The 492473-nt window shown below is 48.3% G+C and overlaps 4 protein-coding genes, 6 long non-coding RNA genes, 1 other non-coding gene and 4 pseudogenes across 24 annotated transcripts; 8 read left to right on the top strand and 7 right to left on the bottom strand.

The window, feature by feature from the left end:
• Positions 1-9081: 9081 nt before the first annotated feature.
• On the bottom strand, positions 9082-12488 carry LOC100688317 (annotated as a pseudogene).
• Positions 12489-27741: 15253 nt separating this feature from the next.
• Positions 27742-34943, bottom strand: LOC119869553. Its single transcript, XR_005371342.1, has 5 exons — positions 34303-34943; positions 33119-33245; positions 31227-32958; positions 29794-29874; positions 27742-28109 (listed from the first exon to the last, which is right to left on the bottom strand). It is a non-coding gene; the product is annotated as an uncharacterized LOC119869553 (long non-coding RNA).
• On the top strand, positions 34144-299635 carry PRKAG2 (protein kinase AMP-activated non-catalytic subunit gamma 2). Of its 7 annotated transcripts, none has more exons than XM_038559767.1 (16): positions 34144-34815; positions 110802-110873; positions 116773-117052; positions 203270-203487; positions 240933-241002; positions 259019-259122; positions 271513-271594; positions 272665-272723; positions 281531-281576; positions 283079-283133; positions 284056-284182; positions 287142-287307; positions 287645-287682; positions 289198-289344; positions 293374-293467; positions 298506-299635. In XM_038559767.1, exons 1-16 carry the CDS (start codon positions 34702-34704, stop codon positions 298535-298537), a joined length of 1704 nt encoding a protein of 567 aa, XP_038415695.1. In that variant the 5' UTR covers positions 34144-34701; the 3' UTR covers positions 298538-299635. The 7 variants fall into 7 exon arrangements, with proteins under 7 accessions (XP_038415695.1, XP_038415694.1, XP_038415696.1 ...); XM_038559766.1 differs by having other exon boundaries at positions 34147-34815; positions 259016-259122; XM_038559768.1 differs by lacking the exons at positions 34144-34815; positions 110802-110873; positions 116773-117052 and adding an exon at positions 150102-150706 and having other exon boundaries at positions 259016-259122.
• Positions 53137-55277, bottom strand: LOC106559812. The gene is made up of 2 exons (XR_005371346.1): positions 54899-55277; positions 53137-53406 (listed from the first exon to the last, which is right to left on the bottom strand). It is a non-coding gene; the product is annotated as an uncharacterized LOC106559812 (long non-coding RNA).
• On the top strand, positions 91289-95425 carry LOC102152104 (annotated as a pseudogene).
• LOC102153032 lies at positions 144939-150003 on the bottom strand. Its single transcript, XR_005371343.1, has 3 exons — positions 149874-150003; positions 146313-146631; positions 144939-145807 (listed from the first exon to the last, which is right to left on the bottom strand). It is a non-coding gene; the product is annotated as an uncharacterized LOC102153032 (long non-coding RNA).
• MIR8855 (microRNA mir-8855) lies at positions 178809-178953 on the top strand. The gene is given in 1 exon segment (NR_128806.1): positions 178809-178953. It is a non-coding gene; the product is annotated as a microRNA mir-8855 (primary transcript).
• On the bottom strand, positions 296346-302833 carry LOC119869554. Of its 2 annotated transcripts, none has more exons than XR_005371344.1 (3): positions 302626-302833; positions 297994-298148; positions 296346-296950 (listed from the first exon to the last, which is right to left on the bottom strand). It is a non-coding gene; the product is annotated as an uncharacterized LOC119869554 (long non-coding RNA). The 2 variants fall into 2 exon arrangements; XR_005371345.1 differs by lacking the exon at positions 302626-302833 and adding an exon at positions 302146-302604.
• A 269-nt stretch (positions 302834-303102) lies between these two features.
• LOC119869573 lies at positions 303103-309362 on the top strand (annotated as a pseudogene).
• Positions 309363-337377: 28015 nt separating this feature from the next.
• RHEB (Ras homolog, mTORC1 binding) lies at positions 337378-380914 on the top strand. Of its 2 annotated transcripts, none has more exons than XM_038559764.1 (8): positions 337378-337606; positions 360532-360603; positions 366270-366337; positions 372931-373013; positions 373719-373775; positions 373889-373936; positions 374687-374768; positions 380396-380914. In XM_038559764.1, exons 1-8 carry the CDS (start codon positions 337555-337557, stop codon positions 380486-380488), a joined length of 555 nt encoding a protein of 184 aa, XP_038415692.1. In that variant the 5' UTR covers positions 337378-337554; the 3' UTR covers positions 380489-380914. The 2 variants fall into 2 exon arrangements, with proteins under 2 accessions (XP_038415692.1, XP_038415693.1); XM_038559765.1 differs by having other exon boundaries at positions 380377-380426.
• Positions 380915-385314: 4400 nt separating this feature from the next.
• LOC111090255 lies at positions 385315-393743 on the bottom strand. Its single transcript, XR_005371341.1, has 5 exons — positions 393112-393743; positions 390769-390956; positions 389625-389683; positions 389039-389136; positions 385315-386674 (listed from the first exon to the last, which is right to left on the bottom strand). It is a non-coding gene; the product is annotated as an uncharacterized LOC111090255 (long non-coding RNA).
• CRYGN (crystallin gamma N) lies at positions 393185-404137 on the top strand. 6 transcript variants are annotated; one of them, XM_038559763.1, is made up of 4 exons: positions 393185-393833; positions 399346-399594; positions 401118-401263; positions 403909-404137. In XM_038559763.1, the coding sequence occupies exons 2-4, from the start codon at positions 399430-399432 to the stop codon at positions 404042-404044; spliced, it is 447 nt and encodes a 148-aa protein (XP_038415691.1). In that variant the 5' UTR covers positions 393185-393833; positions 399346-399429; the 3' UTR covers positions 404045-404137. The 6 variants fall into 6 exon arrangements, with proteins under 6 accessions (XP_038415691.1, XP_038415690.1, XP_038415687.1 ...); XM_038559762.1 differs by having other exon boundaries at positions 393217-393833; positions 401109-401263; XM_038559759.1 differs by lacking the exon at positions 393185-393833 and adding an exon at positions 397764-397921.
• Positions 404138-416993: 12856 nt separating this feature from the next.
• WDR86 (WD repeat domain 86) lies at positions 416994-436132 on the top strand. The gene is made up of 6 exons (XM_038559757.1): positions 416994-417182; positions 425738-425879; positions 428370-428784; positions 432951-433086; positions 435747-435850; positions 435947-436132. The coding sequence occupies exons 1-6, from the start codon at positions 417020-417022 to the stop codon at positions 436115-436117; spliced, it is 1131 nt and encodes a 376-aa protein (XP_038415685.1). The 5' UTR covers positions 416994-417019; the 3' UTR covers positions 436118-436132.
• Positions 436133-446637: 10505 nt separating this feature from the next.
• LOC119877125 lies at positions 446638-446797 on the bottom strand (annotated as a pseudogene).
• Positions 446798-475010: 28213 nt separating this feature from the next.
• On the top strand, positions 475011-485244 carry LOC111090254. Its single transcript, XR_005371340.1, has 3 exons — positions 475011-475144; positions 480354-480453; positions 484872-485244. It is a non-coding gene; the product is annotated as an uncharacterized LOC111090254 (long non-coding RNA).
• The last annotated feature ends 7229 nt before the right edge of the window (positions 485245-492473 follow it).

The following is a 492473-nucleotide window of genomic DNA, read 5'->3' as shown; positions in this document are numbered from 1 at the left end:
TCCTTCTTGGGCCATAAAAAGAAGGTATCAGGAGAAATCTTAGGAGATGCACAGTAGGGGTTCACAGCATCATCTCTGTCCTCCTGATTCCTCAAATAAAAATAACACAACTAGATAGAAAAAAACAAAAACTCATGCACCACATGTACAAGATAATTAGCTGTGAAGACATCTCCATTAACTTCAAAATAAAAGCAGGTGGGACAAACCACTAAAGCCATGAGACCCACATAGTATTAGCATCTGTGGGAAGAACTCAGGGAAGTCACGGGGCATCTAACAGAACAACAAGTGGAAGCCAGACCAATCTGCCGACAACACATGAAACAAGGAGTGAAACAATATATATATATATATTGTGTGTGTGTGTATATATATATATATATATATATATATATATATATATAAAAGCTAAAAAGTTCCCTGCCTGATTGAGATCCCATACGATGAGACTGCTTGGAGTAAGATCAAGATTGAGGAGAATGAGGATAACAGAAGTGAAGAAAAGAGAACGTCGAGATAACTGAGAACCAAGCCAGTAAATGTCATCAAGCAAGCTGCTACATGAAAACAACAGAAGGATCTTTGTTAAGCTTGAAAAAAACAAAAAGCTATTAGAACGAAGCCTTCTTATAAAAGTTCAGGAAAACTAATTCATATAAAAATTAATAGCACAAAATATCAAGGTCAAATCTCATACAAAGTTACTATTTAGAAAAGGATGAAGAGAAGTAGAATGATATACAATCCACATAAACAATGAAAGCATGCTGGAAAGACATGCTCAATGAACAGGGCAAAACTATAATGGACCATGTTCATTTTCTATTGTGGCATAATGAATTATGAGCTTAGTAGCTGAAAAGATATTTATTATCTTGCAGTTTCCATGGGCCAGGAGTTCAAGCACAGGTTAGCCGGATCCCCTGCTTGGAGTCTCCTGAAGCAGAAATCAAGGTGTTAGCTGGGCTCCGATCTTACCTGAGGGTTGGGGTCCTGAATGCTTCCAAGCTCACTGGTGTTGGCTGGGTTCAATTCCTTGTGGTTGTAGGACTCAGACCCTCAGCTGCTACAGGCCATCTATTGTCTCCAGTGACATGGCCCTCTCCACAACTTGAGGCAGCTTGCATTTTCAAGGCCAACAGGACAGTGTCCCTGCTGCTTTGAATTTCTCTGACTTTTCTCTCTCTGACCATTAGACTCTCATTTAAACAAGTCTCCTGATTAGGTCAGGCTCATCTAGGATGCTCTGCCTTAATTAACTTAAAACCAACTGATTAGGAATCTTAATTACAACTGAAAAAACCCCTGATGTTTGCCACAAAATGCAGGTTAATCATGGGAATGATATCCCTTATATTCACAAGTCTTGCCCATGACCAAGGGAAGGGGATTATACATGGATGTACAACCAGGTTGGCTGGACTCTTAGAGGCTACCTTAGAAGGTATTTCAGAAAAAGCTAAGAGACATGAAGAAAATGACACAAGATGAAAAAAAAAAAAAAAACCAGCCTAAGTCAAAATCAGAAAAATCTCAGAATTGTATTGACAGAAATAAAAAAGAATTAGGAATGGAAGGAACAAATCTTAGAAGTGAATAATGAACTAGAAGGAACATAAGAACAAAGAAACACAGCAGACGTTGACAAGTACAAGGGAAGGGGAGAGAAAATGCCCAGAATCCAGCAAGGATAAGGAAAAAAGTAAATGGTAAATGTATTTGAGAGTGTAAAAATATTGAATAGACAAAGAATATTCAACACATGGGAACAGGAGTCCCTGATGTAGAAAACCGAAAGCAAGGGATCAGACCAGGTACAAACAACTATAACTCAAGAGAATGTTTCTCAAATTTCAAACATTTAAAACTACTTATTAAAAGAGAACACATTGTAACTTCTGGGAATATTTATCCATGAAGCTCAACCCAAAGCATATTCTAGGAAAAGTACAGGACTTAGGGAAAAAGAGAAAATATACTTCGAATATCCGGATAAAAAGAGAAAGTGGCTTGTAAAGAATATCATCGAGCTTTTCAACAGCAATGCTTCATGCCACAAGAGCAACATATTTGAGGGACTCAAGGAAAGATGGGAACCATGGATTTCAAAACAGTAAAATATTTTTCAATATAAAGAGCACACATTCTGGTGAGCATGAAGAACTCAGAAAATAAGTATTGCCATGAGCTCCTCCTGAGGAATCCAGTAGAGAATGAACTTCAGAAAACTAAATGTCTGCAAACATCAACACAAGGATGGTTGCTCAGCATTAAATACATAGTTACATGTAAAACTAAGAGATGGTTTAAAAGCAGAGATTATAGTACGTGATGACTATGTGGTCTGATGACATAAATCATAACAAAATAAATAAAATAAATCATAACAAAGGGAGAATGGGGATAGCATAGGCAAATAAGCTTGTTTTCAATCATAATTAATGTGCTAGGATTAGTATTGTTGCTCTGAAACTGTAGTATGTGCAATGTGGGATGAAGCAAGCTATGGGATATTTTATTTCTATCTTTCCCCATATCACTGAGAACTAAGAATCTCAGTGGGAAGGAAAGAAGAAACAGATGAAACAGTGGTTAAGTAAAAACCTGTGTTCTCAATTTGAATAGAAAAGTTATCTATGAACTCAAGATAGATAGTAGATAGATATCTTCATAAATAGATACATGTTGATAAATATGTAAAATTTCATAAGTATATGTATACATATATGAACAAAAGGTATATCACTTTGGTTGTAGTATGTAACATTTGGATGTACTATGGATAATCATTGCATTCTGGTTGGTCATTATTTCCACATTTTTGTTTCTCTCCCTATATATATTTATTTTTTTATACATATCCATAGCCTTCAGGTTATACTCTGAAAATATCATTCTCTATTGGGATGCGTGGGTGGCTCAGTTGGTCAAGCATCCGACTCTTGATTTTGGCTCAGGTCATGATCTCAAGATTGTGAAATTGAGCCCTGCCATGGGCTCCATGCTGAGCATGGAGCCTGCTTAAGATTCTCTCTCTCCCTCTGCCCCTTCCCCCTCATGCTCATGCTCTCTCTTTAAAAAAAAAAAAAAAAAATCATTCTCCATTGAAAGAAACCAGAGATCTAGGAGAGATGGCTGATTCTGGATTGGAGGTAGGAAATGTCCTAGAAAAGTCTAGAATATCTCGAGATACCAAATAGCAAAGAACTACCAAAGACTATTATGGCCATGTCCTAATGATTCAGGAGGTCCTGAATGGCCAAAGGTGGGACAATTTGAGACTCAATAAAGACAGAAATTTCAGTGGATTGAAATATGCTGAATATGTTTAAGTCTATAAATTTATGATGATATTTGAATAAAAACTAACTGATCACCTTCTGAGGATGATGGGCAACCAATTCATAATCTTGAAAACAGAGTAAACAAAAGCAAAGGAAGGGCATTTACTGTTTTTCCTATATAAACAGCACCGTTGGGCAACCAAATAGTAGATGAAGGGATGGATCACCTTGTAAGGTATTATAACTTATAAAAATTTTTAAACTGCAGAATTCAAATACCACCAGCTTGCAACTCCAAATGAATTAGTTAATGGAGGTGAGACCTGAACATCATTTGCTGCTAAATTGAAACAGAACAAAAACCATGTACTTCCTGAAAAAAGGGCAAGTCACTTACAGTGTTTGCCACAGGAAGGAATCTTAGCCTGACTAAGCTGTGGGATTCAGCTGCCAATTCACAGCACATCCAGAAGATGGAGGAAAATGTTCAACTGTGCCGTTAGTACATAGTTAGCAAAGTCCTGCCTTAGGAAACTTTGTGGGTCAAAAGGCCAGAGTTCAACAGATACATTATAAGTAAAAGAAATGGATGGAGAATCCATTAGTTTTTGATTGCTGCTATAATAAATTATGATAAATATGGTGGCTTAAAACAACAGAAAGTTATTATTTCAGTGTTCAGGAGAAGTCTAAAATGAGTTTTATGAGCAGGGCTGTATGTCCTCTGGAAGCTTAAAGTGAGAATCCGTTTCCTTCTCTTCCCACCTTCTGGAGCATTCCCCTGGCTCATGGCCTGTTGGTCTGCTAATGAGATAACTGGTGGGGGCTCCTGGATGGCTTCAGGATGACGATGGTCATCAGAAAGACCAAGGGTTGGAACTTCAGTCCCACCGCCCCCTAGCCTCTCACCTCCAGGAACAAGATGGGGCTGGAGAGTAAATCAATCACTAATGGCCAATGACTTACTCCATCAGCCCTATATAATGAAACTTCCATAAACACCTTTAAGTAGGGAGATCTGGGAAGCTTCTGAGTTGGACGGTACATCAAGGGCATGCATGGAGAGGACTTGGGGGTTCCGTATACCAACACCCTCCACATATATCTTGCCCTATGCACCGCTTTCATTTGTATTTGGCTGCTCCTATGTTGTATCCTTTATGACAAACTGCTCAGTGTATGTAGAGTGTTTTGCTGAGTTCTGTGAGCCATTCTAGAAAATATTTAACCCAAGGAGGGAGTTGTGGGAACTTTAGAGTGGGTTGGTCAGAAGAATGAGAGCAGCCTGGAACTTGTGCATGGTGTCTGAGGTGGGACTGAACCTTTGACCCATGTGGTCTGCACGAATTCTAAGCTGTTAATGTCAGAATTGAATTGAGTTGGGCAGCCTGGGTGGCTCAGCGGTTTAGCGCCACCTTTGGCCCAGGGTGTGATCCTGGAGACCTGGGATGGAGTCCCATGTGGGGTTCCAGCATGGAGCCTGTTTCTCCCTCTGCCTCTCTCTGTGTGTGTCTCTCATGAATAAATAAATTTTTAAAAATCTTTAAAAAAAAAGAAAACATTAAAAAAAAAAAAGAATTGAATTGAGTTGGAGGACACCCACCCAGTATCTGGGGAATTAGAGAATTGGTTGGTGTCAAAAGATCCTATACATCTGGGGTCAGAGTGTTCTGTGGGTAGAAACAGATCATGCTATACACCTCGTTTGAAAGACCTGGCTTTGGGTCTGTAGGCCAAGCATTCATTGCAAATATCAAGTCCCAGAATTAGAACGATGTGGCCATGCCCTCACAGGCCATGCTGGACATCCGAGGTCTCTCATGCAGGGTGCCTGCCCACTAGAACTTCTGGCTCAGGGGCCCAGAGCAAGAAGAATGTTCCCTCTTGTCAGCTGGCTCCCATAGGGAAGGGCAGGTAGAAAGAGCTGAGCTCATGGGTCAGGTAACCTACTTCCTTTGTAGGGAGCAAGAAGATGAGGCAAGAGGTCACTGTGCTGAAGAATCCCTCCTTGCAAAGCCCAGAGGACTAGGAAAGAAGTGAGGCCTCACTAACAAACCACCTACATCACAGGGCTAGTGTGATGATGAAATAAAATAACTTTGAAAGTGCTTCCAACTACCTAGAACAAGTTGACAGTAAAGTTACATTATAAAATGTTATTTACAAGACAAGTGGTGGCTATATGTAAAATGGGCTTCTTTCTGCCCTGTTTCCCATGCTCTGTCTCACAAGTGTGGGAGGAAATGTCGAGAGTGAGCCAGGTCTAGCAAAAGCACACCCATCCTTGATTTCTTAGCATATGGGAGCACCCATGGACAGCCCATCGTTCCATTAAGAACAATTTAAACATTAGACAGTCTGTAATGATCCTGAGAATAGATATTACCCCTGGAACATCGCAAAATAAACCTGATCCCTTTTCCCTTGGGTAGGTGCCCAAGCAAGAGGCAGTTCTCAGATTTTCTCCAGTCCACCACTCTGCTCTTTCTGAAAGGGTGAAGTAACAATCAGATTTCTCAAAATGTGGAATATAAGCACCCTCGCTGGTGGGTGGTGTTGCTAGGCAGCAGAAGCAATGCCTGGTGCAGCCTGGCCTGTGTATCTTCCTTCTCTTCCTCCCCTTCCTCCTCCTTCCTTCCGGCCCCTTTCTTCCTTTCCTCCTGCTACAGGGAATACTAATAATCGTAGCTAGCAGTTTGGGTGTTTTCTATGTACCGGATACTGTTGTAAGTGTTTTATATGAATTAACTCATTTATTCCTCATCCCAGGCCTAGGAGGTAGACACTACTATTACCTCTGCTTTCTAAATGAGACCCCAGGAAACTTGCCCATGGTCATATGATTAGTTAAATGGTCAAGCTAAGATTCAAGCCCAAGCTCTGGAAGTTTGGCTCCAAAATATGTGTGTTTCAACACCACTTTGATTGTACGTCTTGTCCTGGCACAATCAAGATTTAGGGCTGGGTCTTGGAGAGGTGACATGGAGGGCTTCGTGGCCTACTTTCATCAGAAGCCTAAATAACTCGGCTAAGGGAATGCTTGCTGAGGTCCAGCCCAGCTAACAAATTCTCCACACCTGATTAGATAACTGGTCAAGGCCACCATCAGAGGGTATTATTTTTCTTGATCTTGCCACTGTTCTTTGCAAGTGAACATTCTGTGGGAACCTCCTGGGGAGTCGCTGACCAAGGTCTGGTGCAGAATCTGCTCCCCCTCTCCTCAGCCCTCACACCGCCACTGTATCTAACACAGACTGCCTTTGGGATGTGAGGCCATCTGTCACATGCCCAATGCTTTCTCCCCCAGGCTAAACAGCTTCTGTTCCTTCAGATGCTCCTGGGAGTGGGGGGCAGTGGAGCGATGCCTCAGCACCTCGCAGCCCACCAGCCCAACCTGGGTCTCCGCACAGCTCAAAGGCTGACCCTGCAAGCTCAAAATGGCTCCTGCATGACCTGCTCCTCTCTGGGCACAGGGCCTTCAACCTGGGCCTGCCTATTTTCTGCCCCTGGGGCCTTGTCAACACAGGCTCAGCTCGCAGGCACCGAAAGCAGCCCTCAACATGCAGTGACTGCAGTGCATGGACATGTGCTCCGGCCTCCCTTCCTTCAGGCAAATGGTTCTGGGAGGTTCTCTTTACTTTTCAGAGGTTCCAGAAAAACCAGGTGTCCTTGGCAGTGACCTTGATAACACACATTCATGTCAGTTTTTCTTCTCCTGGGACTGTCGTCTCAGGCAGGCCTGCTTCTTTTTTATTTATTAAAATATTTTATTTATTCATGAGAGATAGAGAGAGAGAGACAGAGACAGAGACAGAGACACAGGCAGAGGGAGAGAAGCAGGCTCCGTGCAGGGAGCTTGACTTGGGACTTGATCCCAGAACTCCGGGATCACACCCTGGGCCGAAGGCGGTGCTAAACTGCTGAGCCACCCAGGCTGCCCTCAGGCCTGCTTCTAAACATCAGGTCCCAGGGGCACCTGGGTAGCTCAGCAGTGGAGCGGCTGTCTTCGGCCCAGGGCGTGACCCCAGGGTCCTGGGATCGAGGGCCACATCAGATGCCCCGCAGGGAGCCTGCTTCTCCTTCTGTCTATGTCTCTCTGTCTGACTCTCTGTGTCTCATGAATAAACAAATAAAATCTTAAAAAAGAAAATCAACAACACAAGATCCTCATTCACCCACAAGGCATAATGCCTAATGCCAGTGTTAAAATTCTTTAAAGGTTTGATTCCTGTTCCCACTGTTACTCATCATTTTAATGATGACATGTGGTTCCCTTGTGGGGCCCATCAGGTGAACAGGGACCAGCCAGCAGCCAGGCTCCCATCCTCAGCTGAGGGACTGGAGCTCTTCTTCACCTTTCAGTTACTGTGTTGCTGGGGTCAGGAGGCACTCGGGGGCGGCAGGAAGAGCTAGTGACTGCCAAAAGCTGGTGACAATGACCTCACAGCAACCCAACACTGGGGAGTGGGAGACCAAAGTGGGGAAATGAGGCACCTGAGGGAGGTGTTATTTTTACTACAATTGTACACAAACAGTGCTTCAAGAGTCAAATCAGTTAAAAAGTCAAATAAAGACTTAAAAATTGGACAGACTTATTAAGAAAATGAAAAGCTACCTGCTCCCAACTTTCTCTAGAAAGTAACTATTGAAAATTGTTTTAAAATGGATTGTTGGGATCCCTGGGTGGCTCGGCGGTTTGGTGCCTGCCTTTGGCCCAGGGCGGGATCCTGGAGTCCTGGGATCGAGTCCCACGTCAGGCTCCTGGCATGGAGCCTGCTTCTCCCTCTGCCTGTGTCTCTGCCTCTCTCTCTCTCTCTATGTCTATCGTGAATAAATAAATAAAATCTTTAAAAAGAAACTATTAAAAAAAATAAAATGAATTGTTTGGGGGATCCCTGGGTGGCTCAATGGTTTAGCATCCGCCTTCGGCCCAGGGCGTGATCCTGGAGACCCGGGATCAAGTCCCATTTCGAGTCCCTGCATGGAGCCTGCTTCTCCCTCTGCCTGTGTCTCTGCCTCTCTCTCTGTGTGTCTCTCATGAGTAAATAAATAAAATCTTAAAAAAATATATAGTGTATTGTTTGGTATTTGGCTCTGTATCACATATCCCTGTGGGCTTTTCAAGGTTAAGAGCCCCTATGTTTTATAACCGATTTATTCGGCACGGTGGGATAGCCCATGATTGCTGAAAGGCGATTATCCAAATGATGACAGTTCATTACTTAAAGCTTCCATAGCAGTTTTCCCTGGAGCAGATCTGACATGTTAGAGACAATTTCCAGGGAATGTATTTTTTTAAGTTCTTCCTGAAAACGTTGCCTCTTCGCAGACGAATACTGCTACCTGCTGTAGTATTTGTCCTGAAAAAGCCCCTGCGAGACAGTCTTTGTAATCCTACAGTGAAGAAGGAGGGTGGCAGGGTGCATGAGGATAGAGACAATCCCCGCCAAGTGTTCAGTGTCCTCGAACACAGATGCTTCACACTGCAGGTGCAGCCTCGCTAAAATGCAGACCTTTCCAGGAGGTAGTCTGCTGTTCATGAAGAGCTGATAATAACTTTCCAGGGGTCCTTTCTGCAAATGACTTTTTTTCCCCTTACATTTAAGACAAGGAATACTTCATTCAAACCCATCAGAGAATCGGACAGCTTGGGTCTGTAACAGAGAGTCATGTTTTAAAACGCAGGCCAGTACTTGTATAGGAGAGTATACGATGCTACATACAAATAAGCTGATCAGAGCATGTTTCAATATTTAAAACAGAAGTACTGTAAAGACAGTACCTTGTGACATTTTTAACTATAGTATTCCTCTCCTTCTTCTTCACCCTCTCCTTCAACAGAACCCACACCAACCTCCTCATAATCCTTCTCAAGGGCAGCCATGTCCTCATGGGCTGCAGAAAACTCTCCTTCCTTCGTGCCCCGACTCACATACCAGTGAACAAAGGTATGTGAACACTTGGCACACACAAACTTGTGGTCCAGGCGAGCCCAGGCCTTGGCAGTGGCTGTGGAGTTGCTTGGCATGCACATAGTTCACTGTACTTTGGCCAGGTCTCCACCAGGTACCCCAGTGGGAGAGAGGTAATTAATGCCAACTTGGAAGCCACTGGGGCACCAGTCCACAAATCGGATGGTACGCTTGGTCTTGCTGATGGCAGTGGCAGCAGTGACACAGCAACTTGGTTCAATAGGCAGTGAGTCATGTATTTGCCATGGCAAGGGTCCCATTTCACCCTCTGGTTGGCTGGCTCAAAGCACGCATCAGTGGTCTCTGCTACAGAAAGCTGCTCATGGTAAGCTTTCTCAGCAGAGATGGAGCATATGTGGCCAGAGGGAAGTGGATGCAAGGATAGGGCACCAGGTGGGTCTGAAATCTTATCAGAACATCATTCAGGGCTCCACCAAATGTGAGGGAAGCAATGGTGAAGGACACAATTTGACCTACCAACTTGCTCAGGTTAGTGTAGGATGGGCGGCGTTTGATAGTGAGGTTTCTATGACAATGTCATACATGGCCTTGTTGTCTACCATGAAAGCACAATCAGAGTGCTCCAGCTTAGTGTGGGTAGTGAGGCTGGAGCTGTAGGGCTCAGCTACAGCTGTGGGAACCCAGGAGCTGTGTAAATGGAGAAGTCCAGCTTGGACTCCTGCCATAATCGGCAGAGAGATGCCGCACCAGCAGGGAGGTGAACCTGGAACCAGATCCCCCTCGAAAGCTGTGGAAAATCAAGAAGCCCTGAAGACCTGTCTAGTAGCTCAGTTCAGTTTTCCAAATTCATTCCAAGACAAGGTCAATGATCTCCTTGCCAATGGTGTGGTGGCCTCGGGCATAGTTACTGGCAGCATCTTCCTTGCTTGTGATGAGCTGCTCAAGGTGGGAGAGCTGGTGGTGGGAGCCAGTGTAAACGTTAACGACCATGGGTTCTAGATCTACAAACACTGCCCCGGGCACATGCTCGCCAGCACTCATCTCACTGAAGATGAGTCCCCCCCCAGTGGTCTTATCACTTGGCCTCTGGCCAGGCTGGATGTCATGTTCCAGGCAACAGAGCTCCCAGCAGCCATTGCTTATCTGTACCCCAGCCCAGCCAATGTGGATGCAGATGCATTCTCACGTGGTCACTACTCTGCAGCTGCCCAGCAGACGGCGGAGAGGAAGGGGAGAGAGGTTGCTGCTCCTTTCAGCACGGCTCTCAGGTCGATGTAAGAGGGCCTCTCCGGAGATTACTTTTAACAGAAGACACGAGCAGGAGTTCCCATCAGGACGTCTAGTTCATCTTCCTGGGATCCAGAGGTTTCATGTTCTCACCTTCCTCCCCTCACCCCTTCCCATAACCTGCCTCAGAAGGAACCAGAGAAGCAGTGTTAACCTGCAGAAGTGGTTACTAGTAGTGGCTAGTGTAACAGGGACCACATTATTATCTAAAATCTATAAACAATTGTCCATAATTCAAAGCATCGTGATCATCACCAGGGCTTTCCCTGACCTGCATGCTTCCTGCTACTACATCTTTTTTAGGTGACACTATGTGATATGCACAATCAGCTGAAGAAATTCTCTCATTACCACCCCACTAGACCATTAGTAGCTTTTCTCCTGCATTTATTTTTCTAGAGGAACTTTCAAATAACAGATCCCAAATTTTGAAATCCTCTGTGTGTTTGTGTGTGTGGTCATGGTGGGAGCGGCGGTGGTGGTGGTAGATTTGATTCTTTTCACTGGCCGTGGTACTTGGGGAAGTAGCACTGGGTTCACTGCTTCGGGTCTATCCTTCTGGAAATGCGCCTGCCTCTCCCTTCACGCCAGTCTTCTTCCAGCTGCCCACCCAGGTCTGCCGGGTCCCTGGTAAAGAAGCTGCACATTTATTTTTGTGAGCCACATCCTCCTTCCCTCGAATTTTCCAGCTGGTTATTGTTATCCTATAAGAAAAACATTACTCTTTGAGTACTTATTTTCCAGCCAGCCACTTTATAGAATTAGCATACTAGTTCTAAGTGTTTTCCAGTCAATTCTAATTTGTTTTCTGGGTAGGTGATTATATCATCAAACAAATTCTTGTCTCCTTTTCAATATTTATAATTCTTGGTCCATTCAGAATTTAATGAGAATACCTCTCTTGTTCCAGTGATCTTGTTAGGTATTATTTCCTATTATGTTAAGGAAATAGCATTTGATTACTGTTTTACTATGGATTTTTTTTTCTTCTTCTGGAAAGAATGCTGGATTTTGTTCAGATATAGACTCTGTAGCCAGACGTCGGGGTCAGGTCCTGCTAAATGAGTGGAATGTGGAATGCCATGTGTCAGGAAGACAAATCTGGTATCAGTGCGTACCCATATTTTAAATGTCCAGAAAACTTCGGTAGTTTACTGGGACAATAGGACAGTATATTTGGAATCAGATTATTCCAGATAACCTAGGACTGCTCCCGGTGGGACCAACAGCATGGCCCCTCAACCACTTTTCACTCTCCCATCTCCCCCTGCCCAGCCTGCCCTGCCCTCATTGTAGGGACTAAATGTCTTGGGTCCCCATGAACTCCAGTCCCCTCTCTGGGCCCTCCTAATGGGCGTGTTGGAAGAAAAGAAGTGGGGAACCAGAGGGGAACTGTTTCTCTGCCTTCTGGGTTGTCCCTGGAAGAAGCCACCACACATCTGTGGCTCCACTCCCACGATGCAGCCCTCCTTTGATGGCCAAGTGACAGATGACATTGGTTTGGGGGCTTTTGGCAGAACCTCCTGTCCTCCCTCCCCGTTGGAGGCCTGGCCCTAAGGGCGGCAGCAACAGGGCCAGCTCCATGAGCTTGCCTGCTTGGAGTCCAGGTGAGGACTGCCTTGGGTTTGATGCTCCACATAAAATTCTGGCTGAAACAGGTGAAGTGGACCTAACAGATGGCCACCACAGTCATGCGTGGCTGCAGATGATACTTTACCTTCCAGCCTGAGTCCCGCTGTAGGCCTGGGGCTTTCCTGTGCACACCTCTCTGCTGTGTGTGTGTGTGTGAACAGTCTTGAGTCCTAGCGCCATGATCTCTCCTTCCTAGATCTGCCTGGAGGGTTGAACCCATTCTTCTTACCACAGGCTCCACAAAGCTGTGCAGTTGGCCCAGTGCATGGGGGGCTTCCCACAGGCCTTCCAGCAAAGTGCTGGGAGTACGGGGCGATGCCACCAGCTTCAGAGAGGGCGGATGGTCCATCCTCGGTAAAGGGTGTTAGATTCATGGTGACCAGTCCACTGGTCACCTAAATTCTTCCTATCTCAGCAGCCTAGCCACTATGTTGGGGGCAAAGCCAAGTCCAGCTTTTCTGTGGATCTCAGTTAATTATTCCAAGGTCCCTAACATGACCTCAGTCTCAGAGGCCTTTCCTTCTTTCCTTTTCCTGTTCAGCTGAAGGAAGAATAACCACTACACTGGTTAAGAGCTTGGGTTTGAATCCAGCTCTGCCATCTATTAACTATTTGGCCCTGAGCAAATTATCGAACCTCTCCGTGCCTTATTTCTGTCATCTGTAAGATGGGATTAATAGCAGCACCAACCCTTCTGCAGCTTTAAATCTCTCCCTGACTCGTTGGCCCCCACTGGCCAAACTCCAAGTCTCTGGTGTGCAGCACCAGGACGCCCTCCCCATCTGCCCACCTCTGGTATGTTTGGAGCTGACTGCTTTCGTGCCAGACACATTCACATGGCCAGCCTCACTGAGCTTTCAGCACTGCTTTGCAAGGCAGGTGGGCTGAGGTGAGGAGAGCCCAGCTAGACGATGAGGGAACTTGCCTATCATCCATGAGTGGCAGAGCCAGGGTCCGAGCAGTGTCTGTGAGACACCGAAGTCCTTCCTCCCCAAGTGTTTCCAGAACATTCCATGCTTTGTCATTCCTCCATCTCCTTGCTTACACACTGTTTTTCCTGGTGCATCTAGAAGATGATGAGTAAGTGAATTTGGCCAAGCAAGTGGTGCAGATGTGAGGGGGTGAAGACAGGAGACAGGAGAGAGGAACCACAGAGGAGTGTAGGCGAAGCTGTGTGTCAGAGATTTCTGAGCAGGGGTGCAAATACGGCCCTGGGCCCTCCTGTTCCTGAAGGGGGAGCTGTGGCTTTCTCCTTGGGATCCTGACATGACCTGCGGCTTCCACACACTTTGGGCTGAGGTGGAAAAGTGTGCACAGTGTGTCTGGCACCTGATACACTCAGGGAGACTCTGTCCACTTGGGCCTGACGATGCAGTTGTCACAGCAACACCCAATTGCACCCGCGTGACTGGTGACAGGGATGAGGTGCCCAATCCCTGACCACATATCAGCACAGCTTTCGTTTCTTCCTCCACAAAGAATTTCCTCCAAGACAGGTACAGCCACGGGAAACTACTTCTGCTGATGGGATTCATAACCCTCAACGTGAAGACTGTGTCTTCTTTTTTATTTTTTCTTAAGATTTTATTTATTTATTCACGAGAGAGACAGAGAGAGGCAGAGACACAGAGGCAGAAGCAGGCTCCCTGTGAGGAGCCCGATGCGGGACTCTATCCCAGGACCCCGGGATCACACCCTGAGCCAAAGACAGGTGCTCAACTACTGAGCCACCCAGGTGGCTCCTGTGTCTTCTTGATTGGGGCCCTGGAAGAGGCACAAAGGATCTGCCATGGTGGGGGTGAGGGGGGTGAGGATAGGGGGCCTCACGGCCCACTGCAGCACCCACACCTGCCAGGAGACTGCGACTCTGCCCCCCCCCCCCCCCCCCCCCGCCAACCGGGCTCGGCTTTATATCTTGCCTCCTCACCTTACCTCTGGTGTGGCTCCCCCACGACTGTCCCTCACTCTGTGAGCAGAGCTCTGAAGAAATTGCTCCTAGGATTTCATGAGTCTTGTTGCTTATCCCAACTAATATTACTATCGTTCAATACTATCCTTCTTTCACGGTTCATCTCCAATCTTCTTCAAGAAGCCCTCCCAGCACCAAATACTAGTGATAACCTCTGTGGAACTGAATGAGGTCTTCTTCCTTTCACCATCCCCCACAGCTCCTGGGCTGCATCACATTCATTCATTCAACAAACACTATGACCATCTACTAAGCTCCAGGCACCATCCGGATTACAGAGCCCTGAACAAAACAAACATCTCTAATCTCATGGGACTTAAAACCTCATGTGCAAGCAGACAGTCAACATTACATATAAGTAAATTGTGCATTAGGAGGTATCATGCATTAGGAGGTGACATGTGCCATAGAGGTAAGCAAGCAAAGAGGGGAGATGCCAAGAAAGAGGATTTCAATTTTTAAAAGAGTGGTCTGGGGAGGACTCACCAAGGAGTGGCAATTGAATGGGAAGCTGGAGGGAAGGAAATGTTCTTTTCCAGCTATCTAGGAAAAAAAATTCTAGGCAGAGGGAGTAGCCCATGCAAAGGCCCTGAGGTGAGAGGGAGTCTGGCATGTCAGAGCAACAGCTTGGAGAACAGCCAGCTGGTTGGCATGGGGGCAAGGAGGAGACAAATGGAGAGTCCATCACGAAGGCCTTGTAGGTCACTGTGGGGACACGGGCTTTCCCAAGAGGGAAAGGTAGAGCCTTTGGAGGGATTTTGATAGAGGATCCTTCTAATTGTTGTTTTGGGAAGAGACCGTGGGGGCAGGGTAGAGGTAGGAATCAGTTACCATGTGACAAATGATCCAGTTTGGAGCAGACTGGCATGGAGGAGGGGTGAGACGCAAAGGATCTGGAAACACTCTGACGCAGGACCACCTGGATTTGCTGATGGGTTGGAAGCAGGCGTGAAAGAGGCAAGTAACCCAACACAACTCAGTTTTGGGCTTGAGTAACAGGAAGGCTGGCAAGGCCATTGTGGGGTGGGGTGGAAGGGCAGGACCCCAGTTTGGGGTATGTTCAGTTTGAGATGTCCACGAGACACCCACGTGGGGAGGCCAAGTGGGGGGTCTGGACACACGTGTCCAGCGTTTGGGAGAGGTCAGATCAGCGATCCGATCTTAGTGAATAGATGACTTCTAAAGCTTGCAGGCTGAGTGAGCACAGCAAGGGAGGGGGGAGTGCACCCCGGGGAAGAGAACAGGTCCCAGCATGGAGACCTGGGCCACCAAGAGTAGATGGGGAGGAACCAGCAACAGCCAGTGAGGTCAATGGAGAGCCTGGGCCAGATGTCAGGGAGCCAGGGAAGTAAGTGCTTCAAGAAAGAGTGAGAGGCCAATTGGTCAGCACTGCTGGAAGGTATGCTGAGGACTGAGGACCCAGTGGGTCAGCAGTGAGGTGGCCCCAGCACTCCGGTGGTCTGGAGAGAAAAAGCTTGACAGTTATCGCAGGGGTTTGGGTGTAAGGGGGGTGGTAGGCGGAGAGGTGTGGGTGGGAAGGAGCGGGGCCCCAGGCAAGCTGGGTCTCAGAATCTTTAGGCACACTCCCCTCTTCTTTTTGTTTCCAAACTCACTCACCAGGTGATTCCAATGTGTAGTCAAGAGGAAGAACCCGGGGTACCTGGGGGGCTCAGCTTGAGCATCTGCCTTTGGCTCAGGGTGTGATCCCGGGATCCTGGGATCGAGTCCTGCATCTGGTTCCCCACAGGGAACCTGCTTCTCCCTCTGCCTGTGTCTCTGCGTCTCTTTGGGTCTCTCATGAATGAATGAATGAATGAATGAATGAATGAATGAATGAATAAATAAATAAATAAATAAATGAATAAATAAATAAAATCTTTTAAAAAATAAAAAAAAGGAAGAATCACTGCACGGGCCCAAGCAACATGGGTGGAGCAGGATAGAGAGTGCGTGATGGCAGGGCAGGGTTGGGGGGGGTGAGCAGAGGAGGGGCTTCTAGTGAAGACACAGTCAGGAGTCCTCTGTGGGAGTCCCAGTTGGTGAGGGCCGTGGGGGAGGGAGCCTGGCAGAGGTTCCCGAGAGGAGGGGAGAGTCTGGAGTGGTTGTGAGGGCAGTGGGAGAGGGAAGGGACCTCGGAGGTATCCTGTGGCCCCAGGTGGCACAGGGGTCCCTGTGGCGTGGAGCTCAGGGTGAAACCCCAGCCACCCCATCCCTGCAACTCCTTGGCTCTGGGCAGCTGCCTCGGGGGCCCTGCAAACCTTCTGGAAGTCCAGACTGTCCAGTCCTGGCTGAAGGTCTCTGCCCGTTGCTGCTGTGCCACTTGGCCACGTTTTGTGTCCTTGCATGTCCACTTCTGTGAAGCAGTGACACACCTTCCAAGGACATGTGAAAGGCCACAGGTGGCCTGAGAGCACCCAGTGCAACAGCCAGCATGGAACAAACGTTAGCTCGCTCAGGGCCTGTGCATTCCAGCACCAGAGGTCCTCTCAGCTCTTCTCCGTGTGGCCGGGCCTGCACTTCCTCCTGGATGTCCTCCAGGGAGCATGGTCAGTCCTGGCTGCGTGGAAATGATGCAGTCAATAGATACCTTTGGCTGAACAATTAGCTACTTCCTGAGTGTTTGTCGGATAGAAGCTATGAGATCATCAAAACCAAGGAGGAGGCAAAAGCCAGGTTTTTGCAATGAGCAAACATCTGCTCGTTTCTCCAGCGTCTTTTCCTTGACATTCCTCCCCAGGTTACACTCTGATTCTGATCTTACCTGCAGAGTCATAAATAAAATGGGTGATTGGTACCTCCTCTACTTAGAAACATCTGAGATCATGCACAGTAAGAGGCACCATGTAGTAGAGCCACTACAATAAGGATAAGAAACATGACTGGACTACCAACCTGGGGGTGGGGGGTGCTCCAGAGACCCCAGCACTGCAGACACCTGCATCCTGACCTCAGAACCTCCTGAGGTTGGGTGAGAGTTGAGAACCATCTGCCCTTCTGAAGACGGCACTGCTAATTTTGCAGGCATGTGTTTGTCTAGACGAACTGTGAATTTTTCCTGTGTGTTCTGGAAAATGACATGCTTCTTAGCTCTTCAAAACCCAACTTCCTAAAAAAAAAAAAAAATTAAAAAAAAAAAAACCCAACTTCCTCTGGGCTGGGTGGGAGGTGGCCGCTGGTTTTGCCACGTGCCGGCCCCCCCCAAAGGCTCTCTACTGGTGAAAAGGGCGTGTCTGTCCCTGGGCAGGTGAAGTGCAGCCCCCCGGGGAAGGGGCACCCAGTTAGCCACACACGGAAAGGCAGGAAGGCTGGGTGTCAGGGGCCCCGTCTGCAAACCTCCAGAACTGCCTGAAGTGGAGGGCTGTCCTCATGAGGAGCCCCAGAGACCCCCTGGCTGTGTGAGGAGGCAACAGGGCTGCACAGGAAGGGGCCAGGCATCACTGCAGATTCTGTCATCAGAAGGATCACGAGGGACCCAGGCCCCCCAGGGCCGGGCCCCACATCCCGGTCCCACACTGCCAGCTGGGTGTCACTCCTGCCCGTGGGTCTGGGATGTCCCTCCCAGCAGGCAAACTATGACGTCCTTGTGACCGAACCTGGGTCCTTCATTCCACAGACTTCTCTGACACACAGGACATGCGGTGACTAGGAGCATGCTCTGTTTAGAGAGGGCTTCACGCTTTGCAAACTCCTCCTCCAAGCCTCAGACCAAAGGGCCGGGTGAGGCGGATGCCCGTTGTCTGGATGAGGAAACTGAGGCCGGCATGGCTGGCGGCACAGGAGTGGGAGGGGTGATGATCCAGAACCAGGCTCACTGGGAGGAGAGGCTGAGGCCGTGCATTAGCTTCTAGGGCCCAGCAGAGCGGGGGGCCTCGGAGGGTCCCGTGATGAGGTTATTGCTGGGTGCTCAGCCCTCACACTGCAGGTCAGAATGAGTCCTCCGGGAGGCAGTGCGCAGCCACAGGCACCACCGACAGCACACCACGGGCTCCCTGCGAAGCCACTCTGCCAGATGACTCGATGTGTCAGGAGATTGCACTAATTCTTTGGCCTTGATTGGAGATGAGCCACTCTCTGCCTTAATTAAAATTAAAGCTTATGGGTGCTAAATGTGGCTGTCGCTAAATTCATATCGTCTTTGATTTACATTTGGAATGGGTCCTCCTGTCCCCTTTCTTTGCATTAACTTTCACGTGGCAAGATCTGGAATATTCTTTTTTTCTTCTACTGAGAGCTATTAAAGGACCTGTGGAGTTTGAGGCGTGGGTGGGTTCAAATATGGGGCGTGGCCCAAATCCCCAACAGACTTTTTTGTTTATAGCATCTGCTGTGGTCCATGTGCCACTAGGGCTGCTTCAATCACAGAGAGTCAGGGTCCTAAAGACTGATCTTAACAGAGCTTCTGTGTACCCGGAGCCAGAAAATGGGCATGGCCGGGCCCCAGACAGGCCTGCCCCCATGTGATCTGGCCCCCTCTCCAGCAGGCCCTGCAGAGACCTGCTGTGTGTTCTTGGCTTGGAGGCCTGAGGGCAGACCCTACTTGATTCCAAAACCAATCGAATCAGTCTTGAAAAACACAACAGAAATAGCCTTTTAGCAAGCAATGGGAAGCAGCAGCTCCCTAACATCCTTTTATGGAGCAAGGTGAGAAATAAAAATAAATTAAGCAAGGCAGTTTATAATTAAGTGCTAAGGGGTGCAGCTCAGCCCACAGATGTGTTAAGAACACAGCAGGGCCGGCAGTGAGCCAGAGCCTGGGTGCCCCAAAGCGAATTTCAGTGCCCTGATGGGGACCACGGGAGCTGTGGTAAGTGGAGAAGGGTAGAGAAGGGGTGCTCCAGGCAGGAAAGGACACAGGACAAAGGGACGGAGGGACAGCGGAGAAAGGCGTGAATGTTAGTTTCCATGGCTGCTGTAACAAAATGTCACAGACTAGGGGGCTCACAACAGAAACTTATTCTCTTGCGGTTCTGGATGTTAGAAGTCTGAAATCAAGGTGTCAGCAAGGCCAATAGCAGAGTCCACGAGGCTTCCAGGGAGGATGTGCTCTGTACCTATCAGATTCTGGGTGCTGCTGGCATCCTTGGGGCTCCTTGGCTTCTAGATGCATCACTCCAACCAGGCTCCATCCTCAAGCATCTGTGTCTGTGTCTCGTCTCTTCTCATAAGGACCCAGTCATCTGGATTAGAGGCCACCTTAATGACCTTAGTTAACCAGATGGCATCGGCAAAGACCTTATTTCCAGATAAGGTTGCCTTCGCAGGTACCAGGCTTATTGCTTCAACATGTTCTTTGGGGGCACAATTCAACCCACATAACCTGCTTATGTGGCCACAGAGGCCAGCCTGCCCACCTCCTGGAGGAGATATTGCAGGTAGAACTGGGGAATGGGGCAGGGGGAGAGCTAAGGCAGGAGGGGGCTGATGTTGTGGCAGCCATGCAGGTGGCCACTTGGGTCTCTTCCCTGAGAACCCACTGCAGTGTTGGTGGTGTCAACAGTGGGAGGAGATGCAGCACAGAGGTCATGACCAGCCAGGGGAGAGTCCCAATGCAGCTCCTGGGGTTCTGGAGCAAGGCCATGCCAACTACAGCAGAGAACTATGCCCCTTTTTGAGAAACAGGTTCCTGATAGAGGGAACACTTGATGTTGGAGCACCAGCTGTCCATGCACCTGGAACTGTGCCCTGTGACCTAGGGCCTGTGGGACCCACCAAGTCACAAAGCTGAACAGACTAGCAGCAGTCCATGGCAAGAGGGAGATGGTGTATCTGGGATAGGGGCCAAGCAAAATCATAGGGCATGAAGATGCTGCATGAGTGGACTGCCACTTCACCCACTATGGTCCCACCAGCACCCCTTCCCCAGCTCACTCCTATGGCCACATGGGTAGTGAGGTGTCCTGTATGACCCACATAAGGAGCTGATAAAAAACAAAAACAATCCAAGCTTGATTGACAGATGGCCATATTGGGGGAGGAACTGGAAAATGTTTAGCCACTGCATTACAGTCATGTTCTGGAACAACCCTGAATGACACAGGAGACAGCTTTTCCCAGAGGGCAGGGCTGTGAGCAGCACAGCTACTCATCCGCGTGTGTGGAAGGAGAACTAGACCAAGGTGTCTGGGCTGTGGCCAGTGGCCCAGTTAGCTGGCTAAGGGTCTGGAAGGAAAAGGACTGGAGGGTCAGGGACAGAAAGCTCTGGATAGAGGCACGTGGATGGACAGATGGGAGTGGGCACAAGGTGTAAAGATGTTTGAATCACACATTAGTGCCCACCAGAGAGTCTGCCATGCAAGAGGCACTAAACAGCCAAGTGTGCAAAATGACTCACTGGTTGATGGCAGCTGGCCTTGGTCACCAGCCACCCTGGGACTGGCACGTTGGGTATGTGGATGGAGCAGCCTGAGCGGCAGAGAAGGAGGCTATGCATGGGCCTGACAGCATGGACTCTCTCTGAATTTCCAACCAGTCAGCAACAATAATTCCAGTTGGTGCTATTCTTTGAGGGGACCATCTGCCTGGTCTCCCTTACATCTCGGAAGAGACAGCGGTTGATCCTACAAGGACAGATACCTATTCCAAGTGTGGATCTGTCCTTCCTGCCCACAGAGAACTATGCTCAGCTATCACCACTGTCTGGGGGTTATGGGACACCTGGCCAGGAATGGATTCCACATGACACAGCACCCAACAGAGGGCTGGCTCACTTTACAGCTAAGAAGCTGCAGGGTGGGAGGGTGTGACTGTAGGAGGCACTGGCCCATCACACGTCACACCATCCAGAAGCAGCCAGGCTTGCAGAGCCAGGAGAGTGCACTGAAGAAGTCCCTGAAGCTCGGAGGTGATGCTGTGCAGGGATGGGAAGGAATACCTTGCAGGAGCAGTGTGTGCTTTAAGTTGGAGAGCTCTCTGTGGCACCGTGTCTCCTGTGGGAAGAACACATGGATGCATGAACTATGGAGTAACTCCAATGACCTGCTGGCAGACTCTTTGCTTCCTGTCCCTGCAACTCCGGGCTCTGTAGACCTAAAATCTGGGTCCCAAAAGGGGACACTGTCTTGCCAGGGGACACAGCCAGGGTCCTATTGAACGGCAGGCTGCAGCTGTCACCCGGATGCTTTTGGCTCCTCGTGGCCAGGGCCCAGTGTGTAAGGAAGTCACTCTCTTGGTGGGGTGAGTTGACCAAGATCAGCAGTTGGAGGTAGCGTGCTTTCATAGAAGGCATGGGGTTGGAAGACATGTTGACGCCAAGGGTCCATGTGGCTCCCCCTCATGCTGGCACGGTGTGACTGTAGATGCTGCCAGCCTGGCCCAAGATGGGTATGATTATAAAGGACTCAGAGCCCTCAGGACAAGATCTGGGTCACACTACCAGGTAGGCCATTTAGACTGGATACTGTGGGGGTGGGGGTGGGGGCGGGGGCAGAGTGGGCACCCATGTGGCCCCAAGACCGGCTGTAGCAATAGTGTCTTTCAGGTGTCAGACCTGGGCTCGGGTCAGAGACTCCCCCCACCTACTCCTGCTCGTTCCCCTCTATCTCCTGCACAGACATTACCCCCATTAAAGCTCTTACATGTCTAATTCTGTCTTGGCATCCACCTCCCCAAGGATCCCAGCTGACAAAGATATGCTGGCAAATGGGAGTCTCTGAAGTTACTGTTAGTTTAATGAGAGAGAGAGAGAGAGAGAGAGAGACGAACTGAGTGATCCCTGGGATGCTAGCAATTCAGCCTGAAACAGATCTAATTTTTCATTAATAAGGGTCAGCTGGAGCAAAATTCACTGGCCGGTGAGATGTCGACAGAGGCTACCATGTGGGAATTTCAATACTGCATCCTTTCTGTGCCTTGTCTATGCTGACGATTTGGCTTGGTGCTTGCACAAATATTCCATGGGAAGTCTATCGGCTTTGGTACTTTTGCTTTTTTGCACCTCACAAACTGCCCTAAGTTCACAAAATGTTTAAAAGGAGTTCCAATATATTTTGAGCAATAGGAAAATCAGTAGAATAAATACTGTAGATCTTCCCAATGGGCTATTAGAAAGCTACTGTTTGTGCACTGCTTCCTTGCTCCTTTTTTTTTTTTTTTTTTTTTTTTAAGATTTTATTTATTTGACAGAGAGAGAGAGAGAGAGCACAGGGGAAGCAGGGGAAGTGGCAGGCAGAGGGAGAGGGAGAAGCAGGCTTCTCGCCAAGCAGGGAGCTCGATGTGGGACCCCATCCCAGGACCCTGAGATCACAACCTGAGCCAAAGGCAGACACTTAACCAACTGAGCCACCCAGGCGCCCCTCTGTTCCTTTGCTCTTGATGAAAGCAGAACAATGGTACGATAGGAGACAGGGCATTTTCTGATCTCATGTAGCCCTAAGATTAGCCACTTTGTGAATCTGGATGTAAAAACACAAAGAGATACAAGGATTAAAAAAGAAATGAGGATGTGGTAAGAGTAAACGAAAAGGAAAGGGGCTCTTTCACATCAGATCTTGGTAATTCTCTGAACCAGAAATCTGACCATGTAGATCAACCCCACAGCCCTTCCCTTCCCGCTCAGCCCATCCTCCCAGCCCGGAGGTATCTGGTTACAGTGCCATGGGAGTTTAACCAGAAATAAGAAGGACGGGATTGTGCCTGTCCAAGTAAATGACCAACGTGCACTTGACGATGCTGGCCTTGGCTTCTGTAATCACTGTTTTTTTCTTGCTCAGGTAACTTGGAAAATTTGCCAATGGAATTTGGTAATCCTAGTCATTAGTCAGTTTAAGCAGGCTTTCTTCAATCACAAAGGGCAAAGTTCTTTTCCTATGGGAGAAGATTTATGCACTCCAGTCCCATCAGAGATTCTCATCTGAGCCCACAGGGCTCTGAGAATATCCAATGCTTGACCTGAGCCTCTGGAAAGGGCCACGGCACCCGCAAACACTGTGTGCAGCCAGGGAGCTGCCCACTCACACGGAGGGCAGGGCCTATGGCATCATGGAGCCTTCCGTTCCCACAGATCTTCCGAATGGGCTTGGGAGTAAACAGCCTGGTCCTGGACGTCCTTTGGGAGGCTGCTGGCCAGGAAGGTCAAGGCTACCTGACCACAGCAAAGAACGTGGCCAGGGTGGCCGAGGGGCAGAGGGGTCAGACTGGAAGGGCCAGATAACAGGCACTCCTGTCGGCTATAAACTCTGCTACACAGCCTTCCTCTTTCTTGCTTCTCTTCTTCCTCCCTGGGTCCCTTCTTCTCCCCACCTGATTCTAGAAAGAATAACAAAATTAAGTTAATTAAAAGTGAGAAGTTCCTTAGTTAAGGCTCTTGTCTTGCAAGAGACAGAATTCCAACTCTACCTTTTTTTTTTTTTTTTAAGATTTTATTTATTTAGTCATGAGAGACACAGAGAGGCAAAAACACAGGTGAGGGAGAAGCAGGCTCCTGAGGAGAACGTGCTGTAGGACTCGATCCAAGGACCCCAGGATCACACCCTGAGCCGAAGGCAGATGCTCAACCACTGAGCCACCCAAAAGATGGAAATGTTGTTGGCTCATGGGGAGAGGGAGAAGAGGAAGTGGTGTTAGGGGTGATGGGGGGGCCGAGGCTTCCATGTCCCCCCTTCCTTAGTTCTTTTTGAGAGCTGTACTCTCAGGCTACTGTCCCTTGAGTGGGGGCAGCTCCAGATGGAAGCCTTCCAGCCTTGGGGTACGGAGGGAGAGAGCTTGGTCAGCACCGGTTAGAATACCAGGGAAGGGCTCTGATTGGCCCCCAGGACCAACTCCCCATGTGAGGGAGGTTGTGACTGGCTGAGCTGGTGGGCAGGGACCAGAACACTGACTGGGAGTGGCAGCCCCTGCCAGCAGGGGAAGCAGGTTCCCCTAAAGAGGAAATAAAGCTATGAATGCACACCGTGTGTGTGTGTGTGTGTGTGTGTGTGTGTGTGTGTGTGTGTGTTACAGCCATCAGCTCTGATGCTCTGTGCACTGGCCACCTGTGAGAAGGATGTGAGGGTTAGCTCCAGTGCCAACAAGGAAAACGGTAACCAAGAGTTCAGGAGAAAGACAGGAATTTCTCCCTGGAGATCATAACAGATGTCTTTTTTTAGGTTTCAACTATCAAATCCCCATGTTGGCCAGCCACATTCAGCCCTGGCCCTGATAGAATCAAGTCCTATCTCTTAGGGTTTCAGACACAGCTCTGGATGGAACAGTTCTAGGTAGAAAAACCCTCCTTCTTGGAACACGACCCCAAATAACTCTACTGCCCTCCTCTCTCTGGAGTCCAAGTCCAAAGCCCATCATACTTTCTAAACTTCCATGTGATCCCTCTTTCACTTTCGTAAAAATCCTTCTTCCCACTTGGGCCTTAAGTGGTATCCCATTTTCCAGGCCTCTGACTCATTCCCATTGTTCAATAATATAAAAGTCATTCTAGAAAGACTTATAAAGTCAAACACTCTAAACTCATACAACATAATCTCTCTTCAGGGAAGGTTTGGTACAGATGTCATGTATGTAAAATGGAAACAGGAGGCAAGTTGGCATCCCCTGCCCCACATTTCCCTCCTGTTGGGACTCAGACAGGCCTTCAGCCACACAGCTGGGAAGACGACTCAGCTATCAGCTCCGTGGGAAGATCTCCTGGCTGGTGCTCCTTGATGGCCTCTCCAAGCTATTCTCTGAGGCCATCCTCCACAGCCACGCACATTCCGGTGGGTGACAGGCAGGCACCATGCCTGCAACTCTCTTAGCTGGAAAGATGGAGCAAAGTGTGCTGCTGTTATGTCTCTGGTTCCTAAAATACTTTCCTGGAGAAGGATCAGAGGAAGGGTCGTTGCAGCAGGTCTCAAACTTCAACCAAGCAGGTGACATGGTCTACCCCAAACTGCCCGACCAGAGTGTGGGGAAGTAAGGAGCCCAGCACCTGAGGGCAACTCTGTGAGAAACCCCGCTCCATCTCTGAGGTGAAAGACAGGAACCCTGCTCTTGGCTGCCCCTTGGACCGATGGCAACTTTGGAACAGCCTTCTAGGATATGAGCTCTCCTCTGGGGTGAATGTCACCTCTGAGTGCAGGGCTGGGTGGACTTCAGAGGGCCACAGGGCCTGTGCCCAGGAAATCACGGGCACTGTGATGTTCCAGAAGGATTCTGGAAAGCAGGCAGCAAACATGCCACTGCTGTGTGCTCTGCTTTTGGGACTGATGTTGAGGAAGAGAAAGGAGCATCTTCCACGTGCAGGTGCTTACATGCTCCCAGGCATTCTCATCTCACATTTACCAAGTGGTTGTGCAACATCCTTGCAGATATACCACCGGAGGAGTGACAGAGGCAAGTGTGAGCCCCGAGCCTGTGCCCCTCCCACCGCACTTCTCTGTATGTGACAGAAAATCTTAGTAGCCATAAACATAAATCAATAAAACAAACCATATAAAAAGGGGAAAATCCTGTATGCTAAAAAAAAGGGCAAGATAAAAAAACTCAAAAGACAATTAGACCGGGAAGAAATGCTTGCAGTGCATGGCACTGACAGGGGCTAATTCTGTCAAGGTATAAAGAGCACCTGTAAGCAGGTGGGAGACAGACCTAGCACCCACAGGAGAAAGCACCGGCAACTAACTCACAGGAAGATAACTGAACAGGAAGTGCAAATGCACAAAAGCTATTTTCCATTCAGAACAGGAAAATTAAACCATGAAAGTTTAGTTTCATGACACTATTTTCACCTAACAAATCAGCAAATATCAAAAAGCTAGAAAAGCAACTCTGTTGGCAAGCCCAATGAGATGGGCCTGTGTGCCATCCACCTAAGATGGACAGACTGGCTGCCTGTCCAGGTGGACAGTGCACATGAGCTTTTCTCCAACAATTCTGCATTGGAGCATGTGTACCCAGCATTCCAGGGCTGGAAACAACCTAAATTTTCACCAGGAGGGGACTGCTTATATAAACAAATGCAATAAATAGCAAATCATGATCAAATAAGTTATGGAGTATTTCTACAATGGAATATCATGCCCATTTATCACTTCTTCCAGGAAGAAGGCAGCTCCCTGCAAACTGCTACACACACTCTCTGAGACCTATTGCTGAGTTAGCAGATGCACAGGGCATCCCTCCACTTGTGTGGGAAATGTACCCCCGTGGCCCCTTACAGCTCTGCTTTCCCATCTGTCTCTCCTGTAGCCCCCATTCCATCCCCTCTATCAGGGGTGCCACTGATTCCCATTCTGAGGAGACTAGAACCCCCAGCTCCCTGTCCATGTCTCCGTGCACCCCTCCCTCCAATCAGGTGATGAGCCTCCTCTCGCCCGATGGACTGTCCTCCCCTAGGTCTGGTATACCTCACCCTTCTTGCCCACCTCAGCATTTTGCTCTCTTGGTTTTCCTTTTCTGCATCATGGATTCCCTCCCTGACCGGGACAGGGTCACGGCATCAGCACTCAAACATGCTAGAACATCCTGCTCCTTGAAAACCAACATCTCCTGACCCACATTCCTCTCTCATCGCCCATCTCTGCTCCCTGTTCTGCAGAGCTCTGGGAGCTACCCATCCAGCATGAGCCGCCTGCATGGCCCTGCCTCCTGTGAGCCCTCTGCATGACACCACTGCTCCCACTAGTCCTTGGCTCATCAAGGCAGCTGAGGCCAAATCCCATGGTCACCTCTGAGTCCTGCCTCTCACTCTGCACCTTCCTCGATAAGCTTCTGTCTCCTGGCTGCCAGATCCACTTTCTCTTGGTTCTCTTCATAATTCAAGGTTGCTCATCTCCCCAACTTGGAACTGGTAGAGGGGGCTTGCGGGGTGCTGTCCTGACCTCTTTGCTGTCTATGCTCATGCCTCCAAATCTCTTCCCGCTTCTGGCCTGAAATGCCAGCTGGGCCGATGTCACCAGCCAGACGTCTCCCTGTTGCTGGAGGATCTTCCCTTAGGTCCCTACAGGCACCTCTGCCTTACTACAGCCCAGAGCAGACTGCCCATAGCCCTGAGGCTCTCCTCCTAGGAATCAGGATCATTCTAGTCTCTCAGGCCAAGACCTTAGACCATACATTACCCGTTCCTTTCTCTCAGACCCTATTCCCAATCTCTCAGCAAATTCTGACATACATCCAGAAGTATGTATACTTCTCACCACCCTGCCTCTCCCCTCCTGTCCAAGCCATGATGTCTCGCTGGGATGACAGTGACAGCTCCTGACTGGGCTGCCAGTTCCTTCCTCTTACTCTACTTCACAGAGCCACCAGGCCAACCTTCAAAACGGAAGCTGGATCATGCCATTCTTCTGGCTGACGTTCCCCAATACCATCCCATCTCACTCACACAAATCCCCACCTGTCCTCCAGCCACGCCCCCCGCCACACTGCCCTCCTGACCTGTCCTAGAATCCTCCCCCAGAGCTGTCCACCTCCCTCATGTGCCCAGATTTCCAATCCAATGTCAAGAAGAACCCCCAGCCTCCCTCCTGCTCCCATACTCTGGGCTCTACCACTGCCTCCCTCTGGCCAAACCTGGCCAGACACCAAGTGGGATCAGTTGGCTAAAGATCCTGGGACTGCTTTTCTGGGCAACACAGAGCAGGGCGGGACACAGAACAGATCTAAGGGCAGAGGCAAATGACTCCCCCTGCCCCCTGGCAAAAGAGCAAATCTCTAGACAGGCTGAAAAACCAGTCTTTTAGGAGGGAGTGGTTAAAATGACACAATTCTCTAGCTATCTCCATTCTTGGAGAACAAATTGTCAGTTTCTTAAGGCTGCAAAGATCACAAAAGGACTTGGAACCAGCGATCCTACTGAGATATAGACTCTTCTTAAAGCTCTGGCCGAAGCAGCTGTGCTTGCATCCTAGCCACAAGACCAGGTAGCTGGCCTCGATGCTGACCAGCATGGAGTCTCTTCAAGGGCTTCATATTTGCAGCGAGCCCCACATGCCACCTCGTGCTTCACACAAGGTCCTCCTGGTTGCTCCGAGAAACTCTGCGTCCATCTCCAGGAGATTCCAGGAACCTCTTCCATCATGTGTGAATAAGCTACAATGAAAGGAAAATGTTCTTTCAGGCTGGTCAAAGAACAATGAACTTTGTAATTATGCTTTATTTTTTTGCCTAGAGGATAAAATGCTACAATGAGTGGGGAAAGAAAAAAAAAAAGAAAAGCAAGGTAAATCCTTTTGCACAATGATGCACTGGGGGTGTTGCGATGATTTGAAATGACCTTTTGCAAGCTCATGGGGGCACAGAGTTTCTCTCTCTCTCCATTCTCTCCCAGGACCTCATGCAACTCTTTGGAGCTATATTTAGGAACATTTTACAAAATACATTTCTGACCCACTCTGCATAAGGAGGGTTGTCAAAGATCACTATATCCTTGACAGCCTCCCTGCACAGTTAGAGCCCTGGAAACGAGCATCTTGTAGGCTCTGTCTGTGTACCAAATAGGCATTTATCGATTGTGATATAAAGTGCTAAGGTTCAAGGACAGGGATAGACACTGGCAAGTTTGTACATGGGTTTAACTCCAGGTATGCCTGGACCCTCCAGGAGGGACACAGCTTTCCCCAAGAAGGAAGGAAACTGCATCTGCAGTGATGGGTGGATGTCAAGAGGTCAAAGTCTATAACACACTTGAAAATCCAGGACAGGGATCCCTGGGTGGCGCAGCGGTTTGATGCCTGCCTTTGGCCCAGGGCGCGATCCTGGAGACCCAGGATCGAATCCCACATCGGGCTCCCTGCATGGAGCCTGCTTCTCCCTCTGCCTATGTCTCTGCCTCTGTGTGTGTGTGTGTGACTATCATGAATAAATAAATAAAATCTTTAAAAAAAAAAAAAAGGAAAAGAAAATCCAGGACACACACTGGATTTGGATCCGCTCTCCAAACACTGCCCATCCCCAGGCACCGTAAATGTATTTTTTCTGGAGCCTTGTTAAAAAACCATAGCTAGCATTCTAGAGGCCAGCAGCTCTAGATGTCAGCTGCAAGTTACATGAATAAATGGTTAACAGTGGTGCCGATAAGCACTCCCTCGTGCAAGTTAATGTTCATATTTGTACATGCAGTATATGCATTTTGGGGCTAGTGTAATCGCCAAAGAAATTTTGCTTGCTTAGGAAATTATTATAATTAATTTGCATTATTTTATCATGCCCTAAACAGATACGTTGAGTGAGATCAGAGGTCAGTCATGGCAGAGGTTCATGCCATATTCAGATTAACAGTGGAATTCCAAATTTCCCTGGGTTAATCTGTTCACGTCTAGCATGTTCAACGCTCAGGAGGAAGTCGAGAACCAACATATACAGAGCTTTAGTGGAATTCTGCAGCCTAGGGAGCCCAAACCCACTCCCTGGCTGGGAGGAAATGCTGGACATTTCCAGGACAAAAGTCACATGGGAACTCTGTAACGCAGTTATGAAAGCAGCTATTGGCAGAACCAAAGACTTGATTCCCAACTAATGCTGTTTACGTGACTGCTACCCTTAGTAGAGGAAGGGGACATAATTGCTGGGATTACCTATTCTTTTATTTAGCAAACAGACGCCTCTCTACTACACAGTGCTGTGGGTCACACATACCCTGCTTGCTGAATCTGTCATTCTTCAGAACTGCTGAGTGTGTGTTTAGGCAAAGCCGGTCAAGACACCAGCCTATTCTCTAGAGAAAAAGAGTGAACAGCAAGTCTGTCCTTTGGGAGAATATTGCCACAGAGCTTACCTTTATCTTAATCCAAAGTACTTGTTGGATTGCATGGGCAGGATGACCTATGGTTAACCGGCATTACAGATGAAGTGCAATCTGAAACACAGATAAAGGGGGTGGCTTGTGCGGGTCCCCTGAAAAATCAAAAGGAACCCAGGAAAGGGCTGTTGAGAGAGATGCTGCCCCAAAGCAACCCTCCCCACTGCTCCTGCGTGCACCTCCACCACTACCCTTAGACTGATAACAGTAGCCTCATTTGTACCAGGGAGCAAAAGCTTTCACAAGGTTACATAATCAGTGCCCATGTTTAAAGGAAAATAAAAATTTGAATGTGACCCTTAGCCCTGGTTTTCATGATGGGATGACAACACCCTCTCCTCTTGGTTTCTAATGAGTTAGCAAAGCATTCACAGCGTCCTCAGCCCAGACCCTGTTTCATTTTTCTAAGAGGTGCTTTCTGCCCAAAATGGAGTGACTGGTTTCCTAAATATACAGACCCACGCAGCTAAGATGTTGATGTCTGTCCAAGGTCACCCTGAAGGAGTTTCCTAAATAGTATTGCTAGCCTTGTGCAAAGCTTTTAAAAGCGGAAGGGGCCATACTTTTTAGTTTCTTTCCGGAGGGCCCTGCAAATTAAAATCAATGGACAGAAGTTAAGTGGTATCTGACGGCTGGTCTCAGTTTCCCTCCTCTGTAAAATGTCTCTGACTGTTCTGGGGAATTTTAATAGAAAGAATTGTGGAACTACAATGACACAAACACAGGTGTGATGTGAAATGGGGTTAATAACATCTCCTCATGTAGAGATAGATACTAAAGCCTATAAAACGCCCCAGTGTTGGCACACAGTAGGTGCTGTATATGGGTACCTCTCGTTAGTACCAGTCTGGACAAATGATGCCCCAATGGAAACATCTTCAAGAAGCCCCCTTTCCCTTAGAAGCACTGTCCTAAATCATTGGTGGTGAAGGACTAGAGATCTTTTGTTTGCTTGTTTTTAATTTTCAATTAATTGTGCAATGAGACTTCTGAAAAGTTAAATAAAAAAGGGATTACTGGAGGAATAAAATGAACAAATATGTACAATATATATAATCAAGACAAAATACAAGCCCCTTGTTAAAGAGGCCTCAGAAATCTTCAGAAGATTGTCTCGCAGAAGGGGGGAGGAAGTGACTGGTTCAGTGGCAGCACTCAGGACAAATGGAGACTTCAAGGTGGTTCCCACAGCACCCCACAGTTCTGGCCAGCCTCTACCTCTCATCCTTCCATCAATTTGAAGGACAGGGCCACATCAGAGGGAGGCGGATGCAGCCCTGCCCTGGGTAGAAATTTAAGGGGGTGCCAAAACCCAGTCATTACGATAAGTAATATTTCAATGCAAATATTTTTTATAGGCAAGGCTATGCTGTGATCACAAGTAACTATCAAAATCTCAGTGACTTTACCCATCTCAATCAAGTGCAAAGCCAGTTGTCCAACCCTTTCTTCCTGGACACCGTCTGGAACACAAGGTCTCTAAGATCACGGCAACAGAGGAAAAGTGAGGGAGACATCCCAACTCTTCACTGCCTGGCCCAGAAATAACACACACTTAATCTATTCACATTTCATCAGCCAGAATTAATTACAATTCTTAGCCTAACTGCCAGGCACTGGAAAATGTAAAGGATCACATAGATATTTCGTGACCTTAGAGCCTCTGCTTTACTCAGATCCTGTGCACTGGCTTCACTACATATATATAGTGCATTACAAACATATATAAATTTATCAATAAACTTTATACTTATGCACAGTTTATATAAATTATATATAAACCTTATATACAAGAACTTATTATATATATAATCTATATAAACTTCTATGTGTATAAACACTTTGTCTTATACTAAAAAAAGTCTGAATTTTTCAAAAAGACAGGATCAGTAATGGTGTTGACCTTGGCAATATGAGAGCCAGGCGGAAGGCAAACTCAGTAATGCTTATCTTTATTTTAAATTTTGATATTGTGCTTTGAACAGATCGTATTGCGTTGTCTTTGAGAAAGAAGTCATAGGTTAGTGCGTTCAGAAACAATCAGTAGCAAGGGTCAGTACATGGACACTGTTTCTTGGCATGCCACTTTTAGCTACTGGCTAAAATAACCATGTGTGCGGCAAGGTGGAGGGGAACATGGGTTTCAGAAGGCACCCCCAAAGCAAAACAATTACAAAAAACTCAATTCTAAGACTCCACTGATTGGAAGATATATGATCAATTTAATATCTTTTCAAAAGGAAAAAAAAGAGACTAGTATGCTTCTTTTTGGCACTGTCTATAAGAAACACCCAGATCTCAGAAATAGTCCCATATGGAAAAACAACAACAACAAAGGCACTTAAAATGCAGGCAAGATGGTAAAACACTTTAATTTCGGATCCCTGGGCACTGAAGTCTGTACTCCAACAAAATAAACAGAGAACAAATTAATTTTATTAATGAATGATTGGATGTATTTACACCAAGCAACCAACAAAGTACCTATTATAAGAACTGCTAACCACTGCCCATCACCCAGGACAGGCCCCAGGCAAGGCATTTAGCCCCAGCAATGACACAATGACAGTGACCTCCTGGTTCTGAATCCCTCCCTAGTGGCTCTTCCAGACTTCCCTTCCTGTCAACTCCCTCCTTCCCACCTTCTCCATCTTTCCTTCCCAAATCAGTTCTAGTCGAACGGAGTGATTTCCACACCCTGGAAAATTATTATTACTGTGATAGGGATTAAAAATGGGAAGCTAAAGAGATGAAGTTTAAGTGACACTTGGGGAGGAATTCTGAGCGGGTAAGGGTGGGTTCCCTTGGTTGCATAGGTAAGGAACCCCCCCCCCCTCCTTTTCTAACCAGTATTTCCAGCATTTAGGGAAATAAAGGGCCCTAAATGGGCAGTCTCATGTCCCCCCCTCCCCCACCAGCCAGTCAGAAAAAGGTCAAAGTGTGAAATTCCACACCTTGCAGGGCCAGGTTGGCCAATTGATTTTTGAACCCACACCCCCCGCCCCGGGGCATTTCAAATTTATGTCAAGCAAGGAGTCCTCCAAGATTTTCCAGTCTGGCTTCATTCTGGCCTGAAGAGCAGGGGAGAAAAAGGAACCACCTAGACCGCAGGGGATTTCACACCAGATGATGGAAGGAGGACTGGAAAGAGCACAGGAAAGACGGCTGGAACCACTGGCTGCGGGCTGGCTGGGTGGGAGGCGCCACCAGAGGAGTGTCGTCTCCCCCCTCCCCCGCCCCCACCCCGAGGGCGGGCGGGCGAACCCCTCCCCCCCTGAGGAGGGGGCTCAAGTCTCCGCACCTGGGCAGGAGTTAAGGCCCGCTCTTCTCCCGTGGCCTTCCTGATTTACTGCTTAGGAGGAGAGGCGGGACCGACGTCAGCATTCGGGGCGCTCCAGGGACTTTTGGGGTCACTATGTCCTCAGAACCTAGGGCGGGAAAGGAGACGTCTCCACTGCGCATTCCCCCTGCTGCCAGCCGCCCGGGGGGGGCCGAGGTCGCAGCACCCTGGGGCGCTCGCAGGGGGACGCCAGCACCCAAGCCCCTCGGCAACGCGCCGCGCCCGAGCGGCCACGCGGCGGCACGTGGCGGCCTCGCCCGGGGCTGCCGGCCCTCTCCGCGCCGCGGCCCGGGAACTCCACGCCGGCTCCAACCGCCCATCACTGCGCAGCTCTCGGCGAACCCGGGAGAAGCCGGGAGCCGGTGGGGGGCAGGGGGACCGTGAAAAGCTGCTCTCCCCAGCTACGCCGACCGCGCCCCGGGGCGCACTGGAGTCCGCACGCCAGGCGGAGACCGACCCGGGGGCCGCGGGGGTCCCGGAAACAAGTGCGGGTCAGTGCGCATCCCCCGCCAGCCGGGGCTTCCGCCGCTGCGGGGATGGCGGGGCGGGGCGCGGGCGTGTTTCAGGGGCGCTGGGACACGGAATGCATCAGACCCGCGCGCCCGCCGCTCCCGCGCCGCCGCGGCCGCGGGGGAGGGAAGGGGAGGGGAGCCGCCGCCCGCGGGGCCGGAGACCCGGGGGCGGCCGGGGCGGCGGGGGGAGCGGGCGGGCGGCGCGCGCCGTGCACTTCCTGTTCGGGGCACGCGGCCTCCGGGCGCTCCGCGCTCGCCGAGCCTGCGTCCGGGCCGCGCCGCCCCTGGCCGCCGGCTCCCGTCCCCCGTCCCCCGTCCCCGCGCCGCAGCGGGCGCGCCCTCCGCCTGCCGGGCCCGCGAGCCCAGCCGCCGCCAGCCCTCGTGCGCGCAGCCGAGCCGGAGCCCAGTTGCCGGGGCGTTCGCGGGGACGCCTCCTCCTCCCTCCCCCCCCTCCCCCCTCGCGCCCAGAAGGGGGACGGGCCGAGTCCCAGGCTCCCGGCTGGCGCATTCTGCGGCCGAGGATTCTATTTGCACACAAACTGTCGGCTCTGGCCAGCTTGTCCGCCTCGGCGCGGGCACGGGAGGGCTGTCTTCCCGGTTGCGGTCTTCACCTGCACCTGCCTTTCAGATTACCTCTGGGCGTCCGTGGGCGGAGCTGAGAGGGGGGAAAATGTTGCTTCGCCTTGCAAAAGGAAGAAAACTTTGTCACCCAGCGGGAGACCTCTGCCACGCGTAACCCGGAGGGACAGCGGAGCCAGGACCGCCTTTGGCTTTGGTTTTGCATCGCTGAGCCCGTGAGGAGGAAGGGGACACGTGAACTCCGCGCTCTCGCCGCCCGCCATCCCTGCCGGCGGCGGCGGCCGGAGGTACCTGCGCCACCTTCCCTCCCCGCGGAAGTCCCCGCGCCGTGTCCTCGGGGTGGAAGGACGGTCGCGAAGAGCGCGCGGCTCGAGGCCGGCCGCGGGGGCCGGCGAGGAAGGAGAGGACGCGACTGCAGGACGAGGCACCCGGAATTAACTTCTGGCTAAAGTTATGGGAAGCGCGGCCATGGACACCAAGAAGAAAAAAGATGTTTCCAGCCCCGGCGGGAGCGGCGGGAAGAAAAACCCGAGCCAGAAGCGGCGTTCGCTGCGAGTGCACATTCCGGTGAGTGCAGGCAGCGCGGTCCCCGCTCCCGCCCTCGCGCCGCCGTCGTCCGCCCCGGCGCCGAAGCGGTTAAGGCGGGACGCCCCGCGCGCGCCAAGCGTGCCCCTCCTGTCACTTCGGGCGCTCGGGGGTGGGTGGCGGCGCAGGGTCGCGCTGGGCCGCCGAGCCCGGGCTGCGTCTCCCTGCCCAGCTGCGCGCGGCCGGGGCTCGGCGAGCGGCGGGGGCGCGGGGCGCGGGGCGCGGCTGGGGCGGGCTGGGCGTAGCCCCGAATCCCGCCCGGTGCGGGTGCTGGGGGCGGTGCGTAGTGTTGTTTTGTTGAAAAAGGACGGTGTGGACTGCGCTTCGGAGAGGTGGAGCCGCGCGCGGCTGCCGGGGACGCAGGGGAGGGGCGGTGGGCGGGGACAGCGGGCGGGGTGTGTGTGTGTGTGTGTGTGTGTGTGTGTGTGTGTGTGTGTAGCTGTGTGCGTAGCTGCGCCCCCAAATGGACCTTTCTTCTCTCGGATTCCTCTCCGAGTGTGCCTGCGCCCGGGGCCCGGGGCCCGGAGCTGCTCTGCCCACCCCCCGCCCCCGGGAAGCACATTTCGGGCTTTTGGAGACTTGGGGTTCCCCCAGGCGTGCAGAGCTACAGCGAACTTCAGCCCCGGCCACGCCGGCAGCCCTGCCTGGACTTTGGTGGCATCGATCGGTCCGCGGCTACTTTGTCCGTCGCGAGGGAGCGCCGGGCGGGGTCGTGCGCCCACCCTGGGGTTTTGCAACCCGAGCAGCGGGTGGTGGCCTTCTCCGGCCTCCCTACGAGCAAGTCAGGTGGGAGGACGTGCGGCGCAGCCCTTACTTGGGCCCTAAGGAGACCCCCAACTGGGTCAAGCCCCTGGTCCCCAACCACCACCCAGTGAATGTTTGTCCAAACAGGTACATGCAGATGCACACACGCACACACATACACAAAGAGTAGAGGAATCCATGAAGAATGTGATTTTGTTTGTTCTCGGGCCTGGGCACGGGGTGGGAGTGCACAGTGGATCCCTCTCTCTGAAAGCTGCTGCAGACTGGGCAAACTGGGCAGGACTGGGGTGGTGCTGCCTGCCTGTTCACTTCCCACTGCAGAACCCATTAGGTGCTTTGCTTCCGTGTTTATTGATCGCAGCTCCTTTGCCTTCCATGTGTGCACACGTTTGGGTAAAGAAGGTCTCAGCCTGAAGATGAGGGGTTAGCCAGCCCTCCCTTTCACGGGGGAGCTCAGGGTGCGGGTAACCAGCTGCTGTGTGGCTACCAGGGTGGTGACCCAAATATGCAAGAATGAGCATTCTATTTTAGAATGAGTTGTTTTTGTTTACGTTGCTAAGATAATTAACAGATATTTTTAAGCCATATTGTACATGAAAAATTAGGCATAATATACCAGGAACGCTGATTGCTTGAGCGAGCCCTTCACTTGGTTTCTCCCATTTGTCAGAGATAAGAATTTGCTTTGCCTACCTCATGGGGATGTCAAACTAAAATAAGTCATGGGAAAATTCTTGCATATTTAAAGTATTATATATATGTATGGCTATCATGGTGACATCAGAGCAACTGGTTTTAGAAGGAGAGATCTAGAGAAAAGAAAGTGACACCGCCTGGTGGCAGGCCATATTGTACTGAGGTGGAGTGGCCAGGCTGGTTCCAGATGCCGCGTGGGGTGTGTGTGTGGGGCCCCTGCAGCAGTGGTGTTAGTGGTTAGTGTGAGATAAAATCCAGAACCCAGAAAAGGAGTAAGAGGCCATGCTGTGAGAGTAGAAAGGCCATAGTGTAGTTGGAATACACTGACCACCCCTCTTGCTGTTGGATGTGATTTTGGCTGCTTAAAACAAACTTCTGGCATGACCCATCCTTTACCCAAAGTGGTGTTCACTCAATTATCCCACAACACGTGTCTAGTACTCTTGATTGGTGGTGAGATCTAGGGGTGCAAGGGAGTGGCTCTGCCTCCCTCCTTATAGGGCTTGTGTTTGCTGGTGGGACCAGGGGGTCTTCTCAGTGACCATCTAGTAATTGCCTGTTGCTGACTGTGTTGGGCTAGGTGAGAGCCTCTAGAGTTAGACTCTGGACTCTAGTTAGACTCTAGCTAGGTGAGAGACTGGCATTCAGACAAATGCTAGTACATGACCCAAGGGCATCAGATGACCAGTGCTTTTAGAGGGGAAAGTGGGTGAGATGACAGCAGACTGGCATGTTGGGAGAGACATCAGACCCAGAGGTGGTGGACAGAGCACAGACACATGTGAGAAGCCTGGGTTACTCCCATCAGGGAGCCAAACTGAACACCTCCATGAGTTGGGGGTTGGATGACTGCTTTCAGGTACAGCAAAGAGCCCAAGGGCCCCTTCCCCTACAAGAAACGGTTCAAGAATCAGGGTACGCAGAAATAGATGGAGGCCCGGTCAAGGAGGACTCTGAAGTAAGGTTACCAAGTTTAGCAAATAAAAATACTTAATGACCAGTTAAATTAGGATTTCAGTTTTTAGTATATGGGTGTCTCATGCATCATTTGGGATAAACTTATACTATAAAATCATCCACTGTTACCTGAAATCCCAATTGAACTGGGCGTCCTGCGTCTTATCTCGCAGCTCTACCCAGAAGGCAGCCGGAGGGAGTGAGGACCTCCTCCTGAAGGCGCTGAGGAGCTGCCGTGGATGGGGTGGGGGGCCTGCCCCCGCTCACCCGCGGCTCACCCAGAGCGCATGGAGCCCTGCTGGACAGCTCCGCTCCCTGCCACAGCTTGTCCCTCTGTTTCTCCAAGGACTCCTCTTGGATGGAGGCAGTTTCCTCAGCCCCAGTGCAGTTTCCTCAATCCCAGTGCAGGATTGGGACTTGGCTCAGTCCTTGGCTGAGGGATGTGGGTGGGAGGGCACCCCAGCCTTCCCATTCCTCAGGGGCCATGTGTTCCAGAGGAAGCCCCGGAGGGTCCCAACAGTGTCCAGGTACAGTCATCCACACTGGTGGTCCATTCCTTAACGTACCCTTACTGTTCATCTGGCTTTCCTGCCTTGCTTGCCCCAACTCCCTAGGATAAGGTGCTGAATCTGACTCACCGTCTCGCTGTCTTGGGGACAATCCAAACTAAGAAACAGTTAAAGGTGATGAAAGAGACTTAGCCTGGGAGCAGCGCACAAAGTGGCTCCATGGAAAGAGGGCTGATGGCAAGGGGACCAACTCAAATGCCCTGCAGATATCCAGAGGTTAGGGTTTGAGGGGCTAAGCATGGTACTGTACTGATGGAAGCAGACAAGTGAGCGGGAGGCATGAGACATTGGAAGGAAGAATGGGTGAGCTGGCATGCCTGATGGATGGGCAGGAAGCCACAGATTGAGTTAACCTTATGGCTTCAGGGTATTTGGTATAAGGAAATGAGGGAAAGGTGGGGAGTTCAGTCCCAGCCATGGTGAGTTTGAGCTGAGCCCAGCAAATGAGGGAGAATTGTCCACTTCCTCAGTCACAGCACCAGTGACCCCTCACGTCCCAAGAACACCATGTCTGGGCTTCCGAGGAGTGGCTCCGGCAGTCCTGTGGGTGGCATCCAGTTCACTGGCATGTGTGGTCTCTAGTGTGTCCCATAAACAGTACTATGACCTTGGGTATTGGGGTGTTGCATTATTGCAGACTTCCATCCCAGCCTCTGAGTGTCTCAACCATCTTTACCCTCCTTGCTGCCAATAGCACCTGCTGTGCCCTGAGACAGCAGCAAGGAGGAGTCCATTGTAGGGGAGGCCCTTGGGCCTATGGGTTGTAGCAGGTAATGGGGACCTGGAATCACTAACTGCAGTAACTGATGAGTTGAATTTGATTGAAGGGAGAATGGCCATTGGGCCCTAATGGAGGATGAAGCAAGGCTTGGTGTTAGCCTCTTTCTTGGGTAGCTGGGATCACCTTTCTGGGAAAATGCTCTCCGGTCTTGTCAGGGAAAAGGGAAGATGGGAAGCAGGAGAGGAAGTGGACTCCTCTGGGGTTGCACTGGGCCTTTAAAGGAACGGGATGGGCACCATGTTTAGAGTCATGGTGGGTTGGCACCTTGCCCTGGTTCTCTCCTTAGAGAAGGACCCTGCAGGAGCCTGTGAGGACACTGAGGCAGGTGCCCAACATTTTCCGCTGACAGAAGGAGCATGTCCCTGGGCTTCTTGGGAGTGGTGCTCCAGAAATCCTTCACAGTCACTGTAGACAAACTAAAAATAGAGCCAAGAGAAGCTGGCTGGTCACAGAAGGCTGTAAAGACACCACTTGGCTTGGACAGGCCTAGTACTAGTGATGACTTTGCCTGTGAGGTCCCTGGGGGAAGCCTTGCACTGCTTGAGGCCTGGTGCCCTCCACATTGGAGATGGGCCTCCATCCAACCAGATGCCCTCCGCCAAGGGACTCTGGAAAGGAGGGCACATGGGCTGGCTGCAGGTGGGAAGGGGAGCTGTCCTGTCCTGTGGGGCTGGAGGATTGAGTGCCAAGAGTGCTCACTACCTTTGGTCACATTACCAAAACAACCTGGACCAGGCCTCAGCGAAAAGAAGGGGTGCTATGCAGTTTTGATCTTGGCCTTGACCTTGGTCAGTTTGTACCCCTTGGAGAACATTTGTTGGGTTACGGTTGCAAGCAGGCTTTTTCAAAGGGTGGTTCCTGCAACAGCTTCAGTACAAGTACCCAGTGTGTGTTTGAGATGTCAAATCCTATTAGCCCAGATCTACTGAATCAGGCTCTCTGAGGAGTGGGACCTAAGTTTTCCAGGTGACTCTTATGCTTAAAGTGGTTTAAAAACAATTGGTTTCCAACTTCCCCAGTGTTAATACTGATCTGTCTCTTCTGCCCCCATGAGTTATCCTTTATGTCTGTCTGTCTGTCTGCTTCGGTATTCATTCATCCATCTGTCTGTCCATCCTTCTCCTTGTGTATCTGCCTACCTATCTATCATGATCTACCATGTTCACTTTTCCAGTTGTCATTAACAAGAGATGTCCTTGGCTACTGACTCTTGAACAAACATAGGATACTGCTGGCTTCCAAGTAAAGATGGGAGCCCACATCAGCCCCCAGCCAAGGCCACCCCGTGTGGCCTGTTAGGCCACACTGGAATGTTTCTTGATTCAGCCCTCTGGTGCATCTTGGGGGCCCTGAGTGTAGGCTCTCCTAGGGCCCAGGGTATCATATCAGGACCTTTAAGCTTCAAGTCAAGCTCCTTGGTGCTGGAACCCCCGGAATGGTCCTGTGGTTCCAGGGTTTGTAAATGAGTACTGGGCGTGCCTCCACAGCTCACAGGATGTAAATATGGCAGACCAGTGAGTAGGCTTCCCAAAATGTGGGCAGAGCATGTGGGCTGGGTGCCGGTAAAGCGCAGCCCTGCACTGAGCCTCTGGAGGGAATAGGCAGGAAGAGAATGGATAGAGAAGTCCCCTTGCTGGAAGGCTCTACCCTACAGAGTGTGCATGGACCTCCATGACCAGTTCCAGTGATCTACGCAGAGCATGCACAAAACTCAGGGATTTGCTGAATCACTGTTCTGTGCTTTAAGGTGTACCCTAGGGTTGGGCTGTACCCTTCTCTTGTCCTCTCGTTGGCCCCCAGATGGCCCAACTGAGAACAAGCACATTCCCCATCCCATGGTGAGGTGACATGGTGGACATGGAATGTGTTCTTTATTCTAGCCTCGTCTCTGCTGCCCGGTTCTCACTCTGAGGGCCCAACGGTGGAGGGGGTTCAAGACCCTTGTGCCAACCAGGCTCTGAATACTGCCTAGTGGCCTACTGACCACTGCTAACATCATGGATCATTATTTCACCAAAAGGACACCCCCAGTAATCCGGTAGCAAAGACAGAAGCAGCCACAATATAGTTTGTATGCTCAATAGTGCATCATTTCACATATCACATTAGGATTCTCGTTGCTTGATAAGTATCTCTCCCTGGCCTGGTTGTTTTGTTATGTTTTGTTTAGCTGCCCTCCTCCAATTCACCCCAGCAAAGCTGTATTCTGCTAATCTGCAACCGGGGATTGCACTTCTGGGTGTGCTAACCAGTCGATGGACTGGAGGAACATGGGAGCACTTTGTACCTGCCAGTGCCTTCTCGTCCACTCAGACATCATACTGTAACTTCTGACATGACTTAATATCCTCTAAAAATATTCAGGCAAAGACATGTGCTTTTAAATGATGCTGTTTCTTGACCATTTTACTTTTCTGGTTTTCCAGTTTTTATTTGTTCAGCTCACTGCCAAAGATTTGCTGTTTCTGGGCACCATTTTACTTTTATGGGGGCGACTGGGGCTGCTGAACAGGGCAGCGGGCACTCCTTAGAGCTGGGTTAGGATCCAGCACTCTTTTCTCTGTTCTCCTCCAGCCATCCTCCTTCTGACCCTGAACCGTGAATATGATCACACATGTTACATTGTGTCTCCTGCTTCTTTCAAGAGGATGGGCCAACCCATCTTGAAATGCCACGACATCAAACCAAGTGTCAAAAATTTGTCAAGTGTTTTAAAATGTAGGGCAAACAGAGGCCGATGAGATGCTGAGCAGGCAAGAGCTGAGGCAGCGTCCTTAATCTGCTTGGTTAGCTGACCCTGATCTTGCTCCGAGATGGGCAGGGGAGCCGCAGGAGAGTCAAGCTGTGTGTCCCTGAGGCTTAACCATTGGGAATCCTTAGACACCACACTGCATGGTGTATGTGAGAGGCAGAGGACGCAGTTGGGTCTTTGGGGTCCTGATTGCCCTCCAGGGGGCGGCTCTGTGGCCTGCAGTAGAATGGTTAATCCCAATCTCACTCTCTCTCTCTTCCACTACCTACTTTGAAAATAATTTGATCTCTATTCTTTTCCTTCCTGTTGACAGGAAACCCTTCTCTGCCAGCTCAGGGCTTGTCACAGACCAATCAGGTAGCATCCAGGCTTCGGGGCTTCTGCCAAGGGCCTCTGTGTTTTGATATATTCTGATCTGCAGCAAAGTTGTTGGTGAATGTACAAGAAAGACCAGTTTGCTCTTGGTAACCCCAGGGGTCCAGCCTTTTTTCCGTGATGCTGTGGGAAGCCCTGCAATTCCGTCACCCTCCCCACTCTCCTCCGGAGGGGGAGCACAGCGGGGACAGCTCAAGACCTCCATCTGTGCTGGGCAGGGGGGTGGGGTGCACACAGGAGGAAGGACACAACCAGGCCAGGAAGAATTTTAGAAAGTGGGACACCTGCTTCTCTGTTTTGAAAGAAAAGGAGGACTGGGGAATTGCTGGGAATCATATTTACAGGCAGGGTTAAAGCTGGCCCTGGGAAACCAGTCAACTCATTCCTGTCTGTTTTCCAGGTGATGTGGTGGCCCTGAGGGTACAAAGATGAACAGGGGTATAGGTTGAATTATGTCCCCAAAAAAGATACATAGAAGTCCAAACCACTGGTGCCTGTGAATGTGACTTTATTTGGGAATAGGGTCTCTGCAGAAGTAATGAGCCTAGTTTAGACAAAGCCATTAGCCTGGGCTCCGAATCCAGTATGACTGGTGGGTGCCCTTGTAAGGAGAGAGGAATGTGGGTACAGACCCTGAGGGAAGTACATGTGAGGACAGGGACAGAGCCTGGTGTGGTGCAGCCACAAGCCAAGGCACACCTGGGGCCCCTGGGAGCAGGAAGAGGCAAGAGTGGATCCTCCCTCTCCTTAGAGGATTTGGAGGGAGCAAAGCCCTGCAGATACCTTGATTTCAGACTTCTGCCCTCCGGAACTATGAGAGAATACAGTTGTGTGTGTTTTTTTTTTTTAATTTTTTTTAAAGATTTTATTTATTTATTCATAGAGATGCAGAGAGAGAGAGAGAGAGAGAGGCAGAGACACAGGCAGAGGGAGAAGCAGGCTCCATGCAGAGAGCCTGACGTAGGACTCGATCCCGGGACTACAGGATCATGCCCTGGGCTGCAGGCGGCGTTAAACCGCTGCGCCACCGGGGCTGCCCCAATTGTGTTGTTTTAAGCCACCTTGCTTGTGGCTCTGTGTTAGGGTGGCCCCAGAGACCTAATACAGCAGGGTCCCTGCCTTCGAAGCACACTGGGACAATAGTCAACCAACTACCACTTGTGTTGTGGTGGGGTCATGTGAGCAGGTGCTTCGAGGGGCCAGGACACCCCAGCACTGCCCAGAGAGAGTAGCCCAGGGCCCACAAACCTGGGCTTTCTACCGTCCACCACTCATTGACTGCATTGCCCCAAGATCTGGGTCTTTCCCAGGATCCCCCCCCCTCTCTGATGGCTCCTCTGCTGGAAATCATAGCAGGTGGGTGGGCCTGGTCAAGGGCCTGAGAAAAGGCTGGGTGGCAGCTCCCGACCCTGCTTGTCAGGGAGCACCTTCTCTTGCACCTAGAATGGAGAGCAAGGGGGAGGGTAGAGAATGGGAGCCGCCAGCCCAGCTCAGTCTGCTCAGCTTCCAGAACACTGGCCGCTCTCTGTCTGTTGGGCTAAGGTGGAAATGCCTGATTCCACCCTGCCTTGCAGTGTGGGCCGTGCACATGGCTTTTGGGTTATGGGCTTGAGCCATTATCACCTGGCCCCATTCTTATCTATAGCATTTGCTGTAAACAAACACCCCAGAGGTTCCTCCTCCAAATCCAGACATCACTCAGGGGGTGGTTTCATTCATAGTAGCTATGACTGATCAATATCATTGATTATCAGATACCATCTGGGAGGACAAGGTTGCATCAGATTTAGTTAATACTGATGGAGCACTGGCTATGTGGCAGGTGTGTACTTCTATATAAGCCATCTCTCTATCTCAAAAATAAGCCTGTAGAAATATCGTCACTCTTATAATCAGTGTTTCTAGCCTCACAATAGACAAAGGAGTGCCGGCTGTCTGTGGCTCACAACTGTTTTAGTCCAGCTTGCTTAGAAAACTCTCGGGATGTGTTTTAATCGGGTTTTGATGTCTCTTCTTGGCTCCACCCCAGCCCCTGGCTTTTGATGCCCCGTGACCAGTCCAGGCAGTGTGGGGGCAGGAGGCGAGGACTGCTGGGGGAGCAAGACACCACCCACATGATGGTGGTCTTCCAGAAACGAAACCCCTGGTCTGGCCAGCTGTCTTCCAGCAGTTTGCCCTTGGGGTTGACTAGGTCTCTGTACTCTTTATGTGGCTCCTAATTTTTTAGATGAAGGTCATTAAAAGCAATTCTCTATCCTTCTCATCTCAAAAATAAATAGTCTGCCTTCTCTAATTTCATAGCTCTTATTATTTAGTCCTTTCTCAATTTTTTTTTTAATTAACAAAATCTTAGAATAAGCACTAAATCAAGAATTGGGAAATCTCGTGTTGGGTCTTTTGCCAAATAGTTGCAGAGCTTTTCTTACTAAGTTAGCAGACGCTTATTGAAGGCCTGTTGTGTGCCAGGCACCGTGCAAGGCTCGGAGAACCCTCCTGTGATGGGGCTGAGTCTATAGAGGAGCCTCGAACATCTGTCACTATATCAGTTCATCTTTGTTATCAAATATCAAAACACTCCAAAACATAGTGACTTAAAATAACACACATTTAGTATTTCTCAAATACATACAATATATATAGTAATTAGTATTATACATAACCAGTAGGTTGATTGTATTGTTACATAAATACTTATTAAAATATGGTTATGTATAAATGTAACCTATTAACATGATACTAAATTGTAATGTGTAATAATTAATATATTAATATCATATTAAACATATAAAATAATAGGTTTATATGTTACATAATTAGTACCATTATTTAATGTTATATGATTAATACTTATTTTATTTTTTTAAAGATTTTATTTATTTATTCATGAGAGACGCAGAGACACAGGCAGAGGGAGAAGCAGGCTCCATGCAGGGAGCTCAATGTGGGACTCGATCCTGGGTCTCCAGGATCCCTGGACTGAAGGCAGCGCTAAACCGCTGAGCCACCCGGGCTGCCCAATACTTAATTTAATATAGTATATAGAAATATATATGTAACATATATATATATGCATAATTCTTTTTTAAAAAGATTTTATCTGTTTTAGAAAGAATGAGAGAAAGAGAGAGTGCCTAAGCCAGGGGAGGACAGAGGGAGAGGGACAAACAGACTCCTTGTGGAGCATGAAGCCCTACGTGGGGCTTGATCTCATGACCCTGAGATCATGATCTGAGCTGAATCCAAGAGTCGGTGGCTCAATTGAGCCACTCAAGTGCCCTTGCATACGTCTTATATTCTGAGAATATAGGAGAGGATTGCAGGCTGGATCTCCACGGGGCTTCCTGTGGGGCCATGAGTGAGGCAGGAGCCATATAGCCTGGGTCCTTCCAAAGCTGGGCCACCCAACCTTCTACTTCCTCACCAGAGCCAGGCCAGCATCAGGGGTGCTGTGTGCTCCCGGGGAGAAGCCCGTGCCAGAAGAACAAAGAAGTTCCTTGTCTTGTCACTTTTCTCTTTTTTCGCTTGTTAAGTGTATTCTGAGATTCTGAAGTGAGTGTGGGGCACAGATAATAGAATATTCTCAGCTCGCTGATGGAGGGAAATGCTGGGCAACAGTACCAAACGGGTCTAAGAGAGTAATTCAGCCAGGTGACTTCTCTGCCAGGTGCCAGAGGAGGTGAGAGCTCACCGGGGACCCCTCAGAGTGAGGAGGTGGCCTGGAGGGGCAAAGGGACTTGCCAAAGGTCACATGATTGGCCAGGGGCAAAGCAGGGATGACAACTCGGGTTTTCTCCGTGGGGAACATTGGGGCAGGCAGCATTCACCCCCACAGGTGAAGGAAGGCTTCTGGAGAGCCAAGGTCCTGTCTATTCTCTGCCAGAGATACCTACACCTTGGGTTGAATCAAAACATAGGGGTTGCTGGGTGGCTCAGTCAGTGAAGCGTCTGCCTTTGGCTCAGGTCATGATTCCGGGGTCCTGGGATTGAGCCCTGCATCAGGCTCCCTGCTCAGGGCACGGGGGTGGGGGGTGGGGTGGGAGTCTGCATCTCCCTCTGCCTCCCCCCTGTTTGTGCTCTTTCTCGCTCGCTCTCTCTCAAATAAATAAATAAAAATCTTTTTAAAAAATGAATTCAAAGCAGCTCTGTTTTCAATGGCTCAAAACCAAGGGCTGTGGGCGGCCGTGAGTGAGCATTTAGTCGTTTCAGAGCGAGGCCCTGGCTCCGGGCTCTGGAGCCAGTCCATTCTCTATCCATCTCCCGCCTTCTCTGGATGGGGCAACATCAGTTTTCAGGAAAGATTCAATACAAAGGGTAGGCTTGGCATGTAGACATAGAATTTACTACCATAATAAAATAATAATAAGCATAATACAACAACTTAAGGTCAAATGGACATATTTGCTTATATTCCTTGCTTCATGGTGAGCTCCCCTCAAATGATCTTTGTTACCGTCACCTAAAAATTATTCTTAGCTGGTGATTCTGTGCCTCTAGCTTTGGTCCTTCAGTGGTAGGGGAAGGAAAGAAAACCGGCTGAGGCAGAGGGAGGAGCTGGACTGTGAAGCCGTCATAACAAAGGCCTCCACTGACCTGCTCGAACATTCTGGAACTGGGATGGCCCTTCAGAGTTGCTTTGAATTCATTTTTTAAAAATATTTTTATTTATTTATTTGAGAGAGAGCAAGAGAGAAAGAGCATGAGCAGGGGGGAGGCAGAGGGAAATGCAGACTAACACCCCCCCCTCCTCGCCCCGTGCCTTGGCCTCCTTCAGACTGGGGCAGGGTAGCCAGACTCTTGTCTCCTTAATGAGACCACCTGCTCCTTGAGGATGGCATGCATCTGCACCTTTCATCTCCTTGCCCTGGGAAACCACCTCCCACACAGCTGATTCTAAGATGACGGTGATCGTGAGGAAATGCAAAAGCCCAGCTAAGTGGGGGAGAAAAGAAAATAATAGATATTCTTTGAGAATCCAAATGCTTAGTCAACTCTGTGAACTAATTTTGAAAATCTGGATGAGTCCGTTCTCTTCAAGTCTTTTTTTTTTTTTTTTTTTTTAAGATCTTATTCATGAGAGACACAGAGAGCGAGGCAGAGAAACAAGCGGAGGGAAAAGCAGGCTCCATGGGGGGAGCCCGATATGGGACTTGATTCTAGGACCCTGGGATCATGACCTTGAGCTGAAGGCAGACGCTCAGTCACTGAGCCACCCAGGCATGGCTATGCAAATCTTATGAAAAAATAATTTTCAGGGAAACCATGTTTTGTCGGCTCAGTTAAAGAGCAATTTTTAGGAGTTGTTTTTTTTCCCCCTTTGAGCAACTTTTAGGAGTTGTTTTTTTTTCCCCTTTTTTTTTTCCTCCTACCTAAGAAAGTTATTTGGGCTTTTGCTCAGGCTAATTGACTAGTAAGAGGATCATAAATATGCCAGGAGGTATTTTAGGTGGCATGATAATCCTTTGATTAGAAACCAGGCTGTCATTTAGACTGACAGAAGATGTGGAGCATAAACAGGGAGGGACAGGACTGTTGGTACAAGGCCAGGTGCCTCTGCCTCCCTGCCTTCACACTGGAGGAGGGGAGAGCATCCTCCCACTCGGAGGACAGACAGGGACCTAGCCGTCATTCGTGCGAAAGGCTCTAGAACACAATCTGTGGTGGGAGCAGGGGGGGGGCGTGATGGTTTTCCTCTGCCCTATTGGAGGGTGACATGCAGGAGGGGTCAACCTTGCAGTGTTAGTGCCATCGTCTCTGGGGCAGTTTCCCGATATTTCCCGAGCCTCCAACTCCTCACCCGTCAAAGGTAGATCATCGTCCCCACCTCCCTTACAGGGCTTGGGCGGGGGGGACTGAAATGAGATACAAGGGGAGAAGCAGGGAGGTGGTGACCTAGGAATGTTGGTTTCCTCTCCCGTGGGTAAGGTCCCCCTAAGGATGTAGCCGCCACCATCCCACTCCAGGTAAGATAATCTTCTTTTCATTGGAGGTGATTCTTAATGATACATTCAAATGGGAATTTGTTTTTACCCCTTGTAATGCTTTGGCTAAATACATGTGCATGTTTGTTTGGCAGATTTCCTTATTGGCAGGGAGATAGTCCAAAGGGCCAAGGCCCTGAGCCACTGTGAGCCCCGGGGGCTGTTTCTTCTCCCCTCCCCGCTGCCAGGAATGGACTAGAACACATTCCGAGAGTGAATGAAGGAGAGATGGCCACAGAGCCAGGGCAGGGATGAGAGGAGCCAAGTGAAGTGTAGGCAGGGAGCAGAATGGGAGGGTCAGTGTGTTTTAGCAAATTCTCAGTTATCTTGGGCACAGAGAACGAAGGGGGGCCTTTTGCAGCCTCCTCTGGCTGCTGACCACTAGTTTTTCCTTAAGGGAGGGGTGAAGGATTTGATGGGGAGGTAGAGCCTCAAAGGGAATGGAAGGTCCCCCCTCCCCCACCCAGGTCTAGAGGCCCCAATTTTGTGATACCTGCTGAACTACAGGTATCCAGTGGCCTACTATCCTTCCCATCCTTCAGTCCCATGAGGCAGGGCCAGGGGCCATGGTGGAAGGACCACATGGTGGAAGGGAGGCTATGACCCCAATCCCACATTCATCCACCAGCTTTGCTGACTTGGGCAAATCCCATAACCAGAGATTTCCCTCCGCTGCCACTGATGACTCCTGTCTAAGTGGGTCCAGGGCTCAGTGATTCATCACTCATTTCAGCACTGATCCTGGACAGAGATGTGCATGAGTCCCTAGTGTGCTGGCAAGCGGTCCTCACCTGGAACAGGCCGGTCCAGCAGGGCCAGTTGGGGCGGCCAGGCGGGTGCCCTCCTCCCATGGTTCTGAGAAGGCCGACAGGGCCAGGCGGGAGGGGCCCAGAGTGATCCTGCTGACTTAATGGGAACTGTCTCTGTAAGGCACCCAGCTGGGGGGTGGCTGAGCAAGTGCGAGAGAGAAGCGTGCAGCATCATAAGCCACTCAGCTCTTACAAATCAGAGGGCAGCTCTGGGTGCTGGCACCAACTGCAGACCGTCTTCTGGGCACAAGGCCTCAAGTGGGCAGGGACAGGAAGGTGGCAGCCCCGCAGCTGGGTGGCAAGTCACCCCTGGAAAGCCCTTCCCAGCAGCCCTCCCTAATCAAGCTTCCCTTAGCCCGGTGGATGAAATCCCGGGAAGGGCTGGGCCCAACCTGCCTCCTGGAGATCACAACGGGCTCTGCCACCCTTGGCTTCTTTCTTTAGAGTATCACACATGTCTGAGGGGGGCTGTCTGGATCACCCCCTTGTCCAACAGAAGGCTGGGCTTCTGTTGAGAGGAGGAGAAGGTGGAGAAGATTGCCCCCTTGGTCACGCTGTGGCCTCTGCCTTCCCAGCAGGTGCTGCTCAGGAATGGCCCAGTGGTCACCGTCCCCCAGGTCGGTGGTCCTGGGCAGTGCAGTGACACTGCCCACAGACCCTGCAGAAGCCTCAGGGGCTGCTTTTTCTTTTTTTTTTTTTTTTTTTTTTTTTTTTTTTTTTTTTTGGGGCTGCTTTTTCTGAGTCTGTACTGTGACAGATGGGAGAGTCACTGGCCTGAGTCCAGCCCCTGCTCAGAGGACTCTGGCTCTCCAGGTGGCTATGATCTGAGAGCTTTTCAAGACTCCCCTCGAGAGATGGAGGCCCTGGTGGCTGGAAGAAGGTCCCTTCTCCTCTGCATCTGGACCCTAGACCATCGGTGGAATTTACCTTCTCTTGGTCTTTCCGGTCCCTGAAAGCATCTGTGCATCATGCTTGGGTTCTTGGATTAGCAGACTCAGACCCGGGATTGAGTATGTGGATGTTTCTGGGAGCATGAGGGGAGCAGGGAGCTGAGGGGCGCTGTAGTCTCATGAAGGCCTCCGTGGCCACTTCAGAGTTGTGCAGAGTTATAAGATCAGGGCTGCGTCTGGGCCTGGGCACAGTGGCCTCCCAGCCTGGACACTCCTCACAAGGGGCGGGCAGCCAAGCACCACCATCCTGCAGCTTTGCCAACAGCCGGGAGTAAGCCCTCCACTCCTGGGGAGGCGCATCCGGATGCTGGACTTTTCCTGGGACAGCTGAAGGAGCCAGACCTGCTACCGTGTCTCTTCTACCCCTTTCCCTTCTGGGGGAAACAGGAAACAAAGGTCAGAGTTGTATCAAAGGTGGGAGGAACAGTCACGTCTGCCTTGCACTGTGCCATCTAGGTGGCATTTGGCTCAAATGATTCTCAAGGTCAGCCTCGAGAGAAAGGAAGAGAAACAGTGGCTAACAGAAATAGCTAATACTCATGAGCCGGCATGCCCGAGCATGTGTGTGCATTAGCTTACTTAAGCCAAGTGAGTCAGTGTCATTATTGTGCCCATTATACAGGTGGGAAGATAGGTGCATAGAGGCCAAGCTGCCTCGTCCCTGAACCCTGTGCTGAACCACCACTGCACCCTACAGCCCCAGGGTCTGGGTGGCAAAGTTCACCCTGAGGACACATGTGGAAGGGATGAGAGTGACTGTGGACGAACGAGTGTGAAGGATGGAACCCCTGGGGCAGTTTCTCGGAGGCAGGCGGACCCCCAGCTCCAAGCCTGCATGCCTCGGTGGTCTGCAGCAGGGAGCCAGCTGGCAAGAGAAGAAGCGTTGTGAAGGCCACCCAGGACGGGCCCTGACTCACCTCATGGCCTCCACCTCTGCCTCTCTTCATCCTCAGCAAACACCCTTTACAGCAGTGACTGCTCCTTGGCTATTTGACAATTGATGGGTCATGAGATTTTCCCTCATATTACTTTCCAGAATTTGCACTGGCTGGTGTCTTTGGGTCCAGGAAAGGGTGTCCTTGATATCAAAGCCGATGGATGTAGGTGGACACTCAGAGCTCAGGCTGCAGTTGGGTGGTTTCTCTTTATCCCCAACTTTGCTTGATTTTCTCTCCCCCCCTTGTGTTTCTCTTTAAGTTTTTTTTTTTTCATTTTCATCTGTCTCCCTGCCCTGAATCTCTTCTCATCCTTTGTTTTGTTTCTTTAGAGCTAGGTTTCACTAGGCTTGAAAAACCTGCCTTCTGACCCAATTCTCTTCCTTTGGTCGCCACACCTGCAGAGAGGCACTGGCGAGCCAGGTTCCTGTGGGGACGCGGCCCCTGGTGCCGTGGGGTTTGTCTACCTGTTCCTCTGACTGTCAGGTCACCTTCAAGTGAAATTGAGAGACACGTGTTGATGGGACACTCAGTAAGGGGCTCAGCACCTCGATGGCCTCTACCATGTATTCTGTCCCTTAGCTCTTCATTAGCTCAGTCCAGTTTGTGTTCCTGCACACATTTCTTTATTTTTTTTTAAGATTTTATTTATTTATTCATGACAGAGAGAGAGAGAGAGAGAGAGAGAGAGAGAGGCAGAGACACAGGCAGAGGGAGAAGCAGGCTCCATGCAGGGAGCCTGACGTGGGACTTGATCCTGGGTCTCCAGGATCATACCCTGGGATGAAGGTGGCACTAAACCACTGGACCACCAGGGCTGCCCCCTGCATCCATTTCTACAGTTGGGGAAACTGAGTCGTGGGGAGACTGAGTGATTTGCCCACAAGACACAGCTGGTGAGAGGCAAAGCCAACGTTGAAGCAAGTGTGGTTGCCTCCAGAATCTTTCCCTGTAAGATTTCTTCCCATTCCCCCTAAAGTCCTAGTGGGGGCGGGGTGTGTGTGTAAGGTTCTCGAAATGCCTGCCTGGGAGCTGCAAACATCACAGGATGGATGTTGCCTGTCACCTGTGTATTTCCCAAGGACCCTTTGTTAGATTACGGGTCTTGTAAAGATTTCGACGAGATTTGGGCACCTCGGTTTCCCACCTACTGTGTCTGTACCTAGACGAGCCCCTAGGTACTGCTGAGTCTAAGCAGCTTCGTTTGTAAACCAGCAACAAGAATGCCCACCTGAGCGCTGTTTTGAGAATAAAATGACCTCACTTGAATGCCCGGCATGCAGCAAACTTGAATGATTATAATTATTAAAGCATCTTCTTCATTCGTTGGCTGTGATGCTGAAGGAGCCCCAGGAGCAGATGTGCGGTCGGGCCCCACAGCTCCTGGTGCAGCGTCTCTCCACATCTGCCCTGCTTGCTTCTTCAGTGGCTGCTCTTGCTCCTCTTATATTGTGCTTTATCCTGCTGCATTGCAGCCTGCTTGGGTAATGAAGATAGGCTATAAATAAATATCATTGGCACTTGATAAATTCTTTTTCTTTTCTTTTTCTTTTTTTGATAAATTCTAATTAAGCAAGCAAACAAACAAATCTCCATGGGGCCGTATGCCAGGTGGGGGTGTGGAGCTGGGCCTATTCCTCGTCCTTTTTATTTCTGCCCTCCTGTTTCTTCCCTCCTCCCACCTGCCCCAATTCTCTGATGGCACATCCCACACGCACTGATCTTCCTGCTATCTCTTTGGATGATATAGTGTGGACCCTGGGATGTAGACAGTGGGGTGTGTGCAGTAGGGTGTGGAGGGTGGGGTGTGTGGACGTCGGGGTGTGGGCGCTTGGATGCATGGACCACAGGGTGGGGCAGGGTGTGTGGGGTAGAGGTGGTTGAGGGGGCGGAGCATGGGAGCGGTGTAGGTGCAGCCTGTGCCCAGGCTCAGCCCAGGAGGAGCAGGGTTCCACAGCCATCTCAAGCTAGGCAGGGAGTCTGTCCCCCTCAGGAACTCTGTCGTTTCTTGCAGCGTGCCCCTGCACATCACTCGGCTCCATGGGCTCCCATGGGCTCATCTCTCCCTCAGGTCAGTGGTTCGAGAATCAAAGGATATGGGACAGGAGAACAGGGGACTCTGATTCTTGACAGCCCCTGTGTCTGAGTGTAGGTGAAAATGCTCTTGTCCCCTGCCACCCAGCTGAGTCCAGGCTCAGTTGTGCAAACTCCAATGGGGGCCGCCTAACCCCTGCAAACTTCATTCTGAAAGGTCTTTACGATCCTGTGAACCTTCGGGCTCAACAGGCCCAATTCCCCCTGCAAGGGTGGGGGCTGCATGGTTATGTCACACAGTTCTTCTGCTCAGGGGGCCCCAGTCTGCCTCCACGTGCCCGGGATGTGCGAGGGGACATACACAGGCGCTCAGGATGGGCTCACTTTGGGCAGGGGCTCCCCGGTCCCAAGCCTTACACAGCCCGGGGGGAAGTCAAGGACCATGCCACCCTCAGCCTGACAACCTGCAACACGGGAGCATGTACTCCTGGGCACTAGAGGGTCACACGCATGTGTGCCTGTGTGCATGTGTATGTTGTGCATTGAGAAAGAGATTGAGAGAGACACGCATAGATCCAGACATATGGTTACAGACCAGGAGACACTGGTATACCGGGTTTGGTTTACTGGAATTTGCAAGTTGAATCAAGCTGCTTGGAGGTTCATTTTAATTTTATCTTTAGAAGAATAAACAACAGTAGCCAGAGGGACAGGAGGACTTTATGATCTGAGTTGGGCACAGCACGATGATGTCGTAGAATGAGAAGGGAGCTGGGGTAAGGATTTTGGCTTTGGTTTTGTGGTGGAAGATCTGAGTGTCCTCAGGCAGGTGCCTGTGACATGAGGGGGCCTGGATTCTGTCGTGGTTTAGGGGCCGGAAGCAATGCGACGGTTCTCAGGAAGAGCCTGGATTCAGAGGGGGAAGTCTTGGTTTGAGGCACATCCATCCCTGTCATCTTCGTGCCCCATTTCCTTGGCGGTAAAAAGCAGTTGATCATATTAGGCTAACCCAAATAAATTATCCCATATATGACCAAGTTTTTAACCTCAAGAATGATAATCTTAGAGTTTACCTAATATCTGGTTCATCCACCATATAAAATTGTTTAAATTGACATACAAAAAAGTATCCGAGAATCAGTTTTAAACAGCTAAGACTCAAAACTGCAAATTATTTTATTGCCAACCCTGGCATTTTGGTTTTCCACCCCTCCCCCTCCCTTTGCTGAAACCCAGTGTTTATCTTCCTTTTTCTGGCCTCCCGCCTTGAGGCTGGGCTGTGGCCCGCGTGTCCCCCCTCCCCCCAGATGCAGGCCTGCGACTGGGGAGCCGCACGTGTTGGCCCTGTCACAGTCGTCACCTATTTTTAAAAAGTTGTCATGTCATGGCTCGGAGGCAAGCTCTGAGAGGGATTCATGAAACCCTGCCCTAGGCTGGATTCCGGAGACACCCAGAATGCTCAGGAAGCGGTTGGAGGCAGCTGCCCCCTCCTCAGGGGGGAATTCTATGTAGGCCAGACCTAGAACAAATGGTCCAGATATCCCCTGCCTGCCTGGGGTGCCGGACCAGAGTGGGTGTCTGCCTCCTGCTGGTGGATGCTGGCGGATGCTGGTGGATGCTGGTATGCTCAATCAGGACCACAAGAGGTGAAGAGGAACACCTGGGGCCTGGCACTCTGGGGAGAGGAGTCAAACTCTGAGCTGCTTCTCTCCCTGCTTGCCCCCATGTTTCTGTGGGGTTGGGGTGCCTAAGCTGCTGGTGTTACTGTGGGAGCCCCGGAACTCGGGGGTGGAATCTGCAATCCTGGGGCAGATCCCTGTGTCTCACAAGCTGGCCTCTGTGGCCCTAATGCATCTCACAAGTGGTGGGGTGTGTCACGGGGCTTGGCGGTGTGAACACAGTGGGCTCTTACTCCCAGGAGGTTATACTCCTAGGGCTGCAGCCGCTCCTGTCCCCAGGGGCCAGTCTCACTGCTGTCTTTTTAGGCACTTATTCTAGTCTGCAGGCTTTGTGCAGGTGTCTGGGTTCTGAGGTGTCCATCCGCTCATTATCACTATTGGCAGTTTGCTTTGAGGCAGGTATCCCAGATGCAGAGGAGGGGAGAGGTGCAGGAGGGGGACAGGGCTTGGCTTCCCATGTTGGTCTGGCCCCACGTGGGGCTCGCTGGAAGGCTTCTCTGTGCTGTGTCTGCTGCCCCTGCGCTCCAGCGGAGGGCCCAGGGGACACAGGGCACAGCTCCAGGGCCCCTTCATGTCTACACCCCTGCAGAAGCCAAGGAATCTGAGCAGTGAGTGAGCTTCAGACGTGATAGGATTGAAGATGCACTCAGTTCACAGAAGGTAATAATGCAGAGTAAGACATTTGGACGTGAGGTGTGGAGGAGGATCAATGAAAAGTAAGGCTTCTAGTGCTTCTCCGCCCCCCCCCCCCCCGCCCCCCTCGCCCCGCCTCCAGAAGCTCGTACCTCTGGTCCTCCTGGCACAAGGGGCCTCCCAGCCTCCGCAGCCGCCAGCCCCAGGAATGTGCCCCAGGCTGTTTCCTCCAGGGCTCCCCCGGGGTGTCAAGGGTTAATGGTTAATGGTTTGATAGTGATGATGAAACTGAAGCCTGTAATTTCTGCTGAACAGGGGAATACGGAAATTTCCACTTGTAGCAGGCTTTGGAAAGAAACATCTACATCAGAGAAAAACAACTCGCCCACAACTGAACTGTTTGTGATGCACATCCCAGAGCCCAGCCAGGGAGCGGGAGGCTGCCTTGCGGACTCAGAGTGTGTGTGTGTGGGGGGGGAGCAGTTTCCAGAAAAGGGGAAGCTAGCTTTGGCAAAAGCAGAAGCGACCTGTTTGCAGAGGCCCCAAATGTGCCAGCCTCAAACGGGGAAAACTTGTTTTTAGCCAAGTGCCCAAGCGCATTATGTCAGCAGGAAGACGCACTCCCGCTCCGGAAAGTTGTGGGTTTGGCTTTTCACAATTGATTGTCATAACCAAGCTGAACTCTGGCCTTTACTGAGTGGTTTCCCCCTCCCTTTGCTCAGTATGTGTTTGTTTTGTGATATTTCCCTCCTAGGCCATTAAAAATCTGCTGGATGACGGTTGTCTCAGGAGGAAGAGTGTCAGTCATTTGTTTCTCAGAGTAAGGCGTTGGGGCGGAGAGAAGAGAAGGCCTTTAGCACAAGTCCTGGCCATCAGGGCTGGAGGCGCTGGGGTCCCCGGGCTGCAGCCCCACCTCTTCCTTGGCGTGGAAGCAGGTGTAGGTCATGGCCTCTGGAGGCCAAGAAACTGGCTCATGGAGGACTTCTGATTTGCTGTTGTCAGACTCAGGTCCCATCAGATTATTGTCAGGCTCCATGAGAAGGGGTCAGAGTGCTTCCCTCTTCTCCTTGGCATCCAGTGCCCTCCTGTGCTTCACTGGCAGATAATCTGGGGAGGTGGGCAGCCGGTGCAGGCTGGGATGGGCTTTATTTCCTGGACACAGGACAGTGTGGGTGGAGTGAGTGGAAAGAGCTGGGGAAAACTAAAGGGTTTGGGAACCCAAGCACATGAGTTCAAGTCCAGGCTCCACTGGCTGTGACGTTGGGCTGGTTCATCCCGAGAGGACAATTGCTACTCTGGCCCTCAGCTTCCCACCTGTAAGACAGAGGGAATATCCACCATGTCAGGTGATTGCAAGGCAGAGCACAGGACCAGTCCCTTTACATCTGAGATTCATTTCTTCCCTTTCTCAGTTGAAGTAATAATCGTTGTGCTCTCTCTGGTCAGCTACTTTGCAATTTAAATAAACAGGCAAGTTGAATTTTCTTCAAGTTGAATTTTCTTCCAGGAGAAACCTTCCGGCAGGGTGTCTTCCAATGAAACTGTCAAGAAACTCCCTGAGTCAGGGGACTGTCCCTGGTTTGTCTCGGACATGTCTGATTCACCTGCACTGTCCCAGGGTAATTGTTCAAAGTGCCCGGTATGGACAACAGTGGCTTATTTCTGTGCTCCCCTCCTGCCTCATTCTGAGTCACTGAGCTGCCTGTGTCGGGGTCCCCTTGGCCTGTGGTGCCAGGAGTCTTGGCCTCACTGGCGCTCTTACCCAGGGCCTGTGCACTGGCCAGGGCCCAGGGTCCTGGGGCTGGGCACCCTGCAGGCATCCCAAGATGCCTCTTGGGATAGCTGCACAGTCGTCTGGAAACCCATAGAGCACTGGGGTGTGAGCATGGAGGGATTCCCCAGATTGGTCATGCCCAGCAGTAGCAGGCGCTGTGTGCTGATCATGTCCCCCCAAAAGATATATCGAGGTACCTGAGATTGTGGCTTTATTTGGAAATAGGGTCACCGCCGATGGAATTGGTTGTGATGCCAAAGCGGGCCCCTCATCCAGTAGGACCGTGTCCTTTTGAGCAGAGGAAGCACAACTACAGAGAGGACGAGGCAGAGACTGCCACCACCCGAGGCTGGAAGAGCCAAGGGAGGGTTGTCCCCTGCAGGTGTCAGAGGGCGCTCTGCCGACGCCTGACTCGGGCCTTTCAGCCTCCAGGACTGGGAGAGAATATGTGTCTGTGGTTTGAGGCCCCCCTGCCGCGTGTGGTGCTGTGTAGGGGCCGCCCAAGGATGAGAATACAGCAGGGTTTGTGTCTCTTCATCCCCTGTCTTTGGCTCTCCTGACCCTCTAGACAGAGACCCAGAGAAACTGAGGCAGGCAGTGCCTTGACCCCGGGCTGCCCCACCCATCTTCTGGTCTCCTGAGATCACTGGGATGCTAGCAGATGAGTTCAAGGAAACTGGAGTATTGCCAGCACTGCCTGAGCCTCGAGGGTGGGAGAGTGCTCTGACCGCCAGAACTTTCTCCAAAGACGCTTCATCAGGAAATCCTTTCCCTAGGCAGCTTGCCTCTCAAGGCCTGAGAGCATGCCAAGGCGGCAGAGTGTGCCCGTGCTTGCTTCATGCCCTCAGCACAGCTAAGCACAGCTAAACTCCCCTGTTTCCACCAGGGATCACAAACAACTTCCTAAACAGTAATTAGTTTTTCTTCAGGAGCAGAAGCTATTGGGAAGAGCTCCGTGGGAGCAGGAAACTGGGCCCGGGGCCTGCCTAGGCCAGCTCTGGGCGGCTATGCCAGCCCCCGCCCCTTCTTCACCTGGGATGGGATGTGAAGGAGACACGAGATGATGTGTGCAAACTGAATTTGAGCTTAAAAGTTATTTGTTATCTTTAGTTTTGTTTTCTCATCTTGTGATGATCAAAAAATGAAAGGTATCTGTCCGAGGTTTCACCTGGTCGGAGCACAAAAGTCGTGTTCTGAAGCCTTGGCCTTTGCAGTTGGGCTTCACAGCCCGGGACCGGGGCGGGCGGGGGGCAGGTAGGGTGCACCATTGCAATACAGTCAAAGGGCCAGTGGGCAGCTGGTAAATGGTTAACGGCTGGCCTAGAAGAGCAGTCCAGATCTGTGGTGCTGGTTGATGGCCTGGATGAGTGTCACCTGCCTGCAGGGGTTCCTGCTGGTGTGACATGGAGGGGGAGGGAGGGTGCATACCACCTTTTCTCTTGACCTGGAACCCCAGAGGAAGGAAGCCTTGTGTCTAGAAGGAAAGCCACTTGCAAGACTTCCCATGCAGGGCAAGAGGGGGGATCTGCTGGGAGTGGAGAGAGGGCAAGGCCAGCCCATTCAGTTTACCAGATTAGCTCATTGTCCCTTTGGAGGATCTGAGTCTTCAGAGGATGATAAAGCCCCTGGACAGAGATGGAGATGGGAAGGTACCAGTCGAGGGGGTGTAGCCTGGGTAGAGTGTTCCACCAGGGTCTCAGGCTTTAAGGGCCTAAGAAAGAGTAGTTCCTGAACAGAGGCCAGCCAGGGGCCCACTGTCCCATGACGATGTGGCTTGAAAAAAGGACCAGAGCTGACAATGGAGAGAAAGTCACCAAGACCAGCTCACCTAACTCACCTCTGTGCCCTGGCAGCCCCCTGCCCCTACCAGTTAACCACACATGACCCTTGGCTGAGGGGGGAATTACCCACAGGTCACGGGCTCCCCTTGGTTGCTTTACCAAGGAGGCATATTTCTGCCAGGCCCAGCCTGGCTGCACAGCGCAACTGCTGGTGTGCCCAGCGTGATACCAGGTAGCCAGAGGCCCCAGCCAAGGGACACAGTCTTCCTGCAAGGTCCCGGCGGTTTCACAGGGAAATTCCGTAACCATCCCACCCGTTCTTCCCTCAGAGGCAGCCCCCTGCAGGCACAGGCTTTGTGCATTGTGACCTCTCCCCCACATTTTACACCCATGCCCGCTTTTACTATCAGAGTCTTGGTGATTTTGCAAGACAAAAATTTAATAAGCAGGTAGGGACTCACATTTGTGTCATTAAAGCACAAATTCCCTTGCAAAACAGCTGGGTCCTATTCCCAATGGTGGGCTCTGGTGGACCTCCTCATCTATGACCATGTTTCACAGAACGGTCATGGAAACACCCGCGGACCAAACTTTGGAAATGTGCAAATAGGGAAAATGTGTTAGTACATACTATTTCTTGAAACCTGTGGTGATTATAAAAGTAGGATTCATTTTTGCAAAGAAATTGGAAGAATGCTCACAGCTCCACACATGCAGATACATATATACACACACACAGCTGCACACAGAAGTGCACGTATGTACATATACTCACACAGTTGCACACACATACACACATGCATGCAGCTACACACATACACATGTACACACATACATACATGCACACATGCAGATCCACGCACACGTGTATTCACACCTCGGCAGAAATGCCATCTCCCTCTGATGTCCTAATTAATGACCCCTCAGGGAAACAGAGGCAGGATCATGGGACAGGTTAGTCCCAAACTGCATTCATTAAACTTGCACAATTTGATTTGTATCCTATCGAAGTATAATTTTTTAACTTAAATCTTTTTTTAAAGATTTGTTTATTTGAAAGAGAGAGGGGGACGAGCAGGAAGAGACAGAAAGGGAGGGAGGGAGGGAGAGACTCTGGAGCAGACTTCCCACTGAGTGGGGAGGTGGACGCAGGGTCCAGTTTCATGACCCTGAGATCATGGCCTGAGCCAAAACCAAGAGTCACACCCTTATCCAGCTGAGCCATCCAGGCGCCCCTCTTAAATATTCTTAAACATCCTAGGGGGCACCTGAGTGGCTCAGTGGTTGAGCGTCTGCCTTTGGCTCAGGTCATGATCCCAGGGTCCTGGGATCAAGTCCCACGTTGGGCTTCCCACAGGGAGCCTGCTTCTCCCTCTGCCTGTGTCTCTGTCTCTGTGTGTCTCTCATGAATAAATAAATAAAATCCTAAAAAAAAGACAGAGAAAGAAACATCCTAGGACCAGCAGAAATGGAAAGCTAGTGATGGCTCACCATAAACGGTGATAACAAACACGGAAGCATCAGAGTAGGTTATCTGTGAGGGAACTGTCACCACTGTGGCTTCACTGCTCCCTGCTCGCAGCTGGCTGACCTTTCCGGAGACCCCTCATAGCCCTCTGCTGGGGTGACCTCCCATCTTTGCTCTGCTGGCCAGGCCCCCGGCTCGTGGGAGAACCTAGCCCCAGAATGAAGGCAGAGGGGCCCTGAGCAGCAGATTCCAGGGGTTGCTGGTGGTTCTGCGGAGTGGGTGAGTTGGGGAGTCCTACCACAGGGGAGCTGGAAGGCCTCTGACCCCCCAGCTGGATCCCTTGTCCCGTCACACCATTTTGGGTAAGGAGGGTGGGGAGACAGGCAGAAACCTAAAAATGTCCCCATAACCCCTGTTCCTTTTATTTTTCCCTTACCTCTTGGTCACTGAACTTGCCTTTTTGTGAAATGATATGGATCCAATTGTCCAAACAAATATTTCTCGGGCATCTGGCTGGTGCCAGGCACGGTCTGAGATGCTGGGCATATCAGTTAACAAAACTGTTGGAAATCCCTAAGTCAGGGGGCTTGCATTCCCATGTGGAATGGACACAATTAACCCCACATGCACACGTTACATGTGCTGCTGCGAGTATGCTGCTCCGCGGTGAGGTTATGGTGTTTGCACCGAGGTCTACAGTAGAGATGATAAGAAGGAGGGCTTAACACTTCTGTAGTGCTTACGTCATGGCCGCCGCTGTGGGAGGCTCTAGTCTGCTGTGTTTCATGTTTTAAAGACTCCTGGGGATGGCGCACTTAAAATAATTGTCTAATCTACGAGAGGTGTTGGAAAAAACTCCGCCCGATTAGGTGCCCTCCCCTAGTTGGAAGGGCCTCTTGCCTCGTCCAAGCCTGACCCTCTGTTAAATAGCTGGCCCTCCTCTGCCTCCTCTGGGAAGCCCACCGACCTCACAGAAACGCAGGAGCTAAGAGCTAGACTGGTGTCAGAGGTGAGGGACAGCCTAGTAGCATCTCCCCATTTTACAGATGAGTAAGCTGAGGCCCAGAGGTCACCAGCAGACAGTGGCCCTGAGTGCCAGCCTCTGAGGGGAGCCACCTTGGCTTTCCCATGGCCCCGCCACACCCCTTTGCCTCTCCATCCTACAGGGTGTAGGGCTGGTGCTTGCCAAGACCTTGGAAAAGGCTTGGTTTCTGTGCTTGCTTCCTCCCTGGCCTACCTCCACCCTCCGAACCCCGACCAAGAGTTGAGGTTCAGGATGAGGCCTTGGGATCTGAAGGCTGAGAAGCCAGTCTGTCTGTGGCCAGATGTGGAGTCAAGGCCCCAGGTTGGAGATTCCTTGTGCCTACTGCTGCCCCCGTCATGGTCTGCTCTTGATGGCGCCTGTGAGCCTCCTGAGGCCTGAGTCTCATGTCTTCCCCTTGGGCTCCCTGGCCCAACACTGAGGGCGGCAGTGCCTTAGGTCATAGCTCCTCAGCTGACAGATATGAAGAGGGTGGATTCCCATCTGCTCTTAATCAAAAAGAGCATTGGCTTTGGTCTGATGTTTGAATGGGGCCCAAATCTTCCTGACCTTGAGTCTGCTGATTTCTATGAATTTATCTTGCTAATTTGTGTGGCAATAAGTGGTCTCCCACTCCAGTCTAAGCTTCCTTGGGAGGCCTCACCCCAACGTGGATAGACGGGTCGTGTGATCTCAGATCCTGGAAGGAGAAGGACAAATCCATTCATTCTCTCTGGAAGCACACCAGTGAGATATTGCTTCAACTTTGCTCCAGAAATTTCTTTATTTTTGGTGACATAATTTATTAAACTTTTGGGAGAACAACAACAGGGCAACACATGCGGAAAACCTAGCAACAGACACAGCCGTGTCATAGTTCAGCCTGACCTGGGCGACTTTTCCATGTCGCAGTCCTTCCGCAGGGCAGCCCATGGGCTGGGACGTGGTGTCTGATGTATGCAAGCTTCAGAACTTAACAAAATGACATATGGCTCTGCTTTTGGGTTCCATTTGTTTTCAGATGCCAGCTTTTCTTTTTTTTAAAGATTTTATTTATTTATTCATGAGAGACACAGAGAGAGAGAGGCAGAGACGTAGGCAGAGGGAGAAGCAGGCTCCCTGTGGAGAGCCCGATGTAGGACTCCATCCCAGGACCCCGAGATCATGCCCTGAGTCAAAGGCAGATGCTCAACCACTGAGCCACCCAGGCATCCCTCAGATGCCAACTTTATGGTTTATTCTAGGTTCTAGACAGGTGGCCCATCCATTGTCCATGTGTACCATGTGTGTGTGCACGGACCTGCATCAAAAGCTGTAGATTGGACACCTGCGTGGTTCATTTGGTGAAGCATCTGCCTAAGGCTCAGGTCATGATCTCAGGGTCCAGGGATTGAGTCCCATGTCCAAGAGTCTGGCTCCCTGCTCGGTGGGGAACCTGCTTCTCCTTCTCCTTCTCCTTCTCCTTCTGCCTCTCCCTGCTGCTCATGTGCTCCCTCTTTCTGTCTCTCTCTCAAATTAAAAAAATAAAATCTTAAAAAAAAAGCTGTAGGTGCAGCAGAGCATTGCACACATAAATTTACACACATGCATGTTGGTGTCCACACCTGTGTGTTTGCACGAATGTGGAAGCATCTCCTTGTATGTACTGGTATATTGGTATGGCTGTTATGTTGGCTCCTAAACCTGCATGGATGCAACCAGACTTGTCCATGTAGATGGAGCCAGGTCAACAGTGCTGTCCAGAATTGGACGCGAAGGGCATCCAATAGGTTACCTGTTCTCTGTCCAGAAGATGCACCTACGCCTGAATTCTAAGATCGAGGAGTCGCATCAGAAGGAGATTTGTACGTAGAGTGCTTGTTAAGTGAGCTTTAGGATGCATTAACGGCAGATGGACGCTGCCCTCCCCTTCTCTCCCTCCAACCCCATGGCTGCGCTGTGCCACAGGCCTGGCCCCACAGCACTCCTCCTGGGCTGGGAGCCACACTCATAGCTCTGACCCCAAATCTCTAAGCCATATGTTCACTTGCACTTATTAGGCACTTTACGTTCTCTAACTAACTTAATATTCATATGTGACAGGTGAGGACCCGAAGCTCAGAGAAGGTAGGTGCCTGGCCACCACATGCCTCACTGGGGGGAAGCCCAGTCCCCCTTGAGCCACTCACCCTGCCCTGTTTTCCAGGATCCCTTGGGCTCGGGCAGCTTCCCAGGGCTCCTGAGAGTGTGCTCAGCCTGCGCTGCCCTGGCTTCCTGGACTGCACAGTGTCACAGGCTCTGCGCAGGGATGTTCCTGGAGTGCGAGCCACTCTCTGTGCCCAGTGACATTGCAGGTGTGACGGGCAGCTTGGGGCACGACACCTTGGAGGTCGGGGGCTGGGGGAGGGGGGACGCCAATTGGGTCAGGACCAGGTCTCCCATCGCCTGCCTCCCTGAGTGGTCACCAAAGCACAAGGCAGCGTTTCTTCCACCCTTGTTCCCTCGTTGAAGAATAAATGGTGCAGGTGAAGCATGTGGTAAACCGTAAAGCAGCATGACAGCATCAGACATGAGAAGGTATGCCCAAAGCATTTGGAATTATAAACGCTGCTGTTCTTTTACATCATCGACGCCGAATACAACTTTGCTGAGTGAGGAAGAGCAGAAGTAACAGATTCATGGACCATAATTTTCCAGGTGCGAGAAGCTGAGGCCCAAAGAGCTGCTGCGGCAGGGAATTTGTGCAGAGAGCTGCAGGCCACTCCTTAGCGGCAAACCTGCGTGTGAATCCCAGTCCCATGGCTCTGCTGTGCTGCACTGCTGGTCCCTCAACCATCATTTGGTGTCTCCTTTCTTGATCTTTTTTCTTTTCTTTTCTTTTCTTTTCTTTTCTTTTCTTTTCTTTTCTTTTCTTTTCTTTTTTCTTTTCTCTTTTCTTTCTTCTTTCCTTTTTCTTTCTTTCTTCCTTTGATCCATCCATCCTTCCTTTTTTCCTCCCTTCCTTCTTTCCTTCCCTTCTTTCCTTCTGTCTGTCTGTCTGTCTTCTGGTTAGTCTCTGTAATTGGCTCTGACTGAGAAAATTACTGCTATTTTGATTCTGGAAAAAACTGTTTTCCTATGCAGATTTTGGTCTGGTGAGCCCTGGGTGGTCGGGGTGGGGGACATGTGAGCACACCATGTTCCACTCCCAGACGATTAGGAAATGGCCTGATTAATGTATCTGGCGGCTGCAAGTCTACAGACTTGGCCCTGGAAGAACCTGCTCTTTTTCATGTTGACCTTGCCTCCAATTAAGTCAAGTGGGACATGTCCAGGAAACGTGCTTGCCTGAGACCAAGGTGACAGCCTGAGGCGGCTCAGGCTGAGTGCGCCAAAGGGACAGACAGGGGACAGACAGGCCAGCTGGCCCGAGCCTGGCCAAGCTGTGGTGTTGCCCAGGTCCAGGGGACATTGGGTCCACTGCAGCCCACGAAACCAGCCCAGCGGACTATATAGTTAGGAGTTGGCCTCCAGACTTCCTCCACTGGGTTCAGGTCTAGTGAGTCACTATTGTTGATTCTAGAAATGGAGGAGCCGCCTGGAAGGGGCAGAAAGGTAGACTTCAGGTTGTAGGATTTCCTGTTCCTTGTGCCCTCCTGCCTTGGCCCGTGCTTCTCCCTGGAGCCCCCAGCCTTCACGGAGACACCCTTCCTGACGTTTACACCCGCCGTGCTCTCATCAAGGCCTGTCCTAGGTCCTGCTTTGCCAGGAGCAGCTGCCTTGAACAACCCACAAACCATGTCTATTTGGTTGTAGGGAATGGGGCCTGAGGCTCCTGCAGAAGGAGGGTGGTCCTTCCTCCAAGGCAAGGTAGCTAGAAATAGTGCTTCATAGATCATTAGCACCTTCAAGGGAAGTGATAAAGGTATTTACACTTAAAAGCTCATTGCCAGCAAGGTGGGCAGAGTGGCACTGAGCCTAAAACCTTCTAAAGTTTTCTCTTCCCCTCTTGACCCTGTGATTGCCTCCTTTCTCTGGACAGCTTCTTTTTTTTTTTTTTTTTTTTTCCTCTGGACAGCTTCTAATCTTTAAAAAAATATTTATTTTTAACTATTTCTATATGCCTTAATTCTGTATGGACTATTTCTGTATGATTATTAACCATTTTCTGCATCTCTCATGACCCACGCTAAGCTTTGGGACGGCGACGGGGAGCAGAAGATGTAGGGATGTCACCTTGTGGGGGCACCTGTCCCAGAACCTCGTTGGTTTTCTCCCCTTTTTCTTCCATGATTACGGCTTCCTGCCCACTTCTCCTCTCCCTCCCCGTCACCCCTAGGTCAGTTCCAATCTGAAGTGAAGGCCATTTCCATCTTCGCCCCCAACTGTCTTCCCTGATAGAACCTTCAGTGGCCCCTGTCATGTTCAGAGTGCAAGTCCTCATCTTTCCAGTGACCTGAAGTCAGATGAATACGGCTTCACCACCTTTCTGACCCCACTGGTGACCTCAGCCACATGGGCCACGGCTCTGCTGTGGGCAGACCTGCCTCCTCCTGCCTCCTCCTGCCTCCTCCTGCCTCCTCCTGCCTCCTCCTGCCTCCTCCTGCCTCCTCTTGCCTCCTCTTGCCTCCTCTTGCCTCCAGGTCTTTGCACATGCAGCTCTCTCTGCTGGAAACCTCTCCTGAAAGAATCCACATGGTAACGTAAGGAGAAGACCCAGTCCCTGACCTTAGGGAAAGACAGATCTTCTCAGTGCCTTTCCCATAATCACAGCCCATCTTCCCAGACACCATCCAGACCCCTTCCTCATTCAGGCTTGTTTTGGTTTCCTGTTTCTTCCTTGCTTTCTGCATGACTAGGACTGACACAATGCATAGTCCTACTTCATTGTTTTCACCGGTCCGATGGGTGACAAATGGGTCTCAGTGTTGTGGCTATGCTGTTGTTTTGCTGGTTTTCACACACTTTCTATTTTTTTTAAAACAGCTTTATTGAATATAATTGACAGATCCACAATCTCCCTGTGTAAAGGGTACGATTCAGTGGTTCTTAGGATATTCGCAGATCTGTGCCACCATCACCGCAGTCAACCCGAGGATATTTTCACGCCCTCCCTGTCCCCCTCCCCGACCAAGCAACCACGACATGGCTCTCTGCTACAGATTTCCCTGTTCTAGACATTCCTATAAATAGAACCCGTATGATATATGGCTCCTGGCTTCATTCACTTAACCATAATGTATACAAAGTTTACCCATGTGGTAGATCCATCAGTAATTCATTCCTTTTTACGGCTTCACAATATTCCATGGTGTGAACACACCTTACTTCGTCTGTCTGTTCATCGGTTAGAGGACACCTGGGTAGCTTCTACCTTCACCTATTAGGAATAATGTAGCCTACATTATTTGTAATGTATTGTACGAGTGTCTACACTATTACTATTTGTAATAGTGCTAGTGTTAATAGTTTCCTTGAAGGTGCTAATGATCTATGAATAGTGTAGACATTCGTACAAGTGTCTGTGTAGATATGTGTTTTCATGTCTCTTGGGTTTATACCCAGGAACAGAATTACCACTGGCCAGTGGAGTCACTCTGTGTTTAACTTTTGAGGAGCTGCTGGACAGTGGTCCACATGGCTCCCAACTTGGGCACGTCCTCACCAGCATGTGTTCCTGTGTGTATCTTCATTGTGGCTGTCCCAGTGGGAGCAATGTGCGCTGCCTTGTGGTTTTGAGCTGCGTTTCCCTGCGTTGTCTAGCATCTTTTCCTGGGCTTTTTGGCCATTTGTACATTGTCCTTTGGAGAGATGTCTGCACATATCTGGGTTGTCTTTTCACTATTGAGATGGAGAATTCTTTATATATTCTAGATGCAAATCCCTTATCAGATACATGATTTGAAAATGTTTTCTTTCATCCTGAAGGTTGTCCTTTCACTCTTCAGAAGCCAAATTTATCTGTTTCTGTTGCCTGTGGCTTTTGCTGTCGTGTCCAAGAGAGCGCACAACGTGTTGGGAGTGTACAGGGCACCCCCAGTGAGCACATGTATGGTCAGTGGCATGCCGACATCTTGTGAGCCTGAAGGCCCTAAAAGAGATGAGGAAGAGATGAGACAAGCTTATATGCTTCCCATCAGTTTGTATGTTTCCTAAATCTGCAGAAAATCCCTTTTTCCCTCTTGCCTTTGCTTTACCAGACTTTCTATCACTGTCCTCTTTCTATCACTATCATTTGTGTTTTTTTCAGGCACTATTCATTCTCTCTTTCCACAAATATTTGTCGAGCATGTACTGTTGTCCATCAGGACCTGTACTAGGCCACATGAGTTGGATATCAGCCCTGCTCTCAAGGACAGCCCCCCTCCCCCCGCCGTTCGGCTGGGATTTGCTGTCCATCCTGATACTGTCCTCTTCTCTGGACCCCTAGACAGCCACTCTGACCCTGGGGATCTGTCTCAAGGCTCCATGGGAAGGAGATGCAGGTGTTCCTCACAAAAGCATGGAGACCCATGGATAAGGAATTGCATTCATTCCAAGGATCAGGGCTGGAGCTCCTCCTGGGCAGCAGGGGCCTGTTACTACTTGTTGAGTGAATAGGTGGTGGTGCCCATAGATTCACCCTCCGTTCTAAGTGGAACTTGAAACCCAGGCTCGTGTTGCCCTGGGTCACTGCTTCAGCATTTTTCTGGGCTGGATGAGCAGGGGAGCTACGGTGGTGTCAGGAAGGGTTCATTGCATCTGCTACGGGGCTGGCACGTGGCACAGGCTCCAAGTAGCATCGGGGAGAAGCAGCACCAGGATGAGTGCCCCGTGACCCCTGGGGACACCTCAGGGGTGTCCAGGGTCTGGTGTTGGAAGCCATGCCAGAAAACGCTATGGTAATTCAGGTTTTACCCAAAACCAGCTCAAGAAATGTCTACGGGAATGTGTGTTAGGAAAAGCCATGCTTCTCCCCAGGAACTGGTCTATTCACTTCTTGCGTAAAATGGGCAACTATAACCCGTCGTGTTTTATTTTTCTTGGTTTTACTGCCGTGCTTCTCAAACGTGGCTGCATGTCAGGCTCACCTGAGGGGCATTTAAAACGCCCAAGTGCCCAGCTGTTCCCCAGGAGAATTTAATTAGAAACTGTGACCAGGTACCGGGCTTTGTGTTGTTGTTGTTTTAAATTCCCCAGATGATTTGTGTCTGAGGTTGAGAGCCAGTGGGACGCGGGCAGTTTAGAGCCAAACGTCTGACTTGACTTTGCTGTGTTCCCCACCTCACTCCCCACTTTCTCTGTTTTTCTGGTTCTGGCTCCCCATCCTAAGCTGTCTCTGATCCTCATTTCTGTTGGCTCATGGGCAGTTGAGTGGCCTTTGGCTTAAACATGGCCTTTCTTTTTCTTTTCTTAAGATTTTATTTATTCATGAGAGACACACAGAGGCAGAGGGAGAAGCAGGCTCCCGGCGGGGAGCCCGATGCGGGACTCGATCCCAGGACCCTGGGATCACACCCTGAGGCAAAGGCAGGTGTTTAACCACTGAGCCACCCAGATACCCCTATATACATGGCCTTTTGTGGCTACAGTGGCTGCTGTAAATTGGCTCTACAGGGCTGGGAACACACTGCTTGGTGAATGGGGGGAGTGGATGTAGTCATTAAAAAAGCAAGAGGCAGAATGGAATTGCAGTGGTGTGTTTTGTTTATCTCTAAAGCTACATTTTATGAAAAGTGGGTTTGTTCAGAGGAGGAAAAAGAGCTAAATGGAGAATGTGACAGGAATTCTGAATCCTTCTAGACATCCTCCATATACCCGGGGACGTGGGGACCCTCTTATTTAGGTTTAATTTCACTTTAAAACTTTTGTTTTCACTTACAGTAATTACTTTTTCCTGAGGAACACAGATCCCTGGCTCTCTTCTTATTCAATGATTAGGGCTAATTTTTACTAAATAAATGAAACAGAGAGGAAGGGAAAAGTGGGAGGGTGTTTCCTCCTTCACCAAAGGGCTTGAAGTCAGGAGAGGCAGAGAGGAAGCGGGCAGGGGTGTGGGAGGTCCGGCCAGTGGTGTGGACAGATGCACAGAGGTACACGTGGCCTCCGGGGTGGGGAGGTCTGAGGTGGGGCATAGGGAGGCAGCCTCTGTCCCTTGGGCAGACCGGCTGCCCGGGTTCACCAGGGACTATAAGGATTTCTTAGAATGTGGGACTTTCTGTTTTAAAATCTGATGGGTCCTGGGCAAACCAAGACGTTCCGGTCACTGTAACTACTGGCGGAGGATATAGCAGTTGCTTAGTTACTAATTTTTGTTTGGAGGCAATTGTGGGCAGGAAGGGGAAGTGAAGGAGTCCTGGGGTGGGGGCAGGAAGTTTGGCCTGGCAGGCAGTGGCATGGATTTGAAGCTCCAGGGTCTGTATTCTGGGTATACCCTGACCTCACCCGTTTGTCCTAATCCCTGGTTAAAGGGTGGGCCTGAGGAGAGCCCCCGAGAGAGAGACACGGCTGAGAACACAGGCTTTGGGCTTGTAGGCAAGAACACCTGTCTTGAATGTATTCTTAACCCCAAATCAGGACTTGCTTATGGGACCGAGACTTTGCCTATCATCTGTGTGCCCTTGTCACCTGCGTGCCTGGTACACCATGAGGGTCTAGTACGTGTTTGTTGGATTAACCCAGTCAAGAGAAAGCAGTGTTTGGTGTCTGGCTCTACATTAAGGGTTATGAGTATTTACAGAAAGATTGTCATCACATTATCTCAAGATATCATAAAGGACACAAAACATACAAAGTATTAAAAATTTGGGGGGATCCCTGGGTGGCGCAGCGGTTTAGCGCCTGCCTTTGGCCCGGGGCGCGATCCTGGAGACCCGGGATCGAATCCCACGTCGGGCTCCCGGTGCATGGAGCCTGCTTCTCCCTCTGCCTGTGTCTCTGCCTCTCTCTCTCTCTCTCTGTGACTATCATAAATAAATGAAAAAAAAAATTTAAAAATTTGGGAGTAACATAAAGTGGATTTGTTAAATCGTGTTGTATTTGGGTTCAGAGCTGCCTCTCTGAGAGGCAGTCTTCAATCCAGACTTGATTCAAATAGTGTAACGGGGAGAATAAGCCAGAATAAGCCAAAGAAACAACATTTGCAACCGTAGCAGGTCACACTGAGCTATGTAGGGAGCAAGAGAGGAGGCAGTGACGTGAGCATCAGTGAGCGATGCTGGGGTAACACATGACCCTAAATCTCAGTGGGGAGACATGACCGAGACTTATTCCTCTCCCAGTCTACGTGTCCATCATGGGCAGCTGTGGCCTGTTTGTTCCCGGAACCCAGTCCTTGCTGCAGAGGGTTAAGAGACGGTTTTGGAACACAGGACAGCTTCCAAACCTTCCCTTGGGAGGTGGCCCATGACCAGGTCTGACATTAGGGCTGGGGTGTGCAAGAGGGATGCCTGTAGGGAGGGAGGGGATAGCAGGAGACAGGCAGAAGGACACTGAGCAAGTATAGCCCTCGCTGGGGCCTTTGACCTGAGCCCATTACGAAGCTTCCAGCTGAGAAGCCTTCTAAGTCAGGGAATATTAGAAACATTCTGGACTGAGGGCAACTGACTGCACTGTCCTTGAGCATCCAAAGTCCAAGTGATTGCTTCTTGGTCTACTTGATTCAAAACCTGATTCCTTCTTAAAGGGAAAGCACCCATTCCTGGCTTCGTAGCTCCCTTCTCAAAGGCACCTTTGATTTTGAGGACAAATGATGCCATGAACCATCATGCATATTTACTTGCCTCTACCACGAGGTGCTGGTTATTTTTTTTTTCTTTTAAGGATTTTTAAAAGATTTTATTTATTCATGAGACACAGAGAGAAGCAGAGACATAGGCAGAAGGAGAAGCAGGCTCCCTGAGGGGAGCCTGATGTGGAACTCGATCCCAGAACCCTGGGATCACAACCTGAGCCAAAGGCAGATGCTCAACCACAGAGCCAACCAGGTGCCCCCATAGGTTCTTAAATAGGGTGCATTTTGGTGCCCTGAAGTCCTGTTCTCAGCCACGGAAGTTCTGAGACAGTAGCTCTGCAGACAACTCTGGACATCTGTGTTTTGATGAAACGGTGCCCCTGGGGCTTCTGATGGTCCCTCCAGGTTCCGAACATCAGACAAAGGATTTCACCAGGAGCTGACTTGACCTCCCTTCCAGCTCCCACTCACTGGAGTGGCTCTGGGCCTGCTTCTGGGCCCTGCCCTGGTGGAGGACCCCAGGATCAGGCTGAGGAAGCTTGAGCAACAGCAGACTTAGGTGTCATTTGTTGCCTCCTCCCTCCCCAGTCTCTGACAGTTTCTGAGTTGTGAAGCTTCTGGGGCAGATGAGGCCACTGAGAGTCTGACGGCCCCAGACTCCCATCTCCTCTGGTTCTGCTCTCTGGTCAGACTGTATGTGGCAGAGGGCCCTGTGCCCACTGCTGTGCCCGTACATGGTGAGTGCTCACAAACCAAGGCAGGTCATTGTTACAGAGCTTTCCTGCAGCCGACCTGCCCCGTCTCTCCCACCTGTCACCACGGCTCCTGTCTTAGTCACTAAACCCAGTGATGGTGCTAGGAGCTCCCCCCCCCCCCCCCACCGACCTGGGAGTTGGTCTTCTCTGCCTTGTCAGCAGGGCCGGCGGGGCTGTGGGGAGACGGTGAAGGTTCCCCATCACAGAGCTGGTGACCAGCCCACCACACACCAACTAGCATGCAGGTGATGAGCTGGCCACAGACCTGTGGACGGTGGTCAGGTTCCCTGACTACGCACCGTGGCTCCTTCCGAGACCAGGCAGGGGATGAGAAGTCTGAAAACGAGAATGTCTTTAGAAGCTGATAGTGAGGAAGGGGCTGGAAGAGTCAAATCAGAACAGTAATTTGTGTGCAGAACCTGGCACTGGGCTACCCGACATAATTATTTTTTTTATTTTTTTATTTTTTTTATTGGCTACTAGGAAGGCTTAGAGATTTGGGAAATTCCATGGGAGGGCCCACCAAGCCCTACCTGCGCAGTACCCCCAGGGCCATCTCTGCAGTAAATGACAACTTCCTTCAATAAAGTGGCAATGAGGCTTCAAGGCAAGAGAAGGGGGCTAACAATGAATAAGACCAGGGCTGGCAGGCCCATATGAGCATTGTCACTGTACCCCTTTACCCCCCATGAAGCTGCAGCCCCCACAGACGGGGATTGGGGTGGGGACTCTGGGCCCCACAGGGGAAGAAACCTACTTATGGTCACGGAGCAAGAGAGTAGGGAGCAGATTCAAACTCTGATCCCCCAGCCAGCAGGTTTCCCCCGTAAGGTACGGACAGACTCATGTTCAAATACCTGGGCTTATTCCGTTAAGAAAGTAAGAAGCCATTCAAAAAGACCACGTGATGAATGATTCCATTTGTAGGAAACATTGGAAACACACACAGAAAGTAGCTCAGTGGTTGCTGAGGGCTGGGGAGTAGACAGGGAAATGGAAGTAACAGGCATGGGGCTTCTTTCTGGGGTGACGAAAATGTCCTAAAATTGGTTGTGGTGATGGCTGCACAGCCCTGTGAATATACCAAAAGCCATTTTATCAGGCACTCGAAATGGATGAACTTACTGCTTGTGAATTCTGTCTTAATAAAGCTGTTGAGAAACGAAGGGGAAAAAAAGCAAGCGTCTTGGTTTCCAGGGGTGCATTTAACAGAGCACCACAAACCAGGGGGGCTTGGAGCCACAGAGATTGATCATGTCCCAGGTCTGGCGTGAAAAGTCTGAAATGCAGGTGTGGGCAGGCAGGGCTGTGCTCCCTCTGACAGCCTTTGGGGGGATCTGTCCCAGGCTTGTCTCCTCAGGTCCTAGTCATCAGTCTTCCCCGTGGCTCCTCCCTGTCTATATTATATGTCTGTGTCCAAATTTCTGCCTATTTTTGTTTTTTAAGTTTTTATTTATTTGATATAGAGCGAGAGTGCACGAGCAGGGAGAGTGGTAGAGGGAGAGAAGCAGGCTCCCCAAGGAGCAGGGAGCCTGATGCAGGGACTCGATCCCAGGACCCTGAGATCATGACCTGAGCAGAAGGCAGACGCTTAACTGGCTGGGCTACCCAGGCACCCCCACACATTTCTGCATTTGTAAGGACATCAGTCATGTTGGAGCAGGGCCACCCTGGTGCCTTCAGTGTAACTTGATTGGCTCTGTAAAGACCCTCTTTGCAAATAAGGTCACGTTCAGAGGTGCTGGGCGTTAGGGCTCTGACCTCACTTTTGGTGGAGAGGACACGATTCGACCCAGGAGAGTAAGGAAGGGTATAATGCATTCTGAGAGAGAGGTATAATGCCTGTTAATATCTTTGAAAAGTTCTAGCTTAAGGTTTTGTGTTCGTTTGATTTTCAGAAGAGTTCATTGAGATGGAATCCCTTTAGCAACGAACCTGGAGATGGGGGCCTTCCTGTTCTTCCATCTTTCATGGGGATGTCTGCAGGCAGGTGCTGTGCTGGGGCCACACCTGGCCACGTAGGTGGCTACCTGCACCCCCACCTGCGTGCCCGGCTCAGGCCTTGGGCTCCTGCTTGTAAGTGACACGAGGTCAGGGAGCAGGTTCTGCAGCTGAGGTGCATTCCTCTTGCTCTGGGCGAGGGAGGGGAAGGGGGTGGCAGGAGCTGAAAACCAGTTTCCCCTGAGGTGTCCTAAGGACACTTAGAGGTCCACAGTGGGGCCCTGTGCTTGGCAGAGGCTCAGCTTCCCCACGGCTGATAGATGCAGAAGGTTTGTTTTGTTTTTTTTTAAATCAGGGCTGAAATTTTTCTGTTGTGGGTTCACTGTTCTTCCCGCACCCAACAGCCATTTGTGAGAAAAAAGGAAGCTGACTCTGCGGTGTGGTGGCTCTCCCTGTCCTAGGGCACCCCAGCACTAACTGGGGCAGCTGGTCCCATCCCACCGGCCCACCCCCTGGTCCTCAGCTCAGAGCCTTCAACCCAAAGTGATGCGTCCTCCCTGAGCACACTGGACACCTATCTGTCGAGCTCATCACAGGAGCATGTTCTAGAGCTCCAGTCTTGTTCCCGCAGTGGGACTCAAAAGCTTCTCCAGGGCAGGGCCTGTCGCTGGTTCCTGTTTGGCTCCAGTAGGGCTTGTACCAGGTAAGGCTGAACCCTGGTCAGTGGGTCTATTCAAGGCGGCGGCGGCGGCAGTATCCAAGCCCTCTCCTGGCCCTTCTGCCGCTTCTGTTGCTAGAGACTTCCGTGGGATGTCCCCAGTTCTGCTCCAACCCCAGACCTGTCCCAGAGGTGGTTGCAAGTGTGTGTTTCCAGAGCTTTCTTTTGATTACCTTTTGCCCCTTCCTACTTTGTCCTGAGGTGCAGTCTTTGAGGCTCTATCTCATCGTTGTGTGAGATGCCAGGTGTGAGATGCTCCTTTCACACCTGCATCGCATGTCGTTACAATGGGCTGTACTGCCTCCCAGGCTGTTGGTTTCCATCAGTTCCCAGGTCCTGTTTACTCCCTTAAAACTCAGACCAGCACCCACACAGCCCACGCTACATACCAGGCTGTGTCTGTCTGTATTTAGAATACAGGTGTGTATATGCATGCACATGTGCGTGTGTCTTTCCATATATACATCACATACGGCAACCCGGTGGGGTACGTGTGGTTGTTATTAATCTCATTTTACAGAAGAGGAAATGGAGGTACAGAGAGGTTCGGTGCTTGTCCAAGGTCACAGTGCTAGCAGACGGCAGGACTGGAATTGAAACCCGCAGAACAGTAGTGTCAGTTTAAAAGGATGAGTGAAGACTCTTCCCCGTCAGAGTGCTCAGGAAGATGAGTCCAGCCTCAGAGAGGACATGCTTGGGGCCATGGTTAGAAAGGGCAATCTGGAGGAAAAAATTGCTTTATGCCCCAGTGTGATTTGTGTTGGTTTCAATTAAATTGGGAAGACTGGTGCATGTTAGGCAGCAGCCTGGCTTTCGCCACCTGGGCCCAGAGCCTTCTGTTCAGTGGTGCCTTTGAGGCACTTTTAGGTCACAGACGTTCAGAACTGGAGCACCTGCCTGATACAGCCGAGCTCAGCCCCTCAGCCAGCATTCAGCTGTGGGTGCACCGAACCTGGCTCTGGGCTTGAAGGGGAGACCTGGTTGTTGTGAGCCTTCCATTGGCAGAATGTCCAGGGACCGAAGAGGGAGCACGTCCCAGGGAGGCTCACAAATCCAGGGACTGTCCCACGCCTGTTTTTCTTAGCCTGTTGTTGCTTACCTCTCAAACCCTCAGCCTTACTCTTTTCATGAAGCTCTTTTTCACGGAAGTCTTTTTTACGACTTCTTCCAGTGCAGCCTCTCCTGGAAACTTCTGTGGAGGCTGCTGTCTGTACCACGTGAGGCACGACATCAGCCCTCAGCCTGGTGGTTCCTCGTGTCCGTGATTCTCCTCCCAGCCAGGACTCAAGTTCCCGGGGTTGGAGGCCCCTCTGTTTCTCTCGTGTTCTGTAGTTGGGTGCCCCAGGAGTGTTCCTTGTTAGGAGATGGACCACCAAGAGGTAGAGCAAGACCCGGTGGGGGGGTGGGGGGCTGCAGGGGCTCTGACAGACTGAGGGGCCTGTATTGGGGCCCAAACCCATCCTGTTCTTGACTGCAAGAAAATGAAAGAGGGAAAGGAGGGCCTTTCCAAGGGCCATGCGATTTCTTTGCAAGGCAAGGACACTCGAGTCCCAGACGGTAGACACCCACTCCTGGGATCTGAGGAGCATTCTCCTTGGCCAGTCAATGGGCCTGGATGAGACCGAGACCGTGCAGTGGTGAAGACAGTGTGTGCTCCTCAGAGCTATAGGGTGGGCCTGGGAGTTAACATGATGGGCGCTGGAGGAGCTAGGGCAGGGGATACAGGAGAGGCTTTGCAGCCCCTGGGGCTGGGGTGGGCTCAGAGAGGAGCCTGGCAGAGAAGAGGTCCACGTGGGCTTCGGCAGGCAGATACCCGTGTGTGCATGCGTATGTGAGTGTGTGCGTGTGTGCCTGTGTCCTATTTACCCCCAATCCACCCCTACGCCCTCAGTGTGCATCACCGTTTTGGCTGCCAGCACAGATGGCAAGTCCTTCCCCTTCTACCATCTGTTCCCTGTACCTTCCACACCTAAGACTTGTTCAGACCGAGTCTGGAGAGGTCACCATGGGGCCACGTGAACAAGCCCAGCGAGCTTTCTGGCAGGCAGGGCTCAGCCCTTCCCTATCAGTTAGCGGGAGTCGGGATCCTGGCCCCCTCCGCACCCAGCTCCTGGCCTGGTGCAGGTCACTTCCTGGTGGGCTGCCTGGGATTTAGAGCTGGTGTACTAGTCAGCGGAGCTGAGAGCTGCAGCTCTACAACAGGGGAGGCAGTGGGCTCCTACACACACATGCACACATGCATAGTCTGCACACACACACACAACACTTCTGCAGGTGGGAGGCTCAGGACCTGCCCTGCGCTGGAGGCTGCGGGGAGATGGAGGCCTGAGATGAGTGTCCACACCTGCAGCCCCATCAGGTAGTCTGAGTCTCTGAAGACCTTCGAGAGTCCAGAACTTGGTTGTGAAAGATGGAGAGTTAGTTACCCTTGGCAGGGTTGGGTTTGGTTTTAGCTCCCCTCTGTTGGAACCAGGGCAGGGGAGCTTGAGGGTTGTGTGCAAATGTGCATAGTTCCAGAGCTGCTGGTTCTGTGTGGCTAGAGGGATCCTCCCGGGAGGGACCCCGGAAGCTCAGCTGGCAGACGTCCGGGTACTTTGTAAAGTGTGGCGCCTCCAGCACTGGAGGTGAATGAGGCTGGGTATCCCGCCCCCCCGCAGCAGGTGGCATACCATCAGGAAAGGACTCTTATGCCAGAGTTTGCCAGACTGCCACAGATGATGTTAGGCCACAGGTACAACCTATTCCTGTAGCTCAAGGGAAGTCTTGCTGCTGCCTTGGGCGGTGGGGGGTAGGGGGTAGGGGTGGGGAGGTGGGAGGTAGGGGGGGTGGGGATCTCTGGCGGGTTTATGCAGAGGTGCTACAGCCTGTGCCATCCCTTACCGAGCCAGCCTGAGCCAGCACTTACTTACCTTGAACACCACGCACTCCTCCGAGGGAAAAGAGCTCAAACATTTCTTGAGCTGATTCGCAAGTCTTCCAGTATAGACTTTAATAAGGATGTTGGACATGCTGAGTAGTCTTTGTCATCTTGATTCCCAGCTGGGATACTTCAGAAGCTATCAGACCGCCCCAACGTATTGCAGAGGGCTCATAGAGTCAGGAAGGCTGGCCTCAGGCTGTTTGTAGGAATGGGATTCCAGAGGGAAACACCATAGCTGTTGGCACCCCTGCGCGACCCAGGACATCTCAGACACTGTTTCCAGTGGACGGCTGAGCCAGCACCATGCTAACACCAGGCTGTGCCCCCCCTTCTGGGCCAAAATACAAGCACAGCCAGTACAGCCAGGAATCGGGCACTGGGCCCAGGGAACCCTTGGTTTCAGTGTCTCTGGCTTCCCTAGGCATAGATCTGGCAGCCGCAGGATCGCTGCCGGGAGTGCAGGGCCAGCAGTGCTGGCCACCAACAAAAGGAGAGCGATAAGGCTTTGCTGAGCAGCTGCTGTCGGTCTGCAGGATTCTGTGATTAGCGTGATACCCAGGCCTGGCACCGTGGCCAGTACGGATGTGGGGTTGTGGGTCCCTTTGCTGTTAGAGCTGTGGCTCTCATCAGGAGATGAGGTGGGCATGCAGCATTTGGTGTTTAGGCTCACGAATGAAGATGGCATGGGATTTGGCAAAGGGTCTGTGCCGGATTCCTAGGATGCTCAGAAATCGAACCCAGGTCTGATACCCATGGCAGGCAGGCAGGGGCACCCTCCTTTCCCTGTGTGAGTGTGTTTTTAGTCTTCGGTGGCACTTGCACAGCTGAGGTAAGGCAGAGAATAGTGTGGAGTTTTTCCTTGCCACATTTCCCATGTTATTTGTAGTCTTTGAAGTCACTGCTGTGATTTGCTGTGATTTCCTTACCCCCCAGTGCATGACTCCATCAGAGCACACGGGATAATCCCGTTCCTGCACGTTGGGTGGCATCAGAGCCTTCCCCACTGTTGCACGGCCCACCTCTGTGCCTAAACCTTCACTTGCCTTTTAGGACGGACCCCCTAAAAGGGAACCTTCCAACTTCAAGAGTGAGCATACCCTCTTATTTTTAATTACACGAGTAACAAACAATAGCCTGTGCTACAGAGAGACCAGAAGATACAGATAAGCAAAAATAAATAAGTAAATAAAAGGGAGTGGGTGTGAACCTGTTAAATGTGTGGAACACAGCCAGGCTCTAGAGGGGATGGACTTGTGATTAAATCCTGGTGGTGGAACTGATGTGTCTGTCACTTTGGCAACTCAGCCTCTCTGAGCTCCAGTTTCCTTGTTGATTAAAAAAAAAAAAAAAGGTATTATTTTACCCATTTCCCTGTTGTGTAAGTTGAGACATTTGTAAATACCCAGCACTAAAAATATACTCAAGAAATCAATTCCAGGAGAGAGAGGCTGGGTAATAACTTACAGATGTTGGGAAAGCCTATTGAGAGTGGTGGGGGAACCCATGAGGACTGTGGGATACAAAACCAGGCATGCAAAACCAGGCAGAGTCAGTAGTGTGCAGGCATGGGGTGCTGAGGGGCCCATGAGGACCCTGGGCAACAGCTTTGTGCAAGCTGGAGTAGTTGGAAGATTGGGCAGCCGTGGCTCACTGCAGAATGTGGCTTTGTTCTGCAGGTAGCATGGAGCCATTGTTCTGGTTTTTGTTTTATTTTGTTTTTGCTTGGTCATTTTTGGTCTGGTGAGGGTACAAGGGCAATACTCGGAAAGCAGTGTTTAGGAAGATTGATAAGTGAAGGGCAGGTGAGTCAGAGGGGATGTCCCACAGGCAGGAATATTCTCAAGACCAAAGATGGAACCAACAGCAGCCTTAGGCTGTACAAATGTCTTCAGTCCACTGGGCCTCTCCTTCAGGAGAGCAGACCTCCACCCTCCACGGGGAGTAGGTGGAAAAGCTGCAAGCCTGAAGAGGAAGCAGGGACGTAGGGTGCAGTGGAGGTTTGGGGAGTGGGAATAGATGCAGGTGAAAGCAATAACTGTATTCGTGGTTGGTAGCTTGCAGGCTGGAGTGGGGTTGTTTATGCTCCTCAGTCTCTAACAGATAATGCCAGGTACCTGACACATGGAATCACTGGCAGTCAGAATTGCAGAAAGTCATTCACAGACTATAAGTCATTTGCAGGCGCTTGTCTCCAAGTGCAGCAGGCCTTTGAACGCTTTGGATGGCAAAGCCCATTTCTCTGGCATCTCCAGCATTCCAAGCAAAACTAATTAGCTTTTTTTCCCTCGGGTTTGTTTGTATACTTTGGAATAAAGCACAAAATAAAACAAGCCTAGCTAACCCAGCGAGGCTAGTCCCAGAACCAGCAGGAGAAAATATTGTGATTGGCTGGGTCTCTGGCCGACCCTTGGTACCACAGCCAGGGGGCTGGCTGCAGGGTGGTGGCGTTCCACTCATCCCTAAACGGCACCAGCTTCTTGCTAAGCCGTGAGTTTACACTAGCACAGCCCTCTGCTTCCAGAATTATCTTGTATGTCCCAAGTTGCTACTTGTTTTTGTCCAAAAGCTTGCTCGTCCATTATCCCAACAGCAGCCCTGGGAGATGTGCAGAGTGAGTGTTTTCCCTAAGAATATTTTCTCAGAAGAAGAAGACCTGAGGTTCAGAGAAATGGTTTGTATCTGAGCTGTTGTCACAAAATGTCTGTGTGTAGGTCTGAGAGGGCCCAGAGGTCCTTTAGGTAACATGTTGCTCAGTCTGCAGGCAAGAAAACAGGGTTCAGGTTCAGCATAACTGGTAGCCAGAGAGATCCTGGCCCCATACCCATGCCTCTGATCCCTCGGGCCTCAGAATGGGTGTGTTCTTTGGGTGAACAGTGACCGTTCTGTACCCTCTGGGCAGAAAGAAACCTTAAGAAAACCACAGACTTCCAACTCTATTAGGAGTTTCCCGAAGTTCCAAACTCTCAGTTGCCATTTTGTTCATGACCTTGGACGCCATGCGGCGTTCCTTTCTCCCCACAAAGCATCCTGCATACCTCCTCCACGGCTGTCCCACTCTGCCCTTCACATTTGTCACCCTTTCCTGAACCACAGATCTGCCAGCTAAATCCTGTCATAGAATCAAAGAACAGATTCTTCCAGGAAGACTCCTCCTCTGCCTGAGTACTGTCTTTTGAAGCAGTTTCTCCACTGCTAACAAGCTTAAGTCATTAGTAAGTTTTATTTAATAATGAGCATCGCAGGCTTCTGAAGTGAGGACACACATTTTCTCCCTTTATGAAGAAGATTTTAAAATATATTTTTAAGTAATCCCCCAACACACAGCGTAGGGCTTGAACTCACAATGTGGAGATCTAGAGTCACATGCTTTTAACCACTCCTCCGAGTGAGCCAGCCAAGTGCCTCTCCTGCTCATTTTCTCCTAATCTGTTTTCTTCCCAGCCAGCTTGCACACTCCCCAGGGAAGTGTGTGAAGGTAACCCAGGCTCTGTTTCAATCAGGTATGGGAAGACATAGAGACACCAAGATTGGAAGGAAGGCGTTTACCATCCTCACAGACCCCTAGAAATAGGAGGCTCAGCACACCAGGTGGGACCACGCAGAGAAGCCCCAGGCTGGGTCAGGAGGCACAAGGTGTGCGAGGAAAATGTAGGCAAATGTAGGCAATTGTGGTTTGTGCTGGAAGGATCTGGTGAGGCAGGGCAAGTGGGTTTGGGATTGGCTGGTTGGCATCATTTCAGCAGGCTCTGGGTGCAGCGGTGCCCCTGGCTGTCTGGTGCTGCCCCGGGTGATTAATGCAGGGGGAGGAGGTCGGTCGGGCGTGCTTGCAGGGGCTGTTTTGCATCTGAAAGGCTTGCTCCCAGGTGAGCCATTCACTCTCTCTAGGGAGGGGCTAACCCCAGGAGGGTGGTCCCACCTGGGGCTGCGCAGAGGCCACAGACGTCAGAGCCTCAGAATTACAGAAAACAAGACGCACTGGATACAGGCAGGGCCCATGGTGCCTTCCAGGTGTGGGCAGGTTGTGTGGGCAGGGCCGAAGGGCCGTTTGGCAGGGCCGTGGCCAGAGAGCAGGATGCATTCCCGTTCCCAGGGCAGGGCTCCCTGGGGAGTCCGGGTGGCCGCAGCCACTGTGTCCTCTGAAGCTAGCCGGCCTTGGCCCGTGTAGATGGGGACGGCGCAGGGGCCCTGGCGGCCTCAGGACCTCCGGCCGATGATGCCACCGGCTGCTGCATCATCAGCCTCTCCTGCCTTCCTTAGCCTTGCCGCCTGTCTTTTTAAGAGCCCTGGCCCAGCCTCCCCCTTCCTCCCCCCCTCGCCTGTGTAGTGGGACTTGCCTCCCCAGCAGCCCCGGGCACAGGTGGTAATGACAGCTGGCTGCAGTCCCGTCACTGAGGGGATCTGCCCGCGCTCTGCCTGCGTGTTGAGCAGCACAGCACCTCTCGCCAACAAGACTGTCGCCGGCGCTGTCTCGGGCCAGCTCATGCTGTCTGCCGTCCGCTTGGTGCGCTGCTCTGGGGACTGGGAACACGCCCAGCCCCGGTGCCCATCTGTTGCAGACGTGCGGCGGTGGCGGCTCGGGGAGCGGCCGAACCCTCGAACCCGCCGGTGCTGAGGGGGCTGGGCGAGCCGACTCTCATGGGCCTCTGGAGCGGGCGGCAGGATCTGTCGGAGCCGGGAGCGCTGCGCCTGCGGCACCCGCAGCCTGTGGGCCCGGCACCTGCAGTCGGCACCCGCCACCGCGAGGACACCCCCGGGACCCCTTGGGGCTGAGTAAGCTGACCCCTGAGCCGCGTCCCCGAGTGCGTGGTGATTGTGCGTTTCTGTGTGCGCCCCCCCCCCCCCATGCTTTGTCTCCTCTCTTTGCCAGACTGATGCTGAATCGTCGCTTTGTTCTGCGGGGGCCTCGTATTCAATTGAACACCCCCAGGGGGAACTCAGCGTTCCTTCCCTACCTCCGGGCTCTGTGTTTTCTCCTTACCTAACTTTTCCTGGGGATTGAAAGAGGATAGTGGTGGAGGTGGTATGCGTGTGGGGGCGTGTTCCCTCTCCGTGTTGGCCCCTCCTCCCCCGCCGGGCCGCCCTGCCCGGGAGCTGGAGCTGCCCGCTCCTGAGTGTGGCTCTGCTCTGCGCCCCACCTTCCCACCTCGGAGACAAGTTCCCCGCTGAAATCTCAGCAGAGTTGGCATCCTCTGCCTTTCTTCCCCCACTTCCCGAGTCATCACTTATTATTCAATCTGTCCCCAAACAGAAAGGGTTGGGGATGGTGTGGGAGCCCTAGGACACCCCCCCATGTTGTCCCTTGCAGGGCTCTTGACCACACAGCCCAGTCCACTGGTGTCCTGCCCGGCGAGGGCGAGCTCTAGGAGGCATACTTGTTGCTTTTACCTTCTGGAGAAAATATTGAAGAAACAGAAACTGGGAGGGAGCAGGCAAGGAAGGGAAGGGGGAAGATGGAAGATGTGCTCACCGAGGACTGAGCCGAGGCTTGTCTGCTCTCTGGTCTGGAGGAGGCAGGTGGGGGCTGAGAACCCAGGTCTGCAGAGCTGCTGCTGGAAAGGACTGTCGCCCCTCAGCCTCCGCTGACACCCAGGCTTGCGGCTTGGAGCAGGCTGCTGAGTTTTTCTGGTTCCCCCAAAGCCCCCTCCCTAAGCCAGGGGCTGCATTAGTCGTGTGTGACCGAACTTCAGCTCAGAGTCTGAGATTGGTACTTGGGTCCTACTAATTGAGGCCAGGGGTTGGGCTGGGGGACCCGGCGGGGGCAGGGGCAGGTAAATAGAAGAATGCGGCTTGATTCTGTGCTTCTGGACTTAACACCTTTGGGGGCGGGAGAGAGAACAGAATTATTAGACAGTTTCAAGACTTGGGGAACAGTAGAGGATTGAGTATGGCATCATGGCAGGTGCCAAGCGTTGAAAACACTGGTGGGTCCGGGGGCAGCAGGGTGCAGGCTTACCTCCCTGAGTGCAGGGGAGACCCCAAAACATAAATGGAGGGCCTCTCAGGTGCTGTCAGGTGTGGCTAGGGAAGAGAAGTGCAGGGGTAGACAGGAGGGAAGTGAGCAGTCAACCCAGGAAGCTTCCTGAGGGAAGCAATGAACAGATTGCAGCAACAGTGCCTCGTGGGCTCTCGGTCAGCCTCTCTGGCCAGGCTGGCTCACTTCCTGACCCCACAGGAGAGTGGCACAGCTTCACACCTCTCCCTTGCTTCTGCAGTTTGCACAGGAACTTGGCTGGAAAAATTTAAGGTGGGGGTTTTTGTTGGTTTTTGGGTTGTTTTTTTGTTCATTGTTTTGGCCCGACATGAGGTCTATGAGACAGGTGGAAACTCCTTTCTATGCAAGAGGACACTGAATGTAGCATTCATTCAGCAGAGGTCACTGAAAGCATCTGGCCTGCTTGCCTCACCTACAGAAGAGACACTCCTTGCCCCTGAGGCCCAGCCTGGTCTTCACTGAGGCATGTGTGGGGAAGAGGGAGGTGAGTAGAGAGGACAGCTATGTGGATGTCACCCCTTGTCATGGACTCCGAAGCTCTGGTCCCCAGGCCAGTATTAAGTCAACTGTTTACTGAAACAAACTCTTGAGTGCTACGTGCCAGGCAGTGGCCATCCAAGATGAGCACGATGCTGGGTCTTGACCTCCTGGTCATTAGTTCTGGACAGCTGAGGATCCCTGAAAATGCACGTTCTGATTTTGCACCCGATTTCAGCCCAGTGGTTAACAAATTAGGATCTTTCTTGGATTTTTCCCACCTCCTTACTGTTCTCTTTCAAACCATATATTTTTCTTCCTTGAAAAGTGTTGCAATCTGACCTCCCCCGGGACACCCACACTGACAAGTCTTGACCCGTACCTTCTAGCAAACCCCCTTAGCACTCCCTTATACGTGGCCTGTGGGCTAAGATGGTGGGTTCATGCTTATACTTTTTTGTTTTATGCATTATTTTGTATTAGGTTGTGTTCAGTTAGTTCTTGTAATGATTCATTCGATTGATCATTCGATTGATCATTTCCTATGGTCAGTTAGGGCTTTCGTTTTTTAAAGGAATGTCTCCAAATCACCTGCTATTAGCTCTTCATGCTTTGGTAAGTGTTTATTGACTATATATTAGGCACCAGGTGCCACAGATGGCATTTTCATGGACACTAATGATCTCAGTTCTCATGACAATCCTGGACACTTCCCTCATTTTACACAGGAGGAAACTGAGGCTCTGTGAACTTCATCTATTTGCTAAGATTATGGAACTGGCATATGGCGAACTAGGGTTCGGATTGAGGCCCTCTGACTCCAAAGTTGCTGCCCCCACACCTCCTCCTCTGACTCCCCCTGACTCCTCCCCTGCTCCCTGTCTCCCTCCCTCAGACCACCCCCCAGCCTCCTCTCCAGTCCTCCCCTCCAGCCTCCTCCCCTCCCCCCCAAACCTCCCCTGAATCCCCCCCTCCACCGGCCTCCTCCCCTTTGCCCCCTGTCTCCTCCCCTGACTCCTTAACTGGCCTCCTCCCTTACTCCCCCACCTCCTTCCCCCCCTCTCCTCCCCTGCCCCCTGGCTTCCTCCCCTGTCCCCCCACCACCACCTCTGCTGCCTCCTCCCCTGCACCCCACACTGCACTGTAGGAGCACATGGCAAACATCCAACAGAGAAAATGTGTTTATTAGCCACCATCAGGTTGTGGTGACCAAGCGGGACTTAGCCAGTGTTTCAGTGAAGGCTCTAGGCTTCCCCAGCCCTGAGATGCTGAGGCCTTGCCTTTCTAATACCAGGGATGGCCAGCATGAATCCATGGATGTTCTGTGTTCTTGGGCATACCTTCCCTCTGCCTGGACAAACTTCTTTTCCATGAGTGTGACTTAAGGCCGTAGAGCCCTAAAAGAGGTTAAGGACAGAGTACGGAGCTCTAACCTCAATGACTAAAATTTGGGGTTTTGAAAAGGGAGTAGTCATAAGCACCTGATACTCGAGAACTCGGCGAAGTTGCCTCCTCAAACCCAGAGCCCCCTTGGCACTGGGTCTGGGGGTCAGACTTAACTTCAGGTCTGTGTCCTGCGCTCTACCAGCTGGGGACCATGGGCAAGTTATCTCACCTTTCCGAGCCTAATTTTTCTTCTGAAACTGGAGATAACCACAAGACCTCACAGGATTGGGGTGAGACCAGTTGACAAGGGCCAGCTCCCCACCTGTAATAGGTGCTCAATCAGCAGCAGCCTCCTGGTGGTGAGTGGTTGGTTGTGGAGTGTGGGCGCCAAGCCCAGCAGAATTCCTCTCAAAGCAGGACCTTGAGGTGATCTGGCTTTCTGATAGAACTCTCTGGATCTCATCACTTTGATTATTCACCAGGGAGTCAAGGCCGGGGGGCTGGGGGTTCGGTTGGGCCCCTGTAGTTCCCATGCTGTCCCAGTGAGGCCAGTTCCCCACCTGACTGAGCAGCTGGTCAGGCCCTCTCCGTCCCTCCCGCCCCACCTGCCCCACGCGGACATGGTCATCTGCCATCTTGGCGTGGCTCCCCTGCCACCACCCTTTCCTGAAGGTCACAGTGGCATGTTTGCATCATCTTCCTCGGATCCTAAAACCCTTCCTTGATTTCCCTTAGCATCTTTCACCCTAAGATAGAGCACATGGAGGGGTAGGGAGAGAAAGTAGAAGAAAACAAAGTCAGATGTGGGTTCTTGTTTTGATTTTTACTTTGCGAATGAGGTATGTGGTAGCATTTTATTGCTTCGTGTCTGCTTTTAAGGGAGTCTGCCATCTGCCTGGTAATAATGGCTTCATCTCGTTAGTCACCCGTGAGTTAGACTTACTGTGCAGATTCCAGTAAATAAGAGAACAGACACTTGGCGAGTCAGAGCAGAGCCAGCCCTGCCGCCTGCAGCTGCCCTACTGCCGTGTTGGGGGGCTGACCACACAATGCGGGGGGCTTCCAGGCAGCCCGAGGAGGGTGGAATGGAGGGCTGTGGAATCGGGGTTCCACATTCTCTCCGATGCTGGTCTACCTTTTCTTTTTGGTTCTACCTTTCTATGGCTCAAGAGCCCCTAGGACAGGGTTTCGCTGCTTCTTGCAGAGAGAACCAGAGAATCAGGAGCTGAGGAGAGGTAAGACGAAGCATCAAGCCTCAGGAAGCTCTGTGGAGCTTTTCCTTTTCTCCTAACCCCAACAGCTCCTGTATTTGACCTTAAACACAGACATTCTCCTTGCTTTCTGATCTCCATTGGCTGAGTCACATTCATAGTCACATTTTCATGGCTGGAAGTGAACTTGGAGCTGACACTTGTGGGCATTCGGGGTAGTGGAGATGGCCCAGGCAGAGGCTGTGCTGGGATGGCTTGTGTTCAGGAGGAGGTCGTGAGGAGACAGGCGGACAGTTACCCTCACGTAGTGTAGGGATAGTGCACAACCCACTCCCCCAACCAGGAGCAACAGAGTCTCCTGTCAACCATATGGGGTGTGGGACTCTCCAGAAGGAAGAAAAGGTGATGGAACACAAGGTACACAAAGACACCTTTCTGGAGAGTGTGCCTCTGCCCCTGCCCTCAGCTCTGGGAACCATTGATGTAGAGGCCCTGGCGCTCCACATGAACCATGGCCATCTGATGCTTAAACCCTGCCCACCTCATGCTTTTTTTTTTTTTTTTAATTTTTTAAATTTATTTACGATAGTCACACACACAGAGAGAGAGAGAGAGAGAGAGAGAGAGGCAGAGACATAGGCAGAGGGAGAAGCAGGCTCCATGCACCGGGAGCCCGACGTGGGATTCGATCCCGGGTCTCCAGGATCGCGCCCTGAGCCAAAGGCAGGCGTTAAACCGCTGCACCACCCAGGGATCCCCCCACCTCATGCTTCTTATCAAAGCTCTGAGATGTGTGAAGACATTTTTAAAAAAATATTTTATTTATTTATTCATGAGAGACACAGATTGAGGGGGGGGCGGGGCAGAGACATAGGCAGAGGGAGAAGCAGGCTCTATGCAGGGAGCCTGATGTGGGACTTGATCCTGGGACTTCAGGATCATGCCCTGGGCCGAAGGCAGGCGCTAAAGTGCTGAGCCACCCAGGGATCCCTGTGTGAAGACATTTTTAAAAATCTTTTCACCAGTAAGGGTCAGAAGGGTGGGGGCACCTGGGTGGCTCAGGTGATTGAGTGTCTGACTCTTAATTTCGGCTCAGGTCATGATCTCAGGGTCATGAGATCGGGCCCCAAGTCTGGCTCTATGCTCAGCGTGTTCTATGCTTGAGAGTCTCTCTCTCTCCCTCCTTCTCTCTGCCCCTCCCCCTGCTTGCACACACACTCTCTCAAAATAAATAAATAAAATCTTTAAAAAAAAAAAAAAAAAAGATCAGAAAGGTGATTTCTGCTTATCCAAAGTGTCAAGTTAACTATAACTGTGATGATCCTTAAAGCGCCATCCCTGACACCTAAACCTGCCCTACCCAGCTTTGACAGAGAATAGGTATTTCTACAAAGGTGAATTTTCTGGATGACAGGATCTCCTCACCATAAAGAGTTTTTGACAGGCTCCGAAGACAGATGAGCTTTCCTATTTCAGAGTCAAGATGGAGCTGATAGGGAATCTGGATGTGTCCTTGGAGGGGTGTCTGCATTTTAGAGAGCAGGAATGATCTGCTGTTTAGGCCCAGCAGACAAAGATGACAGGGCAACTTCCAGCACCGAGACGCTGTGGGGAGGGCCTGGCACAGCACCCACACGGGCCCCTCAAACACATGGCTTCTGGCTTCTGACATGAGTGCTGAGGGCTTTTTGATGACACCGCTGCTGGTGCTGTACCAAGTTGGGGAGTTGGGGCTGGGTTGGGGGGCTGGACTGGGTAGAGATTCATCCTTTTGAACAGATTTTCCACTCAGTCTCCCAGAGCCCTCTGTCCCCTGGTGGGATTCGCCCTTCATGTTAGGCCCAGACCCAAGCCAGGCACTGACCCAGAACGGGCCGGGCCTGGCTCAGAGCTCACTGCAGGCATTGCCAGCATCTGTCACCACCCACTCACTCTGAGTCACCCCACACTTATCTGCTCACATCACAGAGCCTTGAAATGCACTCACCAGTTGGTCTTCCAACACAAACCCCGGGGGACACTTGGAAAGAAGGGCAGGTCTTGGAGGAGGAGAGGAGGGATGTGCTCCATTTGGCCTGGGGTGTGGGTAAGGGGCTCTGAGTGCCCCAGTCAGGACCTGGGGACACCTCTCTTCTGCCCTTGGAAGTGTCAGGATGTCCCTCCGGGCCTTGGTTAGCAGCCACCTGGCAGCTCTCCCCAGAAGGACTTGCTCCTTCTCCTGACTGCATAGAGAAAGGGCACTGGGCCATGCCGGCACATAAAAATTTGTTTTTCCTTTTTCACTTCTCTTCATTCTCAGATCTCTACCTGGTAGATGAGAACCATCTCCGCCCCCCTCAACCCCACCACACACATATACACACATACTCGCCCCTGCTGTCTCCTAAGTGGGGAGAAAAGATTTCTGCTGGTGGATGGGAGCCCCAAGTGGCCCTGGGGGCTTCTTAAAGTGTGTGTGCATTCTGGGATTCCACCCCAGTGTACTGAATGGGCTCCTCAGCAGCATCTTCCATGCTCTGAGGACTGGCTTTGTACTTAGAATGGATTGAATTGGAGTCAGCATTTCCTGTCCTGCTCCTTTATGTAAAAAGAATATTCTAGGGGCACCTGGGTGGCTCAGTTGGTTAAGCATCTGACTCGATTTCAGCTCAGGTCATGATCTCCAGGCCTGGGATTGAGTCCCACATCGGGCTTTGCGCTCAGCAGGAAGTCTGCTTGTCCCTCTGCCCCCTCCCTGCTCATGCTCTCTCTCTCTCAAATAAATAAAATCTTTTTTAAAAAAGAAAATTCTGCCTAGGGTCCAACTGAACACTGAGAATAACAATTTCCCCCCAAATCAGCTTTCTCTAATTTCATTCATGGAGATAGAGAAGGAGATCATTGTGCAATTGAAAAAAAAAATCCAAAGAATATTATTCAATAATCCCAAATGCCTGGGGACTCTGGTTAACCCAGAGTTCTGAGAGCTACCAGCTAAATCTTATTTAGAATGCTAACTGTAAAAAAAAAAAAAAAATTAGAGTACTATAAAATGCACTTAACAATGAAACAAGACCCATCACTCAGTCTCTAGTACATTTAAGGCCCCAGTAATGCCACTCTAACAAAATCTTGATGCCAGTGAGTAAGGACGTCCGGTTGCGATAAGCTAGCTGTAATCAACCTTCTTCATCACGTTTAAATATTCACCATGTTCTTGCACTTCCTACTTGGCTGGAGTTAATACAGGGGTGGTGGGGAATTGTGGCCTCAGCCCATGAGGGCCTCTGGGCATCCCCTTCCCCACCTCTGGGGCCTTCCTTTATATCTAGGGTCCTCACCCCAGTGCTCCCCAAATTGGCCTTATCCAAGCACTTTTTCTGTCTGACCATCTCTACTCAACCAAAATTTCTTTTTTTTCCTAGGCCATCAGGGCTTTTTTTCTGAGACTAGCTAATCCAGGAATCTACCAGTTCAGAGAAGGGGTTCATTTTGTGGGTTGTCTCTCATGGTTATCATTTAAATATTGCCTTGATCCAGATAAAGGCCTCAGGATAGGAAATTTTTTTTTTAAGATTTATTCACGAGAGACAGAAAGAGAGAGAGAGAGAGAGGCAGAGACACAGGCAGAGGGAGATGCAGAGACACAGGCAGGGGGAGAAGCAGGCTCCCCTTAGGGAGCCTCATGGGGGACTCGATCCTGGATTCCAGAATCATGCCCTGAGCCGAAGGCAGAGGCTCAATTGCTGAGCCACCTAGTCGTACCACAGGATAGGAAATTTAAGCACACATGTAGGATTGTGACACCTCACACTACTGGGGTTTTTACCCTTGGGAGAAATTGGGTTTTTGGCATCTGACACATCTCTCCTCCTATATCTGTAGCACCTGTGTGTCTGGACTGGGTTTTGGGAGGTGAAATGTCAGACTTTCAGATCCCAGGAAGGGGAAGAAAGGACAACTGTTCCCTATCTGATAAATGTAACAAGGTGCTTTGTCACCAGGAGGGCAATTGAAACCAGAGAATTTTGCTGAGAATAAAGTATAACCATCACCCACACTGCACAGCTGCTTCCTGAAAAGTCTACTCACATTGCATGAAAACGCACATTCAGTATTCCAGGATTAATAATGTAGACACCTTCCCTGTGTTCTGTAGATGGTGCATTTTTCTTTTTTTTTCTCCTACAGTATGGGGATGGGTGGTGGCTGGTGGGTCACTTCGTGGTGGGGTTTATTGACCTATGGTTTACATACAATAAAATTCACCAATTTTAAGTGTGCAGCTAGACAGATTGGGCTAAATGTGTACAGTCATGCGACCACCATTTCACTCAGGACAGGGGTTATTTCTATCTCCCTATAGGTCCCATGGGACTCCTCTGCAGTCCGTCTTCTCCCCCAAGCCCTATCCTGAGACTGAGGAGGGGCGTGGGTCTTCTCTCTGAATGCCCTGCATTCCACATGGTTCCAGACACACAGGCAACCTGGCACATGTTTAAATGAATAAATACATAGTGGCTCCAATGTATTTCAAAAATCCTTCCAAGGCTCCTGTGGTTTCTCCCATTCATCCCATGTCTTGCAAGACTGTCTAATAAGCACTTGCTAACACGTAGTTTCTGTGTTCAGTCAGAGTCCAGCTCCCTGATCGGCCATAGACCATCAGTATTACAGAGCCAATGAAATGAAAGCAGGTGGAAGGAGGGCCTAGCCATCCTCATTGCTGCATGGCCACCAGAGTGTGTGCGTTTCTTTTCCACCCCTTGAAAGACTGAAAACATGGCAGGAGCATCCCACCCTAGACCAGAGGCCCCCAACCCACATCACCCCCGACCCCTTACCTTTCTCAGTAATAATAGTATCCTGTCCCTAATAATGGTTTTACTTGCCTGTAAAACCAGGAAAGTATCTTAAGGTAATAGGTAGCATTTTCCTATAATCTCTATGTTAACTCATAAGTGTTATGTGTGTGCATATTTATATATGCCAGCTCATCATTTGATAGGAACTCCCATGATTCCCATTTTATGAATGAGCAAAACTGAGGCACTGGGAAGTTAACTTTCACAGGATTGCATAGTTTTCTGGTCATCTGTTGCTGTATCCCAAGCCACTCAAAACTTGGAAATATGGTTGCGGATCGTCACAGGTCCAGGGGTTGCCTGGCTTAGCCCAGCAGGGCCCGCCTGGCATTGTGCTTACATTCTAGGCCAGATGGAGGCTGAGGCCGGAGCGCTCTCCATGTTTGTTCGCCCTGTGACAGGTGCCTGGGCTGGTCGGCAGCTAGCTTGAGCTGCCCCGTGGCAGGGTGGTCTCTGGGTAGTTGGATTTTTAACAGCTGGTTTCCCCCCAGGAGATCCAGGGGGAAGCCACAAGGCCTCCAATCATGTGACCCTTCTGCTGCTTTTCTGTCGATCACGGCAGCCCAAACCCAAGGGAGGGAAGGATGGACTACCGTGCAGAACACACTGACTCTGCCTGCAGCATCCCCCCACCCTGCCCCCAGCAGTCTGCTAACTTTGACCATGAGCTGTGGCTGGTTGGGTATACACACCATGAAACACGTTTCCTGGGGCACATGGGTGGATTGTATTCTGTTTTTGTTAATAACAACAATAGAGCCCGTTTGGACTGCATTGATGTCAGGACCTGCGTGTCCTACCTGCAGCTGGATAGAGACTGTCCCACATCTTAGCAGCTCAGGTGCTTCCTCTGTGCTTGATGGCACAGCAAAGATACAATTAAGCAAGTGAAAGGTAGGTGACACAGAGGCCATTTCTCACCCATCTGACAAAAATCTGAAGTTTAGCAGCATAATCTGTTGGTGAAGCTCTGAGGGAGACAGACCCTCTCCTTTGCCATAGCGAGGGCAGAATGGCCCTGTACTAAGAGGAACATGTGGCAGTATTGTCCAGAAATCACCAATCCGTGGCCTTTTGAGCAGCTGTCAGACTTCTGGGGATAACACATCCTAGAAGTAGGAAGAACGCACAACGTTCTCCTGACAGCCTTGTCCTAATGGCCAAAGATTGGAGACTCGGACTGCCACAGGGGCTGGTGCAGCTAGAACATTCCATCCAAAGAAGCATGCCCCAGATACCAGAAATATCTCTGCTGATAGTGAGTGATGTCCTGGGTAAGCAAGCTGTGGGACAGAGTATGTGCATAGCAGGGATACCTAAGTATGAGAGAGACGGAAGGGGCTTGGAGTGTGCAAGCGCATAAGGAAGCCCTAGTAGGATGTGCAACTAATAGTGGTTTCTTTGGGGGCACAACATGGATGGGGCCCAGGGTGGGACCCCAACTTTCCTTTCTTTTTTTTTCAAAAATGTTTAAAAGATTTTATTTATTCATGAAAGACACACACACACACACACACACACACACACACAGAAACAGACACAGGCAGAGGGAAAAGCAGGCTCCATCAGGGAGCCTGATGTGGGACTCCATCCTGGGTCTCCAGTTTCACACCCTGGGCTGAAGGCAGCACTAAACCACTGAGCCACCTGGTCTGCCCCCAACTTTCCTATTATGCATCGTTTTGTTTTCACTTGCAAATCCCATGAATTTAGCTCTTATCCGCCCGCATGCAAAAATTAGCTGGAGAGCAGAGCCATTGCCCTCAGAGTACTTACAATCTCTATAGAGATAGCATTTACAAATAAATCCTGGACAACGCTTGAGTATTTTAAATTCTTTTACTCAAAACTCTTAAAATTCTTAAGGGATAGCTGAAACTCTTGAAATGTGTGGTGTTTGAGATGGTGTCCAACTGGGCTCATTAGGAAGGGCATCACAATCTGTGGGGTTTGAGCCAGTTCTTGGATGAGTAGGTCCTCTTAGCAGTGGGAAAGAGAAAGAGGGAGGTCAGTCCAAACGGGGGTGTCCTGTCAGCTCGCAGGCCTTAGACCGCTGCGCGGGAGGGGAGGACGCTTGCTGGCCCTGACAAGGGGTCTTCGAGCTCCACTGTGGGAACTGCTGACTTAAAATTGTATTGAATCTCTACACAGTTTTCCACAGTGGCTGTACCAGTTCACGCCAACCAACAGTGCAAGAGGGTTCCCCTTTCTCCACATCCTTGCCAACATTTGTTTCCTGTCTTGTTAATTTTCACCATTCTCATTGGTGTGAGGTGGTATCTTGTGGTTTTGATTTGTGTTTCCCTGATGGCAAGTGATGCGGAGCATTTTCTCATGTGCTTGTTGGCCATGTCTATGTCTTCCTCTGTGAGATTTCTGTTCATGTCTTTTGCCCATTTCATGACTGGATTGTTTGTTTCTTTGCTGTTGAGTTTAAGAAGTTCTTTATAGATCTTGGATCCTAGCCCTTTATCTGATAGGTCATTTGCAAATATCTTTTCCCATTCTCTAGGCTGTCTTTTAGTTTTGTTGACTGCTTCTTTTGCTGTACAGAAGCTTTATATCTTGATTAAGTCCCAATAATTTATTTTTGCTTTTGTTTCCCTTGCCTTCATAGATGTATCTTGTAAGAAGTTGCTGTGGCCAAGTTCAAAAAGGCTGTTGCCTGTGTTCTCCTCTAGGATTTTGATGGATTCTTGTCTCACATTTAGATCTTTCATCCATTTTGAGTTTATCTTTGTGTATGGTGCAAGAGAATGGCCTGGTTTCATTCTTCTGCATGTGGATGTCCAATTTTCCCAGCATCATTTATTGAAGAGACTGTCCTTTTTCCAGTGGATAGTCTTTCCTGCTTTGTCGAATATTAGTTGACCATACGGTTGAGGGCGCATTTCTGGGCTCTCTATTCTGTTCCACTGATCTATATGTCGGTTTTTGTGCCAGTACCACACTGTCTTGATGATCACAGCTTTGTAGCACAACTTGAAATCCGGCATTGTGATACCCCCAGCTCTGGTTTTCTTTTTCAATATTCCCCTGGCTATTCGGGTCTTTTCTGATTCCACACAAATCTTTTTTTTATTTTTTTATTTTTATTTTTTGATTCCACACAAATCTTAAGACTATTTGTTCCAACTCTCTGAAGAAAGTCCATGGTATTTTGATAGGGATTATATTGAATGTGTAAAGGTTCCTCAAGGAGTTAAAAATAGAGCTACCCTACAACCCAGCAATTGCATTGCTGGAGATTTACCCTAAAGATACAGATGCAGTGAAAAGTTGAGACCCCTGCACTCCAATATTTATAGCAGTAATGTCCACAATAGCCAAAATGTGGAAGGAGCCTTGGTGTCCATCAAAAGATGATGGATAAAGAAGATGTGGTCTATGTATACAATGGAATATTACTCAGCCATTAGAAATGACAAATACCCACCATTTGCTTCAATGTGGATGGAACTGGAGGGTATTATGCTGAGTGAAGTAAGTCAATCAGAGAAGGACAAACATTATATGGTTTCATTCATACGGGGAATATAAAAAATAGTGAAAGGGATTAAAGGGGAAAGGAGAGAAAATGAATAGGAAATATCAGAAAGGAAGACAGAACATGAGAGACTCCTGACTGTGGGAAATGAACAAGGGGTAGTGGAAGGGGAGGTGGGCAGGGGGATGGGGTGACTGGGTGATGGGCACTGAGGGGGGCACTTGATGGGATGAGGACTGGGTGTTATACTATATGTTGGCAAATCGAACTCCAATAAAAAAAAAATATGCAAAGAAAAAAAGAAAGAAAAGGAAAGGAAAGAGAAAATCAAGCGATTTTACAACTCCGGGTGTGGGGGTGGGGGTGGGGGTAAGCTGGTTATCTGTATGATGTGTGATGATGATAGCTCCAAGGACTCATCTTTTTAAAATGAAACAACAACCTTGAAAAAAAATTGTATTCAATCAAAGTATGCTGAATTATAGACTGTCACTCTCAAGGAATTCTTGCTTCTTAAAAGCTACCTTTAAAATCATTTGTGTGTGGGACCTGAGCCACATGTCCGCCAAAGATGGCTGTGCTCTAGTTAGTTGAGCAAAAGTTGGCGTGAGCCCCAGAGTGGCTGGAGGAGACTGGTGGAGGCACAAGTGTTGTGACAAGAGCATAAAGCTCCAGGTGGAAAATCACGAACCAGATGATACTGTTGAGGGAAACTTAATTTTCAGTGTCATCACCAGGAAAAATTAACCAAGTCCCAGAAGCAGAAAGGAATCTACTTGAACATGGATCTGTATCTATGGAATTAACTCTTCCCTCTGTGGCCTAATGGCAAATAGTCTTTTTCAACCCATCTTCAGTGTGACACAGGCTCTTATAGGTGCGGTCTTATAATGATCCCAGTTTTGACTGCACACACATCTTACAGAATTTTTGTAGGTTTACCTTTGAGTCTAGGCGATTTGAGTTGTGAAATCTGTACCGTAACACAGGGTCAGTTGGTTGGTCTTGTTTTCGGTGGGCTATGCCCTGTCTTCCTGGCTGTTGCTGGGCACGGTGGCCTAGCAGCCAGGTATGAGTCAGGCCTGCTAACCAAAGAACGGAAACAACTGACTAGATTAGCATTTCTAAGCCTGTCTTCTGAAAGATGTTGTTTCCCATTTTGCTCGGATCTAGACAATATAAACTAATTATAAAGGCTCTTCTGTTACCTGAACCTGGCCTAGAAATTCCGTGACTGTTGAACAAATGTAGAGCCAAAAATAAAATGGTAATGCATAAAAAAAATCCTTTGCATGCAATAACATTCAAAGTTCTGGCGACAGTGTGTAGGCCGGTTGCACATGTCCTGGGTGTACTCAGTGCACCAGGCTAGGGATGTGGCGACCCTAAAGGTTTCAGCCAGGAAGGCTCCTCTTTGGTGTGATTTCATTCTCTAGGCCAGGGAAAGCTGGCCTGTGTGCTCTTCAATTCTGTCCATGAAACCACAAAAGTGGGGCCGTGTGCGCAGGAGGAAGGGCAGCAGGGAACGTCCCTGGAAGCTCTGGTTTCCCTCTCTGCCTATGGGATTTCCCCTTCTTCTCTGTGGACCTCCCCAAGGATGTGCTGCTCCTGCAGATCATCCCCACAGTGGTCCTGGAAGGTCAGAGTCCACTTGGTTCTGGGTGCGAAGATCCGGAGTGGGAAGCTCAGTGCTTTGCACACAGAGGGAGGTGTCCCCCGGGGCCTCATATATGTAAAGGGCAGAGAATATGTGGTCCAGACGCTGCCCAGACACACTGGTGGTGACCACAAGTGAAAACAAGGGGCTGGCCTTGCTAAGGGACAAACAATCCCAAGGGATTCTCTGGCTTTAGGAATATCCCCACAGGACCCAGTCTAGCATCCTCTGTGCTTTTTCAGCAAGAGATAAAGGTCCCAAAGCACTCCAGCAGGGAGTGGATGAGAAAGGCGGAGGACATGCTCAGGAACATGTTTCTTCCTAGCCCCATCCTGGGCACGGGGAGACAGGGTGGTCTGGGGACACGTGCTACGCACGGGGACATGTCAGTGACCGGGTCCTCCTAGGTAGGATATGATGACTTTTAACCTAGTTCTTAGGATGTGAGAAGCAGGCTTTTTTCCTTCCTTGAAAATGCAGAGCCTCAAACAACCCCTGTGTTTTGTACCTGACTCCCTGTGGTGGTAGCAGCTGATCTAGAAGTTTCTGTGCTCTGGTGACTTTGGCCTCCTGTCCAGCATTTTTCTTCCCTCCTGTACTTATATAATGAGCCCCTCCAGAATGGAATGGGTTTGTTGGCAGCAAAAAAAAAACAAACAAGAAACTTAGCAAATTCCTCGTTTGGCTTCGTTAGTACCATGCTTTGTGGCTTTGAGTCCCTCACCAGGGGCCATGTGTTTCTCTGTGTCCACTCAGTCTCCAGGCTGGTGCTGGGATTTGTCCACCCACTCCACACATTGTGCGGCTGCCTGGTGACTCCGGCTGGCACCTGTTTCCATCTGGAGCACGAAGGCCTGAGCCTCACCACTGGGTCCGATGCTGGCCAGCTTGGCCTGACAGAGGGGACCTGGGCTCTCAGAACTTATTAGTGCTCTTGCTCCCTAACCCCACTGGTCACTGTATCCTCATGTATCTTTTCTGCTGGTCACTATATCTCCTCATGTATCTTTTCTGCCAGGAGCTTTAGATGAGATCCCCTCCACTCAGGGCCCCGACTCTGGGCATGCACCTGCTCCCCTGAGTTCTGGAAGCCCTGAGGGCCGTGGATGTGGGGTGAAGTGAGCACGCTCCAGCTCCTGTCCCCAGGTGGAGTGATGTGTGGGTCTCTCAGAGGAGCTGCGGGCAGGCCCCTTCGGCTAGATCGCAGGCTTCCTTCTGTCTCCTGATGCTAACAACAGAGGATGGATGCCGACCCTGGAGTGATGGGTGATTGGTTGGCCTGTGGTACTAAAGCCAGCCCTAGCCACTTGTTGCTATGTTTTTTTTTTTTTTTTTTTTTCATTAGTAGAGCTTTTTTGAGCAGTTCTAGATTTATAGAACAATTGTATGGAAAGTACAGAGAGTTCTCACACACCGCCTTCCTCTCCTCGCCAGTATCCCTTATTAACAGCTTGCACTATGAGGTATGTTTGTTACAATTGATGAGCTTTTATTAATACATTATTATTGTCATTAACCAAAGCACATAGTTGACCCACCTCCCACGACAGTCTGTTTACTCCACTATATACTGTTACAGTGTCAGAGCAACGGGCCCTAAAAATGCCTGTTTCCCCTTCCGCCACCCCATGGTGGCTCTGACTTACTGGTGTCTGGGGCCAGACCCCATGCCAGGTGGGGACATACAACCCAGGTGTGTGGAAAGGCGTGCTCTTGTCACAGGGCTAGGAATAGGGATGGCCCAGAACAGAATTGGGGGGTTTGGAGGGTGCTTAGGGGATCTTTAGGGTTTGAGCCTGAACACCCTCTATCTCAAATGGGGGACTGAGGACGAGACACGGGAGGTGAGGTTCCAATTGACACATTGGGTCGGGGCAGAAGTTTGTACCCAGGTCTATCATGGAAGGGGGCATAGACCCAGTTCAGCTGCTTTTTTAACAACAGGAACTAAGTAAACAGGACCAGAACGTAAATTGTAAAAAGAGCTAGTCATGTGGTCATTTTGGGTGTCATTTGGTCATTTGGATGTCATTTGGGTATCATGTGGTCATTTTGGGTGTTATTACCCTGGGGACAACTCGGGCCCAGGATGGGGTCCCTGGGACCCTCTGATGTCATGAGCTCTGCATCTCGTTCTGCCTGAGAATTCTGGTCCTTTCCTGTGTGGAGCAGCGCGGTGTGAGCCTGATGTGGCCTCGGCAGGCCCTGCCCTGGATGGAGAGGGAAGTGTTGAGATGCCGTCCCCTGGCCCCCCGAGCTCCACTCACCCCCTGCGCCAGGCTCAGGTGGGCAGCGCCCGGAGCCCCTTTGTGCAGAGCACCCACCAGCCTTCAATCAGCAGGACATGGAGGTTTCTGTGGTTCCGGTAAGTCCTTGGAGCAGCTGCCCAGCCCGATGGCCGTGACACGGATGTGGAGGATTCCAGGAAGTAACAAATTCACACAGAGCCCAAGAATGACAGAGAAGGGCATTTTGGAACCAGCGGGTTGGTCGCTGGAAGAAAGATGTGAAAATGCCAACACACTTCCCCTGGAGGATGGCCTCCTAGGCTGGTGATGACTGACATTTACTACAGGCCCACGCTGGGGGCTTATGCTGCACAGCGACTCTAAGATGGTCTTGCTGTCCTCTTATGTAATAGAAACATAAGCTAGAAAGTCAAAATCAGCTAAAAAGAGCAGTGTGACAGAATGAGAATGTGGCTGGAAGTCGCAATACTAGGATGTGGTTCATGATTGTGCCATGTGGCTTTGAGCAGCTCCATCAGATCTCTCTGGACACCCCACCTGGGCTAGAAGGGGATCCATCGACTTGAAGATTTCTGAACTTTTCCAACTGTAATATGCTATGACTGCATCATTTCCCTGGGTTTAGGTGTCAGTAGAGCAGGGGCTCTGCAGCAGGTCTGGGCCAGGTAGGTACAGGTGCTGACAGATACCTGGGGTAACCACCCACTGAGACCCCAAGGGCATAATTGCTCTTCTGGGTCCACTGGTGGTCAGGACCGCTGGGGTTGCCAGAAGCCGAGCTGCCCATGCTGGGTCAGAGCAGCAGTGCCTGCCGATCACAGGGCCAGGGCAGGCACACAGGTGGGGTTGGAGGAAAGGGAAGCAGGGAAGAAATCACCCACCTCCCGCGACAGTAAAGATATGTGGTTCTCTCTCCGTCTGTTTACTCCATGCATATATCTGAGCGCAAAATACTAGAAGAGGTCAGAAGGCTCCAGCCAGGACAGAGGGAAACAGATGGTGTTCATCGTTCCCCACTCTCCTGACATCAGGAGGGACAGGGGGTCAGCCCCTCTGAAATTTAACTGCACTGCTTCAAAGATTATCCAGGGCACAACTGTGCAGGCCCCCTTGTCCATGGTGCAGTAAGACGCACATTTTATTCTATGCCCGTTTATGTGATCAAAACTTTTATGAAACAATGCAAGGCATCCTTATTTTGTTTAGGTTTATTCATTCATATTTTGATGGTTGTGTATAATCCACTAAGTCGATGTTATGATCTGCTGGTGGGTTTGGACTCTTCGTTTGAAAACTGTGGCCAGGTGCTTCTGGAGCAGCCAGTTTACCCAGGGATAAACAAATAAAAGCACCTTTCTTCATTATGCTTTAGTGCAGGGAGGCCTTTGAATTCCTTTTACGTCCTTGGTGTTTGCTGCTTGCTCTGAACACCTTGTACCATGCTGGCCCAGAGCAGGTGGGTGGCACAGCCAGTAGGCGTGGAGGAGGCATCCTTGGGCATCTGCAGAAAGTAGGAAGGAGCTTTTGATACATGGTGTTATAAATATGGATGTTTGATATTCTGGAATTTCTGAGCTGGCAACCTTTGTGGATATCGGCTCAGCCGCTGGGCCAAGCCCCAGAGCCTCGCTGGGGAGGTGGTTGGGAACAGAAATGAGGTCTCTGAGCCTGACGCTTGCACAAGACCCTCCTGTAGACAGGAGGGTGTGTCTCAGGACCAGCCCGCAGCGCTGTGACCTTATAAAAATGTTCCCTGCGTGCCCAGTTTGGCTCTAATTTGCGGTGTCCCTCCTGCAGTTTGCCTTCCAGCACAGACCCAAACCATCTGGTTTTCCCTGTAGGGCCAGCACTGCCTGCAGGGTGCTAGGCCAGGAGGGGGTAGGTCTCGAGTCTGACACAGGGCCCTTTGGGTCTGTGGGACAGGGACCCAGTAGCACCTCCACTTTCCCTCATTGTTGTTTTTCCTCGTGAAGGGAGCACAAAAGGGTGGGCGCCCCTGTGACTAGAGTCACCCAGCTGGCCAGGCAGTGCAGGGCACCCACAGAGGGTTCAATGCCACAGTGTTGGTCAGCGGTGTGGCATTTACTTGTGCATAATTAAACCCTCTTCAGAAACCCAGATTTGGTCTTTTCAAACCTCATCTCAAGATTTGTCTTAGCAAAAGAGTAAAATGTCAGAGCTGAAAACAGCCCTAGAAATGAAGGGCTATCCATCCTCTCCCAGATGGCTCACAGTTTCAATCTGTACTCACCCCTAGGAGGCCCGAGCAATCCAAGATATGCCCTGGGAGGTCATTGCCTTATCATAAGACCTTGGTGTTGACCATACTCTGAGCCGTCATAGTTCCCCAGTACCTCAGTACAAACGAGCCAGCGTATTAGCACCTTTGCCAGGATTGGTTTTGTTTCAGGGAAAGACAAATTCTCATTTGAGTCCTGCTGTGTGCCTGGCACTGTGGAGGAATGAGTCGCTCAAGTGACCCAGACGAGGTCCTCGCTGTCAACCGACTGCTGGTATCTGAGGGAGAGGGGCCTGTAGACAAAATAACAGCGTGAGCAGATGCCTGGCGGGCATCTTCATGACACTCAGCCGGCCAGTGGCCTAAGAGTGACTGTGTTCATGTCACAGGTGATGCCTGAGGGGATGACTGTGGAGCTTTCCTAAATCTGCTGCTCTTCGTGTGTGTGGCACAGGTTCTTCCTGGACAGTCAGAATGGGCCTATCGGGGTTGCTTCCTGTTTTTCACTCAACTCTGCTGGGATGGACAGCCTTTCCTATCTGTCTTCATCCTCTCGTCCAGGATCCTGGACTTCCTTTGGGGATTTCTGGTATCCCTTGGCAAAGTGAAGGCTCAGCTGTGTGTACAGAGACCCCCTCCCTGGGCCCCAGTTTCCTTCCTGGGGGTGGCCAAGAGTCTCTCCATAGCTGCCCCTGCTGCCTGGACCCTTATCCAGGGCTGGCCCCCCCTCAATGACTCTCCAGGGAAACAAGAAGGAAGAGAGAGATGTGTCCAATACATATCCTCTGTATACACATATTAACATTAACATTACATGTTATTAACTAATGTTTCATAATAATATGTTTATTATATGTCCTTAATATATGTATCTATGTTGTGTATCCTTAATATAGATTATTACAAATTAATACAATAAGTGTACATAATACATAACTAATATAGAAACATATATAATATTCTATATATCCACACATGAAGGGGTTTGTTTTGAGGACTTAGCTCCTGTGTGTGTGGGGCTGCTAAGCCCTAAATCCCTGGGGTAGGTTGGCAGGTAGAGGTGTAGGCAGGACCTGATGCTGAGGTCTTGGGGCAGGATCCCTTCTTCTTTTGAAAACCTCTTTTTCCTCCAAGGCCTTCATTTGATTGGGTGAAACCCACTCACTTTAGGGAGAATCATCTCTTTTATGTAAAGTCAGTGACCATAGATGCTTATCTCCAGGGACCTTCACAGCAGCATCTGGATTGGTGCTTGGCTGAGTCACTGGAGCTATGGCCTGGCCAAAGTGATGTGTAAGACAAGCCGTCACGGATTCTGTGATGGCACTTGGTTGGCAGAGCCCACAGCTCCCCTTTCTGTGATATCTCCCCCCTCTCATCCCCTGGCTTGGGCCAGAGATACCACCTGTGGAGATGTGGATTGTTCTGGACTGAGGAAGCAACCTGCTATCCAGGTCACACCTGTTGGTAGCCCAGGGGAGGTGGTTGCCCCAGACCTGAGCCTTGCCCCTCACCATCTCTGGGTCCTTCCCAGCCCTTGCCTGCCTCCTCCCTCCTGGGTTGGGAGAAGACAGCAAACAGGGTTGATTCTAGTTTCTAATCCTCAGCAGAAGTTTGCAGAGGCCAGATTCAACCTGGCCTGCAATGTGTGTACCTTTAAGGGGTTGCTCTGGGACCTGAGCAAGCAGGGGATGGGGAGGGGGCCCTGGGCATGCAGATTGGGGGTCTTCAGGCCTTCCAGAACACAGGTCCCTGGAGGCTGCATTGGAGCCACCGTCCCCTCTGCTCAGAGTCCTCAGCTGTAAGGCCAGGAGTCCGTGGGGACCTTCATAATAGTCAAGCAAAGGCTGCCTACCTTAAAGCAGGGCGAGGCCAGCTACCTTTTGACAAGAAGAGAGCAAGAGCAGCTGGCCCTTGGTTATCCCTCCTTAGAACTGCTCACACAAGTTATCAATCACCCTGTCTTTCAGCGTGAGGATGGGGTCAAGGTGGCTTTCTAATTATAAGGAGGAGCAGCTAGTGTCTTTTTTTTTTTAAGATTTTATTTATTTGTTTGTTTGTTTGTTTGTTTGTTTGAAAGAATAAGAGAGTAAGAGTAAGAGAGGAGGAGGCAGGCTCCCCATTGAGCAGGGAACCCAACGCAGGGCTTGATCCCAGAACCTCAACAGATGCTTAACCAACTGAGCCACCCTGGTACCTTGTCTTATTTTTTTTTAATTTAAGACTTTATTTATTTATTCATGAGAAACACAGAGAGAGAGGCAGAGACACAGGCAAAGGGAGACAAAGGCTCCCTGCAGGGAGCCCGATGCAGGACTCAATCCCAGGACCCTGGGATCATGACCTGAGCCAAAGGCAGACGTTCAGCGGCTGAGCCACCCCGGTATCTCTGCAGCTGGTATCTTTACAGAACCTTTGCAAATTGATTTCATGCCTAGGTTGAGTGGGGCATAACAGACCACCTGGGCTTCCCAGGTTGTGACAGTTGACCCGGGACTTGGGACCGTGTTCTGGTGATGTCCCGTGTCCTCCAGTCGTGACTGCTGAAACCGGATATGTCCTTGGCCAATGGCCCTCACAAACCCCACACTGCACGGTACCTGCCATCCAGCCTCACTTTACAGATTGAACACCCACAGCTCCTGGAGGTGAAAACAATCCTCTGCACACGACAGCTGAGGGCGAGCGGAGGCTTCTTGGCCACCTCAGTGTGAGGGTGCTGTGAGAGAAGGCTTTGCTGTGTGCTGCTGATGTCGAGCTAGGGAAGCCACTGCGGGGGTGGGGGGGAGTGGGAAGAGGTACGTCCTTAGCGCTGGGGCAGGGCCAGGCCGCCGTACTTCGACCTTGTCCAGGGCCCAGGGCTCCTTCCTTTGGAGAAGGGCCAGCCCAGAGCCACAGCTGAAGTACTTTCCTTGGCACAGAGGCCCAGGGTGGTCAGTGGGGTAGCTCAAGCCGGCTGTGTGCCTCAGTCAGGACCCTCAGGTGGGGGGCACGGGGCTGGCAGGGTGGCAGCAGGAGTGAGAAATAGTGGTTTACTTTTCTACATCAGGAAGTCTCTCAGACTGCAGTCAGAAACCACGAGTCCTCTGTGGAAAATAAAGAACTCTGGACCTTCTCTGAGAGTTAAGTTTAGGCTTTCCCTAATTTGGCCCCCGTCCCGCCCCTTTTGCCGAGTTCCAGCAATTCAGGGTTTGTTCCTTATTTTTCTGAGAGCAGTTATATAATGCAAATGTTTTTCAAAGGCTCCGATTGACCATGGTTCTGGCCACCACCCCCACCTTGGTACCAAGAACTGCCTGTTGGGCGGTTTTGAGGGATTGCGCAAACCCGGTCCATCTGGAGACACCTCACTTGTGCCTTCCGCCTGAGCTTCTTGCCAAGGCCTCACTGCGAGGGATGGACCTCAAGCCACGGGACCTCAGGCTCCTGACGAGGCTGTCCCATGGAGTGATGGGGACAGGGACAGCCGGGGAGACCAGCGGGGCAGGGGTGTCCTGTGTGGGACCCAAGCGACTGTCTCCTGCTGATTTTGAGGACGCTTAGTCATAGCTTTCCAGGAAGCGTACTGAGCATCGTGAGGACGCACCTGGCATTTGTGCCCATTACCCAGGTGCTTGAAATTGGGAGGACTTAGAAACCCACTGAGTAACCAGAGGTCAGCTCTTAGGAAGCAGGTGAAGAGGTTCGTCAGGATAGAAAGAAGTGCAGCTGGGTCTTAACCAACTCATGGTTGAGGTACCTATAACGGAGCACAGGACATGCCCCCACCCCTCCACCGGAGCAGCCCACATCGGGGAGACTCTGCCCCCAAACACTGAGCTTTGAAAGCAGTGGAGATGATTTGGCAGTCTGAGAGTAGAAAAAAATTATTTTTATGACTAATCATAGATGGTGAGAAGCTGCAGTTTATTTTCAAGCTAGCAGTCCTGCTCCAAAGTGCTCCCAGGGGAACACCTGGGTGGCTCAGTGGTTGAGCATCTGCCTTCGGCTCAGGGTGTGATCCTGGGGTCCTGGGATTGAACCCTGCATTGTGCTCCCCTCGGGGAGCCTGCTTCTCCCTCTGCCTGTGTCTCTGCCTCTCTCTGTGTGTCTCTCATGGATAAATAAATTCTTAAAAAAATAAAATAAAGCACTCCCAGGATCCCAGGATGATGATTAGTTCAGCGATAAACACCAAGACTGGGAGCTCAGAGGCCTCTTCTGGAATCTTCTAGTTAAACCCTCTCACTTGACAGATGAAAAAGTGAACTCAACATACCCGAGACCGCCCCTGCCGCCCCCTCTCCCTGCAACTGCCCATTCCCGACAGTGAACAACAGAGTTGAGGCTGGAAGTCAGCCTCCTGGCTCCTTACTCGTGCTCAGGTGGTGTTCTCGAGTACGGAGGGATGCAGGACCCAGCTGTTCCCCTGACGGCGCCCACCATCAGCTGTCCCCAAGCCCGGGGTGGCTCCCAGTGTCACTGCTGCTCTGTGTACTCAGGTCTGCTCCGCAGGAGCGGAGAATGAAAACCATCCCAGATGTGTTCCTTCCGCAGTAGGAATCAGCCTGCTGGTAACTGCACTGGAATGTTCTATCATGACCCTGATATCTAAAACCCTTAGTCGGCCCTCAGGTGCAGGCTACGGGCCCCTGACATTGGCAGCCTTTCTGTTTGTCCTGTATTTGTGCTTTTGTCAGGCTTCTGCCCCGGGGCGTCCCAGCTGCATCAACAAAAGAGTTTTGTAAGATGAAGCATCAGATCAGGAATACTGAAGGGCCAGACCGCATCTGATCAATACCCACTTACCTCACACCTTCTCTCAAAGCTAAACCATGAGTAAGACAGCCCCCGTCCTTCAGGAGTTCACAGATCAGTTTGGGATAATTGCCAGAGGAGTGGGAGAGCTGCAAATAAGACCCCAAACCACACAGACTGTAGACCTGCCACAGTGGGGAGTGGTGGCATTTGGTGGGGGTGGTTCTGCTATCAGAATTACTTTTCATTTGGAGTAGGCCTCAAAGAGAAAGCATTGTAAGCTGTTTCGGGGAATGAATCACTGAACTGCACAAATCCTCACGCATCCTTGTCTTCCCCCTGAGGGTGTACTGTACCCACGATACCCATTTTGCAAGGAAGAGCTCTACATCTTCACAGCCTCTGATACCAAGTGTGGTTTTGGTTAATGGAGCTGAGCCATCCCAAGGAGGTGGTGGGACTTAACAGAAAGAGCTCTGAGCTGGGAGTAGGTGGTCCTGGCCTATAGGGCCTGCTTGCTGCTGTCTGGTTGTCCAGCTTGGGCAAGTGGTTTAACCTCTCTGACTCTCAGCAGCTTTGGCTCTAGATTGGCATGGTTCTGCTTGCCCACCCTACTGGTATGGGCTGCTTCAAGGACCAGGGGAAGATTTAATAAGGCACATTAATGGCAGATTAATGACAGCTCTGTTGCTGATATCTTTTTTGTGGTAGGATGTTGGCTTTTGCCTGAATTTCTGAAGAGGGTTAGGGATGGAAGGGATGTTAAATGGGCTACTTGTAAGGTCCACTCACATCTCAGGAATTTTCTTAGGGCTTTTCTCTCTTATCCTTATGCTTTCCTGACAGGTGACTTTAGCGGCCCGTATCCTGAAAATTAACTTTCCCCAAAGATTCTGATATACATCTCCAGAGCACATGGTCAAGGTCTAAAATAAGAGTATGTGCAGCTGATGACAATCCCAGAGTCTCTTGGCAGCAACCAAGTCTTAAATGTCTCTTAGCGCCTCAACATTGGCCAGCGAAATGCCCACCCAGCGCCAGGACTGGCCTGGCTGGCAGACCAGAAAAGGAGGTTTCAGGGGTGGCAGGGAGAAGATGAATCAGTGAGGAAAGCACGGAGCTCTGCTGGGAGTTTAATATTTAGAAATCACATGAACAGGCCAGGCTCCAGGAGCCTTGGCCTTCTGGAATGAGCTAGGAGGCCAGGTCTCAATTATTCCACCAGCTAATAGCCTTGTGGCCATAGCTGCCATTAGAAATTTCCCCATACCTGGCCTTCAAGGTGTGCACTCTTTCTTGGTGAGCTCTGAGAGATGAGAGCCAAGATTAGAATCATGGAATGTGGGGTGGAGGAGCCTTCCAGCAAAGCCCGCCGCTCATGCCAGGGGACTTCCCTGTAGGGATGCTCGACCGAGCAGGCATGCAGTGCTGGGAGGCAGGCCCACAGCCATAGTTGGATGGCTTGGTGCTTTCATGAGCTCGCACTGGTCAGAAGGAGCTGCAGGGGACTGGCTGCAGCCCCTCTTCATGGTCACCCCGGGCTCCAGGCCTCCTGCGATAGGAGCTGGACCAGCATCCCCATCTTTCCTCTTTCAAGGCTGTCTAACCTGAGTCATTTCACCGCTGGGGGCCTTGGTTGCTAGAGCATGATGGTTCTGTGAGGAACAAATGAGTATTTGTGAAAAGGCTGTCACGTGTGGAAACTGTTGTACTGCACCAATGTTCGAGGGTAATGATTATTTGAAACCAGAGAAGAATGTACTCATTAAAATGGGAGATAAGCACCCACACCTGGTTCCTCCTCACTTCCTGGTGAACTGCAGCCATGTGGGCCCCATTGGCACAGCCTGTACGGCCCCCCGCACTGGCTGGCCAGGGGAAGGGGTGCCGATTCGAAGGCTTTGCGTGCCTGCTGCATGCCAGGCAAATGCAGGCAGACAACAGTAAGAGAAATAGGTCTCCCTCGCCCCTGATGAATTCAAAGTCTAGTTAGAGAAACAGACTGATAAAGGATCATAATAGGGCACGATAAGTCCGTCTACAGTTGTGTAATAAAAGTCCATCTTCAGTTGTGTGATAAAGCTTCGTCTAAAGATAAGAGAATAATGAATTCTGCCTGAGGGTGGGTCCCTGCCAGAGATAGTGTGTGAATTGGGCTTTGCCAGGCACAGAGAAGTTCACCTGTGAACTAGGATTGCTGGTTGGGGGAAATGCAGCAGAGCCCGGGAAGGCAAAGAGCTTGGAGCATCTGAAGGATGGCAGCCAGCACTGGCCATTCATGCATGGCCTTGGGCCAGGCTGTGTCCTGGAGGGGGCTAAAGGAAAGCAGGGTCTGTTCTCCAGGGAGGGGTGGACGGTTGCCAAAGAGCAGGCCTTGAACTGAGGTGTGTGAGGACGGGAGATGGTGTCCTGTGTCCAAAGACACAACCGTGTTCACGAGAACCACAGCAGTCCACCCGGGGTGCTAAGCACATCAGAAATAAGGCTGCAGAGGTCTCCATGGGGCCTGGTAGAAAGCTCCTGGCTATGGCTCCTCCCAACAGTCACCTGTAGGTAGCCGGTGGCTCTCCACCTGGGCCATCAGCAGAATGATGGAGATGCCCATACCTCACAGTGGACTTATCAACTCCCTTCTGTGCTGGGGCCTAAGCTCCCCAGGTGCAACCGGGTCAGAGACCACTGACATAAACATGAGAGGAGGCCAAGTCTGAAATCTCACCAGCGTGTTCCAGTTGGCCAGGTATGGAAGCCATTGCCAGGTCCTCAAGGCATTAGGGGAGGGGCCGATGTAATAGAATAAGACCCACACTTTTAGGGATTACTCTTCAAGCAGAGGTTTGGAGATGGCCTGAAAGTGACGAGTCTGAAAGTCTTGGGAGAACAATTAGGCAGCTTGAGAGAGCCGAGGGAAGAGGGATTTGGATCCTAGCAGCAGAGGGGTTGAGGGTGGGTGACAGAATGGGTTACAGGAAAGCCTGGGTACACAGGGAGCTATAAAACATTGTTGATTGAAATTACAGAAGACACAAATAAGAGGAGAGATATCTCATGTGTGTGGATTAGTAGATTCAATATTGTCAAGATATCAATACTATCCAAAGTCATCTACAGATTCAGCACAATCCTTGACAAAAATCTCAAAATGGCATCCTTTTTTTTTTTTTTTTTTGAATAGAAAAATCTGTTCTAAATGGATTGTATGCAAATACCAGGAATCCTGAGTAGCCAAAACAAATTTTTTGGGGAAAAAAGAACGAAGTAAGATGTTTCATGGTCCCTGATTTCAAAACTTATTACAAAGATATAGTAATTAAAACAATGGTGCTTGCATGAAGACAGACATATAGACCAATGAAATGGAATAGAGAGCCCCCAAATAAACTCTCACATAATGTGGCGAGATGATTTTGTGACAAGAGTGCCAAGACCATTCAATGGGAAAAGACAATCTTTTCAGTGCATGGTGTTGGGAACATTGAAGATCAGCATGTAGAAGAATGAAGTTGGGCCCTAATTTTATACCACAGAGAAAAACTCAGAACAGGTCACAGACCTACATATAAGAGCAGAAACTAGAAAGTCTTAGAAGACAGCATGAGGGAAGAGCTTCATGACATTGGATTTGGCAATGAAGCCTTGATTATGACACCAAAAGCACCTGCAACAAAGTAGAAATAGATTACCTCAAAATTAATAGCTTCTGTGCATCAAAGGACACCGTCAATAGAATGAAAGGCAACCTACAGAATGGGAGAAAATATTTGCAAATCATACATCTGATAGAAGGTTAGTGTCCAGAATATAGAAAGAACACCTACAATATCGACAGCAAACAGCGCGGTTGAAAAATCGTCAAAGGACTTCTTGAACAATTTTCCGAAGAAGATACAACAGTTGCCAAAAGCACCTGAACAGATGCTCAACATGACCAAGCATTAGGGAAACTCAGATCCAAACCACAATGAGATATCACCCGACACCTGTTAAGATGGTTAATATAAAAACAAAACTAAATCCAGACAGCAGCAAGGGTTGGTGAGGATGTGGAGAAATCAGAATGCTCGTTCACTGTTGGTGGGGATGCAAAGTGGGGCCCCTGCTATGGAGAGCAGGCTGACGGTTCCTCAGAAATATTAAAATTGAATTACTGTGTGATCCAGCAACCCCACTTCTGGGTGTTTACCCAAAAGAACTGCAAGTAGGATCTCAATGAGGTATTTATATATCTATTGTATTCAATAGAATACGCCGTTCGGGCTGCTATTACAGAGTATGCCAGGACTGGGTGGCTTTCTTTTTTCTCACAGTTCTGGAGGCTGGAAGTCCAAAATCAAGGGGTCGGCAGGGTTGTTGTCTTCTGAGACTCTCCCTGCCTCGTCGATGGCCATCTTCTGTCTGTGTCTCCACATGGCCTTTCATTTGTGTCTGTGTCCTAATCTCTTCTTACAAGGCCAATAGCCATACTGGGATCAAGGCCCACCCATATGACCTTATTTTAACTTAATTACCACTTTCAAGACCCTATCTCCAAATACAGTCACATTCTGAGGTTCTGGGAGTTACAGCTTCAGTCTGTGCATTTGGGCAGTTGCAGGGAGACACAACACTTGTGTTCACAGACGGCAGCATTATTCACAACAGCTGAAAGGTAGAAGCAACCCAGGTGTCGCCTGATGGTTGAATGGGTAAGCAAATTGTGGTACATCCATACAATGGAGTATTATTCACTTTTAAAAGGAAAGAAAGTCTGACATAGGCCACAATGTGGAGGAACATTGACATTAATGCTTAAGTAAAAATATTCCAATCACAAAAAAGGCAAACACCCTGTGGTTCCACTCAGACAAAGTCCTGACCTTGTCATATCTGTAGAGATAGAAGGCAGGATGATGGGTGTCAGGCTCTGGGGGAAGGGGTGGGGGGTTGTCTCATGGGACAGAGTTTCTGTTTTGTAAGGTGAAAAAGTTCTGGAGGCAGATGGTGATGGTGGCACGGTGTAAGTGTACCTGACACCACTAAACTGTACTTAAAATGGCTAAAATGGTTAAGTTTTATGTTATGGGTATTTTACCACAATAAAAAAGGAAAAGAAGAAAGGTTGAGGACTCAGGCAAGTTCCCCTGGTAGACTTCCCAGTCTACCCTGGTGGGGCTCCTCTCTGGGGTGTGGAGGGGGTCACCAGGTGAGACTAGGGGGAAGGAGGAGCAGAGCTGAGGCCCCTGTGTCACACAGCAACACTGACCATTCCATACCAGCCACCAGCCAGGCGCTCCTCCCCATGAGGCCCCCATCATCCCCTCACCAGGAAGATATGCTACCTGGACTGCTTCCTCCAGGGACCCATATTCTGTGCCACTAGATGAAGTCCTGCCCACCAGCTCTCCCAGGGTGCTGTGAAGGCTTGCCCTCCACTCCTGCTTTCCTGCTGGGGCGCCTTCCCTCCTGCCTCCAGTCCCACTTCTTCTCCTTGCTCCTTCCAGGGTGATGAGGGGTAGTCGCCTCAAGTTCTGAAAGGGATTGTGAGCGTGGTCAGGGTCTTTGAGGAAGCCAGCATGTTGTCACCCCTTCTTTTATTCCCCTTGCATCCACACCTCTCCCTGGTGGCCACGGTTTATGGGGGACTCAAGATGGGGGTGTGGTATGTGCATGGAGCCAGGCTGTCCCTGGATGAGGCTGGATGGATACCTGAGGGCTGTTCCGTTGACCATGTGCTCTCTTTTCATCCTAGGACCTGAGTTCCTTTGCCATGCCACTCCTGGATGGAGACCTGGAGAGCTCAGAAAAGCATTCTTCCCGTAAGGTAGGGCTGCCTTTCTCACAGCTTCTCACAGCTCACCTGAGGTGCCACTGAGCAAGGTTCCCTCGGTGAGAACCCAGGACAAATGTCTACCCACCTCATCCTCTTGTGCTCCCACCTGCTCATCCACCTGTGTTCTCCCCTCATCCTCCTGTGCTCCCTCCTGCCCATCCACCTATGCTCCCCCCTCATCCTGTGTTCTCCCCTCATCCTCCTGTGTTCCCACCTCATCCTCCTGTGCTCCCACCTGCTCATCCACCTGTGCGCTCCCCTCATCCACCTGTGTTCTCCCCTCATCCTCCTGTGCTCCCACCTCATCCTCCTGTGCTCTCACCTCATCCTCCTGTGCTCCCACCTCATCCTCTTGTGCTCCTATCTGCCCATCCGCCTGTGCTCCCACCTCCTCTTCCTGTGCTCCCACCTCATCCTCCTGTGCTCCCACCTTATCCTCTCCTGCTCCCACCTGCCCATCCACCTGTGCTCCCACCTGCCCATCCGCCTATACTCCCACCTGCTCATCTGCTTGTGTTCTCCCCTCATCCTTCTGTGCTCCCACTTGTGCTCCCACTTGCACTCCCACCTGCTTACCGACTGGTGCACCCCTCACATGGCCATGCCCCTTGTACCTGCGGGTGTCTAATTTGAGAGCCTCTTGGGCTTTGCTCCCTTCTCTCCTCCATCTGGGTTCAGCCATGGCCACCCAGGCTCCCCAGAGGAGGCAGAGGTGATGAGGAAGATCAACAATAAGCCAAGAGAAGAGGCTAAAAGGATGAGTAAATGGGAGGTTTGGAGACTGTCTGTGGCTTTCGGCTTGTCCCATCCTGGACAGGAGCTCCTTCTGCCCGCCCCCCGCCCCGTCCAATCCTTCCTCCCTTCTGGTCACCAGCCACTTTTCCTTGCCTCTCCTTAGCTCACCACCTCCCCCCACCACTGGTTGGCCTGTGGCTCAGCAAGGCTGGTGGCCGTGTCAGGGTCAGGCAGCCAGGGGCGTGGATCCCGTGAGGACTGGTGGGCATGGCGAGAAAGGGGAGGTCAGGGAAGCCTGCAGTCAGGGGGAGGGGGTGCAGAGAGAGGAGACCTGCAGGCAGGTCCTGAGCCCCGGTGGGAGGTGGCATGGATGGGGGGTGGCGAGCCCCCGGGTGCCCCGAACAGAGGATGCAGAACCACGTGATCCCCTGGCTCTGGCTCCTGCAGCAGGGGCTGGGGCAGGCCTCCAGCGTGGGGAAAGCACTCTGAACTGCATACAGCGAAGGCCACACACTGGTTTGGGCCTGGGGGTTCCACTGGCCTCCACTCCCTGTCCTGAAGGAACGGGCGCCCTCATAAGCCGTCTTTGAGGCCTCGCCTGAAGGGACGCCCAGAGGACACCCTCAGGAAGGAGCCACAGAGCTCCACAGACCAGTGGGCAGGGTCTGCGCCTGCGGGGTGGGCTCCCCCTCCTCCTCCTTGTCCTCACAGGCCGTCTGCTCTGCTTCTGACGGTCTGACTCCGAGAAGCCATTCCTTCAACCAAAAACCTAAGGTGGTGAACATGGTTAAAGACCCATGGTGAGGACCTGAACTCGTCCAGCCCCACAAGCCCCCACTTTGGGGGCTCCCAGAGGGTCTCAGAGCAAGGTCCCTGTCACAAATGCATGACTTCTGAGTGGAAGGGGACCACAGGCTTCCCTGCACCCCCCCTCCCCCCCGTGCGTCCTCGGAACGCTTTGGGCCATGAACACTGTGGGCCATTGGTGATGGTGACGTCTGGGAGGCAGGCCTCCCCTGCCTGTGTTCTCGCTGGAGAGGGGGGTGTGAACCCCCAAGGTGGCTGCGAGTGCTTCCAGAGGTTCTGGCTGATGGCACGGGAGACTGAGGGACCAGTCTTGGCTGGGAAGGTGTTTCTCCCCATCCTAGCCCCTGACACAGCCTGGAGCCTGGTCCTGGAGGGAGCCGTGCAGGGTGCAAGGGGACAGGAGGGAGCTGTGCCGATGCAAGGGGATGGGACTGAGCCGTACAGGATGCATTGGGTCAGGGCAGGGTTGCCTGACATTCCCGCTGAGCCTGTTGCCCCGTGGCTTCCCTTTGCCTCCCCACTCCCACCCCCACCCCATCCCCAGGGGGCAGGTATTCCCTCCTCCATGCCCTTGAACCTTGGCCACCTTCCTTTCCATTAGACTCCAGCAACTTTGAATTATCTCTACACGAGGCTGGTCTTTTGAGAGGCAGAGCTAGGCTCCTCCCATGAAGAATTTCCACACTGCCTCTTCCCCTGCCAGGTTCCACCCCTTGATCTCCGGAATCCAGATCAAAACGTAAACACCCCCGTGAAGGGGGGTGTGGGTTAGGCTCCTGACAGCCAGTGCTTTCTGCCGATGTGATGTGGGTGGCCCAAGGGGGGGCATGGGCGGAGAAGCGTGGGAACAGTTGGATGCTTGGCAGCCGCCTCTGCGTCTAGGGATCCCAGGTGTCATTAGATGGATGGCTGCACCTGACTGGTGAGGATCCCCTTCCCGTGTGGTCCTCGCTGCTCCAGGCCACCCGCCTGGTGTTCTATAATACCAGTTCGTACCATCTCCCAGGCCCCCTCACTTTACCCCCATCTGAGCCCCCCTGCACCCTGGGATGGCCGTTCTTTGTCACATACTGTTTCTCTGTGAGGAGCGTCTGGTCCCCTTGATGCTGCATAGTTGTGGTGTGCAGTTCCCAGGCCCGCATGTGGGGGAAGGTCCCTGCTGGGATCTCCCAATCGTTCGACACCATGGCAGTCACTGTGGGTCAGCCAGTGTGGCCTCAGGGCTTCTGAGCACCAGGCAGCCTGGCCTTTGCCTCAGCTGCTCTCCCAGCAGATGACCCAACTGCCTGCCCCCCATTAGCTCCTGCACAGCCAGCATATACTTGGGGGCCACTGGGCCCTTTTGTGCATCCAAACGCAGGGCATGATCCAATAACATTTATCAGAGATTTGTTTTATTGCACAATTGCTCACAGGCTGAGCAGCTTCTCTTGGCACCCGGGTCTGCGTCACCCCCACCCAGTGGGCAGGGAGCAGGTGGTGGGTGTGCTTGGCCATCTTGTCTCCCCACTGCCCGGGAGGCTCAGGCGCTCATGGTCCCCTACGGCAGAAGGCTGGGTCTGGTGTGTCCACCATTGTTTGGCCTTTTGGGGGAAAGGTCTGCTTTGTGTGGGTTCCTTCCTCAGTGCCTAACTCAGTTGGCCTGGAATCCTCAGACCAGAATGGAATCCCAGCAAATGAAGTTCAAAAGAGCACTCAAGGGCCTCTGTGGTGGTGGCATTTGGTTGCACCTATCTGTGGCGGCCCGAGAAAATGGCTTTCTGTCTGTGCTTCCTGTTCTGTCTCCTTCTTGGGCTCTGGGTGCCCTCTGCCCATCAGCCTTTGCCCATCAGCCTCCACTCATCAGCCTGTCCAAGGCCCATCAGCTCTCAGGGTCTCCTTTTCTGACTCCGGGCCCCTGTGGGACACAGTGTTTTGCCCTTTCTTCATCTGCTTCATGCTCCTGGCAGCCATGTGGTGCCGTACCTGCATCAGGGTCCCTACCCTGCCCCAGACTCAAACGCCAGCACTTGCTCAGCACTTCTGCCTTCTCTCCACAGAGCTCCCAGCACCCTGCACAGCATGGCCAACGTGGGGGTCACCTGCAGGGTTAGCCTTGCCAGTAGTTCCTAAACATGACTCTCCGCCTCTGTCCTCAGACTTGACCTTGACTCCATCTCACGTCCAACAGGCTGCTCCCCCTCCTGGCTATTTGTGCTACTTTTCTCTGGAGGGATAACAGTAGAAGGGTTCAGGCCATGGGCCCTGAGGTCCCCTGCCACCACCTACTGGTTCAGTGACCTTCACCCTGCCCCCAGCTGGCACCTCCTCCTGGCTTCAGGCTAGTGGTGCACAGCAAGTGATGGTGAGAGGCTGCCAGATGGTCTGCCCTGAGCAGGTCTGACTGTGCCGTTCCCTTGCTAAAAGCCTCAAAGAAGAGTGAAGTTCTTATACCACGTGCTGTGTCCCTCCGAAACTCGGCCCTGCCTCTCTGATGTGCCACAAATATCAAGCAACTACTCATGCCAAATTCGTGACAAGGAGTGTGGATCAGATATGCACAGGGTACTTCCTGTGTGCCAGGGATTGTGCCAGATGTTTCCCTGCTATGGACCCCAGCAGCTACATACCCCGTGAGCTGGCCTACGATCCCCACTGGATGCACAAGGACACTGAAGCTTAAGTCACTTGTCTACACTGCTGGAAACTAGCTAGGATTCAAACTCCTGTCTCTGTGTCCAGACTCCTTGCTTGTACCACCCTGTTATAGGATCCTCCCCTCACTCGCACCCCCCATGTCCACAGGCATGTCTACCGCCTGGAGAGCTTCTCCTTGGGGTTCAGAAAAATCCCAGAAAGCCTGAGTCCTATAGGTAGGGGGTGGATAGTGGCAAGACCAAAACCTCTGAAGACGGGGATCAGAGGATTAAATGCTTTTCCTATTAAATGGGTAAAGAAAAGCTTATCCTGTCTATAGGGAAACTTGCTTGCGTTATGTAGCTATTGCAGTGCACTGTGCCTGGCTTGAAAACTCACTCACTGGAGGGCCCAGCAGGGAGCCAGTCTGTGCACCCCGCTATGGCCACCCTTCAGCAGAGGGGGTCTCCACAAGGGCACAGCCTCCTGTAAGGAGCCGCAAGCCCAGTTTGGGATGCCCTCTGGTGGTGGGAGAGCTCTCAGGGGCCCTGGGTCCCAGGAGGCGCCCCGTGTGGACAGAGGCCAGAGCAGCACAGATGCTGCCTCTGGGCGAGTATACTCACCTAGCTTAGTGCACCTGTGGCCACCTGCCGTGTGGCACCCAGGGTCTCAGTGTGCTGATGGTTTCCTGCCCAGCCTCCTCCCTGCCCCATGAGCCCTGTGGACAAGCCACAATACTTCCCTACTGTGGGACCAGGTAGGCCCTGAGGTCCTTCTGGCTCCCTTGTGTCAAGTTTGCCACAGACCCAGCAGCAGCTGAATGTGCAGAGTGTGGTTCCCAAGCATCAGGGGTGGGCACGATGCCTGGTCTTACAGATAAGGAAAATGAGACACAACGAGACTAAGTAACTCAGGATGGCCCAGTGAAGGGTGAGCTGGGGTCACACCCATGCACTCAGGCTGCAGGTGCCAGCCCCTGAGCCCACCAGCAGGGTGCATTTGATACTCCTCAAAGTCTGTGAGCTGTGTGCCTTGGCTTGAAGTTATGGACAGAGTCCAGACATTTCTCAAACCGTCAGGGTCAAGTCATCAATGAAGTGTGCCTCAGAGGTTTTTGGCCTTGTTCACTTTCTTCCTGAGCTCTGTCAGCAAACCCAGGCGTCCCAATTCCACAGCAGCTTGGAGGTGAAAAATTCATTCTTCCCAGCACCAGGCTGTCCTCCAGATGGAGCCCCAAGCCCACCATGTTTCAGATCGTAGAGATACCAGTTTCTTCCTTCAATGAGGGCCAAGAGAACATCACGCCAGTGTAGTCAGACCTCGAGAAAGACAAATGTGAGGTTTTAGGACATAAAGGCCAGAGGACAGACCCACAGATAGGATAAAGGGGAAGGTGCATTGTCTTGAGCCATTTTGCTGCCTTTCCTGTCCTGCCCTTCTCTCCAGGAACCTATTCTAGAGAGCCGGATTATGTCAGTAGACCTCTGGGTGGGGCCGACAAGCCTGTAGATGGGCCACCCTTGGGTCAGGTGCTTTCCTCCAGACCACGGGGTGGCCACCTATGTTTGTACAAGAGCTCAGGGCTGTTTCTGGTGCAGGGTGCCTGGGAGGAGCAGCCTGGTGATAGAGGACATTGGGAGCGACAGCTACGGAAGGGAAAGATCCAGTTCAGGGCCGAGGTCTGTGTGCTGTGTGCTCAGAGTGACCCATCCGTTTGTCTGTCTCTCCTCAGGTGGACAGCCCCTGCAGCTCGGGCAGCCCCTCCAAAGGGTTCTTCTCCAGAGGCCCCCAGCACCGGCCCTCCAGCCCCGTGTCTGCTCCTGTGAGGCCCAAGACCAGCCCTGGCTCTCCCAAAACTGTGTTCCCATTCTCCTACCAGGAGTCTCCACCCCGCTCCCCACGCCGCATGAGCTTCAGTGGGATCTTTCGCTCCTCCTCCAAAGAATCTTCCCCCAACTCCAACCCGTCTACCTCACCGGGGGGCATCAGGTTCTTCTCTCGCTCCAGAAAAAGTAAGACATTGATGCTATGGTTTCAGGTGGGTGCTGGGGTGCTAGGGGACCTCCCTAGAGCCAGTTTGCCACAGTGCCATTTGCAGGGTGCCCAGGCCAGCCAGGTTGCTGTCGGTGACTTGATGTTGAGTAAATATGGCCTGTGTGTCCTCCAAGGACAGTTCTCTTTCCAGAATATTGTCAGTTTCCACCTATATCTTGCGTCCTACACTAAGCCATCGGTGTGGGGGTAACTGCAAACCTCCCAATACTCGCAGTGTGGCTTGTGAGAACAGCCACATGAGACCTTGGCCCATAGCCTACCCCGGAATCAGTAGCAGCAGCAAGCTAAGCTTTGGCACATACCCGGGGCCAGAGGGCCCAGACCTTGGTTCGCTCTGCCAAACGTGGCCCTCACTGCCTGTGACTTGGTTTTGCGGGGTTTGAATGTACCTGTTTCTGACAGATCCTGACTTTCTGTTTTGGGCGCTGGGCAGCTGGGGTTGGTTTACTAGAGAAACAAGGAAAAGGAAGTGTGTGTTTGAGAGTTCTTTAGGCTCATGACTAACTGTGATCTAAGGATAAATCATATAAAATTCTCAGTTGAGCATGGTTGATCATATCTGGAAGTATAATAGGCAAGCCATAGAGTAGATGGAGTTTATTTTCTCCTTCCACGTGTCTTAGGGCATCTCCCCATGCCTTCTGTTTCTGTCTGGTGACGTAGAAAACTCCTACTTGGTACTGCAGTGACTTGGAAAACAAACTTGCCCGTGGGCATCAGAGGTTCCAGGTAGTCTTCCTTTCTTTCCAGATTGCATTTACACTCAGGACCTGCAGGTTAGAGCATCACCTGATCTGCATGGTCTGGGCCCGAGTATAAATCCAGCATCCATGACTTATGGAGACTGGGGGGGTGGGGTGGGGTATTGTTGACAGTACCTCTAAAGTCATCTCCACCAGTGACCGGACCTAAGCGTAAATGCACAAATGTCATATGACAGAGTGGCCCTCTAGCAGACATGACTGAGTGACATACAGTTGGGAACCATGTATACAAAGCCTAGGAGGATGGTGTGTGTCCTGGTGCTGATGTCCTAATGCTCTAGAGAGCATCCCCAGCTCTCTTGAGAGAGATCCCAAAATTCTCAAATATCCCCTAAGAGGAGGGAATGTCAGACAGATCTACATCAGGGTGTCTTGTTTCTTCAGTGGTGGCTCATGCCTGTGTTGGTTATAACAGAACTACGTTGTGTTAGCCTTCTGGGGCTGCCATAGCAACTGCGTGGTTTGAATAACAGAAATTTACACCCTTACGTTTCTGGAGGCCAGAAGTCTAAGATCAAGATAGTGCTCCTTCTGCAGGGTCCAGGGAAGAATCCCCGTTCCATATCTTCCTCTTGGCTTCTGGTGTCGCCAGCAATCCTCAGTACCCCTTGGCTTATAGAAGCATCACTCCAATCCCTGTCTCTCCCTGTGTCATCACATGCCATCTTTCCTTCATGTATCTGTGCTCCTCTTCTTATAAGAGATAAATCTGGGATTAACAGCACGTCCTACTCTAGAATGAGCTCATCTCATCGTAATGAATCACATCTGCAATGTCCCTCTTTTCAAAAAGGTCACATTCTGAGGCTCCTGGAAAGGCATGACTTTGGGGGACACTATCCAGGCCAGGACACAGGTTATATAGGAAAAGCCAAGATGTACAGTTCACACCGTGGGCTGGGGATGGAGAGGATTTGTGGGTGTAGAATGGCCAGCCTGTGAAGACCAGGGTCGTTTCTGAAGGTAGAAAAGAGCAGTAAAGATACGGGATCTAGGAGAGTGGGGTGTTGGGTACTGAAGATGGACCAGTGTTTCAGCCCCCTGGGAAGCCTGAGCCCATGCTGCCTTTTTCTGTTTGGCATTTTAAAAGGTTCTTCAGTGTTCTTGGCCAGAAAGTACTGTTTCAAAGGTCTGTCTTCTAAGATGCTATGGAATAGGCATAGCTTGTCAAGGCTCCTCTCTACCATCTGGCTAGGCAGCTGTAGACAGAGCTCAGGAAGGCTCTGATTGGCTGTGGCTGCGCATGAAGACAAGCATTGATTAGATGGGGGTGGGTGCTTGGCTTCTCCACAGAAGGGATGGGGAGGGGATGTTCTTCTCTGGGAGGGGATGTTCAGACCAGAGTCGGCCTGGTCCCGGGACAACTGACAGTGCTACTGCCCTTGAACCACTGAGCCCTGGCCCTTGGCTTTCTTCACATGGAAGCCAACCCTGCCAGCCCTGTCAATGAAGGGGAGGGTGCCCTGCTTCACTGGGAGGATCCTCTGGACACCTTGCCACTTGGTCTTCAAGTGTGCTCGCAGGAGACTTGCTCAGGGGGGTATGCAGTCTCTTGCTTTTCCTCATACGAATCACTTCCTGGATCTAGGTACCCAGACTCTGTCTTTCTCCCCAGTACTGATTTCATAAGATCAAGCCTGAAAGAAATGTCATTCATCAGTGTGCATGGAGGGTCTTTCTGAGGAACAGCCTACGAAACCCTCTGTGTCCATTGGAAGAGAATCACAAAGGGATTGTTCATTCCATGAGGCCCCTGGGAGACATTTCCTGTCCAGTCTTGGTACCAAGAATAGCTGAGCTTATGAGCACTTGGGTTGTTTTGTTTGTAATGGACACTGATCGTGTAACAGCTCTGTTGCCCACTGGAAGTCTCAGAGCTGCCTTTGTACAAGGGGCGTAGAGGGTGCATCTTCAGCCTCGTTTCTGAATCCAGTTTTGGTCCCCATCCTTGACTTTCATACCACTTTTTTTAAAATAAGGAAGACAACTTATTGGAAGGATTTGGGGGGTATTTATAGAATTCGGGGAAGAGCTGACTGCTCAGGACTCAGGAAGGGAGGGAACCGGGCTGGCTCTGTGGGCCTTGGCAGCAAGAATTCATGGATCTTTCCATGAGATCCAGAGAATTCCTAGTCTCTGCATCTCTCCACTTGCCATGCTCTCCACTTGTCATTATAGGCTATCTGATTAGCCCAGTTAGGGTCTCTGAACCAATCGGTTGTGGGGGGAGAAGGCAGATCCTGGAGCAAAAGCAGAATGACCAATGAGCCCCCCACTCCCCAGAATATGGTCAGGAGGTTTCCCAGAGAAGAGCCCAGCTGGCAACCTAATAGGCAGCTCTAACATTTTACTCTCCCAGTGCCTGGCATGCGTGGGCATGCGCAGCCTCCCTTTTTACGAAGACACCTCATGGAATTCCATCCAGTCACCCTATGTACACTCATAAGTGTGCACACTGCTTCCTCAGCAGGAGGCAACCCTGCGTCATGTCCAGCCATCACAACTAAGGATGCTTTCCAAGTCCTGCATCTCAAAGCCATGCCCATTTTTCCTCACATTCTGTCTGCAACCTGTCTTTCTATTATATGACTTAGGGCCCATATAGTGGACAGAGCGTCCAAAAGTTCAGCAGCTCCCCAGGTGGCACTGACCTATACTCAAGCTTGATAAACACTGTTATCAATTATCAGGGGCAAAGAAAGAAGACAGAAATTATGACCACACTCATCTTCAAGGGGGAAATAAAGAAAGAAAAGGAGATAATTCAGGCCTGAGAACAAGAAAGGGATAGAGATGGGGGCTATAGTTCCACATGCCACATTTGGTCTTGGGACCAGCAATTTCCTAGGCTGGCTGGTGTTCCCAGGGAAGAGAACCAGATCTTTGTTCTAGAAGGATCTCACCTTGTGGAGGACCTGCTGGTCTGAAATGGCTCCCGTTTCCCACTCCCTCACATCTACTGGTCCAGTGGTATATTGATTCGAGACACATCTTGGGGATTCTGGGTTTTTAATCATATTGCTTCTAGCCCTGCTATATAGTAGCAAACCTGTTTCTCTTCATAGCCAGGGTCTTAACCCCACCCAAAACAATAATCTACTTTTCTGCCTCTTCCTCTAATACGGTTGCTGGCAAACGACAACCTGGGAACAAAATGTAGCCTGCCACCTGGTTTTCTAAATAAAGATTCATTGAAACAGTCACACCGATTTGCTTCTTTGGACTGGCTGCTCTCATGTTGGCAACAGCAGGATTTGGCAGTTGCAGTGGAGACCTTATAGCCCACAAAGTCTGAAATGTTTGGACCTTGTCTAGTACCTCAGAAAGTCTGAAGTGGCCAGGTGGGACCTTCAACTTTATGGTCAACTAATATTCGACAAAGGAGGAAAGACTATCCACTGGATAAAAGACAGTCTCTTCAATAAATGGTGCTGGGAAAATTGGACATCCACATGCAGAAGAATGAAACTAGACCACTCTCTTGCACCATACACAAAGATAAACTCAAAATGGATGAAAGATCTTAATGTGAGATAAGATTCCATCAAAATCCTAGAGGAGAACACAGGCAACACCCTTTTTGAACTTGGCCACAGTAACTTCTTGCAAGATTCATCCATGAAGGCAAGAGAAACAAAAGCAAAAATGAACTATTGGGACTTCATCAAGATAAGAAGCTTTTGCACAGTAAAGGATACAGTCAACAAAACTCAAAGACAACCTACAGAATGGGAGAAGATATTTGCAAATGACGTATCAGATAAAGGGCTAGTTTCCAAGATCTGTAAAGAACTTATTAAACTCAACAGCAAAGAAACAATCCAATCATGAAATGGGCAAAAGACATGAACAGAAATCTCACAGAGGAAGACATAGACATGGCCAACATGCACATGAGAAAATGCTCTGCATCACTTGCCATCAGGGAAATACAAATCAAAACCACAATGAGATACCACCTCACACCAGTGAGAATGGGGAAAACGAACAAGGCAGGAAACAACAAATGGTGGAGAGGATGTGGAGAAAGGGGAAGCCTCTTGCACTGTTGGTGGGAATGTGAACTGGTGCAGCCACTCTGGAAAACTGTGTGGAGGTTCCTCAAAGAGTTAAAAATAGACCTGCCCTACAACCCAGCAATTGCACTGTTGGGGATTTACCCCAAAGATTCAGATGCAATGAAACGCCGGGACACCTGCACCCCAATGTTTATAGCAGCAGTGTCCACAAGAGCCACACTGTGGAAGGAGCCTCGGTGTCCATCGAAAGATGAATGGATAAAGAAGATGTGGTCTCTGTATACAATGGAATATTACTCAGCCATTAGAAATGACAAATACCCACCATTTGCTTCGACGTGGATGGAACTGGAGGGTATTATGCTGAGTGAAATAAGTCAATCAGAGAAAGACAAACATTATATGGTCTCATTCATTTGGGGAATATAAAAAATAGTGAAAGGGAATAAAGAGGAAAGGAGAAAAAATGAGTGGGAAATATCAGAAAGGGAGACAGAACATAGAGACTCTTAACTCTGGGAAACGAACTAGGGGTGGTGGAAGGGGAGATGGGCGGGGGATGGGGGTGACTGGGTGACGGGCACGGAGGGGGGCACTTGACGGGATGAGCACTGGGTGTTATACTATATGTTGGCAAATTGAGCACCAATAAAAAAAAATTTATAAAAAAGATAAAGTGGCCACGTGACAGTAGAAGCTTCCGAAATGGTGAATCTTTATCTTCGAGAAGATTTTTTCAGAACTGGATCTTGCCTTTGGAAATAAGGAAAGCTCAGTCCCTATATTCATGAACTCAAATAATAAGATCAAAGTTTTTAAAAATGATCATAAAATAATTTTGCACAGTCAGCATGGAGAGGTTTCTGTCTGGCCTTCACACAAAAGAGGACCTGCCATTAAAACCGAATTCCTGACATTTCCTCGAGGCCCTCCAGCTGGGACAAATTGTCATGGATATCCGTCTATCCATCAGGCCTCACTCTCTGCCTCCTGAGAAGGTCGATGTTGGACCCGATCCCTGCCTCAGTGGGGGAAGAAGCCGCCGCCATCCCGCCAGCTTGCAGCTGCTTTCTTTGCTGCCATCCCCAGCCTGTGGCTTCGCCCAGGTGACCTTCTAACAAGCCCTGTTGATCACGTTTTATGTTCCTCATCTCAGGCTCCTCTAAGACCTGCACCTGCAGGGACCAGCACCATCCTACTTGGTCCTTCCATGGAGCTCATTCTTTTCCACCTCTTAGCAGCTGTAGCCACAGTGGGAAAGCTTCTCCCGAGCTCACTGGGCCTGTGGTCTTTCTCCAGGATTCCTGTCCTCCACTGGTAAAAGGGCACACTTTCTCATGGAATTCATTTCAGCATAGGAATCGCTGGGGAGTCCTGAGGTCCATTCTCCAGACTGCAGCTGGAGTGTGGCCACCGGGCTGGCCCCGGGTACAGGGGGTGGCCTTCTAGCTCCCAGCCCCATGCCCAGGTGGATGGCTTCTACCTGGTCATGTCTGCAGACACAAGACTTCCCTTGTTTAGTTCCTGTGCCCCACAGGATCCTCGAGCCAATCCCACCGCCCTATTTCTAACTTACAGTTTCCAGGTATATTCTATATCCCCTTGTAAAGCGTTGAATCCTTTATGGAGCAAGGCAGGCTCTGAATTATGAGGACATAAACTTTCATTTTCTTGATGATGCTTTTGAAACTGGGCAAGATTCGGTTGTGTGGGATCTATACCATGCTCCACTTGACTGAGAACTATAGAACTAAGTGGATTCTCTCACCCCGTGAACACTTTGATGTTAGTCATTATGACTTAACCCAGATCTCTCACCTCATCTGACATTTCTTTTTTGAAGCCCAATGTGGGGCTTGAACTCACGACCCTGAGATCAAGACCTGAGCTGAGATCAACAGTCAGATGCATAATCGACTGAGCGACCCAGGCTCCCCTCCCCTGACTTCTCAAGAAGAGTTCCCTTCTTTTCTTTGGACTCCCAAGATTTTATCTCCCAGGCTCCTTTCCAAACCTTCTGAGAGGAAAAAAGTGTGCATTTTGTTCAAAGGGAGATATTTCTCTGGGGAGCATTGACATTTCCATCAGAAACAAAGACCTTGTTTTGGCTTCATCCCAAAGAAAGATTTTTTGATTGTGAAGTTGAGGATCTGGAGCCCTAGTGGCTCAGCCTAGTGGCTCAGCTCTAAACAACCATCAGCCTCCGGATAAATCAGGTCCTGGGTACTTCTACTGGGGAAGGGTCCTGGAAATGTGACAGGGCGGTTAGGCAGTTCACTTCCACACCCATATTGACCCGATTTGTTATGGTTATGGGTGATGGGGGAGAATGAGGCCTGATTGCCCTCCCCTGGACTCGCTGGGAAAATGGGACAGGGAAGAAGCCAGTCATCCTGAAACAGGAGAGCCTGTGTGCACACCCTGGACAATTTCTCTTTCCTTCAACAACAAGGAACACTGATCCTCACATTTGGGGAAGTCTTGAAAACTGCCTTCAGAATTGTAATCTGTTCTTAAGGATGTTTTTAGAGATGGGCAACCTTTGTCTTTTGAGGATGGATGTCTTTTCTCATGATGAAGGGATCTCTTTGGGCAAATAATCTTTTGGCTCAAAAGTTAGGATAAAGAGGGCAGCCCGGGTGGCTCAGTGGTTTAGCGCCGCCTGCAGCCCAGGGTGTGATCCTGGAGACTCGGGATTGAGTCCTGCATTAGGCTCCCTACATGGAGCCTGCTTCTCCCTTTGCCTGTGTCTGTGTCCCTCTCTTTCTCTCTGTGTCTCTTATGAATAAATAAATAAAATCATTTAAAAAAAAGTTAGGTTAAAGATATGATAATAGAAATGCTAAAGCACAACCTCGACACTGCTTTTCTTATTAAATGTAAATGACTTGGGGTAGGGAGCACAGACTTACACTTGCAGCAGGACACCAACTGGTTTCTCCACAGTGAATCCTTGACTCTTTGGTTCACGTGGCTCTTTTTTTTTTTTTTAAGATTTTATTTATTTATTCATAGACACACAGAGAGAGGCAGAGACACAGGCAGAGGGAGAAGCAGGCTCCATGCAGGGAGCCCGATGTGGGACTCGATCCCGGGTCTCCAGAATCACACTCCAGGCTGCAGGCAGCGCCAAACCGCTGTACCGGGGCTGCCAGGTTCACGTGGCTCTTAACTCGCTTCTCTTTGTCCTGTCCCACCTAGGGACTGTCCTTCTGATGTGATGTCACCATCCACAATGTGAGGTTTGGGGATAAAGTTTTCTCTGCTTTCATTCCTAGTGATGGCAGAGCAGAAAACCCTCTAATAGAGGTTATTTTCAACGTGGATCCTTCTTTTTTTTTCTTTCCCTTTGAACCCCACTTAGGGACTCTAAGCAAAGTTAGGGCCAGTAAGAAGCTAGAGGACCCTGCCCATCTTGAAGAAGCTCCGTGTTGACACCTGGCTGGTTAAATGCGTTAAGTCACAACCAGCATGGAGGCATTGATGTTAATATGGTTTCTGTCCCTTTCCCTCACCCCTCAGTGGCTCTCTAACCTGCCATGATATTCAACATCCCTACCAGTCCCAGATTACTGGGGACAGAATGAGGTTCTGGCCTTCGTACTGAAGATACCTTTGTCCTGGGGGTTACCTTTGGGGTATGTGCTGGATGGGGCAGTTGTTGGAGGTCCCAGGAGAGCCAGAGAGGTGTCTGAGGCCTAACTATTCACTGACACAGAAGCATTTTAATCTTTTCAACCGGGCTGGAGCATTGCTGGCCAGACATTGGCTCTCCTAACACATTCTACCAACTGTCCTGTTAGCATTGGGGTCTTAGAGAATCATCAGCTTTTTCTTTCTCCTCTGAATGGCTTTGGCTCAGAGACTAGTCTGTGGCCAGCAGAGTCTCTGTGCAGATACAGAGTGGGGACCCAGGCCCCTTCTCCCGGGACACCTGCTGCCAGGTGTTAGTTAACAGGCAGGTGGGCTACAACCACTCTGACTTGACCTGCTGTCCTCCATCAGAGGAGACCTAGTTTGGAAGAAAGTCAAATGCAAACCAAGCGAGGGGTGAAAGTCCTGAGAGACCATTTCTGACACCTGGGAGGAGGAGGCAGCTTCCTGGAAAGTGAATTTTGTTATGGCCTCCTCCCACCATATACCACCCTCCCCATTTCCCACCTATTATGGTTTACTCCAGAATTTCTGCACGATCCCCAAGCCTCCAGTAAAAGGAGATGGTTTCTGATCAATGCTATTGTTTGCCATGAGGGATGCTTGAACATACTTGAGACCTATAGCCACCTGCTTTCTCAATGTCATTCTGAGTTTGCGTGAGAATCAATAATGGCATCTTGTGATCTTTCTAGACGCTGGGGGAAGGGGTTGAGTACTCTGTTTTGTGGACTATTGTGCTGCTATTCATGTGGCGGCATGAAGGAAGAAGCTGAAATTGAGTCTGGAAGTGTTGTTTTATTGTAGTTCCTGGAGGTACATTAGTAGCCTGCAGGCTCTGCACACAGCAGACAGCAGACACCCGAAACCACCCTCGAGTGAATTGTCCATCTATGCTAATAAGCATTAGATCTAGTTGCAAAGGCCAGGGGCAGCATCAGGTTAGCAGGGCCTGTAATTCCTACGCACCAAGGGGTCATGTAGGAAATAAAGTCAAGTTACCAGGCAAGGACCAGTTGGAGAATCCGGTAGGATAAATAATCTATTTCAGACACTATTAGGTAGATTAGAAAACTATACGAGTTCATTTAATCTTTATAATAACTTTGGTGGGTTTACCTGTGTCCCTGCCAAAGAGATATGTTTAGGTCCAAACCCCCATATCTCTCTATTTAACAGAAAAAAAGATTTTAATTATTTATTTATGAGAGACACAGAGAGAGAGACAGAGACATAGGCAGAGGGAGAAGTAGGTTCCATGCAGGGAGCTTGATGCGGAACTCAATCCCAGGACCCTGGGATCACAACCTGAGCCAAAGGAAGATGCTCAACTGCTGAGCCACCCAGGTGCCCCTGAGCTCCCATATCTCTGAGTGTGTGACCTTTATAGAAATGAAGCCATGACAGATACAACTAGTTAAGATAAAGTCCTACTAGAGTAGGCTGGGTGCCAAATGCAACATGATGAGTGTTTTATAAGAAGATGGGGATGTGAAGATGGGCACAAGGTGTGAAGCCATGTGACAAAAGCAGAGATTGGAGAGATGCGTCTACCAGCCGAGGGATGCCAGGGGCTTGCTACCAGCAGCACCGGAAGCTGAGGAGGCAAGGAGCATCCCCCACAGCTTTTTTGATTCAGCCTTCTGGCCTGCAGACCGTAAGGTACTTAGTTACTGGGACCCTCCATGGGACAGCAAGGCCTCTCATAGGGAGGAAATAGGTGTTCGTGTCAGGTGCGGCTCAGGATCTTTACGTCACAAGGACATTTCCAGGGAGGGAAATTGCCACGTGACTCAGACGCCCCCACTCTGGGGAAGAAGAAGGCTGGTCTTGAGACCAGTTCCTCTTGGCCTCACCTCAAAATCACGGGTGATTTTCAAAAGCACAGTTTCAGTAGCTGGGCAAGGAAGGAGAGCGTGTTAATTGGCCAAGGGGTTGAGTAGGAGATGCCTTCTTTAAAGGCGTGTGGGTTGGATGGGAAGGGGGGCAGGGGGTGGCAGAAGCCTGGTGCACCCCCATATGCGAGCTCCTCTTCTTCACCCCACCCCTCCCCGCAGCAGGGTTGGGACTACAGGAAGGGGTTTCTACCAAAGGGGGTGACAGGACAGGATGTTGCTTCTTTCCCATGTGCATCTACAAGGCTGGAGGCGAAGAAAACCATATGCCAAGGATGCAGGAGGCTGAGGATTCAAGAGGCCAAGGGCGCAGGAGGCCGAGGGTGCGGGAGGCTGAGGGTGCAGGAGGCATTCAGCCCAGATCTGGCTGCTCGGTGGCAAGGGCAGCCGGGGCCAGCAGCCTCCCTGCCTAGGAATGGCAACCTGAGCCAAAGAAACCCTTTCTGTGTCAACCCCCTGAGAACCCGGAGCTCATTTCTTGCTGTGGCCAAGCTGAGCCTGTCCTGGCAAATAGAGATGGACTGGTAGCAAATGGGATGGGTTAGGGTTAAAGTTTTGGATTGGCCTGTTTACTCCAAGATAGGAGAGATGAGTACATTTACAAGCTGAGAGGCAAGGAGCCAATGAGGGGACTCCCAAAATACACGGGCGGGTTGTGATGGGGGCAAGGACATGAGTCCATCTCTGGTGTTGGCTCCTATTCTCCAGTAGACTGCTGGGCTTTTGCTGTGGGGACACCTGTTTGCCCTCATGGCCCTGACCAGGCCATTTGTCCCCCTGGAGCTACCATCACCCTGCTTCAGGCATCTGGACCGTCTGGGCTGCTCGGGGATTTGCACTGCTGGTGTGTGGATGTCCTCTTTGCACCATGAAGACACATTTTTGCACATTTGCACAGTTTTTTTTTTTTTGTTTTTGTTTTTTTTGCATTTTGCATTTTGCACATTTCCTCACTAGCATGGGTGCCGGGCCTTTCCTGCTGCTGCCACAGCATTTAGCAGTGCACTCTTAGCACAGACTCAAGTTCAGGTCTGCACGCAGAGCCTGCATCTGCCTCATGGCACCCCTGCAAGGCAGCTGCTTATCCCTGCCACACGTGCCTCATTCAGGGTCACAAAGCTCAGTGGTGGCGCCGGTGCACATAAGCTGGTCTGCCCAGAATGCAGCAGGTGCTAAGCACCCGTCCCTTTCCTGAGGACTCCAGGATTTTGCTGCTAAGATGAGCCAGCCAGCCCCTCTGATCTCACTGAATCAACTCTGCCTCTCAGTGGCAGCTTCTCTGTGGGGCCCTGAGGAGCTCTCATGTACGGTCAGTCTTTCCTCTGCCTGTTTGGGCCTTACATGCACATATGTCTCTTAGAGCATGTGCACACATCTGTGTAAATACCGTCAGATAGTTAAGCCCCCTTCATCCATTAGGCACATTCTTAGAAATGTTTTCCTGCCTGTTGCTGAGATCATCTCTGGCTGTGGAGACATGGACAGGTGGCCATGCTGCCCTTGGCTGCTCTGTGCAGCCCCTTTCTCTTATTTTTTCTGCCACCCGTCCCTTGCCCGCTTCCTTCTCCAAAGTTCCAACTATGGTTTCCTCCTTAGCGGGTGTTGGAGGACTCTGAGAACCCATCTGACAGCTGCTCCCCCCATTCTTCACAACAGAGCCTGGTTTTATTCAGAGCCCAGCCCAGGGCAGGACTTATGATTGGTTTAATTCAGTTGGAATTATCCTTTCCCATTTGGGGAAGTGCCTGGCTTCGGGGTTGCTGGCCTTGAGGGGGACCCCAGGGACTTCTGTCTTGCCAACAAAATGTAAGGAGAACTCTGTGGGGGATCATAGGAAAGGCACCTCCCACAACAGAAGAGACACATGGGGACTGATACCCTGTCCTTACTTTGACTGTGGTGTGAGGATGTGGTTTCTAGAGCCATGGCCACCAGCTTGGGACCATGGCCAACGTGCAAGATGATGGAACAGGAAGGTGGGAATGTAATCCTCCGTGCAGTCTGCATCACTGAGCTCAGTGTTCTAGGTAATAGACATCCTTGTAGCTTAGTCTCTTTTAAGTTATATTTTTCTGTGATACGTCGTTAAAGGGTCCTGGCTGATACACATCTCTTTGGTGACAGAGGTGAGATTCATCCCGATGGCAGCCAAGTAAAGCTGGGGGAGCTAATCCAGAATATTCCAGATGGAGGGCTGAGGGGAGGAGAATTGGAGCACAGACAGCCTTTAATCCCCCGCCCCCCCAAAAGAAAAACAGAGCAGGGGACAAGGGCCGATGGGGGTGGGTGCTGTTTCGGGTAGGGGGATGGGGGAAGGAGCAGTCCCATTAAGAGTCCATCACTGAGCCAGGGAAGGGCTGTGTAGACATCTTAACAGGAGGGAATGCGCTATGCAGGTTGGCGGAAGCCTCGCTCTATATGCCAGTTCCCAGCTTTATTTTTTAAAGATTTTTAAAGATTTTTACTTATTTATTCATGAGAAACAGAGAGAGAAAGAGGCACAGACACAGGCAGAGGGAGGAGCAGGCTCCATGCAGGGAGCCCGACGTGGGACTCAATCCCGGGTCTCCAGGATCTCGCCCTGGGCTGAAGGCAGCGCTAAACCGCTGCGCCACCCGGGCTGCCCAGTTCCCAGCTTTATTATTATTTTTCTTCCCAGACTCACCCTCCACGAAGTCAATGAACGAGTGAGCTTATCAGGCAGACATCTGGCGAGGCCTGATGGTTTTGAGATCTGCCTTCTGGAAACTCACGTTTTCTATGTGCCACCCCCTTCCGCGGTTTCCTTTAAAAAGAAAAATTTACTTCTGTAAAGTTCCCACGTAGTGTTGGGTGCCCGGAGGGGCTCTGAAGGGGTGGCCACGTCACCGTAGCCAAAGTCTCAGGCCAGCTGGTCCACCTGGGACCGCAGCCGAAAGAAGGCCGCCCCTGTTAAATCTCTCCCACGTGCAAGAGGGGGTTAGCATATGCCCTCCTTTTGCCTATATATCCTGGACGCTTGTTTGAACCTGATTTTCCATAGGAAAACGTGGGGGTGAGAGAGCAGGTCTGGGTGCCATGAACAGTACCTCCAAGCGCCGCTGGAGGGGTTTCTGGCTGTGTGGCCCAGTGGCCACTAAGGGGCGATAGAGCCCCACGTCCTGAGCCGTGTGTCCCTGCAGGTTGGCCTGTGCCCAGAGACCAGAGGCCGACCCTCCGCCCTCCCTTCCTGCCTGGGTTTTCCAGCTCCGATTGTTCACCCTCAAACGTGCCCCGAAGAGGAGAAAGCTGATGTCACCGAGCAGACAGATTGAACTCACACCTGACCGGCCCCGCCAGGGCTTTTAAGGGGGGCCTTCTGCCACTGACTGCTTGTGTTCCCTCGTATGTAATGGGAACCTTCCAGACACAGAGGATACAGCAAGGGACAAGGGAGTTCTGCTCTCATGGGGAGTACATTCCAGGGAGGAGAGTGGATGAAACCCATGTATTGTGCGTGCAGAAATGTCAGCTGGTACCGAAAAAAAAAACAAAACGGGTAAAGGGGTGAGGGTTGGAGGGTGCTGCTCTGTGCCGGACTGAGGGATGTGGAAGCTCTGAGCGGGGTGGGAAGTGGGACGGAACCAGGGAGCTGGGCAGCCAAGGGGGGCGTGTGGGGCAGCTGTGCATAGCAGAGGCAGGAGCAGTGCAAATGTCCTGAGCAGGTGTGACTGCTGGTTGGCATGGCTAGAATTGAGTCGGGAGGGAGAGGGCGGCGAGGTCAGGGAGGTGAGGGGGCCTTGTGGGCCAGGGCAGGATCCCGGGACTTGGCTGAGTGAACTGGGAAGCTGTCAGTGTGTGTTACAGGGGAATGTCCTGTGCTCTGGAGCCGGGAGTCGGCCGCTGAGCGGGGAGCTTGGGGAGCAGCTGGGGGCCACCGGAATGGACCCGGACATCAGTTTAGGTGGCTTCCCGCCTCCTCTGAGGCCGCCACCTGCAGAAGGCCTTACCGGGCTATGCTTGCTGTGAGCAGTCTGCCAGGGCCCTGAAATATAACTGTTATTTTCAGCATCTGCGCCGTCTGTGTTCCCCTGCACTGTGCTGCTGTTACCTCCTGTCTTTGGGGAAAATCGTGTGTTTAATGTTTCACGTGCTCACGTCTTGCTTCCCCGTGCTCTGCAAGGTCCTCCCCAGGGCCACTTAGAGCCTTCACACGGCCTTGAGGCCTCCGACTGTTGCCCTCCCCGAGGAGAGCCTGGGGACCTGGCCTGCGGATGCACCTGGATGAGCAGGTGTGTCTGGAGGAGGGATGGAAAGCTGCCGTCACCTGCAGGGAAAGGGCTGGTCCTTATCACACAGTAACGGGGCAAAGTCATTTTGGGGGCCCCGGGGCTCCCTTCTCTGTCTTCTTCCTCTTGTGTGGGCTCCGGGCTCTGAGAGCTACAGTGCCTTTAACCTTTCCCTCCAGCCTTGGACTGAAATTGTCTTTGGGAAAGGTCTGACAAAGGTGTTCAAACTAAGATGTTCAGTATAGAAACTAAAGGTCACATATTTCGGGGTCAGTTGCCACCTGCAGCGTATAACTGAGAGGGAATTTCTAGCACCAAAACCATGCTTTTTAGGAAGCTGTTGTCTTCCCAGAACCCCACGATTGGGCAGTGGTGGCTCTTGGCGGCTAAGATAGGGTGGCATTTTGCCAGCGGTCCCCCCACCCCCTACTGAGCAAGAAATGGCACCTTGTCCTGTATGGGCAGCAGTTCACACCGAGTGACTACTACTGGCGGAAGCGTTATTGAAAATCATTGACCTGGACAGCCACCTACTGTGATTATATTGACGGCTACTCGAGGTCGTGACCATTGGATCTGTAGGACGGGCAAAGAGGAGAAGGTGGAGGACAGACCTTGGCACCCAGGGAATCTGCATCGAGGGAACTTTCAGCCTGGGGCATGAAGATGAGACCAGAAGCTTCACAGTGGGTTCAGAACGTCTTGGGCTGCGACCCCCAGGAAGGGAGACATCTCAGGCTGTCATCCAGCATGTGCGTACATGAGACTGAAAACCATTTCTCAAGGAACGATATTGCCCCAGAACAGTATTGACCCTGGCCCCTGCATTCTAGTTTCACTTCGATGCTTGCCTGTTCTAGAAGCATGCCTTCTCTGGCCCACACAGCTGGTTTGGTGGTGGGGCGGGGCCGGGGCTGCACTTTGGAAGATACCACCATAGATGGTCATGACCCGCAGGATGGGTGTTGAATGCCTGCGAAGCAAGGCTGGCTGGGAGCTTCTAGAGCACAATCATTTGGGTGGAAGGAAGCTCTGGGGATTTGCCAGGGATGTGCAATGCTGGACGTTCCAAGTTCCAGGTTCTAAGATCGGCTCACCACTGTGCCCAAGGTCGTGGGTACTTTGAACACCCAAAATCAATCAATTCTCTGTTCATACTTCAACTGAAACCCCAAAACCCCGCCACGGATGACTGTCGTCCTGGAGCAGGTTGGTTGCATCTGAGGGCTGTCAGGCCAGCTCCTTGTCCATGGGTCTGTATCAATGGATGCCAGGACAGCCTTTTGAAATTTGCACAGGCTTTCCAGAGAAGTTTGTTTAACTTGGAAAACTTCTGGTCCTTTCACACCATGTCTGTCTTGGATTATGGAGAGCTCCTCCTTTCTCTCCCAGCAACTCGAGTTTATTTTTCAAATAAAAGTTTGTTTTCCCGTGCAATGACAGAGGTTCTGTGCTGGGTACAGAGGAATGAACTTTAATTTAGAACCTTGAGTCTCTGATTCACACGCCAAGGGCTCCCTGGTGCCGGGAACCTCCCTGCCTCAGCTCGCCCGGCCAGCCCCAGGCAGCCCATCAGCCCATGAGTGCCACCAGCCTGTCGCGCCTACGCGAGGGGCCCACGGAGTGGCACGTGTCCCTCAGCCCTTGGGTCTGGAACTGGAGGCTGCTTTCTTCTCCTGTCCTCTTAAGGAATCTGTTCATGTGAAGTGCCAGTCGGGGTCCTACCGGTGCCAGCAAACTACCTGTGCATTCCCAACAGCCAGGACCTCGGGGCTCTATGGTTATAAACGCAAGGGTGTTGTTGAGAAGCCAGGCTAGAGTCAGGGAGGCAAACCAGAGATCAGTAAAAAAAGCCTGTGCCTTCCTGGGTAGAGGAGGCGGAGGGAGGAGGGCAGCATGAGGCAAGGGCGTGCAGACATGGCTGGTGGAACTGGGCCCCGGAGCTGAGGTCAGTCTGCCTGGCTGTCACATTGGGAACCAGAGGGGATGCAGCCACGGCCAGAGATGCTTCCCAAGGCCTCTCTCTCTCACCCCAGCTGGAAGCCAGCTCACAGGGGAGCCTGGGCCACACAGCTGCAGGGGCAGCGCCTTGTGTGCCCAGCAGATGGAGCGGGGGACCCGCCAGCAGTGCAGGTGAGTGCCTGGGTGCTGTGCTCTGCACCTGGGTGCAACTGGCTGATACGTCCAGGTGCAGTAACAAGAAGCCACAGAAGCTGTGGCACCTCCGTTGAAAGGAGTTAGCTCTAGGGTGTCCTGAGTATGTGGTCCAGCCCCCGCCTCCACGTAAGCAGATTCTCGTGTTTGCCAATGGTCTCAGGGCATCATTTGCAGGCCTGGTTTTGAACCTCGCTCTCAGAGCAGGTCCCAGGACCTGTGTGGCAGGTGCCCATGCTGCAGCAGTGAGAGGCCTGGGGTGGGGTGGGGGCTCAGCCAGCAATCTGCAACCTTTCCAAGATGCTGAAGGCACATGGCGAGCAGGGAAACTTGCCCCATGATGCGCCTTAAGGGACCCTAAAACTCTCCCTTCCCAGCCCTAGGATGGGCAGACACGGGCTTCTTTGCACCCTAACCCCAGCCAGATGTTGCTCACTTTAACCACATGCTCCCAATTCCAGCTGCCAGAGTGGATGGAATCCCTGCTTCTGGCCTCTGGGCCCTGACTTTATTTTCTTTCACTCATTTTCTCCTCGTACACATTAGCTCGTCTTTTGAACTCATCATTGATGTGGCCCTCTTCCTTCCCGTGATGGACACAAGGACGTGCCCAGAGGCTGAGCAGGACACGGCTGGGGCCCCTCCACAGGGTTAGGCAGGGTTGTGGTTGGGTGGAGGCTGGAAAGGCTGTTCCTGACACAGGTGGAGATACCAAGGACTGTCACTCCACTGCTCTGGGAACCCACTCCCGCCAGGGTCCTGACAGCCCTGGAGCAGCCTCTTGGCATATGTGGGTGATAGAATGTAAACTCAGCCATTAAATGGAGTGGTGCAAATGGGGGGTGAGTACTGGGCAGGGTCTTGAGGGGCCTCGGACCCTGTGAGGGGCCATCTGGCTGCCAGGGAGGCTGTGGAAGGAGAGAGTCTTTTCAAATCAGGGCCAGCACATGTTTCCTGGACAAGGCCTGATGGGAAATATTTTAGGCTTTGTGGGCCGCCTGGTGTCTCTTGAAGATACGCAGCCGTAGACATAATGTGAACTGCATTCCGATAAATCTTTATTTATAAAAGCAGATGGCCAGCGGGATTGTGTTCCCCTGTTTTAAATCATAAATCTTATCATCCTTTTCAACTCCCCTACCCTCATTCCTCCCCCACCACACTCAAGTGGAAATCTGAAGTCTCACCACATCCCACACACCCTGGCCCTTGGCTGCCTGCCTGCCTGGCCCCTGACATTCCCCATCCAGGGATGCACACCATTCCCTTCAGGAATGAGGGATTCAGACCCCAAGCTGCTGGCTGTGCCCACGACAGGGAACCCCCTGACACAGGGTCATGCCCCCTCCTGAGATGGCCTGCACATGAGTGTGAAGGACTGGCCCCCTCGCCCCACTCAGGACAACTCTAGGGTATCATCTCTGCTCTGGAACTCTCTGCAGGGGCCTTGCCGGGTCTGCATTGCCCCTCACTTAGGTCTGTGGCCCAACCTTGCCTCCTTCCTTTCCTTGTCGTGGGCGTTGATCCTGAAATACACTTCCTACACGCCAGGCTCCATTTCTACTACCTCCTGCAGCACCTCTTCTTCCAGGCAGGCGCAGGGGTCGGCCTGCGCTTCAGCTCTCTGTCCTGGGTCCCTGCTATCAGAGAGGCCGTTTGAGTGAATGAAGGGGGGGGGGGGAGCAATGAACAAATGAATGGACCAGCCAGGCCTGAAGAATCAGTAGGCCCTGATTAGGGGCCGTGAGATGGGAGAAGGCAGTGGGGCCGGGGGGCTCTGAGCCAGAGCTGGGGTCCCCCCCCCTGGTAAGTAAGACTTTCCCTGAGTTGCCCATGCTCCAGAGTGCTGTGCCCCGTCCTCTGACCTCCCCTGAGCTGCCCTGGCTCAGCCAAAGCCGGGCCAGGGCCCTGGGCTCACCCGCTGCTGCTGGAGCCTTCTGGATCAGGGCAGCTGGTGAGACTGAATCCTGGGGCCTGAGCCGACTTCAGAAAAACGTGACTCATCTCGCCTACCCGCAAAGAAAGGAAAAGTATGTGTGGCATCCAAGTTTCCTGAAAAGTTCAGCCAACACATCGCAGAGCTATGTGGCCTGGCACCCAGCGTGGGTCCCCTGGGAGAGCGCCCTCTGCTGGCTACCACGCAGGTGTCCCTGAAAGGTATCCTGGGCGCCAGCCGCCCAGCCGCTGGGTTGTTATTCTAAGGGGCCGTGTTGCTGTTTGGGAGAAGCCAAGGGAAATTTTCCAGTAGAATCTCCGTTCCCCCAGAGAACTGGTAGAGCTCTCCAGCGCTTTAAAAGCCTGCCTGGGTGATTGTGGGGCAAAGTGAAAGGAGATGCTAATGAACCTTGCATTCTTGCCCTGCTGCTTTATTTCTTAATTCCTTTTTAAAAATAACATTTTATTTGGCAATTTCACACACACAGAAAAAATTGCAAAAATAGTACGGAGAATTCTCATATACCCTCCAGCCTGATTCCCCACTGTGAACATTTTCACACAATGGCTTATATCTCCCCCATCCCCAATACATAAATATTTATGTGTGTTTATCTAAAATCTGAACTGTCAAAAATGAGTTGCAGGGCATAATGTCCCTGTACCCCTAAATGCTTCAGTGTATATTTTATAAAAACAGGCACATACTCCAAAGTAGAGTTTAATTATCAAAATCAAGAAATAGGGGCACCTGGCTGGCTCAGCGGTTGAGCATCTGCCTTTGGCTCAGGGCATGATCCCAGGGTCCTGGGATCGAGTCCCGCATCGGGCTCCCTGAAGGAAACCTGCTTCTCCTCTGCCTGTGTCTCTGCTTCTCTCTCTGTGTCTCTCATAAATAAATAAATAAATAAATAATAAATAAAATCGTTTTTTTTAAAAATCAGGAAATTGACATTAATCTGATCGTATTCACTGAACTACAGGCTTCATTCACTGTTCACGAGTTATCTCCATAGCATCATGTTTTGAAAGAGGAAGCCCCCAGTCGGGCACTGCATGTGATTCTCCTTTCTCCCAAGACTGTCAATCTGGAGCTACCTCAGTCTTGTCTCTCATGATCCCAACATTTTCCAAGACCACAGGCCAGTTACTGGGCAGACTCTGCTTCATTCAGGGTTTGTCTGATGCATCCTTACAGTTAGATTTGGGTTTGCTGGTTGGGCAGCAGTGCCACAGGCCTGATGTCCTGTCCTCGTGTCACAAGGGGAAGCACATGATGTCGCTCTGACCCACTACTAGTGATGCAGACCCATCCCCTGGTTAAGGGAAGTAGCTACCATGGTGAGGTCCTAACAAAATTGCTGTTTTTCCCTTCATAAGCAATAAATATTTCATGGGGAGCTGCTTTGGAATTACATAAAAATCTTTCTCATCAAACTTTCATTTGTGAGTTTTAGCATCAATTGATTAGTTTTGCCTGAGTTATTGCTATATATATATTGATTAATTGGGATTCTACTAAGGAAGGAAATTTCCTTTCCTACATATGTATGTATGTAGGTATGTCCTTTTATTCAGTGGTTTGGTTTGTCATGATCATTATCTTGTTCTTGCTGGCAGGAGCCCCTTGGGCTGGTCCCTGTTTCCTGTGACTGTCATGTTAGGAGCACTGCCTTACTTTCTGGTAAAACAAAGTCTTCCGGCCTCATCTTGTCCTTTCCCTGCCCTGACCTGGAATCTCCAAAGAGCCCTTGCTACTTTTAGTGGCCAATATAATTTAGAAATAGGATCTAGGTGCTAAATGTACTCACAGCTGCTGGGGCAACACTGCTTCTAGGTCCTCTCAGCAGACACACTGAAATAGGCTTGCATCTAGGAGAGTAGCTGGATACAACAAAGAACGTATGTCCACAGGGTAGACTGCTATGTGGCCTTAAAAAAACATAGAGATGATATCTTTGAGCCAATATGGCAACAGACATGAATAGATGACTCTCAAGAAACATGGAAATGGCTCTTGGACTGTAGGTAAAAACACTTAAGCGTCAATAGAAAGCCTTTCCCTAAATCCGGATGGTAGGGGAATTCATGTATATTTTCCTCTATCATCTGCATGGTCTAATTTAGCTCTTTCTTTAAAGATTTTATTTATTCATTCATGAGAGACACTGGAAGAGAGGCAGAGACACAGGCAGAGGGAGGAGAAGCAGGCTTCATGCAAGGAGCCTGATGTGGGACTTGATCCCAGGAATCCAGAATCACGCCCAGAGGTAAAGGCAGACTACTCAACTGCTGAGCCACCCAGGCGTCCCTAATTTAACTCTTTTTTTGTGTGTGGTAAAATACAACCTATCATTTACCATCTTAACTAGTTTATTTAATTTTATTTTGTAGGGGATGGGCAGAGGGAGACAGAGAATCCTAAGCAGATTCCCCACTGAGTGCAGAGCCTGATGTGGGGCTCGATCTCATGACTCTGAGATTGTGACCTGAGCCCAAACCAAGAGTCAGATGCTCAACCGACTGAGCCATCCAGGCGCCCCATCTTAACCATTTTAAAGTGTATAGTTCAGAGGCATTAAGTATGTTCACATGGCTGTGCATCCTTCACCACCATCTACTTTCAGAACTTTTTCATCGCCCCAAATGGAAACCTTACACCCACTACTCCCAGTTCCCCTTCCTCCTCATTCCTGGCAACACAGATCTATTTCCTGCCTCTTTTGATTTACCTCTTCTGGACACTTCATATAATAGAATCATACAAAATATAACCTTTCATGTCTGGCTGCTTTTACTCAGCGTGCCGTTTTGAAGATGTATCCACGTTGTAGTCGTAGCAGGTGCCAGGGTTCCGTTCTTTTTTATGCAAGAATACTAGCCCATTGTACAGACAGGCCACATGTTGTTTATCCGTCCATCTGTTGATGGACGTTTGGGTTGTGTCCACCTTTTGGCTACTGTGAATAATGCTGCTGTGAACCTCGATATTCACATCTCTGAACACTTGTTTTCAGCTCTTTGGGGTGGATAGCTAGGCGTGGACTTTCTGGGTCCTGTGGCAACTCTGTGTTGAACTTGATGGGGAATGTCCACGCTGTCTTCCATAGCAGCTGTGGCATCGTGCATCCCCCCCAACAACACCTGAGGCTTCCTGTCACTCCACCTCCCCACCACCTGCAACTTCCCACTTGTTGCTGTTGCCCTCCTGGTGGATGCAAGGTGCTATCTGAGTGTGGTTTTGACCCGGCCTTTCCTTGGGACATCGGGCGTTTTCCCATGCACTTAGGGCCCCTTGTATGTCTTCTCTGGGCAAATGTCTATTCATTTTTCCATTGGATTGTCTTTTTGTTGCTGAATTATAGATGTTCCTTCTACATTCAGTTGCCAGACACTTAGCAAATGTGTGCTTTGTGGATTTCTTCTCCTTTTCTGTGGGCTGTTTTTTCTTCCTCTCTATCGTGTCCTTTGCTGTACAAAAACTTGTACTTTCGAGACACTTGGGTGGCTCAGTAGTTGAGTGTCCGCCTTTGGTTCAGGTCACGATCCCAGAGTCCTGAGATCAAGTCCTATATCAAGCTTGCTACTGTCTCTGCCTGTGTCTCTGCCTCTCTCTGTGTCTCCAATAAATAAATAAAATGTTTTATTTTTTTTAAGATTTTATTTATTTATTCATAGACATAGAGAGAGGCAGAGACACAGGCAGAGGGAGAAGCAGGCTCCATGCAGGGAGCCCGATATGGGACTCGATCCCGGGTCTCCAGGATCACATCCCAGGCTGCAGGCGGCACCAAACCGCTGCGCCACTGGGGCTACCCCCAATAAATAAAATGTTTAAAAAAAAAACTTACATTTTCAATGACAGCAAGATGTTGATGACCAAAAATACTTGAATGTATTGCTCCTTAGTACTTGGCCCGTCTGGGCGCTTCGACTTGTTGAAACGAAGGGGTGGGGTTGCCGGTGACCACAGCCCATTGAGTATGGAGACTCCGGGACAGGCTGATGGAGGAGAGGCCTGCCTCATTGTCACCACATCGTGACAGGCTGGCTCGGGGTCTGATTGCTCCCCTAAAGCCTCCAGGGAGGGAAGAGGAAGACAACCGATTCTCTGGAGCATTGTTTCTGAGTCTTACCCTCCAAACGTCAAGGAGTCCCTTGACTGCAGTGGGTCCAGTTTCTTTCCAGCCTTTCCCCTGGGTGGGGACATGTGAGGGGCACGCTGCCCTGGCTCTTGTGGCTCCTAGGTTTCAGGAGGAGAACCCCCACCGTCCTCCTCACCCTCTGATCCAGCAGGAACCCTTCCTCCACCAGCCCCACGTCATCGCCTGAAGGGGAGGAAGCTACATTCTCAAACATTTTTTTTCATTTGTTTCTATCAAAGTTCGATTTGCCAACATATAGTATAACACCCAGTTCTCATCCCATCAAGTGCCCTCCTCAGTGCCTGTCACTCAGTTACCCCAACCCCCCCACCACCCACCTCCCCTTTGCACATTCTCCTTATTGGGGAAAGATGGGGGTAATGTTCCTGGCTAATCTTCCACCTCTGGGCCAGAGATAAGAGATAACAGCCAGATGGCATGCATGCCAGGAGGTGCTCTTTCTTCATGCTGCTGCTTACAGAAGGGTTGCCCAACATTTTTCTTTTCTTTTTTTTTTTTTTTTAGCTTTTTGTGGAAGCAATGTACTGAGAATGCACCTTGCTGATTTTCCTTGCTGTAGATACTGATCCCCAATTATGAAATTTTTTTTGTTCATGTTTTATTCTCTTTACATTTTCGTTTCAGTAAAGCAGCTCAGTCACATGATTGAAAAAAAGACCAAACAGTTCAGTGATGGATACTGAAAGGCAGTTAGTCCCCTGCCTGCTGTACCCAAACCTGAAAGGAATCTTTCAAAATTATGTACACATTCAACTATTTTGTGGCTTATCACTGTCACAGCTTGTATGTTGTCTAATTACGATGGATGACGAATACTCAGCAAAGTCCCTGTCTGCCTTCCTTTTTAAAATTAATCAGCCTTTTCTTTTTATCACCCTCCACCCCAAGTACCCTTCTTAAACATTGGTTACTAATCTCCCCCTTGCAATTTTAGTAGAAGAGATGTAGCATATACTACGTATATACTATGTGTCTACCTGCACTTTATATGTGAAAAGAGTACGTGCACCTTTCCAAGAGCCATTTTCACTTCCTTAGGGGCAGTATCACCTCCTTTAGAGTAATGGAAAGGAAGTCGAGGTGAGACGGTGACGACGGTCACATCCGACCAGTTTGGGGTAAGGTCAATCTGTGTCAGCAGGCAGTCTGAATACTATTTTGATATCTTGGCAATATCAAGAAGTGAACCAGCCTAGGGACGTTATCCAGCCTACGTGCTGGATATTTGAAACTTAAACCATTAAGCACCCAACAGGCATCTTTTTAAGTGTTAGATGCACTATACACTTTGCCATTTCCTCATTCAAAAGATATGAAACATAACATCACTCTTTACAGATGATTTAGGGCCCTGACCGGGTTGCCCCGTGATGTGCCCCGGCAAACCCAGGCAGCCAGCACTGAGATGCAGGGACCCCGTTATGTACTGTGAAGGCTTCTGCCCTCTGATCCTCCCTGTCTCCTTACTTGTGCCAGCTGCATGCTCTGCAGCCGTGTTCTTGCCTGAATAGCAGCCCCCATTGCAACATGGTGCTAAGAACCAATATTCTTTGTGCGTGTGGTTAAAAAGAGTAAATCATTAGTAGCAAAGTCCCTTGGTTCCTCACTGAAGAAATAAAATGCTTGGGCTTTGAGTGTTTGGGCTGATGAGTGGGGTTTTGTCCAATTACTCGTGAGTCCTGGGTGGAGATTGGGAGCAGGACCAGCACACGGGCTGCTCCTAGCAGCTCCCTACCCCGACGCTGAGTCCAGGCAGCCAGCCCTGGGTCTGGCCCAAGGAGGTGCCTTTCAGTAACTGAGGCTTTGCTGTGGTTTTCCCCATGGATGTCTTTGAGGCCCTCGGAGTCTGAGCCAGCAAGGCTCTTTCCGGGCTGCTTGAAGGTTGAGACAATGCTCTCTGTCTGTACAATGCTCTGTGGCTTTCAAGATACGTTTACAATTTTATCTCATTTGATCCCCTCAGAACTTCCAGGGAATGGGCTCAGGTGGTGCTATGATCTCTTTTATGAGAGGAAAATGGAAGAATAAACTAAATGGCTCAAAATCGCATCCTGATAAGTGAAGCCAATGTGGCTTTCAGGTGCTATGTTGGACCTGAGAATTTAAAACCTTCCTGTTTATCGTCCTGTTTCATGGTATATGTCGCTGTTCAGAAGAAACAGATTAAAGGCAAACTTCAGCTCAGGTCTCATTTTAAACCAGTGGCTTCTAGATGTTGGAAGGAGAAAAGCAGCTACGGCCTCCACGAGGAGCCCCGGATTCTGGAAACAGAAACCGTGCTTGGCTGCCTGGGAGGTGAAGACTTAGGTGGCCACACTCTGGGGGAGTTGATGAGGTCTTGACCCCTGCCAAGGATTCTGCACATTCCTTTATCACTCAGGCCCTTCCAGGACATAACTCAGGGAGAGAACTAAATGGAAGATCCAGATGCTCGGCCTCTAGAATCTTTGGAATCTAGTTTGTGAAAGGCACCGCTCTACAGCTCCAGAGCCCAAGGTTCACCCTGGACCCTCTGAATGCTGGAGTTGGGAACAGCTCTGGTCTCTGCCACCCGCAGAGCTCTTGGCCTGGCAGAGAGACCCCCAGGGACTACAAGGGCCATGATGACCCCCCACACACACACACTGGGGGGCCCCATAGGATACATGATGCCCCTGGGAGATTTTATTTTATTTATTTTATTTTTTAAAGATTTTATTTATTTATTCATGAGAGACACAGAGAGAGAGGCAGAGACACAGGCAGAGGGAGAAGCAGGCTCCATGCAGGGAGCCTGATGTGGGACCCGATCCCGGGTCTCCAGGATCACGCCCTGGGCTGAAGGCAGCGCTAAACCACTGAGCCACCCGGGCTGCCCAACCCCCTGGAAGATTTTAAGACCATCTAGGGATTCATACTTCTAGGTGCTACACTTGAGCATGCTAAAAATAGTTATTGCCATCGTTTCTCACTTTTCCTGAGCACTTCTGTATTTTTAAAGATGATACCCCTATTGTCATGGGGCTTAGATGTCATTGGTGTGTGTTGAACTATTTACGCCGAGGTGGTTTGGTTTGTCTTTGCCAAAAAAATCACCCTCTTGTCACTCAAACTGGAGTCTCAAAACTCCAGCTCGTGGGGCAGCTGTGAGTGAGCTGTGCGCGTGCTGGAGTGACTCGCAAGTGTGGGCACAGGTGCCTGAGGCAGGGTGGGGGTGTGTCACTCTTCAGAGCCTCAGCTGCATAAACAGCTCAGGGAAGGGACACGGAAGCCCCATGAGGTGACACGGCAGTCTCACTCACAGTCAAGTGCCATGGTGACCTTTAGAACTTTCCATGAAATATGACACAGTATTTTGCAACCAGCAGGAGAGCATGAGCAACTATGTGCTAACGCGTGTGGCTGCCCCCGCTCCGAGGGGCCCACTGCCCTCTTACATAATGGGATTCTGTTTGGCTCATAGACTTTCAGGGATCTGGGTGCTTTTCAGGTACTATCACATGGTCCTCAAAGGTCTCTGAGTGAATTTTCAGTTGAAGTGTCTTTATTTACTCTTCGCGCATTCCCACAGAGAAGAGGCGACCCCAGATCCCACAGGCCCAGGACGGGGGAACTGGACCCTGTGTCTGATGCCAGCCCTAACCCTGGCCTTCCGTGGGATCCTGGGCAAATCATTTTACTTCTCTGAGCCTCTCTTATTTCTTCAATTGAACAGCAAGGGTTGGCCTCCTACCTCCCCACGTGGCACTTTGGGAAAAGTCTTTATACTCTGTTCAAGTGGAAGGTGTCCTTGACCCCGGGTGTGAGGGCATGTTTGAGGGGTGCGTCTGGGCCATGAGAACCCATCCTGAGGGCACCAAGAGCCTTTAGTGAGCATGGTCTGCAGAGCCTAGGTGGTTCTCTCTCATCCTGGCTGCTTGTGACTATTTTGGTCAGTTCACAGCTGCACATAACACAGTACCCAAGTCACTTCAATGATAAAGTTTTGGGCCTTAAAAATTTTTTTTAATATAACTAGAAATCCCCAGGAAGAGTGGGCATCAGAGTGGATTGCTCCTGTGAATATTCCCTGGACTGCCCAACCTGAGCTCCTGAAGGAGATGGATGGGATTGTCCCAATGACCTGCGTGACCCCATGGGGACCCCCTCACCAGTCAGGGCCCTCTGCTGCTGCGCACAGTTGTGTGTACAGGGATGGGATGACAAGGGGAGCTTGGCATCACCCATGCTGTCTACTGCAGAGAGGGGACACGTCCTGGTTGGGGCCACAACCAGAAGCCTGGAAACGGGACCAAGTTATTGGGGCCATGGAGGTCTTATATCTTTGCAGTCACGCCCAGGCTATGGGAACAAGGCCTCCTAGATCACCTGCATCTTGGTGATCACCAGGGTCGCCAGGAGGTGTCACACATCAGAAGTTCATGCACTTGCTAATGCTCGTAGTGTGGAGGGGCAGCAGGCTGCACAGGGAGTTTTCTGGCCCCTGGCCCGTCCTGCTGGCCTGTCTGCCCTCCCTTTGATGTCCCTTCTCCATCTCTCCTATCTCCAGCAGTGCCACTCGTTAGACAGTCCCCTCCACACTCTTGCTGCTGAATGGTTTGCACCACCATTCACCTATGCACAGAGTCCCCTCTGGTAAAATGCACACATGAAGGTAAGGGCACCTGTCCCCCATTGTCACCCTGTGGCCCTGCCCTCTACCTTGCTCACCCTAAGGATGCTGCCTTCGGGGGAGTGCAGACCTTTGGTTGGCCAAGGGCAGGGGATCCATCACAACCGCTTCCCTTGGTTCCAGGGCCTTCTGTCAAGATCACCCCGGGTCAGGCTATGCTGCCCCCATGCTGACTGAGGAGCCCAGACAACAGCCTGCTTGTCTTCCCTGGCCTGCCTCCTGACTCATGAGCCACCTCTAAGAACTCACCCACCTAGTGCTGATTCTGGTTCTCCTAGCAGGTGAGGCTCCCACTACCAGGGAGTCGCAAGAAAAGAAAACACAAACACACAAAATAATGAAGCCAGCACACAGTATGCCATGTCTGCAGGAAGTACTACTCTTCAGGGCTGTTTTATTTTTCTGGTTGTCAGGTGTAGGTTCATAGTTGAAAAACTACAGTTCCAACAACAAAAAACAAACAATGCAACTTGAATTACCCATAATTCCACCCCCCCCAACCTTGTAGAACCTCCGAGTGCTGATCAGGGAGGCCGTGTTCCCTCAGCCTGGGGCAAGTGCTAGGACAGAAGCCATCTCTTGCCCCAGTCACCTGGTCCTATTCCAGCCCCAACGAGTGACTTGTAAAGTATGATCTAGAAAGACCCAGAACCTTTAAAAATACATTTTAAAAGAAGTTCCAGGGACCCCTAGGTGGTTCAGTTGGTTAAGTTGTCTGCCTTAAGCTCAGGTCATGATCTCAGGGTCCTGGGATCAAGCCTACTTCTCCCTCTGCCTCTGGCCCTCTATCTTACTCTCCGCTTGTGCTCTCATGTTCTTTCTCATTCTCTAATACATAATTTTTAAAAAAAAAAAAAAAAAAAAGGTTGTTCCATCTTGGTAGCCACTAGTTCCTTTTCTTCCAGCCCTTCCCTTAAAAAAAAAAAGTTCCAAGTATGGAAAGCATTCCATCAGAACATATTCCTGCTGGCTGAATCAGAGCTATGTAAAGCGGTGTCGCTCCCGTTTGTTCGAGACCATCAGCTGGTGGAAACGGTGAAGAAGGGAGTGAATGATCATCTCTCCTGGCCCCTCAGTCAATGTGTTGGAGGCAGGGTCCTTGGTGACTGAACCTCAGTGTGACCAGGTCCCCTCTGCCAGCACATCAGCATTCATCTCTCTGTGGCATAAGAAGCATCCTCTCCAGTTGAAGATGTTGTAGGCACGTGTGAGTCAAACAGGAGGACCCTAGGGGTGAGCGAGCTGATTGTTAAATTATCAGGAATCTTGCAAGACTGTCTGAGCCCCGCTGGTGCCTTGAAATAGGTCATTGTTGAGCGTCTACACCACGGAGTGTGGCCGACCACAAACCTGTCCTCCCCGCCTCCCAAAGATCTGCCCGCTTAGCATTTTCCAGAACACCACTGCCTGTATGTTTCTGAACTCAGGTGTCGCCAGCAGCCTTTTCCTCTGCTCTTGGGTAAAACCGACCCTGGGAAGAACATTTCGAGTGAGGTCAAAAGTCCATGTTGGTGTAGGTGGGGGGTCTCTTTGGGGATTGTGTCTGTCAAGCTGAAAGCTGCCCTTAACCTTCCATCTCAAGCTTTCCAGGATCTGTCCTGCAGGACAGGGAACTGTATGAGCCAAAAACTTTTTGCTGAATTAGACCAAGTCCACTATTTCTTTCCAGAATATTCCGTTACCATCTCAGTAACAAAATAGTGGCCTTGGATGATCTGGGTGATACACTTACCTTCTCTCCGCTTTATGCTCCTCTACAAAGCACCAGATGCTCCTGTTGAGTGAATTCAGACAGTGTAGGGCCCTGAGCTGAGCACAGCAGTGAGTCCTGGCCACGCAGCACTGAGGAAACAGCAGGCTTCCTGCTCCTCTGCCCCGCAACCTGCATGCATCTATGGGGTTGGTGAGCAGGTTGGCCTTGTCTTTCCAGAGCACAGCAAGCTTCTCTGTCAAGTCAGGTGTCATAGACTCTCCACCTGCAGGGCTGGTCCGTATCTCAGGCTGGACTTTCAAACATGGTCCATCTTTCTTTCTCCTCTAAGCCCACCAGCCTGAAGATCAAAAAGTGCCAGTGAGAATAGAGCAGCTTTCCAAAGCACCCCAGTCAGTCCCCAGGGGTCTTCTGCGTCCCGTAACATTCAGCCTAGGGCAATGCCCAGTCTCTTGCTATGCTGGTGGTGAATTTTCCTTGGAATCATATAACAAGGATTCAAGTCTGTGTTCTCCCAACTGTTAGCTGTGTGATCCTGGTCAAGCTACCTCTCTGGCTCACTTTTTTTTTTTTTTTTTAAATATTTTATTTATTTGAGAGTGAGAGAGAGAGAGCATGAGCAGGGGAGGAGGCAGAGGAAGAGCGAGAAGCAGGCTCCCCGCTGAGGAGGGAGACTGATGTGGGGCTTGATCCCAGGACCCTGAGATCATGACCTGAGCTGAAGGCAGATGCTTAACCCATTGAGCCACCCAGGCACCCCTGTTGTTCATCTTTAAATAAAATGGTATTAATGCCTGCCTCACAGGGTGTTGGGAAGATTGCAGTTAGATAACTGTGAGGTGACCAGCACTCCAACTGGCTTATGGTAGGCACTCAACAAACAGGATTATTATTTTAGTAATTAAAATATAGTTCTTAGAGGACAAGAAAGTCTTTGAATTATTTGTAGCACTAATCTCCTCCATCAGTAACTGTCCTGTACATTTGGTGGAGGTTTAATAACTATTTGATGAGTGAGTGACCAGGAAACAAAGCACAGAACCATCAGGCGCGCCAAAGTCATTGTTTATTTTCCATACGAATTTACACTCCTATTTAGTCACTAAGCTTTGAAATGTTCTCTCTCACTCCATTCTTTATCATATAGTACAAGAATATTATATTGGCTTAGACAAAAACTTTTCATCTTCCTTCTAATCAAGTATGACTCTTTGTTACTGGAACACGTGTTCAGTAGCCTTTTCCTAAAGAAGTTCTGCTTTGCTTTTATTTTTTTAGGTGGATTTTTATTTATTTATTTTTTCTTTTTAAGAAGTCTCTATGCCCAATGTGGGGCTCAAACTCATGACCCTGAGATCAAGAGTCACATGTTCTACCAACTGAGTCGTCAGGTGCTCCTGGTTTATTTTGTTTTATTTTTTTAAACATTTTATTTATTCATGAGAGACACAAAGAGAGGCAGACATAGGCAGAGGGAGAAGCAGGATCCCTCTAGGGAGGGCCCTGGGATCCCACCCTGAGCCAAAGGCAAACACTCAACCACCGAGCCACCTAGGCGTCCCTGTTTTTATTTTTACTTATTTTTTTAAAGATTTTATTTATCTATTCACAAGAGACAGAGAGAGGCAGAGACACGGGCAGAGGGAGAAGCAGGCTCCATGCAAGGAGCCTGATGTGGGACTCGATGCCGGGTCTCCAGGATCAGGCCCTGGGCTGAAGGCGGTGCTAAACCGCTGAGCCACCCGGGCTGCCCTTGTTTTATTTTTATTTTTATTATTATTATTTTTTTTATTTAAAAAAAATTTTTTTTTTAATTTTTTAAATTTATTTATGATAGTCACAGAGAGAGAGAGAGGCAGAGACACAGGCAGAGGGAGAAGCAGACTCCATGCACTGGGAGCCTGACGTGGGACTCGATCCCGGGTCTCCAGGATCCCGCCCCGGGCCAAAGGCAGGCGCTAAACCACTGCACCACCCAGGGATCCCCTGTTTTATTTTTAAATCAGGAGAACATTTCACCTTCTGTTAGGAGCTGAATTGATAATACATTTTAAAAAAAAGAAAAAGAAAGAAAAGAAGAAAAGAGAAGAAAAGAAAGAAAAATCTCAGTGGTGGGAAAAGTCTACCTATGCTGTTTTTTTCAGAGTTTAATCTCAGTAAGTATGGGCTACTATTTTTTTTTAAGATTTTATTTATTTATTCTTGAGAGACAGAGAGAGAGAGAGGCAGAGAAGAGACACAGGCAGAGGGGGAGAAGCAGGCTCCATGCAGGGAGCCCAATGTGGGACTCGATCCCAGGTCTCTAGGATCACGTCCTGGGCCGAAGGCAGGCATTAAACTGCCAAGCCACCTGGGCTGGGCTACCATTTTTAACAAGAGATGATCCACTTGTACACTGGGGGACCCAACTAGAGGTGGGTCTTGCAGCTTGTTCTAGGGGCTGTGCTGACCTGGCCTCTTTCCTTTCCTCAGGACCCTCCAACCCTCAAGGCCAACTCAAGCTCTCCCTTCCAAGAGTGGGGGGCACACAATTGCCCCTCCATCCATGTGTGTTGATGGCACTCATGGTCTATACTGGCCACTTGGGATTGATCACATTCTGCCTTTTTTATGCAGTTACTATTGCTTTACAGTTTATCCTTGTTATTTGCAAATTCCTTGAAGGCAAAACTATTTTGTTTGTTCATTCATGCATGCTTGCTACAAATATTTGATCACTGTTTCTGTCCATCAGTCCCAGCAGGAAAGAAAAGGCACACCGAACAGACATTAGAAGTTCAGACTTCTGGACTAGATGAAATCCTAATGTGATCAAATCTTATCTTGATACACAGAAGTAGAAATTGAGGCCCAGAAATGAGAAGTAACTTTTTGAGATCAGAAAGCTAGTCAATAGCACATCCTGTAACTTCCCTTTAATCTAGTGAAGATATCAGAAAAAAAATTTTTTTTTAATTTAAAAATTGGCTCAGGTTGTGATCCCGGGGTCCTGGGATTGAGTCCCACATCGGGCTCCCTGCAGGGAGCCTGCTTCTCCCTCTGCCTGTGTCTCTCATGAATAAATAATTAAATCTTAAAAATAATAAAAATAAAAATTATTTTTCTGTATTGTATTTTTAAAGTTTGGTTTATTAGTTGCAAAACACGTATGGGTTTTTTGTTGTGTTTTATTAGATCAGGGTTTGGCTTAGAAGTGAAGATTAGAATTCTAGCCCTGGTTCTGCCGTTAGCTACAGAACCTTGGTTAAGTCCCAGCCCCTTCCTGAGCCTCAACTTCCCCATCTGTAATGGAAGAAGGCTGGATTAGATCCTTTCTAAAATCTCTGTCTAAAAGCGCTGTCATTCTAGGGGTCCTGAGTGGCTCAATCAGGTTAAATATCTGACTCCTGATCTCAGCTCAGGTCTTGGGCTCAGGGTGGTGAGTTCCAGCTCCATGTGGGGCTCCCTGGGAGTGTGGTGTCTACTAAATAAATAAATAAATGCAAGCTCTGTCATTCTACAATTCTTAACAAGCCCAGGGCTCAAAGTGTGCATTTGCTGAAGAAACCTTCCGGGGAATTCCAGGGGTCCCTGTAGCCCCACCTCACAGGTGATCTCGCATCTCTCATCGCGAAGGAGCACGAGCTGAAATAATAGGTTCCGTGATTTCCAGCCTGGGGACCCGTGGCTCCTCTACCAAGAAGCAGCTGGAGCCTCCTGACCCCGTGGAACCCTGGAACACATGAATCAAAATAGTTGTGTGATGTCATGTCATAATGGGAATGTGCTCCGGCCAATTGGTGCCAAGAATTGTCTGTCCAGGGCGGTTTCCTTTTACAGTCTTTTTAAAGAGACATCTGCAGATCTGCACATGACCTGCGGGCCGGGGCGCCGCTTGCCTATTTAGTCTTGCCTCCTTTTCTGATTTTAAGGAGGAAAAAGCCCTGGAGCGCCTGAGCACTCTGCTGACCTTAGCCACATAAACAAACCCGCGGCAGGTTGTGCCGAAGCGGTGTCTTGCCTACTTAAGGCCAGCGGGCTACTCTGGAGGCGTGCAGGGGGGCAGCTGAGCTCTCCCTCGGAGGAAGGACTGCGCTGGGCTTGCCCTGCAAGTCCCCGGGCTGCCGGCCCTGAGAGGGACCCACCTGTGTGGGCGTGAGGGCCCCTGGCCAGGGCCCCTGGATTCAAGGGCTCCTGTTTGCTGAGGCTGCCGGTGCCCCGTTGCCCCACACCTGCCGGCTGATGCTGCCCCTGCCCTGGCTCCCTGCCACCTGGTGCTGACGCGGGGCTCTGCGGGTCCTGGCATGGTCACATGCCACTGCTCGTGGGGCCACAGCTACTCATGAAGCGCTTCGGCAGTCTCAGGGGGAACAAGAAGCACAAGGATCCAAACCGGAGCACTGAGAGGCGCCAGTCGGAGCCCCATGGCCTTTTTGGTAGGACCCTGCCCTTTGCCCGGTTCTCTGCTGGCCCTGGGCCAGAGGGGGGATGCCCCACAGTTTGTGTGTGTGTGTGCACAGCCTCCTAAGCAGGAGCTGTGTGCGGAACTAACTGCCAGGCGGTAGTTAGAGGACTCGGGTGACAAGGGTCTCCTTGTTGATGGTAATGCTTGCAGTGAACTGCCCGACGCTATTCTGAGACTGTCCCCTCTGTTTTACCACACCTGGCCCGATGGGGTTAGGGAGCAATTGGATTGTCGTTCATTTAGGCAAAACCGGCAGCTTGGGAAAAAGAAAGAATGGGCTGGGACTATTTTGGCTGTTAAAGGTAAAATGTGTGTGGCTAGAGAAGACTAATGTTATGGGTCAAGGGGACAGACCCTAGGCACTGTGGCTGAGTAATCAGACCGATCAAGGGTTAATGTGGGAGGGAAAAGCACCAGCCTGATTTGTGTCCCCTGGGGGAGAAGTTTGCTTTGTGGTCTCCCTGGCTTCTGGGACCTGCCTCAGCTTCTCCACACACAGGGAGGGGAACCACTGTGACCAGGACAGGTGGGGGAGCGTCTGCAATTCAGCACTTCCAGTGACCTGTGGATTTGGGGTAGGTTTTCCCTCTGGCTGGCTGGCTGGTGCGGCAGGTAGATGCCAAAGCAGTCTTAGCTCCCAGAAGCCTGGCTAAGTAAGACCTGCCTACTCAAAATTAGATGGCAGGCTTCTTCGTTTTAAGTTCCTGGTGGCTACTGCCTGTCTGCCGTGGGATGTTCCTGAGCAACAGGGCCACACGTACATCCCAGAGGTTGTGAAGATGGGGGAGGCTGAGCAGTGCCTTAAATTGTGTCTCTTGAGTGGAATGTGACATGGTGTCAAAAACAAAAAACAGTCCTCGTGCGTCGTAGTAGAGAAATGACTTTGGCAAAACATCTCAAACAGATGGATATAAAACTTGCTGACTTCGCTTGCTAATCCAATTTAACCAGCTACTTCCAGAAAGCCTCTGGCGGCCCCAGTGGGAGGCTGGTGACCCTGGGGAGTGTGACCAAAGGACACAGCATCCCTGGAACCAGGGAGTTTTCAACCTTGTGAAAGATCAGGAGTAGTGTGTGATAGGATGCTATAGTGAGGTTAGGTAGGAGCATGACGCATGCCCCTGCCCCGGAAAGGAATGGCAGATGTCTTGGACTTGAGTCATAGGTGTGGTTTGAAAAGAAGACTCTTTTTAAATAATAAAGTAATAAACACTCATTTACCTTGGAATTAAATCCAAACCCAATATTTAACTAAAAGTCTCATTTTGCTAATGGGGATGGGCAGACCCATTATTAAAAGCCTATTATTTGCCAGACTGTGATTTCTCCTCTTGCACTTAAAATTTGGCTGTCATCATATCTCTTATGCTTCGGAGATAAAAAATAATATTTGAATGTCGATTAAGTTTTGTCAGTGCTCACATGCAAATGCCAGCTCTGACTGGGGTCAGGAAAATCAGGGCTCCCTCCAGAACCTCCCTCAGGGGCTTGGGAAGCAGGCTGAGGTGCTGGAGGTGGCCGAAGCTCAGGCATCCAGGTCTGTGGCGTGTCCTGATTTTGTTAGTCTCCATGTGCAAGGAGCCAAGAGCAAAGCCTGATGGCAGGTGTCGGCCCCTCTGACAGTGCCAGGCAGGGAGATGCTGAATGAAAAAACAGCACAGTGTCCACTGGACATCCCCTGCCCTCCGTGCCTCACTAACCCTCAGCCACCCCTCAGGACTCGGCTTAACCATCCCTCCTGTAAAGTCCGGTCACCTGTTCTGTGATCTCCTGGCTCCTCAGGGACAGCAACGTGTCCCCAAGGGCGCGCCCCATCTGTCATTCTGACCCTATCACACATTCTCACTACAGAACTGCTGGTTATGGGAGGCACTGCTCCTGGTTGATAAGCAGGTATATTGCTTTGGGATTCTTGTTTTCTGAATTCCCTTTCAGCCGTCCTGATCCACTCTTTCCGACGGTTATTCCTGAAGCACAGAGTTTTAGAGGAAGTCTCTTGTGCCCCCCAAGAAAGCTTCCATGAGGGTGATGACAATGTCCTGTGCTTGAGCTCCGTTTCCCTCAAATCAAGAACACTCAGGTGGTCAGCTTGGGTCCTCGCCCTCCGGGACCATGCCTGCTGTCCTGGGAGCCATTCACCATGTCCTCAGCTACAGCTGAGGGTAGAGCTGTTCCTCCTGGAACAAGGCACACTCTGTCTCACTGGCTGGTTTTCCTGCAGTTCCTCAGGCTGAGACACATCATTGCTGCACCTGTGTGTGCACGTACACCCGTGCACACACTCGCACACATCTGTCTCCACAGCCTCCTGATTGGCCAGAGCAACCGAATCAGGCCATGGCTGGTCAGCAATCACAAAGTCCATTTGTATTTGCCTGGATGGCATTTTGCTTTGCAGGTGCTTGACTCTCCTTGGTATTTGGAACCTTCAAGACTTGTGATAAAACACCCTGAAAGTTCAGATTCATGAAAAGCTCATCCGTTTTGGCCTCAGAGTTTAGTGCCTTCCCAGCTCCCCTGCAAAGTGAGTCAGGCACCTCAGGTTTTCATGCTCTGTATGATGAGGAAGCGATGATTTTGACTTTCCAGCCTCTCTGGCCCACAGACATCCAGATTATGTCGACAAAGAGCCTGTGGCAATAATAATAAAAATTGTAAAAGGAAGACTAGGAAGGATTATGCTAGACGAGATAGACTAGAATTGGCTGCAGCAACTTTACCCTCTGCAACTAGAGGGGAGTAATTAAAAGATGTGTGTACTTGGAGTCTTAAGGGATCCCTTCTGGGGACCCCTCTGGAGATAGGAAGCCAAGGAGTGCATCCAGAAGCTGGCGCTCTGTCCCTGTGCTGCAGGGGTACCTCAGTGACCCTGAAGACCAGAACATCTGATGCGTCTTTGCTTTACAGAGAGCCTCCCCTTCCCATTAGTCTTCTTCAGGATCCATGTACAACCACTTCTGGAAAAAGTTCCAGAGTTCCTCATGCCCAGGTGCACTCATGCCCCCACACTGCCAGGCCCAGCTCTCTGCAAACGGAGCTGCAGCGGGCATGGTACTTGGGGGAGTGTCCCTGGCCCTTGGCCTCGAGCAGCGGGCCTGGCTGGAAAGTGGTGTCTGTGGTCTGTCCTGCCTCCCGCAGCCTGTCCCCCTCTGCTCCCTGCCCATCCCTCCGTGGCCTTCGTGCAACTGCGGTCACCTCGAAAGACACCAGTGTTCATTCAGTCTTTCGTTCAAACACACATCTTTACCTCTCTGTCATGGACGTTTTCAAGCATATAGAGAAGTAGGGAGAACAGTGTCACATTCCCATCCTCAGGTTCAGCTATGCTGGGTGCTCTGACAGTCTCACCAGTGTCTGGGGTGCAACAGTGAGCAAGACACCCACCACCCCTAGTGAGGCAGACCCCTGAGATGGTTTCTTAAATTGTGGTAAGGTAAGATTTCCCACCTTACCCACGTCTGAGTGCACAGTTCAGTGGCAGTAAGTACATTTACATTGTTGTGCAATTACCATCCCCATCCATCTCCAGAACTTTCCATCACACCCACCTAAAACTCTGCACCCATCAAACAGCCCCTCCCATCCCATCCTTCCCAGCCCCTGGCACCTGCCTTTCAACTTCCTGTCTCTATGAATTGAGTGCTCTAGGAACCTCACACAAGTGGAATCACATGGTACTTGTCCTTTGTGGCTTGTTCAACAGACAAGTGAGCCTTCATTTGCGATGCCAGGCGGTGGTGAGTGCAGTAGAGGAAGGTCTACTGGACCTCTACAGGAGGTCTCCTCGGCCCAGGCTTGAGAGACACGAGGAGGCAGGCCATGCCGACCCCTGTGTGCAGGTCATTCCAGCCAGGTGGAAGCCTGAATGCTGAGGAGGGACACCTTGCTGTGTTCCAGGAGCAGCAAGAGGCCAGTGTATGGACAAAAGGAGGCAGACCCAAGTGCTCAGTGGGAGACCAGGTGGGAGGGTGAGCTCGGGCGGCCAGGTTATTCACTGTCGTGTTGATGTGCAGAGGACTTGAGGTCGTATCTGCTTGAGAGGGAGCCCCTGGAGGCCAAGGAGAGCCCTGATGGGCCCTGAGGGCTGGGCTTTCCCTACGGCCACCCTGGGACTGCAGCCCCCACCCTGCCTCTTTGTGGGCCTGGTGCCCACCTGGAACCGCTCAGCCCTGGCTCTTATTCTCTTTGCCAAATTTGTGCTCGCTCAGAGGACTCCTGTAGATACAGCATCTCATCTGCAAAGATGGGGTGTTCAGGGTGTGTGTGTGGGGGGTCCTTCAGAGTCCGTAGCAGTCAGGGATGGAGGCCTTTAGGATTACAGGAGGGCATTTCATGGTGTTTCTGGAGCAGCACACAGTGTAGGAATGCCCATCTCAGCTAGAAATCAGGAGAGAGAGGCCTGGCTCGCTGGCCCCCTTCCATCCCACCCTGCGCCCCTGCTGGAGGAGCTCTTCATTCCTCTCCCTGACTCCCCTGGGCAGCCGTTACCATGTGCTGCTTGGCGGTCCCTGGACACGGGCCCCTGGTTGACAACAGGTGGAAGGCATGGCCCGGCTGAGGGCTTCCTGAGAAAATCTCAGTTAAGCACTTCCGGATTCATCCTCTCTGCAGGCTTCCCTGGATCACTCAGCAGGGCAGGTGGTCACCACCCCTCAGGCTGGCGGGAGGCACAGAGGCTCGGGGTGTGCGTTCCCTCGGGCTGTGTGCTCCCCTGCTCTGTCCTTTGGCTCCCCATCTGTGTGGTGACCCCAGGGTCTCGGAGGAGGACTGGGGGAGACAGTGGTGGCTGGAACTGTCACTCTCCATGCCCCTTCCTTTCTCAGTCCCAGCAGGACAGAGGGGAGCATCCTGGCAGCAGGCTGAGTGACAACAGAGACAAGGGAAATGGGTGCTCATGGGCTCCAAGAGGTTAGGTAGCGTGTAAGCAGTATGGATCCCGGAGCTGCTGTCCTCTGGGGAGCCCTGGTCTGACGCTGCACAAATGATGCTGGCACCACAGGTATCTGATAGGCAGTGAGATGAGATTGCAGGGCCGGCGGAGTACATAAAGAAGTAAGGGAGAAAGAACACTCAGGAAAAGGGGGGATTTAAACACAGTGAGTCTGGACAGTGGTAGAGAAGCGTCCTATGGCTCGGTGACTCGGCTTAGGGCTGGAATAACTGGCTGGGGTCAGACAAACCCTGATGCTCCATTATCCAGAACCTCCCAGAGGGACCTGGCCTGTGGTGGGTCTTAGGGCCCAGGAGCCTGGGCAGCCGAAAGCATTGTGTGGGCTTCTTGCTTCTAGATGAAATCAAGAAGTTGGTACATTTAAAGAGCGGGATGAAGTCTGTCTTCAAGTAATAGTTTGTCTTTAATGATTGAGAAGAAAAAACATACAAGGTCCAAATGCTCTCAAGCACCAGCCCTTGGATGTTCCTTGAGGGCCTACGTGGCTTCTTGTCCCACATGTCCCTGGGCCCAGGCCTTGGCCCTTCCCTGGCTGGCCTTCACAGGTATCCCATGACAGGGGTAGTGGTCCAGAGTGTAAGCCCCCAGGAGGGCGCGTGTGCCCTCCCAGCTAGGCCCCAGGTCACAACTATGCCTGGCCTGAAGAGTCCAGTGTGAATAGTGGCCCCAGAGCCATGCAGTGACGGTGGGCCTGGAGAAATCCCTGGCTGTGAAAGTGGGTCCACAGGTACCTGGTCTTGGGGCTCCAGAGCAAGAGCACTGCTGGGAAGGAGGGAGTAGAAGGCTCAAGGCAGGTTCAGAAGCCAGTTTGGGTCACTCAGATCACTGAAATGCTTGGCCGAGCCCCATGTTAGGTTAAAAGATGGAACACGAATCAGCTAATGCCAAGGATTTCATCAAGAACAGGAAACAAGTGGTGAAACTACTAGGACCCAGCCAAGACTGCGTTGCATCTCTCTATCACTTTTGTATCTATAAACCAGATCACCTACAGCCCCTTCCTCCTCAGAAACACAGCTTTGCTGGGAGACAAGGCTGGACCCAGCAGAGAACAGGACCCCCTGAGCTTCAGATGGCAGGCCTGGCACCTGCTGTCTCTATACTCAGTCCCTGGGAGGAAGGCCTTGGGAAGCCCCTTCAGGACAGATGCACTTCCATCAAAAGTTTCTGGGAAATTTTGGTTAGTTGGAATGAACACGTATGTCCCTTGAAGCTTTTCTGTTGGCAGTTTACTGTGTATATACGTTGGGAAACCTTTTAATGTCTGCCAGTATGGAGCAAAGAAGGAAAAAGAGAAAGGCCTCCTGTAGATGATGGGGAGATGTATTCTCAAACGGAGGGTTTACGGGAGCCTTCATTGGGGTTTCCACAGGAAAGGCAAGGCCAGGCAGGGTTAGCGGCTTCAGAATTGGCTAATTTGAATATTTCCAGTAGGCTGTGGGGGTGTCAGGCTGTCTCTGGTTGTTGGTCCCTGGCCCTGGGGTGGTTAGGCCGGGGGTTGGGAGGGGGTGCAAATCATGCCTTCTGAGTGTAAGAACCCGAGGAGAGGTACTGAGTAGGGGCTCTGGATTGGTCTGTTTGCCTATGGAAGGCATGCTCTGTGTAAGAATTGGTGGCCCTGGGAGGGGCAGCCTCTCTCCCATGGGTGAGGACTCAGATTTCAGAACAAGAACACAGAAAATCAGAAAATATAGTTCGTATCTGATCGCTTTCCCATATTTCTGACTCCTCTTTACCTTTTACTTCCAAGTGTTTTCAACTCTGCAGGGGGACAGTCTGGCTTCCTTGAGAGCTGAGCCTCCAGCACCCAGGGTCCAGACACCCTGGCTCCTGGGCCTTGCATACCCGGCTTTCCCCTTAGGCTACTTCCCTCTGGGGGGCGGGTTTCTGCCTTTCCTTTCAAGGACACGGTCTTTCGAGTATGGGGCACATGTCTGGTGCCTGTGGGCCAAGGTGAAGGGCTGTGTGTCCTCAGTGGGGTTTCTGTAGGCCGCAGAAAGTGCCATGTGAGCATCTGGGGGTGAGGGTGCAGGTGCCGCCATGAACCAACCACGTGCCTGGCAGGCAGGCGGGCAGATGGCAGGGATGCTTTGTGGCCGCCTGGTGTGGAGTCTGTGCCCTTATTTCTGTAAGAACGTGATGGGAAGGTGTGGCCTGGCCAGAACCTTCCTCAGGAGATGTGGAATAGATGGTCTGAGTCCAGCTTGCCTCCATCCTGAGGCCTCCCTGAGCCTCACCGCCCTGACTCCCACTGGGCACAGCTCCTCCACTCGGCCTGCGCCCTCACCTTGGTTCTCTGCCCCACCTTGGCCCCCTGCATGGGCATCACTGCCTCTTCTGGTGTCTGCATGTCCCGCTCCATCTCCGTTGTTTACTCTGTTGAGCTCCAGCCATAGCCTGTGGGATGTGGCTGCAGGCGACACAGTGGGGAAGCACACAGACTTTGAGCAAACACATAACAATAGGTCCCAAAAGCGTAGGATGAAGGATGATAAACGTTAAAGGGTAAACTGAGATCTTGTCAGAAGGGTCCAGTGGGGGCTGGGGCCAGGGAGGGGAGGGTGGCTCTAGGCTGAGGTCACCAGCTAGGTGTCTAGTGACAGGGGAGGAGTGGGAGGGGAGCTGCGAGGGGTCCAGGCCTGCTGTGTCAGAGGCCCTTAGCATGGCAGCCCAGAGCTCAGGGGAGTGACACAGGTGTCTCAGCACTTGGAAGGTCATCCCGGGTGGCACCCACCCAGCACAGCGCCCCCGCATGCATGCTGGGCCCCAACCTGCTCCGGATGTTCCCGCTGAGATCCACGAAGCCTCACAGGAGGTGGGTCCCCGGGGCCACCTAGAAAAAGCAGGTTTTCTCCCAAACAAGAAACAGTGGAGCTCTGCTGGAGGTTTCCACTGTGGAGCTCTGCATTGTTCAGGTGGCTCAAGGGTGCCGAGTGCCCAGAGAACCGTGGCCCCCAGGGAGTATGCCCTCATTCCAGGCTGATAGAAAAGACGATGCCAGGACTCACCAAACTCCTCAGGGGTGGAGACTGTTCTCTGCCCCTGACAAAATCCGATTGTTGCCCACATTTGTGACCCGCCCCCTCCTCAAGAACGGGACCTGGTTCTCAGTCTGTGGCCTGCACAAAGCTTGCAAGGACCCGTGACAGTGTTCTTAAGGGAGCTGCAAAGTGGCATGTTGTTTAGGCTTATGGGAAAGACTCGTAAAAGAGGGGAACAGTGGTTCCCCATTGCTCCCCTTTCCTTCCACCTGCCTTGAATGCAGGTGTGATGACTGGAGCTCTGGCAGCCATCTTGGACCCTAAGGTGACTGCTGAGGACAAAGATAAGGACTCGGGACCGTGGAATATAGAGACAGGAGTTGGGGTTACCATAGAGCTCTGGACGGCTTACCTGCCACACACCTCCTTTGTGTGAAAGGAGACTAAACCTCTCCATTGCTGAAGCCACTATGATTTCAGATTTTTCCGTAAAATAGGAGAACAAAATCCTCACAGGTAGAACCTAATGTGGAACTTGATCTGTGCTGGACACTGAGTAGTTACTGGAGGACCATGCAAGTGATCTGTGAGCTTCTCCCTACACATAGGTGTTGCTCCTCCAGAGGAGGACACTGAGGCACAGTGGGAGGGGGTGGCCCATGCTGGGAGGAGGGCCCTGTCTCTGAGGCATGCTACTGACCTTGGTTAAGCTCCATATTCCCTAGAGCTGTGTGTTCAGTATATGCAAGAAGACTCATTCTAAGAAAATGCTGATATTCTAAACTTACACTGAAAAAAATGAGACCCGTTGATGCTTTATATAAATAAGTCATTTTCTTGAAATTACTGTATCCCTTTCTGTGGATTTAAAATATGGCTTAGTGGGACATCTGAGTGGCTCAGTGGTTGAGCATCTGTTTTCGGCTCAGGGCGTGATCCCAAGATCCAGGATCGAGTCCCACATCGGGCTCCTTGCAGGGAGCCTGCTTCTCTCTCCGCCTGTGTCTCTGCCTCTCTCTCTGTGTCTCTCATGAATAAATAAAATCTTTTTTTAAAAAAATAGGACTGGGGATCCCTGGGTGGCGCAGTGGTTTAGCGCCTGCCTTTGGCCCAGGGCGCGATCCTGGAGACCCAGGATCGAATCCCACGTCAGTCTCCCGGTGCATGGAGCCTGCTTCTCCCTCTGCCTATGTCTCTGCCTCTCTCTCTCTCTGTGTGACTATCATAAATAAATAAAAAAAATTAAAAAAAAAAAAAATTAAAATAAAAAAAAATAAAAAATAAAAAAAAATAAAAATAAAAATAAAAAAAAATAAAAAAATAGGACTTAGTTTGAAAAGATTCCACCATGGAGAGAGATGGGTATGATGGGAGGCACGCTGGCAGCTTTCAGACCAGCCCTTTGGGCCTCATGTTGAGCCTGAAAGTAGGCCGTGCAGTCTGGACTCTGTACGAACCAGGTTTTGACACATTTCTTTTCTGATGTGTATCTGGTTGTACATCATTAGATAAGCCAGAAACCCCAAGGTAATCTGTCAGATAAATGTATGTACTATTATGTGTGTTTAGCCGGGTGCTAAAAATGAGGTGAGAGATCCCTGGGTGGCGCGGCGGTTTGGCACCTGCCTTTGGCCCAGGGCGCGATCCTGGAGACCCGGGATCGAATCCCACGTCGGGCTCCCGGTGCATGGAGCCTGCTTCTCCCTCTGCCTGTGTCTCTGCCTCTCTCTCTCTCTCTCTCTCTCTCTCTCTCTCTCTATCATAAATAAAAAAAATAAAAATAAAAATGAGGTGAGCATATGAGATGTGGCTCACGGCTGCCTGTGGTCTGGCTGGGCCTAAGGACACCTGCCTACAGGGGAGGCCCCGGGATGGGCGCTGGTGCTCAACGCTCTGGGGCTTGGGCAGAGTTGGGCTCTCTTTGCACTGGACCTGGGTGGTGAGGCTGAAGTGATGGAGACGGGGGGGGGGGGGGGCAGTCAAAGAAAATTCTAGAAAGAAAATGGTGCCAGGTTTGACAGAACCTAGAATGCCAGGCTGGGGCTTCCAGAAGGGGTGTCAGCCAAGGAGGGTATTAGAAGATGGTCCAGAGGGAAGAGCCAGGGCCTCCGCAGCAGCTTCCCTTGGCCTCCCCTGCCCCGCCCCCCCAGGAGAGGGGCCTGCAGGTGTTTCCAGCCCCTGGGGCAGCCCCTACCTCACACCTCCTGCCACCTGTGTTCGGGCTGCCCTGTTGCTCTGAGGTGGGTGTCTCTGGGCAGATGTCTCCCTGCACTGATGTGTACAGGGCCCTGGTCGCCAGCCTTGAGGCACAAGTAGGAGACCATGCAGCAGCCAGCCAGGTGCAGGAGGGAGTCATGTGGTACAGTAGAGGGAGGCCAGTGTGAGAAGGAGCTGGTGCTGGGACATAGCCAGGACCTTGAGTGCTGACCTGGGTGGTAGGGACATCACTGTGAGCTATTAGGGATGGTCTCACATGATTTGGCTCTACAATGTTTTATATCCAAGAACTCTGTTAAGGCAGGTAGAGGGGATGGTGAAGGGGTGTTCCCATTTCACAGATGGGAGAACTGAGGCCAAGAGACATGTCAGGCACACACGGCAGTCTGTCAAGGGAGATGAGTGTCTCAGGCCTCTGCAGGCAGCGTTGGCCCCGCGATTCTGGGCACCCTTTTCATAGAGCTTCCCTCTATTGAATATGTGCGAGGCAGGCCACCTGTACCCCCTTGGCTGCAGTAACACTCAAAGCCTCCCTTTCTCTGCCACATTCTTCACCCACACTCTGGCTGCTGCCCCAGGCAGTCTGTGAGCCATGGGGATGCTCCTGGGTGACTCAGCCTGGTCACAGTGCAGCCAAAACTGATCAGAGGAGAAACAGAGGTGGCCATAGTCTCCAGATGACCTCAGAGCAGCTGTGGCCAGGACCTGAGTAATGGTCTTGGAGGGGACCCCAGGAAGACGAGCTGTGTCTCAGGTTGGCACCTGTGGGCCAGGAGCCCTCAAGGTGCGCCCAGCCTGGGGGTGATTGCCATTGCCTACCAAAGCCTGTCCAGGGTCCCCCTTCCCAGCTACACCAGCCTCCCTTCTCCTGCGTAGCCCCACAGCAGAGCTCCTGTGGCTGGTGGTAGATCACCTGGAATCACCCTGTCCTTAGGTCCAGGCCTGGCACTTCTGTCCCTGGACTAGTAACCAGACAGGGCTTGAGTCCACTGCTCTTAGAAGGTCCCAGCACCCACACACAAACCGACCTCCGGTACTGCGTCATTGATACTTGATCAACAATGCAACACTGACTTTTGAAACCTTGTCAATGTAGACTTTACTAAAGTGGAAGCCTAGGGAAACGTGTACGAATCCTATAGGATTTGCCTATAGGTCGCAAATTTGCAGTTTGAACATGTTTGTGTAACTCAATGCACAGATCGAGGACAGAGCCTCACGAGAGCACCCCAGAAGCCTCTCCCACACTCCCTCTGGGGCACTTCCCCTCCGAGATCAGCATGGTCTGGTGTGGAATGTTCTATCATGGGTCCAGACACGATTTGGTTTTCACCATCTGGCTGCTTTCCCTTGCTCGTTGTGAGATGTGGCCCGGCTGCTGCCATAACCTACTGTTCACCCTCTTCAGTCGCCAGAGGAGGAACACCCGGTCCTCTGCACAGACGGTAACTCCTCCACCCACCTGTCTGGAGGGACATGGGCGGGTTCCGGTTTGGGGCTCTGACCCAGTCCCACTGTGAGTGTTCTTGTACGTTTGCACACCTCTGTTGGACACGTGCAAGGACTGCTGGTCATAGCGCACATACGGGGAGTCCCGGTTGATACCTCAGCTGTATGTGCAGCACCCCTCTCCCAGGCTAGTCTCTAAGCAGAGGCCATGTCTGCACTTTTTTTTTTTAAGATTTTATTTATTTATTCATTAGAGACAGAGAGAGAGAGAGGCAGGGACACAGACAGAGGGAGAAGCAGGTTCCACGCAGGGAGCCCCATGTGGGACTCGATTCCCGGACCCGGGATCACGCCCTGAGCTGAAGGCAGACACTCAACCACTGAGCCCCGCAGGCATCCCCATGTCTGCACATCTCCACACCTCCTCACCTGGTGCCCTGCGCTCACCATCGACTCCTTCCGCCCATCATCTAGCTCTACGCAGACACAGGTGCTTTCCCTCACCTGGTGAATTGGGGCACAGCATCAGTCCCCCAGGGAAGCAGTGAAAGGCAGTGCCCGGCACCCCACGTCCTGCCTGGCTCCCCCGCCAGCAAGCACTCGGGCTCAGCCTCTTCACTGCACACTGAAGCACTGCAGGCGGGGTCCCTGGTGGATCCGGGAGGAGCTCCCATCTCTAAAGCTGTGTGCTTCCCGGGGCTCGGCGTTTGGGATTTATTTATGACTGGGAACTGTAGCAGGACCTGGTTTGTAACCACCAGCTGTCGCTATAGCAACTTCTCACTTACAGCAGCCTCTATACTAAAAATAGATCACCTCATCCCTGGGATAGAAAAACCAAAGGAAATCAAGGTGGGGGAGGGCCCAGCCTGCTCAGCTGCGAGTCCCCAGACAGATTTCGAGGTGTGTCTGGTGTAGCTGTTCGGACCTTTTTACCCGCGCCCCCACCCCCAGCCTAAAAGCAGAAAGGCCTGGGATGGGATGGCCAGTCCCCTGCCAGCGTTCCCGGGGCCACAGGGGCACAGAAGCCTCCCCTGCTTAGACCTCATCTGTCTTCTACTTTATCCAAATCACAGGATTTAATACTGAATTATTAACAGTCGTTCCGGGTGGGCCTTATTCTATTATTAATCTTAAATTTTAATTCTTCTGTGGGATTGTAAACATTTTTCAAGGTCAGGGACTTAATTATCAGGGTGATACAAGACCTGAAAATCCTGTCCTCTATGAAAAGGAGTTGAAAGAGTTGGTAACGTTGGCAGGGGCAGGAGTGAGCTTAGCAAGGGGTAGGAAGAGCCTTCCAGTGGTTCAAGGGGTGGGATTACCTCGTTCTCATCCTGTAGGAAAACAGAACTCAGCTTCACAGGAGAGAAATATTCACTACCATTCCCCGCATGAAATATGTGCATTTTTAAAATGCATTTTGTTCTGTCTTAAAAATCTAAAAACTAGGGATGCCTGGATGGCTCAGTGGTTGAGCATCTGCCTTTGGCTCAAGGTGTGATCCCAGGGTCCTGAGATTGAGTCCTGCAGCAGGCTCCCCATGGGGCCTGATCTCTGTGTCTCCCTCTGCCTCTCTCTCTGTGTTTCTCATGAATAAATAAAAAATCTTTTTAAAAAAATAAAGTCTTCTAAAAAAAAAAACAAAACAAAACTAAAATAAAATGTCAAATGTTCAAAAGCCTGAAAGAGTTCCCCGTAATCACAAGCATCTATGGGGCCCCAGTATCTTTGTGGAAGGACAGTGTTCTGGAGGGGGCTGCTGCAGGAAGGGGACACCCACCTGGACAGGGCTGAGCTGAGCCCGCTAGGGTGTGGCTGGCAACCCTCCGAAGGTGAGCACCCTGCCCTCACACAGTGGGTGCTCAGCAACGCCAGTCACTACAACAAGGGCACATTTTTAAACATTGGATGAAAGATTTATGGAGACCTTCTCAAGGCCCTGGCTCTGAGATTCAGGTGAAATAGAGCATGGATATGGGTGACAGTGAGAAGTAAGTTTGAAATGGGAGTGGTTGGGCCAAAGGTACTAGAAGTAGCCCTCTGGGTCCAGCTCAGAGGCAGGTGGGGGCACCTGGGCTGCTTGGATTTGGACCTTCCCAGGGACTCCCCTCTCTGAGTCACTGGAACTGACTGCCCATGAGCCACACATGGTAGCAACAAGTGATAACGCCCCTCTTTATTTTTGTTTTGTTCTTGCATTTTTTTTATATTGGGGTAAAAAAACAAACATGTAACCATGAAATTTACCATTTATCTATTTTTAAGCTACAGGTCTGTGGCATTGATAACATTGGCGTTGCTGTGCAACTACCACCACCATCATCCCCAGAACTTTCTTCCTGCCCTTCTGAAACATAAACATCCATTCTCTGGCCCCTGACCTCTGGCACCTCCCCCCCCCCCCATCCTCTGTCTCTGTAAATTTGACTGTTGTAGTAACTCATGTAAGTAGAGTCATGCGGCATTTGTCCCTTTGTGAGTAGCTTATGTCGCTTAGCACGGCATCCCCAGGGTTCATCCGTGTTGTGTGTGTCAGGATTTCCTTCCTTTGTTGGATGGCACAGTATTCCGTTGTATGTGGATACCAGTCAGCAGATGTGGTCATCTCTCCCCGCCAAGACTGCAAGCCCTGCAAGGCAGCAGTGGGCCTCGTCACTGGCAGCCTGGTACCAGACTTGTGGCGCTGACTTCGTGTACAGTGAAATGAGCCCCGCTGCTGCCTGTGCACCCATAGGCGGGAGAGCCTCCCGACACCCACTGGAGACCAGCTTGAGTTATCACTGGGTTATGGGGCCCCCATGGGAACCCGAGGGGCAGCCACCTGCAGTGTGATCTGAGGGATACAGTGACTGGCCCCAGGTCCCCAACATCTGACTTTGCAAAGGTGCAAGTTTCAGCTCAGGTGGCCTGCATGTGGATCCTGGCATCATCTGCTGTTCCATTATCCTTCCCAGAGGCCTCTGTGTCTCTTCAAGCCCGTCCAAATTGGCATTTAGCTGCTGAACACCAATTAGCCAGTCACACAGAGCAAGGCACTGGGGATGGAAGAGGTTAGTGACTCTGGGTTAGGAGATGTGCAGGGGGTTAGGACACTGGCGTTGGCCTAAGGAGGTGGCCTGGGAGCATGAGGTCCTTAGGAAAAATGGTTGAGAAAGACCCAGGAAGCCTGGGGTGGGGGGTGTGGTTTGGGGAGCAGGGCAGTTGGGACATAGAGACAGGCCTGGCATTCATTGCAGGTGAGTGAGGACCAGCCTTCTAAGGGTTCTTGCAGGTTTTCCGGACCTGGGAGACTCTGAGAAGAACAGCCCATGGGAGAGTCACCTCTTTCCATGAGTGCATTGCCTACAGGAGCAAGGCTGAGTGGCTCACTCAGTGGAGATGCTCACTCCTGGGCTTGCCAAGAGGTTGCAGAAGATCTCTGGGGGCAGGGAGCTGGTCAGAGGATTCAGAGGCTTTGGGGGAGGGGGAAGGGCTCTGCAGGTTGTTTGGTATGGCTGGCTGAAACATGGACCCAAAGGTGGCCAACACTAAATGGAGTTGAAATGCCAGGCCTGCCATGGGACACTCCAGAGGAAGGGGATCTAAAGGCTTCGGGACATTGGACTGTGAGAGTAAGACCTGCTCACCACCCTCCAGTCCCACCCCAAGTAGAATCCAGAGGACGTACTCCTCATCAAGATGGTGACAGATAATTTGTAAGGGGAGCCCCAGCATCTTGGCAAAGCAATATGGTCACTCCTCTCCAAGGGTCAGAAATTATAGTGGGAAGTGGTGCCACTGCCTTAGAAATCCTAAATGTAAGGGGGACAGTTGGATCCCAGGTACCAGGGGCCAAGTGGCACCACTTAATCACCAAAGGCAAGATGGACTTGGTTACCGTTAGGGACAGCAGAGCAAAGCAGCAATGGGAAGAGCCTGCCTTACACAGAGTAGGGTGTCGGCTGCTTCATGGTGCTAGTCCCAGGAGTGAGATACAGGGAAGCCTGCTACATTCTTATCTGTATATGTGGGCATGTTCTAGGTCAAGTGAACGAAAATCTAACTGGAATAATAGAAACAGTCGGTTCCCAGACCCGAGCCAGTGTAGACCCAGAACCCCTTGAATGAAGGGAAGTCCAGGGTCCCTGGAGGAAGGACCCCAGTACACAACCCAAAATATGTGCTGCCCCTCTTCTTTCTGGCCTGCCTGGGGGGATCATAAGCTTCACCAGGGTGGCTGTGCATTGGCCAAAGGAAATGATCCAATGCTTCAGAGGTGACCCGACCCTGACTCAGAATTGACGTCAACCCCAAGAGCCCCTGCATGTCTCAGCAGGTGCTTGGGGGAGAGAAGGAGCCAGTGACTCCAGCACAGAGCTTCTGCGGCTCCCCCTCAGTGGAGGGTGGAAGCCTTTCCTACCCACAGTTCTTGGCTTCCCTGTGTCTGCAGGCAGAGACCCGAGGGAGGAGGGGGAGGGCAGGATGTGGGGCTGGGGAGGCAGGCTCAGAAGTGGGGACCTGGTCAGAGGATTCGGAGGCTTTGGGGAAGGGAGGAATGTCTTTCCGTCACCACCTGGGGCCTGTGTCTTATCAGTTTGGGTGTGCTAGCAGCACATCCATAATAAGAAAGTGACGGCCCCCGAGCCGGGACTGGTGTTGAGCTGTTGGCTGACAGTGGGATGGCCATGGTGCTGGCTGAGAAGCCCGTGGAGGCCGGGCTGCTGTCTCCGTGGGTCCCACCAGAACCTCACTCTTTCAGGATGGAGGGAATTCTGTGTTCTCCCTGCCTGTTAACCATTTGCGTTCCTTTATCACAGCAAAGCCCCCTTTCCAGGGAGAGATGAGCCACTAGGGAAGCAGGAGGTGCAAGGACTGAGAGAAGGTTCTTTCCCAGGGGTAGGTTTTAATGCTTGAGGGAGAAGGAAGCTGAGGGTGGGATGTCCTTGTGTCCAGAGGAGAAGCCATGATGCCAAGTGCACAGGGGCTAGTCGGCCTCTTCCTGCAGGGGCAGCTCCCCACGTGCCTGGCCAGAACTTTCTCACAGCCGTGCTGCATCCTAGGCTCTTGCTCCCGATCCGATCCTCCCTGCCCCCTCATGCCCGGGTGTCATCCCACATCCGGTCTGAGGCTCCCCCTGCCTGCCCTGCTCCCCCTTCTCACCCTTCCCCGGAAGCCAATACAGCTCTGCTGTGTGGAATCCCACCTTGGCGCCTGCGTCTTGCAGCATATCAAGGCTTGACTTTGGACCCAGGTTTTGCCAATGGGATGCTGTCTTGTCCTCCTTACTGTCATTCTTGGGCCTGTGCTTTGTTTCATCCCCACCGGAAACTGGAGGCCTGCCCCGTATCCTGCACTCCACCAGCCCCCCTGGGCAGCCCGCCCCCTTTCCTATGACACAGCTGGGAACTGCTGGGATATACTTCTGGAGGGGTCACCCTGGTCAATCTGTGTCTTAGGCTCCGCACCCTCCCTGCTGGCTGGACTTGTTCTGCTCGAGTCCACTTAAGGGCCACTTGGAGCTCAGTCTGGCACCTCCAGGCCTGTGAGCACTTGCCCCAGGATGGCCAGTTTCCCTGACAAACTGGGAGTTGGGACAGACCTGGCAACTCATCCTGGTCCCAGCTGAGAGCTGCTGACTTGGGTTGGGGACTGCCATTCTGAGGTATGAAGAAGAGTGTTCTATCTTTTTTCTGTCCTTCCACAACATGAACATAGACACTACCCCAGCTGCTGGCAGTTGCCTGTGACCATGAGGAAAAGTAGCTGAAACCCTGATGGACAGAGAGAAGACACACGGCCCCACCCTGGACTTTCTGGCCCAAGGCAGATATTGTTCAGGCCAGTTCGAATTAGACTTTGTTACTTAGAGCCTCAAAGCACCCTTCACAGGAGATTCTAACAGAACAATGCTATGAGAGAGGAGGAGGGGGCTGGCCTTCATCATATTTGGTGAGCAAGAGCCAGAGAATCCCCTTTGGAAATTCAGAAAAGTTAGTTCTGGACTCCATGGAAAGGGGTCCTATTCGGCCTAGCATCAGAGAGCTTAGCCACAGACCCAGAAATTAGTTGCAGCTAGTTTAAGTGGACCAAAAAAGAAAAAAAATTATCAAAGGATATTGAATAGCTCACAAAATCCGTGGGATGCCAAGTACCAAGCTGAGTATTCTCAAGAAGCGCCCAAAGTCACTCCCAGAGCAGGGGCAGCAGACTCCCAGGCCGCACTGGGGGTGCCAGGCCCCGGGCATGCCAGGACGACTCTTGTCACGCAGTGCTCCCCATCTCTGCTCATATATTAAAGCCCCATCCCTCCATTGACTACATTCAGGGCATATAGGAGATGATTAAGGTAAAATGAGGTCATAAGGGTGGGGACCTAATCGGATAGGATTGGTGGCCTTCTAAAATGGGGAAGAGGGAGACTCTCTACCATGGGAGGACATAGTGAGAAGGCAGCCATCTACGAGCCAGGAAGAGAGACCTCCACCAGAACTTGACCGTGCTGGCACCTTGATATTGGACTTGCCAGCCTCAAGACCTGGGAAAAGAAATTTCTGTTGTTGAGGGCACTCGGCGTGTCGGCATGTACTATTCTGTTATAGCAGCCTGAGCAGACTTATCCAGCCTCCATTTCCAGAAAACAGGAGATTCTGCTTTGCACCTGCTTCTGTGAAGTTTGGCTCAGGATGTCCATGGGCCAGTCTAGGTCTCCTGGAGGCATGCTATGACCACTGGGGGGCCTGGGAAAGTGAATCTCCCCACTACAGAGCCCCTCTCCCTGTCTCTAGAAACCAAGCATAGGGAAGATGTAAAAGATGCTGGGTGGGCAAACACCCTTCCGACATTGTACAGTAAATTTGAGGGAGGTCCCCATCAAGGGTGAGACAAAGCTACCAAGAGACCTCTCCCACACGGTGACATTTCTTGGTGGGTCGCCAGCTCTCAGGATGGGTCATCACCTTTGTAGGCTCCAAAACCCATTCTCTTCAGCTCACCAAGAAGACGTCTATTTCTCAGCTTATAAAACCATCCAGGTCTAAAGCTTTCTCATCTCTGTGGCGTGCATGATGGGCACACGTGGACCAGGGTGCATACACCAGTACCCTACCTGCCTAGCAATGTGGGGAGCCAGCCCAACAGCTGCTGAGTGACTTCTAGTGTGATCTCGGACAGTCTGGAGCCTGGCCACCCTTCCCTTGGCCCGTGAGTGGAAAGGCGTTTGGAGCTTCCTGTTTTGTGCCCTTGGGTGACCATACTTCCACCATTCTCTTGGCTTGGAATTTCTCCAAAAAGTTTCTGCTTACTACATTAGAGTAAAATATTATTTCTGCCTCCCTGCAGGTGACCGGGTCACCTTGAGTGGAGTTATGGGTGTTCCCAAATTCTTGAGCCATGGAATCAGTCTCTTGGGTAACTCTCATCAATGGCTAATTACGTCCTCTTTATGTGTTTTTCAAAACTTAACTTTATAAGGGCAACCTTTTTCCTTCTTTTGTTTCCCCAAATTCTTACAGAGCAAGTTGCTGCTGCTCTCGTTGCTGCCAGCACTCCTTCCCCTAAAAGGTTATGGAGGCTAAAGGTTTGATGCTGTCCCTTCCCCCGGCCCCCATGTGCTCTCAGCTGCCCCAGAGAGGTTTAAATCTTTGATCCAGCTGCCTGCTTAGGTCTACAAGTTTTCTGAAGTGCTCTGGGTTGTAGAAACTCTTTCCCTTAGAGGAATTCACACCAGGAACTGAGAATTGTATTAATCCCTATTATTTGCAAAATAAATTTCTATGCAACCATGTTAAGCACAATTTTGTGTAAGCCTTGGTTTCCATGTCAACGTGGTGGGAAGTGTGTCCCCCATCTGTTACGCGCCTACTGTGTGTGGGGTGGGTTGAGCTCCATGCATGGCAAATGCTGCAGTAAGGTTTGTGATTGGATCCAGTCCTGGCTGGACAAGGTGGGCTTAGTCTGCCCAGCCCCCTACCCCTTTCATGAAAGCCCAGAGTCACAGGGGCCTAGGAAGACGTGGCATTATTACTATTCCCTTGGTAACATGCTTGATATCTAATGGTAAGCTCTTCAACATGTATCCTTCTCTAGTCTCCTTGAGCTTTCTTTATAAAGAAAAGGGAGCTTCAAGTTCGATGACGTATCTGACCCCTGGGGGCCAATAGCAGGATATGAACTCCCTGGTTTGCCTATTGCTTTCTTCAGGTCTGTGACCCTAAACAGAAACACATAGGCTGGCTCTGCCTTGGTGCAAGGAGGTTGCAGACCTCATAGATTTGGACAAAGCCCCTGCACAGTCTCCATCCTGGGGCACCCGGATGGCTCAGCCAATGAAACATCCAACTCTTGATTTTGGCTCCAGTCATGATCTCAGGGTCATGAGATCAAGCCCCACTGGCTATAGAGCCTGCTTAGGGTTCTCCCTCTCTCTCTCTCTCTCTCTGCACCCCTCCCCCCAACACACACCCCTGCTTATACTCTCTCCTTCTCCCTCTCTTTAAAGAAAAAAAAAAATCTCCAGGTGTACATTTTCCCCTGGGCTTAGAAACCAACCATGGCAAAGCAGGGCAACACTAACAGGTGTTTAATGGGCATTTGCTGTGTGCCAGGCACTTTTCCCATGCTGCTGTGTTTATTCCTCAGAACAACTGTATAATATCTACATTCAGATGGAGATGAGACTGAGAAAGTGTAAGACACTGTTGAAGTGAGCCAGTCAGTAAGTGGCAGGGCAGGGACCTGAGCCTGGGGAGCTCCCGGCCCCCAACCTTCCTCTGGAATGAACCCCTACACTCTTGGTCTGTGAGACTCCTTTGGGGGTATGTAAGGAGAAAGCACGAGTCTTGGACTTCACCCCTAAACTGACAGGTACTTGGTCTGGGATGGGGCCCAGGGATTTTTTAACGAACCTTCTAAGTGGTTCCCTGGCAGGCGTCAGAGAGAGGACACTTATACAACTGTCCTCGCGAGTTCATAGTCCATGAAGCCGGGTGAGGGGAAGATGGGACTTCCTGATTCTGTTCTTTTATATGTGTTTAAACTTTTCCATGCTAAAAAGTAAAGCAAAGGCGCCGAGGAGTCCTTGAAGAAACAGCCTGGATTGTGATCAGGGGCGTGTCGCACTGCTCTGGAATTAAAGGAGAGAGTCTGTCCTGGGGGCCACTGTGGAGGGTGGGGAGTCAGAGCAAAAGATAACAAAGCCCCAAATTCCCTGCACTCCCAGAAGACAGTTTAGGGCATTCAGATTTGCACACCAGCGTATCTGATTTCGAAGATGTCAGGCTCCGAATTCTCTCTCCACTGACCCGCTGCCCTTCTGGGATTTTTGCCTTTGAGTCTCCCGTTCTCAGTGATCAACACGTTCTGTTATCCTGCCTTGATTTAATTATCCGGCCACAGAAAGGAGAAATTGGAAACGGCCTCACCTCCAAGACAGATCAGTGCACCGGGGTGAGGAGTGTTTGTAGAGCGAGCAGAGAGGACACCCACGCCCGCTTGCACTCGGCTCCCCTGTGGCAGGGCCACTTGTGACCAAACACACAGGGCACCCCGTAAGTAAGATTGACTTTGGGCGCTGGCAAGCTGCTGAGAGTATCCCACAGCCAAATGAGTGGTATGGAAAATGTAAATGCAAGTGGCATGGATTTGCATGACTGGGACACTTCTCTGCTTGGGACTGCACGTAAGCTTCCGTGGAAGGTGATGATCAGGGTAAGAGAGATTTGTCATATCTTCCCTTGGCACGTGGCCAGCCAGTGTCTGACCAGCAATGACCCCCTTTGGTGGTAACGGAACCTAATTTCACCCTCCAGCTGGCAGCCCCAGGATGTTGTGGCCCCTGGTTGGCCCAGCGGGCAGCACTCCAGCCCTAGGGTGCTGCCAGGTGGGCGCCAGCTGCTCGAGCCGAGGAGGGCAGTTTGTCTTGTCTGATCTGTGGGGATAGGGACTCTCTCTCTCTCTCTCTCTCACCCAGGGGACCAGAACGAAGGACCTTGTAGGGCTGTCTCTGTGGCTGCCATCTGCAGCTTTGTGGGGCCTGAGAGGAAGGTCAGTTCCAAGGAGCGAGGAGAGAGACCCCATGTGGCTGCCTCCTCTGAGGCCCGGAGCCAGCCACGCAGAGGTCCAGGCTCTGGTACACAGGCCCCTTCTGTGCATTTATGACAGAGCCACAGAGCAGAAGGGGACACCAGGGGACATGTGAGGGTGGGGGTCACGAGCCACCTGGTCCTGTTACACCACGTGACAGGCAGGCTATGGGAGGAAGGCCGGCTCCCAGGTGTCCAGTCACACCCTGACACTGGATCCTCCTGGCTGCTCGTCACCTGAGAGGTGTCCCTGCCACCCAGGGAGTCCCAAGAGTGCTGCCAGCTCTGGGCCCCCTTGGGGAAGGTGGGGCTCCTGGTTGATGGCACCAAACCCAACCAGTGACACTCCCCCAACACTCAGCCTGCAGCCCATGTTCACTGGGTGGCTGTGGGGCCCAGGCGAGGAAAAGTTTTCCAGAATGTAGACGAGAACTCGAGGTCTTGTGTCCACAGACAGGCCAGTAGTTCACTTGGAAATCTCATTTCTGCTGTAACCGCATGTCACCCTAACCAGCAGTCCTCGGCTTTTGTTTGCACATTTCTAGTGATGGGTGACTTGTTCACTTATTCACTCAACAGACATTTATTAGACATCAGCAGCTACTTCCCCTTCCTGGGCTTCAGTGTCATCAGATGGAAATGGTAATGCCCACCCCAAAGGTTTTGCAGAGGAAATGAATAGACAAAGTGTTTAAATGTATTAACCCACTGAATAGGAATGCAAATATTTTCTGAAGTGCATACACTAAGTGCTGGCTAGTTCCTCATGTTTCTACTTCTCTTGGTTGTCCCTGGGGGCCCCCCACCTGTCACCATTCCTGCCCCTGGTACTCTGGGCAGCACTGCACAGGCGCCACTGGCTCAGAGGTACAGAAAGCCAAGCCCCTGGCTCCAGGAGCTCATTGCCGGTGGGAGGATGCCACAGAATTACACATTATTATGTCTGTTTGTATATTAAGTCAGGTGGTGGTTAGTGGTGTAAAGGAATTGAAGTGGGTGGATGGAGTGTGTGTGAGTGAGCGCTATGCCCTCTTGGAGGTTTTGGTGAATGATGCCTCCCCCTGAGCACGAGCCTGGGTCAGGGTCAAGGCCAGGCACCTGGGGACCAGAGGGCAACAGGGGCAGAAGCCCAAGGGGGAAACATGGCTATCAGTCAAGGCCGAGGTTGGGGGACTGCTGGGGGTGGAGGCGGTAGGAGGGGAGGCCCACAGGGGTGCTGGCCTGATCAATGACCTCCAGGTTTCTTCTGAGTGTGATGGGGCTGTCACACAGCTTAGAGCACAGGGGCGCCAGGAACTGGCTCCTGTTCTGAAGACTCATGCAGCTTCTGTATGAAGAATGTGGATCAGGGTGCCTGGGTGGCTCTGTTGGTTAAGCATCCAATTCTCGGTTTCAGCTCAGGTCGTGATCTCAGGGTCTGGTGATCGAGTCCTGCATTGGGCTCCATGATCAGCTTGGAGTCTGCTTCTTCCTCTCCCTCTGCTCCCTGCCCCCAAATAAATAAAATCTGTAAAAAAGAAGAAGATGGCCTGCCCAGGGGTGAGTGAGTCCCGGGAGCAAAGGAGGCTCCTATGTGTAGTGTGGGACAGGGATCTGAGATGGGAGGGGACTGAGGTGGTGCTTGGCAGTGGGGTGCGGCTGGGAGGGAAAGCCCAGGTGGGGATCAGGGGGTAGCAGGTGATTTAGACGTCTAGTTTGAGATGCCTCTTGTCGTATCTCCACTTGCACATCTGAGGTCAGTGGAGAGGCCTGAAGTCCTCGGATGCTGCTCTCACTAGGGAATTGAGGTTAGAACATCATATAATTTCCATTCCCTGGCCTTGACTCAGCTTTCTCAGCTGCTCTTTGGGGCCCCAATGTAAATATTTCTCCTCCTGAAAGACCCTCTGAAATGTGCAGGGGTCATCAAGTCCCCCAGGATTGGGCATAGGTCACCTGCTGGGCACCCAATGAGCAGTGATGTGCTGTTGGCAGCTCATGGGCGCTGGATTGACTCAGGGTGGCCCAAGACCACACTGGCTGTCCCGGCGGCCACAGAATGTGGTTGGCTTACACTAGGATTATCTGCACAACCGGGGGCTTCCCATGGATGTAGTTATGAGCCGTCGCTGTCCTGTTCTTGGCCAGTTCAATTTCCATATAGAATTTGCCATGGTGCCTGGACATTTCACCATTCTTGTGGCTGTTGCTAGCATTTACTGGATAACATTGGTGTAAAAGGGGGAAAATACATTCTATGTGGACAGGGTTTTCTCAGTAACTGGGCGTCTTACCAGAGGTGCTCTGAGCTGGGGCCTGCAGGCTGCTAACTATGAGACCGGGAGCACCAAGCACCTAGCACCCCTGGCCCAGGTCCTTCACCTTGCTAACTCAGGACCTTAAAAACTGTTATTGCAAATGCACAACCTTGCCAAAAGGGGTAAAGAATTAAAAACATTTATGCTCTTCAGTAGGTATTTGTATTCTCCATTTTGTGTTTCCTCCTTTCCTCGCTGGTAGGAAGGTTGCTGATAGAGGAGAAAGGAGAAGCAACAGAATGCCTCATTGAACAGTTTTGGCTGAGGGCAAGCCCTGACACCAACAGTTCTAGGATTCTGAGCTCGTTAATTTAGGCTCTTGGAGCCCAGCTAATAAAGAAGAAAAAAATAGTAATAACGTCCATCACACTTTTCCTTCAGGATATTGAACAGGAGCTGAGTATGTGGAGAGTTTCAGGACAAAATCAACTTGGCTTTGGAGGCAGACAGTCCAGGGTCCAGGTCCAGCCCTGTGACAGGTGGTGGCCAGCATCACATACGACAGCATGTCTGGGGTGCCTTGCCGAGGTCGATGGTCTGTAGGTTGTCCCTGCACACCTATACCCCACCCCTTTGGGGTTGGATGAGAGTTTACCAGCTAAATATCAACCCTGTTCCCTCTCGGGGTGCCTTGTGCCTTTGGACCAACTCTGCCCTTAGGGAGTTTTGCAGTGTGGATCTGTAGGGTCAACTGGCCCCGTTCAGAGCCCTCTGTCAACCCAGGTCTTGCTCACTGACTGGCCCATTTGACTTGGCTCTCAGTCGGGCATTGGCCCCTTTCTGTGTCCTGAGTTTGCCACCACTGGGACGCGGAGACCTCACCTGCTCCCCGCAGGTCAGCTCTATGAAAGGAGACTGGTGGGGGTGCTGGGCCCCTGGTGAGGTGCTATCTAGGCCCAAAGACAGAGTTTGAGAAGTTTGAGACATGGGGATAGCGGCTAGCAACATGACCCAGGTATTACCCAGGTGCATAAGCTCATCCCTGACCTGGGATGAATAAACAACTTGTAGTCCCTCCCTGAGTCTCTCCCCCTGAAACAGAGAGAATACAGAGCTCAGTAAGACTGGAGTTTCTGGAGCTATGAGCAAGGACGTCCCCCCTGTGTACCTTCAGCTGCTACAGGCTGGCCCTTGGGGTGTGGGTCTGAGCGCCCTGTTCCTTCCGCCCCCTAGCCAGGCCGGCTGACTCCACCCAGGCTGGGAGGGCTAGGGAACCGCACAGTGGCCTCAGGGTCAGGTGTGAGGAGTAGAAGCAATTGCCAGAACATATTCTGGAGGCGGCCTGCGCTGAGCGTTTGCCTCTTGATCTGCTGTACCTGCCACAGTTAGCACTCTGGCCTGCAGACGGCCGAAGTTTGCATCCTTCCCCTGAAAGCATTCCTGGGAAGCAGGTCAGGGAGATGGCAGCTAATGACTTTAGGAAACCGTAGTCTGCATGTCAAGGATGTGTCTTACCAGAGCAGATTGTGGCTGCTGCGCACCCTCTGACCTTCCACGATCCCCTGATCAGAGAGCTTGGTGTTTTCCCAGGACTCACTGGTCCCCTGGCACATCACTGTCCCCTGTGGGGAGGTGCTCCCACCCCTTCAGGACCCTCGTGTCATGGCCAGGGGAGAATAGGGAGTCTGACTGCTCAGAGATAGGGCAAGCTGGGGCCTGACGTCCGGTCCAGGGCCATGCACGGACTTTCCAGAACCCCTCCTCCAGCTAGTCACTCCCATCTACACCCGAGACTTGAATTGTTGGTTGCTGCTGCTGGGCCAGGAGACAGGAGGTGCCAGTGACTAGGAGCCTGCACGCAGGAGCCAGACGGCATGGGTTGACTGCAGCTCTGACACCCACCAGCTGTGTGGGCCTAGCCAGTCACATGATCTCCCTGTGCCTCAGTTTCCTCATCTGTAATGGGCCACAATGCCTCCCTCAAGGGGTGTTGTGAGGTTAAATTAGCTTTAATTTGTAAATCCCCCAAAACAAGACCTGGTACAAATAACCACTTTATAAGAGAGCTGGGGAATACGCTTTCTCATCAACGACTTGTTGAAAGAACTGAAACATGCCCTTCAAGTGTTCCAATCTAATGGCATCTTTCTAGAATATACACCATGCACCCCTGACTTTCCCAGGTGGCAAAATGCCGTGCTAACTATAATTAGCCTTCTTTTCTGACTCGGCACTGTCCCTGTGAATGGCGGGGCGTCCCACAGGCAGGCTCCCTGCAGTGCCTCTGGGCCCCTCTGGCTTTCTGCTGCTCACATACTTTGGCTGAGACTCCAGCTCCAGAGGCCCAGGTGGCATTCTGCAGCAAAGCCAATGGGCTGTGCAGGCTCCAAGGACCCTGCCGCGTCAGGTGCCCTGTGGCATCATAAGGCTGCTGTTCTGGCTGTGGTTACAGGACAGGGGTGGCCCAAGGCGTGACTGCTGGACAGACTGAAGGGTCACGGCCTATCCCGGGCAACCCCTGCTGATGGCACAGGTAATTTTCGGGGGTTTGTAGTTGTGCTCTGTCCGTTATGTCCCCAGGGTCGGCCAACACAGAGGATCAGCACTGAGCAGCGCCTGACTTGGCTTGGAGAAATGAGGTGTTTGAGAAATGGCTCCCCTTACCCAATCCAAACCCCTTCAGGCTGGTTTTCCCCAGGGTGAGGAGCCGCTGCTCTAGGTCACATTGAAGCTATACAAACAGCTGGTTTGTAAGCTTTCTCTGCAAGGAAGGGAGCCATCTGTTTCTGCCCTGCCTTACAGTGCACCAGGCAGGCTGTGATCCTGTACCCCAAGGAGCAGGACTCAGGAGACTCGGGCTCCAGGCTGGAAGTCCTACCCTCAACCACACTGGTCTCAGGGACGAGGTCATAAAGTGGCTGTGTGGTGTGTCAGGTGAAAAGGCAGTAGGTAAGGTGCTGCTGGCCAAGTAGGGCCACTTGGAGGCCTGTCCTGTCCCTGAGGCTCCCAAGGACAAGAGGCCAGCGGGAAAAAGGCAGACTCTTGCCTCTTGCTTTCACTTAGGCTGGGGACCCCAGAGCCTGGGCAGGTGGGCAGAGAAATGGAAATTCACTAGAATCTTAGATGCTTGAAGCCAGGAGCTTAGGGCACTAATCTTTCGGACAAATAGAATTATTTTCTGTCCAGGGCCTTGTGAACACTGACCACATGCTCTCACACCCCTTCTTTTTTTTATTTTTTTATTTTTTTTATTGGAGTTCAATTTGCCAACATATAGCATAACACCCAGTGCTCATCCCGCCGAGTGCCCCCCTCAGTGCCCATCACCCAGTCACCCCAACCCCCCACCCACCTCCTCTTCCACTACCCTTTGTTCATTTCCCAGAGTTAGGTCTCACACTCCTTCTGTCTCAGACATGGCCACATCCCATGTCCCCTTACATAAGAAAGCATATTGGGAGCTGGCCTGATAGGGACACGTGGCTTCCAGGTCTGGCTTCCAGATTGGCTGAGTGTAGCTGTCACCGACACCTTCCCTCGGCTCCCTCCTGGGCAGAGAGATCCTGCCTCACCCGATGAAAGCACAGTACAAAAAGCCGCTGAACAATCTTGTGCACTCATAGCATCTTATTAAATACCCAGACGCTACAGACACAGCCCCTCCTCTGTCTGTCTCCCTAAGGAGTGTCTGTCACAGGCAGTTCATCTGTAGCAGGAACTGTCCCCGATGGTCCCAAGGCCAGCTCTGTGTGATGGACGGCTGTTGGCAGCCAGGTGCTGGCCCTGTGCTCAGCCTGCTGGGGTTCCTCCTATGTGGAGTTTAGTGTGGTCTCCAACCAACTTTCCCAGCAGGATTAACCTCCAGTTCGAGCGTGTGTGGGTGTGTGTTTTACAACCAGATGGAGAAAAGAGAACACAGGCAATAATCCTTTGTTTTCTTGGTATTGCTCAAAAGGAAGTGGACTTTTCTCTTATCGGCAGGAATGAAAAGGAAACCTGACATCCTCAGCCAACTCAGATTCCAGAGGGGTTTCCAAAGCAGCTGATAGCAGAGCATATTATTTGTCATGTACTCCAGATGCCAGCGCCTCTGTTCGAGGCAAGTGCAGCCTGATTGCATTTGCATTTTATCAGAACATTGGGAAATTCTCATCAAGCTGCTATATGTCAGAAACATGGCCGGCCTTTGGCTAGTAAATCCAGTGGCGTGCGTCTTGACAGTAGGTAGCATCCGATACCCCGTGAGACCTTGCTGGGCTTAGGGTTCTGTGTTTCCTGTGGCCAAGGCTGCCAGGGTCGGGTTGTTGAACGCTAGCATTCTGGGACCTGCTGTGTTCACTAAATCACTGGTCTGGGGCTTGGCCAGAAGCGTCTAAACTCTAGTCCCCCAGCCTTACTCCTGCTGTGGAATGCACTCTGCCTCCAAGCCTTGGCATTCCAGATACAGAGGCCTCAGTATCTAGCTCACGGAGGGTGCGTGGGTTCCATCAGATGAGGTACATAGGCCCAAGACATCATAGATTATGTTCCATGAATGCTCCAGCACTGGGCCCCTCCCCCTCCTCTCCCGTGGCAGTCTTGTGCCAAACAAATACATCAAATAAAAGCAAGCAGCACCCCCAAAGACAGCATATGCGTCTCGTGGTCAGCATGTATAGGTTTGGGTGGCAGCACTCTTCGGAGCCCTGACATGGAAACCACCCAGATGCCCAGCAGCAGCAGAGAGGATAAACGCGCTGCAGTAAGCTCACAGCATGGAATGTTCTGCAGTAACGTGCATAAACAGTCTTGCGCTACATGCAGCAAATATAATGACCCTCTCGCAAACAGCGTGAGCAGGAGAAGCCTGGTGTGACAGAGTACAAACCAGTTCCATTTGCACAACCTACAAGAAAAGGCAAAGCCAGACATTAGAATCATACTCGTGGCTGTCCTGGGAGGTGGGTAAGGCCTCCTGGCAGGCTCCTGGCAGGGGTGGGCTGGGCATAGGACCGTCCTCCCTGCATCAGCTGATCCCACAGCTGTGCTCGCTTTGTGCAGATCATCAAGTTGTGCACTCCTGTTGTGTGCACTTTTCTGCACTATCCTCCGATAGAATATTTTTACAAACATAAGCCACCAGAAGGTGCTGGAGGAGGCCAGCTGAGTTCCCCTCATCAATCACACAGACCCAGGCACACCCCCCCCAGACCTCGGCTGAGCTAGGAGCACAGCTCCCACACTCCGCAGAACCCTCTGGCACCCAGAGACACAGACGTATTTGCCCATCAGGGAACTAAGTCGGAAACATGGTGGGAAAACAGCTAGGGGAGTTCTGCAAACAGATTTCCTTGCGTACAGCAGCTGCCATCTCTTTGGGGAGCAGTGTTGGTTCTGATGGAGAAGGGCCGATCTTTGAGTCTTTCTCCTTTGCCTCCAGCACTGACTAATGAGCAAGGCAATGACCTGTGATAGCATGAAAGAAACGTGAGCTGTTTTCGGGGGCAGATGTGAGAGCCTGGAAGGGGGACGGGGGCAGGCAGGTGTCTGGCCAGGCTTCCCCGTCCTCTGGCCAAGTTGGTGTGTGCTGGGCTGGAGAGATTGGCCGAAGAGAGGAAATGGGTCCAGGGAGAGGTGAGTGGAGAGGACACAGAGGAACAGGTGGAGGGATATTAGCAGTTCTGCATCAACTTTGTGGGCTTTCCTGCAGTCCTGGACTCGGGCCCATCCCCCAGCTCTGGGCCTCCCCTCCCTCCTGTCAGCCAACACCCCCATCAACCTCGCTGTCCTGGGAGCCATGCCACCCAGGCCTTCACATCAATTCACGTGACAGTCATATTGTCCAGTAATTTGACATGGTGCCCTCTCCTGAGAGTATTTTACCTTGGGATTCTTGGGCCTAAGATTGCTCCACCCTAAGGAATAAATTATTATCAGGTGAGTGTTACACTTCCAGGTTGGGTTTGTCTGTGCCCAGAGTGGATGTGGCATGCCCCTGCCAGGCTCATTAGCAGACGAAGAGAAAAGACAAAGCCACGGAAAAGATAAGGTGGCTAGGCAGATGGGAGCATACCTGGCCAGGCTGCTGGAATGGGCTTGTCCTGTGGCCCTGGTTCTTGGGGCCAGTGTGGCCCCCACACCCTCACCACCTGCTGTCAGCATGGATGAAGAGCAGGCCTAAATGTCAAGATCTACTCTCTGATGTCAAGGAGGGGGGCCAGTAAGTGCCTCTGGTTTCCCCTGGACTGTGACAGGCCCCCTCCCTGTTAAAGTGCTGGGACTCAGGATATAGACAGTAGGAAGACCGGATTGGGCCAACCCAACCAAAGTTGACTTTTTCTGAAAATCCAACGGTCCGTCTTTGTTTCTTTCTCATAAAGGTGTCCTGTAGAACAACACTGTCCAACAGAACTTTCTGCAAAGATGAAAGCATGTCCTGATCGGTGGTAGCCATTGGCACAGGTGGCCATGGAGTGGCAGGAATACGGACGGTGCACCTGCGTTGGTTAGTTGCTAGGGCTGCTGTAACAAAGCACCACAGACTGGAGGTCTTTAAACAACAGAAATTCCCTCTTGAAGTTCTGGAGGCCAGAGGTCTTGAACTCAGGGTATCAGAGGTTGGCTGCTGCTAAAGGCTCCGAGGGAGAATCTGTCCCAAGCCTATCTGCTGTCTCAGGGGGTTGTTGGCAATTGTTGGCTCACAGCTGCTTGCCCTCACCCCTACCTCCGTCCTCCATGGCCTTCTCACACATGTGTCCAGATTCCCCCCTTCTTGTAAGGACACCAATCGTTTTGCACTTGGGCCACCTTAATGACCTAATTTCAACTTGATTGCATTTGTGGAGACCCTATTTCCAAATTAGGTCACACTCGCAGGTTTTCAGGGGGGATTGGGGCTTCAACATATCCTTTTGGGGAACATGATTCAACCCTTAAAAGCAATAAGGAACTGAAAGTTCTATGTTATTTAATTTTCAGTATTTAGAGCCACGTGCGACTAGGGCTTTCTGCCTCCTGGTCAGCACAGCTGCAGCCCGTGGGGAGAGAATTAGGGTAATTCGGCATTTCTGCTGCGAGCCACCCTTAGGTCTGTGACTGCTCCAAGGCAGTGTCACCTGCTTGCTCCAGGGAGGCTTCTCCAGGCAGCAGCCCCTGAGGGCTGAGAGGGGCCACGGGCAGCCCCTGAGAGATGGGGAGAAGAGGACTGGCCTTCTGATGGGCCCTTTGTGCATTTTATGACCTCACCAACACAGCAAGGCCACTTCCAATTCTTTGTGGCCTTGTCTGCATGGAGCACCGGGGGATCCCGTAAGATCCCTGCTCAGATATCCCAAGGGGGCGACATGGGTTCTGCAGAGACGTTTGCTGTCTACACGGACAGGACAAGAGCTAAGGATCATCTGGGACTGGGTGCAAAGCCAGACTCTTCCTGAATGGAGGGAATGGATGTGGAGAGCAGGGAATTTCCCCGTGGCCACGTAGGGGACGCCGTTGTCAGCCCTCTCCTGGGGGTGGGGCCAAGGAAGTCCCCACCACCCCCAACCTGGGGATGAGGACGCTTAGAGCACTTGGCTTTCACAGTATGGGTGCCCAGCCAGCTCACAACCAGGAACCTTATTAGAAATGCAGAGTCCTGGGGTCCACCTGACTACCAAACCCCAGGCTCTGGGTGTGTGGCCCAGAGGACTGCAGTCCCACCAGCCCAGCAAGTGATGATGACCCTTGGATAAGCCTGAACCGCTGGCCCTGAGCCAGGCTGCACAAGTCACCAGAGGAGCTCGTTAAAGGCAGATTTGGGTTCTGTGGGTCAGGGCGGGGGGCCTTGGAGTCTGCATGTCTGACAAGCTCCCAGTGATGCCAGGGTGCTGGTCCTCAGACTACACTCCCAGTAGCCGGGGTCCAGAAGCCTAAGCTCCACAAGGGCTGGGCATCTTCTCTTGCACACCCAGAGGCAGGTGTATGATAGACGGCTTCCCTAGTCATTCAACTTAAAATATTTTGGTGCGAGAGAGAGGGCTGCCAAAACTCACCTCAAATCCCTTATGGAGGAAGAAAACATTTCACGATGACTTATGAAATAGCCTATTTCCTTCTAAATATGAAGACAGAATCCATGCTGCTCAGAGCCGCAGTGCAGGATTTCACTGGGAATAGCTCATTAATCTTGGATGCAGCAAAACATTGGCCAGCGTGGAAGTCTCCTGTTCTTGCAGCTTGGGTGGACTAATTTGTGACAGTCTGGCACCAGCCTGCTTCCCCTCCGCCACCCTCTTACCCTCTTGCTTCCCTAACCCTTTCTCCCACAACTTATGTGATCTGAATCTTTCTCAAAGACCAGCCCCTTCCAAGGACAGTCCCTCCCCCCCCCCAACCCCATGCCATGCCCACATCACTCAGCCCTGCTGTGTACCATGCTCCCTATCTTACGATACTTTCACATGCTTATGAGCACCTTTTCCTTTTCCCGGAAGGAGTGGTGCATACTTAATCATATGCCTCTTTGCGTTGCGATTTAACGGACTCCTACATTTCTTCCTGTCTCTGGGCACGGTTCCATCACCCCGAGCACAAGATCTGTGCCTGATGCCTTCTTTGCACACCTCCAAACACTTCACTCTACTATTGGTGCCCAGGAAACACCCATCACCTCCCTGACGAACTGATTCCTTCAAAGCAAGAATACTCCAAGAGGCCCCTTTGCCATTTCTTTATCAAAAATAAGCATCTGCAGCAGGAAGGGGGGGTCCTCCTTATAGTGGCCTCCTTTATCTAAAGGTGGAGGAGAAGTGCTTCCCCATCCCAGCCCCAGGGAATCAGGGGGCAGGGGGCTGTCTCCCCGGCTCCTCTTTCTCAGCAGGGGGCCAAGACAGAAAACCTGCTGGCACCCCATAGCCTCGGGTCAGCTGGGTGACATCTCCCCAAGATCTCTTGGACCCAGCCAGCAGCAGCCTCACCCTGGGTCAGGGGAAGGGTAGCCTTTGAAGGGGATGCTCAGCTGACACCAGGCAGGACCCCACCACACCCAGAAATACTGACAGCAGCCTTGCCTTCGTGTGGTTCCTTCAGAGTCTGCTGCAACGCAGGTTAGCTTTCCTGGCTATGAGCAGGAGACAGTTGGTGTGCAGGGGAGGTGGGTGGAGGTCAGAGAAGGGCTGGCCTCTTGCATCCTTGGGGCGTTTAGGGACACCGCCCAGATTTTCTGGAAGGGCTGCTGACTTGCAGGTTATCTCCTTCACTCGCTGAAATTCTGCCAGCGACCGTTCAGGCTTGGCAATGCGTACACTAGAGTGTGCCTGGAGCTCCTGCAGAGGTGGGTGTTCATGGGGATCCTCACTGAATCCCTGCCTGCCTCAGGGTGGCCAGAAGGCCAAGCTCCAGGGATCTGGAGGCACTGTCTTCTTCCCAAGTGTGCAAGGGGTTGATGCCAATGTCCATCGCACTCACTCCTCCCGCTCAGAATGTGGATCCCCTCAAAAGTGGCCTCAGAGACAAGGGCTCAGGGACAGGAGGTTGGTCTGGGTTTGTCTCAATTCTTTGGTGCCCTTGAACCTTGGTGTCAAGGAGGTGAGCAGGTGGAGAGCTGTGCCATTTCCCTGGCTCTGATGTTCTGATCCATCAGCTCTCTCTTCCCAGCACTTGCCTTGGGTCTGGTCCTCACGCAGCTGCCTCAGCCCCTGCCCACAGTGAGGTCAGGTCACCTGTCCTTTGAGGAACACATAATGACAGGCATCATTAGTCACCCAACTGCCCAAGCCAGAAACCTGGGGCCCCTAGGGTTCCCTTCTCCCTTGGCCCCCACATCAGCAGGCCTCCTCCCTCCTGCACCCACTGCTCCCCTGCGCCCACGGGCCCTGGTGCCAGTCAGGCTCCTCCTTCTCCACCAGGTTGCTTTTCCCTTAGAGAGAAGCTTCGTGGGCCCAGTCCATACACTGCACTCCCATAAGGCATGCTGGTGGGCCCGTCGGGCAATAGCCTGCTGCTCCCCCTGCTTGTGCTCTCCCTCTCTCTCTGTCAAATAAATGGATAAAATCTAAAGAAAAGAAAAAAGAAAAGAAAAGAAGAAAGAAGGAAAGAAAGAAAGAAAGAAAGAAGAAAGGAAATAAAGAAATCAAGCAATAAAGACAGAAATAAAGAAAAAAGAAAGAAAGAAGGAAAGAAAGAAAGAAAGAACACGAAAGGAGAAAGAAAAAATAAGAATAAGAAAGGAAAGAGAAGAGAACAAAGCAATAAAGGAAGACAAAGAAGAAGAAAAGAGAAAGAAGAAAAGAAAGATAAGAAAGGAAAGCGAAAGATAAAAAAAAGAAAGAAAGAAGAAAAGAAAGAAAAATAAAGAAAGAAAGAAGAAAAGTCAGAAGGAAGGAAGGAAGAAAAAGAAAAGGAAGGGAGGGGAGGGGAAAGGAAAGACCTATGGTATTCCCACAGCCCTGGCAGGGGCTGGGCAGAAGACCCTGACATGAGGCCAACCCACTGGGAAACTGTAGCCACACTGGGCCCTTGTTCTGGCGTCAAGCCCGTGCCCTCAGACCCTGGAGGAGCTAGGGTAGTCTGTGCACAGGGGCTCTCCCTCCTGTCAGATGAGCCCAGACTGTTCTTGCTCTGCTGAGTCTGGAGGATGCTGGGTCCACGGTTTCTACCTGGGACCAAAGCCCCCAAGTGGGCCTAGAATGAGGCCCACTTGGCCTGCACCACAGCAAGCTCAGGGGCTCCTGGAGCCCAGAGCTCAACCAAAGGATTGAGACAAACCCGCGTCCATCTCACACACGTGCTCGGGGCCCAGCGGGCAAGAAACAGGCACCAGCACAGCTGGACAGACATTCCAACCTAGAGGGACCACGGGGGTGAGCCCAGGGAATCTTCAGGACCAGGGGTGCCCTTCACAGTGGGCTAAGGGGGGAAGCTGGCACCCAGCCTGACGACTTCTTAGACCACTGTGAAAAGGACCAGTTTTGAGCACACTTTGGGAGCTAAGTTGACTTGCTAACCACTTGAGGTATCCCATTCAAGAGTTCATCTTTTGGGCACCTGGGTGGCTCAGCAGTTGAGCATCTGCCTTGGGCTCAGGTCGTGATTCTGGAGTCCTGGGATGGAGTCCCACATTGGGCTCCCTGTAGGGAGCCTGCTTCTCCCTCTGCCTACATCTTTGCCTCTCTCTGTGTCTCTCATGAATAAATAAGTAAAATCTTTATTTAAAAAAAAAAGTTTTTTCTTTTCTTTTCTTTTTTCTTTTTTCTTTCTTCTTAAGAGAGACAGTGTGTGGGGAAGGGAAGAGGGAGGGAGAGAATCTTAATCCCTGATAGGGAGGGCTCAATCCCACGACCCTGAGACCATGATCTGAACCAAAATCAAGAGTTTGGGACATGTAGGGGTGCCTGGGTGGCTCAGTCAGTTAAGCCGACCTGCCTTCAGCTCAGGTCATGATCTCAGGGTCCCGTGTTGGGCTTCCTACTCAGTGGAGAGCCTGCTTCTCCCTCCCCCTCTGCCTGCTGCTCCCCCTGCTTGTGCGTGCGCTCTCTCTCTCTGTCAAATAAATAAAATCTTTAAAAAAAAAGGGGGGGGGGGGAGTCAGAGGCTTAACCATCTGAGCCACCCAGGTAGGTGCCTCTCAAGAGTTCATTTTGATTTGTCCATTTCCCTGTTAGCTAAACTGAGGCTTCAGGTTCCAAGTAAGCAGGGCTGGTTAGCGGTCGAGCCAGAGTTTGCTGCTGAAGTGCCTGCAAGATAAGTTGAGAGAGGACAGTGACCGTGTTTCCTACCGGGGCATTGGAAGCCCCTGGCACAGCACCCAGCTCCACCCTGGCCCTCAGGAGCCCCCAGGGAACTCAGGGAAACCACAGAATGACCTGTGGCAAACACCTGCTGTGAGGGAAGTGTCGTCTGGGGGCGGGGGGGGGCGGCCCTCCAAATAACTCACACTATGGCATTTGCGTCATCCTCCCAGGGAGAGGATAGGCATCTTCTCAAATGGCTTCCTTGGGCAGAGGCCGAAGAGAACCCAGGGCCCAGGTGACCAGTGCTGTGGGATGGCCGTCACATCAGGGGAGCAGGCTGAGCCGTGACAGGGAAGATCAGGTGACTGGTGCTTCAGTTTACACAACACCCAGTCATCGGGCTGGGCCCAGCTGTGGGCTCTCTGCCCAGGGGACACACCCCCTCCCCTCCCTCCTCTAGTTATGTCACTGCCTCCCCAGGTGTCATGTAAATGTCACATTACCCTTGGCAGGGCTTCTCCAATCGCGCATCGGAAACTTGGCTGCAGGAGGGCGAGGAGCGCCTGCCATCTCCCTGGACTCCCTCCCACTGCAGGCCCGGTGACCCGGGCAGGGTCCTGTGACCGCGGCCCAGCATCCCACACAGGCGCTCGGGGTCCAGAGGGCAAGAAGCAGGCACCAGCACAGCTGGACAGACATTCCAACCTAGAGGGACCACGGGGGCAAGCCCAGGGAATCTTCAGGAGCGGCCTGGGCATTGACCCCCCCACTCCTTGTCCAGGGCCTTTCGTGCCCCACAGCTGCACACCAGGAGGGTCTGTCATCTCTTGAGAGAAACAATAATAGCTGAGAGGGAGTTTTAAAGGAAAGCAGTGCGTAAGGGGCCCCCAGGTGGCTCAGTCAGTTAAGCGTCCAGCCCTTGGTTTCGGCTCAAGTCATGATCTCAGGGTCAGGATATCGAGCCCCACATCAGGCTCCCTGCTCAGCATAGGGTCTACTTGAGAGTCACTCTCACCCTCGGCCCCTCCCCCTGTTCTTTCTCTCTCTCTCAATATAAATAAATAAATCTTTAAAAAAAAAAAGAAAGAAAGAAAGAAAGAAAGAAAGAAAGAAAGAAAGAAAGAAAGAAAGAAAGAAAGAAAGAAAGAAAGAAGAAAGAAAAGAAAGAAAGAAAGAAAGAAAGAAAGAAAGAAGAAAGAAAGAAAGAAAGAAAGAAAGAAAGAAAGAAAGAAAGAAAGAAAGAAGAAAGAAAGAAAGAAAGAGGGATGCCTGGGTGGCTCAGTGGTTGAGCATCTGCCTTTGGCTCAGGTTGTGATCCTGGGGTCCTGAGATAGCGTCTTGCATCAGGCTCCCCGCAGGGAGCCTGCTTCTCCCTCTGTCTACGTCTCTGCCTTTCTCTGTGTATCTCTCATGAATAAATAAATAAAATCTTAAAAAAAATAAATTTAAAAAAGAAAACAAGCAGCACTATGTGGTCTAGCCATGTGGTAGAATAGCATCCAGGCCTTAAAAAGGAATAAATTCTGATGCGTGCTACCACGTGGATGAACCCTGCGGACATTATACAGAATAAAATCAGCCAGACACAAAAGAACAAATCCTGTGTGATTCTACATGCATGAGGGCCCTGGAGTGGTCAGATCTTGTAGACAGAGAGAATAGAAGGAAGGGTCCAGAGGTGGGAGAAGAGGATGGGGATGAGTGTTTCATGGGGACAGAGTTTCAGTTTGGGAAGACGAAAAGTTCTGGAGATGGATGGTGCTGATGGTTGCACAGTAATGTGAGTGTACTCAATGCCACTTAATTGTTCACTTAAAAGTAGTTAAGATGGTAAATTTTATCTTCCTTGCATTTTACGATTAAAAAAAATTTAAGGGTGTTCTGATCAACAAATTAGCTTATTCGAAAAGTTTTACTAACATGTTTCTGAGATATTCATGACTATTCATATACATAGCATATAGGTTTTTAAAAAACAAAGCAAAGCCCTCATCTTACCACAATGTTTTAAAACAGGGAACCCCCCCCCCCACAGTGATGCAATTGTACAGAACCCTCCTCAGGCCCTGGGGAGCCCGACAAAGACTCCCAGGGAGAGGGATGAGCCTGGGAAGGGAGGCTGGCATTATCACTGTTGTGCTGCTCTGGGTGACACTCAGCTGTGTCCGTTGATATAGGGCTGGGTGACCTGTCTGCCAGGGCCAGCCTCGGCCCGCTTCTCCCTGTGCACTCTCAGGGACTTTCTTCCCTTCCTCCCACCTGACCTTTGAATGCTCTTCATCTGCTCTACTTCCCAGGGGCTGGAAGAGCACAGGCTGGCAAGCTCAGGGGCTCCTGGAGCCCAGAGCTCACTTTTCCCCTGCTTAGCAGTGGTGCCCCCTACAGTCTCCCAAAACAATCTTCCGGCCAGAGGAAGGAGGGATTCTAGCTGCTGTTTTTAATTGAGCAGGTCTTGGGTCACATGCCAAGGCCCCATGTCAACTATAATGTTTAGAAGTCTGCATCCCACCCCTATCTGTGTGTGTGTCATGGTGCTACCTGTGTCTGCACCCCAGCCCTACCCAGGTCTGCATCACAGCCCTACCTGTGTGTATGTGTCATGGTCCTACCTGTGTCTGCATCACAGCCCTACCTGTGTTGCATCACTACCCTGCCTATGTCTGCATCACTGTCCCACCTCGGTCTGCATCATGATCCCACCTGTGTGTGCATCCCACCCTTACCCAGGTCTGCATCACTGCCCACACTCCCAGTCTGCATCATGGCCCTACCTGTGTGTGCATCACAGCCCCACTCGTGTCCCATATCTGCATCCCAGCCTGGGTCTGCATTCATCCCTGCCTGGGTCTGCATCCCAGCCCTACCCAGGTCTGTATCACGGCCCCACCCGGTTCTACATCATAGCCCTATCCTATGTATCTCTCCTTCAGGGACCAGGGGAAATGATACATGGCCCCCCACTAGCCCAGGCTGCATAGACAGCCTCCCTCAAACTCATATTAGATCTTTTTTTTTTTTTTTACAGTCAGGTTTACTGACATATAGTTTACCTACAGTAAAATTCACCTTTTTTAGTGTACAACTCTATGAGTTTTCACAAACATATATAATTGTATAGTCACCACCACATCAAGATAGGGAACCCAAAAAATTCACTTGTGCCCCTTTATAATTTTTATAACCTATAATTTTTCTGTTCCCTATAATTTTGCTTTTTCCCCTATAATTTCTATTTAAATGGTAAAATCTAGTGTAAGGTCTTCTTTTATTTAGCAAAATGCATTTGAGATTCATCCATGATGCTGCATATCTCAATGGTTCTTTCCTTTTTATTACTGAGGAATGTTTCATTGTTTGGAGGCACCAGCTTGTCTATTAATTCACCAGTTGAAGGACTTCTTGTGTTGTTTCCAGCTTGGGGCCACTATGAATAAATCCACTATAAAACATTTGCATTCCAGTTTTGTATGAACATGAGTTTTTACTTCCTCCTCTAGTGGCATGGTGGGGCTGTAACATAAATGTGTATTAGCTTCGTAAGAAACTGTCCAACTCTTTGCCAAACCTGCTGCACCATTCTGAAGTCCCACCAGCAATGAATGAGAGTTCCTGCTGTTCCGTATCCTTGCCAGCACTTTGTATTGTCTGTTTTAGAGAGAATTTTAGCTAGTCTCCTGGGTGTGTGGTGGTATCTCATTGCTGTCATAATGCACGTATCTCATGACTAATGATTAATGAATGACCCTGGGCATCTTTCAGCTTGCTTATTTGTCATCTGTGTGTCTTCTTGGCTGAAGTATCTGTTTTAATCTTTTGTTCATTCTTCTTCATTGAACCATTTGTTCTCTTATTATTGAGTCCCAAGAGTTCTTTATATATTCTGGATACAAATCCCTTTAATATGCATATTTTGCAAATATTTTCTCCCTGTCACTTATCTTTTTTCATTTTCCTAACAGTATCTTTTGAAGAGCTTAAGTTCTAAATTTTAATGAAATCCAGCTCATCTGTTATTCTTTTATGGACTGTGCTTATTGGGTGTCCAGGTGAACTAAGGTGTGCTGTGTAGGTCCTGTGAGGTACATAAAGAGGAATAAGTTAACTCTAGAAACCAGTGATCTCAGGGTGCCTGGGTGGCTCTAGTTGGTTGAGCATTCAATTCTTGGTTTTGGCTCAGATCATGATTTCAGGGTTGTGAGATCAAGCCCCACATCGGGCTCTACACCAAGCAAGGAGCCTGCTTGACATTCTCTCTCTCCCTCTCCCTCTGCCTCTTCCCCACTCATGCACACTCTCTCCCTGAAAAAAAAAAAAAAAAAAAACAACCAATCAACAAACTAGTGATCTCTAGAAACTAGCTTTCCATAAGATGAACTTAGGCAACAATAGATACTAAAGCTGTCGAGTGAATCAGAAGGAAATGAGGAAAACCCTGCTCCCCTAAGCACAGCATTCTGATATCATTTCTCCTACCCCAATTCTAGAAACCCAGGGAGGGGAGCCCAGAGAGAAAATTAGGTGGAGGCAAGGCAGACTAACTGGGTACAATGAATCTGGAGCTCCTGCCCCAGCCCTTCCTCACCTCACTCACCTTCCCCAGGACTGTACCTTCTCGGCGTCCTGTGGAGGGTAGTTGTTATCCGGGCCAGCCTTCAGTAGCTTGGCCATGATGAACAGGGCATGAAGTGCTTCCGGTAAAAACAACATGGAGAGAGGGGAGGCTTCATCCCCAGAGAGATTGATGGAGTAGGTAAGGTATTTGGAAGGGGTCGAAGGACCTTCCAAACCCAAACATCGTATAAATAGGAGGCTGGCTTCTTCTTCCCATAAAGCAAACTTGGATAGTGGTGGTTAATGTCAATCAGATACTGGATGGTGAGGCACTTGGGGCTCCCCAGAGCCATTCCCAGGTCCCTCCGGATGACTCTTGACCTCTCTACTAGCATGAGGAAGAATTCAGGTCTGAAGCCATCAGCTTTGACCCTAGACTCCCAGAACTGCTGCTGCATTGTTGTATTGTTGTTGTTTTTGTTGGGGACAGAGGCAAATCCTGGGCATAAGGTTCTAAGGACACAGTCAGGACGTGTGTTTTCAGCATGAGATGTTTGATTCCCTTCTCTCTGCAACTTTCCTTCCTCCCCTCCTCCTCCTTCACGGGGAATTGACCCATTATTCCCTGGGAGCTCAGAACCAGGGGGCTCATAGTCCTGCGCTTCATGAGGCAAATGAGGAGAGCTGAGCGCCCAGACCAGCACCATAGAAGCCAGCGCTGGTGGCAGAGGCAGCCTGGATAGCGTCCCGGCCCGAGGCCTCCCTGGCCTCACTCACAGCAAGCCCGTCTCACTGGCACCTCACACCCAGAGCGCCCGGCGTGTGGTGTCAGGTGATGTGTTGAGTCAACAGACCCGCAGGAGAGTCCTGGTCGGAGTCCCGAGGCAGCCGGCTGCAGCCAGCACCCCGGGGAGGGAATGCCCCCAGCTGGCCACCAGCCACCACCTGGCCTGCCCGGAGACCCAGCGGGGACCATCTCCCCGGCTCCCTGCCTCTACGTGCTCCCCCTGCCTTCCTGCACCTGGCTTCTGAGGTGGAGATTTAGAAACTGTGCTCCTAGGGCCCACATGCCATCGTGCCTGGTAGAACAGTGTGTCTTGCACATCTGGAAATCACCCAAGATCTATCTCAGGGAGGGGACGGTCGCTCAGAGCACCCTCTAGATCACCCCCATCGCCTTGTCACTGGTATTGAGCCCCGAGCACAGAGGCAGGGGAAGGGATCTGGGGGCACCCTCCAGGTAGAACAGCCCAGAAAACTCGCAGGTGGGCATCAGGCACAGCTGGAAGGGTCACATGTTGCTAGCAGCCGGGGGGCCGCAGCCTGTGGGAGAGAGGAGCTCTCATCAGGGGTACGGACTAGATCACATAGCCCAAATTGCAGAAAACATAGGGAAAACTCAAGGTACAGTTTCTGATTTTATTCATTTATTTTTGTGTGTATGTGTGTGTGTGTGTGTGTGTGTGTGTGTGTGTATTTTATTGGAGTTCGATTTGCCAACATAGAGCATAACACCCAGTGTTCATCCCGTCAAGGGCCCCCCTCAGTGCCCATCACCCAGTCACCCCATCCCTCCCCTTCCACTACCCCTTGTTCGTTTCCCAGAGTAGGAGTCTCTCATGTTTTGTCACCCTGTCTGATTTTTCCCCGATTTCTGATTTTAAAAGTCTGCTTGGGAACTTTGGAATGCTGGGGTCCTAGGGAGGTGCACGCTCTGGCTTCTCTCGGTTTGGTTATCAGCACTGATTCTCCACTCCATCTTTAGCCTCCAGGAGTGTCCCTCGGAGCAGACACAACTCCTTATAGAAGCTGAAACGGTGGGAGTACAGCTTCCCTTTAGGAAATGGAACTATGAAGATATGTTGAGACCCCTTGGATTTCAAATTCTTCAAACCTGGCCTTTGGGGAGTTAGAACTGCCATGAGGTTATTTCAGAAAGAGAGACTGGGTTGTGTATCTGTGTTTCATTTACCAATTTCATCAGATTATTCCAGAGTCCTGGGATCCAAACGCATTTGAGAATCTCTTCTCAGTCTCTGAGGAGGTTTCCTCAATAGCTAGAATAATAAACAGATGGGGTGGGTGACTAGGGATTTCAAGAGGAGCTGGAGACAGGGTCCATCCAGGGAGCCACGGAGCCACAGCGCGTCCATGTTCCCGGCTCAGAGAGGAGGCCCCAGTCAGAACAGGAGTATTCCAGACACAAGCTCTCTTGGTAGAGATCTCTCTCCAAGAGGCATGTTTTTGAAGCCTGGGGGTCTCGACGCCCTCCCTGTGGCCCCATATCGGCAGAGTTCATTTTAAGTGTCCCCTCTGACGTCTTACATCATACCTGCATGTACTAGACAGGCTGGCTTTGCCAGGACGGTTTGCCAAAGGAAGCTGTTATAAGCAGGCATCTTGGACAAATGGAGGTTAGAAAGGCTTATCTGAACCTGCATAGAAAGCTCGTCCTGACCGGGGAGCATCGCTGAGCAGGGCAGGGCACTGGGTGGGGGGCTCCCACCCAGATATCTTCCAGCCCCACCTGTGGCCAATGCCAGATAGCCTTTGCCCTGCCCCCTAGGCACCTGAGAGAGTAGAAAGGCCATGGGTCTCTTACTGAATTAGTGTCCTTCCCTTGTGTTCTGGAGATGGCGGTCACCATACTGACCCAGGAAGGAACCTAGAGTCGCCTCATTTCCTCCTCTCACAAACCTAGTACTTCCTGGGCAGGGCTTCCCACTACCTGCTCCCCGCTGAACAGCCCACGGCGGCGGGGGGGGGTGGTGATGGCTGGTGGACATGGGAGGAGGAGCCTGAGTGCAGCAGTGTGGACCGCGCAAGAGTGCCCTTTGCGTCCCACCCTCCTGCCTCTGACTCCAAACACCTGCTGGTCTCCTGTGTGAACACATGCTCCTTCCTCTTACCTACATGGTCTCCTCCCCGAGCCACCATGGTTGTGAAGCCAGTGTCTGAAACCTTTCATAGCACCTGATGGAGGTGTCGTGCACAGACCCAGCTGTGCAAGGCCCGGTTTCTGACCTAGCTGTCACCCCTGGACTTGACACTTCATTCTCAAGGCCTGCACTTCCTCCACCGTAAAATGTCATGGGATGTGTGTCTGTTATGGCCACTCGCCAATTCCCCCTGGCTATGATTCTTTTGGTGGGGGCTGCCCTGATCCTGTCACATTCAGCTGAATTAGTCTCTGCGGTATCAAACACCTGTTGATTCTGTGATTCCACCAAGATTGTCATCAGAAGGGACCAGCATAGCTATTTCCCCTTCATTGACAATCTGTAGCAAGTTGCTTCTCAGAGTCTGTTTTGTTTTTTGGTTTTTTTTTAAGATTTTATTTATTTATTCATGAGAGACGGGGGTGGGGGAGAGAGAGAGAGAGAAAGAGAGGCAGAGACAGAGGCAGAGGGAGAAGCAGGCTCCATGCAGGGAGCCCGACATGGGACTCGATCCCAGGTCTCCAGGATCAGGCCCTGGGCTAAAGACAGCGCTAAACCGCTGCGCCACCAGGGCTGCCCCTCAGAGTCTGTTTTGAAAGAATTATTCTAGAATCTCTTCTTATAAAGCAACTAAGGGCTTTGGATTGTTCTAGAGTCTCTCCCCCTTACAAAACAACTGGGGGCTTTTTTTTTTCTCCTCCTTTCCTCGAAGATTGCTTTTTAGCTTCAACATCAAAAGGCACATATGCTGGGACACCTGGGTGGCTCAGTGGTTGAGTGTCTGTCTTTGGCTCAGGTCGTGATCCCAGGATCCTGGGATCAAGTCCCACACTGCGCTCCCCGCAGGGAGCCTGCTTCTCCCTCTGCCTGTGTCTCTGCCTTTCTCTCTGTGTCTCTCATGAATAAATAAATAAAATCTTTTTTTTAAAAAAAGGTAATATGCTTTTGTGAAATATCTAGGGTTACATTCTGGGTCCATGAAGCAGAATTCAGACCTTGAGATGAACATGAAGAGAGCACAGCTCTTCTAAAGGCCAGGGTAGGCACCAGAGGCTGGGACTACCCTATAGGGACTGATCTAAAGTTAGCCCCTGCCAAATTCCCATTTCCTTCTCTATCTCTGTCTTTCTTTTGTTTTCTTTTCTAGTTTACCTATGCAAATATTGATTTGCTTGAGCCTGCTACCTAAGAAAACTAGGTCCAGAATGCTATTGGGTGTACAAAGCCCTGTAAAACAACAATTTTTCCTGGATTCCTTCTAGGAGAATAAGAACCTTAGGAAATCTAAAAGAATCTTGTGGGGTTTTTTTAATAGAAAGAATTTTTCACCTACTGAATTATCATAATGCTTTGATTCCCAAATGACTCTAGACAGTCTCCAACATACTTTGAATAGTTTCAACTATTAAAGACTATAAAACAGATTCTTAAGAGTATAATAGCAAAACTTGCAGCCTAAAACCTTACTTCAAATTGACATATGGATTGAGAGTAAGCCCAAGTACAGCCAAAGCCAGAGCCATTGGCTTATGAAGATATCCAGACCAATCCTGAGACAAGGGGTCTAGAAACTTTCCCCATAAAAGAGGGGCTTTGCTGGGGTGGGTGGGATGGGGAGGACCTCAGGAAAGAGTCTTTCAGAAAATGAGTGATTCTGGAGCATTTGGAGCAAGGGCTTGAAGCAGCCAGCTGAGAGGAAGGGCCCTGGAGAGAGCTGGCTGGAGCCTGTGTGAACGTGGTGACCAGGGATGAGGCATAATTCAGGGTCATCTGCATGAGACTGTGGTCGACTGCAGAGAGAGAGTGATTTTCCTTAGAGACCAGGCAGCGGGCTTGGGTCTCAGAAAGAAGAGAATTCACCGTCTCAAAGAAGAAAGCTAAGAGAGAGGGCTGAGGCTCTGGTTCTACATGGTCACAAGAATGGGAACTAGGTTTACTTTAGAAGCTTCCTACCTATAGAATGAAAAGTCTGCATTCAATTAATGGTTCAAAACCTGTCTGGCCACTGAACCACCTGGGGAGGGGTGCTTTAGAAAACCCAGATTTCCAGGCTCCACCTCAGACCCACTCGATCAGAATATTTAAGATCTGGGAACATGTATTCTTTGAGCTCCCATCTGATCCTAATGCCCAGCTTGGTTTGAGGACCTTGGGCAGTCAACCTCTCAACTTGTGATCCAGACACTTTCTGCCCAGTGTAGGGCTAACTCGGTGAGGGTGGAGATCAGGGACTGCCAAGACCAAGGTTTTGAGCAAAACTTTCCCATGGGGAAATGGAGGCAGAAAGTTGGCCAAAGTTCAGTGGAAAAGATATGGGGACCCTTCAGGAATATTCTACACAGAGCCTCCAAGCAGGTGACTGGGCTGGGGCAAACCTGGACCACACACGTACCAGGGATGGTCGGCCAAACCCTCATCATGAGCAATAAGAATGGCTGCTTATGTTTGCACCCATTGCCGCCCCCAGCCCACTGAGGCCAGAGAAGTATGGTTTTATCCCACAAGTAGAGTTGATGCCCCAATAAGTCCAGCTGCCACAAGACGTGATTAGTTCCTTAGAACCTAGAAACCTACCATCAGGGTTCAGACCTCAAGGCCTAGGATTCACAAGGTCTCGGGTTTTAACCCACATTTCCTGATAATGAAGCTTCTTGTTTCTTTGGGCACAGAGCTACCACTGCCATTGGTGTCTCCCAAGCTCCCCGAGGCTCCTCGAGGGGGACACCCAGGGAGAAGAGATAGGAAGATTCCCCTGTCCTTCCTGAGTTCCCACCTCATGCAGGTCCCACCTCGGGCAGGTGCCACCTCTAGTAGGTCCCACCTTGGGTAGGTCCCACCTCGGGCAGGTCCTACCTCAGGTGGTTCAGGACATAAAATAAAGGGGATCACTAAGGGGGCAGTGCAGGGAGGAGCCAAAGATAACTAGACCAGAGGGAAAGCCAAGAGGCAAAAAGTTGAAAAGCCAAGAGGCAAAAGGTGGAGAAAAGCCATCCCAAGCAAAGCAAGTGGCAGACGGGCTTTTTCTCCTGCCACACCAGGCCTAGCACGGGCACACATGAGTCATTCTGCTGGTATTTACGGGGCTTTCTGGCCCTTTGTGGCGTGGCTTTTTAGCACCAGGGACTCCTGCCTCTCCCCGCCTGTGCCACCATGGCCCCCAACCTGTGACCCTTGAGCAAACCTCCCATACAGTTTAAATTGAATATTTGCTCTTCCCTTAGGACAGCAAGGACATTTAAGATCAGAAACAACTTGAATTTTCTCCTCTTTCTTGTTATTTCAGACCATATGCATGTGCTGCCCAAGGGCAGGGGGCAGGGGAAGCACAGGCCATGTGCACTCCACACAGCCATCTGGTCTACCTGGTTTGTTTGTTTGTTTGTTTGTTTGTTTATTTTACCAGTGCAAGGGTTTGAGTCGCTCAAGGGCTGTAGCTAGTTAGCAGTGAAACTAGGCCTAGAACTTGAAACTTCTGAATTCCAGGTGTCCACCTGCCATACCACATTGCAGACCTTCTGCAGACCTCTGCTTGCTGCCTTCTAGGGGCACCCCTCTTCTCTCCCCTCCCCAGTCCCTCCAGACGCAGCTTATGCCAGTCCGGCCTGGCCTTGTGAAGTCACCAGCTCATGGCTCCCTGGTGTCTGGAGCCACTTGCCTGGTGTCTTGTGTGGCTGCCAGAAGCCGTTTTTGTTCGCTCACTGTGCCTATTCACTTGTCCTGGCTGCTGCCCCAGGAGAATCAAAGGCATTGTTCACTCTCCGAGGCTAACAGCAGTCCTAAACAAAGTCCTTAAGAAGCAGAAGAAGGAGGGAAAGCCTTCTCAGAAGAACAGAATGGGGGAAACCTGTCTGCTCTGGGTACTATTGCCACAGCCCAGTTGTGTCTGGGCCTTTCGGAAAGTCACCTTAGTTGGGGGCAGATTTGTTTTCTTTTCCAAAGTGCAGTCCCAGCCCTTCCCTGGTGTCCCTACAGAGCTTTCTCACCCCTTCTCTGAGCTCCTCCTGCGGCCATGGTACACACGCTTACCTCCCCAGGCTCGCTGCGTGGTATGGCTACTTTGGGGTAGGGTGCTGTCTTTGTCTCACTTTCCCCAAACAGACTGAGGGGTGGGATTCATGGGATTCATCAGAGCATGCCCCCTCCTCCACGCCTGCACACGCTCAGCTCCCGGCAGCTGGCTGAGCAGACCATGGTCTTCCTGAAAGATTGCAGTCTGGCACTTTGCCCTGTGATGAGGAAATAAATTGGTCTGGTTCAAAGTAATGGGGACTACAGCAGCACTGCCCCATTCTCCTCTTTATTGATGAATTGTGACACTGATATTCAAAGGAGGAAAAAACTTAGGGCTGTCACTCTTACCCACCTTGCTTTCTTTCATAAGATATCCCCCCTTCTCGGGGTGCCTGGGTGGCTCAGTGGTGGAACGTCTACCTTCAGCTCAGGGAGTGATCTCAGGTCCTGGGATCGAGTCCCGCATCGGGCTCCCCACAGGAAGCCTGCTTCTTCTTCTGCCTGTGTCTCTGCCTCTCTCTCTGTGCCTCTCATGAATAAATAAATAAAATCTTAAAAAAAAAATCCCCCCTTTCCCTGGTAAAGCAGCATCAATGCAAAAAAAAGTCTCTCCGCTGAGCACGTCTCCCCTCTTGCTGACTGGCAAGGAAGCCCACCCCATGAGAGGAAGCCCACAGAGCCCCAAGCCCACCCTCTCCTGTACCCCATTCCCTCTGCCCACCCTCAACTTCCTTTCTGCATCCTGTGCTTTCCAAGTTCTCCTGCCTGCTGGCCTGGGAAACCCCACCTTCTGGGAGAGTCATTCATACCCCCAAAATGTTGTTTTAAGTCTTTGTGCTCTCTCTCTCTCTTGACAATACCCCTGTTTGATCCTGGCAAAGGGGTTTAGGATTTGGAGTCAGGATGCTGGTTACAGGGGTGCCCTCTGCCATTGTTTACTCACTAAAGAGACAAGCAGCTTCTCTGGTCACTGGTTTTACTCTCTATAATGTGGGAAGATAAAGCTGCCCCCCAGGGCGTGGCTTCAGGGGACAAATGGGGCAAGAGTGTGTAGGAGCACTTTGTAAACAGTGAGGCAATATGCAAAAAAGATGGTGCTATTGCAAGGCTCTACCCCCCTTAAAGATGGTTCAGGTATTGGTGAAAAGAGGGACATATTTTTGGTCCTTGGAAGGTTCTTTCCCTTTACCTTAAACTACACGTATTGCCAATCCTCACATCATGCCCCACCCCCCTCAGTTGAGTCCAGAGCATCATCCTGTTTTCCCCAGCAAGACCCCCCTCCACTCTGGGAAGGGGGCAGAGAGGAGGCAGGAGGGCCAGGTGGGAAGATGGAAGCATCTTTGGAGCTTGGAAAGAGTTCACTGAAAGCAGCTTTCCTGGACATGTGGGGAATCATGCTGTTCCCCTAGAAGCCAGTTGTTCCCCCCAGCACACGGGAAGCCTGCTCATCTTCTCCTCGCCCCAGACAGTCCAGCAAGGTCGTGTCCAGGGCTGTGTGTGTCCTGCATCATCCTTCTCCCCTCAGTCAGGACCATCCCAGGACTCGCATGGGAATGGGCCACAGAGGATGAGCCACAGGAGAAGCAGAGCGTGTGCTTCAAGAGTTCTTTCGGGGGGCTTGGTCCTGTTCTCTTCAATTATTCACTTAGGAATGAACATTCTATATCCAAAGAACTTGCAAGGAGCTCCAGCAGCTGTGAATGTCCCTCACAGAACGGCAAATCCTGGAATGTTGTGAATGCGGCAGCCTGTCGTGGGGGGAGAGAGACAGACAGACAGACCAGGCCCTGCCCTCCAAGTGCCTCCATCCAGGTGGAGAGACAGGGCTCCTCAGAGCCGGGGTAGGGTGGCCGGGGTCAGGCCAAGAGGCGGGAGGCCCTCACAGATGGTGTTAGCCGGCCTCCTGGCTCAAAAGCAGAACAGCGGCTGAAGAAGGTAATTTTCTGAATTGATCAGCATCCCCGTGATATAAAAGCTGCGGAACAGGAAAGGGCATACAATGACAGTTGTCCCTGGAGGTTCCTGTCTCCAGGTGGTTCCTCCACCTCCTTCCTGAGATGCTCTGGGCTACATATGCACATTCTTAAGCCCGTTTCTGAGACTATGAATGCTATCATCCCGTACACATGGCTCTGGGGGCTGCCTTTTCACTTCCCTCTGGGTCTCAGAGATGAGAAGGAAGAGGAAGCTTTTTGTGCCCGTCAGGGAGCCAGGGCTGTCTGTGTGGCCACGCCATCACCGTCACGCTAGCTCCGTCCTGTCCATGAGTGTCAGTGTTTGTTAGGATCACCACTGTGATGAATGACCCACGCACTGGCCCTTTAGCAACTACACATCGCTGTCTATGGAAGGATATCCCAGAAGCAGATTGTTGGGTCAAGGAACGTATGCATTTGTAGTTTCGATCCGTGTGGCCAGAATGCCCCCACAGAGGTACATCCCCTGTCCCAGATTCTGAAAACTCTGTGGGTATTATTTGGGCCAGAGTCTGAGCTGAGTCTGGGGGTAGTCACAGGTGAGATGGAGGGGGTGGTTTGGGTTGTGCCCTGTGTTTGGACAGACATGGATGCCTCAGCACCATGTGGTACTAGACATCACTGGAGGCTCCTCCTTCACATGGAGAACAAGACCCCCATGGGCTTTTCCCAAGGGGCTGTTAGAAGCTTCTCAGTGGTACAAGCTTTGAGTCCAGATGTGCCCCCTGCCCACCGATCCCACTGTTTCACCCACATACTGGGTCTCCAGCACCCACCCTTGGACAGCACCCAGGTGGCCTCTGCATCCAGTGTCGTGCCCAAGATTGCGAATCCGAGAAACCACCAAGGAGCCAACACCGATGCAAACACATGAGATATATATATATAAATATAAATATATATATATATTTATATATATATATATACATAAATACAAGCTCGAGATTGGGTCCAAGTATACTCCATACAGCAGAGCAGGGACTTGGACCCCGAAGTGGGTTACAGCTGGGTTTTTTATGGGCTGGTCTAGGGGATTTTCAGAAGGGGTGGAGGGATTTTTTTTTTCATTCCAATATGGGGGAAAGGGTGGGGGAGTTTCTTAAGATCTGATATGGGATTCTCTGCTGAGGGCAGTTCTGAGCTTTATTGTCTTTCCGATATGAGATTCCCTGCCTAGGACAATCTTCAGGTTTTCCTGTAAAGTTCAGCTCTTATTCCCAGGATCCTAAGATGGCTATACTTGTGCTAAAGCTAAACTTGAGGTGCAATGGCCTTAATTTTTCTCGGCCTCCACACCAGTGGTTGGGGTGAGCATTGGGAGCACAGAACATAAAACTCCCTGTTTAACTGTGACGTGAGAACTAGCCTGTCCTGGGCCACTCGGTGAGGAACCAGGCTAGTGGGCCAGCTGAGGACTCCTGCTGGAAGAACCACGGAAGGACGTGTCACCACCCCTGGGGGCCTGACCTCCACGGGGTGCCAGGCTCCACAACAGAGTAGCACAAGAGCTTCCCTCTTCTGCTCCCCAGCAGAGTCCTCTGAAGGGCCCAGGCACACCCCCACAGATCCTTGGCAGGCATCCTCATTCCTCACCTCTCTGTGGGCATCACTGGGGAGCACTGAAGCCATGACACTGAAGGACCCAGACTTGGGCCAGGCGGCTCCTCTGTCACCTTGCCTGCTGGACCACCCTTCCCCTCCCCACCTTTCCCCAAACAGCTGGAAAGCACCAGAGCTCCTGCTCTTGATCCTCCCTCTCCTTTCTCCCCCTTCCCCAAGCCCCACCTCAAAACAGGCTTTGCTTCTCAGGACCTTTAGGGGAAAACTTCTGTTTCTAAAAGAGTCAGGGACTTTCCTGTTGGAGGTCTTTGGTATCTTAAGTTTTGAGACCTAGAAAACCACGGGTGCTAGAGCCTTCTGTCTCCTGCTTTCACCTAGACCTGCCTCCCAGAGGTCAGCCCGGGGCCTGGAGCAGGGTTTCCCTCTTGGGATGGCTTCATGGGACAAGGGGTTTCCTAGAAGATGACCCTCCTTCCTTGATTGGTTCCTTCCAAAATTACCGCCAGGGAATATGTACCCCCCCCCCCCCAATCTCTCTCTCTGGACTCGGGGAAGGAGAAAAGATGCCAACAGAGCTTGAGCCTTACACCCTCCCATGCTCCCTTCTCTCCCCTTGCCTATTGGGTGGCGAATATCTTCCAGGCACCTGCTCCTCTCACCAGGGCAGCAAGGGCTGCTGTGGGGACCCAAGAGGCCAACCAGAACCCCTGCCACAAAGACAGATGGTGGATTTTGTTGGGGACAGGAGACTTAACGTACTTTCACATTTGGTTTCAGTGTTAAATATCGTGTTGTTACCTGGTAATATGTTGTGTGGATGAAATGTGCTCACAAGTCCAGGGGAGGACTCTCAGGGCCATAGAGTCAGGAGAAAGGGGTTGGTTGAATTGACTCCCCAGAGGAGTCTCCTGGAGAGCATTCCCTTCCTAGGGAGTGAAGATGGAAGCAGAGAAGGGGACACACATGTGTACAGGGACTGAGGACTGTGAGGAAAGGGGTCTGGGACAGAGTAACAAGCAGAGGAGATCCAGGCTTACAGCTCTGTAGGCTGACGTGTCTTTTTCTAGGTCAGAAGTAGCAAGTAGCAAGTAGGTAGCCCTTGGTACTGACAATTTTGCTTTGACTTGCATGGTTTAAAAATTTAAATAGCAAATTGAAAATAAAAATTTTACTTAATTAGCTATAAATGTGAGACACCAGACCCAAATCCGGTTTCTGCTTCTCTTGGAAAACAAATCAATATCCATCAACTTGACTATATGAGTTTGCTAGAGCTGCCATAACAAAGTACCTCACACTGGGTCGCATAAAACAGTAGAAGTTTATTCCCTCATAGTTAAGAGGCTGGAGGTCTGAAACCAGGGTGTCAGGTAAGCTGTCCTCTGTCTGAGACCCAGGAAAGCATCCTTCCTTACCACTAGCTTTTGATGGTCACCAGCTGCACCTGGCACTCCTTGACCTGTAGATGCATCACTTCAGTCTCTGGCTTCTGTGACCTGGCTTCTGCTCTGGGTGCATGTCTGTCTCTATGTCCTCTCCTCCTCTAAGGACACTAGTCCCGTTGGGTTAAGAGCCAAGCCTACTCCAATGTGACCTCATTTAACATGATGATGTCTGCAAAGACCCTATTTCCAAATCTTCATGGGTGCCAGGGGTTAAGACTTCAATGTAGCTATTTGGGGGATGCAATGGATAGATATAGATAGATAGATAGATAGATAGATAGATAGATAGATAGATAGATAGATAGATAGATAGATGATAGATAGATAGACTTGTCCCCAACATTTAAAATTTAATAATTCAGATTCTTGCCATTTGAGATGTTCGGTACTAAGAATGGAAGGAGCACTCTTTGCCCTCCTCTACCTCAGCCAGACTTCTAACAGCACTTTCTGATTTCCTCCTCAGCTTCGGGTCTCTCATCCTCTCCATCGACACCCACCCAGGTGGCCAAGCAACACACCTTTCCTCTCGAATCCTACAAGCATGAGCCTGAGCGACTGGAAAATCGCATCTATGCCTCCTCTTCCCCTCCGGACACAGGCCAGAGGTATTGCCCGTCCTCCTTCCAGAGCGCAGCCAGGCCTCCATCGGCATCGCCCACACACTATGCTTCCCCCAGAACCGTAAGTCTGGCCTTCTCCTGCGGGCCGGGCCTCCAGGCGTCAGGAGGGAGGGCAGAGTCTGAGGCCAAAGCCAAGGTTGTGCACCCCTGACACATTTGGTACATTTTATCATGAATCACAGGCTGAGAAAGAGATGTGGAGGGTGCAGGAGGCAAAGGGAAACTAAAGAGACTGGGAATGTTGGAACCTGGCCAGGAAGTGTTGGTTGCCTCAGCCTCTTTAAAAAGTCAGTCGTTAAAAGCTTTATTTGAATTTATCTTGATTGGGATACTAGAGGAAAAAGAGGTAAAGCAAAAAGAGTTTTTAAAATGAAGCTTTATTTTAGACTTTTAAGATTTCACGTTTTGACACCATTTGTGTTAGGAAGTGCGCCCAAGGAGGTGAGGCTTCAGAGCAGAGTGGTGCTGGTAGCCAGGCATCCCTGCCCCTGCATAGGGGGAGGGTCCACGGGCACTTATGAAGGAAGCTGGCTGAGCCGCAGGGCCTGTGCGCTCAGCATCAGCACGGTGGGCCCGGAGCGTGGACATGCTCTCCATCCGTGCCTGGCTCCTCTGAGGAACGTGCGAGCAGGGATAGAAGAACCATGTCCCTGAAGTCCATCTATATGGATGGAACTATTGGATTCAGTTGCTGTAGTCATTCCCTGGGGCCGCTGAACCAAAGTGGCATGAAGGGAACAGGGGGTGGGGTGCTTACAAGAACCAGAAGCTGTTGCCTCATAGCTCCAGAGGCTGGAGATCTGAAGTCCTGGTTTGGGCAGGACCGTGCTCCCTGCAGAGTCTCTGGGGAGGAGGACCCTTCCTTGGCTCTTCCAGCTTCTGGGAGCCCTGGGTATACCTTGGCTTGTGGTAGCATCACACCAGTCTCTGTCCTCACGTGGCTGTGGACCCTGTGTCTCTGGGCGTGTGGCCAGATTTTCCTCTTCTCATAATGATACCACTCATATCAGATTAGGACCCACCCTACTCCAATAGGACTTTGTCTTCACTTGATCACACCCGCAAAGACCTCGCTTCCAAACAGGGTCACGTTCACAACCATCAGAGGCTGAGATTTCACCGTAGCTTTTTGGAAGACAGTATCCAGCCATAAGAGTCATTATCTTTGGAGGGAAAGATGTGTTTGTCATGCAGAGAACATGCCATCACCATCCTCTGTGCTCCCTTGGTGATTACTTTATGAGATGTATGTTTTGCAGAGTGTTGTTTTAGATGCCAAGAGGTCAGATGCAAGCTCTTGTTTCTACCTTCTGGGGATTCCAGTCTTACTGGGAACAGAATAACATTCAGATGAAACAATTAAGTAAAAGCAGAAAGAAGGCTGGGTGGGGAGTGGAGAGTGAGCAGGTGGTCCACACTAGAGGAGTAGGGAAGGGAAACACTGGTCTGGTGAGGGCCGTGATTGCCCTGCTGCTGCAGTGCCGGGGGAGCTGAGCCTTGCATAAGTGGTAGGGTTTGAATGAAGGAAGAGGTGAAGGGAGAGCCTTCCAGAGAAGAAAACCAGCCATGACTTGGGTGGGAATGAGGTGACATGCAGCATGGAGAAGGAGGGCCGTGGGCACCTCTCAGGGTCAGGAACCCAGCGTCAGACTAGGAAGTGGGCTGGAAACAGGAGGGCAAGGAAGCAGAGGAAGAGTCCAGATGAGGAGCAGCTTGACCCTGGAGAGCTCTGGGCCTCGGAGGAGGGTCATCCGTGTTCTTGAATGGGAATGAGAAAAGATCTAGAAAGGCTCTCCTGTGCATCCAACAAGGGGAGACTTGGTTATAGAGATAATGGAACAAAAAGAATCCAAAAAGGGAATGGTGAGGCAACCCAGATTGTCAAAAGCAGGAAGCCACTACACCTCTAGGGCTAAAGGAGCAATGAGAGGCAGTGGTGTGACTGGAGCCCACCCAATGGGAGTAGAACCCTGTAGAACTGTCTGGCAGGAGTAGGAGCCACAGAGGAGAAGCAGCCACTGGCCAGAGATGCCCCCTCTGAGGCTGAGGGCTAGAAATCCTGGCATCTCTGCCTCTCCCTCCCTCCAGCCTTGTGCCAAACCTACCAGAGGCCTGTGGCCTAGGAGATCGGGGGTAGAAGGAGCCCGTGGGGACCATGAGCAGCGGGGAGGGCCAGCAGAGAGGCTTCTGAGGGTAAAGGAGACACAAACGTCTCAAAATATTGGCTTTTTCTCATTGATTAGTGATACTGGATAGAATAACCCCATTCAGGAAGAGACACCGATTTGAAGAGAGAGCAGCTATTTGCGGTTTAGGTCACTGGAAGTGATGGTGACAGCCATAAGGGTTGTCTGTGATTGTAGAAGTTTTGTGCTTGCCTTACAGAATTTAAATAAAAGAGAATCCAGAGAGCACTCTCAGTCCAATGTCAATTTTTTCATGTGCCATTGACTGGGAAATGGTGTTCTGAGCTGTGTAAGCTTCACACCACTAAGAAGCCCATGGCTGAGGCCAACAAGCCTGAGTCCTTCCAGGATGTCTAAGGTGGTTCTGGGGCCAGCATGGAAGTGTCCTCAGCAGTATCCCACACTCAGCTGATGGACACGCCACATGTCCTCGTCAGGGCCTGCAATTCCACACCTACGGCCAGCATTTCAGCAACCATCCAGATGTCCTGAGTGGAGAATCAAGGTGTGGGTATTCCATACAATGGGATCTTTCCCAGCCTTAAAAAGGAAGGAAGTCCTGACACCTGCTACAGCATGGATGATCCTTGGGGACATTATTCTGAGTGATAAGCCAGTTGTACAAGCACAAATGCTGTGTGATTCCACATGTCCAAGGCCCCCAGAGTAGTCAGATTCACAGCCACAGAAAATAGAATGGTGGGCGCCAGGGGCTGGATGGGGAGGAATGGGGCATTGTCATTCGGTGAGGAAGAGTTTCAGTTTGAAAAGATGAAAAAGTTCTGAAGATGATGGGTGATGCTTGCACAACAGGGTGAATGTACTGGATACCATTGAATCATACACTTCAAAATGGTTAAAATGGTAAAGTTTATGTTACGTATATTTCACTCTAATTTTTTTAAAAGGTGATTCAGGCAAGACTACAGTGTTTATATAGTGTGAGCTTCAGAAAATCAGGGTGATCACCAGGGGCTCCCCACTTATGTTCTGAAATGATACGTTCACAATCAGAAGACACTGGCTCGCTGACATTAGACAGGCCTGTCCCCTGGGTAAGGTTATCACCAGAGGCATCCAGGGGCCCTTGTCATGGGGCCCTGCAGCCATGACTGGGCTGGGTCCTGCTTAGCAACAGGGCTGGTGTTCATTTCAAATTCATACAAAATGTGCGTCTTTGTCATCAGGCTATGTTGATCCTCTTTAAGTTAGGTATTCAGTTCCTTAAGAGCTTGGCTGATTTCATGAATTTGCTCCCAGCATAATCTTCATTGGAGAGATGTGATTGCTTAAAGACTTCTGTCAGCCTGAAAATATTCAGATATAATTTGTTTCTGCCCTCTGGAACAAAAAGAGACTTTCTATAAACATTGACTCTGAAGATCACTTTTATAAAATGTGAATTTTATTCTAAAATTGGAATGAGGGTAGGGTAATTAGTCTGTGATAGAAAGTATTCATTTTATCATTTATTTACTCAGCAAATACTTACTAAGCAACTGCTATGTGCTAGAAACTGTGTTTGGAAAGGGTGAGCAGAAAAAAAAAGGAAAGGGTGAGCAGGTGACAAATGTGTGAGGAAAGGACATGTTTGTCCTTTTCACGACTTGATTAACAGCACATTATATATTGGAGGGCTTCAAGAAATAGCTAATAACTGGTTGAACAAAGAAGGGAGATTCATCTATCTGGGAGATGCAGGCGGGTAAATAATTACAACAGAGTTTGCTAGAACCTGTGTTGTTATCATGGGAGAAAACACCCAGTCCAGTCTGAGTGAGTGGAAGAACCAATCCCAGAGGAAGGAAGTGGACTTTTCTTCAGCTGAGAGCAATAATCAGCTTTGCATTATAGGATGCTCTGTCTGGGTACATGTGGAAACTAGATTGGATTCGAGTAGGACAGGAATTCAGACATGACACAGCATGAAATTATCTCAGCCTGGTGGCAGCTAACGGTAGAACAAAGTGGACCAGTGTTAAGAAGTAAAGACCTATTCAAGAGGTTGAATTAAAGGAATTGGAATGCTCTGATTGAATGGTTGAGGGGGAAAGAGAAGAATCAAGGGTGATTTCAGAAGTCTTGCCTCAGGAAACTAGATGAATGGTAGTTGCACTCGCTTGGATAGGGAACAAGGGAGGAAGAGGAGCAGGCTATGTATGTGTGCATGTGTGTGAGCACACATGGGGCATGTGTGTGTGCATATGTGTGTTCGGGTGGTGGTGGTATAATAAGGTGCCCATGGAACATTTCAAGAGGAGGTATCCAAAGGGCAATTGGGTATGTGCATCTGGAGCTAGAAATTAAGACTGAACATCATCAGAATAAATGGTAATTTATGCCATGATCGTAGATGAAATAATCCAGAAAAATATGGACATTTAAGGCACAAACAAAAGAAAAGGATTCTGGATTGCCTTGAGATTAGGTAGGCAACACAGGCAAACACAGTACCACAGAGGCAAAAGGAATGTGCTTCATTGTATTTCACGCCTTTGGAGGGAGTTACCAGTGATGTCAAATACAACAGAATGGCCTGGAATGTAAGGCCTGAGGTCGGCACTGGTGACATTGGCAGGAATACAGTGGTCAAGTACAGAAGCCACGGAATGTGGGCTGAATGGTGAAGAGGTAAAGAAGCAGAGATCTCTAGTGTAGACAACTTGAGAATCCTGACGTGGAGGGGAGGAGATGGGGCAGCCCCTGTTGGAATGGAAGTGATGGGAATTCCTATAAATGGGAATAAGTTGAAACTCTTTTTTTTTAAGATTTTATTTATTTATTCATGAGAGACACACAGAGAGGCAGAGACACAGGCAGAGGGAGAAACAGGCTCCCTACAGGGAGCCCGATGCGGGACTCCAACCCAGGTCTCCAAGGGTCACGAACTGCTGAAGGCGGCGCTAAACCACTGAGCCACCCGGACTGCCCTAAGTTGAAACTCTAATCGGGACAGGATTAAAAAGAAGTAATCAGTAAAAGACCGAAGAGAAAAAGTGAGCCTTACGTTCTGCTCATCAAGGAAATGGGTGCAATTCCTTGGGTGGCAGGAGATTTTTGTCTCGGACAGTGGAAGAATCATGTTCCATGCATTGAAAAACTTGATGTGAAGGTATTCAAGTGATTGGTACTTTTCTGGTTCCCTTTCCATAACAGCCATTCCTGTGATCCTCCCCTTTCTCTTCTAGGGATTTCACTCTTGACCTATGTCTTGGGTCAGAGTCCCCAGAAACAGTCTGAGATGGGGTTTGGGGTGCAAGTTTGTTGCTTTATTACAGAGTGTTCAGAATAAACCTGTAGGTACAAGAGGAGAGAAGAAGAAAGGTGACTTTGTGGTTTGGGATGAGATGTAGCCTCAGCCGACGACAGGGGAGCTCTGGAGTGCAAACTGCACCAGAATTTTCCCTGTCTGGAGGCAAGGAGGCTGGGCTTTTGACCCTCACACCAAGCAGCTGTTAGCTATGGGATGCCCAGGTGGAGGGAAATGCTGGGATGGCATCCATCCCCCAAGGATGATCCTGTAAGAAGATTGCAGGTTTGAGCCATTCGCAGCAGCCCCTGAGCCAGTGATGGAACCCAAGGCATCTGTCGTGGCTCAGGGTCTCTTCTTCTCTTCCTGGTTGATTCCTGTATCCAACAGGATTGGGTACCATGCCTGTTCTTCTATTGCCACATAACAAACTCCCCAAAACTTAAGACAGCAGCTGTTTATTCAGCTCACGATGCTGTGGGTCATCAATTTGGGTTGGGCATTCTTCTGGTCTTGGCTGTGCGTACTCACACATCTGTGGTCACTTACCAGGTTACTTGGCCCAGAGCAGCCTCAGCTGGAATGTCTCACCTCCATTCCATGTGGTCTGTCCTCCCCTGGCAGGCTATCCCAGACTTGTTCTTATGACAGTGGCATGATTCCAAGAGGCATGGGAGTATATGCAAGTCTTATAGAGGCCTTGGCTTAGAACTGGTACACTAACTCCTACCCAAGATAGAATCTGTTTCCCCTCCCCTTGAAGCTAGGCTGGGTTTTTTTGCTTGCTTTGGCCAACAGAATGAAGCAGAAGTGACAAAGTCACATTGCAGAGAGCATGGAGACAGGAAGAGGTGAAGGGTGTGGGCCAATTTTGAGATCTACCTCACGTCTTATCACTTGATTTCAACAGCTGCGTCTGCAGCTGAACACAGCATACTGGAGTCTAGAGGTTCATTTATCTCTATATAAGGAGTCTAATTTAGATGGTTAACTCTTCTGAGAGTAATTCCTTGAAAAAGTGGCTGCTACAGCTTGTGTTTCCTGAGAAGCAGATTCTAGACAGAAATTAATGTGCAGGATGTTCATGAGGAAGCACTCTGGGGATTGATGCCTGAGGGAGGAAAGAAGGAGGGAAGAGGGTCTGTGGGAGAAGCCGTGATGCCGTGCTGTCTCCACAAGGTCCTCAACAGACCCTCAGGGAGCATGAAAGCTGGGGTGGTTCCCCAGACTTGTCCCAAGTTGGGGCAGAGGAGCCAGGCCTTTCTATCCTTGCATCAACCTTAGATGGCAACCTTTCTATCCTTGCCATCAACATTAGATGGCAGCTCTCCTGGAACAGGGTTAACCATGGGCAAGGTAACTCTCCTCAGCCAAGGGCAATGCTGGCCAGAAGTTGAGGGCCATTGCTTGCCAGATTCCCAGTAGCTGAGGGGCAAACCCTTCACTTCTGAAAGGGGATCTGAGTAGTACATCACAGCCTTTAAACATGGACTTATTCTCTATTTTATTTTTTCGATTTACAATCCCCAAATTCTGACAGGTGAAAGTAAAGAGTATCACATTTCTTCTTATGGTGTATTTAACATGTAACTAAACTATGATATATTTAACATGTAACTAAATATTTCTTCTTATATATTTAATATGTAATATATTAACTAAATTTAACATATAAACTAAACTAAATATGATATATTTAACATGTATTTAATATGAAGAAAAGGGTTCAGCATGGTTGGTTGGGGATGAATGAAAAAAGGTCTTATTAGGCCCAAGGGGAGAGGAACTAAGGCCCCAGCCAACATCCACCACCAACTCCCAAGTAGTGGGCGTGAGCCACCACAGACATGAAACCTCCAGCCCCACTCAAGTCTTCAGGTGAGACTGCAGCCCCAGCTGATACCAGAGATCCAGGACTACCCATCTGAACTGCTTGTGAATCGCTGACTCACAGAAACCATAAGAAATAATGTCTTATTCTGCTACAGCTACTATAACAAAATGCCACAAACTAGGGTGCTTAACAGAAATTCATTTCTCAAGGCGCCTGGGTGGTTCAGTTGGTTAAGGATCTGCTTTCAGCCATGTGGGGCTCCCTGCTCAGTGGGGAGTCTGCTTCTCCCTCTCCCTCTGCTGCTCTCCCTGCTGACATTTGCTCGCATTCTTTCTTTCTCTCTTATAAATAAATTAAAAGTCCTCAAAAAAGAAAAAGGAAGAGGTAAGCCTGGGGGGCTTAGTGGTTAAGCTCCTGCCTTTGGCCCAGGGCGTGATCCTGGAGTCCTGGGATCGAGTCCCACGTCAGGCTCCCTGCATGGAAGAAAAAAAGGAAGAAAGAAATTCATTTCTCACAGTTCTGGAGGCTAGAAGCCCAGGATCTGGACTTGGGTGCTGTACCCATTCTTCTGTTGCCACATAACAAACCTCCCCAAAACTTATGATGGCAGCTGCTTATTTGGCTCACAGTTCTGTCACACTGGGGTCCAAGGGCTTCAGTCTATAAATCTAGAGGTGGGGGACACAATTCAGTCTATCACAGATAGTTACTATTATTCTCTTAAGCCACTGAGTTTTGGGTGATTGGTTACATATCAAAAGATAACTTATACTTGTTTTATCATGTATGTGGGGGAGATAATATATAATTAATTGAATTCAATAGATAATAAACTCACAAGGTTGGGGTTCTTTTAAACACTGACCAACTTACCACTGAATCAATCTCTGAGATCCCCGGTATTCCCAGTTATGAATATTTGGAAGGAAATCACCAACCAGTCTTTCAAGATCGTTATTTGGAATAATTACCTTTTTTATTTTTTAAGATAAGAAAGCACTTTAAAAACCTAAAAATACTTTTTTTTAAAAAATACTTTTTTTTAAGATTTTATTTCTTTATTCATGAGAGATACAGAGAGAGGCAGAGACACAGGCAGAGGGAGAAGCAGGCTCCCTGCAGGGAGTCTGATGTGGGACTCAATCCCAGGACCCCAGGATCACACCCTGAGCCAAAGGCAGATGCTCAACCGCTGAGCCACCCAGGTGCCCCCCAAAATCTAAAAATATGTCAAATCACTTGACATTAAGGAATAGATAAGATTTTAATAGGCACTGTTTTGTTTTTATATTCCTGTCTACCATTTTAAATATCAATTTACAAGCTAATAAGGTCTTGGTGTTAAAATTATCTGCTCAGAAATGGCAAACTAACAGTTCCATAGTCTGTTACTCACAACAGATTAGATATTTTAAAAATAGTTTGGGAAAATTTCACATTGGGTCAAGGAGTAGGAGCACCAGAGAGAACCGATTCATAACAGGATTGGCTATCGTGAGAGTTGTTGCTTACACAAGTGTTGCCAGTGTGTTGAAGAGGCAAGTGGAGAATATCTACTCTCCTAGCTGTCAAAAGAAGGTATTATAATTGGCATCCTTCCTGTGTCCCTGCCCTGGTAGAATCATGACTTGATGAGCAGAGGAAGGCAGAGCCCAAATAAGAGAGATGTACTTGGCTGAGAGCTTAGCCTGTTTTTCTGAGCACTGGCCTGGGTCTTTCGGATTCTTATTTATTCTGTTCCCCAGGGTAGTGAGCTCCAGGAAAGGATGTTGCATCTTTTTATCCTCAATTTTTCTTTAATTCGTCAAATGGCCTACCTCTGTCACCTCCCCAGGGGCCCATGAGGGAAATGACTCGTTCAACTGTTGTTTCATAAGATCCTGTCATGTGCCTGGCAGCATATTAGGTACTGAGTGTTTGAGGACAGTGGAGATCATTTCTGCCTCAAGAGTCTCAGCAAGAGCAGGTCCCATGGAGCCGGAACCCGAGGCTAGAGCAGCTGAGGAGTGCCTCCACCTCCTCACCCAGGAGCCACAGCCTAACAGATGGGAGATATGCACTCGGCATCATGATGACAGGGATACAAATGTAAATTTCCCACAGTGAGTTATTTTGATGTCTTGATTGATAGAGCCAACCCCTCTGTTGGTGAAATCAACCATCATGACTGCAGCTACTTTAGGACTCATCTTGAACTTTTCCACCCAAAAGAAGCAACTCTGGATAAGGCAATGGTTCAAATATTGGCGTCACATGGCATTGGGATGCTCCCTGGAAGTTTTCAGGGTGATCTACAGATAGCACCTCTTCTTGGAGGTGGAAAATGTTGCAATTAGCTTTTTCCTTCCCTGGGCTGCTATTGTCAAGGATGTCACCTAACTATGCAACAGGCCTTGACTGACTATATCTCTTGTTGAAGAAACCATCTTGATCACGGCTCTCTCTAAGCTCAGGGCAGAAGCTAGCCTTCCAGGGACCTCTAGGCAAGTGCATGGTGACAAAGGGTCGATGGAGGCAGCTTTGTCATGAAATTTGGAGTAAAGAGGAGCCATGAGGGAGCTGGGTAGGCAGAGGGCATTTCTCTCAAAGATGGGCATGGCCTGAGCATGTGAATGTGCTAATGGAAGGGGATGTACAGGTTCCCAAGCCTCCCACCTTCTCTACCCACCCCTCTATCCTCCAAAGATACAAGAGGATCAATGGAGAGCATCTGAGTAAGCTTCCCAAAGCTGCATTGCTAGCCAACACAGAAGTCAAATCTTAAACCAAGGAAGCTGATCTCCAAAGCCCATGTTCATGGTATGATTTCATACGGCCTCTAGAGAAGTCCAGGCTTCTCAGCCCACCAATCACACACGGACTTAGCATCTTAGCTCACATATGCCTAATTCAAGAGCTGGCCTTGGGGCCAAACCTGGCCCATCATCTCTTTCTGTACTTAAAGTTTTATTAATACAATAGCCACGCCCATTCATCTATGCGTCGTCTGTAGCTGCTTTCATGCTACAACAGCAGAGGTGAGTAGTTGCAACAGAGACCAGATGGCCGCAAAATACAAAATATTTATTATCTAGTCTTTTTTCAGGAAAAAAAAAAAAAAAACTTGCCAGCTCCTGACTGATCTGTGCCAGAGCCTTCCGTTACTGCATCTCCTTAATTAATAGGCCATTCCCATGCAAAGTGCCAAGGTGAGACTCGTCCCCAGAAAGGCAAGAGGCCAGCAGTAGAGCCCTGCCCCACTAAAGGCCAGCAGTAGAGCCAGTTCCGTGGGAGAGCAGAAGGGAAGTTAGTCATAGGGCCTGCCCGCCAGAGTCCCAGCAATCAGACCGGCCATCAAGTTGGCAATCTGGGAGGTAATCCTAAAAAGTTAAGACTGAGGGACCTGCCTTCTCCTTATCCTCAGAGCGTTATAATGTCCTACAGTCTGCTACTGGACTGAATTGAGGAGATTTAGGGTAATATAAATTTAAGATGGAAGGACCCTTATTCATCGACCCTTCATCTCCTTGAGGGAGGAAAGGATGCAAATGCAAAAAGTCTTTGTTGCCTGCCTTGGCAGCGGGTTAGAGTAATGAGTTGGTTGGCTGTGAGTTTTTTTTTTCCCCCCAAAGATTTCATTTATTTATTTGAGAGAGAGAGAGCATGAGCTGGGGAGGAGTAGAGGGGGAGGGAAAGAGAGAATCTCTCAAGCAGACTCCACACTGATTGCAGAGTCTGACACAGGACTACATCTCATGACCTTGAGATCATGACCTTGAAATCATGACCTGAGCCAAAATCAACTGAGCCACCCAGGCACCCCACAGCCCCGCATTTTAATAGAAGGATTACTCCAGTGGCAGGCAAGAGACTAGAGGAAGCCTCTAGAAGACTAAGCAAGCAGACCAATAAAGAAAAGACAACAGTTGTTCAGGAGACACAACAAAGGGCTGAATTAAGGCCAGAGGAGTGTAGACTAAAAGGTAGGGGTTAATTATGAAGGCATGTAGCAGATAAAATCGGCCAGCCTGGGTGAGACCCAGGTATGCGGTGTGTAGGAGGAGGGCTCGAGGTGATTCTTCTGGCATGAAAGGATGGACGGCAGTGTCCTTGAATTAGGAAGGGAAGTAGATCTCAGAATGAAAGTTAAGCTCCCTTTGGGCCACACTTTCTTTGATTCTTTTGGGACATCAAATAGAGGCCCCCAGGAGCCTGATATGTAATTCTGGAGGGGAAAAGCAGAGGTTTGAAAAATGATTCTTTTTGTCCCATTTATGTATCATGCATTAAATCAAAGAAATCAAGACTGAACACCCTTACCTACGGAGCTACTGGTGCAGTGAAGAAAGCAAGCATGATTTCATTCTAATGAGGGACACTTCTTGCCAATACAGTTGTATGAAAATGCATTTTGGGGGCCGAACGTTTGATGATGGAAAAATGTATCTGCTCATACATGCTAGAAATTCTAGACGGGCTGGTGTTGATTTGCATTTAGATGGGAATTCCTTCAGCTCAGAACCAGGATTGTCCTCTAACTGACAGCACTTGGAAAAGCATTAACTTTGGCCAGGTGAAGTGTCGTTGGTACAGCAGTGACACAGACCTTAATACCAGTATTAATAGTGTTGCTGAATGACTCCATAGAAATTAGCTGCTGAAATGGTGGAAAAGTTTAGAACAAGCCTCCTCCGGCCTCTCTCTGAAGCGCCAGTGCATAACCTGTTAATGAGTGACTACCTGAATTCCCTAGCGGTGCTTGACTTGCTCCTGGAGGCTGTGTGTTGAACACCATCTTCCCCGCTATTTCCGAGGCTTAGCACAGAACCCCAGAGCACCATCGCGTTGAGTCCTGAGTAAGAAGGAAATCTGCTCATCATGAGGCATTTCAGTAACAACTCTCTAAGGAGCTACACAGAGAAAATTCAGTATGATCCCTACATCTCGGCCAACGACCTCTTCCCACACTGTATCAAAAGCAGATTAAAAGCCCATTGCTTATCGTTATGTTCATTCGCAAATTGGTAAGGCTATTCGATTATCTTGGTTTAGTCTGATTAGACCGTTCCATTGGCCATCTTTGCGTTTAATTTGAAAAATGAGGTCCATCTGGAGAAGTATTTGATTATCTCTTTTAAAAATAGCGTTCCTCTGGGATGAGGGAGTCCTGGGGATTGGTGGCAGCACAATCATATGTGTGTACTTAACACGACCGACCCATGTGCTTAAAAATGGTTAAGAATGTAAATTTTTTGTCATTTTCAAAATTAGAAATGTTTAAAATCGTAACACTCCTCTGATTATAAAAACGAAAAGCACAAAGAGAATAAAAACTTTGGGCAGTCCTGCCATGCCAAGACATTTAAATTGTTCCATGTTGTATGTTGTTTGGACTTTGTCGTACCCTTGTTTGCAACCATGGCCGTGGACATGTGACAAACATAAGGCAGTGGCAAGACTGCGCAGCAACCGAGCTTTCCACTCATGTTATAACCAGACCCCGTCTTCAATGTACATAGTTGGGTCATCAGGAGGATGTCATTTTTAAAGGTGTCCTCTTCACAAAATTTGGTGGTCACACAATATCAAATATTACTTTACACTATTCAAATTATGAAGCTGACCCTTGGGTCTAATCCAGTAAACGAGACATTACAGAAAGCCTGGAAGAGAGCATGTTTGACATACCAGAAGCCATTGGACAGAGATTGTCATGATATCTGGATAAAAGATAGTACAATTTCATGAGACTTACTCACTAGCGGTCAGATTATTTTAAGAAACCGAGTATACAACATTTCGGGAACTGGAGGCCACAGAGGTTCTGGAGCTGTTTGCCTGCCAGATGAGGACTCAGCTGCCCTTTGGAAGAGTTGGGTGAGCAGATGAATGAAAGGAACATGTTTTCCCATTTTTAAGATCTGTCCTTGTTCCTGGACTTATTTCTGGACTTTCACTTTATCAGGTCTAGCATTTGAGAATTGGTTTGGGAGGGGAGGGGATCCCCAAACACAAATTTATGTGCTCACCACCCATATTTGAAGATGCTAGAATTGGGATGTAATATCAAAAGTTTATTCTTTTCCAGAATGTAAGAATGAATTGCAGAAATAATTTCCCATTAGCAATGTTTGAACACATCAAAAAACATACTTTTTCATCCAGGATTTTTCATTTTATTTCATTTTTCCTACTGTGCCTCCCAAGAGGTTGTATATAGCACTGCATGCTGAAATAATGAAAGAATTTCTCTTCAAAATAGAGACCTGGTGTTAGTGGCTCAAGAAAGAGTCTATGATCCTTTCTGCTCTTGGGACATGTATCCATAGATGGGGCTGTGTTATCGTTCTGCCTGCCCACTTATTCAATCTTACAATTGGTCAATTAAACATCTATTTCCCACTGGGCATAAACTGTAGGCAGCATTGAACTTATGCATTAGGTTTGCATGCGTCTACAGTGACTGGCAGGGGCCCCTAACGTTAAGATATCTGTGTGGTGTGAGAAGAAAGGCCATAAAGTCAACATAAAAACTCATCCACTGCCTTTTTATAAGATGGTAAAAGCAAGTATAAAGAGCTTTTAGAGGCAGTAGCTCCAAGGACTTAGAGCGTCGCCAGCATTTAGCTCATTGACCTGACTTAAATGGGAGGGGGTGTTCATACTCCCCTCAACAAAGTCAAATTGTTGTTGTTGTTTTTCTGAGAAATAGGTGGAGGCAGAAACTGAAGTAGAGCATGGAATACGTTGCCTAGTTAAAACAAACACAAGTAATAAAAGAAGGTCTATTCAAAACAAAAATATAAAGAGACTGCTTTTTAAGTAAGCCACCAAGACTGAATGTGAGATCAAGTTATATTTGCAAATGTATTTCTTTGAATAGTGAAGTGCATAGAATAAGGTCAGATTTTATTTCCATTCCAACAGCAAACGCAACAGGTGAGTTTGGATTGTGGTTGATTGTTGCGTCACCAGATCCCCCCAACACTTAGAGCTGGATCTTCTTGCAGATCAATATGGCACCAGAAATTCTGCAACCATCGATAATACCTCAATTCTCTTCTGCAGTCTGAATTAAATTCTGAATTGACTCAGAAGACCATTCACCAGGAATTAGGAGATCCTGTGCCTTATTTCCAGTTTGGTCCTTACCACAAAGGGACAGCAGTTGAGATACTCTAAACCAACTCCGTAGTCATCTACACTAGAAATAACCTTCATGGAATGATTATAACACACTGTTCTAGATGCTTCGTGATACTAGTTGCAGGTTAGTTAAGATCATCTTAGAACATGTTCCTCATTCGTGTGTTTGGAATAATCCTACTTCATAGTGTTTCTGCATGTGTTCTCTGCCCAGTATTCAATTAGATAAGGCTCATTTGGTGGCAAATAATATATGAAAGTCAGTTTCAATCTTAAAATGATCTTTGGTGGATTTGGAGAGTGCATAGGACAATAAAAGGTGCTCTGGGATCTGTGGAACAAATTTATCCACCATTCTTTGAATATAATATAGCTTATGATTCCTTCTTTAAAATAATAGACATTCAGCACATTGGTTTCTTTTTCTTTTTTTTAGGATTTTATTTATTTATTCATGAGAGACACAGAGAGAGAGGCAGAGACACAGGCAGAGGGAGAAGCAGGCTCCCTGCAGGGAGCCCGATGCAGGACTGGATCCCAGGTGCCTCTCGCATGTGGGTTTCTTACAGCAAATGCAAGTTCTTTAACTTCCTGGGCTCACAACATGATATGGTTCCTCTCTCCTGCCTGTCTCTCATGAATAAATAAATAAAATCTTAAAATAAATAAATAAAGAGCAGACCCAGCCTGAGCTGAGAACTGAACCGGGCACCCAGCACACCTTTGCCTGAGCCTCGGAGAGGGAAGGGCTGGACACCCAGCCAGCGTGTGGCAGAGCCAGGACTCAGCTGGCACCACCACAGGTGGGAAGACATGAGCTTTGAGGTCAAATACACCTTATTCCCAACCGCACAATTTGCTTTCTTCATTTTTGCTATGCTTTGGGCACCTGTTTTAACTCTGACATTAGTCTTAGAAATCTTAACTGAAAGAAGTAACACCTGAGGAATAATACCCTTTGGAGATTTTTGCCCATACTTGGCTTCTGGATTCCGTGATGTTACTTGCATCAAGGCACTCACCCGATATAACCAGGTCACCTCCCCTTCCTTTTATTTTTTTTAAGTCTTTTTTCTTTTTATTTATTTATTTATTTTATTTATTTATTTTTTTAAGTGGCCTCCATGCCCAAATGGGGCTTGAAATCATGACCTTGAGATCAAGAGCCACACGCTTTACCCACTGAGCCAGCCACGTGCCCCAAGTCACCTCCCCTTCCTAAGGCTGGAAACCACAATGAAAGAGAAAGCAGATGCTGGCTTGATTCACACATTCTCTCCAAGACATGGCATCCCTTTTCTTGATCCTTAGTCATGGATCCTAGCTTCCAAAGATCTATGCTTGGCCAAGTGTATTGCTGGACTTAGCTACTTGCATATGAACTAAGCTGTGGTTTTTTCCGCACAGTCGTGAGGCATATCTGGTATTGTCATCTGTTTTAAACTTTTAGTTATTTCCAGTTTCTCTTGACTCATCAGACAACACGTGGATTTCTCCGTGGCCATGATAAATAAGGATGTGCTTATCTATTTTTTTTTTAACTGATCCACAAAAATGAAGCACAATATGGTGCTACCCAGGCTTTCAGATGAGACTGGATTTTTAGTCAGCATAGTTGATTCACTGATAAAAATCCCAGGGTTTAAAAAGGGGTATCACCCTTGGCCAGATTGCTCTTAATCAGATTTATAAAATTGGGTTTGTCTGTTACCATAATCACAGAGAACTAGGTGGCTGGATTTTCACCACATTTGGATAGTATGTTCGAGATGGTGTGACTTGAAGTCGAGGCTCTGTGGGGGTGTGATAATTTCTTGAGCTCTGGCTAAATGCTGGTGTGCAGCTAACTCACATATCTCTCGCAGCCAGTTCCATGGGCGTGTGGCCTGTGCAGTCGCCCTGTGCTTACAAGGACCACCTCCTGCTTTAGAGCTCTATCTGCTGTTATCGTGAAATTCTTCATTTTTGAGCAAGGGGCCCCTTGTTTTCATTTGGCTCTGGGCCTGGCAAATGTGCTAGAGATCCGTACCGTGTTCGAGGGAGAGAGCCAGGATTAGGCCTCAATGCTTTGCTCCAGAGCCCACCCTCTCTGCCTGTACTGACCTGCCAGTCAGGGAGTAACTTCTAGTCCAAGAGGAGCTGCCTTGCTGTGATGGCTGTGGATTTCTCCTCCATCGAGCTACTTTGCACATACTCTGTTCAAGGCAGTGCATGTTTGGGTGCAGCCATGGGGAGTGGTCACTGTAGACGGCTCATGACTCATAGGAGAGATTGGCTAGGGCCAAATGAGTCCTTTTAAAGGAGAAACTGGGGAGAGCAATGCCTGGTGGCCTGCTTGTGGGCCTGGTGCCTCCCAAACGGTGGTGCAAGACTGCCTGGAGACGGGCGCTCTCACTTCTCTTACTTTGGCCCCTTTACCAGTATAAGACTGTTGCTGTTCTTTTCTGAAGAATGCCCATTGAAACAACACAGACGGAGAAACAGGAAAGTTTCCCATATTTTCGGAGTAATACTGATAAATCGGGCAACTCTCCCCAGGTGAAATATGGGGATATTTCATTTTCATGAGTGAATTCCCAACAGCAGTATCATATCTGGGGCTCCTCGGATGCTTCTCCTCCTCCTCCTCCCCTGTCAGTCTGTATTTCCTGCCTCCAGCACTCTCTCAGACATCAGATGGAGGACAGAATTTGGGAGAAATAAGGCAAGTCCCAGCAACCTGCCCCTTCATGCTACAGATGTCTCAGGTGGACTCCTTTTCCTTTGATGCTGGCTAACTATTCTGCTTTGAAAATCTAAAATGCTTCATGCCTTTGAGTTTCCTCAGCTTCGGTACTGTGGGTGCAATACTGTTCTCCTGGCTGCTTCCAGGCCTGTGTTGCCTCATTTCCCAAGAGCCTTCCAGCCAGCAGGCACGGGGACACTGTGACAAGTTGCTGGTGTTGGTTCCAGGAGGGGGAGGTGAGGGAAGGTCCTATGTTGCTGGGGATCATGAAGCTTTTTAAAAATAAATCTTGTAATTGGTTGTTAAAAAAAAAAACAACCCTCAAACATTATTTAGGGCCACTATAGGAAAACAAGGCAAATTTTCAAGTTGCATTCTTTTTAGGAGAATTCTAAACTGAATAGAATACTGGGACTAAGCCACAGGTTTTAAAGCCTAGGCAATAAAAAGGTGCCGGCTAAGGCCTTCGATAAACAAGCATGTAACCTCAAGAAGCTTTGGAGCGATATTTATAGCCACACTGAGCTGCTTTTGTGATCCCGTCAACATTCCTTTATTGGCTTTCTTTTGCTTCCATAAAGACTTCATTGCTATATTTAAAAGCTTCTTTTGATGACTGCTTCTATTTTTAATTATTGCTCTTCTTGAAAAACTCACTTTCAAATGGAATGGGAGCATGGGGACTCTGCTTCGAAGGCACTGGTTATCTCTGAAGACAAGGGTGCCAATTTGTTTGAAAGTTAACATAGAGAAATCCCAGATACTTGGCCTCTCAAGAAGAGTACTTGCTCGTGGAAGATGGGTTCCGAAAATAGAGATTAAGTAACAGCCTCTACTCGGACTAATGAACTCCCCCTGCATCCCTGCTCAGCTCCCCAAATGGCAGCCTCCTTGGCAGCCAGGCTTTTCTCATGACCAACCAGCCACGCAGAGAGGGAGAATTTCTCTTTAGAGAAAAGATCTGCAGACCCTCTGACTTTCAGCTTGCCACTTACATCTCACCATGGCAAAGTTCCCCCGTCTCTGACTCCCACCTGCACATACAGACCTCCTAACCTAGCTTCTTAGGGCCTTCCTATTAAATATGTAGCCAAAGAAAACCAGGCATTTGAGGAATCCCTCTATTACGAGAGACAGAGACAAATACAAACAGAAAAAAAGAAAATCTGAGATAGCAAAAAAGGGAGCAGAGGATACTGCAGCCATGAAATAAGAACAGGAGGCTCTAAAAATTGAAAAGGAATATTCCAAGACCAAGAGTTCTGGGAAAGTAAAAGTATGCAAACCAGATACACATATATATCGGGATGCTTGCATGGCTCAGTGGTTGAGCGTCTGCCTTCGGCTCAGGTCATGATCCCAGGGTCCTGGGATGGACTCCCGCATTGGGATCCCTGCAGAGAGCCTGCTTCTCCCTCTGCCTGTGTCTCTGCCTCTGTCTCTCATGAATAGATAATAAAATCTAAAAAAAAAAACCAAAAACGATACAGGGATCCCTGGGTGGCGCAGCGGTTTAGCACCTGCCTTTGGCCCAGGGCGCGATCCTGGAGACCCGGGATTGAATCCCATGTCGGGCTCCCGGTGCATGGAGCCTGCTTCTCCCTCTGCCTATGTCTCTGCCTCTCTCTCTCTCTCTGTGTGACTATCATAAATAAATAAAAAAAAATTTTAAAAAAAAGATACACATTTATATCCATACACACATATCCATGCACTAGAAGAGAAAATTGAGCATTTTCGACTCAATTTTACCTCCTGACTTCTGACTTCTGGGAGGTAAACCCGTCAGTCTGAGGTCTCTTAATTAACGTCTCCAAGGACCACCTGCAGATCACCTTAGGAGCCTGACCACCCCTCGAGAAAAGTTCGGCTTTGGCAGAGTTTGGGGATCATTTCGTTATAGACACGTAGGAAACCTAACTCCCAGGAGACACTGAATCGCACAGAGAGGAAGGTCGATTACAGCACAGGATACAGCTTGGCCCTGGTGTGCACAGTATTTGCAGAGTCATGACAATGTTAAACCTTGAATGTTGACATAACACAGAAGGCAGGTAACTGTGTGGACAGTTGGGAATGGGAGTGGTGGGGGGCTGCTGCTGAGTGGTCGCCTTGACCTTCTGCACAGGAAGTCAATTTGATGATATGTAAGCTTGTTGTTGGGCACCACGAGTTAGCAGAGTCAACACCAAAGTAGCTGCAAATGCCTCGCCCTTAAACATACGTCCTTTGAAAAGTATTTCGGCAAAAAGCAAATGTCTTTTTTTTTTTCCCAACAAGCAAACTTCATAGTAGTTTGAAAAAAAAAAAATGATGCGTGACGTGAGTGGGATAAAAAAGGATGGGACTTGTTGGTTCATAAAAGGCAATGTGGATTTGGATGGTAGCTGTCCTGGGCACTGCTGTGACAATAAAGAGTTTCTCTTTCAACAATCAAAGTGACTGTGTCAATAAAAAAAATAAAAAGAAATGCCTACCTAACACAATCCAAGGCCATTAACTCCAGAGAAGAGGATGAAACAGGCATTTCCTTTCATTTTTATGAGTGTAGGAGTTGCATCTGAGAGTTAGGTCTGGCTGCCATGCAGTCAGCTGTTCTTGAACGGATTGGTCTCAGGACCCTTTCCACTCAGTATTAGTGAGGACCCAGAGGGCTATTAGTTGCGTGGGTCTCATCTATTGACATTTACCATATTGAAAATTAAAACCAAGAAATTTTGAAACTATTAATTTCTCTGAAAGATCAATAATAAGCTCATGACATTACTATAGACATATTTTTATTAAAAAAAAAACTGGTATAGGGATCCCTGGGTGGCTCAGCGATTTAGCACCTGCCTTTGGCCCAGGGAGCGATCCTGGAGTCCGGGGATCAAGTCCCATGTCGGCTCCCAGCATGGAGCCTGCTTCTCCTTCCTCCTGTGTCTCTGCCTCTCTCTCTCTGTGTCTATCATAAATAAATAAGTAAGTAAGTAAATAAATAAATAAATAAATAAATCTTAAAAAAAAAGAAAGAAAATAAACTGCTAAATTATTTAAAAAAACAACTGGTAGAGTGGTGTTGCTTTCTATTATTGCCAATCTTTTTAAGGCCTGGGTGAAAGGATAGTGGGACTCTCCTGTCTGCTTCTGCATTCATTCTATTGCCATGTATCTGTTGTTTTGGATAAAGTACGTGAAGAAATTTCAGCCTCACACAATTTTCAGAAAATTGTGGCTAGCCGTCTTGACGAGTAGTAGTTTCTAAAAGGATAGTTGTAATGTGGAATCTGAAGCCATATTAATGAATATTCATGGCCTACTTAACAGAATGTATCCTATTACATTAAAATCTATCCATCTCTCCTGCACTGTGAGTGGTCCTCTAACACATGCCTGATTTTGTAATATCATGCATTGGTCATTTGGAAAATACTGGGTCGCTAACTAACGCAGGTCTTCCAAATGTCGACATACTTCATTACCCAGTATCCAGAAAGCAAAATCACCTGTACTAATACCACCACCAATCTCCTTCGGAGAAGTCTCAAAGTACTGGGAAGCTGTCGGGCTCATTATGGCAGAAGCAGCCTTTCCAAAATTCTAACTTTTGCTTGAAAACTAAAATTGCATCATTGGCAACGAATGTGGTCAGTTGTTTGCCTTGAAGTGACAGGCTCCCTTTGTTCATTTTGGGGAAAATGTCTGCCAGATACCCGAGCCTGAAACCACAGTTTGTCAGTTTTGCGATGTCTCATTAAAAAGGCAGCTCAACCACGCTCAGGCTTTTCCTCAAGAAGACTATCATATTGCAGCTTGCAATAGGAGTATTTTATGTGTCCTTCTTGTTTTTTCAGAATGTTAAAAGGACACATATTGAAGGATTGATATTTAATAAAATGAATAAATTTTTTGGAAGAGAGGGGGATAGTGAGGAGGGGCAGAGGGATAGGGAGAGAGAGAATCTGAAACAGGCTCCATCCATGCCCAGCGTGTGGCTGGACACAGGGCTCGATTTCACCACCCTAAGATCATGACCTGGGCTGAAATCAAGAGGGGGACACTTAATGGACTGAGCCACCCGGGCGCCCCTAAAATGCATACATTTTACCATGCCTTCAAGGATGCTCTTAAGTGAAGTTGGCTTATTTCCCCCACCATGGAAGGTTAGTGTCATTTGCCACCAGTGCAGTGTGAGATGATGTTCTAGAGTTTTCCAGAGTGCAGACATCAATGGGGCACAGATAATGGTGGGGGAAAAGCAGATATTGCCTAAGTGTTATCATGAGACATTTTGGCCTTATAAACTCCCTGGAAAGGTTGCAGGCCGCCCCCCTCCCAGAGTCCTCTGGCCGCGCTTTGAGAACCACCAGTATAACCTGGAGGTGTTCGCTACTACTGCAAGGCATTGCCACAATCCGTACATCTCTCAGAGTACTATTGACAGAAACGAGGACTGAGATGTGTCCTGGGATTTATGACCATATCCTTGACCCCTCTTTGGTCCTAATCTTAACACGCAAGCCATTCCCTGGAGGGAAAGGGTTCTTTTTTTTTTTTTTTGGAAAGGGTTCTTAGTCACCCTTTTCAGCAGGAAAATAATAAGCCATTACCGGTTTTCTTTAAAATTGTTCAAAATAAAAAAATAAAATAAAATAAAATAAAATAATAAAAAAATAAAATAAAATAAAAATAATTGTTCATTTTTGAGGGATGCCTGGATGGCTCACTGGTTGAACCTTTGGCTCAGGGCTTGATCCTGGAGTCCTGGGATTGAGTCCCACATCGGGCTTCCCACAGGGAGCCTGCTTCTCCCTCTGCCTGTGTCTCTGCCTCTCTTTCTCTGTCTCTCATGAATAAATAAAATCTTTTTAAATTATTTTTTCATGTTTGAGAAAAAGTAGAAACACTAAATCATCTTTATTCTTTGCCGCTCCCATTTTGTGTGTGTGTGTGCACATGCATGTTTCCTCCCAGATTCGTAGAGTACACACCTGAATATACCTTTAAAGAGTGCCTGCTAAAAAAAATAAATATATAAAAAAATAAAGAGTGCCTGCTGACGTGTCGAAAGAGTTTGGTCCAGACTAATTTTTCACTTTATGACTTGTGCCTTAAAAATGAGTTGAGGGGATCCCTGGGTGACTCAGCGGTTTGGTGCCTGCCTTTGGCCCAGGGCGCGATCCTGGAGTCCCGGGATCGAGTCCCGCATTGGGCTCCCAGCATGGAGCCTGCTTCTCCCTCTGCCTGTGCCTCTGCCTCTCTCTCTCTATGTCTATCATAAATAAATAAATCTTTTTAAAAAAATGAGTTGAAATCATTTCTCCTTCAGGCCCAACATAGTCCTTATAAATACTGGCTCCTGTCTCTGTGGTGAAGGGGAACTTGATCGTGTTTAGTGACAAACAACCCTTCTTGTGACTCATGTCCCACACATATGACTAAATCTTTCAGCCCACAGGGCATCAGGAGTTATACACCATCTTCCTTTATCATCCACTTTATGACCAAAAGAAAAAAATAAGGAAAAAATCTTGACCGTGACTCATGTGCATGTATATATAATTAGGACAGCTTTCTTGAAAATGATGATCACCCTCAATGCAACTTCATATTTCTATGACATTTCATTTTAAACCATGCTACTCCTGACCCATTAAACTACTTCCATTACCCATGAATGGGTCACACTATGCAGTTTTTAAACCACTGGTTCAGACTTGGCTTCTTACAGGATGGTTTCTCATATTCCACTTGGAATAGGTGTGCTCGTGCTGCAGAGATGAGCAGCCGCTTCTTATCAAATGCAAGTGTCTTGTCTCGTTCAGCCTCTTGACTTCTCTTCTTGCTTCCTCAGGAGGACCCTGTCTCCTCATTCAAAGTCCCTTCCTTTGTCTATGTGGATACCAACCCTGGAGTTCTGGCTCTTGGTGGTGACTTCTCTTATTCTCTTAGGGCAGTTTTTGCAAAGTGTAGGATGAATACCGCTATGGCATGCAAGATGATTTTACTGGGTTTAAGGATGAACATTTTAGTAGCTATATATTTGTGTATATCAGGAAAAAATATATAAAACACCCATACCTATGATTTCCTAGAATTATTGCCTAAAGACTAATTTATTTCAAGTCAATTCTGAATAATTGTACAGGTTGCATGGAGGGAGATATGACAAAATGGCGCCTGACAAGTTTGGGAAGCAGAGCTGATGAATCCAGGCCCTGTCATTCCCCCTCAACACGACACATACCGCCCACTCCTCTTCACTTGCACACTCACCACAACTGTAGTTACCTACCAAAGGTACTTCTTGGATAGACAATCAACATCTGAAATTTGGCAGGTTTCCCCAGCATTTTTCCATTCTCCTTACCTCAAATAGGCTCATCCTGTCAGTTTTTCCCCATATCCTAGTCTCTCGTATTTATTTCCTGACCCATTGAAATGTCAAGCCCAACCCATTGTTTATCTCTCTGATACTTATCAGAGTAGCTTGCTCGATTCTTATGATCATTGGGAAAATGTCATAAACAGTCTTGCTGGTTCCAGACTCTCCCATATCCATCCCTCTCCTTCCTCTCTACGCTGGCAGTAAGATCTCTTGATATTTCCCAGTCCGAGGAAATTACTTTCACCCCTTGCATCCTACCACATGACATGTAATTCCATCCCCTTGGCTCCCAGGGGTCTCTACTGATCAGTCCTTAATTTCTCTCACTCTGCTCTCAGATGAAGGCCATTTGCCTGCTGTGTCCTAAAAGTATCTTCACCTGTAGAGCTTTTCCTCTGCCATGACTACCACCTGAAGAGCTCTCCCTCCCTCAATCTGCCTCAATACAACTCCTAAAGGAAGCCTTACCTCTCATGTTCCTTAACATTTGTATATGCTATGCTGTTGCTAGAGTTGGTTGTTGGTTTTGTTTTGTTTTTGTTGTTTTGTTTTGTTTTCCTTAAACTTCTTTGTAATTTTTTAAGATTTTTTTTTTTTAAGAGAGAGAATGCACACACACAAGCTGGGGGAGGAGCAGAGGGAGAGAGAGAATCTCAAGCAGGCTCCCTGATGAGCTTGGAGCCCAATGTGAGGCTCGATCTCACAACACCAAGATCATGACCTGAGGCAAAATCAAGAGTCAGACATTTAACTGACTTAGCCAAGACATCCCTGCTTTGTAAATTTTGACAGAAATACAGTTTTCACAATTAGGCTAAAACCACCCAGTCAGCATATCACTTCCTGAGGACAGGGCCTAGGTCTGATATAATTCCCAAATACCATGTGGGATGTTTTTGGCTGTAAAGTAACAGGAAACTCTGACTCAATGTGGCTTGAAGGACATCTGTCGCCTCATGTTACAGGTACAAAAGTAGGACAGGCCCCAGGCAGAATGATAGACAGGTCTGTTCAATGACATCACCAAGGAGCCAAGCTCTTTCTCAGCAGTGGCTTCAGCTGAAGGCTGGTCCTCAGTAACAGTCAGGGCCACGTGCTCCCGGTACAAGAACGGGGTGGGGTGGGGTCGTGTGTGCCTGCATAGCAGGGCACCAACTCTCTTCAACCAATAGTCCTTCCCTTTACTCTGGGACAGTAAGAAATATTGTCACCATCATGACTCATTTAAGAAAAGGGTGTATTCTATGACAAAATTTGGAGCTTATTCTAGGAACCAAGGTGGCAGGAGAATGGATGCTTTGTAGGCAGCCAGTAATATCCAATACAATGTAGAACAATGTGCCACACTCTGAGGAGTACACATTGTAATAAAGGCTATGCAACAGAGTCTAAAGGGGGGGGATATATGTGCATATATATAACATGTCCAATACACACATATATTCTTATGTAATCCATAATTACATAAAATTCATACATAATTTATAATTACATATATAACATGGAGAGTATGAGAAATACTATCTTTTCTGAATCAAAGAATAAATAAAATGACACATTTAGATAAAAATCAGAGGGTACATTTAATACGTGAAATGTAAGAACATGTGGAATTATACAGTATCAGGGAACTACAACATAAACAACTAAAGGTAAGGGGCATGAGATGACATGACTACTTAGGTAGAAAATCCTAAGTAATCAACAAAATAGCCACTAGAACTTACAAGTAAACTTATCGAGGTCACAGGGTACAAAGCTAATATACAAAAATCAAAGATATCTTTATATGCTAGTGGCAAATAATTAGGAAATTAAATTTGAAAAATAATTTAATTTACAAAAGCATCCAAAAAAAACCCCATAAGATACTAAGGAATAAATTTAGTAAAAGATATGTAGGGCCTCTATGGTGAAACCCACAGAAGATGGCTGAGAGAATTCAAAGACACAAAAGAACAGAAGGATACACCATGGTCCTGAATGGGAAGGCCTGACATTGTTAAGATGTGAGTTCTTCCCAAATTGACCAACAGATCAAACGCAGTCCCAACCAAAACTCCAGTAGGCTTCTCATTATTCTGAAGCTTATGTGGAAATACAGGGGGCTGAGAGGAGCCAAAGCAATGTTTTAAATGAAGAACAAAGCTGCAGAATGCTTACTACCTGATTTCAAGACTTACTGCAGACCTACAGTAATCAAGAAAGGGTAGTCATGACCGAAGTATAGATACAGATCATTGAACAGAATGGAGAGGCCAGAGATAGACACCTGATGTATGGTATGTTGATTTTGGTTTTTTAAAAGATTTTATTTACTTATTCATGAGAGACACAGAGAGAGAGGCAGAGACATAGGCAGAGGGAAAAGGAGGGTCCCTGTGGGGAGCCCAATGCAGGACTCAATCCCAGGACTTTGAGATCATGACCTGAGCTGAAAGCAGACGCTCAACCACTAAGCCACCCAGGTGCCCTGTACATTAATTTTAGATAAAGATGCTGAATCAATCTTTTATTTTTGTTGGGGAAAATAAAGTCTTTTTAACAAGAAATTTGGAACAACTAGGTATCAGCATGGGGGGAAAAATGCACCTAAACCCTTACCATATATCATAATAAAAAATTAAACCAAAATAGATCAGAGACCAACCATAAAAGTCAAAATATAAGAATTCTAGAAGGAAACATTGAAGAAAATCTTCGCAGCCTTGGCAGGGCTGTGGGGGACAAAGATTTCTTAGGATACAAAATGCAGGAATCATAAAAGGATACATTGGATCTTATCAGAATTTTAAAATTTTGTTCAGAATGGGATAAAATGTTCTTAATACATGTATCTGACAAAAGGTCAGATCTGAAGGCTCCACTGGGGAAGGATCCTGCTCATGTGGTTGATGGCAGGATTCAGTTCCTTACAGACTGTTGGACAGAAGACCCCAGTTACCTGCCACATGGGCCTTTCCAGCATGGTAGTCTGCTTCGTCAAACCCAGCAAGGGAGAGTCTGGCAGTAAGACAGAAGTCACAATCTTATTATGTAGCCTAATCCTGGAAGTGACATCCTCTCACCTTTGCTTGTTCTGTTGGTGAGAAGCAAGTCATTAGGTCCGGCTTACACTCAAGTAGAGGGAATTACACGAGAACACGAGTCCCAGGAGGTGGGGCTCATCAGGCTGTATCTTAGAGTCTCCTGCCACATTCATATAACTCAATATGGATAAAAGAAATCCAGTCAAAAAGTGTGCAAAAGATTTGTACGGTCACTTCACTAAAGAAGATACATGAATGGCCAATAAACACATAAAAAGATACCATTACGGGACGCCTGGGTGGCTCAGCGGTTGAGCATCTGCCTTTGGCTCAGGGCGTGATCCTGGAGTCCTAGGATCGAGTCCCGCATCAGGCTCCCTGCATGGAGCCTGCTTCTCCCTCTGCCTGTGTCTCTGCCTCTCTCTCTGTGTCTCTTGTGAATAAATAAATAAAATCTTTAAAAAAAAAAAGATATCATTAGGCCTCGCAGAAATGTAAATTAAAACCACAGGAGAAACCATCACCCACCCACTAGAAAAAAAAAAAAAGGAAAGGAAGGAAAGGAAGGAAAGGAAGGAAGGAAGGAAGGAAGGAAGGAAGGAAGGAAGAAAGAAAGAAAGAAAGAAAGAAAGAAAGAAAGAAAGAAAGAAAGAAAGAAAGAAAGAAAGAAAGATAGATCATACCAAGTATTAATGACAATATGAAACAACCAGAGTTCTCATATGGTTAAAGGTAAAATGATACAACCAACATGCAAAACTGGCTATTTCTCATGTTAAATGTGTACCTTCCATATGACCCAGTCATTCTACCCTTTGCTGTTTATCCAAGAGGAATGAAGTTGTGTCCATGCAAAGATTTGACCATGTTTGTTTATAGCAGCTTTATTCACCACGGTCAAAAAATGGCAACATCACAAACTCCATCAACAGGTGAATGCAGGGCAGCCCAGGTGGCTCAACGGTTTAGCGCACCTTCAGCCCAGGGCATGATCCTGGAGACCTGGGATCGAGTCCCAAGTCGGGCTCCCTGTATGGAGCTTGATTCTCCCTCTGCCTGTGTCTCTGCCTCTCTCTCTCTCTCTGTCTCTCATGAATAAATAAATAAAATCTTAAAAAAAAAAAAACAGGTGAATGCAAAATGTGGCAAATCTGTGCACTGGGACACTGCTCAGCAGCAAATTGAGCAAAGTACTGTTATACTCAATCAGGTGAATGGATCTCAAAATCATTATGCTAAGTGAAATAATCCAGGTGCAAACAAGTGTTTACCAAATGCTTCCATGTATATAAAATTCTGGAAAATGTCTATGGCAGCAAAACCTAGACCACCGATGGCCTGAGATAGCAGAAGGAAGGAGGGATAAACCACAAAGGGGCCCAAGACAACGTTTGGGGTGATAAAAAATGTTTTGTATCTTGATTATATTGGTAGTTTTACGTTGACTTTTCACTCTGTACACTTGAAATGTATCCAGTTTATTGTAGGTAAATTATATCAGTTAAAAGATTTATAATTTGAGGTATACAGATCCAGCCTCTGCATCTAGTTGTCTGGCTCTGTGTCCCCCGTTCACATTAATCCCTCTGATTAGCTATGCAACATAGTAAACAGTGAATAAAGATCACCAAATTCCCTGGAGCCAAGTGCAGAAGAGGTAACAGAAGCATTAACAGGCCCCTTTAATTCCAGCTTGATTATTGTACATGCTTGTGAGCACTTTATATAGAACAAAGCAGAAAAAAATGGAAGTAGTCTGTTAATCATTTTGTAACTTTTTTTTTTAAGATTTTATTTATTTATTCATGAGAGACACAGAGAGAGAGAGGCAGAGACACAGGCAGAGGGAGAAGCAGGCTCCCCATGGGGAGCCCGATGTGGGACTCGATCCCAGGGCCCCAGGATCAGGACCTGAGCTGAAGGCAGACGCTCAACTGCTGAGTCACCCAGGCATCCCCATTTCTGTAACTTTTCACCAAATTCTGGCCCGTCTCTATAAATGAAGGGATTAAAAACACTGCAAAACTATTATCAGTGGTCTGTTCTGGAGAGTGCTAAGGAGTAGGCCAATTGTAAGGGAAAGAGTAGAGAATGGTGACAAAGACGTCCTGTGACTTTAGAGCATTTTTTGTGTTGCTTTATTTTTTTTTTTTTAAGATTTTATTTTTAAGGATTCTCCACACCCACATGGGACTCAGACTCACAACCCCCGAGATCAAGAGTTGCATGCTCTGCCGAATGAGCTAGCCACACACCCCATTTTGTGTTGCTTTATAATTTTTTTTCAATTTTTATGATAGTCACAGAGAGAGAGAGAGAGGCAGAGACACAGGCCGAGGGAGAGGCAGGCTCCATGCACCGGGAGCCCGATGTGGGATTCGATCCCGGGTCTCCAGGATCGCGCCCTGGGCCAAAGGCAGGCGCCAAACCGCTGCGCCACCCAGGGATCCCCCCATTGTGTTGCTCTATAATAGAAACACAGCACAAAGTCATTGGCTTGATGCATTAAGAATTGAAATGTTAGGGACACCTGGGTGGCTCAGTGGTTGAGCATCTGTCTTCAGCTTAGTCTTGCATCAGGCTCCCTGCAAGGAGCCCACTTCTCCCTCTGCCTATGTCTCTGCCTCTCTCTCTGTGTCTCTCATAAATAAATAAAATCTTAAAAAAAAAAAAGAATTGAAAGGTTAATTGAACTTATTGAGCCATACGTACTTTTTTTTATTTGCAAAGTATTATGGGACCACAAGAATTATCAGGGGAATAGATATATTTAGCTCCCAGTAAGTCTTGTCAAGCACAACACTAATAAAATATTTTGGTTGGCAAAAAATAAAAACAAATTTGGGTTTACTGGTCTAAAAGCAAGAGAAATACAGATTTCAGACCCTGACTGCTAAGTTCCACAGAAGTGGAACCTGACGAGTAACAAACTAACCTTATGTATGTGTAGGGTTCCTTCTTCTTATGGTTCATTTAAATTTATAAATATACCAGATATTTTAGTGACCCACCTACCATGGTGCCTGGCATGCAGCAGATACTAAATATTTGCTCAGTGTCTGTCTTCAAAATCTTAACATTGTCTACTTTTTGGAAGTTAGAAGATAGTTTAACCGAAAGAATACAGGCGGGGCACCTGGGAGGCTCAGTGGTTGAGAATCTGCCTTTGGCTCGTGATCCCAGGGTCCTGGGATCGAGTCCCACATTGGGCTTCCTATAGGGAGCCTACCTCTCCTTTTGCCTATGTCTCTGCCTCTCTCTCTGTGTGTCTCTCTTGAATAAATAAATAAAATCTTAAGAAAAAAGAATGAATCCAGGCAAAAGGGACCTTTTTGGTGTAGTTCATTTTCTTCATCTCTTAATCATTTGAAACAGGTGTTCAGCAAACCTTAGCTACAGAAATTGGTTACCACTCTGAAAAATATTGTGGAATTGGATGCTCTTTAAAGAAAATCATAAGTAAGTGTTATTTTATAGCATCTGAAGTTGTTATTTGGAAAAGCATCAAAATGAACACAACCCCCCACACACAATATACTGATTGAAATTGATCAGAAGAATTAATAGTTATACTGTCAAATATCTTAAGTTTTTGCGTTTTTATCAAATTTCTACACCACTTAAAAAAAATCAATTGTTTTCACTTAAGAGAAATTAAATCTATAGGGTGGGGACAAGAGCTGGCAAAGCTCCTCACCGATTTCCAAACCGGGTCGTGGAGTGCTGTGGACAAGTCTCTTCCTCAGAGGGAGTCTATTAAAATAAAAATGTTTGCTGCCACCACTTCTAGCACAGGCACTTTGTTTTTTCTTCTAAATGTCAGTTCCATTGCTCAAGGGAAAGCGGCTATAATCATTGGTAAATAAGAATGAGGTCCAGAAGAAACATGAGTAAATGGAATGAAGTCATCTCTAAACCCATTTACGCTACCAAAATCAATCATTTGCCTGCCATGTTTTTAATTGATTTGCTAAGACTGAACAATTAACTCAAATTTTTTTGGAACACCTACTATGTGCCAGGCACAGGCGATACAAAGATGACAGGTCAGTCTTCAGAGTTTATGGGATTTGGGGAAACAGCAAAGTAAATCCCAACCCTGAGTTAAGTGCCTCGTAGAAAGAAATATGTGGTTAAAAGAAGGTTAAGAGCATTTTTTGTGTTGCTTTATTAAAAAAAAAAATACAGTTCTCGAGGTGAGCTGTAGAAGAGGTCAGGAATCAGGAAAGGCCTTCTGGTAAAGGCTGAGCCCTTCCTCTTTAAGACTCATTCTTAAAGGAATGAGGAAAACTAGACAACTGTCAGAGGTAGGGAGAGAAGCCAGAACGGTCAAAGCCTTCCTTAGGGACCTTGCATCAAGGCCTAAGCGAGGGGGAATGCAGAGAAAATTGGCAAGATGAAGAAATGGAAGGATCAGACTCCTGCTCTGAGCTGAGGAGCTCACACAGCATTCCTAAAGTTCCCTAGAGCCACTGAATGGTTCTAAATGGGGGAGTAGCAAGATCAAGGCTGTGTTTTTAAAAGGTCACTCTGGCTCCAGCGTGAGATGAGAAGAGACAGTGGAAGCCCAACTAAGCATTACGATGGAGATGGAGACCAGTGGGGCAGCTTCCAAGGACAGGAAGTCAGGTGGAGAGGACTCAGGGCTATTTGAGTTGTCCGTAGAAGAGCAGGGAAGCAGTCCAGAGCTCAGGCTTGCTGTGAGCTTGTGATTGAGGCTTAGAAGTGGTCTGCACAGAGGAGGGGTCAAAGCTGGTCTCAGAGCCAACCGAGCAGCAGAACAGGCCGCTCCTGTCCTGGCACTGGCGGGTGCCCCATCCCACTCCTCTTCCACACAGAGGATCTTTGTTCAAAGAAGACAGCGGGGGTGGGGGGGAGACGTCAGAGCTGCAGGTTTCCACATGCTAAATTATTCAGGAGCTACTTATCCAGTATTTAAGGTTGATTTATTTCTTGCAGTAGCTATTTAAGATAAAATAAAAAGTAAAGTGAACTCATGTCTGACCTCAGTGCATAAAAGAAAGCTTTTTTGGCAGTCATTTCATGAATAAGTTTTCCTGTCCAAGAGTTATTCAAAATACTGTATTTTGCCACACCTAGGCAGTTAGGTAAGGCACATCTTAATAATTTAGCATTTTTCACCAACCAGCAAGTCACACTGGTAATGGCTCCCTGGTTTTCAGGCATTCTGTCCATAAAGTTCAACTCCAGCCTCCTGCTCTGTCTCATCACACTGGAGTGCAGCCACCACTCAGACTGGCTGCAGAAGCCGATGGGAGTACAGATAGAAATGCTGTGCTGTGCACAAGGCCCAGCTAGGAAAACCCAGCTCCTCTCTACTGTGATCTGCTAGTTTAGCTCTCGAAAGAGATGAGGTGGCCTCACACATGCAAGCCCCTTCTCTGCATGCAGAGCGTTGCCTGGACCCTTCCCTCTCCTGGCTTTGCCACCTCCCTGAAATAGCTCACACTGAGTCTGGCATAGAAGTCAGTTGAGATTTTAAGAAAATATCACCTAAAATATCACCATGAAAGAGCAGCTGACAGCCACCAACTTTAAATTATTTGCACTAATCCATCATTCATTTGACCCTGTCAACACGTATGTACCGGCCTGAAAAGTTCTGTAAACCCTCAAATGCCTGAAACTCACCCGGTGTAATACAGACAGGAGTTTAACCTGCGAGATGTCTTCCTAAATGAAAGCAAGCCATGGAAAGAAGCTCTGCCTCACTAACCTATAACACAGGAACTAACATATGATACCAAGTGGAGTGAAGCCTGAGAAACTCACATTAGTTTGTTTTAATTTCCATGCTCTCCCAAACTCAGCAGTAACAGGTACAGGACTTTTTAGTCGGAGGGCCACGTTTGCACACTCACAGCCTCCAGAAACACATCCTCCCATTTATAGCCCATTTCTGCCTCCCTCCCCCAAAAAAACCAACTCCTCCAGATTACAGGTGAAATTGATGGTGTTCCCAATAAATGCTACAATTAGGGATTTGTTTTTACAATTGCACTAGAATTACTGCAAGAAATTAAAACAGACTTTTCAAAAACGAGGATGATTGACCCTTCCACTATGTACCCCCGTGCTTTTTTTTTTTTTTCATTAAGCTTTTTATTTTGAGCTCACTACAGATTCACATACAGTTAGTTGTAAGAGATGTGCGTTCTCTCTACCTAGTTTCCCCCAATGGCAACATCTTGCAGAACTAGAGTGCAGGAGAAATTGAAACCCTCACACACATTGCTAGTGAACATGTAAAAAGGTACAGCCACTGTGGAGAACAGTTTGGCAGTTTCTCAAAATGTTAAATATAGAGTTACCATATGACCCAGAGATTCCATTCCTGGGTCTATACCCAAGAGAAATGGAAACATATGTCTGCACAGATCCTTGTACTTGAATGTTTATAGCAGCAATATTCACAGTAGTCAAAAGGGGAAGAACACCTAGCTGTCCATCAGCTGACGAGTGGATAAGCAAAATGTGGTGTTTGCATACAATGGAATATTATTCAGCAATAAAAAGAAAGGAAGTGCTGATCCATGTTACGACGTGGATGAACCTTGACAACAGTATGCTGAGTGAAAGGAGCTAGAGATAAAAGACCACATATTATCCCATTTTTATGAAATGTCCAGAATAGGCAAATCTACAGAGACAGAAAATGGATTTAGTGGTTGCCTAGGGCTGGGAATAGGGGTCAAGGGAGTGATAGGTAGTGGTGGCTAGTGGGTGCAGGGGTTCTCTTTGGGATGATGAAATATTGCAAACACAGATGGTTACACAACTCTGTGAACATACTGAAGACATATGTTATGATATGTAAATCCTATCTCAATAAAGATTTTTTGGGGATCCCTGGGTGGCTCAGCGGTTTAGCGCCTGCCTTTGGCCCAGGGCGCGATCCTGGAGTCCTGGGATCGAATCCCACGTCGGGCTCCCGGTGTGGAGCCTGCTTCTCCCTCCTCCTGTGTCTTTGTCTCTCTCTCTCTCTCTCTCTCTCTCTGTCTAGCATAAATAAATAAATAAAATTTAAAAAAATAAAAAAATAAAAAAAAAATAAAGATTTTTTAAAGATTTATTTATTTATTTATTTATTTATTTATTTATTTATTTATTTATTTATTTGAAAGAGAGCCCAAGAGGGAAGGGCAGGGAATCTCAAGCAGACCCTACACTGAGTGTGGAGCCTGACTCGGAGCCCCATCTCTGGACCCTAAGATCAGGACCTGAGCTTAAATGAGTTGGAATGTTCAATTGACTAGGCCACTCAGGAGTCCTCAATATAGATTTTTTTCTAAAAAATTAACCCAATTTGGGGGTGCCTGAGTGGCTCAGTCGGTTAAGCATCTGCTTTTGGCTCAGGTCATGATCCTGAGGTCCTGGGATCGAGCCCCGTGTTCAGCTCCCTGCTCGGTGGCAAGTCTGCTTCTCCCTCTCCCTCTGCCCCTCTGCCCACTTGTGCTTTCTCTTTCAAATAAATAAATAATCTTTTAAAAAAAATAACCCCATTTGTTATCTCCTCCACACAATTAAATGAGCTTGGTTTGACTTGTGGGAGGACAAATACAGTATATCACAAGCAGGATGTTGACACCGATTTATTTGATCAAGATGCAGAATGGTTCATCACCACAAGGATCCCTCATGCCCCCTTTTACAGCCACAGCTTCTACTGTCCCCAATCCCCACCCCAACCTGTTCCCACAAATCTGTTCTCCACTTCTCTAACTATATAAATGGAATAACACAGTATGTGTACCTTTTGAGAATTGGTTTTTCTTTCAACCTAATTCCCTAGACATTCATGCAAGTGGTTGTATATACCAAGTCCATTCCTTTTTGTTGCTGAGTACTACTACTCTGTGGTTGGGATGTAACATAGTCTGTTTAACCATTTGCCCACTGAATGACATCTGGTATTTCCAGTTTGGGCTATTGCAAATGAAACTTCTATGAACATGGTATACAGGTTTTCCATGAACACAAGTTTTCATTTCCCTGAGATTAATGCCCAAGATGGCAAATGATGCGTCATATGGCAACTGCATGTTTAGTTTCCTAAGACACTACCTAGTTGCTTTCCAGAGCAGTGGTGTGACTTTCCATCCCCACAGCAATGCAGAAGAAACCCTGTGTCTTGTCATCCTCACCAGCATTTGGTGTTGTCACTGTTTTTATTTTGGCCATTCTAATAGGTATGTGGTCACAACTTACTGTGGTTTTATTTTGTACTTCCCTAATGGCTAATATTGTTGAACATCTTTTCATGTGCTTATTGCCATTCGTCTTTTTCAGTGAAATGTCTCTTCATATCTTTTGTCCATATTCTGAATTCTAACTTTTATTTTTCTATTATTGAGTTTTGAAAGCTCTTTAGGCATACCAGATACTAGCCATTTGTTGGCTGTATGGTTTTAGAAGTATTTTCTCCCACTCTGTCACTTGTCTTTTTATCCTCTTAACAGGATCTGCCACAGAGAGAACATTTTTAATTTTAATGAGGTCCAATTTATTAATTTTACCTTTTATGGATCATGCTTTTGATACCAAGTCTTACTCTTTGCCTCGTAGATCCCAAATTCCTGATTGGGATCCAGCACCACTGTTTTTGCACCTTCCTCAAACACCATTTTGACATATTTCTGTGGGTCTATTTCTAGATTCTATTTGTTTCTATTGATTATTGTGTCTATCCCCCTGCCAGTACCACAAAGACTTGATTACTCCCACTTCATTCTTCATTTTCAAGATTGTTTTAGCTCTTTTACAGCCTGTGCCTTTCTGTATAGATTTTAGAATAAACTCATCTTGTCTACACAGAATCTTGTTAGGATTTTGGTAGGAATCGCATTACAGGTAGAGAGATCAGCCTGGGGGAGAACTGACATCTTTACTATGTTGGATCTTCCAAAACATGAATATGGGGTGTCTCTCCATTCATTTAGGTCTTCTTTCATTTTATCCACACATTGTAATTTTCAGCATACAGATCTTGTACATGTTTTCTTAAGTGTGTACTCACATGTTTAATTTTCTTTGTAGTGATTATAAAATATGTATTGTTTTTAATATCACTTTTCACATGTTAGTATAAGTGCAGTTAATTTTTGTGTGTTGATCTTGTAGCCTGTGACCTTGCTGAACTCACTAGTTCTACTTCTGGTTGTTTTGGTTTGGGTTGTTTTTTTTGTTTGTTTGTTTCGTTTTGTTTTGTTTTGCTTTGCTTTTGTTTTGTCTTTCAGTAGATTCCTTGGAACTTTCTATGAAGACAACCATGTCATCTGCACATAGGGATGATTTTATTTCATCCTTTGTAATTTGTCTGCCTTTTTCTCTTTCTTACCTTCCTGTAGTGACTGGAACTTCCAGTACTATGTTGAATAAGAATAGTGTGAAAACAGGCATCGTTGCCTTGTTCCTGAACCTACAGGGAAAGCATTCAGGCTCTTGCTGTTAAGCAAGACATAGCTGTAGGGTTTTGTTTTGTTTTACCATCAAAGGTCTTACAAAATTAGTTTTGTCCTCTCCCTGCCCCTCTCCCTTTTTAAGGAGAAGCTTAAGACTTAGGGATTGGCCCAACTGAGATGACTGAGCAAAAAGGAAATGCAAAGGAGATTTTAGTACTTCCTCTTCCAGGCCAGGCCTGCAAGAGTGATAAAACTAGCTTCCTTTCAAGGGGTGGGTCCGGAGGGGGGTGGGTTGGGGTGGGGGCTTTACAGCCCTAATCAGCGTTTGAGAACTAATCTCTGTCAGGGCCCTTGCAGTCTGCAGTGAGCAAAGGGCATCCCGTAAATGGGGCAGAAATTGGCCGTGGCCCAGGAGAGCCTCAGGGAGCCGGGCGCCTGTCCCCTCTCTTGCCCGCCCTCCCAGGCACCTCTGGCAGCCTCGCTGCCTGCCAACCTGAGCTGCCGATAGGAGAGTCTCAGATACCCAAGATCCAGGGTGACAGGAGTGGCCAGGGCCAGATTTAGATTTGTGCGAGCTTTTGGCAGTGTTTCACCCAAAGGAGAGACTGAGCTGTGAAGAAAGGAAGCCAATGAAGACTTCCGTGGCAGGGTAACGCTGAGAGCAACAAAGTGCATCTGCACTACGTGTAACCCACGGAACGTTGTCTTCTTTTTTAAATAGGGGACGAGGAGGGCCGGCTTAACGTAAAAGCTAAAAAAGACAAGCGATCACCTCCGCCACCACCCCTCCCCACCCCCGCCCCGGAGCGCGGGGACCCGGCCCGCGGGGGTCCCGCAGCCCGCAGCCCCCCGCCCCCCGCCCCCGCGCGTCGCCCCGCCCACCCGCCGCGCTCCCCTCTCGCCCCTCCCCCGGGCTGGCCTGACCACACCTGCGCAGGTTAGCCCCGCGGGGACGCGCCGGCCGCGGCGGCGGGGAAGGTGAGCGGACGGGCGCCGCGGCGTGGGAGGGCCCGGCGAGGACGGGAAACCGGCCTCTGCTAATGGCCGCCCGGCGACCGGGGCGGGAAGCAGGGCCGCGGCCGGAGGGGGGCGCCCCGGCCGCCGTGGCGCGAGCCGGCCGCGGGCTCCTCGGGGTCCTCTTCCCACGCTTCCTCCTCGCCGGTCCGTACCAAAGCCGCCGGGGGCCGGGGGGGGGGGGCGGACCGGTCCACTCGGGGAGGGGCGGCAGGTTAGGCCGCGGCCCGCACCACCTGCGGCCCCCCGGGCGGGGGCGGGGGCGGGGGCGGGGCGGCGGGGACGGGCCGGGGCCGCACCGCCCTCCCGGTTCCGCTCTGTTCCCTGCCGGCGGGCGGGGCCGCGCCGCCCCGGCCCCTCCGCCCCAGGCCCCTCCCCGCGGCGGCCCCGCGCGGCCCCGCCCGCCCCCGCCGCCCCCGCCGCCCGCGCCCCCGCGCGCCCGCGCCCCGCGCGCCCCCGCCCGCGGCCCCGCCCGCACCCCGCGCCCCCGCCCGCGCGGCCGGGACGAGCGCCGCCGAGCGCATGCTGATCCCTGTCCTCCTCCTCCTCAGGCGGCGCTGGCGGCGGCCCCGGGACCCGCGGAAGCCGGCATGCTGGAGAAATTCGAGTTGGAAGAAGAAGGTGAGTGCCCCCCGCCGGAGCGCGCCCCGTGTCGCCGCCCAGGGCCGGGGCGCGGGGGGCGCGGGGGCCGCGGGGTTCACGCCCGGAGGCTGAGCGGCCCCCGCTGCCGAGCGCGGCCGGGGATGCGGGCGCCGGGCCGGCTCGGGGGACGCGTGCGCGGGGCCCGCGGGGCCGCTCGGGGCGGGAGGGGCGGGAGGGGCGGGAGGGGAGCCCCGGCAGCCGGCCGCCCGCACCGAGGGGCGGCCCTTTTGTCCTCAGCAGCCCGAGTCGAGGGAGAGCAAGGTGTCATGCAGCCTGATGGTGTGATGCCGCCGCTCCCGGAGAGGTAACCCCAAATTGTGTTGACGGCCCCACCTTTAAATAACGCAGATGGGTCCCTTATCGGGGTGTCCGAAATACCACCGGCAGGGTGTGTCTGCTGGTTAATAGAGAAAGTTAAATAGCAAAACCAGAAGCGGCTTAGAGCCTCGGTTTGGAGTTCAGGTGACCCTGTCACTCCATCGTTTGTGTCGCCTCGTCTCCCGTTCGGTTTTCCTTTCTCTTGCCCTGTGTTCTTCTTACTTGTCTGGATCCTGTTTGGAAGCTGTTAGCATGGGAGGGGGGGCGAGCTTGTTCTCTGGCAAAATTAATATTTTAAAACGGAATACGATGAGCGATCACCTGGATCTTATTTTGAAACTTAAAATTGGAAGGGGATAAGCTTGTTTTTGGGCAAAATCCATATTTAAGATGAACTAGGATGAGCTCAAAGCTGAAAAACAACTTCCTACAAGAGGCTTGACAATTTGAGGAATTTATTTTAAAAGAACTCCACACTGCCTGGCGCACTTGCGTTATTTACTTGGTGACTTCTCTTTTTCCAGAGTATTGATAGAATGAAGCTCCTGGAACAAAGAATTTGCCATGTGGATGCTGTGCCCTGTGCCAACTTTACTTTAATCCTTGCGTTCACTTACAGTCAGGCAATCACTTAAATATGCATACACAGCCGATATGAGAATGTTAACCAGACGGTATTAGGCCAGTACCTGCATTTATTTTGTTTTACATTTCCTGCAGCACTTCACAAACATGTTAGCTAGAAGATAATGCATGTGAAGTAATTATCATTAAAAGTCTGCATCTGTATTTATTATTAGCCACCAGTTACTGGTTACATTTCAGAATCTTACTGGGACTTAATGTGCATTTTATTCTACTGAAAAATAATCCAGTATCTTAAATCGAATCCACCCCATTACTCATCAGTTCCGTGTCGCAGGTCATGTTTTGACCACTCTCCACAGAACAGTATGGTGTTCCTCCCTTTCCACTGAGACTTTGAATATCTGGGGATCTTCTTCTCTGAGATCAGAAACGATGAGAATCTGTTGCATTTTAACTTTTTGCAGACTCACGTGGGGGCAGGAGGAAGGTGGAGGGTGGACTCGTGAGAGAGGCACCCACAATTATGGTTAAGCACGCAGTCCCAGCTTCGCATCTTAGCTGCATTCCTTATGTAGCCCTGTGACTTGGACAAGTTCCTGAACTCCTCTTTGCCTCACTCTCCCTGTTTACAAGACGAAGCTAATACCAAGGTGTTTTGAAGATTAAATGAGATAATTTGTGTAGAGTGGTGTTTAGTACAGTGTATAAACCCTTAGTAAGTACTGTGGAAATCTTAGTTACTATTCTTTTTTAAGTGCTCTTAACCTGTTTTACTGAATTCATTGACTTTTTAAGGCTTTTATTGAGGGACCTTAATGGAGATTGTTCTCAACATGGATTTGTTGAAGGGTTTTTGTTACTTGAGATTTATTGGTTTAATTATGTGGCGTTTCTCAAAGCAGATCCGCAAGCCTTGTTTCTTTTGCATTGTGTCTGTCAACGTAATGAACATGAAGTTTTAAACCTAAGCATCTAAGAAAGGGGATTTCCTGTTTTCTCTCATCTATTTTTATCTATATTGCTGTCGTTACTTTAAAGTATGCGGAATCCCACAAATAACCATGTCAAACTTTTCTAGATTCTTAAGGAGGCAGAATGTTAAGCACTTGCTTGGAAGCCGTTAGCAGAGCTGGAAGAAATAGTGTTGGTGTGGTTGTCTAAAATGCTGCTTTGTTTCTTTTGAACTTTATATTGCTTATTCATCCATGGTATGGAAAAACTGAATATCCTGAATCTTAAAATTTATTTGGGAGTTAGGGGGGAGTCCTAACAGTTTAAGGCATTACACCTTTAAATATCCTGTGAACTGATGTGTTAGCAGCCTACATAATAGATAGCTGTTGAATAGATCCTCATTAAATCTTTAAATTTCCTTCTTATCCAGTTAATGTTGTAATGTGCACCTTGCGCTCTGGACACATTGCTTAGACAGAGATACGTTTGGTATATGCAGACATAAAGGATGACTAATATTTTGGTTACCAAGTATTTTTCTATTTCCTAATCAATTATAATGGATACTATATTTGTTAGAAACAGTCTGAAAAAAAAAAAAAAGAAACAGTCTGGAGGCACTGGTAAAGTTGGAATCATCCCTTAAAACATCATTTGCTTCTGGAAAGGGAGAAAAAGCTGTACCACGATCCACCGTCCCTGGTCAGGGTCATCTGCCTGGATTCTGACACCAACAGCCTGCCCACTTTCTGCTGCCAATGCTTCTTACCCTTCCACTCTGACAGAGGAACCACTCCTTTAGGGGAAGATCTTTAGCACCGTCTCCCATGTATATGTAGGATGAGTGCGCGCTTCTCTTCTCGGCAGCCTCACCACCTCCTCCCAGCCGTACACGCCAGTGATCAGAGAGCTCTGTGTGCCAGAAGTCAACAGAGATCTTTTTTTTAAGAGGCAGATACTAATTCTGTGGGTTTGAGGTGGGACCTGAGGGTCTGCATTTCTGCCAGGCTACCAGGTGCTGCTGCTTCATAGACCCCTCCATGAATAACAAGGCCCTGGAACAGAGCAAACTTCTTCTGTAAAGGGCCACATGGTCTCTGTCTGTGTCACGACTACTCAGCTTGCCCAAGTAGCAGCGAGGCAGAAAGCCACTGAAGGCCACACTCAACCCAACAGGCGATGCTCCACTGAAACTTTATTTAAAAAACACGCCCCAAAAAAAATAAATAAATAAAATAAAATAAAATAAAAAACAGGCCAAATTTGACTCCCAGGGGTAGTTTGCCAGACCCCTGCTCTGTATGCCTTGCGTGCCTGGTCATAGCACGGGCAAGACCTCCTTTTCCTCTGGCTCTATCCTACCAGTGATGCAGCCCAGCCCTACCAGATCCTGCCCACTTTTTGAGGCCATCCCCAATACCCACTCTATGCCTTTATCACGATTCATCTTACCGTTCGTCGTGCCTGAGATGGTTGGCACATGGCAAGTGCTCAGCAGTGTTGGGAATTGTGAGGACGGCATCTCCACACTTGGGGGAATGTTGCGAGGCCTCCGTGATTCCGTGGATGCACAGTGATGAGAACAGTGCCTTACCCATAGCAGCCACCATATGTGTTTGCTTTTCAAATTTTTTATTCATGTGTCCATTAGATTTGTGTTTGTTTTTATCAGGATGAGCAGTCATGAACTTATTTAATGGCAGGACCAAGCGCAAGTACCGCGTAGGGACCTGAACACCACCATGAAGTAGATGAGTTCCAGCCTTTCACTCACAATTAGTGAATCTGTAATTCTGGCACCACTTCAAGAATTTTACAGCCCCTTGGAGCTATCTGTGTTATCTCCCGGCTTCCCTCTTATCCCGTCAGCTGTCACGGACTCTTCACTTATTTCGGGTTTTTAGTGACTTGTTGTGGATGCCTCACCCCACTTAGCTGGCTCTGCAGCTGGCTTTTCCCCTCTTCCCTCGCTGCCTGACTCCTCCCTGGTCCCAGACCATCCTTGCTGTCCTCAATGCCCTTCTTCACCTTCACAGCATTGTCCAAGGCGTAATTTTTCCAGAACTCACCTCCAACTCATTTTTCTAGCAAGGCTAGTCAACCGGGTCTACACTGATCAAAAATATATAAGAATTAAGGGACTCCTTTTTTTTTTTTTTTTTTTTTTTTTTTTTTAGGAGGGAAAGTATTATTTTTCCAGTCAAGAATCTCAGAACTTTAGGCCTACTTTGGTAATGAAGGCGCTGCATCCTTAGGTAATCCACAGTCTCTTGGGGTTTTGCTTGCTGTGAGTTTTCTATCTTTTTTTTTTTTTCTTTTGTGAGTTTTCTATCTAAAACAAGGCCTGACACTTAGTGAACTTGAACTTTTCCTTCTAATTAAAAAAATGGTCGCCTAAAGCAACCAGCAGCCACTCTGTAAATTAACAGAACCAAAAATGCGTGCCCACCCAAACTCACTCATTCTTAACTGGGGGAGCAAAGTGAACAAAGACTGGTTCTTGTCAGGGGACAGAAGTTTTTTGATATAACAGCTTTATAACAGGTTTGTGGCTCTCAATGGGCCACAGTCCATGAATGGATACACAGTGTGTCTGTGGCTTTAAAGTTTCATGGGGGTGGGACAGTTAGGGGGAGAATGTATGAGAAGTTTCAGAGGTGGATTGGCTAGTGAAAAAAAGTTTGAGAAACACTGCTCCAACATCAGGAAGAATTATACGTCTGTGTTTTGTGGTGACCTGTCAGACACCCCCTCATCACCTGGCCTTAGGGCCACCCTCTCAGTGAGGCTCAGCTGAGTCCACTGGGTTGGCTGCTGGCGCTCCTGTGAGGAGTGCTGACCTCTGGTGGTAGAGATGCTTGGGTGACCGCCTTGCACTCACCCCTTGGCCACTCCCCCGTAATGATAAGATTATTGTAGATTATTGGAAGGCTCTGATGATCATTTGAACTCTGCCCTTTCCTACTGAGCTTACATATTCATCTTCAGCAGGAGATTCTCTCTTAATAATAGAAGTAGTCACAATTTTATGAAACATTTACAATTAACATTTTTGTTCTCCAGCTAGCCCCATATTTAAAGACTTGCCAGGGATCCCTGGGTGGCGCAGCGGTTTGGCGCCTGCCTTTGGCCCAGGGCGCGATCCTGGAGACCCGGGATCAAATCCCACGTCGGGCTCCCGGTGCATGGAGCCTGCTTCTCCCTCTGCCTGTGTCTCTGCCTCTCTCTCTCTCTGTGACTATCATAAATAATAAATAAAAATTTAAAAAAATAAAAAAAATAAATAAATAGACTTGTCGTATTTAATAGATTTGGGGTATTTGTTTTAATGTCTCTGAAGTCAGGCTATAGCTTGACGTTTAATGGTATATCTTAGATTTGATGAGACAAAGTAGTCATCTCGTAGGCTGGGGAGGTTTTATTACCTGAAATGGAAAGATCCACTACTTGAAATACAGAGGAGAGTCCAGAAGACCCAGGGACATTCGAAAGAGGGGCCTGCCTCCAGGCTTCACAAGTAACTGGAAAGTCATTATTCTGGCCCTCTCCGTGATGGATGGATCTCCTTGACCTTCCCTCTCAAGACAGACTTTACCTGTTCCTGGGTGGTGCTCTGCTCTGACCCCACCACTCTGGGGACCACAGTACAGACCCTCGACCCATCCTGCAGCTCTGTGTGGGCAGCAGTCCCTGAAGATACTATGCAGCATCTCTGCAACTTTAAATGTTACCTGTGGGTTTTAAAGTGGGAAAACCTGATATAAATTTTGGGACTTTACTTAGAAAGAAGTGGAAGATTTTTTAATATCCCTTTTTTGTGGTTCTCCTAACCGAGATGTGTGTGAAGCATATCAAGCACTGTTGCAAGTGTCCACATTTATTGAATCTTCACATCAGCCTTGAGAGGTAAATATTTTTATCATCCCTGTTTTATAGAGGAAGAAATGAAGACAGTAAGAGGTGCAGTAAATTACCTCGAGGACGTATCTGGGAAGGTGGAGAACCCAGTTTCAAACACATCCTGTGCCCTGAGCCTGTGTGCATAACCAGCACGAAATCATCTTGTATTTAGAAATCCTTTCCGTTCACCCACCTCCTATACAGTTACCAGCCCGTTTCCACTGAGGGGGTTGTCAGTGGCTGCATCGTGCAGACTCTGGGGGGACACCTGTCACGGCTCTTCTTACTTTGAAGAGGTGACAGTCCGCAGAGCCGGCCTCTGCCCCCGCGCCCCACTCTGCACCCTCATGGTCCCATATCTACGCAGTCCATTTTATCTCCCTGATGGCTCTTACTCTTCTTTCTTGAGCCCTGGACATTGAAGTTGCTCGTGGCCCTGCCTGGGGCCTCCTCGCCCCCACATGTCACTGCCTCACTGGCTGCCATCGCCTTAGTGACCCCAGGGCCTGCTGCCCAGTGTTTTAATGCCGTGCACTTAGCACAATGTGTGTGTTTTAATGCCGTGCACTTAGCACAATGTGTCGTGACCGGCAATGGCCAGATGCACACCCCAGCGTCTCCCCGAGGACCTGGTCACCTGCCTGACCGGCTGACGGCCCATGTGCTTCAGCCTCTAGCACCACCGCCTCTTTTCTCGCCAGCCGGATTCAGTGAGTGGCAGCACATCTGCCCAACTGTGCTTGTGTTAACAAGCATGATGTTCTGGCTCGCTCGCCCTCTCACCGTTGCCACTGTCACTGGTCCCATTGCCTGAGGCCAGTGGTCCGAGTGCCGCTTCCACACAGGCTTACCCACTGCTGTTGGAGGGATTACATGACGCACATACTGATCTGTCGCTCCCGTGCTTGAAAGCCTTCAGTGACTCTCCCTCGCCTTTAGGCTGGGGTCGCAAATTTCCGGACCTGCTGTCTGCCCTCTCCTGGCGCCCTCCTCTGCGCCCCTGCTTGTGTCTCCCCCCGCCTGTCCTCAGCCACCCTGCCTAGTTCCTCTGCCTAGTTCCTCGGCACTGCTGGGCGTCTCCCTGGGCTGTGCTTCCTCTCCTCCTGGCCACCTGCTAGTTCCCTTCAGATCTCAGCCCAAGTGTCACTTCCCTGGGGAAGCCTTTCCCAAAGCCCCAGGCAGGACTTCCTATGTTCTCTCTTGATGGGGCTGTTAGGGAGTAATGCACTTACTTGTGTTTGTCACTGACTTGTCCGCTCAGTGAGGATGGGCACTGAGAACTTAGGTTTGCCATGGTTTCAAAGATGCTATGATGAATGAGGCTTCATTTTCAGTAAATATTTGCTCCGTGTGCAAACATATGTATACACGCCTGTGTGTATGTGTATGTACACACACGTATATATATTTTGAAGGTTTTTAACTTTTACTCTGGCACCTAAGCTTAGCGTACTTCAAGTAGTTAGAGTTATTTCTTATAAAGAAACAAGGCATTTCTGTGAAAGACGAAATCCATTTGCTGGGTGAATGTGTATCAATCACAGAGCAGTTGCAGGTGGGGGCGTGTGGGGAGGATGATGACTTGTGGGGGCCCTCCCAGGGGTGCAGAGACCCTCCCCCTGGACATGGAGGCAGAGCGCACAGCAGCTGAACGACTGCTGGACGGCAGAAGTGGGTGGAAATGGGGTGGCTCGCTTACGTAATCTGGTAACCGAGGAAAACATCTTCTAGATCTTTCTTTTGTGGCTGCGATTGCACTGGCAGTGATGTCAGGGAAAAAGCAGCCTAGCTTATATCTGATAATCAAAGGACGGGGGAGTCCATTTGCTGGAGGAAACTAATTTGGGGACCTTTTGGTTAAAATTTTGTCACTTTTTAATCTGTTTCATGTGCCGCTTCTGCCCCCCACTGTGAGCTATTTCCTGTGAATCTGAGTTTATGTAACTACCTGGTTCATGGTCGTATGTTGGTCATTTGTAACCAGCAGTAAGCTGCCACTGTCCTTAGTTTATAGGTCACATGCTATATTTTTCTATGAACTGTTTCATCATTCCATTACGGCCTCGTCTGGCACACACATATCCACATTGTCTCATGCTTCTTTACACCCTGTGTTTGGCGCTCACTTTTCGCACAGACTTCTCTAGTTTTGGAGCACATGTATGGTGTACCCCCCCCCCCTTGAGTTGCATATATAATCAGTGTCATAGTTGCCAAGAGCTTGGGTCAGAGCCAGCTTGAAGACCCGTTCCTTCCACCCAAAAGCTGCGGGACTTCAGGCAGGTTATTTCAAGCTGCAGTTTCTCCATCTATAACTGGGACATACTAGCAGCACCTAGCTAATAGGATTATATGAGGATTAAGTAACGCAAGTGTAGCATTCACTACCGCACCTGCTGAGCGGGACAGTCTCTGCAGGTACAGCCCTGTGATGAAGGCCCAAGAAGGACCGAAGAGGCAGCTGAGCAGGAATTTAAAGATTAAAGTCACCATTAGCATGTCACCTGGAGCCAGTGGTTCCTTCGGCCACAGTTTTAGGACCCGTGACCTCAGACGTCTCCCCGAATGAGCACTGTGTGTGATCAGGTTGGCGTTTGTTTATGTCCATCCCTCACTCACCCTGCAAGAAAGATGGTGTTACCCCATTTTATGAATGAAGAAATGCGAGCTGAGGGCATTAAGTAGTTTGCCTGAGGTCACCCAGAAAGTGGTAGCAGTTATAATCTAGGCTTGGTCTAGCTCTGCCCTGTTCTTCCTTCTATGCTCTGTACCTGGAGTCCCCATGGGAGGAGAGTGGCCCGCCGCACCACAGGAAAGCCCCAGAAGCCAGTGAACCTTTAGAGGGATCTTCTGTGAGTACCTCACTCTGCAGATGATGTGCCATGTTAGAGGTAGCTGGGGGGATCCACTGTATTGCTAAACCCCAGAGATGTTTATGTTTTCATGGACAAATATCTCAGCACTGGCCAACTGGTAATGGGTCACTGTGGGTTAGAACAGCATTGTGTCCGAATCTCAGACTGCAGCACGCTGCGGGGGCTCTGGTGAGGCTGCAGCTCACCTGATGAGATTGACTGAACTGGGCCGCCACACTTGTGACTCAAGATGATTTGCTAAATATATTCATTTATCTCTTTTCCCTTCTAAAATCCTTCTGAAATGACAGCCGTCAATGAAATGGCATGCAAAAAGTCGTCCCGCTCAGCAAAACTCAAAGTGTGGTTCTTGGAAAAGACCCAGAAAAGTGGGTCAAGTGATGAGTGAAAATGCAAAGCTTCTGAAATCAGAGGGGTCCTTAATTAAAAATGCAAAGATTGGGCAGCTTGAGTGGCTCAGCGGTTAAGCACCGCCTTCCGCCCAGGGCCTTATCCTGGAGACCCAGGATCGAGTCCTGCGTCGGGCTCCCTCCATGGAGCCTGCTTCTCCCTTTGCCTGTGTCTCTGCCTCTCTCTCTGTGTCTCTCATGAATAAATAAATAAAATCTTTTAAAAAATAAAATGAAATAATATAAAACAAATAAAAAATTAAAAAATGCAAAGATTTAGGAAATAGCATTAAAAGAAACTTGAGTATACCAAACTGTATCAATAAATTTAAAACTCAACCATAAAAGAAATTTAAAATTAGTTGAATTGTACACTTTAAATAGGTGAAGGGCATGGAATAATAACCAAGCTGTTTAAAAAAAAAAAAAAAAAAAAAAAACAGGTAATGAAAAGTCCTCGGCTTCCTTCTGCCCTGCAAAAGAGGCCCGGTGTTCAGCCTGTCGATGGGTGTGTTCTGTAAAGCCTTCAAGGAACAGTTTGTGTGTAGGTTGTTTACACAATTTTAGAAAAAGATGATGGGTTCGCAGCTCATTCTGGAATGCTAGCTTGATCCTGACATCCAAACCAGAGGATGGCACACAAATTAGAAAACAAATGATTAAGTTGAAAATATGGGCAGAGCCCCTGCATCAACATCAGCAGAAGGAGCCCCAGGTTGCACAGTGACCAACCTACATGCTGTTCTGGGAATGCAAGAAGACTGCAGTTTATTAAGAAATCATCAAGGAGGGGGATCCCTGGGTGGCGCAGCGGTTTGGCGCCTGCCTTTGGCCCGGGGCGCGATCCTGGAGACCCGGGATCGGATCCCACATCGGGCTCCCGGTGCATGGAGCCTGCTTCTCCCTCTGCCTGTGTCTCTGCCTCTCTCTCTCTCTCTGTGACTATCATAAATAAATAAAAATTAAAAAAAAAAAAAAAAGAAAAAAGAAATCATCAAGGAGGGATCCCTGGGTGGCGCAGCGGTTTAACGCCTGCCTTTGGCCCGGGGCGTGATCCTGGAGACCTGGGATCGAATCCCACGTCGGGCTCCCGGTGCATGGAGCCTGCTTCTCCCTCTGCCTATGTCTCTGCTTCTCTCTCTTTCTGTGTGACTATCATAAATAAATAAAAATTTAAAAAAATTAAAAAAAAAAAGAAATCATCAAGGAATTAACATCTGCAGGTTAAAGGAACGAGGGCCCTGGTCATCTCTGTAGATATCGAAATAGCAGTCGATCAAGGTCAACGTATATTTCTATAACAAAATCTTTAAGCCAAAGGAAGAAAAAAACGTCTTTAAGTTGCTGGAAACCTACTTGCAGAAGCCCCTGGGCAGCTGTGAGGGGGTTGCTGGCACTGTCCCTGCCAGGGAGGCCCCACCCTGCGGACCAGGGGCCCAGGGGCTTGAGCCTCACCCTGCTTCAATGGCCTGTATCCTAAGGGAACATTGGCTAGGGTGGACGCTTCAATCGTGTGGTCCCAGAATTCGACGCGAAGCTGTTTTAAAATGAATGGGAATCACATGTAATTGCAAGGTCACAGCTTTGTGACGGCCCTTAGGCATTTATTGCAGCCAGTTTTGAGCTGAGAAGACTGTGTGCCTTTACCTACCCACACTTCTTTGCTACTGAGTCTTTGATCGCCCTTCCTGGGAAAGCCAATGCGCTTCCCTTTTGGTGGGTGGGGATTCTGTGCCAGAACACGCAAAACCAAATGTAAAAAGCATAGAGAGAAAAAAATCTAACGCACTTCATTTATCTGGCTGCCTCTTAACAAAAACAAGATCCTAGTTCTTGGAAAACACCAATAAGTGGGTAAACCTTATACCTGTAAAATTATATTTAAGCATTGACTTTGTTAACATTCGTGCTTCTAAGCACTTTAGGAAAACTGTGAGTTTGGGCTTTCCTGTGTAAAGTTCTATGTTCCCGTTTTTGGTTATTTCTTGCTCAACTGTTTTAAGTGGTTTTGTAAAAAAAAAAATAAGACACCATAAGTATATAGAAAATGTGTTTCAAAATGTAAAGAATAAAAATATCTTTAAAAAACTAAATTGACGTTCATGGATCGTTCAGTGAAATGTCTGTGTATTAAGTTAAAATTATGAGGATTGGAAATAAGGAGTGGGACAAAATTTTGGTTTCTGGGGTTGTAAGTGAAGTTTGAGGTGATGTGTGGATTTTGTTTTAAAATGTCTTCATCCCGGGGCGCCTGCGTGGTACAGTCTGTTAAACATCCAACTCTTGTTTTTGGCTCAAGTGGTGATCTTGGGGTCATAAGATCAAGCCCTACCTGGGGCTCTGCACTCAGTGTGGAGTCTGCTTAAGATTCTCTCCCTCTCCTCTGTCCCTCCTGCTTGTGTGCTCTCGCTTTCTCTCTAAAATCAATCTCATTTTAAAAAATGCACACTCCGCTCTTTGAGACGTGAGTTGGGTCTGTTGCTCTGGCCTGTGATGACTTAAGAGCAGTGTTCAGTCATGGTAAATGAAGGAGGCAACATGTGGGGTGGAGCCGGGTGTATGTTGCTGGCCATTGCCGAGCAGAGCCTCTTCTCAGTGGTGGCTAGATAGTAAGTGGCATGAGAAGCCGGCCCCCGAGGAGAGGCCACTGGTCCCTTTGAGGGTCCCACCCTTCCCTCGGTCCTAGAAGCCCCCAGTTCCCACAATAATAAAGTCTGAACTGGCTGGCGGTTTTCGTTTGCCAGGGAGGATGCCCACAGCTGAGTTATGACAGCAGAGCAACAGAAGCAGTCAGTCTCCCGTACGGGCTTGAATTACGTCCCCCGACTTGGAATCAGTCAAGCAGTTTGCAGGGACACTGGCCCAGCGCAGGCAGGATGAACTCTAGCAGGTGCTACAGGTGTGACACATGCTTCGGGAATCAGGAGGTCACTGGAACCAGCCCCTGCTCCTTTCTCTCCCGTCCCCACCAGTGAGCCATCTGCGAGCCACTCCCAGCCAGCCTTTCAGCACCTTCCACCTGCCACCTCATCCTGCCATTTTTTAGACTAATTATCAGTGACAGTCTGTCCTTGGTTTTCATACAGTGAAGGCTTGAAATACCAAAGATTCACACCGTCTTAGAATTCATTCTTTTACAAATTCTTCTAAATTAAAATTCTGTGTAAATAGATTATATAAAAAATGATTTATGACTTTAGAGATTATCTCTGAAATGTGAATTCATCAAGTTGTTTTGCTGTATTTTCAGGTTTTAATATATACAATAGTGTGAACATTTTAATGTCTTCTGCAGTTGTATTCAACTCCGTTATATTTTTTTGTCCAAGAGAATTCGGAAATAGTTTCAATATAAAATATGCTGGCAAACACTTTCAAAGCTTTAGATTAATGATGTTGTGCTTTAAAAAAAAATTACATGGGGCCATTACATAGATGTATTCTTTCTATGACCAAAAAAAATGTCCATTTTCAATTCTTCAGTCTTACAAGGGTCTATAAACTTTCTTTACTGATCACTGAATCTAGACTCACCAGTATTTTAAACATGGGCCTCTGTTATGGTTTTTCTTTTTTTTTTTTTTTTTTTATTTATGATAGTCACACAGAGAGAGAGGCAGAGACACAGGCAGAGGGAGAAGCAGGCTCCATGCACCGGGAGCCCGATGTGGGATTTTATCCAGGGTCTCCAGGATCGCGCCCTGTGCCAAAGGCAGGCGCTAAACCACTGCGCCACCCAGGGATCCCGTGTTATGGTTTTTCTCTGGAAGGACAGACACACACAGTACAGGAATCCCGGACTCCTACTCGGCCCTCTGCATTTTCTTACAAGCCTTTCGTTGACCTGCCTGCTACTCAGCAGGTGTGAGCTCGTGCCAGCACCTTCGAGGAGTTTGGGGGTTGGGAGCCTGGCCAGTGCCTCAGGAGGCTGCCATCTAAAAGGAAAGCAGACTGTAACTTTGGTGCAAGGCACACGATGACTCCAGACCCGAATTACTCCCGAAGCACGAGTGACAATGCCAAAATGAGCAGTTACTTCTGACTTTAAGACTCCTCAGGAAACTGTCCGGGCCTTTGAACTCAGTTCGGAGGCTGCATCAGTTTTCCGAGGCCACCATCGCCATGTCCCACAGACGTGGCAGCTTCGAACAGCAGAACTGGATTCCAGGTGACGGTGGCAGTCCCCTCCTCTGAGGGGCATCTGTGTGCTCTGCCTCTCTCTCTTAGCTTCTGGAGCCTCATCCCCGGGCCCGTGGCGGCGGCGTCACTCAGCCTCTGCCTCGTCATGTCATCCCGTGGCCTCCTCCTCTCTCTGGGTCTCGTCTTCTCTGTGTCATAAGATCAGAGGTCTTTGGATTTAGGACCCGGCCTAATCCAGCCTGATCTCATCCCAAGGTCCTTACTGTGATTACATCTGTAAAGACCCTTATTCCAAATAAAGTCTCCTTCTGACCTTCCAGCTGGGCATGTATTTTGGGGAGCCACTCTTCTGCTAAGAAAAGGCAGGTGGGGTTCCAGAAGCTGGTGGGGGACTGGAAAGTGCTCTCTTAGAAGAGGGAACAGCAGGAGCAGAGCAGAGGCGGAAACCCAGGGAGCACATTCCCAAAGTTGAACTTTCCAAACTTCAAAAACTCCTCTGAAAAGGAAGTCTCCATGCAATCTCAGAGTGGACGACTTGGGGGACGGGTAGGAGAGGAGGCCAGGAGGGCAGGTGGGGTGTGGTCAGATCCTCTCTGAGGGAAATGCTGGCTTCCACGCATCCTCACCTAGGGTATAGGATTGTTCGCATTAAAACTTAGATGCTGCATTTTTCGGATTCTTTTTGCTGACGTTCACAAATGAGACACTTCGGACATATACTTTCTACTTCCCAATAGTGCTTGTTAGCAGTTGCCTCAACCAGCAGTGGGTTCGCATGTTGTTGGAGGGGTGGTGAGATTTCACTGCCTGTGTAATGCTCTCTAATTATGCTTCTGTCCAGCAACATAAAACAGGAGCAAGAATGGAACACTGATAATATCTTAACCCCAGTTACCCTTTGAATAAGGGGAGTCTGAACTTCTTGTGTTCTCAGGAATTTTAATAACACATTCCAAACAACCTGTTATTGTTGAATGGTTTTGGGGTTTGGTTTGTTTTTTTTTTTTTTCTTTTTTTTGTTTTTAGCTTAACTCCACGTTATTATTTTCTATTTCATTGCATATCATTCTGCAGTTGTAATTTGAGATTTCATCATAGGGAAAATAATACAGATGGTGCCACGTACAATCAGAAAGCCGATACTCAGTATAGGGAAGCCATGACAGTTGATAATATTTCACTTTATTTTCCTAACTTAAAATACTAATACTTTTGTGATTGACGTTGTCTTCTTACTACAGTAATCATCTCTCTCCTTATCACAGGCCAAAATAAATTTTATTATCATTTGTTTTACAGATTTAACATTTTGCTTTCTTTGGTCAAGTTTCTTACATTAAAAAAAAATGTTGTAGGTCCTCCTCAAACCCCACACCCCCAGTCCAGTTGTGAGGAGCATGTCAGACTTTCCAATCAACCGGCTCCTTCCCGAGTGCCTCCTGGGATTCCTCAAGACCATCAAGACAATTGGAACGTCTAGGAAACCGCCTCAGCCAAGAGGCGCCCGAGGAGCCAGGCTGAATGTTATGTGCCGTCCTGGATAAAAACTAAGGAATTCTGAATGACAAATGGACTTGTGTTAATAACTTGTTACTGTTTTCCTGGTTCGTGAGCTGTAGCAGAAGTACCATGCTAATGTAAGATGGTGGTGATAGACATTACTCAAGACTGATGTGTGTTCAGGCAAGGACCGAGAGAGGTCCCCTCACCCCAGCATCGCTGATTGAGGAAACTCTCCCAGAGGGGACCCCAGAGGGGACCCCAGAGGGCCCAGCTCTCCACAGACTCCTGGATGAGATGGAGGCCGTGTGTCTGAGCAAGGAAGTCCTGGGGGTACCTACAGGAAGTCACAGCCAGGGCAGAAGGCTGTCAGAACTTGGAGTGTGCTCCCCAGCCATGCACAGATCTGTCAGCCACTGCAAGGGGACACCCTTGGGCTTCCTGACCCATCTTCACATAGTATTGGGTTGTAACTCAAAGTCTAAAATAAATATTATAAATCCACACTGATACATTTAGATAATTCTAGGCAGAAGAATTTCAAATTATTTATGTAGGTGCTCTGCCCTCAACGAGGGTGAGCATGATTCCTGACCCTTTAAGTATGGACTACACATGGTGACGTTTTTGCAAAAACTGCCACATGGAAGGAGGAGAAAGTCTCTCCACAGCAGAGAAACCTGACAGACACTGCCTGAGCCAGGTGACCCAGGTGGTAAGTCATGCTGACAGCACATTCTCTCGATATGGTGGGTTGAGATGGCACTTTACCTTGTGGCCTCCCTCCCAAAACACATGACCCCATGACTGAGATCATGAGAGAAGCATCATACAAATCCAAACTGACCAGCTTTGGGAGAACCCACAGTGAAACCAGATGCAATAAAGAGTTACTGAGTTAATTAATGTAGCAGAGAGTGAAATCTTGGTCCTTCAGAGAAGTGATCAGCCCAGAAGGAGAAGAAGTAAAGCTACACAAATGGCCGTGAATGAGCTATAAAATGACAGCTGATGAGAAATACGGGTGGAGTCAGTAGTCTTCAGAGGAGGAAGTCATGAGATGTCCTTGCCTTTCTGACCCAGGGCTGGTTGTCTGCCCGTGTCCAGGGTGTCCACCTCATGTCTGCCTGTGTCTGCCCGTGTCCAGGGCTTCTGCCACGTGGCATATATCCAGGTGCCCTCATTCTCTGCCAGTGTGTGTGCTTGGAGGGCAGAGACCGTGCCTGTTTTGTTCACGTTTCCGTGTCACCCCCAGGGACAGTGCCTGATAGAGCTAGCACTCCACAGGCCTCTGGCAGACGCATATGTGTGCATAAATGAAGCTGCCCAGTCTCTTGAAAGTGTTGGGGTTCTGGATATAGATTTAAATCCCACCTTAGTTCCTGAGCATATGACTTTAGGCCAGCTCCTCGGCTTCTCCTCACCTCAGTTTGCTCATATAAAGTGAAGAAGTTAAGGCATTCTCCTCCACGTTGTTATGTAAATTAAAGGAGGTATAAGGTATGAAATGCTTGGCCCAAAGTGAGCACTCATATTCACTTTTTTTGTGGATAATATGGCATTTGAGGTTGGGTTGAAATTGGACAAGAAAGCAAGGATGTTTAAGTTACAACAGAACGAACAAATACAAGAAAGCGAGATTAAATACAGTAGGAACTTCGCAGGGAGCTGTTTGCCTAGATGTGGGAACAGGAGGCGGAGAGATGAAGTTCATGGATGCCAGACCAACCCTGACTATTCCACGAGCAGGAGGGGAGATACTTGAGGAGGGAACGGGCGAGGAGGTGATTGGAACAGTAGGATTATGAATTCCAGAACCTGGAAGAATGGCCAGGATTGAAAATAAAGACATAGTTTGTCATGAAATTGGCAAGCCAGGTGGCACATACAGAGAGTTGACTGTAGCAGGACCTACAAAGAATAACGAGCCCCTTGCCATAGTTGGGAAAGTTGGTGAGTGTCATGCTATTTAATACTTACTTTGGTGATTACTAAATACAACAAAGTAATTTTTTTCCCCAGATATTTCCCAGGTAATCTCCATCTTCCCAAAGTGTACAGATCAGTGTGGGCGAAGGGAAGCTGTCGAAGTCCCTTGGAGGTAGTATACTCTGTGCTCCACCTTGAAGCCACTTAGGAGTTAGGCCACTGCAGGCGGGGGTGGTGGGCGAGAATGTAGCTCTGGAATTAAGAGGCAACCAGGCTTAGATTCTGGTTCCACAGCTTCTCAGTCTCGTCCTTGAGCTACAGTCTACCACGGGAGGATTTCATGGGACCATGAAGAGATGGACCAAGTGTTGAAGATGGAGGAGACAGTAGTTGAAGGCCCCTTGGAAGAAGAGAACATAGCATTCAGCAGGGGACCAAGTGAAGACTTTGGAGCTGGAGGCCACTGGGGTGCGGGCACTGGATAGGTGAGGTTAGGGCATTGGAGTGGCCACACCTTCAGGCTGGGTGTGGCTCCCCAAGCCACACCAGGAGCCTTTTTCGAAAGCCGTTCAACTGTTTCCAGCAGAGGCATTACATGATCAGATTTGCATCTGGCAAAAGCATTCTGGATGCAGTGTGGACAGCTTGGAAGCAGAAAGACCAGTTAGGAAGTTGGGGCAATCATTGGACCCAGGCCAGTGGCCCTGGAGGTAGAGAAGTGGGTGGATTAAAGAGAGATTTGTGTTAAACCCTGCAGCACCTCATGATAAACCTGTGAGGGCCAAGGAGATGATGTGACGAGGACGAAGCCTAGATTAAGCATAGATTTCTATACCATCAGATGGATGGTGGTGCCACACAGTTCACTTATCAGTATGCTGGACCACCCTAGATCATTGCCAACTGCCCACTAACATTTACAGAGATTTAAATAACCCGTGTATTCACATGGTTACCGTTTTCAGTGCTTTGTCTCCTTGTGTGGATCCATTTTTCCATTGAGCATTTATGTAAATTACATATTTTATTTATAAATTATGTGTTTGTTTTTAGTAATGCTGCATTCTGTGACCTGGCTCACCTCATTTCTTTTAGATCTGGGAGCTTTTTTGTCAATTCTTTGGTCTTTTCTATGTAAGAAAATCATATGGTCTGCCAGTAAAGACAGTTTTGCCACCTCCTTTTCCATCTGTACACCTGTGTGTCTCCTTACTGTCCGGGCGAGGGCCTCCAGAGCCATGTGGAATAGAATCAGTCCGCGTGAGCACTCTTGCCTTCTCGCTCTCGCGAAGCCCGTCCCAGCATCCACTAAGTCTGCCGGCTTCTCGTACGCCCTCTCCAGCTGATAGCAAGTCCTTGGTTGTAGCTGATATATGCCTTTTTCTCTTTCCTTTTTAGCAGAAGACTCAGAGAGTGGTGTTTACATGCGCTTCATGAGGTCACACAAGTGTTATGACATCGTTCCCACGAGTTCAAAGCTTGTGGTCTTTGATACTACTTTACAAGTAAGTGTGCACGGTTTTCACGACCTGCTGGCATGCTGTACGGGTGACACCAGCAGATGCTTGCTGAGCACTTTGCATATGTCAGGTGTCACACTGAGCTTTTGTCTGCATTTTGTCTCCACCCGTGGGAGGAATGTGCTGTCACTCTCCTCTTTCTCCAGAGAAGGAAACTCGTTCTGGAGTCAAAGGACTTAAATCACAAAGTTAAGCCCACAAATTCTAGAATTTAGTAACTTAACCCACAGAGCTGGTGAGTAATGGGATCTGTCTTGGACGTTAGAGCCTGAGCTGTATGTCTCCCTCAGTATATCCTGATCTTTTAGTTATTTAGTAGAATATATAATAAATTAATTTGAGATCGTATTGTTTAAAAAGAAAAAAATGACTAAGGTAGATGATGACCTGAGAAAGAACTGTATTGATCTCTTTTAGCAGAAAAATTTGAACCTGATCACTTTGGCATTAAACTTGTGCTTATTGCATCTCATTCTCTACCAATCATATATAGAAAGTCCTGAATGATATATTCACCATAACAGTCACGTTACATCCGATGTAATAAACATGTATATACACACAGGTATCTAGTGTCTCTGTACATAAATCTGTACAAAGGAGTAGCTTCACTTTTGCTCCCAAAAGCAGCCGCTGAGCCAGGAGTTCTTGGACAGTGGGTGCTTTTTTAGGGTGTGCCCCTGGGAGACCCCCTGCAGGGCCAGGGAGGACTCAGAAAGGCCCTGCCAGGGGTAGAACTCAGGTGAAGGCCCACAGACTATGGCCTCAGCTGGCTTCTTGGCAGAACTGGGGTGGGGGCAGGTGCCGTTCTGAGCTCACCCCAGCCTCTCAGTTCATCCTGGGAGATACATGCCCAGACTCAGCTGGCTCTGCCCCATGCTCCGGGGCCTGTCCTCACCTGTCCCCCAGCCTGGTCTGCTGTCCCTCCTGCAGCTGCTCCTGTGGCCACTCAGGACATCTGGGCTCCCCAAGCCACTTTGCCTGCACTTGGTGTGTGCTACACAGGACTCTCGGGAACGTGAAAACAGCTTTGTTCTTGTTTAATTTTATTTTCCAGCTGTGGTGGGGTTTTTTGTTTTGTTTTTTTGTCATCATACAGAAATACAGCTGATTTCTGTAAATTGACCTTACACCCTATGACTTAGCTAAATTTACTTCAGACCAGGTAACCTTCAAGGTTTCTTCTAAACCCCTCAGATTCTCTGATTCTTTGACACAACAAGAAAGCATCCACTACAGTAATACATAGGGAACTTGACAGATAGTAACTTCAAGAAATACGGTCTTCACAACTGTAACCATAGATTTCAGCAGTAAAATAGCTAGAAATTCTCAATTCCCAAAGTAAAGAACTACTAGATCAACCCATCTCACCTTCACTCCCATTCCCCCAAAGGGTTATCACTTTCTTAAGAACCAGATCTCCTGACGCTAGGTTTCCCACCAATAGAAAAGTGATGGCTGGCAAGACCCATGTCTGCTTTCACTCCTACTCAGCTTTTCCCTTGCCATGGAATTGACTTCCTTCCGAATTTAAAATTTACCCGAAGTGCATGATACATGAAAAATGTGATGTTTTGTGGGTTGTCGGAGGTCGCTGATCCAGTAATATCACTGCCTTAATTAAGCTGTGCTTGCATCATCCCCTGGAAGTCCTGAATCCTGTGAGATTGTTGGCTTTGAAGGAACTAAACTTTGTTACCAGGGAAATAGGGGGCAAGGGTTATTGTGGGTAGAGCAAAGTTAAACATGCATTTGAAAGGTGTATTTTCTAGACATAGACTGCAGTAGTCATTGATGCATCTCGAGAGTGAAGAAAGCAAGCAGAGAACACAGCATGGGGCTCCAGAGAACCAGAAACAGCCTACGTATCTCGAGATTGGTGAAATAAATCCCAGTTATAGGCATGTCATGGAATACGACTTCTTGCAGCCACTAAGAAGAACAGAAGAAATATTTGTCAAGAGTATGTTTTTAAATAAAAAAGCAAGTTGCAGAATCATACAAGTATTGTGACCATGTTATCCTGAGGGTACAAAGTGTCAGAGCCCTGACTTCTAGACACACAGAAACCAAGAGGACTAGAAGAGACGTAGGAGAAGAGGCGAATGAAAGACGTAGGAGAAGAGGCGAATGAAAGATGAGGGGAAAGAACAGCCTTGGACGTAGCTTCAGCCTCCAGCTTCTGTCTTTGAGAGGCGGGCTCAGCCTCCTGTGTTTGGGTTCGGCAAAATTCCCCTTTCTTTTTTTTTTTTTTTTAAGATTTTATTTATTCATAAGAGACGCAGAGACAGAGACAGAGACACGGGCAGAGGGAGAAGCAGGCATGCAGGGAGCCCAATGCAGGGGGCCCGATGTGGGACTCGATCCCGGGTCTTCAGGATCACGCCCTGGGCTGAAGGCAGCGTTAAACCGCTGAGCCACCCGGGCTGCCCAAAATTCCCATTTCCTACTCAGATTAACCAGGCACCAGCCTCCATCTGTGTTCTGGCTGTCCCCCTGTCCTGACAGCGGAAACCAATTGTACCACCTGCAGTTCTGCCCACCTGGGGTCCTGTAGCTGCCTGTTTTCAGTGGGTACCACAGCTATGTCCCCACCTGGGGCCAGCCTGCCCTGAGCAGCATCTGTGAAGCCAGCCAGTTCTTTCCCCAGCAGCAGCCATCTGAAGGAGCACCCCTATAGGCATGGGAGGAACAAGAGGGGGCTCACAGGCCCCTGTGCAAGCCCAGTCCCTGAGCCACCTTTTCCACTAGCTGAGCCCTGGCTGCCACGCACACCCGGCAGTTTGCCCGACAGGCAGGTGACACCCGGGCACAGTGAGCACTCAGGCTGCAGAGTCACTCAGCATTTTGCAGTTGGTTCCAGCTCTACCAGGGCCCTATAGCCAGCCAGCAGTTGTTTCTCAGAAGGAAGGTATCTGCAAAAGAAGGTGTGGGTTTTTGCTGCTGTTGTTCTTAACCCTGGACATGTGCCATGGGCCTTCATAGAGGATCCCTGGTGTTGGTGTTGACTTTGAGGTGATAGGCCCATGTGGACAAGGAGCCTTCCCTCGCTCTGGTCACTCTGCTTATATGGACCATTCAGTGAATGTGTCAGAGTAGCCACTTTGTGGTACATGTTGCTTCCGAAAGACCTACCTAGTGATGGCTGGCTGGCAGGGTGTGTGCAGAGCAACAACTTGAATGCGCTGTTGCTAATGCTCCCAGCCTCCCTGACCCTGGAAACTCCCCCTCTGATTTTCTTATATCTCACTGAGGCATCATCTGAAGTATCACTACTTCATGCCCATTAGATCCAGTCAGCACAGTGTCCTCAACGTAGCGCGCCCATGTGGCATGTGGAATGTCAAAATGAGCATCTCTGCAGATGCTCGAAAGCCGAGAGCAGGAAGGCAGCGTAGCCTCCAGGACATGGTGAGTGTCCTGTGCCAGGTCCAAACAGACTGCTTCTGTGGATCTTCGTAAGTTGCCATGGAGAGAAAGTATGTATCCAGATAGTAGTGGCATGGCCCCCAAGATGCCACATCTGGGACAGTCACCGCAGTTGGTCACCATGCGATCGAGCTTACAGTAATGCACGGTTGGTCCAGAGATTCGGTCACAGGCCAGACAGGAAAGGTCGAGCCGAGAGACAGCAGCCTCCTAAGGGAGTAGAGAGGGAGGGCGTGTCCCAGCCCTTCCAGAAAAGCCTGATAGTTGAGAGAAAGCTAGGATTTTGGTGCTTTCAGATTCTAAACAGTGACACTTCAGGAGTGAGGAGAGGCTCAAAAATAAACAAAACTTCCCAAGATTGAGGGGGTAGCATTAAGAATTACGCAGGCCTTCCCTCACAATGGCAAGATGACTTTTTTAGCAATACTCTACGAACTATTTTTACTAGAATGTTTATTCTAGAGTAGTTGTAGATTTCTAGAAAAGTTGTGAAGTGAGTGTGGATCTCCCAGGCACCCCACGCCCGGGTTCCCCCATTCCCGCCATCTGTCATCAGTGTGGCAAACACTGGTCACAATTCCCAAACCAATATTGACACATAATTATCACCTAAAGCCTATAGTTCATTGAGATTTCCTGACTTTTTACCTGATTTTTCTACCCGAGGATCCCACCTAGGTTATTCTGTGACATTCGGTCATCACGTCTCCTTAGGCTCTTCTTGCCTGTGGCAGTTTTTCAAACTTTCCTTATTTCTGTGGCCTTAACGGTTCTGAGGAGCATTGAACAGGTACTCTGTAGGATACCCCGCTGTTGGGATTTACCTGATGTTTTTCTCACCATCAGACTGGGATTATGGGTTTTAGAAGGAAGACCACAGAGATAAGGTGCCATTTCATCCTGTCACATCAAGGGTGTGTACTATTCGAGCGTCTCATCACTGTTGACCTTAACGTGGGTCACCTGGCTGAGGTGTCTTCGTCAGGTTTCTCCACTTCCGTGCTGCTCTCATAGAAGGAAGTCACTGGGTGCGGGGCTGTGCTCCACCTCCTTGAGGGCACAGTGGCTACCTAAGTTAGTTGCCTCTGCAAAGACATTGTGCCTTCTCTCCAGTTTATTTATTCAATCATTTATGTCAGTATACATTTGTGAATGTATGTATTCCATTCAGTTATGACCCATCACTAGTTTGTTGCTCAGACTATTTCAATCAATGTAATTTTTTTTTAAAAAAATGAAAGAGTAAATGAAGGTTGCTTATTTTAAAAGCAAGAAGAGGGGTGGGGTGCCTGGGTGACTCTGTCAGTTAAGCGACCTACTCTTGATTTTGTCTCAGGTCATGATCTCAGAGTCATGAGGTCAAGTCCCACTCTGGGCTCTGTGGTGCGTGAAGTCCTGCCAAGATTCTCCCTCTCCCTGGGCCCCTCCCCACCTCTTCAAAAAGTAACTAAATAAAAATAAATAAAAGCAAGAAAGAATGAGGAGACCAGGCCTGTTGCTCAGGCTTCATGCTGCAGGTGCCGCTGATAGAGGAAAGTAAAACTCTTTGGCTCTTTTTGTGCTTTTTTTCCCTATCAAGGAAAGTGATCTTGAAAATGGAAAAAGTACAGTAAATGGTGATTAGAGGAAATTGAAGCCTGAGATGGGTGTAGAGATTACAGGAGGGTGCCTGTCTGCACTAAACCAGTTTGCTTTCTGACCCAGATGAATCACATTCTGGTGTAATAAAAGGACATAGAAAGCAGATTGCCAAGCTGTTAGTGATATCAGAGGAATTGTGAAAAGTGTTCTGTGCCCCAGGCTAGAGATGAAAGAAAAGATTGGGGTGGGGAGCCTGTGGGTGGGGAATGTGGTGCCAGTCCCAGGTAAGACGTGTGAATGAATTATTAGTAGAAGTAACAGAAGTAGTCATCTCTAGTCACCTCCAGTCATCTCCAGGAACCTGTCCTGAATCGACAAGAAAGGTCACAGAGGTCAAGCCCGATTTCCTTTTTGGACAGTTCCATAGGTGAGGGAAAAGCAGGACAGGCACATCTGGGTGTCAGCTAGACAGCTGACAGAGCCCAGCATGGTGTCCTGATGGATGAGATGCAGAACTGCCGGCTGTCAGCTCAGGGAGTGAATTAATGGCTCATCATGGACCTCAGAAGAATGTTGATTAGATCTCCCTGCCTGGAGCAGGGTTTCCAATTGCCTTGGATGCCTCTTGTGCACCATTTTAAAATCCTTTTGTGACTCTGGCTACCCCTCGCCTCACACGGGTCCTGTGGGGGGCGGTGCCTCAGCCCTGCTGGCCAGCACCCCTCCAGCCTCCTTAGCCAACGGAGGATAGAAGCCAGCAGGTACACACCTCCACCTTGCATCCACAGGGTGGACTGTCTGCAGAAGATCCCCAGGGGAATCGAGTCGTCTCATCATACCTGTGGCCTGTCAGCCACCCACCAGCCTGCTGGCTCACCTGCTGGCCTGTTTCCCGCCTGTCCCCCACACCTGCTCCTGGGGTCACGTTCCCAACATTCCCAGATAAAGGACGTGGGAGCCAGGCTCTGCTTTCTGGGGAACCCAAGGCAAGCAACATAGGATTAACTCTGCTCATCAGCATTTGGGACAGTGACTTCAATACTGACTGCTGATGGCATCACCTCATTCACAGGTGGGATGACTGAGGATAAAATCCAGAAAGATTCCTCAACAAGCTAAATTATTCTCAGGACCAATGAATAAGTAGCTGGGATGCAGAACGAAGGACATGACAGCATATCAGTGTTCCAGAAAAGAATAAAGCGGGGGTGGGGCGGCGGGCAAAGCACTGTGAGGACGAACAGGCTGCAACCCTGCTCTCAGCAAGCCCACGCTGACCTGGGAGGGCACCTGCTGACCCCACAGGCAGCGTGCAGCACGCTGGGGACCCGTGCGTGGGTTTTCAAAGGAGATCTGGGTGACTTCAAGGGTCAGGGTAGTACAAGAAAGCTTACAGTAAAGCACGGCAGCCTCTGTCACCATTCCTCACACTCCTGCCACATGGCCCAGAAACAGCCAGTTCGGCTATGGAATCTGGACTGGAAGACTGGACTGCCATATGACCTCGGGGTGTGGACCCCAGGCACGTTTTCCTTCCGGGTTGGCAACCAGCTATTCCTGCTCCTTGTGTCGCCTCCTTTGTGCCCTCCTCTCTGGTGTTGCCAGGCTCTGGTGGCCGTGAAGTCTTTCCTGGCCTGCTGTCGTTATTTTGACAGTTGTCAGTTTTAGTCACTGCCAAGCCTAGCGGAGACTAGTTATGTTTATGTTTCCCTTTGTGCGCAATTCAGTATTACTCCTGGAGTTTAGAACTCTTTTTTTATTTTGACCATCTATGCCTTTCCACGCCTTCCAAACTTCTTGATGGAATTTTCTGGGAGGTCAGACCTGTCGGACACGTTTTCGGGTCCATTTGGAGCCACTCCTTTGGGTCCGTGGTCTTTCTGCTCCCCAGCCTGCTCATCGCTGTCTCCCGAGGCCGGGGATACTACATCCCACTTCTTCATTGCAGCCCCTGTCTTTTGAACACATACTTTCTGCTTCCTTGATTTGTTCCCTCTTTTGCGGGGGAACAGATTTTCCTGTAGACTTTCCCTTGGGCTACCGTGACACACCAGCACAGCCTGGGGGGTGTAAGCAGCAGGGATTTACTTCACACAAGTGGGGAGGCTGTGAGCCCTGCATGGAGCAGGTGGTCGGTTGGGGTCCCCAGGGAGGACTCCCTTCCTGGCTTGCAGATGGCTGTCTTCTCACTGTCCTCACAGCCCAGAGCTCTGCCACTAATCCCATCGTGGGGTCCCCACCGTCATGACCTCACCTAAACTGAATCGCTTCCAGAAGGCCCCACCTCCAGATGCCATCACTATTGGGAGTGAGGGCTCCAGCATATGAATGAAGCCCTCATATGTCCCAGGGACAGATGCATGGCAGGTAATTGTGTGCAATTTTAAGTGTCTCAATGTCTCATACTCACTGTGTAGAGTGCTGTGTATAGAATTCCATAACGAAATAATTTTTAGGGCAGCCCAGGTGGTTCAGCAGTTTAGCACTGCCTTCAGCCCAGGGCCTGATCCTGGAGACCCCAGATTGAGTCCCACGTCGGGCTCCCTGCTTGGAGCCTGCTTCTCCCTCTGCCTGTGTCCCTGCCTGCCTCTCTCTCTCTCTCTCCTCTCTCTCTGTGTCTCTCATGAATAAATAAAATCTTTTAAAAAATAATAATTTTTATTTAGAATTTTGAAGGCATCATTCCATTGCTTCTAGATGCAGGTATTAAAGAGAAATCAGTTGTGATTTTTAAAAATTATTCTCCAGCTTTTTTTTTTAAGATTTTATTTATTCATGAAAGACAGAGAGAGGCAGAGACACAGGCAGAGGGAGAAGCAAGCTCCATGTAGGGACCCGACGTGGGGTCCAGGATCACACCCTGGGCTGAAGGCAGCGCTAAACCACTGAGCCACCTGGGCTGCCCTATTCTCCAGCTTTATAAGAGTTTTCCCTCTTATAAAATTTATAAAATTTGGAGATTTTCTCTTAAACCTGGTAATCCAGAATCTCATACTAATGTGCCTCATTGTGCCCTTTGTACTCCTCCTGCTGGTCACACCATATGCCTTTGGAACCCAGTGCCCATGCCTGTTGGGTCTGTTCCTTGAGTCCCATCTCCAGTAATCATCCTCATACTGTTTCCTCTCTCTGGGACTTCCAGGAGTGGGTCTTGGGCTCCCTGAATTGACCCTTTAATATTCGTATCCTGTCTCTCTTTTTGCTTTTTTTTTTTTTTTTTTTTTTTTTTTGGTAGGAGCTTGTTTGTTTGTTTTTAAAGATTTTATTTATTCATGAGACAGGGTGGGTGGGGGAGAGAAAGGCAGAGACACAGGCACGTGTGACTCTATCCCAGGTCTCCAGGATCAGGCCCTGGGCTGAAGGCGGCGCTAAACCGCTGAGCCACTGGGCTGCCCTCTCTGCCTTTTGGCTCTGCTTTGGGGAAGTTTTGTTTTGTTTTCTTATCCCTACGGGTTATAGAACTATAGCCAGAGCTTGTGCAGCCTCCGCGTTTAGGGTCCTGTCAGGGGTCTGCTGAGTCTTGGCTTCCTGTTGGTAATCACGGGTGCGCACCAAGACCGCATGTGGACGCACCAGGGGGCTTCTTGGTGGGCCTCACTGATCTTTCTCATCGGTGGCGCCCAGGCATCTGTATCCGTCACGCTGCAGTTACAGAGCAGTTTCTCCAGAAAATGGTCCTTTGGTGGTGGTAGCCGGTGGCTGTGGCTCTTTCCTGATCTGAAACAAGTCTCTTGTTTTTTACTGGCCCTGGGACTTCAGGGTCCAGGGAGTGGTCTGGGCCCCCTGCCACCACCCCACCCCTATGAGGCTTTGTCACTCATTAACCTCCCTGCATCTGCTTTCTCTCCCGCCGCCCTCCCCCGTTCATCCCAGTTCCAGCTTCCATGCCCTGTAGCTTGGGGCTGACTTTTCAAGGGGAAGAGTTGTCAGAAATGTTTTTACTATGCCATTTTTAAGCCGAAGGAGACACAAGGGAAACTGCCGAGGTAACAGGCCGAATGAGATGTGGTGAGAGGAGGGAAGGCAGGGTCCACTCTGACCTCAGTGACACGGGGAGGTTTGCTTATGGAGTTAGAAGGTAAAGGTCAGCTGAGTTTTAACAGGTAGAATTGAAGGTAAGTTCACTTGAAGGAGAAGGAATTTCATGACATCGAAGCACAAAAAAAAAAAAAAAAAAATCAACCAGTTTACCATGTCAGAGTGGAGGTCTTGGACCCCTCACCTTGGAAGCTGGACACCCTCACGCAGCTCCCAGGGACAAGAGAGATGCCTCGGGTAGTGTGAAATCCACTGGACAAGCTCTGGTATAAAAATCCAATAAGAAGCCAAATTGGGACAGTTTTATAGAGCTTTAGCTGTCCGTCAGCATTAATTTTAAAAGCCCCACTTAATTACTGAAAATCGGGGTAAAACCATATAGAGAGCAGTGAAGCCTCAGAGAGGAACCTGATTCCCATTTTCTCGGAACACAAATGTTCTACTTGGTGTTAGGCGTTAGAATCTCTTAGAGCTTACTGTTGTAAAAAATCATTTCTACATCAAAATTGTATTTGCCATCTTTTACTTTCCTAATTATCACATTTAGTTGTTTGGAAATTCTATGAAAAAGTAAATTTTAAAACTGATAACACTTTGAGCAAATTGCATACCAGTTGAAGTATTCACAGGTACTCGGCCCCCACGGGGAGAGCTCTGTCCTGCACATTGGAACCCGATTGTGCCAGCCTTCTTTTTATCCTGTTTATTGGTTAATTGGTAACACCCTGTGCCTTCTGTAATTGTGAAGAATTTTCTGAGGAGAGTCTTAAATTGCACTTCAGCTCCACGCATGTGGTGTGAGAAAGCCAGGTGTCGGAAGGCTTGGTGATGCTGAGGGCAGCCGGCTCTGCGCAGGGCACCCTGGGTGGGTGTCGCCCACCTCGAAGTGTTGTCTTGGGTCTTTGGAGCACAGCACCGGGACTCCCTCCACCACATATGGACCGGTCAACGGTGTCCGGGGGTGAAATGAAAACCGTGAGTCTTTCTCCATCGGCTTCTGGTCGGATCGCTCTAGGGTGCAAAAGTAGAGCATTTGTTCTTTCCGTTCTTGGTGTTGGCACTGTGCTGAATATCCTCACGTTCAAGCCCAGTTGGTCTGCGTCGTCACTTGTGAGGAAAACATTATCTGTTAGTCCTGTTTTGTAACTTAAATCGCGGAGGCTCAGAGAGGGTCAAGGCCCTGAGCCCACGGAAGCGTCTAGTTGGTCTGGCCCTCACCCATTGAAAAGAAGCGGGAGGTTTTTTACTTTCAAGTGTTTTCCTTCCTGTTCGTCGGTTTTACCTTCTCTTGCAGAGGTGATGGAGCTTTTCACGTTAAATGAGATTGGCCTTCACGTTAAATTCTTAACATTCTCCTTGCCTTAACATTCTCGTTTGAAGATGATTCAAAAAAATCCCAAAATGACTGTGGAGCTTGAGTCACAGGCCGCTCTTCTCTGGGGAATTGTAGCTTCTCGAATCTTGCTCCTGTGGTGCACACTGGGCTCTCAAACAGCGATCTGTATGTGTTATCCAGCTTCTCTAGTTACTTCATCTTGGGCAGACTTGCAACCTTCTGGGATGGGTTTTTGGCAGCTGTGGTCACTTAGGGTGCCATGGAGGATCTGTGTCTCTGCCTCTCTCATGAATAAATAAAATCATAAGTTAATTAAAATAAAATCTGTTTATCTGTGACTTCTCCCCCATATTCTTTTTATGATATCTTCTAGGATTACAATCAAGGCTTCCCGGAGTGTCATTCAGGTCGAAATAGCAGACCTTCCAAATGGGCCCACCATCCCTGGGTGCCACTTAGTTACATAAGCAACATAAGAAGCTCTGGGTTCCTGTAATTCTCTCATTTCTTTGTTCTTAAGTTAGCAGGGGTTTGGAATACAGGGGGAGAGAGAAGAACCCTTTTCTTTCTTGTTAAAAAGAAAACTATACCACACTGAAATTTTGTCAAAGAAACACTGTCACTGTCCCAGCTCCTTAATATAGTTTAATTTTTCTTCTCTTTGACCTTTTTCATTTAAAGACATTTTATGTAATTATAATGTATAGTTTTATAGTCTGTGTTTCTTACTGCCATAAACCCTCTTTCTTTTACTTTAATATGGTTTTACAATTGGATACTTTTTTCCCATTGGTAATCCAGTATTTAATATATTTTTTGTTGGGGGCATATATTTTTCCAATTTCAATCTTAGAGATAATGCCACATTGAACATCTTTGATTCCTACTCCTAAAATTTAGGATGACTACATGATTTGTGATTCTTGATACAAGCTGTGGCTCAGAAAATATCCTAATGATGTCCAATGCCACCAGTGGCTTTACCTGCATTAGATGCTGTAACTGAACAATATTGGCCTATTTAATAGCTCTAAATGATACTTTGACCTTGCTTTAGTCTTCATTTCTTCAGTATTAATAAAGGTCAACATTCTTCCTGTGTCTGTTTGCTCTGGGTATTTAAAGAGTTATCTTGAGCACTGAGCTGCTGGTTTTTAACAACCACACCCCACACACCACATACACCTGGCGCCCAGAGCGGGGGTTTGTCGCGGTGGCTCACAGAGACCCCACACCTGCACATAGCCTGAACAGAGCCCGACCCACGACAGGCACACGCTGCATGTTTGTCTCCACATGATACAAAAGTGCACGTATGTTACATCTCTCAACCTCTTCCTCAGCCTCCAGGACGTGAGAAAGGACACTTGTTTGTTTTGTTATTGAACATAGGAGAGACAGATTATCATTTCAGCTCATCTTGGTGTAACTTAAGCGTTTTCACATGAACTAATAACCACACATAGGAGAAATTAAACTGAAGTGTAATTCTTTTATATGGTTTTAATTATATCCAGTCTATGTCTACAAAATCTAGAGATAAAAATCTTTGAAGTTAATTGTGTTGTTTCAGTTTCAAAAAATTTCCAGTCCTTATATGCCTTTATGTATAATACAAAAGCGGGCACCTGGGTGTCTCAGTTGGTTAAGTATCTGCCTTCGGCTCAGGTCATGTCATGATCCCAGGATCCTGGGGTCCAGCCCCACGTTGGGCTCCCTGCCCAGACGGGAGCCTGCTTCTCCCTCCGCCCCTACCCCGCCCCGTTCGTGATCTCTCACTCAAAGAAATATATAAAATCATATATATATATATATATGTAATACAAAAGCATTTTTACCAGTGTTAGTAAATTCAGTTTACTTTAGCCTCTTAAACTAAAAAGCTCAAACATTGAAGATAATTGGTAAGATCTGGTTGGGTATTTTAGTTGAAGGTATTTTCCCCCTGACATAATGGACTTTATGTTTTTGTTTCTGTTTGTCTTTAGGTGAAAAAGGCCTTCTTTGCCTTAGTAGCCAATGGTGTTCGAGCAGCGCCGCTGTGGGAGAGTAAGAAACAAAGTTTTGTAGGTAAGCATCGTGGGCCTGGGGAGGAATCTGAAATGGGAACCTGAAAGAAAGCCTAAGGTATCCTAATTGGTGCTGGTTTGGAATCCAGCCTCGAAAACATATTGCCAAGCTGAAGAACTTTATGGCTTTTACGTCCTGGGTAAGGTGGGAGTCACCAGGAAATTCAAAACACTTACATATTCCTACTGAGTTTCTTTTTCATATTTCTCCAGCTTCTTTTGATTCAGTACCCTTTTGGCTCCCTGAAGGAGCTTACGTGCCTTTGCCAGTTCCCACAAGCGTAGGGAACAGGGTGTGCAGGGGACCCTGTGCCCAGACACCTGACTTTGGGCCTCTTTTGCTCACGTGTCCGTGCCTGAAGACAATCCCCGCTTCTTTGGCAGACACCTTACTGATGGTGCAAATGAAGTGATGTACATGTGATGGATGCCTGTGGTAAATCATTGCTCTCCTATCAGAAATATCCTCAATTCCATCATTTCTCATCTCACAGATCATAGCAGACAGTGATGTTGTCTCTCCCAGGGTGCATCACATTATTTTGAAATCACCAGTTTATGTCTGCCTCCCACTCTAGGTGACAGTTTCCTCAAGGACAAGTTTCTTATCTTCATCTATGTAGTCCTGGCGTCTGGCACGTAGTAGGCACTTAATAAATAGGTGCTAAGTAAATAAAGAACCAAGGTTTGTAGAGTGCTTTTCAGGAAACAATCCAGTGCCCCCAGAAGTGTCATGTGTCTAAAGCTTTTGGAATTCCCTTACCTTATTTTAAAGCATTTTAAATTATTTACACGTAGCTGCAAGTCTTTTGTGATGTTTTATATTAGTAAGCTTTCTAACATTGAATTACCAGATACTATGGTTGATTCCTTTGTACTTAGTGTCAGGTTTAATTTCAGCGAAATTTATCTTAGTTTGTTGTAGATAATTAACAGGCTAATAGTCCTAAATAATATATAAGTAATATACTTTTAAAGTATATTTTAGAAGGTTTTCTGGAAACTATTCCAGGTTTGCTTATCATATGAAATTTTTCAGTTTTATATTTAACATATAATTCTTTGTTCCAGGAATGCTAACAATTACAGATTTCATAAATATACTACATAGATACTATAAATCACCCATGGTAAGTGCCAGAAACTCTATGACAGTCATTGGAGCTGTATATATTTATGTATATGTGCAGAGGGGTGGTGGTGCTGGTAGTTGATTTTTACAAATATATATAATGTGCAGGGCACTTCGGTGTAAATCAGTCACTAAATTTATGATCTTTAGCAGCAGCCTGGGCTTGTTGCAGTATTGTGACTGCATGGGCCCATGGGTGAAGGCAACCCCTCACACCACCCTGGCCCAGTGGCTGTTGACGGCCTCTCTCGAGATGAAAATACCACCAAGTTTATGACCCCAGGCCTGTCGATTTGCATGCAGCTTCATGCACTGACCCCCCCCTAGATTTTTTTTTTTAAACAAGAACTATATGGACTCTATGTATGGTTAAAGAAGTAAAACTTAAAATTGGAGAAATTCAGTTTTGATATTTTTCTGCCAGTTACAAAGATTGCTGCTGGCTGACTTTAGTGGGAGAACTCTCTGGTCCAGCTATTTCATAAGAGCTTAGTTTGAGAACCACATATGGCCTTTTATCTAATGCTGTGATTTTTGTGATTTTACAGCTTGTTTGAGTTTTGGTTTTGGTTGGTTTGGGGAGTTGATTGCTTTTGTTTAGGGGTGGGAGGGTGTTATGTTTCTGCCTTTTTGGCAAGGATGGGCAAGGACAGAATTGTATATTTTGGGTATCTGAAAGGTAAAAGACATTTACCTTTTAATATTCTTTTTTACGTGTAATGGTTAATACTGCCCAATTATTAAATTTCTCCATAAAATAAGAAAATAAAACAGAACTCTTAGAATTAAATTTTACCAAAGATCTTGTAAGTATCCCATATTTATTTCATACGAGATATCTGATTTCTTAAATACTACCAAATGCAGGGGAGTATTGGTTTTCTTATGATAGTCATATGTCTGCTTTTGAACTAGCAAAATCAACACAAGTATGATTATTAACTGGATATATTTTGATAAAACGCAACTAAACCCCTACTAAAAATCTCAGCAAGGGGCACCTGGGTGGCTCAGTCCATTGAGCATTTGACTCTTGGTTCTGGCTCAGGTCCTGATCTCAGGGTCATGGGATCAAGCTCAGTAGGGAGTCTGCTTGAGACTCTTTCCCTCTGCACACATGGTCTCTCTCTAAAACAAATCTTAAAAAAATAAAATAAAAATCTCAGCAGTAGTTAATTAAATCAAAATTTCTATAAAAGTAGTTGGCTAAAGATACAGCCCCAAGTTTTTCTTTTTTTCGTTAAGTTATAGTTGACATACAATATTATATTAGTTTCAGGTGTACAAAAGTGAGTCAATATTTTTATATGTCACAAGCTGATTAGCACGATAGGTCTGGTTACCATCTGTCACCATACAAAGTTATTACAATTTTATTGGCTATATTCCCATGATTTATTTACGTTATAACTGGAAGTCTATACCTCTTAGTCCTCTTCACCTGTTTCTCTTGTCCTTCACCCCTCTGGCGACCACCAGTTGTTCTTTGCATCTATATTTCTGTTATTCACTTGTTCTTTAGATTCTACATGTAAGTGAAATTACATAATTGTCTTTCTCTGTTTGACTTATTTCACTTAGCATAATACTCTCTATGTCTGTCCACATTGTTGCATTTAAATGGCAAGATTTCATTCTTGTTTTATGACTAATATTCCAGTGTTTGTGTGACATCTTTGTTCATCTAATCAATGGACACTTGGGTTGCTTCCATATCTTGGCTATTGTAAATCATGCTGCAGCGAGCATGGGGGTACATATATCTTTTCAAATTAGTATTTGCAATTTTGTTTTGTTTTTCAAAAATACCCAGAGTGAAATTGCTGGCTAATACGATAGCTATATTTTTAATTTTTTGAGGAAAGTCTGTTGTTTCCCACAGTGGCTGCACCAATTTACATTCCCACAACCATGCATGAGGGTCCCCTTTTCTCTACATTCTCACCAACACTTGTTCCTGGGATCTCCATGGAATTTTCTGGTGGTTTAGCAAGGACTTTCCATTCTATTCTGTCTGGTCAAGATGCAACATCTTTCAGTGTGAGTATTAGCCTGGCCTCGTGTCCTTCACCGGACACACCCAGCTTAGTATTCAGTCAAAAATTCAAGGAGATCTCCGCACCGCCTTCTCTCTCTTTTCTAGATAGCTCCTCCTGTCTGGTTTTCTGCCCACAAATTCCACTTGGCTCCATCTCACCCAGACTTTGGTTTCTGTCTTCCTAACTCAGCAGGAGTGTTGTGCCCTGGCTGGGTCAGCTGCCCAGCCTGGGGAGAGATGTGGTGATTGGGGGGTTGGTTTGTTTGCTTGCCTTCTCCCTAGGAGTGGCAGTCCTGCCCTGCCTGTTGTCCAGGGTCTGAAGATAGTTGCACATATTTTTTCCCATTTTCTAGTTGTTTGCAGCTGGAGGTTACTGTAGTCCTGTCCCTTCCATCATAGCCAATTGAGCTCCATTGATACTACCCATACCTCTCTGCACTGAACTTTTCTGGTTGGAATGTGGAATTTCCATGTCGACTTTAACTTAACACAATCTATTTGGAGTGAATACTGAACTTTTTACATAAAATATAGTTCTATTTCATCTGCCCTTATTTTCATTTTAAACAAAACGAGTTAAAAGGCATCCATAGCTTTTTATGCCAAGGCTCCTGGTACCTCTCTCCCCACTGTCTGGTGCGCCGCCACTGGCGCTCAAGGTCCCAGGAACCCCTGTCCATGTCACACAGTCACACAGGGATGAACCGTCACAGCTCTTGTTCATCCAACAGTGTCATGATTTCATCTTTATGCCTGCAGAACACTTTTGCCATTTTATGGAAACTGACTTAACAGTTGTTTTTAACACTTTGAAGATGTAATACTGTCTTTTGGCCTCCCAGTGCTTTGGATGAGAAGCGAATAGAAATTTTTATCCTTCCCTCCTCTGGATCATACACCATTTCTTTCTGGTTCAAGAGCTGTCTCTTTCACTCTGGGTTTGATCACCAGAGGTCACATCTGGTTTCCCTTCTATGTGTCCTGCTTCAGGGATGCTGCATTTCCATGATGTTCTGAGTTGGTCTTTCACCTAACTTGGGAAGTTTCTGACTACTCTTTCTTCAAAAATTTTTTCTATCTCATTCTTTCTTTTCTGGGACTTGAGTCACGTGTGCATCAGGCTACTTGACACCATCCCACCAGTCTCTGATAGCACGTTCATCTTCAGGCTTTAGTGTTATTGATTCTGCACTTGCTAATTCTCCTTTGGGTGATCTCCAGGCTTATTTTCAACCTTATTCCTATTGAATTTTCAGTGAGATTGGGAACTTACACTTGAAAGATTTTGTAGGGCCTTTGTAAAGTTTTCTATGGCTGATTGTCCACAAAACGGAAATGAACTTTTAAAAATTCTTTATTTAAATTCAATTTAGTTAACATACACTGTACTATTAGTTTCGGGGTGGAATTTAGTGATACATCAGTTGCGTATAACACCCAATGCTCATTACCTCACATGCCCTCCTTCATGCCCACTCTCCTGCTCCCCCCTCCAGCGACCCTCAGTTTGTTCCCTAGAGTTAAGAATATGTTATGGTTTGCCTCACTTTGTCTTTATCTTAATTTTTCCCTCTATTCCCCTATATTCATCTGTTTTGTTTCTTAAATTCTACATATAAGTAAAATCATATAATACTTGTCTTTGACTTATTTCACTTAGTGTTATACTCTCTAGTTCTATCCACATCGTTGCAAATGGCAAGATTTCATTATTTTTGATGGCTAATATTCCATTGTATATCTATACCACATCTTCTTTATCTATTCATCTGTCGACAGACATCTGGGCTCTTTCCATATTTTGGCTATTTTGGACATCGCTGCTCTAAACATTGGGGTACACGTGCCTCTTTAAGTCACTATGTTTATATTCTTTGGGGTAAATACCTAGAAGTACAATTGCTAGATTGTAGGGCAGTTCTATTTTTAACTTTTTGAGGAACCTCCATACTGTTTTCCAGAGTGGCTGCACCAGTCTGCATCACCACCAACAGTGCACAAGTGCTCCCCTTTCTCTGCATCCTCGCCAACATCTGTCATTTCCTGACTTGTTAATTTTAGCCATTCTGACAGGTGTGAGGTGGTGTCTCATTGTAGTTTTGGGTTTTTGTTGTTTTTTTTTTTTTTAAGAAGCTATGTTTTTCTTCTTTTTAAAAAAAAAAAAAGATTTTTTAAATTTATTCATTCATGAAAGAGAGAGAAGCAGAGGCACAGGCAGAGGGAGAAGCAGGCTCCATGCAGGGAGCCGGATGTGGGACTTGATCCTGGGTCGCCAGGATCATGCCCTGAGCTGAAGGGGGCGCTGGACCGCTGAGCCACCCGGGCTGCCCTCATTGTGGTTTTGATTTGTGTTTCCCTAATATCAAGTGATGTGGAGCATTTTTTTCAAGTGTCTGTTGGCCATTTGTATGTCGTCTTTGGAAAAAATGTCTTCTGCCCATTTCTTGACTGGAGGTTTTGTTTTTTGGGTGTTAAGTTCTTTATTGATTTTGGAAACTAGCCCTGTATCTGATAAGACATTTGCAAATATCTCCTCCCATTCTGTAGGTTGCCTTTTGGTTTTGTTGACTGTTTCCTTTGCTGTGCAGAAGCTTTTTATCTTGATGAAATCCCAGTCATTCATTCTTGCTTTTGTTTCCCTTGCCTCTGGAGATGTGTCTGGTAAGAAGTTGCCTGTGTTCTCTAGGATTTTGATGGATTCCTGTCTCACATATAGGTCTTTCATCCCTTTTGATTTATTTTTGTGTATGATGTAAGAAAGTGGTCCAATTTGATTCTTCTGCATGTGGCTGTCCCAATTTTCCTGACACCACTTGTTGAGGAGATTATCTTTTTTTTCCATTGGATATTCTTTCCTGCTTTGTCAAAGATGAGTTGACCGTAGAGTTAAGGGTCCATTTCTGGTTCTCTATTCTGTTCCATTGATCTCTGTGTCTGTTTTTGTGCCAGTACCATACTGTCTTGATGATTACAGCTTTGTAATAGAGCTTGAAGCCTGGAATTGTGATGCCTCCAGCTTTAGGTTTTGGTTGTTTTTTTTTCCCCCCCCCCACATTCCTTTGGCTATTCAGGGTCTTTTGTGGTTCCGTACAAATTTTAGGATTGTTCGTTCCAGCTCTGTAAAAAGTGTTGATGGTATTTTGATAGGGACTGCATTGAACATGTAGATTGCTTTGGGTAATATAGACATTTTAACAATATTTGTTCTTCATTCCATGAGCATGGAACATTTTTCCATTTGTGTGTGTGTGTGTCTTCCTCAATTTCTTTCACAAGTGTTCTGTAGTTTTCAGAGTACACAGATCCTTTACCTCTTTGTTTAGGTTTACTCCTAAATGGTTTATGGTTTTTGGTGCAATTGTAAATGGGATTGATTCATTGATTTCTCTTTCTTCTGCTTCATTGTTAGTGTATAGATTGCTAGATTTTGAGTTCTTTGAGGTGGGGACTGGGTCTTACTCATCTTTGTGTAACATCCCCCTTCCCATCATCCCAGGGCCAAACACAGACGCTCATGTTAGTGGAATGGCACCACCCTGGTGCCTGCAGCTCAAGGCCTGTGGGGCTGTGCAGGCAAAGAGCCGGGAAGCCTCTGCTCAGCTGAGTACTGCCATCATCTCAGAACTTCCTAAGTGAGGTCCAGACCTAGAGGTGCTACCTGTAAACCGTGTCAAAAACCACATGCTTGAAGAACAAAACCTTGCCATTTGCAATGACATGGAAAGAGCTAGAGAGTATTATGCTAAGTGAAATAACTCAAATACCATATGATTTCACTTACATATAGAATTTAAGAAATAGATGAACATAAGGTAGCAAATAGATGAACATAAGGTAGAAAAAAAGAAGAGTGAGAGCGCACGCTCAAGAGAAACCATGAGACTCTTAACTCTAGAGAACAAACTGAGGGTTACCAGAGGGGAGGTTGGGGAGAGGGCTGGATGAGGGAGGGCATGAAGGAGGGCCCCTGTTGGGATGAGCACTGGGTGTTGTATATAAGTGATGAATCACTGAATTCTACTCCTGAAACCAGTGCTACATAGTATGTGAACTACCCGGAACTTGAAATAAAACAAACACCATCTTCCCTTATCCTCGGTGAGGCTTTCTTCTCCACTGTTATTATCCTTCCGTCACCTATCATCAAAGCCAGTGTGGTCTGGCAGCTGTTTAATTCATCTGTTTAATCTGTTAATTCATCTCTGAACCTTTTGTCCTTCCTTCCTATGGCCCCTGTGCCCCTACCGCTCAGCATTATAGACCTCACTGACCACCTAGGACCCGGGTTTCCATCTGGCTCTGGTGCTGTGAAAGCCACCTTCTTTGAGCTTCACTGTCACCATTCTGCTGCTTGAACCCATCCAGGCTGGCCATCGGCCATTGCATGGTTGGGGCAGCATGCGGCTATGTCCCCATCCGTCCTGCTCTCTAGCCCTCTGTGTCTTCACTGTGGCTCGAACAGGAGCAAGTCTTTGCATTCCGTGCCTTTTAGTCGAGTTTTTCTGCTTTATGTAAAGCCCATCCATCACGCAGGGGCTGGCTGAAATGTGCTGCCTCTTTGTTTTCCGTGCCTGCCCTGTGTTCATCTCTGTGCGTCCCTGTGCACAGAGCCTTCTAGAGGATGGCTTCACACAGTTGCCTGTTGAACAGTGTGGCAGGATGTTTGTCAATAAATACTGTTGGGGTGCCTGGGGGGCTTAGTCGGTTGTCTGCCTTTGGCTCAGGTCATGATCTCAGGGTCCTGGGATTGAGCCCCACATCTGGCTCTCTGCTCGGGGAGGAGTCTGCTTCTCCATCTCCCTCTCACCCTCCCCCTGCTTGTGCGTTTTCTCTCTCTCTCTCTCTCTCTCTCAAATAAAACTTTTTTTAAGAAAAGAAATAAAAATATACAGGACTGTAAATGTATTTTCTCTTCCTTATGGCTTTCTTAATCCTTTCTCTAGCTTACCTTTATCGTGAGAATATAGTATATAACACAGCATACACAATATATGTTAATCGACCATTTATGTTATCAGGAAAGCTTCCAGTCAACAGTAGGCTCAGAGTAGTTAACTCTTGGGGAGTTACCCATTACATGGGGATTTTTGACTGCCCGAGGGTCAGCACCCTGAACCACATGTTGTTCAAGGGTCAGCTGTACATACTCTTCTTTAGTTGTCACTGGCCTTTTTATATAGGACTGTCTTAATGTTACTGCCATCTGGATTTTAAGCTTTAAGAGGAGGCCAGGCTTTCTGATCACAGGCATCCCTGTTAGGCCCAACACAATGCTGACATGGGCGTAATTTTTTGAAAGGCTGAGCTGGGAGAGGAAAGCTCCAGAGGGGCGAGGTGGAGAACCACAGTGTGGTGGGGACCGCTCTTCTGATGAGTACTCTGTTTCCTGCTCTCTTGTGAGATGCTCACAGAAGCTGGCTTCAGAGGGCCTATTTAGCCAGTTGTTTAGGAAGGGAAACAGAGGGAGAGCTTAAATAATTTGGCCAAAAATAGCAACTAAGAAGTAATAAGGCTAGTGTTGATTTGAAACAAAGCTGAACAGCCCCAAAGTGACTTTTTCTTATACTGTGCCAATTAACCCTCTAGGTATTTTATGCCCTTTCTGTCTTGGGGAAATGGGTTGATACAGTCAGGCATAAATTGATCTAACAACTTAATTTTAGCATGATTTAACCATTTGTCCTTTTTAAACTAGAGATGCTGAAAATTTTCTGTATCCTTAAAAAAGAAGGAATGAATCTATGTCTCCATATGTGTTTTAAAACTTAAGTGTGAAATAAATAAATAAATAAATAAATAAATAAATAAATACATACAAACAAACTAAACTCAAGTGTAGGGGTACCTGGGTGACTCAGTGGTTGAGCATCTTCCTTCAGCTCAGAGCGTGATCCCAGGGTCCTGAGATCAAGTCCCGCATCAGGCTACCCGCATGGAGCCTGCTTCTCCCTCTGCCTGTGTCTGTGCCTCTCTCTGTGTGTCTCTCATGAATAAATCAATACAATCATTAAAAAAAATAAATAAACTCGGGCAGCCCGGGTGGCTCAGCGGTTTAGTGCCACCTTTAGTCCAGGGCCTAATCCTGGAGACCTGGGATCGAGTCCCACGTCGGGGTCCTTGCATGGAGCCTGCTTCTCCCTCTGCCTGTGTCTTTGCCTGCCTCTCTCCCTCTCTCTCTCTCTCTCTCTCTCTCTCTGTCTCTCATGAATAAATAACATCTTTTTAAAAATAAAATAAAATAAAAAATAGCGTATCAGAAGTTTTTGTATTAGGTTTTTTTTTTAATTTAAAGATTTTTTAAAAAATTTTAAGGTCTTATTTATGTGACAGAGAAAAAGAGTGCACAAGCAGAGGGAGCAGGATAGAGAGGAGGTTCCCCTCTGAGCAGGAAGCCCGATGCAGGGCTCAATCCCAGGACCCTGAGATCATGACCTGAGCTGAAGGCAGACGCTTTAACTGACTGAGCCACCCAGGTGCGCTGATTTTTTATTTTTTACGTAATCTCTACACTCAGCATGAAGCTCGAACTTGCAACCCTAAGATCAAGAGTCGTACACTCCATTGACTGAGGCAGCCAGGCACCCTTAATTATGTTTTAAATTTAGAAATAATTTATCTTCAACGAAATGTAAAGCGTTTTATATTTCCAGTATTTCTGAATTATCTTTGTTTCCACCAGCTGAATTATGGAACTCTGCAGTAGTTATGAAGTAATTATTTTGTTATATATGTTAACATTTGTAAATAAGAATTTTTCTTATTTGCAGGTACAGATTTATGAATTAGAAGAACATAAGATTGAAACATGGAGGGGTAAGCACAATCAGGTGTTAAAAATCTTTTAATATCAGGGAAAAAATGTTCTGCTTAGCATGTAAAATATGTTTTAACATCACAGATCCTTCTCTCTCTGCTTAATAAGCTATATAGTTAACACATTCGTTTCTATTTTAATCTCAATAGTGTACCATAGTATTGTAAATAACGATCCATTCTGTTTAATGGACATTTCTGGAGAACCTGCAGCAAGTCCATATATGAGACTGGGATGTAAGGATAGGGTCAACCTGCCTTGGGCCCCCGCCAAGCCACCGCTCACTTCTGAATGAGGACTTCCGGCCTGCACACACATCTCTATACGGACCTTGAGGAGGGCTTATGTAGACGGCTCAGAGAAAAGCCTGGATAGAAACGGAAGGACTTGTAGACAGAAAAATGTTCATTAAAAATTGAAAATCCGCCTACAATGATAAGCAACCTTTATGACTAGCCACCTGCAAAATCTGAACATCCATTAGAACTCTCTTAAGGGGCAAGGGGCTCTTTTAATTCCCTTTAACCTGTAAGTTCCATTGAGTGACAGATATGATTTATAAAGGCTTTATCAAGTCAAACCAAAGTCCAACAATACGAGATCCATATCTTAGCACGGCCTGTTATGAATATACAACTTAATACCAAGAGAGATACTTCTTATCAAACTCTACTGTATCAGTAATGTTAGACCAAGATTGAAGTATATTTATAGTTTGATATTATATGGTATTCGGTAGTAATAATGCTAATATCAAGATATTCTCGAGTGCTTTCTGTATAGAAACCTCAACAAGGCAAATTAATTACAGTGGATCTTTAGCAAGATAATTTGTAAAGACTACTGAGGTCCTCAGGATACAGATTTGAGCATTAGTTTGGTAAAATAAAACTTAGAACAAAAGTTTTAGGAGTGTTCTAACCTATGAAAATTAGTTTTAAAGGCTTTCGTGAGTGCTTAGTCTCTGGAGGGTGATAGTCCTTTGGTAGCCTTCTAGTGACCTCTGCTGGCACTGCCTTTTTTTTTTTTTTTTTTTAAGATTTTATTTATTTATTCATGAGAGACACAGAGAGGCAGAGACACAGGCAGAGGGAGAAGCAGGCTCCATGCAGGGAGCCCGATGTGGGACTGGATCCCGGGTCTCCAGGATCATGCCCTGGTCCAAAGGCAGGCGCTAAACTGCTGAGCCACCCAGGGATCCCCTGGCACTGCTTTTTACACCCAATTGCTTGTCTTTGTCATTTTTACATCTATTGTAATACTGTTTTGAAATACTTAACTTTTACATGATGGCAGCATCCTGAAAACAGTTAACAAGTTGTTTAAAATAATCCTAAGTATGATTTATACAGTAGCATTCAGTAAATTAGATTTGATTTTGGTTTTTAATTCTTCTAACAGTTTTCTGTAAAATGAAGAATATTTTAATATTCCTTATGTGTGTAATAATTACAGACAGCAAATGTGTTACTAATTGCATATTTTCTTTCTATAAAAACAGAGCTTTATTTACAAGAAACATTTAAGCCTTTAGTGAATATATCTCCAGACGCAAGGTAAACTTGTAAAGTTTTTCTCCTTTGAAAACATTCTTTCAGATTCTTGTTTCTGTGATCAATAGATTTTTTTTTAAATCTACATAGGGGACAGCCTCCATAATTCCAAATATTAAATTCAGTAAATTTAGAGACAATAGCAATCAGCCATTGTTTGTCCCAGGGATCGATAACAGGCTGGGAAAGTGGTCATACTGCCACACAGACCATCAGGGGAACTTGTTAATAATACTGCCCATTGCTGGGTTTCCCCTGCCACATGGCCTCTGGAGGGTCATGCCCAGGAACGCACATTACAGCAGCTCCCCCAGGGGTTGACTGTCTGCCTCAGCTAGACGTTGGTCCAGAGGTAGTCGGGAGAACGTGTGCCCCAGCATGTGACAGGTGACCCAGGCCTTCCAGGCTCTGATACATTTCCACAGTGTATGAAAATATTCTCCAAACTCTAAGCACTAGCAAGCAAAAGTAGAATACTGAATTTTATTAGTTTATTTCCAAGTCCTAAAAAAACAAAACAAAACAGATAAACCCACCAGCCTGCTGGTTGGCAGCCCCAGGAGAGGCCAGAGCAGCCCATCCGCTCCTTTGGGGCCTAGGCCAAGCTCCCTGTCACCTGGGCCTCCCTTAGTGGCCCTAGGGGTTCAGCCCTGCCGTGTCTTAGACAGCAGTGTTCAGTACTGTTGGAAACCACACTCTTAGAGATCTGTAGCTTGTGCTCATATCTGGAATTAACTCAGACTGGAAAATCAAAACATTTACTGAGATACCCAATTTAAAACTTTTCCAGAACACTGCTTTAAGTCCAGTCAACCTTTTGTTGCTCTGATGTGAAAACACTGAAAATGCTTCTAAAGCAGGGGTGGTCCAGAATTTTACATCTTTCTTTAAAGCCTCCTAACAACTTTGATGGCTTTTCCCACAGCCTCTTCGATGCTGTATACTCGTTGATCAAAAATAAAATCCACAGATTGCCAGTTATTGACCCTATCAGTGGGAATGCACTTTATATACTTACCCACAAAAGAATCCTCAAGTTCCTCCAGCTTTTTGTAAGTAGATTTTAGTGTTTCTAAAGACGTAGCTGCATCTACTTTAACTAATTTACTTCAAGTAAATTGGCTCCTGTCACCCTCAGTAGGAGACGTTGTTAATTTTGGAATTGGGATTGTTAGGAGGTCTCCATTTCTCAGCTGCAGTTTCTCAACTTACTACTATTTAAATTGTACATCCTCCAAGTTGATTCCAATTAAAAAGCAATTGCTTTTCGGGGCAAGTATCAAAATAATAAAAACATTTGGAATTCTCTATTTAAGTTAGAATATTTTATCGCCTAAAATATGAGGGCAGTAAAGCAATATACAAGTCATTCTAATTAAGAAACTGCTATGTGAGATAAATTGAGCCAATATTTATAGCAAATTGCCTTATGATGCTTTATTGGTTTCATGGTTTTGGAAACATTTGAAAAATACTGTCCCCGGGATTATCTTACTGTAAATTGCAGTGACAGAAAAACACAAAGCAAATACAATTTTGGCAAGAGAGTACCATGTTGGTCCAAATTCAGGCTTTATTATCTATAGGTTTTTCTCAACTGCATTTGGAATGAGATGTCTTCTTAATCATAATATTGACCGCTTTGGTCAATATTTAAGAGGCTCAGAAGGACCAGAGTATTTACAAGAGGGCTTTAATTTTTTTTCATTTAGATTATATGCAGTGAATTTGAGGCTAGAAGTAGTTGGTTAGCTAGGACCAGTAGGAGGCATCATTCATGGTTCAGAAGAGATGACATGAAGTCATTTTTTTTTTTTTTTAAGATTTTATTTATTTTGTCTACGGCCATACCACCCTGAATACGCCCAATCTCATCTGATCTTGGAAGCTAAGCAGGGTTGGGCCTGGTTAGTACTTGGATGGGAGATTTTATTTATTTTAGAGAGAAAAGAGGACAGAGAGAGACTTTTAAGCAGACTCCACGCTGAGTGCAGAGGGCCACCAGGGGGCTTGATCTCACAACCCTGAGATCATGACCTGAGTGGAAATCACAGGGTCAGATGCTTAATCTACTGAGCCACCCAGGCGCCCCGTGAAGTCAAAGAACTTAATAGATATTAAAAATCTACATCACATTAGCTTCCCCATATCCTTCCATTAAGGAAGTAAAAGAGCATTTCTAGTGTGATACAAAGGAGTCAGTGCTCCTTCTCCTGGAGCCCTGCCTCAATTTTGCCAGGCAGAAGCACAGAGGGTTCGGTAATAAGGAGAAATCCCTTGTCCATCAAGCCACTTCTACATTTTAGTAGTTTACATGTAAAACTAACTTCTCTTCATGGTTAAATAAATGCCAAGAAAGAAGGTAGGAAATTTACCAAAACACGTAGTATAGAGATGGTGGGACAATTAGGGGCGTATGAAGATTGTGGCTCAGACATCACCTCTGCTTGCGGAGCCGCCTCAGCATCAAGGCTGAGTGGGACCCAGGGCAAGGCCTACATGTGTCAGGCTGTCAGCCCCTCTACTCCTCAGAGGAATCACGTTAAGATAACGTTAATCATGAGAGCTATATACAAGCATTGATGACGTGTCAGCTACTCTCCTGAGCGCTTCACCAGACACAGCTAATCCACACCTCTGCCTCCCCAGGTAGGTATTTTTATTAATCCCATTTAATAGGTGGTGAAGTGACTTTTTGGGTCACCACTGGCAAGTGGCAGAGCAGTTTCTGAGCGGCGGCCTCCCTCCCCACTGCAGCCTTGCCAGCAGGGAGGCCCTTGCCAGCGGGCTGTGATGTAGCTCAGGCCCCAGGGGTTAAACCCACCCCAGGTCTCCCAGATGCCACGAGGTCCAGTCCAGCCCGTATTCATGGCCACAATGCCGCAGACCAGAAGTCCCCGCAGGAGGCAGGCCTTGGGGAGAGTAGAGGAGGATGCCTCTGCAATACTGCCTTATATTTGGGCCAATATGGTAATTAAATCCTGCTCTTAGAATATTCCATTAGAGGTTTTCAGATGAAAATACAGAATTTTATATAAATTTCAGACCCTGATTTTTTTTTTTTTTTCTGAATTGAGATCATTTTCTGAGAAAAAGTGGCCTTAGCCTTGGAGACATTTGACAGTTAGCCTAAGCGTGGAATGGAACAGGGGTTATCCTGCATCACGATGGGCTAGATGACCTAATAGGTCTTTCTTTTTTTCTCTAAATTTCTAGGATTCTCATGATTTGAATATTGATGAACTCTTTGACTTGAACATTTTGTTTCTTCTAATTGTTCATCTTTTCCTGATAATTATAAGGTACACCAGGAGGACGGAACCAACCATACCCTTTATACAAGGTGGATTTTTGAAACCGTAGACCTTATTTTGTTTTAGTCAAACGTGACCCTAGACTTCTCTCTTCTGACTTCTCCCTCCTCCTCTAAAACAGCCCATGAAAAGAAAAGTGAACTTTCAAAGGTTCTTTCAATTCTGTTCAGCTGGCTTGTTCCTTGCTCCTAGTAATCACAAGCTGAAGTCCTCCAGAGGAGAATGCAGGAGTAGGGTGGGACGGGGTGAGGACTAACTTAGCCGCAGCACAGACTGCTCCCACCAAACGCTCTGGGTTTGGAACTGTAGGGGTTCTTCACAAATGTATTTAGTGCTGACGGCAGGACATAAGAGTAAAGGATTCTTGGTGGCTATGGGTCTTAATTTCCAAAGAGACCTCTTCTTCCCTCTTCTTTCCACATTTTCAGTGAGTGAAAGAGAAGGGAACATCACAATGTGCGTGCTCTACACTATTTTACTAAGTAGTTAAATATAAGTTTAGACCTATCAGCCGATTTGAACAAGAACTACGATTTTTATATGTAACATTTCCATGTTAATTCAGCCATCTGGGTAGATTGGTAGAGAACACTAACTTATAATGTGTTATACATAGTTTTTCGTCCAAGTGTGGACATGTGAACATTATAAAGGTCTGTCTGGGCTCTAGAGCACTTGTATTTATCTTCCTGTTTAGATGTCTGATATGCCAAAGCCTGCCTTCATGAAGCAGAACCTGGATGCCCTTGGAATTGGGACCTACCACAACATCGCCTTTATCCACCCAGACACTCCCATCATTAAAGCCTTGAACGTCTTTGTAGAAAGACGAGTGTCGGCCTTGCCTGTGGTGGATGAGTCAGGTAGGGGGTTTGGTCACACGAGGGCAACAGAGACCATGCTTTGTCTTCTGGGGGCAGACCTATTGTTAAGTGGTCAACTGATCAGATCGGGTGGTGGGCAGGGGTTGGGGATGATAATTTGGATATGGCGGATCAAGTCAGCACCAAGGAACATTCAGGTTAATGAGAACTCTAAACTGGCTTATCTTCACATTTTCCATTAGGATGTGATTTCATGTTTATTTAGACAAATTTGTTATTTAGCAAGGTTGTTAATTGCTAGTGTCTGGTTGAGATGGATTTTAAATGTTATTTTTTGTTTCCAAGATATTTTTCTAACATATGTTTTCATTTTTAGGAAAAGTTGTAGATATTTATTCCAAATTTGATGTAATTGTAAGTATTTTTAATTTTGTCACACCTGTCATCTAGAATGTATTTAAAACATAGCTTTTCTGGATGTGCGGATCAGATTCCATAGACTGCCCATACTCATTGTACTTAGCGTTCACTAGGCTTAGCAGTAAATAATATATTAGCATTATATAGTCATCTTTTCAGTTCATGTGTAGTTTATCCATCACTGCAGCATGTGTAAGTATCTTAAATTGCCCTATTTCTGTGTATGAAATGTTAATTCTGCCAACAGGCAAGTGCTTGGTGCACACATGATTTCGGGAATCCCTTGCTAGATAGATCCCATTGTTTGCTGATTGGGAAGCACTATTCTAAAGAAGAAAGCAAAAGTATTGAAACTTAAAGTCCTGTTTTTTTTATATATATATATATTTTTTTTTTTTTTTAAAGATTTGATTTATTAGAGCACATGAATGAGCAGAGAGTGGCAGAGGGAGAGGGAGAAGCAGACTCCCCACTGCGCAGGGAGCTCAATCCCAGGACCCTGGGATCATAACCTGAGCTGAAGGTAGATCCTTAACCACCTGAGTCACCCAGGTGCCCCAAAAGTCCTACATTTTAATCCCTGATGTAAATCTACTAGAGGTAGTGCTACATCTTTCCACTGGATGCTTGCTTTTCCTCATTCATTTTAAATGCACTTCCTTAGGGGCACCTAGGTGACTCAGTCGGTGGAACGTTTGCCTTCGGCTCAGGTCATGATCCCAGGGTCCTGGATCGAGGCCTGTATCAAGCTCCCTGCTCAGCAAGGAGTCTGCTTCTCTCTCTGCCTGGCAGTTTCCCCTGTTTGTGTTCTGTCAAGTAAAATCTTTTAAAAAAAATAAATGCACTTCCTTAGAGTTTTATGGTATTTCTAAGAAAGGGAACTGAAACTCTGATAGGCCCAACTGTGCTCATCATTTTTTGACCTAATGTTGGATCCCAGCGGTAAATATTTCTTTTCAGCCAGCTGTCTCAAACCCTTTTGTTTCATTTATTCTGCTTAACAATAACAGACATCAAAAAATAGACTAAGTGGAATCTGGTTGAGTAGGACCCTCTGAGGTTAAAGCCATGTGCATCTGGGGCCCGTCTGGCCTGCCCTTCCTCCATGATGTCTGATCCTGAGGAAACCCTGCTCCCTGGGCTCACAGGGAAAGCCCCTCGTTGCCGGCACCGTAGGGCGCTTCTTATCCTTTGCAAATGTTAGTCCACCTCTCCAAAGACTTGATTCGCTCAGGCTATAGAGCCTTGGGTGGGGGGATGGAGGATTCTTCTGTAGGACATATAGACACTATGTATCAAGGTTGCTCCACAACAAAGGTATACCTCATCTGTCGTAAGCTGTAGTTATTAATGATGAAATAACACCAGCGGCATGTTCTAACCTGTATCTAAACTGACATAAGATGAACATTAATGTTTTTAAAGATCAGGTCCCTTTAAACTTAACTGATTTTGGTTATTAATGTAAATGGAAATAAAAGGACATAATTCATTGTTACTTTATTACAGAACCTTGCTGCTGAAAAAACCTACAATAACCTAGATATCACAGTGACCCAGGCCCTCCAGCACCGTTCACAGTATTTCGAGGGTGTTGTGAAGTGCAGTAAGCTGGAAATCCTGGAGACCATCGTGGACAGAATAGTGCGGGCTGAGGTGAGGCAGCTGGCCACACTCCTCCCTTCCTCCCTCCCCCGCATCCCTGCCCCAGCCTCCACACCAGGTACTCACTGGCAGTGATGCTGCGGGACTGGGACTGGGAATCGCAGGAAAGCAGGTGAAGCAGTGGTGAGTCAGTCGGATATTGTGCCTTCCCTCTCCAGAACTAGCATGTTGCTTGAACTGTAGGCCTGGAAATGGTCATTGAATTGAACTAATAAGTAAGAGACTTTCATGATTTAAAAATACATAAGTAGGAAAACAAATGTCCCAAGAGCTTTGAGTTTCATTAGGGTATTTATGAATTTAAAATTAAAAATGTGTGATTATATAGTTTTAACAAAGTGAATGATAAAATGTCTTATGATCTTTTTAAGTTAATTTTCCCTGTCTCCTGATTTAAATAATAGTAGATGGTCTAATAACCACCTCCTGACCCTCAGCACTAAGGTGCCCTCGTACCTTACTGCATGTAGGATTTGGGGATGTACTTTGGGTAACACAACTAACTCAGGATAACCATCCCCCCAAATCATTTCTTTCCTTTCCTATTAGACAGGGATAGGAATGTTTTCCTGTTTATCACGCTCTAGGACTTGGAGGATGCAATCATGTTCTTTCTGGAACAATCCCCTAGTAGGCAGGATCTATTCATAATGGCACGTCTGCTCTGGTACTTTTTATTTATAAACATGAGAATGCAGTCCAAGAAGAAAAGTCCCTAATAATTTCTTAGGCTCACAACGGGCGATCTTAACATGACATATGTAGGGGGTGGCATCAGAACACAGTCTCCATTGTGGGAGCCATCAAACAGAAACACAGCCATGTTGTTGTCATTGAGTGTTGAAGACTTCCACCTTACCCTGTACTCACCTGAGGGGAGCCCCCTACCCCCCCTTACCACTGTCGTGGCTTTTGAAACCTATTTCACTAGCACCTCCATATGAACTCTTTCCTTTTTCTACTTGAATTTAATATCCAGCATTCTAGTTTTCCAAAGAGTTTTAATTGACTTAGGAATACATCTTAACTTTTTAGTAAGGTCCTTAGAATTATGTGCCTTTGGAAGATCATAGGTAATGATCCTAATTATTCATAAGGACAATAGACATCCGTATAATGGAATCCCTACATAACAATGTAGAAGAGTTTTTGGTTGATACAGAAAAAACATCAATGTATTAAGAGAAAAAGCCAATTACTATATATAATATAATTCTATTGGGATCCCTGGGTGGCGCAGCGGTTTAGCGCCTGCCTTTGGCCCAGGGCGCGATCCTGGAGACCCGGGATCAAATCCCACATCGGGCTCCTGGTGCATGGAGCCTGCTTCTCCCTCTGCCTGTGTCTCTGCCTCTCTCTCTCTCTCTGTGTGACTATCATAAATAAATAAAAATTTAAAAAAAATTCTATTCATTTACATGCATCTATATAAGTAAAAGAGTCTATAAGAACCCACAGCACAGTAATAACAGTAGCCGTTTCTAGGTGGCAGAGTTCTGGCTCAGGGGGAGAACATGGAGAATGCAGTGCTCCTCAGGTCTCAGCTGTCTTGTTTGAGCATGTATTATTCTCAGGTAAAAGAAGTAATTGGCTTGTCCTTTCAGTTCATCTGGCAAGCAACAGAAACTTCTAAGGAAATGGGTCATTGAGAAAAATAAAGCTGTAATTCAACACTTTTCTCATTATGCCTCTTGACTTCTTTCCCCATTAAAATAAATTCTTCCACCTGATGACTCCTTGCTGGTGGACCAAGGCCAGTTTTAGCTTAAATACAGTTGTTGGGGAAAGGGTTTTCAGTATCAATGATGATTTGGTTTATTTATATGACATATCACACCAGCTTTTTTTTTTTTTTTTTTTTTTTTTTTTTTTTTATGATAGTCACAGAGAGAGAGAGAGAGAGAGAGAGAGGCAGAGACACAGGCAGAGGGAGAAGCAGGCTCCATGCACTGGGAGCCCGACGTGGGATTCGATCCCGGGTCTCCAGGATCGCGCCCTGGGCCAAAGGCAGGCGCCAAACCGCTGCGCCACCCAGGGATCCCTCACACCAGCTTTTTGATACCCAAGAATATTTGCTAGTTTAGACTCAGCAACAAATGCCAAGAAAATATTTCTGGTCATCATTTCTGCCTGGTAGAATTAATTCTCCAGGTGAGTTGGCCGCCCCTTGACCTTCAAAAGAGTTATTTAATTAGCATTATTGAATGTTAACAGCAACAAAGTGTGTCACATATAGACTATAAAGCATTCTCTGACCTAGATATAAGCCGTTATTTTAATTTATGATTTATAAACTATATAATATAAATTAAAATAATAGTTAAATAATTGTGTTGTATCACAGGAATATTGAAGACCCTAAATTTTTGAGAGAAACTTAAAGTTTTTTTTTTTTTAAAGATTTATTTATTTATTTATCATAGACAGAGAGAGAGAGAGAGAGAGGCAGAGACACAGGAGGAGGGAGAAGCAGGCTCCATGCTGGGAGCCTGACGTGGGACTCGATCCTGGGACTCCAGGATCGCGCCCTAGGCCAAAGGCAGGCGCTAAACCGCTGAGCCACCCAGGGATCCCCAGAAACTTAGTTTATTTAAGTAATCTCTACTTTCAACATGGGGCCCAAACTCAGGACCAAGATGAAGAATCGCATGCTCTTCTGAGCCAGCCAGGCGCCCCTAGGGAATCTTTTATAAATGATGTTGTCATGAGCAAGATAACAAAGTAATTTTTTTTTTAACTCAAAGCAAGCTAGGACATGAAACAGCATCCCCAACACAGTATCAGAGATAAATCTAAAAACAGAATTTCCTTCCGTTTCCATCTCCTTCCTGTGCCCCCCATGGTGTGTGTTGGGGGGCGGGGCGGGGCTGCCTACTTGCTAAAGCTCAGAAAAGAAGCTCCACGCCTGCTCCCTCCTTCTGTGTGCTAAGGATGCTTTTATTAGAGAAATACCTCACAATGTTGGCCATTCGTTTATAAAAGACCTCAGTAGAAAATAAGATGTGGGGCAACCCTGGTGGCTTAGCAGTTTAGCACCACCTTCAGCCCAGGGCGTGATCCTGGAGACCAGGGATCGAGTCCCACCTCGCTCCCTGTATGGAGCCTGCTCTTCTCTCTGCCTGCCTCTCTCCCCATCCATCCCTCCCTCCCTCCTCCTTCCTCCCCCTCCCTCTCCCCCTCCCTCTCCCCCTCCCCCTCCTTCTCTCTGTGTTTCTCATGAGTAAATAAATAAAATCTTTTAAAAAAAGATGTATAGGGATCCCTGGGTGGCGCAGCGGTTTGGCGCCTGCCTTTGGCCCAGGGCGCGATCCTGGAGACCCGGGATCGAATCCCACGTCGGGCTCCCGGTGCATGGAGCCTGCTTCTCCCTCTGCCTGTGTCTCTGCCTCTCTCTCTCTCTCTGTATGTGACTATCATAAATAAATAAAAATTAAAATAAATAAATAAATAAAATAAAATAAATAAAAAAAGATGTATAAAAAAAGGAAAAAGAATCACACGAAAACACTTTTTTAAAAAAAAATGAGATGTGAATACAGTCTGTTTCACTTTGTTATAGTTCCTTTATCGTCTGACCTATAGGAACATTTTAAAATATGAACCTCATGGAGAAAAGACTATAAAAAAAGGAAGAGCCATGACCTCTTCTGGATATCTTTCCCATGTAAATCCATATCTGATAGTTATTAGAAACTGAAATACTTTAAAAATTTTAAAGCTTATGTTTAAGAATATCATGGCTACTTAGTACTTCGTGTTTTGAGTTGTATCATTCATATATTCATATTCTGAAAGTTGAAAACAGGAGGACACAGCTGGCTAATTTTTCCTACAAGTAGTTAAAATCAGCATTGCATCTTGACTTTAGAGCCTAAGACTTTTCACGGTTCTGTACACTGGTAATGTCTCTTATTTGCAGGATGGTAATCCCCTGATATGGTATGTGAAAGACATTTTTGCTAATATCCATCTTAGAACCTTCTGTAAACTTTGACATATGACCTGTTCTCTTGTTTGCAGGTCCATCGGCTGGTGGTAGTGAATGAAGCAGACAGCATTGTGGGTATTATCTCCCTGTCAGACATTCTGCAAGCCCTGATACTCACGCCTGCAGGTAGGTGTGCCGACTGCCGGCCCTCCCCTTAGGGTGCCCGATGGGCAGGGGGACGGGCAGGCGACCACTAGCAGCTGCTCCCCACTGCCCACATAAGATCTTGGCTTCATGTGCATTCCTCTGTAAACTGTGTTCATTTGCCGTATGGTTGTCCTTCGTAGCTCCACTGCTCTAGTTGGGTGAGAGAGACAAGTTTATAGAATGTACCCTTGGGAGCCTCCGGATTCTGTGCCAGAGTCACCTTTTCCATGAAAAAGCTAAGACATCTCTAGTTTTGATTTTTAGGATTACTACCTGGAAAACCTAGGAGGGAAATTCATCAGATGCTAACTATTGAAACCATCATCTACCCTTTAAAAAAAAAAAAAAAAACAAAAAAACTAGTGTTTTGAGTATATACAACAAAAGACCTAAACCCAGACTTTTTTCCATTAATACTGTATTGGAAATTACATTAAGTACAAAACAGCATTGGTGGCTACTCTCATCATCTGCCAAACCAACCCTGAAGCACGCACTCAGGCCACAGTGGACAGGGGAGGAGGGGGCTCCAGGAACGAGGGGCTGGCATCTCCTGTGTGCCGTGTTTAACAGTGACAGGTGGGCTGAAAGGTCCTAAAACCACCAGCCCTCTCTTTCTCCTCCCTGCTGCTCCCCTTTCAACCCCCATTAAGTACAAGCAGTCCAGCCTTGGGCCACACTGACCTGGGCCAAGATGTGCCAAGACCGCAGACCAAGTCACTTCTAAGAGTCCGGAGTATACATCAAACACTAAAGTGTGCATGTACCAGAGAATTCTTCTTGAGTTTGGAAATCAAACTGGCCAAGACTAGGTTTCAGTCTATGCTCATCTTGAATCCCTGCCACCAGCAAGAAACATCACAGCTGCCACATGAGAGCACCAAGGACGTAAGTCCAGTAGCCCAGCAGCACCTGGAGGTTGTCCATGGAATTGGAAACTCTGGAGATGGGGCCGTGTACAGTCCTTTTCAATCTCAGGTGGTAGGGAAACCGAAACTCAAAATAATCTTCATAATCATGAAATAGGGATAAAATGACTAAATGAATGTGAGGCTGTTGACAGCCTTATCTGTAATAACCTAAAACTGGAAATAACCCAAACACCTCACAGAAGCAGCAGATAGCCTTACAGTTGTTCTGTGGGTGCCCCACAGCATTGACCGTGAACCTCCATTGCTCTGTTCGACCTCACACACATGATAGCGAGCAGAGGAGCAAGACCAGTCCAGGGAGTGTGATGACGCTCACAACTTACACAGCTCCTTCCTGCACAGGGGGAAAGGCCTCCTCAAGAGCAGACTCCTTGCAGGCACACATAACCTGGCACCTTCAGGAAAACACCCCTTTCCTGGGCAGCAGGCCACGGCCGAGGCACATGTTGGCCCAGCAGCATCAGGGTGAATGTCGGCCCTCCTTTGTCTTGGGGCCAAGATTCCTTTTTTGCAAACTCGAGAGTAAACAAGTCAAGGTCTTTATCCTCTTTATGCCTACTGCCCCAGACCATAAGAATGAGAATGTTGGCTGGGACCCTTGGCTGGCTCAATCAGTGGAGCATCTGACTCTTGATCTCAACTTTGTGAGTTCAAGCCCCACACTGGTATAGAGATTACTTTAAAATAATTTTTTTTAAGTTTTTTCATTAGGGCACTGTGGTGGCTGGCTTAGTCCATGGGCATCTGCCTTTGGCTCAAGTCATGATTGCAGGGTTGTGGGATCGAGTCCTGCATTGGGCTCCCTGCTTTGCAGGAGTCTGCTTCTCCCTCTGCCCTTTTCCTCTGCTCATGACCTCCCTTCCTCTCTCAGATAATTAAATTTTTAAAAGTTTTTTTAATTTAAAAAAAAATGAGAATGTTGGGCTGGATGCATTTACATTTCCATCCACATTTGATATTTTAAAAATTCCAAGTCCCTAATACTCCTCTGTGGGGAGGAACCCTGTTCCACAGCCGGAATTTGAAATGTGCGTTACCATAGAAATAATGTTCTAAAGATAGTTGAATTAGAATTCTCTACAACATAGTGTGTAGAACACTATTTGGGAATATGCTCTGTGTTCCTAATAACTGCGTTATGAGTGAACATTTGGAGCAGAACTCTCCCGGAACTCAGATCAGCTCCTTCAGACGTTCACACACATGAGAGACGGTGCTGGGTAGGCATCAGGCGAGGAGTCCAGCCCGGTTCACCTGACTCCCTCATGCCCTCAGAGCTACCTGAGTGTGGGCAAGCTACTCACCTCGTGTAGCCCCTGCCCATGCAGCTATGGAGAAAGCAGGCTGCCACAGGCCCTGCATCCCTCCTGAGGTGCTCTGAGTTGAAACCAAAACCAGGCATGGATCCGTTTGTGCACGACAAGGCACCGCACCCTTGGGGAGCTGCACTGCTGGGTGGGTGTTTACAGACTAATTGGTAAGAAGCACTTTTAGAAAGTGTCCATCTTTACACGAATAAAAGGTACCACCAGAGGTTATTCTTTTCCACAGCTGATGGCCACGGTCTTCCGTTAAGGATACTGAGTTGCTGTAATAAGAGTTTCTTTAGAAGTAGCTGCTGGAAGAACTTAGGCTGTCCAAACGAACCTAAGTATATGCACACACGTCACTAATGAGTACATAGTCTGATGGCAGGAGCTACTGCTTTTTTAGCTCCTTATTTTTATAGACCACTAATCTCTTTCAAAAATTTTCTTGTGCCTGAAGATAAAATAGAAGCTGCTGTGAGAAAAGTGGTAGCATTCCTACCAACCCGTTTGGAAATACGCCAGCCAGATATGAGTAGTTGTGAATGTGCAAATATCCATAAATATGTTTAATGCTTTTTAAAACATTTTTATGAGTATGTACAGGTGCACCTCAGAGATACTGTGGGTTTGGTTCCATTTGCATGAAAGCGAATATTGCAATAAAGTGGGCCCAAGGAATTTTAAAACTAGAACCTACACGCCTTCATCGAAAGACACTTTATTGCTGAAACCCGCTGACCGCCATCTGAGCTTTCAGCGAGTCCTGATCTTTCTGCTGGTGGAGGGTCTTGGCGCCGCCGGGGGCTGACCCATCAGGGTGGTGGGCGCTGGAGGCCGGACGGCTGTGTCTCGTTTTATTCCTTAAAACAAGCCAACCGTGCAGTTTGCCGCATCGATGGCTCTCCCGGCACGGACGGTTTCCCTGCAGCCGGCGGTGCTGCTCGGTGGCACTGCACCCCCCGGAGAGCCGCCTTCAGAACAGTCCGTCCTCGGGCCCGGGGGCTGCACCAGCTAAGCTGCTGTCCTGCTCCCAATCCTTGGTTGTCGTTTCAACCGTCTTCACGGTGTGTCCACCAGGAAGAGGCCAACTCGGGAAACCACTTTCTTGGCTCGTCCCTGAGAAGCACCTGCTCGTCCGTTCACGTTTGGTGCTGAGCTCACAGCCATTCAGTCCCTCGGCTCCACTCCTCGTCCGGTTCTCTCGCTGTTTCTTCGTTGCTCTATTTCGAGAACACAGGCACAGTAGACTTAGCATCATCCTTAAGGACCCTGAGATTTTCAGAATGGTCACCGAGCACCAGCTTCAGCCTCGTCACCAGCTGCACTAGCCCCTCACGGGAGGGTCAGCCTGGCCTTGGAAGCCTCGGAGCCGGCACTGACCTCTCCTCTCCAGCTGTGAAAGTCCTAGCTGGCAGCTTCTTCCAGTAGAACCTGTTTCATCTACACTGAAAATGTGTTCAGTGCAGCACCCTCATTGGTTATCTTAGCTAGGTCTTCTGGAAAACCTGCTGCTTCACATTGCACTTCCGTGTCGTGGAGGTGGCTGCTTTCCTTACACCTCCCTAACCAGCCTCCCAGCCTCAGACTTTCCTTCTGCAGCTTCCTCCCCTCTCAGCCGTCCTAGAACTGAAGGGAGTCAGGGCCTTGCTCTGGATTAGGCTTTGGCCTAAGGAGACGTGTGTGATCTCCTGCTGTGATCTCCTGTCGGAACCACTGCCACTTTCTCCACACCAGCAGTAAGGCTGTTGCTCTTTCCTATTATTCATGAGTTCACTGGAGTAGCACTTTTTTTTAAAGTTGATTTAAGTAATCTTCTACACCCAGTGTGGGGTTCAAACTAATGACCCCAGGACCAAAGGTCGCTCTTCCTACTGAGCCAGCAGATGCCCCTGCAGTAGCACTTCTAATTTCCTTCAAGAATGTTTCCTTTCCAAAAAAAAAAAAAAAAATGTTTCCTTTCATACAACTTGGCTCACTGTTTGGTAAAAGAGGCCTGGCTTTCCACATGGCTCACACCAAACTTAATCACTTCTAGCTTTTGATATAAACTAAAAGATGTGCAACTGACTGTTCTTTTCACTTGAACATTTAGGGGCCACTATAGGGTTGTTAACTGAGGGAGGCCCAGGGAAAGGGAGAGAGATGGATAGCAGCTAGTCAGTGGAGCACTCAGAACACACACATTTATTAAGCTGCTCTCTTATATGTGTGTGGTACGTGGTGACAACAAACAACCACAATAGTAACATCAAAGATCACTCACTGAGAGGCAGCCTGGGTGGTTCAGTTGGTCAAGCTCAGGTCTTGATCTCATGGATGGTGGGATCAGGTCCGGCGTCAGGTTCCATGCTCAGCAAGGATTCTACTTGAAAGCTTCCCTCTGCCCCTCTCCTCTCTTCCCCTTGCCTCTTTCTCTCTCTCAAGATTCAAAAAAAAAAAAGTCACTGATAACAGGTATAATAATGAAAAACAGGTATAATAATGAAACAGCTTGAAACACTGTGAGAATTCCCAGAATGTGACAGAGGCACAGAACAAATGCTTCAGAAGTTGAGCTGCTGTGACTGCAGGTGGGGGTGAGGAGCTTGGAGCCACCTGCTCGTTTCCCATCCCCACCTCCAACATCTAGAACATTCTCTCTCCTAAGGCACTGCAGAACCCAGGGAAGACCACCAAGGAGGAGGCGGAGCACCACTCCTGCTGGGTGTAGGACAGGCCCAGCTGCAACATATTTTTACGTTGCTTTGACACTTTCATTTCTCCATCTACCAACAGGTGCCAAACAGAAGGAGGCAGAAACAGAATGACCACTGTGAGTGGAGCAGCCCTTGGAGGAGAACTTGAACAGATTCGGGGTCACGCTTTGCCTCATGAACACGGACCGTGACAGAGACAGTAAAATGGCTAAGAATGTATATCAGGGTTTAGTGATGGGTATTTTTTCCAGTGATATTGAAACTGAGCATAAGAAACAGAGTTTATGTGTTTGAAGATTCAGGCTTGCGTTAAAGACTGTTTTCAGACGTTTGTCTGAACGATTTCAAATGCTGTATGTTATTAAAGTGCACTGTGTCCTGAAATTCTTATTACTTTTCATTTCAAAGAATTCACTGGTCTGTAACAGGTAATATGACATAAGGCGAGTGCATGGCCTATTCAGACCTAGTGCCTTATGTCAGAACACGCGATATGTCACCATTGCGGCCCGTGGCAGCTGGAGCCACACGGTGCTGGGGCGTGAGCGTCTTTGGACCTTTACCAAATCAGTTTGTTTCCATTAGATTTGTCGAACAGTTGTGATTTGGATATAAATAATTACTTTATAAAACTTTAACGACAGTTTTATGTTTAAGTGTCTGTTCTGAACTATAATATAAACAAAACTGCTTTACAACAGCTTTATTTATTTCTACTTTCATGCAGTTTTTTACACATTGTGGTGGGTAAGCTTCACCACACCCATCAATAAACCATTGGTTGTTATTTTTAAATGGCAAATTTCTCATTTAAGTTTGGATCTGGAAAGGACAGGACTTCTCAAATAGCCACTGTTAGGTTTTAAAGGGTGAAGTTTCTGAAAAGCACGTGTGGAGAGCTGTTCTGTGAGACTGAAACCAGGCAGCGGGTGTGAGGAAACAAAAGTGCCGGGAAGATGTCTATTTTTTTCTTGTGTATTGAAATGTAAAATCATAATGTTTGTATGATTGCTGATGCGATTGTTTTTGTAAATTTTATTGTGGCATATACAGTATTGTCATATGATTGAAAAGAAACACAACGTTTCCTAATGTAAGTGCTCTGAAAATGTCGACACTGTATATATATGAGTATAGTTTGATTTTTTTTTTTGTTTGGGGTTTTTTTTTTTGGCAGATTGAAAAATTAAAATAAATCTTACTATCGACCATTTTGTTAAAGTTCTTTAAAACACCATGTATTTCGGGGATCCCTGGGTGGCGCAGCGGTTTGGCGCCTGCCTTTGGCCCAAGGCGCGATCCTGGAGACCCGGGATCGAATCCCACGTCGGGCTCCCGGTGTATGGAGCCTGCTTCTCCCTCTGCCTGTGTCTCTGCCTCTCTCTCTCTCTCTTTCTCTCTCTGTGTGACTATCATAAATAAATAAAAATTTTAAAAAAAATAAAACACCATGTATTTCAACACACATTAATTAAAAACCTATATGCTGTTTCCCACTTAGATGTTTCTCCCCAAATGAAGAATATGAATTCTCATTTTCCTGTTTCCATCATCAGAAAAGAACCCTTAATGACTTGATTCATAAACTTTATCACTCTCCATTATTAAATAGAACGTATTTAATTAAAAATTGATGTGCACATTTTCTTGTGCCCAGCCATCAACTTCTTTTATTTCCTACTAGGACAAATAGAGAGCATATGAGTCTGTTTTCCCAGAGAAACAACTATGGTTGTGACTTAGGTAATAGTTGAGAGAAAAGGAAAAAAGGCACAAAGCTACCAAACACAGTGTTGCAACTCAAAACATCTGTTTGCCATCCAGCCCAGGTCTGTGTAGCACACACGCGTGGGGACTACACCATGAGCAGGTGTATTCTGTATGTATGTGTTCAGAAAACAACTTGGGGCCATTTACAAAGCAATGTGTTAACCCTTTCTCCTCCCCACACACCTGCAAGCCTTCGGTGCATCAGCTTGAGTGGAATGGCCACTTCTCAGACAAAGGGCTGCTCTCTGGGAGGCTTTTCCAGCCAGCGATAAAAAACTGGGTTCTAGTGAGTGTCCTCTCGGTGAAAACTGGCACTTCAGCCAGATGCAGAAAGGATTCTACAGGAAAAGCTTCAGCTTGGGAGAAAGCACCTCACTGGCTGAGCATGCAGCTCCCTTCTCTCCCAGGGCTCACAAGCAGGCGACCCTGGCCCAAGGGGCTCCCTGTGGCACCAGCTCTGCCCGCCCCACTGGGGCCTTCACACTGTGGGGGAGCTCACCGCGCCCCAAGGCTCCTGAACCAACGAGTGACAAAAGCAAGAGCAGATCGTTCCACACATGGAGGGCATCCGTTGTTTTACGTCCCAAATCTCTAAGAAAATTTAACAGGCTTGTTGACCCGATAACCTTTTTTGATTCTCCTACAGAAATCCTTCCAGAGAGGGAAGCCCATACTGCAAGTCAGAGCAGTGTTTCCGACGCCTGCATGTGCAGACACACTCCTCTTAAATCACTGGTTCACCAGGAGAGATTTGGGACCCTAGGGGACATCTGGCAAAGTGGAGACCTTTTTGGTTGTCACCACTAGAGGTGAGGAGATGGGTGTGCACTGGCCTCTGGTGGGTGGAGGCTACAGAGGATGCCCTCCCCCGCCCCATGACATACAGTATCCAGCTCAATATGTAAGTAGTGAGGTTAGACACTTTGCCCTAAACAATTAGAATCTTCTGGGTATTTTGGTTACATTTGCTACTTCCTTACTGGATCCATCTGTGTTTGGGGAAAAAACATTCAGCAGGCAGCCTTTCTGGGAAGGGAGACAAAATAATCCACAGGTAGGTTCCACAGAATTTATTTCCAAAGCTCTTTGACCAAAAAGAGAATTTTGCTTTGCATAATAGCACTCTCGGGAGAAAATTGCAACCCATGGGGAAATACTTGAAAAGTAAGTTTCACTGTCATTTTCATAAGGAAATCTAGAACAGGTTCCACATGTTTTTCACATAAAATTCCTGATAAAACTGGCATAGTTGTAAGTCTATGTAAGGAGCATACTTAAGACACATTCATAGGAAACCCCTAAAATCCCCTCACATTGTGGATATAGCCCGATCTTACTTCTTGGACTTAACACACTGCACAGAATGTACCTTAGATGCCGACCAGAGCGAGGACATGGTACGATTATCACTTGGCTCTCAAAGATCCTGAAGATCCTTCCTACAGGGAGGTCGGAGAAAAGCCAGGTACCTACTTCCTTCTAGACACTTGCGTGCTGGCAACGCTGCGGACCTCCACCTCCAAGGGACTCGAAGATGCGAACCGGAAGGCTCACAGAAACACTGCTCTGACCAAGAATGGGCTTCCCTCTCCCGAAATCCCACATCACAATCACCTGCTCTCTTTTGAGACCAGAGCCTAAAGGGGCACCTGCTTCCAGTAGCTAGAGATGCAGGATTGGTCCCACGCATCACAGGAGCTCCTGGCCCCTCCCAGTGCTCCAGGCCAATGGGAGAGTCCCCACCACGACAGTCCCAGCACGCAGGAAACCCCGCCACAGGTCACTGGTGCCCATTTGCCACAGGCCGAGAGCCACCTCCCGTATGCCAGCCACCCTTCCTCCCACCCCAGGGACAAGTGCTCTGACCTCCTCCAGGCACAGAAGCTCTCCCTCCTAGCCCAGCGCACACGCCTGTGCCCGAAGGCCCAGGTTCCTCCCTTCCTTCATACCTCCTCCAAACTGTGTATTTGAGCCTCAGGAGACTGAAGAAATGGCCCAAAGCCAAGCCTTGGGCTGCTTGTGGCCACAGGCTCAGCTCTAAAGACTCAGTGGGACCTCCAACTGCCACCAGGCGGCCTGACGACCTCCAGGTCGGCATGGATCTGAGGATGGAGAGCTCCCCCTGCCCGTGGCACAGGCGCACCCGAGGCCCTCTCCAGTGTGGCAGCCCCCTGAATATGCTCCCTGGCCAACGAGGCCACCCGGGCTGTGGTGTCACCTCCCTTCTGGCCGCAAGGCCTGGCCGGGGGGGATGGGGAGAGGGCCGCCCTCAGGAACCGGAACCTCTCTTCCTCTCATCTCCCTGCTCCGAAACCAGCAGGGGCCCCTCAGTGGGGACCAGGCCCCCGCCGCCTTCTCCACCCGCACGCCCCCGGCCAGGCCTTGCCCGCGTGCCCACCGGCCTGACTGGTCCCCACCTCCCTTCCCACCTGCAGATGTTCAGCTGCTCTCTCCAGGCCCGAGTCACACGCCGCGGCACCACGGAGGCCCCCAGGACTCCCAGGACTCTCCACGGCCCACGGACGACGGCCTCCCGACGGCCCGTTCCACCCTGCTCCTTCCTGGACAGCGGACGGTGGCGCCCAGGGTCAGATGCGATTCTCAGCACCGCCGTGCACACCAGGAAACTGCTGGAAAATCCCCTTCCTGGCCTGGCCCTTCCCTGGGCACTGTTAAAGAGATGGACAAATGCGTGCGTGCGCGCGTCCTGTTACCTGTAAGGCTTCTCCCTGAGCGCCGGAGGGCCCCAAGTGTTAGTGGCCGGCGTTGTCCTCACTGTGTCCCTCAACTGGCTCCTACTCATCCGCACACTCTTACTCGGGCTCATCTCTGGGCCTGAGGGGTGCGTCGTGAACGTCTGTCCAATGTTTGATGATGAGTGGTTGGACAAGGCCAGGACATCAACGATGATCGAAGATCGTGAGGCTGGTGACGTGCCCAATCACCCGAACCTGTTCCCCTAAGTGGCCAGGGGACCTGCTAAAGGTGAAGAGACGCCACAGAACATGGAGTGTCCTCCAGAAATTCAGGGGCGGCCGTCTCTACCTTAAGCCTTCATATTTGAGTTCTGACACAGGGATTCCAGAAGACAAGACAATGCTGAAGGCAGGCTCCGGAGGGCGAGCGCCCTGCTCCTGTTCTAACGAGGGGCCGTGCACACCCATGGTCGCAAGGTCTCGGGGCGGGGGGTGGGGGGGGGGTGGGGTGCGGCGGGGCTGCCCCAGGTGGTTGAGGTGCCAGGGGCTGCCAGGCAGAGCATGAACAGCACGAGGGACAAGCTCCCTCCCCTGGGGAGGAGAATGGAGAAAAAGCAACACCGGCTCCAGGGAGCTGGGAGTGGATAAGAGCAGAGAGACATGCACCAAGACAGCCCCTCCAAGGCGCAGAGGATCAGATGAGCTCATCCCTGAACTTCTTAAAATCCAGAAGCAGCCATTCCATGATATTTTGAGAATTCCCATGTACTGTCTGTTTTGTGTCTTGTCTCCTTTATAACAGCTGAAACAATTTCCAGAAACTTCCAAAAAAAAAAAAAAAAAGTGCCATTTGAGGAACAGCCTTTGGGATAACTCCCAATCAGAAGTGGCAGGAGGGGGAATCCCTGGGTGGCTCAGCGGTTTAGTGCCTGCCTTTGGCCTAGGGCGTGGTCCTGGAGTCCCAGGATCGAGTACCGCATCGGGCTCCCGGCGTGGAGCCTGCTTTTCCCTCCTCCTGTGTCTCTGCCTCTCTCTCTCTCTATGTCTATCATAAATAAATAAATAAATATTTATTAAAAAAAAAAAAAAAAAAAAGAAGTGGCAAGAGGAAGGAGGGGGCAGGTGGGTGATCCCTGGTCGGGAGATTGCCAGGAAACCAGCCTGGAATGGCAAAATCCCTGTTACTTCTCAGGACCCCATCAAAGAGAAGACTTGTCTCATGTGGATCAATTAGAATTCAATATTAATTTATTTAACAACTACTTTGCTGTGCACCAAGAACCTACCATGGGCCTGCTGGGCACTATCCACAGGGTCTGGGCCACGTCTGCCAACATGACAGACCTCTCCCCTCAGGAGCTTACACTCTAGTGTGCAAGCAGAAAAAAGTAGAGCAACATCACAGAATCTTAAGTTCCAGCTATTTCCTCTTCCCGGAACGGCCCCCCGGCCCCCACCCCAGACTTCAGCTCAGCCACCTCCCTCACCACCTTCAAATCTCACTGAGATCTCACTTTCTGGATGAGGCCTATCTTGCCCACATTCTATTAATAATTACTAGCGCTACAAATAACAACAATGCACAGGAAAAGAAGGGGGGAGGAGAAGCTATAAACTATTGAGTGCTTTTCCTGCCAGGCACTTTCCGGGGCCGGCACACGTGGTCTCGGATCCTCACACAGCATCTGAGGTAGTCGGTGTCGGCACAGAAGTGGAAACCTGGGGAACGCCTGGGTGGCTCAGTGGTTGAGCATCTGCCTTTGGCTCAGGTTGTGATCCCAGGTTCCTGGGATCATCCCTCCGGGGAGTCTGCTTCTCCCTCTGCCTATGTCTCTGCCTATCTCTGTGTTTCTCTCATGAATAGATAAAATATTTTAGGGAAAAAAAAAAGTGGTAACCTGGCCAAGCTGGTACCACTTGGAATTTGAGGACTTTGGGACTTGATAACAGGCCTCCTTCCAAAGCCCGTGCTCTTAACCCCAGTTCTAAACAGCTACTGTGGGTTGAGTTGTGTTCCCAAAAAAGATTTGCTGAAGTCTTCACCCCCAGTGCCTGAGAACGTGGCCTTAACTGGAAACAGGGTCGCTGCAGATGTGATCAAGCTCAGTGAGGTCACACTGGAGTAGGGAGGGCCCTTCTCCAACAACTGTGTCCCTTTAAGGAGAGGACACACCAGGAGAAGGCCCTGTGACTACAAGAGCAGACTGGTTGGTGTGACAAAGCTAGGTACCGAGGAGGTGCTTGAAATGTTCCATAATAAAAAGAGGTTTTAAAAACTTTACAAAACATTTTTTACAGAAGTAAGCCATTTGCTTTCTTTTTAAAAATAACTTTATCTTAACGTAGACACAAAATCAAAGTTCACGAAAGGAAGGGCGCCTGGGTGGCTCAGTTGGTTAAGCATCATGACTTTCGGCTCAGGTCATGATCTCAAGGTCCTGGAATCGAGTTCCACATCAGACTCCCCGCTCAGCAGACAGTCTGCTTCTCTCTCTGCCCCTCCCCCGGCTTGTGTGTGCTCTCTCAAATAAATAAATAAATAAATAAATGAAAAATGAAATATACAAAAGGAAAGATACAACAGAAAATAAAAAGCAGACATGAGGTTTCTCAAATGGCGACAGAGGTTCATCTTCTGGTACCCTGAAACCATTTGCTAGAAATAGGGCGCGCTACTATTATTAGCACATTGAAAGGAAAGTTGTCTTCAAAAGTAACCATATAATAGACTGCAAACATCTTAACACACTTAGTGATGAATAATTAAGATTTGTTCATTATACTTGTGCACCTGATGGTTCTATTTATCATACTATAAATTAGTTGACCCAAATGCTATTTTTTGAAATAAGCTTTTTTAAGAAGGGTAAACAGTTTTTAAAAGAGAACAGCAAAAAAAAAAAAAAAAAAAAAAAAAAAAAAGAGAACAGCGTGTACTTTCTTCTATTATTTGCAAATTGCCTGGAGGAAGAGTGGTCCCCACCTCGGTTGGTGAAGCTGATAGTGTGAGCCAGTGGGGAGCACAGCCTGCAGCGCAGGGAAGTGACAGGGCGGCCTCCCCATAGAAGTGTCCTCCATCCTCCGCATCTTTGAACCCTCCTGTAGACTCGGTTTTCAGGGGACAGTCACTGAGTCAAGGAACACTGACCTGGGGGGCAGCCCTGCTCCCCCTAACCTCTCGCTCAGGTCTCTGTGAGGCACCAACCCCCCGCAGGAGCCCCTCACCATCCATTCCTCCGGCTGCCCGGCCTCCTCATCCTGACTCCACTGTCCATGCCAGACACTACCAACCCCCACCCTTGTCCTCCAGGAAAGCGCCCCTCCCCCCGGCCAGCCCCCACCCTGGGCACCTCTCCATCCGGCATGGTCCTGACTGATCCCTACCCTGACAACCCCCCAGGGCCTTGCCACCCCTCCCTATAGGGCCCTGGCGGGCCCCCAGCTGTCACTTCTTCATGTGTTTAGTCTTCCATCATCTACCATTAATTTATCTTCAAATTCTTTGCAAGAAACGCTAGTCTCCTCACCCTGAGTTCAAAATCATGAGGTAACCCATCTGTTCCCATTTTCTTTTTTTTTTTTTAAGATTTGTTTATTTATGATAGACATAGAGAGAGAGAGAGAGGCAGAGACACAGGAGGAGGGAGAAGCAGGCTCCATGCAGGGAGCCCGACGTGGGACTCCATCCCGGGACTCCAGGATCGCGCCCTGAGCCAAAGGCAAGCGCCAAACCGCTGAGCCACCCAGGGATCCCCTGTTCCCATTTTCTTAAAGGTATCACTCACGAGCCTTGCTGTCCTCCTGCGTCCATCAGCACTAATGACTTCTAGACCTGCTGCCCGGCCACATGCTTGTCGATTTCATTCTTTCAAAAACCAGCATTTTACTTTGTTAATATTTGTTTTCTGTACCTTTCACTTCAGCTCTTTATTTTTCCTTCTTTCTGCTTTCCTTCAGTTTATTACTTTCTTCTCCTAACTTCTTAAATGGGTCATTAAGCTCAGCAATGTTCAGCCTTTTTGTTGTTGTTGTTCTAATGTAAGCATTTAAGGTTAACTTTTTCCCTTTTATGGCATCCCATATACTTCCATTTGTAGCATTTTTGCTGTCAGCTTAAACAGTTTCTAAATTTATGATTTCTTGTTGACCCATGAATTATGCAGAAGTATATCTCCTACCTTCCAAATGCATAGGGTTCTCTATGTTCTGTTATTGATTTCTAACTTGATTGCATTGTGGTCAGAGAATGTGGTCAATAGGAGTTCTTGGAAATGTGTTGATGCTTGCTTTATGACCCTCTACATGCTCAATATCCATAAATGGCTTATCCCCATCTGAAAGAATGTGTATCCCTTTTCATTTGTTGAGACCATCCATCCTTACTAATTGTTAAAGATGATTTCACCTGGGTCACCTGGGTGGCTCAGTGGTTGAGCATCTGCCTTTGGCTCAGGTAGTGATCCTGGGGTCCGGGGATCAAGTCCCCCATTGGGCTCCCTGCAGGAAGCCTGCTTCTCCCTCTGCCTCTCTCTCTATGTCTCTCATGAATAAATAAATAAAATATTTAAAAATAAAAATAAGGGCAGCCGGGTGACTCAGCGGTTTAGTGCCTGCCTTCGGCCCAGGGTGTGATCCCAGAGAGTCCCATGTCGGGCTCCCTGCATGGAGCCTGCTTCTCCCTCTGCCTGTGTCTCTCTCTTTCTCTCTCTGTGTTTCTTTCATGAATAAATAAATAAAATCTTTTAAAAAGTAAATAAAAATAAATAAATAAAATAAAAATAAAAATGATTTCACCAATCCACTACTAAAAGGTATTAAGGTATCTTATATGATGTCAATTTCTCTTTGCAATTCTGTCAAGTTTTGCCCAACATATTTTTGCATAAACAAATGTTACTGGTCATGTAAAAGTTTAGAACTGTAATATGTTCCCGGTGCACAAAACCTTTCATCATCATTTAGAGATTCTCTGTCCACAGAGAATCCACTTAAAAACCTATTTTGGAAAAAAATTTTTTAAAAAAATTTTTTTAAAGATTTTATATATTTATTCATGACAGACACACAGAGAGGATCATGCCCTGGGCTAAACGCAGACGCTAAACCACTGAGCTACCCAGGGATCCTCCAGAAAAAAATTAGAAATTTAAAAAATAAAACTATTTTGGGTCGGGCGATTTGAACGAGATGAAGATGGGACCAAAGCCGGGCACAGGCAGTGGACACGGTCCTGCTGAGAGCCGAAGTCCATCACCAGTGATAACCTAAGTCAACATGACATGCTGGCCTGCATCAATGAGTCTCTGCAGCTAAATCTGACAAAAATCGAACAGTTGTGCTCAGGGGCTGCCTATTGTCGTTTATGAATATGCTTTTCCCTGGCTCCATTGCCTTGAAGAAAGTGAAAATTCCAGGCTAAACTAGAGCATGAACACATCCAGAACTTCACAATACTACAAGCAGGATTTAAGAGAATGGGTGTTGACAAAATAATTCCTGTGGACAAATTAGTAAAGGGAAAGTTTCAGGACAATTTTGAATTTGTTCAATGGTTCAAGAAGTTTTTTTGATGCAAGCTATAATGGAAAAGACTATGACACTGTAGCTGCCAGACAAAGTCAAGAAACTGCAGTGGGCAGCCCGGGTGGCTCAGCAGTTTAGTGCCACCTTCAGCCCAGGGCCTGATCCTGGAGACCTGGGATCGAGTCCCGTGTCAGGCTCCCAGCATGGAGCCTGCTTCTCCCTCTGCCTGTGTCTCTGCCTCTCTCTCTCTCTCTCTCTCTCTCTCTCTGCCTCTCATGAATAAATAAATAAAATATTTAAAAAATAAAATAAAAGAAAAGAAAAAGAAAAAGAAACCGCAGTGGCTCCCTCCCTTGTTGCTCCAGCTCTGAACAAACCAAAGAAACCTCTTGGCTCCTGCAGTGCAGCTCCACAGAGGCCCACTGCAACCCCTAAGACTAGCCTGGGTATGGTGCAAAAGAATCCTGGTGTGGGCAACGAGGATGACAAAGCAGCTGAATTGATGAAGCAGGTCAATGTATTGAAACTTTGCCGTTGAAGACTTGGAGAAAGAGAGAGAGGTCTACTTTGGAAAGCTAAGAAACATTGAATTGATTTGCCAGGAGAATGAAGGGGAAAACAATCCTGTATTGCAGAGGATCATGGACATTCTCTATGCCACAGATAAAGGCTTTGTGATACCTGATGAAGGGGGCCCCAGGAGGAACAAGAAAAGTATTAACAGCCTGGACCAGCAGAGCAACATCTGAATTCTTCACTCCAAATCATGTGCTTAACTGTAAAATACCCCCTTTTATTATTCTTAGAGGACTCACGGGTTTCTTTTCATGAGCAAACAGTACCTCTTCTAAAAGTGCACTTTGCAGGAGTTCCACCCCTTTTCCAATGAGTTTGAGTTAGGAGCTTTTTCCCTGGAGCAGAGTAGTATTAACATCTAGCTGGGTCACCTGGGGAACAGAGAGGCTGACCATGGGGCTCACCATGTGGACGCTGGTAACACTGCTGGAGAAGGTGCTTTTATGTCATACACTGAGGTGGAGTCCTCAGTAGAGAAATGTAAAGACTGATTTGAATTTTAAGCTAATGTGAAATCTTGGCAGAGAATGTTTTAATAAACGAATGCCTTAAGGGTATTTAAAATATGCTTCTGGGCAGCCCAGGTGGCTCAGCGGTTTAGCGCCACCTTTAGCCCAGGGCAGGATCCTGGAGAACCCCAATCGAGTCCCACTTCAGGCTCCCTGCATGGAGCCTGCTTCTCCCTCTGCCTGTGTCTCTACCTCATTCTCTCTGTGTGTGTGTGTCTCTCACGAATAAATAAATAAAATCTTAAAAAAAAAAAGAAAAACATTTAAAACAATAAATAAATGAAATATGCTTCCATGTTTCAAAACATAAAATATAACCATGATAGGAAAACAAATTAAAAAATTAAAACTATTTTGTTTTATGTCAATGAAGCTTCACAGGGTTTCTATTGGCTGGTATTTGGTTTATCCTTTTCCCAATTTTACTTTCAATTTTTCTGTATAATTTCATGAGTTCTTACAACCAGAAGGACTTAAAACCTGGAATTTTAAAAATCAGCAGGCTCTGCTATGAGCCAGGAGGGCAAAAGGAAATGGAGTCCCCTCCCTTAAAGACAGAGCACAACAAACAACCCAGGAGATACAGCAGAGAGGCAGTTTGAAAAACACCTGGGGCATACCAGAGGGAGAGTTTCCCTCCTCTCAGAGATCACTGGGGGAACTCCTCCAGGAACAGAGGAGCTGGCTGGGCACCATTTCCATCCCCTATGCCCCTAACATAAACACATAGCTACCTGCAGGAACAAGCACAGCACCAACTCTTGCTACCTTACTTGCTAATAGCACAGTCCTGGTCTACCTCCCCAGGCCATGCTATGGCAGATCTGCCCCAGGCCATGCTATGGCAGAACTACCTCAGTCCTGGCCTTAGGAGGCCAGACCCTATGAGGCCTGGCACTATGGGTCCCTCCCCCAGAAGACCAGTGACTGGCAAATCTTGCAAACACCACACCTTTCCCATCCCAGCTTGCTTTGCTGAGTCACCCCCTTCAACCAGGCTGGCCTCAGTTCCACTAGTGACAGGTACCCTCTTGCAGGGGACCTACACACAAACCTTGAAAACACTGTTCATCTCACCCCCACACATATTGCAGATCCACTCCCTCCAATATGCTCTTGGCCAAGGTCCCTCCAAAGCAGTAGCACAAGCCTGGCAGTGTGTAAGCAGCTCCAACAGAGACCAGCACTACTCCAAAGGGACTCCTGTCCCGGGGAGAGGGAAAGATAACCACACACACCAGTCAAACTGTGGGGGCCATACCCACCAAGGAAAACTTCTCAGGGGCCAACACAGGGAAAGCATGGGGCATTTTGGTGGTATTGCATCTTGCAAACACCTGGTCTGACTTAACTCAAACCTCAGGTGGCCCCAGAGCAGCCCAATAACACCACAAGAAACAAACACTACCCATAACAGGCAAGGTGAGCCACTGCAAATGACTAAACACAGCTCAGACACACAGCAGGGTGCATGCAACACACATAGGAGACACTCCTAAAGCACCAGGTCCTGGTGAATGTGCAACATTGCACTGTAGGGCACAACAGGACTTGTCCAGAAGGCCATTACTTTCAAAAGCAAGAGACAGAGCAGCCTGGGTGGCTCAGCAGTTTAGCACTGCCTTTGGCCCAAGATGTGATCCTGGAGACTTGGGATCGAGTCCTATGTCAGGCTCCCTGTGTGGAGCCTGCTTCTCCCTCTGCCTGTGTCTTTGCCTCTGTGTGTGTGTGTGTGTCTCTCTCTCCTGAATAAATAAGTAAAATCTTAAAAAAAAAAATAAAAACAAGAGACATAGCTGACTTTCCTAACACATAGAAACAGACACAGAGTTAGATAAAATGAAGAGACAGAGGAATATGTCCCAAAGAAAGAATATGTTCCACCTCAGTGTGATGCTCAACAAAAAGAACAAATGAGAAATGAAGAACACAAGAAATAAATTTAAAATGAACTAGATGGGAATAAATAGTAGATGAGAGGAAGCAGAAGAACAAATCAGTGACCTGAAGGACAGAGTAATGGAATGTAATCAAGCTGATCAGGTAAGAGAAAAAAAAGTTAAGCAAAATGAGAATAGACTTAGGGAACTCAGCAACACCATCAAGCATAATAGCATTCACATTATGGAAATCCCAGAAGGAAAAGAGAGAGGAAAGGGAGCAACAAAATTACTTGAGGAAATAATAGCTGAAAATTTCTCAAGTCTAAGGAAGGAAGCAGTATTCTAGATCCAAGGGTCAAAGAGATCCCCCAGCAAAATCAACCCAAGGTGGTCCACACCAAGACACATAGAAATTAAAGTGGCAAAAAATAGTGATAAAGAGAAATGTTTAAAAGCATCAAGGCAGGGGAATCCCTGGGTGGCTCAGTGGTTTAGCACCTGCCTTCAGCCCAGAGCATGATCCTGGAGTCCCAGGATCAAGTCCCGCACCAGGCTTCCTACATGGAGCCTGCTTCTCCTTCTGTCTGTGTCTCTGCCCCTCGCTCTCTCTCTCTCTCTCTCTCGTGAATAAATAAATTTTTTAAAGTCTTTTTTTTTTTTTTTAAATCATCAAGAGAAAAGAAAGCAGTTACATGCAAGGAAAATCCCATAAGGCTGTCAGCTGATTTCTCAGCAGAAAGTTTTCAGGCCAGAAGAAAGCGGCATGCTATATTCAACGTAATGAAAGAAAAAATCTGCAGCCAAGAATACTCTATTCCAGCAAGGATGTAAGAAGGATAAAGAAGGAATAGGAGAGATAAGGAATTTCCCCAACAAACAAAAGTTAAAGAAATTAAGGCTACTGAACGAGCACTATAAGAAATGTTAAAGGGGACTCTCTGAGTGGAAAAGAAAGACCATAAGTATGAGTAAAGAAAATAGGAAGCACAAAAGCAGTAAAATTATGTATATCTATAAAAATCAGTCAAGGGACTCACTAAATAAAAGGATATAAACTATGCCACCATATACCTAATATATGGGGTTCATGCTTAAGCAACTATCAACTTAATATAGGCTACTATATGCAGATGTCATATACAAACCAAATCAAAAGCATGCAAAAAAATAAAAAGAAAGAAATCCAAGTATATCATTCAAGTATGCCAACCAATCATAAGGGGGAAATGCAAGGAAAGAAAGGAAGGGAAAAACTATTAAAACAACCATTAGACCAAAAACCACCACCACCACCACCATAAGTAACAAACTGGCAATAAATAATTATCTATCAGTAATTACTTTGAATGAAAATGAACTAAAACTCCAACCAAAAGGCATAAGGTGACAAAATGGATAAAACAAACAAACAAACAAACAAGGAGATCCCTGGGTGGCTCAGCGGTTTAGTGCCTGCCTCTGGCCCAGGGTGTGATCCTGGAGTCCCAGGATTGAGTCCCATGTCGGGCTCCCTGCATGGAGCTTGCTTCTCCCTCTGCCTGTGTCTCTGCCTCTCTCTCTCTCTCTCTCTCTCTCTCTATCTCTGTGTGTGTGTCTCTCATGAATATATAAATGAAATCTTAAAAAAAAAAAAAGTGAGGGGACAGAAAAGCATTTATCATACAAAGAGATGTGAAAAGAAAGCCAGGGTAGCAATACTTATATTGATCAAAATAAATTTTAAAACAAAGACCATAGGAAGAGACAAGGACACTATAGAATCATAAGGAGGATAATCAACAAAAAGAACAACTGTAAATATTTATGCACTCAACATGGGAGCACCAAATATATAAAGCAGTTACTAACAAACATAAGAAAGTAATCAATAGTAATACAATAATAGTATGACACTTTAACTCCTCACTTACATCAATGGACAAATCATCAAAATGGAAAATCAACAAGGAAACAGTTGCTTTGAGTGACACATTGGACCAGATGGATTTAACAGACATATTCAGAACATTCCATCCTAAAACAGCAGAACAGACATTCTTTCCAAGTGCACATGCAACATTCTCTGGAACAGACCAATATTAGGCCACAGAACAAATCCCAACAAATTCAAAGACTGAAGTCATATCATGCATCCTCTCTGACCACAGTGCTATGAAACTAGAAATTAACCACAAGAAAAAAACTGGAAAGAGCACAAATACATGAAGGTTAATTGATATGTTACCAAACAATGAATGGGTCAACCAAGAAATCAAATAGGAAATTAAAAAATACATGAAGACATGAAAATAGGGGTGTCTGTGTGGCTTAGTCAGTTAAGTGTCTGACTTCAGCTCAAGTCATGATCCCACGGTCCTGGGATAGAGCCCCATGTCAGGCTTCTGCTTCTCCCTCTCCTGCTGTTGCAGCTCCCCCTGCTTATGCTAGTTCATTCTCTCTGTCTCTCTCTGTCAAATGAATGAATGAAAATCTTTAAAAAAATATACATAAAACATAAAAATCCAAAATCTTTGGGATACAGCAAAAGCTGTTTTACGAGGAAAGTTTACAGCAACAGGCCTACCTCAAGAAGAAAAATTTCAAATAAACAACCTAAGCTTATACCCAAAGGAGCTAGAAAAAGTACAAATAAAACCCAAAACCAATAGAAGGAAGGAAACAAAAATTAGATCAGAAATAAAATAGAAACTAAAAAAAAAAAAAAAAACCAACAGAATAATTAAGAAACCAGGAACTGATTTCTTCTTTCTTTTTTTTTAAGATTTTATTTATTTATTCATGAGAGACAGAGAGAACGAGAGAAGCAGAGACACAGAGGGAGCAGTGGTTCATGCAGGGAGCCTGACGTGGGACTCGATTCCGAGTCTCCAGGATCATGCCCTGGGCTGAAGGTGGCGCTAAACCACTGAGCCACCCGGGCGGCCCAGGAACTGATTTCTGAAAAAAATCAACAATACTAAAAAAAAAAAAAAAACAAAAAAAACACAATACTGATAAACCTTTAGCCAGACTCTTAAAAAAGAGAGAAAGAGAAAGAACTCAAAATCAGAAATGAAAGAGGAGAAATAACAACCAACACCTCAGAAACACAAAAGATTGTAAGAGAATATTATGAAAAATTATATGCTAACAAATTGGACAACCTAGAACAAATGGATAAATTCCTAGAAACATGTGACCTCCAAAAACTGAATCAAGAAGACACAGAAAATTTGAACAGACCAATTACCAGCAATGAACTTGAATTAGTAATCAAAAAATTCCCCAAAAACAAGTATCCGGAACCAAGCAGCTTCACAGGTGAATTCTACCAAACATTTAAAAACGAGCTAATACCTATTCTTCTCAAACTATTCCAAAAATAAAGATGAAGAAAAACTTCCAAATTCCTTCTGTAGGCCAGCATTACCCTGATACCAAAATCAGAGAAAGACTATAAAAAAAGAGAACTATAGGCCAATATCTCTGGTGAACATACATGCAAAAATCTTCAACAAAATAATACCAACTTGAATCCAACAATACATTTTAAAAAAATCATTCAGTACAATCAAGTGGTATTTATTCCCAGGATGCAAGGGTGGTTCAATATTTGCAAATTAATCAAAGTGATACATTATATCAATAAGAGAAAAGATAAAAACCATACAATAGTTTCAAGAGATACAGGAAAAGAGCTTGACAAAGTATAACATCCATTCATGATAAAAACAAAGTAGGTTTAGAGGGAATATACCTCCATATAGCAAAGGCCACATCTGAAAAACACACAGCCCACATCATACTCAATGGTGAAAAGCTGAGAGTTTTTCCTCTAAGGTCAGGAACAAGACAACGATGTTCACTCTCACCACTTTTATTCAATATAGACCTAAAGTCTTATTGTCCACAGCTATCAGTCAAGAAAAAAAGAATAAAAGACACCCAAATTGGTAAGGAAGAAGTAAAAATTTCATGATTTGCAGATGGCATGATATTCTATAGAAAACTTTAAAGACTCCACAAAAAAAAACCTACTAAAATTGATTAATGCTGGGATCCCTGGGTGGCGCAGCGGTTTGGCGCCTGCCTTTGGCCCGGGGCATGATCCTGGAGACCCGGGATCGAATCCCACGTCGGGCTCCCGATGCATGGAGCCTGCTTCTCCCTCTGCCTGTGTCTCTGCCTCTCTGTCTCCCTCTGTGTGACTATCATGAATAAATAAATAAAATCTTTAAAAAAAAAAAAAAAATAAAAAAAAAAAAAATAAAATTGATTAATGCTTCAGTAAGAACACAGCATACAGAAATCTGTTGAATTTCTATATGTTAATAATGAAGCAAAAAATGAAGAAAGAGAAATGAAGAAAATAATCCTACTTATAATTGCACCCCCCAAAAAATAAAATACCTAGGAATAAACTTAACCAAGGAGGTGAAAGGCCTGTACTCTGAAAACTATAAAACACTGATGAAAGAAACTAAAGACAACACAAACAAATAGACATTCCATGCTCATGAATTGGAAGAACAAATATTGTTAAAATGTCCATTCTAAAAAAAAAAAAAAAAGTCCATTCTAGGGATACCTGGATGGCTCAGCAGTTGAGCATCTGCCTTTGGCCCAGGGCATGATCTTGGAGTTCCAGGATCGAGTCCCACGTCGGGCTCCCTGCATGGAGCCTGCTTCTCCCTCTGCCTGTGTCTCTGCCTCTCTCTCTCTGTGTCTCTCATGAATAAATAAAATCTTTAAAAAAAATGTTCATTCTACTCAAAGCAATCTACCAATTTAATGCAATCCTTATCAAAATACCAACAGCGTTGTTTTCACAGAACTAGAACAACCCTAAAATTTCTCTGGAGCCACAAAAGATTCCAAATAGCCAAAGCAATCTTAAAAAGGAAAACCAAAGCTGTAGGTATCAAAATTCTAGATTTCAAGTTATATTACAAAGCTGTAATATAACTTGGCACAAAAAAAGACATAGATCAATAGAATAGAAAACCCAGAAATAAACTCACAATTATATTTTTAATTAATCTTCGATAGAAGGGGAAAGAATTTGCAACAGGAAAATGTCTCTTCAACAAACAGTCTTGGGAGTATTGGACATTTATATGCAAGAGAATGAAATGAGACCACTTTCATACACTATACACAAAAATAAACTCAAAATGGACTAAGGACCTAAATGTGAGATCTGAAACCATAAAAATCCTAGAAGATGGCACAGGCAGTACTTTCTCTGATATTGGCCATAGCAACATCTTTCTAGATGTGTCTCTAAAGCAAGAGAAACAAAAACAAACTATTGGAACTATATCAAAATAAAAAGTTTCTGCACTGGGATCCCTGGGTGGCTCAGCAGTTTAGCACCTGCCTTTGGCCCAGGGCATGATCCTGGAGTCCCGGGATCGAGTCCCACATCAGGCTCCCTGCATGGAGCCTGCTTCTCTGTCTGCCTCTCTCTCTCTCTCTCTCTCTCTCTCTCTCTCATTCTCTCATGAATAAATAAATAAAATCTTAAAAAAAAAAAAAAAAAGCTTCTTCACAGCATAGAAAACAAGCAACAAAACTAAAAGACAACCAACTGAATCGGAGAAGATATATGCAAATGATGTATCTAATAAAGGGTTAGTATCTGAAATATTTACTATTTTTTTAAGATTTTATTTATTTATTAATGAGAGACACAGTGAGAGAGAGAGAGGCAGAGACACAGACAAAGGGAGAAGCAGGCTCCATGCAGGGAGCCCAATGTGGGACTCTATCCCCGGTCTCCAGGATCACTCCCCAGGCTGAAGGTGGCACTAAACTGCTGGGCCACAGGGGCTGCCCGTATCTGAAATATTTAAAGAACTTATACAACTTAACACCAATAATAATAATAATAATAATAATAATAATAATAATACCATTAAAAATGGGCAGAAGACATGATCAGACATTTCTCCAAAGAAGACATACAGATGACCAAGAGACACATGAATAGATGCTTAACATCAATCATCAGGGAAATGCAAATCAAAACTTCAATGAGCTATCACCTCACACCTGTCAGAATGACTAAAATACAAAACACAAGAAATAAGTGTCAGCAAGGATGTGAAGAAAGAGGAACACTCATGCACTGTTGGTGGGAACACAAACTGGTGCAGCCACTGTGGAAAACAGTATGGAGTTTTCTCAAAAAGTTAAAAATATAACTATCATATGATCCAGTAATCTCACTACTGGGTATTTACCCAAAGAATACAAAAACACTAAATCAAAAGGATATACATACCCCTATGTTTATTGCAGCATTACTTACAATAGCAAAATTATGGAAGCAGCCCAAGTGTCCACTGATGGATGAAAAGATAAGAAAGATGTGGTATCTACAATGGAATATTCAGCTATAAAAAAGAGTGAAATATTGCCACTTACAACAATGTGAGTGGAGCTAGAGAGTATAACACTAACTGAAATAAGTCAAAAAAATATAAATGCCATATGATTTCACTCACATGTGGAATGTAAGAAACAAAACAAATGAACAAAAAGAGACAAAATGAAAAAAAAAGAGAGAGAGAGAGAGACTAACCAAAAAAACTTAACTATAGAGAATAAGCGGATGTTTACCAGAAGGGAGAGAGGAGGGAGGATAAGTGAAATAGGTGAAGGGGATTGGGAGGACACTTATTCTGGGGTACCTGAGTGGCTTAGTTGGCTGAGCTTCAGATTCTTGATTTTGACTCAGGTCATGATCTCAGAGCTGTGAGATTGAACTCCGTGTCAGACTCCATGCTGGACTCCATGCTTTAAGATTCTCTCTCTCCCTTCCCCTCTGCCTCTGCCACCCCCTACGTGTGTGTGCTCTCTTAAGAAAAAAAAAACTTATCTTGATGAGCACTAATACATAGAATTGTTGAATCACTATATTGTACATCTGAAACTAATTTAACAGTGTATATTAACTATACTGGAATTAACTTTTTTAATTAAAAGAATCAATACATTTAAAAAAGCTTTGTTAGGGACACTTGGGTGGCTCAGCACTTGAGCGTCTGCCTTTGGCTCAGGGCGTTGATTCCAGGATGCAGGATCAATTCCCCCACATAGGGCTCATTGCAGGGAGCCTGCTTCTCCCTAGGCCTGTGTCTCTGCCTCTCTCTCTGTGTCTATCATGAATAAATAAATAAAATCTTTTTAAAAATAAAATAAAATAATAAAAAAACTTTAAATTGTCTCATGTATTTGGTGAAAGAGAAAAGTATGACTACATAACACTAGCACTAATTGGTCCAGCAGCTAGCTTGTAATTCTATTCTTTGCTCTTTGGAAGTAGGAAATTTTAAACATTTATTTTTTTAATTTTTAATTTATTTATTTGTGATAGACATAGAGAGGCAGAGACACAGGAGGAGGGAGAAGCAGGCTCCATGCCAGGAGCCCGACATGGGACTCGATCCCGGGACTCCAGGATCACGCCCTGGGCCAAAGGCAGGCACCAAACCGCTGAGCCACCCAGGGGTCCCAAATTTTAAACATTTTAAAAGATGAAATTAAAATGATTAATTAAAGTACATATACATATCTCATAATGATTTGATTTAACATTTTTGAACAATGCATACCAACTGTGAAAGAAATATAAAAGCTTTATCCTTCATTTTTATCCAATATATGTTGAACTTTGGAGTGGTTTAGAAAATGTTTTCAGCTATATTTCATAGAATCAGCTTAACTCTCATACTGCTCTATTTCAAGTTCTTGTCTTTCTAGTTAATGAAACAGCTGAGAAATGAATATTGAGAGAAATCGAAAAGAATTATGTTCTGAAATTTTTTTTTCAAAGCTGGTTTTGGGGATATTATTTCTTATGGGCGCTCTTGTTGCTTTGCTCTCATAAACCTCTCCCTCAGAATGGATATATATTAACAACAGTCTGGGGATTGGAAGAGAGAAATAAATGAAAAATTGTTCTTATCACCCCATCCCATATTATTTTTGAACATCTCAACTCAAGCCAAAATACTCACTTCAACACCAAGCTTCAATCTTAACATGAACACGTATTAAAAAAAGAATATACTAAGTTCTAAGGGTCCATGATGTTTCCATTAATCACTAAAGGAGTTTCTCCCTTTACCTGGTGCTCCGATATTTTGTCCACCTGGTCAGATTTAGAACTGGTGAAGGATCTACCCTACTTTGTAAAGTGGGAAAAGATCTACAATGAACTCAGGCATATTCCCAGGCAGACCCATCTAGGAAACAGTATACATTTAAGTTGAAAATCTGGAATTTGGGACCCCTGGGTGGCACAGCGGTTTGGCGCCTGCCTTTGGCCCAGGGCACGATCCTGGAGACCCGGGATCGAATCCCACGTCGGGCTCCTGGTGCATGGAGCCTGCTTCTCCCTCTGCCTGTGTCTCTGCCTCTCTCTCTCTCTCTCTCTCTCTGTGACTATCATAAATAAATAAAAATTTATTAAAAAAAAAGAAAGAAAATCTGGAATTTGACCCTCTTTAAATGATCTGTTCTTGTGTGTCTCTTGGAATGCTTTTGTACCCTCCCAGGGTAACCTGTGCTCTTGTTTGAACACCTGCATTTTTTAAGTGTGTACTGATCCCCCCTGGGACTAGAATCAATTTGTCCCTTTCTAAGTACATTTCCTAGATTTCTATTAGCTGACATAACACATTTAGAAGCCTAAATGAGAGTGCCAGTAGAGCATCATCTGAGGAAATCTGGATTAAATTGGCCATTTCTCAGAGATAATCTGAATTAAATTGGAAACTATCTGCCGATCTCATTTAGCATCACAATCTAACAATGTGGGAGGTCTGCTTTACCAGTTTATGAACTCACTCTGCTTCCAGAAGAAGTATTGTATTGGGTTCAAGTTACATCTAGCTAGCAGTTGCTAGAAATAACCTTTGCAAGAGGAGGTGCTGAGCTCTTCTGTAAGTGGGAGTGACAGCTTTCCTACTAGGGAAAGAGGAGCAGAGTGGGTCTTATACAGAACCCATACTGATGGTCCTCAACTTAATGACTTCTGGCCATGGGGGAAGTGTGGGGGGTTGGGTGGCATAGAGGTCCTAGAACAGGGTTTGGAGAGGAAAGGCACTGTGTCCCCATCTCTTAGGTAGCACTTCACCTTAAGGCTAAAGCCTGGAGAGAAGGAGACACTGCCAGCAGTAGTACAACTTAGCCAGAGGCTCTATGAAGCAGAGCAGCCTTAGAACCACGTGGTGTCCCAAATCTGGGAAGGTTTGACTACAGGAGGAGAGTGAAGAGCATGAACACAGCAATTGCACCAAGAATAGAATTAGCAGGGCAGCCCAGGTGGTTCAGCAGTTTGGCGTCACCTTCAGCCCGGGGCGTGATCCTGGAGACTCGGGATCAAGTCCCACGTCGGGCTCCCTACATGGAGCCTGCTTCTCCCTCGGTCTGTGTCTCTGCCTCTCTTTCTCTCTCTCTGTGGGTCTCTCATGAATAAATAAATAAAATCTTAAAAAAAAAAAAGAATGGAAATAGCATAAGTTGTAATTTGAGTTTCTTAATAATGAGTGGGAAAGGCATAAAATTTTATTGCTTTTAGTTTAGAAACTTGCTCTCTGACAGTTAAATGTTCATCAGATTTAATAAATTATATTTATACCAAAATAGTGATTGGCATGTGCCTTTCTGGAAGCCACCAAAGTGCCCAAAGATAGAAAGCACAAAATCACAGTGGTTAGCAATACAGGTGCTAACGTCAGACTCCTGGCATCTCAGCCTGCACTTGATGCAATCTATCAGGCTGACAGTCCTAAACCTGTTTTCTGTTTGTTAACTGAAGATACTAAATCATGCCTATCCTCATAGAGCTGGTATAAGGATTAGTTGAGATTAATGCATATAAAGCGGTTGGAACCAAGTAAAAGCTCCATAAGTTATTATCATAGATCATGATACATTCAGTCATGCCATGGAATACTACATAGAGTTATGCTGGAGATGGGTGCATATTTGCCAAAGATACATAAATGGTATGGACAGTATTTCATTTTTTTAGCCTATAAGTATATGGACATGTGATTAGAAGAAATTCTAGAAACTCATTATGCCTAAGCGCTGATAGTAATCACCTCTGGATAATGGATTTTCAAGAGTTTCATTTATTTTCTTTTTTTTTTTTAATTTTTAGAGAGAGTGCATGCACATGTGTGGTGGGGCAGAAGAAGAGAGAGAATACTAAGCAGGCTCCATGTCCAACGCAGAACCCAACATGAGGCTTGACCTCACAACCCTGAGATCATGACCTGAGCTGACATTATGCCCAGATGCTTAACCAACTGAGCCACCCAGGCACCCCCAAGAGTTTTATTACTATTTCTTCTACCACGTTAATAAACAATAAGAAATCTGCAACCCAGAAGAGGGTCCTCATGCAACCATGCTGGTACCCTAATCTCAGACTTCCAGCCTTCAGAAATGCAAGATATAAATCTGTTTTTGTAAACCACAAAATCTGTTTTTTTGTTTGTTTGTTTTTAGTTTTAGATTCTATCCATTTATGAGAGACACACAGAGAGAGAGAGGCAGAGACACAGGCAGAGGGAGAAGCAGGCTCCATGCAGGGAGCCCGACGTGGGATTCAATCCCGGGACCCTAGGACCACGCCACACCCTGGGCCGGAGGCAGGCACTAAACCGCTGAGCCACCTAGGTGTTCCACAAAATCTGTTTTGTAATTTTTTTTTTTTTTTTTGAGGATAGTTGACACACAACGTTACCTTCACTTCTGTTGTACTACTTAGTGATTTGACATCATCATGCTATGTTCACCGGGAGTGTGGTTACCATCTGTCTGGTTACATCACTATTCCAATATCACAGCATATTCCTTATGCTGTGCCTTTTATTTTGATGATTTATTCGTCCCATAACTGGAGGCTGTGTCTCCCTCTCCCCTGAATCCATTTTGCCGAACCTCCTATCCCCCTTTCTCCACCCCCCATTAATTTGTTCTCTGCAAATATCATTCTGATTCTGTTTTAGTTTGTTTTTTGTTTTTAGGCTCAATTTATGAGTGGAGTCATACAGCATGTGTCTTTCCCAGTCTGACTCAGTTCACTTTGTATTACACCCTTTAAGTCCATCCATGTCATTTCAAATGGCATGATCTCATCCTTTGCTATTGTATGTAATGTTGCAATAAACAGAGGGATACATTTATCTTTCTGAGTTAGTGTTTTACTTTTCCTCGGGTAAATACCCAATAATGGAATGATTTGACCATATGACATTTCTATATTTAAGTTTTTGAGGAAATTCCATATTATTTTCTGCAGTGGCTGTATCAGTGTACATTCTAATGGTGAGTAAGCTTGACTGCCTCTGCTCTTTACCCTACCTGCAGTGAAATTACTTAAGTGGAGAAAGAGGCTCATGAATAAAAAAACCTGCAAAACTAAAATTATGAAATGTTGACTATTGTCATAGTCAACAATTCTTGTTTAATGGACATCTGCTTACACAATCCAAAATTTGAATATTAACTATCATAAATTCTAAGATATACCCTCCAGTTTTACAGATTTTAGTTATCCCACCCCCTAATATTTTTCTTGCCTGTAGTACTCACTGGTCCTCGCATCTCTCCCCATGGATGTAATTCGGGCTAAATACTGACACTCATGGCCAACACTGTACCAAGCTCATTCAATGATGCCAAGAACCATTATAGGCAATAAAACTATTTCCTTTGGTGGTGCTTCCCCATATTGCATTTTTTCACAAATTAAAGGTTTGTGGCAACCCTGCATCAAGCAATTCTATAGGCACCATTTTTCAACAGCCTTTGCCTACTCTGTGTCTCTGTGTCACCTTTCGATATTCTCACAAAACTTCAAATATTTCATTATTATTACATTTGCTATGGTGATCAGTGATCTTTGATCACTTTGATTACTACTGTAATCGTATGGGGGTGCCACACATCACACCCCCATATGATGGCGAACTTAACAAACATTGTGTGTGTTCTCACTGTTCCACTGACTGGCCATTCCCCCATCTCTCCCTTCCTCTGGCCTCCAGCGCCCACCACCCTGATAGGTTAGCACCCAAAAGCACCAAGACCTTCCACCAGCAAAAAAAAAAAAAAAAAAAAAAGACTACTCAAAGCTCAGATGGCAGTCAGCATGTTTTAGCAATAAAGCATCTTTTAATGAAGGCGTGTACATTGTCATTTTGAACATAATGCTGATGCAAACCTCATAGACTGGGGCATTGTACATGCACTGGGAAACCAAAACACTCCTTTGACCCGCTTTATTGCAGTGTTAGCTTTACTGCAGTGGTCTGGAACCCAACCCACAACATCCCTGAGATGCACCTGTACTGACAACAGGTCAGTTACATAAGCTACGCCCTTGTTTGGCATCCTGGGTCCTGTGAAGAAGCTATAGGTTGGTGCCCTGGTGACATTATGTTGAAAGGTGAGGCAGATAGAAACCTCAGCCCTGCACAGCTGGCATCTTGGAGCCTATGGCACAGTGCTAACTCTCCTACTCCGATTCAGCTGTCACCCCACAGACAGCAGCAGCACCCACTGTTTCTATCTTATCACGCCCTTCTCTGCTTTGTGTCTTCGCTACTCATGGTTCCTGTCTCCCTGTGTGTCTTTCCACTTCTACTGCTTTTAACGACCAACTTTTCATGGTTTACATTCAAACTCCAAGGGGATCAGACTGCCTGAGCCAATCACCATGCAATACAGATGACCCTTTAGGGCAAAATTTTGAGCAGGCCATAGATCAACTTATAAATTGGCTCCCCTTGGGTCAGGTGGGCCAGAATTACAAAGTCCCGTTGCACAGAACAACATGCCAACCCATGTAGGAAGAAACCCCCAGAAGAGTCCTATGAGCATGAATAGCCATCCAAGATCTCCCCAGAGAATAGTTGTATAATGAACCAGGGAACACCTGCCCTGATCTGCTCAGTTGAGTTGAAAATAAAACTATCCATACAGACAAAGGTACTAGTGTAGCGACATTTAATAGTAGCTGGCAAGTTATGATAAGCTTCTACATCTCACAAAACATGGAGATAAAGTTATACTCCAAATCAGAACAGGATATTTCAGTTTAGAATTTATGTATTGGTAAGCTAACTTCCAGAAGGTAACCCACTGTTCAATGAGGACACACAGTTTATTCCCCAAACTATGCAGTTTAAATATTTTTACCATTTAGTATATGACATACTGAATGACAAATTTTCTTGAACCATTAACAGTTGACTAATTTCATGCTTGCATTAATCTTAAAAATTTTAATCCTTGTGGAAAGGAATTAACAGCCAAATTTTCTTATGCACAGTAAGTCCAAGCTGGCTTCTTTCTTGCAGTTTATCCGGGCACATCACCATTTTTTTTATTAAACATCTAAGCCATTTTGCGTTTCCTGTTTGACCCTGACCTTGGTCATGCTGACATCCGACTAACAAAGGAGACCTATGAACCAAGCCTGACTTTGCCCAGTTCAGGAAAGATCCGTGTGCTGCACACTGCGATCAAACCTCTTTCTTCCCCCAGCAAAGAACTGCCTACGAGGGTTTTCATTGGTTCCTCTCCAGCTGGCTGTTCCTCTCTCCTCTTAACTAAAGCAGTTGATTTTCTTTTCTGCTGGGCTACTTCCTTCAAGGTCGAGCAGTAAGAGCCCTCCCAACTTTATTGGTTCTGAGACAGGGAACCCTTTTAGTTTAGGAAAGCATTTGATACTCCTTTCATGTTTGTGTTTTGGTTGAGTTGCTTTAATTTCAAAAGATTTATCTGGTTAATCTCTCCTCCATCAAAATCAAAGGAAAGGGCAGCCCGGGTGGCTCAGCGGTAGCGCCACCTTCACCCCAGGGCCTGATCCTGGAGACCCAGGATGGAGTCCCACATGGGGCTTGCTTCTCCCTCTGTCTGTGTCTCTGCCTCTGTGTGTGTGTGTGTGTGTGTGTGTGTGTGTGTGTGTCTCATGAATAAATAAATAAAATCTTTTAAAAAAGAAAAATAAAAGGAAAGCTGGCCTCTCCTTGGAAATGAGATCTTTAACCAAAACCATATAGTAAGAACAAGAAACAAGAAATGAACTACTATTATGAAAGAATTCAGGGAAAAGTCAATATCACAGCATAATTTGAAAATAAGACTAAGAGGAAACTTCGTATTCAGTGTCCTATCGTATGCTGTATGTCACATGGAGGACAGAATGAAGCATTTATTTAATCCAACCCCAGAAGAGAGAGAAGGTGAGGAGAAGGGACAAGATGACAAGCCGAGCCTTCCCCCAGAGTTAGATCACAGCAGGTCCAGGAGGCACACGAAGGTAGGATAGCTTATCTAAGGCTGTGTAGACTTCAGGAGGCAGAGCAGAATTCAAACCCAGGGTACTCATTCGAAATTGGAAGTCCTTCCCTTGGTGATAACCATTTCTCCAGAAATGATGTACCAGTCAATGTTTCTTTTTGTAATGATTTAAGACACAAATATCTCTTGTTGAAATCTGAGCGTCTGATCCAATTGTACCTTGTCAAATAAATACCATCTTAATGGTGAAATTTGGGCTGCTTACACCCTAAATCAAGGAGAAGACAGGGGATCCCTGGGTGGCGCAGCGGTTTGGCGCCTGCCTTTGGCCCAGGGCGCGATCCTGGAGACCCGGGATCGAGTCCCACATCAGGCTCCCGGTGCATGGAGCCTGCTTCTCCCTCTGCCTGTGTCTCTGCCTCTCTCTCTCTCTCTCTGTGACTATCATGAATAAATAAAATCTTAAAAAAAAAAAAAAAAGGAGAAGACAAGGACGTCTGCTCTCACCACTTCTCTTCAACATCATAGTGTAACGAGGCAAGAAAATTATATTGAAAACACCCAAAGTGAAATGTTACAAATAAAAACTACATGATTACCTATGAAGAAAAGCCTATGGACTCTATGAAAAATCTACTGAAACTAGTAAGTTTAGCAAAGTTTTAGGATAAGAGATCAATAATCAAAAATCATTGTATACTAGCAACAAGCAATCAAAAATTGAAAATGCTTTAACCTCATTTATAATAGTATCAAAACATGAAATACTCAGAGTAAATTTTTTTTCTTTTTTTTAAGATTTTATTATTATTTATTTTTTTCATGAGAGAGGGAGGGAGGGGGAGAGAGAGAGAGAGAGAGAGAGAGAGAGGCAGAGACAGAGAGAGGCAGAGGCTTCTCCCTCTGCCTAACACAGGCAGAGGGAGAAGCAGGCGCCATGCAGGGAGCCCAATGTGGGACTCGATCCCGGGACTCTGGGATCACGCCCTGAGCCAAAGGCGGCGCTAAACTGCTGAGCCACCCGTGCTGCCCTCAGAGTAAATTTTATAAAACATATTTATAGCCTGTACATTGAAAAAGTACTAAATATTGCTGAGAAATTAACAAAGACCTGAATAAGCAGAGTGATGTCCCTTGCTATAATGGAAAAACTTAGATTTTCCCTTTCTGAGTAGGGGAAAACTCAGTTTTTCTCCACTGTGTTTCTCCCGCGTGAGTCTCCTTTCCTGTTCACACAGAACACTTCACTTCTGACACTTCTGGTCACCAAAATGCATGAAATTTCTCCCTCCAAACCAACAAGCAATTCTTAATGGAGTGTCTTAAGAAGTCAACTCAATTCTGACACTATCTACCTGGAGAGAGCCTCAGGCTAAGGCCTCAGTCCCACAGGACTGCCCCTACCCTCACTTTAGATACCAATTGCAAATCCATGTTGTGACCTGTGCTTCTGACTCACCAGCTATAAATCAGATATTCCCACAACCATCTCTTTGCGTTCAATTAATTTGCTTGAGCAGCTCACAGAACTCAGGCAAACACTTAGATTTACCAGTTTATTAAAGGATACTTAAAGGATATAACCCTAACCCAATAGAAAAGGTGCACAGGGCAAGGTATGAGGGAGCGGTACCACTCTCCTAGCACCTCCACACATTCACCAATCCAGAAGCTCTCTGACCCAGTACTACCAGGATTTTATGAAGGCTTCCCCACGTTGGCATGATCAATTATTAACTCCATTTCCAGTGCCTTTCCCCTTCTGGAGAAGAGGGGTGGGTGGGGAGGGCTGAAAATACCAAACTTCTAATCATGGATTGGTCTTTCTTTCTTTTTTTTTTTTTTTTGGATTGGTCTTTCTAGCAACCATTCTGCGTCCAGGAGCCCACTCAGAGTCACCTCATTAGAACAAAAGGTGCTCTTAACATTTAGAAATTTACAAGGGTGGGACGCCTGGATGGCTCAGCAGGGGAGCATCTGCCTTTGGCTCAGGGCATGATCCCAGAGTCCCAGAATCGAATCCCACGTTGGGCTCCCCCTGAGGAGCCTGCTTCTCCCTCCGCCTATGTCTCTGCCTCTCTCTGTGTGAATAAATAAAATCTTTTTTAAAAAATTTTTTAATTAAAAAAAAAGAAATTTAGAAGGGTTTTAGGAGGCCTGCGCCATGGATGGAGTCCAAGACAAATATTAGAACAAGAGATGCTACTAATGTTCTTATCACTTAGTAAGTTACAAGGGTTATAGAAGTTCTGTGTCAGGAACCAGGGGCATGCATTTTTTTTCTATTATTTCACACTTGCTCATGGGTTAGAAGACTCAATATTGCTAAAATGTAATTCTTCCCCAAGATGATTTATAGATTCAAAACAGTGCCAATCAAAATCTCAGCAGGATTTTTGTGGAAAGTGACAAGTAGATTCTAACATTCATATGAAAATGCAAAGGACTAGATTAACACAATAACTTTGAGGGAGATTGGGTGGCTCAGTTGGTTAAGTATCTGCGTTCCACTCAGGTCATGATCCCAGGGTGCTGGGATCGAACCCCATGTCAGGCTCCCTGTTCAGCAGGGTTTCTGCTTCTCCCTCTCCCTCTGCCTGCTGCTCCCCCTGCTTGTGCTCTCTCTCTGTGTCAAATAAAGAAATAAAAATCTTTAGAAAAAAAAAACACAACTTTGAAAAGGAGAACAAGGCTAGAGGGATAAAATGACCAGATTTCAAGATGTATTATAAAGCTACAGTAATCAAGACAGTGTAGTGTTGATGTGAAGACAGGAAAATATATCAATGGAACAAAGAGTGTCCAGAAGTAGCCTCACACATATGGGCAACTGAATTTTGACAAAGATACAAACAAAGGCAATTCAATGGAGAAAGGGAAGTCTTTTCAACAAATGGTGCTAAATAATTGGCTATTCATGTGCAAAAAAAAAAAAAAAACAAAAAACTTTGCTCCATACATTTTGCCATATGCAAATATTAAGACTCAACACTTTTCGGAATCCAGAATTTTTATAATACATCATCTGTAATGTCCATTACAAAAGTTACTAGATGTGAAAACAGAATGACCTCTAATCAAGAGAAAAGTCACTCAATAAAAGCAGACCTATGAATGCTCCAGATGCTACAATTAGCTAAGATTTTAAGATAACAGTAAGTACATTAAACAATCTAGAGAAAACAAGGGTATTGTTGGGTAGAGAGAGAAGAATTTCAGGAGAAAAGGGAAACTATAAAAGAGAACCAAAGGGAAATCCTAGAAATGAAAAATGTTACCCAATTAAAAAAAAAAATCACTAAATTCGGAAGGGGAAAAGTACAGAAAAACAGAGGCTCAACGACTGGCAGAAAGATATCAAAGTGTCTAATATATGTGAAACTGGAGTCTCAGAATAAAAGAACAGAGTATGGAACAGAAAAAATACTTGAAGAAATATTGACTGGGAAGTTTTCCTAATCAGATCAAAAATAGTAACTCACAATTCTAAGAGGTTCAGTAAACTTTCCACAGCACAAAAGCAAAGAAAGTGACACACAAACATATCATAAACTCTGAACACCAAAAATAAAGAGAAAATTCTTTAAAATTTAACAGTCTTAAAAGCAGGTGTTACATAAAGGAAATAACAGGATAATCACTGGTTTCTCATTAGAAAAAAATGGAAACTAGAAGAAAATGGAACTTTAAAGTACTAAAACACACACACATATACACATACTGTTGACCTAAAATTCTAAATTCAGCAAAAAAAAAAAAAAAAAAAAAGTGCTTCAAAATGAAAAGAAATAAAAGGACAGTATAAGGAAGATCTCTATGGTGATGGGACAACTCTGTATTTTGTTTTTTGTTTTGTTTTTGTTTTTGTTTTCAGCTCTGTATTTTGACTGTGGTTCTGTTTACACAAATCTACACATATAATAAAATTGAATAGAACTACACACACACACAAGTACTTGTAAAACTGGTAAAATCCGAATGAGTTCTGTGGATTGTATCCATTTCTTGTTTTTAATATTGTAGTATATTTATGTAAGATGTTACCTTTGGAATCTTGGTACACTGGATTGTCCTGTACTATCTTTAAAACTACCAGTTAATCTATCATTATTTCAAATAAAAAGTTAAAGAAATAAAACAAGTTTCAGATAAATAGATGCTGAGTGTGTTGCCTGGAAACTCCAGGAAATAATAAAGGAAATTCTTCAGGTAGAACGAAACTGGGACAAAGCATAACTCCCTCGTTTGTGAGCGCTGCACACAGTAATTTCCTTTTAAAGCAAGTAGTGCAAAGGGAAGAAAAAAAAGTATAAAAATCTGACAAACAATACCTTGGCCAGGTGATCAAGGTCAACATCAACAGAGATAAGCCATGTTGATAGTATGCACACTTGATGTCATGTGATGAAAATGGCACTTGACCTCTGTGGTCTTCCTCCCAAACCCAAATTCCCAGTCTAAACCTAACAAAAATATCAGACAAATCCCAGTAGATATAATCTACAAAACACTTGACCAGCACTCCTCAAAACAGTACAGGTCATCAAAAACAAGAAAAGTCTGAGGAACTATTACATCCAAAAGGAGCCTAAGGAGACATGATGAGTAAATGTTAGGTGGGATCCTGCAACAGAAAAAGGACATTAGGGGAAAACTAAAGAAATCTGAATAAAGTATGGACTTTAGTTACTAATAAAGTAGCAATATTGATTAATTTTAACTAATATACCACCCTGATGTAAGAGGTTAATAATGAAGGTACTCAGCACACGGCATAGGAGAACTCTCTATACTATCATTGCAATTTTCCTGCACATCTATAACTGTTCTGAAAAAATAATTTTTTTTAAAGATTTTGTTTGACAGAGAAGGAGAGAGAGCATACAAGCAGGGGGAGCTGCAGGCAGAGGGAGAGGGAGAAGCAGGCTCTCTGCTGAGCAGGGAGCCTGATACAAGACTCCATCCCAGGATCCTGGGATCTTGATTTGAGCCAAAGCCAGACACTTAACCCACTGAGCCACCTAGGTGCCCCAAATAAAGTTGGGTTTTTTTGTTTTTGTTTTTGTTTTTTGCAACAAATTGCATTATATGGACTTTTTTTGGATTTGAATTTGAATTATTAAAATTATGAATCATTAAAAGACACCAAATAGGGATCCCTGGGTGGCGCAGCGGTTTGGCGCCTGCCTTTGGCCCAGGGCGCGATCCTGGAGACCCGGGATCGAGTCCCACATCAGGCTCCCGGTGCATGGAGCCTGCTTCTCCCTCTGCCTGTGTCTCTGCCTCTCTCTCTCTCTGTGACTATCATAAATAAAAAAATAAATAAATAAATAAATAAATAAATAACACCAAATAGTCTGGATATCTGGTGATATTAACAAGTCCTTAACTGATTTTGTTTTAGGTGTAAAAATGGCATGTTTTATTTTCTAAAGAGAATTATCTTTCAGGGAAAATAGTGACATATTTATGAATGAATAGTATGATGTTGAGGATTTCCTTCAAAATGATCCACGGGTGGGTGGGAGAAGCAAGAAGCATATAGATGAAACAGGATTGTCCATGATTCAGTAAATACTGAATAGGTAATAGGCTAGAGTGCATTATACCAATCTCTCTAGTTTTTTTTTTTTTTTAATTTTTATTTATTTATGATAGGCACACAGTGAGAGAGAGAGGCAGAGACACAGGCAGAGGGAGAAGCAGGCTCCACGCACCGGGAGCCCGACGTGGGATTCGATCCCGGATCTCCAGGATCGCGCCCTGGGCCAAAGGCAGGCGCCAAACCGCTGCGCCACCCAGGGATCCCTCTCTAGTTTTATATGTATGCTTGAAACTAAGAAAAAAAATTGCAGAAAAACTTTATATAAAGTCTTCACAGTGTTTTGGATGCTTAGTTTTTAAATACCTTGCTGTTTGTTAAGGGATACTCATTATATCATTAGCTAACAAGGTGTAATTATACTTAGTCATCATTAATAATGTGGATGTGAATCTATATTTTATATGCTCCTCTCAGAATGTGATCTTATTTGGAATCAATTTTGATTTTTTTTTTAAATTTTTATTTATTTATGATAGTTACAGAGAGAGAGAGAGAGGCAGAGACACAGGCAGAGGGAGAAGCAGGCTCCATGCACCGGGAGCCCGATGTGGGATTCGATCCTGGGTCTCCAGGATCGCGCCCTGGGCCAAAGGCAGGCGCCAAACCGCTGCGCCACCCAGGGATCCCAATTTTGATTTTTTTATTAAAAAAAAAGTTTTGGGGGATCCCTGGGTGGCACAGGGGTTTGGCGCCTGCCTTTGGCCCAGGGCACGATCCTGGAGACCCGGGATCGAATCCCACGTCGGGCTCCCGGTGCATGGAGCCTGCTTCTCCCTCTGCCTGTGTCTCTGCCTCTCTCTCTCTCTCTCTCTCTCTCTCTGTGTGTGTGACTATCATAAATAAATAATAATAAAAAAAAAGTTTTTGGTCATTTTCTTGAAAGATACGATTCGGTTACCAGTTTCACCTTTAGTGTAGCTGGCAGAGAGCTCACATGAGGGTGTCAGCTCTGCCATTTTTCAGAGTATACACTTATGTTACATTTTTATTCTCATCGCTAATTCATGGTTTCTTTGAAGGAAATCTCTTCAGATCTGTGACCATTCTGTGAGATTTAGTCTAGCAGAATTTAGGTAATATATTCCATAATTCCTCGAAACCAGATGCCTAAAAAGCAATACTTTACAATATTTGGGACACCCCAGCAAGGGAAACACTGCCAACCACTCCCTGTTGTGGATGTCCCACCAGGTTACCTCACATACCTGTCACAACATGCCACCGTCTGTCATACAGGCCATGAGGGTGGCCTGGTCAATCCATGTATTACATATCAGCAAAGCTCAATTATCATTCTTAAAATAGAAATGTTTTAAAAAAATAGAAATTCTGGGTTTTTTCCTCCACACCAATGAAAGAAACTCCTTGGATCTCAACATGCTAGATAAAATCCCACACTGGGATGTCTTCCTATGGGAGGAAGAACCAACAGTGAACACGTTCCTCACACAATAATTATAACTTTGGGTGGCTTGTGAACACCGTGAGTAAATTCCACATCTAAAATACAGTTGTAGAGCTTATGTAATCCAAGCTTTACTGGCACAAGCCATCACCTGTTTTATTGCACAGAATTAGCCTCCTGGCTTGCCTCAAGCATCCACCAGGTGCTGTCACACAGGCTCCTAGGAATAGGTGCTCTGCTCCAGCCATTTGTCTGGCCTGTACCAGAGATCCTCAGGAAATGTGCTCTGCTGAGCGTGGCAGCCCTTGGCTGGCAAAAGCTCCTACTAGGTGCACTGGCTTCAGAGGTTAGGGAGATAGGCCAATTTCATTCATGGCCCAGCAGAAACTAGATCCAAACTTTTAATGAAACTTTATTGATGATTTGAGGATAATTGATGGATTTATTTTCCTTTTCTTTTTTTTGGGGGGGGGGTAGATTTTTAAAAATATGTTTTCTAAGGCCACCGTGACCAAGTGCCACAAACTGGGCAGCTTAAAATAACAGAAATTTATTCTCTCACAGTTCTGAAGGCCAGACGTCCAAAACCAATGTGTCAGCAGGGCTGGACTCTCTGAAGTCTCCAGGGAGGATCCTTCCTTGGCTCTTCCAGATTCTGGGAGCCTAGGGTATTCCTTGGCTTGTGGCAGCATCACACCAGTCTCTTTCCTCATGTAGCCATGTGCCCTGTGTCTGTGTGACGGTCTCTTCTTGGGAGGACACCAGTCATATTGGAGTAGCATCTACTCCACTCCAAGAGGACCTCATCTTAAACTAATTACACCTCCAACAGCCCTATTTCCAAATAAGATCACATTCTGAGAGTGCTAGGATTTGAGCACACCTTTTTGAAGGACATGTTCAATCTTTAACAGTCGAGAACAATTTACAACTACTGCGTAGTCCCAAACCTGTCCTTAGAGTTCCTTACTGAGCCAACATCCTCCCTTACATGTGGCCTACCTCCAAGGACCTAAGAGGCTTACTCCACTTCCTCCTCAGGGGGCACTCCATGCAACTCCTCACCTCAGGGTCTGAGCCAGACCAACAGATCACCGATCCCCGGGCAGCAGAGAGAAGAGGATCTTTTTCATCCCAGTGCAGGCAGGGGACTTGCTTTCCCTAGGACGGCCTCCTGCTAGGATACTGAGGACCGGCCTCTCAAGATTCTGAGAAAACCACGCTCACATCCACAGGACCACACAATGCAATGACCTTGGCAAGTTTCTCCAAATCTGCCCTGTTTGATTTGAACAATACCCTATATGAGACATAACAGATCAGTCTGATTTGGCTTATGCCATAATTAAGATTAGTTCTTTTCTAGTCTTCCTTGGTCAAATATTTAAAAGCAAAACAACAACAACAAAATGCCTTCACGTTCACTTGCACTTAGAGTCACTCTTTCATGTGTAACAAGGTAAAATAATTTCACAAACGTCCTTTTAGCAAAAACAAGCACAGCGGTTTTGCTCTTTGTCTAACCTAATGGTAGATAAAAATAAGTTTCGTATATTACCTCAGAGAATTTTTTTTAATGTGGAGGCTAGAAATAAGATGTCATTGAACTTGGAAACGCTCACAGAACATTAATAAATTTCCCACAATAATGAACAGTTCACACTCAAACAACTGCCATTAATTGCCCTACCCAGCAACCCCTGAGGTTTAGGCCAGGTTTAGCATGACCTCCTCACTCAAGGGATGGTGATAATTAGCTGAACACATCCTGTCCTCTCTCCGGAATTTAAGTGGAAGAGACAGAATTCTGAGATCCCAGGGAAATGGGATATAGTGGAAGGACACACAGAGGGAAGGCAGCATGCAGAGACCACAAGACAGAGCATTCCTGAATAAGCAGAACCTTGCAAAGGAGATACTGACTGGTGGCAGAAGTTCCAGCGCCTTCAACAGTTAACAAGTGATCTCAATCAGTAGAATCACTTTGAATTCAGAAGCAAACACATTTCTCCCCATCATGTTCCAGTAAGATCTGGCTGTGGTCAGTGACTTCTGTGTGAATTCACACTGTCAGTCTCAAATAATTTTAGGGAGTCTAAGTCATTTATTTCTTTCTTTTTTAAAATATTTTATTTTTCATGAGAGACAGAGAGAGGCAGAGACACAGGCAGAGGGAGAAGCAGGCTGCATGCAGGGAGCCTGATGTGGGACTCGATCCTGGGACTCCAGGATCACGCCCTGGGCCAAAGGCAGACGCTCAACCACTGAGCCACCCAGGCATCCCGCCTAAGTCATTTCTTAAGCCAAACAAATTCTCCCCATTCTGGAATAATGGAATCTTCAAAATTCCTGGATCTGACTTTAATGGCTTTAAGACAATGGGAACATTTCTTTAAGGACTCTGTCCTTTACAACAGAGCTTCTCAGTGTGGACTCCTACTATTCCCAGGCTAGGACAACAAACTCTGTGAGGCAACGCACAATAAGAAATACATTTTGCAATGGAACTTGGTATGCAAAACATACATACGTAACACATCTACAAATATATGTACACTCACAACAGAACAATACAATATAATACCAATAGGAGCAATCCATTTTCTTTTTTTTTTTTTTAATTTTTTATTTATTTTATGATAGTCACACAGAGAGAGAGAGGCAGAGACATAGGCAGAGGGAGAAGCAGGCTCCATGCACCGGGAGCCCGACGTGGGATTCGATTCCGGGTCTCCAGGATCGCGCCCTGGGCCAAAGGCAGGCGCCAAACCGCTGCGCCACCCAGGGATCCCGCAATCCATTTTCTATTGTTCTTCTATTTAAGAAGATAGAAGGTAACACCCACGAATCTGATTTCACAACCATCCAGGGAGTCTAGGAGCTTCAGTTCAAAATACTGTGGTAAGCAGCACCCAAGTTCACAGGATAAAAACGATATGTTTTCCGAGAGACTCTCATTTTAAGACCTGAAGTTTTTCAATATTTCAACTAAATACAGAGTAGAGTGCAAAAACCATTAAGATAAAACACAGAATTCCACAGATATTTCTCCATTCCAGCTGGTTGTCTCGGGCTTCAATCTGTAGAGCCCCTAGGATGTGAACACACACTCTGCCTCTTAGGAGCGCCTCAGCAGGATGCTGGAAGGATTCTGCCCTGGGCCAGTGTTCCACCTCAACAAGGCATATTTAGGGGACAGTCACACCTCGAAATCTTCATCCCCGGGAATCCAATCCTGCCACTCCTCTGAGCTCCCCGGGAAAGGCAAAGGGCTGTAACCAGCAGGTGGTTGCCCCAACACTGTCAAACAGCCGGAGGACAGGAGAGGCCTTTCACGGGAGCAGCGGAAGTCTCTGCTTCTTTAGCAACCACCAGGGGCAAGAAGATGAAGTATGATGGAAGTTTGTCTGCCTGGCTGCAGAGGTCCCAAGCGCATCCTCATTTCTCAGACCTGGCTCCGGCCTTCATTTTCCGTGACCGAGGCCTCCAGCGCAAGCATCCCTTCCTCTCCTCCAGCATTCGTGCTCTTCACCAGCGCCACGGGGGGGAAAGGGGATTCTGGGGTACTTACTGTGGGAAACACAGCAGCGTCCCCTTCCGGGAGAGGGGAGCCCAAACAGAAGGGCGAGCCCAGCAGACTTGAGTGTACCCCCTACACGCACCGACGCCCGCTAGGATGCTGCTGGAGCGTTCTCAGCTTGTGACGGCTGGTGTTTGCTACTGAATCAGCTGCGCAGGTGTTGACAGGTAAAGAGGTGTTGACTCGTGCTATTTATTCTCTGTGGGCTGTGCCAAGGTTCACCTGTGGCAGGGCTGACCCCAGTACTGGGGAGGCGCATTTTTAGCGAAATGTATGACATTTGGAATTGAACGCATTATTCCATCCTTCCCAGGGTCCTTCATTCAGGGATGATGCCTAGCAACCACCTACAACCTCAATCCCAGATTTTCTAACTCTAAACAGAGTGAAGGGATTAAAATATAAATAATAACTTTTAAAATGCCACCAAAAACGGAGCAGCCAGCTCACCGCCCAGCCCGCAATAGCTACGTGCCTCGCGCCTTTTAAGGGCTCTGTAGGCGCGAGTCCGCCAACCGCTCAACCTCCCGCCAATCACTGCGCTCCCCACAACCTGCCCCGCCCCCGCCCTGCCCTAACCAATCACTGGGGAGTTAGCGTCTCCCCGCCCCTCCCTCCCGCCCGCCCCCAACCCCTGAGACGTTGGAATACTTCAAACTTTGCTCGCGCTCAACCGCGAGGTCGCAGCCGGAATTTATTTTTAGCTCCGGGTGAGCAGCCCCGCCCTCGGCTCCGCCTCCCAGCCGCCCCCAATCGGAGACGGAGTTTCCGTCGCGTCATCGCGCGGGCGGGCGGGAGCTGCCCAATCAGCGCCCGGGGAGAACTGGCGTAATTAAACGGCGGCGGAAGAGGGTGGGAGGGTCATGACGCAGCGAGTTTCAGTCGTGACTTTTCCGGGGGCATCTTGGCGTCCCCTCTATTTCCCCTTAAAGTAAAACGTCGTCCGACGCACCCTCGTGCGTTCCGGGGGCGGGGGCGGCCGCCACGCCGGGGGGGCGGGGGGGGCGGCGCTGACGCGAGCCGCGGCGGGGCCGGCGGCGGCGGTCACGTGGCCGTGTTTGGGGGCGGGGCCGCGCGGCGGTTCCGGGCGGTCGGGCGCGCGAGCGAGGAGCCCAGGCAGCCGCGCCTGCCCGCGCCCGCCCGCCCCGCCCCTGGATGCCGCTCTGCCCCGGCGCGGCCGCCGCCGATCGCAGCACAGGAGCCGCCGCCGCCGCCGCCGCCGCCGCCGCCGCGGTTGATGTGGTTGGCCTGGGGCTGAGGAGGCCGCCAAGATGCCGCAGTCCAAGTCCCGGAAGATCGCGATCCTGGGCTACCGGTCTGTGGGTGAGTGGCGGGCGCCGCGCGGCCTCCGCCGCCACGACCCAGCCTCGCCTGGGCGCCGGGACGCGGCGGCCCGGCCAAGTTTGGGGTCGGCGTGGCCATGTGGCGGCCGCGCGTTTCGTAACCAGCCGCCCGCCGCCGCCACCTCCATTTTGAGCGGAGGCGGCGAGGCTGGGCCCGCGGGGCGGCGGCGGCGGCGGCGACGGGGGGCGGCCCGGGCTCGGGAGGACGTGCCGGGGAGGCCGCGGGCGGGCGGAGAGGCGCGGGCCGGTGCGGGGCGGCGGAGGGCTCCGCTCCCGGCCACAGCGGCGGCCGGGAGCCATCGCACCTGTCCCCCCTCCACCTCCTCGCGGAGGGCTGGCGCGATCTTGCCGGCGGCCTTTCCTCCCCCAGTTGAATAAAGTCCGGGGAATTTTAACAAAGGAAACGGCACCTTGGTGCTTTCCTGTCCGTGGCGAAGTGGAGCGTTTTAAAGAAAGCCGGGGACCCAGGGGACGTTTGGCTGCGGAGGGCAAGTTTGCTAGCGAGGAAACCCCCAGGAGCCCCTCGATGCGGCCAGCGACCCAAGTAGGAAGGCCGAGAAAACGAGATTGCTTTCTCTCGGTGTCCTATTTTTCTTCAGGAAAAAATAAGGTCAGGCACTTGTAAGCGGGCTGCTGAAGTGGTTCAGAAGTTTGCCGGGGTGTTCCCCCCCTTGAAGGCCGACGTGTATCTGCAGCTGTTCCTGGCGGTCGCCTTCTTGCCGGACGGGGTGGTCGGCGGTGGGGCCGGGGCTGGCCCGGGTGCAGAAGACGAGTGAGGACACAGAATCGTTGAACTTAGCCGTGCTTCAGGGCGAGGCTTTATTGTCTTTGACAACCGGAAGCCCGGAGAAATTACGTTGATGTGTTCGTGTTGTTTTTAAGTAACTGTCTAAGAAAAAGGGGCGCTTGGTCGTGGGGGGCCGGGGGAGGGGGGGGAAGGCGAAGGTTTGGAGTCCACGGCGGTTGCAGGAGGAGGCAGCAGTAACTGCCGTAGGAAAGCTTGTCACTGCCTGCTGGATGAACTGCCCACTGGATGAACTGCCCACTCCGCTTTCTGCTCTGCTTCCTCACCCCCATTTTCCACCGCCGGTGCCAGGGTCTGTGCTCTTTGACCAAGATCAGCTACGGCATGCTTACTCATCCCTTTATCATCTCTCCCGTCAAAGTGCTGCGGGGTGTGGAGGGATCCTAAGAATGGGGGGGAATCAAAGGTGGGGAGATGCCCGTGTAGAGGTAGGGGGTGCCCAGTCAGAGGGACAACTCGTGTGAGGCAGTCCCAAATCCTCGGTATATATATGGGGGAAGAATGGGTGAGGGCCTGGGCAGTTGCAGCCCTGGAGTAACCATGCATCACATCCAGGCTTTAAGAAATCACCAGCAGTCCACTCTCCCAGTGCCCCTGTGGAATCGAACCTTGACTGGCGGCCTGAATCACCCAGCTCTTGCTTCTCTTTTCTCTTTATTTCCTTGGCATTTTGAAGAGTGGATCCAGGACATATACTGACTCTTGAGTGAGTTCCGATCACATACATAGATACATGGTGTCCACACTAGTTGAGGATAGCGTTCTCCCAATGATTAAGTTTAAGATGACCTCTACCTGGGCTGTTTTCAACTTGAGAGAATGTCCTAAAGATATTCCTTGAAATTCTCCAGATGGTGATTCTAGTCTTCCATAATAAGCAAGTCTAGTGTTTTATTGGGGTTTTCCTTATGTCCCATTGAGATCTGTTCTGTCTTCCATCTAATCCTCATCCTCCTGAAGACCCAGGTGGGACAGGCCACCCCTTAGCCTTCTCTTTACAAACATTTATTTTAAACTGCTTTTTGAAATACTGTGCTCACCTGGCCTCCAGTGGGATACACATTAAGTTCTGGTCCCTGTTTTTTGTGGCTTCGGTATGTCATAGTACTGTATGTAGCCTGCTTCAGGTGTCGTGATGATTAAAGTGAAAGGTATTTTGGAGAGGTTAAATTACTCCCAACCTTTGCCTTTGATTTTAAAGTTGTTTACCTTTGTCCTTTGTAAGGAACCAAGATACTTTGTGGTTTGTGGGTCTTTTGTTTTGCCAGCATCAAAAAAGGAAGTATTTCCCAGATGCTATGTCCTAGCCACTCTTTAGAGCATTATTCAGTATTCAGACTTATAAGAATTTATGGACACGTTTGCTTGCATGTGGTGCTTATCCTAGAAAAGTTTGAGTATGTGTGTTTCTAGGTTGTGTTGTTTTGTGATGCTGGGCTATTCTGTCATATTGACTAAAGGTGAAGAGTGTGCGACTCTTGATCTCAGGATTGTGAGTTCTAGCCCCATGTTGGGTGTAGAGATTACTTTAAAAAGAAATATATATATATATATGTATATATATTTCTTTTTTTTTTTTTAAGCGGTAGGAAAAGGCTCTGCTAGAAACCACACCTTTCTTAGAATGTTCTCTTGATTAAATATCTTATGGTGGTTTGGCTAGTAAGATACTTGTCATTGTGCCTTTGTCATGTCACAAACTTTAATAGTTTTCCTTCAGATAAAGCTACTAAGTGCTATGATGGTTTTACTTGGCTTTCAAATGTTGTGTATTTTTAAAACATTGATAAAACTACCACCGAGGAGTATAAAATTCTCAGGTAATTTGTACAACCCTTTTTCCTGAAGTACTTTTCCGGTTATTTACAGTGTTAAGCTTTTAAGGACAAGTCACCTATAACGCAGTCTGGCTTTCTGGAAATGCTTTGTATTAATTGTTTTCATAGTGGCAAATGATCACACTCCCCTACGTCCATTGTTTCTAATACAAACAAGTAGTCCCATGATAGGAGGTAACTCACTTAATCAAGTTAAAAAAAATGTAGTGTCAGGTAGCGATCTTTAAATAAAATCTGGTACATCCTTTGCCAGAATCTTCTGCAGAGAGTTTTGATAATCTGGTTTACCCTCAGACCATAATCAAAAGATTTTTTTGTCCTATAAAAGTCTCTGAAGTTAACAAAAGGGAGAGGAATGTAAAATTATAAAAGAGAAAATGAAACAACTGTGTGGTTTGGTAAAAGTTCAAAAGTAACTCAAATTATTACCTTGTCAAAATGTTTTAGGTAGTAAAGAAGATGCACCTTTTAGTTGGATACTTCATAGGGGAAAATGTCATTAGATTTGTTCCCAATAAAATACAATCCAATTATATTCTGATTTAGTGTTTTTTTAAATTACTCTATCCTTTCCTGACATATCATTGAAAATGTTAAAGGTAAAACATTCTTTGCCATTTATGAAAATCTATTAGCATGTGAAGTTGTGTGTTCAGGCACTCAGTGTACCTTTGGGTAGGGAAGTCCTGTAGTGGCCACCTTCTGTTGAAGCTTGAAATTAACTTTTTTTTGGGTGGTGGTGGCCATTTGTTTTATACAAGAGGATAGTCAGAGCTTACATTTGTGATTTTGAGGGCAGCCCCGGTGGCACAGTGGTTTAGTGCCGCCTGCAGCCCAGGGCACGATCCTGGAGACCAGGGATTGAGTCCCACGTCGGGCTCCCTGCATGGAGCCTGCTTGTGTCTCTATCTCTCATAAATAAATAAAATCTTTAAAAAAAAAAAAAAAAACCATTTGTGATTATGATACTTCAGTGACGGATGTTATTTTGATGTCCAGGTGGGTTATGTCTATTCATCATAACCTTCGTCACCCCTAGATAAACCGTCTACCTATTGACATACTCTCCCACTCACCCCTTCTCCTGGCATCTACTAACCTGCTTTCTATTACTATGAATTGCCTATTCTGGACATTTCATAGAAATGAAATCATATGTACGTGGTCTTTTGTGATGGGCATCTTTCATTTAATGTGAATATTTTCAAGGTTCATCCATGTCGTAGCATATACTAGTAATTCCCTTTCATGGCCAAATAACATACCGTTATTTGAATATACCACATTTTATTTATACATTTGTCAATTGATGGACATGTGGTTGTTTCTGCGTTTTGGCTATTATGAGTAATGCTATTATGACAATTCCTATACAAATTTTTGCGTAGAAATAACTTTTCATTTCTCTTGGGTATATTCTTAGGAGTGGAATTACTGCATCATATGGTGACTCTGTGTACCATTTATTTTTTTTAAGATTTTATTCATTTGAGAGACAGAGCACAAGCAGGGGGAGGGGCAGAGGAAGAGCGAAAGGGACAAGCCGACTCCCTGCTGAGTGGTGGGGCCCTGAGATCTTGACCTGAGCAGAAGTCAGACAAAACACTTAACCAACTGAGCCACCCAGTCGCCCTTATATGCAACATTTTGAGGAACTGCTAAAACTGTTCCACAGCTGCTGTGCCATTTTACATTCCCACCAACAATTGAACATTGGTTTCAGTTTCTTTACATTTTCATCAACACTTATAATTGTCTTTTTGATTTTAGCGGTGCTTATAGGTGTGAAGTGGTATCACATGAGATTTGCACCTAATTTCTTCCATCCTGTGGGGTTGTCTTTTCATGTACTTGACGATGTCCTTTGAAGCAAAATATTTCAATTTTGATAAAGTCCAGTTTATTTTTTCTTTGGTGACTTGTGCTTTTGGTGTCATGTGTAAAAAACCATTGCTTGATCCGAGGCCATGTAGATTTACTACTATGTTTTCTTCTAAGTGTTTTATAATTTTAACTTTTACACATTTGATATCAGAGTTCATTCTTGTATATGGTAGGGGATAGGGGTACAACTTTAGTCTTTTGCATGTGGATGTCAAGTTGTCTTAGCACATTTTATTAAAGACTATTCTTACTGAATTATCTTGACATCCTTGTGAAAAACCAAATGGCCATAAATATGAGTTTATTTCTGGATTCTATTCCTTTCACCTATATGCCTGTCCTTACACCAATATCACACTAGAGTCTTGATTGCTGTAATTTTGTAGTAAGCTTCAAAATAAGGAAGTGTCAGTCTTCATACTTCAGTCTTTCAAGGTGGTTTTGGCTATTATGAGTCCCTTGCATTTCCATATGAATTTTAGGTCTAGCTTGTTAATTTCTGAGGGGGAAAATGCTAGGATTTTGATAGGATGCTTTATAGTTTTGCAATTACCTTTACATATCTGATTTTAAAACCAGCTGAATTCTCATACTGCTTCTAAATTCATTGCATTGCAATATGTTATTTTAATGCAGTATATGAAGGAAATCCAGCCTTGCACAGATAACTAGTTGGAAAAGGAAGGAGTATTTTTTTAAGATTATATTAATTTATTAGAGAAAGGGTGCATGAGCAGGAGGAGAAGCAGAGGGAGAGGGAAAAGCAGACTTCCTGCTGAGCACAGAGCCTGACATGGGGCTTGATCCCAGGATCCTGAGATCACTACCCACGGGAAGTTAGACGCTTAACCGTCTGAGCTACCCAGGCAGCCCAGGAATCTTTTAATAGCTTTTTCAGATAATTTTTTTAAAAGATTTTATTTATTCATGAGAGACAAAGAGAGAGTGAAGCAGAGAGAGAAGCAGGCTCCATGCAGGAAGCCTGATGTGGGACTCAATCCCTGGACTCTGGGATCATGCCCTGAGCCAAAGGCAGACATTCAACCATTGAGCCACCAGGTGTCCCTCAGATAATTTCTTATATTCTTTGATAATCACCGGAACTCCATAGGTGTTGGTGGTAGTTTCAACTCCATAGGTGGTTAGTTGTAGTATGCAACCTGAAATCATATGGAAGAATTTTTTCTACTCTGCTACATTGAATTCCATTGCTTTATTTTGCACTTTGAGTAGATCTTCTACCTATGACTGATTTTTGTAATGTTGTGTCTTGGTTATTTCTAAAAGAATGATTTGCTATTCAGATCCTTCCACATTTTGATACATTTTGACATACAGGCTTTTTTTTTTTAAGATTTTATTTACTCATGAGAGACACACAGAGAGAGGCAGAGATAGGCAGAGGGGGAGAAGCAGGCTCCTCATAGGGAGCCCAACATGGGACTGGATCCCAGGACCTCAGGATCACCGACCTGAGCCGAAGGCAGATGGTCAACCACAGAACCACCTAGGTGTCCCAAAACTTTTTTTTTTTTTTTTTTTAAGATTTATTTGAGAGAGAGTGCACACGAGCAAGCCAGGAGAGAGGTACCAGGAAAGAGAATCTCAAGCAGTCTCCCTGTAGATCCAGAGCTCTATCCCACAACCCCAAGATGGCCTGAGCCAAAACCAAGAGTCTGATGCTTACCCAACTGAACCACCCAGGCTTTCCAACATAAAAACTTCTCAATCGTATTTTTTTTTGACATCACCATTAGTGTCCTTAGAAAAAAAAAAGTAAATATGAGTGATGCGGGATCCCTGGGTGGCGCAGCAGTTTGGCGCTGAATGACTATCGAGTCCCACTACGGGCTCCCGGTGCATGGAGCCTGCTTCTCCCTCTGCCTGTGTCTCTGCCTCTCTCTCTCTCTCTCTCTCTCTCTCTCTCTGTGACTATCATAAATAAATAAAAATTAAAAAAATATATATGTGATGCAAATTCCCCAAAATTCTAATTTCCTCCTGAGAGTTTGAATTTGATCGTTGGCACAGTGCTACTATTTTTACTTGAAGTGACAGTCTCATTTCTTTCACTTCAAGAAGATGCCTGCCAAGTACTCTCTGTTTAAAATAATGATAGTTTGTCCATCATTCTTGTAGGTAAAAATGATGTTCTCTGATAGAGAGGACTATTTTCAGATCACTTCACAAACAGTTGCTTATGTGCTTTTCTTCAAGACAACCATCACACTTCAGCATGCTGCAGCAGTTTGTGTACACATCCCATTTTGTCACACAATATTAAGAAGACATACTTAAGAGTCAAGATAAAATTAATCATTGTTAACTGCTTCCTCAAGGACACTGTTCAGTGAAAATAGATTTTTTTTTTTTACTGTGGGTGTGTGGTCCTGAAGACTACAGTGCTTTCCACTACAGTTTGTAACCACTGTCTTGATGTGTGCTTAGGGTAGCAGGCCAGGAGTGCTACATTGCTTTTGCACCATTAGTGCAAATAGGGACAGGGCTTGGAAAAGGCAGATAATATCTTGGTATTGTGATGGAAATAGTTTTGACCTCATGAGCCCTCTGAAAAGGTCTCAAGGGACCTCCCCCAGAGTTTCTCTGTCTACACCCTGAGAATCCTTGAACAATGGTATGTGGAACCTGGAGAGACTCTACTTGCCCTTGTGCAGAATTGAATCAAGAGTGGCTGCATCCTGGATGCTGCTCAAGGGACGTGGTTCAAACAGTCTTAGAGGAGCCTTCCAGAAGAGGCTCTGTCCCCTGGTAGGAGAGGTATGGTGAGGAGGCAGGGTGACTAGCAGAGAACGTGGTGGGGGTTGGAAATGAAGTTGGAGGTGGTCAGGGGCCAGATGAAGCAGCACCTTGCAGGAGCTTCAAGACATGCCTTCCAGAGTAGTAAGCACTAAGGGTAAAGCCAGTTGCTTTGGCCTCTGATTGTGGCACAGTGTGGGGCGCATGTTGTCTTTTGACCTGGTAATGGCAAGGCTCCCAGAGATTAGTAAGAATTGCCAAGGATGGCAGTGTATCAGGACCTATTTGCTAATAACACGGTTTTCCAACACAAGCATCAGGATCGGGAGCATTGGGGTACTTAAGTCCCGACAGCCGTGTTGATCACAAAATGAGAAACAGCATCTCTGCTTGTGATCATGAAGTCAGAAATCCATACCACTTTTCTTGAAGATCTAGAATAAGGGATCCCTGGGTGGCGCAGCAGTTTGGCGCTTGCCTTTGGCCCAGGGCGCGATCCTGGAGACCTGGGATCGAATCCTGCATCAGGCTCCCTGCATGGAGCCTGCTTCTCCCTCTGCCTGTGTCTCTGCCTCTCTCTCTCTCGCTCTCTCTGTGTGTGACTATCATGAATAAATAAATAAAATCTTAAAAAAAAAAGATCTAGAATAAGACATGAACAGCTTTAAAACTGCCCTGAGTGGATTTGATTAGTTAGAACTGAATTTGGACATGATATTGTGCAAGTTAAACCAATCTGAAATCTTTAGCGGTCACCCTTGAGAGAACCTTTATTCTTAGTTATAGAACTTTATCATAAAGTACCGAAGTAAGCCTTAAGTAATAGAGTCTTCACAGTCTGTCTCTTAACCTCATAGTCACAGTGCAAACTGGTGGGGACCTCTATCATGAACTGCTGGCTTGAATTGGAAATGCAATTTAACATCTCAAACACAGAGGTCATGGAATACTATTTTAGTATTTTAATATTCATAAATGTATATTGGGCATCTGGTAAAATAGAGTTCCATATAGGACATTGGAATTTGAAGTCTTTTTTTTTTTAATTTATTTTTTATTGGTGTTCAATTTACTAACATACAGAATAACCCCCAGTGCCCGTCACCCATTCACTCCCACCCCCCGCCCTTCTCCCCTTCTACCACCCCTATTTCGTTTCCCAGAGTTAGCAGTCTTTACGTTCTGTCTCCCTTTCTGATGTTTCCCACACATTTCTTCTCCCTTCCCTTATATTCCCTTTCACTATTATTTTGGAATTTGAAGTCTGAATTGAGATTTAGAACAGAAGAACTAGAAGCAGAAATCTGGCACTCTGTGGGCAGGTGAAAGCAGGGCCGTTTGAGGACCCTAATAAAGTTAACTCCCTTATGTCCTTGGTTGGTTGGAGTCCCCCTTACTTCCTGGTTCCCCCTCCTCTATTTCCTTTTCTGTTGGACTTACTTGGCTGCAGAAAGACTCCTTAGGGACTTTTGAAACAGAAAGTGGTAGTTTAACAAGATATGTGATCCTGTTTCTTGCAAGATCAAAAGTTGAATGTTAGCTCTACGGTGTCCCGGTAAATAATTTGTGCACATGGAGATGAAAATACTGGCTCTCACAGTTAATGTAATTTTATGAAACGAAAATGCTTTTCTAAGGCTTGTATTAGATTTTAATGCATCAAGCCAATAGTTTGCTCGTTTTCAAATCTTTTTTTTTTTTTTTAAAGATGTTATTTATTAGAAATAGAGCAGGAGCAGGAGGAGAGGGAGAAGCAGGCTCCCTACTAAGCAGGGAGCCCAATGCAGGGGCTCAATCCCAGGACCCTAAGATCATGACCTGAGCCAAAGGCAGATGCTTAACCAACTGAGCCACCCAGGCATACCTGCTTGTTTTCAAAGGTATTTTAAAGTATAGGTTCTTTTTATTCTTGTTCATAACTTGTGTAGGTGGCTGGGTCAAAAACATAAGTGGCAAAATTCAACCACAGTGGTTAACATCAATGGGAGGAGGACTCAAGATGACCTTGGCAAACTGGACACATAAGGTAAGGTGTGAGGCTCTGTGGCAGGAGGGTAAGTGGGAAAACACTGGAATCTCTGGTCTGCCTGCCTGGCAAGAACTGTATATCATAGGGTGAATCTCGCCCCAGGCTAGTATGGCCTTGAGTGTGCCAGGGGCTGGAATGCATGGACCAGAACATTACTGAGATGTCTACTGGAGGGAAGGATGATCAGAAATGTCAAGTCAAAAAAAAAAAAAAAAAAAAAAAAAAAAGAAATGTCAAGTCTTGGGATACCTGAATGGCTCAGTCTGAGCGCCCAATTCTTGGTTTCAGCTCAGGTCATGATCTCAGGGTCCCGGGATCGAGACCCACATCTGGCTTTGCTCAGCATAGAGTCCACCTCAGGATTCTCTTTCCCCACGTGCATGCTTGCACACACATTCCTCCCCCTCCCCAAATATATCTTTTTTAAAAAAAGAAAGAAATGTGAAGTCTTATGCTTCTATTTCAGAAATGGTTTCCTGAGTGTTACAGATTGAGGACCTGGGTTGATTTTCTGGGCTAAAATGTTAACCAACGCTCATTCTGAGCCACAAGTAGAGCAGTCTCTGCAGTGCTGGGTGTCACATGTTAAGGAGCATTGCCAACTTAGAGTAGTGGTTCTTGGAGTTCATGAGCTTTCCCTGAAATCATGGGCATGTTTTCTGGGGAAAGAGTTGGCTTCCGTTAGCTCTCCAGAGGACTTCAGTCCCCCTAAAGATTGAGTTGCTTAAAATGCCTGGTTGAAGAGGACACTGTGTGGATTAAGTGTCATATTGTTCCAGTCAGTTCTTACTATATGCCAGATACTGTGTACATGGTCACAGAGGCAGAGGCATTCCTGATCCTTGCCCTCAGGGAGCTTCATCTAGTGATGGAGCCGCAGGAGACAGTACTGCTACTAATAATAATGGTGGTGGTTTTTAAAGCATTAGTGCTATGGGGTGCCCTTAACCTTAAACTCTGTGATGTAGTGATGATGATGGTGGTGATGGTGATGATGCCTGTTTAATAGGTGAGGAAACTGAGCCACAAAATTTAAGTGATTTGCCCAAGATCAAACATTTAGTAAGTAGCTGAACCAGGATCTGAATTTTCCGGAGCCAGTACTCTTAATTGGGCCACTATATGGATTATTATTTAAAACAGTTGGGATAAATGCTTTGAGAGAAGTAATGGAGGGGAGAGCTTCTGTAACTGTGGGTGGGCATAGAGAGTAAAGAGAGTAAAGTTCTTCCCTAAAGAACTGTCATTAAAGCTGGAGTTAGGGACACCTAGGTGCCTCAATGGTTCTCTTTGAGGAGCCTACTTCTCCCTCTGCCTCTCTCTCTGCCTTTGTGTCTCTCATGAATAAATAAATAAAATGTTAAAAAATTAATTAATTAATTAAAAAAAATTAAGCTGCAGTTAGCCAGGGCTGCCTGGGTGGCTCAGTCTGTTAGGTGTCTGCCTTCAGCTCAGGTCATGATCCTGGGATCCAGCCCCACAGCATGTTCTCTGCTCAGCTGGGAGTCTGCTTCTCCCCCTCCCTCTCCTCCTATTTGTGATATCTGTCTATCTCTATCTCTATCTCTCTCTCTCTGTCAAATGAATAAATAAAATCTAAAAAAAAAAAAAAAAAAAGCTGGAGTTAACCAGGCAGAGGGTGGGGGTTGAGTGGGGCAGAGGAAGAAGGGCAGAGTTTTAGTCAAAAGGAGTGACATGGGCAAAGCTCCCCAAAAGATAGGTGGGAGCTTGGTGCAGTGGCTGTATCTGGGAATGGTGACCGAGGCAGAGAAGAGTAAGATGGGAGTAAGCAAAGAGGTCACATGGGATTTATCTGTGTGCTGTCTATCAAGAACAGCCTCATAGGCCTTGGTCAAAGTTTCAGACTTTTCCCTAGAAACAGAAGAAGGTCACTGATGAGTTTTAAGCAATAGGTAAGGTGATCTTCTACACCAGGATTGACAAACGTTTTCTGTAAATATACATACCGTATACTCTTGTTACAGTAAAATGAGCCAGTGAAAAGCAAATGTTACTGAGAAAATCATAAGGAAGCACAAATACATTTATAATAGTGTGGTGTATTTATCAGAAAAAAAAAATCTGCATGTAAGTGGACTTGCACAGTTCAAACCCACGTTCAAGAGTCAGCTGTTCTCCTGCCTTTTGTAGCACACAAGCAGCTGGAGACAGTGCGTAAATGAATGTAGCCGTGTGCTAGTAAAACCTTATTTACAGACACATTTGAATTTCATCTAATTTTTCACATTGTGAAGTATTACTTCAGTATTACTGATTTTTTTTCAACCAGTTGAAAATGGAAAAACCATGTGTAGTTCATAGGCTGTACAAAAACAGACTGGCTGCATCGGGCCCCTGGTTTGTAGTTTGCTGATCCTCCTGTTCTGTCCCCTCCAGGAGATCCCTCCCATGGCTCTCTGAGGTGGATGGGGCAGTCAGGGAGTGGAAGTGCCGAGCCCAGCCACATGTGCCAGGGAGTGGTCAGGTCCAGGCAGGATGACATGACACAGTTGGGAAGTGATGAGGGGGGAATTGCCAAGACTGTGGTGTGGGAGAGGTTAAGAATAACTTTTGGGCGGTTTGCACGAGGCCCTTCATTGGGTAATGGTGCCATTGGCTAAAGGGAGAAAGGGAGACCAGGACCAGAGGATGGGCCAGATTCATTTATGTACCTGCCAGATTTGCAATACTCACCTTGCTTTCTGGCTGCTGAGGCCCTGTTAGGGAACCTCAGAACCCGCATGGTTCCCATGGTCCTAGAGATAGGTGGCTGTGCCTGCATTTGGGACTCTGAAGGTATGCTGCTCCTGGGTCCTCAGGTCACCCAACACACCTTCATGCTGTGGGGCTGTTTCCCTACTGCCTTGGAAACAGGAGGTTATAAGATGAACCTGACCCCACACATTCGTGCTCTCTCCACCAGGCAGGGGTGGTAAGGATTCGTGTACATCTACAAGGGTATTCCTTGCTTTGGGGGGATAGGGAGCTGGGCTTCATCTCAAGACTTTTTTTTTTTTTTTTTTTTTAAGATTTTATTTATTTATTCATGAGAGAGACAGAGACAGAGAAAGGCAGAGGCACAGGCAGAGGGAGAAGCAGGCTCCATGCAGGAAGCCTGATGTGGGACTCGATCCCAGGTCTCCAGGATCAGGCCCTGGGCTGAAGGTGGCGCTAAACCACTGAGCCATGTGGGCTGCCCCCCCCCCTTTTTAAGTAGGCTCCACGCCCACTGTGGAGCCCAATGAGGGGCTTGAACTCATATACTTGAGAACAAGACCTGAGCTGAGATCAAGAGGTGGGCTCTTAACTGACTGAGGCACTCAGGTGCCCCTAGACTTTTTCATTCTATATAACTGCTACCAAAATGTGTGAATGTGTTTCTATAAAATAAAAATCTGACCATGTTTCTGGATGACTATTATCCTAAAAAACTGGACTGTACCCAAGATGGACATACCTTCCATTTCTCAAACTTCTGTGGAAGTCTTTTTGGTAGGCAGCTAAGTTTATACAAGTAGGATGTTCCTATACCCTTAAACCATAGTGTAGAGCAGCATTATCCAACAGGAATAGAATGTAAGCTACATAGGGAATTTAAAATTTTTCCACTAACCACATTAAGCAAATAAAAAGAAAGTTGAAATAATTGAAGTAAATGTTTAATTTAGCCCCATATGTCCAAAATATTATTTCAATATATATTGAATATTTTTGATATTATTATTTCTTTTATGCCAAGCTTTCAAAATCTTGTGTAAGTTTTATACTGTGTAGGACATATGTCAGGGCCAACCATGTTTCGGGCGTTCACTGTACATGTCCAGCTGCTGGGAGGAAGAGCACAGGAAGAGCAAGGAAGAAATTAGTGATCATAAATGGATTGTTGTAGATTCTTGACCTTTTGAAGAAATAATTTTTAATAATTATTCATGGTAGGTCTCATTTCATTTCCTTAATTTTTTGTTATTACTAAGTTTTGATGAGTCTTGAACTTCATGTTCTTTAATACGTTAAAGGTTGTGTTATAATTTGAGAATTTATCTGTTGTTTTCTCTCTTTTCCACCCTGAACCCCTGCCTTCTCCCCAGTTTTGACCACATATATAGCAAAATTCATTCTTCATTGTTGCCAAACATTGAATTTCCTGCAGTTATCAGGTCTGCCCCCTGCCTTCCAGCTCATCTGTGTCTCTGATCATCCCATGGAAACGGATCTCCTGTTTTAAAACTCTGAAGGGAGATAGTTCCATAGGCTTTTTTGGCAGAATTTTGTTTTTCTTTTAGTTTAATAACCCTGACAGTTAATAAAATTCTTCATTTCTGTAGCTCAGATCTTTATGTTTTAATATAAACTTACCTCTTATATTCTCAGTGGCATACATCTGGTAGCATCATGCTTGGCAATAGTAGGCACCCAGGAAGTATTTGAATGAGTAATAATTTTATGAACCAATCTTGCTTGGTCATTCTATCTTGTCTTTGTTGTAATAATAATTGTACCTTCATTTTTTTCTCACCTAGCATCTATTTTTAAAAATTGGGAAGGGGGTGTGAGAAAGAATGAGATGATATCAGCCCTGGTTAACTCACAGGAACAAATGAAGTAATTCATATGGAAATGTTTTACAGACTCTTAAGAGTGTCTGGCTTGTAGGTTCTAGTGAACAATTAAATTGTGGATTGTCTGCATCACATGCCTTCATCTAGCTCTGATGGAGATGTTGAGGGAATGGGGTATGCATCTTAGAATCATGGCGAACAGAACACACAAGAACTCCTTACCCCCTTTAAAATTAAAATGGTGGGGATGCCTGGGTGGCTTAATGGGTCAGGCATCTGACGCCTTTGGCTCAGGTCGTGATCCCTGGGTCCTGGGATTGATCCCCTCGTTGGGCTTCCCACTCAGTGGGGAATCTGCTTATCCTTTTCTCTCCCCCGCCCCCCCCCCCGTCTGCCCCTCCCTCCTACTCCTGCACTCTTGCATGTGGTCTCTCTCTCTCAAATAAATAAATGAAATCTTTAAGAATAATAAAATAAGGTTAGAATGGTGAGGTAAGTGTATTTTTTTAAAAGGCTACCGTGGTGACCCTGAAGTGGGTGCAGTAGTTAGTAAGCATATAACTGGCATTGCGTATCACGTAAGAAGCACACTGTTGAACCTTCACACGGTTCATTGTTATTCTAGCACTTGTAATAACGAGGATTATATGTTCAGGTTGCGGTCCATTTACAGCCCCAGGTGATTCTGCAGACTTGCTGTTTGCAAACCAGGTGGCTTCATTGCTGTCCCTTCTATTGGTGATAACCAGAGAAACCCCTTCTTGGTACCCATGCCCTGTCCCTGGGACACTCTCAAATTGGCAGAATGCTGCAGAGATGATGACATGCTGGTACCAGGCTTTACTCCTTAAGAAGTCAGTGGCTTCTGCTTTTGTGTTCTCTGGAGCTACATGTAACACACAAGGGCGTGCCAGGAGAGGAGGACATGTGGAAGGTGGAAGACCCCATGGTCCCAGTGGAGGCTAGCCCCCAGCTACCAGGCAGTGACCGGTTACCAGGCAAGCAGAGGGCCCAGCTGAACCCAGCCTTGCTTGTGGAATTCGAGAACAGATTACATGGCTATTGGTATTAGCCACTAAGTTTTGGGGTGGTCTATTGTGCAACAGTGGATACCCAAGCAGTTGGTAATTTATTGCTTTAAAGGGGTGTATTTTTATACTTACTGATTTCTTTATCATGTTATTTTTTTTTTTATTTTTTTTTTTTAAGTAATCTCCACACCCAACGTTGGGCTCAAGAGTCACATGCTCCATCAACTGAACTAGCTAGGGGCCCCTGTCCTGTTATTTTGAGGCATTAGCTGGAATAGTGATTAGTAGATGTCATTTTCTTAGATTAGAGATTAATTTATTAGATGTAATTATTGAATGCACTTTTATCCCAAGCTGATTATTTTAGTCTTAAGAGCAGTTGATAATACTACTACTAATAGGGACATTTAATGAGGACTTACTACATACCAGTCTTCCACACATACTTTCATTTAAACCTCACAGTCATCTATAAGGTAGGTACTGTAATTATCTCTAGTTTACAGTCAAGGAAAACAGACTCAGGAAAACTGCCTGCAGTAACATAGCTAATCACCATCCTGTTCCACTTAGTGAAAAGTAGTATGTCTTCCTCTCTTTTATACTTTTTTAAAAAATCAACTTTTATTGCTGTATAATTTACATATAGTAGTGTATGAGGCATTTTAGTAGAAAGTTATATGAGTTTTGGTTAGATTTATTCACTGTGCAACCATTAGTCCAAAATATAAAACATTTCTGCCAGCCCAAAATATTCCCTCATACCCCATCCCCACTCCCAGGCAAGCATCGGGCTGCTTCCCATCGCCATAGATTAGCTTTCTTTCTTTCTTTTTTTTTTTTTAAGATTTTATTTATTTATTCATGATAGACACAGAGAGACAGACAGAGGCAGAGACACAAGCAGAGGAAGAAGCAGGGTTCATGCAGGGAGCCTGATGTGGGACTAGATCCCAGGTCTCCAGGATCACACCCTGGGCTGAAGGCAGCACTAAACCGCTGAGCCACCCAGGCTGCCCTGGGTTAGCTTTCTTGTTCTAAAATTTCATATAAATAGAATCATACAGTAAATACTCTTTTTTGCCTGGCTTCTTTCAAAAAGCATAATGTTTTTGAGAGTCGTCCGGTTGTCACATGTGTAAATAGTTTGTTTTGGGTTTGTTTGTTTTTTTTTTATTGCTGAGTAGTATTCCATCGTATGGATGTGGCATGATCTGGTTCTCCTATCACCTATCATTGTTCCAGTACTTAACTGCTAAGAATAAAACTGTGAGAAGCATTTGTTATGTCTCTGTGGACATGAGATCATTTTTCTTGAGTAGATACCTAGGCATGGCACTGCACAGGCCACATAGATGTTAAGTATGTAATTTTGTTGGAAACTACCAAACTGTTTCTGATAACGTTCGTACCATTTTACACTTCAGTGCTCGGTATCCTCGAACTTTTTAACTTTAGCCATGGCTAATGTGGGTAGGTCATGGTGTTATTTGAGTTGTCCCAGTGACTAATGATATTGAGCATCCTTTCCTTAACCTGTTGGTAATTCACAGATCTTTTGTAAAGTGTCTGTTCTAAATCTCTTGGCTCTTTTGTTGGGTTCCTTTTGAGTTATTTTGAATAACAGACACAGAAGGTAGCTCAGTGGGACTAGGGAGCACACAGGGAAGTGGAAGTGATGGACAAAAGGGTTGGGGTTTCTTTTTGGAGTGATAAAAATGTTCTAAAATTGGTTGCAATGGTGATGGCACAGCTCTGTCAATATACTAAAGACTTCATTGAGCTCTTTAAGTGGTTAAATTATATAGTATATGAATTCTGTCTTAATAAAGTTGTTTAAAAACGAAAGGAATTTCCTGGGGCGGCTGTAACAAAGGACCACAAATGGCAGGTGGGGGGTTAGAAAGACAGACCTTTACCATCTCACAGCTGTGGGGTCAGAATTCTGAAATCCAGGTGTGCACAGGGTCCTGCTTCCTCTGAAGGTGAACTCAGGAGGGTCTGTTCCAGGCCTCTCTCCTTGGCCTGTACGTATTGAAATATTTCAGAGGCACCATTAACCCAACCATAAGGAATGGAGTAAAGGAGTAGAGAAACTAAGAATGTGTTCACAGCTATTTCAGGAGGAGGATTTGGAGGAGACTGGGAGGGAATGGGATCCAGGACACAAGGGGCCAGAATAGCATGTGTAGGAAGAAGATGTGGTCACGGCAGGTGACCTCTGAGGTTAGGCACCACCTCATACACATAGCTATGTCCCCTAGCTCTGGCTCATCTTAAATATTCTTTAAATATTTAGGATCTGAGCTGTTGGAAGGAGCTAGAAGATTTGGGGATATCCTAGAGGCTGGAAGAGAAGGGTGACTTAGGGTGATGAGTTAAATTTGAATTTGTTTCCTGAGGACTGTTCTTCTTAAGCATTAGTGTGTGGCAAAATGGGGTGGAGCTGGTTAATATTCCCAGTAGGTTTGCTTGGGGCTCAAGAATGTGCATTTGTAGTAGGTTACCCTGGGTTGCTGCTGGGAACATATTTTCACTACTGCAGGAGGAAAGAGGGCTCCAGAGAGGATTCCTGAGGCCATAGGACAGGATGGTGGGGGGCAGGGGGAGGCCAAAAGACAGTAGATGGAAAATAGTTGTTCACCAACGTGGTTGCAGAATTTTTCTGCAGCTGAGCTCAACAGGCACTCCAAAGGCAAATGATTTGATTAAGATCAGAGGGTTTTTCAAGGATCCCAGAGAAAGGAAATTGAAGGTAGACAAGAGAGTAGAGGGCAATGATTTATCTTGGCACTTAAAGTGATAGGCAAGGAAGTGAAACATGGTGGAGATTGGAGATTCAGGATTTGGTCATTTAGAGTAGTATTTTTCTGACCTTTGTGACTGAGAAACCCTTTTTTCATTGTGACCCAGTCATAAATGTTTGTGTAACTGAAAGAAAAGTTTCCTAACTTTATTATTTGCAATCCACTACTGTGTTCTTTCTTTCAAAACAGTGCTGGTCATAGCTCAGTAATTTCACGACCTAGTGGGTTACAGCCCCTGGTGTGAAGGTACTGCTTCCAGAGATGTCCCGGATAGAAGTCAGAAAGTAAGAGCCCTGGGAGAGGTGCATCTGGGTAGCTCAGTCGGTTGAGTGCCTTCAGCTCAGGTCATGATCCCAGGGTCCTGGGATTGAGCCCCATGTTGGGCTCCCTGCTCAGAGGGGAGATTGCTTCTCCCTCTCCTCCTGCTCCTCCCTCTCTTCCTGCTCCTCCCCACCCCTTGTGCTCTCTCTCTCAAATAAATCTTTTTAAAAAGGAGGGGGCACTGGGAGAGCATACCGTCCTGCTTATGATTGGTACGTGGGAGGTTGCAGGTGTTGGAGGCAGAGTCATCTGGGAGGGGTCACCAGCCAGTGTTTTCAGGTATGCGCATAAGGTGGCAGGGAGATGAACATCAGTGGCAATACCAGTGAAGCTTTGAAGCTAGACTGTTAGCTTATATATGTGGACATGAGGGTCCCATAAGGTGATGTTGAGGATTTGAGGTGAAAAGGAAGGCAGACGTCAGAACGGATTGTGTCCCAGATACATTACATTGTTCCCAATGGACCCTTGTGCCAAATGACTTGACAAACGAGTTGATAGATTGAAAACTACTCCTTCCCATTATGGTCCCAATGAACAAGTACTGTGTCAGCTGTTCCAAGAATGCTGGTTGGGGTCGGGGGGGGGGGGGGGAATGGGGGGGGGGTGGAGGTAATATATAAAAGTCCAGGGCTTTCTTAGAATAATCATGAAAACTACTTCAAAATTAATCTGAAAGCTCTAAAATTGCCTGTTTTGCAGTAATCACAAGTATGAGAGATTAATCAACAACCTTGCAGGTATATCTTCTGTAGTGAAAATACTGGGTGAAGGAGCTTACTGGGCCATGTTACCCTTGGCAAGAAATACATAATGCTGTGTTTATACCTGGTAAAAGTTTAGAAGAAACTTATTAAAAACTTATTACTTATTAAACTTATTAAAAACTTATTAAAAATTAAAAATGATCTGTAGGATTTTTAAAGTTAGGATGGTTTTCAGCCTAGCTGAAGAGTATTTGGAAGTTAACTGTGGGACATTGGGATGTAGTTTTCACCTTCTTAGTACCATGTTACTGCCATAAAAGGAGTGATCCATGCCTCTCTTTGTGTTGATAACACACATCTGGGTATGCCGTCTGCCTTTCAGTTCATTTCAAGTCACTCCTGTATTGTTTTCATTCAACCTTTCTCCAGAGAGTTGATCTGGAATTTGAGGTCCTCCTCGAGTTGTACAAATTTATGAGCCTATTGAGAAAGAGCACGGTTGTTGCTGAAGCACCTTCAGGAAATAACTAGTGTTTCCGAATCTGAATTCGATCATGCAAAGGGCAAACTAAATGTGGGACGTTATAACGAGAGGAAAATGATCAAGTAAAGAACATCATTTGTACTTCACCAGTGCCTCTTGGAGCTGCACAAAAGCTCTAGCTAAGAGCCAAGCTGCTGCTTCAGAGGACCACGATGATGTCCCTGAAAGCCAGAAATTGCTGGAACCAGTGCTGAAAACATCATGAGCAGTGGGATTTGTTTGCTAGGATGAATATGAAAATTTCAACACTAGTTGTTTAATAATTCTAGTTTTTAATGGAAACAGGAAAAAAAAAACCTCCCGCTGTGTCATGTCAGTGAATGTAGTCTTCCTGTCCTTTCTTAATTTAAATAATTAATGATCTCCCCTTGGGGGAGAGAACCAGGGAGGAGGGACCCAGGGGAGACTCAGCTTCTCTGCAGTCCTGCCTTTGCTAATGGATAGTCTCCTTCTCCTGGGACCAAGCTAGATTGAGAAAGCCAGTTTGCTCCCTAAAGACTAGGGTTTTAAATTCAGGTGTCCCAGTTACTCGTGAAGATGAGAGTTTGCTGTCAAGCTGCATTGTGGTTTGGGTTGGATACACTGTCCGCTTTGCCAGAATGATTGTGTTTTCAAAAAGTCAAATGTTAATTTAACCTGTCAAATAATTTCTGCCCTCCATGATGCAAACAACGAACTCTTCGATCTGTACCAGTAATTACTATTTTTTAAAAACATAGTCCACTTGTTTATCTGAAACTCCACTGTTGTACATAATGTCATGCTCTTATTGAATATAACTTTCCTACGTTTCCTGTGATGATTCCTGACGTCTTGTCCCCATCCTTTCACTCCCTTAGACCCACCTGGCACCGCTGCGGGCAGCTGTCCTGTCCTGTGTGCCCTGCCCTCCTCTTTTGGGGGGAGGTTGAGGGACTTATGTATACCACACTTAACCCCTTTCTTTCACTATTTTTAGTCCAGTTCTACTTTGGAAAAGGTGTAAAAATCCTTTTAATCCCTTGCAACTCTTGCCCATTAATCTTTAGAAAAAATTACCTTCTGCCTTCTTCCTTCCTTCTTTGCACTTATAAGGCAGAAGACCCCAATGGCCTACAGAAGTATATCAAAAGCCCACCAGAGGGCCTAGAAGTTCTCTTCTGAAGCCCAAAAGAAGTTTCTTCTCTCTTTTTTCTTTCTAATTCAACTTCTTTTGCTTCAAGCGATAGCAGTCAGCGTAAATGAGAATTTTCTTACTCCTTTAAATGTTTCAGTTTTGCTAATAATTTAATAGAAGTTTTTTCTTTGCTATTTCATTACATAAAATAGTTTTGCTGTATTTTAAGCTAACTGCCCTTCTGAGCTAGCTTAGGTAACGTGGTTTCTTAGGAACAGAATCCCTTTGAAATGTGTGGGCTTCTGGATTACCCCTGCATCCTGTATAGCACAGGCAGGCGTGAGGTTGGCTACCAAAATAAATATGGCAAACGATTTCTTTGTTCCTATTGAACTGTGTTTCCTTTCCACGTATATAAAATCGAGATCTTGTGTAATATCTGCAATGAGAGTGCCTGTAGGGCATGTAAGTTTTCATTTCATCCATTTGTTCAGAAACAAGAGTGTCTGCAGTGCCTCAGCCACCATTACTGGTCTCACTAGGCTAATGGGTTGAAGATAATGTCAATAATGTCGAGCACTAAAAAGAACCAAAACAGGATGACTGTGAGAGTGACCATTAGGGAGTGAGTGCCACCCTAGGTAGGGTGGTCTTAGTGGAGGCTTCTCTGAAGAAGGGACATTTGATCCCCCGCCAAAATAAGGACAGAAATGAGTCATGTGTGCAGAGGTCTGTAGACATGGCTAGCACAAAGGGACAGAAGGGATGTGAGTGAAGCCTGGGAGGTCTTGGGGAGGAAAGCGGTGGCAGCAGAGAGGTTAGGGCAATAGGCAGAGGGAGGACCTGGTGTTGTGGACCTTGGTGAGGAGTTGGGAGTTTATTCTGATTGCAGTGAGGACTTGAAGCAGGGAGGTAACATTTAATTATCAAAAGCTCTTGTAGGCTGCTTTGTAGAGAATGATTTCAGGTTTTAATAATTCCAAAAACAGTGAACTATATGTTTAACTGCTCATGAGGATTAAAATAGGCCTGCCAACTTGGGGTTTTCTAGGTGTGTCTCCACAGCTCCCACTCTTAAACCACTTTATTAATTCATTAAATTCTAAGAGTATGGGGTCTGCTTTTGTTGTGAAAACGTGACCACCTTTCAGCTACCCTCTGCATGGGTTGGAGGAAGGCAAGCACAGCCTATAAACCCCAGGAGCAGAAGGTTCCTGGTACAAACCTGTCTCCCTGAAGATCTTTAGAGATGGAAGTTCAGTGAGACGCAGCAAGCCTGTGGAGCATGTGGTTAAAATGAATAGTGCTGTGAGGGGGCACCTGGCTGGCTCAGTCAGAAAAGTATGTGAATCTTCATCTCATCATGGTAGTAGATTCAAGCCCCACGTTGGGTGCAGAGATCACTTAAAAAATAAAATCTTGAGGTGCATCCAACTTGGTGGTACAGTCAGCATCCAACTCATAGTTTCAGCTCAGGTCATGATCTCAGGGCCCCACATCAGGCTCCACACTCAGTGGGGAGTCTGCTTAAAGAAAAATGTGCTCTGAGAATGTACAAAAGAAGAAAGCATTTAGGGTGAAGTTTGTGAAGGACCACTTTCATCATTCCCTGGGCTGTTCTGGGACTGTCTGTACAGAGTGCCACATTCTAAAGTCCTTTGGTAGAAATTTTAGGTAACAGATAGACATGTGAGAACTTAGGGCTCTAGCTCTTGATTTCTTAGCACACAGGCTCAGAATGTGAAATCCAGAACGTTTCCTGATTGTCTTCTGTGTGCCAGACATCACTAGGCCTTTGACACTGAATGGTTGAGACAGGATTTCTACTTTTGAGTTTTTTAAATAAAGACTTCTGATACATATTCTCGGAATTCCTTCTTTAAAAGCCATACCTGGTAATGTTTCTAACAGCCACATATGAAAAGAGTCCAAAGAAATAAACTTTGTCTTACTAATATCCATATTAAAATTAATATCCACATTTCAGGGACACCAGAGGATATTAGCTTAGCTTAAACCTTATTTCAGAGTTTGCCTTTGACAGAATATGTGATATGCTTATTGGTCAGTAATATTTGTTAATGTCACAAAAGTGTTTAATTTATAATAGCTTAATTGCCTAAATTCCTCTCATATAAAGCAAATTCATGAAATTTATTTCCTTTTGAAATTGTCCAAAAGTTAAAGGAATGTGTTCTGGGGCACCTGGGTGCCTCAGTCATTTGGGCGTCTACCTTCAGCACAGATCGTGATCCCAGGGGTCCTGGGATTGAGCTCCCTGCTCAGCAGGGAGTCTTCTCCTCCCCCTGCTCGTGCTCTCTTTCTCACTCACTCTCTATCTCAAATAAATAAGTAAATAAATAAATTAATTAATTAATTAATTAATATCTTTTTAAAAAGTTCTGATCCTATTATTTTCTATCTCTCCATCTTGTTAGAGTGGGGTTTCTTTTTGTAAAATAGTGGAATTAAATTTTTTGTTACCTTAATATGCCAATACATACTGAGCCTTTGCTCTCTTTTATAGGGAAATCCTCATTGACGATTCAGTTTGTTGAAGGCCAATTTGTTGACTCCTACGACCCAACCATAGAAAACAGTAAGTATTGTTTTCAAGGGTTTATAAACTGTGAGAAGCCTGCATTCTTCACACAAACAGCCATTGTGTGTTCCTGGAGGCTTTGATTGCAGGGGTTATTGGGGTAAACCTGTAGATCTCCAACTGGGGTCCAAAAATCTTCCAAAAGTTTGATCCACTTCACACTAATTGGATTTTTATTCAGTGTCCAGATCCTGCCATCTGGAAATTGTTACTCAGTTTCCAGATGTGGGATCCAGTTAGAAATCCAGTCCTACAGTGAACCTCCTATTCCAGACTCTGCTTCAGGAAAACAAGAGTAGAGAGCACAGTCTTATTTTTTCCCCCTTTTCTCAACAGTAGCCCTTTTTAAGGATTCCAAGCTGAAAAGAAAGGACGAAAACACTCCAGATCCTTTGTACCTTACTCTTACGGAATTGCTAGTCCTTCCCCCACTCCACCCCCAACCTTTCCAGTCCTGAAGACTTGAAAGAATGCTGTGGAGAAGTGTTCTGGGATGGAGAGAGCAGTTGCAATATGAAAACAAAGATGTCTCAAGTCTGTTGGCATTTCAGGTCATGTGCAGAAAAAAGCACCAAAGAACAGAACCAGCCACAACCTTTACCTTGTCCAGTTTCAATCTATGGTTTCAGAATCTTCCTGAAGGATTTTAGGACCATGAGAGTCTTGATTCTAGGATCACAGAAGAACACCTGAAGCCTTTGCCCAGGGAAGCTGGTTTGTTGGAAGCTGATCTTGTTTCAAACGATCTTAAAACCCTAAGTAGATCCTAGAACCAGTCTTCTCAGATTCTTGACACCTGGGACTTAACCCAGGATTTGTCACCAGGAACATACACATTTAAACATGGGATTCTTCAAAACCTGATGGGCATATTAAACCTGAAGCTGACTTAACAGGTTCATAAAGTTCAACAAGATTTGTAGACCTCACTTGCCCAGAGCTTGCAAGAGAGACTTCAAAAGAGGTTTACAACATGGAGTTGACAAACTATGGACCATAGACCAGAAAGACCCACTTTTTTGTACAGCGCACAAGCAAAGAATGGTGTTTATGGTTTTTTTTAATAAAGTCAAAAGAAAAATATTTGTGACATGTGAAAGTTTCTTGAAGTTCACATGTCAGTGTCCAGTAAGTTTTATTAGAACCCAGACATGTGCATTCATTCATTCATGTCGTTTCTGTGGCTGCTTTTGTTCTCCAGTAGCGGACTTGAATCCTTGCAACAGGGACTGTTTGTCCCTTTACAGGAAGAGTTTGTCCACCTCTGACTTAAAACATGCAACTCTCCTTCATGTCCCAGTGTGCTGGTGGCATGCAAAAAGCCTGTTCGTTGCTTACCCAACTCTGGGAAGACCTGGCTTTAAAAGTAACCTCTGCTGGTATCCGGGAAGGAGGAGTCCTGACTACATACACATCTTGTATTGATCTGTTTAGCTGTCACTGAAAGAATAGTATGTATGCTTTTAGTGAACTTGGTGAACAAGTTTGGTTATCCATTGGAATAAAACACAAAATTGTGGTCATGGCCTTTAATATTTGCTGTATGGAACTATTTAGAATTGTGTGTCGTTGAGATACGACTCATTTGGGCATTTTACTCATAGAATAGTAGAATTTCGTTTTCTTGGTAAGCTATGCTCCTATAATTGTGTGTCCTTGTGCCACTTAAAATTGAGGTGGAAGGAAAGCCTTGGTGTTGTATGTAAATAGATTTTCTTTATGTGTAAGTAACAGATCCAGTGAACATCCAGCTTTCTTACCTTGATATTATCTCAGAAATTGAATGAGGTACCCCTAGTTTGAAGGCTGTCAACATCATCTTTAATTTTTTTTTCTATTTCCTTTCTAATACTTAGTGTTCAATAATACTTATTTTTTTCCTCTCAAAAGTGGATTAAAAATATTTATTAAAGTCTTTAGGCAGGAGCGCAAGTGAGTATCAGAGTATATGAATCGCTTAAAAGTTCATGAGCTGTATGCAGACATCATTTTCTGTTTACCATGCTTCTGACCAGCTAACCCAGGCAGAAACCCTTTCTCCACTCCATCGTCCACTGTTTGGTCAAAAACACTGTTCAGCGATAACAGGAAATGGAATGGTTATCATTCGCCTGTTGCTAACAAATGAATGGATGGTCTTAAGATTTTAAAAAGCACTACACTCTGTAAATCTGGAAATAATCTGGTAATTATAATTTTTAACTTTTAACTCAACTTTATAACATAGTACAGGTGGTTCATAGTAAACGTTCAGTAGGGACACATCTCTGTGAAGCATCACCACAAAGGCAAAGATTCTGGGACTGTGTCATCTTCTTTTAAAATGGGATACAGGAGAATAACATCAATAAAACCATATATTTTCTAGTTTGGGGAAATTTTTATACCAAAAATACTGCCTACACAAATGTGCTTTGTTATCTCTTGTATTGTTTTTTTGTTTGTGGTTTTGGTTTTTTTCCTTACCGTATTGTTAATCTAACAACTCAATACAAACAAAATTGGCTATGGTGAAATTTAACTAGTAGCAGTAGTTTATAAATTAAGGAATAGCAATTTACAACTTGTGCCTTCTCAAGGTGGTACTGTCGTTGCTCTAATAAACCTCAGAAAATTGGAAAATTCTAATTAGGAGTTTTGCAGCATTATCAAGCATTGCATGGTGGGTGGGCTTCTCAGTAGGATATGAATTAGGAGTCCTCAATACGCTTGAGGAACACACATCGTATTTTATGAATTCCAAATTTTAGAAATCTGTTACCTTGCTTATTTTAGTAAGCTTTACCAGTAAGTAGCTATTAGTCTGCTTAGAGCAATTTCAGGATTTTCAGTGGGAAATTGGATTAATTTCTCTAGTGATTAAAAAAGGGAGGGGGCGGGAGAGAGGGTTCAGGGAAAAGTGAGACGAGGAGAAAGCCAGCTCTCCGCTGCTACGGGAGGTTCGACACAGAACATGCAGAAGAATTGGTTCCTAGTTTATAGAACTGACAGATCTCTTATTACACTTTTTTTCTATAGTAATAACAAGAGGAGGCAGTTTTCTGTGACAGATGGAAGGGCCTCGATTTCATTTTATGCTGTGCGTAGGAGGATTTACATCCTTTTTATGTGCAAGAATATACTAAAACATTGATTAATGATTTTCTCTTTCTTCTATCTTATGTACAATTACACATCCTCCCTTTTTACTCTGAGCTCATGGCCAGTATTTCTCCGGTCTCCTTGGCTGAACCTTCATCTTCTGGACCTGGCAATGTAGGGTGCCCCTGGGCTCCAAAGTCAGGTTTAGGCTTTCCCCGTGCTTGCTTACCAGTGATCTTCCCCCTCTCTCCAGGAACCTGCTGGTATCACAGTACACACACGCACGCAAGCACACACCCGCTGCACCACCCTCCACCCAGGCTCTGGGCTGTTTTATTTAGTTGCCCTTGCTTGTCCTCTTGGGTGTGGTCTTCTTCATTCCCATCTTCCCCCATCCCCAGTGCTCCTCCTCCAGACTTTCCTGAATTGGTAAATGGCAATTCATGCATCTCCTTCCTTGCTCAGGCCAAAGACCTTGGAGTCATCCTGCCTCTCCATTTTCTCACACCCTGCTTCCAGTTGGTCCAGTCAGAGATCATCTTGGCTCTACCTCTGAACTACACCCAGAATTCCACTGTGGCTCCCCCCTCCTCTCTGCCCCGCTGATGCAGACCTCTAAGGTCTTGTTCAGATCCCGAGCCTATATAGGCAGTACATTATGGGCTCCCACCAGTGTCTTTGTCCGCTCTTGTCCATTTCTATTATTCACAGCATAGCCACAGAGATCTCTTTCAAATATAAATCAGATCAGGTTTTTTCCCCTACTCAAAACCCATCACATTTAGAATAAAAGTCTGAAGTCCTTACTATCTCCTACAAGGTCTGCCTCCTCTCCAACCTGATTACTTCCCACCACTCTCTCAGCCTCTGCTGCACTAACTGCCTTGCTTTTCTGCCCTGGGATTTGCCACTCACTGTTTGACCTCCACCTGGATGCTCTTCTCCCAGAAAAGATGCCTGATGGTGTCTGTATCTGCCTTCCTTCCCCGGGGCTGCAAGCTTACTGAGGTCAGCTGCAGTGTTTGAAGAGCACCCAGAACAGTGCTCCTGGTGATGATAGGTACTTAAGAAGTAGCTCTTGCATGAATGAATGATGTTGTCTTTCAGTGATGTTTTCATAGTATTTCTTTATATTTCATAACCACAATTACTTCGTTCTAATTGAAGGTTACCTGTTTCTTACATAATTCTCACGAAGTCTAAAAGGCACATTTTGATCTTACCTGAGAAGGTGTCAGTGTCAGGATTTCACACAGGAATACCATGACTGCCCCCTGGCTGACAGTGATCAAAAGCACAATCAATGCTAGGTGCATCCCAAGTTGAGAGAGGTTGCAGTGTGTAAAAAAAATACAATAGAACTTTTTCTTAGAATTCAAACAGATTACATTGGTTACCCACTATCTTGAAATACTTGGATTCAATTTTCATCTGATTTAATTATCCTTTAAAGTGGTTGTCACCGTCAAGGGCACAAGAATGAGAAAAAGTGTGGCAGCCCTTCGGTGGTCTGGTCTGTAGTTGTGCCCACCCTTCCTCACCCCTGCTTGCAGTAGGAGGGTACATGCTAGCACGAGCTTCTCTTGCTCTCCCAATGGAACTCAGCACTCAGATTAAGATCTCCTCTCCATCCCCCTCGTCACTTGAAGTTTTCTCTCATAATATTCCTGTATCTGTTTCTGCTTTTCCTTCTGGCCATGGGAGACCGTGGGCACCAGTAGGTCCTCTGCCAAACGTGTGAGAGAGAGATTCTCCCTCTCTTTGTTTTAGACCAATCAAGTGGCCAGCCAGGATATTGGAGGACTCACATGTCTGAGACAAGCGGCTGGGACAAGAAATGCAAAAGACATCGGTTCCGTTTTGCTGTCAGGGTTCCAGATGGTTACACTTTAATATTCTGTTACTATTAATAGTTCTTTCCTCTTTTTGTGTACATTTGTTTGAAGTCTGTCTCCTTAGAATTCTGAATTGACTTTTCCGGAAGTTATTTGAGTCTGGTTCCCTCCCCCCGCCCAAGTAGGGAAAAGAAATTGTCACATAATTGCTTGGATCTTTAAGCTAAGTGGGAATGATGGTTTCACACAGAACACCTGTTCCGTTGCTGTTTTATCCATCAATAAAATTGTTAAATTTTTTTATGTACTGAAAGTTCTTAACACTTTTTAGTTAATATTAGCTCTTTGTGCTCTTGACACCAGATTTCCTATAAATTAATGAGAAGGCTTGTGCTTTGGGTTCATTCTAGAGTTGAAACTTGATGTCATATATTTAGAGGAAGGCGTCACCACAGATACAACACTCCAATGACTTTTATAGGAGATGAGTTTTTGCCTAATTTCAGTTCCTTTGAAAAAGGGTCAAGGCGTACTGAACCTTGATTTTTATCAGTCAGCCAATATTTCTTAGTTAAATAATGGAAGTGAGGAAGAATCTGTAAACTCAGGGTGATCTGTTCCATTTTGTTTAATGGGATCGTTGTATGAAATTATTAGGAACTATGCTAAGTGGTCTTCAGTCTTCAAGCTTTAAATGATCTAAAGTCCACTTTTTAAACTAATATTTAATTCCCTTTTTCCCTGTAGCTTTCACAAAATTGATCACAGTCAATGGACAAGAATATCATCTTCAACTTGTCGACACAGCTGGGCAAGTAAGTCTCTGTCATGTCTCGCAATCTCCTGGCAGGCCTGGCTCTGCCATCAATACTCCAGCACAACAGCCATGCCAAGGAAAACCCTCGTGGTTTTTGTGTGACTGTATAGTAACAGGCTGTCTACTAAGACATTTATGGCGATTTTGCCAAATCATTAACTTCTTCTACTTTAGAATTGTGTGAAATATACTCATATTTATCGTAGGATAGCATCCTTCTGTTTTCTAAACTTGTATTCTACATCAGAATTATATTAGTGCTATTTCTCCCTTTCTAATATCTATTCTACATCAAGACAAAAGAAAGTCTTTTCCAGGGGAAAGGCATGACAAAGGTATAGGAAAGAAATGAGCTGGTTTACAGATGGGCCACTTGATTACTAGATTAAGGAGTGTTGATTTGATTTATAGACAGTAGGTAATTGCCAAAGATTAAATAACACACACACACACACAGGTTAGTGTTAGTGTAGTGGGTATTTGAGGAATGGGTGACCAGGGGAATTGACTGGAAGCAGTGGTCTTTCAGAAAACTTGAGTACAAAGAAACACCTTAACCCTGATGGCTGAACTTCCCCATTCCCATGGCACCCAGTCCAGCTTTTACTAAGAACCATCCTGTTGGGCTGAATCTGTTAAACAGTTGCTGGAATGTGGGGAGTGTAAAGAGGCTGGGAAGTCCTGCCTTGAATCTTACAATTGACAAAGGATCAGGCTAGCAGGAGGGTGAGTATAGTGTAATCTGGTCTGCCATGTAAAATGGAGGCTTTTCTTCTGGAACCTAAGGGGATTGAAATAGAACTAGAATAGTGTGGCCCGTCTTATGGGTTTGGGATGAACTCCCTCTGTTTTTTTTTGTTTTTTTTGTTTTTAAGATTGTGTTTATCTATTCATGAGAGACACAGAGAGAGAAAGAGAGATAGGCAGAGGGAGAAGCAGGCTCCATGCAGGGAGCCTGACGTGGGACTCCATCCCAGGTTCCCAGGATCACGCCCTGGGCTGAAGGCGGCACTAAACTGCTGAGCCACCCGGGCTGCCCCTCCCTCTGCTTTATGTCTTGAAGTGAATGTAGAAGCAAAGTGTAGCCCCTTAGTGAAGCAAGAAAATAGCTGTATTGAGTGATCTGAACACTGAAGAAACCTTGGAGTTTTAATTCTGGAAGCTTCAAAGAAAAAAAAAGATGTGTATATCACAGATACACCACATAACTCCCTCATTCACCCTACACATGCCCCCCTGGTGGTGGGTATAATAGGCTTTCATCATCAGACCTCATGGTGGCTGTCTTAGAGTAGAGCCATCCTAGGCTTTTACTCTGCAGGATGCCTGTCATCTGGTGACAGAAGGAGCTGTTCCTTTTGGAGCTTAAAGGAACAAGGGGAGCAATAGAAGTCTCCATAGGGGAGTAAGGATGTAGAGAACACAGCTTAGAAGTTACTATAGAAGAGTGTCTGGGGTAAGACACTGTATTGGATTCTCAGAGTTTGTATCTTTTTTGGTTAAGGTGACTGTAATTTATTGCCTAAAATAAGATACTTTTAAGAGTGAAGGGAGCTCTAGTAATAATTACGCTGGGACAGAAGGTGTTAAGTGATAATGTCCTGGGTGAAGAAATATGGCCACATGGTCCATAGTGGGTCTCTGACATTACCAAGATTTTGGTTTGCTTTTTATATCTTCCTTTTGAATTTTCATTAAGCTTCTGAAAAGTGGGGATGAGGATATAAACTGGCAAACCACTTTCATATAATATGACTGTAGAAATACATTTTGTAGTAGGCCAGAAGGAGAACCAGTATTTCATAGTCATTTGGAACGTGGGCTCTGCAGTCAAGCTGCCAGGGCTTGAATCCTGGTGTGGGGTTTTTTTGTTGTTGTTGTTTTAAACCTGGTGACCTTGAGAAAGTTCTGAACCTTTCTGTGCCTCAGATTCTTCATCTGTGAATTGGTGGTGAAGTAGTGCCTGCCTTCACAGGGTTATTCCATGATTTTGAGGAGATGTGTGAGCTTCAAGAGGATTTGAAAAAAAAAGATTTGGTCCTTATTTGCAGATCTTTAATACTCCTAAGACCAGAGCAGTGCCTAGCATGGCGGCTCAGTTGCTTTTGACAAGACCCTGAATGAGAGTAGTGCCAGTGTCTCTTATACTTGGAGTAGAACTGTTCTTGAAACATTTGTCTGAGAGGAAATTTCTTTATGTGTACTCCTTATCAAAATAGAAGATACAGGGGCACCTGGATGGTTCAGTGGTTGAGCGTCTGCCTTTGGCCCAGGGCATGATCACAGGGTCCTGGGATTGAGGTCCACATTAGGCTGGATGGGGAGGGGAGTCTGCTTCTCCCTCTGCCTATGTCTCTGCCTCTCTCTCTGTCTGTCATGAATAAATAAATAAAGTCTTAAAAAAAAATAGAAGATACATTGCTTTAGGGTTCTGTTTTGCTCCAAAGCCCAAATGTACAAAGAATGACTCCAGAAAGATCAGAGAACTTGAGGAGTGAGTGTATGATGTGAGGGCAGGCAAGAGCAAGGTCCATCACTAGCTCTGCTCATCTTGCTCCTTTGGATTCTGTTACTGCCAAATAAGAATATTTAGAGGGATCCCTGGGTGGCGCAGCGGTTTGGCGCCTGCCTTTGGCCCAGGGCGCGATCCTGGAGACCTGGGATCAAATCCCACATCGGGCTCCCTGCATGGAGCCCGCTTCTCCCTCTGCCTGTGTCTCTGCCTCTCTCTCTCTGTGACTATCATGAATAAATAAATAAAATCTTTAAAAAAAAAAAAAAAGAATATTTAGAGATTTTTTTTGCACAGAATATATCTGAATTCAGCTCCCTTGAATAATTTGTTCCCATTGCAGCTAGTAGTTTTTTGAGGCTGCATTCAGTTGGGAAACCATGGTTATGTTCATATTCGTGATTTGAGGACATGCACATTTCCTTTTGCCGTGGTTCTGTAGTCTCACATACACCTCGCTTGGTAGCACCTGGGTGAGATGGCACATTTACAGCTGCTCCAAGAGCTGTTTTGAAAATTGGGTTCCGGGCAGCCCTGGTGGCTCAGTGGTTTAGCACCGTCTTCGGCCCAGGGCATGATCCTGGAGACCCGGGATCGAGTCCCATGTCGGGCTCCCTGCATGGAGTCTGCTTCTCCCTCTGCCTGTGTCTCTGCCTCTCTCTGTGTGTCTTTCATGAATAAATAAATAAAGTCTTTAAAAAAAAAATAAAAGGAAGAAAGAAAGACCCAGTGGGCTGGGTCCCATCAGCAGTAGGGGGAGATGATGAAGGAAGGACAGATTTGGCACTGCCATCCGGAGCACATTTGTTCACTGGTGTCCACATTTTAGGAGTAAAACTAGCAACAGTGTAATGGCAGGTACTATTTACTTATAGTTTATATCATAGTTGGTTTCATTGCCCATCAAGGGATGATGATGAACATGGTGAAATACAAATTGATGATTTTTAGTTTGCATGGGAGATTTTGTTTGGGCGTAATTTAAGTGGACTCAGTGACAAGGTGATTCAGTGGCAGTCATCTTTATAACGTCAAATCCTTAAAAAAAAAAAAGTATTACTCAAGTTCTGTTGTTTCAAAACAGTAATATATGTACATGGGACAGACATAAAACAGCACAAAAAGATAAAAACTTTGGTCTATGCCACTCTGGCTGCATTACTTCACCCCTCTGAGAGCAGCCCCATCACTGGTTTCTAGCATGTGCTTCCCAGATGTTCTCAACATGAACATATAGGTGTAGGGTGTTTTTTTTTTTTTTTTTTCTTTTTTACAACAAGAAGAAACCTATCTCCAGATCTCCATCTTGGAGGTGATTCCATAGCCATGCATATGGCTGCTGTCTCCTCCCCACGGCTGCATAATATATTGTTGTTGGGATATAGCATGCAGGTGGTTTGCAGTCTTGCTGCTGCCAGCAGCATTGTGACCAGGGTCTCGTGTCAATATAGACCGTGAGTGTGCGCGTGCGCAAGAACACATTCTGGTGGCAGGATTGCTGCATCTTAGGCCCATGGTTTACATTCTCATTGGGAGGGAGCAAGTGCCTGATGCTCTGCAAGCTCATCAGCATCACATTTTATTAAATCTCTTCTTACTTGCCAATCTACTAGGTGAAAAGAGTATCCCGGAAGAATTGTGATAAGTATTTTTCTCCGCATGAAGGAGTTTGAGTGTATTTTCCTGTTGGAGGACATTTGTATTTCCTTTCCTGAGAATTATCCTGTCTATGTGCTTTGCCCTTTCTTTCTCGGATGGATGGTCTTAGCTTCTTGGTTTGAGAAACCCCCTTATTGATGTGAAGAAAATCTGCATTTTATGTGATGTGAGCTGCAAGGTTTGGGTTTGTATTCAGTCTGTGGTTTTGTTTGAAAGGTTTTTAGCATGAAGAACATTCTCATTTTCACATCATTGAATTGATTAATCTCTTTTCACCTGATACTATTCTTAAAAAATACTCCCATCTGCTCTGCATATGGTTTCCGTTTTTAATCTTTAAATTTTTAATTCTTCTGGAATACATTTTTGCTCAAGTGGGAACTAGAGATCCAGCTTAGCCATTCATTCACCCCCTATATGCTTCTGCTTTTGCTCCCTGGCCAGCTTTGTTGGAGGGTTACTTTTACCCTTACTGAGCTGAAACGCCAATACTAGCATTTACCTAATTCCCGGCTCTGTGGGTCTTGGTAGGTTTTTCAGTCCACTTCACTCATGAACTAGTAGATACTTCTTTTAATTTAAATAAGTAGCTTTATGGTTTCACCCAGCTGCGTCTACAATTGCTCTTTCTCAGAAAATATACTTTTTATCAGGATTCTTTACATTTATATGTTAATTTAGGATGGATCAGGGGAGACTTTGATAAGCTGCACGGTCTTGCTGAGGACCATGACTCACTGTTCTATTCACTCCATTTGATCTCTTGGGAGTATTTTAAGATTTTCCTCAGATGGATCGTACACTTTTCTTGAGTTTATTCCTAGGAATTTTTTCCTTTTTGGTTGCTCTTAGAGCTGGGGAAGCTTTCCCCGCATGATACTTTCTAACTAGCAGTGGTTTGCATCATGCCTCTGAAATATGATGACTCATTTCTTTACTTCCATGTTTTCTCTTCATGGAAAAGGTGATTTGAACTCGAGATCTACTGTAGCTCAGCTGGTGTGACTAAAATCATTTGGAATTTTGTTCTTAATCTGGGTAGAAAGACCTCTCATTCCATTAACAAAAATGTGTTCTCAAAAGAACTCAACTTAATGAAACTAATAAGGAAACTGATAATGAAAACAAAGGTTTTATTTTGCATGTGTAGTAGTGAGCTCTAAGATGTAGAAATGCTACCTTCTGATGAATGATTATTATTGATATCAAAGAGCTGATAGTAATACTTAATTTCTCTTTGATTTTTATTTTTTAAAGACACTTTGCTATGGTAGATAGTAATAATTTGGGGCAGTAATTCAGGGCACTCATAAGCATTAGTTGTAACCATACTGTGGAATTGCAAAGTTAATAGAGACAGTTACTTAATATAATGATGATGTGACCTGATTGTTTAGAATAGTGCTTGGGCTACATGGTATGTTGACAATTATATTTCTTTTTTATTTTTATTTTTTTAAGATTTTATTTATTTATGAGACACAGAGAGAAGCAGAGACATAGGCAGAGGGAGAAACAAGCTCCCCAAGGAGATCCCCCCCTCGCCCCCAGGATCACGCCCTGAGCCGAAGGCAGACCCTAAACCACTGAGCCACCCAGGAGTCCAACAATTATATTTCAAGGGAGAATAAAATGTTTCATACCAGGCTGTGGCATGTTATAAGGAACCGCACTGATAGTATTCCTTTTGTATACTTCAATAATTCTGTATCTGAAGCCGAGTTTTGAGTTTCCTAAAGCTGCTTTATGAAACTGGGTACTGATGTGTTATGTAATGTGTACCTTTGTTTTTAATACCTAACGTTGCTCAATAAATAACTGATTTGATCCCCAGAAGTCTGGGTACACTGACTTTACCTTTTTGATTCTGTCCTCTCTTCTTGCGCTCTCAAGTGCTGGGGGTAACCCACTAGTGACCAATAGACTGGCCCTTGGGCCATTGTGACTCACTTGCAGAGAATGGGTTTGGTAAGGATATAACAATTTCAGATAGGAGAATACAGATTTATGGAAAAAAACAGAAGCACTGGTGAATTTTCCATGAGATCTAAGGTTCTAGACTTAGAACCTTAAAAGAACTGCTATAGCTCTTCTCCTCCTATAAGATCACAGGACCTGTTGTCTTGTCATTCCTTCCATCCTCTTTCACCAGGAATTGCAGAAATTATCAGCCTTCTCCCCAAAGGTCTTAGAATAGCCAGTCATTTTCACATGTTGGCTGAAAACAATTATCAGCTCCAAACCAGCCTATACACTTAAGTCTTAAGTGTATAGGCTGTGTTTCTGGAAGAAAATGTAATCCACTTTTTGTTTACTTTGATCTCTTTGACCAGGTCATGTGTGAAGAACTTTGGGGTACAGATTGCTTGTTACGCTACATGAAGAATTTTACTCACATAGAATTATTTTTTCTCCCACAGGATGAATACTCCATCTTTCCTCAGACATACTCCATAGATATTAATGGTTATATTCTTGTGTATTCTGTTACATCAATCAAAAGGTAGGACTCCCTCCTCCTGCTTGCTTGAGTTTATTTGCTCCGCATGAAAGACACTCATTCTTTTTAAAGGACCGTGATGGAATTGGTTATAGTAACAATCTGACTTACCAAGCTAAATGTTTTTCATTATGTTGTCTTATGGAGCAAACAGGTTGTTAAGGGAAAAAAGATATCCCAGTAGATGCTCTCTTACACTGATTGAGTAAAAACTCTATTTCTTACCTCCAACTGCCTAGATAAATAGTGATTTGACATGATCTGAGCTTTTCTGCTAATGGAAATGGGAATTATATAAATTGATTTGCTTTTTGTGTGTTTTTCATCATATTAATATGGAACACGGGCTGACTGCTAGGGCCCTCTAGGTAAAGAACATTCTACAAATGTCTATTCAGAGATTAAAATTTGTGTTTATATGGTTTGTCAGCCAAGTGTTAGACTTTCCCATTTAATATTGCACCTATTTCATTTTGAATAGTCTTGGTAAGGTTTACTCAGTGTCAGATACATACACATGTGAAAAATGATTTGTAGGAAAAAATTAAGGAATTCTTTGTGTTCAGTTTTTTTTTTTTTCAGTTTATTTTATATTAAAATGGTAAGCCAGTGACATTATGTAGTTTTCCCACGAGAAACATTATGTAACAAACATTTAAAAACACCAACACTAAGATGGATGTCTGATTTCATGCTTCTCTTTTACAGTTTTGAAGTGATTAAAGTTATTCATGGCAAATTGTTGGACATGGTGGGGAAAGTGCAGTAAGTAGTAATAGTTTCTCTTTTGTTAGATATGCTCATTATACTTGTGTCTTCTGAACAATGAGATCTGGCACTGACTAGTTACCTTTGGCTTTTTTGTCTTACATTACTAGAATACCTATTATGTTGGTTGGGAATAAGAAAGACCTACATATGGAAAGGTATGTAACTTCTGAATAATTACTGATTTATAAAATCAAGTCTGAAATGGTCTAGGCACTGCAGTATCTTTTGTAATTATTCTCATGGTGAGACTATTCTTAGATGTAACATGTCTATGTTCAGAAATGTGGTGGTGATTGTTGTACCCAAGCAGAAGCAAAACTGCAATATAAAACCTCACCCACCCTGACAAGTGTTTCCTCTAGAAAAGAGGGAGCAAATGTGGTAGGAAATTATCTTCTGACATTTTGTGTAAAGTGGCCTAAAGAGATCACAGAGGCACTCATATATTCAACAAACAGTTTCTGAGTCCCGTGGTGAGGATTAGATACTTGAGCGGGAGCAAAGCCCTTGCTGCTGTGGAGTCCTGGCTGGAGAGGAGGATGCACAGCAACATTGGGCCGAGGGCCCCTTCACAACTGTCTGGTCCTCAGGTGCTGACAACCCCCACCCCACACTATGAAACAGTCTGTGTCACAGTGTGCTGGAAGCACAGTTGTGTTCTCCGAGCTGAGGGCCTGCCGCAGCATGGGTAACGCCATAAGGACACATCTGTCCCGTTCCCCAACCCAGCCCTTGTTAAAGTGCCCCTCTGTGGTCCACGCTGGATGATAATATTGAGCAGAGAGCATTTCTCTGCTTTGCAAGGAAAAAAAATGATAAAAGTGGAGCCTGGTTCACTAATATTTACAGATGTTTTCCTAAAAAGAGAGTACAGTCCTTTAATTAGAATTTTCTTTTTCCTCTAGGGTGATCAGTTATGAAGAAGGGAAAGCGTTAGCAGAGTCTTGGAACGCCGCTTTTTTGGAATCTTCTGCTAAAGAAAATCAGGTACGTATTGTGTAGAACTCCTCTTGTGCTGCCTCCGTCAGCTCTGGGCCTGTGTACCCTTAGGCAGCCGTGCCCCACCTGCTCCACCTCATCTGTGTCCTTCTGTCCCACCTCACCTATGTCCTTCCTTCCACCATCTCAGAGTTGGCCTTTGAGTTGCCATCAAGATCCTGCTTACAATGGGATCTGGAATATTTGTAGGATAAACAGAAGTTGGGAGTAAAGGAAATGCTGCTTTGTGAACGTATATTATTATTTTTGTTTGTATTAAAGGCTGGCACAGAAATAAGTCCAGGCATAGAAAAGAAAGGAGAATGATCTTCCATCACTTTGGCAATAGTTCTGTGCCGGCACCAAAGCCCCTTTTCTCTGTAGGATGAAACGGATGCCATATATATATTGTTTGTACCATTGAAACTATTAAGAACCATGTTGCAGGCATCTGTGCCCACGTCAGCCCTGCAGATGTTCCTGCAAGAGCACCGCCCGGGAAGGCTGTTGGCTTTATCTGTGGAGGCCTCACATGGCCAGCCTCCCCTCCTGCCTCTGTCTTCTCTCTCCTGTTTCTGCACTGCCACTAAACTCGTTAAAGCTGCGCATCAGATGGCATTACCCTCTGCTAGGACTGTCGGTGGGTTGCCTGTTGTCTAGAGAACAGGCTCAAAGCCCTTAGCAACATGGAGGTCGGGCGACACTGGTGCTCATCCCGCCGCCTTCCCCACTGGGGGCACTGGCCGAGTGTGCCCTCCCCTCAGGCCACCTCCAGCCTCAGCTATCCTCTCTCTGACTCACCACTTATATCCGTGTAGTGCTTTACAGTCTTTAAAGTATTTTCCACATATTCTCTTGTTTGATCCTCAAATCAGAGTAGCTGGTATTCAAGTGTGTGAGGAAACTGTTCAGTCAGGGTGACTGGTACCTTCTGGGTAAGGATTGAGGCCCACTCTCCCCACCTCAGCCACTTTTCCCCTGGCTCTCAAGGTCCTTTTCTCTCATCCTCTCATCCCCCTCAATTCATCCCAAAATCCAAGATATGTCATTTACCTCTGTTCTCCATAATGTCCTGCATGGCAGATGCTATGGGCATGCCTGTCTGCCAGGTTCTCAGTCAACCCAGGTACCCCTTGGCAGTCACATCCCTTTGTCCCTGGGTTCAGATAATAATGAGGAATATTGGGCAGCCCTGGTGGCACAGCGGTTTAGCACCACCTACAGCCCAGGGCCTGATCCTGGAGACCCGGGATTGAGTCCCACTTTGGGCTCCCTGCATGGAGCCTGCTTCTCCCTCTGCCTCTCTCTCTCTCTCTCACTCTGTATCTCTCATGAGTAAATAAAATAAAATAAAATCTTTTAAACATAATAATAATAATGAGGAATATTAAATCTGTGTGATTGGTTCCCGTGTGCCAGGTCACAAGAGATTCGTGTGACTCTGCTCAGCTTCTGAGTTCAGGTAGTAAGAATTCAGATACCAAGAGTTGAGAGAGTAAGAAATATCTTCATTTCCTAATGGAATTAAATCAAACATTTATTGGGTGTCTAATCTGTCCTTAAGATCATTCAGTTGCACTGTCTCATTTTGAAAGTGCGTTTGAGATCCAAAGAGAGAAGTAAAGGAGTTTTATATAAGATCACTCGGTTTATGTGGCATAAGAACTAGGACTGAAGTTTATATCTAACCTCTATTTGGTGCGCTGTTCTCTACACCATGTTTTCCAGTGGGTGGGAAGGGAAGGCCTCGTGCATGACTGAAGCATAATAAAGCATTCTGGGGAAGGGTACAGACTGGATTACAGTCTGTGTGTTAACTTTGATTGGAATCTGGTTCTGAAAACCCTAGTATAAAAGACATTTTTGGTCTATTGGAGAGATTTTATTATGTTCTGCATATATTAGTAAAATGTTAATTTCCTTTGAGGAAGTGATAATATTGGAATCATGAGGAAAATATCTGTATTCTTAGGAAATGCAGACCAAAGTATTTAGGGGTCAAGTTTCATAATATCTGTGACTTACTTTCAAATGGGGGTAGATGGGTGAATGGACCGGGAGAAGGCAAGCAGATACAGCAGAGAGGTTCACATTTGTTGACTGTAGATAGTGGCACTACATGATTATTGTACAGTTCCTTCCATTTTTGTATGTGCTTGGAATTTTGCATAATAAAGATCTGAAGGTGGTCAGAAGATACAACTTCCATTTAGAAGATCAGCAAGTCCTGGGATGTAATACACAATACCGTGTAGGTTTTGTTTGTATTTGAAAGTTGTTGAGAGAGTAGATCATGGAAGTTCTCACCAGGAGAAAAAAAGAATTGTAACCTTGTGGCAGTGGATATGAACTGGACTTACCTTGGTGCTCATTTCTCAGTATACACAAATACCAATCGTTACATTGTACACTGAAGCTAATACAATGTTACATGGCAGTTACACTTCATTTTTAAAAATATTTTTCTTCCTTTTTTTTTTCTTTTTTTTTTTTAAGATTTTATTTATTTATTCATGAGAGAAACAGAGAAAGAGAGGCTGTCTTTACAGGCAGAGGGAGAAGCAGGCTCCGTGCAGGGAGCCTGATGTGGGACTCGATCCCAGGACTCCAGGATCACACCCTGGGCCAAAGGCAGGCTCTAAACTGCTGAGCCACCCAGGGATCCCTAAAAATATTTTTCGAGGTGGAGGAGTATAGTTAAATGGCCCCAGCCATCTTGATTATTTTGCTGACTTCACTATCTCTCTGGTGAAAGTCTGGGGGTCCTGATGCAGTAATTTTATCGGATGCAGTCCTTAAATAGTCAGCGGCAGCAGAGTTGTGTCACTGTTCGTGTGACCCTTGCACAGAGCGCGCGCCACTGTTCTGTGTTTGGCAGCTCCGCATCTTCCTGTCAGCAGCCCCAAATGCACTGACAGCTTGTAGGCCCTCCTCCGGTGGGATTAGGAGGCATTGCCTAGGAAGGCCACCTTCTCAGGTTAATGTATCTTTTTGGCAACGACCTATGATGGTTTGCCAAAGGTGTGTGATTACACTACCGTGTCGTTTCAAGATACAGGCCTCCACTGCCTGGCTTATGCCGTACTCCACTGTAGCTTCTGGTTTGTGATGTGGTTCTGGGTAGGTTTAGTCTTTCATCTTGGTGCTTCCTCTAGAAGGTGGCATGGTTTTTTCTGAAAACCCAAATAAAACATGAATCATGCTGAGGGCTCAGAGTTAAAGGATTCCAGCTACTGTGATTCTTTTTGGTTTTGATATATTTAGCATATTGATCTGATATTAGCCAAACATGTCAAAGAAGGCAAGGGTCCTGTATGGCCACCTCCCACATCTCAAGCCAGAGAATCTCATAGATGAGGTGATCTACTCATCTGTTTGGCTCTCAGATCAGTAGGTACTTCTTTAGACAGGAAGTGAATCCTTTACAACGAGAAGATCCTTGTACCCAAATCAGATAAATAGAGCAGCGACACGCAGTCCTTGGGACACTGACAGCCTGCTCAGTTATCTCAGAGGTGTGTCTAGATCGTCCTCACTCTGCCGCATGTCTTCTACTCCTGCCCACATGGCCTTGGAATGTACTGAAGGGAATCAGGAAACCCTAAGCCTGGTGAGTCTCCCCCAACCCAAAGGGGAGAAACTAAGTAATTCAAATCCCTTACCTTAGAGGTGCCAGAATGCTTGCTACCGTTCGTAGAGTAGGGAGAGAATTTTTGTAGTAAAGACACACATACACACCTCACACCAGTAGTCATGTGATCTGAGTCATGTGTTCACCAGTCTGTGTGAACTCAAATTTTTATTGATGATTTTTCAAGTATAACTTATCATTTGTATTACTTACCTAAGCAGAGTTCAAGGGATTTTGTTAACAGAGTGCTCAGTAGTAAAAAATGATCAAGTCCGTGAGAATCCTACACTCAATTATTGAACTATGGGATGTATTTGCAGTTCTGGTGGCTTCTTTCTTGTGGAGGCCTGCAGCTGTATTTTCACAGTGTGATGAAAGAGAATATACTCGGACAGAGTCATATCACATGGATTAATTAAGGAGAATTCTGAGATTTATCTAGAAAGCCAGATTCCAGGCACACTGTATTTTCTTGGCAAGAGTTTGGTATGTGTTTTTCCAAACATTTTTCTGTGCATTTTTGTACAGTGAACTAAACAACTTACTTGTATAATCATGGGAAAGGGGGAAAACTTGCTGAAGCCAGTGGCTTTGATTAGACAAGAGGGGTGGGACCTGGGGCTGGATGTAGTTAAATTAGGGGTGCCTTGTCCATGGCATTAGAGAAGGAGCCAGAGCCAGTGAGCCCAGACTGAAGGGGGTTAGCGTGGAGGATGGTGTATGTAGAGTCCTTTTATGAATGCTGTGTGTTTCCCCAGCGAACTGGAAAACAGTTACCAGCTGAATGTGAGAATGGGGCAGAGGCTTTAGAAATTCTGGGAGAAAGGCAAGGCATGAAACCTCCATCTGGGGAGTGACTAGACCAGGGAAGTGCAGGTGGGTGGTGCCGAGGGTCCCCTCTGGAGCCAAGGGCTCAGAGGTCAAGTGAGCTGAGCCACACTGGCTCTGTGGCTGCAGGTGCCAGGCAGGCAGATGGCCAATAGAGAAGGGAGCTAAAGTATAGTGACAGCGGTCGTGGGCCTTGGGGTCAGGCCTGTCAGGGAGGACAGTGAGGAGAAGTGTCCTCAGACCAAGGAAGCTGTTCGCTGTGGAGCTGAGAATTGTGGAGTTTGGGGTATCAAAGTGGTGGGTGGGGGGAATGAGAAGGGAGAGGAGGAAGATGGATTATGGTGGATCCTTGACATTGGGTGATGGAGAAGTGGCTGTGGGAACTGACAAGATCCAGGTGCTGCCCCTCAAAGCTTTTGGGAGCAGGGACATTTTTTTGACTCTCAATCAGGGTGTTCAGCCTAAGAGAGGATTCCCTGCCCCAAATACTACCTGACTCCGTGAGGGGCTCGTGGGCTTGCCCACAGGCTGAGGGCCTGTGGTTGAGAAAGACCGGTCATTGAAGAGGAGGTCGGGGCTAAGTGTGATGCTGGAGACTGTGACACTGATCCAGGAGGAAGAGGGGACACGACTTGGGCCTCATGTGTGGCTTAAAGGTGGCTTCTCTCATTGCACGACTGCAGGAGAGTTTTAAGGGAGTGGGAGGCAGAGGTGTGGAGGGGCTAGTGAGGAGCAGAAAGAGCCCTGACCTGCTACAGATCCCATGGTTCCAGGGTGTGCAGGGGGGAAGCAGACCGCCCCCCACAGCCCCCGCCTCGGGAAGGGGCTTCAGGGAAAGTTGTGTCACCATGGGAGTGAGGGGTGCTCGGACTGGGCTCTGAAACTCCAGGGGCACCGTGGCGGGGCAGGGGAGGACTCGCTGGGCTGCCACCGTGCCCGGTGGTGAAAACAGGTCGGAAATGTGTGATGTGAGGTTATTAGTTCTCGAGTCGGGTTGGGGTGTGAGGTGGGGCCAGGAGGGAGTCCAGGGCTCCTGCCATTCTGGAGCCTCACCCCTGCACCTCCACCTGTAGGGGGACGGTGGGCAGCGGGCCTTCCCCAGCCCTGCCAGCAGGAAAAGTATCCCCCGGGGTTCCGCTGTACAACCCATGTGTCTAGTTTTCTCTTTGATTTTCAGACGGCTGTTGATGTTTTTAGAAGGATAATTTTGGAGGCAGAAAAAATCGATGGGGCCGCTTCACAAGGAAAGTCTTCCTGCTCGGTGATGTAATCCTCCTGCAGAACCTGAGGACACGGGAGTCGGTCCAGCCTGAAGAAGCAGACTGCCCGTTATCCTTTAAGATAAACTCAGCTTCTTTTTCCTTCTGTTAACCTGAAAGATTTCATTTGGGTCAGAGCTTTTTCCTGCCCCACCCCCCTTCAGATTATGTTAAACTCTGACTCTGTCCAAATGAGTTCACTTCCATTTTCAAATTTTAAGCAATCATATTTTCAATTTATATATTGTATTTCTTAATAATATTATGACCAAGAATTTTATCGGCATTAATTTTTCAGTGTAGTTGTTTAAAATCATGTAATCATCAAAATGATACATACATAATTGTTACACTACTATTAACTAGGCTTCGATATATCAGTGTTTATTTCATTGTGTTAAATGTATACTTGTAAATAAAATAGCTGCAAACCTTAACCCCTTGTGCTTAGCATGCCTTTCAAAGAAGAGAACCTTGTCCTCCTGAGGGAATCCCTTTGCCTGGGGGAGGGCTCATTCTGGAGGCGGATTCGGGCACCTGGGGGGCCCCTGGACGGCAGGGCCGTGGAAGGTTGGGAAGAACACCGGACCAGGGTGCTTCTCGATGGGCCCCAGCTGGGGGGCCTGGGAGGACCTGGGAGGAGCGTTATAGTCCCAGTGGTGACTGTTCTCCCCTCCACCCTGGGCGGAGGGCTTCGTGCCGTGCTTGACGGCACTGAGCAGAGCTGTCGCCTTACCCTCCTGCTGACCCATAGGCTACATGGGGACAAGGAGAGGTTAAGAGTCACTTCCTATTTTCTCCTGTGTCTCGCTTCACGTCTACCGCAGACAGGATCTGATTCAGATCCCACAACACCGACTCACTTCGGGGGTGAGGAATGTTGCCAGTAAGCTGGGGGGTGGGGGGCTCCAAGATCTTCCCTCAGACTCTGACCGCACCCTCCTGCCCCCCCAGGACCAGCCAGAAGGAGGAAGGGGGGTTTATTTGCACAGTGGCCTCCATGTCCTCTCTTAAGCCCCACTTGAGGTTGAAAGGTGTCCTCCCAGCTACGATGCAGAGCCAGTTCCAACAGAGAAGCAAACGTTATCATCGACTTTATTAATCAAATACATTCTCTCAAGTACTCAAAAGTGTTTTGGCGACACAGTATTGTTACTTATTAACAAGGTTTATTCTTAGGCCTTGTGTTCTATGCGGACACTCAGTGTGCGGGACTGTGTTAACTCTGGATCCACTTCATCCAGTCAGCCTTTGTCATCTGAAAAGGACTTTCTGTGTAAGTGGGAACTCTGAGCAGCATGTTTGGGAAGCGAGTTCAGCACTCACCAAGCGAGCCTTTGAGGACTGGGCCCTGTCTGGCTCCCTTCCGTGGTGCACCTCGGCACTCAGTTGTTTCCTGTTTTTCTTTTTTCCCCAAGTTTTTATTTAAGTGTCAGTTAACATATAGTGAGACTGGATTGTTTTTTTTTTTTAAGATTTTACTTATTTGAGAAAGAGAGCACAGAGCAGAGCAGGGAGCCCGACGATCCCAGGATCCTGAGATCATGACCTGAGCTTGAAGGCAGACACTTAACCCACTGAACCACCCAGGTGCCCCCACCTTTTAAAGATTTTATGTATTTCTTTAAGTGACAGTGGGACTGTTCTGTGTCGTGAACACAGCAGGGAAATCTGCACCCTTGTAGAGCTTGCGTCCAACCTTGAGCCTTGGAGTTGAGGCAGGGCCAGGCCAGGGCCTACTCCCCAGCACATTGATCCCGTCCACGGACAGTTGATTGACTTACTGGACGGACGGGGCATGCTGGGAGTTCACAGTGTGGTATGGCAGCTCGAGACCAGTGATCCGGAGCTCCTTCCCTTGAGGTGAGGGTAGGAGGTGGTGGTAGTACCTACTGTGTGTTGATGTTCTCGTTTGGTTCTCATCCCCTGTGAAGGAGGTGCTGTACTATCTATAGATGAGGAAACCATCTCAAAGGTGTTAGCATCTGGTTAATATCAGTGGCCACACCCCTGCTAATGTGATACCTGAGCTTGTGAAGAAATTCTGGCAACTTCTAGATTTGACTACATTTTTTGTTACTTTAATACTATGTACAATCACTCACTTCTGGGCCGTTTTTTTTTTTAAAGATTTTGTTTATTTATTTATTTGACAGAGACACACAAGTGTTGGGGAGTGGCAGAGAGAGAGGGTGAAGCAGACCCCCCGCTGAGCAGGGAGCCTGATGGGCCCAATCCCAGAAACCTGGGATCATGACCTGAGCTGAAGGTAGACCCTCAACTGGCTGAGCCACCCAGGCGCCCAAAGGCCCTTTTTTTTTTTTAATGTTTTAACATTTCTGAAATCAAGAGTGAGTGTTAATGATCCCTGAAAAAGCATCATGTTGTAAAAGGATGTTTTTCTTAGTGGTACATACTGTGGTCTTAGATTCATTGAAGTACAGTACGTGCACATATAAAACTAGGTACGTATTCAAAACTATTTTGTAGGGGCTCTTGGGTGGCTCAGTGAGTTAAGTGTCCAACTCTTGGTTTTGGCTCAGGTCATGATCTCAGGATCAGGAGATCAAGCCCTGAGTTGGAATCCACACTCAGCAGGGAGTTGGCTTGAGATTCTCTCCCTCCAGCTTTGCCCCCGTCCACTTGCTCTTGAACATGCTCTCTCTCTCTAAATAAAATTTTTTTGAGAGTATTCTGCAGTTCACAATAAATACAAATGACAAAATGATGTTACAAATTCAAATTAAAGTGAAGGAATTTTGCTCAAAGTAGATCGTCCAGCCACTTACCCTCTCTAAACCCCCATGTCTCCCACTGACGGCACAGCGCTCTTGCCCAAACTATTCATCATCTTCCTGTCACCACACCCGGTGAGTGCTTCTGGTTTCTTTATTGACTTTTCAGCAGCATTGCACACAGCATTGCGACTTCTCCACAAGCCCTCTCCCTGCTTCCGTGAACTCCTGGGTCCTCTCCAGCGCACCATGGGCATGAATCTCCTTTGCTGTTTCCTTCTCTGCCCCACCTCAGTGGGCCCTTATGCTGCCTGCACCCACTTCCTTGGTTTCTCCAGTCACAGCTTTTACTACCACGTTCCTGAAGGCTTCAGAGCTCACAGCTCCCTCCCTGACCTCTGTGGGCTTTAATAATCGTGCCAAAATCCAAACTTCCAACACTTGAAGCCTAGCACTGTCGAGCTGGTGCTTAACTCAACAAGGCTGTGCTCTGGTCACTCTGCCCTTGGTGATTCCCGGACAGAAAATTCTCCCTCAAGACCTCTGTGTTTGTCTTCCTCGGCCCAGAATGCCCTTCCCCAGACTTCCCACCCCCCAGGCCTGCACGTGAGTCTTTATCACACAGTACAGCACATGTCATGATCCATCACTGCGGGTCTTTGTGCACACTACATGTTCGCAGACTAAATCTGCCTGCACGGAGGCAGTGGTGGATCTGCCCCTAGATCTGTCCCAGCGCCTTGAAGCCCCAGCCCTGCCCAAGCATAGGGCCTGCTGAAAGAGATTTCCCAGGGCACCAGGTAACTTTGTCGTTTCTGTTATATATATATATATTATTTTCTTACCGATTGCCTCAGGAATTAGAATTAACATCTTAATTCCTAACAATCTAGTTTAGATTAATGCCAATTCCCATAGTGTATAGAAACTTGGGTCCTGGGGTTCCTGGGTGGCTCAGTCAGTGAAGCATCTGCCTTCAGCACAGGTCATGATCTCAGAGTCCTGGGATCCAGCCCTGCATTGGGCTCCCTGCTTAGTGGGGAGTCTACGTCTTCTCTCTCTGCCCTTCCCCTGCTCGTTCTATCTCTCTGTTGTATAAAATGAACGGATTTGTTATTCCTTTATGAAGGCATATTTTAAATCAAATAGGAGAGGGGCGCCTGGCTGGCTCAGTGGCTGAGCATCTGCCTTCGGCTCAGGGCGTGATCCCTGGATCCTGGGATCGAGTCCCACGTCGGGCTCCCTGCGTAGAGCCTGCTTCTCCCTCTGCCTGTGTCTCTGCCTCCCTCTGTGTCTCTCATGAATAAATAAAATCTTAAAAAATGATAATAATAAAATAGAAAAAACTACCAAAAAATATATTTATCTGTCCTGTCTTGTGTACTCACCCGTGTAGCAACATTTCCTTATGCTCTGTGGTTATCCAGTGACCTTTGTTCCAGCCTGAGACTCCCTGCAGTGTTTCTTGTGAGCAGGCCTGCCAGCCATGAATCCTCTGGGGGTTCTGTGGATCATCTTTCCAGGAAGGCCTTGCTGAGTGTAGAGTTCTAGGTGGAGAGTCTTTCTCCTTCCGCCCTTTTCAGGTTGAGGGTTTTCATGAGCAGGCACAGGCCAGTGTGTGTGCTCCTCTGGGCTCCCAGGAGCATGCTGCTGCCTTTTCAGAGCCCTCTTGGACACCTCCCTTTCCAACATTTTCTCTTTTCTTTCTTTCTTTCTTTCTTTCTTTCTTTCTTTCTTTCTTTCTTTCTTTCTTTCTTTCTTTTTCTTCTTTCTTTTTTTTTAAGGCTTTTTTGTTAGCCTGCTGTTCACTCCAATGTCAAATAAATGGCTGCCGATTGTTTTTGACAGACACCTGAGAAAAAGCCGTCAGGTCAAAGACAAGCCTTGCAGGTGGGGTCTTCCAGAAAACTGCTGGATATGACAGATTAGTTTTCTGAAAGTAGGGCTTTGAAAGAGCTCCAACCCCATCTTGACCCTGCGGGGGCTGCTCCAGTGCTGGTTTCTCTCAATTGCAGCCGCTGGTTTTCAAGGCACCATGGAGTTTGCGGGGGGGGGGGGGGGGGGGGGGGGGGGGGGGGGGGGGAGGCCTGGCAAGGGGGCAAGTGACAATGTCACAAGGCTCACTTGTGCCGAGAATCAGTCGCTTTTCTTAAATGAACACTACCGGGTTGTTACAAGCCTTTAGTTCATTTCCAGAGTTCTGGAGAAGTCTATTTTTGGGGGGACAGTTTTTACCAGTGCTCTCACTGGGTTCTGAGAGGTCCTTGGAGCAGGGTTCCCAGTGACGGCCCCACAAGGATCCTCGCCAGTGGAACGGATGAGTAGATGAGCCCTTCTGTGGGGCCCCCTTCCAGACAGCCGTCTGCTGCGGTGTGGTTGAGATGCCCACCGTCCACACAGGGCACGGGACGGCCTTTACTCGCTTCCCGAGCCCACCCGTCATGGGCTCATCACAAAGAAGGATGGTGCCTCAGCCACGGTCAGTGCAAACAGCCTCGGACTCAGAAGGCAGCAGAACCTGGCCATCGGGAAGTCATTGAGATGACCCAGAATGTGCCGCTGCCTCTTAGGTTATGGTGTAGATGGAAGCAAGCTTTAACAATTCTCGGAGAGGCCTGGACTCCGGAAAAGCACCCCGGGCTGCTGGGAAGTGTGCGGTGCTCCCCAGCCCGAGCCCCACGGGTACTGCGGGCAGCGCCCCAGGCCTGCGTGCCTGCCCCGGGCCTCCGGCTGCCCTGGTGACTCCAGTGGACCGACACTGTTGTGCATAGTAATAGGGGCTGCCTGAAGGCTGTACCAGCGGGAAACCAGGAGGCCTTCCAAAGCATTCCTCAGGAGATTCCAGAACCATTCCCTATCTGCTCCCCGCCCCCCACAGGCAGTGTTACATTTAGCAGAAAAGTTTACATTAAGCAGAACTTCCATGTTACTGACCTTATTATCTTTTCTGTCCCTTTGATTTGCTGGGGGGTGGGGGGGTGGGGGTGGGAGGTCTGCTCTAGGTAACAGCTGACAAGTGGAGAGTGGACTTAGCATCCCTGTATCCAGAGGGAGGCCCTGAGGCCCTGAGATGGCCCCAACAATTAGCCCATCAGTTTGCACCCCAATACCCACCGGGAACCCCAGGTAAATGGAGCAGCACACTAAGACTCAGAACCGAGCATTCTGGTCCCAACTTAGCAGCTACTGTGTGTCTTTGGGCAACTCCCTTACACTCTGGTCTTGATTCCTTTATCCATAATGTTTCCCTTTGCCAGGGACAGTTGTCATGCCACAACTATGAAAACCCTGGCTGTCCCCAAAGCCCTGACAGATGCAGAGTCACCATCCTGAGGATCGTGAGCTGCCCTCCGTGCCAGCTCCGGGCCTTTACCTGCTGCCAGCATCCCGCCGTGTCCAAAGCTCTGGAAGTTTCCACCACGTGTCGCCAGCAGCACCGGGAATTCCTGCAGGGTCGCACACCTAGGAAGGCAAGATGGAGAATCACCAGTTAGCTTGACAGGTAAGCCGAACCAAGTTCAAAAAAACGATTCCATTCCAGCTGATCCCAGGTGCCAAGAATAAATCCATCGGTGGCTCAGTCAGTGAAGCATCTACCTTCGGCTCAGGTCATGATCCTGGGGTCCTGGGATCGAGCCCCATGTCAGGCCCCCTGCTCAGCGGGAGCCTGCTTCTCCCTCTCCCCCTGCCTGCAGCTCCTCCTGCTTGTGCTCAAGCTCTCTCTCTCTCTCTGTCAAATAAATAAATTTTAAAAATCTTTTTTGGGGGGCAGCCTGAGTGGCTCAGCGGTTTAGCGCCACCTTCGGCCCAGGGTGTGATCCTGGAGACCAGGGATCGAGTCCCGCGTCGGACTCCCTGTATGGAGCCTGCTTCTCCCTCTGCCTGTGCTTCTTCCTCTCTCTCTCTGTGTGTGTCTCTCATGAATAAATAAATAAAATCTTTTTTTTTAATCTTTTTTTTTTTAAAGAAAAAGAACACATCCATCCACATCCATGTGCATAAAGGAAATGGAGGTGTGCCACTGAAGGTTACTGTCTGGACCCACAGAGCTCAGTCTCTGTCAGACCCTGTCGTGGTGCCGGGGACAGTGCCCCAGTCTGCGGAGACACCTTGCTCCCTGAGATTCTGAGTGGACACCTCCGTGGAGCCTCCAAGGAGCAGATCACATGCCCTAGACAGGCTCCAAAGGCCCCTCCAGCTTCCACACTCTTACGGCCCAGGAAGAGGCCTTGGCATACATCTCTAAGGCATGAGGTTTCTCAGGAAATAGCAGAGGATTCTGGAAACATCAGGGCCTCAGCAATCAGGACCTTTCACCCAGTTCTTCCTGCTGCCCGAGAATGGCCCGGGCAGAGTTGTGCCACCAGATACAGCACGAAAACAAAACGACCGGCCCGGCTGCCTGCTCCCCCAGGAAGAGCGTCCTGCGCGACTTACTGGCCTCCTAGTGTTTGGCTTGATCATTTTATTCCCTCTCCCAGCCCCCATCAGCCCAGATTAGCAGAGAATCCAAGTAAACCAACCCCGCAATCTCTGGCTTTCGTATGTGGCATGGCTGTGAAGTTGTCATGTCTGAACTTTACCCTAAAAGGCCGCCACCACCGAGGGCCGGCCTGGCGCTGACAGCTGGAACAGCTGGAAAGGTTACATTCCGCAGCTCTGACGTGTGGATTTTTATGATCCCATAACAGAAATCCTTCTGAGGCACAACCTTTTCTGTGCCTGTAACCGGAGCATGACGTGAAGTTGCAAAATGTTCAGAGCAGTCTGAAGTCCGCCACCGGCTCCCCTGCGAAGACTTGGGGAGGCGGCTCCCCCTCCGGCCTGTGGTTCTCAAACTCAGGCCTGCCTCAGAGGCACGTGAGGGGCTGACTAAAACACCGGGGGGCCTCACCCCAGAGTTTCTGATTGTGAGGACCCAACTGGAGCCCGGGACACCCCCACTTCTAACGAGTATCCGGGGTGGCTGCTGGTGGTTCAAGGACCACATTTTGAGAACCACTGACTTAGGCCATGATACCTAGGAGTAGGAGGGGTTGCACAGACAGGAGACCCCTGCTGGCAGGATCTCAGAGTGTAGGGGTAGGTGACCAAACGCCCAGTCTCCCGGGGACTCAGGGGCTGCTCTAGGTGGAACTGTGTCCTCCAAAAAGCCATATGCAAGTCCCAATCCTGGGTACCTGGGAACGGAAATACAGTCGTCCCCATTCTTTTCTTTAAAATAACGTCCCAACTTGACGTCATCAAGTTAAGGGAGGTCGTACTGGAGTAAGGTGGCTCCTAATCCAGTGGTTGGTGTCCCTATAAGAGGAAATTTGGATGCAGAGAACCAGGCCACGCAGAAAGGCCACATGGTGGTAGAGGCAGAGAAGGGACAGGAGCGGCCACAAGCCGAGGCACACCGGAGCCTCCAAGGAGGAACCGAGGCTGTCCACATCTGGATTTTGGCCTTCTGGCCTCTGGGACTGTGAGAGGCTAACTGTCTGTTGTTTGCAAAGAGTTTGCAAAAGAGGGGATCCCTGGGTGGCGCAGCGGTTTGGTGCCTGCCTTTGGCCCAGGGAGCGATCCTGGAGACCCGGGATCGAATCCCACGTCGGGCTCCCGGTGCATGAAGCCTGCTTCTCCCTCTGCCTCTCTCTGCCTCTGTGTGTGTGTGTGTGTGTGTGTGTGTGTGTGTGTGTGTGTGTGTGAGACTATCGTAGATAAATTAAAAAATTAAAAAAAGAGTTTGCAAAAGAGGAAACTGAAGGTCGGAGTTGGAACCTGCCGCCTAGTCCGTGTGGGCCACGATGACCAGCAGGATTGGAGCAACATATTATTTCTCACCATCCGAAGGCTGGACGTTGCAGACCAAGGAGCATGCAGATTTGGTGTCTGGTGAGAGGCGCTTCCCACTTCGTAGATGGCCGTCTTCTTGCTGTGACCTGGTGGAAGAGCCAGGGAGCTCTCTCCTAAGGGCACTCTGGTCCCATTCATCACAGCTCCACCCTCATGAGCCAGGCACCTCCCAGTACCGTCACCTTGTAGGTCAGCTTTCAACATGTGCTTGTAGGGGGACACAAACATCAGTGGATCGCACCTGACAGGAATCATCTAGCAAACCCCTGAGACCCATTTTCTAAGAGTAGACTGTGCTGCCCAGGTGATTCACATGCACATGAACGCATGAACGTGTGAATGGCCGTGCAACCAGGCCATAAGGGTCTGGGGGGCGGGGGGGGTGTGTCTTAGTGGGGATTCGGATTCTGTCAGTCTGGGGTAGAGCTCTAGAATTTGCATTTCTGACAAGTGCAAGGTGCTGCTGATGACCTTGGGCTGGAGGCCACGCTGGCTGGGTTATACCACCCCTCAGGAGGGAGCCTCTGGAGTAAATCAGGATTGTTCCCTGATGCCCGAGAACCCACATTCTCACCCTTGCTCTGCTTCCAGGGGGAATCATCCACATTTCTGGATCCACCTTTGTTTTCCCATCTGCAAAATGAAGAAGCATTTGAACTGAATTGGTTGTTCCCAATTACTCATGTTTCTCGAGTTGGATTAAAGAATGTAAATTTCCCCAGAAATTCAGTGGGTTAAGCATCTCAGTGGGTTAAGCATCTCCCTTGGCTCAGGTCATGATCCCTGGGTCCTGGGATTGAGCTCCTGCTCAGTGGGGAGCCTGCTTCTCCTTCTCCCTCTGCCCCCTGGCCTGTGCTCTCACTCTCTTTTTTCTCCTTTCTCTCTTTTTTTTTAAGATTTTATTTATTTTTTCATGAGACACACACACACACAGAGAGAGAGAGAGAGGAGAGAGAGAGAGAGAGAGAGAGGCAGAGACACAGGCAGAGGGAGAAGCAGGCTCCATGCAGGGAACCCAATGTGGGACCCCATCCTGGGACTCCAGGATTATGCCCTGGGCCGAAAGCAGGTGCTAAACCGCTGAGCTACCCAGGGATCCCACTCTCTCTCTATCTCAAAGAAATATATAAAATCTAAGAAAAGTAAAGTAAATTTCCCAATTTTTAGCCAAAAAATTTTTTTATGTGAAGGCGGTTTTACCCCACAATTTTCCTTTAAGAGGTAGCGAGTGCAGCCACTCACCAATAAGACTGAACAAGTTATAGATGGATTTTAAGTGCTATGTCCGTGCGTCAGGTGCCCCGCCCCCACCTGGTGGCTGCTGCCCTTGGGGGTGGTTGAGAGCTGCGGCGGGAGGGAGCCGGGAGTCGCCGGCAGGGCTCTCGCTGTTGCCCCCTAGAGTCTGAGAGAGGCATAAGTCTCGGCGCTGATTCTTCCCCATCTCCTGACCCTCCACGCACCTGCCAGGGGATGGGGTCCAAGGTCCGCCCTGTGCCTGGGCCGCCCGCCACAGTGCAGGATAGTGCCCCACGGCCACTCGCGGTGCCTTCTGGGTTTTTCTGGCTTCGGGGTGGAGGGAGATCTGAAAGCAGGGCTGCCTCGGAAAGGGCGGGAACACCCTTGGGTGCCGCTCTGCCCTGGATTCTCCATGTCAACCATCTCAAGGAAGGAGGGAGGGGACAGAGATGGCTGAGTGTGCCCCTGGTCACCCCACTCACCCGGCTGGTGGGCTCATGTGGGGTTTCAGAGAGGTGTCCAGCCCAGGGGCACCTGGGTGGCTCAGTGGTTGAGCATCTGCATTTGGTTCAGGTCGTGATCCCGGGGTCCTGGGATCGAGTCCCACATGAGGCTCCCTGCATGGAGTCTGCTTCTCCCTCTGCCTGTGTCTCTGCCTCTCTCTCTCTCTCTGTCATGAATAAATAATAAAATTTTTAAAAAGAGAGAGATATCCTGCCCAAATTTACCCTCTGCCCTCTGCTAGACCCCCCTGGATTTGAATAGGAAGAGCTAGGGCCAGTGGTCATCTTTTACCCACACTAGGGTGGAACTCCTGCTGCAGAGTTTTGATCCAAAGGCAAACCCCTTTCCCGATGTGAACTCCACAAACTTCTCATCCTACTAGTGATGCTGCTATGGAAATCAGGACCCCGCGGGTATTAGCCGGCTGTGCCCACGTAACCTGCCCTCCTCCCTCCTGTTCTGCCTCAGCCCCCAGCTGACCGGGCTGGCCCTCCCCAGTTCTCAACCGCCATCAAGACTAAGACCATGTGAAAGGAGCACAGGCCCGAAGCCAGGACGCAGGCCCCTGCCCCCCACCTAGTACCCTCCCCAGCCCATAGCTGTGTTTGTGGTTTGTGCCATGTCTCCTGCTATTTCAGACCACCACCACTGATCAGTGTCTGGGTTGCCCAAGATTGGTGCCATGCTACTCATTTCAAGTGACTCAGATTACATACAGACAGGGGCCCTAAAAATATATTTGCCTTGGTTTGGTCCAGGACTGAACTTACTCATCTGTAACATGGAGTAACTACACAATTGTAGCGGGATGTATGTTTGTCATGAGTGGTCATTAATAAACAATGAAAATTGGGCAGCCCGGGTGGCTCAGCGGTTTAGTGCCACCTTCAGCCCAGGGCCTGATCCTGGAGACCCGGGATCAAGTCCCCCATCGGGCTCCCTGCATGGTGCCTGCTTCTCCCTGTCTCTGTGTGTGTGTGTGTGTGTGTGTGTGTCTAATAAATAAATAAAATCTTTTAAAAAATAAACAATGAAAATTTATTATCAAAAGAAAGAGAAAAGAAACAATTGCTGCCATGGCCCCCCACTGCTCACTCTCACTTGCTGTGTTCTGTTGGGGCAGGATTCCCAGATTAGGGGACCGAGGCTCAGGGCCAGGAGCCAATCCAAGGGCAGCATGGCTCCGGGAACAAACCTTCCTGTGTCACTGCAGGCTGGGGCTTGAGCAACCTCAGGACACCTGAGAGTCCTGCTCTGGGGGACAGGAGAGGATAACGCAGCTCTTCTCTCAGGTGACTTTAAAGATCTGCCGTTTAGCTGTGATGTCCTGGAGCTCCCCCACAATGCGTCTAGATGTGCTAGTTATTTTTATTTATCTTGTTCAGGATTCAGTATTCAGAGTGCTCTCTCAGAGTTCAGGATCGCCTTCAACGCTTGTGAGTTCAGAGCCACCACCTCCTCAAATAGGGCTTCTCTGCTGCTCTTTTTTCTTCCTACAGATTTGTTTTTAAAGATTTTATTTACTCATGAGAGACAGAGAGAGAGACAGAGACATAGGCAGAGGGAGAAGCAGGCTCCCTGCAGGGAACCCAGTGTGGGACTCGATTCCAGGACCCCGGGATCAAGACCTGAGCTGAAGGCAACTGCTCAACCGCTGAGCCACCGAGGTGTCCCTTATTTGTTTGTTTGAGAGAGAGTGGGGGGAGGGGCAGAGAGAGAGAGAATGGCAAGCCCACTCCACGATGAGCTGAGCCCGGAGCAGATCACATGACTCCTATCTTGACCTGAGCTGAAACTAATTTAAAGATTTTATTTGAGAGTGAGAGAACGAGCACGGGGAGGGGCAAATGGAGAGGGAGAAGCCGACTCCCGCTGAGCAGGATGCCAGATGTGGGACTTGATCCCAGGACCCTGAGATCATGACCTGGGTGGAAGGCAGCAGCTTCACCCACTGAGCCACCCAGGCGCCTTCTCTGTTGATCTCGATGGCGCTTTTCTGGAATGTCCTTTAGTATATGTTGGAGCGATCAGCCTTCCATTCATGTCACTTAAATGTGTTTTCTTAATTCCTGATTTCCTATCGCTTGGATGGATTTCTGGAAGTGGGCATATTTGCAGCCTTTGAGTCATTGGATGAGGAGATGCTGAAGGAGCCAGGACTGAAAGGCGGGCAGGAACAGACAGGCTGGACAGACTGTAAAACGGCCAACTGCCAGGAGACGGTGCGAACTGTAATCTCTTTGGGGACGAGGCCCCGGGCTTGGCATCCGAAGCGGAGCACCACCGCGGTCTGGCTCTGTGGCCTCAGGCCACTTACTTACCCGAGCCTCACGTGGCCTATCTACACAGCGGGGGTGATCGTAACACCCGATCGCCTGGGGAATTCGGTGGCATCAGACCTGTGCTAGCGGTCCCGGGCTGCGGAAACGCTGGGCGATGACTGTCCCTGCTGTTGAACGTCCAGATTCCTAGCCCCGCCCCAGCGTTTGGCGGTGTCGTTATTGTAACCACCACTAGGGGTCAGGCGTCCGCGCCTCTCACCCATCGTGCAGTCCTGGGGGGTGGGGGAAGTTGGGCCCAGGAGATGTCTCCTAGAACCCAAACGCCCAGCTTTGGCACTCCCACCCTTTCCTTCCCCACCCCAATCGCATACTAGGCCCCTCTCCTGGGAGGCAGATGTGTCCTGTCTCCTAGAAGCAGACCTGGGACCCCCAGACGGTGGGGCTTGGCACTGGGCAAACCAGGGGAAGCTTCCACCCCTTCCCCCAGGAGGTTCAGAGCCCTGCTGGTCCACAGACTGGGTGGGACCTGCAGGGCCCTGTACAGATTCCCGCCAAAGGAGCTCCCTCCCTCCCTCCCTGTCCACCAGAGACCACAGTGTCCAGAGGGCTGAGGCTGTCCCCAGGCTGCCCAGTGCACTTTCTGGGCACCTGCTAACCCAGCCCCAGGCAAACATCCTGATGGCTAACACTCCACCATTGGTGTGCTTGGCGTCATTCACTTATATATTCATGCGGCCTTGACTGTGTCCACTGGAGTTGAGGTAAGCTCATGCTTCACCCAGCTATTTCATGCAGAGGTATGGCCCGCAGATGTGGTGGGATTGGTCCCTGGGGCCATTTGGACATTTGAGGGTGTTTCCATTTGTCAGAATGATAGAAGAGGACAGGCCTTTAATGAGCAGGGCCCAGGGATACTTGATATCTTGCAGAGAGCACTAAGGAATAGGCAATTTCACTCTAACACATTATATTCTTTGCTTTTTAATATACACTGAATTTTCCTAGTATGCAATGTACCAGATAAATAGATGGAAGATTTTAGTTTTTTCTTAAGATTTTATTTATTTGAGAGAGAGAGCATGATGAGCATAGGGGAAGGGCAGAGGGAAAAGTTGACTCCCTGATGAGCAGGGAGCCTGACCCAACCCAACCTGACCGACCAACCGACAGAGGGCTCAATCCCAGGATCCCAGGAACATGACCTGAGCCTAAGGTCAATGCTTCACCAACTGAGCCACCCAGGTGCCCTTTACTTACTTTTCTGAGGAATTTACCAAGAGTTATTCATTAATTATTTCAGAAACTGGGGTCACAAAAAAAAGATAACAAATTGCAGAAGGAGAGATCCCTATACAATGTTAGCACACTGTAAAATGTATATTATTTCCAGGTATACAAATAGTAAAGGTATGAAAACGGTCAAATAAATAATAAAAATCAGGATAGTGGATACTTCTGAAGAAGGAAGGCTTTTGATGACTTCTTTCCTTAAAAAATTTTTTTTAAATTTCAGAGAGAGAGTGGGGGAGGGGTAGAGGGAGAGGGAGAGAAAAACTTTAGCAGACTCCTCGCTGAGCTTGGAGCCCGGCTCTACCCCATGACCCTGAGATCATGACCTGAACCAAAACCAAAACTCTGATGCTTAGGTGACTAAGCCACCCAGGGACCCCTGATAACTTCTTTCTTTCTTTTTTTTTTTATAAATTTTTATTTATTTATGATAGTCACACACACAGAGAGAGAGAGAGAGAGAGAGAGAGGCAGAGACACAGGCAGAGGGAGAAGCAGGCTCCATGCACCAGGAGCCTGACGTGGGATTCGATCCTGGGTCTTCAGGATCGCGCCCTGGGCCAAAGGCAGGCGCCAAACTGCTGCGCCACCCAGGGATCCCACTTCTTTCTTTAAAGAAAAAAAGCCGACCTGACAAAAAAGGGGGGGCAAAATGTTAAGATTTGACAAAGCTGGATAATCGGTGTGTTATTATTATTCCTTCTGTTACTCTCTAGACTTTTCCATGCTCTAACTTACCCAAAAAGGGAAGAGAATCGACAAAAATCCAAGGCAGGAGGATGGAAGCAGGCAAGTGGACATTGGATCAGCACATGCTCTGTAGCTTTCCCACATTGAGCAGCTACTCGCAGCTTTTAAGTTGCACATTGTTGAGATTTTCTTAAAATCAAGACGGCATCCTCAGTCCTGCTCCTTCCACTGTCATTCTATTCTGAGCCCTTCTCCTAGCCTTTTGTCACCAGCTCACAGTTATATGTGGCTTAAGATCTCACCTATTTCAAGGTGCCTTTTAACAGTGCACTATTGAAGATGACTCACTCAAAGACCAGACTCTCCAGTGCTGAGATTTTGCCAGTTTGCATGTGGAGAGAGCTATTTGGGGCAGAGATTCTTCTCAGGCACAAATATGTCATATGAACCATGGCAGACCTGACCTTCTTATAATGAAAATCCCGGGTGAGAGCTGAGACCTGGCACTGGCGTAGGGGAATGCAGGTTAAGGGTGGAGAAGTCTGATCCACCTGTTTGTTTTTACCAGTTCTTTTCATGAGGCTCTTGGCTTGTCATTTTTCACATATGCTCTGCAGAAAACACCTGAAATTGGTGCCTGTGCTTTGAAGCTACCCGCATCACCTGGGTATGTTGTCTGGGTGCATTGTCTCTGGCCCTGGTGCTGTAAGGGCAAATACCAATTAAACTATGGACTTAAGGTGATAATGATGTGTCAGTATTTATTCACAGTTGTAACAAATAAACCACCCTGGTGGGGGATGCTGATGGTAGGGAGGCTGCAGCGGGCAGTGGCAGGCAGGGGGTATGTGGGAACTTTCTGTACTTTGAGCTCAATCTTGCTATCAACTTAAAATTGCTCTAGAAAAAAAAAGAGACTTCATTTTCCCAGTTGTAGGGGAAGAGACTTCCCATCCCTCCTTTTTCTTCTAGAATTTCTTTCTTCGTTCTTGTCATATGTATGCACATCTTTTAATAGCTAAATAGCTGCTTGCCAGTCTGAAAACTCAGGAGTCTTTCCCCCAGGAGCTGGGAGTCACCTCTTTGCAAAGTAATCATCAAAGAAGATGCCACCCCATGGTCTCCTGGGAGGAGAGGGCTTAGCTCCAGCTGTCACCTCACTTTGAATTGCAAAACCAATCTCGAAGCACAAAGATACAAGAAAATCAGCAATTTCTCTCGAGAACACATGTAGTGAGTTGCATCTGCCTGACTATATATAAAAGGCTGAGAATTCCCTGTCTTTGCAATCTCTTTAGCAGATGGCCTGTGATGCACATCACATTCAGGTTTAATGCTTATTCAATAATCCAATGGTTTTCTTCCATTTCTACCTTAATGGGCAGGCTTTCTGGGGTGGGAGATTATGTTTTTAGTTATATTTCCCCAACAGAGCTCGTGTTGGGAAGCAAACGCTAGAATAGGTGGTATGGCCAGTGTGGATGCCCACAGGGGCAACAGCCGGCTGAGAGGCCTATCCTTGGAGAGCCTCTCAGAACAGGGGCAAGGTCACCCCTGTGCCCCAAGAATTGCGTGACCTCCTCTTCTGAGTCTGAAGTGTCTCATCTGTAAATTGGGAGGACCTGCTGCTTCTGCCCTCCGTGAAGCACCCCAGGGTCACCCCTATGCAGAAGAGCTCTCTCTGCTTTGATCTCAGAGCTGGCCCCTAGCCCCAGCTAACCAGAGTCATTGTTTTATGTACACACATCTCATGTCCCACCCCCCCAGTAATCTGGGGGCTGCATCTCGTGAACTGTGTTGACTCTGTTCACTTCACCATCTTTGAGCCTTTGTCAAGTGCCAAGACCTTCTATGCCCTGAGAAAGTCTCACCCTGGAAGGGGGCTGCCTGCTTTTGTAAACCCACCTTGTCGTCCAGGGTGGTCTGGGTGCAGAGCACTGTGGACCACTAGCGTGGGCCTTGAGACAGAGCAGGTAATACAGAAGGGGATCAAGGATGAGCACTGAGGGGATCCCTGGATGGCTCAGCGGTTTAGTGCCTGCCTTCAACCCAGGGCATGGTCCTGGAGTCCTGGGATCAAGTCCCGCATCAGGCTCCCTGCATGGAGCCTGCTTCTCCCTCTGCCTGTGTCTCTGCCTCTCTCTATTTCTTATGAATAAATAAATAAAATCTTAAAAAAAAAAAAAAAAAAAAAAAAAGGATGAGCACTGACTGGGGGTGGGGGCAGCATCCGGGGAGCAAGAACCTAGGAGAGAAGAGGAAGGTGAGGACAACCTGGCACCTGTGATTGGGTGCCTGGAGTGGAAGGTGGGCTGGGGGGCACACTGCCTTCCCCCCCCCCCCCCAGCTGGGTTCCATCCTTGGACCAAAGAAAAACCTCAGTAAAACTTGAGCGCGGGGAACCGGATGAGAAAGGGAGGGGACGGGAGGTCAGGGAATGCTTGGTGCCCGAGGAGGAGGGGGGCAGCACTTTGCAGAAGCGGGGCGCTAGAGACGCAACGGACGGGTGTGTGCGCACGTGTGTGCACGTGTGCGTGTGTGTGTGCCCCTGACTCAGCAGGGACGGCGGGCGGGGGGCGGCCTGGCTGGGGCTCGCGGGGCCGCCGTGACCCCGCAGGCAGCCGACCGACCCCGGGCAGGGGCGGGGCGCACCGCGGGGCTCGCGGCGGCGCCGGCGGGCGGGGGTGGGGGGGTTCGGTCCTCGGACGGGGCGGGACGGCCCCTCGCGGGCTTAGCGCAGTCGACAGCACTAACGCCCCGGCCAGCAAATCTTTTGTCCGGGGCGGCGCTGAGCCAGCAGGGCTGCCGGCCGCTATATAGGGGCGGGCCGCGGCGGGCAGGGCGCACCATGGCGCAGCGCTCGGGGAAGGTGAGTGGGGCCCCTCCCGGCCCCGCGGGACCGGAGCAGACGCCGCCCCCCCCCCCCCCCCGCCGCTCCGCGCACCCCGCCGCCCGGCCGAACTGTGATCGAGGCGCCCTTCGCGTCTGACAAGCCTGGGCCAAACTGGCATAACTGCCCCCCAGACCGGCGGCCTCTCTGCTGTGGGAGGGGGCTGGGCGTCCGTCTCCCATCTCCCCCCAGCCTCCAGCCCGGGCTCTGCGGAGGTTTGAGGGATCTTGGAGCCCGGGGGGTGACCAGTGCTCCCTGCCGTCGCCCAGACCTGCCTTGTCCACAAAGGCGGCAAATCGGATCCACAGTCTCTGCCCCCTCCCCTCGCGGGTCTGATGCAGCCTTAGGTCTCCAGGGCCTAGGGTCAAGTTTAGCGGGTGAGAACATTGCTCAGTCCGCACGGGCTTGGTTATGCTTCAGTAACAAACAACCCCAAGAGCCAATCGTGCTCCCCGCGCCCCCACCCTGGCCGGGGCGCCCCAGAGGGACAGGGAGAGCTGGGGAGTGACCCCCTGGCTCTCAAAGCTTCTGCCTAGGGGGCAGGAAGGGTAATCATCCGGGACAGGGCAGGAGATGACATCACTTACCAGCCCCCAGGCCACACAATTTGTACTTTGCCAGGGCCCATCTGGGAGCACGGTTCTTGAAACCCAAAGAGTTATTGTGTGGCTGGAATTTCAGGCTCTGTGGCAGAAAATGAACGTCAGGGCCCATAGAGTTCATGTTGTTTAGTTTAGGGACAAGGAGAAGCTGTCTGTGCTACTTTGCCATAGGATGCTGTGTCTGAACTGACCGCTGAGTTGGTAACACTCCAGCTCTGACACATGCTGTCACCCAAAGGAGTGGCCCAGGAAACAAAGGGATGTGTTACGTTGAAAAAAAAAAAAACCCTTTTTAGCCATTAATCCCCACACCAGGCCCTGACTGTGCTCCCTTACACATCCAGTCTCTCCTGCTGCAGGGCCCAGTCCCAGGAACCTGACTTTTTGAAAGTTCAGTGTTTGGTTACAATGGTGGGGTTGTGAGTGACATGCTGTCTCCGAAAACATTTCCTTGGATGTTATGTTTTAACAACACAAAGTGAGTCTAAAAAAAATGCAATGGGAATTTGAAAACAGCTGGTTTTCAAATGGGCCCAGGGACAAAGGGGGGAATTCTTATTCCCAGATATCTTCGGAAATTTGCTCAACTGTGAGCCCCTGGGGAGGGGAGGCCCAGGCCCTGGTCTGACCTCGACCCAACATCCAAGTGTTCTTTCCCCCCGTTAACAGTGTTGTGCACCTACTTTGCACAGCAGGCCTGGGAATTGGGGCTCAATCCAGGTGTTGGATGCCGGGGGTCTGCTCCCCAGACTGAAGAGAGAGAAACCCCTGACCTCAAGCCCTCTGACCTGGCCTTTCTAGATCATCCTCTATGAGGGCAAGCACTTCACCGGGCGGAAGCTGGAGGTCTATGGGGACTGTGACAACTTCCAGGACAGAGGCTTCATGAATCGGGTGAACTCCATCCGCGTGGAGAGCGGCGCCTGGGTCTGTTTTGATCACCCTGACTTCCGGGGCCAGCAGTTTATCCTGGAGCATGGAGACTACCCTGACTTCCTCCGCTGGAATGGCCACAACGACCACATGGCCTCCTGCCGGCCCATAGGAATGGTGAGTGGGGCTCGGGCTGGGGGCTTCCTGCCAGAGGGACCAAGGGTCCGTGCTGCTCAGTCGTGGGACAGATCATCTGGGAACATGGCCCTCCCAACTTGAAGATCTGACAAGCCTGTGTGATGTTTGAGATGGAGAGATGCCCCCATGCAGACCCACCCACCACAGCCTCGTGTGTGGGATGGCATGGGGCTGAGCCGCAGAGCTCCTGGAAGTTTTCATACCTACATACTGATAGGCAGGTATCAGGGAATCGCCTTCCATTTCCGATCCCAACATCTTGCTGAATTTTCCACTTAAAAGGCTGTTGGAAATATTTGAAGTTTGGATTTGCAACCAGACAGGGGAGAATTTAGCTGATATGGGCCTGGTGTATCCACCCGGGCAGGTCATCTTGTTGTGCTTTTCAAGAGACCTTGATGCTCTGACCGTAGAATGACTGAAGGAGGAAGCCTAGGTCACCAGCCCATCCTCAGAGTTTGGGGGCAGGTCTCTTGGAACCACACAAGTGGTTGTCATCTCACAGTGTGGCCGGATGTGTGCAGGGAGAGCATATGAGGGGCGTCACTACCCATATGCAGGTTGAGGCCCGAGCATTCCCATTCCTTAGAATTTTCCCATTACAAGTGCTAACTGAGTTGCTGGGAGGTCCAGGTGGTCATGTGGGAAATGGCTGACTCCTGAACCAGTGTCTCATCAGAGACTCAGCCCCATGTCCGTAGAAGAACATTTCCCTGGATGTGGGGGCCAGGCGGTACTTGTGAACATCTGAGGAGCCCCAGGGAAGGAGCCTCGTGTATATGGGCCCTTTCTCTTTTCTACATGAGTTACAAAACCAGCTGGGCTTTGGCATCTCAAATTGTAAGAATGCTTTCTTAGTATTTCCACCGGGCCATAGACATTTGGAAAAAGGAATTGACATGGCTGGCTCTGGATATTGCGTAATACTATTTATATGAAAAATATCCTAGGTATTTATCGAATGCTGTTCTTATAAAAGCTATCCTTAGGGCCAGCTGGGATGCAGACCCAGCCCCTGTCGGCACCAGAGCCAGTTGGGAGCTGGCCCTCCTCTGTCTTTTGGAAATGCAGGGAATCTTATAGGGAGCTACACGTTGTCATCCCAGTGAGCCAGCAGGGATTTCAGCAAATGAGATCCCTGTTATTTGTTTTAGATTTTTGGCTTCATGTTTTAATAAAAGGTCCTATTACAGTTTGTAAAATATTATCATTTAAAGGCTTGCCCATGGCCTGTGGCCCCAGGGTGGGGATGAGGGACTGGTCCAGGGGCTCTGAAGCTTTTTAAAGTGAGAGACCCCTTTCATCCAACCAGATCACATGTGCCAGAACAAGCAGAGTGCTGTGTTGACGCTTGTGTTGGGGTGGTGGGCACTCACTGGCCCCCCCAGCACTGGAACTCCTTGGTTCCCAGAGCCCTGGGCAACTCTGAGCTCCTGGCCACCTGGGCCACCCGTGCTCTTTGCCTTCCTTCCTTCCTTTCTCCACTCCCACGGGGCATGCAGCATGGAGAGAACTACCGCCTGGAAATCTTCGAGGGCTGCAACTTTACTGGCCAGTGCCTGGAGTTTCAGGATGACTGCCCCTGCCTGCCAAGTCAGGGCTGGTCCAAGAACTGCGTCAATGCCATCAAGGTATACGGGGATGGAGCGTAAGTAGAGGCCGCAAGGCCGCTGACCACAGCCCAGCCAGGTATGGGGAGGCTACAGGGTGGGTCAGACCCCAGCAGGGGTACAGCCTGTCCCCTGCCTTGGAGGCCCATCCTCTGCCTCAGCTGCCTCCTATACCCCAGCCAAGCAAGGGGGTGGCTTCTTCATGGCTCGAGAAGGCGTGAGTGAGGAGCTGTGGGGCCCTGGAGGCTCCCCGGAGGGAGATGCCCTCCACAGTAGGCACAGAGGTAGGAGGGCACTTTGCAAACGACTGGTTCTCTGCGATTCACCTGATCTCATGGGTCTGATCTCTGTGGTCTGCTTGAGCCAGGAGAAGCCTGCTCTGAGAAGGGTAGCCCTGCCCCCCTGCACATCCCCTACTTACTCAGCAAGGTGGATCCCTGATTGGACCTCTCCTGCCAAGTGGGCAAACCCCCAGCACGCAGTCCTTCCAGGAGATGGACATCATGGTAGCTCACTTCAGGTGGACAGATTGTGGCCAGGGGGGTTTTGCCCAGGCACACAGCGGCTTGTCTGCCCTGCTGCAAGAGAGTCATTAGAACTCCGTGCTAGCCTGGCTTCTGTTGGCCCCTGCATACTCGGTTCCTGACATCAGCCAGGGGCTGCCTCTACTCCCATCATGCCCAGCGGCTGTTAGAAGCTTGATGACCCCTGGGCATGCTCCGGTTGGCCATGTCTTCATGGTGTCCCATTCATCTAGCCAGTGGGTAGTGTTACCCCCTCTTACAGAGGAGCACGCTGAGGTTCAGTTACCTTGCCCCGCTTGTGAGTGGCACAGCTGGGACTGCAGCCAGGTGTTGGCTTCACATCGGTGTCCGTTGTCAAGAGCAGAGCCTCCCAAGACCTCAGCCCCATCCCATCGGCAGAAGAGCCCCACTCAGTTTCCAGGAACATGGCTCGTGTCATGGCAGCTAAGGGGTCCAGTTGCTGCCTTTGTGTCTGAGGTTTGGGATGAGGAAACACCCCAAGAGGTTCAAGAGAGAGTGGTCCTGGGAGAGGCTGAATGAAGATAGTGACTGAGCCAGGGAAGACCTGAACCTTCTACCTGTCCCCAGGGCAGCCTGATGGCTGCTGCATCCCGGGGCCTCTGACCCAGAACCCCAGGGGAACTCTGTTCCCTCCCTGCTATCTCTGTCACTCAGGTTCCATCCAGGACTCATTGTGTCCTGCTGCCTTTCTCTGCCTCTCCGGACCCCCCTCTGCCCTAAGTTGATGGCATGCGGGGACCGATTTGGAGGGTTGAATTCCAGAACAATAGTTTGCCTGGAAAGCTGCAGGCCAAATTGTGTCTCAAGAGGCAGCAGTCACACCTTTGCATGGAAGGTGTCCTGAGACCTGAGCTGCCACCCCATCTACCCACCCTGGGGGGCTCCCGGGGCATCTTGAGAAGAAAGATGGGAAGGTAGGAGCCAAGAGTTTGGACCACAGGGCAGGGGATCTCTTGTAGTTCTTGATTTCCCCAGGAAGAGAAGGAGATTCAGAGACTGCGTGTGGCCAACCCCATACTTGGACCCAGGGCCCCACTCTCCCTCCAGAGTGCTCACCCTTTGTCTCCTGTGACTTTAACGTTAAAAAGAAAAAATAAATAAAAAAGCCCTTGTCAAGGAGAAGCTGCCCAGATGGCAATGGCCTGGAGCACCTGGTCTGGATGTGACCTCCTTCGAGGCCTTTCCTGGGGTCTGATGGGATCGCCCTGGAGGCTTTTGTGCCATATCACTCTCCCTACTTCCTGCCAAGGGCACAATTCTTCCTCTTTGTGGCAGGTCCCCAAAGTCACAGGGTCACAGAGGGAGGGAAGACTTGGAGGGAGGTTTACTGAGGAGGCCCAGCCAGTCCTCTCTTCTTCCTTTTGAGGACTCCTGCATATGCTCCCCGTGGCCTCAGGCCTGAGCCTCCCATGGGTGTTGGGGACAGGCGAGGCAGGGGAGGGCAGCAGTTTGGGCACAGTGGGGCCGGGGCGCGGGGAGGCTGGGGCTGGGGGAAGGCCCAATAAACCAGGTCGGCCCTGAGCTCCCCTGCAGCTCACATGCTGGGCCTCCCTCCTCATTCCTGACCCCTGACACTTGTGCAGACTGTACCCGGCACCAGATGTGGCATCAGGATGGGGATGGAGGCCCACCGACACAGGTGAAGGAGAGCTGGGGAAGCTGCCCTAAGCAGGCAGCTCAGTGCGCCCTGTGACCTCGGGCTGGATGGGCTCATAAATTCTGTGTCTCAGGGGAAGAAAGTTCCAACAACAGCAGAGTGCTTTGGGGCGGGAGAGCCAGAATGGTTACGGCCACTGCAAAGTCAGACTCAGAGCACCCCACAGCCTGGGCCTGAAGGGATCCCAGCAACCAGATCTGGGTGTGTAGTCCCCCTTTGCTTCCTACGGTGGAAAAGCTGTTTTCTATCCCTGGTGAGACGAAGGGGAGCATCAGAGTGAGGGGAGAGGCCAGTGTGAGAACAGGCAGGTATGACAAGGGGGCTCATCCAGGGTGCCCCCTGCAACTTCTGCCCCTCAGCTCAGGCTCCAGATCCCACCTGGGCTAGGAAGTGTGGCAGGCCAGGTGGGAGGCCTTCTCTCCCTGCCAGGGAGGGAGGGAGGGAAGGAGTCCATGGTCACCTGGCCTCCCTCTGACCTCAGGTGGGTGCTGTACGAGGAGCCCAACTACCGCGGCCGCATGTACCTGGTGGAGCGGGGTGACTTCCGCAGCTTCTCGGACTGGGAGGCCCACAGCGCCCGCATCCAGTCACTCCGCAGGGTGGTCAACTTCTTCTAGCTGGTCAGGACCAGGGCATGCAGGGGAAGAGGGCCAGTCACTCCAGCCCCTCCTAGGGCTCATACCTAGGGAATAAAACATCATGAAAGTGGAGAGCTGAGCTGGCCTGAGTGATTTCCCTGCGCCTCCCTGACGGGGGACACCAGTGGGGCTCCCCAGGCCCTGGCCAGGAGGGTGACAGAGGGTGCTGTGAGGCAGCCAGTGGGGAACACGAGAGCTGGAAGGGATCTCAGGGTCACAGAATGGAACCCTTTCCTTTGACACATGAAAAGCTCATGCCCTGAATGGGAGCAAGCTTCTGGAGGAGCCAGGCAAGGGTCCAGGCACTTCCTCTCCCTGGCCCCGAGCCCTGGATCAGTCAGAGAGGATGGAAGAGAAGTGATGGGGGTGGGGGCAAGCCCCAGGGGGTCTGCCGCTGGGGCCTAGCTCCCTCCTGGCTGTGCCTCTCCCTGACTCAGCAGCTCGGGGCTGCCAGGCCATGTGGTCTGCTCCGCAGCCAAGAGCCTGACCCAGGGTTCATGAATCTGCCTCCCCGGCTGATCGTGGCCTTGGGGTTTACAGCGAAGGCCCCTCTGGAAGGATGGGCTGGACCTTAGGGACACATTGCCCCTTATATCCTGGCCTGGGGGCTTGGAAGATGCACAAACACGTGGCCTGAGAGGGAATGGAGGAGGAGACTTGGAAGGAGCTTCAGGGTGAAGGGAGTGTGGAGCATCACTTGGGCCCCCAGCCTGCTCACGGGGCCGGGCAGACCCAGGGGTCTGGCTCCTTTCGTCCCCCTGGGAGAATCTGTGGAACTCCTCTGTGGCCTGGGACCCCTCCAGGATGCTGGGTCCACCCTGTTGGGGGTGGGCTCGATGGAGAGGAGCCCTTCCCTGGCCTCTGCTCCCCCTCCTGGAGCTGCTGGACACCAGAAGTGGCCCAGCTAACTGCATCCCCCTGCCTGAAGCTCCCCCGCCACCACCACCAACACCACCAGAGTCCTGAACCACAGAGCAGCCTGGACTGACCCTGGCTGTTCAGGTGGAGGTGGAGATGTTCCTGCTACACAGGTCCTCTCCTGGGGGCTGGGCTCCCAAGCACACAAGGGCACTGGACACTTGGACACATCCGTGGAGACAGGGACCCCAAAGATGTCTTCCCCACAGCACTCAGGCCAAGGCCCCTGGCTGGAAGAGGGGTCAGGGGCTGCGGCCGCATGTCTTGCTCCCAAGAGTTCTAACCATTGGCTCAAGCTCATGGTCCCGCGTTCCAGACCCCCACACTCTGTGATCCTGAGGTTCCTTGGCACCCCACAGTTTGCCTCTTGACTGGCCACACAGGCTCCCATCCCCTCCTCACCATATACCTTGCTTGTTCTTTTCCAAGTAGGTGACAGGGGTCCCAACTGGGAAGGACCCCTTCAGGCTGGCCATTCCTTTTCTATGGAAAGGACTAGAACCCTGGAATTGAGCTGTGGACAGGCTGGGTGGTGGTAGGCATGGAAGCCAGGGTTTAGGGCGGGAAGCAGGGTCCCTGAAAGAAAACCAAAACTGCTGAGGGTTCTGAGTGAGGAAGAGTGTGGGAGGCTGTCCTGGTGAACTGTGAGGGCACAGTTGCCCCACTTCTAGGTCCCACCCCTGCACCCCACATCCCCCACTGAGACAGAAGTAGGAAGGGTGAGTCATTACGTTCTCACCACATTCTCCCACAGTTCACCCTGGGGAATGCTTCCCACAATCTGGGTAGCAAAGGCATTGGGGCCCCGCGAGTCTGCTGGGGGACCCCTCTTAGCCTAGGAGTTACACCCCTGGGCGACCATCCACCTGCCCAGGACAGAGAGGGGGCTGCCATCCTGCCATCTGTATGTGTGCCTCGCACCCCAAACACCCCAGTCCACCTCCTGCAGCCCAGAGAGGAGGCCCTGGAAACCCCTGTGGGATTGAGGGCTGCCAGGGGCAGACCCTTTCCATCCGGACCCTTCCTCCACGTGAAGGCTCAGTCATGACTTTGAAGAAACCACCACAGACCAACAGCAAACCAGTTCACATCTCTAAGCCCAGAACGAATCAACATTCATATACACCAACCCCATGTCTGAGTTGGGAAGAGCATTTGTATGAAATCAGGCTCTTGTTTTTCACTTCTCGGCCAGTTTGTTTGGGGAGGTGGAACTTTCTGGTGTGGACTCAGCCAGCCTGACCTCTGCTGGTTTGGCCCTGCCCATGGCTAGGACCCTGTCCCTGCTCTGCTGGCCCCCTGATCCTCCATCCAGGTCTGGGACAGGAGGGCCAACAGTTCCAGCTGGCCCTAGGCTTCCAGGGTCCCACAGCCCTGTACCTCCTGACGGTGATGACAGCCATTGAGCATTTATGGAGCACTGACCAAATGCCCTGTGCTGATGCCCTCAGTAACCTTACCGACTATGTACAGTAACCTCAAGATTGTGATACTCCGATCATCACCCCTGCAAACGAGGAGACAGTTCAGGCAACTTGCCCAAGTTCACACATGGTCAGGATTCAAACCCTGGCTGACCTTGGCTCCCAACCAGCCCACTATACTCGCTCACATTTGCAATTGAGGTAGATTTTACAATAAAGTAAGTGTCACCCCACCCAGGAGCCATCACACGCTCAGAGCATCATCCCTGCAACCCCTGTGACCAGAGAGGAAGGGGAGTGGGGGGTCCTTACCCTGGAGCCTGTGGAGAGAAGCAGGACCGGCCTTCTGTACCCCCAGTGTGAACTGGGGGCAAGCGTCCTAGGCAGTTTGGGCTGCCGTATCAAACACCACCACTGGGGCCTTGGACAACAGAAATTGACCTCTTCACCGTTCTGGAGGCTAAAAATCCAAAATCAAGAGGTCTGTGTGGGTCTGCATCCTAATCTCCACTTACAGGGACACTAGTCACTTTGGACTAGGGTCTAGGTGAACGACCTCATTTTGACTTAATTGCACCTTCTAAGATCCTGTCTCCAAATACAGTCACCTTCTGAGGTTCCAAGGGGGACAATATATGAATTGGTGGGGGGGCGGTATACATTTTAGCCCATGTCACAGATCAGACAGCTTCAGGCCTCAGTGTCCTGCTCTGTGAAATGGGTGCAAACCTGTCTGTTGTTTCAACTATATACGGTGGCAGAAGCCAAGCAAGTGGCCCATGAGAAGGTGCCTCACAAATGTGGGTCCTTGGGTGTAGGTGAGGCGCTCAATGTCCCCCAGTATGTTGGGTTGCAGGGAAAAGTAAATGGGAGCCTTAAGAGCCAGCTCTGGGCCTGGTCCTGACGGGATTCCGCCTTGACTCCCTAAGATGTGACCTCAGACAGGTCCCTGGCCTGTGCCTCGATTTCCCCTGCTGGCCGATGGGGTTAGCAGCAGCACCCCCTCCTGGGGGTTGGTTATTGAGGAAGCCCTCCCTGGGGTCCGGCAGCCTGCGGTGGGGGTGGGGCCCAGGGCAGGGGGCAGGCCTTACAGCCCTTCCAAGCATACTTTAGGTTCCTCCTGAACTTTTCCCCTTCCCCCAGTGCTGAGGAAAAGCAAAGTGGCACCTCATTAACTGGTGATTCAATGCTTCACCAAAAGGCCTGCGCCCCTGGGTGACCTCCCCTCACCCCAGCCCCCTGCTCCCTAATCTGTCAGCAAATCTGCTTTCTGTGTGAACGAAGAAAAACAAGATTCCCACCGACGTGCTTGTGGGCAGGCTTGTAATTTGTCTGAAGTTGGTCCAGGGGGTTGGTAGGCCCAGGGCCGGTGCCTTCTGAGAGTCACACATGCTTCACATACTTGTGTCCCCACTCCTGCGGTTTGGGTCTGGGAAGCCGGGACTCTCTCAGAGCCATCCCTCCAGGCCGCAGCCTCGGCCCCTGCCCCCCAGGGATCTGCTGCCCCACAGGCCCAGTCAGACCACAGGAAAAACCTTTCCCTTTGAAGACGCAGATGTTCCGGCCTGCCTGCGGAGGGGCTGGGGACGCTGGCCCCGGGGTGTCTGGAGGGACATCCCGCCGACAGCCCCCCACCGCAGGTGACCCAGCTGGAGGCCTGCGACCCTGCAGGCTTGCCCTGTTCTCTGCGGAAGGCCTCCTGTGTCTCTCTGCCTTTGCTCCACCGGCAGGACTCCCCTTGGGCCCCTACATAAGTATCTTTGTTCCCCTCAAGAAACCATCTGAGGTTTCTCTATTTTTTTAAAGATTTTATGTATTTATTCGTGCGAGACACAGAGAGAGGCAGAGACACAGGCAGAGGGAGAAGCAGGCTCCCTGCAGGGAGCCCGATGCAGGTCTTGATCCCAGGACCCTGGGATCACACCCTGAGCCAAAGGCAGACGCTCAGCCACTGAGCCACCCAGGTGCCTTATCAGCTGGGTTTCCAATTAAAACCTGCAGGATGAGAGGCTTTTCAAAACTTAGCTCCAGAGTTTGGGTTTGGGAAAAACAGAGACGTTCTGGGGATGATGGTGGGGGTGCTGGCTGCACAGCCGTGGAAATGTCCTCCGGGCCTTGGAACCCTCCGCTGAGAAGCGATTCCAACGGGAAACTTTAGGGTCTGTTTGTTTTCCCGCGATAAAAACACAAGTCTAGCTCCTTGTTTGCTGGGGTGCTAAGGGCTGTCAGGAGGTCATTGGATATGAAAGGCGCTCCCCAGATCTGAGGGGACCCTGTGGGTGCCATCTGCCCGCACTGCCCCTGACCCAAAGAATCTGTCCCCTTGTCATCTCTCCTTTTAGGTTCCCCAGCGAACGCTGAGGGAATGGCAAGTGCACAAGGGACCGAATGCTCCTTCCCGAGGGTGGCTCAGGGCGCCAGGGTGACACTGGGATGAACCCCAACTTCCCGAGCCCCAGGGTCTGCTCAGCTATACAGGGTTCTGGGGCCAGCCTGACAACACAGGAGAGGGTGACCTGCACCCCAGGCTGTGCCCCCTGACATGTAAAATGAGCATTTTTGTAAACAGGCTCTTGGCTTCCCTACTGCCTGCGGCTAAGGCCCTCTTTGGAATCAGTGATTGCAAACATCTGGGAAAAGTCCAGCTGACGCTGCTTCTTGGCTTGGGCTCCGCATGAGAAGGGACCGGGGGTAAACTGAGTCCAGCCTCTTGCTCAGGGTGGGTCGGGGTGCAGGCCGAGCAGTCGGAGGTGAGCACTCTGCTCCTAGCCCCCGTGTGCCCAGTATCCCCCAGGACTGCACGCTCTGGGTGGAGGTCCGACCAGGAGCCACTGACCCTGAAGGAGGGTCCCCCTGTTCAACCTGAGTGGGTTTGGCCTTTGTGTCGGACTGCTCTCACTTGGGATCAAAGTTAGGGCAGTGGGCAGGAAGACCAAACCACACCCTCTCTCCACGCATCTTGCTGGGCCCCCAACATCCAGGGCAGGGAACCCACCACTTGGGGCTGAGAAAGTTGTCTCCTGGGTCCCTTCCCCCTAGAGACTTTGGGCGGCTGCCCTGGGTGCCAGGCATGGAGAGCAGGGCAGGGTGACCACCTCTACCTTGGACCCCGGGATTCCTGAACCACGTGGGGAGAGAGGGCAGCAGGAACAGGCTCCCCCCAGGAAATGGGGCTGCTGGCCAGAAATCCTTTCTGGGATTGGTCACAGTGAGGGGAGCCTCCAGAGACATCAGCAGCCCCTCCCCACACACACAAAGGGGGCCCTTACACATTGTGGGGGCTTCACACCAAAGCCAAGGGTGTCTATATTACTCAAAAAATATGACAGAAAAAAATGTGAAGACATCTCTGGAATTTTGAAAAAGGTAGAAGAAACAAAGGTGAGGCCAGGACAAGGTTAGTGTCCGTGATCTTCCATGGGGCACAAAGTCCCACTTCTCTGCTAGAGCAGGCCTCCTGCCTGGGCCCGAAGCAAGCAGGGAAACAGCATCAGTGCCATGATGCAGACTCCAAAAGATAAAAAGAAACCAGTTTCCCGGGAGGAGCCCGGCCACTCCTGGGATTCAGGCCAAAGAGATTTCTTCATGGGTCCCCAGGCCCCAGGCTGCAAGCCATGAGCAGCATCCTCGACATATCCCTCTTGCAAAGACAATAACAAGTTCCTGAGGACTTCTGCTAATAATACCCCACAGGGCTCGGCTGATGGCACTGTGCCAAAGTAAACTTCCTGTGGGGCGAATATTTTCGCATCACTCATTTGCACAGAGACATTTAGCTGATTCTCACTGCATCTAGCTGAGCTGTTGAAGCAGGACCTGGCCGTCCTTAGTTATCACGATATACTAATAACAGCAATGCAACTGATATTTATTGAGCAACTATTGTGCCCAAACCACTGTGCTAAACCACATTTACATGTAATGAGCTGGGTATGTTCTCTCTTTTATAGTTGAAAAAATAGGTTTAAACGATTATTATAACTTGCTGAAGTTGCACACTGTTACAAAAGACGCAACGTGCCCCCAATCGCCTGACCCCAGAACCTGTACCTGACCCCCGCCGGTGGCTCCACAGCAGTAGCTTTCCCATTTCTTTTTTTTTTTTTTTAAGATTTTTATTTATTTATTCATGAGAGACAGAGAGAGAGAGGCAGAGACACAGGCAAAGGGAGAAGCAGGCTCCATGCGGGGAGCCCAACATGGGACTCGATCCTGGGTCTCCAGGATCACGCCCTGGGCTGAAGGTGGCACTAAACCGCTGAGCCACCCAGGCTGCCCAGCTTTCCCATTTCTGACTAAACCTGTATGTGGGTCATGATATACAACTGAAACGGCTGAGTCCCAGAGCAGTATGCAGTTGGATATCAAAGAAAATATTAAATATTGATATCCAACTGCAATGCTGGTCAGAGAGCCACCAAATTATTGTCACAACCCCCAATGGGTCCTATTTCTCTGCTTTGAAAAACACTCATCAACAAAGACCTAAGCAGATGTGACATTGTAGACTGGCTAATCCCATCACAGTCCGCTCCCCTTGCCTGTTTTCACCAACACATCTGGGAAAGCCAGCTATTCTTTTCCCTACCTGTCTTCCATGGACACAGCTTTGGGACACAGCCTTGAGAAAAAGTTCTGGACAATGAGATGAAAGCCAAAGATTGTTAAAAAGACTTCTAAGAAGCTGTTGCTGTCTTGATAAAGTCTCTTTCCCTTGGCTTCCTGCCTGGAATGGAGACGCAATGCCAGGAGCTCAGGCAGCCTTCTTGTAACCATGAAAGCAAAGCATAGAGAATCTGGCTCCAACCTCATTAAGCTGCTAACCCAAGGTCAATAGCCACCGTTCTTGTTATGTCAGAGAAATTAATCCCTATTTATTTTGCCAGTCTTAGTGTTTTTTTTAAGATTTATTTTTTTAAGTATTTATTTATTTAGAGAGAGCATGTGTAGTGGGGAGGAGCAAAGGGAGAGAGAGAGACCGAGAATCTCCAGCAGACTCTGAGCTGAGCAGGGACCCTGACACAAGGCTCTATCCCACAATCCTAAGATGATGACTTGAGCCGAAACCAAGAGTCAGATCCTTGACCAACTGAGCCACCCAGGCGTCCATGTCTTAGGTTTTCTATTACTTAGATCTGAAAGCATTCCTAACTGATGACAAACAAACAAGCAAACAGTTCCTAATATGGACCTAGTTCTGCGCTTCGCTATCTGGTGAACTATTAAGTACTTGTGGGGCGCCTGGGTGGCTCGATCAGTAGAGCTTGTGACTTTTTAAAAAGATATTATTTATTTATTTGACAGAGAGTAAGAGAGCACAAGCAGAGGGAGCAGCAGAGAGAGAGGGAGAAGCAGACTCCCCAATGAGCCAGGAGCCCAATGTGGGGCTTGATCCCAGAACCCTCGATCATGACTTGACCCAAAGGTAGATGCTTAACAGACTGAGCTACCCAGGTGCCCCTTCTTCCTAGTTTTTATTTTTATTTTATTTTATTTATTTATTTATTTATTTATTTATTTATTTATTTATTTATGATAGTCACACACAGAGAGAGAGAGAGAGAGAGGCAGAGACATAGGCAGAGGGAGAAGCAGGCTCCATGCACCGGGAGCCCGACGTGGGATTCGATCCCCAGTCTCCAGGATCGCGCCCTGGGCCAAAGGCAGGCGCCAAACCACTGCGCCACCCAGGGATCCCATATTTATTTTATTTATTTATTTATTTTTTTACTTATGATAGTCACACACAGAGAGGGAGAGAGAGAGAGAGGCAGAGACACAGGCAGAGGGAGAAGCAGGCTCCATGCTCCGGGAGCCCGACGTGGGATTTGATCCCGGGTCTCCAGGATCGCGCCCTGGGCCAAAGGCAGGCGCCAAACCACTGTGCCACCCAGGGATCCCTCTTTCTAGTTTTTAAAAGTTGGACCTTGGGTCATTTCCTGAGGTAAAGATGCAGGGGAAAGGTAAATAAATACTTAAACTTTTTTTTAATTTTAATTTTTTAAAAAAGATTTTATTTATTTATCCATGAGAGACACACAGAGAGAGGCAGAGACACAGGCAGAAGGAGAAGCAGGCTCCCCACTGAGCAGGGAGCCCCATGAGGGACTCGATCCCAGGATCCCAGGATCATGACCTGAGCCAAAGGCAGATGCTCAACCACTGAGCCACCCAGGTGCCCTAATTTTATTTTTTTAAAGAGTTTTTATTTATTTACTTGAGAGAGAAAGAGCACAAGCAGGGGGAGCAGCAGAGGGAGAAGCAGGCTTCCCAGTGAGCAGGGGACCCAACATGGGGCTCCAACCCAGGACCCTGGGATCCTGACCTGAGCTGAAGGTGACCTCATGACCTCAACCGACTGAACCACCCAGGTGCCCCCTTAAACTTTTTTTTAAAAGATTTTATTTATTTATTTGACTTCAGAGTTGTGAGTTCAAGCCCCACATTGGGCACAGAGATTACTAAAAAAAGAAAAAAAAAGTTATTCTCAGGATAATGAAATAAGACATGTAAAGCACTTGTAACACATTCTAGCATATTCTAAGTGCTCAATAAATATTACTGTTATCATTCTGATCATCATCATCATACTCAGCAATAAAGATTAACAGAACACAAAGATAACTCTATACAGGCAGGGCCACCAAGGACTTAGGCCTCTCAGGAATAAAGGTTTGGGTCTCTATAATCTCACTTGGCAGACATGGACCCCAGAAGCTAGGGGACCAGCAACATGTCATAGGGACAGATGACACATGTCAGTTCTAGAAATGAAAATGGCAGCCTCTGCCCTGCATTTCTTGTTTGCTGTGTCACATATATCTTTAAAATGTTCCTCTCTTTGTAGGTAATATAGGGTTTTGGTGTCTGATTTCATTTATTTAGTCTGTAGGTTGTAGGATATTAAAACAGTACGTAGCTGAGACGTGAACATACTCAGAGCTCTTGGACTCAGAGACCAGCTACCCTATCGCATCAATTCTGCGTGTTGTAAGCCACGCTCTGTGAATTGTCACCTGTTGGGAATGGGACAGCATACGTCAGGTCCACACAGGGCAGTCCCTGTAAAACAGGGCATTTGGGGACCGTGACCATGGAAGGAGGGTGTTTGTGTGTGAGCGCTGGGCAGCCACAGGGGAGACTGCAGTAACTTGAGGAACCCCACTAGTATAGCCAATGCTGATGGGGCGGAGGTCACAGGGTCCTGCTGGTCCCAACGAAATTAAACCAAAGATCCCAGCATTTCCCTAGTTCTTTCCTTCAATTTGGATGTTCATCTCTTCCTTCACTTGATATTCTTCTGATAAATCCCTTTCTCTTGCCCAGATTCACTAACCTCAGTTTTTCTCACCACAATCAAAGAATCCTGGCTGACACCAGTTTGCTCCCCCATCTGCTCCCAGCAAAACAAAGGCAGGTGTAGAGTTCGTGGCTCAGCTGGTCCTGGCTTCCATTCGGAAACACACGAAATTCATGTAAAATACCCATAGTAGGATTAACAGCTCCAGTACGAATTAAACTTGGCTTCAGAATCCACACAGAGAACAAGCAAATGCATCATTTTGTGGGCAGCTAGAAATCTTCTGGAATGAGTGAAAGCAGATGCTGCTAAACCAGACTCCCTCGTTGTCCCTCCTAGTCACACACACACACACACACACACACACACACACGCATACACACGAACAGGCACGCATGCACACACACTCTAACCAGGATGCCTTGCTGGGGCAGATGAGAAAGCCACCAGCAAGAGGAGAGATGCCCACAAACAGCACGTCTGAGATCTCTGCAGGGAGCAGAAGTGTATCAGGCACCAAGAGACTGGCTGTGGGCTTGCTTGTCTCCATCCACAGAGAAATGTACTTAGCGGGGCACCCACAGATCCTCATCAAGATGTTCAGGGAAAGGCTACTCTTGCCTGGAGATTTCTCTCCAGGAAAATGCAGTGGGATTGGAGGGAAAGGAATTACAGGCCTTCTGTGTCTCCAGCACATAGGGATGGGCCTGCTCCTTTCAAGCCACTGATTTGCTTGCATTTGGTAGCCACACCATGCAGACGGGGTGCCTAGCAGTCCCTGAACCTCCCACTCACTGCAAGACTTGGTCTCTTTACCCTCTCTAGGCCTCATTGTCCTGCTCAGCAAAATCAAAAAGATAATATTTATCTTGAGAAGTTGTTATGGAATTTAGAAGTTATTACACAATGTGTAATCGTGCCTGCCTTATCACTGTCACTTGATTATAGTGGAATAATAGAAAAATTCTGATAGAGTAGGATTTTTTGTTTCGTGCTTGGGGAGGATAAAATATGCAGGAAAGATTTCTGCTAGCCTTGTAAATCGTTGCTTTCCCTTCTGACGCTGGTGGCGGCGAATACAGAGACCTGGTTTTACCTCCTCACCGTAGGGCGCAGGCAAGATGCGGGTGAGAAGCGTGAGTGGCTGGGTTAGTTTCAGGGAGTTATTTGCGAGAGGCTTAGCAGAGTTGGCCTGAAACCGTAAACCAGACATGGTTGTTGCCTGTGCAGTGAAAGGTCAGGAGGCTTGGGGAGGTTTCTCTGTCCCAAACAGTCCTCCGTCTGCCTTGGAAAGGCTGAAATCTGGAACGAAGGGGGAAAAACATGCTTCCTTGCCTTTCCTTTTCTTTTTCTCAATGGCAAATGGTAGCTCAGCAATCCTACTTCACAAGTTGTATGGCATCCCCGTATTAGGTATGGAGGGACCCTGTACTGGGGGCAGCGAGAGTGAAAGGGATCAGACCAGGACCCTGAGAGAAGGAGCAACTGGGTACCCCTCGAGCAACGGCCAGAGAGTCTTCTGTCTCCTTTGGGTTTTCTTCAGAGCACCTGTATGGCCAACTGTCTTTATACCTGGATGTTGCCATGGTGCCTTGAAGTTCACAAGTCCTAAAATGAACTCAGGGTCAGCCTGGAGGAGCATCTCTGAACACATGTCACCAGCCACCCACTCCAGAGTCTCAGCATAGTGGAGACTCCCAGAGTCCTCCCTTCCTCCCTTTGAGCACCCAATTCCTGAAGACTCTAGAATACTTCACCGATTGCTGCCTCACTCTCTCCTGCCAGATCAGGCCGGCTTCCGGCCTCCTTCCCGCCCACCTGTACAGCTCCAAATCCCACTGTAACACGGCCCCCCCCAACCCGGAACCCCTTCCCTGGTGCCGGCCCCTGGAGCTGAAGTGCAAGCCGACTCACAAGGTTGGGGAAAGGGTGGGTTTCTCTGGTTAAGATGCTTGGAGAATAAATTGTCCAGTGACCTTGGGGACCCCATTAGGGGGCTTTCTTTCGGAGTCTGGACGTCGTGGGCCTGGACGTAGTGGTGGGCCGTTGGGAGAAGGTCTGGTCGCCACGAGAGCTTAGCTTTCCAAAGCTCCTTCCCTCCCTCACTCCCGCCCCTCGGGAAACCCTGCTACCTCTAGGACCTGGAGGATCCGAGTTGGGGGGTGTCACCCCTCCCCGCCCCCCGCGAAGCAGGCACCGGAACCGCTCTAATGGGAACCAGCAGGCATTCCGGGAGGGCTCGCACCCCGCGGTGTGGGATTCCTGCGGAGACCTCAGTGGGCCGTCACAGGCGCTGGGGTGGGATGGGGTGGGATGGGGTGGGATGGGGTGGGAGTGGCTGCCGAAAGCTGTGGGGTCAGTGGGTGCGGGCCCCACGCCCCCAGCACGAGAAGGCGGGACCCCGCGGCCGCTCCCTGGGGTGAACCTGACCTTTCCGGGAAGTCCCACCGCGCCGCTCTCCCCTGGCCCGCCCGCCACCCGCCCTCGCGGAGCTTCTTTAGAATTCGGGGTGTGCGTGTGGTTCCCCGCGAGAGCGGACGCGGGGCGCTCTCCAAGGGCGCCTGTCCGGCGGGTCCTTGGGGCTGGGGAGCCTGGGGGGCCCGGCTCGCCCGGTCGTGGCGCGCAGCCGCTGGCCCGAGGGAGCTCCCGGGCGTGCGCGTCTCACCCCACGGGCCCCCGCGGCCACCTCCACGTCCTCCTCCTCCTCGTCCCGGCCTGCGGTCCCCGCACGGGGCAGCCGGGGGAGTCGCACGTGGCCCGGTCCCCGGCGTCCCCGGGGCGGGCGCTGGGGCCGCGGCGGAGGTGGGTCGGGCGGGCCGGGGTGCGGGGCGGGGGGAAGGGGGCAGCTGGGTGGGGGCTGGGGCGCCGGCCGGAGAAGTGGGAGGGGACAGGTTGGGGGGTGGTCTCTGAGGAGGAGCCTGGCCGGACTGTATTGTTCCACCCTCGCCGCCCCGAGCGCACGGCGCCGGCCGGGGAGGGCGCGCGGGGCGCTCGCCTTCCCGGGTCCCCCGCTCCCGCCGCCGGACCCCGCGGAGGCCCGAGCCTTCCAGCGCGCGGAGACGCCCCCGCCCGGCCGTCCGGACTCCGAGGGGGGCCCGCTCAGGTGGGGCGCGGGGAAGGGCGGCGGCGGGCGCGCTGGGGCCGGGACTCCGGCTGCGGGAGGGAGCGGGGCCCCCGCCTCACCGCCGCCGCGCCCCGTGCCCCCCCCCAGGGCCATGGCCGCGGGACGCAGCCGCCGGGAGCCGCGGCGCGGATGCCGGGGCGCCCCTCCCTAGCGGGGCGCATCTCGTGGTCTCCCGCCCGGCCGGCCGCATGGGGGGCGGAGGGTCGGCCCTGCGGGTCTGCGCCGACCACCGCGGCGGCATCAACTGGCTCAGCCTGAGCCCGGACGGGCAGCGCCTGCTGACGGGCAGCGAGGACGGCACGGCCCGGCTCTGGAGCACCGCGGACGGCCAGTGCTGCGCCCTCCTGCAAGGTACACCCTCCCGCTCCGTCCCCGCCGCCCAGAGCCCGGAGCCCAGAGCCCAGAGCCCAGCCCCCGCTGTGCCGGGGCCCCCGTCGGGGGGTGCTCGCCCCGGCCCCGCCGACGACCCGCCGAGCCCCCTGGGACCGGGGCCGCCGGGCCGGGGCGCACCCGCCGCGGGGTCTATCCTCAGCCGTCAGCCTAGGGCGGAAAATCCTCTCCATCCTCAAGGCCTTAGCAGACCACCGGGATCGCACCTCTGCGCCCTCCCCCGTCTCTCACTCCCCGCTGGCCTGTGGCCGCACATTTCCTCTAGGAGCCACTGTGGTGACCGCCAGGGCTTGTTAAGTGCCCGCGGGACTGAGCACTTAAGACTGCCTTGGGCAGTCTTCACACTGCTGTTCTCCCACTCGTGCAGACAGGGAAACTGAGGCAGGAAGTGGCCTGGGATCACACAGACGGTGGGGAGGGGAAAGTTGAAATCTGAACGCCCCCTTCCCCATCTGACCACTCTGCTGTCTCTGCAGCCTCCTTTCTTCTACTGGAAGGGGTGCTGGAGAAGGATGGATCAAAGTTTCTCAAAAGGGGGTTGTTAAACCAATTTAACGCAGTTGGAAACATGATGCAATGGCAGGAGGCACACATACAGGCGCACATATTGTTTTATAAAGGTTTCACAAATGCACACATATCGGTCTATATTTACGTACCTAGTTGCTGGAGGCAGATGTACTTCTTACCCTGCATCCCTGTCACATGTCTACGCTGCAGGACTGTGAGGCCCCTCTCCAGCTCTGCCCCTGTTGTCACCTGAACAGCAGATACAGCCCCTTGAATCCCAACACTCTCTTCGCTGTGGTTATTTATCATTGCCTGTTCTTTTTCCACCATAATCAGCAAGTCCTGGGTGGCCTCCCCAGGGCCTTCCAAGTTCCTGTAGGCACAGAGAGTACAAATTAGCTTCACTGTTGTACAAATCAGCTTCACTGTGGGCTGATACTATTGGCTTTATTTTATTAATTTTTAAAAGGTTTTTAATGTATTTATTCATGAAAGAGAGGCAGAGACACAGGCAGAGGGAGAAGCAGGCTCCATGCACCGGGAGCCCGACATGGGATTCAATCCCAGGTCTCCAGGATCGCGCCCTGGGCCAAAGGCAGGCGCTAAACCACTGCACCACCCAGGGATCCCGGCCCTATTGGTTTTAAAAGCAGCTATGGTAGATATTTCAAAGCCCAGAAGAGATGAATTTTGGCTTGCCTGTTATTTGGGGGTGAGGGTGGATAAAGCAGAGTCGGTTACAAACTAACACACGTTCCTCCTGCCACCCCCAAAGTCACACAGATTGGCAGGCCCTGAACTGAGACCGGAAGACCTAAGATCCATCCAGAATTTAAAATTCAGCTGTAGGGCAGCCTGGGTGGTTCAGTGGTTTGGCGCTGCCTTCGGCCCAGGGCATGATCCTGGAGACCCAGGATCGAGTCCCACATCAGGCTCCCTGCCTGGAGCCTGCTTCTCCCTCTGCCTGTGTCTCTGCCTCTCTCTCTCTCTCCCCCTCCCCCTCTCATGAATAAATAAATAAAATCTTTTAAAAAAATAAAAATTTTTAAAATTTATTCATGAGAGACACACACACACAGAGAGGCAGAGACACAGGCAGAGGGAGAAGCAGGCTCCATGCAAGGAGCTTGATGTGGGAGTTGATCCTGAGACTGCGGATCACGCCCTGAGCCAGGGGCAGGTGCTCAACTGCTGAGCCACTCAGGTGTCTCTGGACCGTAGGCTTCTAATAGCCCCGAGCTTCCCTCCTGCAGCAGCTCTGCTTTTTCAGTACTTGGAATTGGCTTTCAGATGCAGTTGGTGAGCTCCAAAGGAGAAAGTAGGCTTAACTGCTAATTATTCTGTAAAAGGAAGAATTGAATTGAATATAATTATCCCCTTCCCCTCTTTTCCTTTTATCTGTTGGGTGCCTATTCATTTGGGGGCACTTCACTGGGTCAATGAGATAGGCAGCATGCCCCAAAATGGCAGTCCCTGTCCTGGTCTGTCCCCGTGTAGTAAGGGGCCCAGCCCAAAGGTTCCAACCCACTGTGGCTATTCCACAAGCATCCTCGTCTTCCAACAGCATCTTCTAGCATGACGGGGGTGCTGTTTGTTTTTAATTCTGTGTGAACAAACTGCACACTCATATTTACTGGAAGCCTGATGATGCCTGCCCTTCCGGATGACCCGTAACTTTGCCTCCGGGTAGCAGGAGGGGCCATCAAGAGCCTGGGCTCTGGAGCTGGGCTGCTTGGGCTCCAATCTCATCATTATTTAACTTCTCATGCCTTAGTTTCTCTATCTGTGAATTGGGGGACAATAAAATAGTCATCTAGCCTGATGAGGTTGTGAGGGAGCAGGAGCAAGCCAGTCAATAAATAGCTCCTGGCACATATTAGTGGCCACCATAGTCCTCCAGGCCCACAATCCACCAGCCTGGACTGAGTAAGAGCATCTCCTTGGCACTGCACCGGGCCGGCTCCAAAGCTCTTCCCCCTTTTGCTTCTCACAGCCGTGGTTATCCCCTTTGGAGGCTCCAAAGGGCCAGCCAGTCCTCCCAAGTTTACACAGGTAGAGCCATTCACACAGGCAGAGCGGCACTGGGGGGAGCTGCCCCCTCCCTCCTGCTCCAGAGCCCTTGCCCCTCTTGGCTACTGGCTTGACTGTCCTGGGTGCCTGTGTTAGATGCAAAGATACTGCCCCAGAGAATTTGCAGGTTGGATGGAGAGAGTGATGGCTAAACTGAGGGACCATGTGCACTTGAACTTCAGATGAGCAGGAACTCTGTGAGCCCAGGTAGTCAGGGTTCACCTCTTGGGCTAGGTGGGGCTGGAAGGGACTGGGGACAATTTTTAACTCTTAATAGAAAACATGTAGCATCAAATTTGCCCTCTTAACCATTGTTTTTTAAGTGTACAGTTTCGTGCTCGCTTCGGCAGCACATATACTAAGTGTACAGTTTCAAGATATTAAACATTTATGATGTACCACCATTACCACTATCCATCTCTAGAATTTTCCATCCTGTAAAACAAACTGAACCCCATTTCTCCCTCCACCAGCCCCTGGCGCCTACCATCCTGCTTCCTGTCTCTGTGAACCTGACTGCTCCAGGGACCTGGTACAAGTGGAATCATGCAGTGTTTGTCTTTTTGTCACTGGCTCATTTCACTTAGCACGATGTCCTCCACGTTCATCCCAGGTTGTAGCTTGTGTCAGGATTTCTTTCCTTTGGAAGGCTGAGCACTGTTTGGTTGTGTGCATTTTTTATGCCCACTCATCTGCCACTGGACACTGGGGTTGCTTCCACTTGACTGTGGTGAGAAATGCGACTCTGAGCTGGGGTGTGCAAACATCTCTTCCAGGCCCTGCTTGCAGATCCTTCGTGTAGATAGATACCCAGAGGTGGGCTTGCTGAATCATCTCCTGCATGTTCCTGAAGGAGCATGTGGGGGCACAGGGAAGGCTCTCAGACATAAACACTTCATTGTTAACTTTGTCCCAACCCAGGAGAAATTCCATCGAAAAGCAGTTTGTCTTAAGCATAGATGTGAAGGAAGCCCTGGAGGGTAATTCATCCTTCTGGCTCTTCGGACAGCACCGTCCGAGGGTGGTGAACTCCCTGTGGGTGTGGAGTGAGGAGTCACAGATGGAGGCAGGAGAACAGGCGGGTTGAGGGTGTGGGCCGAGAGGAGCTGGGCTGGAAGGCCAGGCCCTGCGGTGGCACCATGACAGAGCATGAGCCTGCCCAGGCCGGGGGCTCGAGGCAGGTGGCCCGAGGCCGAGACTTCGGTGGCTTCGTCAGACACCGTCTATTTTGACCACACCTTCTGCACTCTGGACTCGTGGCTGTCACTGCTCTGGCTTGCCGACAGGACACACGGAGGGGCGGCTCCATCAGGCAGGCCCTAGCAGGAAACAGAACGACACCCCCAAATAACAGCTCAAGGAGAGTTTAGTAAAGAGACGCTTGCAAAATGTGGGCATAGTACAGGGGAAGCGCTGTACTATGGGGCTGGTCCCTGCAGGGCTGTCCACACTCCTGGAGCTGAAGAAGCCAGGGTGGGGGCCTGCAGCCCCTGAGAGGGTGTGGAGAGGCCTTCCTCCGGGGAACTGGGCCAGCAGATCCTGACCTAAAGTCTCCTGCTGGGCTCCCAGCTGTCTGAACCCTGCAGGCAGTGAGGGGGGATCCAGGAGCTGCAGGGAACAGGCTGCAGAAGAGGAGAGAGACCCCGAGGGGCAGACAGAAGACCTGCCAGGGCCAGCAGAGGCAAGGGAGGCCGCTCTTTCCAGGCCAAGTAGGAGGCATGAATGTTCCAGCTTGGCTGGGTGCCCACACCGGCCCACCTCTGCCACTGCAGACCCCGGGCAGCCCCTCCTGCGTGTGCACGGGGCCCTTCGACTCGGAACCCCCAGCGAGTCCAAGAGTGTGCGGCTGGGGAGGCAGGGAGAGCCGACTACCTTGGCAGAGAACCCTGAGCCTCAGCCTGTCCTTTTGAACATAATAACTGTATCTTATCTGCATTCTTTATCCCTTCAAAAATGTTTATTTTTAGTTTGGCTTTTTTGCTTATTCTACACAATTGCAGCAGCTCACGCCAGTGGCTGGAGACGCAATGACCCCCCCCCTTCTCCCTCCTGCCTTCCTCATCCCTCCCCGGGTGACCCTGTAGGCTGGGGGCAGTGGACCTTGTCAAATGGTCTGTGGGTTGCAGTCGGGGACACGCTCTGCAGCCTCTGCTGGCAGGGCTCTGAGCTGGGACTCCTTCTGTGTGGGTTTTCAGATGTGGAGTAGGAGCCTGGCATGCCGAGGAAGGGGCTTGTCCCTGGGAGGGCCTTGACTGCTGCAGGGAGCCTCAGCGGCCCACGGCCAGGCCCCCAGGAGGGCAGAGGGTCAGCCTGGCCCAGCTCCAGAGATGAGCTTTTTTTTTTAATAATTTTTTAAAAGACTTTATTTATTTATTCATGAGAGACACAGAGAGAGAGAGAGAGGCAGAGACACAGGCAGAGGGAGAAGTAGGCTCCATGCAGGGAGCCTGATATGGGACTTGACCCCAGGACTCCAGGATCACACCCTGGGTCAAAGGCAGGCACTAAGCCATTGAGCCACCCAGGGATCCCGAGCTTTTTATTTTTAACGTTGAAAAAATTCTTTTCATTATTGACTCTTTTCTTAAAGTCTTTGTTTATAGGTATTTATATATTTTTTAAAGATTGATTTATTTGTTTGAGAGGGGGGAGGGGCAGAGGGACAGGAGAGAGAATCTCAAGCAGACTGTGCGCTAATCAGAGCCCAGTGATCCCAAGATCACGACCTGAGCAGATACCAAGCCAGCCCCTTAACCAGCTGCGCCCTCCAGGGCCCCCCATAGGTATTTATATTTTTACTGTATATCTCTTTTTTTTTTTTCCTGCTTCCATGGGTCATATAATTGGTCACCCAACTCATGATCTTCCACATCCTGGTTTAGTGGCCGTGGCTTCACTGAGTAGGGGTGCCATGGCTTACTCGCCACCGTTTTCCAGTGCTTGTCTTGGCCTATAAACACTTGGCACTCTGCCTTCCTGCTGTCAGATGCTGTCGAAACCGGCCAGAATGGGGCTGATGGCCCTGAGGAAGCCTCTCCTGGCGTGGTTGGCGTCGGACCGCACGGGGTCCGAGGAGGACTGCGGGGTGCGTGTGCAGGGCCGGCTCGCCCACACCCAGCGGCCCTCGGGGCGCCGGGCTGCCTTCCAGCCAGCCCGGGAAGCCAGGTGGCTCCTTAGACGGCGCTGAGCCCTCCCTGCAGCAGCTCTGGTTTCAGGGAAAGTTTGTTGACAATCTTCAAATATTTTATAAACATTTTGAGGTTGGCAAAAAGCTGGGCTGTGTTTTGCCAGACACATTTTGCCCTCGACTTTTAGACTGACGTGCATTTTAAGGAAACGTAATCTGCTTCGTCTTCAACTGTTTACTTCCTTCACACAAACGTTGTTTTCTTAGAGGCCTGGTACATGCTATCCAAGAAGACTGAAAACATGCCTTCCTTCCTTACTTCTTCTTTTTTTTTTTTTTTTTAAATCTGTTTCTTAGAACCCAGGGAGTTGGGTTCTTCCAAGAGTAACTGAGCTAAATCGCTGGGGCCGAACAGAGTACATCAGCTTGAAACTGCCCAGAAGATTTTAAATCCTTGTCTGTCTGATACCAGACATCTAGACGGAATTTAGAAAATCAGTCGCAGTCTTTAACATAATTATTTCCCACACGTGTAAATATTTAAATTTATCAATTTCCTCATCCATGAAATGGATCTTAGGTGTAACATTCCTTTGATTCAATTGATTTTCCGACCCCTGGATTCTCTTCAAATATACTCAGCTTCAGTTTGCTATCAAGAGTTGTTACCCGGGGTTGCCTGGGTGGCTCAATCAGTGAAGCATCTGCTTTCGGCTCAGATCGTGATCCCAGAGTCCCGGGATTGAGCCCTGCATTGTGCCCTGCTCAGGAGGGAGTCTGGTCCTCCCTCTGCCCCTCTCCTTGCTCATGCTTTCTCTCTCAAATAGATAAATAAAATCTTTGGAGAGAGAGAGAGAAAAAAAAAAGTTGATATCCAAGGTGTAAACATTTTTTAAAAATATATGAGTATAGGGGCATCTGGGTGGCTCAGTGGATGAGCATCTATCTGCCTTTGGCTCAGGTCATGACCTCGGGGTCCTGGGATCGAATCCCACATCGGGCTCCCTGCATGGAGCCTGCTTCTCCCTCTGCCTATGTCTCTGCTTCTCCCTCTGTGTCTCTCATGGATAAATAAATTAAAAATATATATATATATGAGTATATATAGGTATAGAAATAGATATAAGCATAGATAATCTTTGCATATAGGGGTATATGTTTAACCCATAAATTCTGATTTTATTTTTTTTAAGATTTTATTTATTCACAGAGACAGAGAGAAAGAGGGAGGCAGAGACACAGGCAGAGGGAGAAGCAGGCATCATACAGAGAGCCTGACATGGGACTCGATCCAGGGTCTCCAGGATCACGCCCTGGGCTGCAGGCGGCACTAAACCACCGGGGCTGCCCATAAATTCTGATTTTAGATTCTAAATAGATTTAGATTTTATCACGAGGGATGTTAAAGGATTTTGTTGTTGTTTTTTAAGTAAACTGTATACCCAAGGTGGGGCTCCAACTCACGACCCCAAGATCAAGAGTCACATGCTGCACTGACTGAGCCAGGCAGGTGCCCCTGAGGTGGAGCCATCTTTACATGAAGGACAGGCCCTACTATGACTGGGGACCTGAGTGCTTCTGGGGCTGCTTCATAACCCTTGATCCCACAGCCAAGCCGATAGTCAAAACATTGACCTTTGCACCAACAAGGTGGTGGATGAGCAGGTGCACATGTCTGAGACTCTGGGCTGATGGAGTGTGTGGCCTCCCCCTGTCCTGGACATCCACCCTCAGTTCTGTGCCTTACCCACCATTTCTCCCAAGCACCCAAATTCTGCCCCAAGGGCCCCCTCCTGTTTCGGTGGGTGCTATTTTCTTTCCCAGAATGCTCTTCTCTCCTCCCCACCCTTCCTGCTCTATAGCATCAGGGCTTCTCCTCTGCTGACCCCCGATGTGTCATGTTGGCTGACTCTCTCCTTCCAGGCTCATGCTCTCTGAAGGCAGGGAAAGTTGTTGTTGTTGTTGTTGTTTTAAGATTTTATTTATTTATGCATGAGAGACACAGAGAGAGAGGCAGAGACACAGGCAGAGGGAGAAGCAGACTCCCCACAGGGAGTCCGATGCGGGACTCAATCCCAGGACCACAGGGTCACGCCCTGAGCCCAAAGCAGATGCTCAACCACTCAGGCACCCAGGTGTCCCGGGAAAGTGTCTTAATCATCCCTGTTTCTATATTAGTTTCCTGTGGCCACTGTGACCAGCAATCTCACTGGATGCCTTAAAGCAGAAGTTTATTCTGGCACAGTTCTGGAGGCCAGAAATCCAAAGTCAGTGTCAGTGGGCCCAAATCAAAGTGTTGGTGGGCCTGTACTCCCTCTGAAACCTGTGGGGGAGAACCAGCTGCCTCCTCAGGTTCTGGCAGTGGCTGGCGCTCCTTGGTGGTGGGCACATCATTCATCTCAGGGACACCTTCAGGTCATTGCCCTGTCTCCACAGCATCTTTTCTCTATATCCTCACATCTCCCTCTGCCCCTTCCTTCAGAGACTCTTGTGCTGCCATTCCTGGCCATCACCCAGGACACTCTCCCCATCTCAAAATCCTTAATTACATCTGCAAATATATCTTTTTTCCCTAGTGAAGTAACATTTCTAGTTTCCAAGAACTAGGACCTGATTCCTTTAAGACGAGTGTCCCTCCCCAAATGTAAGAATAGCCACCATCCAGCATTTCCTCCCATAGCTCCTGAGACTCCCAGATTGAAATTGTCCCCTCAAAGGGCTAGTGGGCCTGGACTCGTCTCAAACACTTCCCGCCCCGGCTTTCTTCCCTGCTGTGCCCTGGCACACTCACGCCTCCCCTTGTCCACAGGGCATGAGAGCTACGTGACCTTCTGCCAGCTGGAGGACGAAGCTGCCTTCACGTGCAGCGCTGACTGCACCATCAGGAAGTGGGATGTGCGGACCGGGCAGTGCCTACAGGTGTTCCGAGGACACACATCCATTGTGAACAGGTCAGGGTGGCTGGGGTAGGGGGCAGGGGACAGAGATGTAGGCCATGTGGCCCCTGCCCTGGGGGAACTTAGCTTCCCTGGGGGAGCATAGCATGTAGCCCTGGAAGGCCCAGGATGCCAGCGTCTCCAGGCACGACAGGGGGCTGACTGCCCAGGGCTGCATGTGGGGGTTTGGGAGGCCTCAGTGGGGGAAGGGAGGCTTGTGCCTGGACGGCCCCCCGGGGTCCCCGGGTGTGCACTGCCCACTGCTGGGCACAGGGAGAGGTGCTGGAGGCCACAGCTCCTGCATTCCAGAGGAAGTGGTTTAATTGGTACCTGATGGTAGACCAGGGGCTTGTTTTGGAGCAAAATGGGAATTGTGCTGAAGATGGAATCAAGAGTATTTTTAAATCTCTCCTTCCCGTGTTGTTGTTGAAATCCCCACCTCCTCCTTCTCGAGGAGGTTTGAATTTTTCCTTTCTTTATTGAATTTGGGTCTAAGCTGAGCCATGAACATTCCTCTGCTGATCAGATCAATTTGACACTATTTATGTAACTTGTCGTGGCCGTCTTAAACTCCCGAGGGAGTGTCCGGGATAAGCAGGGGTCTGGGCACCTGCCCGCGGGCCGTCCAGGCCTCACTGACGGGGTTTGGGGGGTGCCTGAGGGTGCGCCGAGGCAGTCAGAAGAAGGCCAGGTGCAGGCGGGCGTTTGGAGGGGTCGGGGCCGGGTGGGTGGGGAAGGGAAACTGTTCGCAGCCACGAGGGACACTGCCAGCATGAGCTCTGCGCAGGCCTGGGTCGAGTGGGAAGCGGCTGGCGGGGTGGTTCAGTGCTCGGTGGGTGGCAGTGGAGGTGCCAGACCCACCACTGACTGGCTGGCAGTCCAGCTGCCTGCCGGAAGAGCCGCGTACCGGCAGGGCCGGAGCTGGGTCACGTCTCTCGGCAGAGAGGTGTCCCTGAGATGAATTGTTGTGCTGGCTCAGGATGGCCATGAGTGGGCAAGGTCACCTCCCAGCCGCTGAGCGAGGCCCCTGCTTCCTGAGCCAGAGCAGGACGAGGGGGTCAGGGAGGACACATGTCCTGCCGGTCGTATCCCGACATCCTTCCTTGAGGTCGAAGAGTGTAGGTGCATGGGAGTCTCCTGTTACAAGGCTGGGGCAGGTGGGAGAGGCCACATCTCAGGTGACCGGCCTGCCCTCAGCTTGTACCTTGTATCCATCAGCTGCTCCTCAAAAGCAAAGCTGGACCCTTTTTTTTTTTAATTTATTTTTTATTTATTTGGTAGAGAGAAAGCACAAGCAGGGGGAGTGGCAGGCAGAGGGAGACGGGGAAGCAGGCTCCTGCTGAGCAGGGAGCCCGATGTGGGGCTTGATCCCAGGACCCTAACATCATGGCCTGAGCCGAAGGCAGATGCTTAACCCACTGAGCCACCCAGGCGCCCCTCAAAGCTGGACGTTAATGCTGGGAATGGTGCTCTGCTGGGGTTATACTCTCCTGGGCACACCCACACCATAAACACACACGTTCACACACATAAGCACAGGTCCATGTGCACTCAGACACGAACATACACACACACATTCACACCCACCACTCTTGAAGGGCTGCTGCCCTAAACAGATAGTTCCGGGGAGATGCTCTGTATTACTTAGTAACTTTACTGCATCACTAAGTAACTGTGCCCACGAATGTGCCACATCCCCGAGGTAAGGGGGGATTCACTTCCTCCTGTGTTTTCAGAGTCCAGCCAAGTGGGTAAGTTCTGGATGGGAGGCACCGACCATGCCTTCTCATGCCAGGCCAGAGCGGGCGGGATTCAGGCCCCCAGTACATCACCTGCGGTGCCACGTGGTGTCATAGTGTCACTTTCTCTTAGACATACACACATCATGAAAACCATCCATCCTGGGTGTTGAGGAAGAAGTGAGTCAGGAACTGCATGTGCCGGGGGGTGGGCCTCCTTAATTACCTGTGGGAAGTGAGCACCGGCCAGGGGGGCGGCGTGGGCAGTGTGGGCGGGAGGCCGCGTCTCCCCCCATCTGTGCCAGGCTCCAAGGCAGAGGGAACACACGATGCCTCCGACGCTGAGGTGCGGGGTGCTGACTGCTCAGTCCCCACAATTGTGACACACGCCTGATCCAGCTGCCTCCCTCTGCCGCTCCCCTTTGCGGGCTCCTTTCGGCAGGGAGCTCTGGGGGTGCTCAGGGCTTCTTAACAAGGGTGTGTGAGCCGAGCCTTTGACCTTATGCAAAGTTCTAGGCTGAAGACAAACGTGTATTTCTGAGGAGAGGTTCTTAGCATTCCTTAAACTGAATCTGAGAATCATAAATGTTTGCTGCTCCCGAGGCCTTCTGGGGTCCTGGGGGAAGGGTGTGAACCGAAGTCTGCTCCTCCCACATGAAGTTCTCTGGGCTCACTGAACACACAGGCCCCTGGGCAGAGGGACCCTGAGATGGCCTGCTGGGCATCCCTGCGTGGTCTGACCCCTGCCTATCCCTCCTCCCACCAGGATCCTGGTCGCCAACAACCAGCTCTTCAGCAGCTCCTATGACCGCACAGCTCGAGCCTGGAGTGTGGACAAGGGCCAGGTGTCCCAGGAGTTCAGGGGCCACCGCAACTGCGTGCTGACCCTTGCCTACTCTGCTCCCTGGGACCTGCCTGGGGCTCCCTGTGCCGAGGAGGTTGGGGGGCTTCTGGTGACGGGCAGCACGGATGGCACGGCCAAGGTATGGCAGGTGGCCAGTGGCTGCTGCCACCAGACGCTGCGGGGCCACACGGGTGCCGTGCTCTGCCTCGTGCTGGACACGCCCAGTCACACGGCCTTCACTGGCAGCACCGACGCCACTATCCGTGCCTGGGACATCCTGAGTGGGGAGCAGCTGCGGGTGTTCAGGGAGCACCAGGGCTCCGTCATCTGTCTGGAGGTGAGCTCCGCCCAGCCCCTGCCTGTCTGCCGGCAAGGCCACTGGGCCACCCGGTGTGCTAGTTAGCTAGAGCTGTGTAACAAGTACCACAGACGGGATGGCCTACACGATGGAGATGGATTGTCTCACCATGCTGGAGGCTGGAAGTCTAAGACCAAGGTGGTGGCTTGTAGCTGGACGTCTTCTCCCAGGGTCCTCACATGGTCTTCCCTCTGCATCCAAATGTCCTCTTCCTCTTCTTCCTCTTCCTCTTTCTCTTTTCTTCTTCTCCTTCTCCTTCTTTTCTTCTCCTTCCTTCCTTCTTCCTCCCTCCTCCTTACTCCCTCCTTCTTCTTCCTTTCTTCTTTCTTCTAAGATTTTATTTATTTGAGAGAGAGAAAGAGACAGCAAGAGAGAGCACGAGTGTTGGGCAGAGGGAGAAGACTCTGCTCAGCAGGGAGCCTGGTATGGGACTCAATCCCAGGACCCCAGGATCCTGATCTGAGCAGAAGGGAGACGTTTCACCGACTCTGCTATCCAGGCGCCTCTCAAATGTTTTCTTCTCCTTTTTTTTTTTAAACATTTTATTTATCCATGAGAGACACACAGAGAGAGGCAGAGACATAGGCAGAGAGAGAAACAGGCTCCCTGTGGGAATCATCCCAATGCAGGACTCGATCCCAGGACCTTGGGATCATGCCCTGAGCTGAAGGCAGACGCTCAACCACTGAACCACCCAGGTGCCCCTCAAATGTCTTCTTCTTATAAGGACCATAGTCATATTGGATTAGGTTCCACCCTAATGACCTCACTGTAACTTAACTACCTCCTTAAAGACCCTGTCTCCATGTACAGTCCCATTCACAGATACAAGGGTTAAAGCTGTTGTCAACATAGGAATCTTGGTTTCTAAACGTGTTAGGTAAGGATTATATATTTTTTTTTTGAGGATTATATTTATTTAGAAACCCTGGTCCATAATTCCTAAATCCAAAAGCTCCAAAACATAAAGTGTATTTTTTAGATTTGGCACCAAAACTTGCTTGGCAGCAAAGCCTGGCCTGGACAGATAGGAGGCTAGTTGGAGTTCACTTTACCCCACTTCCTGGGAATACGCATTCCTTTGCTGTAGAAACATGAGCATGTTGCTAAAATCCAAAAACTCCTGGAATACGTCTGGCCCCAAGATTTTGGATCAGGGATCATTAGCGTGACATCGTGCCCATCTCTGGTGGTTGTGAGGGCTTGATGAGCTAGCAGTGGACGTGGCCCAGAGCCGGGGGCATGGCTTGCTCTCGGAGCCTGTGAGCTTGTGCTCTTGTTGTTGGGCATCTAGCGGATGTGCTGCCCCTGCTTATATTTTCTCATTTTACACATGAGAAGATAGGATCAGAGAGGGTAAGCAACTTGTCCAAGGTCTCACAGCTGGTAAGGGGCAGACACAGATAGGAACCCAGGACTGAACATGTAGCCGGCAGCTTATAAAGGTGTGACGGGGCCCGTACTTTGCTGGAGTGGGGGAACCTCTCTTCTGGCTGTTTTACTCCAGAGGTGGGATGTCCAGGGCCCAGCTGTGCTCTGCAGCCTGACCCTGCAGCTTCTCTCCTTCCCTGCCCAAGTGCATCTGCTGCTGTGAGTGGAGCGGGGAGAGGCCTGCGCCCCAGGGGCCTCCACAGCAGAGCCCCAGGCCTGTCTGCCTCATCCTGCCATCTACTTGGAGGGGTCACATACAAGGAGATGGCCCTCGAGCCCCATCCCTCAGAACTGCAGGGCCTGTCCTTTGTGACATGCCCCTGTCAGGGTCTGTCTGCTTCCTCTTGTGCCTCGGGCCTCCTCTGGCCTCCCCAAGCTGCCCAGCTGTTCCCCGTGGATGTCCTCTCAGGAAAGCTGCCAAAGCGAACAGTGAGGTCTTAGGCAGCCAAGGACAACACGCTTGGAGCATTTCCTTGGCCTCTGGGCTCATGATTTGTACTTTGAAGCTGTGCGGCTTGGTCACTTTTTTTTTTTTGCTTGGTCACTTTTAAACACAGTGTGACAGGCACCACATTGTTGGGACACGCTGCATGGGGAGCAGGAGGCATCATCCCTCTGCCACAGCAGCCATGGAAGCTCAGCGCTTCTGTTGCGTGTGCTGAGGGGTGCAGGGTTGCAGAGGCTGCGTAGCCCAGGGTCCCACAGGGGCTTCCATCCCGCAGGCTACACACGCCAGCTCCCTTTATTTGAGGTCCGTAAGTCTTGTGGCTCCTGGAGGCCTGGGGCTGTGTCTGGAGTGACAGTCAATGGGGATGGTCAGAACACACTGGGGCCTGGGGCAGACACGTGCTAGGGGCAGCAGGAGGAGAGATCCCGGGGTGGCTTGCCCACAAAGGAGTGGTGGGATTAGCATGGGGGTGCTTCTTTGGGCAGAGAGGACTTGTGAGAAGCCCGAGGAGGATGGCATGTCCCCAGGGCTTTGGGGGACAGTGAGAAGCAGGGCCAGGGCAACATACTGGCTCTGGCCTCAGGCTGGCAGGGCCAAGTGGGCTTGGGGAGATCCTCTGGCTTTCCTGCCCCTACCCTCGTTGATGGCCCAGGAACCAAGCTCTGGGAGTGTGATGCAGATAGCAAGAAGACCGAGTGATGGCCTGGACCCTGCCGGAGCCCCTTGGGCATGCAGGTACACGTCCACACCTGCTCTGTTCTAGGGCAGGGGCCACCAATAAGAGGGGCCAGAAGTCAGGCTGTGTTGGCTGGAGCCAGCTGTAAGCCTTCAGGACCTCAGGGCCGGGCCTGGGAGACCGCTGGCCATGTCTCTACGCCTCTTCTGTCTGTGGGGAACCACCCGCAACCTCTGCCTCCAGGAGGCCGGACGTGTTCCTCGAGATCCCATCGCCTCTGCCATAGTGAATGGCCCAAAGCCAAGTCTGACCTGTGCTGTGGCTGGGGTGGAAATACAATCTGGACCAGTCAGAGTCCTGTCCTCTGGGATTTAAACTGGGAAATTATCTGGGGAAACTGGATCAGCTGTGGGGACTGGAGTGGCAAGGAGCCCAGAGTGTGGCTGTAGCTGGGCAGGTGTGTGCTCAAGCTAAGAGGGCATCGGACACATGAGGGATGCCGGTGGCCAGCCTGTACTTGCCTCCAGGCCTGCTGCCCGCTGCCCCAGGAGAAGGGCCTCCTCTTTCCTGAGCCTCCAAGGTCTGGCATGGACGGCTCTCTCTGGGGCTTACAGCCGCCCTCCTCACCCAACTTTTGGTTCTCCTCTGCATCACTGCTAACCAGAGCTGCTGGGTGGGGGCACTCTTGGCTGCATGTGGTTTTGTCTAGAGGAATCTGCAGAATTATTTTAATGGTCTCTGCACTTCCCTTGGGCTGGGACACTGTCTATCTTGGCAAGGGGTGCTCGTGTGAGGGGCCTCGCAAACCCCATCCATTCTCTCTCAGGCCCCTTCTTTACCTCCTGCGACAGACACCGAGCGGGGGTGTGTGAATGCCACTCTGGTCAGCTGGGGCAGGTGGGAAGTGGGGGAGCCTGTCTCCAGGGCTCCTCCCTCCCCACCAGGGCAGCCCTGGGAGCAGGAGCTTCAGGACCCAACGACAGCCACTGGGTGTCCAGCTCTGATCCTAGCAAAGATCTACCTCAGACACACTGCAGCCACTCAGGTTACTTCTAGACCTTTCTTTTTCCTTATCTTCTCTTCTGTGGGAAAACATTCAGAGTGAAAGCCTTGCCCTGGGAGCCCTTTCGTCAGCTGGGTCAATAGGAGAGAACACCAGGTGCGGCTTGGCCATAGCTACAGGTGGATTCACGTTAACCTTTCCAGGCACAGACTTTTCTTCAGTAGGGACTGCTAAAGAGACACCTGACAACAGTAACGGCCCCGGCGAACATTCTGTGGTCCTTGCCCTTAGCGTGTTGAGCGCCCTACAGGCCTTCTCTGTACCCCCCACGAGAAGGCACTGGCAGAATGCTCCTCTACCAGGGAAGCAGTGGAGGAGCAGAGTCAGTGACTCAGCCAAGGGCAAAGTGACAAGATCCCTGGGTGCTGGAGTGGCAGTGGGTGGGTCCCCACAGGCAGGGTCATTTCCTGCTCATCCACACTTTCCAGTGAGACCCACACATGCCCCTCCCCAAGGGGGCTCCGCGTCCCCTGCTGCTGCCCCAGTTCGGAGGGGTCTGGCTCCCACCCTCCTTCCTCCTCCCCCAGCTCGTCAACCGGCACGTGTACTCGGGCAGCGCCGACAGGACGGTCAAGTGCTGGCTGGCAGACACGGGCGAGCGCGTGCGCACGTTTGCGGCCCACAGACACAGCGTGAGCGCCCTCAAATACCACGCAGGCACTTGTAAGTGACTCCTGTCCCCGTTGCCCCAACTTGTGCCCTCCATGCCTTGACCACACCCCCAAATCCCCCGCACTCAGGGACCTCTCTGCTCTACTTACTCAGCTGCTCCCTCCTGAGCCTCAGCGTCCATTCTGGGTGGTCAGCAGCCTTGCCTCCCCCGGGCACCTGGAAGGAAGGCCCAAATAAGGGTGGGGGGATTCCTCTCCAGCTTCACCCAAGAACAAGCAGCAGCCTGAATGTTCAGAAACCCTAAGGTGAAGGTCTCTAATTCTCGAAATGAGACTATGACACCACTTACTCCAGCCAGACTTGAGGGCCAGGTAGGTTTGGCTTCACCTGGCATTAGGTTTGACTATAAATAAGAGAAAGCCCAGATTAACTGTGCTTTAAATGAAATAGTGGTTTATTTTTCTCACGTAGAATTTCAGAGGCTGGCAGTGTAGGTGGGAATGGATAGCTCCACAAAGTTATCACGCACCCAGTTTCCTTTGATCATTTTGCTTTATCACTCTTAGCACATATCTTATATCTGTTAGGGGGCCTCATAGTTTAAGATAGCTGCTGGAGCTCCAGCCATCATATCAAGTTTTAGGCAGATAGGAAGATGACAGAAGGGCAAAAGGATGCATCTCTTAGCTGAGTGGGTCCCTTTAAAGATCTTTCTTGGAAGCCCTACCCACAGACCTGGCATATATCTCTTTGACCACTCTCTGCAAGAGGGACCGAATAATAAAATCTCTTATCTGGAGCTATTGCTGCCAGAATTAATGGGGTTACTTGGGAAGAAAGAAGGGCGGAATGGCTTATTGGGTAGGCAGTGAGCTGTCGGTCCACAGGTGTCAAACTGACACATCTGAGCTTTGCTGGCTCTGTCCTGCAGACTTGGCACATGTTCACACCCCAGACACACCCAGTGATCCAGAAAGCACCCCCGCTACCTTCACACCTACATGGGAGCAAGGCTCCCAGGTTCCTGAAATCTCTTTCCCAGAACAATCCCCAGCATTATGTTCTGTCATCAGACCCCCCCTCTTCCCCGTTTTCACACACACACACACACACACACACACACACACACACACACTGAGGGAGCAGATGGGTAGGGGGAGTCACAGCAGAAACTTGAAGTTGACTTCACAGCACAGGTGTTAGATGAAGATAGAATGTGGATCTCTGAAAATAGAGCCCGAGATACCCTTGAGATTTAGGTGTCTGACACGGGAAAATTATTTTTTCCTTCTTCCTGTGTCCAAGCCTGTAAGTGTGATCACAGCTCTGCTCCCAAGTCAGGGCCTCTAAATTAAAAAGATTAAAGCCACCCAGAGCGCCTCCCCTTGGCAGCAGCTGGGATGGACCTTACCTGGTATTAAAGGAAATTGGTTCAGGGTCTTTGCCAACAGGCTGTAGGTGGCTCAGACTTAATTCCCGACCCTCTTCCCACCCACAGGACACCCAGCAGCCACGCTGGGTGGGGGGCAGGGGAAGCAGGAAAGGAACAGAAGAGACCCAGGAATGAAACTTCCCCTCTTAGCAGCAAGGCTGAAATAGGCAAGGTGAAACAGTTAGTGGGGGTAAGGAAGGGATAGATCTCCAAGCCTAAGAATCCCCCATGGCTTGCTTGGGCTGCTGAGTCGGCATAGCAGATGCTGTGGGTACCACACGTGGGGCACTTCTTTCTGCTGAACCTAAGGTCCTCTGCCCTAGAGTGTTTTCCTGTGAGGAGCAGGTCAGAGGATGGCTAGGAGCTGACACCCACAAGAGAGGCCCTCAACCAATGACATGCACCCCAGGGGCACAGCTCTGAGACCTGGTCTGCACCCTCTCCCAGGGGCCGCCTGCAGCCACCTGCTCACTAATACACCTGAATGGGCATCCTTCTTTCTGTTTCTCTCCCCACTTAATGGAATGCCCTGCCAAAGGAAGTGTTTGCACCCAAGTCCCAGTGTCAGGGTCAGCTTCTGGGAGAACCCGGGCTAAGACAATATGGAAACAAGGGAGTTCTTCTGGTCAGTGTTCTCATTGTGGTTCCTGACCAGCAGCATCCTCATCACCTGGAACTGGTTAGGCATGCAGGTTCTCAGGCCCCACCCCAGGCCTCCTGAGACAGAAGCTCAGGTGGGCCCAGCAATCTGCCTTCACCAGCCCTCCAGGTGATTCGGGTGCTCCCTGGAGTCAGAACTCTTGGACTGAGTTCTCAAGTAGGAAAAGGCGTGAGGACAGCCGAATTCCAGGGCCCTCCCCTGTGAGCTAGCCAACACAGTGTCTAGGCTCTGTTTGGAGGGCCAAGTTCATTACTGAGGAGGGAGAGGAACGACTTTCTGGGTGGTCCTTGCCCCAGTGGGCTGCTCAGATGATGGGGGGTGCGTGACCTTTCCCCCCAAGGCAGGGGATTTAGAGCAGGGAAGCCAGGCAGTCCTGCAGAGCTGTTTGCAGAGCACGGGGAGGGTGTGGACCCCCCTCAGTTCCGGGCTCGCGGTAAGAGAATGCAGGTGCCGCCTCCTTCCTTGCAAGAGGCTCCAGCTAGTCCCTAGCTGGGCCTTAGGACCTCCCCGCCTCCAGGTCGCCTCCGGGCCTGGGGGCCCCCCACCCCCCCACCCCCGGCTTCCTGGGGAAGGCGGGGGCTCTCGGGCTGGAGGCCCAGCGGCGCCCTGTGTCCGCAGTGTTCACGGGCAGCGGGGACGCCCGCGCGCGCGCCTTCGACGCCCAGTCTGGAGCGCTGCAGAGGGTGTTCCGCGGCCACGCCTTCGTCATCAACTGCATCCAGGTAGGCGCCCCCAGCACCCCGAGCTCGGTGCCCCGGGAGGGCGGCCCCGGCGCCCCCCGCAGCGCCGCCCACGCGCCGCCCGGCCCCGCCCCGCAGGTGCACGAGCAGGTGCTCTACACGGCCTCGCACGACGGCGCGCTGCGCCTCTGGGACGTGCGCGGCCTCCCGTGCGCCCCGCCGCCGCGCCCCGCCGCCCCCGCGCGGAGCCGCTCCCGCCTCTTCAGCAACAAGGTGGGCTGCGCCGCCGCGCCCCTGCAGCCGGCCTGAGCCCCGGGACGCCGCCGCCCGCGCTCGCCCTCGGCCCCCCCACCCCCCCCCCCCCGCCGAGCGAGCTCCCCCGCACTCGGGTCTGCACCTGGCGCCGCGGGACCCTCCCGACCCGGGGTCAGCGGCCCCTCACCCCCGAGCCTGGGGTCCCCAGGAGCCAAGCCTGCCCTGAGGGGAACCGGGGCGGGGGGTGGATTTCCTCAAAAACCCTCGAGCCGCGATTGTCACTAGTTTGGCAAATTGTCCTGAGGACACCGGGGAAGAACTGAAATACACGTCCTTCAAAGCGCTCTGGACTATGTCTTTTGTTCTGCCCACGCTCAGCTTCCTCCCGAGGGAGGAGGGGTTCCCACGACCCGGGCCTCACCCCCGGGGGGCCTGCCCCTCCCCGGGGTGCAGGGGGCTGCGGCCCTGTCACCCCCACCGCGGCACTCGCGTGGGGAGAGGCCCGGGAGCAAGGAACCGGCCCTGCGGCCTGTCCGGGTGGCTGCTGGGAGCCCCCGGGTCTGCATGAGTGGAGGAGGGCGCTGCCCTGGGGTCCGGGTGTGCAGGAGCCGGCCCGGGGGCGGGGTGGAGGCGCGGGACATCCCGCAGGAGCCCCAGGGGCCAGGCCCCGAGGAGAGCCGCCCCCAGCTGCCCTCATCACCTGAAGGGGGCGCTCTGGCAGCCCTGGCTGCTGGCGGTGCCCGAGAAGCTGCTGGCCGCGCCTGCTGCTGAGCTCAGCGTCTCGCGGGACCCCCGAGGCGGAGGAGCAGGCTGTCCACTGCGCTAATCCAAGAGCTGTTTCACCAGCAAGAGGCGCTGTAGGGCCTGTGCTCCCCGGGGCAGCCAGGTCCAGCCCTGACTGGTGGCTCCCTCTCCCTCAGGCCCACTGATAGGTACGGGATTGACACCTGGGGCAGTAGGAAGGGTCGGGTACCTCTGTGACTGTCCTCCAGGCCACGCCCCCAAGCCCCGGGAACCCGGGTGTCCGTCTCCCCAGGAAAACAGGCTTGCCGGGGACAACCACATGCAGCAGCATCGCTTTGCATTCTTTGGGTGGGACTCAAAACGCACAGGCCGAGTGCTGCTGGCTGGGGGGGGGGGGGGGGGGGGGAGGGCACTCACTACCTGGTGGCCCTCCGGGGTCATGCCGCCTGCCGAAGGGGCGTCCTGGGAGCTGAGGTGCATTTCAGGGAGAGCAGGCAGAGGGCCCACCCTGAGCAGCCTGCTAGGATTTCCACGTTGCTGACAGGCAGGCAGCTGGAGTACCAGACGCTATTGCTGTTCACAGCCGATGTCACGTTCCTGCCCTGCAGCTTTTGCTCGTTTGTCACCCCAGATCCCCCATCTTATCCAACCACAACAGAATAAAACACACGGGCAACCATCCATCCAGGGAAGCAACCCCGGGTGCGGATCATAAAACAGGAGCTGCTGCAAGTTTGTTCTCCTGCCTGCCTCTCCTGGAGAGAGTAGGAAATGGAACTGTTACATTTATGGAGAATATATTTGGGTAATTTTCATTTCTATGCTGCATAAGCCCGTGTTAGCTGTTGAGGATGTAAAGACCAGATGACCAGGTATTCTTTGCTTTTGACAAATGCAGCTGGATAGGGGAGGAAGGACAGAAGTATTTACTGCCATATGGGCAGTTAACATGGACAGGGCATGAAGTGTCACCAAAGCCAAGAGCAGATGGAATTTCACAAGGACCAGCATCACAGGTGAAGAGTGCAGACACCTGCATCCCACTCCTGGAGTTGTCTGATGGCCTGGGTGTTCGGCATCTTGGATCCAGACCCCCTGCCTGCCTTTCCGAGAGCTCTATAGTTGGACTTGGCATCCTTCCCACCTCATTCTCTGCCCCAACCCACGGTCTGGTGGGCCTAGAGCGGCTGTGACCTCATGAATATGGCACACTCGGCCTGTCCTATGCCAACTATTGCCTCTTCATTGGTCTCAGGTCTAGAATGTTCTTTCTCTGACTCTCCAAGGAGAGCCCCTTCCAAGGTCCACCTCCCCTGACTCTTCTGGCCTCAGCACACTCCTGTTGACTTGGAGACATTTTCATTACAAACGTCCTCTGCTGCCTCTCTTGTCCTCCAGAGCTGGGAGTGGTACTTGGTCACTGCCTGTCTAGTTTGTACACACCAGTTGGAGGCAAAGCCATGACCAGAACTTGTCTCCCAACTTGGGATGGGCAGCCCTCCTCACGAGGCGCATGGTCCCTAAGGTGAGAACTGGCCTCTCTGCATCTCTTTGAGAGCAGATGAAGCAATGTCAGAGCGCTGCTAGTGTGTCCCTGCTTTCCTAGCCTTTCTATGATCATTAAGAAAGCTTTTGGGAAGCTAGAAGCCAGGCCCAGCCCAAGGCCAGGACAGTAACTAGTTAGCCACAAGCTGCAATTTATGCCCCAAACCCAAGTAGGACACAGTCCAGGCAAGACCAAGAGACCCCCCACTCCCAATCACCTTGGTGGTCGGCCACTTCAACACCAACAGCACAAACCCCTGTCCCCTCCTGGCAGCCTCCTTCCTCCCCATCAGCTACAGACGTCGATGTGATTTCACAGAACTCCATGCAAGCAAACATCTTGAATCTAAATGAAACTCTAGACCAGATATTTTCAACACTTAGAACAGTTTAGGAGTTTGAGCAACTTATTGCAAAGTCAGGCTGACAGTTTTTGAATATATTTTCCACCTTTTATTTCCATCTGTACCATCCATTTTAAAAGATGACAGAAAAGATTCCCACTAATTCAAACTGGACTGTTATTCAAGCTTTATGAAAATGATGAGTGAAAAAGTCAAAGCATTTCAGCCACCCCTTGACGGCAGCAGTGTGACACATCTGCCCTGAGTCGCAGAAGCTTCCAGCGACTTCTGGAAGGGAAGAGTGTCAGGAACACACCTGGCACTTGATTCAGCACACTGCGGCTGCCAGTGGTGTCCTGGGGCTGGACCAGGTTTTCATTTAATACACATCTACGAAGGAATGCATGGCACAGGGAGGGTGGTTATTTGGGCCATTAAGAGACTATGCACCTTTAGAAATAGTCTTCTGGGACCCATGTATACCCAAAACCCCCCACAAATCCAGAGAACATAGATCTCAATCTCTGATAAGTATCTCAGCCAGCAGTGAGTTTAATGTGATAGCACAGCATCCGAAAATGCTAATGAAAAATTAGTTGCTTTTGGTTAGCATTTAAAACCTTCCCATTTAATAAAAGATTTTATTTTCATAAAGAATTTTGAACATCTATAAATTCTCAACTTCAACCTTGAATTTCAAGTGCACATTTTACTAAACTAAGAGCATAGAAGACGGACTTTCAAGTCTGCCATGATTTGGTATGGCTACTATAGTCAATGCCTCATCTTTAGTCTCCCAAAGCGCTTGGAATGGCTGAAGATTTAAAATTCAGGGATGGGCCAGTGAGGCTGAAGCAGGAAGGCAGAGCTGCATCATGGGAGGCAGGAAGAGGTCAGCAATGAGCTCAGAAGAGCAGGACAGCCAGGCAAAATGAAGAGCAGATGAATCTGGATGCTTCCCATCCCCACCAGCAATTCCTGGAGACCTTCCCCAGGGGCCACCCTATTCCCCAGAAGGAATGTCCTTCCCATTTCTGGGTAAAAAGCCAAGCAGGGAAGACCGTGTTAGGGCTGCAGCCTCTGAAGGCAGCCAGGAAGAAGATCAAGCCAGAGGCAGCATCTTTCCTGAGGTCAGTGTTAGGGACCAGCACCCCACCCACCTCTGCCCCAGCCCCCTCTGCCCTCACAGCAGCCCCAGATCTCTACTCATCCCTCCTGCACCCAAGTAGGAAGCACCCGTGCAGCAAAATCAGATCAAAAGAAGGAAAAAAAGAAGACCTGCATTCGACTTTTCATGATAGAATTTATAAGCAGAAACTCAGTACTTATTTCTGCTCATTATTGTTTTTCTTTGTTGCTGACTTTATATTTTCTACATAAGATAAGTACTCTGCAATAATAATTTCTTCATCTTCCAGTGTTGAGTCAAGATAATCTTCTTCATGTTCTGGAATATCTTCCAGTATTTCATTGACAGCTTCGGTTTCCATATCTTCATCTGTTGAGGCACTAGAGGTACCTACAACGGAGGAACGTGGTTATAGCGGAGGTGGGGAGACGGAACGGACCCACATGAACATCCACAAGGCCCTCCCTGGCCACACAGCCTAAGCACAGAGCAGCGCTGCGTCCAGAAGGGCACACCTGCCCTGGCCCACTCCCACCTTGGTACTCAGAGGCCTCAGACCTACCTGCGGAGTCGGAAGGGGACGTGGATGGCGTTGATGAAGAGTCTTCCACCAAGAGCTGCAGGTCAGGAGGAAGAGTTCCTCCGTTGTGGGCGAGGGTCTGAGCTGCCAGCTGCACGTTTCCCCTGAACACTCTCAAGGCAGCATCAGCCACCACAGCGTCGAAGCCCATGTACACCAGCTAGGGGAGAGCACGGGGAAGTGGTGGCTACCCACAGGCCTCGGCGACACAGAGCTGACCCATGCCCAGCACTCCCGTCCGCCCCCTGCCCTGGCAGGGACAGCCTCACAGGGAATATGTGTCCAAGGCCCCTGGTGTGCACACAACACCAAGCCTTGTGTCACACTGCTCTTTAGCACCAGCGGGTACATGGGGCCACCCAGAAAGGATTGAGGAAGACTGAGCCAAATGTTCCAACCCCCAGGCCTCTCAGAATGGCAACAAGCTTGTGGGCCCACAGGGACGTGCTACAACGGTCACTAGGACCTGTAGGAAATCAGTCACAAGGCCCTCAGTGTGCTAACGGGGGAGGGAAATGTGGACAGAGTCGCCACGGTGATGTCCTTATGGGTCACAGGCAGAGACGTGCTTGAAAGCAGAGGTAGCTGATGTGGAAAGTTCTCTATGCATACAAGAGAGAAAAAGTCTAAAGAACCTCCAGTTGCCTTCCAATTTCCAACTCTGGAAGGAAATACCTCCTGCTTCACTTCTACCCACCACAACTGCCGCATGCTCGGCTGGCCTCCTAGGGTGGGCCCGAGTCCTGCCTAGAGCCCTGTCCTGCCCACCTCATCACATTAGCACACCCCGTGCAAGGCCATGGGGGCGAGGGGCGCAAATCCATTCTTACTTACTTGGTCAATGTTTTCCTGGGAAGGACTTTCTTGCTGGTTGTTCGTTTCAGGATCTGAATCATTTAACCACCACATCTGAGGATTGCTGAGAAGAATCTGGAAACACAGGAATACCCTTTACTCAGCACTCACACCTGTGCATTTAGATGAAGCACCCCCTCGCTGCAAGGCACACTGGTCACGGGACACCCGACTAACAGTGTAGGATGCTGTGGGGGGGCCGGGCAAAGGGTGTGAAGGAAGCAGGGGAAAGGGACCATCCCCCCAGCCCAGGTATGGCTGGGGATGCTGGTGTTTAGACAGCTTCCTACCAAAGGTACCATGGGACTTGAGGTCTGGAAGAGCAAGATTAGCCACACAAAAGATCCCCTGGGGGTGGGGAGTGGGGCCTTAGCGGTTTAGCGCCACCTTCAGCCCAGGGCGTGATTCTGGAGACACAGGATCATGTCCTGTATTGGGCTCCCTGCATGCAGCCTGCTTCTCCCTCTGCCTGTGTCTCTCCACGCTCTCTCTCTCTGTCTCTCATGAATAAATAAATTAAATCTTTAAAAAAAAAAAGAAAAAAAAAAAGATCCCTGGGAAGTGGAAGGTACCAGAGCTCAGCCTCTGGGGCCACAGGTCAGGCAGGGCCATAAGCACATAGGCTTCTTGGAGGTGCAGGGCGGCCCCGAGGTCATTTCTCTTTGGAGTGTCATGGGCTACATTTCAATTTAAAATGTCAAGGAGAGGACAGAGTTCTTTTGACCCTTGATTTCCATATCACACAATACTTACTCTTAACCTTTAAAAACCCTTTTGAGGAGTGTCCCTTAATTACTTCCATACTGGTGGCACATCTCACTTGCTACTTGTGTAGTTAAATCTCCTGGGGGGGGGGGGGAATCCCTGGGTGGCACAGCGGTGTGGCGCCTTCCTTTGACCCAGGGTGCCATCCTGGAGACCTGGGTCGAGTCCAGGATCGAGTCCCACATCGGGCTCCCGGAGCATGGAGCCTGCTTCTCCCTCTGCCTGCGTCTCTGCCTCTCTCTCTCTCTCTCTATCATAAATAAATAATTAATTTTAAAAATTAAAAAAAAAAATCTCCTGGGGGGGGCCATCGGTCCTTCCATGTATTTAGAATGTCCTGCCTTTATATTTTTCCAACATAAGTCAAACTAGATACTCAAGTTCATTTATAAATGTATACACACACGCACACATACATTTACTCATGGAAACTTCTGAGGAATGGACAGGAGGTCTTGAGAATTAAACAGCAAAGGCAGGGAATGCTCCTAGCTGCCTGCAGGGCCCAGTGTGAACTCCTCAGCAGGGCAAGTGAGGGGACACCTGCCCACCTGGCCCGCAGCTCCCTCTTCCTTGGGCCTCCACTCTCATGTGGGTCCTGTGCCTGCCCAAAGAGGCACCCCCCTCTGCCCTGGCCAGCCTGTGTGACCCTCCACAACTCAGCGGAACCCCTGCTCCCCGCATGCTGTGCTCCCACACAGTGGCCTTCCCTCCACTGTGTTCTGTCTCCCCAACACTCTGTGGGCTCCCTGAGGCCAACGTGTACTGACTGAATCAATAAAACAATATTAAAATTTTTTTTTTAGCTAAAAGAAAACTATCCTAAGGCTTTAGTAACTCTTTTCTTCCTCCACATCTCTGCTAAACTCCTGGTGTTGCCATTAGAAACCTTCCACAAAGCTCTGCCCTGTGGGCTCTGCTATTGGGACCGAGAACGAGAGAACTGACCTTTGGATCCAAACCAGGACTGGGAGAAGGCCCTGGCAGGGGGACCCCACGCACCACGGAAGGACATGGAGGGGAGCCCATGACCCACAAGCAGGGGCGCTCAGGGTGGGCTGCAGGGGAGGCGCTACCTTCAGGGCTTCGTCCAGGTTCCCACTGGCCTGATGCAGGGCCTGCTTGGCTGCATGAGTAGAGTAGCCCATTCCTTTCAAGGAGTTTATGTTCTCCAGCCGGCGTCTTTTCTTCTCTTTTTCCTCTTTCCTTATTTGGGCCAATTCCTTTAGGAAAACAGTAAAGTCAGAGTTGGGGATTGAGGTTCTGCAGGAAACCTTCTCAATCTATGCTCTGTAGGATTCCTGGGGTTGCCACGCAGAGTGGAAAACAAGGGGGATGAACCTCTCAGCATGTCCCACATCTACAGCACGAGGGCTGCAGGCTAGCGCAGAGGGCACGAAGAGGGCATGGCACTGCTCCGGGGGGGCGGGGGGGGGGGGGGGGGCGGGCAGTGAGAGCTGGAGAGCTCTGTCTGGGGTAGAGGAGAGTGCCTCAGTTACCACCTGCCCAGTCCCAGGGAGCTCATTGCTGCTCAGGCTGAGACATGGATGGCTCCTCTTCCAGGAAGGGGGTAGAGGAGCTTTATCCATGGCTGGGGGGTGGGAAGGGGGGCTTTCTGGCCCCTGGTTAAGTCCTGGGATCTTGTTAAAATGTGGAGTCTGAATGGGGGGTGGGGGCAGTGTGCCGGATGATACCAAAGATGCAGATGTATCCACCCCACTCCAGGTGCTCCTAGGGCCTATCAACCCATTTAAAACCTCCAGAACACTCAATGCCAGGAGATAAAGGCCATCTAATCCCATGACTCTTGACTCTGAGTCTCAGAAGTGCCTTCTGTTGCTGCCAAAGCCTGAGAAGGGCTACAAAGAGTTCTAGCCTCTTCTCTCCCATCTCAGCCCCAATCAGGAGAGTTCAGAATTTGTTTTGGAAACAAATGTCATTCTAGGGGCACCTGGGTGGCTCAGTTAAGTGTCCAGCTCTTGATTTCGGCTCAGGTCATGATCTCAGGGTGGGGATATGGACGGAGCCCATGTTGGGCTCTGCCCTCAGTGGGGAGCCTGCTTCTCTCCCTCTGCCCCTCCCCTTGCACTCTCTAAAATAAAAAAAATAAAAAAAAAAAACTACAGATTCTGCTGACCAAAAAAACAAAACTAAAACAACTTGAAAACCACTAATTTAATCCAACCTCATAATTTTGCCAATGAGAAGACAGAAAAACTCTAAAGAAAGTTAAGTGGCCTGCTGGTTAAGGTCACGGCTGACTGCAGAGCTGGGCTGAGGGCTTTTGCACAATTCTGGAGATGGTGAGCCCTCGGCCAACACCAGGAAAACAGTGAAGAGAACGGCTTTTTCTTCTTCGTCTATCCCTCCTCCGTGGCTCAGCCCAAGCAACAAGTGCCACCCATCTTGCACACAAGAGGGACAGAGCCTCATCTCTTGGGAAGAAAGGAGTCATCACAGTGCTGCCAAGAATTCCCACAGAGCCCGCAGGACTACAGACCAGTGACTGGCCAAAACATACCCAGGGACGAAAGCATCCTTTGACTCTAATTTCCTGTTTCAAACTGGACAACCTACTGATGAGCAGCCTGCCCCTGCTGATGGGGACGTGGCAGGGCCACTCCCTTCACCCCAACACCCATGTCCTCCTGCTGATGCCTCTGACCTCCACCCAGGCAGCAGGCTTGGCCATCTAGAGCCTCAGAGCCCCACTGGCCAGGTGCCAGTGCCTCCTCTGGCACCCAGGGTCCCAACACCCGTCCTCCATGTCCCCATGCTGCCCTGTCCCCCCTGCTCCTCAACCACATGGGCCAGCGAAGGGATTCTGTAGCACCGGCGTTTTGACCTGTATTCTCACCTCCCTGCTGCATCAGCTGCCCCTACCTGCCCCACCCCCTGCCTCCAATTTTAGCTCTTCCATTTATATTCCAAGACACCTGCACAACATTCAAACACAGAGAAGGGTGCTGCTGGCCAGCAGATGCAGGATCCGGCTTCATCTCACCCCGATCTGCCAGGAGGTCGGATCCTTAAAGTGCGGCTCCTTCAAGTACAAGGGTCTAGTTCGCCTTCCTGTTAATCATGTGGACACACAGGAGAAAAGTAGTTTTCCTGATGTTTCCCTTTACACTAGAAACTGGAACAATAAAACGGACGGGGCAGAGGCTGGGGGTACCGCACTGAGCCGTGTGGTGGAGGCAGTAGTCAGGCCGCTGGGAGGGTGGAGCGGGGGAGGCTCGGGTGCTGGGGGTGCCGGGGTGAACGGGCTGTAGGACGGGGCTGGTGAGCTTGTCATGGGGAAGCAGGCTGGTAGGCTTCCGGCTGCTCCTGCCTCACGGGAAACTAGCCTCTGCTGAGAGCCACACTGTACAACAACACTTCTAGGAATCTGTGCCCCCTCGGCTGGCGGAGATGGAGATGGAAACGCCCACACCAAAAGCCTTGGGGGCTGCGAGGGCAGCAGAACTTGGTAGCCATGCCAGGCCGCCCTTTTGTCCACCCTCCTGGAGCTGCAGAGTGGACCCTGGGGAAGGGCTGTGGAGGGTTCTAGGGTCTTCTGTAACCCTCACCCTCGCCAGTGAGCAGCGCAGTGCTGCTCTGAGGTCTCTGATTGGCAGCCCCGGCCTCCGGCGCGACAGGAAGACCCAGGTGACAACAGCCAACAGAGACAGAAGCCAGGTTCTCCACCTCAGGGCGACCCCACTGAACCAACTAACCAGAGACTTGTCCTGCTTCGGGGTGCTTCACAGCGAAGCAGGTCCATAACTACCTCCCCAGTATTTAAGCCAAAGCAGCCTGGACCCACACCCACTGGGTGAAGAGTGAACAGCACCCACCACCCACATACGCTGCTGTTTTGTCCTTCGTTTTCTCCAAGGGCTGTGATTCAACTTTTTTTTTTTTTTTTTTTTTGTGATTCAACTCTTAACACACACACACACACACACAAGGGATGGGACTCCACTGTTCTTTAAGAACATTTATTTTTACTACTTATAAAAACTCACGAAAAAAAAAAAAAAAAAAACTCACGAGAACACTATTCTCAGGTAGGACATGGAGAGTGCGTGAGAAACCTGGTCTTCGTTCAGGTTTTACCACTGATCTGACCCACAACCCATTCATAAAACTGGGAATTATCTGCCCCAGTGGCCCTAACAGTGGCCCATGGGAAAACAAAGCCCCTTTTAAAATGCTTTCCAGAAATCTACCACGGTTAAAAAACAGAGAGAGGAGACATGCACAGACAGGCTACTTGGATAATGGACTTCGGAGCTACTGCCACCACAGCAGGAAATAAAACTAAGGCAACTGCACTACCTGAAATTAATGCAATTAAAATAGGCAAGTTCCTCCTGTTTCTTCCCAGTCTGAAGCATAAAGAGCTTCTTGTGATTATAACTACTATGGAACAATCGTTTGCTTTTCTTTCATACCCAGGAGCTATAGCATTTTGGAAATAGGCTTACTATTGCCTCAAGTTTCACACCTATGCAAAGGCCGAGACCCAGTGTCACCGAGACCAAGTTAAGGTACCTCTCTGCGGTTGGTAATGTGGGCAGCCGCGTGGTCCACGTTCCCGTCACATGCCCTCAGGCCAAGCCGGGCCTCCTGGGCAGTAAATCCCAACTGCAACAAATTGTGAACTTTTGACGGATCAATGTAGAGCTCTTTAAAGAGTTGACGTGCCTACAGACAAGAAAGTTTTCAATTAGCAATAATCGCTCCTCGGATAAACCTCATTGGCTACGATACTGCCACTGCGCAAAGCTTGCCTACAGACAAGAAAAAGATACAAGAGTCATGCATGTAATCTTCGCAACATTAAAACTTAACACAAAGCTAAGGCCTGAAAAAAGGAAGCTTGTACCCAGTGTGAATTAGGGTGTGTCAGATTTTAGATAAAAACTCTCAACCCTGCTTATTATCAACCAGCTTGAACAGAATAGACATGTGATGTATCATACTGAACAGAAGGAAACAGGCCGAGTATTATGGGCAGGGCTGGTATCCGCTATCTCCTCCGTTTCTGTCACCAAATACCCTGAATTTGAGCTGTGCACATGGCATTTCTCACCCTCTCCTGCAACCAGGTGTAGCTAGGTGGTTAAGTCCAGGCCAGTGGCCTATAGTAGGAGTGACAGCCCCAACTTCTGGTCCTTCCAGAGGCAGCCCTGGACTCTCTCTCACACACACACAAACTCTCTCTCTCTCTCTCTCTCTCTCTCTCACTCTCACACACACACACACACACACACACACACACAAGCACTCCCTCCCTCCCTCCTTCCCTCCCTCCCTCCCTCCCTCCATCTCTCTCTCCCTCTCTCCCCCTCTGCTGGCTGGAAGAGGACTGACAGGAGCCACCATGGCTGCCACACAGAGGCTGGCCAAGCTGCTCCACTGACCCGCCTGCTCATCTCCATGCTGCTAGATGAGACATGGAGACTACAGCCAATTAAAGTCACTGTCTTTCTGAGGTTTCCTTATCACAGCAGCTCACATGCACCCTAGCAAATACGAGTACGGCTATGGCCTGTGTGACGCAGAGGGCACAGAGGACAGAGGCAAGTTCCTCACCACACTACTGAGTTTATGAAATACTTGACATCTTGGGATGAAAAAAAAAGTAGGTGAAAATACTCCCTGGAGTATTCATTTTCTTACCTTGTTGAGATACTCACGAGCCTCTTCACCATTTCCACTGTGATAGTTTCGGATACCTTGAAGCAAGTAAAGTCTTAAAAACAATACCTTCTCTTTCCCACAGTTCCCCTAAAGTTATTGGGGGAAAAAAGTATAAAATTATTTCTAATTTCAGATCTAGAATATTCACACTTATAATTCCCTTCATCTCTACAGGGGCAAAACAGTGTGACTAAAATGTTTCTATCTTTAGTTATTGCTGAGGGCAAAAGTAAAGATCTCAGAGGACAATGACACCTTATGTCCCACAAGGAAGAATTGGTCAGAACACCTGTGTCCAGACACCCAAGACTGTAGTTCTTCTGGTCAGTAAGGAAGTACACAAAAACCCAAACCAGGGATATTTTATACTCCCCTGAAATTTCCAAGCAGAATTCTGATGACTTGTGGAAATCACCTTACAAAAATCGTTATTCAAATCACAGCTCTTGAGCTGTGACTCACTCGTGTCAACTGTTACCATTCAAAATGTCTATTTTTTCTGCATTCAAATCTTCCATGAGACGCTACTGAACACGGTCACCAGCTCTCTTGGTCGAGGTGATCATCGACGGGGTTCTAGGACTGGAAGACTGTCCCTCCAGCTAAACACTGCACAGGCCAAAGTAATAGCCCAACTTGTAACACATTTCAAATTCCCATTAAAGGAGAGCTTCAAAAGAACCCTGTGGATACTACTGCCAAATCACCTTTTGGCAGCAGTCTAAATTTTGTAGCAGGAATAAACTCAGATCATAGAAATGGGCTCAATAATACATAAAACAAATTACAGTAACATACTTTTATGTTGACCAGCCTCTGGTGGTTTTCTCCGTAGCAATTTTTAAAGCATTTCTGAGCCAAGTTTAATTTTTTTTCTGCATCATCAAGGCATTCCAGTTGTTCCAAGCAGAAGTAACACCACACTATATCCAGCTGGAGCACTGCATAGTTATCTACTGTATCCAGCAGTTCCCTGCAACACTCACTAGGGGAGCGGAAGGAAATGACATCACAGAAAAGTCACATTAAAAACCTTTTTGTGAATTACTGGAAGTCTTTTCCAGGTTCTGCTATATTTCCAAAGACTGGCTGCTATACAGCACAGACCCCACTGCTTACAAAGGGAGCTATATTTATAATCTGAATCCTCCTGACGGGGAAAAAAGCAGTTAGGGCTCACCACGAAGTGTGATACAACCACCACCCCACTGCCCCAGGCATAAACACACACATACTCTTGCTACCTGGGAAAGAGGTTCAGCAAGAAGTGGAAATTGAGGTCACGGTGTCAGAACCCTTCAGCAAACATGAGGAGACCGTGGTTTAAAGCAAAGGTTTCCAACGCTGACTGCAAACCTGAGGATTTTTTTCTTTTGTTTCTTACTGATGCTGAAGCTCCATCTACATCAAATCCTAACAGAAATCTCTGGAAGTAGGCCTTGGAGGTTGTATATCAAAAATCTCCCTGGGTGAGTCTAATGTACAGCCAAAGTTGTGAATAATGCTTTAAAGAGCCCCCCCCACCTCCAAAAAAAATCACTACTTAACTATGAATGCCTCAACTGATGAAAACAAGGCATTCATGTCCAATCACAGTCAAGCTGGGAGGAAAAACAATCCAGAAAATGCCAGGCTTGAAATGCTTAGCTGATCTGGGGTCTCAGGTGCAGGCGAAATGCTACTCTGTAGCTGTACTCAGGTCCAGAGAAGAGGGAAATGTTGATAAAGATGGACATTGAGCTTATTTATTCTGATTTTAAAATGTGACTTTTAGAAATTCATAACATACATCTAGACCTCATGTCTGAACTTTCTTGTCACCAAAATGGGAAACCTCTGGAAGAAACTTGAAAGGTCTCGCCTGTTTGTTTTCGTGGGTATTCTATTAAAAATAAGACTGCTCTTGTATAAAACTGCAAAATCTACATGCCCTCAAGCTTCCCACCTTGCCTATCAATATCTGCTTTGAAGAAACAGAAAAACCAAAGGAATGAGATGGTGTCCTTTATAGTGTGATGTGGGAGCCTCCTGAGCGGAGCGTCAGCGCTCTGGGGTCTGCACAAGATGGTATACTGGGTGCAAGAGAAATCTGCTGGAGCAGCTTCCTACAGTTATCTGTTCTACTTTTCACCCACGGTTTCTACTCTTCATGAAAGTTCTGTGAGGTACACCCTGTACTTCATACACATGCACACACACACAGGCCCCTGCCTGAACTGCCTGCTCGGCCTGAGAACGTGCCTTTGAGGGAAGAGGAAAACCTCTGTGGGCTGTGCTCTGATCTTTCATTCGAGGTGACCCTACATTCTAGATTTCTGTTTCTGTGACAGATGATGATCCTGCCGTTCGTAAGAAAATGGGACATTTTGTCCCAGTTTTCACTGCCTTACATGGGTGTAGGCTCATTGTTGTTTAATGAGAAGCAAGAGCAAGGACAGAAAACACCTCATTTCAGATAAAAATAAAATCATGTGTGCAAGTTCGTTCCAGAAGGGAGTACTGTAAAACATAAAAACAACCCCAGGTCTCAGACTAACAAAGTACAGGTGATTCTTTTAGTTTCAGAAATAATACTTGCTATTCATTTAGAGACCTATAAAAGATACCACAAAATCGACAATTACAGTTAATGATCCTGCAACTATTAAGGCCCGTATTTGAACCTGATCATGTCACTCAGAAAGAAAACTTTTAAGACCTTGTATAAAATTGTATCTTATATTTTTATTAATACTGCTTTGGCTTATGGTTCTAGTAGCTTTCATACTCAATGGTGAGTTTTCAGGTTAAAAACATGAATTATAATAAATGAGCAATGTTTATTTAAACAAAGCCTACTGAACCTACCTTTAGAAAAATTCAGTCCCACTTGGGCTAAAAACAGTTATTTAACAGAAATTTATTCTCTTTGCCTTATGAGTTTTAAATTTTTATTAAAATAAAGATGTCAATTCCAAAAGGTAAGCTAAGCTTACATACATATCCCCAATTTTTTTTTCCCCCAGAAAGGTCGACTAAGAAGTCTTTTCAATCACTGGCTTGAAGGAACCAGATTATAGTGGCCTCACTGTGGTGTTTTTCTTACTTCTTATACTTGAGACTCATTACAGTTATCTGGGGGTTTATAGTTTTCAAGAAACTGCGAAAAATTTTGGCCATTACTTCTTAAGATTCTTTTGTGGGGGGTGGGGGGCTGGCTGCCTCCTTTTGCAGGGACTACAATTATTGATGTATCAGGTCATCTGAAACTGCTTTACAACTAAATTGTGGGTATTGTGTCCAATTTTTAAAAAATTTTCAGTCTTTTCAAAGGATTCCTGTTGGATCATTTCTATTGCCCCATCTTCACATGTACCCATCTTTCCTTCTGTGGTATCCAATCTGCACTGTATCCCACCCCATGCTCTTCACCTCAGACACTGTATTTTTCATCTCTGCAATTCCAGTGTGGCTCTCTGGTGGATGTTCCATGTCTATTTAACATGCTCTATCCTTCCTCTACCTTCCCGAATATATGGAATGTGGCTACAGTAACTGTTTCAATGTCCTAGCCAATGAATTCTATCTTCTATGTCACTTCTGAGTCTGTTTCCATTGACTATTCTCTTTATTACAGCTGTAATTCCCTGCCTCTTTGCACAACTGTCCGTTTTTAATTGATGACTGGATATTTCTGTATCTCTATAAATATTACTGAGCTTTGTCTGAGATGCAGTTATTTGAAAACAGTATGATCCTTTTAAGGCTTGCTTTGAAGCTTTGCTAGGTGGGACCACAGCAGCCCTTGGAAGTGAGTTTGCCCTACTGCTGAGGCAACACCCTTCTGAATTCTGTGATGTCTCATAGTTTCCCACTGTGGCTGGTGGGAGCACAAATTATTCTTGGCCTTCTGAACTCTGAAGATTGTTCTCTGCTCCTTTGGGCGGGCAGGGGTGGGGGTGGGGGTGGGGGTTCCCTTGCCCTGGGTGGTTTCCTAATAGGCACGTGCTGATCATTACTCAAGGGAATACTCCAAGGACACCTTTTGAAGCTTTGTGACACATTCCTGCAGGCAGCTCTCTCCTCTCACACTTTGGCCTCCCTGGATTCCTAGCTCCATTTCTTCAACTCCAGGGAGACCAGGAGGCTCCACCTGGGTTTCTCGTCCCTGCGCTGCAGCCTACAGACTCTCTAGGTAGTGAGCTGAAAGGATTACAGGGCTCCCCCAGATTGTTTCCCTACCAAAAACTGCAGTTTTCATACACTCTGCCCAAATTTCCAGTTGCTTCAGGTAATAGGGGACATCCAGTCCTTGTTACTCCATCTTGGCTGGAAGCAGAAATCCCACTGTGAGTTTTAAGCAGGGAAAGAAACTACTCTGGATCATACTGTCTACCATACCCCAAGACGTATCACAGAAAGTTCTGATGGAACTTCCAGCCTACCTGGAGGTAGGAAGGGGACAGAACAACTGAAGTGTCTTCCACCCACATCCCTGACCTGCACTAGAGTTGATCTCCTTTACTAAGAGGAAGCACTTACACTAAAACTATGCTGATAAGTCAGCCTGAATAAAGAGAGCTTCAGGAAAAAAAAATTCTCTACTGAGGCACTGACAATGATCATTAGGTTATTATGTCTACTACGTACTGTGAACTGAAGATAGTTATTTTTATTCGGGGGTTCCTGGAGACCTGAAAATTATTTCAAGGATTTGTCTGGGATAAAAAGATTGAGAAAGGTTCATAGGGACAAATTAAAATCAACTATGTCTTGGTGACTGCTGAGGCTGGATTAGAAACACAGGAATTCACTGTACTAACCTTTACTTTTATACATATTTGAAATTTTCTGTAATAAAAAAACCTATGGAAGGAAATGAACAATGTATCTGAGTCTGAAGGACCTAAACTGCAGCCAGCACCAGGAACAGCCAAGGAGAAAGAAAGGAGCACAGAAGCTGAGACAAAGTAGCAGAGTTAGAAAACCTGAAAGGCACTGGGTCTTTGTTCTAGTTATTTTCAGATCTGCCCCGTCCTCCCAAATATTTAAGAAATAAATCCCCCTTTTTGCTTAAGTTAGTTTAAATCTAGATTTTTCTCACTTAAAACTCAAGGGTGCCTGCTGCTAATATGGCTGGCAAACCATAAACATTTGTATTTATCCTTGTGAAGTGTGCAGTATATCCTGGGAATTCGTCAAAATGAAAAAGAAAACCCTAAAGTTGTTAACTTTGGACCATTTTTAGATATTAAGTCTATTTTTCAAATGTTTCTCTGCCAGGATTAGTTTCCCATCAAGAGGAATCAGGAGCCTTTGGGAAGCCACCAATGCCTGATCGGGGGCAGAAAACATCAGGATGAGTCTGGAACACCTCTGGATACTAGAGACCTCCAGGATCAGGTTGAAAGGATGCAGGACAGGACCCACTTATTGGCCAAAGATGATCAATTTAAGCACTGAGGTTTGAAACACATTTAAGGTGTTAAAATCCATGAGTTCATATTGATACTTAAAAACAAAACAAAACAAGAAGGAAGAAGAAAGAAAACCTCACTGGTGATATCCTTTTTGGAAAATTCTAGGGAAGTACTTCCTTTATTCTGAAAACAAGAAAATAGGAAAGAACCAAGCATTTTATTCTTTCTGTACAAACTGTACCTCACCATAACCAAATAACTGACGAAGAATAATATTCCTTTTCACAAGAATCCCAGCAATAAACGCAGAAGGAATAATAAGGTATCACTATTTAGCAGTCCCTAAGGAAACAATGGATTTGGGGAATGATCATCAACAACCACACCAAAAAAGGGGGAAAAGCTGCCAGGGACTGCACAATGGATGGTGCAGGCTGACAACACATCACAGGAAACAGACATAGCTCCTACATGAGGGTGACAAAAATAAAATAAGTGCATATGTTTATAAAATTCTTTACAGGGAAGAGACATTAGAAATCTGAAGGAATGAAATAATTTACAAACTGGTCTACACTGTAACTATTCTTTTCACATTAACCACTGTCTTGGGTGAAAACCTGAAGTCTGAAGTATCTAGGGCAGAGATAGTGCTGTGTGTCATCTGGGCTAATTTCCTTAAAACTGGTAACACCAAGTACAAAAGTGCCTACCAGAAATATTTGTCAGCATCCAACAGACATGGCAAGGCTATTCCATATTCTTTTCTTTTCAGGAAAGCTCTGCCTTTCTCATGATATCCCATAGCTAACATAAGGGCCTAGAAAAAATACAGATTTAAAAAAACATCACTTTAAACTATAATAAACAAATTATATTAAAAGTATATTTAAATCTAAAGAAAACATGGGCAGCCCCGGTGGCCCAGTGGTTTAGCGCCACCTTCAGCCCAGGGCATGATCCTGGAGACCTGGGATCGAGTCCCAGGTCGGGCTCCCTGCATGGAGCCTGCTTCTCCCTCTGCCTGTGTTCTGTGTTTCTGCCTCTCTCTGTGTCTCTCATGAATAAATAAATAAAATCTTAAAAAAAAAAAAATCTAAAGAAATCAAATAAAATGAAAAAAAAAACAAGATCACAACTAAATATAAAAACTAAAATTAAGAGAAATACAATCAAAGCTTCATTTCATTTTAATGATGAAATCAAGCACTCAGTGTAATGTGGCCGATAGGGTCATAACCAGCATGTGTCCATTTGTTTCCATCAGTTTATTTTAGTATCTGCTGATTTAGCTCTATTACTAGTATTCAGTAAGACTGAACAAATAAAAAGTAGCCAGTAATGCCTGTTATCCTTTTGATAAAAAGCATTCATGGGCACCTGGGTGGCTCAATCGGTTATTCGTCTGACTCTTGGTTTCAGCCCAGGTCATGATCTCAGGATGGTGAGATCAAGTCCCACAGCCAGCTCCATGCTGGAGCCTGCTTGGAATTCTCTCTCTCTGACCCTTGTGTTCATGCTTTCTCTGTCTTTCCTAAAAAAAAAAAAAAATTATTTTACTTTCTAGCCTTTTTTTTTTTTTTTTTTTTTTAAGATTTTATTTGACAGAGAGAGCAAAAGCAGAGGGAGTGGCAGAGGGAGAGGGAGAAGCAGGCTCCCCACTGAGCAGGGAGCCCAATGTTGGGCTCGATCCCGGGACCCTGGATCATAACATGAGCTGAAGGCGGACACTTAACTGGGCCACCCAAGCGCCCTTCACTTTCTAGTTTAAATCAAGTTTTTTTCTGAAGTATTTGCCAACTCCAGTATTCCTAAAACAATTTTTAAAAGGTAATCCATAGGCGCCTGGCTGGCTCAGTCACTAGAGAATACTATTATTTTTTTCTTTTTTTCTTTTTTAAGATTTTATTTATTTATGCATGAGAGACACAGGCAGAGGGAGAAGCAGGCTCCCTACAAGAAGCCCAATGTGGGACTCGATTCCAGGACTCTGGGATCACGCCCTGAGCCAAAGGCAGACGGTCAACCACTGAACCACCCAGGTGTCCCGAGAATGCTACTCTTCGTCTCAAGGCTGTGAGTTCAAGCCCCATTTTGGGCACAAAGCTTACTTTAAAAAAAAAAAAAAGTCCAAAAATTTAAGTTCATTAATATTTAGATTTGAGGTTTTTTTTTAGATTTGAGTTTTTATATAATTCGGTTTGTAGGTTTTCTAGAACAATCTGTATATCATTTTTTTCAAAGATTTTAAAAAAGTAACCTCAACACCCAACATGGGGCTCAAACTTACAACCCTGAGATCAAGAGTTGCATGCTCCACCAGCTGAGCGAGCCGGGTGGCCCTAGCTACCATCATTTAACATAAGAGAGCTGTGGGCAAATGATTACTAACATTAGTAATCAAGCATCAATCCACTGAGAGCTACCAAGTTTTCTTATAAAAATTCAACTTTAATCCCTCATTTTAAATAAGTGATATAGTAAAGCCTACTCAACCTTGTCCTTTAAAGACAGAAAAATTAAAGCTGACCTGACCCACAGTCATCACAGCTCTTATTATTAGAAGCTACTGGACTCTAGGTCAGACACTCATCTCAGGGTCCCAGCTATAGAATCCTGCTGTAAAGACCTCCTGGAGTGTGTTCAAAGATCACACCACCTCTCTCTCTGTGTCTATCATAGATAAATAAATAAATTTAAAAAAAAATCACACCACCTCCTGCCTATTCCAAATGAGCAAACAGGGAAATGGGAAGGCAGGGAGTGATGGGAAGAAGCACCTGTCGGGCTTTTCTCAAAATACATGCCCCCTCTCTTCTCCTCTCCAGCTCCCTAGTCTGATCCAGCCCTTAAGAGGACATGGCCATCTGGTAAAACAAAAACAAAAACAAAAACAAAAACGACCCCCACCAAAACCACCACTACCACAAAGAGACACTTAAGTGAAAGGCAGCACATGGCCATCAGGCCATCAAGCCATTTTGTTCTACTGCACTGAAAATCACAGGGCGAGTCTGCTGTACGCAGGTGCTCCTCGCATGCTTACATCCTCTGTTTATAAGCTCTAATGGAAAACTGTTTCTAATCCTTTCTAACCGTCCAGGAAAACCACTGAAAACCACTTCTGTTCTGACAGCAAATCAAAGCACAAGCCATATGTTCCTCTAGTACGTACTTTTCTTTCCGAAGGAGGAATTCTGATAGATCTGCCCGTCTGGTTAGCTATGTCTAAATACGGTGTGGTTTCTGGATCCACCACCATCTCAGCTGCAACAGAACCAAAAGGAACTCCATGAATTCAACACTAAAAGGCAGTAATGGGACATCAGGAACATCAGCCGGTGGGGAGGAAAGTCCATGAGAACTGTGCCCCCTGTGCCCCAACCTCCGCCCCAGGTGCTGTGCCACCACCTTTAAACCCGAGGGAAACAGCCCAGAGCTCCGTGTACCTCTCTCCGCCAGTATCTCCAGGCCTCTCTTGGTCCTCTGAATTCTTCTCTCTTTTAGTTCAGCTTCATTTTGCTCTTCTTCTTCAACCTGGAAGTTTTTCCTCACATCCTCTTCAGATTGTTTTAGTTCGAGCACCATAGCTTTGACATTGTGTGTTACTCCTTGTTCTTCAAGGGTTTTCCCTGTAAAAATCAAAAATCCTTGCCACAAAGAGAGCCATTAAATGAACCAGATCACAGTCATTCTCTCTGTTAAATGGAACTCCTACACCTGCGTTAGTACTCATGAGCCCCCTGGCCACATACTTGGTAAGAACACACTGACATCTGGCTGTGTGATTCTGTTACTGTTAAGCAGGGGGTAAAATCAGCCAGTGGGAGCACCTGGGTGGCTTACTTGGTGAAGTGTCTGCCTTTGGCTCAGGCCATGATCTCAGGGACCTGGGATAGAGCCCTGCGTTGGGGTCACTGCTCGGTAGGGAGTCTGCTTTTCCCTCTGCCCCTACCCCTGACTGTACTCTGTTCCCCTGCTTGTATTCCCTCATGCCTTCTCACTCTCAAATAAATAAAATATGGGGATCCCTGGGTGGCTCAGCGGTTTAGGGCCTGCCTTTGGCCCGGGGCGTGATCCTGGAGTCCCGAGATTGAGTCCCACATCAGGCTCCTGGCATGGAGCCTGCTTCTCCCTCCTCCTGGGTCTCTGCCTCTCAATAAATAAATAAATAATAAATAATAAATAAATAAATAAATAAATAAATAATCTTTTAAAAATCTAATATCACCCAGTGAATTTTCCTACCCTCTCACTGGAGAAATAATAAACCCAGTTCATAGCAACAGATGAGAAGCCACAGTGCAGCGGGGCATAACACAGCGGGGCAGTTAAAAGCAAAACTCTTGGGTTCTATCCCTTTTCAACTCTGTGGCCCTGAGTAAAGTGCTTACCTCCTAGGACCCAGTTTCCTTACACATAAAATGTTAATAAAAATAGTGTCAGGAAAAAAAAAAAAATAGTGTCAGGGCAGCCCGGGTAGCTCAGCGGTTTAGCGCCACCTTCAGCCCAGGGTGTGATCCTGGAGACCCGGAATCAGAGTTCCCACGTCAGGCTCCCTGCATGGAGCCTGCCACTCCCTCTGCCTGTGTCTCTGCCTCTCTCTCTCTCATGAATAAATAAATAAAACATTTTTTTTTAAAAGCGTCAGATATCAGTGAAACAGAATGAAAGCATATTAACAAACTCAAAAGCTAGTTCTATGAAAAATAATCAAATACATAAACCTAACAAAAATTAAGTTAAAGGAACAAACAGCCACCAAGATGCAGAATAGACACAGATACATATAATTTTTTTTAAATAATGAAATTTTATGAACTATATATATAAATTTGAATGCTTTTCTGGAAAACTCCATTAGATTTTTTTTTTTTTAGAAACCTGACATTCTAACATTTATGTAGAAAATTAAAGATACACCAATAGCCAAGTCACACTGATAAAGAAGAGCCAAAAAAGGGACTCATCTTACTAGATTTTAAAACTACAACAAACCACAGTAATAAAAAAAAAAAAAAACTCTAGGGACACCTGGGTAGCTTAGTGGTTGAGCATCTGCCTTTGGCTCACATCATGATCCTGTGGTCCTGGGATTGAGTCCCGTATTGGATTTCCCTGCTTCTCCTTCTGCCTATGTCTCTGCCTCTCGGTTTCTCATGAATAAATAAAATATTTAACATACAGCATGGTGACTAGAGTTAATTACTGTATCATATATTTCAATGTTGCTAAGAGTGTAGATCTTAAGAGTTCTCATCACAAGAATAAATTTTAACTATGTGAGTTGACATTATTGTGCTCATTCCACAACATACACAAACACTGAATCATTATCTTGTACACCTGAAACTATATAATGTTATACGTCCATTATATCCCAATAGAAAAACTCTCTATGGTTCCGATGCAGGAATCAACCAACTGGTAAATGGAAAGAATGGGAAGTGCAGAAACAGAGCTCTAATAATGGGAGCACCAAGTATCAGTGTGGAAAGGGCAGGTTTAGTGGGGGATATTAGAAGAACAAAGCTGGATCCTTAGCCTTTAAATATATAAAGGGGGACTCTGGAAAGATTATAGAGCTCATGCAGATGAGGCTAATACAAGAAGCTGTAGAAGCCTATCTGTGTGGCCCTGGGCTTGGGGAAAGAACTTATTAAAATACAAATGATAAGGTGGAAATAAATAGATCTGATAACAACAAAATCCAGGATTTCTGCCCAGTGAGGAATAGCACAAACAACTGTCACAGAGAGAGAGGACAGTGAAAAGCTATCTATGACATGTGAAACAGACGATGGGAAATGGCTCATGGAGAAGGCAGGATAGGGCCGTGTGCAGGCTGCGTTCCACCAAGCTAGGCTGTGAACCTCTCTAAGCCCTAAGAACCTACTGGAAACCAATCACAGTGCCTGCCTGAGCTGCTATGACAGCTAAACGGTCTCCCGAATCTGTTCATGCATCCTTCAAGTCCGTTCTCCTACTGCACCCAAAGGGATCTTTAAAACCCAAATATATCATGTCATCCCCCAGCACCCATGGCTTCCAGCTTCTCTAAGGAGAAACACTAATATGGTACGAGTTCACAGAGCCCAGCAGCACTACTGACATTGTGGGCCAAGTGAGTCTTTGTCCTGGGGCTGTTCTGTGCCTGTGTGATGTTCAGCAGCATCCCTGGTCTTGACTAAGTGACAGGATCACAAGCCTCCATCCCCACCCACAACCAAGTCATGACAACCAAAAATGTCTCCAGACATTGCCAAATGTCCCCTGCGTGGCAAAATTGTCCCTGGTTAAGAATCACTACAATAACCTTTTCACTGTGGCCTCTGCCTGGCCCTCCAGCCTTAAAACGCACTAGCCTCCCCTCACTTTCTACACTTGGCCATACTGGACCTTTTCAATTGCTCAAATTCACATCAGGGGCTCCAATATGAGTCTCTCTCAATTGGAATATGATCCACTGCCCTCACTCAGCTTTAGCGCTTCTGCCTTGGGGAGAACGTACAGGAACCCCCACTTCACTCTGAGCACACCTACACTTCCATTCTGTAACATTTCCTCAGACCTGTAAGGAGTGTCTTTTCTTCCCATAGCACAGAACACACAGTAAATACTGATTAGAAGAGTTTTCTGTTTTAGGTTTTTATTTTAATAAATTCTACAATAATCTGTTTTAGATTATCCATGCAGTAAAGCCCCTAGAAATTTGTGATTAGAAAAACAGTGAGAAAAAAGATGCAGAGTCATTCCATTAACTCGATATTAAATCTGCACTTCGGTATGACATACCTAGTTGAAGTTGTTTCTTGTTTATGACAATTTTGATATAATTTTCTTGAAATCCAAAGGTTTCAGCTATTCTGTAAAATAAACCAGTATAGGCTGCAGGTGATCAATTTGTTATTATCAAGTGGAGTTTAATCATGACAATTATTTTATACATTTCACTGAGAAATGCCCAGTACTTTGATTTACTATCTCACAAATATCACTTCCTGATAAAGCCAGCTTACTTAGATGGTTATTTGAAACTGTATAAGAGACAATGTCCTTTTTAAAACTATCTGCTTTACTATTTGTTTCCTCATAAAGTGGGGACCACTCATGGGGAATATCTTCTGAAGAGGAGGGCCCTCGATGCATGTCAGGAGAAAATCCATTCTCTATACCTTCTGCGGTCTCCTTGGAGGAGCCCATAATAGAGGGTTGTTCCAAACAATCTTCTCCTCATGTGTGTTGAATGAATGATGCTTCCTGAATCCATCCCTAACAGCCCTGATGTAGACCAAAGAAAATGAAAAAAATCAGCTTCAGAAATAAGGACTGGCTAGCCCTGGAGGGACTCAAAACACTTACCATTTAAAAATATAAAAGCAAATGACATAACCAACCAGGTCTCAAAAGCTAGAATGTCACTAGTATGTGACAGGTATTTTTCCTTTTTACAGATGGGCCAACAGCCTGAAATTGGCTAAAACACTTTGTTGAATGTCATAGCAACTTATTAATGCACTAAGAAATAAAATTCAAAGCCAATGATCTGGTGAATATCAGCCTATTTATATGATTCATTCATTGATTTGAACATGTTATCAAGTACCTGTTAGGTGTTAGGCACAGAGCTCCCACTGATCTCAAGTTCTACCAGGAAATGAAGCAAGAGGTGCCAGTCCTGAGTTCTTGCTCTGCCCTTAACAGCCAGTGTGAGCCTGACCATACTGTGCAGCCTCAAAGCCTCAATTCTCCCCTCTTACAGGACTGTCACAAAGGATCATATGAGCCAATGCAGGAGGGCTGAGAGCATCTGAGGCATGGTGCAGACAGATACTTACTTCGACCTCAGTTCTCTGCCAGTGATGTGCAATCGGGTCTCCAACAGGTTTTTCCTATCCTGTTGAAAAAAAAGGCAAATAAGAGAAACTATGGATGGAACTAGAGACCATTATGCTAAGCGAAGTAAGTCATCAGAGAAAGACAAATACCATATCATCTGATTCATATGTGGAAATTAATAAACAAAACAGATGAACATAGGGGAAGGGAGGGAAAAATAAAATAAGGTAGAAACAGAGAGGGAGACAAACCACAAGAGACTCTTAACCATAGGAAACAAACAGGGTTGCTGGAGAGGATGTGGGGTAGGGGGGCGGATGGGGTAATGGGTGACAAGCATGAAGGAGGGCACGTAATGGGATGAGCATGGGTGTTACATGCAACTGATGAGTCACTAAATTCTACCCCTGAAACTACTAAAACACTATATGCAAACTAAACTGAATATAAATAAAAAATTTAAAAAATATATACTTCAGTGTGACACTTTTTGGTGCTACTGTCTATCAAATCAGGAAGGTTGAGACCAATGTCAAGGACTAAAATGATGCATGCCTGGCAGAAACGCAACTGAACATAATGTGACATGTGCTGACCCTGTGACCTAGAAGCCTCAAGGGAGTGGAAGTGTGCACCACAGGCAGGGCTTCAGCGTCTGGTGGGAGGTAGGATGTTCAGAGGGGTTTGTGATGCGTCTTTGTTCAAGGGAACTGGCCTCTATGGCACAAGGACCCAGCCCACCCAGCACTACAGTCAACCCCAGGGAACACGACATTTTCCCTTTCACTGTGCCCACTGAGCAGGGAGTGGCAGGACATGATCTGGGCACCTCTTCATTCTCTACTGGCTGAGCTTATGAGGAAAAACTGGAATCACTAGGGAAGCCCATGAGACCATGCAAATCTGCGCAGATTCATACTTGCCAATCAGCTTTCTGAGTGGTGGTCTGGTTTCCCAGGTGCTGGATACTAACAAAGAGGAGGCCTGTATGGGTATACTGCCCTTTGAATTCAAGAATGGGCATCCTGAGATAAACATATATATATATAATTTTCTTTTTCTCATAAAGCTCTTTTTCCTACAAATTTTTTAAAGCTTTAATGAGATAAAATTTACATTTCCTAAAGCTCATCGGTTTAAAGTCAGTAGTTTCCAGTACACTTACATAGTCATACATCTAATTACCATGATCAAACTTCAGAACATTTTCATCATCTCCTTCAAAAAACACTGTATTTTGCACCCCCATTCTCTGCCTGTATCCTCCAGACCCCAGGCAATCACTAATCTAGTCCCTGTCTCTATGGATTTACTCATTCTAGATATTTCATATAAAAGGAATTATACAATATGTGGCCTTTATGTCTGGCTTCTTCTTCTTTTTTTTTTTTTTTTTTAAGATTTTATTTATTCATGAGAGACACAGAGTCAGAGACATAGGCAGAGGGAGAAGTAGGCTCCTGTAGGGAGCCCAATGTGGAACTTGATCCCCAGACTGGGATCATAACCTGAGCTGAAGGTAGATGCTCAACCACAGAGCCACCCAGGCGTCCCTGTGTCTGCCTTATTTCATAATGTTTCTGAGGTTCAGCCATGTTGAAGATGTGTCAGCACTTCATTCCCCTTCATGGCTAAATAATATTCCACTACATGGCTCTCGTACACTCCTATATCTGCTTCACCCACTGATGGACAAATATTTGGGCTGTTTCCACCTTTGGGCTAGACAGACAGAGCTCTTTTGTGAGCAGAGCTGCTATAAACATTCACATGCAAGTTTCTGCACAGACACAGTTTTCATGTGTCTTGGAGTAAGCTGCTGGGTTCTGTGGTAGCTCTGACACACATATATAGTTTCATGTCTTCTGAAAACAATTAACACTGAGCAGTCCTCAGAGGCCAGCAACTTTTGAGTATCCTGCCCCGGTACCACTTCTGGACTTGAACTATGCTGAGGATGTGGCTCTGACATGAGGTGGTGCCACTTGAGCACCGAGCTGATGGTCCTCTAGCCTCCACCAGCACAGAGAAAAGGGAAACGTCTTTACTGATGTGTCCTACTGCATGCAGTTTGGGAAAACCTGAAGTACTCCTTTAATTCTCCATTAGTTCTAAATGCTCAAACTCTAGAAAAAGTAAGCATGTGATGCATGGCTTTGTGATGTCTGGGAGGCCTAGGAGGGACAACCCTACCTTGTAAATGTTCCAGTTTAAGAATCCATAAAATTAACTTTGAAGTTGATAAATGCTCAGCACATGAAGTAACTTAAAAGAAGTTTAACTTTGGATTGCAGCTTAAAAAAAATTGTAACTTATCACTAAGTTAACAAAGCATCGCTACATGTACTTGTTTGGGAAAATTACTCACTTTTCTTAGCCGTGGAGGTAAAAATACCTCAATTGTAGCAATTCCTGTTGTTTTATAATTTTCATTTCCTGTGCCACGTTTGATTGCTTTGCAACGTATTTCTTCTATTATCTTTTCTACTTCATTTTCACAACATTCTAGCCTGTCAGAGTACTTCTTAGCAAGGTCCTGTGAAGCAAAATCAGAGAAGAGATCAATGTGGTACAAACTCAGAAAAAACGGGGGCACAGCACAGACCAGCGCATCAAGGACTCTAAGGCAAAAAACTGCTGAGTGGTGGTCAGCCTATCAGAGGGAAATCCAGATAGGCTTGGCATCTTGAGAGATACAGAGGCTAGAAAGGATCCAGGGAAAAATAAAAACAAATAAGAGGTAGGAGAACAGACCCAATAGAAGAAGTGAAAGTAACTGAGATTATTGTAGGGGTAAAAGAAAGGATGGCCATGACTTATGTCCTGTAATACATTACACATTTCTAAATAATTTAACAGAAAATTCTGAATCATTGGGACTGGTTGTAAAATAATTTGCTAGAATGACTCAGCAGAATTCAAAAGAATACTATACTTACAATCGCAGTTTGTTATGAAGGATACAAATGAATATATAGGTGAAGAGGTACAGAGGTGGACTCTGGAAGGGCCCTGAGTGCAGGAGCTTCTATCCCTGAGGAGTAGGGGTTATGCCACCCTCTCAGCACACGGGTATATTTGCCAATCTGGAAGCTCCTGGAAACCCATCATTTAAGGGCTTTTATGGGAGTTCCATTATTGTAGGCATGATGGATTACATCATTGGCCTCTGGTGATTAACTCAATCTCTATCCCTCTCCCTTCCCTGAGGTTGGAAAGTGTGCTGAAAATCTAATCTTTTTTTTTTTTTTTTTTAAGATTCTATTTATTTGAGAGAGAGAGAGAGAGAATGCAAGCATGAGCTGGGGGAGGGGCAGAGGGAGAAGCAGACTCCATTGAACAGAGAGCTCCATCTGGGGCTTGATCTTGGACCCTGAGATCATGACCTGAGCCAAAGGCAGATGCTTAACTGACTGAGCCACCCAGGCACCCCAAAAGTCTAATCTTCTGATTGAAGTTTGGTCTTTTTGGTCACCAGCCACAATCCTGAAGGTATTACCAAGAGTTGCCTCACTGGAACAAAAGATGCTCCTATTACCCTTACCACTGGGGATATCCCAAGGGTTTTAGGAGCTCTGTATCAGGCATCAAGGACAAAGACCAAATAGCTTTCCTATTATGCCATATCTAACTCCTGAGCCAAGGGATAATAACAAGCAAATTCAGAAAAAAGGTCACAAGATGGGTTGTAAAAACTAAAAAGTGAGGCCTATCAGGAATGGGGAAAGATAGGAAGAAAAACTCTTCCCTCCTAAGTGGACAATATGATGCCCCTGTGACAACCCGTAGTCCCTGAAAAATCTACATCAGTTATCTCAGGATATTTGTACTGAGAAGCAGAGATTCCAACATCCAACATAAAATATTTCTGTCAAAAATGATCAATGTTCTCCTGTTTGAGAAAGCAGGCAAACTTCAAGTTCTAGAAACCTCACGTAAAATAATGCCATTTCTGATGTTGCCATTAAAAATTGAGATGTAATTATTAGAAAAATGTATTCTGAACAAATGAACAGATAGCCACTGTATAAAAAAAAAGCTGAGGGAAGGGAGCAATTGTTTTATAGCAAACCCTGTTAGCAAGGAAAACTGAGCAGCAACCCAGCTGCTCCCCATGAACACGTAATACACGCCCTAGTGGCATCAATACTGCTGCACCAGCAGGTCGAAATTAGTTCCAAATTACTAATTTTATCTAACACTGTGAGGGTATTAAAAATAGTATGTGCCCAGGAAATTAGAGAACATTCTCCTATGAATACAATCTTATTAAACAAAAATAAGCTTGTCAATTCCCAGTAAAAGGCGGGTACCTGCTTATCACTAATACTTTTGGTTTTGCAAACAGTTTACATGGTTAAACCTGGAAATTTCTGGGACTTCAGAATCTTATTTACCAAGGAGACTTATAACACTGCTATTTATTTATGTCTTAAAGGAAAATACCTTCAATGCCAAACCGACTTCTTTATTTTCATCTGTATATGGAGGTTTCCAAAGTTGAATTCTGTCTTCCCTTAAGAACTGGGTCAGTTTTGCTTGAAGATATTTCTTTTGCGCCATTCTTGAAAACAAAACAGTACATGAACAATATCCCACACTACATTTCAAGGCATTTCATAATTTACCAAACACGTTGATGTGTTCAATGTGGTAAGAAGAGCTCCCCTCCACTCCTTCCTCTCTTGTTTAAATTACTTTTAGATTAGTTTTTTTTTTTTTTAAGATTTTATTTATTCATTCATGAAAGACACAGAAAGAGAGGCAGAGGGAGGAGAAGCAGGCTCCACGAAAGGAGCCCAATGCAGGATTCAATCCCTCGGAAATCTGGGATCACGCCCGAAGCCAAAGGCAAACCCTCAACTGCTGAGCCACCCAGGCATCCCTATATTAGGTTTTAACTAGCTATAAACTTCTCTAAAATATACATTGTCTATAGGTATGTTAAAAGATACTATATACAATTACATATTATATGTTACATAAAATATACATTTCAAAGGTTGCTAATATGTAGCAAGGTTTATTATACTTTTCTATTTCCTAAACTATTACTCTCTGATGTAAGAAAAAAGATCAAATGAAAGAAAGATGAATCCTTGAAGCTGCTTTCATAAACAACTCAACATAAATATATAAATTATCTTCTATTTGTATTTTGGTGAGTTTAACACAAAGACCAAGCACATTAGTATGATAAACATAAAAGCTAATGTGAACTCTGAAATACCAACATTCTCTATAACTGAATTTTTTTAGTTAAAAAGTTTTGCCAGAAAAAAATTTGTGTACTTTCCAATAAGCACACAACAGCAGATCTATGTACACTATTCAAATCTAACACTGGTTAGATGATCATTTTACAGCTGAAAACACCCAGGCCCCAGGTTTGTAAAAGGACTTGGCCCAAGTCACAAAAGTTCACAGCCATAGCTAGCATGGGGATGTCTGCCTACAACACTGGACTTTGCATTTTGTCCCGCAATCCTTTGTTGCTGGTCTCTCCTGTGTAGGTAACTAGTCTCTCCCAAAGAAGCTTCTGGCAGCAATGGAGTTGTCTACTCATCTCTCACCAGCATAGCAATTTGAAGGGGTGGGTAAGGCTGCTAGAGAGGTCAAACAGCCAAATCAGAGAAGCAGTAAGAAAAGTGAAAGAGTTATTAGTTTCTGAATGATGAAGACAAGTTCTCTTGAGTAAAAAAATATATACAAGGCTAATATAACCTTGATAACTAACTTTTTCTTTTTCTATATAGGGCATGTAGTATTCCACACCACCAAAACTCAAGTCACCTAATTTTTAAATCAAGTTTGTTAACTTCAGTGTATTCCATAAATAAATATTTTAAAAGAAAGTTCACACCTATTTTATATCAGTCTGAGGGGAGAAAGAGGGTAATTAGTACGGGAGGAGGAAAGGGAGTAAGGAACAAACACACCAATGAAGAGGTGCTTGTGCATCTAGGTGACCCACGTGAGAACCCTAGATCTTCAAGCACTCACAGAACAGCTGCTCACACAGAAAAACAGAAGTACTTAGCTTTTCAGGCACAAACCAATCACCCAACCACTATACGTAGTTCCCTACTCAAAAGTCCTCATGAATTCTGGATAAAATACCAGCAGGGAGGGGTGATCATTTCATGGGCAGCTTATGGAGGGAGGCCAGCTCTTTGTACCGCCTGATTAAAGGCCCAAAGGGAGTCACCAACGCAACGTGTGTCTCACACTCTGCCCACGGAGGGAATCAACAGATGGAGGTCTATGTGCATGAGACTTAACGTTTAAAAAGGATTAACCTGATGTTTTGTAATTAACAAAAACTTCAGTTACAGGCCACAGAATAAAAGAGGATACATACTTGAAACCAAGTCAAAACAAAAAAAATTTAATAAACCAGTTTTGAATTTTAGAGGCAGAAAGTTTCAGCATGCGTGCCATACAACGTCTCACATTACAGCCACAAAAGCAGGGATGTCTGTCAATTCTTTCTCAATAAAACGAGGGGGAAGGGGAAGGATGCCCAGAAGTTCATTAGTATCACTGCTCCAAACTGAAAGTGAAACATTAGAAACCACTCCTTTAACATTTTCACTTCCACTTCTGCAAAGAATCGATCTATGGTACCCAGAGCTTTTCAAATACACATGTACGTACGTATATTCAAAATGCATTCCATTTCCACCTAGGAGGAGTAATAAAAGATTCTTCAATCAAAAACTAAGAGTAAGGGGAGATGCCAAATGCAGAAGCAGAGCACTGCAGAATCAACCAGTTTGTCATTAATTAGCAGGAAAAAATCTAGCTCCGACTGCAAATAAATCTCAAATGACATGTGGGGAGGAGCGGTGTTAGGATCCAAGCTTTTCATCTAACGAGATTTACTTTAGCGTCTACGTATCTTCCTGCGTCTCCCCCAGGACAATTCCATCCAAACCCCCCACCCCCGGGCCCAGCCCAGCGCAGACCTAGGGCCGCGCGAACCGCCGGCGCGTCCCCGAGCCCCCGCCGGCCTCCGCGCCTCCGCCCGCCGCCCGCCGCCCCCCGCTGTGGCCGCGCCCACCCTGGGCCGGGGACGCCTCGGGGTCCTGCCGGGAACCGGGGCGTCACACGGCGCCGCTGAGGCTGAGACCCGGGTCGGGGACCGGCCGCCGAGCCGCCGCCTCCTCACCTGCGCCACCGCCGCGCCCGCCGCTACCCGCCGAGTGCCCGGATGCGGCAGCCGCTGCCGTTTGTTTTCATTCCGGGTGAGGCTGGCCCCGCCCCCGCCGCTGCGGCCGCCGCGCCACCCTCGCGCGGCCAGACAGGGGGGTTGTGGGCGGGGTCAGAGGGCGGGCGGGGCGGGGCGGGGCTAATGCGGGGGCGGGGCGGCTGGTGGGGTGGGCGGGGCCAAGGCGGGGTGGGAGGGGTGGTGCAGGGGGAGGGGAGGGGTGGTGCAGGGGGAGGGGAGGGGCGGGGCCTGGGGGAGGCCTCTAGCCCCCGCCGAGGAGCCCGGGGCAGTGTCCGGTGTCCCGGCGGGACCGCAGGCCCGGCCCAGTATGCTCGACTTGGGAGGAAATTGTACCTGGCTTCATTTCTCCAAAAGCTTTGCAGGCCAGCGGACCTTGCAGGAAGAACCCTTTACCCCGGAGGGAGAGTTGTTCCCTCCAAAAGCTCGGGTTTTCCTCCCGCTCTCCATTGGGCCTCCCTCCACTCACGGTGAAATTAGGTTGCTTCACCCGGACTTCCTGGCTCCTGTCCCCCGACACTGGCCCTGATAACTGGGTCTCCATCACACGACCGACCCCAAGGTCTATGGATATCCGTCCGCCTACTCCCAAAGCTCCCTGTCCCCCACCGTGGTAAAAACGGATAAAGCTGTCTGGGCTTTGTCCGAGTGTGTCTAGGTGAGAAAATAAGAGTGCATAAAAATTAAAGGCCACTTGTGAGATGCTCTGGGAACGTCAGCAGAACCCAGGTGGCTGAGCACAGGTTCTGGCAGAGCTTTGAGAAATGGATAGATGACCCTTGGTAGATGGACCTCAAAATGGAAGAAGTCTACCTGAGATCTCTGAAAGTTTGCTCGTTTGAGGCTGCTGGCCCATCCTTTCTGACTCCCAAAACTGTTGTAGGGCCTGCTTTAGCATTGTGATGGGATGGGGCTTGAGAGCTTACTCAGGTCATGCTCGCAGGCAGCCAGCTCCAACAAATGCCAGGGGGGTACCTGGGCAAGCTACTTAGCTCTCTGTCAACACGGATAATAAGACTGTGCACCAGGGCATGGTGGCTAACCTCTTGTGCTGGGATCTGTCTATCCCTCTCACTACACCAGGACAACCCTCGGGATGCCATTAGCCCCAGCAGTATATTTTCAAAAATGGATGTTTTGGATCTAGAATAACAAACACCAGGGGGCCCTGGTGCGGACAATCTGAAAGGGGCTCTGCACATCCTCAGACATCCCCTGTCAGGAGACGTGAGGCAGGACCCCTCCTCCTGGTGCCCTTCCATTCCCTGGTGGGAAGCCTTAGTTGGAATGTGCCATTAAATCCATTTTAAGGAGGAGAAACATGTTCCCAAAGGTTCTGTATATGCCAGTGTATATCTCTGCCCATTACAGAGAGGCCACTGCACACACTGTGCAGAGCAATTTCAGTCCCCTTTTTCTCATCTCTTGACTTGGAAGCATTGCCTGTGGGTCCATCAGTGCATGCTAAGCTGGCAGATTTCTGTGTCTGTCCAAGTAAAGTCTTCTATCTCAAGAGACCTTCTTGGGGCACACAAATACTTAGAAAATCTTTGAAATTAAAGTTCTTTACATTGAGCCAAATCAGCTGCTTGGTCAAAAGACAAATGCAGAATGGGGGGAAATATTGGTACGTCACATCAAAGACAAATCTCCTTGGTGTATAAAGAGCTCTTACAATTCAATAGGAAAAGGAACAAAATAGAAAACTGGGCAAAGATCTCTGTGAATACAGTTCCCCAAGGAGGAAATACAAATAGTTCATAAACATATGACATATTACTTAACCCCTACTCAAAATGAGATTAATATAAATTAAAACTACACATGGGGTGCCTGGGTGGCTCAGTCAGTGAAGCATCCAACTCGATTTTGGCTCTGGTGTTGATCTCAGGGTTGTGAGATTGAGCCCTCTATCAGGTTCTGTGCTGGGCATGGAGCCTGCTTAAGAATCTTTCACCCAATCCCTCTGCCTCTCTCTCTCCCTCTCTAAAAACAAAACAAAACAAAAAACCAAACTACAACAAGATACCACCTTATGCCTTTCATCAGATGGAAAAAATGTGACAGCTGGTGAAGGCAGGGCTGTGTGGAAATAGACACCCTCTTTAGTTACTCCAGGAAGGTGAAATTGGCACAACTCCGACAAGGGCAATATGGCAGTAACTGTCAGAATCAAAATACATATTATCTTGAACTAATAAATCAACTTTTACCATTCTTGCTGTATTGTAGTAACCTGCCTCCTTTCTGTTCTTCCTAATGCTGACATTTAGTGGCTTCAACTGTAATTTCATAAGATGAAGAATTCTTCCTTATTTGTCTTTTTGTTTTTGTCGCCATGGATTTCATAGTAACAAGGAATCAAGTAATTTCTGCTGGAGTTGAACCAGAAAAATCCTTAAACATCCTTTAGATGACAGTGAAATTTAATGCTGAATGTTATCAACTCTTGCTAGAAAAGTAACAGGAAGTTTCAGCATGTTGTTTGGCTTTATTTAGAATTGCTTTGATCAGAACAATATACATGTGTTGGTGAAGTTGTGCAGTAAACTTATTTTTTAGAGATGAGGAAGTTGATTTAAAAAGAAAAACAGCTCCTTCTTGATTTTTCTATTTATAAATGCGAATTTGGGGGAAGTGGTTATAAACTGGAATTTTCAGGGAATTTCAATGATGACTCACATTTTCAGTCTGGTAGATTTTCAATCAGTGATAACCTTATTTGGAGGCATGGCCATTTTATTTAGGATCCTAGCTGGATGAGAAGAACATGGAAGGACAGAGAAACCAAGCAGGTGGTGAGGGAGATTTGTTCCCACCCTGGTTGGGAATACATAATTTCAACCCCACTGGAGGATGATGGAAGCTGAAAAAAATTTTGAAAAAATCCGATGTAAGAGTTACTCTGATTTCCAGGAAATGTGGGTTGGAAGGCTGGATTTCAGATACCACCAGGAAGGGCTTGGCTGCTCACCTGACCCAAGTAGAATCCCTCTGAAAGCATGCAGTCCTCAAGTTCTGTGTCCTGGTTTCGAATCCCCAGCATGTTCTGCTCCCAGGTGTTTAACCCAGGTACCTCTGTTCATCTGTCTCCCAAGAGGTGGGTGGATGATGTTCCAACTCTCAAAAGAAAAGAAATGACAAAAAAAAAAAAAGAAAGAAAGAAAAGAAGTGACGGCAGAGATGATAAAGGAAATCAAACCATGGTATTAGTACTATTGAACTAAATTCAGAATAATCTATGTTTTGTCATTTAACCCATTTTCAGTGTTAAAAATAATTTGATATACAGTATTAGTTTTGTGATTTTAAGTCCAAGGGTGAATGGAAACTAAAATGAACATAGTGGCAAGAAAGTAGTAGTCATTGCTGTAGGCTTGTGGTTTGAGAAACTTCCATGGAATACTAAACTACTTTTTTTTTTCTTTACTTGATTCTGGAAAATGATTAAAAATCACATAGCTTGCATGACAGTTAAAAAGGTAAAATCTTGGGCAGCCTGGGTGGTTCAGTGGTTTGGTGCCTGCCTTCGGCCCGGGGAGCGATCCTGGAGACTGGGGATCGAGTCCTGCGTTGGGCTCCCTGCATGGAGCCTGCTTCTCCCTCTGCTTGTGCCTCTGCCTCTCTCTCTCCCTCTGTGTGTCTCATGAATAAATAAATAATTTTTTTTTTAAAAAAGGTAAAATCTTCTGCTCAGGTCATGATCTCAGAGTGGGGAGATCAAGCCCCACATCAGGCTCCATACTCGGTGGGGAGTCGGCTTGAGAGTCTCTCTTTCCCTCTGCCCCTCCCTCTGCTTGTGTGCTCTCTCACTAAAATAAATAAATCTTTTTTTTTTGAATATTTATTTACTTATTTTATATATAGATAGAGAGAGAGAGAGAGAGAGAGAGAGGCAGAGAGAGAGGCAGAGACACAGGAGGAGGGAGAAGCAGGCTCCATGCCGGGAGCTCCATATGGGACTCAATCCCGGGACTCCAGGATCGTGCCCTGGGCCAAAGGCAGGTGCCAAACCGCTGAGCCACCCAGGGATCCCTAAAATAAATAAATCTTTAAAAAAAAAAGAAAGGGAAAATCAGAAATCTCCCCCATCTCTCTTTTACAAACACACACACACACACACACACACACAACCAATTGCCTAAAACTTTGGGGAATTCAAATTCAACAGGTGATTCTTTTTTTTAAGAAAGATTCATTTATTTGAGGAGAAAGGACAGAGGGAGAGCGAGAATCCTGAAGCAGACTCCCCACTGAGCACAGAGCCAACAGGGGGAGGGGGAAGGCTTAATCCCATGACCCTGAGATCATGACCTGAGCCAAAATCAAGAGTTGGTTGCTTACCTGATTGAGCCACCCAGGTGCTCCTTGGCTCCACTTTTGAGCAGGTTGTAACATTTGCTTTGTTCCCTTATGGGTGCAATAAAATCTTTGACACATGTTCATTTTTATATGAATAAATATAAAACTCACTGAATGTGAGTCTTGGTTTTACTTTTATTCTGAAATGTTACCACTTTTTATGCCCTGGAAAAAGTTGGCTGCTGAGCCTCTAGACCTTGTGTCCATGGTCCAGATGAAAAGAGGGGAAGGGCAAAGAATGCAAAGCATGTGTCAACTAAATCTATCCATTTCCATTAGGAAAACAAGAGCTGATCCCAAAGCCCCACCCCTTAAACTTCTGACTTGACTAGAAAAAAATGTTATTAGAAAGTCAATAGATGGGGCACCTGGGTGGCTCAGTGGTTGAGCATCTACTTTTGGCTCATGTGATTCCGAGGTCATAGGATCAAGTCCTGCATTGGGCTCCTGGCAGGGAAGCCTGCTTCTCCCTCTGCCTGTGTCTCTGCCTCTCTCCCTCTCTCTCTCTCTCTGTGTCTCTCATGAATAAATAAATAAAATCTTAAAAAAACAAAGAAAGTCAATAGACTACGGGCGCCTGAGTGACTCAGTCAGTTAAGCATCTGCCTTCGCTCAGTCATGATCTCAGGGTCCTGGGATCAAGCCCTGTGTCAGGCTCCCTGCTCAGTGAGAAGTCTGCTTCTCCCTCTACCCCCTGCTCGTGCTCTCTCTCTCTCTCTCTCTCTCTCAAATAAATAAATAAATAAATAAAATCTTTTTTTAAAAAAAAGAGTCAATAGACTAGAAAAAAAATAGCCACTACTACTTGTGTGTCATTTTGGAGAATCACTGCTTACCCCCTTAAAAAATTCCTAATCTACCAGGAAGGAAGAAGAGGGAAGCAGACGTTGAATAGATCATCAGCAGTAGGTGGCTCCACCAAAAGACATTTAGGCAAAGCTTCAGTTTGATAATATCTACTTCTTGTTCCCTCCTTTCCCTTTCTTCACCTTCCAACCTCTACATCTCCAGTGCCCACTTCCTCACAAGTACTAAATTGTCACTCTGAGGGTACCTGGGTGGCTCAGTGGTTGAACATCTGCCTTTGGCTCAGGGCGTGATACTGGGGTCCTGGGATCGAGTCCCACATTAGGCTCCCTGCATGGAGCCTGCTTCTCCCTCCATCTGTGTCTCTGCCCCTCTCTGTGTGTCTCTCGTGAATAAATAAATAAAATCTTAAAAAAAAATTATCACGCTGCTCCAGCCTAAGTGATTCATCCTAATGTGCCAGATACTTGGTGTTAACCCAAAGGAGGGATTAAATAGCAGCCACAGAGCTTAATAAAGTATGAGATTGCTGTGATCAGGGATAGTCTTGCAATGGAGCCTGTTGGGAGGAGACAGGCAAGGAGAGGGCTCCCTACTCCATTGGCTGATGCCTATATTACCTGCACAGAGTCAACCAATCCCCAGAGAAGACTTGCTGAATACTTTAGGAATATGTTTAACAAAATTCTTATTTTTTTTTAACATTTTATTTATTAATTAGAGAGAGAGTGAGTGAGTGCCTGTACAGGAGTGTCGGGGAGGGGAAGACGGAGAGGGGCAGAGGGAGAAGCACCGTCCCTGCTGGGCAGGGAGCCCAATCCAGGGCTGGATCCCAACACCCTGGGATCATAACCTGAGCTGAAGGCAGACTCTTAACTGACTGAGCCACCCAAGCACCCCTTATTTTTTTATTAAAAAAAATATTAAATAGGGGCACCTGAGTGGCTCAGTGGTTGAGCATCTGCCCTTGGCTCAGGTGATCCTGGGGTCCTGGGATCAAGTCCCGCATCAGGCTCCCTGCATGGAGCCTGCTTCTCCCTCTGCCTGTGTCTGCCTCTCTGTGTCTCTCATGAATAAATAAATACAATATTTTTTAAAAATATATTAAATAATAAAATGAGAGAATAAATCTAAATCTCCTGATGTTTCATTACCTGAGCTATAACCATTATTAACATTTCCATGTAAAATTTTCCAGTATATTTTTCTTAATAAGAGCTTTTAAAACTTACATATATATATGTCCCATATATGCAATTTTTAATCATATTTTAAAAAATTAATATATCTGAAGAATTTTTATTTCACACCTTCATAAATATAACTTCAAGAACTACCTAATATCTCACCGAGTAGAAATACAATAGACCAGCCCATCATCTCCTATTGTTGGTCGTTTGCATTTGTGTTAGAATACAGGCTTGCCTGCTGGAGTAGACTCCAAATAATAAAGGGAAACTGAAATATTGCTTATCTAACAGCCCTGGGGGGTTCGGTGGTGAAGGGAAACAGTCTCCCCATCTCATTGCCCTGCCATCTGCAGGGTGCTGCCCTCCTGTGCGGACCGCCTGCCTGTGGTGGCTCCTTAGTACAACCACGTGGATTCCAAGCCCAGCCAATGGTAAAGGGGAAGGGGGCGGGGCGCCCAGTCAGAAGTCACGTGCTGCACACCTAACGTCTCCATTGGCCAGCATGTGGTCACATGATCATACAAAGGCAAGGAAGGACCGGTATACCCGGGTGTACCCCTGCGGCCTAGGGCAAGGATTCCACTCTGAGGAGAGGAGGAGAAATAGGTACTGATTGGGGAGGACTAGTCACAAGGTTGTTTCTAATGCTTCATTATTTGTAATGGTGAAGGTCATCTCAGGTGTGAAGTTTCCTCGAAAGTGTGTTTTGAGGTGGTGGCTAGTTCTGTTTTGTCGTGATATTCCCGTAGATGAATCTGTCGAAGGTACAAATCCTTGACTCCCTTCACTACCGATAACTTTACCTCTTTACCTTTCAACAGATGTGATGTGACAATTTTTTTTTTTCAATTTGCCTTTTTCAAGGGAAACGAAGGAAGGGGGGAGGAGGAGAGATGAAGATGAAGGAAAAGGAGAGCTTGCATTTTTTTTTTTTTTTTGAGAGCTTGCATTCTTAACAACTAATGCTTACTGTTGTTTTTATTGCTCCATCGGACCTTGTTTGTTTTTATTGTTTGCAGAACACATATGGATGAATTTGCACAATTTTTTTTAAAAAGTATTTATTTATTAATGAGAGACACACAGAGAGAGGCAGAGACACAGGCAGAGGGAGAAGCAGGCTCCATGCAGGGAGCCTGACGTGGGATTCGATCCCAGGACCCCAGGATCAAGCCCTGAGCCAAAGGCAGGCGCTAAACTGCTGAGCCAACCAGGGATGCCCTCTATAAGACTTTTTTTTTTTTTTTTTTTAAGATTTCATTTAGTTATTTTGGAGAGAGAGAGAGAGCACGAGGGGGGAAGGGCAAAGGGAGAGAGAGAGAGAGAAGCTCAGACTCCCCACTGAGCACAGAGCCCCATGTAGGGTTGGAGCCTATGACCCTGAAATCATGACCTGAGCCAAAACCAAGAGTTAGATACCCCACCAGCTGAGCCACCCACGCTCCCCTTGATTCTATACAATCTTATTTGCTATTTTAATGTGTGGAATTTCTGTCCCCCCATGAAACTATCACCTCTTTGAGGGAAGATAGACTATATCTTAAATTTCTATTTCTTCCACCCGTGCCTAGCACAGTAGATGCTTAGGAAACATTATTTATATATAATAATTCCCTAGGAACATTTTTTTGGAAATTTCTATCCCCTGACCCATAAATTTCAAGATGAATCTACTTCTGGTACATTATATGACTGCAGAAATATATATTACCTCTGCTAGCAACCACATGTGCCCTTCCCATCATATGAAGAGAGTGGCAGACCAGAAGAGACCACCTCTCCTGGAGAGGACCTGACAAAAAGGGACTTCCCATTGGTTCAAAGAGACTGCAACCTGGGAGGAGAGCAAGGTGGGAGAGGCCCACCAAACTGAGAGAGGATCCTGGGAGATAATAGGCCCAGTGGTGTTCAAGAGGACAGAGATGGACATCCCAGGGAACACTGAACGACAGCCACAAACGTCTAGACTTCATATTCTAGGAGATCAGAAAGTTGATTTTGTTTTGTTTGCAAAAGAATGGCAGCGCAGAAGAGGCATAAGACTAATCTGATAACCACATGCAGGAAGGACTAGGAGGGGTCTGGACGTCACTGCCATGGTTCAGGTAGAAAGAGATACAGGCCTGGCTAAAGGTAGCTAATGGAGGGGCGCCTGGGTGGCTCAGGTGGTTAAGTGGCCAATTCTTGATTTTTTGGCTCAGGTCATGATCTCAGAGTCATGAGGTCCAGCCCTGCGTGGGGCCCCCCACTCAGCGGGTAGTCTGTTTGAAAATTCTTACAGCCACACCCCACTTGCTCATTCTCTCTCTCTCTCTCTCTCTCTCTCTCAAAAAAGGGGGTAGTTAATGGAGAGAAAGAAATGGATGCAAATAAATGCTTATAATGGAAAGTAATTTACAGTGACTGATGATTACCTAGATACAGAATGAAGGAATAGGTCAGTTTTACCTACCTGGAAATTTTGTTGCAGTGTGCTTTCACGTGTAGACAATGTAACCAAAGTCATGCCCTCAGGAGACATCCCTCAGAGGCTCTCTCATCCAGGCTTTAAGGCATCTCAACATTGACCACTCTCTCAAAGGTGTTCTTTTTTTTTTTTTTTAAAGATTTTTTATTATTTATTCATAGTGATGCAGAGAGAGAGAGAGAGAGAGGCAGAGACACAGGCAGAGGGAGAAGCAGGCTCCATGCACCGGGAGCCCGATGTGGGACTGGATCCCGGGTCTCCAGGATCATGCCCTGGGCTGCAGGCGGCGCTAAACCACTGCACCACCGGGGCTGCCCTCAAAGGTGTTCTTAATGGGGATCCCGAGGTGGCTCAACGGTTTGGCTGTGATCCTGGAGACCCGAGATCGAGTCCCACATTGGGCTCCGGGTATGGGGCCTGCCTCTCTCTTTCATGAATGAATACAATTTAAAAAGGTGTTCCTAATGGCAGAGCCCAAAATCAACTTGAAGCAGTAGACACAGGGGTGTATTTGGTCAGCAATATGTCTTACTTCAGCAGACTAGAAAATAAAAATAAAAACACCCTCATTCACCTCATTAAGAGATATTTCCAAAGAAAATTAACTTTCTATGTTTAACAATACTTATCAAAATTTGAACATATTTCTGTTGATTTAATGAGCTTTACATTTATTAAAATGGCAATAACTCTAACCAGAAGAAACTCTTCAGTATTTCGAGACTCATGATCTTAAGATATAAAATTTCCTTAAATTTTCATTTATATTCTTGTTGCTGAGAAGTATGATAGGGACAATCCATTAAAGACTTCCAAGAATTACGTATATTCTACTAAGATAAAATTACATGAGGGAAGAGAATGGAAAGGTAAGTTTATCGATAAAAAGGAATAATTAAAAGAGAACTTTATGTATTTTTAAATGGTGGGTATCAAATTGCTATGGTATTTAGATATCACTGAATATATAGCTAAGAGTCACATAATAGTTTTGTTTTTAAAAATATGTATAATTACACTAGATGAGGAATTACATCTCTTACAGCCATTTAAACTTGTAAGGAAGAATTTTATGTGGAAAAGGAAATTTGTGAGGGTTAATTTTGGAAGACAGCACTTAACCAAACTTCAGAATCATCCTGAGTTTAGGGCTCCCTCTCCTGGTGAGATTCAGAATTTGTATTGGCTTGAAGCTCAAGAAGATCTGAGTGCCAGGTTCTATAAGCCACACCCTTCCTGGTGTATTCTCTGGAACCATCTCTACAAAACTTGAGCCAGATAGGACTAGGACACCTGTTCATATTGTGCCATTGTGTCTTATCTCCACCTTGGGTCCCCTCCCCACAAAAGCAGAGAGAGGTTTCACTCCCCCAGCCCAGAATCAGTCAGGAGAGAAAGAGCAGGACAGAATGGTCCCCTGTACACCTTACCAAGCAGGACCCTTGATGATCATTCATTAATCCGACATGTGTTTATTGAGTACATACTATGTGCAAGCATGATACTCCATGATCTACTGGTAGGCTGCCATCCACTAGTAGAATCTGCCCTCTACGTCTTATTTATTTATTTATTTATTTGAGAGAGAGCACACATGAGTGGGTAGGAGGGGCAGAGAGAGAGGAAGGAGTAGGATCTCCACTGGGTAGGAAGCCCGATGCAGGGCTCCATTCTAGCACTCCGAGACTGTGACCAAAGGCAAAGGAAGATGCTTAACTGACTGAGCCACTCAGGTGCCCCTACCTCTCTCTTTTAAAACGTTTAAAGAGGGGCACCTGGGTGGCTCAGTCTGCCAGGCGGCTGACTCTTGATTTCTGCTCAGGTTGTGATCTCAGGGTGGTGGGATCCAGCCCTGCACTGGGCTCTGTGCCTTTAAGACCCTTCTCCCTCCCCCTCTACCCCTCCTCCCGCCCCTCCCCCCACTCTCTAAAATAAATAAATCTTAGGGGAAAAAAAAGTTCTTAAATAAAAAAGGAATCCAGTGTTAAAAAGAAAACCATGAGCCCAAAATGGTGTCACTCACATTAAGGCCCCAGGTCTGTAAAACCAAGACTTAATAACTAACCTGACTGTAGTTTCAACCCCCCAGAAACCTTTAACCAGTCAACATGGGAATTTCCTGGTCAGCACTGGGATAACACCCCCTCCATTACCCTTGTCTTTGCCTAAAACAATGGGTTCTTTGCTGATAATTTCCTTTTTTCTACACCCTCTCTACCTTTTAAGACCTATTCTCTTCTGTAGCCCTTTGGCACTGTCACCTACTTGCTAGACAGGACACTGCCTGGTTCATAAATTGGTTAATACAGCGAACTAGATCTTTAAGTTTTACTCCATTGAATTTTTGTTATTAAACATCAGCAATAACAACCATAGGGTATTACCGCTCAAAATAAAATGACCCACAAACATTTAAAAATATATTCAACCCCTCCCATCATTAAAGAAATGCAAATTAACCACCACAAAAAATCATTTGCTTGCTATTATGCTGGCATAGGTTTGAGAATATCCAAGGTTGACAAGGGTGGTGGGATCTGAGAAATACACATCTTCATACTTTGTTGACGAGTCTGTAAATGGGTACAACAATTTGAGGGAAAATGAAGAATATGAAATTTTTTTAAGTTTATACTTCTTGACGCATCAATTCCCCCTTTTAGACTATCGTTAGGACTTAGGCCCCAGCCTGCTGCTCTGATTATCAGGAATTTTGGAAGACTTTGATTCCCTGTCCCCAAACACTCTCATTTTTATTTTTCATTTTCATTTTTTTTTTTTTAATTTTTAAGTAATCTCTGTACCCACCATGAGGCTTGAACTCCCAAACCTGAGATGAAGAGTCACATGCTCCATCGACTAAGCCAGCCAGGTGCCCCCACTCTTATTTTTAAAGAACAGATGTTCTTGGTGTTCTGCTCCCAACACATTTACCTGTGCCAAGAATGGAGAGAAGGACAGATGCCTGTCTCAGCCACCAGGGCCCAGGGGGTGGGTCAGGCAGCTCCACTCCTCACTCCATCTCTGCCCTCCTACCGCAATACCCACATGTACACAGGAAGGGTAGAAAGAGCTATGAGCTTGAAGGTGACACCCATGTGACCTTGCCCCTCAGGGTCCTGAGGATATGCCCCTTTACAGGCCTCATTTCCCCCCTGTACCCACCCAGGGTTGAGATTGGATGACCTCTCTGACTTCCCTCAACTTTCACCTTAGCTCTGCCCTCAAGGAGCTTATAATCTACTTGAGGAAACAGGGGATCTCTCTTAATTGATGCAATGAATGCTTATTGAATGCTGCTATGTGTGCAAGTTCGAATATATAAATAACATGATCTCCTCCCTCTAGAAGTTCACCATCCGAACGAGAGTCCAAAGTGGGAAGTGGCTGTTGCTGTGAAGGAGATGGAGGATTCTCTGCACATTCCAGGAAAAGAAGACACATTTGTGTAAGGCTAGAAATTTTAGTTAAATAAAAATAGACAGTGGCGTGGGCTAAATGCCCAATGAACACTCAGATAAAAAATTGCCTTTGACACAATAAGCAATATATATTTGGTCTCTGTCCCACTTCCTGGTATGCGACTTCCAAAACCTTGGAATCTCTGAAGTGACAAGTATCTTCTTAAGTATGAAGGAGGGGCGCCTGGGTGACTCAGTGGTTGAGTGTCTGCCTTTGGCTCAGGGCGTGATCCCGGGGTCCCGGGATTGCTTCTCCCTCTGCCTCTGTCTCTGTCTCTCTCTGTGTGTCTCTCATGAATAAATAAATAAAATCTTAAAAAAAAAAAAAGAGTGTGAAGGAAATGGCTGAGGCTGGAGGCTCCAGGATAAACCGCAGGATGGAGGCTGGTTGCCAGGGGAACCAACCTCCCAATTAGAGGGTCGGTTTTTCAGCACCCCATGCCTACTTTCCAAGAGGGAGGAGAGAAGGTTGGAAATCGAGCTAATCATTCATATTGAGAAATCAATATTTTGATTATTGAAAATATTGAGAAATCAATAATTTCATCCACTGAGCCTATGACATGAGGCCTCCATTAAAAAAAAAAAAAAGACAGGGATCCCTGGGTGGCACAGAGGTTTGGCGCCTGCCTTTGGCCCAGGACGCGATCCTGGAGACCTGAGATCGAATCCCACATTGGGCTCCCAGTGCATGGAGCCTGCTTCTCCCTCTGTGCCCCCCACACTGGCCCCCAGTCATCCCTTCAATTGAGCTTGTACCTCTTTTTCATAAACTAATAATAAGCCTAATAAGTAGTAGCCTAATAAGTAAACTTTTCCTGAGTTCTCTCTTTCTACCAAACTATCCAACCTGAGGAAGGGGTAGTAGGAACCTCTGATTGAAAGCCAGAAGCACAGGTGACAATGTTGACTTGAGATTGGAATCTGCAGTGTGGTGGGTGCCCTCTTGCCCTTCACCTGTGGGAGGTGATGCTCTGGCCAGGTAGGTAGTGTCAGAGTTGGATTGAATTGTAGAACCCCCAGCTGGCATCACAGAGGATTGGAGAATTGCTTGGTGTGGAAAACCCACACATCTGGTTTCAGAAGTGCTGCGTGTAGGCTATTCTCCCTTTAGGGCCACAGCCAGTTTATGAAGGCTTAGCCAAGTATCTGCTTAGCCAAAAGTAGTCAAAGAAATTTCACATAGAAGCCTAAGACCTGATATGGGTCTTGATAAGCAACATTTATAAGAAGTTTGAAGGGAGGGGTGCCTGGGTGGCTCAGTCGGTGAAACATCTGCTTTCGGCTCAGGTCATGATCCCAGAGTCCTGGGATTGAGCCCTGCATCAGGTTCCCTGCTTAGTGGGAAGTCTGCTTCTCTCTCTGCCCCTCCCCCTGCTCGTACTGTCTCTCAAATAAATAGATAATCTTTTTAAAAAGTTTGAAGGGGGCAGCCCCAGTGGCCCAGTGGTTTAGCGCCACCTTCAGCCCACGGCGTGATCCTGGAGACCCGGGATGGAGTCCCACCTTTGGGCTTCCTGCATGGAGCCTGCTTCTCCCTCTGTCTCTGCCTCTGTGTGTGTGTGTGTGTGTGTGTGTGTGTGTGTGTCATGAATAAATAAATAAAATCTTAAAAAAAAAAGTTTGAAGGGAAGATCTCGCAGGGGCAGGTCCAGTTTGGGGGATTTGTTTAAATATTAAAAAAATATTTTTATTCTTATAGTTTTGGGCCATAAGTGGTTTGGCTAACTCTTCAATTGACAAAATCTGATCAGAGAAATTGAGAAGCCAGTCTTTCCTTAGCACGGTGGATTCAAATTTAGTGATTTATCAATCTAGAAAAGTCTCCTTCATTCTGTTCCAGGTATCAGGTGCCTGCACATCGCTACTAACATCCTCTCGCTGCTGCTTTCTAGTTGGTCAGGAGAGGGCGCTGGAGGGCCGCTGAGGAGCCGGGCTCTCTTCCCGGTCGGGGCATGTGGCTCTTTTTTTTTTTTTTTTAAGATTTTATTTATTCATTTATTCATGAGAGACGCAGAGAGAAAGCCAGAGACACAGGCAGAGGGAGGAGCAGGCTCCATGCAGGGAGCCCCATGTGGGACTCGATTCCTGGGACTCCAGGATCACGCCCTGCGCCAAAGGCACACGCTCAGCTGCTGAGCCTCCCAGGTGCCCCAGGGGTGTGTGGCTCTTGGCAGGTTCGGGTAGCACGAAAGCATCCTTCCACACCTGGTCCCGCAAGCCAGGCCGCTCCTGCAGTGTGTGTGGCACCTGCAGCACCCAGCTCCACTCTTCCCAGCAACCGGGAGCTTCCCGTGACACCCCCTGGCAGCAGCTTCAGGGGCCCGGGGTGCATGAACAGCACCCTCTGGTTTTGTCCTGTGGCTTTGGGGCGGGTTCCAGGCAGAGCACCTCCCTAGGGATGGCCCCTGGCACCCCAAGGGGCAGATTTCCAGCAAGTGCGGCTGACCTGGCACCTCAGTGACTCCTCTGCAGTGCGGTGAGCCACACACTCTCCAGTAAGTTCTGGATCTCAGCCCTGCAGAGGGACCTCCTCATGGGTGCTCTGTCTCACCCAGGGTGATGGCTGCTGGCTGGGTCTCCTGAGCCTGTGTTAATCCTTTTTACTTCTTTTTAGCCAATTCCTTAGTACCCCAAACCCCTGGGACTTTTTAAAACATTTTTTAACATTCATATTTATTTATTTTTGCAAGAGAGAGCACACAAGAAGGAGGAGGGGCAGGCTCCCTCACTGAGCAGGGATCCCCATGCAGACTTGATCCCAAGCCACTGGGATCATGACCTGAGGCGAAGGCAGATACTTAACTGCTTAATCAACTGAACCACCCAGGAGTCCTTTTATTTATTTATTTATTTATTTATTTATTTATTTATTTATTTATTTATTTATTTATTTATTTATGATAGTCACACAGACAGAGAGAGAGAGGGGCAGAGACACAGGCAGAGAGAGAAGCAGGCTCCATGCACTGGGAGCCAGATGTGGGATTCGATCCTGGGTCTCCAGGATCGCGCCCCGGGCCAAAGGCAGGCGCCAAACCGCTGCGCCACCCAGGGATCCCAGGAGTCCTTTTTAAAAGATTTTATTTATTTATTTGGGAGAGAGAGAGAGAGAGAGTGCAGGAGAGGGGGGAGAAGCAGAGGGAGAAGCAGACCCCGTTGCTAAGCGGGAAGTCTGAGGTCAGGCTCTATCCTGGGACCCCGGGATCATGACCTAAGTGGAAGGCAGCTGCTTAACTGCTTGAGCCACCCAGGCACCCTTCCAATCCCCTGTTAAAATTAATTCTTTATGTTAAACTTTCCTTGTTCAAATTCCTAGGTGGTTTCTGTCTCCTGATTGGACCCTGAGCAAAACAATTTCACAATGCATTGCTGGTAATCATTATTATAAATGTTAAAGATACCCACATTTGAGGATATCTCTATCAAGTTTCACATATGAATTTGAAGGTTGCAGTGCATTTCAAGTTATTTTTTGCTCCGGGACTAATCTTAAACCCCTCTGAATTAATGACATGTATTAATCAGGGTGTCACGGACAGCCTCCTTGACGCGGTGCTGTGGGAGTTTTATCTTTCTTTGTCAATGTCAGCATTTCTTGTCAAATTAGCAAAGAAGTTACATCCTTTCCAGTGTGTTCATATGATTCATTAACTGGATTATCAAACAATCCCCAAACCTTTTATAGCTTCTATGCAAACTTTATTCGTTCCCCTGAGTTAATTAGTGCTTTTTATGAGATCTGAAAATTTTTTGTTACAATTTGCTTCTCAATGTCGGAATCATTTATATTGATTCTGTGTCATTTTTATAGCTTTTATTTCAGGTTCTACTAATTTTAAGTTGCCTTTAAAGATGGCAAAAGAAGGTAACCTTTGTATACATACAAAATCTAGGGTCTATAATTACTCACTCGTTTTATTAAAATGTTCCAGAACCATTTTTGAAATTAAAGTTAAAAGGCCATATTCCATTTTCATCAAATATAGCATTCCCATCAAAAAAGGGAAGAAATGTACACTGCATTTAATGGTGTACTCTGCTGAAGGAGCGTAGAGAGAGCACATCCCAACATCATTTGCTACAGACAAGTCAAAACTTACTGTTCTCTCTGGGTTGCAGGACCAAACCTCCCATGGCTCAGTAATCCCCCAGCATCTAAAATTCTTCATCTATCTTAATGTCTCTATTCATAGATCTAGGGAAATCCTTTTATCAGGCAAAAATCTATCTTACTTGAGAAGCAGAAAATGCCAGAAGCTTACCATTGCAGTGTCCCTGGCAGCCGCAGGGCATGAACAGAGAAAATCTTCCTCCCGTTAGCCACACCCTCCCAGGCCCCAGTGGGAAGCCAGTGGCTGACCTGACATTCAGCCCCAAGTACAGCCACATGCACTTTCCCCAGGCAGCTGCAGGAGCGGTTCGGCCTGCCTGCGACAACAGGAGCTGGTGGAGGTAACACTATGTGATTTCCAAGGCAAGATCATACAAATGCCATGGACTTCTGCTGTGCTCTCCTGGGACGCTAGCCCAAGCCAGCTTGTGTGGAGCGACCAGATGAAGAGGCCATGTGTAGGAGTTCTGGCTGACGGCCAGTCTCAGCTGTTAGACCTTATGTGAGCGAGGAAGCCTCCAGATGATTCCAGCCCTGGCTGCCAAGTCCCCCAGCCTTCCAGTCTTCCTGGCTGAGAAGTGGAGACTACTCGCCTCTCTTTGCCTTGTCTGAGTTCCTAACCCCCCAGAACCCAGGAATGTACTAAAGTGATCATTTTCCATCACTAAGGCTTGATGGGGTTTATTTGGCAACAACCAGAGTGGAAGGGAACTTGCAGAGGTGTGGGCAGGGTACAGGCAACACACTGCCCCAAGAGTAGCCACAACAGAACTGGGACCCTCCCCAGCCTGAAGGAGGAAAATCTATCTATCTATCTATCTATCTATCTATCTATCTATCTATCTATCTAGGCTCCATGCCCAACATGGGACTTGAACTTGCAACCTTGAAATTGAGACTCTCATGCTCTAGGGACAGAGCCAGCCAGGCACCCGAAGAGGAAGATCTTGTTAGTGGAGCCCAGTGAGCTGGAGGTGGAGGGGGGGCCTCTCTGAAAGAACAATGGTCCTCAGGCACCCAGATGAGTCTCCCTCTGAGCTCCTGCTGGGAGTCCATCCTTCAGGGCCAGCCCCTGAATCACAGAGCAAGACCAGAAAGGATGGAGGATGAACCCAGGGGTGGGATGGGGACCCTAGGGGGTGGAAATCCACCCTGCAGCGCGTGGAGTTGAGATGGGACCCATGTGAAATCCCCCATGGAGGACCAAGAGGAGGGACAGCAGGTGCCTCCCCTGGCAGGGCTTTACCAGTGCACGAGGGGTTGCACATTTGTGGACAATCCTTGGAAAAGGCCCGTGGTGTGCAGAGCCCGGTGAGAACCCATTTTTGCCCCCCCTCCCCTTCTCTCAGAGCCTGGGCACAGCACTCACCGTGGATCTGTCAAGTCGCAGCCTCCAGATGGGAGTTGGAGGGCTTTCTGGCTGCTCTGATGGCGGCTGCACCCACACATCTTGGAAGGAGGTGCATGGAATACTAAAAAATTTAAGTGCTGCAATCAGGACTCTGAAAGTAATAGAGCTGGAATTATTGAGGGAAATTTACAAGTTAAATAACCTAAAAGGCTGCAGATGCAAATGACACTAAATTAGCAGGAACTTTGGGGGCACAAGAATGACTCGTCCTTTCTCAAAAAAAAGAAAAGAGAAGAAAGAAAGAAGAAAGAAAGAAAGAAAGAAAGAAAGAAAGAAAGAAAGAAAGAAAGAAAGAAAGAGAGAGAGAGAAAGAAGTCAGAGAGCAAATGGCAAGCCAGGAAGGACAGGGAGCAAGCACCATGATTACAAGGTGCCTAGCACTCCACACCCCAAAATGCCAGGAGCTCCCCAATTCTCATGATAAAGAAAACTACCCTTGCACGTGGACACGCCCTTGGGACCCGTGGCTGGGAAGCATGAGGCATGCATTTCACAGGTGGGAGCCTCGGTGGTGGCAGCTCTTGCCGGCACTGCTACATGACAGAGCTGGATGGACACCCAAGCCCTCCAGGCCCTGGGCCAGAGACCCTCTCCCACCAGCTGCTGCTCCACCAGCCAGCGGCTTGTCTCGGGCCTCAGCTGAGCCAGTCCCTCTGTCCCTCTCCTGATGCTCTGGTACTGGGGGTCCACAGGTGTGTGAGGCTGGCCGAGGGTTTCAGTCTCATGTGCATGGGGCCCAAGACCCCAGTCTTGCTGACGCTACCCTCTGATGGCTGGGCTGGGCTGGGACAGGGCCGTGGCAGGCGGGCAGACAGACACACCAGCCTGGCGGGCAGGAGGCAGAACCAGCTGATGCTTTGGGCATTGCTCCAGTTTCCCGGGGCCACCATAATGTGAGCCATGAACTTGCAGCCTAAACAACAGAGATACATTGTCTCCCATTTCTGGAGGCCAGAAGTCTGAGCTCCAGGTGCCAGCAGGGCTTGCTTCCCCTAAAGCTGCCAGGGGAGGGTGTGTCTCAGGGTTGTCTCCCAGCGTTCAGTGGTTCCTGAGCTCATACTAAGCAGAAAGCCTATCTTCACGTGGTCTTCTCCCTGTCTTTCCCCTTCCTGTGAGGTCATCTGTCATTGGATTGGGGGCCCACTCTATTGACCTCATCCTAACTTAATCATCCACAAAACCCCTTTTTTCAAATAAGGTCACATCCACAGGGCCTGGGGATGAGGACTTCAGGGTCTTTGGGGGTACACAATTCAACCCATAACAGGTGGCAACTCTACACAAGTGTATCAGGCAAGTTCTGTGTGAAAGGCACCATGCCAGCCTCAAAAGGGATGTGGCCCCTCCTTCAAGGAGCTGACCACTGCCTCAGAGGGTAAGCACTGCCGCGTCTTGCTCACCAGTAACCTTTATGCAAAACTGAGTGCCTGAGTCATTTCTCAACCAAATTCATATTTTATTTGGCTCCAGTTCCTTCTGGGATCTGGCTGCCTGCCAAATGCTGCTCTGGGGCTCTCTGGCAAGGAGGAGTCCTGAGGACCCTGACCTGGGGAATATGGGTAATGAACATGCAGAGCAGTAGGATATTGAAACGCATGCAGGAATGGACATAATTGCCCTTGGCACTTACTTTCTCAGTGTGAGTTTACATGCAGATCCTAAATCAAACAGCAAGCCCTCTGTGCTGGCCCCTCCTCCACCACCCACAGCTGGACACCCCATGATGTCCCCAGGGCTCAGCAGCTGAATGTAGGCAACCTTCAGATGAAAGGCGGCCTCGCCTGATGTGAGCACAGGCAGGCGGGAAAGAGCCCTGGGCAGGGTTTCCAGAAATCTGGGTTCTAAACCCAGTTCTATCTTTGAAGAGCAGCATGACCTTGGGCAGATCCTGACCCCTGTCTGGCCTCTGCTCAGTGGCAAGGGGGCTCTCAGATCCCTCCCAGTGTCAAGATTTCAACTCCGTGAGGAGGGCAGGAGGGTCATGGGGGAACCCTTACAAGGTGATTCATAAGAGGCAGGACCCACTGCCCTTCGGTCCCCAGAAGTACCTTTACCTGCTTATCAGCCCTTAGCTGCCTGGGGCCTCTTTGGTGTGATTGGGCTCAGGCTGAACACAGCAAGGGCATTGTTTTCTCTGGGTGAAGTTTCAGATAAGGAGCAGGGCTCCACCACACTCAGATCAGGACTGGCCTCCACTGGGTCCCACCTCACCTTATCTTGATACAGCAGCCAGCCCAGCCTCCTGAGCCAGGGTATGCTCCCACTCACACACACGCACCCCCCACTCTGGGGGTTCACTACAAGCTCACTGCTTCCCTCCTATGGAACATCTAGTCCTCCTCTCTGCCCACCCATCCCCTACAAACCAACTCAAGTTTCACCTCCTCCATGAAGCCTTCCTGGATTCAACTGTATGCAGCAAATCAGCATCAACCCTTCTTCATTTCAGTCATGGCACTCATTGCCTGGATTGTATTTTGAGGTCCAAATAATTTCTCTGCAACATTTAAATGCAGCTTCAAACATACAGACCAGGAGATGTCACCAGGCCGTGCCTTGCACTGGGTCTCTTGTCATTTATTGGGTTGAGTACTCCCTAGGGCTTTTCAATCTGTAGACTTATGATACTCAATTCTGGGAAATTTTTGTGTATTTTTACAAATTAACTTCCTTCCAATTATATTCTTTGTTCTTTGCTTCCAAAACTTCAATTTGGCCATCTTGGATTTATTTTCTGATTTTATCTTCTCTCCTAAATTCCCAGAACTGGAAGTCATGAAATACATATCGAAAGGATACTCCAAATCCTTCTACAATGTAAAATGAGACCCACTCAAAAGCACATCATCATGAGTTTTCAGGATACTAAGGGTAAAGGGAAGACTCTAAAAGCTTCCAAAAAGGGGGGGAAATACATTTAATAGGATGGACTGTGGATCAGAATGGCCTCAGACTTCTCATCAATAACTACTAAATGATAGCAATACCTTCAAAACTCCAAGGGAAAGCGACTCCAGCTAAGCCACTAAGCATTAGAGCAAAACAGACATGCTTAGATATGCAAGGTGTCAAGCAGTCACCTCTCAAGCATCCTTTCTCAGGAAGATGCTGGAGGATATACTTCCTCAACGTGGTAGAACAAAGCAAGAAACAAGATGAAAAGGGATCCAGGAAACGGGCTGGCACCCCAGAGGCAGGTGGAGGACATCTCCAGGATGCCTCCCCGGGCACCAGCGGGTATCAGCCAGCCCCTTTACATGGGAGCAACCCAGAAGGCCCTGGGAAAGAGTTCTGCAGACACCCAAATTAATAGAGTATCTAACATATTTGAATCAATGCAACTTGTTAACTGGGAAGAAATTGGTAATAAGATAGTAACAAATATATAAAGAACTAAGCAAAAGAAAATGCAAGATGGTCATGAACTCCAGAGTAAGTGAAAAGCGACGGCAGAAGGAAAAAATAATCACGGCTCATCTGTGAGTAATAGTAGGTAACTAATCTGTTGACATAAACTCAGAAAATTGACCTAACCCCAAATAAGCCACAGCTGGGAGGAGGTGGGGACAGAAAGCGTAAGGCGTGAAGGCTGAAGGAGATCGGAAGTGTAGAGATGAGGGATGAGAAGTGAAGGAAAGGGATCCCTGGGTGGCGCAGCGGTTTGGCCCCTGCCTTTGGCCCAGGGCGCGATCCTGGAGACTGGGGATCGAGTCCCACGTCGGGCTCCGGTGCATGGGGCCTGCTTCTCCTCTCTTCTCCTCTCTCTCTCTCTCTCTCTCTCTCTCTCTCTCTCTCTCTCTCTCTCATAAATAAATTTAAAAAAAGGAAAGGCACATTGTTATCATCTGCCCTCAGTTGGAAACGTCCGAAGTGGAAAAGCTAAAACTCTAGGTCTGTTCTCTAGCGACGTGGGGTGCATAATAACGGAATGCGCTAAAAGCGGAGAGCTCGCGCTGTGGGGAACAGCAAGTGGGGAGGTGGGAAATGCTCTTGTCACCCTGTGCCTTTAAACTGCGTCGTTCTGGTAAAATGAGAGCAAGTGAGGCCCTGCCCAGTTGACTGCTCGTGCGGAGTGCGGGCGCCGGGCCTCCTCGCCACCCCCAGCGGCCCCCTGGCAAGCGTGGAGCACGGAGCCCCACATCCCCGGTCAGCCGCGCCATCCTCACCCCAGGATTGCTGCTGCAGCCCCCGGGCTCCGCCGGGCAGTGCGAGGCAGAGGAGAGGTGGGCCCGGGAGGGCAAGGCTGGGCCGGGGTGTCGAAGGGCCGCCCGGGGGTCCGGGCGGCAGCGGGTGGGCCCGAGCGTCCCGCGTCGTGGGCTCGGCCTCGGGGTCCGGAGCGCCAGGTTTGCGGGGCGGGAGCCCCGGGTTCGGGGAGCACCCGAGGCTGTCGGTCCCACGACGGCGGCCAGGTGGCGCCAGAGCCCGCGCCAGCACGCAGCCTCCGCGCCGCCCCCCGGACGCCCGGGTGGAGCCCCGCGGGAGCGGCGGGTCTCCAGGTGCGCGCCTCCCGCCCCCACCTCGGCACCTCCGGGGAGATGGTCTGCGATGGAAAATTGCAAATACACACAGAAGCAGGCCGAGCAGTGTTACAAAAAGCTAATTCCGTTTCCCTGACTCCTCCACACGTGTCCCACCTCCCTGTTTGCAGATCTCAACCTGTCATCTCACCTGTAAATAGCTCGGTTGGTAACTCCGTAAAATAAGGCCGCATACAAATCACAGTCGCAGTGTCATGACCACAAACGTTGACCACACGGGAGCCCTGGATCAGGAATGCAAGAAATGGGGAGAGGGCAGGAATCTTCAGGATCGACAGCGGATACGTGCCGGGTGGTTTCCTGGCGGGAGAGGAAGCCCCCACCGTGCCCACACTGGCCCGTGCAGAGCCGCAGAGCCGGGGCGCTGGGCGGTGCGAGGAGCCGGCTGGGGAGCCCTGGCCCTGCCCACACCTCCCCACCCAGGGTCCACTCTCTTCTGCCGTTCAGGACATTTTCATCTCAGCTGGACAGTGAGGGGAGGTGGTTCCTTCTGGGGCTGTTCTGTCTTATCCTGTAAATCCAGTGTTATTCTTAAAGCTTAAAGATTAAGCAGGTTTCTCTACTGAGCTGGTCCTGGGTGGCTGAAGAACTGACCAGCCCCACCCCAGACACCCGCCTGGAGCCGATCCTCCCCTGGACCCTCAGCCACTCTGCACCTTCCCTGTGTCCTTTTACATCTCCCCATTTTATGGCCAATCACTCCAAGGAAACAGGTGGGGTGACAGTGAACACACAGAGGCAGTTGTCAAGTGTTGTGTTTGTCCCTGATGTCGCCCAGAACTTTGCATGGAGCTCAAAGGCAGGGCCGGGCGTTGTAGATGCAGGTTGATGCCCAGCTTTGCCCGACAAGCCGGCTGACCTTGAGCAGGCTGACCTTGAGCAGGCTGCTTCACCTATCTGGTTGCAGGATGGAGACAGCAGCACCAGGAGTAGCTCTGAAGCTTCAAGGGACAATCCTAAATGCTGAACTCAATGCCTGGCCTCTCCCAGGTACCCTTCTGGGACCCTATCTGATACCCCAGACTGGCCACTCATTCTGGGCATCTTTTGGCTCACTCATCCATCCCTGTGGACAAATGTGTGTTGACCACCTACTGTGTGTTAGGTGCTGGGGATGCTTCAGTGAGCAAAACTGAGCTGATGCCTGCCCTCACCCAGCTGAGTTCGAGAAGACACCATCACAAGAAGACACACTCATCACAAGGGCCATGTGAGTTGTGAGCCAGCTGTGTGGGATATTCCGGCCTTCAGGAGGAGCAGGGCTTTCCCAAGTCAGATGGTCCGGCGAGTGGCTCCAAGGTGGGCCCACCTGACCTGTTCAGGCCAGCCAGGGGAACCCATGGGGTCTCTCCTAACCCCCCAGGCCCCATCTCAGGGGAAAGGGTGGTCCCTGCTGGTTCCTTGACCCTCTGCCCCGCATACACTCCTTTCCCTGCCCTCTGCTCCTTTCTTCCCTCCGTCTCACAACTGCTCCCTTCCTCCATCTCAGGTGGTGGGAAACAGCACCCTGGAGGCTTGAGGAGGCTCTTTGCAGCACAGCCACCTGACACTGAGCAGAGGGCCCGGCTTCCCTTAGCGGGGTGGCCTCCTAGCCCACTCGCAGGACTGTCTCTTCCCCCACCCAAGGGGGCCCACTACGAAGTGTAGATGAGGAAACCAAGGCATTGGGAGGTGGATTCCTTTTCTTGTGGCTGTTGTAATGCATCACCACAAACTTAGTAGCTTAGAACAACAGAAATGTTTTCTCTTCAGAGTCTGACATCAAGGTGGCAGGGCCACTTCCTCCGGAGGCTCTAGTGGAGAAACTGGTCCGTGCCTCTTCCAGCTTGTGGTGGCTGCCGGCACTCCTTGGCTGGTGGCCACATCACTCCAATCTTTAAGACCGGCATCTTCAAATCCTTCTCAATTCCGCCTCCGTAGCACCCTGTCCCCTGTGTGCATGTC

This window comes from Canis lupus, chromosome 16 (assembly GCF_011100685.1).
Source record: "Canis lupus familiaris isolate Mischka breed German Shepherd chromosome 16, alternate assembly UU_Cfam_GSD_1.0, whole genome shotgun sequence".
Lineage (NCBI taxonomy): Eukaryota > Metazoa > Chordata > Mammalia > Carnivora > Canidae > Canis > Canis lupus.
Note: the sequence above shows the minus strand (reverse complement) of the source record. Positions and strands in the feature narration are given on the sequence as shown.

Coding starts and splice junctions, on each gene's coding strand:
- CRYGN (XM_038559758.1), top strand. CDS start 397,901: ATGGCGCAGCGCTCGGGGAAG. Junction 397,922..399,345: donor TGGCGCAGCGCTCGGGGAAG/GTGAGTGGGGCC, acceptor TGGCCTTTCTAG/ATCATCCTCTATGAGGGCAA. Junction 399,595..401,108: donor CCTGCCGGCCCATAGGAATG/GTGAGTGGGGCT, acceptor CCACTCCCACGG/GGCATGCAGCATGGAGAGAA.
- RHEB (XM_038559764.1), top strand. CDS start 337,555: ATGCCGCAGTCCAAGTCCCGGAAGATCGCGATCCTGGGCTACCGGTCT. Junction 337,607..360,531: donor CCTGGGCTACCGGTCTGTGG/GTGAGTGGCGGG, acceptor TCTCTTTTATAG/GGAAATCCTCATTGACGATT. Junction 373,776..373,888: donor GACATGGTGGGGAAAGTGCA/GTAAGTAGTAAT, acceptor TTACATTACTAG/AATACCTATTATGTTGGTTG.
- PRKAG2 (XM_038559766.1), top strand. CDS start 34,702: ATGGGAAGCGCGGCCATGGACACCAAGAAGAAAAAAGATGTTTCCAGC. Junction 34,816..110,801: donor CGCTGCGAGTGCACATTCCG/GTGAGTGCAGGC, acceptor TTTTCATCCTAG/GACCTGAGTTCCTTTGCCAT. Junction 287,683..289,197: donor ATTCCAAATTTGATGTAATT/GTAAGTATTTTT, acceptor ACTTTATTACAG/AACCTTGCTGCTGAAAAAAC.
- WDR86 (XM_038559757.1), top strand. CDS start 417,020: ATGGGGGGCGGAGGGTCGGCCCTGCGGGTCTGCGCCGACCACCGCGGC. Junction 425,880..428,369: donor CACACATCCATTGTGAACAG/GTCAGGGTGGCT, acceptor TCCTCCCACCAG/GATCCTGGTCGCCAACAACC. Junction 435,851..435,946: donor TCGTCATCAACTGCATCCAG/GTAGGCGCCCCC, acceptor CCCGCCCCGCAG/GTGCACGAGCAGGTGCTCTA.